The sequence below is a fragment of the Vidua macroura genome, chromosome 8 (genome assembly GCF_024509145.1).
Source record: "Vidua macroura isolate BioBank_ID:100142 chromosome 8, ASM2450914v1, whole genome shotgun sequence".
NCBI classification, from domain to species: Eukaryota; Metazoa; Chordata; class Aves; order Passeriformes; family Viduidae; genus Vidua; species Vidua macroura.
In genome coordinates, this window is record NC_071578.1 from 20246724 (window position 1) to 20815199 (window position 568476).

The 568476-nt window shown below is 40.4% G+C and overlaps 13 protein-coding genes and 1 long non-coding RNA gene across 36 annotated transcripts; 9 read left to right on the plus strand and 5 right to left on the minus strand.

The window, feature by feature from the left end:
* Positions 1 to 44662: 44662 nt before the first annotated feature.
* On the plus strand, positions 44663 to 49482 carry EIF3F (eukaryotic translation initiation factor 3 subunit F). The gene is made up of 8 exons (XM_053984028.1): positions 44663 to 44948; positions 45059 to 45129; positions 45272 to 45351; positions 46428 to 46565; positions 47644 to 47735; positions 47945 to 48081; positions 48219 to 48332; positions 49090 to 49482. Exons 1-8 carry the CDS (start codon positions 44678 to 44680, stop codon positions 49165 to 49167), a joined length of 981 nt encoding a protein of 326 aa, XP_053840003.1. The 5' UTR covers positions 44663 to 44677; the 3' UTR covers positions 49168 to 49482.
* Positions 49483 to 55110: 5628 nt separating this feature from the next.
* On the plus strand, positions 55111 to 68658 carry ANXA7 (annexin A7). Its single transcript, XM_053984333.1, has 13 exons — positions 55111 to 55183; positions 56680 to 56737; positions 59523 to 59739; positions 60059 to 60160; positions 61334 to 61374; positions 61627 to 61729; positions 62016 to 62110; positions 63100 to 63213; positions 64455 to 64625; positions 66093 to 66263; positions 66376 to 66451; positions 67680 to 67792; positions 68308 to 68658. The coding sequence occupies exons 2-13, from the start codon at positions 56681 to 56683 to the stop codon at positions 68428 to 68430; spliced, it is 1383 nt and encodes a 460-aa protein (XP_053840308.1). The 5' UTR covers positions 55111 to 55183; position 56680; the 3' UTR covers positions 68431 to 68658.
* On the minus strand, positions 65389 to 112349 carry PPP3CB (protein phosphatase 3 catalytic subunit beta). 6 transcript variants are annotated; one of them, XR_008438215.1, is made up of 15 exons: positions 112170 to 112349; positions 101357 to 101557; positions 99187 to 99311; positions 97023 to 97134; positions 95996 to 96141; positions 90547 to 90686; positions 90371 to 90448; positions 90177 to 90271; positions 88612 to 88737; positions 86570 to 86647; positions 82006 to 82090; positions 81033 to 81130; positions 71617 to 71675; positions 70932 to 71003; positions 65389 to 65762 (listed from the first exon to the last, which is right to left on the minus strand). XR_008438215.1 is itself a non-coding variant. In XM_053984332.1 (14 exons), exons 1-13 carry the CDS (start codon positions 112237 to 112239, stop codon positions 71665 to 71667), a joined length of 1365 nt encoding a protein of 454 aa, XP_053840307.1. In that variant the 5' UTR covers positions 112240 to 112349; the 3' UTR covers positions 65389 to 65762; positions 71617 to 71664. The 6 variants fall into 6 exon arrangements, 5 of the variants coding, with proteins under 5 accessions (XP_053840307.1, XP_053840304.1, XP_053840302.1 ...); XM_053984332.1 differs by lacking the exon at positions 70932 to 71003; XM_053984329.1 differs by lacking the exons at positions 65389 to 65762; positions 70932 to 71003; positions 71617 to 71675 and adding exons at positions 72231 to 73920; positions 75589 to 75618 and having other exon boundaries at positions 82006 to 82087.
* A 10136-nt stretch (positions 112350 to 122485) lies between these two features.
* On the minus strand, positions 122486 to 215160 carry USP54 (ubiquitin specific peptidase 54). Of its 3 annotated transcripts, XM_053984324.1 has the most exons (23): positions 214866 to 215160; positions 168694 to 169536; positions 165980 to 166072; positions 156018 to 156152; positions 154801 to 154914; positions 154562 to 154644; positions 152656 to 152761; positions 150607 to 150753; positions 149103 to 149252; positions 147645 to 147813; positions 146240 to 146410; positions 142135 to 142266; positions 141463 to 141843; positions 140163 to 140397; positions 139257 to 139396; positions 138087 to 138260; positions 134999 to 135118; positions 133662 to 133854; positions 129980 to 131433; positions 127546 to 127664; positions 126291 to 126431; positions 124627 to 124813; positions 122486 to 123913 (listed from the first exon to the last, which is right to left on the minus strand). In XM_053984324.1, exons 2-23 carry the CDS (start codon positions 168838 to 168840, stop codon positions 123258 to 123260), a joined length of 5247 nt encoding a protein of 1748 aa, XP_053840299.1. In that variant the 5' UTR covers positions 168841 to 169536; positions 214866 to 215160; the 3' UTR covers positions 122486 to 123257. The 3 variants fall into 3 exon arrangements, with proteins under 3 accessions (XP_053840299.1, XP_053840300.1, XP_053840301.1); XM_053984325.1 differs by lacking the exon at positions 168694 to 169536; XM_053984326.1 differs by lacking the exon at positions 124627 to 124813 and having other exon boundaries at positions 123725 to 123913.
* Positions 215161 to 215422: 262 nt separating this feature from the next.
* On the plus strand, positions 215423 to 274696 carry LOC128810986 (uncharacterized). 2 transcript variants are annotated; one of them, XR_008438192.1, is made up of 4 exons: positions 215423 to 215601; positions 215836 to 215908; positions 216015 to 216076; positions 274565 to 274696. It is a non-coding gene; the product is annotated as an uncharacterized LOC128810986 (long non-coding RNA). The 2 variants fall into 2 exon arrangements; XR_008438191.1 differs by having other exon boundaries at positions 215423 to 215908.
* On the minus strand, positions 221723 to 237630 carry MYOZ1 (myozenin 1). 2 transcript variants are annotated; one of them, XM_053984205.1, is made up of 6 exons: positions 237526 to 237630; positions 235306 to 235407; positions 234213 to 234394; positions 225569 to 225803; positions 223110 to 223269; positions 221723 to 222271 (listed from the first exon to the last, which is right to left on the minus strand). In XM_053984205.1, the coding sequence occupies exons 2-6, from the start codon at positions 235379 to 235381 to the stop codon at positions 222040 to 222042; spliced, it is 885 nt and encodes a 294-aa protein (XP_053840180.1). In that variant the 5' UTR covers positions 235382 to 235407; positions 237526 to 237630; the 3' UTR covers positions 221723 to 222039. The 2 variants fall into 2 exon arrangements, with proteins under 2 accessions (XP_053840180.1, XP_053840182.1); XM_053984207.1 differs by lacking the exon at positions 235306 to 235407.
* Positions 247945 to 281767, minus strand: SYNPO2L (synaptopodin 2 like). The gene is made up of 4 exons (XM_053984204.1): positions 281663 to 281767; positions 268241 to 268392; positions 265090 to 265751; positions 247945 to 250280 (listed from the first exon to the last, which is right to left on the minus strand). The coding sequence occupies exons 1-4, from the start codon at positions 281765 to 281767 to the stop codon at positions 247945 to 247947; spliced, it is 3255 nt and encodes a 1084-aa protein (XP_053840179.1).
* Positions 281768 to 284377: 2610 nt separating this feature from the next.
* On the plus strand, positions 284378 to 323859 carry SEC24C (SEC24 homolog C, COPII coat complex component). 5 transcript variants are annotated; one of them, XM_053983726.1, is made up of 25 exons: positions 284378 to 284453; positions 291987 to 292189; positions 295201 to 295287; positions 297780 to 297921; positions 298783 to 298961; positions 300242 to 300682; positions 301996 to 302126; positions 303302 to 303370; positions 305083 to 305194; positions 306020 to 306147; positions 308689 to 308827; positions 310721 to 310836; positions 312105 to 312229; positions 312489 to 312680; positions 313704 to 313797; positions 315560 to 315676; positions 316173 to 316343; positions 316729 to 316825; positions 317092 to 317237; positions 317627 to 317765; positions 318577 to 318695; positions 319079 to 319258; positions 319895 to 320086; positions 320503 to 320592; positions 321029 to 323859. In XM_053983726.1, the coding sequence occupies exons 2-25, from the start codon at positions 292015 to 292017 to the stop codon at positions 321167 to 321169; spliced, it is 3522 nt and encodes a 1173-aa protein (XP_053839701.1). In that variant the 5' UTR covers positions 284378 to 284453; positions 291987 to 292014; the 3' UTR covers positions 321170 to 323859. The 5 variants fall into 5 exon arrangements, with proteins under 5 accessions (XP_053839701.1, XP_053839706.1, XP_053839703.1 ...); XM_053983731.1 differs by having other exon boundaries at positions 300443 to 300682; XM_053983727.1 differs by lacking the exon at positions 284378 to 284453 and adding an exon at positions 284859 to 284922.
* Positions 323860 to 325026: 1167 nt separating this feature from the next.
* FUT11 (fucosyltransferase 11) lies at positions 325027 to 340621 on the plus strand. Of its 2 annotated transcripts, XR_008438222.1 has the most exons (4): positions 325042 to 325740; positions 327028 to 327653; positions 331401 to 331683; positions 339740 to 340621. XR_008438222.1 is itself a non-coding variant. In XM_053984384.1 (3 exons), the coding sequence occupies exons 1-3, from the start codon at positions 325042 to 325044 to the stop codon at positions 331546 to 331548; spliced, it is 1473 nt and encodes a 490-aa protein (XP_053840359.1). In that variant the 5' UTR covers positions 325027 to 325041; the 3' UTR covers positions 331549 to 332090. The 2 variants fall into 2 exon arrangements, 1 of the variants encoding a protein (XP_053840359.1); XM_053984384.1 differs by lacking the exon at positions 339740 to 340621 and having other exon boundaries at positions 325027 to 325740; positions 331401 to 332090.
* Positions 340622 to 340638: 17 nt separating this feature from the next.
* Positions 340639 to 343310, plus strand: CHCHD1 (coiled-coil-helix-coiled-coil-helix domain containing 1). The gene is made up of 3 exons (XM_053984385.1): positions 340639 to 340797; positions 341272 to 341390; positions 342530 to 343310. The coding sequence occupies exons 1-3, from the start codon at positions 340656 to 340658 to the stop codon at positions 342638 to 342640; spliced, it is 372 nt and encodes a 123-aa protein (XP_053840360.1). The 5' UTR covers positions 340639 to 340655; the 3' UTR covers positions 342641 to 343310.
* Positions 343311 to 345166: 1856 nt separating this feature from the next.
* On the plus strand, positions 345167 to 361903 carry LOC128811082 (neurotrypsin-like). The gene is made up of 16 exons (XM_053984383.1): positions 345167 to 345697; positions 347242 to 347535; positions 349572 to 349617; positions 350838 to 351074; positions 352350 to 352473; positions 353187 to 353362; positions 353685 to 353832; positions 354660 to 354838; positions 355223 to 355364; positions 356261 to 356463; positions 357448 to 357589; positions 357836 to 358041; positions 358584 to 358662; positions 358898 to 359020; positions 359556 to 359836; positions 361352 to 361903. Exons 2-16 carry the CDS (start codon positions 347464 to 347466, stop codon positions 361660 to 361662), a joined length of 2469 nt encoding a protein of 822 aa, XP_053840358.1. The 5' UTR covers positions 345167 to 345697; positions 347242 to 347463; the 3' UTR covers positions 361663 to 361903.
* A 13889-nt stretch (positions 361904 to 375792) lies between these two features.
* Positions 375793 to 429526, plus strand: ZSWIM8 (zinc finger SWIM-type containing 8). Of its 3 annotated transcripts, none has more exons than XM_053983431.1 (26): positions 375793 to 376636; positions 397214 to 397367; positions 398533 to 398627; positions 400904 to 401076; positions 402768 to 402875; positions 405667 to 405748; positions 406369 to 406489; positions 406836 to 407037; positions 407900 to 408075; positions 410424 to 411432; positions 412214 to 412345; positions 412852 to 413031; positions 414310 to 414493; positions 415057 to 415155; positions 416049 to 416173; positions 417417 to 417648; positions 417912 to 418064; positions 419035 to 419257; positions 419438 to 419727; positions 420465 to 420688; positions 420979 to 421461; positions 422034 to 422202; positions 424466 to 424639; positions 426059 to 426178; positions 427109 to 427287; positions 428502 to 429526. In XM_053983431.1, exons 1-26 carry the CDS (start codon positions 376459 to 376461, stop codon positions 428703 to 428705), a joined length of 5469 nt encoding a protein of 1822 aa, XP_053839406.1. In that variant the 5' UTR covers positions 375793 to 376458; the 3' UTR covers positions 428706 to 429526. The 3 variants fall into 3 exon arrangements, with proteins under 3 accessions (XP_053839406.1, XP_053839407.1, XP_053839408.1); XM_053983432.1 differs by having other exon boundaries at positions 417912 to 418007; XM_053983433.1 differs by lacking the exons at positions 424466 to 424639; positions 426059 to 426178.
* Positions 429527 to 434436: 4910 nt separating this feature from the next.
* NDST2 (N-deacetylase and N-sulfotransferase 2) lies at positions 434437 to 565653 on the minus strand. 7 transcript variants are annotated; one of them, XM_053983437.1, is made up of 15 exons: positions 565565 to 565653; positions 485982 to 486041; positions 458478 to 459873; positions 451294 to 451381; positions 450964 to 451118; positions 449282 to 449467; positions 448760 to 448888; positions 443579 to 443761; positions 442690 to 442786; positions 441399 to 441522; positions 439767 to 439941; positions 439368 to 439538; positions 437923 to 438032; positions 436368 to 436470; positions 434437 to 436215 (listed from the first exon to the last, which is right to left on the minus strand). In XM_053983437.1, the coding sequence occupies exons 3-15, from the start codon at positions 459468 to 459470 to the stop codon at positions 436090 to 436092; spliced, it is 2640 nt and encodes an 879-aa protein (XP_053839412.1). In that variant the 5' UTR covers positions 459471 to 459873; positions 485982 to 486041; positions 565565 to 565653; the 3' UTR covers positions 434437 to 436089. The 7 variants fall into 7 exon arrangements, with proteins under 7 accessions (XP_053839412.1, XP_053839415.1, XP_053839416.1 ...); XM_053983440.1 differs by lacking the exon at positions 565565 to 565653 and adding an exon at positions 559349 to 559408; XM_053983441.1 differs by lacking the exons at positions 485982 to 486041; positions 565565 to 565653 and adding an exon at positions 485743 to 485865.
* Positions 564989 to 565966, plus strand: LOC128810418 (basic proline-rich protein-like). The gene has a single exon (XM_053983222.1). It carries the CDS (start codon positions 564989 to 564991, stop codon positions 565964 to 565966), a length of 978 nt encoding a protein of 325 aa, XP_053839197.1.
* The last annotated feature ends 2510 nt before the right edge of the window (positions 565967 to 568476 follow it).

The window sequence follows — 568476 nt, forward strand, 5'->3', positions numbered from 1 at the left end:
TTCTTCCAACAAGAACTTCACTGTGATTGATTTAAGGATACACATTCACTAGCAATTTTGGTAAAAATCACAGTCCTAGGTACGTACATCTGTAATTCTGTCAGGTATATTCTTGTTTGAAAACCCATGTATGTATATTCTTGTTTGAAAACCCACGTACATATGTATATTCTTGTTCCCATGCCACACAATGTGTTATGTGAAAATCACTATACTTTGTAGCATCATCATCTGGCGATGCTTGAAGCTGCACAGATTAAAGAAATTGCTCTGCCTTCCAGCGGGCATTTAATTTGCCTACGTGTCAGCTGCCATTTCTCTATTACTTCATTGCAGCTTGAGTCTGTGAAAGGTGCTTGATGGCTATGGAAAATTAACTGCATATAGTATAGAAAGACTATTAATAGCTTCTTAATACTTCAAAATATTAGAGACACACATCCCTTCATGAGTTGGGTACATCAGAAGAGTCATCCCATGCCTCTGTACCCCATGCAATCACATGTATCCCTCTGCATTCCATGCAAATACAGTCTGTGGCAGGACAACAGTGCAATAAGGACTATTGCAGCAGAGTCAGAAAGAGAAATTCCACATGGTTTGCAGAAAATGTCAGATGTTAAACTGAATACCCTTTTTGTGGAAACAAGTTACTAGACTAGATGGTAATGGCCTAGAAGAAGAATTGTCAATGACAGAAATATGCTACATTGGGTTTTATGAGATACATATTCAAAAGTTCATAGAAGAAATTGCAATGCAAAAGCATCATCTTGGCAAAAGAAATGGTGATCTGATGGCTACTGTTGAGATCAACCTTCAGCCTCAAGGTACGACTCCGACCATTGTGGCCAGCATTTTTGATGGAGCAATAATATTTATTAACATGTTGAAATCTGATGCTAGCAACAACATACTTAATGATTATGCTCTGAAACGTTTTGTCATACCTTCGAGCCAAAGAGGCAGGCCTGTAGGCTAAGCTGTTTGTGCTGACAGAAGTCTCAAGTCTCAGATAAGAAGCAGGCAAGGAAAGGGAACCAGAAGGTTTTCCAAACCTCTAGCACCAAGCCAACAACAGTTCTGGGGAAACACACTACAGGAGTTACATGCTAAACAAGGCCCTGATGGGTTTATTATGCACATGGTGCTGGCAGCTGAGTTTCCTTCACCTGCAGAACTGAGAAGCCACTGAGAGAAATCCCTCCAAAAGTAAGTATATGACAACACTGGATTGTATTCTCCTGGGTTCTTAATGGGACATGAAAAGCATAAGCTGAAATAAGGAAGATTTTATTGGGTTTTTATTCATTTTATGCCCACTTCTTTATTTTTTTCCCTGTAATTTCTAAATGCTTATAAAGTTGTATATATTCCTAAAACACAGCAATATGTAGTAAGTATACATACACTAATCTAAGTTACTACTATTAGGAAAGAGAAAGAACAGTCATCATTATTTAGAAAAATATGTATTGGTGACATGCTACAAAACTAGAATTTTTACAGAAACTTATTCCATTGCAATTCATTGCTTTAGCTTTCAAGAACCCTTAGACAGGAATGTAAGTGCATAAAAATAAAAAGTAACTGGGACGTGTAACAAGATAAATAGTACTCAGACATCAGGACTCAGATTTTAGGCAAACCACCATCTGCACCATGCAAAGGTCTAGCAGAAATTTTAGATTTTAGTATCTTTACTAGCTGACATCCTAAAACTGTTGCAATCTTCAGGCTTCATCATGAACTTGAGAATTTTTCATAAGTTCTGGGTTATTTTTCTTTATTGTGCTTAGGCAGAGCAGTCATAGTAGAGCCTATAAAGACCAGTGTCACTTCAAATCTTGCTAAGCCCTTAGTCTCACTGACATTCATCAACAGTAGGCTCTACTCCCTAATTATTATAAATTAATACTGTGTGAAAAATATTTCCTTTATAGCTACATCAGCATGCTTCTCTGTGTCTTATTGTTGTTCCATCTTTGCTCCAGCAGCCAGACACATACCTTAAGGAACCATGGAAATAAGCAACGTGGATGCTGGAACCAGCTGAACAGCTCAAAGCAACTACACGTCCTGGAATGTTCAAATAGATTTATATCATCTAAATGAAGCATATTTTATTTAATGAACAATAGACCATATCTTTCTGTCTCATGAACTCCAATTAAACTCTTGAGCCTAACCTCAAACTGCATACATATTAATATAAATTCCTAGGGATGTATTATCAACAGAAATCTGACCTTTAAAATAATCACCATGTAATCAGTTTCTGTGCAAAACCAGAAGTCAGTGTTTCCCCCCCACACACCTCTGTCTGTAAAAAGCTGGTCCATATTAAATTAATGTATGCCTTTGACTTCTCGGTCTTTGGAGCTTGTGTCTGTGTGTGGTCTGTTCTCTCTGTAGAGCATGACCAGCAATTCATGTGTGTCTTCTGCATTTGTTCAACAGCCATGAGTGGCCCAGAGTACCTCTGCAAAGTGAGGCACATATGGCAGTGATTAATGGGGGCTGAGAAGTAAATAAATAAGTTGTGGGGGGGACTTTGAAAGGGGCACAGAATGGAGGAGAACAAAGCATCCCTTGAGTTTGATAATAAATTCATAACCAACTGTAAGAGCAAATTAAGAGATTGTGCCTACACCTAGAAGCAAGAGAAAACAAATTAGGCAGACACATTATGAACCAGGATTTATAACACAATAAAAATGAAGAATATTGTATCTGGAAAGATTATTATAAAAACACCAGCTTCCTGGCAGATCTGAAACAGCAGCAGGGCTACTGGACTATTAGAGATAGCTTCAAACAGTTGATAGAAATCAAGGGGAGAGCAAGAAAAATGGTATCCTTTATATTAACCTATAGAGTTCTGTGTTGTTACTTTGCAGATTGCACCTTTCATCAGTAAATACTTACAAATTGTACGTGAAATACATGCATGAGACCATAGAGCTGCACACAGAAACACCTGCTGTGATACGAATGTCATAGCTGACAAGATACATAGGATTCAGGATTACTTTTGTGTTGATACTTGAGTATTGGCCCTTTCTCCAGGGTCAGGCTACAAGGATCTGAACTTGCTGAAGATACCAGCAGCCTTATAAGGAAAATAGGGGACAAAAGAATACAATAGCCTAGGCCTGACACTGGGGATCAGAAGTCTTCAAGTTGCTTTGACTATGGTCTTTTTCTTCCTGCCATGCTCCTTTTTAATTTCTTGGCAGATGTCATTTTTATATGTGCATATGAAAGGGGGAAAAGATGAAATTTCACATCTGCTGGGTTTACTTGCCATGCTGCTAATAGTGCAGTACAGCCCAGCCCTACAACACTACCATCCCACACAGCCACCTCAAGTCTAGAGAGAAAACATGGGAACTGTAAAGCAGCAATCAATCCTAAGGCCTCTACTCTAGGGACCACTGGGTGCTGCTGGCCTGTCTCTGGGCTTCCTCAAAACAGAAGTGAATATTCTTGAAATACCTGTTTTTCTATGGAGATGAGACTATGATCTATGTTTGACCAGACCAAGTACAAAACACTGCATAATTTCCTGCTGATTCCACAATTTTCTCTGTCATGGTGGCACAAGGCACCATTCAGACACTCATCCAGTGCACTGATGAATCTCAGGAGAGATGGAATCATAAGCCTCTCTGAAGTAGGCTGCCTTCTTAAGGAGCAAAACTTCAACAGACTTGAACCAAGCAAGCAAGCGTTCACATAACTTAGGTTTTCACATTTTTTCTGCTAAAAAATCTCTGTACAGCAATGTCTATGAGTAACATATATTACAGGTAAAGTGCTCAATACATCACAGCCTACACCACTTCACCATCTCTGCTACTGGCTGTCATAGGAAGGATGAGGCTATCCAGTTCCAGGATTTGAGGCATTCAAATTGAGTTTGAGTGTATTTCATCCACCATGTGCAGCCTTCCTAATGCTTAGCTGAGAAGGAGACTGTCATTCATCTGACCATGTGCATTGATCAGTTCAGATAGGGAAGAATATAAAAGTCAAAGGAAATGGAGCTGTTTTCTAGGGTTTTTTTCTATTAACATTTTCAGTTAGCTGTATATTTTTACATCTTTGGCTCCTTTGGTTAAATCTGAGTATGATACCACAGAAATAACGACTTAATGCATAGGATAATTAATAGAAGAGCAATACATACTACATACTTGTGTAAATATATTCTCAGGTCACTGCTAGGCTGATAAAACACTCATATGCTGCTCTTTGGTTCTGTGACATGAGCAGAGCTCCTTTACTGAATTATGATACTGCATTAATTCATTCCAGGTCCAGCTGTTAGGCAGCACTGCTATAGTTCCATTTGGATGTCATGAGCTTTGCACATGTAATAAATCACTGTGACAGCAGAGGGATTTATGTGAACAATTCCTCATACATTTATACAAATTCATACACCTATCAAAGGCTGTCTTGTTTTGCAGCTCACTTCAAATACCACCTGCAAAAGCCTGTTAGGTTTCAGGATCTGACATGTTCATTGAGTCAATTTATGCAATGAGAAATTTAGTAGGACCAAAGACTCAGAGGACCTTTTGGAGAAATGCTGAACATGGACAGTCATTGTTACTTCCTTGTTCACCCTTTAGAGCCCCAACACATTCTGTACGCTCATGTATTCAAATCAAAGTTCTAGTAATCTATGCATTCTTGACTGTCCCTACATTTTAGGGCATTCACCATGTCCCAGTTGCACTGGCATGGCTGTTTCAAGCAAGCAGAAGAACCAAATACATATTTAGCAAAGCTGATACACAGAAGAAAGAAATACTTTCTGGCCCAGAGTTATGCTGAAGAAAAGGAACAAGTCAGGATTTTCAGAAAAGCTCAGGGCACTGGATACACAAATCCCATTAAAAATTAGTTAAGTGACTTCATGGGGTTTTTTAAATACTAGCTGCAGTTATTCAAAGAACACACCAGTTAATATATTTGGATGCCATTACTCTGGTTAATAAAAATAGGACCCTAAATCAGGCTCCTGAACCCATACTGAGGCAATGAAGTAAGCATCCTAGTTTGTAAAAGTGCTGAATACCAGCCCCTCCCACTGACTCAATGAATGTGCTCAGCACCTTGCTAGCAAATCAGGCTCAAATTAGAGCACTGACATGAAGCTATTAATCAGCCAAGTCTCAAAGCAAAAACAGTTCATCAGGGGAAGCAAGGATAGAGAAAAATTAAGACTACAGAGAAGAGTGAAGAGATTGCTCTACAAAGTCAGCTTTAGATGCTACAAGAGATTTTTCTTCAGAAGTTTGACATTATTAATGAACATAAAACAGTTCCACAAACAGAAACTCTTTGCTTGAGTCTGCTTCAACAGCAGCAACACCAGTTTCATATAATGCACAATGCATCCCCAGAGATTTGCACTAAATCAAGTTGATGAGAAAATCAAGACAGAAACCATGCAGAAGAGCTTTGAAAAATAAATCCAAAAGGCTATGCTGATTCTGCAGCACAGCTCTGTGCACAGATAAGCCAGCTTTCTCCAAAGTCATCTCAAATTGTTGCTAGGGCATGTGAAAATGTACAGAGGCAGGATAGGAGCAATGTAGACATTACACATCATCCATGGATATGGAGAAAAAATCACCCTCATTTACACAAATTCTGTTGTAACTACTTCAGCACTATTATTGTTTCAGCACAACCAGGACTGGACCCCTGTCGTTGAATATAGCATGTTCCTCTGAAATGTTTGAACTACCACTAAATTAATTTCATGATCACTTGATACAGGTTTTCCCAATGTCTCTTCTTGCACAGATTTTGCACAGTTTTCTTTCCACAGATTTATATGTTTTCCACCTAGGTATTTTCCTATCTTGCCTTAATAGTTTTATAAAAGGGTAAACGGTTAGTCTCTTTCCAGAGACACATGGCAGCCAAAAAGCTTTCCTAATGTGTCCCTTGAGAAGTCTCTGGAGCAGAGGAGTCCCACATGGGATAGATCTACCAGAAAATTCTCTGTCATACCACGCCCCAGTCTCTGTCACCAGCACTGGAGGTTTAACCACATATGAAAGAAGATGTGCCACAAATGTCAAAGCTCTAGTGCATTCTGAGAGATGTGAAAGACACAAAAATTCAGAAAAGGTTCAATATTACTCTGAGTTAGATGGCAGCATGTTAAGGCCTGAAGTTTATGAGATATTTAAGTCACCAAAATCCTTCCGGTCTTTGGCTGGATCAGTGATTCTGGCCTAGATCATTTGGTAGACACATCCTCCTCCGTAATTAATTTGATACAATCTTGTTTTGACAAATATGCACTTCAAACAATTCATTATTTCCTGACATATTTTTCACAAAGCTCTACATCTGTTTTGCACCTTATATTCATTATTTTAGGCAGCTCCCACCCCAGAGTCCTTGCACTCCATATTCCCAAGACAAGAAATTGAGTGACTAAGGGAAAAATGTATGAAAGAAGGTGGCGTGAATAACAATGAAGATGGGTGTGCTCACATAAATCAGAAGTCACCATGGTCACAGATGGCCTCCAGCCTCAAGAGTGCCAGGTGACAGTGATTTGTAGGCAGTGCAGCAAAGACAGGCCTTGGAAGGCAGTCAGGGGGTAGTTGAAGTTTGGCAGAAGATTTTACAGGAGAAGGTGTCTAAATGGAAAAATGCAGACAAATAAAGAGCTAAATATTAGTGGAATAAAGCAAAGGCACAGAAAATCAGGTATTGTATTAAATAGTGAAGGAAGTCTTAGCAATGAAACAGAAACTGCTCCTCTGGCTTTGTTATAAGTATCAAAGCTGGTGTTTTTTTTAAATGAAACATGATTTTTGGTTTGGTTTTAATTGTCCAGCTTATATTACAAGCTTATATTAACAAGCTTGTTGGTCTTTTTCCACTTGGAAAAAATAATGACAACCTATGTTCTGAAAATATTAAGAACTTTCACTGGAACATTGGTGAAAGGCTAAGTCTATTAGTATATTGTTAAGAAACAAGGTACACACAAAATCAATCAGATATAACAGACACAACTTTGTATGCCTGCTTACCTATATCATATTTGGTAGCTCTTTCTGAATCATAACTACTTGTAATTTTACTAGTAAAATCTTTGAGGGCAAATTTTGTAGGCAAAGGTAATAGCTCTTCTTAAATTAACTGATACAGGTGAGAAAAAACAGACAAGCTTCTGTACTGTCAGTTTCCTAAGCTTTTGACAGAAACACTCCATCATTCCCTGCAGATTTACCTTCTCTGACCCTCTGACACAAACATCTGAATATGCCATTTAACTTGTTAGTAACATAACTACAGAGAATAACAAAGTCTTGAGTAAGACGTGGACATGTTCAGACAAAGAACAAAGTGAGGAGTCCAAATAAGCATCATTCTAGAACAAATTTGCAAACCTGGATTAGGTCCTGAGAGAGTCCATGGCTTTCATTGGCATCTGGGAGTGATTGAAAGGAGGGAGCACTTGCAAAGACCATTCAGTTATTGAAGATCTTGAAAACCATTATTCAATTTCTCTGTATATCAGAAGAGAAAGAGGAGGGCAAAAAAAAAAACCCACAAACCCAAAACTATTCACCCATTTCCTTAAATTTCTAGGAAAGCAGAGAGAAATTTCATACCTTCTTTAGTGACATGTATTGAGGGCAAATATCCAGACATAAAACATTACAGATTTAGGAGCCACACACCGGCCCATTGACTTCTTTCAATATTAGTTATGCTAATATCTAGAACCAGCTCTTTCTTTGCAAGAGAAAGATTCTGGGCATGTATCTGACTTTGGAAGGTGGCTGTTTAGAGACTGAGTGGAGTGCTACTGTTCAAAGAAAAAAATTCAAACAAGCTCATTGTACTTGAAATGTATACAATTGTACAAGGTTACTGAAGAAAAACCCAACAGCAAACTGAAACAAAGAAGAGAAAGTGCCTAACCATTAGCGATGTGGTTAGAAGGACTCTTCCACTAACAGGTATCTGGTGTTGTTACTTAATGACTAAGCTTAACTTCAGGACTTTTCATGTGGGGATGAGCTACAGATCATTGCATTGGTCTGTTGCAAGTGGGAGGAAGCAGGAGCTCCCCAGGAGGGTGCCAAGCCACAGGCTGCTCTTCCATATCCAGGGGACAGAGCAGGAATGTAGGGGAACACATGAGATCCTTCTTCCACTTGGTGTGTCCAGACTGATGCTGAACACTTCACAAATGCTGTGCAAGGTTCATAGACAAGCTGGAACAAGACCAAAACTTCTCATGCAATCCACCTCCCTCAGCTATTTTGAGTTTGTATCAGACAGAAATTTGGACATGGCTAATGCTTTTTCCAATTGTAGGCTATAAAATCCAGGGATCATTTGACAGCAGAGTTCTTTTATTGGGATCAAAAAACAGCTAATTTCATGGTTCATGAAATTAGCAAAATCCTGACCCAAATCTCAACAAAAACTTACAAAATTCAAACGTCACCTTCTTGGTCTATCTCTGACAGAGATAAGGAAATTAAAGCCATCTAAACCATGTGAAGAGTCTTGGCAAACCAGTTCTGTTACTTCATGAAAAGGTCTGGACACAGTTGCAGAATGTGTGTTTATCCAAAGCCACTAAGCCGTGAAATGTGGGGCTGTCACTAGCAGAAGTACACTTAGTAGGAGGTGTTATGCAGCATGGTGACAGTATAATTTAATATATTATATTATATTATTACTATTAATACTTTATATTATTATTTAACGTTTCTAACAACATATCAGACTACTCTAATAATTCATATTTTTGGTCTCTCCTAATCTGTTAAAGCTCATCAGTAACTCAGAAAATTATGATTGATTCTGAAAGTACTGCTGCTCTACTTCCTAAAAAGCAGATTTTTAAACCAAATTCTCTGCACATCATCATATTTATACACTAGAGAATATTTCCATTAGAAAAATAAATAAAATTGAATTCTTCACTGACAAAATAGTTGTATATTAAGATGTCTGATCATGAACCTGAAGACATGCAGGCTCTGGTTTGTCTGAGCTGCAGGCCAGCATATGCAGGTGGAATGCAAACTGTAACCAAATGTGATTATAGCTTTATTTTGCAAAAAGCATGACTCATAATGGCCTCTCTTTCTCAAAAACTGTGTATCAGGATAATTCAAGGGCTGTGTTTTCCAAAAATGGGTGTTGGTGACTAAGGTCTTTTACAACACTAGCAGCTTTCCACAAAGTATTAAAATGAGAGATGTTTATATAAAACTGACACCCTGAATGCACTAATCAAGTATCTTGGTGACATAAATGTCAAATAAATTAAATCTGGTGAGATAGAAACATGTCCTGGAGCATTTTTTACATGACATTAGGAATGCAGTAGCATGATAGCTCAGAACAGAGCTGTACTATGTAAGGAAAAGCAGCAAGGATAAGGAGGAGAGCAGCAAAGAGAGTGAAAATTGTTTTAAGTGATTGCTGACTGCAGGTGCCCAATTTGAATTTTCTTGTGTCTGTACTTTTTCCTTTACAAGTGCTGAATGTCTGCAGTATGCAGCATTTTTGAAAACAGTTTTTAAATTACATAGAGTTCAATTTAAATATATCAGGGATGAGGATTCATTCAAATGTTAGCTTTCTTTTTTTCCAACTCTAACATCAGTGGAGCCATTTTCAGCAATTTCTTTCATTTCTTTCATTTTTCTGACAAAGAAGAATTACTTAGTTGGAGCTCAATGATATTCTGGTTTCCCTGATTATGTAACTAAATAGCTATAAAACAAACCAAGGATGGGTTCAGCACAGCTAACATGGAATGGGAAAATGAAGCTGATCTGTCACTGCCTTCTGGGTTACAATAGGAAAGGCCTTCTCTGATTCAATTCCTGCCTCTGCATAGTGCTGGTTGAAATTTATTCCTCCTTTGTAAAAATTGGGTGGACACGTTTTTCTTCTCTCCAGCCTCCATGGCTAGAGCTTCATCTCACACAGTATTCTCTTGACAGATTCTTCTGTTTCAAGGCAGCTGCTAAAACATACCTCAGGAATTAATTTCTTTTAGCATCAAATGCCCTGGCTGGTGGTGTCAGAGTGCAGTATTTCCTTGTCACAGCCTTCAGGTCACTTTACATAAAGCTGTAGCATAGGAGAATATTGAAGTTTCCCCAGAGGTGTCATTTGATCACAAAGCAGAGTGTATGTCTCAGAGAACCATGTTTGATTTGTGGTAAATGCTGAGAAAAACCTAGAAAAATCAGTGCAAACCTATTTTCATCTACTCATGTTTGAAATTAATGTTAAAGTTATATATCAAAGTTATCCAGTAGCACATTACCACATTCCCTTATCTCCCAGATGCATAACTTGTTTTCACTCAGATAATTACTACACAAAGACTGTAAGTCTGTCAAATATAATAGGAATGGGAAAGGGGGCTGTTATGCAATGTTTTTATATCCCAAATACTACCTAAAGACTGGACTGTACAGGTGAAAGAGTAATTGTTTTTAGTTGCCATATCTTGCACATGACTTCTCACGATAAGCACAAACTTTCTTTACATGTAATTGCAACAAAGGGCAGATGAAGGACACATCTATTTATTTTGTGCTGATCCACGCTTAGCACAGCCTCCAACAAAAATCTTACTCTCCAACTGCTGGTTTTGTGCAAACTTGCATTTATTTCAAATTTATGTGAATTTCCCAACTGAATGAGAGCAGTAGGACTTGAATGAACTTTCACAATCTGTGTCAGAACCAGCACTTGAAGGAAACTTGTCTCCCAGGTCAGTGCATCTCTGGTGTGATGTTGATGCTGCAGCACCAGTTCTGGAGGGGGGGCTGCACAGTGGAGGTTCAAGTGCATCTAAGTGGAAGGTACTGATCTGGAAAATTCTGGGTTTTCCTCTTAGTGAATGCTTCTTGCAGCTACTCAAGGGTCTACTACATGTCTCAGCTTCTAATGCTCTGGCCAACACAGGTACCAGAGATCTCCTCTCCAACAGAAATGTTATAGTCCAGTGTCTTCCAGACAACACCAAACAAATCCTAGGGACTCTAAATCAGCTCTATTCCATTGAGAGCTGTTCTATTTATAGATCCTCTAAGAATCAGTCCACACATAAGCAACCTCAGCAGTAATTAAAGTAATAGCATAGATGCCATGAATTACTACAGTTTATATAATTTTGCTAAAAAATACATCCAATCTCAGCTTACAATCATCTGAAGGTTTCAAAGGTTAGCATGAGACTGCTAGCATTGATGAAGAAGTGTCAGCTAAATCTCTTTTACGGGAATTCCAGAGACCAAATCTCTTCCTATTGCAGAGTATCCAAGGAGGCTGCAGAGAATGGCTTTCCCCAGCAAAGATGACCCTGGGTCTGCTAAACAATGATAAGAGTTCAAATCACAGGCAATTTGTCCTGTGCTGCCTTTAGCAACACTGATACGAAAATAATGATAGATACCCTGGTGATAACAACTCCTGGCCTCCTAGCTGGGCTATTTTAAAAGAAAAACAAGCCTTTCTCTTTTGCTAGCACAGACACAGCTCAAAATAAAGGCTGCAAAAGCAATACCTACCTGTCTTTCAAATGGGTGTGCTGGGAGCTTGCCTGTACTGTTGGTGTGTGCTCCTGCAGCAGTGTTAGCCAAACCTTGCCTCATTCTGCTTCAGCTGCCTGGCTATGGAAATGGGGCAGTGTTTTTGTAGCAATGCCATCTGCTCCCTTCCGGTCATGGAGGATGTTGAGGATAAGCTAGCAGGAGTGGTGATTCACTGCATTCCTCCCACCAGCAACAGTGACCTGTTGTCACTGATTTGCATCTCAGTTATAGGCAAGTCTCTTTGCCCCATGCTCATTTCTCTTCCATAGTTCACAGGAAGCAGAATGGGATGAAAACTACTGTCCTAATGACCTTCAAGATGGACCTGGCCTGGCACAGCATCTCTCAAATGAAGCCACCAGAAACATTCTGCAAGGCCAGTACAGTTTCAAGGAAGTGCTAGTATTGTCAGGACTCCATTCACTGTGCACTTTCTATAGCCACATGTGCTGTCACTAGCATGGATTGATCTACATTACTAAGTGTTTTATAAAAGCTTACAGGAATCAAATACCAGAAAATGTGTGAGCATCATATTACAGTTTACTACCACAATAATTCTGTGGCTTGCACTGAGGTTTTACTACTGCTTTCCAAGCAAAGTCTATAGAAACATGAAAGAATTTTTTTATGCTTAAAAGTAAATGCTGTTTAAGGAATAAGACAACCTCCAGCAGGAAAAGGAAACTCCTGCAGTATTATATGGGAGAGATGCCACAGTATTTCATTAAAAGGAACAGAAAATTGATGATTGTTTCTATCTATGCAGTGTGTATTCAAACACTCATTAAAGTGTTCACTGTTCAAAATACACACTAAAATCACAACATTTAGCAGAATACATTTCAGTTGCTCTGACCAGTCTTCTAGAATCCCTGGACTTGTTAAAGCATTTTCCAATATGCATAAATATCCTATTTTCATTACATTTCTAAGCCCAAAGATCTGCACCCAAAGAGCAAGGATGTAGAGGTACTGCTAGAGAGACCTCACTTCTAACAAGTCAAATTGACCTCTTGAAGAAAAAGCAACTGCTTCTGCATTTAATTTCTGCCACTAGTCTTTCTAATTATTTGTGAGACAGACCCAGTCAATATTATTTGTTTTTAATAAAGAGGAGATCACTGAGACTGATGGAAGGAGAGACTAAGGTGAAATATCTACGTGGTGCATGTGGATAGCTACTTGTGCCTGTTAGGAATAAGACAGTGACACAGGATCTAGAAAAGGCAAAGGCAGTACTTTAGGTTATGGAATGAGATTGCTTACATTTAGATGAACTTCAGGAAGAGGTTACAGATTCACACAGTACTCAGGAGGATAAATCCTCACTGGAGGATAGTAGAGCATTACTGACATAGATGGTACTATTTATTTACAAGACACAGAAGTCTCACAGTTAGGGATTAACTTGAGAGAACTACAAGTCACATATACAGTGCCTAACAGAACACACAAGAATATGTACTGAAATCCATGAGAAGGGAACATCAGAAAAGGTATCCTAACACCACTTCTCAGAAAGCATCTGTTCTATATCTACCCTTATCTGTGAAACACTGAATTCCGCAGCTGTTAAAGCTGCCCTGTGTGTGACACTCTGCACAAAGCAGGCTCAAAACCTAGTGAATCCACTCAGCAAGGTATTTCTCCTCTGAGAGGGAATCCTTTTGTAGCATAAGGCAATTGAAACTGCTCCTTCCTCAGTTCCTACTATAGGAAATGCAGCTGGAAAAGTTAGCAAGGCCTGGACAACAACAACTTCTCTGTTCCCAGCTTCTGGAATAATGGGTCAGCCACTCTTTTATATAACTTTTAGAAAAAGATATGAACTGACAAATTTTGCTTGGACAAGTTTAGCACAGTTTGCCACAAAAATTAGTGTGTTCACTGCAACCCTAACCTTGTTTCCAACTCTATCTCCTTCCACATTCAGCACTTAACTACATTTGAAAAAACAAGTCTTGTATGATCAAGACTTCCAGGAAGCTGGTGTTTCCAATTAATTCAGAACCTTGCTAATCTGCTCACCGTTCCAGGGGCTGGCACAGAGTTCTTTGCTCAACTACCACTTGAGATGCATATGCTGAGATCATCTGCAGAAGGGAAACAGAAGAGGATTTAAATTTGTGGTTTTCTTCTAAAATATGAGAACTTATTTCAAGCCCTGTAGATAAGCATTTGTAGCATCCTGTACAAGGAGGAGCCGTGTTATCTTAGGCTAGATGACACACTAAGCAAAAAGGTTTACCCTATTACTATTAATTAGTCAAAGTGATAGGAGATTTTGGTAATGTTTTTAAGATGCATTTAAGCAATAGGGAACACACTACAGTCTTCTATACTACTTGTCTCATGTCCATCACTTAAATATGAACATTCAATACCTCCCTTTAATCAAGCCTGGTTGTGAGGCTTTACTCAGTTTGAGTTTTCTTAGTAGTCTTGACTTGGATACAACTGCCTTGGAAGTACTGGAGTAGTCAGACACCAATTCAAGAAGGGCACTTGAGAAGAAGGGCCTCATGTCTCATTAAAGTCAACAGATCTAAGCACATGGGCTGCTGCAGCTTTGCTTATCAGCATTCTGTCAAGCAACTATACAAGTAATGCATTTAGGTACATCAGAGCTCTTGCTGCATCAGTCTAGTCATGCTTCTGGAACACTCAACTGGAAGTCTAGCAAAATTATCCTCAGACAGCTAGATTAGATTATTCAGAACTCCAAGAGCCTGCAAATTAGGATTGCTGGTTTCCATCCATCTATCTTAGACAAGTCTCTTAAGTAATAATTTTCTCTCTACTTTCTTCTCATACACTGCCTGCAATGCAGAAAAGGCCCAGTGCAGGATTCCTTCAAGAGCATAAACAAAACAGGACAAGATACATAAGACGAGAAAACTCAGGAATTTGACTTTTTAAACAGTGCTTTCAGCTAGGAAAATATTAGCCATTATTGTATTAGCCATTCTTGACTTAATCAGCCTTTCCATGGTGGTTGTGGAAGCTGTGTTCCAGCAGATTTAAGATAACACACGGGGAAAATAGAACAAATTCACTTGTAAAGGAACTCCACTTGTGTGTGAGATTATTCTAGGTGTGAATTAGCCTAAGTAGCTTATCCCCAAGCAATTTTGAAACTCCTGTGCCAACTAACACTTTGCCAAAAGCAGAATACTCACTGCCAAATCTTACCTTAGAGTTCAGCACAGTGCTGCATCTTGAAAACCCATTCTGGGAGAAGGGCTGGACTTGGAGGTGATAAACAGGATAGGGGAGTTCAATGCTATGTGGCCGCTCCTCAGAGTTCCTTCCAAAAATAAACTACTGCACCCTTTAAAACAAAATGTTGACCATGCAAGACATTAAAGCTCAAGCACTCTTTGTACACAGCAGGAGGAGATGTTATCAGAAGTGGCCCAGCCAACAGAAACAACTGCTAAAGCAAAATCCTTTTGTGACTAGTCCATTGTTTCTGAACACCCAGCAAGAAGCAAAGGGTGTCCCTCACTGGAATGGAACAAACCTGTGTAACAGCAAGAAGCTTTGCAAATATCATTAGCTACTATTCCAAACAGCAAGACAGTAGAAAAACAATGTGAGGGCTTACATATGCTTTATCACTTCTTTGCACTCCACATGCACAACTGTCCCAAACAATAAAAGGGCAGGAGGTTGCTGTCTTGTGATTGGAAAGGATATTGCAAGGCAGGACCTCCTGAAGGCAGGCTCAGAGTTAAGTGCGAGCTGCTGCAAAATGCACAGCAGTAACCTGCAGTCAGACTGAAGTTCAGGCTTCACTGCTGCACGAGGGAGCAAGGACATGCAGGGACATTTATCATGCCTTGCACAGATAATCTGAGTTTGGAGTAGCACTGCCTCCCTATGCATCTGAGCACAGACACACTCTGGCCTATGCAGGTGCATTAATACAGTGTCAAAGGCCATCTGTGCCATTTAGAGATTACTGTTTGCTCACTGGGATTCCAGACACACACAAGTGCCAGATTTGGTCTTTGGCACATCATCCATAGAACAACCCTCATTCAAGGCATAAGAAAAAGCCACACAGAGGACAAACAAGAATTATGTTGTTATAGCTGATACAGCCAGAGCAACACATAAAACAGGAGAAGTAGCTGGTAGGAGAATGTAAGAAGATACGAGATAGAGCAGTCCCACCCGAAGATGTGCTGCCAATATTTTAAAATAACAGCTCCCAGAAGCATTTCCCTGTCATGTGATGGATCCCACACAGGAGGAGTGGCTGTGCTGCAGAGAGAAGCACTGGGTGGGTCAAGGAATCTGTTTGCTCTTCTCTTGTTTTCCCTATTTAAACAATGTTTTTATAAACACAACCAAGGAAGGAGGTGACTCCACTTGGCAGACAGGCTCCTCCTGAGTAAATTTGCTAAAGTGATTATTCTCTGTTCCTGAAAGCTGGACTGAGCATACTCAATAGCTGTCCATATAGCTCAGCAGGTACAACCCAAAGCATTGCTGAAGGCTTTATGCAGGGAATTAGATTGATCCTTCCCTCAATAGTTCTCTTTCAGCCTTTCAAAAGTAACTGCTCTTCCAGTATAAGATGCATTTTAAAAGTAACTTCATTTTACTCCCAAATTTGCTTGCACGAACCTCAAACAGTTCAATGACTAATAACCAGAAAATGTGATTTGGCATGAAAAATCACTTTCGTCTTCAACAAGGGCTGGTTCCTGAAATTCCAGTGACCATCCTCCCAACACACAGTTGTCCCAAACCTTACAGATTGACACAGATATACTGAGTTTTATAAATATGCTTTAGATTCTTTCCCTATAATCTTCCTTCTTTTAGGCATTCACTTGTTTTCTGACCATTTTTCAGATTCTCAGAAACAGAAGAGATGTAAAAAGTACTGCAGTGCAGCAAAGCTCACTCTTATTCTCACTAGGAGATGCAGCGTAGGAGGAACTTGCTCTTAAATCACCCGTTTCAGTCCTCTTCCCCCACACACATAGATGATCCTTAATTATAACTGACACGTATTTCTGCTGCAGGGATTGCTTTATGTATTTCAGTTACCTAATGCTAAAAAAGCCCAATCTTATTTTAGTCCCAGACTAGGTTCTCAAAAATTAGATCTAGCCAGCTCATTTTATGCTCAGTCAGAGGGAGACCTTATACACATCTGACTTTTAATAATCAATAACCAGGTGTTGAATTGTCCTCTGGGGAAGAGTCCTAGGAGAGCTGAGACACAAAGCTGCTTACCTGAAGGCCACTCATGATTTATGCACTATATGATCAGCCAGAATCAGCCTTCAGGGTTAAACTTGCAGATACTAGTTTGCAATAGACGGAAATAGTAAGTGACCTAATCAAGTATTTTGCTACTTAATACACAGCCTAATTAAGATATTACAATATTCAGGAAGTAACATAAGGTGCATGCCCTGTAAGAGATTTCTTGTAATATGAGAAAATCACATTTGTGTAGGTTTAGAGTAATTAATGAGAGGAAACTGGCATTAGAAAAATAAATAAATAAGAACCAGAAAAATGTAGGAATGTTGGCAAAGAAATACAGAGGCCCATCAGCAAATCAAAGCAGCACTGTGATCTGGGCTGAAAATAGCTCCACAAGTAAATCCAGCATCTTCGGTACATTAATAAATCCATGCGTACGGCATGTAGAGAATGGCATACACGGTTAAAGATGCTGAAAGTAAGGGTAAGGGAAACAGTCTGTGTTACCATCAGGTATTTAAAAGAGCCAGGGTCTTCACTCAAGGGTGAAACAAAGGTAATCTTGCTTCAGAGAAGACAATACAAAAGTGGCTTTGTGCTCTGTTCAGGACAGAATTCATGGTGGTCAAAACATAGTGACAGCAGGCAAAGTCTTACTTCCTGTTTCAACAGGGTGAACTTGTCAAAAAGGCTTGAATAAGGGTAAGAGTCAGAATCCACTGCTTGAGAAGGCTAGAAGTCAGTTCAACATCCTGATCAGAGGGTTCAGCTTGCTCCCACTGGAGCCAGAAAAAGGAAACCTACTACTGTAACATACTGCATCCTCTCCATAATGCATGTCTAAATGCAACTACAGTACAGGCTGAGGTTGGCACTGAGTTTGCCTTGCCTAGACAGCTTCTCCCCATGCAAGGGCTTATAGCAGGCCATGATATTCCTCATTTTAGGATTCTGATCCCTCTGATCTGTGTTTTGGTTACAAACCACTATTGACAGCTGGCAGCCGAGACTCCCAGAGAGCATGTAATTCGCACAAAAACACTGAACAGTGCCCCAAAGGTATGATGTTCCACTGCCTCAAACTGCAGAACATTTATACCTGCAGGTGGTTACAGGCCAGATAGCTAGGGACAAACAACACAGCTGAATGGGAAGACTAATGCACAGTTTTCCATGGCTAACATCAACTTAGGTAAATAAAAAATTACCAGAGCCAAGTCACAACATTGCTTTGTTATACCATAACCCAATATTTAATCTTTCAAGGATTCACCTTCCTCCACTACCTTAATGATGATAGTAGCACTGTTTTCCAGGGGTCAGTATTCCATGACTAGAACACAAGAACATGCACTTCCTGTAAGGAGGAGGAAGACAATCACAAACTCTTGGAAAACTTTAGGGTGAAAGCCAGTCCTGATATAAGGATGTCAAACTACATGAAGCCCACTGTATTCTAGGCACATTTGCAACTATTCACTTATTCATAGTACTAACAGTTCACCTATCATTTCTAGCTTAATTTGCTAACTTCCATTTACCACTAATATCTCTGTGCTCTAATCTGAGCCACCTAGGTTGCTTTTTCTTTGTGAGATATTTCAGTATGCTAACTTTAGCTAAAATGATGAACCCAAAGCATATTTCATTATGCAAATTGCATCAGATTTCAGAGCCTTATTGAAAAAGTCATGCTCAGTTCATTTTATTTGTAATAGCAATTGCTAGGAAACCCAACTGAAAAGCAACCGTGGGTTTTTTGTTATCGGGGTAAATTCAGCTGCACGAGCAAGATAGAAACCAAGTTCTGACTTATTTCAGAGACTGCACCTTCATAATTCCCCCTGAAGGATATTGAATGGCTACAAATAGGACAAACTCAGTTGTGATAAGAGCATTAGATTAGCATTACTGACTCCATAACTCCATGCACAGTGTAGTATTATAATTGTGAGGTGGTTTTTTTTAATATAGTGACCTTGTCTAGTCATCATTTACCCTTCAAACTTTCTACTTAAGCTTTTGAATTATCAGTTATATCTTCATCATACCAGTAAGAGGCTTTCATTTGGTTTGCATTTTTCTTTGAATTAAAGTAATCAGCATGGTCAGCTTTGAAGCTTTACCCAAAGTGCAGTGTAACAGAGTTACACATGATTTGCCAGGTCTTAATAACTCAGTGAAAGTGAAATGTTTAAGTCGTTTTTCTTCCTGAGAGATAGATTTTGAGTACATGGTGATTATCATGGCTTACTAGACAAAAAGGAACCTGATCATCTTAAGTTGCTTTATATTTAGGATTTTACTCTTGAACTGTTTTTCAATGTTTCAAATGCTCAGAAACACATATATCAGGCAATGGAATTGCTGTTTGAAACATTACAAAAGGCAAGAAAAGTTTTCATTGATTGCACTGTGTGATTTCTACAGACAGCAGTGAAACATTCTGCAGGGCTGACTGAACACCTTTTGTAAATAAAAGGCAAAATCAAAAATGACCATCATTTTTACCTTTATTACAGATCCTGATGTAGTGATCAGTGGTGCTGAGCCAGTCTGAGGGGCATATTGTAGATACTCAGGCCAATCTCTGTGTTATCAGCCTCTCAGCATTACCTCACATTAGATATTAAGGTAGGTGTAAGCATGTTAATGCAGTCACATATTTTTAAAATATGCATTTTAAGTGTTTCCTGAATCTGGTAGGCCTTAAGCAAGTATTCCCTGTGAGAGTCCAGAACATCCCTTTGGCTGCTCTGGATGCCTCGAGACCCTGGCAGGGGGCTCAGGGATCTTGGCAACAAGTCAAAAACACCTGTGGCTTCAATTTTAGCCCATGGGAGAGGCTACCAACCTTGTATGAGGAATTACAAGCCAAAAGGGATCGAGTAGTGTAATAAGGGAACTAGTACAGGGTGAAAAAGTAGAATTTGGGGGTTTTAGAATGTAATTCAGGGATACAAGATGGAGGAATCTGGGCATGCCCTAGCCTTTTCTTCCTTCTTCTTGTCCTCCATGTCTCGGTGTGATAATGACACTTTTCTATTGGTCTAGGATAGGGACACACTGTCCAACATAGATTTTAGGTGTTGGTACAAGACCTATAAACATGGTACACGTAATTTTGGGTATATAATGTGGGAGGACGCCCAGGGCTCGCAGCAGACTGCCATGGCTTCTGTACTAGCTAGACCTCGGCAGGTCACAGAGAAAATCTTTTAGATAAGAAGAAATAAACAACCTTGAAAACTCAGCTACATGCCTTCAAGACCTCTTCTTTGGCTGCCAGGCTAGGGATAAAGGACTTTCACACTGTTGGGGTCTTGCCAACCCGACCCCGACAATTCCCTACAGAGAATATTCTCATAGTTATTTCGTGCATTGATGTTACTAGGCAACATATGAATCATCCTACACAGTTGGCCATACTTGTCCAAGATCATGCAAAGAAGGATGACATTGCAAAATCATAAGCGGAGCTGGATCAATACACTTTGAAGATGCTGGAGCAAGGCAACAACATGACTGTAGAAGTGATCTGTAACTGCCAGGTTTTGTGTATTAGGTAGCACTATAGGAAGCCTATGGACTTTTTAGTCTCCCATATCAATTCTTCTGTTGAACTTACACCTACTTGTGCAAGAACAACTCATTTTTTTCACAAGGCATCTCTTGTGAAATATTTTTTGCCTCTGCAGTTGAGCACATGACTCTGTTTTTAGGCTTCCTATTCATAGCTGCAAAAAGTTGCTAACAAATGAATTCAGGGAATCTCAATGAAGCAGGTAAGAAACATTTTTCTTAGAACTTCTACATCACTCTTGGGCACAGATATTTTATGACCAGGTAAAGACAAACATCTCTGATCCTTAGTATTCAGCTTTAGGGAGAATAAGGTCAATTCTTAGATTTGAGAAGCAACATCCTAAGACAAAGAAGCAGCAAACCTGTAATGTTACTGTTACAAGGTGATTTATGTTACAAGCATGAACAGAACCAATAGAGTTTATAATAAATTGTATTAAGTATAGAGGATGCAATGACCACAGCAGATCCACACCCCTTTATATCTGAAACACATCTCAACCTGATGTTTCTCATCTGTGTTTAGCTATAGCATTTGAAACATTTTCATACTGAAGTCTCAGAATTAGACTCTATACTCATTACTTTATAAATGATCCTGTTGAATTCAGAGAACCCTTCCTGAAAGCAAAGCCAACCACGTGGGGAACATTAACAGAGTAAAAATCTATCTGCTAAAGTTGTTTTACTACAGATCTTCAACTGTGTTCTTCTATGAAGTCATGACTTTAAAAAAAATTTGCAAAACAATTACATACTTGCTCATGAAAACAAATCTTCAACAAATATTTCCTTTTTTTTTTTTTTTTTTTTTTTTTTTGCTAGAAAAATATTTGACCAGACTTTGAATTCAGAATTATGCTCTGTAGAGCAATGAAAAGACACCAAGATTTAAAACACTGTTCTAGAAATGGAAGGTCCACCTGCTGTCCACTACCCTTTGAATCAGTTAAATGTTATTGCATAGAAGGTCATTCTAGATCCAGTTTAGGAGCTGGGTTGTGGAAACTAGTGAATTCAGCTATACAGAGCTTTTAAAGAGTGAACAGTATATACAGGAGTATAACTGCTAGGTACCTGTACATTCCTGAAATTGGTCTGTGGCTGCCAAAGTCACCTGGATGTGACTGCACATACTAAATACACAATTTCAGCCTATTATTCTCTACATAATACCTGCAACATCAGGAGTTGGTGTGATCACCTGTATGTAGTGATCCCTAGCAGCAAGAACAACCAGAGCAACCACAGAGTTAACCATAAAGAACAAGTTTCCAGTGTTCATGGGAGCTGGGAGGCCAAAAAAAGAAACCACACAAATAGCTATTGTTACAGCTGATATTACATATAAAGGCTTGGAGGTACCAAAACGTCATGAGCTGTGTTCGTCAGCAAGTTTCAGTTCCAGTTTCAGAAGTTCCTATGGCAACTGAATTGTTAATCCACATGGTTTTTATTCCAATTCATGCTACAGATCACATTTGGCAAATGCTATAAGCTCTCAATTTATGGCTAATTGATTCTGCATTTGGGGATATGAAGTCCCATTTGCTGGACTGCAGGGATTACATTGGGTTTGTATTTTCATACACTGCTTCTTTTAATCACAAATATGAAAACCAGATATTTTAAACAGAACTTTATTAATGCATTGAAGTACAATTTAAAAGAAGCAGAGAGGTGTAGTATCTGTGATACTGAGAGCCTTGAATGTCCCCTGTGTTACTTTCCCCACGTTTCCTGTTGCATGGGCATTCGTGGGCAGGACTTGCCTGCACCTCACAACAACCTGCTGAGGCTCCAGTTCCCAGCCAGCAATGCCATGGGTTATAGAAGCGTGGGACAGAAAACAGAACAGCAAAGGATGTGCAGAGCTCACCATGGCCTGGCTCCATACCAAGGTCAGTCGTAGAAGCTGTTCTAATAAAAGAGTATTTCTTTAAAAATAAAAGGTGCTACATCTCTCTTAAGGGATGTTTTATGGCAAGTGCATTCCCTTTAAGGAATGTGGTTATTTCTCCCCTTTCAAGTGTCCTTATCTGCTTCCAACTATAAATTATTTTGAACTATTAAAATTCACCAGTTTTAACATTCAAAAATATTATAATGAATTTCATAACATTGCTTAAATTAAAATAAGCAAATTTGAAGCTCATCCTTGAAAAGGAAAAAACAGTATTTAACAGTTTTGAATATATAGCGGTCTTAAAAATAGGACTTGTTCAATTTTTCCAATAATTAGTATTTGTACCATAATTATAGTTTGTCTATAATTTCAGTAATCCTTAAGAGCGTAGCTGCAAATAGAGTGTGCTTATTCAGTGTACAAGAATGTTTCCAACAAGAGGCAAACATTCAAAAGCTCTTCAGACACAGATTCCCATGGATGTGGGGATGGATGAAGATAACACACATATATTATTACCAAAAATTCAAAGCCTGCAAAACTAAGTATAACGTGACATCACAGGCTAGTGCCTTCAGAGAGGCCCCAGCATTCAGAAAGTATTTGAGGTATTAGTGTTTGGTATTTACTTCGTTCTGAAACTTACACAAGTCTTGTCTCTATGAATGTTCTCAGCTTTGGAGGAAGCAATTTCATTTTCTAGTTTCATCACTTAACCCTGAACCTTTTCCTCAGGCCACTTATTCTCAGCATCACACCAACAACTCCCCCAGAGGTGAAGTTTTCCTCTGCAATAGCCTTTGGACCCAGCCAATGATTTCCACAAGATTTCTACCTAGAAACTCTGTCCCAGTCATATGAGTTACTGCAAAACCATGCCTTCAACAAGCTCGGTTATCCTGAACACAACATCAGCTGAAAGACTTAAGACACATCTGTGCCTACATGCTGTTTACATACTCATCAAAGAGCCTTTTATAAAGTTTGTACACAGCATGTAATTTTTTTTCTCTGGGTCACAGGTACAAGATATGGTATTGCCCTGGCCTGTAATTTCAATGTAAAAGTCTCCATTATATCTGTGATTTATTACCCATACACAATTTCTACTATTTTAGGTGTAATCTTTAGACAATATAAGAGGAATACTCGAACCTAGCACAATTCTGTTAAGATCAAACATAAGCCTCTTCAGGTGGTCAGTAACTGCATTTCTTAGCTTGCAGAGTGCAAGCCACTCTAATTAATTAATTTAGCATGTGAATAAGAAATATCCCTTAAAATACAGAACTTTTCATGCAGGCAAGCTAAAAATTGCGGTGATCCATTGTGAAGTCTGTTCAAAACAGTAGTTCAGTTTCTGGGACAGTTCTATTTTCATGGAGTGGAAACTACACTAACAAATGCAAGGTTCAGTAATTCTGTTCCTTTCTTGTCTGCCATAGCTCTTTTAGTTCAATGCCTCTCCAATTTAAATTAAAATATCCTTCCAAAAGCAACACTTCTGTGCTCAGATTTTTTCATGCCATATCAGTCCTTTAAATACTAAAACCTGAGTCACAGGGCAGAAATGGAAAAAATGTTCTGAAGTACTGCAGAGGGGAAAAAAAAAGGAAAAAGATTCCACAGACTGCTTTTCAACAGAGCTATAGAATTTGCAAATCAATTTTGTTGTGTCAGCCACTAATCTGTGCTTTTGTATTGTGATATTATTCTACAGTTGCCAGCACACAGAGCAAGACAATGCTTTAGCACCTTGTCAACTGCATTAGAAAAATAATGGCATTTATAATTTAAAATGGACAGTAGATGACTAAGTCTTGGTATAATTTTGGATGTTTCGTAGCAAATATTTTCAGTTGATACTCACTCTCCTTTCCCCTTCAATTTTCTTCTCAACATACAATTACCCATTGAAGACAAGCATTTGATCCTTGAATGAAAAAGAAAACTGCCAATTTAGCATTCTGTAGACTCTCTCCTCAATCTGTGAAAAATACTTCAAGTCCTAGTAACAGTGAAAATCACAAAATAGAAGGTCTTCTCTATTATAGGACAACCAGGCAACTTTGTGCTCACCAGCAGCTGAAATACATGCTGCATGACAAGTTTGGAACCATCATTTCTGAGAATTGGAGATTATAAATATCAATAACTAAATGTAGTAAGCGTTCTTGGTATTCCCAGATATTTTCCCTTTTCTAAAAAGGGAAAGGTGGAGGATTAAAAAAATCCACAAGTGGTATGACTTTTTCTAAAACAATTAAATTTCTAAGAGAATTCAATGGACTTCTGGAAAGTGTTAAATAGAAAAAACCCAAACTTGTAGGACATTGGTAGCTCATAAGTAGAATCATCTTTCTACCAGAGTTTCCTCAAATTGTAGTACCTGAATATCATATTCTGTGCAATCAATCTTATGCAAGGTTTAATATAAACCACCACCACCCCCACCACTACAAAGAACACAGCAGCCTTCCAAAGCTCAGACTGTACTAAGCAAGCATAGATATCTGTAAGGCAACACCATTCAGCATTCAGTGCTTAGCCTCTGTTTCTACATTTCTTTCTCATTCCTTTCCCCTGCTCTCTTGGTATAAGGTCAATGAAGGCAACCATAAAGGTAAAAGAAATTAAAATAAAAAGCAAGAACAAACTACCTCTTAAGTTACTTCAGCAGTACATCTTGGCAACTCAAGATCTTTCTTAAGATCATGCCATTATCAACTACCCCAGATAACCACCTTGTTCACACTGGGCCTGCAGAAGGACACTGCAGATATGTGCTGATGCCAGATGGTTTCCAGTTCCTTTTGGGCAGCACATGCAGGTCAGTGAAACTGTCTTCCAAAAAGACCTTAGAAAAATCTGGTAAACACTTAATGAATGTGCTAGTCTGGGTTTGCTGTGATGCTCCCCAAAGTCTTCTATAAAATCTTTCTTCATTTCCATAAAGACAGCTCTGTCCAACAACACACACACTACTTCCCCCAAATAAAAGACCAGCTCATACTGAGCTGGTAGCCGGGGATCGCTTATTCTCTGCATTGACACTGCCTTAAAAATGCATAGAGGGGAAACACTTCCAGATCTCTAGCTACCGTCCTTTGACATCAGTTATAACAACTGTACTGTAGTCCCAGGAATGCCCATCTGAGCAGCCTGGCCTGAGCCAGCATTCCTAGTACACTAGCCAAAACCACAATTCTTACAGATTATTCTCTCAACTGCCTGGAGGAACATATCATCTTCCAGCAGAATGCAAAGGAATTAACGGTTTTGAAAACCCAACATGGTAAAGAAGGAATCAAGCACTAGCAAGTTAACAACATAGACTACCGGGTTTCAGGAAGCAGCAGAGAACATTCTGGTCTTGTGCCCTGTAATGCACTACACTACCAAAACAAACCACTTAGTAACATAAAGTAGCAAATAAACACTGAAAACCATCTTCTTTCTGCTTCTATGTTATTTCATGAGAGTAGGCTGTACACAGGTTTTCCATGTCATAGGAAGCATCAAACTACTGCTTCTCTGGGCACACTGTTACCTTTTCTGCAAATGCAGCATGCAAAAACTTATCCGATCCTAGGTTCAAAGGTCAGAAAACACTTCTAGGATTATCTAGTCCAAACATTTACCCAGTACCAATATATTTAACATTAAACCATATCCCAAAGGGCCACGTGCCTTATTGAACACTTCTCGGTGATTTCACCACTTCCCAGGGCAGCACATTCCAATGCTTGACCACCTTGTAAGTGAAGAAACTTTTCTTTAATATCCAATCTAAACTTCCCTGGAGCAGCTTGAGGCCATTTTCTCTTGTCCTGTCTCTTGCTACCTGGGAGAAGAGACTGACTTCCACCTCTCTACAGCTTCCTTTCAGGCAGTTGTAGAGAGCAATGTCTCCTCTGATCCTCCTTTTCTCCACGCTAAACATCTCCAACTCCCTCAGCTTCTCCTCACAAGACTTGTGCTGCAGACCCTTCACCAGCTCAGTATAATGTTCTTCAGAAACAGAGAGATTGCCACCGTGTGGATCTCCAGCCCCACTGGCTGTCAGTTATTCTGACAAAGCTGTAAGCCAGGGTACCAAAATGCCACTCTGTAGTTCTCAAACATGCAAGATGTTTGCTATGGCCACTGCATTGCATGTTTTAGCCCTAATTGGGATGGGGAAAGTTTAGTAGTGTAATTTGTTAAATTTAGTGTCTCTAGAACCATACATAGAGGGGTTTTAGGCAAATAATTATCAAAATAAAATGTGAATGTCTGTGGGGGAAAATGTGATGGAAAGAAAAAGACAATTTATTAAATTAACAATAAACTTCAGAACTCAAAGTTTAAATATATAAAATAACATTCTGTCCAGATCATTTTAATCCACTACAAGAGTACCACTCTGTGTGGGAAAAATAAGGAGTTGCATCTCAAGACAATTTAAGGATGGATGCTTTAAATCCTAACCCTTGCTAGGAATGGATTCACAGCTCAGAGAGCTCTCGAGTTGGAACATACTGGTTTGTGCCTATTTCAGAAAATATTCTGCACTGCCAAAAGAGAAAGGTCAACCTCAAATACCATGAACTGCATGACAATGTTACACGGCATGATCTCTCACTTGCCCATCACAAACTATCTTCTCTGTCTTCCAGGTGACCTGTATTTACTGAACAAATATTTAAGTACTTTTCATAAATTTAGAACTCATGACTTAAACTGATCTTTCCTGGTACTCACCCTACGGGAAGACTAAATGAGGAATGAAGGGGAGAGCTAAATTCTAAGTTGTTCCCTTGTGTGTTCTGCAGTGCACTTATTTAGTAGCTTTCCATTCTCTGGCTGTTGCTTTGATTTTTGAAGAATGTTGCGTTCAGCGGTACATACCTAACTGTGCAGTGCCTGGCAGTGTGCCCAACCAGTTTGGCTGGTATTTATACTGGAGATATTCCACATCTCACAGCTGTCTAAGACCTTCTCCAGACAGGTATCATGACAGAGAACACTTACCCAATTCCCTCTCCTGGCAGTTGCTTTAGCACACAGACAATTGCGTGGAGACTCATCTCTGGGGACACACAGGAGCCTACTGCAGAATCACCCATTGCATAATATTCTGTTAACATATATTGTTATTTTCCAGAAATTATACTGAAGTGATTCTTAGAAGAGCTATAACCAATATATTCTGAACCAGCAGACACAGGGAATCTAGACGCTAAATTTGCCCTTTCGATCACATGTTAAACTCATGAAAGAGGATCCAAAATTCAAAATTCATCTCCAACTTTGAAAAGTAATTTGATCCAAAAGACACAAATCAAAGCTTCCCAAGGGTTATATTGTATAAATACTGTGTTTTTTCAGCTGGAGGTGGTTTTGAACTACTTTAATTTAATCAATTCTCTTTTAGATAAATATATCATGCTAGACATAGACAATGTCAAAACAGAACTGTATATTCCATGTAATAGTTATCTTTTGGAAGGCTGTTAACTCTGCCAGTGAAAATTGTATTTCCAGAATATTATATTTGAGCTAGGTCAGATAGGCTCTTCATTTTTCCTATTTTTTTTTTTTTAACTTATAAATGCAACAGAATACTCCATGAAGAAGCACAAAATAGAACATCCTTCTTCCCACCCTTCAAAATCAGATTGGCTGCAAAAAAAGAAAAATAACCAAAAAACCACCCAAAACATCATGATGTCAAGATAAAGAGGTGATGTCAAGAATACCATGAAATAGCTTTTTTTTAATACTTAGACTTCATTTAGTATATGGTCCCCGTGAGTGCAGACTCTGACCATTCTGCTCAGCTTGGATAATGAGGCAGTGGTAAAAGACTTAGGAACATTTTCTTGGTAACAGCATTGGGTGCTTAAGGGACTCAAAGGGTCATCTGAATGTTTTGAATGGAAAAGCCACCACCCTAAAGAACATATAATTTTATATATGATGGGAAGAAGAAAGCATTTGTCACATTTTATAGGCAGAAAATGAAAACACACAGTTACAATATGATCACAAGATTGGTTGGACCTGCATACTAAAACCAACAATTGTTCATATTATTTTGCTGGACTTTTCATTTCTCCAGTCTTACAGTACCCAGTAACAGAACAAATTGCAGACAAATTCAGCAGTTCAGATATCATTATTAACTTGTAATGAGCATCAGAACCAACTTCTGTGATCACAATTTGAAGGAATAGAAAGACAATTTAGCCTAAGTTCAAGCTTCCAAATGCTTTTCGTGCAAACATAGGATTAGGACTGAAGGAAATAAACAGCTGGTTTACAAGTCTGCAGAACTTTCTGAGGAGCAGCAAGATTTCTAATAGAGCATTTACCAAATAGATACACTAAGACCAAATTCCTGCTTCTAAACTATTTCAGGGATTCTCATATACCTCTATCTTGTAGTTTTGTATGTTTCCTTCTTCACAGATTTATCTTCTTGCTGTTTAAAAATATCCAGCAGCAGTGAAAACTAGATATTGCTGTTCATCCAGAATCCAACATAAGCAATCTTGCTTACAAGTTCTTCCATCTCTTTTCTTAGTCTCTTCCTATTTCCTCAGCACCTGGGTCTCCACTGAAACCAAGAAGAAAGCTTTCTCACTAGATATATATTCAGATATTTCACAGCCAAATCCCCAGAATTTTGATGTCTTTACATTAGTACCACTACAGCTACCTCAGTTATCCATTGCACTGGACACACTCCAATTCCCAGCTTGTTCCTAGCCCTCAGCTCTCCAGGAAACTATTTTGTCCCTTCTCCATACTAAGAAGAGAAACGGCCTTCTAGGAATCAAAATTACAACATACCTCTTCAAATCAATGGCATTGTACATATGAAGACAACAGACTACATCATCCTACTTTGCTATTGTACAGCTGTGTCCTCTGCTGTAAAAGCCCTCAAGTATTGATTTTTCTTAGTATCAATTACCATCTCAACAAAACTGAGGCTGACTGTTGGTCTCAAACATCTGATGATGCTTTGAAGATCTGTTTAAATACTTTTAACAGTATTTGCTATGGGTAAAAGCAAGCCCCATGAAATGTGGATAAACAGCATAGCCTCACACACATAAAACACAACTTAAAAGGTCCTTCCTAAACTGTGCATTGAACCTTGCAGTGCCTCTGGCTCATGATTTCATCTGCTCTGCTCTGCCACTTTCTTCTGCAAGAAGTCCCTTCTTGTGGGGCCTCAACAATGCCACACACTATGGTGTTCCACATTGCTTTCTGGAAAAATTAGAAGCCACTCCCATTGCCCTCCCTGACACATAGAGAAGGTAGCCAAAGTTCCTGAAAGTGGAGGCAAAAAGGTCAGTCTCTTTAGGGAGCTGATAGTATCAAGATGGCCTATTTGCATGCCTGCATGCTTGAGTTGTGTAACAGGCTAGGGAGTGTGCTCCTAGAAGCGGTTCCCTTCCTCTGAGGAAAGGAGAACCACCCAGAGATGTTTGGATTAAGGGTGGATCTATCAGTTCTTCAGAAGTTCATGGGCCAGTCCTCAAGCTGCATCCCTCAGTTTGAAAAGGTCACAGATGACATACAGGGGAATGTGTAATTTACTATTAGTTTTGGTACTTTGGATAACGGGGGTTTTTATTCCTTTGGGAAGACACTTTCATAGTGCAGTTATCTTCGCATCCCTTGCAATAGTTGAGAAGGAATTGCAAGTATGGATTACTGGTTGACCTGTAAACCAGAACCAACCAAATGTGGTAGTTCATATTCACTTGCTTGCTTTGCATACAGTTTCCAGATGTCAGGAAACACAAGAAAGAAAGTCACTTGCCCAAATAAATTTCTCAAAATTACTATAATACGATGTCATCAGTTTTCAACCCATTCAGTCATATGGACAGGCATCTACAGGGCTGATATGTAACTCTCATTATTTTCCTGCTACAAATAACAGGGACTTAAAAGTCCCACCACATGAAATCGTTTACATACAACATAAAGGAACAATAACTCCTTTCTGTCCTCCCTATAGGACAGAAATGACACCATTCATCAGCAAAACTGAAACCAGGAAATGTCAGTAAAATACAACAATCTTTTAAAATGCAACACAAACAATGCTATTAAAAAAAAAGGTGCCAAAACTTTAAAGACAAATTCATCCTAAGTAAGAAACAGCTTTTTTTCTATGTAATGCCACCAGCTGACTAATCCTGATGATTCACATAGCCACGTTGAGTTAAAATAGCTTTACAGAGAAACACTTGCATTTTTATATAAAGAACATTTGTACACTTTTGACTAAATTAGTGCTCAAGGAACATGTTGAGCAGCCTGATACCAATGCTTTAGAAGATTCAGATGAATGAACCCAGGCCTTCAAAATATTGGAACACAGTACTTCAGAAGTAAGGTTTAGGAGATTGAATCACAACAGGCAAGTCTTAGATCAACCAAAGCATCTGAAACTTGACTGGAACAAAAACACCTGGAAGTTCACTACCCTAAAACACATTGTCCTATTCACAACACAGTATCTAACCTTATGCAGGTATCTCTGACTCTACAGATATAAACTGCATGAAGATAAATGCTTAGAGGTATGCTAAATGCTCAGAAAAAATGCTTAGCGGTAATACTTCATTAGCTTGTCTTTAATAGAAAAACAAAGTGGTTTAATTTGTGTCATACTAGACATTTTAAGCACACCCTACCTTGCTATGAGCTGCAACTGTTATTATTTGTTTATGCACCAGTGTTCTCACCCTCCTCACTCCTGACCCACACACCAAAAACAGAGTAGAACAGGATCACAGATTCCCAGTGCAAGCGTGCATCCCAAATAAGGTGCGCTGCTATATTTAATTCTTCTCTAGTTGCCAGTGCATTTCCTTGTGCTAAATTTCAATCCAGTCTCAGGATTGAGAAACTCAAGTACCTCTTTACATAAAAACACATCTTCTTATGGTTCTATATACACACAATTCTTCTGTTTTGCCAGTTGCTAGAAGACTAGAAGCAGGTAGGACCTCACTGGAAGATCTGGTCAAAAAATTAAAAAGAAATCAAGTTAGTTCAAGCCCTATCTACTCTAGTCTAGTCTGACTAATCCAGTAATTTAGTGCACCAACGAGGACTACAGGCAGTAAAGGCCCTTACTCTTCTTTTCCAAGGTAACCTAGAACCTAGAGAACTTGAGGCAAAGTACAGACCTTCTGGGCTTCCAGTACTCCTCCTTACAAGGCAGAATTTCTAGGCTGGGAATCTCAAAGCTTCCCAATTCTAATCAGCTCTTCTGGCTTGCTCAGCCCTTCATTGTGTAATAAGTGAACACATGATTTCAGGTAGCAATTCCCATGTCCAAGATAACTGTGAGCACTGCATTTATTCTGAATTGGGGTAGACTTGAGCTAAGATTTCCTATGAGCCAGAAATACTTCAAATTCATAATGCTCAAGAATAAACACTGCTTTTAATTTGGTTTATTAGAGCATCTGTAAGTGTTTGGGGCGTTGCAAAAGGCATCTTAAGGGTAGCACTTAAACACACAACAAGTACAGAAAAGAGGTTGATCTCAGCAATTTAGGTTTTGTAGAATGCCAGAGATGGAGAGAAAAACTGTGATAAATGATACAGGCATTACTTAAAATATGGTGTCCTGGACTTACAGATTATCAATTCTGATAAGGGAATAAAGAATGCAATCTGAGGTCAAACTAGCCTGGAAAAGAATTTGCCTCGTTAGAGACTAACATGCCTGCTGCTCCTTGAACCACCTAAGTTTTCCTGGCATTTTCTAGCCAATAATCAGCATGTCTTGCTTGTTGTGACTTTGTCTGTGTTTATAGACAGACAACTGGTGTCAGATTATGCTTAGTCCCTCTGTGAGGACAGAGTTCCTTACAGTTACATTAAAGCAAGTATATCTAGCTTCAGCTAGATGAAATCTAGCTTGTTTATGTCCTAGACTCCTCACTGTTAAATGAAGAGTCTTAACTAAACTTGTAGGAGTTGTTTAAAATCAGGTATTGGAGGCTTCCTCTTACTTATACAGCTATAAGTACAATTATACAGCTATGGAACAACTATACAGCCCATCCACTGCTCCATCCCACAGCATGTTGCTATGGTTTCAGTAACTTGAAGCTGAAGCCAATACCCCAGTTCTTTAGAGCAACCCACTGAGGCTTCTTTAAATATAGGATGAAGAAAGCCTCCTCTTCTACCAGACCTCACAAGGTCTAGAGTAGTGAGCAAATTAAAGCTCAAATGTCTCCCAAAACCAGCTCTAGCCAAGCCATACAAACCAAGCAGTTGGCAATGCAGTGATCTTATTCAAGATGTGGCAGAACTGAATCCCAGGAAATAATGGGAAAGAGATTTTTGTGGCAGTGCTCTTTCCCAGGATGCATTCTTGGTAGCACAGCTGATGCATATTTAGTACAATGTCAAACTTCTAGGGAGAATCAGATGCTCTTTATCAAGCTGAGATTTTCAAGGGCTTCCCCTGGATCCTAACCTCCCAAGAGCTTTGTCTGCTATCACCATGCTCATACCACCTCATTAGAGTAATATCAGGATTAGAATTTACCAGGATTGTGACAAGTCCAAGTCAGTGCTTTTGGAACCCCCAGAGAAGATATTGAAAAAGTGGTGAACAAACAACTTTCAAAGGACATCTCCTGTTCATTAGCAGTGCTCCATGGCCACTAATGTTAACTTAGTTTAATATATATCCCATCACAGCATGCTTCTGAGATATGCTGAGTATTTTTAAGTGCAAATTACTCTTTTTCAGCAATCTTTCTTCACCATTATTGTCCACTGGCATCTTGGATTTCAGATGGCAACAGTTATGGAATGAGATTACCTGTTCCTTGGATTCAGCCATGCTGGAGTTTATGCAAAGGAGGTCAATCATATTGTGTTATTTCCATGGGCACAGGCTTCATGGGAGTAGTAAAGGCAGAGCTCCTTCTGAACTTTGCTGAGGGAAGAAACCCAGTGTCAAAGCCAGTCCAAGTACATAAAGTCACATATACAAACACGTCCTTCTCTGAAATTAGGGATGTACGAATCCTTGCCACTTGATCTTCTCTCTGCTTCAAACTCTGGAAATTTTTAATTTCACAAGACATCCTGGTATCAATTACCCTGGATAGAAGGCCTGCGCAAGCAGGCATCACAGTCAGTGAGGCAAGAATCTGTGTGAATCCCAAAATGTACTGCAGCACAACCTGCATTCATTTAGCTTTTCTCCTGAGCACTGACACTTGGTATTTCTTACCTTGAACAAAGCTATCCAGACTGATTGACTGTCTCCGTAAGAGCAGCAAATAGCTGCTTATATCCTGGTGATTTCTGTGATTACAGTCTGACTTAAGAACCTATCCTCTCAGTTCTAGTTATGGATCAGGCATCTCTGTGCCCCAGGAAAGGTGTTTAGTTTCTTTGTCCTCACCTTCTCTCACTGTCAGGATCTGGAGAATGACCGAGTGTTCTGCGTTTTCACAGAAACTATTATAGAACATCAGGCTGTACTTTTAACACAGCCTTAACCAATCTAAACTGCTGGCCAGCACAGCCCTGCTCTGTCCTTACCTCAGAGTGCCACACCCCTTCTTAGCACTAACAGAACTGACACCAAGAAAGTTATTAATTTTCTCACCAGATCTCAGAGCAAAGATGGCACTATATGAGGACAGATAAAGGCCAGAACTAGCAAATGGAAAGGCAGGGAGAAATGTGTGGCAAATTAGATCAATTTCAGTCATCACAGGAGCACAGATTTTGTAATTCTTGAATCTTACGAGCATCTGAAACACTTTTTAAGTGCAAGTATTAGATGCAGTATGGAAGGTGTGAATGGAAGGCCAGAGCAAAGTCTCTGAAAGAGTTTTCACTTTTAAAGCTAAACAGAGTCTATTGGGAAAGGACAAAATTAGACTCCTCTGCTATTATGAACAGAAGAAGCTCTGTTGTTGCCTACAGCAGCCAGGAATGGAAGGGCCAGAAGCTGAAGTGAGGTGGCAGACAGACGAGATGGGTCCTCTAGTTGGCAGAGCACTAGAACATAAGGAGTGCAACTTGTCCACACAGCAAGTCAGAAGCAGAACTAGGTAGCTGCCCTTTTCTTTTCCCATATAATCTTTAACAATTTTAGCCATTCAGTCTGGTGCTTTCTAGGCTAAGCATCTGTTAGAGCTTATTTTGGCTCTGCTTCAGGTCACAGTCTTGCTCTTGGGAAGGTATTTTGCCAAATGAAATAGAAACCTTTTGGCTCTGGTGCTTGTGAGCAGATATTTAAAATATTGTTTTTGTCAAGGACAACTTCTTTTGATGGGCTGCAAAAGAGCCAAATTCAACTTGATACATTATTTCAATCCCTGGAAGCTCTGGTTTTTATTGGTTAAAGGGCAGTGGAAATCAAAGATTTCATTTTAATGTAGCAGTCTTTGAGCCTTTGCAGAAGTTCTATCCCAAAACCCAGAACTTGTGGTGACACAAACTGGACATTGCTTAAAACAGTTAAGCACCATGTTCTCTTTGCATAACATGTGTCCTATAATTTGACTTCAGCTGACAAAACAAACATGTTTAGCAACAGCTAAGGTACATTAAAATCAGTACTGCTATGAATCCACAATCGGAATTATGTCTTAGGAAAGGCTTGCTATTACACAGGAAACACAATTCTAGTTCCCATGCTGAACAAAGATGATAATGACTGAACACTACATAACATAAGCCATGTTAAATACTGGACTGTGCTCCAAGTCACTACAGAGATAGCTGTATCTGCTTGAGTACCTCAGTTGCAGCAAGATATTGAAATACTCTTCCCATGACATTGACATGCAACACAACAGCATAAAGAGTGACCACGAGAAAGCAGACTGAAAAAAAGTACATAAAAGTTTTCAAGGGAAATGGATAAAAACATAAAGAAGCAGTGTTCCAGCCTAGAAAAAAATCTTTCTGCAAAACTCCAGCTGACATGCAGTCTCATCACCTTTGGAGAGTTCTGTTATAGATGCACAGTCACGCAAGGGTAACGACCGCTTCAAGGTGAAGTTTTGCTAACTTGCTGTAGCCAAACATCAGCAGCTTTACAGTTCCTAGCCAACAACTCATGCATTTCTGTGAGCCTTTATATACCCGTAAAAAAGTACAAGACTCCCACAGAAATGAGAAGTATGTTTCACATGTTACCTTTTTCCCCACAGCCCTCAGATTTACTGTAGATGGTGGCATGACTGATCATCTGACTACCATCTGTCCAACATCTGCTTCCTAGTGAAACCACCCTGCAAATATAGTTGGCTGGCTCTAGGCTGCCATTATTCATAATGAATACCCTGTTGTATATTGAAGCTATCACTAATGCTGCTCCCTTAAACAGATTCAGCATACTGACAGAGCCTGAGATCTCTAGTGGGGGTGTGTGACAGTGATGCTATATTGCCATCAGCTTTTAACACTCAAATATCCTAACAATCCCCTAAACTCTGAAAGTAGACCACAGTAGCTTGTCTTGAAAGCCAAAAAAAAAAAAAAAAGGCCAAAGGAAAAAAAAAAAAAAAAAAACAACAAACAAAACCACACAAAACCAGAACCTAAAGCCAAACCCAGGAATTATTGCAAGATTTGCAACAAAATTATGTGCTTGGCATCATACTTCTGATGGCAAGACTGTAGCATGGCACCTTACACAAGAGAAAGAGCATCAGCTCAGGACAGCTACAAAGAGAGCTGAAGGTGCTTCAGTAATTTTAACGCCCAGAGCTAGCTACAAATTACATTTAGGATTCCCCTTCTGTCCCCTGAAGGCATAGGTAAGCTGAGCCAAACCACTGACTATTCCTGATTTCTAGCTGAACTGTAAACCCTTTGGAGCTATATATCCTTTTGTGTCTGTATAGCTCTCTCTGAACAGAAATAATATTTCAGTCTGCCAGAAATCCAGATCCCATACTCAAGAAAGCTACTGAAGCTTTAAGGTGCCATGACCCAAATTCTGCTTGCAAAGTGAGTTTCTTGCAAACTCCCTCTAGACTCATAAATATAGTTCTGTTTCCAATAATATGATTCTATTTAATGCTTTCTGCATTTAAACCCATAATCCTTTAATAACTTTGGGAATATTTGAAGATATTAAAAAAAACCCCACACGACCCAACCAGAAAGCAGCTGGGCATCCCTGAAGTTGATAGTTTATATGAATAAGCCATAGGACAATAAAAGGCCAGACTGACCACAGTAATAACTCCCAATGCTGACTTGAAGAAATTAAAAGCAGGCCAGGAAGCTTAATGCTAAATGTGTTTTCAATTGATCTTTGTTCCTGACTGTGTTTAATGGTTAGCTGTTTGAGAAACCCTCTGGGGTTCTGCTAGTTGATTTCACACTGGGAAACAACAAGCAGTACCACAGAGAGAGAGACACTCTTCTTTTCAAGAGAGTGAATTTAAACACTGCTGAAAGGTCACATATTACTAGTCTCAGAAAAACAAAAAAGAAAGATTTCTAAGCAGAGCTAGATAAGGGAAGGTGAAAGGGCATGGTGAAGGATATCTCCCATAAATGTACCATTGGCAGAAGGTAGCCTTGCTGGTAGCTACAGAAACAAATGAGTGGGATGATATTTCAGTGGTGAATCAGCTTGGGTTTTATTCCAGTGCAAAAAAAAGATATGCAAAGGGATGTCACCCAGAATGTGGCAAATGCCAATTTTTTGAGAGAATTAGAACAGAAAATCCACAGAGAATCTAAAAGCAACTGTGGAAATTCTAAACTTCTCATGTCAAATTACACTGTAAAAACTGTGAAGTTGAAGCTGCAAATAGAAATTTAATAGATATAGAATAGAAATAGAATTTTCAAAATGGACCTGGAAATCAAACCTGAACAGTCTAATTAAGTGTGTTTATGTACTCTCCTCTCTGCCACAATAACTCGACTTGAGCAGTGCTGTGAAGACCTGTGATTCAGCTGGAGTACTGGGCAGTTGGAATCAACTGTTTGTTTGTGCAGATCAGTCCAACCAGCCTAATGCAGTTTCTCAGCCAATGCTGTATCATGCTTTCTGATGCAGAAAGGAAAATTGGCAATCAAAATATAGAAGGTGAATTCATATGTCAGTGCTCAGTTATTTCAAATCTAGACAGATTGGTTAGGACATCATTTAGCAAAGAGCAACCCTTGCAAAGTTTGATACAAGATGAAATCAAATTTTGCTGCTGCACCTGAGATCTCAGCAGCATGAACTCATCTCGGCTGAAGAATTATTTATTATTGGGAAACAGTATGGACACAATACTGTTCTCCTTCTCCTTAGTTGAAGGCTTCCTCTCTTTCCAAAGTGCACAGTCTCTGGGTCAGGAAATGCCCCCTTCAGCTTCCTCTCAAAGCTGCTTCCTCAAAGGGTAAGGTCTGTCCTGCCTTCCCTCAGTAAACTATCTATGCATATTCTACATATAAACCTATCTTCTACAGTATCACCAGTCATATTTTGCAGAAGTGGAAAACTGAGATCTAAGGGTTAAATGACTCCCCCAAAGTCAGTGGAACAGACAGGGGATAATACTATCCTAGTTGTTATCAAACACTTCACATCGCAAGAGCTAAAGCACTACCCAAAGTATGTCTCTGACATTTTTGCAATTATATGGATGTCTTGCCTTAACATTGCTCAAATGCCAGCAACAGAAATGCATTGGGCCCTCAGGTCCCCCAGGCTCCTACACAGAAACTGTCCCCTGGATTTTATTGCCACTGTTCCTTTCCAGCTCTTATTTCTATAAGCAAATCGTTATCTTCTTACCTTCTCCTTCACTGCCCACTTACTCATCCAACAGAGCATGATGCAGCTGCCTCAAACTGGAAAAAACCTGCTGAGAGCTGTGAAGGGACAGAAAACACTGTCAGACCCTGGTGCTATAAAAAGCATATAATTCTTGGAGTTCAAAACACAACATTTTTGCCATCAAATTAAGTATGTATTTTCCATTCTAGTTACTTCACTTCTGCATGCAAATTTTCTCTCAAGACACCAAATCAAATGTTTGTGCTGAATGACACAGCCAGTCTCAAAAGTCTTGTTCAACACTTTTGAGGACATATGCAATTTTTGGTCTGGGCTGAAATGTACAGACAATGGTCATTTTGACCCATGCTGTAAAGGACACCAAGGAAAACTAGTTGCTTACTGATAAGAGCAGTAAAGCTGTAAAGTGATTGTAGGGACTGGAAAAAAGATATCTTCCCAATAAACTGACACATTAGCTGTTAGAAGTGTTAAAAATTTTTAACATTTGAAATCTACCTGCACAAGAACTTTCACACTTATCTGCTATCAGTGGCATTACACTTAATTTTATTTGGATGTCAGGTATTAAAGGATACAGCTCTTCTCTGTTACAAATGCTTTTAAGTCAAACACAGTAGCAGCAAGTTACCAGACAAAGTAACACTTTGTTTAAAGCTGCGTGTCAGACACGACTTATTCAAGTCGATTACATGGAAAGGACAGTAGTTCTGCCACACTTCTACCCCGTACTCCCTGGGGAAGAAAAAAAGCCAAAAGTAACGTCTAGGTTTTCTTCAGTTCTCACTGTATGGGGTAGGCAGGAAGCATATCATATAAAGACACAAGGTTTGGTCTTGCAGAGTAGTGCACCTAACTGCTTTGCTAGGTCAGTCCAAGTACATTCTTAGTTTTAAGTACAAGTAGTATATAAAATGCCTCTCATTGGAAAGCTGACTCTGTCCATGATTTGAGTCAAAAGCAGAAAAGAATCATTATTTAGATCATCAAGAAGCAGGAATGTCTTGAGAGACTGGGACATTCACGCTCTCATCAAAGACCCAAAACACCTTTCATTTCCATATGTTTCTGTAAAATTTGGGGTTTTACTATCATATTATCACATCTTAAGGTTGCATAGTCTTAATATCCATAAGTAAATTTCTCTATGACATTCCTATGGGAAATGAAGGTAGGATTTTATTAATTCTGAGGCTTTAAGGTACAATTGCAGTAAAATTAACAAATTCTACCTCATTGATTCAACCTTAATGCTACTAACTTAAGAAATAAACTGCTGCGTGAAATACATGTAATAAACACTGGTGGGAAAAGCTGTACGCACAAATTCCCACTTAGGCTACTCACTTCAAAGCGGGCGGAGTGAAGTCAGCAATTAATTAGCCCGGAGTGGTTAGCAGGCGGCGGGGCGCTGCTGGGGAGCCGGCCGGAGCCGCAGCGGCAGAGCGATGGCCGCGGCCCGCTGGCGGCGCGCGCCCTCTGGCGGGGAGCGCCGCGCATCCCCCGGGAACGGGGCCGGTCCCGGAGCGCCGGCACAGCGCCGGCTCTCTCCGGAGAAGGACCCTTCCTCCGGCTGGCACGACAGGCAGCACCTTCGGTAAGGTCTGTCGGTGTCCGCACCATAAAATAGACTGCCGCGGTTTTTTTTAGAATATTAGGACTAGCATTTTCAGTCAGGTCACGCACCCAAGAAATGAGGGTGAACATACGATTCTACGGGAGGGGCATGGTATGAGACAACAGAAGACTCTTTCAGAATATCATAGAAACATAGATTCATTTACGTTGAAAAAGACTTCCAAGAAGATCAAGTTCAACTGTTAACCTGTCACTACCAAGTCCACCACGGAGCCATTTCCCTAAGTGGCACATCTACACGTGCACTTCTTCATTAACTACTTTCCTGTTCCAATGTTTGACAACCCTTTCAGTGGGTAAATTTTTTCTAATATCCAATCTAATCCTGGTGCAACTTGAGGTTATTTCCACTTTCAGAATAAAAGCAGTTAGCCATGGATCCCAACAGTATGCAATGATTTACAAAATTACAACAAAAAAAGCACACCACCAAACTCATCTTCTCTTCTTGAAGAGCCTGTTCCAAGTTATTACTGACACATTCCCACTAAAGCCTGAGGGGTTATGGTACTGCAGCATCAAAAATCTGCCTTTCAAATCAAAATGCCTTTTACTGTGGTTTTTAAAGATAGTTAACCCATCTTTTTTTTTGACAGATCTCTCATTGGTCATTGGAAGCAGTGGAACTCTACATGCAAGAACTAAATAAAAGCAGCTAAATAAATAGGTTTTGGGACATATTTTGGCAATTAAAAATTTTCAACACTTCTCTGAGCCAAACACTTGTACCATTTGGTGTTTGCCTGGGGTTTAGGATACTTACTTTATTTTCACAGCCATTCTTTCATGAGTATGTGTTTCCATTTTCCCTTCCTCGGTGAGTATAAAACTCTGACTATGAAAGTATCTGTTGCCCTACACTTGCCAGCCTGTGGGCATTGCTCTCTGCTAGCTTTCACTGCAAGTTTTATTTTGTATTTTTACTTTAGCTTGGATCTCTAATTTCCATATAGTGACTAAAAAGCACCAAGCAGCCCCCAGTGTGCTATTTTTGATCACCAAATGATAACTTCCATTGTCACTCTAGCAAAGGTATATTCTTTTATCTACATGGTATGCAATTGACACTATGCCTCATTTTTAGGTGGTATTTGGATTTTCACTTTAAGCATTACCTCAGTAGTCCTATGTGTCAGTGTTATTTCTCTGATAATTAAGGTGGCTCCATAAAAAATTACACAAAAGCAGGGAAGGGCTTGAATCCTTTTTGCTGAAATGATGAGGCTGAGTCAGCTGATGCATTGCACTGGGAGCTGGTGGCTGTCAACAGCCGTCTTTCATCTACTGGCAATCTCAAAAGCATGAGTATCTAAGACATTTGATGAAGACTAAATAAGGGAACTATTTTCTTTTATTAATAGGAAAAAACCCAAGACAACCCCCAAACAAACAAACCCCTCACAACCCAGAGCCTGAAACCATTGCCCATGACTTCATGTATAAATCCTGGACAGAAGGCAGAACTAATGGATCCTTACATGGTTTAACCCCAGGCAACAGCCAAGCAGTGCACAGCCTCTCACTCACAGCTCCATCAGTGTGATCAGGGACAGAAGCAGAAGGGTAAAAGCTGGAACACTCATGGGGTTGAGATACAGTTTAATAGGGAAAGCAAAAGCCACACACACAAGCAAAATATAACAAGGAATTAATTCACTGCTTTCCATGGACAGGCAGGTGTTATGAAGCTGAGTAATGCAGAGTCCCCAGGCAGGTGCAAGAGAGAGCCCTTTATTGCAAAACCAGGCTTTTTTAAGCAGTTAACCCATTATCAGGTACATTCCATTTAAACACAACAAATATAATTCAACCAACCACCATAAACCACAATGCGAGCACATCATGGTTGTATAACTTGTTTTTCTACTTCCAATTCAGTTTGGTCACTTTCCCATAGTCCTCTTCTACTTAGCCAAAGTAGCAGGCCTGGGCCATGTTTTACAAGGGTAACAAGGCCCTTATTTTATTAAGGTTTTACCTATATGCAACAGGCAGGTGTTCAGCCATCTCCAGGGAAGGAGGATCTCATCACCTGTACCCATTATTTGGGAAGACAAAAAAACATCACAACATCACTACCAACATGCCCCACTTCTACCTTCTTCTCCCACTTATATACTGAGCATGATGTCATATGGTCTGGAATATCCCTTTGGTCAGTTTGGGTCACCTGACTGTGTCTTCTTCCAACCTTGTAGATGGAATGTACAATGGGAAACCTTTCTTATAATAAAGGAATAAAAATACCATATTCAATCCCATGAAACTAACCACATAAAAGTGCATCCTGAAATGATGAATCAAATCAATTGTAGATATTTTACTTTACCTTTAATGGAATATAATAAATATCCCCTAGAGCAAGAAATTATGTTAATTCCAGTAATACAAGCAAGATAAGAAGATGGCTACTGATAAAGAAATTACACACCACCAGTGAAATTGCAGCTGACATGACAGCAAATGACTCAGTCACAATCAAGACCTATAAAGAGAAATCATACAAGAGCAGAGCTTGGAGATAATTATATTCACCATCGAAATCAGATGCAGGGAAACCTAGCAAGGGAAACTGTAAAACCAGAAGGCCCTGAGTTACCATGCTGATCCATGTACACATGGGAATGTGTTTTCTGTGTCCCTCTAGGCAGACAGATTCTACTGCAGTGGGGTAGTATCTCAACATCTTAATTGTATCAGAGATGTATGTCAAGTTTTCATCAATAGGCACCACCGATAAGTGTATCTACCTCTAAAAGTAACCTGATACTTTGTGAAACAATATTAATTATACCTTTATAGGTATCATTTTTCAGCAGTCATTTAGCAAGGAATAAACAGTTTTGCAGCTTGGACACATCTGCCCCAGGCATATGATTGATCATTAGATTTATACAGTCTCTGTATTAAGTGGGCTTTGTACGAGCCAACCACTGATCTTTGACTTTCAAGATACAAGCTATCCATCTTCACTCACTACATACACTCCCTGGCACCCTTGCAGCAACTTGACATCAACGAATTACAAGAAGATTATCACAATTGCCAGTTTTGAAGCATAACTGCTGCTTCATGTTAAGCTGCCCAATTTTTAAGGTGAAAACATGAAAGTGTAATGGGCTCTTACAGAGCCTTGCTCGCTCCACATGACTCTGCAGCTATGTCAAATTAAGCACCAAGCCCAGTTTGATGCAAACAAGAATGAGATCAAACAGCTACTCTCTAACAAGAACACCTCACACATTAGACTTCTCAATGACACATCAAAGCTACGGGAACAGAAACATTTTAAAGCTTTATGCAATTTGACCCAGCCACACCTACAAGAAATTAAGGCTGCACAGAGAAAGCTTAAGAATAGGAGATCCAGTTTTTACTGGTACACAGACCTAGAAGTGCTTTTATGAAGAGATAAAATCTGTTCATGCTCCCATGCATTAGCACTCCTTTGTAGTTTTGAAAGGTGTTCCCCACTTACGTAAGAGAAGCAAACTGCTTCCACACAGGCAGAATGTGTGATCCTTTTATTGAGGCGCTTCTTTTATACTCAGGAGCCTTCTTCAATGACATAGCTGAAACTGCACATTAACTGATGACGTTTAGGCCTGAACTAATGAAGCAGAGAAAACTCCAAAAGTCATCTGTCATGATAAAAATGGTTAATAAAGAGAAAGCAAAGTTCTGAAATAATAAAGTCCTCTTAGCAGCTATTGAAAGCATAAATGTTTCTTTTCACAGAATATCCTCAGGTGGAAGGGACCCACTGGTCCAACTCCTGGCGCTGCACAAGACCATTCCCAGGAGTCACACCATGTGCCTGAGAGCAGTGCTCAAACACTTTTTGAACTCTGTCAGGCTGGTGCTGTGACCACTTCCCTGGTGACCCTGTTCCAACCACCCTCTGGGTTTAAGATCCTTTTTCTAATATCCAAACTAAATCTGCCCTGACACATCTTCCCTTGGCTCCTGTCAGTGCCACCACAGACGTCAGTGCCTGCCCCTCCGCCGCCCCTCACGAGGAAGCTGCGGGCCGCGGTGAGGTTTCACCGCCTCAGCGATGCTGCCCCACCCGCACAGCTTCGTTGCTCGAGAGCGAACACACGGGGCACTGTAAGTAATAGGCAAGTGTCATCCAGGAAGAGAATTTGTCACTAAACCTTGGTTAGGGGCAACCAGCATTTCCTCTCGGCAGAATACCTGACAACCACTTATTCTTCTATTGAGGCAATAAAGACTAACAGCACTTGCCTGTCTCACAGAACCAAGACCGCAAAGACTGTATAGCCGCGCATACAGTACTACTGGAGCACCTTCGCACTTTACCCGGGCGCCGAGCCCGCCCGGCTGCCTTTGCAGCGCCACCACCTCAGCGCCGTGAGGCAGCACCGGCCGCCCGCGCCCTCACGGCGCCCTGAGCCCCGCGACAGCGGCCCTGCCGTGCCCAGCCTGCCCGCACGAGGGCGCTCGCCCAGCCCCGCCGGCGGAGGGCGCATCACCGCACCGCGCACCAGGCGCGACCCCGCTGCCTCCGACGCAGCGCTGAGCGGCATCTCCGCAGCCAATAAACGGCCTTAAAGACGGGCGGGGAGGGCGCTGCTGGCCAATAGGAGAGCGGACAGCGGGGAGGCGGGGAATGCGAGAGCCCAATTGAGGAACTTTCCGGCCCCGGGAGGGTGGGAACAAGAGTAAGGTTCAGTCACAGACGGTGCGCGCTTCCTCCAATCAGAGCGTCCCCCCCTCATCGCACGCTCCGGATTGGCTAACAGATAGCCTTAGCTCGCCCGTCTCGCCAATAGGGAAGCGGCGCTGCATGACAGACGTTCGGCTCAGCCAATTACTGTCGGTACGGAGGACCCAGCCTCTCTCTCTTGCAAAATGGCGGCTACAGCTCCCGGTGCGGCTCCTCCCGCGGCCGCCCCGCCGCAGAGTCCGACGGCGGCTCCCGCCGCCCCGGCGGGGAGCGCTCCCCCCGCGGCCGCGCCGACTCCGCCGGCCCCGCCACCGGCCGCGCCACTGTCAGCCGCGCTCTCGGGCCCCTTCCCCGGGGGCCGCGTGGTGCGGCTGCACCCGGTTGTGCTCGCCTCCATCGTGGACAGCTTCGAGCGGCGCAACGAGGGCGCGGCGCGGGTCATCGGGACGCTGCTGGGTAAGAGCCGCCGCCCTGCCCTGCCCGCCGCAGCCTCGGGGGGAGCGCCCGCCCTCCCCGCGGCGCCCCCCTTAGCCGCTGTCCTCCCTTCCTTCCTCTCCCTCCCGCAGGGACCGTGGACAAGCACTCGGTGGAGGTCACCAACTGCTTCTCCGTCCCGCACAACGAGTCCGAGGATGAGGTACGGAGGCGGCCTGGGCGGAGCGGGAGTTCTCTCGGCGGGGCGCGACCCCCGCGCTCCCGCTGCTGCCGGCCGGTGCCCGTGTTGCCCTCCGGGCTCAGCAGCCTGTAACCAGCCGTCTCGGCACTCTCCCGTTTCGCAGGTGGCTGTGGATATGGAATTTGCCAAAAACATGTATGAGTTGCACAAGAAAGTGTCTCCTAGCGAGATCATCTTGGGCTGGTAAGTTGTCCTTCTGCAAGAACATACAAGTAGGTCTGTTGATTCCTTAATTTACTTAAAGCACATAATTCACTTTGTCACAGATGGAAAAGCAGAAGCACTAATGCCTGTGACAGTCATATCTTGCAACTCTTGTTACACTGTCAGTGGTAAAGCTCCTGCAGCTCATGAAAAGGAGAGACGGCATTGGAGACTTAAAAGATTTGGTTTTATTTATGTCTAGCAAGGTACCACAGAGGAGTGATGTGTTAGAGAATGTGTGCCTAGCTTTGTTAGAGGAACTCACTTCCTGTAATAGAACCTGTACCATGGAAGTTAACTGGTTAGAAAGAAGGGAGAATACAAAAGAGGCTTTTAATGTACCAGAGGTGTCAGAAGGAATCACTGATAGCACTTTGAGTACTTAGTTCTCTGCTGGAAGTACCCTGTGTGTGGGATGTGAAGCAAGATCAGTACAGTTATGGGAACAGAGTGTTTGTCTGAGTGTGTGGCACAGTGTGTTTATCACTCTTTTCATGCCTACAAAATGGCTTCATTTTCTTTCTGTGGAGCAAGCTTCCTCAACAGCCTTCTAATAGCACGGCAGAGTGCAGTTTCAGTGACAGGAGCTTGCCTGAGAATGTGAGATGCTAATTGTAGAGCAGTTAAAGGAGCTAGATTAACAAGTCAGACCTCCTGCAGAGGGATGTGTGATTTGTGGATGACAAAATTCATCCAAGTTTCTTTGGTATGCTTTGATTACATAGATGGAAAAAGCTGGTCTACAGCACAGTGACAGATAACTGAATGTTGGGTGTCTGATGTCAGTTTACTGATGTTTTATGGCTGGTACTACAACACTGGCCTTGTGCATATTTTGGGCATGGATATGCTCAGCTTGTGATTCCAACAATTTCAGGGACAGGTGGCCATAAAGTCAAAAATCCTCAGTTCAAACACTTACGTTTAGTATGCTGCTACAGCTCAGTGTTTGGAAATCGGTGGTTTAGGATACAAACCTCTTAAATACCAGCAATACAGAACACTGGGCATTTGAATGTTGGAAGAATGGCTCTTTAACGTGTGTTCTTTTGAAGGTACGCAACAGGTCACGACATCACGGAGCACTCAGTCCTGATCCATGAGTATTACAGCCGGGAAGCGCACAATCCAATCCACCTCACTGTGGACACAAGTCTCCAGAATTCACGCATGAGCATTAAAGCCTATGTCAGGTACTCTGGGAGCTGCCTTTCTGGGAGGGGAGCAATCTGAATTACTGAGAGATGTCCCATCAGAGTGGCAAGAAATGTAGTGGCACACAGTGTCCTTTTTTGGACAATATTGTGCAGTAGTTACACATAGTGGTGAGCCAGGGATCATGGCTTACTTCTCATTGGAATGTCTTGACCACTGTATGTAGGCTGAAAGACTTCATTAACTGGAACCTCACTGGCGTGGGGAATTGTGACTTAATTACCAATTTTCAGAACATCTTTGGGACATTTCACAGGGTTCACACAGCTGGCAGTAATGTCACTAACTTCCATCACACTGACTGAATGCTAGCCTGTAGCCATAGGGTTTTATTGCTCAGCAGTACACTTACAGAAGTCGGAGGATTAGTGTGGTTAAAACAATTCAAACAGAATCTTCTTGATGGGTCTTTCTTCCCCTTAGCTCCATCATTCTTATCAATTAACAATGGAGATTAAACATTGAGAAATTAAACTCTTCCACCTCACTGAATTCCTCCCAGTATTGGCTGAAGAGCTCTGCTCTGTAAGGAAAAAAACCCTTTTCTTTGTAGAAAAAGTGCTACTTCTTGACTGTGCATCTTTAAAACGGGAACTGTTCCATGATATCTTACTTAAAGCGTAAATGGACTTCGATACTTTGAATAATAGGTATAATAAAGGTGCTGAGAGTGCTTTGTACATTAATTTTGTCATATTGCTTGTTGTTTCAGTAATTTCTTAAAGCATGAAGTATTTCAGGATAGAAGAGCACTTTCTCTAAAAGCAAGAAGGAACTTTGGTTAAGATGGTAGTACTTAGTTCTTCATGCATTTTTGCTGACGTCAAACCAGCTAGGAGTATTCTTGGATGAAAAAGAGCAATTAATAGCATGCCAGAACTGGTTTCCTGTCCTCAGTTATCCTTGGGTCTTAAAATTGCTGATTTTGGTGAGAATGAGTAACATACTCGTGTTCATGCTTTAGTGCTAACAGAGATCTTTGAGATGGAAATCTCTTCCTCCTCCCCTATATATGTCCATGCTGAAAATGTTTTGTTGTTCTCTTTTTTTTCCTAGTGCCCCAATGGGAGTCCCTGGTAAAACTATGGGCGTGATGTTCACACCCCTAACAGTGAAATATGTTTATTATGATACAGAGCGGATAGGAGGTGAGTGCTTTCTTCCTGTTTTGGTTATAACTATTGTTGTGACAATGTTCAAATGCTTCTTTTACCCTGGTAAAACTGCCATTCTGGGAATTTTACTGGAAATCAGACTGTCTTGCTGAAGCTGAGCTAAAAAATCTTCAACAAGTTAAGGGTTTAAACTGGTATCTGTGGCAGTCACTTTTTTTCACTGATCCTCCTTTTGCTTCCAGTGGATCTTATCATGAAGACCTGCTTTAGCCCCAATCGTGTGATTGGCTTGTCCAGTGACTTGCAGCAGGTGGGGTCAGCGTCAGCCAGGATCCAGGACACCCTGACCATGGTGCTGCAGTACGCTGAGGACGTGCTGGTAAGGCGGGCTTTCTATCAGCCAGAAAACAGTTTGATGTTAACTTGTGCATCTTGGTTTTCTCTTTTATTATTTCTCTTTCTGGGCCATAAACTTTGAGTTCCACTTATGCTGAAGTGTGTGTTTCTTATGCTTAGTCTGGCAAAGTGGCTGCTGACAACACTGTCGGGCGCTTCCTGATGGATCTTATTAACCAGGTGCCAAAGATTTCACCAGAGGACTTTGAGACCATGTTGAACAGCAATATCAATGTAAGATCTTAATTGATTTTTTTTCTGTGCCTTGCTAGCAATTTTGGAAATTTGTCATACAGACATAAATTTGTCTATGATCTATCTTTTCATACCAACATGCTAATAGCTAATATAGCTTTTTTACTGTCTGTAATTTGGTGTTTTAAGGGCTGAGGGTGGATAAAGAAGCTCAGCATAATCTCGCAAGCAACTGCAGATAAAAGTATTTATTTTTAAGGACTTGGGAATTTTGCAAGTAATCTGAAAACCAGTACCAATTCTTCTTTCATATTGTTTGGACGGTAGGAATTACCAAACTTAAATAATTTTTATTTCAGCAATAACTGGTGACTTGCCAGATCCTTTTGCCTGAGCTGGAGTTCCATCTCTTTGCATAACACTTACAAACGTGAACAAGGTTTTAGCCTGCTACCCGATTTCTCTAGCAGATTTTTAGAAAACTTAAGTTTCTGAAAGTGTGGTTCACCCACAGTCTGTAATACCAGAACTAATTTTTAATTTTGCTTATACCCTTTGACTTCTCTGGTTAACATGGGTGAACTCAGAGTTAAAATTTCACAAGCAGTGTTTCATATGCCAGGAATACCAAAAGCTTCCTGCAAGGGAAGCATTCCTTAGGGTAGGACTTTCAGGACTAACAATATTTCTTGTAGCTGATTGTAAAATGCTTTACAGATGTTAAAAATTCAGCTCTCTAATAAGCTATGATTTGTTAATATTTCTGATCACTTGTTTTTTTTCCCCTCCCTTTCAGGACCTACTGATGGTAACCTACTTGGCAAATCTCACACAGTCACAGATTGCTCTCAATGAAAAACTTCTGAGTTTATAAAGAAACTTTTGCCACCCTACACTTTAAGGAACCCGAAGAATGAGCAGATACACTTTTCTGTGGTGTTAGAAATTTCCTTGGACTGTAATTTAATTACCTACATGACTTGGTTTACATTGTTATTTCTATTGCTCTGAAAAATCCCTAACATGTTTTAGGAAATGATTGGGAACAGCTGCAGTTCAGTTGAACCTGGTATTTTAAAATGGAATATGAAAATCTTATGTCTTGTGGGTTTGTCTACTTGTATAACAAAATACAGCTTTATTCTAAGAATGTATTTGGAATAAAAGTTCCATTGCAGTGGCAACAATGGCTTCTGTCTAGAAAGAAAAGTTTCTCATTTATTGTGTAATGAATCCATTTCTGAAAGTGGGTGGGTGGGTAAGATGGCATCAGGAAAGAAAGAGTGGATGGGAGTGAAGTCCAGTTCTTTGCAGGCTTTTTTTCCAACTGCTAAAGCACACTGAAAGTGTGGGAATTTGTGTTGCATATAATATGCTTTACCATGAAGGACTGCAGAATAGTCTCTGGTTTATTAGTGGTGCTGTGTATATCCCTTCAGCAGGCTACTGACAGACTACGAAACAGTAAATTCAAATTATGCATATTCTTATTTTCTGATTGTTTGGGAAAGGAAGTAAAGGCCAATAGCATTAACCCCTTATAAAGAGGGAGTTCAGAGAATTAAAACCAGCAACTGAGTTCATGGTAAAAGAGTTTGAAAAGCATTTGTGCCTAAACAAGCTTGGCTACTGGAGTTTCCATCTTTGCCAAAGAAGAAAAGGACAGCAAAATTACAATCCATGAGATTTGAGGTTAAAAGTTGGGTGTTGACAAATAGGAATTTTCTATTTCATAATGCTGTACTGCTGCTAAAATTATGTGAAGAGAAACCCCATTTTCTCCCCAAGATATGTTTCATGTTTACTAAGTTATAGCTAGAAGAAAGCCAATACAAATGTCAGCTGTTACTTTGCACGGTCTCTGCCAATTGCATTACCTTTAGAAGCCTGTCTTACCGTTCAGCTGTGCTGAGGAGGGACTCTGCTTTAACAGAGTTAAACCATCCCTCTTCTACAACTCTTCCCACCTTACTAAGGACTGTATCTAGTTTGGTGAATTAATTTGAAGTACGCAAAGAGTGTTCTCCAAAACTGGTAATTTGCCAGCTAAATCCAAGAATAAGACTCAGATTACAAATCTACAGATCCTGTAGTAGTTGTTCCAATCTAGAGAGTTCCCCCAGTGACTCAATGCTAAATTGTAATTGCAAGGTCAATGTAAGTGAAAACTGAAGGTCCAGAAAAGATCCTCATCTCATTGAAAATATTGTTTTTGAGCATTAAAGAAGTATTAGAACTCAACTCTGTTTTTTTATTAGTCTGAATAAAAATGTTTTGCTTTCCTTTCTCTTCTTTAAACTTAATATTCTTAAATTCAGCCATTTAATGTTTCAAAAATTTCAGATCTTGGTGTTTTTTGAAGAAAGTTTTGACACGGCATCAAGTAGCAGAAAAGAGAAAGCAGCAAAGGTGGATAAGTCTCAATTACTGCAAAGAAGCTGCAGGAGAGGGAAGCAGAATACTCTTTCCCTGATCTCTCCTCTGCAGGAAACTCTTAGTCATTCCCTTTTAGGAAAAGGGAGAAAAAACATAAAAAGAGAGCTATTCAGCTTTTAGAGTGTTAAAAATCTATGTTGTTGTTTTATAAGCTGGTGTGCACAAAATGCAAAGTTCCAAGAAGAACAATTTGTGATCATTGTGGAATTTGCCAGTCCTTGTGAGTACTGAAGATTAATAATGAAGATATGTGAAAAGGGACTGAGGTCATGTCTTCCTAGGTAGAAAGATTCACTGCAAAGCAGAGGTGTCTGAAGTGACCAAAGTCCATGAGTTTAGGCCTTTGCAAGACAGGACATTGCCAAATGCTTGGAGGTGGAGTAGGAAAAGAGATTCCTTTTAAAAACTCTGTCTGATTCCATCCATTCTGTCCTTGTGGTGATCCTTACTTTGACTCTGGAGATTTGAATGTCTGATTTCAAATTTCAGTGGCCACTTTTATGAAGGACAACCCAGTGAGCACAAATGTAATGCACCATTTTGCTTAATTGTAAAGCCTGAGCTGTGCTGTTACCTAGAAGGCTTTCCTTCTCTGGAGCTGTAAAATGTTGACACAAATTACTAAAGGTAGTCTATTAGAATTGTTCCACTCTACAGGAACCTGTCTAAAAACTTGAAGTTCAATAGAAAATCCGGTGGGAAAAGCTTGGGAGTCAAGAAATATCACCAAGGATTTCAAGCTTTAACTCATATTGATTTGTAAATTGCATTAATTTATTAGGGAACTTTATCTTTGTTTGTATGTTTCTTCAGAATGTGTTGCTCCAAATAATTGACAAAGTTAGCTTTACACAGTCAAGATAGATAATTCTTTGGTATTCTTCTGTATATTATATTGAGTCATACTAGTGATCTCAGTAATACAATAAAAAACTTCCATCCTCTGTAATGCATTCAGCATTTTCTTTTCCTAGATGACTTCTCTGAATGAATATAAATTCCTGGACATTACTGTATTTATTTGTGACAGTGTACATATTTTCCTGGTAAATATTAGGCTTTAAAATACCTCGTTCAAACAACTCTTTTACCACCTCCCAGCACTCAAGTATTTAACTGCTCAAATTATGTAAATTATTAAGAATGTTAAAATGTTTAACATCTTCAGATTTTTTTTTTTTTTTTAATCCTGGCTTAGTTGAGTTCAACTTGGGTTTTTACCTCAGCATGAAGTTCTTGAACAGGTCTTTTTCTCAATATACATAATAACATTCAGAACAGAGTTTAGTGTTACAATTAATTCTCTTGTTCTCTTTTGATATAACTTGGAGGAAATGTATCAAGTCCATCCATCTTGTTGCCTTGGGCCTTTCTCAGACACAATCTCAGGTAGTTTCAACAAAGGAGGAGAGTTTCAGCCAAGTACCTCTGGGCAGTACAGAGGCAATGAAAATGGTGAGTGAGCATGGTGACTTTGGACAAGCTGCAGTTTAATTAGCACACAGACATTATGCTTCACTCTGACATCTTCCCAGCACAGTAAGACTGCTGTGTTTCTTATCAAAATTAATACTTACAGGATAAACTATCTTATTTATAATTTATATTTAAGGAGTGCCTTCATAAAAATTCAGGAGGTAGTAATGGTCCACTATTTTTTAACTGATGCGACTCAGCAGAAAAAAAATTCTATATTGTTGGGTATAACAGACCTTATTGTTATCTGCAATTTGAAACTTAAATCCTCACTGCAGAATAGCAACTTCATTTGGCGATTATTTCCATGTACTGGAATGAAGGTCACTAAATTTGTGTTTTTAGTTGAGTCACTTCAGTTTCTTGGCAGAAAACTTAAACCTGCTGCTAAGAGGAGGCAGTGTTTTGGTGAGAGATTTTGTAAACCTGTGGACATACGCCACCTATACCTGAAATTCATGAGTTCAGTCCTAATGATTAAAATTGATGTGAAAATGTTAGACACACAACCCTTCTAGAACAGTTAAGCAGAACAAGGTGCTGTTCTCCTGTGCTTTGAGGAAGGGTGAAGCTTCAATTTCCTCACAACGGAACCAGAGACTGGTTGGCAACTCTCGCAGGGGTTGTGGGAAGCGCTGATGTTCAGAGCAGGGTGGGTGGAGCACTAACATGACTCACGGGGCAGTGACTCCCTTGCGCAGCTAACCTAACACAGGGCTCCTCCTGCCTCAAGGGAGCTGAACTCGCTCTGCTCCCTGCACACAGGGAAGGTTAACTCAACAGCTCACTGGCACTGTGCATTTCAGTAACTGCAGTCACAAGGCAGTCTAACAGGAGAAGTGGATTTAGTACATAATGTAGACTTGGGCCACTGCAGTATCCTGTGGGTTTGTTACACTTTGACCTATGGTTCAAAGCTGAACAGTTCTTACAACAAACGTGGGGAAAATCTTTGTTTTTAATTTAATTATATTGGCTGGAGTAGAACACCAAAAGTAATACTTCATATGACTTCAGTGGGAAATAATGTTCCAACCAGGACACATAGAGAAGCAGCAATGCTTTAGCTGCCTACATCACCAACAATAAATTCCTCTGGAAAAAAAGTTTTGTTTCAGCTGTTTTGACAACAACTATGTAGTTGAGCCAAGTCACTCCAGACCAGAATTCTGTCCAGTACCATGTCTTAGGATCAGATGCAAGAATATTACAAAGAGAAGAACAAAAGTTTGTCTCTCCACTAAACTTGAATTTTCTAATAGTGAGAAGCTGCCTTGACTCTGCATGGGGTTTTAGAAGCTTTCCTAAATGTGTAGGTTCTAGGTATAGTAAAAAGCCAAGAGAGTTCCCTAAATACAAAGAGTGAAATTAGATGACCACAATGGTTCCATTGCATGCTTTAAAAAAGTAATTCCAAACATTCTCGTTGATACATAAACATTCAATGCATTTAACAGATTCTTCAGACACATGTAATTTTATTTAAAATATTCTCTTCTTCCTTTTACACAAAAAGAAAGGAATTTGTTTTAAAACATTTTTTCTTTTCTTGGGTAGCTTAAGTCAAAACAGTCCACTAAAAGAAAAAGATAAAGAATTTTATATTTTATAAATGTACTTGGTTCCCATGGAAACAAGGATTAAAATATTTACCTGTCCTGAAAGAAATGTGCTTAACAGGTGAAATAAAGTAGACATGCACTCAGAGTGTCAGCTGAAGAATGCTGTGAGGATTAGATTCTTACAGCCACTCCTGATGTGTTCTGGGTAAACAAGAGAGAACAAGCCCAATTTTCCTGGATAGGTAATGTATTAGATTCATGTGGCTTTAGGTGCTCTTCATTTGAAGCAAGCAAACATGGTAAATTATTACCCACCTATTTTCTGCTGTCTGCACTTCACACTGTTTTACGGATAAAGAGAACAGTGGTTGTTATTTCATCTAGAGCTGAAGTGCTGCACCAGGTTACAGGAAAGAACCAAAACTGTTTGCATTGGAATGGTCTCCAAACTGCTAACACATCTGTCATAAACAAAACAGGGGATTTTTTTATAACCTAAAGTAACTGGTGCATAATATCATAGGTGAGGCCTTCATAAGTTGTATCTTGTTTGTCAGAATGCCTTATGAATAATTAACCATCAGGTAAAGAAAGGACTACACGTGTATAATGTCTATTCAAACTATAATATTAATAAACATTACAACAGACAGAAACAAAATAGTAAGGGCACTCCCCGTAATTACATACAAATAGCTATAATTAAGATTTTTTTTTTCTAGAAAAATGTATGTAGTAGTCAGTCAATCTTACCTTTATGTCCTCTTGGGACATAGATCCTTGTCTTCAGTAACTACAGCAAAAGGAGCAGCTCCTCCAGCTCCATGCAATTAGTTCTTTTATATTCTTTGCCTGTTACGTGCAGTTCTGGTGGCCTGGGTGACTTGATGGACTCCCTGCAGCTACTAAACAATGATCTTGATTTAAAGACGCATGTGTTACTGGATTACAGACTTGACTTAAACCTACACGCATTAGGGCAGAAATCATTGCAGCGGTGCTGCAGGGAAACTGCAGTGTGGACTTTTCTCTCCCTTTCCTAGCGGGTGGCAAAGGACTCCCGTGGGACAGCATCTCCGGGCGCTTCCTGCGTGAGCGCTTCCCCTGTCACGGCTCCACGGGCGAGTGGCTCTGCGTTTGTGGCACTTGCGCCTGGGAGCTCACCTCTCGTCCGTCCCGAGAGACAACCGGGCATCTCACAGCTTTCCTTCAGCGAGGCGAGGCGAGCCTGCACGGGCAGCAAAGGGTTCCGTGTTGGCAGGGCCGTCACTACCGGCACCGGGTGCGGTGCCCCTGCCCGCGGGCCGGGCGGGGCGGGCTCGGTGCCGGGGGCGGGGCGGGCATCGCCGCCCGCACAGGCTCCATTTTGCGGTGTGGCTGCGGAGAGAGGCCGGAGGCTCCGCAAGTTCCCCTCAGGTGAGGTGGCTGGGGGGGGAGGGAGGAGCCGGCCGGCCGCCACTCGCGTGCCCCTCGCCCCAGCCCCCGGCCCGGACCCGCTCGCACCGCCCGGGGGCTCGGCCGCAGCCCCGGCTTTGCTCACACATCGCTCGGGGGCTCGGCCCCAGCCCCGGGGTGTAGATGGAGCCCCCGGCGGCGCTCCCGGAGCCGCGGCCGCCCGCAGCTCGGGGCTCGGCCGGTGTCCGGCCGAGGGAGGTGCCGCTTGCCCCGGGGAGCCGCACTCCCGGCGGGGGCTGCCCTGGCGCTGCGGAGCGGGGCCGAAGTCAGGCGGCCTCGGGAGAAGTAGGTACCGGGACACCGGGATACTTGCGTCCGTCCGCAGCTCCACCTCACCGGAGGATTCGCCGGGCCGGCCCGCGGCTGGCGGCTGAGGGAGCGGGAGGAGCCTGGGGCGATGCGTGACTGCTCGGAGCGGAGCGGGGCAGCGGCAGGCGGGGCCCTTAAAGGCGGCGGGGGCGGGCGCCGTGCGGTGCCGGGCCGGGCCGGGCCGGGCCGGGGGGTCCCCGGCCGGGGAGACTTCTCCGTGTTTACCGGCTGAGCTCCCGCCCAGCGCACGGAGCGCGGCGCGCCCGCTGATGTTTCACCGCGGGCCAGTGCCGCAGCTGACTCACACTCGGCCCCCGGCTTAACCCGCCCCGTGCCCATCCGGGGACAGCGGGGGGAAGCGACGGTCTGGTGGAAAAAAATCTGTTGTTGTTTTGGTTATAAAAGTAGTTATGTCAGAGCCACTGTTCAACTTGAGGATGCTTGTGCCAAATTTAAAGTCCATTTTTTTTCCCCCCCGTCGTTAAAAGTTTCATAACCTGGCTAATGGTCTCAAATCTCCCTGCAACATGCAGGATGGGATGATCTCTATCCCCACTCCCCAAGGCCCTCTGTTAAAAATGTGACTAAAAGAAACAGTTAATGTCAGGAAATAGAAATTTGTTCCACAAATGAAGTAATGCTGAGGGATGTTCAAGAACAGGGACCTGTTCTTGTCAAATTACCATTTTACATGGGATAGCCAGGGTATTGCTCTTCTCCCAGGAACTACCCCTGAGAGCAGAGCAGTGCAGGATGACGGATACAGGTGCTTGGTGCAGTCCAGAAACCTGCGTGGTTTCTGTCCTGGCAAAGGGTCCAACCTCTCTCCTGCTGGCACCTCAAAGTATATCTTGCATTTCAAAGCTTTCTGGAAGTTTGAGTCTCTTACTACGCTTAAATGTCTGTCTGACTTTAAGTAAGAGTGATAGTTAATGACTATAATTACTATAAGTTGAAGATGCTTCCCTTCTGAATTCTGATTGCTATGGTCAGATGTAGGAGAGAAAAAGAGGAAAAGTTCTGTGGGTTAATAGCAGATTATTCAAGTGATTTAAACAGATAATTAGCAAGCAAATACCTACTACAAACTCAAAGATGAAAATACCAAACTCACAGTGAAAATACCTTTTTTATTTTTTCTTTCCCAGAATGTCATACCCAGGTTATCCCCCTTCTGATGGCTACCCTGCTTTCCCAGGTTATCCTGTAAGTATGGCTCTTGAATGTGTTGCATTCCTAATGCATTTCTATTGTGTGAATATCCCTTCTGACTGTGCTTCATGTGTCTGTAAATAGTAGCTAGTAGTAAATAGTAGTAGTCAGTTCGTGTACCCTGTTCTCTAGTTCTCTAGTCTTTGTTTTCCTCTGTATTTCTCTGGGGATGACTTTACAGCTGTCACATAAGAATTCCAAGAAGGAAGCTTAGTGTTTTTAGTGATGCCCATTGTTCCAGAAAGGTCTTTGGTCTTGTTTTATTTTATCTTGTGAGTTTGGTTTTTTAAATACAGCTGTCTCATCTCAACAACTCTTTTTTTTTTTTTTTTTTTTAATTTCTTCTGTAAATAGGAGGCCCTTTACATGTAGGGTTAGAAGTAATCTCTGAACCAATCTGTACAAAATACTCACATAGCCATATCCCAGGATTTATAGAGATGTTCAACAAGCTTCAGTGGTCACAGCCATCAGGAAGAGCTTGGAACACTTCACTCAAGTAGCCCAGCTTTCATACAACACCAAGTAAATATTTTTCTGAGGATAGAGAACACTGTATCTTGACTACCCCATCCACAGGACTGTTCCACCTTCATGTCACAACTGAATGGAAGGCTGAAATGTATCAGGTATGACTGATACTGCAGTCATTTTGATTTGTCTGCAATATTTTTCAAAGCTAGATTAATCTGTGCTTTTATGGCACCGATCATGGCACTCACAGCACTTTCATGGCACTTGTCATGCTGTAATTGTGGGAGTTTTACTGGTATGCAGTACAGAACCAGACTTTAAGCACAGATCTCAGCCCAAATGCCTTTAAGATACTGAAAAGCTACAAATACATGCAAAATATAAATATATACATATAAATACGTGCAATGAATTCTCTGATGATTTTGCTTTACAACCTACCCTTACTTATTCTGAAACACTAAAGTCAGTCAAATGAAAGACAAACATGTTAGAAACAAGACTATTAACTCCAGAATTTCTTTTCTTCCCCCAGGGCTCTGTTGAGGTCTCATTATTTTAGCTGTAGTTTATTTTTAACTACATCTGAAAATATTTTTTTCTTAGCTAGGATCTAAAAACCAGCCAGTTTTAATGAATTAATGTAAAAGACCTTTTAGACTTGTTATCAATGATTTCCTAGTCTCATTGATGATGCCTAATGGGATAACCAATTTAAAAGGCATATGTGAAATTGTTTTTTTCTGCAGCACTGATAGTAATCTGAGCAGGGCTTTTGAGCATCCTAATTTTGGATTTATGAATCTAAATTCCTATAAAATCTTTTTGTTGAGTCAGGTAGAGAAATGTTAGACTGTATCTCTGGGGAAAAGAATATTATATAGCCTGGGCACAGGAATCTGGGGGTAGAAATCTTGGGGCAGCCAAACCCAAGAACATTTGAGCTAGGCTTTTCTGCTCTGCACTTTATTTCTGTTTTCTGGGGTCAACAATGAATGTGTACTATATGTAATGTGTGACTTGTATTTCTAAAGCTAGTCAGTAAAGATGATTCCCAGCAAGTGAGTAATGGGTCCATCCATTATGCTTCATTATGAAGCTGATTTTGAATGCCTGATTTCTAAGATCATGTATAATGACTTTTACCTTACAGGGCTTTCCCTCAGAGATCCAGATCATTCAACGAAATATTTCTAATATATATCTTAATGCTAATAGCAACCTTTGTAGTATGGCTGGTAAATCATACATGTAGCAAAACAAATATTTAGCTGTTGGACTTGTTCTTTTTATTTAAAACCTGTAACAGGTGTTCAGTCTGACTCAGAGATCCACATTTAGTCATTGAACATCCATGCTTTATAACCTGGGTTCCAAAGGAAATGGGAAAAAAACCCCAAAAGGTTCTTGCCCTGTAGCATTTAAAAATACTGTTTGTGCAAGACAGGCAGAAGTTTCAAAGCTACTATGCTCTTAAAAGTTTTTTAACAGGAGGTGAGCTCCTAATTCTTCATAGAGAGCAAGCTGAGCTGAGCTCACCTCCTCCTTGTGTGGGATAGAAAGAGCAGCTTTCCAGTAAAGGACCAGGAGTCCGAGTGGCTGCCAAGTTGAATGTGGCTCAGCACTGCAAGTCCTCAGGGAGGAAGGCTACTGACACACCAGGCTTTAGCAAGAGCACCTCTGCAATTCTGTGTCTGGTTGTGGCCTCCCCGTACAACAAAGACATAGACAAAGAGGAGCATGTGTAGGTAAGGCTGCTTGCCTGGAGAAGAGCAGGCTAAGTACAGATCTGTTCAGTCTTCTGGTGGGTGAGAAGGAGCAATAAAGACATTGGAGCCAACTCTTGTCAGAGGTACTCAGGGAAAGGGCAGCTAGCAAATACAGGTTGCAATTGCAATGGTTCGAGGAAAACATTTTTCTCTAGGAGAGTGGTCAAATCCTGGAACAGGGGCCCAGAGAGGCTGTGAATTTGTCATTCCTTGGATATACTGAAAACTATCAGGCCTTGCATGAGCTCACCCAACTCCAAAGCTGGCCCTGCTTTGAGAGTGGATGGGATCTCAGGCCATCCAGAGGTGACTTCCACCCTGCAGCACTCCCTGATTCTGTGTCAACATAGGAGATGCATCAGAACACCCAACCAGGAGGACCCCATCCAGGCTTCAAGAATTCTGCTGCTTCAAGCCCTACAGCTAATTGTATCATTCACATTGTTATTATACACATGGACATTTTGACATCTTGGGAGTTTTTAACTCTAATGTGCTGTTAACAGGCATACTGATACTAAATTTTTGTGCTTCAGCCAACAGGACAGGAGTCTGTCTATCCACCAGCTGGTCAGTATGCCTATCCTGCTGTTCCTGGAGGATTCCCTCCAGCAGGAGGAGGGACCTATCCTGCAGCACCACCGAATGCTGGGTTTCCAGGGGCAGCAGGGTATCCTGCCGCGGGGGGCTACCCCACTTCAGGGGGCTTCCCTGGAGCTCCCCAGGCTGGAGGAATGCCACCTTATCCTGGAGGTAAGATCCTTTGTTACAGTACCAGTCAGGAGTGATTTCCAGTGTAACCATTCCCTGTGCTCGTTAGGAATAGTAAAGAAAAGCAGCTTTGTTCAGTGATGGGTGCAGGCAGGCAGCCAGCCAGGTTGCCATCCAGCAGTAAATACCTGCATTGCTGATGGCAGAGCCTTGGTGGTTCTGGGTCACTGCACAGCCAGACATGGAGAAACCGGTCTCTTACATAGTTTTGTTTAATAAACTGGCTCCTGTTGTGTCAAGAAGTCAAGTACAAAATACTAAGTGTGCTAAAGTCTGGCTTTTTTGTCCCTGGCTCCTCCAGGCCCTGGCTTTGCTGTGCCTCCCACTGGGCCTGGCTTTGGTGGCTATCCACAGCAGCCTCCTGCCCAAAGCTATGCTGGAGGTGGACCAGCACAAATTCCAGGTATGTCATATATAAGAAACTTCAAGCATCCATGGTTAAACCAAAAGACTCCAGGATAGGTAGTAACAAATTAAGCTCTTACCTTTGTTACTTGTAGCTGTTGAGGTTTGTATGCTGTGCCCCTCCTGGCATCTTTCTTGACCAGGCTGCTGAAGGGCTGATGAGAACCATCTCTGTAGGTGCTACATCCAGAGGGGATGGCTGTCCCTGAATAATGGTCATGATGTAGTGGTTTAGGTGCTTACCCTTTTTCAAACTGCAAGTATCTCATGAGAACTGTGAAACCCAGAGTCCACATTCAGTGAGTATCTAGCAGTTCTGTTAATCTCAATTGCATTTTTCAGATGAGTGTGTTCACTGTGATCCCTGACACACTTTCCTGAAAGAGGAAAGGAGAATGCACTCATTTGCTTAAAAAGCAGTGCAGTGTTTATAATGCTTTGAGTGGTCGGTTGCTATAGAGATGATTTTCTTTTAGAAAATCATATATAGAGATATATAGAGACTATAGAGATTTTCTTTTACTTTAGAGATGATTCTCAGTTACTTTAGAGATGATGTCCTGGAATGCATCAGCTGTGTTTTAAAGAAATTTGAAGCAGAAAAACCTTTTTGTTTTATGATTGCTCTACTAAGTTTCTATTAAAATTATAAGGGATGTGCATACATATTATGAATAAAAATAAAATTCCAGTACAAAAAAATAGTTTTAGCTTTTGTATTACCAGTGCTTTTGATCACAAAATGAGATTCCTTCAATCCTTTTTGCAGCAATGAATTCTGAATATTTATTGTTTACATGCTAGGCATTTTAAAATGTACATTACAGCTTTTAAAGAGAGCACTGAACACACATTCTCCATTTGTTTGGGCTATCTTGGCTTCTGTCAAAAATAGCAGAATTTCATAAGGAAAGATCCTTCCAGATCCCACAGCACCAGTAAGTTTAGTATTTTTAGAATTGCCTTGCTAATGTACGTACCAAAGTGCATCTGTGATTGCTTCTTCCCATTATCCCCAAGGGAACAAATTCAGTTACTGATTGTGGTAGGTACCATTAGGAAAGAGGTTGTGTGCAGTGGTAGGTCTGACTTTATATTCAGATTAGATGTCATTTCCATAATAAGAGGAGACCTAATTAATTACTCCTACCTTGTTCTTTATTTTCACTAGGATTTCCTGGTGGACAAGTACCATCCCCAATGCCTGGTCCGGTATGTGCTGTTTTCTCTTCTATAATTAATCTTATGTGGCTTCTGTAGTTTTAATGTTTTTAGAGCTGATTTCCAAAGTTTGCAATTTTGTTCTGCATCAGGAGTTTCCATCCACCCTCAGAGTAATGTTGCCCTGATTCTGTGTTAGTGGAAGAAATGGAGAACTCCTTCTGAAGTACTGATTGCAGAGTTGTGATTTTAATTTGAATTTTATTGTGTAGATATCTAGTTACACGTGACTCTTATTTTCAGCCTGCTGCAGTGGTTCAGTGTACCCAGGGTACAATTCAAGCTGCTCCAAACTTCGATGCTGGAAGGGATGCAGAAATCCTACGCAAAGCTATGAAGGGTTTTGGTAAGTAAGAAATAGAAGCTTTAGTTCCTATTGATGTAACTTCTTAATGCCATTTTGTTGTTTTCTTCAGTGTTTATTTAACCATACTTCCTCCCTACAAGCTTTGCAAAAGTTACCTTTTCAAAATGCCCGGGGCTATTTAGTAGATGAAGTTACACAGAAAATTTGGTGGACTTAAATAGCAGCCTCTTAGTATGTAATTATGCCCAAATGCAACAGTAGAAAGTGTACAGTTTTGGAGGGACTATATGACATTCTTACATGACATTGCCCTTCTGTTTCCAAGGAACTGATGAGCAGGCCATCATAAATGTTGTTGCTAACCGCTCCAATGATCAAAGGCAAAAAATCAAGGCAGCTTTCAAGACTATGTATGGCAAGGTATGTTCACTAGTTCTTTGAACTGGGAAAGAAACCCAGTCTTTCAGCTGCTGCTTTAACTGCCTGGTTGCATTTTAGTCTTGGGGAATGATTTGAGCATTTTTAAAATGCACTTCTTTTGGTTATATTCCTTATGTATTGGGAGAAATCTGGTATTTGATATAGGATTGTCTGGATACCTGGCAGAAGGAGAGGTGGGGGAAGGCTGGATGCTGTCTCTGTCCCTGACCACACAAGAAGCTTCTCTAATGCTTGACAGAAAATAATCAATCTTAAACTGCCCTTGTAGTAGTGTCTGAAACTACTGAGTTTTTTATGCACCCAAACCTGCACTGAAATCTTCTTTTTCCCAAGAAACAAACTGGGAAATAATCGATTGAGGATTTGATAGTAAATAAAATTCCAGGTTAATTTAATTTTTTCCCTGTCGCACTACGACATGAAATAAATCAGCACGCTAAGATCAAAAGAGGGGAAAAAAGAGGAAGTTTATTTCTGACTCCGCAATATATAGAATTCTAAAAGTGACAGTGGATTGGAGGGTGGAACTGCCACCTCTCCAACCACACTGGTCAAACTAAGAGTTCATCAATTCTCTCTTCCCACAAAGAAGAATGCAAAACAATCATTGTTTATATGAAGTGTTTGAGAAACTCGAGTAGAAATATGTAAACATCAGAAGAAACTTTTAGAAGAACTTTAAAACTCTCAAAAGAACAGGGTGACACTTCCCTGTCATTTTTGCAACCTAAAGTGAAATTTTGTAGTTGTGGCATTAGTGAGGAGATAATGGAGAAGAGCTGAGCTGTCAGAGATTTGGACAGAGGGAAGTTCTTAATAAGAAATAAAACAAAGCTTTACAGGAAAAAAAGCACGAAGATAGAAAGGTAGAAATAAGTCACAGAAGTTCTAATTTGATCTTTCTTCAGTATATGACCTATATATGCCTAACACTCTGCAAAGCCCTTTCTGTGTTTATAATTGAACAGGATTTAATTAAAGATCTGAAGTCTGAGTTAAGTGGTAACGTGGAAGAATTGATTCTAGCCCTCTTCATGCCTAGTACCTACTATGATGCCTGGAGTTTACGTCATGCGATGAAGGTACAGTATTCCTGTGAAGGAAACAGTTTTAAACTATCTTAAAATGCTCATCTAAGAATACCTGGTCTCAGCATTGTTGAAAAATCCACTAGTGTCAAACAAACCCTGGGATTGCAGGGTTTAAAATTATTTTCTGCTGCAGCCCCCAGTTCCAGACAATTCCTGCAGGATTAGCCAATTAGCCAGGGCAGATGTCCATTCAGTAGAGGAAGTGCTGCAGGACAGAACCTTGTTCTCTACCACTTAGGCATAATTTTTGCTATGAACCTAGAAAGGGCCAAGGTACTGTTAAAACCATAACCACTGTTTAAACTATATGCCTTTTCTTACTAGGAACAAACCTTTGTTACTGAAAGGTATTTTTGGATTATCCCTTTTTTTCCCCCAAAAAGACAATGAAAAAATAATTTCTTAAAGTCAGATGATGGATATATCTATTGAAATATAAAGACACCATTTAGAGATTAGGTGAGCTAGTTGGTTTAAACTTTTAACTCAGGTAAACTGGTACATCCAGTTACTGGAATGTCTTGCTTGAGCTGCAGCAGCTTGCAAGTAGAAATGAGTAACTCAACCCATGTATGAATGCACACCTTCTAGAGAACGTAGAGCTTAAATGAAGATCTGCCTTTGATGGGGAATAGCCACTCAACCATTTTCAAAAATGCATAATATAAGATTACCTAGAAGTCTCACATACATCTCCTCTCCTATCTAATCCTTCCCTGAATTGAGATGTTCATGCCAGTAAGATCCCTCTGTACAAAGAAATCACAATTAACTTTTATTCCTGGGAGAGGGAAGCATCTATAAAAAGTTCCACATTGTGGAAGCAGCCATATTTGGATAGGGAATACACTTGTCTACTGACCAAAACAGAATTTAGATGTGTAACTTTCACTTCAATGATTATTAAAAGGCTTTACCTTCCTTTGGTAAATTTCCAGATTAAGGTTGCCAAAGAATTTCCTTCCTAAACCATTTTCCATTTAACTTTGGCCAATGTCACTAATGTGGATGTATAGTTTTAGAGTGTTTCTCTGAACTGGTGCAGAATGGCATGTTTGAGGAATCTTCATTCTATTTTAAGTATAGAGTAGACTTGGTGCTTTCGCACTGCGGGGATATACAATCTAGATTGTACTAAATTTTGAAATACCAGATGACTGCCTTATTTCACAGTTGAAGGAAACTACATAGATAGTGCTCTGTAGTTATGCCTTTGTTTTCTCTGCCTACAGGGAGCAGGCACTCAGGAGAGTGTATTGATCGAGATCCTTTGCACAAGGACAAACCAGGAGATTCGTGAAATAGTGAACTGCTATAAATCAGAATTTGGAAGGGACATTGAACAAGACATCAGATCAGACACTTCAGGACACTTTGAACGATTACTTATATCTATGTGCCAAGTAAGCTTTAATTTTTTTTTTTTTTTAATAAGATAACATCTGATGTGTTTAGTCATAATGGCTCCACAAATAGCCTGTATGTGCTTAGCAAGAGGCCGGTTTTTAAGAAATTAGCCCATGGTCATTAATTTTTTCCCTAAGATATGATACTTCAGTCCCTCCTCAAGAGATACTTCTTATCTACAAATCCATGATGAATTCTGTGATCTAATTTAGCACCCTCAATTAATATCAGAACTTACGTGGAAATATTGTGCAGATGCACCCAAGTGATCCTCTAAAGCAGTGCTCTACACCTCTCTTAGAGCAAGATACATTTTTTTTCATATGTTAACAAAGTGATCTGGGTGAAGCTGATTGGATAACCTCTGTGGTATGCAGAATGCCTGTGAGAATCCCTACAAACAAGATAAGATGTGCCACAGGGCAAAACTTCCCCCCCAGGTTACTCCATAGCCTGCCTTCCCTTTATGTGACCAAACTTAGGGAGGTGCTGCTGTTGAACTCAGATGACCACTGGGGCTTTTTTATCCTACATCATTTACTAGGGCTCATTTTGTGTTGAAGAATAGTAACTTGCAATTACTCATATTTAGGAAGAAGTATGTAACTAATGCAACTTCCCACATTTCTCTGATCAATTTGCCTATTTCTAGAATTTCTATGACACTTCTCTATCTCATTGGTTTCTTCCTTTGTGAGAGTTCAGCTATGCTCTAGATATTTGGTTAAAAGTCAAAATTCACAAGAAAGCAAACCTGGAGAAGCTCATGCTGCTAATTTTTATTTTGATAAATCCAGTAGTTTACAATAACTGACAACCACATCATTTAAATAGTATATTAATCTCTATAGATACAACAGTATTGGAGAGAATGTATTCAGCCTACTCAGCCAGTATGTTTAGCAGTATCCATCCATGCACTGGGCAGCAAAATGCCAAAACAACCACCAAAGCACATAAAATGTCATATAAGCCCTACTGACACAAGTGTAGTAAGTGCTTTCTAAAGGCATTCTTATTTGAAATAAGCAACTTCTAAATAAAATAGGAGGGAAACCTGAGATATTTCAGGTGTGCATATTCAGTAAGATAATTCATTAGTTCGTTTGGGAAGAGTCTTTGCAACTTGAAGCCTAGAAACAAACAAATCAAGAGAAAGCTTACATTATTAAGTAAAATAGAGAATTAAGTACAGTACTTAATTAGAAGTATGAGATGATTTGGAGAGGTGAAGTTATCTGAGTCAGTGTATCTGCAGTTTAAAGCATGTCCTACAGATAGGGGTCTGAGCCACTTTTGTATTTACATCCTATAAAGAATATTAAAACAAACAGAAGCTGTAAAGCAATGTAATGTATTTCAAACTACTTCTCTTTCTGCTTGGGGTCTATGTACACTGCAAGCAGTTAAAGAACAGATTTCTCTGTGAAATTTCATTTGAAATCTGTTGTCTTTGCATTAAGGGTAATCGTGATGAGAATCAAACTGTGGATTATCAAAAAGCTCAAGAAGATGCTCAGCGTCTGTACCAAGCGGGTGAAGGAAGACTTGGGACTGATGAATCTTGCTTTAATATGGTTCTGGCAAGCAGAAGCTTTCCGCAGCTGAAAGCAACAGTTGAGGCATACTCCAGGGTAGGAGGTCTTCACTGATTTCAAATAAGCTTGGTCAATGTATTTATTTTAAATTAAGGTTCCAGTTGCTACTGCATTTCATCATCCACATATTGATCTCATTTATTTGTAGATTGCTAATCGTGATTTATTAAGCAGCATTGATAGAGAATTTTCTGGAAATGTGGAACGTGGTTTGAAGACTATTGGTAAGTTATATGTTCTTCCCTCCCCCGTTATCCTTTAGGAATTAAACCTAAATGTAACCAAAGAAAAATCCAATTCAGCACTGGCCATATGGCAAATGATCACATAATCAGAGACTCTGCTAGAACAGAGGTAGCTTCAACTATTCATATGATTCATCTTGCACTTAAATGAAGAAAATAAGCAACAATCATGAAGAAGTCAGTTTCAAATAAGAAAAGGCCACATAGAAACTACTTGTCACTTCTCTGGGAAGGCAGGCAAGTGCTCAGAAACAAGGGTCACTGGTTAGTGCTTGTAGCTGTGTAATTCAGTTCTGCAAAAGGGGGTACACCAGTGTCACAGAGCTGTGACTAGGTGTGCAGCTCCTTAGCAGAGACAGCTGAGCCACCCACACTGATAACCTCAGAGCCAACATGAACCTACTGAAGGCACAGTTCCCTTTCCATCCCCTTCCCCACCACCATCTACCCAAAAAAGCTCAGCTGTGACTAAGGACAAGCTTAGCAAAATAGAAGACGTTGTTTTTAATTTACTTTTTCCTACTAACCTGTTATAATAAAGCAGTTCAACACAATTCAGCACAATTAACTGATGGTGAAAATCAGTAATATTTAGTAGTAAATCTGGAGACACCAGTCATATCAGTGCTTACCCAAATGACAGCAATTCTGTAGCCATAATGGATAAGCAAAAACTTCCCAGAGTGTATTCTACTCAAGAGTTTAATGGGAAAAATTCAGGTCTGAGAATAAGGTAGAAGAATAGTAGCTGGTCTCTGTGTGGAACAATCTACCTGAAACAAAATCTATTCTGTAACTACAAGAGTTGCAGAACTACTAGAGAACCTTCTACATTTGTATTTTCCTAGTGAGATTCTAGCAATGGAATACGAGTAAAATACGTTGTGTCCCAATACCAGCTATCCAAGGAGAAGAACTGTTTTTGAATTAGCTGTTTGATAATTAAGATTTCAGAGAGTTTTGAAAAGCAATTCCAGAGGAGTTAACTCATACTAACTGTAAGATTTTGTGTGAAGGAATAATTCATTTGATCAACTTGAAAATAAGTTTAGCTCTATAAACAAGTCCTGTTATTCACAGTAACTGGATCTTCACTAAGACCAACCTCTAGCTGTCTACAGCAAAAATGTTGCCAAGTTGATTCTGCCAAGTATCACTATATGGGATACATTACTGGAACTAATCCTAACAATATACTTTATTGCAGTGCAATGTGCTTTAAATCGCCCAGCCTTTTTTGCAGAAAGACTTTATTATTCTATGAAAGGAGCTGGCACAGATGATTCTACCCTCATCAGAATTGTAGTCACTCGCAGTGAGGTAAGAAATTCTCTCCTGCATACCAGTCACATGCAGCAGAAAACCATCTACCCAAACCAGCTTGTCACTTAGTCCTCCTTTCACAGGTGTAAAATCATGTACTGCATGAAGCTTTTATGGGGCTCACATTTAGATGCATGTGTTAATACAAGTCAGTTTTCACGTAATAATTTAATTAACTCTGCCTAGATTGCAGTAGCTGCTTGTTTTCCTTAACAACTGTTGTTGCCCATCTACATAGCAAGTGAGCACCTCCAGGTGAGAAGTTCATCTGTTCAGAGTTAGGACAGCACAATCTTAACAAGGCATGGAACAACTGCTGCACTCTGCTTTGGGAGCTGCCCCTCTATCCTTGGAGGGACCAGCTGGCTTGTCCACTGCACAGGGTTAATCATTGCACATCTCACCCTTGGCATGTGTTCTCTAGTTCACAAGAGAGGAGGTGTGGGGTCACTGTCTAGGATTTAAATAATACACTGTGGTTGAGTTTTCTACTTTTTTCTGTCTTTGCATAGATTGACCTTGTGCAAATTAAACAGATGTTCACACAGATGTATCAGAAGACACTGGCTACAATGATAGCAAGTGATACAAGCGGTGATTACCGGCAGTTGCTGCTGGCAATTGTTGGGCAATAGAAGAGGATTATCTGGTTTTTTGGTTTGTTTTTTTTTTTGAAACAAACTGAAGGACATGAAACATGCTTTAAGTAGATACTAACTATCCCTGTAAAAGAATAATTTTAAAGGTTGCCTAATCAAATATGCTTTCTTGATGATTCAGTAAGCTTTTTGCACTTACAATGCCTTAATTTACAGCACATAATATCTTTATTGTATAATAAAAGATATATCTTGTCTATTAGACCCTAAGCCTTAGTATTTTTGACCCAGACAAAACCACTTCCCCTCTACTGGATTCCTGCATGCATCTCTGTGGGAGTCAACTGTTTCAACCAAATTAATCTCTAGCACTCAACAAGTTTCCTGAAATACCTAAACTACTGAACTTAATGTAGAAGACAAAGCCTGAGGCTGTGATGTCAAGCATTTTACACCCCATCCCCCTTTAATCCCCCTGTTTTAATCCCCCTGTTTCCATCATAATGTTGAAAAACATGCAAGTGCACAGTTTTAAGTCACAACACACTGACAGTTTAGGGGCCTTGTCAGAATCTGACTGTACACACCTATTAAATTCTTTAAATTAGTGGTTAAGCGTAATGGTAACTAAGGAAGCAATGGAAAGGAGAAATCATATTGGATCTGATTCTGAAGTCTCTCCTTGTGAAGAAGTGGGTTATACAGCAGCTGATCAAGCAGTAAAAAAGCATTTATTTAATGCTAACCTGTAAATCCAACCCAAAGCAGTTGTGACCCACGCAATATAAATGGCTATGTGGATGTTTTCAAAGTAGTTAAAGAGAACAACTTTGAACAGCACATTTGGTTTTTTTAGAAAGCTGCAATGAATCTATCCCCAACCGTAACTTTAAGAGAAGCTTCAAGTCCAGTGGTAATAAGCAGTGTGTTCCTTCAGCTTTATCAAGTAAAAATTTTGTTATAGGACACCCTCACACAAACAGCACAAACCTATTTCTAGTATCATCAGACAGCATGAACTAGAGGTTTTTGCTCAGCAACCACAGATTATCAAGTGTATCATACAAAAAAGCCTATGTATTCTATTTATATCAGTGGTCTGCAACCTAAATCTGATTTTAAACTATAAACTTTTTCTGATACTGAGAAATACAGTTCAGCTGGGTCAGATTAATTATTTCAAATACAAATTAGATGGAAGATGATTTGGAAAGACTAGAAGACATTCCACTCTGCACTACTTTGGTCATCCTTAGTGCAAGTATCCACTGAGATAGATATACATGTGTGTATATAGACAGCTATCTGTTAATAGCTTTCCAAGCTTGACCAAGATTCTTATAAGCTTTGGTTCTCATTTACTTGTTCCTGAACAAACTTCCTTACATATGAAGCACCTTAACACTTAATAATTAAAGCATATTATTGCATATGTGTCTTTTTATGTGACCAGAAATCCCTACCAATTCACTTGTCATTCAAAGCAGAATATTGATTAAATCTGGCTCATACATACTATCACAAGAAAATGAACAGATGAATAGGCTTCTATGGTCTATTCTATGTGAATGTAAAATATTTACCTGTTTTACGGCAAAAAAATATTTTCATTACATGTTAACAACAAAGAATTGTTAAATGGGTAGCAAGAATTGAATGATTGGCAATAAAATTTTAGCAAAAAATAGGCAAGGAAAGACTGAACAGATACTGTCTATCCTGCCTCTGAAAAAGCCTTAGTTTTCTACCTAACTTATGTAATAGTGCTTTCAGATTAAGCATTAGAAAAAAAGCAAGCTGTGAAGAGGGTCTTCCCTCCAAAAGTCAGATTCACACCAGAAGAGACTTCCCTTTCTAAGAGAAAATCAGCCTCAATCCCAACCATCTGTCTTTTTGAAAGGGGGCCAATCTTCACAATTCAGGGCATAAGACTAGAGGAACTTTTCCATTTCACAACTTAATTTAATAAGCTTTGAAATGAAAACTGTTTCACACTATAATTTTGGGAGGTGAAGGTGTTTGTTTGCCTTTGAACTGGATATAGGTAGGTTGTAAACTCGGCTGCTCTTCCCCATTTGGCTCAGCAAATGGCAGCTCATTCCCTGACAGCACAAGGCCCTGCTGGAAAATAACCCCCAAAACCTGACACAGCTCGGTCTGTACTTCTGCTTCTCAGTTCCACCAACACACAGCTACACTCCTTGGGGCAGTCACAGACCCCAGCCCACCTCTGAATCTTCGCTGATGTTGCCCTGCAGGTAAGCTCACCACAAATGATAGTCCTACCCCTCAGCTCAAGGAAGAAGTGACCCACACATGTCTGCTGAGCCCAGGGCAGGGAGGCACTGACCACTCCAGCTCAAAGCAGGAACCTGCCATGCCTCTCACAGCTTTTGCTGCCTGTCTCCTTTGGCTGTAAAAGCCAAGCCTTCTCCCCTCCCTACCCAAGAACAGACTAAGGACATATAGGTGACTTATTTTTTCCTTCCCCTTCTTAAAATGCTGAAAGCATTAAACAAGTAATGCAAACTACTTACAGTTTTCTGGGAGTAAGGAAATAATTTCTTCTCCCAAACAATATAAGAATTAGAGACGGCTCCAGACTCCACCTTACAGAAACACAGAAAATGAGTGCCTACTTTACAAACAGGAACACCCCCAGACACAACCCTGTTACCTGACTACTTGCCTAAAAGGTGACAGGAGAAACAGCATGAAAAATCAAGCCAACAACTACCCAGTGTTATTTTCCTTTACTGCAGATCTGCCTTTATATCTGGCAAAAACTACTACAGACAATGGATACTGCAAGGGAGTCCCTACAGCAGCAAAACAGATACTGCAAGGGGATCCTCACAGAAGTGAACATCATTGCTGCTGGGCACTTACTGCCATACAAGTATCAGAACCAGTTCTCTCCAATTACAGTGAGGTCTTTCCACACAAAGATTGTATCTGTATTTTCTTCATATACACAATTCCAGCTACTTGAAATCCTCATCACAACCAAGATCTGAGTATCAAATCAGGACAAATACTTTCTCGTGAGGTTGTGACATTTTCCACTAGCACTTACAAGTAGAAAGGCACCATCACCATGTTCATAATAACATTTCAGCTGTACTTCGTAATAGGTTTCTGTTCTGCTCTAATATGACACCGTATGCAGACTGTACAGTTTGCAGGGATAGGAGTGCTTCATAAAAAAGCCAACAAACTTACCGTTTTTAACTTCATCTTCTGGACTCAAACTCTGAGAAGAATTTCCAATTAGAATGCATCTGCAATAAAGTAAAATTTAATATTAAAACTCCCCTTACCAACAGTGTGTCTTAATTCTCATCTTATTCTCAACTTATCTTAATTCTCATCCTGTTCAGCAGCCTGTCCTTAGTTTAAAAAGAATATGCCAAAAGGCTAATTTATGTATCTGTACAGAGGGCCAAAACAATTTTCTCCCTCTGCCCAAAAAGCAGCCCCAACACACTTCACTAGTCAAATGTTCAGTTCAAACCAACATATGAAACACAGCTATGCCTAGGAGTCTTTTTCTAGAGTCCACTAACCCTGCTCTGACAAGCCTGTACAAACCAAAAATGGGTGTCTGGTTTACCACACACAATGTATTCCTGAGAGATAACTCAAAAGCAAAAAATAGCAGCAGGAATAAAATTTAAATTACATAGTGAGTGTTTATATTCAACTAGTTCTCTGCAAGCTAAATCTGGCCTTTTATGCTATTTTTTTTTAATAGCTTAAATATTGAAGACTATTTCTAAACAATTTGCAAGGTCAGATTAGACCTACGTATGCCAAATAAAACCAATACACAGTGATAGGAGCCGCAGCCCATGCACAAAATTTATTGTGTGCTACTGTTTATAAAATACTTGAATAATTCGGAACATGCATAAAATTTCCAACTTAGGGGTATGTACAGATTGTAGTTTATGGCAAAGAAAAGAAAAAAAAAAAAAGAGATGAACTCTAGTGATGTAAGTTTCAAGTTGTGTTCCAGGGGATGAGAAGAACATGTAGCAAATGTCAAAATATATAACAAAGTACACTGGCAATCAGTACAGTCCATTATTTGTGAACAAATTAGCACAGGGCTTCAATTTTTATTTTAACCAAGCAGTTCTGTAGATACCAAAATACATGCAGTCTCAAGTTTACACTTTCACTAATGCCTTAGCAGTTGAACATAGCAATTGCTTATACGCTGCTTTGCTTAAACAAAAAGTATGTCCAATACAAGTTCAGTTTCCTTTACAGATTTAAAAATAATAAAAAAGCTTGCAGCTATTCAGCCCAGTGATTGTTAGCTATTTATGCAACCGTAATACTCACAATAAACTAAAAGTACCTATAACATCTAGGTAACCTATAGATGTACATCATAGGTCTATATATTAAATATTTGCAAAATGAAAACATGCATACACAAAATACAATGCCAAGCTTTACAGACTTGATATGAATCAAAATTTACTTAAACAATGTACAAAGTTCAATTAAAAGTACCTTAAAATTGACACTTCCATATTTTTCATACTTTTAAAATTAGTATATATATTTTTTTTAAATTCAAGGTGGGGAAGTCTTGAAAAAGCTGAGCAAAAAAGCTTCTAAATTAAATATTTTTTTAAAATCTGTGTTCAAGTAATAAACATTCCTACATAGAAATCCTCTGATAAGCTGTAACTAAAAAATACAGTGAATACAATATAGAATTAGCAACATCTAAAGGAGTAAACCTGAGGTCAGCATTTTACAGAATGGCCAACTGAAATGTTTTGGCATTTTTTCTGTTATTTAAAATACAGTTTTTGCAGCCTCAGATATTTTAAGACCATTCTAATCTATAATTTTAAAGACATATCATGAAACCAATGTCCATTAATAAATAGTTAGCTCTTAGGGTTGTATTTGAAAGTCTGATTTAAACAAACAAACAAACAAACTACCTCTACTGAAAGAAAAATCCCATTTGTAAACTTAAAAGTGTTGACAACGTAAGCATAAGATGCTAGTCTAGGTGTGCTTTAGTGAGAACAGTCCGATCCTTTCCTCAGATCTCTTCCGAAGCTGCAGCAGCCAGTGATGGATGTTTGTGTGAAAGGGTGAGGCACAGGCTCCCAGGAGGTTGGGTCACCGTGTAAGAGAAGGGCTGTTGTCTCAAAAGCATGATGGTCTCTCTTCAGTGGGATCAAGTCAGATGGTTTTCCACCTTGTGTTAATTAGTCACTTCAAATGATCCCCCTATTTCATTTGTTGTCACATCAAAAAGCAGTAATCTAGGAATTTTCAGGCAGGACATGTGTGAGTAAACCAGAAGCTGATGTGGTCACTGTGCATTGTTGTTGCCAGTTCCATTGTTTCCATTGGCATTTGCTGTGTTTACAGTATTAATACCATCTTGCTGAAGAGTATCTTTTCTTGGTGGCATTCTCTCATTGATCCTATCCAAACCTTTTGCTTCTTCAAAACTGCAGATTTTATGTTGCGGAGAGAATCCTCGTATTGCTTAACAAAATGCAAATTTGATATGTCAGTAATGGAAAAATAAGTTGAAAGCATATATTTTTTCTAACAAATGATGTTTAAAAAAATATAAAAAATCAGCCAAAGAAACTTATGGCCTTGCAACTGTATTGCTAAAAGATTCTCTAACCTGCTTTCCTGAAATGTTCAAGGCAATCATTATTTCAGTTCGTTACAAAAAGAACAAAGTAAGGCAAATATTCTGCAAGCAGGAATCAAGGGGTTTAAGCCCACTTGATTGCTTCTGTGTGTCCCTGGTGGGGCCAGCTATCACTGCTGTGCTTTTGCTGCTCAGCTCATGGGGCTAATCTTAACATGCCCCTTCTCTTCAGGGCAATGTCAGTAAGATCTAAGCAGCACAGCAAGTGCAGTGGAGGCAAAGCAGCAAAGGGTTACAAAAGTAGTGGCAGATTTACATCCTGCACACACACCAATGGCCTGATCCTGGAGTTTTCATGCAGGTACAAAACTGCAGGATGTGGTTCACACTGTGCTAATCATGTGGATGATGGAAATGGACACGACCACAATCACCAAGTTAGCACTGTGGTTCAACAATGGTATCATTTAAATACAGATGTATTTAAAGTAAGAATAGAAAATAGGTATTATTTTGTTACTGATTATTTTGATGAATGAGGTCTGCAGTTGAATTTACACCTGAAAATGGCTGACCACATAATAAGACTGAAGCCTTTGGGATGAAATAATTCTTTGGAGATTTAAGTACAGCTTTCCACTCACAACAACAGGACCTCTTGCAGGTGTGTGTGAGAACAGAATATAGCACTTGTTTATATTTTTGGAGATCTGACTTCCTTAATTAAAAAAAAAAAAACAAAGAATACAGTCATTAAATGGTGCTTTGCAACTAATCTGAAAAACCCCAAAGGTAGCTCTCTCAATGGCTATGCTGTTTGTCATTCACTTCATTGAGTTCTGAGCAAGAAGAAACTAAAGTCTCTCTGAAAAGAAACCATCTGTAGTTGAATAGGCTGATACAAATAATTTGATGGCATTTTGCTCAATACCACTAATAGAGGACGTATATACAATTAATTTAGCACAGAAGCAGTAATAATCTATTGAATTTAATATGTCTCATAAATACTAGACATAATTTTGAACAGTAAATTATATTCAAAATCTATAGAAAAAAAGTTATTGTCTTGCACTACCAGATATCACAGAAAGTTAAAAAAAATGTTCAAAGCCATTAAATATATTTTATGAGAAAAGGCATGCATGAACAACCCTCCTTCCATATATAACTTCCCCTCCCCACAATCAAACAAAACCTTCAGTTGAATGCAGAAAAAAAACACTAAACACTTCTATTTTTAAGAACTTCAAGACAACATCACATATCACAACATGCTATTATACAAAAACCTACAGCATGTTCTGTAAAAAAAAAAAAACAAAAAAAACCAAAAGGAGACTAAAAACCCCCAAGAATTTCCCTAAAATATTAAAGATAATAATCATCCTAAAGCCAGAAATGAATGTTACATGTAAAATAGATGAATCAATGCAGTTGATTCATCTCTGCTTGTGCAAGTTGAAAATAAAACACGCCCACACAGAGTACTTTTGAATTCCCTCCCAGACACCACAGATCTCTGCCAAGGGCAAAGACTCTGATCATACCTTTTTCAGCCTCAATTGCCTCTACAGTGGCTGTACAGAAGTGAGCAGATGCATGCAAAATGAATGAGAAAGATGAAGAGTGTAATATCGCATAGCAGAAAAGGCAATGATCAATTTAATATAGTATGCTACGCCAGATTAGATTACAATTAGTTAAAATGACAATTAAGTTTCTGGGGGACTGTTTTTAAATCTAAGTGAAACTTTTCCTGAATTTTAACTAACAGAGTTTATCAACTAAAAGTCTAACTAACATTAATGAACTGATGTTATTAACTATACATTTCTGTAACTTTTGATTGTGATTTTTGTTTTGTTTTTTTTTTTTAAGACAGCAACAGAAAACTTCAACTGATGTTAAAGTTGCGGTATGGTTTAAAAAAAATACTAAAAATATATTTAAGACTATTTCTGAAGATTAAAATGCATTAGTGAGCTTCATTAAATTACCAGGAAAGACACTATAAAAATAACACTACCAGCATTCTAATAATAATAATAAATTGCCATTCTCTTTAACTCCCTGAAGTTTAACAGTACTTCAATTTCTCACAATATTTTAAGCTAAAATGGGCGTTTTTGAGAACTAAATAATGAAATTTAAGCCAAAGAAGACAAATCCAGAAAGTTAGTTAAATCTGCATATTTGCAAAGTTTTGTAAGTTGTTTAGCTGAATCAACAACAAAGTCTACAGCAGGAAGGTCTGGATCTAACATAGTCTTAGTGGGTGAATCAATGTGAATATGAAGAACATCTAGCTCACTAGCTGTTTTTCTAACTAAATAACTATGACAACTGCTTTGATTTCTTTATGTGTAAGATCTTTCCTCATAATTTTAGCTCTAGACTGCAAAGCTTTAACATAAGCTTTTACAACCTGAACTGCAGCTAAGTCAATAATGGTAACAACTTTTTACCTCCTACACTATTTACCATGCCTCTAATACCATCATTTCAGAATTATTGACAAAAAGTAGCTTACACAGTGGTAAACCTACTTGTGCAGTGCTTCATACATACTGTTAACAACAAAAATCATGCAGATTATTCAAGCAAGTGCTGGGGAAAATAGCTCTACAAGAAAATAGGGCATTAGATGAGAATAGAATTCTTTAAAGAGATTTAAGTTTATTACCTCTCATTTCCTATCCAACAAAACCAATCACCTACACTGTGCCTACACTATGTTATGTATGAATTGCCTACAATATGTTTTAAGCTCACTGTTACGTAAGATTCTCATTTTCACCGAGATAGTCTGAAAAAAATTGGATACTTGCATTATGTAAGTATCCAATAAATACAATTTTATTTCATAAAATTATATTAAATACTTAAGGAAAATGCAGCATTTTGAATTTCATATACTGCAATTTCCATGGAACAAAAAATGAAAAAATGTTAAAACAGTTCTGCACTTAAAGCTACAGAGACAAGGGCAATTCCAGAATTAAATCAAAAAGCCACTTGAATGGATGCTTATTTATGTTTGCCTTAAAGGAAAGAAACTTTCTCTATTTCTAAAAAAAAATTACTTTAAGAATTGTTTTAGAAAGTCACCAAATACATATTTGCAAACTGTAATCAATTTGCCATACAAATATAAAACTATGTAAAAAAACCACCTCTTTTCACCATTGTCTGTTACCTGTGGAGTCTTTGTTTTCAATCTTTTCCTGAAAAGATCACGAATACTGATTTATCGGTGCAAATTACGTAGCTTGGTCATAAATACAAATTTCAAAATTTACTCCTAGTTCACGCTATTTGTAGTACTACTATTCCAAAAAGACCTTGGAATATTCATCGCAGTTAGGAAAAAGATAATTTTCAACTTGACATAAAAGAACAAACTGACTGGAAAATACAAGCACTTAAAAAACTTGTAGAGACTCAATTTGGAAAATCATTTTGTTGGATTCTCTTTTGCAGGTATATCTAAATCAAAACTTTATTCTTTGTAGATTTTGATAAACCTCAAATACTGGATCACATTAACAGGTAATTCTGAAGTCTTTGCTCTAAAAAGTCTCAATTGAAAGCTGATTTTAAGCAACAGGTTTCAATGGCATTTCTATCCTTAATTTCAGCTCTCCTCTCATTTTACTTAATTGATGGATGTGATAGAAAATCCTTACCAATTGGCAACATAAACACAAAAAACTATCTTAACTGCTATCTGACTAATAGCAGGGGCAGTAGTTCAACTGATGTCCATGGAAGTACTGACAATTTTCAATTTAGATTTCTGTTTAGTATGTTGCTGAATAAAGCTCTAGGAATTTTGTCAGTTTTTAGCAGATGTTAGCTCAATTTGGAAGCTATTTTTATTGAATTAAATTCACAAAATAAGTCACTAGGAAATGTTATTTTAAATAACAGTATTTAAGTTATCTTTATTATTTCAGCTACTATACTGTAAGCAACAAAAATAATAAAAAACAAATTTACATTTAAAAAAGATCAGAAATATACAAAGGCCATGATTTCCCAAAGTCTGTTTTTATCCTAACACATTAAAGCTATCAAAAAGTAAGCTATGATTCATTTAAAAAAAATATATCCATGTATTAATGAAAAAAGAAATCATACATTGACGTCTCCCATAGGATATAGGCTTGCATTTTTTTCCAGAATTATGCTTTTGAACTGAGTTGTCTTTGTTGAAGCCCTTCACTGCAGTCTGCATTTGCCATTCCCCCCTGGGCTGTTCTATGCTGCAGTGAGGATCTGCCCTGGTGCTGCCCAGTGGGATGGCAAAGCCCCCAGGCACTGCTGCCCCGAGAGGAGGAGGAGGAGAAGGGCCAGCAGCTCACAAACACAGCAGCTGGGCTCAACAAAGTCCTGACAGAACAGTGGCACTTGCTAAGACCCACTAAGGAAAATCTCACTGACATTAAGAACTATAATAGGTATATATGCAAAAATTGCATATGTGTGTATATCTATTTGCCCTGATAAAAACATTTCAGCCCAGCTCTCTAGAGAAATGTAAATATACACTCTAATTTCTTATAATTTTCAAAGCTGCTTATTGACTTAATAGCAACCAATGTGCCATTGAAAAATGAGCATTTGTAAGCCTGAAACCAGGAAAACCTAGGGCATACTGGTCAATTCTGTATATTTTTAAGCCAATAAAAGAACAGAATAAAAAATTACTTCAGTTAATATTATGTTCTTTTATTTTTGCAAGCCTAGACTAGTTTAAATTATTGATAGTATACTGATCAACATAGTACAAAATACTTTAAATTAAATATTTGCAGCAAGAAATATATACTATACTATCAGTGACTTTATTTTTGTCAAGAATATAAATTCTCTGATACTACAATGGTTTAGGAAATGGTCAGTTATTGAAGTTTTATTTAATTTTTTGTTTACTGCTACCTTTGCAATTGAGCATTAACCCTAATTTGAAAACTACTCTTTTAAGACTGAAACAGTAACATGCTAATCAGTAAAAAGAAGTTACTTCAGTTTAAGAACTAACAGTTGGCATGATTTATTTTGAACAATCAACATGACTAAAACAAATGAGGAATATTAATGTAGTGCATCAGGGAATATTGCTATCAAAAGTTCTAGTCAAGAGAAAACCCACACCCACAAAAATCCAGAATGGATTTTGCATACTTTCCAAATGTCCCACATTTTCAGTAATGGTAGAAAGTCATAGGCTTTATGTAAAAAAAAAATTTTCTAGTCAGTTTGATCCTCTCTGGTATTTGTAATGCAACATGGATAAAAATTTGTTAAATGAGTGAGAGGAATGCAGACTTATTTTTAAGCATAATAAAATTTCTTATTAAACAATGAGAATTAAAGCTAGAACATGTGCTTTTGGAATAGTCGAATGGATTAGGAAACATACACGATTTCTTGTTATAGACATTCACAAAACAATCACATACATACACTGGACATATAAACTTACTTGTAGACATTATATGTCCACTGAAAAATGATTGAAAATGTGACATTTGTGTTTCAAAGCTATTAAAAAACAGCTTTGATAGTTTAATAGAAAATGTAGTGAAAGGCTTTCAAAAAACTACTTAGAAAATATAAGGAATTCAAATAAACAGTCTGAATCATGAAATGAGAAAAGCAGCCACTCTTGAAAATAGATTGTGTGAAAAGCAGTATTCACATACCACAATCTTTCAATAGTTATAAAATTCAGTGTACCCATACTAAAGTTTTATACTTCTTAGTAAAGCCTGAAGGTGGCCAATAAAAGGTCTCTGAATATGTTAAGAGTGCTGCTGATATGAAGTCCAGTTTCAGGCTGGTGTTTCTTAGTTATTCACCACTGTGAACAGAAAACATGGACTTCATTCTTTTAATACACTTGGTACAAGCTCATAGCATCCTTCCTAATCCTAGTTAATCATTATGGGCCTTGTGAAAAATATGATCCAATGATTCAACAAACTAAAAAAAGAATAAAAACCTTTTACAAAATATTCAATGAGCCAGATTACAGGTATATTTTGTATAGAGTTCTTTTTATTTTCATGCAAAAAAAATATATGCACACTTAATAACACCCTTTTATTTTGATTTATTTACAAGTTTTTAATTCAATCCCTTTATTCTCAACTGATTTTATAACAAATGATCGAATATTTTTCAAGTACATTGTTGTTGAAAAAGCACAGACAGTGTGCAGCAGCAAATGCAGCAAACCTCAAAAACAAGGTGCTACAACATTGCTTCTACATCAAGAGACAGACAAGTGTCTGGGATAGTGGTTTAATTTTAACACTTATACAGACATACATCTATACCTAGAGAGAGACAGACAGATCTAAGAAAGCAGCTACATCTGCAGAGGAAGGAAACAGCATGTTACAAGGACAATTCAGGGAGGTCAATTATACATAGAACATTTGACAAACAACATAGAGAACAAACTTTGGCATTAATTACCAGGGTACAAAACATAGCACATTCCAATCTGTCAATGGAGTGTAATATGGGACTATGCAGTCTGTAGCTGTTTGTTAATATTAATATCAACAAGTATTTGTCATTGTCAATGAAAATACTAACACAGCTATAATAAAACTATTTTAATGGAGAGCACACAAGTAGTGATGCAAAATTACACTGCCATTTTTGTATTTGTAATGATTAAATGCCTCAATACGAGATCTATAAGGTCACCCCACCTGAAAAATTGTAAACTAAGGAAGCTCAGAGTCTGAAAAACATAGCTTGACACTGCTGAACTAGTTGGCTTTTAGTTTTATACCCTGGTTAAGTATCCATTTCACATTGCCTGATTAACACATAACACTATGCTTGTATCAGCCGCTAAGACAAGAACTGAAAAGCATAAGAAATTCCCTGCATGCATTATGTGTGGTGCTAGCAAAAGAGTGAGATGTGCCCCAGTCCATCTGAGGCACAGCAAGTTGCATAACATCATTACCACTTTGCAGGGTCTGTCGTCCTCCAGCCAACACTCCACTAGGTAACATTCCAGTGGGAGTCAAACCCTTGAGTGTCAGCACACTTTCACTCTCCTCCCTGTGTGAAAAAAACAGTAACAAAACCTTAAATATCTGCACATGAAAACTTGCATTGAAGTAAAATAATGGGTGGGGAAAGGGAGAGCCTAGTTTTGCTGTGTTTTAGGCATGTCAAGATTGAATGTAAATTCAAATTCCAGCAATTTAAAAGGTGAAAAGAATTATATTCCATACCAATCTTCCCTCCGCCTAGGAGTTATAAATGCTGGCTGCTTCTGAACCAAATTCTGAGCAGTTATTCACATACAGGTTCATTAGCTTTGAAATGAGCACTGAATGCTTCATGAGGTACAGAATATATCTCACTACCATAAAACAATCCCCAATTTTGTTTTAAATGTCTCTACCTTGGGAAATAAGAACTTTAAAAAATTACCCCTATTTGAGCAATTATGTTCTGTGGAAAAACAGACATTTTGGGTAAATAGGATGATGAAATCTCTACATTTAAAGAAGATGGAGTATTTTTTAAATAGGTGAAAATAATCAAACCAAAACTGGAAACAAAACCACTCTACTCTTCAAGTTCCTGGTATGTCAGAAATTTTCAGAGTCAGTTCTGACCTCCTTCATTATACCCATTAATTCAGTCTTTCTATCTGATATTGCCTTTCCAAGACTCTTAGTTAACAGCTCAACAAACAACATGTACACTAAAGATCATGGTCTCTAATTTCTTGAAGCATGTCTCAAAAATAACTCAAAAATATTCTTCAACCACAAAGTCCATCAACAGCGTGCTCCAATATGCCAAACAAGATTCTGATGCACAGTGATCTCCCTGAAAAATCTTTGGCATTCGTTATCCTGAAACAGAGATGTTTACCTTGCATATGTAATAGGGGTTAAGGAATGCAGAAACCATGCAAGTACCTGAGAACAGAGAAGACTCTTGCCATCTTGCCAATTGCACGAATTTTGTTTCTGATTATTTCCTTCCGTGCGGCAGCTGTACCTACTTTCAATAGAAGAAGAAAGAATCTCAAGCTCATGATTATTTAGAAGGTCATTGTTTTAAACTGCATCAAATTTAACACAACTGTTTAAGTTCAGTACTCTTCACAGGAGGTCAGTACCCAAACATTTAAGGGCACAATGTTATCAAATGAGAGCTTCAGAATGCCAACAAAACCACCATCACCTCTGTGTCCACAAAATACACACAAAAAAAGTTTAGATTGTTCACAATGATTTTCTAAACCTAGTAAGCATCTGAACTACCACCACTACAGTGTAGTAACTATATTAACTCCTTTGCCTAAAGTTTACACTTCAAATTCTTAGAACTGATATGCATTAAGAATGTGTATGTTTGTATATCAACATGTAAGCAAGTAGCCCAATATAGAAACCAAAGAGATACTAAAGCCACAAAAAATAAAGATTTTCTAATTGTTACACAGCTGTTCAAGAGAAAACAGTGGTTTCCTTGTTTTTATGTCAGCTACCCAAAACTACATGAAAACCTCTCAGAAAATAAACGGGCAAAAAATTGCAGTGGTACCTTTCTTACCACTGAAGTCTGTGTTCCAAGTCATCTTAGGTTTGCATCATTTGCAGAAATTACAAATACCAAAGATCTGGAGTAAATACTGCACATACCACAGGGCAGAGTGATACCACTTGTGACAGACAAAAGTGAAGACAAAACTCTGAAAGGAGGCTTGTAATTAGGAAGGAGAGCCACCTTTGCCTGCCTTGACATGAAAACAGAAACACCTTTCTCCAGCACCTTTCTCCTTTCTCTAGTTTGTTTCAAAGTTTAAAAGTCTTCCTTCCCCTCATCTTACTTTCCCTTTGCTGACTCCTCAATTTTATTAAAACAGTAGAGGCAGATGAGGAGATACCAAAACCAAAATCCTTAATTCTTCTCAGCTATTGGAGAAGGAGAGCATTAATCACATCAAGGTAATAGTAACTCAAGTCATACTGTGAATTGAACCACAGGGAACCAAGAGTGAACAAGCTCAGACAGGTCTGTTGGGTATTCCAGAACTCCATGTACAGTGTTGTTCAGTCTTGGGAGAAAGGTAGACAATAAGAAGTTGCCAACTAAATTGCAAGAGTGTAGAAAAGAGGACCACAGAAGTGGGCAGAGGAAGAGCTACACGTCCAAAATTCACCGACTTGCATTCAAAAAGGGAGCTGTGGAAGAAGCTGTTTTCCATCCCTGCTCACTAGCATGGGGCTTCCCTGTGAGGATACAGACACTCAGGCACAACAGTCACACTGCTCAGGGCACAGCTGCAAGGACACAGCCCTTCTCTGGCACAAGAGTGGGTAGACTTTCCACCCTGATCACCAAACTAAATAAAATACAAAAGATAAAGCATGTAAGGGCAAACAACAACAACAAAACCACACAAGACAGAAAAGGTGTAATGACAAAGAAAAAACGGGGGCAGGAGACAACCTTTGTAAGAACACAATGACAGAATTTGGGGTAGGACAAATACCTGCCAGTCCATATAAACAAAGCAAAAAAGCCAGAACTGCTGAGTATAGTTTTTTTCAGACAAAGTTACAATTTTAACAGACATCAAACTAAAAAAGTGACAAAACAGGTGGCCCAGGAAGAACCTGGAACAGGATAGTATGAAACATTCAACTTTTACTGAAAATAATTTCCTTGAAATCTTAACTTTTCATTTTTAAAGTTCTAGAATTTTTTGCTGTCTCTCTTTGAACACTACTGAATAGCCACTTGAGAATCCAGAATGAGAAGGAGACTCTTTTAGAGTTTGAAAAGCTCAGGGCTAAGGGGGACATCCAATATTTCTCTTTAAGTTCCTCAATTTTTCTTCTACCTACACCAATTCACTGATGCCAAGCTGTAATGTGGCAAATGGAAAGACTTCAGGCAGTGCTAGTCCCTCTGCTTTAAAATGAGAAAGGTTGCTTTGGTGTGTTTGGTTTGTTTGAGGGGGTTTTGTTTGTTTGTTGGGATTTTTCTTTTTTTTTTTTAAGATGATTTCTCATTGCCCTGGCTGTCCAGAAGCAACACAGCCAAGGCAAAGAGCCAATGGCATTACTCCAGACTGCAGCACTGCACTAATGTGGCCATTGAATCCTGGTTAGATAATGGCATCTGCTTGCAGAAGAATGTCTTGATTACACCCTAAATTTTAGGAGATATGACAAAGGACTTCCCCATTTCCCATTCCCAGTGCCTGCATAAGAAACAAATTCTGAAATGCTGACATGTTATGTCCCAGATACAAGTTTTGGAAACATGTCTTAAATCTAATGCATTCCAAAGTATTAGAAATATTCTCTGGAACCAACAAATTTATACAGAGAGAAAAAGTATTATTAGGCAATTAGTAGCCAGAATATCTCTGGACAAAACTATCTATCCTATGATTTCTGAAAAACAAGTGACAGACCATGAATTTAAGTTTGTAACTAGCCTTCTTTTTACAATTTGCATCCACCCATCTTCAAAATTCAGAGAATCAAAAAGTACTTTTTTTGACATCTCAGTTAAGAAGACGAAACGTACTACACAAACCAGATTTTTGAACGTTTTATAAACACATTCCATGCACAACCTTAAAAAAACAGCTCATGAGGAAAGTATTAAAGAGCAAGACAGACAACTGAAAGCTCCCTACACATGCAGGACCAAAGATAAAATTTTAGAAGTTGATAAAAGAATGAAATTCTACAAAAAAAGAATGAAAAAAAGAGGAAAAAAATTCATGCACAGAAAGACAGATGTCTTGAAGTATGACTTCTCGTAACAAACTACACAAGTCTTTATAAAATTCCCATTAAAATGGTTAATAATCATAAAATACTACATAATAACTGTCAATAGAAAGGTATTTTCTCATTAATACTTTATACTGTCAGGTTCTGTGAAGTCATATTTCAAAACATTCCTACTCTGTCTGGTCTGTACCTTTTTTATTGCCATATATGAGTCGCTCTTCAGATGGAGAGTCCAGAAAAAAAGGAAGTGAACGATGGAGAAAAAGGTGAGTGAGACAAAAAAAAAAAAGATATTTAACTTGGTAGTGGTAATAAAGAAGGAATGGAGAAGAAATATGAAAAAAAATAAAACAGATTGCAACACTTGAAAATGCATTCATCAAACAAGAAGTGGAATTGTTGAGAATATTTAAAATTTGACGAATAACAAGTGAATGCTTGAAAGTCAACAGTTAAAAAAAAATCCAACCACATAAAAAGATAAAGCATAGACAGTACCTAGGTGGCATAAGAGATGCATCAAGCAAAGAAATTGTTAAAGGAGACAGAATAATAAAATAATTCAAATTAAGAAACTACAGACAGGGCATCAACTGACAACTGCGACTACTCTGGCAAACATAAATCCTAATGCCTCAGAATACCACTACACCCTGCTTGGTGCAACTGCTTTATGTTCACTTTAGTAGATTTACTTGCATAAAAAACAGGAATTGACTGTTGGCAGGATCACTTTTGAGACTTCTTCCACATTTTCACATTTTTGGCAATCATCTAAATAGCAGCAAAGTTGAAGTGGCTCAGAACCAATGCACTCCAATGGAAAACACACAGCTGCTTAGCACAACACTATTCTGCTATCAAATTTGAACACAGTAATGCTAAGAAAGGGGTTGTCTCTCTAATGTCTTTATAAATGATCTTTTTATGTTCCTCAAAGGCTGCTGAATGTTTTCTTCCTCCTCCCCCATCAACAACAATTCACCAGCTCAGTTCTGTTATTGGATGAAATGAAGCAAGTCTGAAAAATGTTTCGATGTGACATTAAGCACTTCTGTAAAAAGCCCAACAAAACTAAGTGTGATATGCTAGGTCTTCATGTCAATGTTGCTTCCTAATCATCATGCTACAAACCTCTCTTAACAATCTACGGTATCACAGTTTAAGAGACAAAAAGATGTTGTAATTCATTACATGAATACACGTAATACAGTGTACATATACAAGTTGTCCTTTAAACTCAAATGCAGACTTAAAGTTGCATTTCAGACTTTATTTATAGTACTTTGCCATAAAAATATTGTACCTGATGTTCTCCTACATCAACTGTTATTGAAGGGCAATAATTAAGAAATTTAGTGTATTATAATACATTTATTCTAAATAGCAGTACAGTAAGTTAGTATGTTTCAAATTTTAAGTGCCAAGACATTTGGAGAATTTCTAACCAAAAGTTTGTTTTATATTGAAATCACCTATGAGGATTTGCAAAAAGTTTGTTTCAAATAAAAATCACATACGAGGATTTGCAAAGGTTACTATTACTGCTTCTTGATCACAGACACAAATTTCCTTCTCTGCCCTGCCAAAAGCATTGTTTTCCACAGAAAAATTTGAAGGCAATTTTGTTCAAATGCCAGGCAATATTACACCAGTCTAAGTTAAATATTGTTTACAAGTTATTACCATTAGCAAGATTTAGGTATCTTAAAGTAAACCCTACCGTCAAATTGATCTTCTCCCTCTGTCATCAGCTCATCATCAGAGCAAATGCTCAAAACATTCACCAACATTTCTGTTACTGTATAGGAAAAAATAAATCTTAATTCATTCTGTGTAGAATTTAAAATATTTCCATGTACACAAGATACAGCTAGTCACCAGCAACTCTAGTGAATGAACTTCTCCCACCACAGCTATCACTCAGTAATTTAATTTCAAAATAATTCTTGATGTAAGCTGTCAAAGAATTTAAAAAGCTCAGAAAAATAAGCAGCTATAAATTATACTAAACACTAAACAATCAAACAACATGAACACTCCTCTTACAAGGAGTTCTTTTAGATAAGAAGACTTTTCCTGTAAATTAGTAGCTTTATGTTAAAAGTCAAGTATTTGAATGAGTTTTTATGCAAACTTTATCTAAATATGAAAAATTTTGATTGCTCAAGTTCAGGCTTGAATTGAAAAAGTTATTCTATTCCTGACAACTGCAGTCATGTAGCAGAAGTGCTCAAGCAGAAAGATATTACAATATAAATACGTTATATATAAATATATAATGTATTTATATAAATACAAATTTCTGTTTGTCTTTTCAAACTCCCCTTAAATATATCAACACAGTGGATACAGGCTTTTTGAGGAGAGTTTGTATATTTTTATTCTCCAGGAATATTCTTATTCTGCCACTCAATCTTTCCAATGTATATCAGACTCTTTCTTAAAATATTTAAACCTTTCTCTACATGGAGTATTCAGAAACCTATCCAAAAGGCAGTTGGTTAAAAAACCCTGTAAATTGCTGCCTACATTTATTCATTACTAATTCATGCAACCCCCATGTTATCTGCTATGGTTGTATTCTTCATTCTTGGGAAAGAGTTACTCCTCTACTGTAAAAAAAACCCCCAAATTATTATGATTTTGATCTGATCAACGCAGGCCAGACAATATTGACATTAAATCCTTCCTCAAAATTGGAAACATGCATTTGTCCAAAGGCAAGGCTACCTACAAGGGCCATGACTCCAGCAGTCTGAAGCACTGAGCAGGACAATGAAACACTCAAGCACTGTTAAATAAGCTGCTGCATGTCATTACCATCAACACAACAAAAGCAAAATACAAAATATCAACCCTTTGCTGTTGAAAACATTATCTACTGCTTAATCAGGCAAGAGAGATATAAACCAAATCCTCTTTCAAATGTGAGGTTCCTTCGTTTAAACATAAAAAAATTGTTGAGTGAGTTAACCACAGTAAGAGGTGTCCAAACTATTTGCATTTAACTGCTCACTAAAGACAACATAAGCAAATCTAGAATCCTAGGTTTTTATGTCCTTAAATACATAACTGCATAATTTATGTAAATTTATTTTATTTGAATTAAATTTAAACTAAATTAAAAAGAAATTTTCAAAGAAATCTAAAGAGCTCTCCAGATCTCTTTTTATGAAAAGAGCAGTTTCTGTCATAGAAGGATTTTAAACAGACCCAAATAGCCTCTAACCTCGTTGCTTGTCAACTGAGGACTACTTGTGGCCCCAGTGTCCTAGATTCAGAGTTATCATCTCTAGAGGGAAAAGGAAAAAAAAGGAGGATCTGTGCTAAATTATCTTTTTTACAAGAAAAAATTATAACTGAAAAACTTATCTTTAGTGAAGGTCAATCTGTTATAGCCATATAGGAAAGTTAACGAAATTTTACATGAACATCTCAATATAAATTTATACCTATAACTACACAGGATTAATAATGCATATAACTTAGCATTCTGTAGAATAAGAACAATGTAAATATTAACTTCAAATGCAGTTCAAAGGTACTTAACCATGGAGATGTACACCCTCAATGGAAATTATAATTTCTGTTAACATCTTAGCTATATTAGATGCAGTTCTAACTACCTTGACTTAAACAAGAAAACAACACAAAAATAATGCAATTCATCTGTCATTGGTAAATATATTTTGAAATCAAAAATCTTCCCAACATTAATCTGGGAGAAATAGAGATTTAAGTTGATGCATAACATCTACTAACCTTTTTCTCCAACAAAAGGCAAAGACCATGTGAAAACATCCATAAAATTTGGTAGCCAGTAAGGATGAGGAGAACAATTGAACTGACGAATATTCATCACATTGTTTTCATATTTTAATACAGCAGCTAAAATGAAATTCAGACATTTTGAAAAGAATGTTTAAAACTTTTGAGTACCACAGATGTAAAGTCACAGGCTTGGCTAAGGTCTATTTATACCTTAGACTAAATAATCCCAAAGGTATTCCATTTTCTTTCTTTCACAGTATTTACAGACAGGTAACTAATGGAGCACTTTGGATTTTTACTGTGTATGTTTCACTTTAAGGTACTGTTACATGTCAATACAGGTCTGTACTATCCTATTTTAGGTCTACAATCAACAAAGATTTTTGAAAGTCCTGAAAAGGTACCATCTCAGTAACTTTAACAAAACTAACTCAGAACAGCAGTATATTCAGTATATGCAAATTCAGATTTTATTCTTCATATGTGTCTTCTCATGCTATAAGCCTGGAGTAAAACCATAGACATCTTGAAGATGAGGGAAAAGAGAAAGCATAAAGAAAAAAGACAGAAAACCAGAAGCATTCTAAAGCTAAACAAGGAGTTGACCACATTTTTCTATACTTACACTTGCATCAGACTGGGAATAGCTCATGTGAAAAAGGGTTCTATGAACACAGTATCCATAGAGATAGTGAAAAAACTTAAAAAGCCAGTTGAAGATATTTTTACTTCCCCTTTACTGTGCAATCAGTGAAAGTAACAACAGCTCATCGTTTTCTGTGTACAGTTATGCACCCTACAGAAGTGATATGGGCTGGAGGTGGTTCTTTATAGGTGGGTGGAAGAAAATGCAATGTATTTAATAGAAAAAAGGTGTTGGTTTCAAAGGAGCACTATTTGAACATTTGGAGATCATTCATTCATCACATACTTGAAATGCCTTACTTTAATATCATATTTGAATTTCAGCAGGCTTTATTTTTAAATTCTGTTGTTGAACTTTATTCTCATCAATGAGTAATACTAATTCACAGCTAAGCTCTTCTCTGTTATTCTGACTTGTAAATCTTTCTCCACACTATTAAACATGCTTCTCCTGATCAACTCTATATCTTAATATTTCCAATGGTAATCAGGATTTTGATCGCTACTTGCTCTTCCTTGATTTCCTCTATGTGGCCATTATGGGAATTACAATCACAATTAAGATGCTCAGATGCCACAATCCACAATGCAAACCACCTTCCTTGCCCACTAAAGACAATCAGAGGAGTGAAAACTCATAGCACAGGGAAACTTTGCCTGACTGGATAACACCAGTAGATCTAATCACAAGTACTAAATAGCAACAACTTTCACAAAGGAAACCTCTGACCACACTTATGCTTCAAGGTACTCCTCTTACAGGACATTGTCATTTATGGCTCTTCTTTATAACTTTCATTAATGGATTTTCTTTGTCCTTTAGTTTCTTAATTGGCAAAAAGCAGTTGATATTAGATTATCTAGTTAGACCATTTTATTATAACATACAATTGCTAATAACAAGTTCTTACCTTTATTATTGTAGACATCCAGGTAATTAGGTGCTGAAAAAATTGTTATTAAAGATGGGAACCCTGTAGTTTGACTTTTCCTGTACATTCTATAACTGTAAAACCAAACAAATTATATTACATCTTACAGCAAATAAGCAATTAATTTTTATTTTACATTGCGTCTATTTCTTTGAAAGATACAAAGTACTCACCCTGCATCTTGTGCTTCATGTGCTCTAATGATTGACAACAAATTATTATTTTGCAAAAATTCACAAACTGCTGGATAGCTGTGAAATGAAAACAATTATGAGTAAAAGATAGCCTCTTAAAATATTCAGGAAGAGTCAATACTAAAACACCCAACTAGATCACAGCATACTCTCACCTATAAAAGTAGGAGCATCCTCTGACTGTGTTGTGACTGAAATGCTCTGGTGAATTTTCATTTCCAAAATCTTCTGAAGGATCTGACCACAATAAGTCACACATTGGTCCAAATGCTGGAGGCTCTTTGAATCTGTCTAACTGTTTAGAAAAAAGAAAAGGCAACAGCACAAATACTCTTTAAATATTGAATTATTAAGTTTTACACATTTGTTAACCTACATATCCATCAATACCAAGCATTTTTAGAATAAATCCCAACCATATCAAAGAGAAGTAGTTTCTGTATAGTTTTTCCTCTCCTCCTCATGAAATAAGGCACAGGCATGCCAAAAGAACCAAACCTGTTAAGAGCAATAAGATGTATTAGTTGTAAAAAGAAGGGAGATAACTTCCAGACTGATGGATATGTGTAATACAAGGTCAAGATACAGACAAGGAACAAAATGGTCCTTTTTCATGCACATGCCACATCTACCAATCTGGAGATACTACCAGGAATTAGAAAAGAGAAAAGGTACAGAAAACAGGAATTATAAAAGAAAAGCATGAATAATTAGCACCAACTAGAAGAGACTAAATATGTATTATGAAACAACCCTAAAAATCCAAACCGACAAAAGAAAAAAAAAACCACCCTGAAACCCGTCTCCACAATGGATCATTTAACAATGTAATGAAGATGCGACTGGCCCAGCTGTCTAAGGTTTTTCATACAAGCTTTATTTTTCAGCTCTATCCCTGATGTAATGGGCCATAAGAGTTTTGGCAGATTTTCTCTCGGTTTTTCTCTTTCTGCTTCTTTACTGATTTTCACTTGAAACACCTATTTTAGCAGCCTGCAACTCTCCTAGTAACCACAGTCAAAAAGGGCAGAAGTTAAGAAGCAAAGTGCATTTGTTAACGTAAAAGGAAAAAGCCCTGCTTAATTAAGTTACAGGCAATCAATCTCTGATGTCCCAGAAATGAAAGTAGATATCCCAGGTTCAATGTAAAGTTTATTTGGTCTTTATGTAGCTGGAGTTTGTTCACAAGATGATTTTATCCAAGAAATGTAGGAACGGTTCTTTGATGGACAGTGCATTTATCTCACTTCACTTCCCATACCAAAGAAGATGACTTTGATGGTACTAGAGAACACTTAACTCTTCATGACAGGCTCGAAGGGAGGTTTGGTGAGCACCTGGTGAATTTGAGTCTAACGGTCCATAGGAATCCATTCAAATATGGAACCAGCAGTAGTGCCAAGCTCTCTCATGCCCTGGAAAATCAGAGCTCCCGAGGCTGCCACCTGTAACATAAGTGGAGAGGTCCAGATCTTTACAAATTCCTGCCAGATAATGGTAAGGCAGGTATTAACTGAAGTTGTTGTTGGAATTTATTCAATATTAAAATCATGTGGTTTAACATTTCCCACACTGGATGAAAAACCTGGTATGGAGTATTTCTTCCAGATTGAAGAAGTCAGTCCATCAACTTCTGCAAGTACCTGAATTTCTGTAGATTAAACCATCAAGTTTCTAAACCTCCAGCAATAAATATGGGTCCAGAAGCTAACAGAGACATTCACATAAGGAAGTTTCAACTGTTTGCTGATTGATGTTTCCTGCAATACAGAAGGCTGAAAGTCTAGAAAACATTTCTAAGATTTTTTTCTTTAGTCTTCAAGGATTTTCCTTATGACTTTGGCCAAATCAATAGAGGCATTATAAATAAAAGTTTTGACTGCCTGCAATTAACACATCTCTCTCCCAAACTAATTTCTTATAGCATTGAGACAATAATGTAGCTATTTCCTGAAGTAAGGTCAGTTTGTAAAAAATAAATATACTTACATAAACTTAAACATATACTACATATACTTACTTACAAACACACCAAATCAGTTTCTTCCCCACTAGACAGTCTACTAACTGTCACGGTTGTCAGGATAGCTCAAAATTTAAGGAAATGTCACTTCATGTTATTTAACCCAGACTACATATATCAAATCAGAATAATCAGTTTAAGGGCTTCTCTATTATTGGCACAGCAAGTAAGTTAAAGGACACAAGTAAATTCAAAACACCTGTTACTGATTTAACTATTTCTGATGTGCTTTGACTGTAGCAAAACAGAATCTCAATACAAACTGGCTTAACATTTTTCTGAATATGATCAAGGTAACCGAGAAAGACAATTTTCAAGAATAAGAATCAATACGCCTGGTGTTGAAACAGAACTAGGCAGTATATTTTTTAATATACTGTAAAACATTTAAATCTAAATTATTTTCTAGGTACTATGCAGTCAGGACAACTAAAGTGACATGCATTATACCTCCACATGGATGTTCCAATTCAGAAGCACCAAAATCTGAGAGGCAGATTAAGGTACAGCAAATTAAAACAATTTTACTTTTGAGGCAAAGGACCTTCACAGAAGTTTCACACACAGACACTAGTTTTAATTAATCTGTCCTAATTTTCTTGAGAACTATCACCTAATAAAGCCTAAAGAACAACGTGAAGGCCAGTGAAAAGTGGCATTCATCTTACATATTACTGAACAAAAGGAAATTTCAGCAGGCCACAGAAAGGAAGCAAGGTATTACAAAGACAGACTCCCAGTTGTGCTGCCATATATTTCAAGGCAATTTGACCAAGTCTTGGTATCAACAAAAGCTAAAAGAGTGAGCATCTGCTGTAAATGAGGAAAAAAAATTTGTCTCTCTTTTTTAGAGTCCCCATAATCTTACCTGCATATTTCCTTCTTTCTAAAATGCTAGGTTTAAAAATGACAATTCCTGGCATTTTGTTTCAGTAGAAGTCTTGGCAGTGTAAATGAAATCAACTAAACATCATCTCTAAGTTGATGGACATGTGTCTGAAAGAGACACTCTTTACCAAGACAATCAAAATATTAATGGAATTGATATTCAGAAAACAAAAAATCAGATTACTTCAAGTTTGACAAGCTTCCATTTTGGCAGAAATATGAAGCACCTAGAACAACCTTTCCAGTTAGGATTCATTGTCATGCCTAATATGATAGCACTCCTCTTCTGGAAGTAAATTTATGATGGCAAAAATAATAATTTAAATTGTGTAGTTGAATTGCCTTCCTTCATGTCAATATTGAAATTGTCAATAATGAAAGACTTCATCCAGAAGAAACTGCGCCCTGCATATTTTTTTTTTTCCTTAGGTGATTCCTGCACTATTTATAGAGCTGTGATTTCCCTTTTATGCCAGATAATTATGCCCTTGCAGCTAAGACCTCTCCTTAGTAAGAACTTCTGCTAATAAACCAGAAGGCCTGGAATATTACACAATTGTCTTGATTGCTTACAGAAGTAACTTCACACACCAGACTTGTACCCCAAGTATATGAATTTTTCCTAGATATAAAATGAGCATTTCACATCACCCATATAATTTAAATACATTTAAAATATCAGTGCATGCCAAGCTCTAATGCAGCTATTGAAGCCACTGCCAATCCATGACTAGCGCCTTTTTCAGATTACCAGATGATTATTTAAAAACAAAGAAGGCCCAAGGAACAGTTCTATTAACATTGCTTTATATTTATAAATGTGTTTTTCATCAGAACAAAATACAATGCAGATTTTCATAGATGCATATAAACATTTCAGCCTAATGTAGCCTTGAACATTACAGAAGCACATCTGAAAGTACAGGCCAAGACAAAAGAACTACCTTTTAGTTAAATTTACTTGACACTTTGAAACCTGATCAGCTGCAAGACTGAGACTAACAGAAAAATGATTCACAATCCTGTTATGACAGTGGCTTTCCAAAGTGTTTTTCCAGAATATGTTTTCTTTACATTACTTTCCAAAAAGCCTTGACCATACTTCTTTTCATCTATATAGTGAGAAGTGTTAAGGCTTTGTGAGAATGGCACTGTTTGGTCTCTTTGCTTTCTTACTTCCCTTCCTCTGCAGAATGCATTTGGATTTCTGTACACGTTAGTATTTGTTTTGACAATGCAATGTGCCTCAGTACATTTTCCCACTTTCACCACTGATCTTGTAAATACACTTCCTCTCTGTTTATACCATTTTCTTCTCCTCTCACATCACTCTGCTTGGCAGTGTAATATCTGTAAGTAAAATAAACTGACATTTGAGGCTCTGAAATGGTCCAACCATTACAAAAATTCCCTAACAAATAAATACAGTCAATTCAAAAATGAGATTCAACTGGACGGCCTATAAATTTGAGGAAAGGGAGAGGTAAAAAAGAAAAACAAAGCACAAATAAAGGAGAAAATGCTAAGAAAATGAGAAATGTAATTAATGAAGATAAAAAGACAAAATAGGCTGCAATATATACTTTTATATACTATAAAAGCAATTTAGGAGCATGCTTTTACTTTCTCTCTGACATTTAAATCTTTTTACAAACAGGCTCCCATGTACTTTCTTCCATATGTGGATAAACCACATTTTTTCTTTCATCCTTACCTATAATCCCAAAGCTTTCTTAGAACCACCTACATATATTTTAAGCTGAAATCATCTACATTTTAGCTGTTCCTAATCATAACAGGAATGGTTTTGATTTCCAAGTGCAGCAGTTAAGATGTCAGCTAAGTTAACCTAAAGAAGTCTAAAAGCAGTATGCAAAAATGAAGGCAATGGAAAATTCCATTTTGATTGAAAATTCCCGTCTGATACAATCTCCACCTGACAAGCTATCCATGCAAGTAGAAACCACGTTATTAGAAACAGATACCTCATGTCATCACAATCTTCTGCCCTTTAAACTGCACACCACGATTCAGTTTCTCCATTGTGCAATTTTAAAAAAACCTTTTAAATTCTTCTTATTAACGTACTCCGCACATTCACCACAGTGAGAAGTATTCCGCAACTGTTACTCAAATGCCTACCAAATTTGGCATTTTAGATAGCAATCTGAATTTCTATTAAATACTGCAACATCTCACTTTGTCAAAGCTAAAATCCACATATTTAAGACAGTAAAAAATTTTTCAAAGAAATTGAAGAATAACTGAAACATGACATGAGATACAGTAAACAATTTTAAGACTACAATTAATTTCAACAAGTTTTCTCCTGGAAGCCATGAGAACATTAGCTCTTATCTAGAAAGAAATACAATGTATTATTCTGATTAGATATGAAACTCTTCACATGTACTACCTGTCTCAAAAAACTATGTGAGGATTTTGAGGTTTCTTCTTTGTGTGTGTTTTGTAACAGTCCCAGCTGTCCCAATGAAGTCTACTAATGGAAAATGCACTAGATAATCCATGAGATTTTAATTATGATACTGCTTAGCCTACATTTCAGTTCCTGATTTACACTTCAACAAGAGACAAGAACAGAAAATATACTGACAACTTTGTAAAGATGACTTTGTATAGCATCATATAAATATCTCTATTTCCACTTATTTTCAAATACACAAAATACTCACTCTCCTAATGTCATCTAGTGTATTAATTTCTGGTGAAAGTCCACCATGAACACAAAGAAACTGTTGATTTAAGAGAGCAGCAAGAGGGAGACAATCAAAAGCTTCCATACAAGCATCATAGACTCTTTCAGAGTACTTTATTTTACCTGCAGGAAAGAAAAAAGAAATCATTAAAAAATCCATAATATATGTATTCTAGTGGATCATGGTTATAAGAATATATATCAAAATGAATGCTTAAAAAAACCCAAAACAATGAGTAGTTTAGGTGATTAAATGAGCATTAATTAAATGAGCATTTCCAAACACCTTAACAGCAAGCATGTTTCTAAGACATATTTTCTTCCAGAACTATAAACTGTTTTCACTTCTTCTGTAATCTCAAGTGTGAAGAAGCTATTTTTGTTTAAAAAAATATCATTGAATTATTTAATATTTTTATACAATTATACAGCATACTTCAGCGCAAAATACTACTAAGAAATTTGTGAATTCTCATTTACAGTGAAAAGCTAAGAACTCATTATAGATTATATCATTTTTACCTACATCAAAGAGGGTTTCACCAGGCCAAATGATCCATTTATCACAGGATCAATACTTATACAAGCCTTCAAATAGAGAGGTATATACTATATTATATCACCAAAGAGTTATCCTACTAGTATAGCTGAAATCAATCCTCCAAATTAAAAAATTATCCCACTGTAGGTACTTTTTGCTAGCTTCATAACACTGCTCAGCAAGTTACTCTGTACTCCTGACTACAGCAAAATTATCTACCCCTCCAGGACTTTAAAATCAAGATTGTTACATCAAAATTTACTCCATAATGTATATTTACAGCCAGCTCTCTTCTTGCACTCCAAGGCCACGCTGAACTGCAAGCAATTCTGCAGAAGACAATGGGGCCTCCAGATGTTTGCAAGGCCTTAATTAAACTAAGAAACAAACATTTCTCAAGCACAATGACAAACAGATCAGCAGGTTGGAACTAGCTAATTTTACATTCTTAGACACTACTTACATTCTTGCTTAAAGGTAAAATATTCTGTTAGGTGTCTGCATTCATGGTTGCCTCTCAAAAGAAACAATGTGCTTGGGTAAAGAATTTTCAGGACCCATAAGTACAGCACGCACTGTTGAGAAAACAGGACAACCAGTAAAATATACTAGTTTATATGAACTTTATAATTACTGAGAAATACTGAATAAGGATGTTAACAGTTTCAAAAGGCAGGTACTGCTTAATGTGCCATTTTAAAATAGCACTACTTCCCCAAATCCAGTTCTGGACATGAGTTATGCAATTTGCTTATTACTTTTCCTAATAACAGCCACATAGAATGCTGAAAAAAATTATATTTGCTGGATATTCAATAATAAAATAAACTCAGCAGAATTAAACTGTAGAACACTTTAATCTAGACAAATACTGTATGTGTTTCTGCCTAAAATCTGGTATAATATATGACTCTGAACACTGGCAAAGAAGAAAAGTAGACATTTATTAACAGAGACTGGAAAAAAAAGAACTGACAAAATAAGTTTCCTTAAGGTTAGATACATCATTTGGATATAATTTTTAAACTACAAATGACAGAGTAAATCATCCTTTCCCCAAACACTGGGGAAGCTGATTGCTTTTTCAGTGTACAAGCAGCAAAGTCAAAGAATTATAGTAATTTTCCATCTATCATTATTACTGCAGCATCAGCAGCAAACCCTTAAAAAGATAAGAGCTAAGAACATGCACAATTATTTCAGTTTAAAGTCTGTTACCACCCAGCAGTCCTGAATGCCCAAAATATATTTCATAAATTTCAAATCTAAGTCTTGTAATTTTTTTACTGAGCAAAGAAACCTAAAAACCCCACAAGTTTTGGATTTTACTGAAGTCACCTGCAAGCTGTTATTATCATTGTTCTTAATCAATACCAGTACCCTGAAGCTATCATTACTCAAAGTTAATTTGCATAGAATCGCAGAGTACATGATAAAGGAAGAAAGAAAACAAATGGACAATCTAAAAATACAGTGCAAACATTGAGAAACACATCAAAGATTTTTATTGTGAAGTTTAAACTAATTACTGAATTTTTATCTTCTTAGTAAAAACATGGAAAACTAAACTTTGTTCAGAAGTGCAGTGGTTGAAAAGCTTTCATACCAGGTTTTGATATATTAACATATAGAGCTGATATGTAAATGCCTTTTTCCAAGAACAATTACATTATTTGTAATCATCAAGAACAGGCAAAGATTCAATTAATAAATAGAGAATAATGTCTATTGAAATTTTTCTTTAAAGATGACTTTGAGGCAATGGCTCCTGCTACATCTCCTGTCTACCATCTCTAGCAACCCCAAAATGCATTGTGCATGCCTTTCACAGCACATACCCACACATTACCAGAACTGCAACACTTTAATATAGAAACAAAAGAAATGTGCTGTAACTTGCAAGACACTATTTTAAATGGCAAGCTATTCCATTAGATTTAGTATCTATGAAGAGATCCCAAGCTGAGGCACTTCCCAGGCTGGTTACAGAAGAACACTTAACTTAAAAACCATGCTCTGAAACTAATCAATGTGAATAAGTGAATATCTTTGAAATGTAGCACACTTAAGAAACATGCTGAAAATAAAAAAAATTATTTGAATTCAAAGTAACTGAAAAATTAATGGCAGAAACACAGGTCATCCTTAGGGAATATCTGTATTTGCTCCAAGAATTTTTGTAAAGAAAAATAGTAATAATTATTAAAAACCATTTGATTATCTAAATAAAATTAGCTTCTTTTATAAAAATAAAGAGATAATAATATTAAACAGATAATAGTATTACGAACAATTGAAAGACCTTGCAGTCATGACTCACCTGTTCTCCATAACATATAAACATATTACCAGACAAGCAGCAGTATGCATAACAATGTAACAGAATTCAACTTTTAGAAAAACAGCTAAAGAAAGAGGAGAAAAAATGAGTAAGTATGGTGATTTCAACAGGACAGTCCAAACAACTGGTCAACATCCTCCCGTAAACAGGCCTTTATCACAGGAGAAGGCACAGCAAGGAAGAATGCATTCAAATGTTAAAGCAGACCTAAAACTTCATTTGAAAACCTAAGTGAAAGTGTGCTTATAAAAAAATTAGGACAGAATAGATTAATATATTCAGTTACCTCTATACTAAAATAACCTCTGTCTACATAGTCACCGAGGAAGAGGTATCTTGTGTTAGCAGGTGATCCTCCCACTTCAAACAGCTTCATTAGATCAAAGAACTGGCCATGAATATCACCACACACTGCAAGCAAAAATTTTGTTCAAATTAATTTAAAAAAATCTAACGGAGAAGTTACCAAGTTACAGTTAACAGCCACAAAGTACTTCAATTAAGAAGGTATAAAGCAGGAAAAGAGAAATTTTTGAAGGTTCCCCCTTTGCTTTTCCTTAAGATGCTGTCTTCACTACCTGTGACTGATGATATACCTCTGACTCCAGGAGATTGGAGGGTATTCTTCCAACACATTTAATGCACTGAGCACTGAAGTCTTGAAAGCTCAAGCTTTAGTGTTGTCCCCAACTCCTTCGGTATCTTTGCAAATTCTCCTTGGTATGTGTATTTGAAAATGCCTGCTGCTTTGCAACAATTTGCTGAGTCCATGTGAACTTGAAAAAAGCAGGGAGTATACTTTTGTTTCTGAGTCAGACTAACATACTTTTTAATAAAATCCTATCTTCTCCTTGCTCAGTGACTTTTCTCCTTCAAATAACCATGTTCATTATTTCAACAGTGGATTTTTCCTGTGTTTTTAGAATATGAGAAGGGACAAGACCAGTGGTCAGCAACAAAGGCAGAAGTGCCAAAGATAGCAGCAGATGGGAAGTCTTTAGGGAGCATACAGCAAAACCAGGTCATCTCACAACTTTAAAAAGTAATTAAAAAATGCATGGAAGAGACAACTGCTCCTATCTCCTCTTTCCCATAGGAGTTCCCAAGTTCAATGGAAGTCAGGAGCTGCCTTCTCACTTCTGCATAAGGTGTCACTGGTAACAATTAACAGGAATTTGAGAGACTATGCCTTTCATTGATGCAAAATGTTGCTGATCAACTGACAAATAGTATTTCCTGACTTCTTAGAGTTTATCAGTAAAATCTTTGGGGAAAAAAAGTTGTCCTAATTTTGGAAAGAAATCCTGGATATGGCATACCACATTTTAAAGGTTGTTATTCCCTTAGAGCAGACCATTCATCATCGCAACCTACAAAATATGAGACTAAATAGAATGTGCACTCTTTTATGTCTCTTTCCTTAAGATTTCTACTCCAACACTGAAAGAACTTCCCTCCTTTTAAAATTGCCAATATACCAATTACCTGTATATAAAGAAATATAAAAATGCTAAACAAACTTTAATTCTGAGTTTATCTGGAACTTCAAAGGACTCTGAGCTCAGTCAGCCACTTAGTAGTTTCCACCATTTCAATCACTCATGTTTTTAAAAATGTCAACAATAATAATGATGTATTGATGCAAAGTTTTCATTTACCCAATACTAACAAATAACAAGCTGATGCCCTGAAAGAAGCTCTCAGACAGTAATTTTATATAAGTCCATTTAGAAGAAAACACATTCAGATTAAAGAAAATGTGATTTGAACATAAAAAGCAAATCTACTTTCATTATCATGAATAACAGACATGCAACACAGCTACTTTCTATGACTCTAGACTGTTTATAAATAAAAGTATTAAAGGACATAAATTCCACCTTTCACCAGGTCAAATAGAAACAGAACTGTTCCAACTATGAAAATACTCAAGAAAACCCTAAAAGTCAGTTTTGTATCCCAGCGGCTCTGGCCCTAATGTCAAAGATACTAAAACAATCTTTATCAGTACTACTGCTCTCATAAGAACGTGCTTTTATGTGCAGTCACCAGTCTCACTTACAGAACAATTTAAAGGTGTGTTTTTCGCTAAGAACCCCAGTTCACAGTATCTGTTTCAAACCACAATAATGAGCTTCTCTTCACATATTTAGATTTCAGAATTATCCTGAGTTCAGGTAGATGCCTTATTCCTACTTATAATATTGAAGGAATTAGAAATTCCTATTTCAACAGCATTTAACTACTTCCTTCTTTTTTCCCAATTTTAATACCAATCCTACTAGCTTTTTCAATAGGTTTAATGCCTGCATTTGTTCAGCAAATGCAGTTGTCAGGGATAATTCAGTAGGACTAACAGAGAAATTTTGGTTCAGCAATTTGAAGACAAATTCTACTACTGAAAAAATATGGCTTTTTCAAATTTAATTATGTATGAAATTACCTAGAAATATTACCTGTAATTGGAGCTTCAACTTCTATCATAGTTTTTTCCCTCCGTAATATCGCAGCACCCTCATTGATGATTCTAAGTGCAATTTCTTCATCCACTCGACCTTCCTTTATCAAGTGGTTCTTCAAAATGTCAACCCTTGGTCTTCCATCTGTGTCAAACACTTCTTCAGATGTCAAGCGATGCGTTGGTGGAAAAGGGACAGCTAAAATTTAAAAAGAAGAAACAGTAGTCATGACACTCAATTTGAAAAATTGAGTCCATCTAGGAATGGGGATCTATCATGGAATAGCTGCTATCCCAAGTAGCAAACTTGTCTTTTCACCAAGGAATTTTATTACATCATTAAAATCTGGACAGAATAGTGCTGTGTGTGCATTAAAAAAAAAAACATCTATACTATGTAAGGTTGTAGAAAATATAAAACAGAGGTAGAAGGCATAGTAATATGTACAATATCTGGAAGAGCCAAAACTGACTTTGCAAAGGGAAATAATCTCTCTCCATTAGACCACCATTCCCTGAAGGACGCATGAAGTACTGGTGATACAGGATTATCCATTTAATAACCATTCAGACTTTCAAAATTACAAATTATCCCAGCATCAAAGCCTCAGGGGAAAAAACCCACCAAAAAACCTCAACCAAACAAAAAGAACCACCAAAACAAATGCAAAGCTAGCAAGAAAAGGATCCAATACTGTTCAAAAGACTAGGAATGAAAGGAGTCAGTAAGCAGTGGCTGGGGACCCAAGCAGGCTCAGCAACCGCCCAGACAGCACATTTGGCAATCTGTAGCAGTTCAGTTACTGCACAAGTGAAATATGGATGTGAGCCATGGAAAAAGATGACACCTCAAAATTGCCACTAAGCAATGTCATGGCACTCAGGATGTTACAGGAAATAAAACTGACCCTGTCCTCTCCTCAAGCATACTACTGTTGAAAGAATGAACTACAACAGAAGCAAAACCATTCTGTTTCTCACCATTTGAATACTGTATGTTAAAAGAGAAAAACAGGAGGAGCACATCTATTCAAAGATAAGAACTAGCAGCATGAATACACTTGTAGACAGAGTATTCATATTTATTTTCGTACTCTCTGAAGTTGAACTTTACATTCCAAAAATCAATGCTTAGATACTGAAACATTCCCTGACTTCATTTAAATCGATTTCTAGATTACTAGTAACACATTGCTACCCTTCTATTTTATGGAGTAGTAAAAATGAAACACCTGATGCACAAATCATACATATATTCACTGAAATTAAAGTTTTCTAAAAATTAAACTAGAGATATGTCTACTATTCCTCTTATAAAAGTTTCTAGGTAGGAAAAAGCTGAAAAATGTGCTCCTACATATTGTAGAACAAATTCACCACTTTTCTGTGGACATAAAGTATTTGATTAATAAAAATTTTATGCCTTTCCTTCAGCCTCCTCTATCAGCAATTCAAATGCTAAAATGCTAAAATTCCATGTAGTCCAAATGTTAATAAACTTATTTAAGATATCAAAAGACAATCACTTCTGTTCCATGCACAATTGTTTAAAAACATAAATCTGGCTCTGAGAAATTAATTATTCCGACAAAATAAATTTATCTAATTTTTAGAAGCACTTAATTATGACCCGGCAAGCATCAGTTCTAATATTCACTGCTTTTCTGAACTTAACCTTTCCAAACTTCAGATTCTCTTAATGTAATTTTTTACATTATTTGGAAGTTTATATCCATCTGTACATGAATTAGTTTTAAGCTCTTTCTTGCCCCACTTTTTTTAATACATTATTTGTGGGCCCACAACTGCCTTCAGCAATTCAAAGTTGAGCTCATCTTTTTAGGAGAAACCAGACAACTCAAAAAGATTTCTCCTGCTTTAATTCCTTTAAAAGCAATAGAGATCTCACACATCTTCCCAAAACCAAAGTCAGTCACCTCCAAGACACAGTTTTGTAAGAACTGTGCTCCATTAATACTAGTATTATTCAGATCTACTTAGGTGAAAGATGACTCTTTTGTTCTTTTTGGAAGCTTTTTGTGGTAGATGCAGGGTGTGGCAGAGAATGTTCTGTTGAGGTGACCACCCGTTCTACATTCTCTTAAAGTGCAAATCATTACTAACTTGCTACAACTACCAGTGGCTGCAGAATTCAAGAAGACCTTTTCCTTATGTCAGTTCAGATATTTCAGGGGTTTAAAGTCCATGGTAAATTAAATTTTCTTCTCTTAATAAAGTTCTTATATCTACAAACAAAATAAAGCTTTGAGTTTGTCTATCGAATTGTATTCTCTGGGAGGCTAAAAACCCAGCTGTTTTTACTCCAGTGTCAAGATCTGTCTCAAATTATTTGAATTAATATACTTATGAAGACTCAGATTTAAAACTCTGTATCCAGTGGTTTTGTTATCCACAATGCCCAAAACTCACAACTGTGGTATGAGAAGTAATTAAGAATCTCTGAAGTTATATTTGCCTCTTGAAAAAATGAAGTCTTAAAAACTAGTTCCTCAGAGTTTAACAAAATCCTTTTCACATAATACATGTATTTTCCCATTGCTCTAGAAGGATTTCTTAAGAATAATTTTCAGAGAAAGCAGAATAAAATATGGCTAAAGATTTTAGCCATGATCTACATCACCCAGTAAACATAAAGTAACACTTTTTAGAACAATTGTTTCCTTCCATTTTATACTTTAAGTTTTGTTCCAGCAAAAGTTAACACTGTATTAGAGTGCATACCTTTGAAAAATATTACAACTGTTTTAAAAAGTTTAAGGATGAGGATTTTTTAAGCATGTAGACAATTTCTGCAAACGAATGGGTTTAATTAAAGCTTTGATGAAGTAGTCATAGAATGTTATAGCCTAAGGAAAAAGAATTGCAGCATGATGTGTTCCAAGACACAAATATAATCCATGTTTCAAAGTCTTTGTGCACAACCTGTGCTCTCGGGACTGTAACAGAATGGTAATTAAGAGGAATTACCCTAAGGAAATAATATGGTGTTGGGCATTAAAGGATTCTGTTCTTCCATTCCCAGCCAAGCTAAACAACAGAAAAGTATCTAGAGATGAATCTCTAATACATGCTGCAGTATCTTATTAGTAAAAGTATAGATGTTAATAACAAGTGTAACACATCATGATTTACAACCACAGACAAGATTTTCTAAAACAAACCATTGCTTACTAGTCACAATTAATCAATTTCACTTTAAAAATACATACAAATGATACCATTTAAATATATTGATCAAAAAATGTAAACAGTATAGCTGAGGAAAAAAACAGTGAATACCTTTTGGGACTTGTTAATGAAAATATTTTGATGGCTTTTTATTACTAATTGAATATGCATTAACAAAGAGGGAAAAAATCACCTTTCCTTTATACTGCAGTACTAATATGAGATATAGAAAGCAAAACCTCAAAACGTAATTCTACACTGACTTTCTACAAGCCTCTGGGTACATTGATACCTTACAATAAAGCATGCTGTGGAGATTCAAAGGTTAGCAGCAATCTGAAGGGATGAATTCCCATGATGTAGTAAGAAGTTCAAAGGAGAGAAATGACATTAGTGTGGCATTTTACCTGGTATAATAATCCCTGCTGAGAGGTGCAATATGGCAACTAACACAAACACTCCACTTCCAGACCCAAAGCAGATCTCACACTGCCTAGTAACTAAATACAACAGTAGCTGCTAATAAAGTTTTACATGTAGATACTGTAAATTTAAACCACATTGATACATATGCCCATTGTAATAACCTCAGTTCAATCTGCCTTGTATTAAGAGACACCCTGTTGGAACAGGCTCATGAAACAAGATGAGATCAAAGCCCCTAGACTAATGTAAGAAAAAGCATCAGGGATCAAGCACAGAAGGTACTGAACTTTCACAAGCAAAATTGTTTCTGTTCTTATGAATGTAAAACTTAAATAATTCTTTTTCTCCCACAGTGAAAGAAAATTAGCCATTTTTCCTCTCTTATCAGGAGCCCATGGCATATTTCATTAATTTAATTTTGGCTGTTAAAACCTGCTCAATATCCCAGACTGCATTTTCTGTTTCAAGGATGTTTTTGATTTCATAGATAAAGTCTGTCTCACCTCACATTACTAAGGTTACTAAACACAGACATTCTATTTGCAAAGTATTTGTTGCTTTGGTGATAGGTATACATGAAACAGTATATAATGCTTGTCTCCACCAAGTGCATCATGTAGCAATACAAGTATGGTGTTCTGTGAAAAGGAAGGCCAGCACCCTTCATTTTCACAGCAGATTTATTGCCATGATAGCAAAATGGTCTGTGGTTTTTCTGTCATTTAGTCACCTTTTGTGATCTTTTGGTTTTATAAATGCATTGCTGTCTATGTATTGTCACTCAGAAGAATCACAAAGCCTAATACCTGTTTACATCCTTCAGTTTGTCCCTGGAGTTTTCACACCTCTGCCAACAGAAGGAAAAGATGCAGCATCCGTAACTGCTATGAGGACAGAATATATCCAGTTATTCTTCTGCACTGGCAGAACAGATTTGAAAAGAAATAGCATAAAGGCATCGCAGATGGTCTGTGGACCAGCAACTTTGAAAATACTAAATAAGCACAAATACACAGCCGCATCTACTGGAATCAGAAAGCTACAATCAAAAGCTGACAAAAACCACAAGTTGCCCTATTCACCTCAAGAAAGAAAGCACAGATCCAGCAAAGTCAATTTCTTGAAAATTACCAAAACTATCCCAAAGTTTCTTTGAATGCAAGGTTCCTGCTATATTAACCAGCATCCTAAAAGCAAGAAAAAACAGCCCTGCAAAACTTGAAACCCTACAAGAGCACTGAAGGTACCATTTCTTTCATCCTCACTTATCATGTACTTGCAATCTCAAAAGTTTCATAGAATTTTAATTCTCAAATGCAACTGTGGATATATCTTGTATGCCATGGTGTGCTCATTCATCTTCTATACTGTGTAGTTTTGCAATTAACTTGGTTGATGTTTTTGGAAGTTCCTCACAGGAAAAATACAATTATTTGTTTGAAAAATATTTAAAGATACTCCTGTCCTTAAAATGGCCACACTGTGTTATGCCAAAAGATTACTTAGTGATTAAATGCACTTCTGGCAATGATGGCTGCATAGATCTTTCTCTCTCCATACTCTGTTTTTGAAACAGGGTGGTTTATGGATTTTCTCTAGAGTTTCATCCAGATCACCATGTTTATGGCCACTGCTAAAACTGTTTTCCAGTATTTTGTCCAGATTCCAAATAGACACTTCCATAGTTTTTCCCTCCACTGCACCTTATTGTTACTAATACCACAATTTGAATTACATGTTACATGAAAAGGTATTTCACCTTTTCTATTTTGTTTGGTACAGCATTTCTCCTTTTCACAGGGAGACAAGAATTACAATAGCTTCCTATTCAACTTTTCCATTAAACACCATTCATAAGGTAAGAAATATCTAACTCTATCCCCTATTCAACCACTCCTTTTCCAAGTCAGAGACTTGTCATCTTTGTCATTCCACCTCGCCCAAAAGCTACTCTCCACCTCTGAACATATGTTTAGATAAAGTAAAAAATCAGGAAGATGGAACAAAATTACATGCTGTTGTTCAAGATGCACATATAACATAACATACAGATAATGGCATAATGGTGCAATCTCTTTTTTCTAAAGTGGTCATCTAATACTCCCTGAATTCTTATCAGACCAGTTGACTGCAACTGCATTAACATTTTCAGAATGTTATCTATATAGATCCTAATACTTCTTTTCCAAGTTCACTGCCTTCTGTGTTTAAGAAAGAATTGTTCTGTCCTTTGTAGAGTCTGCTCTTTCTCTTAATAGCATCTCCTACAACTTCTTTATGAGGCACTCAGCCTAACAAGAGCTTACTGAATCATCTCTGGAAGTTTGCTGTCCTGGATAAGTGTTAGTATTTGCCATTCACTCTGTTTTCTAAAGAACTTGTCAAGACACTCAAAGAGCACACATGACAGATGTCAGCCTCCCTCCACCATGGGAGTTTATCGCCTATTAACATCCTTTCTCTCCGATCTAACTTTGATCCTGAAGAGAATATTTCCTCTTCTGCTTACTTTAAAGACTTCAGTGAAGAAACATGATGGATAGCTTTGCCTGGATCAACAAGCTCACTGGCTTCTTCAAAACATTCTAACAATTTCTCTTGATTTTCATCTATGAAACCTGCACCATCTCCTCTTTCACACTGTATTTCCCAGGGATATAGCTAGGTCACTCTTTCTTACAAGTGCTATGAATCTGTTTAAATTAAACTTATTGATCTACAGTTGTCCAGTTAAATCCAGAATTTTTTTTTAAATGCTGCCATGCTCCATCTCTCAGACTCAGAAGATGAGTTACGCCACAGGCTATGGAAAATAAACCCACAATTTTTTACCCAAAACCCTCAAGGAATTCCTTTAGAACCACCAGACAAATACCTTCTGATCTTGGGATACTTTTTGGGAACATTTCTTTCATTGATACATTTTGAAACCACTTACATTTCAATGAGAGAAATCTTTGATCCACTCAGCAATAAGAACTGACTCATGTGTGAAAGAGTCCTTAGTTCCTTAAACAATAAACACACATGCAAGTAGTTGCCAGATTTTTGTGCTCTGGCCTTACCTTCCCAGCCCTCAACTGCCAATTTGCCCTACTGAAACTGAAACAGGCTTCCATTTTTGGGTGGATTTTTTTTCGGTTTTGTTGTTGTTATTTCAAGATTTATCCACTCTAAACAACCCCTGAAACAAAAAAACACCAAACACTTACTTGTCAGAATTCAGTTCCATTCCATTGTCTCTCCCCCAAAACAAAATTATGATTTTAATTTTTTTTTTAATATGATCCTTTAATCATCCCTCTTCACACTGCTGCTTTTTTGGATCGTCTTAGAATAATTTCTGGCCAGCAGCATAAGTACCTTACAAAATTTTTAAAACAGGCTTCATGCTGCCTGTCAACTTTTAACCTTTTACCTTTTTTTACCAGACTCTGAATTATAAATTTAATTACTGCAATGATTTCTTTTACTCCTTACATGGGCATAATTGTTTGAAATTAGATATTAGAGCCTTTATTTCAGAGCCTGCTTGCTCAAGGAGATGAGTTACATTTCTTTGGGTTTCTCTAAAGAGTTGTTTCAATAAGCTTCCATTTAATATCTAAAATGATTGCCTGCCAATCAGACTGTACTATGACTTTTATCCAAAACAAAGGAATACTGAAATCTTTCCATTTCCAGAAGAATAGACATAATGTCCAAATTTAGCATTATGTCAGCGTGACAAGGTCCCGTGGATTGAGTCCCAAGGCCCACAAGGCACAGAGTCTAATGCTGGGAGGATGGGAACTTCCAGTACAACTCTGGGGTGTAACTACCCACAAATGAGTCAGGGAAACCCTGATGCTTTGCTCTCAAAAAAAAGGCAATGAAGGCTCATTCCTGTCATGCTCAGGACCACTCTATCAGTGCGAGCTTCCAAGCACTTCACCCCTACCAAGGAAAAGTACCTTACTACAAGGCAGCGAAACAGTTGTTTCAGGAGAAAGATACAAATTCAAAGTTCAAAAGTCACAGGCGCTGAAAGGTGAAGTGAGCTGACTGAAGTCAGTCACCTGTCAGCCAAAAAAAGGGCAAACCCAAAGAATCAGATACAGCATTTAAGTACCAAGAACAATTTGTAGAAAAAAAGATTTTGACAGAACATAACAAAGGGAACTGATTTGTTCCACAAGACAGTAAAAGACAGTAAAACACTAAGTATCCTTCAAAGATGGAAAGGATGCTTTAGAAAACAGTGAACCAGAACAACAGGTACATTTTCCCAACCCTCTTTGGGAAAAAAAAAGAAAAAAAAAGAGGAAAAAAAAAAGAGGGAAAAAAAAAAAAAAAAAAAAAAAAAGCAGTAACAAAAGCCTCATCACAAGATCCCTTTTGGGAACCAAATGCCAAAAGCTGACTTTAGACAGCTTTTCAGTTCCATAGCTAACCATTAATTTATAGGAAATTCTGTAAGTACAAATTACTTAGGCAATTTAACTAAGCCAGGTAAAATAAAATTTGAACTTTTTATACACTTCAAAAGCAATCAATGACCTTTGATGAGAAAATTCGTACTTGGAAAGATATGCTAGACAACACAGCTAGATTGCATATTTAAAGCTATTTTTATGTTTATTTTATATATATATCTATCTGATATGACATAATACATCTGATAGCCTTTCAGATACTTCTCTACATATCTGTACTTCCCATCAACTGCTAAATATGCAAATCAAAATACGAAGGGGGTCACATCCTAATCATTATCCTATCTTATTAGAAAAAAATAGTTACTGATGATACAGTAATTCAATAATTTCTTCTTGGGTGAGCATCTCTTGCCAATTTCTGCTTACATACATTATAAGTGGTAAAGAATTCAATTTCTCACAGCCTCTGAAATGTAATGGATTATGGTCTTTATCCCCCTCTTCTAGTGATACAGAGGAAGAAAATAAAACTTAAATAAAATCAAGATGAACAATGCAAATAACAGCAAGCTTTAGGTCCTGAATTCAAATTTTCTCCCCAAAATATACCGTATATGGAAAGCATGAAAGCTGAAATATGGACCAGTGCACAGATACACCAGACAATATTACTATATTTTCTCTGTAGCTTTTCTTAAGAATCTGAGACATTATAAAAGATCTATTCATTGCATAATAGGAGAGAGTATGGTGAATGTTTCTTGGTATGCAAGAGGCAGTGCATCTGTTTGTGAAGAGGGATGTGACACAGTTGTCATATCTTAGCACGGTTTCAACAAATCGCACAGATACTCCCACTTAGGACTGACATAACCTGCAATCTTGCACTTCTGGGGTCACTGTCTAAAAAAAGTATTTCCAACTGCACTGCACCTAATGGGGGAGGAGAAACCAAACCACCCTGTCCTTCGTATCAATAACACAGCCTGGCACAACTGGCCAGGCTTTCTCCAGAAGCCAGTGATTCAGCATGATGGGGTGGATAGGACAGGTCAACAGAAGGTACAGTAAAAAACCAGTATATGAACTGGTTGTAATTATGTCTGATGAAGCCATCACAGACTGGTTACCTATACAATACAATATTACCTACACAAATAGGTATACCTATATCTATTGCCTATACAAACTACCTATACAGTAGTTCTGCATCCTAACACCCAGGTTCAAAGAAATACTGCAAACTCAGGCAGTAATTCTACTTAGAATGAAGCAAGTCTTAACGACAATTTTAAACAACAAGATACGTAGGATACATTTAACAAGCTGAATTATTAAGTGACTGGAAATCAGCAGGTTTTCCACTGCATTTTAAAGCATCTGATCGCTTACTATTAATTCTTTCACATTGTTTGAAGAACTTAACTTCTTACCACAAACTGCAGTAAAGGTACAAAAATTCAGCAGGTCTAAACACCACACACTGAAGTAGCACTAAGGAGTACAGGTTTCCAATAGACTGGTTTTAACATTTTCTGCTTTTACCCTTGTAATTTGTTTAAACAAATCAACAGGTTAAGCAATTCAAAATGAGCAACAACTTATTTCAAATAAACCTTTCCAGTGTACTAGAAAACACGCCGATGTCCAAAACATCCAATGGGATTCCAAGACTTTAACACCTGCTGAGGACAAATGCATCCTTTTCATTTCTCAAGGTCCCCTGTAACATAAAAAGTTAAACAACCAGATTTGAACCCCTTCCAACTCAGTCAGACCCTGTGTTCCTAGGAATGTCAATCTTAAAAGCAGACTGCTTGTATACACCTGTGATTTCCATCCAGACCTGCCATAACAATTGTCCACACTGACAACACCAAATACAGTGCAATACGAAAACCACTGGGTTCAAAATAAAATTGTGTGCAACCTGAGTAAACACAACCTAGGAATTCTCTGAAGCACTACCTATGCTCTACCCTTAACTATCAATTTAGGTCTAACACACATATTTCAGGATGCTCTGGTTGCAAAGGATTATTCTCCTCACAAAAACTAAAATGACACACTTCACAGGATTCAGAGAAAAGAACTATGTGATACCATTTTGGTCGCTAGACCATCCTAGTTTAGATGGATGTATCTAATATAAAATGATTTACTTTTTCTCCTAAGAAGTATAACGTTTGACTTTTCGGCTCCCCACGAGATTACCAAGGAAGGCCACAAAGAAATAGATCAAGGTGAATTTTCTCCATCAGAACTGGAACCTGAGAACAGCAGCCAATAGAACCCTCCCATTCGTTCTTCCCCGGCGCTGTCAGGGTCTGCATTTACAGGGCTCTCCCCGCGCAGACAGCGGAAATGCCCCGCAGAGCGGGGGCGCGGGGGGAGCCGGAGCGCGGCGGTGCCCCCGGTCAGACCCGCACACGCTTCGGGCAGCGCATCCGGGCGGGACGCGCCAGGCCCGCAGGCCACGGCCACCGCAGCCCCGCCGCCCTCACAGGCCCGCCCGCGCCCAGCTCAGTCCTCCCGATCCAGCAGTGCCGGCCCCGGATACTCCCACGCCCGTGCGGGCATCCCACGCCTCCGCAAGGTGCCGAGCTGCCCTCCCGTCCCCACCTGCGGGCAGGGCAGCCCGGCCCGCAGATGGAGGGCACCGCTCCCCACGGCCAGGCCGCCTCTCTGGGCCCAGGCGGGTCCCGGCACTCGGGTGGGGGTCACGGCCCCGCCGGGCCGCGCAGCCATGTTCCCCCTGCGGGACAGCGGGACACTCACCCTTGACGGCGCGTTCGCTGGTGGCGTGGGGCGTCAGCAGCAGCACCTTGCTCCCCTCCTTGGCGGACATCGCTGGGCGCTGCCGGGCTCCGGCGGCGGCTGCTGGGCGCGGCAGCGCCTTCGTCCGCCCCTCCGCCGGCGGCTGGTGGGGCGCGGCGGGGCGGGCGGGGGCGGCTACAGGCGCCGGGCGGCGGCGGCCCGGCGGAACATGGCGGCGGGCGCGGCTCGCGGCTCCTGGCGCAGCGCGGGGACGGTCCGCCCCGGGCCCGGCATGCACCGCGCCGCCGCCCGCCGGGCACCGCGGGAGCGCGCGGAGCTCCCGGCCCCGACCGGGACCACGGCGAGTCTCCCGCCCGACCCGGGGCGGGGCGGGGAATGCGGCCCGACGCCTCCCGGCGCGCCCCGGACGGCAGGGGGAGGCGGGCGAGGCGGCCGGAGTGCCCCCGCCCCAGCACGGGCGGGCGCCAGGCCGGGGCTGAGGGGGAGGTGCGGCGGATGGCCCGGCCCCCCCAGCGACCCCGCCCGGGCGAGGGCCGGCGGCCACCATGGAGAGCTCCGTGGGGCCGCCCCGGGGGCGGCACAGCTCGGGGAGCGGTGTTGTGGGGCGGCGAAGCCCTCACTTCCCACCGGGAACCAGCGCAGAGCGAGGGGCTGCGCCCGTGCCCTCAGCGGGCGCCAGCACGGCAGAAAGGGGCCCAGAGCCGCACCTGGCAGGAGAGGGAGGAGGAAAGAGAAGTTCCCCCTCAGTGAGAATCTAGGCACAGCTTGGGGCAAACTCCCAGTGACAGATAATTCAGCCAAACGTCTCTGCCTTCTCCCTGGAGCTGAACAAGAGTGGACCAAAGAGCATGGATGGCCCTGGGTACGGCGGCAGGAGCCGCCCCCTCATCCCCCAAAGCTGCGCGGGCTGACGGGGGGCAGAGTCTTCCTTCCATCGCAGCCCTTATGTTCTATACAAACCAACAGCGAAGTTCATATGCATTATTTATACCGAGCTGTGCAATCTATTCCACACAATAAACCAGGAATTTAAGAAAGAAAAGGCATTCATAAGTACTGGTTTCCAGCGAGGTCTTGGTTCTTGCCACATTCAGGTACAAGGGAAAAGGATGACACCTGAGATGAGGATCTGCCATGCTGAGCATCAAAAGCTCTTTGGCTTAAGCAAAAAGACATAGAAATTGACATGCTATACGAGTGCTTGGGTTAACTTGCTTTTTTTATTTTACAGCCAAGACAGTACAAGCACCAAACTTTGAATGAAACATTACATAATAACACTCTAGGAAGCAAATGAAAATTTTAAGGGAATAAGAATTATAAACCCTTGGGGTATTTATTAGTACACTTGCAAGACTCCAAAGTTTTGGAAAAACAGAATTCTAGTAACTCCATGCCCACAAGTAAATGTGTGCATACATACAAAAAGAGAGCTGGGATACATTAGAGTATCATGGAAAAAATATCCTGGATGACTATTTTGGATTTAATTGCTAAGCTTTCCAGCAGCAGGAATTACTACTTTATACCACATGTTCTGCAAATGTCTGTCATTGTACAATCAGTTTAAAGGGCCTGTTTTTTAAATAGGACAAAAGCTCATTTCCTTCAATAGCAAGGATGTGTATCAATTCAGTGTATACAGGGAGAGCACAGGACAGAAAGGGCAGTAAGTAAATGTCACTCCTTCTGATTTTAAAGTTAGCTTAAAGTAGATCTGCTGAAACAAGTAACAGGGGGAATGAATTCAGTCTTGTATTTAAAACCAAGAGGAGTCCAGTAATAAATGTAGTGTGAATTTTTGACAGCATGAAACAGCAGAGTGTCCCATATTATAAAGAAATTCATTTGTCCATACATTTCCAAAAACAGGGAGCCAGAAACCTTGCTGAGTCTTGTCACCAATCTCCTCTTCACCTCACCTGAAGTGCAGTTGCAAGAGAGATGCCTTACTTGAATTGTTCTCTTCTCCCAGGAGCCTGCAGCCATATTCCCTGGAGTGTGAAGTAAAAGGGGCTGATGCAGACAGAATGCTCATTGAGGAAAAAGCACAGCATAATATTATTTTGTTATGATGCTGTGCCAGAAGGGGACATTATCAGCCTCTAGTCAGCATACCTAGCACCCTGCAGGCTGAAACACTTCCAGTTATATCCAGGCATTACCTGAAGAACAGGCTCATATGGATGAAATCTTGCTGGGTTTGCTCCCCCAATACATCAGGTTGATATCAAAAATGGTATTATGTCTCCCTACAAATCACACATCCTAAAAACATTAAAATAATTATCTTACCATTTTCATTGATAGCAACAGCTAGAAAAAGAAGTTAACTAGCACAGTTACCTTGGCATTTTATTGTCATTTTTCTGACATATTCTATATTACCTCATTAAAATGCTGAGCATGTGTGATTCTCATTAGGACAATATAAAACTCTTCATTAGGCAGAAATATGTAGTTGCCTCTCTCCCTAAGCCGTTTATTGAAGCTTTTCCATGTGATCTGCTATTGTCTAAATCTGCTATCGACTCTGGAAGGGACATTCACATGGTCCCAACTCACCTCATGGCAAAGGCAAACATGATTGATTTGATACATCTTGTGTTCAATGAATCAAACATCTTCCACCAGCACCAAAAGCAGCATTATTTTTGTAGGAACTTAGGAACACAATTACAAACAGAAATACAGCCTTCCAGGTAGAAGGCAGTGTGCCTTTATAATCCTGTGTTTCCCGCAAGTGCCAATCAAATCTGAAAAGCAGAGGCATGTTTTACTTCCTGTTCAGCTTTGCCACCAAGTGGCCATTCCATTCCAAGGAATGGAATGGGAAGGAAAGGGATAGGGATAGGGAAAGGGAAAGGAGAAAAGAGAAAAAGAATCTGAGAAATTCCTATTCCGATGGGATATTCCAAACCATTACCAAGCTGCTAGCACTGGACTGCTTTCTGAAGAACTGCTTTCATAATGAAAAAACAGTTCAGCAGGAGAAACACATAATAACCAAACCAATCCATCTTCTTCTGTACCATGGGGAATGGGACCATTTGGGATGCAGATGATACCCGATTTCCTTCTGCTCCATCTCAAAGCAGTACCCACTGAAGCAGCATGCAAGAGCTGTTTAAACAAAAAGGTGCAATGTTAAAACCTTGACTGTTCTGACACCTCTCCTGATGGAGGACTGCAAAGTATATAGCAACTACATTTTAGTTAATCATTGCCCCAGACAAGTGCTGTTTATTGAATTTTTAGCAGAAAGAAGTCAGACATAAAAATGATTATGTGAAATTTTGTAGCCATCTCATGCAGCAGGGCAGATATCAGAACAGTATCTTCTGACTCTAACAGCGACATACCTTAAAAACTGGCACAATGTCCCAGAATCATCTAATTACCCAACAAGAACTTTTTGAAAACTAAGAAGGAAATTGATTCACAGGAGAGAGAGATATATTCCAGATCCCAAGAGAAAGATGCACAGAACAAATCTTGCAAAGATAAACCAGGTCTGAGAGGGGAAGACGTGATATGAGCAAGAGAGTAAGATGAAGACAAAACTTTTAAGAAGTTCCATTTCATTGACTCTCACTAGAGACTGTTTGAAGCTGTCCTTTCTTAAACGCCAGAAATGATACTGAGGTTGGTATAAACTGTAGGACTGCCTCAAAACAAGGCACGTATTATTTTAAATATATCTTGACATACTGCTGCACTGAATTTCAATATTGAAAGTTTTAAGAGGGCACAAGGTGTCCCTGCTGGCCCAAGTCAGCTATTTTATGACAAATCTTATTATCTTATTATTAACAGAGAGGCATTTTCAGAAAGGTTGAAAGCATTTTCTTTCTTAAGCCATTTTCTCTGGCATTACAAAGTCATTATCACTGCAATACTCCATACTAATGTCATCCAGCACAGAGAAGCTGCACTGACTTCAAAAGAGAAAAAACAAAACCAAATTATTAGATAGTGTGTATATATATATATATATATATATATACTAGATAGTGCTGGTATAAAATGACAAGTTACTTCACTATTACAGTGTATCCTGTCCCACTCCTTTCCTGCACACATTTCCCTCATTGCCTGATAAACTCTGTGAACAGGCTGAGGAAGTACAGACTACATTAAAAAAGCTAGTCAAGGCCACAGGCATTACTTGCATCATACCAGAACTGTAAAAAACAGGCTAAAGCAACCCAACTCCAGAATTTTAGGTAACTTTCACATACCAAACCCTACCAGACACATATCTGGTTTAAATTTCACACCTCTAGAGTGGCGGTATCTCAAACCCTTCCTTAGGTTCCTCAAAACATCACTTTCTCTGCTTAAAGCATTCCTTCCCCTGCCCTTATTATCTAGTTCAAACTTTCCCTTCCTTAGCCTTAAGCAATTGCTCTTTCTCCTACCACCTGAGACCAACCAATTCCCTCTCTTCATTTATCTTACTACCTTAATGATATTAATAGACTATTAATAGTCACCTCTACTCACTCTAAAAATTGAGTTCACTCTGCTTTTTGCTGCCCTCCTTTGTGTTCTTTCGTTTCCTCAGCGCCTCCACAAGCAAGAGACTTAACTGAAAAAGTACTCAAGGTAAGCAGGTCTATGTATAGGATCTTGCAAAAACCCCCCAAACTTACTACTGCTCTGTAACAGGAGCTATGATAGAAAACAGTGTGAGATATGTTTTACTACTTTTTTAACTTTGTTGATTCATGAACACAATGTCCTACAGATCAGAGAAATCCCATTAATCAATTTTAAAGGAAAGTGTCGGGGCAACAAATCCACAAAAAGCAGATATGACAACTCAGTTGCTGAAGAGTTCAAGCACTCTTTTCTCACATATGCATCTGACCATTGTGTCTAAGAGGTGAAAGTGCAAGTATGCTTTCAGCTTACCTCTCTGCATCTTTGAGACCAAACATCATGAAGTACTAATAAGAATTAACTGCTACATGAGGATTGGATAGGGCTGAAGGCTTAACAAAAAATGACCTTCATAAGTGGGCAACTCTGAGATCACAAAAAATGAATGCAGAAAAGGATATCTCAAGGATATATCAAAATAATCCACATAAACGTTTAAAAGCTCTTCTACTATGTATTTTGTTCCCATAAAATCATCAGCTAATAGACAACTCTGAAACCACTGGAGATGTGGACTTCCCTCCAGCCCACCATGAGATGTCATTCCATGAGAAGTCATTTCAATTTTATTTTCTCATCTATACCACAGAGCTCTTCCCATGAATTACAACCTTGTGTTCAAATCAGTAGCTTACTGATCAGTCAAGACTCCCACACACATACCTTCTTCTCTCTCTTCAGATGAGTATGGTGTCAAAAACCTGGCTTGATTCATCTGCTACATTAAATAGCTTCTTTTATGCCTCTAAGGGCAGTTATCCAAAACCAGTCTACAGCATTGAAATGGTTGTTTAATGTCAACTGAGTTTTTAGTCTATCTGGAGAAACTAACTGAATTTCAAAAAAAGGGAATGTATGCATTATTTCATCCTATTAGGAACAATTAATACATAGTGCCATGAACAACAGGTTATTTCTTCTTAAATGTACTTTAAAATACATACTTTAGATCTTAAACTAAAGTCAGTTTGAACCTTCACAGACATACTGTCTGTTAACATGCTCATGCTCTAAGGTGCTTTCAGTAATTTAAGACAACCTTGAATACTTTTGTTTCTTTTTTTGTAAGCAGCAAAAGTTCTATGCTTGGAGCTCCCTCAATTGACAGTCACATAATAATTAACTGATATAAATTTTGAGTAAAACCCTGGAAGGATAACTAGCCCTAGACTGCCATCAAAATAATTTTGCCTGAGTAGGGAAGAAGTAAAAATTTAGCAATGTTTAATGATTCTAATGGTTATTACTGAAGTACAGCTTTTTGTATTCGCTTTTCTCATGTGTTCCTATTTTAAATTATTTTGATTAGTGATATATATACACACATAAAACTTCTCAAGCCTATGATTAACTGGTGAATCATCTGGGACTGGGCCAGCCAAAATTTAAGATAATCCTCTTTCAACAAATCTAATGTAAGTTAGTTTACAAACAGACACTTGACCTTCTTATTCATGGGTATATTCAGTGTTTACTCACTCAAGAAGTAATATTAAAACAATTCTACTGATGCCAATGAGGAAGTTTGTGTTTCTTCAGCAGAACTCTTCAATTTGTATCTGTTTCCATAAATGTGCTAGTGAAAATATCAGCGCTCTCGAGTGACTCTATAGCTGGTCTTTGCATTTTTCCATTAATGAAAAAGCAATCTTAAAAACCTTTCCAAGTTACATTGATTTGGTTTTAAAGGATAAAAAAAAAATCATTCAATGAACTAGAAGAATGATGCAGATAGCAAGGGAATTAAAAATAATTATCTATCATGCTTTTTCTAGAACATTTTCTGAAACTTTAAAGGTAATTCCATCAGCGGTAGTAATGGTGAAGAATTAGCCTTTAAAAAGCCCACAGATACGTAACTAGACTTGAAAAGATTCTGGACTATGCACTGATAAAATGCTAGAGGCAGCAAGCACAGATAGATGAAAATACACTTTTGTTTTTTACCGGCCACAGTGCTCAACAAGAGACAGCACAGTGGTAGGAGATTCCAGAACACATCTACTTCAGTGAGGTGTTTGTAAACCCCAAGCATGTTTTTATCTTTGTCCAAGCTTGCAGAAACACTGACTTAACCTACACTGTTTGTTCAATGTCTATCTATACATATAGCAGCAGTACATAAGTGCTTCTGCAGAGTTTCATTTACCACAGCAGGAACATAGCCAAAGACTGCTACAAAGAACATTGCCTACTCTCTCCATCACTCAATCTTCCTTTCTCAAAAGCTTCAGCACCCCATTGCTGCTGAGGACCATCTCTGTACAGGAATCTATCCACTGAAAGAAGGAAGGAAAACTTAGACTGATTACTGAGTGTTCCTTAAAAAGAGACATCTGAGCAAAGATATGCACACATTTCCTTTCATTCTGCCTTTTTCACCTATCCATCTGTTCCTTCCTATTCCAATCCAGTTTCTTTTACTTTCCTCCTTCTCTTCTCCCTACACCTCTGCCCTACCCCTCTCCCTACATAACATTAGATCCAAACCCTTCATGAATTCCAGTGTTCTGGAATCCTGCCTGTGCTTTCTATGTCCTACCCAACCATCACTGGTAAGTCCATTCCAGCAATGTTAACTATCAGGGGAAAAAATCAGTAGGACAGTTCCTTCCCTCTTCCCAAATTCCCCCATCTTAATGTGGGTGCAGTAGCCTTTGTTACAAAGAAACAGGCACTTCCCTTCTCTAAAGCAGAGCATATTCTGGTTAACTACCAAGTGCTGCACGCTCCATTTGAGCACATGTGCTGCTCAGCAGGTCTAAATATGATTTCCACAAACAGCAGGTACAAACCTGGCTGCCTTTGAGAGAAGGAACTGTGCTAGGTAGTTCCTTTTCCTAACACACAAGGATCATACTTACATAATTTCGCTACTGCTAGGACACTAGCTTACTTTTCATTTTATTATTGCCTGCTTTTGCTCCCTGAACAAGGTCTAAATGCATATTACAAACACAATGAGTGATCATAGAAATATAGGGAATAAGAATTTTATATTTAGGAGAACTGACATTCACTTATTTTAAAAAAGGTGAATTTAAGTATTTATAGCATTCATTTCACTTAATTCCATCCAATAACATACTCGTCAGCCAGGGACAAAGAAAAGGTTATATTGCATCAAAGCTTACAAACTGTTAACTCTTAAGAATTCTATACAGCTGCTGAATTCCTGTGGGAACTCCCTCCTTACCCTTCCTATAGGCAACAGTGAACTTTAACAAGCTATTAAACTACTACATAATGGATTTTTGTATGGTATAAATATCACTGGAAAGACAAGTTAGTCAAATGTAAATCTTACTGACCTTACTAAAATTTGCAGGCATAAGCTGAAGTAACAGCATTTTTCCAGCCCCACATTTCCTCTCATGTTAAATATATTGCTGAATGTACATCAGTTTGTCTCTCTTCAGATGTACTAATATACTGCTTGGTATGGACCCAGTTTTTCCTTTTCAGGCCTCTGGTTAACTTCATACAAAGCAACTGATATACAAAGGACATTTAAAAACAGTTTTGAAACCTGGTAGATAGAATTGTAATGGAATAAACATAACAGCTCTCTTAAAAAACCCCACTTGGTTACTACTGATTATTTTAATAAATTGCATCAACACAGAATTATTCTGCAGAGCTTTATGTAAGTATACTTCCATTCTTTCCTGGTCACAAGGACATAAGAAAGCTAAGTATGCACACTGTCTTCAGTTGCAGAAGTTTCATACTTTATATTGATTCTTGAAGTGATGACTTTGTACTTTACTTTGGCAGCTTGTTTTCTTAGATTATCCAGACTGAATTTTTTACAGTTGTAGTCAAGCAAAGTGTCAAATTCTTATCCATGTCCTCATTTCCATCCTGGGGCTACTGCAGCTTTCACCAACTGCTGAAGGAATCAAAAAGCTGTAAACAGACTGCTATGCCATGAGAGACTAACAATTCTGTATCTGTTGGGAAACCTGAATCAAACAGTTGTTTAAATAAAGTATAAACTCCCTTTGTTCATATTTAGAAAATCAGTACTATTGAAGTTTCATATTGTCTTAGGCTGCAAATGCAAGATGTGGCTGGGGGTGTGTATTCTATTGCCATCTGTTAGAGGTGGGGCAGTTATCTTCTATTAATTGGGCTACCTTTAAAACCAGGTGGGGCAGTTTTCTTTATCTCTTCCACAACCAATCTTCCCTCCAGGAAATATCTTCTGTTAATGGGCCATTGAGTGTCACCGCGTGACTGATAAAATTACATCATCCCACTGTGAGATGATCCACCCAGAGGGAGGAGCCAAGCATTCTTACCTGGATATAACCAGAGATTTGGAACACCAAAGGCAGCCTTTTTCCACTGGATTCCCAGTGGAGCAGCTTTCTCTTCCACTGGATTCCCAGAGGAAGACCAGGCACATCTACACCACCACTGGACCTTCAGAGGAAAACTCCACCCTTCTACAGGATCACTGCTTCAACAGAACCACATCTGCCACTTGAGGAGGACTGCAGCCACCATTTAATGGGACTGCTACCAATACCCTGCCCCACAGGGTGTCAGGTCATATTCTGACTCTGTTGTTTTGTATTACTGCATTTATATTTTATTTTTTCTAATAATGAACTGTTGTTCCTACTCCCATATCTTCACCTGAAAGTCCCTTAATAATTTGGAGGGAGGGCATTTACATTTTCCATTTCAAGAGAGCTCCTGCCTTCCTCACCTGTCTTTTCAAACCGAGACACATACTATGAAGTCTGCAAAACCATTATGTAAAAAAGTCCAAAGTCATGAGGGTATTTTTGGAATAGAGGAGTGGAAGAACAGAGTGCTAAGTTCTGGTAACCACTGCTAGTGGAACAGTTAAATACAAAGAAGTGTGCAACATAATCCCAAATGTAAAATGTAGGTACAGGAGACTACAACAATAACAGATACAATATTATTGTGATTATTTAGAAACAAGAAACTGACAAATTACGGTAACTGAAACGAATGAGGCTCCATCTCAGGCTAAACAGCAACAACTGATGGGATTCCATCAAGCCAAGCACGAAGTGAGAGCAAAGCCCCTCAGGTCACGGAGCAGGAGCCCTGTCACTCACAGGGCAGCAATGGGGCAGGGCAGAGCAGCCCTTCCACCAGCACTGGCACTGCCACAGCTCCAGCCCTGCTCCCAACAGAACCATGCACCAGGACAAGTATGGAACAGGAACCCCCCCATGCTTCTAACACCTTGTAACCACTGCACCTGAAAGCATCTGCAGGAGCAGGAGTGCAAGTGTGATTAACATGACACTTCTCTCCACACCAATATTTTCTAATGATTTTTCTGAATATATGCATACACTACCATCTTGTATAGATGTAGTAGTTTTCCTTAAAACAAGTAGTCAGTCTCAAAATACTTTTTGAAGGACACTTAATTCTTGTCCATTATGAGGAGAAATTTAAGTGCTGAGTAGTAATGAAACACATCAAGTCCTGACTCAAAATTAGGCATGTCCTCCAATCTAAGTCTTTATTACATAAACTTTGTTAATGAACTAGAATAAACAACTTACTTATGTTTGGTCACGTGTAAGAAAATTAATCAGAAGTTTCCAGCCAAGTGAAGAGTAAAGCTAAACAGTAAAGAAAGCTCAGACACAGACAGGTAAATAGAACTATTTTCATAGATTTATTTGAAAAATACTTACAAAAGCAAGTATGCTTGACACTAAAATAGTTAAACTTATTCTGTGTTTACATTGGTGTAGTTAAGCGTGCAGCATTAACAGTCTTTCTGTTTGAAGCATCATTAGTTTGCTTTAAAGAAGTGGAGAAAATTGGGGTTTACTGTGAACAATGTCTCCCTGTCACTTCCTCTGCAGCAACTACAGCTGTGATCTCTGTATGAGATCTCAGAACATTGAAAACCGTGCTTGCTTTAACTAACTACCACCTGCCAAGTGCAGATTTACTGGAACCTGGAAGGTGGGCCAGTTTTTTTTTTCCCTAGGAAGGAACAGGAGAGAGGAAGGAGAAGAAAAAAGGATTGGTTTGTTGTTTTTTTTTTTTTTTTTTTGTGAAGAATTTACCAAAGCTACATTTCATGAAAAAGAGTCCTTAAAAATGTCTTTTTGTTAGTTGCCATCTTCCTTCAAAACCCTTCTGAACTTACCCGTAAGCATTACCATTCCTATAGCACTTGTTTGCTAGGAGAGGCCAGGACTAGAAGAGTTAAGATTCCCCATCCAGACAGCAGTTCAGTAGTGTCAGAAACGAAATACAGTGCAATTAGTTTTCACATACTGTATAGCTACATTTTAAGACAAAACTGGCACAGATACTGATTGAAAAAGTTTCCTTTCTCCATGCAATCCACACTCTGGCAACAACCATAGTCCACAAGAGTGGTGTACTGGGGCGCATGGAGTGAATGGGATCTCACCAGCCATTATTTTGCACAGTGCCAGTAGCTGCTGCTGCTCGAGCCAGCATATTTCTGTGTGCCTCAGGAGCAGAAGAAAAAGTCCCATCCATCATGTGCACTGGCAGCATTCGCCTCCTGCCAGGCTGAGGGGTGTAGCTGTTCTCTCGCCAGTCTTCTTCTGGAGGCATATCTACTCTCCTTGGACCCGGGGCCTTCACACAAGAAGGGGGCACTGGGCAACCTTGAGAAGCACCGGGATCCCAAGAAGGCTCATGTGGTATTCTTAAAGTGCTGTAGTCTGTGCTGGCTGGTAGTCTGCAACTGATGGCATGAGATTCATGCATGTGGTGCTGTAAAGGCTGCTGGAGGAAGCCTTCCTGTAAACTCTTGCCTGGCTGGCCAGCATGTTTCCCCCAGAGCATTGTTCGCTTATCTGGTAACGTGGCTGTTTGTGCGGCAGGATAACTTGTGTTCACACGGCCAGAGACACTTGATGCTCCACCTCCTAAATGCAAATTAACAAGAGGCTTTTGCCCCTGAGAGAGGGTGCCTTTGGGTACACAAGGGAGACTCCCATAGCTCAGTGCCACACCTGGGTAGTCTTCACCTTGGAAAGCTTCACCCCTGTCAGGCATAACCAGAAGTTTCTGGATGATGTTCTTCTGATCTCCTGAAATAAATTTTTAAAAAAAGGTTTGCTTAGTTATAATTGTTGTTTCATTCTCTCTCAACTATCAGCTGTGGCCAGCAGGTAACAGAAGAACAATGAAATCACTAGTACATCCAGTTACTGGCTGACATGCAATTCTGAATAAAAGCTAGCTGTACCTTTTCCAGCATTCATTTTCCTCACTGCATTTCCTCTCCTTATCCTACTGCAGCTGCTGTCACAGATTTCTTTACTAGCCCCTTGTTTCATCATAGAGGAGCCCAACAAAGCATTCCAAGGCTGGTAGATCAAACTGGGTTTGATGCTGTCACAGGAAAATAGTTCTCATGCAGGAAGTAGTTATTTCTACTGGCACATGTGTGATTTGTGGGAATGAGTAACTTGTGGAAGTACTCTTATACACAGCAACAAGGTGGTGGGTCTTGCTACTACTTTAACATTAAAGAAAATAACTCATAAGAATATTGATATGACTTTGTATAAAGTCATCATAATGTTTCCATAAAGGTTATTTGCCTTGGTTATGCACATTTAGCACAGAACCATAGAAAAATTCTGAAGGACAGAGAAGAAGAAACGTGATTTGTCCTTCTAGATTTCTGGAGGAATTCAGGCAGATAGTGAAAATCCATTATGAAAGACAAGAACTGAGGAGCTGTATTTCAGCAATATTTCTGATCACGAAGAAGGATGAAAAGTCCTGTGATTATTACCTGACAGTTTACGTGCCTTGCCCACCATGCTGGGCATCAGTACATCATGGGGTGGGTGCTGCACCTGGTTTGGGTTGTGCTGGGGATCAAAGGGAAATACAGGAGGATCATGGGGGAAAGGAAGGGAAGTGGAGCTGGAAGAACGGTGGCTGGTGTCCACTGGCATTTTCCTCGTATTTGGTGCTTCCTTTTGTAAAATGAGAAAGGAGAAGAACAGAACATAAAATGATGAGTAAACACAGAGTTGGGTTGAAACAAGCAAAGGTGGTGTTGATCCAAGGAAGAAAGAGATGAGTCACTGGAACAAAAACATGCATCTGTATGTGAAAAAGACAGACAAAAATTGCATCAATCCAGTAAGGCTCTTACTGAAGTAGTGGGCTACATAGGATCATTTGACTGGAATTGTAACAAAAACAAAAAGCCAAAACAAACACAAACCACTCCTGGGGGTTTGGCTGACGAACTGAATACACAAAACAATGTCAGGCCAGTCAGAATTGGAAATGGTATGCTACACAAGCCATGAAGTAAGAGTATTGCTGATCCTTCCTTTCTATTTTCTACCAGGCTTCACTGAAAGCTCTGATTCCAGACTCTGAACAGATTTACCTGTCACAGCTGAAGTATTTACCTGTGCTGTACCATTTGCCTCTATTAGGAGATACCTACCCCAAAAAGCAGGGATGGCTGAATGGCACAACAACAAACCATCACAGACTTGAGCGCAGTGCCATACTTGAAACAGACAACCACCCTACTGGCTGCTTGTGTTGTGGGGATAGAAACCTTAGCAGAGAGAGCAGGTCTTAGACAGCTAGAGGTTTGTAATGGCTTCTGCCAGCACTTCCAGGTATGTCAGAGCCCTTAACTAAAGCATGCTGAAGAGCAAACTCTTCAAAGTTGACATATACTTAGTTTATGTTACACAGCAGAGAGGTAGAATTGGACCAACCTGTCTAACTTAACTGATTTTGCAACTGAGACTCTTCTGTAACTGTTACATAGCTGGTTTCAAATAAAAGCTTGTATAGAATTTGGAAAAAATTCAGTCCAAGCCAAAATTTGACATTATATCTAGCTATATTGCTAAACACTGTTACTGTTTTTCTGACACTTTTAAATTGCATCTAAAATTACTTAACAGAGAGGACAAAGGAAAGATCAATCCCCTTACTTTTAGTCATTTTCTGTATGTAACTGTCTGCACCAAGTCTTGAATTGCCTCCCCTTTAATGTTTACTTTTACTCTCTAAAAATGCTGTTTGCTTAATAAACTCACAAGAGAGCAGAAACTTTCTTATTGGTACTGGTGGGTTTTTTTAAATTATAGGTGTATGAGAAGCTTTCTTGAAAATACTTTAAGTCAACTGAAAAAAATGTTTATACTAGTTGTTTCTACATACTGGCAAGTAATGTTAGCTGACATGCCTATCAGCTGCAGCAGCCACCACTCTGCAATGATACCTGAAGAAGACAGCTTTGCTACTTATATAAAAGTTCATTCTTCTTCCAAAGACAGAACAAAAAAGACAGGCTTTTATCATGGCTTATTATTGAGTTGTCTTCTGTCTTGTTTGTAAACTACTAAATGAAGACAGAGAAAACAGCAACCCTACACAGAGATGATAGCTCTTTGGAAAGCTGCACGTCATTCTACTTACAAAACTATGAGAAGAGACCAAGGTCTCTTCTCTGTTTGACATAACTGTCCCACTGAGACTGCGAGCAATGCGACGGAAATTCTCTGCACTGTATATTTCCTCCTCTTCTGGCTCCCTGCTATGTTCTCTGGTATATGTGACCTGCAGACAATATCACACATTTCAGACAAGGTTTTTCATAACATCAATTCTGTACAGTAATTATAGGCAATGGATGAATAGAAATATAATGGAGCATACTTCAATGAGATTTAATGACCTTTTCTTTCCTGAAATCCTTCATTCAGGTACTACTTTGAAAACTTAAGATAAATGGGTATGTTTGGATCTGCTGATTAAAAGTATTATTCCTTAAAGTATTTCTCCTCTTAGTAAATATACACAGATTGATTTGTCTAAATGAGATACGTTCTTTTATAAGTATCTAAAGTCAGGACAAAATGTCTTTAGTGGGATGAATCTACCTAAAGGACTGACTGCTGCTACAGCCATCACTGCCCCTGGAGATATAATCATGGCTGCAGCTGACAGTCATCTTATCATAAAATACTACCGTCTTCTCATATTAAAAAAAAATAGATCTAGGATTATTTGATGAATGCTGGAAGCTTGTTAATCTTATGCTAGCAACGGAAATGTTTATTCCATCTTTCCTTTCTTTTGTTCTATAAAAGAACAAACTTTGAGCTCCCTTTTACAAGTACAGAGATATTACAGGAAATGTCATTTTCCCTTGAAAATACTTCCACGTCTTCATATACAGGCTGTGATATAGAACTGCCAGTTATTTAAACAGTTTCTTCCCAGGAAAAAATGAGAATCTTCTCCCACTCTGAGGTGACTACCAACTGTAGCAAATACCAGATTATCACCCACTTTAAAAATATGTAGTGACACAGTGGAAAAAAAAAAAAAAGAGCCTGTGCCCTTGCAAGTGGTAAAATTAAGAAGCAGTTATCATCAGTTGTGATGCAAGGGAATTCATGTCACTAAGTTGAAAGAGACTAGATCTTAATGTTTTCAGGAGTGTTTTCCTCCATGCCAGAATTTAGATCATTTGACTGCATGCAGCATGAGTCACTCATACTTTAGCTAGTTAATCCTGAGCTAGACTGCACTTAAAATTCTTTCTAACATTAATATCAATTACCCTGGTACCTTCTTCATAATGTACTTCACTTATCCCACTCTAAATTCTTTCTTGCACAGGGCGAGCCCTTCCCCCTCTAGTACATCTTAAGTACCAAAATGTCACCTTGGAGACAGAAGAGACAGTGGATCCACACAGACTGCGCTCGATCTCCGCCGTTGGGGTTTTCGACAGACCCATGCCAGCTGTAGCAGGCAGCTTCCTCACACTCGGGTTCACAGAGACTGGGAAGGAAAACACTGGTTAAATTCAACACCATGTTATGGCACATTTCTGACTACCTTAGGTCTGACTCCAGCAAAGACAGACAGACTATACACACAGAACAAGAAGTCATAGATCCTTGGAACATGAATACATCAGCTAACACCCAACATTTCAAGGGGAGACAGCCTATCAGGATACTATGCCTACTTCCCTGGCCCTTCTGCAGGCTTCAGGGGAGCAGTTAATTGACCTACTTAAGATTGAAATTATTTAACTGCACACAAACACTTGCCTGATACAGAGGTGAGATTGTTTAGAGGGCCCCCAAAAAAAAATCAGCTACCAGAAGGAAGTTACCTAAAGTTATTTGGGATAAAAAAGCCAGCCCCACACATTCACCTGCTCCTTCCTATTCAATGCTACAGTTTCTCAGCCATTTGCTGTACTGGTTAATTAGTTGAAGGTGTTATTTTTAACTAGGATTGCTACAATTCACTTCAGTGCAATCCCCATCAACCAGTTACAATCCTAAAATTTCTCATGGAATAGACAGATAATGGCCTAATTTAAACTGGTCACAGGGAGTTAGTTCCTCTAAAAAGGAAGGAAGGTGATATGCTAATAACATCACCTTTTCTGCATTGAGGTGGTTGCATTTGGCTTGGCTTTAACTGTTCTGTAAAGCCCCTTTCATGAAAGAGAGGAATTTCACCATGATTCTGAATGCAAAGGTCTGACAAAACCAGTGGATACGGGTCAAAGTTTCAACAGCATTTGAAAATGAATATGTAATGCAAGTTAAAAGAAAGAGCAAGCAGTCCTAGACCTAGGACTAGGTTGAAAAAAATCAGGTTATTTTCATCCAGTTCATCACAGTAGAGGCACTGGTTCAAACTTTTCAGTTTTATATAGAATTTGCAGAACTTAGGAAAAAAATACTTAAAGTTACAGCAAACCAGAAGATCTCAAATACAAACTTCACTTTTGAAGAATACCCCTATCTCATATCATATATGTGGTGGGAAAATAGGCAAGAAAAGTCAGCATAAGAAATGGGTCATTTGATGATAGAACTCTGAAACTCCAGCTACCACTAAAGCAACTGGGCTTTATACTGGTAGATTTCCAGAAAGAACTTCCAAAATCAGTCAGTTAAGTAGGAATATATAAGACCTTCTGATTCAAGCCTATGCAAGACAGTATCTGCAAAGTTGCGAAGTCAGATCCTGCCTAACTCTGAAAGTAAACCAAAAGGACAACAAATAGTAAATGGCCACATTTTGATGTCTTAACTGGTCTGTGAGTGGACTGCAAGACACAAAGAGTTCAGAGAAAACTCAAGCTGTTCAACAAAAACCTGCTCAAGACTTTACTGCAGTACTCACCCTGGTCACAGCCAGGTCTGACATTGTCAGGAATGATGGAGGCCCCACTGCCATGGCTGCAGAGCAGGGGAAAACCTGCCCTGGGGTATGCACTGCAATATACATCATATGTGTACAGCTAGATCTGTGTCACTTTGGTACCCATCCAATTTCAGGCTGCCTTGTATTTAACCAGAAAATTCATACCTTTAATGCTACGACACAGATTATAAAGAAATTTGCTTCGCTTGTGAAGCAGAGAAACAAGGTTGCCCTGTCTCAGGCAGGAGATTAGATCAGCTTAAGTGGAACCAGACTGCTGTCATCAGACTCTAATTGAATGTCTCCAGCAACAGCTGGATGTTCTCACTGATGGAATCTGTTCATTTTCCTTCAGCACCAGCTAATCCACAAGGTCTTATGGATCCTCATGTACCCTCAGTGCTGCTTTCACAAGTAACCTTCCAGAACTTAAAGCAGACAGTCCTTTAGCAAAACACAGGTTCAACTCTCACATCTTGATAATCTTTTAAAAGTTATTTCCCTCAACCAGATACAGGCCAAATTCTCAATTACAACACAATCAGTTAAAATTCATCAATGTGGAGAACATTAACATCAGGGATAGAAACAGTTTAATAAATTCCAGAGGGGATGCAGGACTTTCAAACAGCAAAATTCATTAGCCTGACATAAGCAGCTAGCTCTCTACTTGAAAGCAGGATCAATTATTTCTATGTTGCTCTTCACAGATGTTTGTCATGATCAAACTCTGCAGCCACCCCAGGCAGTGCTATCACACTGCTTTCTCAAGTTAGCTGGAAAGTTTCCAGAGTCTACAACCTGATTTTTTCTGCATCTGTGCACAAATTAATACCCATTTAACTAAATCGACTAGAAAATGTATCTTCACCTACACTGCAGTACATAGGCAGGTCAACCAAGAAAAACAACTGCATCATTCTTACCTGATTGGTCAAATGGATACCTAGCACTGTCCTGTCTTCCCAAGAAAGGCCTAGTAGCCTGAGATGCCTGCAGACTAGTCTGATAGAGGGATTCCAGTTCTGAGAGCTCCTGTTCTGTGTCTTGATTCCACTGTGGATGCAGGTGTACTGGGATCCTGCTCAAGTCATCTCCAACTGCTCTCTGATCAGAAAGGAGTGGACTCCTCCCAGGTACAGGAAGCCATTCAGTATTCTTATTAGCCTTCTGAGAACTGTAATACCTAGTAACATTATTCACCCAACGGTCCACAGGCATAGAGGCAACCATGCTACTAGCAGCTCCATCATCCACCTCTTTCATTCCTCCATCATGACAGTGCCTTTCCACGTAGGGTACAGGGTCTGCTATGTTCTGTCCACCTCTTCTACACAGTTCTTCACTATGAGAACAAAAACTCATAGAAGCAACATGTTGGGCACTAAAACCCTTCAAAGAAACTACCCCATCCCTAATATCCACAGTTGAGTGTAATTTTTCAGAAGACTGGTTTTTGTTTTCTTGGTTTTGATGGATTAGATGTCTGTAACCGGAAGATGAATGGTTGATGGAAGATTTTTGTGTTAACTTTGAAGACTTCTCATCCTGACACACTGCAGTAATCCAGTCTTTTTCACAAGTACCTTTTCTCTGGGAGACTGCATGCATTTTCTGAAACTGCTCTGCCAAGGAGCGAACGTGTCCCTTTGTACTAAAAGCCTCAGATTTACAACCATCTGCTGTGCCATATTCACCCTGTGAGGGAAATAAAATCTCCTGGCTGTTTGCTCTGTAGGACTTATTTTTCTGCAAAGGATCCGAGGAGCACTGCTGTGTAGGGGATGAAGTTGCAGGGGTCATTGCATGGTAGGCCCCTAAAAGATCAATGCTGGGCCGCACTGGAGAGCTTGCAAGTTTGGAACAAGGACTGTGCTGGCTGTCCTTTTCAGGAGATGCTGCTTGTGGTGGATGTGGACAGGGAAACAGTGTAGGCAAAGACCCAGAGTTTACTGTGTTAGCCTTGGATTGGTACTGAGGTGTGAGAACAGGCATTATGTTATGAACCTCTTCTAACTTGCTGCTACTGCAGCAATCCCTATAGTCTTTTAGCCCTGTGGCTGTTGTGTCAGCAAATTCCCCACTCTTGTGGGCTTCATTCTCAGTTCTTGCAGACCTCTCTGCCAACCCTTGCCTATAGGGAAAAGAGGGAACTTGGTCATGAAAATCAGCAGAAGCAGACTGGAAGTTTGGAGAGATCCTGTTGGATGGATTGCTTTCGGAAGGGGGCAAGGAGGAAGACTCTGGATATAATGATGAGTGCAATTCATGGCAGGAAGCAGGTGGGTGGAAGAAAGAACTGGACCCAAATTCCACTTCTTTGTTGGGTTCCAGTGGTACCTCCTGGCTCAGCAGTACTTGGAGCGGGCCAGTCTGTTCACTAAAACACACAGAAGAGTAAATGATTAGCAGTAGCCATTGGTTATGTTTATTCCTAGGGTACAGACCTTGCACTAGCTGACATACAGCTCAACACACTTTGCTCACTGTACTCTGATGAAGACTTTGCATTAATTCACTAGACACATTTGTGTTAGTCCTTTGCTTCTAACTTTGTTTTCCTGCTCTAACAATCTAACTGAATCCATTTCATATTTTTAAGAGTATTTTGCTACAATTAGGCTCTATATGAAGTATTTTTGCACAGCACCAGAGGCATTTCAACCAGTACACAGAGTATGTGAGAAGGGATAACTGTAAGAAGAGTAACAATAGCACTTATAGAAAATAAAATGTTTTCAACAGTAACATCTTAAATATATTTTAAAATACTTTGGGCATGTTTGGGACAATATTTCTGTAAGGTCCCCTCTCTCCAGGGGAACTTCATCAAGAATGACTTGACAAATGGAGGAACAGGTTGAAATTTTTCTTGTATCATTTTTATAGTCTCATGTTTTGAGATATTTATCCAAAACATTAAATAAAGCTCAAGCTAAATACATAACTATTATTATGCAATAATTTGTATCCTAAGCATACTTCTAGAAAATAATGTTCATTCTTTTAAGTATCAATGCAAGACAGTTATATTCTTGAGTCATACATGTCCCTGGCATTTTTCTGCATTTAGTTAGCATTTTAATATACAGACAGAACAAACACTAATAAGTCCACAGCCTATGAGAAAATGACAGGCTACATCAGCTCCAGCAAAAAACTGAAGGCAACTATAAAATTACTGCTTTGTTTCCTCCTTGAGATGCATGGAATGAAAGTTATCATGAAGACCTAGTTGATATGTGTAGTAACAGAATATTATTTGTGAGGAATGGCAAGCTTTGTACTGGCTACAACGTTATTTAAATCAAAGCTGGAGTACAGAACTCTGGCTACGAACAGGGTTTCTTTTTTCTTGACTGAAATATTAACATTCAGTTGGATAAAACATTTTGCAAAAAACCCCGCTCTTTTCACAGAGCAGCCGTGAGTGAATTTAGCATTAGCAAAAGCAGTTAAGAAAGTGACTTTCATTTTCTTAGAATCTGTCAAAATGCTTAATTTGAGCTCTGCATTTCTCCTGTAAGAGAATATAATGGACCCCTGATTGACAACAAGATCAGCTTTCATTGCATGTAATTCAGGTACTGCAGGAAAAGAAAAGAAAGAATGTTATGAATTATAGCCTGGCAGGTGTGCAAGTTATCTGGGTTTGTATATAGCTGTACCCGGCATTTTACAGAAAGGAACAGAAAAATTATTCTCATCCAAGATTTTATCTAAGCTTCTGGTAATACAGCATGTAAGAAAGGGGAGAGGGAATAAAAGTAACAAGTTCAAGAAATAGCTGAGAAATTGGATAGGGATGGTCTAGTGCTAGGAGGGAATGGCATGGGAAGAAAGAAGGATTAAGCTGCATGCTAAAGACAGTAGAAAGAAAGGATCAGTTATAGCAGAGAGTTAATTATGCTGTAGTTAAAGTCAGAATGGAAGAAAGAATCATGAAGAGACACTGAGGAGGGCTGGTAAGCCAGGCTACAGGATGCTGGGAAGCACAGAAGGAAAATGAAGAATGATGGAGTAGTCAAGGTGACAGGATCAGGATCTGGATTCAAGAGTTGTACCAGTGCACCACTAGAGAAGTGGACTAGAAAGAAAGATCAGTGTACTCGACAGTTTTCAAATTACAGAGCACTAAACACACTGGCTGATGTTCCCAGAAAAAAAGCAACTATAGCAAAATTTTGCCTGTAGTACAGTCTTTTATTGACTGAGTCCTGAAACTGCTCCTGATTATAAACAGCCACATTTCATCCTAATTTATCCCCACTTTTTTAGCCAGATTATTGTCTATTGTATTTCTTCCCTTGGTGCATGAGACATCAATGCTGCCAGGCACTGACTGCTACAATTCTGTGTCACAGATCACATTCTGAACACATGCACATTGGACTATTCTATAAAGACTGGGAGAAAGGGTGGTGGGGAGGGGAAAAATGGGGTAGTTGACTGTTTTATAATAGATTTAACCTACAGAAGAAAAAAACAGGTGTAACACAGTAGGACTTGGACTGTCTGGGGAAATATACATAGTTTGCTGTTTCTTTCCAGACTGCACTGCTCACAGATGCAGCCCAGGTCCGTGCCTAGGCGAGGTACTCGCACTACCTTGTAGACTGGGCCATGGTGCCGCCCTGGGGTGGGTGGCAGGCTGGCGGAGGCAGCGGCTGCGGTGGCTGTTGGTGCTGCATGCGATCCTGGAGGCTCCGGGCTTTTCGGATACTGATTTGCAGCTTCTTATCGACTAGGGCTCTGCTGTGAGTGCTAGCGCTGGCATCATGCATGGCAAGTCTTAGTTTAGCTAAAATGCAAAAGAAAACATAGCAGAAAACAAACAGAAAAAAGGAATAAAATTGAAAAAGAAAAAAAAAAAAAAAAAAAAAAGATGCAGCAGGAACGAAAAACATGGACCATGCAAATACTGCCACAAAAGAATTCACAAGGATGCTACTGTTTCCATTAATGCACATTCAGCTTAGCCAGGTGTACAAACACATTAATTGAAGCTAAACCAAAATAAAATAAAATAAATATCCTTGTTTTAGCCCAATTTCTTATCCCTTCATACAGACTCTTTCCAGCCCTACTACAATGATGCTTCATTCTGTCATGTACTCTTCTCCTGCATCCTCCATACCTGTGACTCCCTTTGTGTGCAGGAATACCCAGCTAGGATTTGAGATTCCTTGCTGGAAAGAAAGCTAACAGAGCTGTCACTACAGCTGTATGCTGCACCCTTTATTCTGCAGTCCATAAATGCCAATTTCTAAATGAAAACAGCACAGGAGCTACTCACCCTGTCTGCAGCCATTCTACACAGACAGAGGGGAGCATGGGGTGAGACAGCCAGCCAGTCATAATGGAAAAACACCAAAAATAAAATGAAATCACATAGCACACATTCTCAAAGGTCACAATGCATTTAAGCACTTTGATGTCCTAATGCTTTTTTCTTCATGAAAGTTAAAGTACAGCATAGTTCACTTCTGCTAATCCAGAAGACTCTAGAGTGGGCTACCATTTTCTTCCTATGCTATACCCTCCATGAAAAACAGGGGAGCTTAATGGCCTTTGCAATTTGGCCTGATGATGGAGAAAAATTGTAAGGACTGAGTGGCAACGGGAACCACCTTCCAGGTGCTTGCTGAAACATAACAGCACCAAAAAGGACACATCAGCACCCCAGTGATGTTACTACCTTAGCACTGGAGGGAACAACAAAATGAATGCAAACATGAAAAAACAGAGATGAAGAGGAATAGGACTAAAACCCCCAAATGGAAATGCTTATAAAAATGAAAAATTCTGTCTAGCTGCATGTTCCTAAAGAGCAGCTGGACCCCCACATCACGACCTGACCACTTACTGTGATGTGGCATTTCAGACTCTATTCTGTATTAGTAAACAGTCAAAGCGCAGTAGCTCAGGCGGTTAAGGTTACTTACATATAGCTTCGTTACAGAGAGCCAAAGCTGCAGCACAATCCCCCTTCTGCTCCTGATTCAGCGACTCTTCAAAGATTGAGTCTGCCTCCTGCATCGACTTCTCAAAGCCATCACTCCTCCCTGTAAATGGGCAGCACCCTTCATTTTGGTTTCATTATTGCAGAACCCTCACTTACCCTCATCCCATTTGTGATCACCAAATCCTTCCACACACGGATTTTTGCAGAGACTGTGCATATCCCAGACTGCACCACCTAACTTTCCCTAAGCAGAAGTACATCTTGAGCACCCTGATATGCTTGACATCCACACAGCAAAAGAACCAAAAAAAAGGATTTTTTTCCCCTCAAATTTTCTTTGGTTGAGAAAGTTGTACTGGCTTATTCTACTATTTTCAACATTTTAAGTCAGTATAAAAGATGGTACAGACATAGAACAGAGTCAGTTCAAATGACTTCTGTCAAGAAGGAATTAAACTAAATTTAGAACCAAATCTAAACCAAAATGTATCAGTAAAAGAAATATAGCAGATTAGGATTTTTTCCTTGTTTGTTAAGTTTCCTGACAAAATCCATCTGTCTCTTCTTCATCAAAATTGAAACAAACTGAAACAACTAACATGTCTGGGGAAGAAAACTTGGGAGTTGAGTGTGAACATAAATGCCTGCATGAAATACTTCCACAAACAAGTGTAGTGCATACACTTAAATGCTGTAAGTCAGAATATAAAAACTCAACAGTCTTGAAACCTGAAAAACAAGGTGGTGGAAGCTGAGAAGAAAGGGACAACTGTCAAGAATTCCTTTTGCAACGATTTAGAAAACAGTGTTGGAGAAGAGAAGGATAAATCATTTTGGACACAAAAAGAAACTGCGTCCTGGCATCATAACATCCATTTCTGAGAGGAAGAAATGCTCAAACTATTTTGTGTCACCTATTAGGCATTATGCAAATTATGCACTTAAATGTAAACACTCACATGAGGCAGGGAAAGCAGAAAATAAAACTTGACTTTTACTCTGTTTAGGGGTGGGTCTTTTTTAATGGAACATCTCTGTCATTGTGGCAGAGAAGGTGAGTACCTTTATCAGCCAACAATAAATTACATTCTCTCAATCTGCATAACACATGCTGTGGCCTGACCTGCTCCCTAGCATCACTGTGCACAGATGTAAATACAAACTCTTTTACCATAAACCCCAAAGAACCTGCATTAAAAGCTAGTACTGGAGAGAGAATGAGAGCTGTTAGAGCAGTAAGTTAATCAAGCAGCACCTTCAGTTTCAAAATCAAGGCATCTGAGGCTTGTAATCAAGGACAGAATACTAAAGTTAGCTTTCTTTGCATGAATTTAGCAGTTTACTTGAGGGGAAGATGAGTCACAAGTGTTCTGGAGTTCTACATACAAGCAAGGCCTTCAGGCAGTCCAGCAGTCTGTTAAGCTATTATATATCTCTGATTGGGGTGGGGAAAGACTTAAAAGGAATAAACAAAGACTTCCCTAGATCTCAGGTCAATGCATCTGAACTCCTCAAACATTCTACCAAATTCTTTTTTGATTAAGCATTAGTCTAGTTTACTTTCTTTTCAACAAAGAAAAGCGAAGCAATCTTTGCTTTCATCAACTAATAGAATAGATCAAAAAGAGGGGTAAAATATTGGAGAATATGCTCTTTTCTTTCATGCAGGAGAAGCAGAGAAGACAACATGCTCAGCAATAGAGGTTTACTTTTCAATTTTTAAATCGCTAGCATTTACGTTACAAAAGTAAATACTATAGTAATAGAAAAATATAGCCATCTACTCTGGTACATCAGAATTTTTCACCTGGTTACCAGCAGGCCATAGTAGGACTGTAAAGGATGGTTAGCAAAAATTATAGAAACATTCCCAGTCAGAGATTCTCATGGAGATCATATTGTTCAGCTGCCACTGGCACAGTGTCATTCTGCCTGCTGAGCAGTTGGCATGGCTGTACATTTCAAAGCACAGCTGGGATTGTGTCCAAAACTGGCACTGCTGTGGGCTGCCCCTCTCCTTCCTCTCCTTGAGCAGCAAACCAGCAACCTCAACTCTTTTCTACATCAGGTTGGAGGATGTAGCATGGGGATGCCAGGAGGCCTGGCAACACAGGATACCACAGCAGGACTGCCCTGATCATACATACATTTGCTGGACAGAGCCCAGGTGTTCACTGGCTCTGCTCACCCTCCAACACCCCCCAGTTAAGTGTTCCAGCAGGTTTCAAGGCTCACTCTTGACTGGGTCAGTGCACTTTATCCCACCTTTCTCCTGAATCCTCTTACTAGCTGATAGAGATTCAGGGCTAAAACAAAGTACTACATGTGAATCCTGTCATATTCCCGCTGCTCCAGTTGCATCTTCCAATTAAACCTGTTTTGCTGCCATCTCCTGCCAGAAAGACGAGGTGTCATGGAAAAGACAATCAAACTTACTATTTGGTTTTTAATTATTTTAAAATTCTTTTTCCTTAGAAAAGATAGGCAACCTAAATCCAGTTCAGCTTTTCAATTAGATCCAGCTAGAGTACTTGTCCCGACACCTGTGCTGTTGGTGCACAGCCAGGCAGGGAGAAAGACTGCAAAGTACAAGGGCAGGAATAAGCAAAACTGCTCAGGGCTGCAAAGGTACCAAAACCAAGCAGAAACAGAACAATAGTTTATATTAACCATTTCTGCTGCAAGTGGAGCTGACGTGTCTGAAAGGGAAAAACAGCCCTGCTCATTCCAAGATGCTGGTTAAAGGCTTACAGCTAAATCAAGGTATCAATACTATCAACAGTGTATATCACTGAAAAAATGGAAAAATGCAGATATATTAAGAATATCTCTACATTACTTTGCTTTTTCATTTAAGAAGAAATTTGATCAAAATACAAAACAGTTTTTTAACTTTCTATAGGTTTGAAATGGACAGTATTTCACTTCCTGAAGGTACAAAACTGTAATGGGGGGTGGATGTGGTGAGAGACACATGCACACACATGATTAAGTCAGGAAATTACATTCAAAGGTTCAAAAAACTTCAGCCCTACCATCTTGCAAAATGTACTGCATTCAAAGGTTACCCTGATTCTGCAGTTCATCTAGATCCATGAACCTGCTGGGACGGGGATTAAAGCCCATTGCAGCCTCCATTTCCTTTTCTCTTTTTCTGCGTAGTTCTTGTTCATGTGCTCTCCTTGCCACCTCTTCCTGCAATTCATCCAGCTCACTCTTTAAAGGAACAAAGATGTCTCCACCTTCAAAACAAACAAACAAACGTTTTTGATAGCTACATCTCTTAAAGTATCCCTTAAAAGACAAGGAAATATTACTGGAGAATAAAATTAACATGAGGTAGTAACAGTCTAAGAGCCCACAGAACTGTAGATCATAAATTTTGTTTTGCTAAGTTTTATTTATAAAAATACAGTAGTGCTTCAAGCTCCCCTGCAGCATAGCCCATGGATTCACTGACTCATGAAAACAACATATACAACAGAAAGAATTATTGGAAGAAATAACCCTAAGCTGATGATGAAATCTTGAGGCTTCTTACTGTGTTCATAACTTGCAAATAAAGCAATGTCAAATTATTCAGATCACTAGCTTGTGGAAGTTAAATGGATTCCAATGAGATGTTTTTCATCTAATTGCATGAAGTGGATGAAAATGGGAGGAAAATAAAGCACCTCCATATCCTACACAACAGAAATCCATCAGTTCTCATTCTCAGTCCAACTATTACTGGTATTCAGAAAGTGTCTCCCCTGCTGCCTTTCCCTTCCCTCGCTGAAATAAAGTATTTGCTTAGAATGATACATAAGTAGAAAAGCTTAGCCTCAGCCCAAACAGCTTGTAAAAGAACATTCACAGTTCTAACGGTTTTGAATTTTGTATAGAATTACAAGCTGGTTTTCAGGACTCTACTAAGTTATGAGCTATGTTTAGGAAGGTTTTTTCTGACTGATGGCAGAATATTGAGTTATAAGAAAGAATAGGAAAAACAGCTTTATTTTATCATTTAAGTCAATACACAAGACATGCCAGAGCAACATGATCAAAGGAATATTTCAATAAAGTTTTTTGCAACCCCCTTTGGTAAATCTTATAATTATTTTTTGTAAAACTGTTATGTTCTTCAAAGTTGTTTTTCCCTTCTCTTATAATTTTTCTGTGAACATAAATATCCAGAAAGTAAAGAACAACTTGATACATTTTACCTTGCATAACCACCCCTACAAAGTGTATCTTACCATTTCCCATGGTGTGTGGGCTGTTTGTCCAGCTCCCAATTGATGAAGCTGACTCCACTTCCAAGATGCTGCTACTGTGAGACTTTGGAATGTTACGCCAAGCAGGAACAAATCCACCTGCTCTCTTCATATGAACATCCCTCCAAGAAGAGAGAAATTATAGTGTATCATTTGACTAATTTCTCCAGGAGAAATTGTATCTACCTTTTTTGTATCCACACAAACATATACTTGCATTTTAATGTAATTTTAAAAGAAGTCTACCATAAGAAAATCTTGGGAGAAACACGGGAAGAGAAAGTTAACAAGGAGGACAGTAATTCTATTCTCCTCCATAAGATGATGCAATTCATATTAAAACTGTGGTCCAGGAGTTATTCAGAACATATTCTTACATATTGTTTATTGGCCATAAACAGTGCCAGTTTGTGGTTACCTGAAGCTTCCCTAAGTCAAGGAAAGAAACACATTGTGCTGTCTATTTATTTTTACATACAAATATTTCAAGTATGTCTGAAAACAAAGATTTCTATACAAGGTTACTGATTTCTCATTTTGTACAAGGTGTCTATGAATCAATGGTTTAATGGAAACAAAAAGGACTATGAGCTACTCAAAGCACAAGCTTTTAAATCACAGACTAAGGGCACAATTATTTCAGATGTATCACTTTAGACCATATTTCCCACTCATTCGAGCCCTGTTTTTTTCTCTGCTCACCAGCAGTAAGTTATCAATATACTGAGAAGAATAGGCTCCCATTTCCCTACCATTTCTCCCCTGTCCCAATAAAGCTGTATTTAAAACCAGGACCACTGTTTTGCAAAATGTTCTACACCATTAGGTAACTACAAAAAAGAAATCAAGACTTCAATCATTCCATACATGAATTTTGGTGAAATCTACCTGTGAGTACTTGAGCTTTCAGACAAGGGCATGTCCAGACTAACTGGGCTGCTGCTGTTGCGCTCACTGCTTTCATAGCCAGACTCCATCCTCTGTATTAGATGAGGATGTTGCTCCACCACATGGTGCTGGGTGCCCCGGCCCAGCACACCACGCTTGTATCTGACATTAGACTGGCTTGACCTTGTTGCGTGAACAGCGTGTTCCTTCACCTCATTCTCAGGAAGTTCTTTACCTGTCAAGATAAACAGTACAGCTTGGTAGAAGACCTAAGCTTCAATACCAGCAAAACATCCCTATACGTTAGCTTCTCAACTATGTTTAAACCAGAAGCACCATCCTCAATTCTGTGTAAAACCTGCAATATAAAGCAAGAAAAACGCAATACTTTTATAGCTTTCCTAGCAATTTTAAGCAATAACCTGTTCAAAAATTTATCTTTGAATCTTTCCCCTTTAGTATAACTTACCATATCCCCCTGAGGTAACCATTAAGTCTGGAATGAAAGTCCTTTCTTCCCCATAATAGTTTTTATTTGTACAAGATAATTTTACTCTATATATATATATATATATATATATATATATATATAATATCCAATTGCATTTCCAATACTCTGTCATACCTATTTCAGATGCTCTCATTTTTTACACTGCTTATTTTGCTATTCATGATTTGTTGTGGCTTATACAGAGGACAGGAAAACTTGGTTTTTTTTAAATTCTCCCTTATACATTTCATGGTCTTTCCACTTAATTCTTGTTTGCATCTCTTCCTTCCCTGGAGGTGTGTTCTCTTCCCCTTCACCTTTACATATTCCTTTATGCTTCCCAATTATTTTCAATTGTCAAAACCAGCAAAGTCCCCATGTACAAGCTGCATAGCTGTAAGATCTTCCCAGATAAATCAATACTGGTTTCCAGGGTCTTATCTTCACAACAAGAACTCTGCACTGATACACAAGGTACTTTCTGCACCATACTCTGACCCATCAAGTAAAAATACCGTGATGAGCCAGAGGAAAAACCAGAGCAATACAAAAACTCATTCTAAAAGACGAAGTTCAGACACTTAGTAATATAGCTTGTGATCATTTAAGCAGGGTAGATGGTATTGTTTCCCTTAATTTTTCCTTAGACAGGAAACACAGGACACAGGAATCAAACAGAATTACCACACATGCAATATGAATACCCACACAGGATTTAGTCTTCACAGACATGACTCACCACTGACCTGAATTCCATGTTCAAAATTTCACTTCACACATATTCTGAAGTAAATCTTTTCAAACTCTTACCTGCTTCTTCAGAGAAAGGGCTAAGCTGAGTGTAGCCACAATGTTTCCTCTTGTCTTTACTGAAGATGCTGTCTATATTCAGAGACTCTCTTTTGGGTCTCCACGTTGGCCGGTACCTGCTAGATGAACTGGATTTAGACTCACTACTGGTACTCTCCACTTCCCAGTCTCGGGCGTGTGCAGACAGGCTTTTTGAGGGTCGTGTTTCTGCCTGATCCACACTATTCCCTCCGCGAGGGGAATTCTGGATGGGTTGGGAAATCTGCTGTGGTCTGCTGTGGATCATACTGCTCACTGTCTCTTTAAATTCCCTCAGCCTGCTGGTGCTGCTGGATGGTTTGGGGGCAGTTCTGGGGGCTTGTTTCTCCTTCAAGGTTTCCCCTGCAGTTTGTAGAGAGCCACAAAAATAACTTCAATTAAACCAGCAGCCCTACTTGCAGCATCTTCATGCAGACTTTGAGAAGTGCAATCCAAAACAACAAAATTATAAGAGAAAATCCAACACTCCCGAAACGAACATCCAACCAAAACAGAACTAAGCATCCAAAAGGAAAGAGAGGATTAAATAAAGACAAAAATGGAAGAAACAATGAGGGAAATGCACGTACACACTGAGAACATTAAAAACATTCAGGAAAATACTGATATTTAAAATAAAGTAACATCTCTTGCCTTCACTATGGTATCCTGATGACTGAGCCTCATCTCCTTTCCGCCTGGACCGGCTAGAACTCCTCTTGCGGTCTGCCAGCGAGCCCTTCTTTGAAACATGCCTCTGATTGCACTCACTGTCAGTCAGGTGGCCTGGAAGGAGGAAGAACACAGCAGAGATGACAAGAGCCTTCAGATCAAGTGTTCACTGTGCTAAGAGCAGCAGGACTCTTGCTCCTTAGGAACTGCAGACACTCCAACACTAGCTGGCAAGTTTAGGTAAGTTTTTGGTTTTGTCTTGGAGAGGATGTTCCATTCTTAAGGTAATAAAAGAACAATACAGCCCCTCCAACGACTCCAGTTAATGACAGCTTATCCAAGTGCCAAGGAAAAGGTTGACTCTGCTTTGTCTTCTAATAGTCTAAGGATGCCACTTTCCTGCTGTCAGTTTTAATGACCATGAACATGAAACTCCTGAGGACAGCTTGCCAGACATTACTCCGTTGAATAAAGACTCAAACACATGAACGAGTTACCATCTAATAATAAAATACTGCACATCATCAGCTGCTCTGCACTAACTATTCATCTCTTTGCCTGTAGCAAACACTAAGTAATCTGAGTTAGCCTAGTCTACAGTGAAGAAGCCTCACTTGGCTCTCAAAGGCCAAGCCAGCTACTTCACATCTGCTACAAGCTAAGAGCACACCCACAAACTATGAACATGGATCAGCTGACACACAACATTCCCTTACTACAGCTTATGTGTTTGACTGCCAGTATTTTCTCTTCAACACAATTTACTTCCCATTTCCTCACATCCAACAGGAATTAACAGTATTTGCCATCACAGGTTTTCTGTATTGCCTTTGCTCAATTCTATGGTTCTCACACAGTCACAGTCCTAAACCTGCAAGCACAAACACACGCATGGCTTTACTCACGTGAGCAGTCCCAAGCAGAGATGCAGGATAAGAAGGGAATTTATGATAAGCTAAAAAGACTTTTCTAGACTTTGTATCACAAACTTTTACCCCACATAGGATGATAGGAAATGAAAATCCCTAACAGCAAATAGTGGTCTAACAGCCAGCAGACTGCATAGCTGGCCCTCCTGAGCCTTCTCCCTGCACTAAAAATTAGCATCAAAATCAACAACATTAAAAGCAGATTCTACATATAAAATTGTACCTGCAACAGTTAAAAAACCAATTCACTGCAACTATAATTGCTACAAAGATATTACAATAAATGAGTAGGAAGGAATCCAAACAATAAAAAGCAAGCTACGCAAGGCTCACTTTTCATTTGCAAAGGGAAGAGTGATTTTGTGGCCAAATTTTTTAGAAACAAGCAGAATACATAAAAGAAAAGAAAATTAAGGAAGCAAAAGAGAAATGCTGGCAACGAAGATAAAAGATGTGTAGCATTTTGGTAACTGAACATAAGTCTGTGCTTTGATGGATTTTTTTCCCTTTCACAGCATGGACTGCCATGTATCTTTCAGGAACTCCAAGAACAGTCTTATCCTTGTAGTGGTTCCCCTCAAGACAGAAGAGAGTGAAGTTTCACTTCAGCATGCACAACTTCTCTAGTTAAACATTCCAACCTGATGAAGATTGCTTGGTTAGCATCCTTAACTATCATGAGAGAAACTATCTGACAGTATTTAGTGCTATTAGCACTAGCTGAGGGTTTGCAATGAATGATTCCCAGCTCAGTCTTTTAGAATGAGGGCTGCTAGCTTTGCATTGATATTTTCTTCTCCTTTCAAAGACTGCAAATATTGTCCCACTGTTATCAGACATTTAATAGTCATAGAGGAGATGTCAAGAATCAGAAGTCCATAGGACACAGGCTTTGTTGTCTTTATTTGGACACTCTGAAACAAAGACTAAATCCAACATAATGCACAAATATCGGAATTAAAATCCCAAGAATATTAGCTGGCACTTAACACTCACTTTTAAAAATTCACTTAAATAACAATCCAGGACTTTTGAGCACCTAACAATGCTTAAAAGTTGTCTCTTGATGGATGCATCATTTCAATACCTCATCTCTTAGACTTGGGATGGCTTCACAAGCAAACAGCAATATTCAAAGGAAAAGTTTGGTTTTCTAGGAGTTGTGTGTGTGTCTAAGAGCATGTCAGAGAAGGAAATGAAATCAAATGGGTTAAGACAGAACAACCTCTACTCCCTCCCCCTGAAATCTCAGTTGCATGAATAGGGCAGCCAGAATACGCACATTTTTCTCAGCAGCACAGGTGGGTAGGAGCAAAGAGAGGGCTTACGCAGCCACTCTTCTGCCCCCATTCTGAAGTACCCAGGAGCCTGAGGTCATACAACCCAATGGTGGAGCTTCCCTGGAGGATGATGTGGGATAGGGTCCATAACTTTCTGGGCTGGAGTAGTGGGTAAATGGCCATTAAATGAAGAATCCTGCTCTTGCCCAGAACGGTTCAGTTGACAGGTCAGTGTGGATGGCTTCTTTATAGCCCCACCGATCGCCATTTGATGACAGAGCAGTTGTATTAGTTGGCAGACTGACTTTTTTTTTTGGAAAGGTAGTGGGTAGGTAAAAAAAGAGGGGAAATGCCCAGACAAGTGGTTAGCTAAGGAGACAGACTGACTATCACTACAGCTGAATCAGGGAAGATAAGGACAACTGAATTTAGGTGGAGAAATGGGCTAAGCTGAAGGGAATAACACAGGATAGAATCAATAGGAGAAGAAAGAAAAAGAAAAGGACAAAGTCACTAAAAATGACAGAACAAAAGGTTACATGCTGAACTTCATGCTTACATGTTTGTGACCATCCCCCTTATACTCTCCTTTTCTGCCAACTTCTGCATGGCAAGTTTTGCAGGCAGCAACCTAATCCAATAAAGTCTGTGCCATTTTTGCAGACTATTTAAAAAGTATACTACCATCTCTTTCAATTTTGTCTTCTTTGTACTCTGAAGACAAATATACATTTCGTTTCCACATTACCCAATTTCTGCTCCAACTTTCTTTTCTTTCTCACACCCTACCTAAGACTATAACTGGTCCCTACAGCATTAAGTATTTGCTAAAACACTGGAAGGATTGTTGAGCTCTTAACCTGTATATTACAGTTACTCAGACCTCTGATGAAGAATGAAAGAATACTAAATAAAATTAACTTGAAACATTTTTTTCAGATTTTGATGTACCATAGATTGTTACAAAGGAACCCATTATGATACAAAAGGGGAACAATTTTACAAAAAAAAAGGACAAAGCAGTCTGACGGCTTTGACACTCTGGTGCAACCTAACAACTGCTGATTCTGCTCTTAGGTCTTCTTAGAAAATCTATTTACGGCACAATAAAGTAACTTTTCAAACAGAAATAGCAGATCCTATTTCTGATGCTACAGAAATCTGACCTTAACTTATGCACTACTTTTTTAGAAGTGATGTTAGAAGTTACTGCATGAAGAAACTGGCTGACTGTGGACACTGGCCATAAATAATTGAGGAGATCAAGTCTTTAGACTTCCAGTTAACCTCTTTTCAACTAAGGAGTGTTAAGGCAGACTTTTCAGCTGCCCAAAGGAACATATACACAGTCTTTCTTCTCACTGGATATTACAGCTTAATTTGCTTCCATGGCACAGGCAGGCTCCTCACTGGTGCAGTAAATACTACCAGCACTCACTTACACAAGTCCTTAGTACCCAAGTATGAGGGACTCTGGTGATGAAAGCACCTTTTCCAGACAGCAGCAACTCCTGAAATGAAGGAACTGCCCGGAGATAAGTGGCACGCACGACAATTACCAAACCCTACAACAGGGCCATGCAGACTCCAACTCACAAAATTATATAATAGAGCAGGCAGTATTGTGGATAACAGAAAAACAAATCTATAAATGATTGTCTGGCTAGACACAGGTCTACAGAAGCCAACAAGACTTTTAAATCATGGGTTTTTTTGTGAATGCCAACTGTTCTTTACAAATCTAAAATTCTGGATATTAAAGAGTTTGCTATTCTATTAAAGGTTGTGTGTATATATAGATGTATTTTCAACTGGAATCCACTGCAGTCATCTTATCTAGTGACAATGATCACACACAGATGTAATGGTGTCTGCTACCTGTGTCCCTGCTGCTTTGTGAAGCAGCATCATTCTCCACGTTGTAGATGACTGTCCCCTGGGAGTCAGAGGAGAAGTGACTGACCACAGACTCATGGTGCGCCTGTTTATAAGGATAGCTGTCTGTAGAGGAGTCTGTCCGGGTATCACTCGAGATGGAAGGTTCTCTCCCTGGAGAAGAAAGAAATGTCAAGGAAGCAATGTCAAATTTCAATCTTTTTCAGCTATTATAAAAGTCAAGAAAGACTTAGAAAAGAGAGCAGGGGCAACTGTATAGAAGTTATCAGAAAAACAGAATACCGAAGATACCAACTCAGATTCAAGAACACCAGAGATTATGGGAAAGGTCTGCTCCTTTGGGAGCATGGAGACAGTGTTATTCCTTCTAAAAACCTGTTTCTTTCTTCCTCTTTTGTAAGTCCAAGCTTATCAAGTCTTTTTAATATGAAAAATTAAACTACGCCCATTGGACTGAAAAGTACACATTGGTACCATACTGAAATTACTGTTCATTTTCAACACTGTTGAGTGCAACTACAATATGGAACACTGCTTTGGGGAAAGTAAAAAAATTACTGAAGTACAAAATATTAATAAGGGTAACAAGAACATAATGTTATAATAATTAACAGGTTTCATCTATTACAAATCAAAAGCTATCTGGTATAAAGTCTGTATTGAAATGCTTTCATCTAAAGCAAAGTACCCTGCTCCTTCTCAAGAAACCAGCATTGATCCCCTACTGAAAAGTATGAAGCATCACGATTCAGTTTCAGTACAGTAATAATTGAACACATTAGAGGAGGTGAAAAGGGCAATCTCCTCTCTCCACTTTCAGAAAATGAAAGTAAAAAATATGAACAGTTTGAGGACTGTTGGTAATTTTACATATGTGATGTATACATTCCTTAATACACAGGATATTCATTTCATACTCATTTCTCAGTAGAGAAATTAAAGAAAAAAATATAATAAAGAAGGAAGTCATTCTTATGTTTAACTGCAAACACTGAACTTGAGGGCACTTTGTATTTTTGGTGAGAACAAGTCCTGCGGTAAATGTCCTATTTAAGGACAGTTTAGATCTTTTAAAGTCAAAAACTGCAGTTATTGAAGTCATTGGTTAGTGTTCCTCTCTACATCCACATCACATCAGGTCCTTCACTTCCCCCATTCCCCAGTTTCTTTCTCCAAATTTTTTGGAAAAGATTGCTATCCAAACAATCAACAGTCTTAGACTGAGAGATAGGTTCACAGATAAAACACTGGAAATCTTCAGAATTTTTGATCAGCTTTAACAAGCAACAAGGACCCCTGCTGACAATAATACACTCCAAAGAAGGAAAACATTGCACATGCCATATTTCAGCGTGAAGGTACAAGGCACAGAGCCCATATTGCTTACCTGAGTCCTCACTGTCATAGCAAGTCCTGCTATATTGCTGTAAATCCACCTGAGGGGGCAAGTCTTGTGTTGACACTGGAGTTCCTCTTGGATCTGCATAGAGCAGCAGCAAAGGCTGATAGTGACCCTTAATGCACTTTGTCACAACATCTTTCCATTTTGGACCAATCTGAATTGACAACCAGAAAAAAAAAAAAAAAAAGGAAAAGGAAAAAAAGAAAGTAAGGCTTTCTATCATCATTTTCATAATAAGTTCTCTTCTCCCCCCATCACAATTCTTTCAGAGTTTGATTTTCCACTGACATACTTTAACTCTTTCTATAGCCAGCATTGACCTGGACCCAGCAAGAAAGCTCCTGAGCCAACCAAATTAAAATCCAGATATTCATCATCCTATGGCTAAATTGATTACAATTCCTACTAAAAATACAACTACAAAAATAATAATTCCCTTTCAGATGTTTTTTCCATAAAAAACTTTTCATCCTCTGGGATGTTCTAACTTTGCATCAACCAAAAAGCAGAAGAATTTTTAATTAACAAAATGACGAATAAAAGATACCAGGACAGTAAATTCAAGTCAAAGCAAAATACTTCAAATGTGTGAACCTTTCTGCTGTGACAGAACCTCTGCAAGCACTGATAGGCCAGGCAATTAATTCACACAGTAATACTAATCTCACAAATCTTCCCCATGTACTAATACAGGTCTCACCTAATAGACTGAACATTTACTCCAACAAATTTGCTCCATACATGAGTATTCTACTAAAGCACTGCAGTACCTATCCTTGCAAATTTTTTTGCTAAGAAGTATTACTGCGTGTATGCATTAGGAGTTTTTTACCCATTGAGACTGTGTTTGGCATGACTACAGGAGAAAATTTCCCTCTCTCACCTTTGTGATTCCATGAATAGAAGGAAAAAAGGAGAGTGGTATGAAATAATGCCAAACAATCTAATGGGTTATAATGTCCTGCCAAGATCCCAGCACTGGTGTCTTTAATATCAAGGACCTCATGCTTGGTGAAAAGGCTAAAAAAAAGCACTAACAGAAGAGCGGAAAATTTGTTGTTGGCAGCAAGCACTAGGGAAGACTGGCATGTAGACACTCAAGCAGAGATCAACAACAGGCACTGAATAGCTATACTGCTTGTCAGCAAGGGAAAGAGATGGGTGTTAGCTGTATGCACAAGCTGCACATTTTCAAACAACAGCATAAAAACCAGACTGGGAGCCAACAGAACAGAACTAAGAATAATAGGGCTTCTGAGATTCCTGGTATGCTTTTTTTTTAAATATTTCACTTTGCTGAGAAAAAAGGAGTAACAAATTTGTGGATACTGAGTGGAAAACCAGCAAAAAACCCTCTCAAAATCTGTAGAAAACAGAATGGATTTATACATAAGCAGCTAACAGATTTCCAAAAGAGTGTTTTTCTAAACATTTTTTTCTCACCTCTTTGACATGAGCATCATCAAAGTACATCCACTTGCGGATTTTAGTTTGGAAGAAGAAGGTTGAATAGTGTTTTCCATAGTAACAGATCATTCCCACCAAATACAGCTCCGAGTGTTTTGCTCTGTCATCAGTTACTCTGAAGAAGAGCTTCAAGAAGGGAGGTAAGAAAAACGGAAGGAAAAATTAATAAAGTGCTCAGAATTTTACATACTGCTTTATGTTAAAAGACCTTGAAGTACTACTATAGAGAGGTGTCAGGCTTTTATTTCAAAAGATAGAGAAAACAAGGCAATAAGCAATCATGCAATGTTTAAGCAAACCCAGAGACACAGACTAGAAATGGATTCTGACAAACTGGCCAGATGCTCATAAACTGAGTTGGACTTGGAGTATGTGTATACTTGAAGGAAGACATTTACAACAATGATAAAATACCTGTTACATAATTTGAATGTTTGAATGAATTTTTTCTATTTTGAAAATTTGTATTGTGTCATGCTTGCTGATTATATCAAATACTGTTTAAAACATTAATTCCTTTTTGCAGAAACAAAGTGCTTTGGACAGTAAACAGCTCGCATTTATTCTGAATTTAGCAAGAGCTATCAAGAATTTAGCATGGACCAGTTTATGATGCTAACACATAAAAGATCAACTGAAGACATCAGTAGATCAAAAGAATTCAGCACACAGAAAAGAAAAATCTTTTCTATTTAACTGAATTTTGTTAATTTAAATTGCACAGGTCTCACGTTTTAGCGCATTACTGCTTTACTACACAAAGATCACACTATTTCATAACCACATTTCCATCAGCTCACACTGATTCTGGTCACTGTGCACTGGACAATGCGGTTTTTTAAGCATAATGTATATATATATATATATATATTAACTATTTTATCTAGTATCCCAATGCTACAGTAAGACACAGCTACAGTTTGGTATTCCGATAATTCAGCTCTAAAGCATCAGTTAATGCAGAATAAGTGAATCCCTCAGGGGATCCTATTTAATTCAGTCTGTCATTCAATCACACAGTGCCAGTCACCACCTCTTAGAGACTGTTCAGTCATAAATAACTCTTCCGTGTTAAGACCACACATTTCACCAAGAAGAGAAGCTAAAGGTAAAAAAAACCAAACCAACCCAAAGACCACTGAACTACATTTTGGCTTCAAAATAAATAGAAATAAACATCTGTTCTTTAAAATGAAAGAGCACATATGTATTTTCATAGAAATAACACAACCCTGATCCAGAATTTCCTTTCACTTGAAAGTATTTTTAGAGTTTCAGACATTTCAGAAACTCAAGAATATACAGTTTAAAAGTTTTCCTAAGGCTTTCAGAGACAGAGCAGATCCTTGGCTCTGCTCTCTATTCCTCTTTTTAAGGATACCAAAAAGGTGAAGGTGGAGACTTTATATTTTTCTCCATTTGCTACTGTAGATGGAAAAGACAGTCTTTGTAAGTAGTGCCAAAATTTTAAAAAACTCACATCTCCCAGTTTAAGGCAAGTTCCCAGACTGTGAATCACATCCTCAGCCAGATCAGAGTGGTCAGAGTCCCATACCAAGCCAATGGTGATGATCTGTGGTGAGTTCATCAGCACACGACGAATACGGATCTTTTCCCCACAGTTACTCTGAGCATATAAATAAAACAAGACACTAAATATAATTCTTCACTTATTATAATGTTAAGGCAAGGCACTAACAAGTGTAGGTCTCAGAATTACAGCTTCCAAAGAGGAGGTGGTGAGACACAGCAGATATGCTCAGTGCCAAGGTAGGAGCTTCTCATGTCATAGATGCGATGTGCTAGCAAGACTATCCTGCATTCTCAAGCTTTGAAGTGAACACTGCCAATTCTTCCTCCTGCTATTGACAATGTTTAAAACATAGAGCACAAAACCAAGCTTATTTAAAAAAGATAAGCAAACACACATGAAAGATCCCTGTAACATTCTTAGGAATTGGACTGAAAGGTCACTTTTGATCAGAATCTCAGGATTAAAAATTGTATGTACAGAGACCAATGCCTTATATGACAATGTCAGGAAAAATTTTCTGCTTTGCTGAAGAAGCAGTAGTCCTGCTTTGCTGTTAAATTTGAGTGTTTCTACATGGTACCTCAAACATCTCATCTTAGACAATATAGTTAGCTCAGTATTTGTATAAATATGAGAACAGCAACTGAAAGATGAGGAGAGTAAGAGTTGTTTTAGTAACTCAAAGGAGTTCTACAATTCTTATTTCCTGTTTCAATTTTTCTTCCTATTTTTTACTTTTTAAATAAGTACCAGTGCACTTTGCAGGGGAAGGGGGTGTCAATGATGCAACGGGGGGGGGGGAAGTGCAGTGCAGGGGAGACACAACAAAAACTACGACAAAGACCATTCGCAACATTCCCTGAGGTACATCACAAAGGTACCCCTAAAAAATGGTAGGAAAAAACCATTTTCATACTGAGAATCCTTTCTCTTGTATTCAGAGTCCAGTTTCACAACTGGATATAATAATTTCTGACACTAAAACCTCTTACCGCCAGCAATCTAAAAAATTTAATCAGAATTTCAGTCCCAAACATCATTGAGAGACAAAAATGAAAAATTAAAAAAAAAAAAAAGAAAAACTATAGAGGACTCTGATGTTTAAATATAGATATGAGGTTTTAATATTAAGATTACTTTTTTCACATATATTTTGAAAGGGTCATTTAAAGTACAAGCAATTCTGTTTATTATGTCCCAACCTATCTTACTCTCAAAATTGTCTTCTTTGCTTCAGCATTTTCACCATGACAGCAGGAACATGCTGAATGTGCCTGATAAAAAGCTTCCTTAGCATAACTTTGAAGCCACACTTAGCTAAACCTCAATAGAAATTTTTGTGAGTATAAAAAGAAAGGGGCAGCAAATGCTGGTATGCAATTTTATCTAACTGATTATTTCACAGTCAAATAGCAGTTTGCCCTGACCAAGAATGTATTTCTATTAGATTTCACATTCTTTGGTTATTAAATAGCTGGACTCATATGCACCTTTTAAACAACAATAAAATATCTTAATTTCTTTTACTTAGACAAACAAGCCACTATTTGCCAATATTAAAATGTAGATATTTCACTGGAGACTTTTACTGAAGGTTTCAGAGTTATAAATTGGGAGGGGAGCCAGGTATAACATGGAAATACTTACACTGGCCCCAGGGAGCAGGTACACAAGCCCTCCTGTTAAAGTTAATGCACCTAACAGTAGCATTACATGAAGCAGCAACTCTGCAGCTGTTTCCTGCCCTAATAATCAATATGTAAAAAAAGATTGATAATAATTCTTTTTGCATATTTATTAAAAGGCAGAACAATACACTGAACTTTTACTTTAGAAATCTAGCACTTACAATATACATAAAAAATAAGTATCTATTCCTGTTTTTAATACTTGTGGTTAGTCAAAGCAGCACCCATCATCACTAAGTTTTCCCTTCCTTCACTGAATACCTGTGAGATACTGAATTCACACCCAAAGAGAACTAAGGCTACTCACTGGGCAGTTTCGCAGGTCCCCCATGGTGCTGGCATTCTGCAGGAGCTCCCCAAACATATCTGGAGTTGGTTTCTCCCGCCTCTCCAGCATACAAATAGCTTGATTGCTTCAGTATAGACAAAATACGGAAAATAGAAGTTTAATAATAAAATAAAACACAAACCTACGCTAATCTAGTATATGTTTCACCTAATTTTTTTCTAAAGTTAAGAAACTTAAAATACAGAATACTTTTTATATTTAATACTGTAGGACAGGAAAAAACCCACATAATTAATTGTGAATTACTACATCTTCCATGAAAACACTGCAGAAAGAAAACAAGTAGAACTGAAAATAGGAATAGATTGCTTGGTCTAAATATTGTATCTTAAAAGAAAATTTAAGCATTTTGATAAATACTTGGTTTCAAAATGAAATATTTGCTTTAAATGTGCCTCCTACAATAAGCACAATTATAGTAAAGTGGCACAGAAAGACACATTCTGAATAAAATTACAACCAAAAAATAGCACAGTACCCAATTTATTTCACTGTCCAAACTGAAAGATATGTACACAAGAGTATTGGTGCTCAAAGCATGTTCAAGCTTAAAATGGTTTCAGAGATGAACAAATATATTAGTATGTATTGGTATTTCTAAAATAATGCATGACTTAAGATCTATTGTGATATTTCCTAAAAAATACAGAATACCATTTATGTAACTATTTTGCTCTGGAGCCTAATGAAAATCTGCAGCTTGATGGAACAGCAGGCAGGAGCCACAAGGGGGATGCTTTACAGTATTCCTGCCACACAGGTAAAGTGGTACCTTTTAAGAGATCTGCATGTGAAGAGCAACTAGCAGTTTTTCAGTACCTACAGATATCACTGTAGCTAGGTATCTCACATGCCAGACATAAAACAAAGTTCTAATCCCAATAAAGATTTCAAGACAGAAACAAATAACAGATTCCCGCCTCAACCAGATTTACAAAGCTTTTAACTGAGCAGCCATCTACTCTAAGAAGACTTCTCCAGCATTAGTTCAAACAACCTGCTACAGACTTAGTGCTCATGCTCTGTGCATCACCTTTAATGAAAGGTCACAGCGACCAGGGAAGTTGTTCCCCTGTAACTAGATTAAACAAGAGCTATATATTCGTCCAAGAAAAGAGGATTTGAACAACTACAGGCTGGTCAGTCTCACTCCACCACCTGGGGCCATGACAGATTAAATCAATCCTTTTGGAAATCAATCCCATGCATGTGAAGGATAAGGCAAGTCAGAGCAGTCAGCACAGATTTACCAAGGGCAAACCATGTCTGACCTCCAGTGAGAACTTCCCTTTCTGCATCTTCCCCTAGTTACTGGGGAACTGCCCTGGTCACCATGAGGGAGGAAAAAACCTTCCAGTTCAGAACTAGAACAGGCAGCCCAAAGAAGTCATGGAATTTTTGTCCTTTAAGCACTTTCAAAACTCAGCTACACACAACCCCAAGCAGCCTGATTTTAGCTCTGAAGTTAGCCCTGCTTTAAACAGGAGGATGGAGTAGATGTCCAAAGGTCCTTTCGAAAGTAATTTTTTTTGTTGTTTTTCTTATCTGTCTTCTTAAATCACCTGCTCACACATTAAAGTCTTTCAAAATGTACATGAGTCTTGCTACTACAGTTGTCAAGATTGAGAATCATAAACAAGCAGACACACTGATCCATGCCTAAACTACCATCTTCTGCTTCACTAAAACCTCATGTTCTTTATCACAGTTATCAAAGCTCTGCCAACTTTGACAAATCATATTCTAGACATTTAATCAATAAAGATCATAAAGATCCAACTGCAATATGAGTACGGGGGAAGAAAAAAAAGGAAAAAAGGGGGTGGTGGGGAGGGGGAGGTTACCTGTGAAAAATTCGACTCACCAGAGTGAGGTTGTGGAAATATAGTGTACCATCTGGATGAAAGGTAATGGGTCAGAGGTGGCACCACAACTGGTACAAACACACTAAAGAGAATATAATACATTGACAAGATTAAACAAGTATTTCCACTGCAACACTTCTGCCTGTACCTTTCTTTACTGTGGTAATGCATGTTTTAGGAATGAAAACATAAAACCTGAGAACTGGCCCTTGGCATTAAGCACATATCATTACCTCACCTGTTCAAATAAAGTCATTGCAAACTTCTGGTGGGAAACGCAATGTGGTGCAGTGCAAATATCTTCCTTTGTCTCATCTGCAATGTGGAAGTGAATTCGCATTAACAGGTTTTCCTAGCCAAAGGAAAAAAGGAAAAAAATGCATTAGATAATTTCAACTGCAAACAAGAGTTCTATAAATCACAAAAGCATCTCAGATGCAATAATATTACAGACAGAAGGCTCCTGCTTCAAAAACAAAGAAGTTTGTATTTCTTGGATAAAAAAGGAAATGCCCTCCACTTCTGATTTGAAATGCTGGATCAGGTAACCATTTATTTTATTTACTAGCACTGCTGAAGACTCTGCTGCTGGTTTTTCTGTCTAGTTCTCAAGCATCCATGGATATGACCAAATGTAACAGAGTACCTATGCAGCTTTAAAAATCACTGGATTAACACTAACTTCTCATCAACACAAACTAAATCAACTTTTACATTCCATGAGAGCTTTGAAATATGCCACATCATCTACATTCTATCAAAATGGGGAGAACTAATAAATGAAGAGGCAGACTAAATTCTGTATGAAACAAAAGGACTGAACGTTTCCTAGCTATTAATTCCTACAACTACATCTGTTTTAAAGTTCCCAAGAATGTTTGTCCCAAGACCTTCTCTCCTCCCACTGTTGCCAACATTAATCTGTGGGTGCCAGAAATCTCTTGACAACTCTTCCAGCAGAACACTTCTCACTAACACTACTAGCTGCCTGGGTGATTTATAGGCCTGCAATAAACAGGTCAAGATTAATTATTTGGAAAAACAGCTCTAACATTATACAATTTCCCTTGAAAATTTTTCCTGTGGAAATGCAATTTCAGAAAAATTGGCAAACAAAATGTCCTCTCACCCTTTTGAGGAGATTCTTAAAACTAGAATCCTAGATCATTCTTTTAGTGACATTTTTTCATCATTCACATCTAAAGCACACTGTAGAGGGCAAGCAGTACACATGCAAAAGAAACTGTAAAAACAGTTACCGATGCTATTACTATTTCCAAATCATTAGGCTGGGGATCTCTCCATGCACTTTTCCAGGCCAGATGTGCAAAGTATGTTGCAATTAAGGGAAAGGAGAAATAGAGGGGAAAAAAATTAAGGGCAAAAAAAATCAGGGAAGGAAGGTAGTGGTGAGCCATATCTCTGCCTGTCAAACCATCTTTCAGTTATACTCACAAAACATTCAGCAGCATCATCCATGATGCCCAGCTGGAAGCGTTGCTCATCCTGAAATGTCTTTGCAAGAGCAGTGCGCAGGGCATCAGAAGGCAGTACCTTCTCACTGCTACATTGAAACTGATTGAATATACTCTAGTAAAAAACCAAAAAGACAGTTAAGATACTGTATTTTTCAAAGCATGACTAATTTATCTGAAAACAAACAGCACACATTTAACTTGTTTGAATCCTGCAACACACAGATACTTGTACAGTACACAGACTACAAGAAGAAACCCTTAAAGTTCCTCCTTTGAAATCATACGCACCTTTGTGTATTTCTTCCTTTCCTTTCACATATACAAGGGAGGGTTAGGAATTTAGGATGAAATTTCCCTCAGTGTCAATCCACCCTGGATCTATTTGTCTTTCTCCAAATCTGATTCCTGAGTAATGAACTCCAAAACATTGTGCTTTTTATTTCCATCTCTCCCTCTCCATTTAACTTTCTCACTTCCAGCTTACCCATGCCACCTTGTTCTCTCTTTTAAGCAACTCTTTCCAAACATCTCTAGCCCTTAAACAGCCACAACTTGATACTTGCACACTTTAAGAAATTTACCTCTCATAAACCCAAGTAGGTAAGAATTAGATGATTTTTTTTGTATCAGCATGCAGGAGGGAAAAGGCACAATATGAACAGGAATATCAGTTCCTACGTACAGCCAGCTGTTCACTTGCTGCCATAAACCTGCATTTTCCTAACTGTAACTTACACATCACCTGGGTAACAACCATTTGCAAGGATGAGTAGTTCTAAAAAGACACATTATTGTCTGAAGTGTGGGTTATATGCATAGAAGTTCCATACAAATTCCCAACTAATTTAAGCACCCACATTTATTTTGTGTGCTTGTGTGCACATGTGTATGAAATATCCAAAACATCACCTGAAGAGTTAACTTTCACTGTGTCCTTCCTACAGAAACAGGAACATAATTTTGTATGCAAGATTCTCAGTCTAAGTAAAAAAATTCTAGTCCTTATTTCAATACAAGACAACTCTCCATCACCACTGTGCTCTACTTTCTACCTCATTTCATATGACAACCAACCATCTTCATCAGTGTCAATCTCAAAATTCTGCCTTTCCTTTCCTATAAAACTGTCCTCATAATTTCTCTAAAGACTGTGGAAAAGCTCAATTCATACTGCAAGAGAGGAAAAAGGGATCACCGGTCTGCTTTTCTGCCTTCTAAACTTAGTAAGATAAGGAAAAAAATCAAACTGGTTTGCCTGTTTGATTTTCTTTCAAATCTATTCTAATTGTTGGTGATTGACAATTCACGTAGCACTTCTTTCTTTAATTACAGAAACCTTCTCCCCAACATACTTAGGATCTACATTAATTGGAAATAATCTAAATCTTTCTCTCCTTTACCTATTTTTACTTGTTTCTCATCAGGAAATGAGAAGGTAAGCTGGGAGGTTTGCCAAATAGTACAATCTTGTCTGTTTTCAGGAAGCTGGAAAAAGTGCCAAGCACAGGCACTGTCACTGCACAGGCAGCAAACCAACCTCCATGCCCCTGCCATTTCTGCCTATAGGAATGGTACAATTTCTAGTGTTGACATAATCTAAAATAGATGTAATATGCCTATCTCTCTTTACTGCAACTTTTATTTTGGTGGTCCTCAAGGTGCTCATTGATGGAAAACAGCCCATTGTGCTGAAGCCCACAGTTCTTCTGTTATTGCCTTTATTAGAGTATCACAGAATCATGAGAAAAGGGTAATGAAGAGAAAGTCGTGAGGCAGTATCATACTTCATGAACTACAGACAATACCCTCCTCAGTTACCTTTTATATATACATACATTGAAGAGAAAGAACAACAAAGTCTCTGCACTTAAACTTGATTGCCATTTCTGTCACTCTGATAACTGAGCAAGTTTCATGTTTCATTAGTGAATTTTCTCATTTCAGTGACCCTTAAAAAAACGGCAGTAAAACACAACTCTACCCTGCTTCACGTTTTACATTAAATAATTTAAGAGCACTCCAAAATATTCACAACTGTGCTTCAGAAATGTGTTTATTCCATATATTCAATCTCACTTCATAAATCTGAGACTTGTCTAGAAACTGGTCCATGACCTCACTGCCATGAGCTGATGGGCAGGACCTGGTTTGCTTCAATGAGAACCCTGAAATGGCTTTGCACTCATGGAGGTGAGAAACAAGGTAGGCTCTAAACTAGGTAAAAGGAGAAGCAAACAAGGAAACTGAAACTCTTCTTTTAAACTTCCATCTTTAAAGAAACAGTATACTTACCATGGAACAAAAAATAATTAAGCAATGTCAATTCTGTGAAGAATGCAAAAATCAGGATGTAACAGATCCCAATATTACATGGAAGAATGCTTCCTCAAATTTGTAATGACATAGCACACTGGTATATGGTCTTATTTAGATTACAAAAGAGGAACAAAATCTTAAAACCAGTGAGTAATTGTGCATTTTAATTAATAAAGATCAAATCTTATTATGGCATTGCACAGTGCAGTTTAGAGCATGATGGAACCCAGTGCTTGTAGGAAGCCCCAAAAGCACCTCAAATGGAGTCAAAAGCACTTTGAACACAGGGGAGTTTGTTTTTTCTTAGGTTTCAGTCACTGGGGCTGGGTTGGGGTTTTGGAGGGGAGATGGGGTCTTTGGGGTTGATTCCCTTTTCTTCTTCAAGATAGGTTCTTTGCTCCCCTTCAGAACAAGTCTGTGTCTCAACCTTAGACAGACAGGTGTGGCATTTCCTGCAATTTCATCACTTCACATTATCTATGTCAGATCTCCCTCCTTAATTTAAGGTCTTGCCTGTGAGCAATACTGTTAAATGCTCAAACATTGGTTCCCTACACAGGTATGAAAGTAGCTGGGTGCAGACCAGGAAAGCACTCCTGATTCTGCCCCAGGAGTTCTCACAGCACCTTTCTTCCAAGGGACTATGGAACATGAGAACTTCATATATGAAACATTCAAACTTCATTCTCCTCCAAAAACTTCAACTTCTTCTGAAACTGAAGATGGTGGAAATCCTATCAGCATACTCACTGCACTGCTGATTTCTTTCAATGGCTACATTCCAACACAAATGAGTGTGTCCCTAACAGTGGCAACACAACAGTAAGAATGGACACTGCTAAAAGCCCCGAGAAAATGCCAAGTTTCCTCTATTTTACCTGTTTTCAGTAACTAAAATCAAGGAGGCAGTACAAAAAAAATTTAGCTTAACATAAAATCTAAGAATTACTAATACTGTATTAATAGCAGTACATTGATTTCTACACTGAGGACAGGGTTCTTGGCATGTTGGTCAGTCTACAAGCTAAGACAGAACAGTGTGAGCAAGGGATTTTTCAGATAGGAAGTCTGTGTTCTGGTTATACTGCATTCCTATGAGAGGTCTAGACAGAAAAGAAGCCCATCTCCCTTCACATCCCCTTCCCTACAGCTCTTCATAGGTCTGGAAAGGCTAGCAGAGAATAAAATCAGGAAGCGTGTGTGTTCTTTAAGACCAATAAATTCGCTAAGTCCATCTAGTTGCATACAGTCCTTCCCCAAATACTAAGATCAACTCCCAGCTACATTGTTATCTTTCACCAGCTTGCTCTCAGATGGGTCCAAACCTGGAACTTCCTTAACCATCTCACACTAACAACTGTAGGGCCTCACTTTGTTTTTTGCTATTCAGAAGGCTTTTTCATTGTTTTTTAACTGAAGGCTTCATATCCTTTCTACTACTACACAGCTGGAACCCTGACACACATCAGAACAAAGCCTTGCAGTCAGTGGGCTTCCAAATAATGTCCTCCACTTTGGGAAGTGTGGGACTGGGAATCAGCATAAACTTTCTAGATGTATATTAATCAAGGACCAAATAAAGGAAAACAACCTAAGTTTTGAGACAAGGCACATTTATCACACAACTCTTCAAGAAACCTTGAAGATATTTCAGAACACTAAAATTCACATGCATGATCATAAACTAAGTTTTTTTCACCTGGTTTAGAGATTAAAGATAGCAAGTATTCTTTTAGGTAATCCATGGGATTGACATGCATTCTTGGGAGTTCTTTTAAAGATTTGAAAGTTGCAATAACTGTGAACCTCCTTCTGGAGTTTACAAGATCTGCTCCCAATTATCTTTAATAGTGTTTGGAATCAACTTCCTCCCTAGGAAAGAAGTATTCCATTTATGTGGGGTAAACCAACATCTGCAGTGTGTAACTAACCATACTGATGAAACAAACCAAACTTGATACACATTCACATGTGACTTTTTAATCAAGCGTGCAAAAGTAGGCTGACATAAGAATAAATTGATGGGTGAAGACAATAGGGAACAGCTACTGAAGCAGAACAGTGTTTATGCACTGTAATTTTGAGCTGTGTCCTTGACAGCTGTCTGGGAACTAACCCTTCCAGAATTACACAGAAGCTTCTTCTGTATAGGGATATCACTGCAGTTCCAGTGCTATGGTATTTCAAAGAACAAAACATGTTCCCCTCACCTTAGAATTCCCTACACTAATCAACTCTTTCTGGGTTTTGGTGATAGGATTTTTGTCTGTATATTTTTTAAAGCTTCCTCTCCATTTCAATAGCATGTCCTTCTTACCCTGTTCAGTGCACCTTTTTTCCTTGCTTGTAGTACCTAATCTCTCATTCAGAACATCACACTCTCCCAGTGAAGTCTCGTACTCAGTACAATAACCTGTTTCAAATAGCTGCTAAAAATCACTTTTCTCCTATCCAAACACATCAGCCTCCATCCACAGTATTTCCACTAGCTCACATTTTTTCCCCACATTTCCTTATGTTATATTTGCCTTCAAGGTTTAAACAAATTCTAGGTCTATTTGGTTTTGTGTCGTTTGGTCTCTTTTCAAACCTCCAAGTCTGGTAACAATCAACCTAGATTTCCATTTATTCCTTTCTTCTTATGTCTCTTCCGTTTGTACTCCCACTGTACTCTGAATATTAAGATCAGGTCCCCAGTACAGACTATCAAGTCAGGCTACTACCAAAATCAAATAAAAATAATACTTTCCACAAGTGTTGTTTAGGAAGGTGGCAGGAAAAGAAATTCAAATCGTAGAATATGCACATTTACTAGGTAACAATTCATTAACTGCTCGATCAAGATCAAAACAGCCAATTGTTATTTGGAAGCTTCAATTAACTTTATTATTAAAGTTTATTAACTCAGGAAACTGTACTTGCTCCTAGTTTATTTGGCAGGCAGTTAACTGCAAGTGCCAACTGATGAAAAACATTCAAACAATAAAAATAATTATTTAATGTATTTTGACTACTGTTTTACCTGAAATACTACTGTCATTAGAAAAAAAGCATAAAACAAGAGGATGTCATCTTTGCAATCAACCTATTATGTTCTCAACCACATGATGAGCATTTCATAATAAATCACTCAATTTCAATCAAGTAGAGCTTATGAGAACTACAGTCATTCCACTTTTTTAAAGTGCTGTAAAACCCTACTGTTCTCCATTTTCATCTTAAACAACATCATTTCTACACAGAAAATTCACATTCTTCCTGCTTTTGTTGCACATGACAAAACAACAGAAAAGACCAGCCCCATTAGAATGTATCAATCAATAGAACATTCTTCTTTGTGACCTACAAAAAACACTCTGTCCTGTATCCTGGCACTATGGAGCTCCCAGTACAATCCCTGGAAGGAGAACAAACTCTCTGTGGCATGCTCAGTACAGTGGACGGATTTCCCCCTTCCTACCCTCTTCCAGCTGTGACAAACACCAAAGCAAAGTCATGCTGAAAAAAAAGAAAAATAAACCAAATCATAGTAGACTTCAGCATAAATAATACATCAAAAAGCTGTCCCAGTGTTATGGCAGGCAAACCACATAGTGGTAAGGACAGCTTGTGCATTGAAAAAAAGAATTCAATCATGCCACATTTTAAGGAGCAGTGTTTGGGGCTCCAGCACAGAGTCTGCAACTCTCCCTTTTTATAGCTGTTGATGCAAGGTAACTTCCAAATAACCAAGGAATGCATATCTAGAATGATTTCAAGGTTCATTTTCTAGCTACATAAACACAGGTAGCACATCAAGTTTTAAAATTACTTCAAGAATTTGTGAAATGGAAGTCTTCAATATGGTACAAAAATAAAATGTGAATCAGATCAGGTATGACGTCACTGTCCTGTGATCCCATATTTGAAATTACAAATAATATTTAGAGAGCTAACTGAGCATTTACAGTACATACTGTGCATGACATCCAAATCCCTAGAAACAGTTGCAACAAGCCAAGAAAGTGTGGAAAAAATACAATTTCTTCAGTGTTATTCCATGGCTAAATTTACCTTATAGAAGACTATCTTCCTCTAGAGTCAGAAGGAAGAGGATGTCACATTCAGAGCAACTTTTCAGAGCAGGCGAAGAGCATGAACCATCTCTGTACAATACAGATGGTGTCAGGTATGCTGTGAAAGGACCCTGAAGTGAAGTGGGGGAACATGACATAGGCTCCTCCCCACAAGTATTGTCCCTTTCCCAGGCCAGGCTGGAATCTGAACATGCCAGCATGCTCTGAAGAAGGGTAAGCATGTCCTGCCTCCACCTTGCTTGGTCTGGACAAGTGTTTTGGGCAGATCCACCTGACAGCATGCAAGGCTAATTACCTCTCCCCAGACCCTAATAGGAGATTTTCGCATGGTATAGAGCTCCAAATTCTGGTGTTCCCACTGGATCCAGCCACTTCTTCTCCCTCATCTTAGCAAAGCCTAAGGCAAGATTCAAGAAAAAGAGGATGTCAAAGACCTGGAGGCTAATCCAGCATTACTCTGGCAGGACAATAGTTAAAGGCTTCCAGAGCAGAAAGGAGAGCTGGGGCAGGGGAGGAGATGGGCACAGAAAAGGAGGGGATGACCCTGCTGCCCTGGAATACAAAACATGCTCTTGGTGATGTGTGCAGTATTAGGTGCACATTAAGCACATAATCCCACTTGTTTTATAGAAGTTTACACATAACATGTACCAGACAGACTTTTACAGGAGGAAGAAAATAGAGCAATTTAAAAACACTGATCCGGAGGGCAGCAGAGAATGAGTAAACACCTTGAACAGCCTTTTCCCCCTTCTACTGCCTGCTTAAGGAGAATATGAAGATGAATGGGACCATCTCCATGGTTTGGAGCTGTCCCTTGTGAATACCCCTACCTTTTCAGCTGCAGTCAAGCAAGACAGCTTTGTTTCTGGTGCCCAGAGGTTTTTTTGAGAACTGAGGGGAGGTTTGCACCCCTGATTTCACTTAGAGTCAAGTGACAGCCCTTGTAACTCACCTTTATAATAGTATCTGACTTGATAACAACACAAAAAAGGGGAGGGGGGAACTTTCAAATACTTATGTACACAATGAACATTTTACACAAGATAACTGAAGCGAAAGCTTGGCACAATATTACCCAGAGAAAGTATTTCTGAACAGGCTTTTTGGTAGGACACACAGAAATCTCCCATGAAGAACAGACTGCACATAGAGTAGATGCTAACTTTTTGATTTGGATCCAGCTGGAATCTATTTACTTTTTCAAGTTTTGGTTACTACCCACACTCATAAATACTTGTCTAGGTAACTCTTTAATTGCTTATGTGTTCTTTAGAGGTTTTGTGAGTTCTAGGAATTCTGCACACAACCAGACACAAGTTTCCCAAAATGTGCAAAAGTAGTAGAGGATTTGGTGCAATATTATTGTTTTATTGGAAATTAAGGGTTGTAATAACTGCCAGCTAGGAACATTATTGCTAAGAACTTCAGGTAAAAAAAAAAAAAAAAAAAAAAAAAAAAAACACAAAACCACATACACACAAAATCTTTGCAGGTATCTGAGAGTGAAAAGAGACAGCAGCAAATTTTTCAAAAGCTGCTTAATTTAAAAAATAAACATATGGCTGCATGCATAGAATTTGTGAATTCTGCCACATCACCTGTCATTTCCAAGTTTATAATAGCACACTACACACTTCAAGACATCAAAAACAAGGATTTTACCAACAAAACTAAACATTCTTTGTCCCAATGTCTGCTTTTAATACATATATTCCAGAGATCCTGTCATCTTCCAGTTTTCCTGTACTGCTTTCCCTCTCATGCTGGTACTGCCAATCCACATGCATCTTTGTTTGCAGTTCATCTTTCAAGACCAGTACCACACAGGTTCATCCTCTCCTTTTTCCTGTAATATTCTTTTACATCCCTCTCCCTCTTTTTCAGTATTCTATACAGAAAGGCTTTTAACTATTATTTTGCATATTAAAACCTGGACTCTAGTGCAGAGTTGAGACTTTCATTCATGGCAGAACCTGTCTGATCTCCTGGTAGTTCCTTGATCATGCTTTTCAGTTAAACCCCAGAATGGCAAAAGCTTACATTCATGGTAAATTCCTAAATCCTTTTCTTTCTGACCTCATCTTGGCTAACAAAGAATACCAACAATCACTTGACATTACTTGAGGGCATGATCCAAAAAATACCTTTAAATTATCCCACTGAACTTAGTGAACTGAAACCAGATCATGATTAAGGCTTGTCATTCCCCTTTAAGGAAGGGAATATATTCAATACTCCATCTTTTGTGTGTCTGAAGAGCTGTATCTCACCTTGGATGCACTACCTTGCTCCTAACCCACTGTTACATCCTCTTCTGATGATACTGATGTAAATATCATCCTGTCTCATCATTTCAATAGATATGTTTTGAGACAAATTTCCCCTCAAAAAAAGATACATTCTCTTACTTCATGCCTTAATAGTGTCCCCTTTGATGTTCATTTGCCAGGGATAACTCCTCAACAACAGCCCAAAAGCTCACTAGATAATTCATTTCAAGTCTCTACGAGAGCACCTGTGACATTACTTAACAACAGCAAGACAGCTGTTATACCATAAATATTGTCTGGGAACATCAGATGATCCTAACTTAAACCTGCACTCTCTATTTTACCATTTTCATAAGACATGTTGTCTGTCATTTTCATTACTGTACACAGAATTCATGACACAAAATCTCCCTCAATTAGTTTATATATTTAGTTGGATTTTACAACGCACTTGTGATCAAAGATGACATTTAAGTCTCAATTTCAGAAGGGAAAATCACTGCTCAGGAAGACTAAAGATAGATATTTTCATCATGTTTACATCATGTACATTTCTCCCACAAAAAGCCAGGGGTTTGACCTAGCAAAATTTAGAAAGGTCACAAAAAAACCCAGAATGCAACAAATTAATTGATAGAGACAAACAAAGACACACAGTTTCACAATTTACTCAAGTACACAGCAGTACTCAAAATCAGGGCTAGCATCTAGATCTTACTGTCCAGGCAGCCTCTATGACAGTCAGTTATTGCATTTGCAGCTACAAACAGAATCGATGTTTTTTAAAACAGAGACTACAAAGAGCTGAGCCATTTAATGCAGACATCAATATTTACAGTAGAAAATAGCCTTTTAGTCTTACATAATCAACAGTTTTGAACAGAAAGGCTTAGCTAAATGGCCTTCCCCATCCTGACATTTAAAGTAGCTCTGAAGGGAAAGGTAAACATTGATGAGTACACTGACTGTGTACAGTATTATATTTGTATACCAAATGATAAATTGGAAAAAATAAAGCAAACTTGTATTTTACTGCCTGAACTAATGGAGACTCACAATGACCTGCACACCATTAAGAAGAGTCCTTGTAACCGAAACTTTTGCCAACACATTTGAATGCATTTTAGAAATGGATCTTGGACCACTAGCTATCACATTTACCTTGTTCTCACACATTTTCAGGTGCAAGTTTGATTATAAATATTCATTAAATATAATAAATATTTCTGTTCCAATTTTTAAAGAATGTCTTTCAATGTATTTCTAACTTTTACCTTAAGAGCGCAGAAGATGCAAGAATCACCCATACATTTGTGCGTTGTGATCTGCCGGAAACTGCGGCGAAAAATGTCCAGGTGCCAGAGAACCTGAAACAGAAAAGGGGGGCACAGCCAATTTTATGAATGTATAAAATAAAATATTGCATAAGCTTTTGATTAAAATGCATATGCTGAATAATCCAAGAAGTATACCAATGTCATCACCGATCACCTTTAAAAGGGATGCCTTTTATCTGAATGCAAGTTGACGTTTTCAGCTTTCTACTTTAGCAGTAACCATCTCATGCTAATTTACAGTATCATCTTCCTCTGAATTTCTAGCCATGTGCTTTTAGATTAGAAAACTCACTTCTTCATCTGTGTGGCAGTGCTTGCTTAAACAACACCTGCTCTGACTGCTCTGCTGTGCTGGCACCAGGGTCGGCCGCTGGGCAACTGCACCATGAAGCTGAACAGAGCTGCCAAGGACACTGCGTGGACTGATGGGGATGAAACTTTTCCCTTCTTCCAATCCTACACAGCTTTCTTGTTCTGAGCAGAAAGCCCAAATGATGAAGACATGGAGCACTAACAGCATATACATAAACGAGTTTGTGCAAGAGAAAACAGCAGAATACTAAAATCCGTTATGCCCAATAGTATCATTACTAAGTGTCCTGACAGGCCATGATTACTGACCCTAGCCTGTTAGGGCAGTTATAGCTTTCTCTCAGGACAGGTATGGTGGTAATACCAGGAGTGTGACTAGGTAGGGTCATAGCACAGAAAAGCAAGCAGGCTTTTACATGTTCTGCTAGCAACAGTGAGAGGTGACATCTGCCCTAACAGCACCGTGGTTTTTTATTCTTTAGTTTTACCACTAAACCTGTGCACTCTTGGGAAATTATTCAAATTTGTATCTGTAAATTAGCAATAGTATCAATTTCTGAGGCATTCTACAGTGAGCTCTTTATGTATAAATGTGGTCAGAACTTCAGCTCAAACTAACAGTAACTGGACTTCCCTGCAAACCTCAGTCACCAGCCTTCCTGAAGGCAGAAGTTTGCACTGAAAGAAGCCCTGACCTAAATCACGTCCTACCAGGTTCCGGACACAGCAGCAAGGTCCAGGCTGACATGTGACTGGCTAAATGCTTCATTAGCACAAACAGAGGAACCAAACTTCTTATTTCTGATGAATTTGCCTTGAGCAACTGGCTAGAAAAAAATTAGCACCCTGGCAAAATTTGTGCTGGTTTCAAGAAGTGTTTTCAACTGGAACGATTTGTTATTTAAACCATAGTAATATGTAATATTCAGTAAACACATTTTTAAATATAATCTGCAAGTTTCCCAAAAATTCATCATTGCCATGGCTATGGTTATACTCGAACCATCCCTGTACTTAAGGGCCTAGGAGGAAACATAAGCCTAGAAAACATCTGATTACACACAAACATTCCTGAAGAACTACTGCAGATTTACAAAAGGACAAAAAAATTATGTTTAGGAATGAGTCCAATTTTTCAATGTAATTGTCTTTAGAGTTTAGCTTGAATGTTTACAGAAATGAGTAGCAACAAACATTCAAGAGCATTTCAGAAGTGTTAAAAAACTAGGATAAACCCCAGAAGTAGGTATTTTATGAAATTATTAGCATCTTGCCTTTTTTATTTTAAATTCAGCTCTGATTGTAAGTATTTTCAGTACCCTATCTCTCTTCAGCTTTAGAAGAAAAGGGTTTCTGTAGCAGATTAAAGACCAGGTCATATGCTTTCATCTTCATGTATGGTATGCAGCTGGTATTAGGATCTACTTAGTCCAGACCTAGGTTCACTAACTCAATATTAGGAAGCAGCCAGTCATTACACCTTACAGCTTCATAAAGGTAATTGATACAGAATATCACTGGAAACTTTTCTCTGCCCTGTCATTCCTAACATATTAAGCCTATTGAGGGTCATAGGTATACATATATATATTATTTGCACTAGGGCTGTGTGGAAGCCTGAAGTTAGTTGATTGTGCCCATGGAAAAAAAACCAAACAGAAGTAAAACCCATAGTGATACAGTGTGTTCTGCACAGACAAATCATATGAAGGGATAAAATCTGACGTGAAGGGGTTTTAAGCCCTGCTGCCAAAACAACTGAATCTCAACCATCACAGATATTCAAAGCATCTAAATGGTGACAACACCTCTATAGCAGCCATACCACTCCACTGAATTTGGCAGGAGAAAAGGTTTTTCTTCTAAATCAAAAGGTAAACACTCAGTCATTTAAACTAAGCTACAAAGCAGCAGCCAGAAAGAAAACTGAACTACGTAAAATGGATCTTGTGTAGTTATTATCAAACCTTAACTGGTTCAACAAAAAAGTTAAGTTTACTTTTAAGGAGTATGCATTCTGCAAGCTATGCAATATCCTATTATTTTCAAATACATTTTCTAGGTATATTTTTAGCTTTGGTTGACATTCTACAAGCTTACACAAGCAAGACATTCAACTACATTATGACTGTGTAAATGCTATTGAATTCACTAGGAAAACCTGAAAATTAAAAAGCTGTTCAATAACTCAATCTGCTTCTCCAAATGCAGCTTTATTCTGTCTAGGCCCACCAACAGTTATGTACACAAGTTTGGCTATATTTGTTGCACAGTACCTAGGAAAATACTGCAACAGACAGAGGGCAAAACCAGAAACATTCTTTATTCTGTGCTCTTACCTGTAGCGCACTATTCAGGAAGCAACTGTTCTGTCCTGGTTCATTGCTGAGACCTTTACTGGGTGCTATTGAGGTGGTATTTCGTGGAGTAAACATGCCCTGTACATTGCCCCGACCCACAGAAAAGTAATTTCTTTTCCAAGACATCTTCCAGTTTCAGCTGCAGAAAATGCAGGTTTAGGCTGGCAGAATATTTTACTTGATCAGATGCTTCCTTTCAAAACATCCAGAACTGGAACAACACCCAGTCTTCCTTAAACTATAATTTAAACAGTATTTATCCTTTTTCCAGGACTCAAGGAGTTTGTTTCTTTTAAATCCAGCCTGGGATGCTATTCTTCATTTGCTGCTTATGCATGCAAAACCTCCTTTAAAAGCACCCATAGAACATTTGCAAAGGGAAGGAATCCATGGTTGTGCAAGTTCATGTTAAGCTGCTCTCCCTTTTCCAAATAGGCAGTAACTTCAGAGAATAAATGGCAAATCAAGGAGGTCCCAGACTCAAGACAAGAAAAACAACAACTTCCTCCCACACCCCCAGAAACACAGCTTCTGTAATCCTTCTATAATCCTCTTGAAGAACACGGGAAAAATCCAATTAGTAAGGGTGCAAAGAAACCAAAACACAACCTTGGCAGCTCCCTTTCGGTTACATGTATCTTGGGTGATGAAAGAGACATTAGCCTCACAGGGGAAAAAGAAGTAACTCCAGAACTTGCGAGTGAAGAGCTTTAAAGCAGCAAGGCGTCTCCGACACAGTTCTTCTAATTCTGCATGCGATCTTTAGAAATTTCTTCTCCCGATCCTCCTTTTGCAATCGGAATGCTCAGCCGTGCCAGAAAGCTTGAGAGAGAAAAATAATCAAAGGCTTGCGTCATTTAATTACTCTCTTGGTTTTGTGGTGTTCTGCCAAGACCAGTGTTGCCTCACCTCCCACAATACACTGACTCTCAGAGACAAAGCAAAAAATATAAACGCTCCTCCACCCAAAAAATAAAATAATAGGGAAAAGAACAGAGGATTCTGAGAAAAGCATGTAAGAGCAAGGAAACTTAAGAGTATGTTGGCAAGGTTAAGGAGGAAACTAGATTAAAAAAATAAACCACAACCTTCAAGTAAACCCCATGGCAGTAGTCAAACATATCCTTTACAATCTTGTGGTGTTTTTTTTTTTTAAATAATATCTTATTCATTCAAACAGTTACACGAGGATCTGTGGTTCTACGAATACATGCTAGCATATTCTCCACCCGAGAAATGTGATTTTGCACTGAACATGGAAGGCGCAAGCCTCATCCTGACTCAGCAACCCACTGCACTCTCTAGAAAAAAAAAAGTCTCCAAATTTCCTTCATCAGAAACTATGCGGACCTCTAAAATACTACTTAATCTAGGTACATGGGGTATATGATATCTTATAAAAGGCACAGAAGCTTCTGAAGAAGCCAGAACATTTATTCAACAGAAAGTGCTCTTCCCACCACAAGTTCACTTTTTCCTTCATCTACAAGAATGTGGAAAAAAAAAAATTAAGTAATTCCTAGAAACAGGAACTACAAGATTCATGACAACACTTTTTTTAAAGTTCTCTCAAGTGTAGTCCACCTATATTTACAGAAACTTGCACAGTATTTTCCAGGGACATTCCCAATGACATCTAGGATTACACCGCTTTTGACACACATAGTAACAATTGAAAGTACCTATTAGGGCTAGTATGAGCAAGATTACTCTAATCCAAATGTATTTAAGTATTAACTGCAGCATGAAGTCACTAGAAAATAGGCATATGTAGGGTTTGTACCTCAGCAAAAATTAACTCGGAGTATAATACCCTACAAAGATACCCTGGGTATCTGTGAAGGCATGTTCTTCATCTTCCACACAATTATCAATTCTTCATCTCCTGTCAAAACACAAAGAACTTCCTATAATACCTCCAAATGTGTTACTGCAGCCTAACACATGCCCTTCTAGTAATACTTCATTTATACTTCTGTTAAACTCATTCTACAAATATTAATGAAGTCTCAGCATTGCTGTAAGGCAGGCAAGTGTCTTCTCACAGATGAGCAGTCCTCCTGGTTGCCAGTGTGCCATGCAAAATTTCAGACTTGCTTGCAAGCCTGCAGGCACAGAGTGCCCGTCACACAACATTCCTGAGTGCTGAACTTATACAGGAGTCATTTCAAAGCAATTTCAGCCTCAGCCCCCTTTCTTTGCTCAACTCTTCAATGAACCATGAGCCAACCATACTGTGTGAGCTATTTAGGGATCAATTTAGGGATCTCTGTAAAGCAATACCACTTGCAATAGGTGCAGTGGCTAAGCCTGCGTGTCACAGACAGAGCTGTGCTGAGTGTAACGAACCAAGACAGGCAGGCTCTGTGCTGCCCCACAAAAACCACTGAGCCAAAAACTCAGTCTTCTTTCCAAAACACCTACCAACATACAAAAATACAATCCAAAACATGCCCAAGACACACAGCCGAGAGCTGCACCTATTCAGTGGACTTCCAAGTTCAAAACAAGACTCTGCTCTCAAAATGGGCTGTAAAACTAACTTTTGAACAATTTTTGAGCAAAGCTACAGCAGACATGACAAAGTGAATAAATTTTTTAAATTTATTTTTATTGTCTTGGAACAAAATTCAGGACTAGAGGCTTTACAGTTCACCTGACACTGCAGGAAGACTATTTCAAACTGGCCTGAATCCTTACAGTAACCATGTAAGCTTAGTACCTGCACTGCTCCTGCTCAGGCTTAGCAGAACTGAATTCTTACCACCATGACTGCTCACAGGAGCACGTTCAGTTTGCTCATTTGGCTACATGGCCTTTGCAAAGCTAAGAAAAGCAAAAAACACTTAAACTGGTAACCACCCAGTTAGGATTAAACCAGATCTCCAGATCACAGCTTTGCACTGTGCCAACCTCTAAAAAACCTTGCCAGTGAAATACAACAACTCATATCAAATAAACATTATACAAATGTTGTAATAAGGAGCAAATAAAATATTAAAAATAGATAAAGAACATATAATAAAAAAGCAAACCCAACATTCTAGATCTTCCTGCTGCTTTGTAGCAGCTTCCTTTGGGAAGGTGGGAGGGCTCCCAGCCACAGAGACATGCTCAGCAGATGAGAGAGGCACAGGGCATCACTGCAGCAACACAACCCCAGAGCAAAGCTGGCCATGGTTCAGCACATAATTCTGGCCTGAAGAAACCAGAGTCTGTCCTTTGACAGCAGAGCACAACACTCTACAAGGATGCACCACAGAAGATTTCGAGACCCTATTTATCCCCATATTCCCTTGCTAAATCAATTACACAGAAACATAACATCTCAAGTGGCATCCTTTATTTTCTGGCAAGGTCCCACTATCATTGTTCATTTTTGGGGGTGAGGAGGAGTGTGTGGAAAGTAACACCCCTCTCCCACAGCAGTGTCATGTAGCCAAACATTTTAGGCTATTGCTTGAACCCCCAATCCAAGCATGTGGGTGAATTAGAACAATCCTGTTTAGGAACAAAGATGCTTCCATATAGCACTAGGTACGGCTGAAACCACCAATTAAGTATTTATCACACTATTAAATAAAAGCAGAGGTCTGGAATTTAGTGTTTATTACTTATATTTCTGAAAAAAACTTTCAAAACACAGAACAAAGTAAATGCTTCAATGTGTAAATGTGTCCGATTTTAGAGAAGAGACTCCTCTCCCCCAGTATCCTACCATCTATTCTGATGGTAGGGAGTAGATTAATGGTGTTGAGGGCAAATCATGCCTTCACATGCTTCAACACCTCTGAAACCTAAAGAGGTGAGACACAGCTTTGAAATCAAGATCTTTCGATAACAAAAAAAAAGACAGACTTGTCCAAGACAATGGATTTTGTTGAAAGCTTTCACCCAGATGGCTCCCAAGTTTGACTCTTTCAGTGAAGAGGCACAAGAATAATTCCATGGCTATTCTCAGCTAGATGGAAAGTTTGTAGAAATAGAGGCTTGAGAACACACTTTCCCCATGTACCTGCAACGATGAAAGTATTTCTGAATTTCTGCATGGATTAAATTATATTTAATTGCAGAAATATCAGTATTACAGTCTTCATTTAGTTTAGACATCCCAAAAGATAGTCAGCTTTGCAAGTCAGTTTCAATTCAATCTTGAAGGTAATGAAATAAATTAAAGGGGTGGAAAAACTTCCCAATACCAAATAACCATGAGGCTGTATGAAGAAAGAGTGAAGAGGGCAGTGACCTGACAGAAGCAAAAGAAGATGATTTCATCCTCTTGAGGATGTCTCTTCTTTTTGAGATTCTTAGCTAGCCAGAAATATGAGACAGATTTATTTGCTCACCTAGACAATAAAGTGCAACTACAAAAAGGTATATTTACATTCATCTCTGTTGCCAAGAATTTTTTCACAGTACAAATGGGACAACAGAGGCGAAAAAAATTCTGCTTTATGCACGCATTTCTCAGCCTTGATGGCTCTGCTAGGAGAAAGGGGCGAGGAAGAGTCTGTAATACTTCTGCTGTCAAGCTTGCACCCATCTGTCAGTCTTCCTCTTAAATGAACAACCTGATTACCTGGCTCTGTGCTACTTCTGCCTACTGGGTGGAACCAGGAACTGGGAACTGACAGCACCTCACAGTGCCATTGGTGCCCACAAGAGACTCATACTGGTCCTCCTTGTTTTCCATGTGCTATTGCACAATTCTCAGTCCCTGAAGTGTTGTAAAGACAAAGCTTTGAGTACCAGAGACCTTAGGCTAATTTCCCAGAGCCTTTTTAGAAAATAAAGAGTTTGCTAAGGTTATGATAAATACTCTTTCAGACACTAAAGAAATCCTTCCATCTACCAGAAGCAAATTATCCAAATGTCTGGCTAAAAGTGGCTGATAAAGATCATCAAAACGATCTTGGAGTGAAGCCTAAAAACACACTTCCCCAAATCCATGGATGTACTTCTTCAGAGAGTACTGATACAGCAAGCCTGATCAAACACTACAGGTTTCTCCAGAAGACACAGTAAGGCCATTTCTAAAAGATCACCTCAAGATAATGCAAACAAAAACGGAAAAGACTAGACAGAACAGCAAGCAAAACTAGCATAACAAACATTATTTTTGGTCACTACGACTGTATTTATACAGCCTATCAACCAACAGAAGCAACTGTAGTCAAAATACTGATGGATCAATTACCTTTTAGGAATGCATTTCCCCAGTGTGGCAATATTGCCATTTCTACAGATAACTTAATGCTTCTACAGTCATAGGAGGGAAAAACATGAACAATTTTATGAAGAAAGAATATGTTTTCATACCAACTTTTCTAACCAACAACCAATAAACCATGAAAACCAACCCACTCAACATTCCTGTTAACTGCTCAGACCAACAAGAGGCATGGAGAGACCATATTCTGCAGAAACACTCCAAAGTGAGACTCTGTAAGCTGCTAGGGTCAAGTTTAGCTTTATACCACATGAAAATACTCTTTATAGCAAAACATTCTCCAGCTTCTTCATCCAAACAGCTTGTAGGTTTTATAAAACTCTGGTAGACAGCCCCTTAAAGCAGTGTAATGAAATCTTGCAAACACTTACCTAATCTGAATCATTTGATTCTAAGCCTGACAGTCAGCCAAATCTATTTAAAGAGTATCTTTCACAGTTAAGAAAAAAAAAAAACCAACCACCAAAACCCAGCAGAAAGCCATTGGCTTTGAAATGCAGAAGATTCTCCTCCAGGGTTACAGTCTTAGCAGTCTTTTCTGCAGCCCTTTCTGAAATAAGGACATGATAAACACCTGTGTTCTGTGCTGACAACCACACAGACTTTTGTTCAGAATAATGGAAAAGTATGTGACTTACCCTATACAGCTATTGAGACAGTAAGGTAGCTGTGTCCAGACTTTCATAAAACAGTTAAGAAGACTCAAAATATCCAGCTGCCTCTCAAATAATGAGAAAAGCTATTAAAACTTATCTGGGAAGGAGCTCCAGTACAGCATGACAATTATTCAAAGGCAAATTATAATTAAAAAATAAATTTAAAGTCCAAATACAACTCTCAATATCTAAAGCCAGCGTTACAGCATTTTGCTGATCAACAGTTACTTAATCTGTAAGATGATCTAGAAGTTTCTAGAGTAAAGCATATCTTCTTAAAGACTGCAATTGATAAAAGCACAGTATAAAATAATTGAGTAATAGAGGACTTCTGTTCAAAGACAAACAATGACAGAGTGGAGGTCAGACCTAAAGATGCAAATGTCACATTATTAACTTTCTGTGGGGCTTATTGCCAAAACACATTTTGCTCCCCAGATAATGGTTCTACTGACAGAAAAAACATTATATTAATAACCATTGATCTTGTGCATCATGGTACTTTCAGCACATGAACTTGCTGTGGAGGTTACAGGGAATGGAGGCAGACAAGCCCACTGGTCCTACTTCCAAAATCCTTTGGAAACAGCAGCCTGGAATGTTACACAATCCTGTTGTATCAGCAACTTTTCTCTGACAGTTGGAGAGACAAGGAATATATATAAAATTAAGAAAATCTGTCCAATCCTAAGTAAATTCAAACCCTTTCAAAACCATCTGCACTCCCTTTAGATCTACTCTTCACAGCTGTTCAACTCTAAGACCACTGTACATGATAATAAAAGCCTACATTTTAACTCACCTGGATTTCCAAAGTGCTTATCCTCAAGATTTCTATTACTTTCTATATGAAATATAAGTTTATTCTCCCAAGCCTATATTTAAAAAACACTCTACCTTACCCCAGGCTGGTGCTGGACATTTCTCAAGGAAGAAGGGTAGAGTGAAACCAGCTTTTCATCCCACTCTACATGGAACTTATGGAATTTGGATAAATGGGAAAAACACAGCAGCGTCAAATGTCATGCAATTGCTCAAAAGCAGTTAAATACCCCTAATCAATCCTGTGTAACACAGGAAAACATGACAAATAGGCTGCTGTCAACCCTCTGGTGAAATAGAAGGTTCTGGCTTGAGTCAAGCAAGAGCTCAGCCAGCCTCTTGCTACCAGTTATTCCCTTTTCAAGTCTTTACCCTGACTTTCCAAAGCAGAGCTTCAAGATTAATTAAGTACTCGATTCAGTCTCCAGATATAAACATTTTGATTGCAAAATTCTGTATTTTACAGCCATTAGCTATTGCCAAAAGTTTTCAAGGTCCATTTTCATATGGCACTTCATTAACAAACGAGTTCTTCTCTCTTCCACTGATAACAACACTGATCCAAAAAAACAAGGGATTTGTACTTTGGCTTGTGAATTCCAGTCCAACAATGACTTAGGAGCCCTAAAAGATTTCAGAAGTAGTCAGCAGTATTCAACAACATATGGCTTTATGACTGATAACTTTTTAAATCCTCAAATCCTGCTGCCATTCTTTTCCTGACCTTGCAGATTTTCACTCCCAAACAGAAAAATTCTTCCTCATCTGTAACTGCTACCTTGTTATAACTGTGAGTTCTCCTGTCAATCTTCACACCCCTTTCTTTGCTAAAACAGAAGTCAGTAGCAATCAACTCCCAAATCATACGCTGTTCACATTCCAGCACCACAAACCCCTCTGTTTCATTAAACTCTCTTATAAACCAATGATTTCTGATATGTTTGATTGTGGAAATACACACACATCCATACAGAATAACAATCACAAGAAATAGATTTTGCAGGAAAACAGGCAAACAGAAGAAGTCTGGCTCCAATAGTAATTTTGATTTCAAAGGAAACACAACAAAGATTAAGCAAAGGCAGCAACACATTGAGAGTAGCAACAAACTGTGATCAAACAGATGGACAGTGTTTGTGTAGAAAAACAGGTCTTTCTGTTGATGTGCTAAGAATCCCAAAGTCAAATACTGCAGTGCACTGCTTCCTCCCAGTAGTGCTCAAGGGGAGAGATGACATCCAGAACAGAAATCAGTTTCCCCAACACATGCACATAATGGACCTTTTGATAACACTGGCTAGTGAAAACTTCCACAGAGGTGGGCAGACAATTCCTACCCCCTTGTGATCAACAGCTCGCGCCAGACAATGTATTTGTTAATACCATAAAATCATTTATTCCCTCATTCTTTGCTCAGGACAGTATTTGGTATTAAAATAATAGTTCTAGATGAAAGTTAGTTCACTGTATTTTGTGTTTTATCTATACCACGATTATCATGTACCAAGACAGATTGTAACTCTCAGGTTCCTGATAGACTAATAACACACCAAGTTGCAAAATTAAAGCAGTATAGAAGAACTCACAAAAACAGAGTTAAGGCAGAGTGAGCAGTGGTTTATGGTGCCTTTGCTGAGTCCCAGTATTAAATGCTTACATAATTTTTTTTCCTGTTTTGTTAAAACTGACAAGCAGACGGAGCATTGCTGCACTGCAGAACACTATATAAATTCATACTTCACATAAAAATATAAAGCAAATGCTCTCAGCATGTACAACATGCTGATTATTCCTCTTTTTTAAGCAATCATCTGTGCTGTATAGCTATAAATAACATTTCAGCAGAATCACGAGTGTGCACACACATGCATAAGCTGAGTTTAAGATCATTACTATGTAGTTTTAGAGGAATAAGTATAACTAATAAGAACAGGGAAACTAATTTTTGCTTCATTTGGCTCTGTATAGAGAAGCATTTGCTGTAAAACTCACTGAAGACTTCAGAACTTGAGTAGGAAAAACACTTGCACACACCACAAGAAGAAGCTTATTTAATCAGAACATCCCATCTCTAACAGCAATAGCATATGGAAGAATAAAAAAAACAGGTTGGGGGAAACACGCCATGACACCATACACCTCACCAGCAACCTGGAACAGACAAACAGGGGTAGTGGAACTACAGAAGTAGGAGGCCAGCAGAAGAAAATATCTGATCAGTGCATTTAGGGAAATCAGAGGAAAAGGTTGTTTCTGCAAGCTGATGAGCTGGGTCCTGTCCTTTTCTGAACATGAAGCAAATAGACATGACCATACCTCAAGACTTTACAACCCAAACTAGAAAATAAAGTGTTTATAATATGCTGCCATGGCCTCCCTGTGGCTCCTGCAGCCCAAGACTGGACCTGGCCAACTGGTCCATTTCTGGCTGAGCCAACAGCCATGGACATGCTGTGCCTCTTCCCAGTTGCAGACTCAGTCCATCACAGGACCTTAAAAAGTAAAGAGCCATTTCACAGGTCTCTGTGAGTTTTGAAAAAAGAGGATAATAACAACTTAATGCACAACAATCCTGAACTCACAGCTAAACATCAAATACAGGCGAAGTCATGAAACAGTTCCTACAAACACAGGAAAGGACCCTTGTATAACAGGATGTTCAGCTACCTCCATTACTTGAAATTTTACTTTCATTGAGAAGCCCCTTACAAATAGATAAATTGCTTGAATTCTTCTGGTATAAAACATCTTCTGAAAGATTGTAAAAAAAGCCCTAAAGCCAAGTTTAACAGATGACACAATGTGAACATTGGAGTAGATGGCTAAAACAGGCAAAGGATATTTTCTCTGTCATACGCAGTTACTTTGTCAAGCATTTCAGAAAGTCAAACATTAGGGAATAGCCTAGTACACAAATATAAAAGTTTCATGTGTGCACATTGTTGTAGAAACACATTTTCTGAAATACATATATTTTATTTTATGTTAGAACTAATAATAAGGTGAAGCCATGAGATTGCACATGAACTTTCACAAAAATCTGGCCTCACTGAATTCAAAATACAAATCCAAATTTTTAAGTTATGATTCTAAAAAACTGGTTCTCTAAGGCTTAACAGATATTACCATAAGAAACTAATTACATACTGACTTAAACTTATAACACTCTTCGCAAGATTTTAGAATATTAAAATCTGTAAGTAATGTGCTGGGGAAGAAAAACTCAAACAAACTGCTGCTCCTTTTATAAGATGCAGAAATAATGACACTATTTCCTTCTATCAAAACCAGGCTTATGGAGATGATTGTATTGTTTTGATTTAGGAAGGTTATTTTATCTTCACCAGAAAAGTACTGCGAAACTACCAAATGCAAAAGGGATTATTTTGTGTCCTACTGTGGCCTGGAGAGATCCACAAAGCATGAAAGAGACTCTTGTTAAGCACAAGCAGGCTCTGTCCTAATGGGTCACAGAAGCAGAAGCTGTGCAAATGCAGTACAATACAAGCTGAACAGATCAGTTGGGTGTTGGGGTAAGAAAAAGAAGAATGATGTCAACAGCTTTGATTTTTTTTTTCTCTGCCTGGCAATAAAATGACCCAGCTGAGTGGCACCAGAAGCTCCCTACAAAAAACCCCAAACCCATCTAAACAAAAAACCCAAACCCCCTTACCTTCCCAAAAAAAATCAAAAACATCTCCCAGTCAGATAAAAACCCAAGCCCAGGAAGCACTCAAGAGGAAGTATATACCCTGAAAGGGGCCTTTCCAGATTATTTGTGGGTTGCTCATTAGCAGAAAAAATCATAAAGAGGTAGGTCACAAGAGCTCTTTTCTTAGCAACCGAAGAAACCTGTTAAAGATAAAATTAAAACAATTCTGAAGGTGCCCAGGAAAGTTATAATACATTTAACACACTAGTACAAGTGGAAAGGAAAACACCTCTAATTAAACTTCTTGCTGCTGTTATTTTAAAACAGACTGACAAGGAGCAAATTTAAGGATATGTACACATGCTTTCATACAGAAAAAGGAGGCCTGTCCTGACAGGACTGCAAAGTACCCAGCCAACAACAAATGTTAAAGCCACTAATTTCAACACGCAAAGAGTACCTAGAGAAAAATGCAGTCTAGCTCAACATCAGACAATAAGATTTCAGCCTGCATTGTTAAAAAAAAAAAGTATGCTTTTACTTTAGAGATTCAATTTAATTCCTTTTAGCAGTAATTCAACTTTTTCAATGCTTCTGTGGGTCTGAACTGTACAAAAAAGCAAAAAAGCTACTTCGTTACTCTCTGATCTTGCACTGGCTGAAATCACTTGTGAAAATAAACACAACCTACATACCCTTTAAACAGGGACTCCCAAGAGTGCCACAATGTTAAGCACATAGGATTAAGCAGCTTCTGCCTTAGTCCAGCACAGAACACATGAAATTTAGAAAGCACAGCTTCCTAAACTTGTGTCTTATGTTCTGTGTACTCGGTTCATCTTTTTTCTTCCGCCACTGAGAAAAAATGCCCAGCCTACAATGATGTGTGCCACTCCCTAAGTAAAGTACCTCAGGGAACAGCACTGGAGCACAGAGAAGCTTTTGGGAAAGGACTTAGGCAGCAGACAACAGCAGCTTTAGGGGTTCTTCCACTCCATCACACACAGGAGGGAACAGGAGAGTAACTGGGTCTCAGGATGATAACAGTTATGTAAGCATTTGGTTTCTGGCTTCCAATTATGGGTACCATACTTTAAGAATGTGGCTATGCCATGTAGCACCCCTGGAGGCAGGGGTACAGTCCTATCCTGCCCTCTTGGGGAGATACCAAGGCTGTACAAAGATGAAAGCTCCAGGGACTGTGTGGCATGGCTAATCTTAGCACAAAATTTCCAGTAAGACATTTGGGGCCACTCAGTGACTGACAGGCTAGGCAAGTGAGACATAGTTGGTAACAGGAAACTTGCACACAAGCCTATTTCCATTTTGTCTTCCCTTGATTTTTTTTTTTTTTTAAATTTTCTTTTTTTAAAAAAAGTAACATTTCTATTACTATTTAAATAAAGTATGGCTTTTTTGATGTTAAAATACTTTCAGTCTTTTGGGAACTTATCACAGCAGAAGGGTTAGGCACATCCATCTCAAAAACTGTGGAGGACTCCATATCCTGCTGTGGCAATCCAAAATGGTCCCTAAGGCTTGCTTCTTCATGCAGGCTCCCGTCCAGGTTGCACAGTCACCACTCCCTACACTAGGATCCCCTAGAGCTGGTCACAGGACAAAATCTTCACCTTCCAGTTGCAAAGCAGTCACATGTTGCCCACACCTTCTCCTGCCAAATCCTGTTAGTGCAAGACCAGCTGATATTACTCCAGGCTCACATCTACAAGCATTGTAACGCTGTACAATAGAACTTGTTTTCCCCAGAATTCCCCAGACAATATGCTGGCAGCATAAGAAGCTGCTGAAGAGATGCAACTGTTGCGTTAACAACTTGGTGCAGAAAAAAATTCAGAACCAGAATACCAGCAAGGCAATAAAAGGACAAAACCAAACACTGTCCCGTTTAAAAGTCCTCTCTCCCCTCAGAATACACAGGCTTCAAGGAATAATCACCTGACATCTGGGAAAGCAATATCTGTAACAGCTATCCTTATCAAGAAGGGTTATCACATCACAATGGTATTTTCAGTTATGTCATTACACAAGAAAAATACTTTTTTGACAAATCATTTACAAAATTTTCCTTCAATACTAGACAAAAGCATTCAGACACACTGTTACTCTAATTATTATCCATTGCTTAACCAGCATTACAAGTCTTATACAACACTTCCTTACATACACACCTGTAAGGGAAACAGGAAAAAATAAGAATATTTTATCCAGATTAAGAGTCTATGCATCCTTCCTCTGTGATTAACAAAATAAATCACGCACATGTGTGCGTGCACATGTGCAAGTAAGTGGATGATCTGGAAAAATCTTATATTTCTCATCCATCAGAACTGAGCTCACTCCATTTGAAGTTAAACTGCTCTGAGCTTGAGTGAAAAGGTACAGTATTAGAGGCATTTTCTTTGCTAGACTAAAAGGAAGTTTTTCCAGCTTTTCAGCATTCTCATTTTTTCCCAATATAACAAAGTTCTCCAATTGCAATAGACTCTGGTGACCCAGGTACTCAACAATTTAGGACAGCAATATCCTCTTGTGAAATCATGTACATGAGATGCTTCAGAGAAAGTCTGTATAAATATGTATGGCATTACACATCACTTAGAAAGACTATTAATATGACTAATCTGGTAATCTGGTCTCACATCTTACATCTGTGTCAACTTCTAGGAGAAGCATCAAGGGAATAGTATCAGGTGGAACATGGTAGAGGTGAAAAACTGTCATACTGAAAAAACATCTTCCAAATGCATTTGTCTCAGCTCTTCTAATTTTGCTTCTTGATTATGTTTATGTCTACTCAGAGGGGCAGTATGAGCATAAATTTCTCTACCACATTGCTTTGACTATATCCAACTATTGCCCCTTCCCATGGCAGATCAGTCTCCCTGCACTCCCTTCTAAGGACCCTCAAGTCTAGCATAATATTGACTTCCACATTTCTAAGTGCATTATTAAATCCTGCCCCAAAAGTTTATGGTCCCAGTCTTCAACCAGCTATTAGTTACATTATAAAGTAAGTGCTTCTGTTTTCTCTCCCTCAGAGAAGATGGAAACATACCAAAAGCATCTACAAAACTATCTGGTTATCCTCCAAATCACTCCTTTCCTGCCAAGCACACAGAGAATCTCAGCAGCAAAGCAGCAGGTGTGCCAAAACCATTGTTCATCCTGACAGCCACCACAGTCTGCTTCCTTCACTCCTCAGGCTGTTTGCCATGTTTCTCTGGCCTTAAACAGAGAGCTCTTTAACCTGGAATCATCTTGTTTGGGTTTTTAAGATACCTAAAACTCTTGAGACCACTATCATAACCTATAGACATAACTACATTATAAATTAACAACTTCAGAAAATACAAACTTCTGTATATCCACTGCAACACTTCTCCATCAAAAAACCCCAAGAGGTTTCTGCACTGTCAGTTATTATAATAGTAATAAAAAAGCCTACAGCTTCTCTAACTCCTATGAAATACAGTGTTCTAGAAAGAGGATGTATAATCTCAGACAACCTCTGAGAGGAACTTTATTAAACAACCAAATGAAGCCAAAATCTTGGGGCCACCAGAGCAGTGTGAAGAGGACACTTCTCCCCCCACAGGAGTGCTCTGGGGCAGGCAGTTCACACTTAGGCTCACAGAAGCAAATTCAGCTCACAGAATTAGCACATTTGGAGGGATGGCAAGAGGGGAGGAGGGGGTTTGCTTTATTTCCTACTAGGTTAGTGACCCAAATCAGCTTATCAAGAATTTATAGTTAGGGCAAGGAGATTGGAACTTCATCTTCCAGGTACAGATCAGATGACTCCTGCCTCTGAAGACTATAATCAATGTCTTTGTAACTCTTGTCTGTTTTAGGCTGCCTGAGAAGTTATTCCTTCAAAAAAATCTGGAATGCACTAGAACAGCAAGAATGTTTATTATACTGAATGTCAAGTATTGGAACTGATACATAGATTATTTCCCCCTGCTTCACCCTCTCTGATGACAAAGTCTAGAAGTGGACTTATAATTTTGTGGAATTAGAACTTCTATTTAGTGTCAATATATCAAAATAGTGTGAGGGTTTTTCTTTTTTTTTCAAATCTAGAAATTTAAACAAATACATCCTTTTTGCTAAGCTGAACCACAAAAAGTATGAAACAGTAGCAACAGACTTCAAACAATCACAAAACTATTACTAATTTTGGAAACAAGACACTTGATAGAAAGCGGGGGATCAGGAAAACAGATAAAGCCAGTTGACTTTTATAAATCAGCACATTAAAATAACAGAAAAGCTCTGCATGTTTAATACCTCATTTCATTATCAACTTTCTTACACAGGATTCAACAAGTAGAGGGAAGGAAAACCACATCTAACTTATCAAAAAAGCAGTCTGGAGCACTCCTGACTAAGTAATTCTTACACTGTAAAATAAGTGGGATGGGAAATGAACTGCCAACATCCTTTCCAGCTGTCAATTGATATGGTGAGAAATGATTATGACAGGTTTATCTTCAATTTATCATAGATACTATTAGACAGTAAAAGTTATGGTACAGTAGACCAGAGGCAGCTTATGTCTCAGAAAGTACCCTTCACAGAGGTAGAACATCATAAACAAAGTGTACACATATGAAACACCATTAGCTAGCAGGACTGGAACACTGAAAAGCAAACTATTAACTAACTGAAGCAATACTCTTTCTTTGTATCTTAGAAACAAAAGCCAGCCACATTGAAAAGCAGAATTTTCTATCTTTCAGTACCATATGTAGGAGAGAATTCCTATGACAACCTGAATTCAATCAAAACAGTCACGTCACAGTGGTGGTGAGTGATGGTGATGCTGAATTAAAAATCAGAAAGACCTACCTTCAGAAGTTGCTTTCTATTTGTTGTGTGGACTCCACACTGGTATCACAATAGAAGCTGGAAATCAGAGCGAGTTGGGAAAACTGAGGACTCACTGTGAGAGTAACTGCTCTGATTAATAATTGCACAGAAAAATTATTTAAGGGAGGAAGAAAGAGCTAGAATAGCATGGGAGGGGATAACCTGCTGTTTCAAACAATAGGAAGCTGTTAAAACAAAAAAACAAGGTCCTCCCTAAGCACAGGAAAGTCTCATTCAAAAAGCATTGCCCCCGCTGCCACCTACCAGGCAGGCAGCTCTGACAACAGAGATAAGGCCAGAGGCCCAGCCCTGCTCACAGACACAACTCCCCAGGGACATAGCACCAGGCAAGGAGGAGGAAGATTTTCCAAACCTTTTTATAAAAGAGACCGGACTGGGGGCAGAGGAGGGGGACATAGGGCTGCAAGAGATGACTTCATTTTACTGTGCAAGGCAGGGCTCCCCTCAGTGTGACAAGTGAACTGGAGAAGTTCCTGCAGACTCTGCAGTTAAATGTCAAGGATTGTTTTCTCATAGAAGAAATTGATAACCAGAAGCAATATGTCACTGTTTAACAGAAAAAAAGGAAAGGACTCAAAAGATGGCTTCAGTTTTGATCTCTCAGTTTACAGCCCTGCAGTTTCAATACAAACTTAAAAGCATTTTTTTCAAAGAACAATTACTGCAGGACACTTCCTGGAACTATCCCCAAAGCCAGCGATACACATCACAGAAAAAAAGTTTGTTCAGAAAAACGGCTTCCTATCCCCAAAACCTCCCATAAGCTCAGCAGTAGCATTACTGCACAATTATTCCCAGACACTCCTACAGTACAGCTCCAGGACAGGGCTGCCATCTGCATTCAGCATCAATTTGTTCTTCTAACATGGGCACATTTAGAGCACAGACAGGGAGATTTACTGTACATCCAATACCAAAATAGCTGTAGAGAAAACTTTGGTTATGCTCCCAAAAAAAACCCCAAACCAATGCACACCATTGTCTTGTTGCCCAAGCACAATATAATGCTAACAGAATCAGATTGAAACATAATAATGCTTTGGACATACAAGGAATTGAAGATACTATCCCCAGTGGGACCATTTACCTAATAGAAACAAAAAATGCAAAAAGGAAGCATTTGGAATACAATTAAACTGGTCTGCCTTACGAACAATCTAGTCTTGCAGAATAGAAGGGGCTGAGCCAAGTTTTAACTATGTCTTTCCATAATGATAGACTTTTGGAGGGACAAAAATAGGAAAACAAGAAAGGAAAAAATATAGCAAAAAGCACAATACTCTAAGCAGTTTTACCTCATGATGCTTCTACACAACTTTTTTTTTTAAGATTTAGTGTGAGCAAATTTCAAATAAAGTAATTTTCTAAAGTTCACTGACAGTGCCATAATTGTGAACAAAAAACCAGTCCAATATTCAGTAATCATGCTGGGCTCAAAACCTCCTCCACAGCTGTGCGTGGTTAAAGCAGCATGTTAACTCTGTAGCACTCTTCCCTCAAACAGCTTGTTTCAAGGAAGCCAAATCACTTAAAAACACAGTTTGCAACACCAACACAGACTTTTGCCAGGCAAAAGCAATATGCCAAACCTCATTTTTAGCGTACAGAAAAAGTGACCAAGTCGTTCATGTGTCTCACACTATTTATTGGATCTGCATGTTTACTCTCAAATATCTGCAGAATTTTACCAAGAGTAAAGTGTCATTATTTCCACAAAACAATGACCCAAGGTTGGTAAGCACCCTTGCAGAGAAAATACTGGTCTCTACACCTCTTTAGTCCTCCTCCTTCCAAAGGACAAAGCATTTGCCTTTCCTCCTCAGACACAAAGACCACATACACCTTCCATGGCTCCACTGACTTCCTTGATGAGGTGATGCTGGCCAATGCTCACAAAAGGGCAGAAGCATCTAAATCAGTAACATCAAGAGTTTTGTGGTACTAATGTTTGCAAATTCCTATTTGCTTCAGCCTCAGTTTCCATAATTTTAGAACTTGTTTTCAGCTTTTTGATTAAGTGCTTCAGGTGCCCACACATACTTGAGTAACTGCAAGAAATATGGATCCAATTGCAGACATTTTCAAACACCTGCTTTGACATCATTTTGCACAGTCCCTCAGCATGTGGATAGTGGAGACTACCAGTTACCTGTCTAAACAATAACCAGTTCTTCAATCCTTCAGTGCATGAAGAAAGCGTGAAATTTATTTCCAAATGCTCTCTTGAAAGCAAGATCAGTTCTGCTTCCATCACACCTAATACTAAAACTTTCTAGAACCATACAACAGCAAAGGACAATAAGTGTTTTACTACTAAAATAAAACCCTCTGCAGTGGACTGAAAATAAGAGTTCAGTGTGTGCTGGTGAGGGTCAGACAGTTCAAACAGCAAGCAGGGCTCCATGCCTTGAGCAGAAGCAGGGGAACAGGTCCCCAGCTGAAGAACAACAGCGCTACTGCACTCACAAAAGAAAACTTTGCCAAACATACCAGCTAAGAATCTGACTCACTGCCACCAAACTAAGACAGAATTCAGAGTAATTACCACATTTCTGCACAGAACAGGAAGAAAGGCAGGGGGGAAATCATTTCAACTCTTCTAACATTTCATCTAAATTAGGACAGCACAGCAACCCTCAAACTGTTCTGGTCAAGTACTGCAGCCCCTAGGGCACCTGGGAGAGCAATGGCAGCAATTATACAGCCATCCACACAGCTACCTCAGACAGAAATGAGGCAGGAAATCCAGGCAAACTAAACCAACAGAGACGAGCCCAAAATCTCTCTCTTCCTTGCTTTTTTGCTTCGGTTCAGACATCAGCCATGTGAAGCAAATGTATTTGCAAAAAACCCCATCTGTTAGAAGCATGCATGCCAGCAGTATACCTTCACAGCTGGCAAGATAGATAGCCAAGAAAAATTACAAAGGCATAAGTTAAAAAAAAATCTGAAGAAACAAAGTATAGATGACAGAGCTGAAACAACCATTCTCTTAAGACTGTAAAGAGTTCTTTTCCAAATGTCTGCAGAGTCATATGATTTTGGCTTCCTTCTGCTTTTGCAGATCTTTTAGCTTCCTACCTAGCAAAGGCTATGCTAGCCCTTCCCTTATCCACCACAGCACTCCCACTCATAGAGCTGTAAATGTCAGCACACTTAGTACAGTTTAAATACCCTAAGTTTGTCTACATAAAGAAGTTTGTCAGGAATAAATGCTACGTGGTAAAGATGAAGTTTCTTGACTGCCAACAAAGAAGCTGGTTGCAGAAGATCCTGCCAAACATTCACAGATCAGTTCTTACTATTCTCATCTGATGCTCTGTTCTGCAGGTGGCAATCAGTGTAGGACCACGTTACAAATGAAAATAATGTGGGTTAAAAATAACAAGAAAATAAAAGTATGAAGTGGGCTACTTTTAGAATTTCAGTTATTCAGAATACAGAGTAGTCCTGGAGTACACACATGTAACTGGCACAACATAGACCAGCAAACTACAGAGGGGTACAGGGATAGAGAAACAGTAGTTACAGCAGCTACTTTATGAGCTTTGCCACCAAAGTCAAGACACCATGCAGATGTACTAGCCACTAATTTCTAGCACAGGTAACTTACAGTATGTTTTATGATACAGCTGTGCCAAGCTGACAGCTGCTACCAGGGTGGATCTGTTCACCATCATGTGCCCCTTCCGCTCCCCTTATGCTAACACTGGTAAGTTTGCAAAATGACGTATAACAGGATGGCAAAAAACAGTTGGCAAAAAACAACTCTACCGATGGAAATTTTATTTTTTCATTAGCTTTCTCACTCAAAAGCAGGAAAGCAGGCCGGGTGAACAATGCTTCTTGACAGTGGCCTGTAGTTAGATCCTCCTACCCAGATAACAAAGCTGCCCCTCCATCTGCAGTCAGATGGCTGTGCAGCAATTGGGAACACAGAGGGAAGGCGCAGTTTCATTTAACTGAGGGAAACAGCAGACTGTGTCAGGCTGTGTACTTTCCCTAGCCTCACGCTCCCACTGCTTCCAAGAACTGCACTGAGCTGTGAGCCACTTCCAGGAGCCATTTCAACCAAGAGCTGAACAGGGAGAGAGCAAGCACCCAGTCAAGACCCAGCCACCTGCCCTGTCCTTAAGCAGCCACAGTGAAGCTGCACTCCAGGAGAGATCAGTTCAAAACAACTGATGCAAATTAATCCCCCGGGTTAATCTTTTCTAGCCTCTTTCTTTTTAAGTAAGTACATTCTTCTGGGACACTAGTTGTTAACTTGGAGAATGCATCCCCTGGACCTTTAAGAAAGTGTGAAAACAGATGTTTGCCCTCTTCACTGAAAATCTCTGAGGTCAAAAAAGTTAATTCTGTGGATAGGAAGCAGTGACCATCAATTTCTTTTTTGGGGTCTGAGGAGGTTGAAGAAGGTGGGTTAAGAAAGAGAAGCTCATGTTCCCACATCAGCAGTGCAATTTTCAAGAGGATGGAAAAAAAAGAAAAAAAAAAATATAACAACAGTCTAACAAACATTAGGGCAATGTGTTCAAACATATTGGGCAAATACATATGCTGTACTCAGCTGACCTTTTCCACATGGCAAGACAACTGTTTAAATAAGGTCTGGGGAGTGGGGAGGCACAGCAAAATCTTACTTTTACTTAGTCAACATATCCTTAGAATCAAATGGACTCATATAAAAATTTAAAAAAAAATCCATTCTGGTTTCTCTTACCATCCAAGTTACTTTTTAAAATTAAAGTCAGGCAACTCAGAGCAATTCAAATAGCTTGTAAATTACAAGATCAGTAAAAATATTTTTTTGCCTTTTCTCATACAAAAGAATAACCAAACCAAGCATAGTGCTGTTTTGGTAGCTACCAAGAGAATCAGAAATATTTTTCAAGACTACTCAGACTAACATGAGGACAGAGCTTTTACACCCTCACTTCCCTTCAGCCTCCCAACTGCTCATTCTCATCCTTGTGCAACCCTTCAACATGGCAACACAACAACCTGGTCAGGGTAAACAGCAGCCAGGTGGAAAGACAGGCCAGGGTGGTTTGAAGTCAGATCTGTTCCTCAATGTTCCCTACATAGCCTCCACAAGCATTTTTTGCGTGGAGTGACTCGGAGTGCTAGTACCAGTTAAATTAGTTTAGACTACATCTGTTCAAATAAAATCTAAACTAGCTTTAAAAACAAGCTTGGGAGCAATGAAGTGGAAACAATTCCTTCACAGGTGAAGTCCAGTCATTGCTATCAGGAGTACTACTGTCATAATTCCAGTACAAACCTTATACTTGACAAACAAATCTGGTTCATTTATAATTTTAGGAGTAAAAAGTTGGTATATATACTCCCCTTAATTGATAAAAGCTATTTTATTTCTTATGTTTATGTGCTACAAGGCAGAGCACTCCTCATTGAAACCAGTCTTTCTTTTGGCAGATGATTCAAACAAAACAAAAAATAAATATTGGAAGGAAAAACAAAGTGCTAATGTGCCTCAGCACATTACTATGAACATATCCTGCTAGCAATTTGACTTTCTACATCTAGGAACTCTTAAGAGTGACTCAAGCTAGTTTTACCTGTAGCACTGGGAAGTCTAGAAGACTACAAAAGCCAGGGTTTAAAAGTTACCAAAGACAAGCAAGAATCTAAATACCACTCTTTACCACAGAGGTAACACCACAAATACCACAAATAACTGCACTTCTTGTTTCTATTACCCTCCCAAAACCACCACAAAAACAAGAAAAGCAATTCTATTGCATACTTACTCCCAGTGACTGCCAAACACAGTGCACTGCATTTAATCCATCCTGCTTTTTGTATCTTCCACCTCAGTAAGTGGACCCAAGCCAAAACAATGTTTTATAAATACCCTATCAAAAAGAGAAGGCAAAAGGTCTTCTTGACTGCAAGTAAGACACCAGGTTATAGATGCCTGTTAATCAAGCAAAGCACTAAATTAAATTTCTTGGTCAAAGCATGTGCACATTCTTTGAGTGACTGTGATGCCAGGCTGTGTTCAAAGCCAAAGACAAGTGTCCTGTCACCTCTGCAGCTGGGAAAGACACACATACAGAGTTTATGTCTTAAGAGGCATGGTACAAAATCATTTTACTGTAGAAAAAGGAATTTACTGTGGTTTAAATATGATCACAGGTTATTGAGGAGTTAATTTATAGTTTGATAAAGTCAGGAATCAGGAAACAACTTTTCCTACATAAAGTACACATATGGCACAGAACCAGCATAACTGGAGTGATAAATCTGTATCCATATCCTACACTAGGCAAGAACTTACATAATTTTGTGACCCTAAATTACAGCACACAACCTGTAAACCTTGAATCTTAGCAATGCTGTGGTACTTAACAAAAGGCTTGCAAGAAGTCTTGAGAAAGGAAATTGTGCAAGTTTGTTTCACCTGCCTGCATCAAATAAAACCAATGCTTTTCAGCCTCTTATCTGACATAAAAAGGAGATGACAGGTTGAAGGTGTAAGATTCACTTTGGAAAATATCTTGCATCATTGTGAAACCCAAATGAAAGTAAGCTTGGTCGTATTACTTTATTTTTGTATCATTTAACAGAAAAAGCAAGATCACAAAGCCTTAGTAATAGAGAAGGTAATGAGACTCCTAAAATATTCTCTTCCACAATTTCATATTCTGCATTAATTATTTTCTGTTCTATTTTTGTCCTATGACTGAACCTTGGCAGACTGACATGCAGTCAGGATGTACATATATAGCATGGAACTCCCAAGAGCATTTAAATCCATGCCACAATGCTGAAGAGCTGAAAACAAAAGTCAATGCCAATGTGATTTCAGGAATCCTCCCAATCACTATGGGGGAATTAGTATCTTAAACAAACTTTTATTTGCAATTCATAAAACTAAGTCCTCTATGAAAATGTGCTATTAGAAAGAAGAGGGGAAGTAACAACAACTCTTGAATCGGCTTTCTTTTCACCTTGAAATATTGTCTAATGATTTCATTAGAACAGTCATTATTTCTTAAAATTTCACACACCTACAAAAGCTGTTGCAGATGCTTACATTTCAGTGACTTTTTCAACAGTATACTCAATCACATCTTCTGATGGCTATTGTTTATTTCACAGCCAGTGAAATTAAACTGGCTTAAGATGCTAAATATGAACAAGAATGGTGAGAAATAGGTGATGACATCCAGAGGAAACAGTAAGCCACTTGCCAAAAATCTATAGAAAGTCACATCTGTCACAGTAATAGGTGCTGTAATGAAAAAATATACTTAAAAGTTAAAGAGATTTTCAGATAGAAAAGTAATTGACCAGATTTCACCCTGTGCACTAATCCTGCTATGCCCTGGATTACCTACTCCTTCACCTTAGCCTGGTGTCCCATTGCTGGAACATCCCACTGGACTACAAACCTGCTTCTGACACAACACCCATACTGTCTGCATAAATATGGGATAATAAAGAAAGAAAAAAGAGTAGTAAACACTAACATAATGTGTCATTCACTCAGTTTCCTCTCCCTGAGGTGTAAGGCACCCATGAAGAGCAAGTATACATTAACAGACCTAAGACTCCACTGGTCTTAAAGCATGCTAGATTAACATATTCATCCCTTTAAAAAGCCCATGTTAATATGTCATTTGGGATGATGCATTTTCCAGGACAAAGGCCATCGGGGCTCATCTGTCTATGCAGGATGCCCTCTACAAAGACCAATACAGAATACCAAGTAGTATATAAACATCAGCAGCTAAATTTAGAGAGCAAAAACACCACCCATTGAATACTGATTAGTCTGAAATGCTATCAAGACAATAGAAGAAAGAAACCTGCAGAATGATGGATTCAGAGGTATGCATTCAAAACCAAAAATAGCACAGATCTTAACATATACATACATACAAGTATTTTTGTTTATTTAAACAAAGAAGTCTTAGCCTACATTTTTAGCATAAGAATACCCAAGAGACTTTTCTCTAGTCTTAAGAACCAAGTCTGCTAAAGCCATGTTTTACTTGGTCACATCCTTCTGCTACTGAGAAAATTACAGAGGTCCTCCTGCCAACTTTATCTTCACACGATGATTCCACTGAGCAGGGATTTTTTTTTCTTTATTTCTGCCAATTTTAACTTATCTCGTGAAAAGTGACAATATTAGTCAGAAATTAGAACTACAAATATAGAAATCTATTTATCATGAAGATTAAATGAGAAGAAAGGTTTCAATGCCTCTCCTCACCTTATAAAGAAAAAAAATCCCAACCAATCAACAAAAAAATACAGAACCAAAAGCCCCAAACAAAGCCAGAAGCAATCCTTTGCCTTTCTTCTCCAGAACCAGCAAACACAACTCCTGTGCATACAAACATTTAGGCGGTGTAAATTCCACAGGGGCTTACACATTCCCACGTAACTGGCAAAAGGTCTAGTCTCTTCCATAGAGGTGGGATATAACCTTCCATTGGCAAGGGAGGAAGAGCAGCTCTATGACATCTGACATCCCTCCTCTAGTCCAAACCTGAGCGTTTGGAATTGCCTCAATTTACCCAAGCATAAAGAGTCAAATTTCGCGCAGCATTTTCTATCAAGGACAGTCGGTACCCAGCACAATTCACCATCATGGAAAACACAATCAACTAAGGCAGTATCTGGTGTTCACTTACTATCTAAGCAACAGTTTAAACAAGTCAATACAAATGAAGCATACAACATGATGGATGGCTGTATTACAAAAAAAAAAAAAAAAACAGTTAAGTCTGCAAATAATTAAACACCCTGCACACAGCACATTTTTCCCATCTAGCCTGCTGAAGGAGAAAACCTTTCACGTGCTTATACGGCAGGCAGCCCCACACAGCCCAAGCCACATCCCAAGCCGACACCTGCTGCAGCGGCCCCGCACGGAGCCGCCTTCCCGCCGCTCCCGCCGCTCCCGGCTGCAGGCGCTGCAGGCGCCCCCGGCCCGCGCGGCCCCGCGCGCTCTCCGCCGCCCCGCGCACGTGCGCAGCCGCCGCCGCCCCGTCCCGCGGCGCGGACAGCGCGAGCGGGAGCCGCGGCCCCGCCCCATGACGTCATCGCTCCGGCCGCGCACCTGATCCCCGGCAGGTCGCGCCTTAAAGGGGCCGCAGCGGCCGCAGTCCCCGCGGGGAAGGCCGGCAGCAGCGACGGCCGCGCTCGGGTAACAGCCACCTGCCCCCGCAGGGCACGCTGTGCCGCCCCGCGGCTTCCAGCGCCTCTCCGCCACCTCTCGGCACCGCCGAGAGACCCTTCAGCCGCGCCCTGCCCTCGGACGCCTGCAGCCCTCCTCCCCGGAAAGAATTATCCCAGGGTGCCGATTATGTAAATAATTTGGGCGAGCTAACCACTCACCTGGTGGATTTTAGCAACACACTTCAAATCCTTTCCCGTTCTCTCCACAGCTCTTTGAGAGGCGGCCGTGGCCATAGTAGGATGTGCCTCTCTGATTCTTCCCATCCAAGAAGAAGCAGCTACAGTTCTTAAGAACTTCAAGGCCACAGCTTTCCTCTCTTACCCCAGAACCACAATACCAGTCTTCTCATCGGTAAAGGACAGCTTGACCATTCTCAGCGTCGTGTTCAGAACCAGACACTGAACAAGAACTGCTGTATTTCTGCCAGAAGAAACCAGCCAATGTAACATGGTACAAAACTGATAACCCCTTAGTTTGTATCATCAACAAACAAGACACTCTAAATGCAACTGGGGCAAACCAAACTTATCACTATCCTCTTCCCCAATCAAAATCAATTGTCCTCTTACCCTGCTCAGTGATCCTCTGTACTAAGGAAATGTGCTGGAGGACAAGAGACCTTTAAATCAGTATCTGCATCACTTCAACTCAAGACAGGCAAATAACATGAAATGGGGAAGAGAGGATAATGAAATGGAAGATACAAATATTAAAAGTTCCTTTTCAAAATGCAAATTTGAACAGAAACATGACAGTTTCTATACTGTCATCCTTCTTATTTCTATCTACCCACCTTTATATCTAATCCATACAGAAAAATACTATTCTTACATAGCCAGACATGAAAATACTTCACTCTCACCTAAACCTCAAGGAGGTTGCTGGGAATCTCAAGGTGTGGGCACTTTTTTAATTCTCCCTCTACTTTTATCAGCCATCAGTCTAGACAGACTACCAGGATTAACCATCATGTCTTCCAACTTTCAGGGCAACTTCATGCAAATGAATTCATCTCTGTCTGTTCCAATTCCTCATCTGTAAAATGGACAAATGACACTTACTATCCTAATCCTCATGCATGCTTGCAGAGATAGTTCCTCCTTGTAGATAAGATGAAGTCATAATAGAGCACAGTGTCACTCATCCTCCAACTAGTATCAAAAAGCTCTTATTTAACATCTACAGCTGTTTCCAAATAATTATTTGATTCTGCAAAAGTCCCCTTTTTCTTTGTTTCTGTGTATGGGTTCCACCATCAATTACACCAGCACTCATCAAAAACAGTGCTGGCCATTGGATTCAATTCTGCTGTGCATATGAGAACAGGCTGAACTGTACTTCAACAAAGTATATTATAACCTCATACATAAGCTTTTGCTTCTTGCTTTGTTAATATGGAGATACCAAAAATATATATGTAATCAGATACTTCAATTCAATTTATTTCCCCTTATAGAGATTACAGCTCCCCCCTCCCATGACATTTGTAGGCACCCAGATGTCCAAAAACATTTTCTTTATGTTTAGACTCCTTTCTTTCCCCCCAACCCCATTTCCCTGAGTACTTATAAAATCTGTGTTTCTGCTTTAGTGAGCTTACTTGCCTAAGATTACTATACTAAATAATCCAGACTATTTTCCAGAAAATGATGAATGTGATACAGCATGTTTTCTAAAATAGAATTTCACTTTCATACTAATCTCAGATTGCATGTGGACAGAAGTTATACAATCTTATTTTATTTAGGTACTTTAAACGAAAAAGTAAAAGCTTAATGCTTCTAGAACTAAGACACCTCATCCCCTCAGTTCCCTAGGCTATTATTTAAACATGAAAATTTTTTGCTTTTTTATCTTTCATTCTAAGGTGAGAAAGTGTGTGGAACAATCAAAACAGTTACACTACACTATAATTAAAAAACTCTACTTATTGTCAAAAGCTAGGTTGCCAGTTCATTAGTGCTAGTTTCAGTTCAGCACTTCATTTGCTAAGATTTTAGTGGCAAACACGTAGTGGGAATTTATTTTAAAGTATATCAGAACAGACTTAATTATTGATAACAATAAATGTGGAATTTAAATACACTCAAATACACTTTTCCCTAAATAGAAGTAGTTTTAATCAGTTTAAAATGTCCTATTAAAAAAATAATCCCTTGTTTGATTGTTATCCGTCCTGTTTGGTGTATTTTTGATCACTGAGCTCCCACCCATAGAGAGATGTCTGTGCAACTTCAATTGGAGCCTGGAAGTCAGCTCTTCACAGCTGACAGATTGACTATTGTCTAAGGCATGTTTGCAGTGCTATTGCTTATCCAGACTATTGTATTGCCTTCCTGTTGCCTTCCCCTAGAACTATTAAATTAAACCAACATATTTACACATATTACCATCCAACACAGCTATCCCACTCACAGTGTTGAATAAGCAAGACTTAATAAGTAAAATTACAGCTCTGTTCTGTCTTGCACAGTGAAATCATGACAAAATCACTTCTGAACCTTATTTTATGTATGGAACACTGGATTTTTACCCACATTTCAGTAGCTTAAATAAATTCAGTGTACTTTTAGTCCTCTAAATAAACTGATGTCACTTAGGAGCATTTAGCTACTAAGTTTCTAATGTAACACCAACTTCATTTACTTCTGTTGCAACAAGGTAATTCAAACTCCACTTTACAGTGAAAGGGGCTGCACCTGTCTCACTAAATTTCAAGTTTGGATTGTAATTCTGCTACAGAGTCTTCATAATGCCACACTTTATGCTTATAAATAAAGCTTCTTAATGCTATCCTACAAAGAGACAGACAAATACTAGGTGCTATGACATCCAATAGCCTAATCCTGCATTCCACAATGAGCAGCATTCTTCCTCCAACAAATAAAGCAAAGCAAAAGTAATTTTTGTTGGTCCAAATTTAATTATCTTCATTAAAAGTCAAGCACAGAAAGTACAACATGATGCAACAGTAGGTAAGACAGGTCTGTGCTTCCTAAGTAGATTTGCAAATGCAGCTAAACAAGGAACTCCAGTTCCAGAAACTTTTAAAATTATTTTAGGCATCTACATTCCAGGTCTAGGAAAAAATAAAGCCATGAGTTTTCTGATCTACCTATGGCTTTCAAAAACAATAGGTAAGATACAATATGAAATTATCCATTGCTGAGCAGCTGTTTGCTGCCGTAAATTTCATTCCACCATGCAAGGGAAAAGCAGCTCTAAGTGCCCTAACCTCGGGCACTGGCATCAATTCAGCTCCCAGCTCAGCAGCATCACAGCACTCCCAAACCTCAGGCCTTCTTAAGTACATCATTTGAATCACACCAAATGCTGGTTTGGCCTCCCACACCCAGTACTTAGAGCTGGCTGATGAGGCTGCAATATCCTGCAAGTTCCATACTACAGCATCTCTTTATTACATGTTCCTCCTACAGAGCAGTCTTACCCTCCCGTTCCAGTGGCAGATGCTGTTGGCATTCTCTCTGAGGCTTAGTATTTGGGGCACATTTTTCAAAGATTATTTTATCACTGAGTCTTCATGGACAACAACCATCTTACTTTGCATTCCACTACAGTAAGGGTCCTCCTATTTATTCCTAGTATTGATATAACCTACTAGATTCATACAGCTAACTCTACATTTTCTACTTTAAAGCAAGAGTTTCTGGCTCTGGTAGTTAAAAATAATACCACTAAAATATGGCCAGAGCTTGAAAAAGCACCAACCTGTGAGTTTTCCTCATAGATTTGTCTGGAAATTTAAAAGCTGATTATCAACATTTAAATAATCAATGTCAACAGTAACTTTTCTTGCAGATAATATGAACACAAACACCCATCTAGGAAAGCAAGTTATGTGATGCAGTAAAAATTATAGAATTTACAGCACTTAGCCAAAATTCTCTATGTGATGGAGAATCAAAATAGTAGCAGAGGAGAGAGAGAGAGAGGAGTTCAAATGATCCCCTCAAAACCAAAACAAATATTTTCAAGTCCCCCTGACCCTTTCTGTAATATGCAAAAACCTCCACCTCTTAAAAGCTCCAGAGTGTCTCCCTGCAGGATGCTGGACTCCTAATGCTTCCATACCAGACATCTACCCTGTGCTTAAAGACTGCCCATGGGAGAAAGGAAGGGAAATATCAGGAAAAAACATAAATTGAAGGGAGCTCTTAATAAGTTATTAGAGAGAAGGAATACTGAAATGCTGGTATTTCCTTCACATTTACTTAAACAAAAAGCTCCATTAAAAACTGCTTGGAGCTGTGACAAATTCCATTCTCAGGTGCAAAATTCAGGTTTGGCTGGCTGTGCTGTACACAGGCTGTTGGCTTTGACTCACAAAATCTCTCTGAGCAAACAGAAACTAAAAATGCTAAGTAAGGTAATTTCCAACTGTGATGATTAAAGACACGTATTCCAGGGTATAACAATGCAAATAGAGACTCGAAGTATACTAACAACATATGTTACATCCCCTGGTAACTGAAGCTTGTATTCATTTCTTAGTGGAGAAATAGACAATGGAAACTGGGAAAGATTTTATAAACAAAACAATTACCAACAGTACACTCCTTGTTTTCATATGCTAATAATACATCCAGAACCCAGAGTGCTGGAGAAACAACTGAAGTCATTATGAAAATGAGAAAGAAATAAAAGATAACTACTGACAGGCTTGTTAAGGGCTCTTGAAAAGGAAAAAAGAGCTGAAAATCTTGTGTGGTACAGCTCTTACTTGCATAGTGAGATATCAACAAAAAAAGATGAGGCTACTGACTTAGAGGATGTTAGAACTCAAAGGACTGGCAATTTGGAGACTGATTGCATCACAGTTTTGTCAAGTGGATACTGTCACAGGGTACATTGTCTTCATGTACAAAGTGTTAATTTTTTACTCAGCAACATTCCAGAAAGTCTATATGTACTGTTCATCAATCTTAAAACAATGTTCTTGGTTAAAAAACAGCTAAATAAAATTCTTGAGGAGAAAGAACAGTCAGCTATCTCAGCAATTGATCCTTTGTTCATGATGAGACCTAACGTACGTTTTTTGCAACATTTTAAGATCACTCATCTTTCCCTTTTTCTCACGGATGGGCTTTATACCAAACAACTTCCTACCTTCTTGAAATTGCCTACCACATACCTACAAAATTATGCCTTCTGGTTCTTTTTTTTGGCACTTGCACACTCACTCCTCTCCCCAGTTCAAATTGTTTCAGTCTTTCCAATTAGGCCTCATTTTCTAGACTTCAAATTATTTGATTACTCTTCTCCCAAACTCTGCTCAGGTGAACTCTATTTCCTTAGGACATTTGCCCTAGTGAGATGCAACACGTCAACAGAGGACTTACTCCTGGATAAAGAAAAAACAAGAACAGATTGTTCTGTATCTTTTTATACCCCCTGGTATAACATTTGTCCTTTTTCATTAGGAATTCTGGCAAATTATTATCTAATTACTTGTTCCCTACAGTCTAATTGTGTATTCATAATTTCTGTTAAGTGTAGAACTTCAATCTGTCACTATTTATCTCCTAAGAATTTTTTAAATTTCTCAAAATAATATTGTGCTCATAAAATTGTGTCCTATATATATACATATTCCCTCCAAGTTCTAGGGGCATTTTTAGTGAATCAATTTTGTAAGCACACTCTCTATTCTATCATCAAGGTCATTAACAAGAAGATTGAAATGAAGCAGAATGAGTACAGACCCAACAGACCGTGGCAGATCTGCATTCAATACAACCATTTCATTCTGACAGACAATCATTAGTAACCACCTACCAGGCACAGTCATCCACCAAGTCTTGCTCCTACTCTACAAGAGTTTCTTTCAGGTCACATTTCTTCCCTCGTTTGAAGTATTATAGCAAGAAACACTGCCAAAGAACTCACTAAGATGAAAAATACTAACAGTCACACTTTCCTTGTCAATTCGCTGGCCGTATTGTCATGTTACAGAAGGAAATGAGACTGGCATGACTATTTACTCTTCCTAAATTCATCATGCTTGTGCCTCATGTTCCTGTTGTCACCCTGAGGCTTATACTTTCTGCAAGAATTTGTTCAAATGTGGAAGACAGGAAATTATAGACCTTTCCTCTAGTTACCCACCCTCTTTACATTTTCAAGTGTTCCAGCATCTCAAAGGGCAGCTAGTTGTACTGAGATAGCTTCCATCATTTTTTTTCCTTTAACCAGTCAAAGGATGCATGTCATCAGGATCCAACCAAATAAAAAACGTACCCCAGTAGGTTTTGCATACTATAAAGTATGCATTTTATTTCCTCCTTGTGCAAACTGCTGCTCACTTATACTCCTCTTCTGCTTATATTTTAAAGGTATTTCCATAGTTCTTCTAGTCCATCTTACAAAACCGTGCTGCCTATGGAACGCCCCCATTACAGAGCTATGGCTCTACGGCTGCTAGAAAGGGCAGGACACGGCCCTGCAGAAGGAAGGGGCACTTCCCACTGGGGTGGTCATCCCTAGTGCAGTGCCAACACAGGAGAGCTGCACTAAGACAGGAACAGAACCAGAGCTCTGCAATCCACTTAACAATCACACCAGCAAGGGGAGAACAATTACCAGATCGTTTGCAGCATATTAGTATCGCTTCTGTGTCCATTATGAAATCTGTCTCTACAGCCAGCCGGGCAGACAGGGCTGGGTTGGATGGGACACACACACACACACACACACTTTGTTCACAAAATTCATGCATATACACTGAACAAGGGATTGCAGATAAAAATAAAAACAGGATTAAGCCTGACACAAATGATGCTGCAGATAGGATGGCTCTCACAGTGTTGATAGCACAGCACACAAACCCAGCAACCCTCCAGTACATTCCTACATTGTTGTACTATTACTTTTAAAACGTTAGTAACTTGCTGTCCTTGCCCAAAATTAAACTGCATAATAATACCCATATTATAGTACATGTATATGTGGCAATTTAAGATGTAAATATTTGATTACATTATTTTAAAATAGTAACAAAGAACAGGAAGAAAAAAGTTTAAAACACATGAGTTAAAGATAACTAATACCTATGTTTTCTTAAGCTTATTGTAGGTTATTCACCATGCACCCAAATTGTTTATTTCCTTTTCACAAGAATTATACAATGATTACATAAAACTGAAATACTGTTCATTATCTTCTGTGTACAATAAGCACACTCATAGCCTTCTAGCCCTTCCCTTCATTGAAGTTTAATCTTCCCAAAAATATCAGAGACCAAAAGAAGTAAGATAGTGTAATACAATTGTAAATTAATAAAAATACTTACGATGCAAAAGTATCTACAAAATTAATTAGTTCCCCTAAGATTATCCAAAATTCATCTCACACATTGTATAATTTTATGACAATACTTTGTAAAACAGCAGAGCAAAATCTAACAAGTTTAACATTAGAAGAAAAATAATAAAAAAACTCTTTGTGTAGGTGAATGTAGAAAATGAATGCTTAGCTGTTGGGGAGTATCTGACTTTATTTCATTAAAAGTGCAAAAACTAATGTTTTTGAAGGGGGAAAAATACCATCGCAGACATGCCTGCTTTATCCCCCTCAGAAGGAAAAGGCTAAAACACTGATTTATCATGACTTAACAAGATACTGACCACCAACTGACTAATGCATTTCTAGTCCAATTACCCCAAGAAGCAAAACAACTTAGTATAAACCACTAGTGAATTAACTATATAGATTCACAGTGAAATGTCAGACAATATAATAGAAGAAAACTTACATTGGAACTGGTCGGTCACTAATTTACATCTTATCACATTTTTTCCTGATGAGATAAAGTAATTTACAAGGACAAATATTCAGGCTTCAGCTGGTGGGAATTCGGAGGAGGATTTTGTTTGTTTGCTTATTTGTTTTTTTACTCTAGGTGCGCTAAAGGATTAATATTTGGAAGGTAGTAAAAATGTTACAAATTATATTAATATTGAACACTAATATTAATCACTAATTACAACTAAATCACTAATGAGATAGCATTTTACTGGCCAATTTGAAGTGGGCTGGCATTCAGTATATTTTGGAACAGATATTAAATACTGTTTGATTTTTCTTTTACATGAAGTAGATTGATTATTAGTTCCCATAACAATAATTTCAACTCAGAGCTCAAGAACATAATGTGTTTAGGAAAATTTTCATAATAAGAGGCACATCACCTTGCAGATTTTGTACTGCTGCCTCATATATGTGATGGCTATTGATAGAAAAAAAAATCACATTGATGCAGGCTCCTAATATTACCTTTAAACTTGGAAAGAAGTAAGAACTCTCCTACTTAGTTCACTGCATGATAGCATGTGAATACAACACATCTGCTCTATTCACATTCACAATGGAATTCAATACAAACACATACTTAGTTTAACAATTCTTTTAACATAATTTGAACAGTTAGTACAGTCTGCATTTACAATGCTTGTTTATGCTTAGTTTTAGCTGCAAGCTCAGTTGCATCCTGTCTATATGGTCAGGACCCATAGCAAGAAATAATTACTGCTGATTACTGTCCAGAGAAAGCCTGTTCTGTGAAGGTGACCTTTGTATTTAAATCTCATTTTTGTCTCATGTGTATAGATATGTACACAAGTTACACTAGCAAAATCATTTGCTAACTCAAAAGAATTCATTGTAATGTTTCATTATGCTACTTCACATATCCTCCAAGAATTTCCACCCCAGTAGACTGTAACAGATTTTAGAACTATTTCTGTAAGAAGACGACAGTTCAAGATCTGGTTCCTCTTCTCACTGAACTGGGAATGTGACAGCACCAGAACAGCCAGAACACCCAAATTTTATTCTGAGTTCTACACTAACATCTTCTGACAAGCCAAGCCTCTGTGCCCATCAATTCTGGCTACTTATGATATCATGCCAAAGTTAATTTTGTTGAAATATCTGCACTGAAAGACTCAAAACAGAACTCCAGTAAAAAGGAAAAGCTAAAAAGCATGTCCAGAACTGAGTTCACCAGGATTTATTTGAATTTTCAAACAGTAAAAAGAATTCTGCTTGCTTATGTAGCAAAGACAAGAAATAAATCTTCAAGCCCTTGCCTGTCAGAGGAAGCCTTGTTTGTGGACATCCCTCACAAGCAGCAAGGGAGTGGTGCCACATAAAGCAGCTGACCCTGACTACAACACATGCATAACCATGCCTGGGTAACAGCTGCATACAATTTGACAAGGAAGGCTGGAATGGATGCTGATGTACTAAGTACTGAGTAGAAACAAATGCAGTAGTGGCCCAGTTCTCATTCCTCTAAAATTTCAACTGTTGTCACCTTTTCCACAGTACCAGCCCACCAACAGCTACTATTTGAATGAACAAGCCAAACATAAAGCCATTATTGAAGCAAAATAAATTGTGCATACTCCTTTCTTAAGTATTTACCAGTCCACCAACCTCCTCTCCTTTGTATTTACTTCCCCTTTGATAGATGAACAGCTTTGCAACTTAAAAAAATGGTTGCAAAACCTGCGATGAGCAAACTCGGTATTAAGGCTCACAAATGTCTGAAATCAAAACACCTGATTGAAATTCTTCTGAATTTTCCTTTGTATTTTAATTCTCCTTACTGCAAAGGATACAGAAGAGCTGAGTAAGCAAGTGATGTCACTGGACTTTACAAAATAGGCAGAAATTGCATAAAGTGTAACGATGCAATGCACATCAATTTATTTCCCAATTACTTACATAATAGGTATTGTTGCTTTTTGTTATTGCATCTTGCAAATTTACATAATTTTAAACATGCATTCTAATACTTTGCCTAGCAATTCTACTTGATTATCTACTAGGCAGAGATATATTTCGAATTAAAACATAAGTAAACATGCAATCAAGTGACATATAAAACCTATGTCATTCATAACACAAAGCTTTCAGTGTAGGTATCCTGGCTGCATCCTGAAATCTGAAGGTACCAGTAAACAGATCTTCCTGTTACACCATTCAATAGGAATAAAAAGCTCACAAGGCTGAAATTTAAACAACCTAAGAAAGCAGGACTGATTCCAGCTGTAAACATGTCTGCAATTCTAGTCGTGGGTTGCTGCCTAAGGCAGAAACAGCCACTGAAATCACAGAAATTCCCTCCTGGTAGAAACTTCTGTCTGCAAGAAAGAGGCTACTCTAGTTGTGGAAGCAGAACTGACATCATTAAAAAGGAGACAAATCCTGCTCTACATTATCTTAGTCTAAATTCCAAATAATTTTGGCAGCACCAGTATGCATTTAAAAAATCTTAGTGCAACAGAGGAAAAATTTCCCTAATGACCCTTTTAAAGAATCTCCAAAGCAATTCTGCCCTGAAAATATACAAAGTATTTCCTCCAGCACAGGTTTCTTTATAAAAATGACAAATGGATTTTTGGCAGTGATAATTTTCCTACTTCAAGTTTCAATTTTCAAAACCATGATTTCAAAGATCTCAATCTGCAAATGGGATAAGTTGTGACTTTAAGTCCAGGTAAGCTTAGAGGAAGGCACTGGATTTGGCATTGCATTTCCCAAAGAACATGCAGATGACAGGCAAACACACACACATGCTTCACCCTCTGTCCCCAAATTCAGAAACCAAGACATTTAAGTGAATGCCTTTGAGGCAGAAGAACATTATTTTCCCACTCTAAAGTCATCTGGATAATTATACCCTGCAAGTAGTGCTAAACACTTGAAGGAACTACTAAGTAATTAGACTTTGCAGGTGTGCCATTTATTTTGTAAAGCCCCAACGGGAGAAAAAAGTTGACACAAACACCAGTTTAATCATTAGCTTTTTTGTGAAGTTCTGACTAATATAAAAAGTCACAAGCGTCCATGTTTCAAAAGCCAGAATTCCAGCCATTGGCTTAGTCTAGGACTTATCTATGTAGTGTTCCATTAATATTACTATGTTTCTATCAGATCAATAATAAAATCCTTTGTGAAAGCTGATTGGAAAACCACAAAGAAAGACCTACATACCAAGTACTGTTGCAAACACACTTTTTGTTCAAGGAGTACATTGTGCTACTTTTTCTATTTCTTCTGAGGAGGCAAACAGCTTATGAGAGGAAGAGTTAAGGACAGCACTAGTAACTAAGAGTCTTCATGCTGTCCTGAGTTAGGACACCTGGGGATAATAACATAAAAATGCTGGCCTTCCTTAAAAGAGACTGAGGGTTTATCAAAATCAAGAATTTTTCCACAACCTCTTTAGAGCAGCCCAGAGCTGGCCTTCACTAGTTCTTAATGGATTCAAAATCATGATCACTGCTTCTCATTTATGTGGCAATATTATCAGTCGATGGAAAATTCCTTTGGTAAGCAGCCAAGGCAACTTCTCCCCACCCTGACAAAGAAAAAATAAACATATTTTAAAAGCCACACAAACCAAACCAGTTGATATTAATAAAAAGCGGGAGAATTGAAGATCCTTTGTTTCATTTGACACCATTTTCCTCTATATTCATTAACTGTTTGGATTTTTATTTTTTTAAGAACAAAGAATGTTGGCAGAATTAAAACTGCACGACTACTACCTAAATAATGGGAGTGGGCAGAGGAAGAAAAATTCAAACACTAATTTATGTGCTAAAATTCTATTTATTGCCTACAGTCATCATGTGGGAGGACAGATATCAGATCATTATTGGGGAAAGTAAGGGGCAAGATATTTTTGAACTGTTTTTCAGTTTGTACCACCTGTGTGCAGTCCAAAACAGCAGCTGGATCTCACTTTGGCATTCACACCAGAAAGCACTGCCATCACCTCTTTCTATCGAAGTGATTTGGCAAGGCAGACCAGCAATGCAGAACATCCCTGCACAGCACCAGCAGCTCTGCTGGGGCAGGCAGGGCTTCAACCTGGAGAGCTCCTTAAAAATATGCACATGAAAATCAACTATTTGATCTTCATCCCACACCAAAAGATAACACTAGAATCAAAAGTGGGTATTTAAAACAAAAGTGAACTGATTTAAGTCTGGGACCAGTTTTTATTAAAAAATATTACTACTAGATAGAGAAATAAGACTTCTCCTTGTTGTAACCTAAATTAGGTATTAACCTCTTAATAAAATGCTATTAGTTATAGGCATAAATTATGAATCTTTCTATATTTTTTCCTATCTCATAACAACTCTGATTCTGAAGACAAAAGGATTTTTATAGCCTCAAAAAAAAAATCTCCCAAAGAGATTATTTTTTAAATCTCAATGCATCTTTTCTGTCTTATCAAAGAATCAAAACTGACAATGCTATTCTTGAAAAACATTTATGCAGTTCAGTCTGCTTAACAGCTGACTGCAATTTAACAAAATTTCATTTTGGCCTCCTCTGTTTATATCAGTAACAAAAGAGAAAAAAAAAGGAAATCAAACACATTTAGTTGCAGCCACTATCTCAGCAACAGGCACATTATACAATGCCTTGGTGACTTCCTGCTTAGGAACCCTACTAAACTCTTCTGGCACATCTGAAATTTTGTTAGTTTTATTAGAAGAAAAAATGTGCTGGCTCCCTTGCTCCAATTCTTCTTGCCTGCATAATATCCAAGTTATGCTATGTCCTACTCACAATTAGAACTTGTTCTGAATATTATATAATGTGTGAGAATCATCTATTTCTTGTACAAAAATTAATGTTTGTTTAGTCAAGATCCTGCATAATTTATTAAAATTTAGAAAAACGAATTTAGTAGTTTGGTTAAGTCCTCTTAGGAAAATGGCTTTATCTAGACTAAATCTTCACAGAAATATTCTTCAAAGCAGGGGTTAATCTGTCCGCAGTCACAGCTGCTTATCAAAAGACAGTTGGACAGCAATTTGCTGCACTCCTTTCCCCCTGAGCTGGTGCCTCAAATTCTCCAGTCTCATGTGATGCCATTCTTACCAAAGGAATTTATTGAACACTCCAAATGAACAGCCTATGCAATTAGGAAGAAAGAATGCTGAAAATGAGTATGATCAACAAGTACATCAGAACCACAGAATAAGTGAGGCTAGAAAAGACTCCCAGAGGAGGTTTATCACCTAACCTTACACCAAAAACATGACTAAGAGGTCAGATCAGGTTGCTCTGGACTTTATCCAGTTGGGACTTAAAATCCTCTAGGGATGTAGACTGGATTGCCTCTCATTCAAATGCACAGCTGTCAATGGAGTGGGGAAAAATATCTTCCTTACCACCAGTCAGAACCTTTCCTGGTTTAATTTATGTCCATAAATTGATAATGCACTTCACATGCTTCCTGGGGAAAGTTCCTATGTTATATTTATGAGTGATTTTCACAAACCAAATGAGAACATTAGTTTGACTGGACAAGTGAAGACATTTTTATGTCCTATTTAAAGCAGAGACATATTAGCAATCCCATATCAGCTCAATAGGCTGGTATTACACAGAAAGACTGAAAATTTAGCATGCAGAAAACAAGAAAATGCCACAGAGAATTCTCAGAATTCACCTCAAGAACAGTATTTCAATTGTTTTATTGGAGTAACAATAAAAATGTGAGTGCTATTAATACTCAAGACCATTCCCAAGTACAGCCAAAAATGAATATCATAATTTATTCACAACTTTGGATAAGAATATGCGCTCTGGCATTTAGTCTATATGTCGAATTAACTCCTCATAAGCTGGGATAGGAAGGAAGAAAGCCAAGGAACAACCTGGAATACTGCTTTTTGTCTGATTTTTTACTGATACCATTAACCTAAAGTGGGACAGTAGAAATATGAGGGAAGAGCTACACCTAACACAACCATTTTCAGACCTACCAGAGACAGGTACATTTGAAGTAGAACAATACTAAAACAAGTTAGTATTTGATGTTTTTGTTAAGAAAATCCAATTTTAAAAATCCAAATATTTTTAAACAGTTTAGGATTAATTAGAAGTCTAATTTTAGGCTTGTTCAAGCAACTTTAAATATTTTTTATTTATTAAGCATACATGAGATAAAATATATCAAAATTGACAAATGGCATATCAATTCTAACTCCTGTACAAGCAGTACATGCATTCCTTATCAGAAGAAACAGAACAAAACAGATTCCTAATCAATACCTGAAGTACTACATATCAGATCAGAATTAAGCAATTCAGTTGAGCATGAACTACAATAGTCATATATTTTCTATGTTTTCTCTCCCAAAACCTACCAAAATCACAAGTGTTCCTTTGCAGAATAATCCTGAAAAATAAGATTTTCCCAGTACCGCTGCTTTTGTCTAGAAATGTTTCTGGAGCTATGTTGTCAGAAAAAGCAACTTCAGTCTGAAAACATCCCTCTTTATCCCTGAGCCTGAAAAATTCTCAGTTCTAGTGAAGATAACAAGACTCTATCATCTTCTGCCTGTGGTTGCTGCTGGTTCCTATCAGGCAAGAATCTAATACAGTGGAATTGCCCAGGTACTCTCCAGGCTGCAGCTGCAATATCAGACAAACAGGCAGAGGAGAATCCATCACATGCAGGAAGTGAAAAAAGGAAAACATAACGGGTAAGTGGCAAATATCTTCATTTATATGATAATTATACAGCTGACTATCACTGCTACAATTATTGGACTGATTGAAGAAATACATTACTGAATTAATTTAATTACCTTTCTATCTCTTCCAAAAATGAAGAGCCCTTAAAGAAAACACATTTGCACAACAGAAGATATTTCTTAAAAGATGGCTATTTCCATAATAAAACTACAGTCTTAAACCCAACTAGTTTTTACTAACAGGAAAGAGAGATTCTCTCCTCCATCCTCTCCTGAAGCAATACATTTTAAGAGAAGTATCCAAAGCGAAGTTTTAAAAAGCTTCCCTGAAAAATCTGTGGAACTTGCCTGTCTTCAAGAATTTAAACAAATTAGGAATATCATAAAAACACCACTTAAATGAAAAAGGCAACATTGCCAAACAGCATTTTTTTCTGATTCACTCTGAGAAAAATAAATAAATCTCTATTTAAAATCTATCAAGCATACCTAATCAAATAACCATAAAGATTTTGCTGGCAATGCCTTTTTTTAACATACTTCAAAAGTATCAACATAAACTCCCCAGATATCATCTGTTACAAGTACTGCATAGATTGTTGGGCTAAGTGTCCATAACAGACATCAGAGAGAGTGCTGCACTTTACTATCCCAATGTTTATGAAGTTTTGCTGTCTATTCATTAGCACACTTTAGATGCAGCATAATGAAAAAGTTTTAATAAACAGGAGGAGTAAAAAAAAAAAAAAATCATCAACCTTTTTTTTTCTTTTTTTGTTTTCCCTCCCCTTCCCCTGCACCATGACCTATTTTCTTGAATAACATGCAGATCTACTGAGGACATTAACCTGTTTCCATGTCACAGTAACAGCCCATGTATCAACATGCTGAGATGCATTAGCTGTTGTTTATTGATTCATTTATAAGTTCACTGTACTGGGAATACAAACTGGAGGATTATCAAGTCTTTTGCTATCTCTGCTTTGTGACACACTTTACTGATTAACTATTTCCCAGAACACATTTATTTCCATGTTTTGTGGAAATACTTACAGAAGTTTCCTCCTCTTCAAACAGTCTCCCACATCTGAATCACTCTTACATATTTTTAGTCCATTCATTATTTTCAAAATTCAAAATGTAATAAACCACATATCTTTTTAAAATTAAACCATATGAATTACATCCACCAAACAATATCTATTACAAATACTGACTAACATTTACCAAGTATGAAAAATAAACAAGCAGATAGGATAAAAAAACATTAAAAATCTAATTTCCCCTTGATTCCCTGCAGGCTTCTCATATGTGAACTCTTCCCACCACATACAGGACATGCAGCATGTACCTCTGCATACCTTTTGGTGAGCCAAACTGTTCCATAAGAAAAGCATTCTAGTCAAGACACCAATGTGGGACCATTGGTAATGACAGTTCATCCTACCTGCTTCTACCTTTGAACCAGTAGTTACTTACTGCTTATTTGTAAAGCAAATATTCAAACCCACTCTTTCGTGCCAGTTTATGGCACTAAATTGTTTATACCAATATATAGCTAGCAAGCTTGACTACATTCTAAAAACAGGTATCTGCAATAAACCCACACTCACTGCTTCAATTTAAAGAGGATGGGAAAGCAGCTGAAATTTAACTGCCTGAATTTTCAGAGTTGTAAAAGACAAAAGGGAAAAGCAATTCCAAAAGCCAGACTTCTAGCCTTTCAAATTCAAGGACTGCTTGCATGATCAAATGCACACATCAAATCAATTATGACAGAATGTAAAAAGCCAGAGTTTATTGCAAAATAATTAAAAGATCACCAGGGTTCATGTTCTGTCACACTTTTACAGACAACCACAATTCAATGGAATCTTATCGGTGTTAAAAAAAAGCCACAAAAACAAAAACAAAACAAACAAACAAACAAACAAAAAACACACACACACAAAAAAAAAACCAAAGAAAAATAAATCTAAACAAAAAAATGGCATAGTTTCAGGTTTGGAGAGATATTTGAAAGAGGGAAACATTCATAGATTATATCTATGGGTTTTAAAACCCTAATTTCTCCAATTCTCAAAAACCCCCAAGGATTCAGATATTTTGCTTTCAACAACAGAACCCTTGGAAAATGAGTGCAGTGCCATCAAAGGAGTGGGGAAAAAATTACAAAAGAGATACAGCTCACATCCTGTCTACTAGAAATGCTGTGCAAAAAAGAAAATACTGCCCCAAGAGGAATGCTATAGCTGATGCTCTCTAGAGGGAGAAAACAAACTGCACCAAGGATACACCACACAGCATAATCATATACCTTGTTTCACTAGTAACTTGTAATTTTTTTGGGTTGCCCACAGAAGCATATGATCAAAACAGGTTTCCTACCAATACCTTTTGAATCAGTTGGCCAATTTTCAACATTTTGAAATAAAACCCCCAGAGATCTCAAAAATAACTTATGTTCCTATAAACTACATGAAAATTAATGGTCGGCTAGTGGAAAAAGACCTAATTTGCTCTCAAAGTGAGGGGAAAATAGGAAATTCACCTCTTTATATTTGATTTGGCAGCAGATCAGTCCGTACAGAAACAGCAGTGTCTGTTGATATGAAGTCGAATGAGATTAAGAATTGGAGGAGAAGGGATCAGGAGATAAAAAGACAATCCAAATACATACAAATGTTAATTTTATTATTTCTGTAGCTCACAGAAACCGTGACTTGTAGACAGTAACTTAATAGCCTTAAAAACTAAGAATCACTTACCCAAGTATGTACATTTGTTGACCTCCTGCTCACTAGGTTGCCTAGGAACATCTTATCTCAGAATGAATGGGAAAATAGTTTATGAGCCCATCTGGACATTTGAAATACTTTTTGAATCTATTTTATGAAATCCATGCAAATGGTTTTCCATTATGCTTTTTTACAGCATTAAAGATATCAATGAAGAAAAAAGTAGAGGAGTAATAAAGACAATATACTCTGAAAAGGCTTTCACAGACAAATACCAACTTGGATACAACATGCAGAAGTGTTGGTGGGATGACTCAGCTCCTAATGATATTTTAAGTTCATTTTCTTAGCAGTAGCCTGATGTGGTTAATAACTCCCAGTAGGCTACTTAGAGCTGTAGATTCATTTTCCCATTAATGGCAGCAAAAGGTTCTTTGTTAATGGTTTTAGGATAATGCTGGGTTTTGCCATATGGTTGGATTTGTATGAGGGTTTCTCATGAAAAGTCAGAGAGTGTAAGAAATTGTTACTATATTTAACTGCAGTGTCCTCACACGCACAGCAGACAATTGGAACAGACACTGTTCTAATATTTACAAGTGCAAACGATGCTCAATATTTACTGCATGTTCTGTTTAAGAGGACTACAGGGACCTTAAACAAGAGAACATATGGATAGATCAGAGGATTCGTAATACAATACTGAGCTTTTCACCTCTAGGTCATCGGTTCAAATCTAAACTGGTTGGTAATGAAAGCAAGCTACTATCATCTGACAGCCCTGGCCTTTGCAAATTGATTTGTCAGTCCTGATCTCATCAAACTCAAAATTCAACATGTCAATTTGCATTTCTGAAAACAACCCCAGCAACATAACAAAAAAATGAACAAACAGAAGTAATCTCTTCCTCCTCAGATACCATCTGAGTGCCAAAGGAACACTGAAAATTATAGCACTAGTAGCACAACACATCATTCTGTGGATAAAGGTTACTTCTGACTCTCAGATACCAATTATAATTTCCTCTGTACACATAAAAAGCTTTCAGAGCTTTTATTAAGAAAGAAAAGAAAGAAAAGACCAATCTGCAGGTCTTAAAGCTGCAATGTCATAGTCTTGCTTAAAGATCTCTTCAGATACCTTGTTCAAAGGTGTGTTTCTTAAGGTTGAAGGTTTTGAAGAAAATTGTCATAGTACTCTATAAAAAGAATATCAAATTTACTGCCCATGTTGTTATGATGTATTTGTAGTCAAAATGTTTAAACACCAGTTGTAGCAGCAACATTGCATAATATTGCTTGAAGACAGCTTTCATTCAGAAATGGATTTATTTACAAGTTATCATGAATAATACTAGAGAAGCCATATTTTTACAGTATTTCTTTAAAATCATGTTAGACAGAAAAAGTACGGATTATGCCATAAGAGTACATAATTTTCCACATGCTTTCATAATTGTAACAAAAATGGTTTTAAGCCTCAAAAACACATCCAGCCCTTTCCTTTGCCTCTTACTAGCTTGGGAACAATCAAAAGAAACACTCAGCAGGTACCACAGTTCTCCATTTCACTAAGCAATCAGTGCTACAGGAGTGAATAGACACACCAATTTTTAATGCAGTACCTTTAAGATCATCTTTACTCCACAAACTTAGGGCACTAGACAACAAAATCTACTGAAAGTTTTACACTCCATGAACATGAAACGTTACTCCTAATATTTGAGATTACAACAGAACACATACAACTCACAAATCTTAGAAAGTATCAAAAAAGTAAGAGCCTCTTGCAAGTTCCTTGGTTTTTACTAAGGTGCTGATAAACTTCTTTTTCCAATAACTCCAGATATAAAACATTTACTGTAACTTTAGGAAAGGCCCCACAGGTTAACTTCCCAGCTGAATGACTGTACAAAGGTTCTGCAAGCTGAGTAATTGAGCTGGTATAGTCTATTGCTATAAAACCAGAGCAGAGCTTTACAAACAGCCCAGCCATATCCTAGTCTGGCCAAACATTAGACCCATAGTGTCCCATAAACAGTGGCTGGTGAGATGCACCCAAACCCAACCTTCCCTGGTCCCAGAACAAGAAACTCCATGGATCAAGTGACATAACAGAAAAAGAGAAAAAATGAACTGCACAGTAAACTTGTATGTCTTATGGTGTCAAAAGACACCATAAAAGACCAACTACGTTGTGTCATTTGTCTTAGAAAGTGCCCAGACTACACCAGGAGATGGTTCCTCCCAGCAGTCTCCCACACAGAGCATGAGCCTAGGGAATGGGGCTGCCTACAGATGAAGGGAAGAAGGCAAATCCTAAGGACTGGGGATTGCCCACTACTTGACTTGCAATTAACAGGACCAATAGAGAGATCCAAGCAAGCCAATCAAAATTCTTTGACAGTCAGTAATAAAATTTCACGCTGTTCCTCTCTGCCATCAAGCATATCTTTTCTAGGGAATGACCTGCAGAGACAGAATATAAGATGGCTTTGGAATTGTGCCTGCAGCCACTATTGACAGAAAATAAAGAAATTTAAAAGCAAACAAGAAGTATTTCAGAGAACAAATTAAAATAAATTGTTTGAATAAATGTGTGTGGAACATATGTCAAGAAAGTGAAGGATGCATAAGGTATTCAGAAGGCTGCATGAGAAAAAATGAAGAAAATACTGCAAAGCTCTACAGGTATCAACAGATGTGTTAATTATAAGACAGTTTTGTTGGTCCTGAAGTTAGGTAAGCAGATTTAAAAAAAAAACACAAAAACAAACAATAGCTGTGACTTTTTATCGTTTTTTCATCCTCTTACCTCATTTTTTTTTCTTTTTTTAATATCATCTGTTGCAATTTGCATGGTTGGACCAAAGTGATTCTGGACAGCCATAACTCTTCTTTACATAGGTATGTTTATAGAGCCCTCAAACTCAATGAGCCTCTCAAGGTAACATACTTTTTGAAGCTCCACAAACTGTGAAATAAACACACTTTCTCTTCTATGTACTGTCCATAAAAACTCACCTAAGAAGGCTTAATTCCTAATGACATCTCCAAGACTAGACAGAGAAGGATTTAAATTCCCATTATCCTTTTTAACGAACTTGTGACTACAGTCTCAAAATAGACACTTAACCCAGAACTGAGAGAAGAACTGGCATATTTCTTACCTGCAATGCCTGAAAGAAATAAACTGAAATGTTTTACAGCTGCCTCCAAAATGTCTAAATTCTCTGGGATAATTGTAAATTTGTCTGCACTGGACAAATCAGGCACGCCCTTACTCCTCACTGCACCCCAAGAACATTGGGGCAAAAGATTTCATAGGTGACATCACCAGGTGAGAAGGAAACAAACGAGCAGAAAAATAAAGAAGCTCCTATTTAATCCAGTCTGTATGAGATGCAGCGTGCTTGATTAGGTATAGTTTTGATTAGGTGATCGAATAGAACTTACAGATTATCCTATCTAATTAAACTGTTATTATTTCTATCACTTCCTAAATGAGAACAATTTCAACAGGCTGACAAATATTTTTCAGCCCATAAGACTTTTTTCTAATTATTTTTAAGAGCTGTCATATTCAAGTCATGTGTTACCTCACCAGCTGAGTTCTCAGCACAGCAGTACTTTCCTTCACTCTTGAAGCAAATACAAGACTATCTATGTTGCTGCTGTTTTTCCAAAACTGCTACTCAGTGTCAAGTATATTGCAGAACAGAATCTTTTCGTTGTAGATTTTTTTCAAGTCTGAACAGTAGCACAAGCTTAGAGAAATTTTTTTTTCACTACATGTCTTTCTTCCAAGCTGCATGAGAAATACACAACTATTTTCCTTCCCTTTCCACATGCATTTTTATCCATTATTAAATCCCTCAGAATTTGTTCTGAAATCTGAAAAGCTTTTTGAATTTTTTTAACACACAAGATCAGCCATTATAATACCCATAAGAAGTTCACGTAGCTGAAAGACCAGAAAGCCATTGTGCCTGCAACTTTTTGAAAGCAGAGGGTGTATATTGTTATGGTTTCTATTTATAGCTGTAATCCTCCTGAACGTCCACTCATAATCCTTCTACTCAAAGAAAGGTTTCAAGAGAAATCCGACTCTGGCAAAGCAAAGAGCTTCCGCTTTCTTTTAAAAGGGGGGGGGGGGGGGGGAAAGCACATGGTTTTGCCTACCTTAGACCAACATAGTAAATTAAATACTGAGGAGGTTCTTCTAACCAACAGCAGCTCCAATGCAAGTTTAACTTTTGACGGCAGCAGATCACGCCTGGGTTATTAACCAAGATAATACAACACGCCTTATAATTTCAAAGACCCCCGCCAAAGACCCCCGCGAATAAAATATCTTTCTAGCCTCTAGCATTCTCTTTTTCTTGTACCTTCCACTCCTTTTCTCTTCCGCGGGCGCGCAGAGCAGAGGGGCCTTTCACTCACAGTCCCGCCGGAGGTGGGGCCGGGATTCGGGCCCGGCCGAGTCCCGCACGGACCCCGCTGCGGCCCGGCCGAGGCGGGCGGGGGCTGCGCCACAGCGCAGAGCGGGGGTCGCCAGCGGCGAGGCTCCGGGCACTCGGTCAAGCAGCCAGTGAACAGCCGGGTCTGGCCGCGGTTTCTCCTGAGGGGACAGGACGGCAGGAGAGCAATCCGCCGTGCTCCGGGAGCGGTTTCAGTCCTCACCTGTCCCCGCGCGCGGGTCCCGCCGGCCGCGCTCATCCCCCGCTGCCATAGCTACGGGCAGCCGCCGCCCGCCTCTCGCGAGAGCCGCCATCTTCCCGCGAGAGCCGCGGGCTGCGCCGGCGGCGGGCGCCTCCTGTGGCGAGAGGGCTGAGGGAGCGCGGGGCGGCGGCGGCGGCGGCGGCGGCGGCGCTGCTGCTGCTGCTGCTGCTGCTGCTGCTGCTGCTGCTGCTGCTGCTGCTGCTGCTGCTGCTGCTGCAAAGCTTGGGCAGTGCTAGCTGCGAACCACGGCTGGAGGAAACAGACACGTTCATGTCTTGCAAAAGTTTGCTTGTAGTTCATGTGAGCTGAGTTAGCTGACAGGCTAGAGCCAAGACATGGTGTCTTCAACACCATGCGTACTTCAGGTGTGAATTAGACCATCACAGGATGAGAGAAAATTGAGTAAGATATTTTAGAAATTTGTAGTGTGATTTTCTGAATACTAGACGACGTGTAAAATTACTATAAATCTCACATTCCTTGAATTGTGTCAACTGTACGTTGCAACCTCTGATTTTCCTGTCATCAGTGCAGACTGATCTTAATATTAACTCTGGTGTAACAGTATTCTTGGTGACACCCAAGAAACACTTTTCAAGCCAACTGAAATAAATAGGTGCTTCCCTATGAATTCAGGACCATGCATATAGAGAGAATCTGAGGAGAATTGTGGGGACCACCATTTCCAGTTGGTACCTCAGTGAAAGAGGTAAGAGGTTTATCCACACCTGGATAAACAACAATAGTAATTACTCAGACAGAAACATGAAGACGTGAGGACTAATACATTTTCTTTTCTGCTCTTTTATTTGCAGTGTTCCCAGCATCTGAGACATACAGCTTTTGTAACAATTCTTAGCAAAATGCCATGACCTCTGTAAGTGTACAGGAAGTTCTTTCTATTTAATTGTTGAGCCCATTTTTACATAAGTGAATTGATGCATAGTGTTCTGTATCTAAAAGGTGTGTGCCAGAATTTCCAGTTTCTGATAATTCAGGTATCCTGTTAGTGGTGTACCAGATGCATGGAGTGTGCCTGGGGGACTGGGACTGTTGTTTGGTCTGCCTAGAGCAAACAAAGCATAGAACCTGTGAATATGCATCTGCAATAGTGTTCATGCTGTTGTTAATATAGCATTTCTAACACCACTAAAAATAAAAATAAGTTTGTGCATTTGGAAGAATATTTGTTTACTTGTGTCTTCCCATTCCATTTCAGACTCTTGCTTTGGGAATCTAACCAACCATAGTGGAATGAAGAGCAAATGAGGAAGGCCTCAAGCCTCTCTAAGGGACCAAAGATAATTAAGAGAAACATTTAGAGAGAGTAGATGTAATGAAGCCCTGAATATGTGCTAGCTTCAGGCCCATGAAAGTATGGCTGTTTTTGTAATAGAATATGGAACTAATTGCATGTCTGAGCCAGGCACTGTGGGGTTTGACTGAAGCACTCCTCAGTGTAATTGAATTTGTGTAGCATCTGTGAGCAGGGGAGGTCCGGTGCCACACGGCCCATAGCGTGTCCTTAGGCAGGCCAGCAGAAAGTTTCTCGTTTGTTTGTCTCTCCTTCCAGGGACCACTTTGTTTTCCCTGCAGTGAATGATGTATGATGGGATTGTTGCTTAAAGCAGGAACTTTTCCCAGCAAGAACACAAAGTCCACAGAGTCCTTATTTACCCTTTTGTGTAGAGGGATGTTTTGGAGCAGGAGTGCAGTGTTGTTTATTGGCCAGCTTTTTCACTGCTCTTTGTGTCCTCCTTGTATGCTTTTCTTCTCCCTAGCTGCAAATGCAGGAACCTGGGGTAAAACAATGATGTCTGAGCCTGGGAAGAGTTGAGACCTTTGTCAGCCTTCTGTAGTACAATTGCACTGTCTCTGTCTGAATTTCCAGAAAATATTTGTTCCCAGTAAGCCCTGTTACAAGAACCAGGAAGAATAATTATTTTGATTTGGCCCCTGAAGAACTTATAACCATAAGTTAATCTCATCTTGGGCATTTATTTGTTCACTCTGGATTTTTGAAAGGCAAGTGTGTGTTATCATTCTGGCTTGAGCTATACCTAACTTCTTCTGCTCCAGTTTTTTTAAAGGGGTGGTCCCTTGTCTGCAAATTTATTTGTATCAGTTCTCTCTGAAATTATTTCAGATGATGTTTTGTTTAAATTAAAAATGTATACAAAACATCACATAACATTTTAAAATTAAAACTGCACAAAACATTTTGTTTCTTTTATTGTTACTCAAAAGATCAAAACAAATACACAAAGAAGAATCCTGCAGGTTTTCTTAAAAATAGTTGGACAATATGCATTAAAAGTTTTGCTGTAAATAATGTTTCTAAAAAGTATAATTGAAAATCAAAGTAAGAGTTTATATTTGAGAATTTGATTATTAAGCAGACTGAAGTTTAGGTTACATTTTAAAAGCACTGCTTCAGGGTTGTTTATGTAGTTCTCTTCCCTTTACTGCATGTCTTAATTAACACAAAATATATCTGAGCAAGTACTTGTACTCCTTAAAGTTTCATTAAGTTGTAACACAAGCAGAAGATTGTCAGAGAGATAACACTTACTGTGTGCTAAATACTTAGAGAGCAAGAACATAAAGGCGCTGCTAATTAATTACATTAACTGAAGAGATTTTTACTAGTAGATATATGATTATAACTAATATAATTTAAAATGTTTCAAAATCCACATACTCTCAGTTCACAAAACTTAGAGCTCCACAAAATATGTGCAATCTGGCTTCTGTCTGTAAGTTCTTGGTTATCTGTGACCCTGGTCAGGCACATCTGCAAGACAGAATAGGCAACTTGTCTAAATTAGTTTATAACCTGCAATTTGGCCATAATGTGCTGTGAGCCAGCAGGATGGCTTGAAAGCTTCTAATGCTGAATCAAGAGAGACTCTTACATGTGGTCTAGTGGGCAGCAGTGGCCCCTGTAAGTTTCCAGAGCGGTTAACAGCATTGTTGTGCCAAGGGGCAGTCCTTTGGAAGTAGGACGTTTTCCAGATGATCACACCTGTAGCAGTCTTCTGTGGAAGAGAACACATACCTGGAGACAAGCTAGTTAGGGGAAAAAAACCCTCAGTGCAGTGAATGTTCAAGCCTTGTGCCACAAAACTGTACTTCCCATGGAGGGATGGCCACGTGCAGACATCTGCTCCATAACAAAAATACCATAGGTTGTTTGGTGCCTGCCATCTTGTGAAGAAAAGTGAATATACATTTTATATATTCACACTCTGATTAAAAAAGAAAAAAAAAAAGTCAAAAAGGCAAAGTACATATTCTCTTAACAGCCTGACACTCTCCCGGATTTTATTTCGGAGAGTAAGTCTGATGCCAAAGCCATCTCTTCTACATGATCTGTCAATGATCTGTCAAACTGTTCCCTTTGATTAGGGAATACAGTGGAGTCAAATGGAAGGTTTTCTGCACAACACAGAGAATCATGCATGCTAACTGTGCTACCACCTGCCAAATATTTATGCCATCAGCTATAACTTCAGACAAAGTTTTAAAACATCTGAGACCATATTTCTGGTTAATAAGGCTGAGATTTTTTTTAATGCCTTTTTTTTTTATATTAAAATGCGCGCAATATTTTTTTTAATGCATTTTTACACGGCTTGGATTCTTTATCATAGAACTTGTCTTCATGAGAGAAACATGTTAAAGTTTGGAAATTGTAAAATTATATTACTAGAAATGACAGTGTAAATAAAAGAGTGAGAGCATTTTGTTTTGAATGAAAGATCTGAATGTCACAAAATTCTATGCAATCCATTTTTCAAGGATGAGCCCCTCCTTATTAAATGGATTTTTAGCTGTTGTTCCATGGAATATAAGCTTAATATGCAGTATATCCTATATAAGGGAACTGTAGCCTTTTCAAGAGGATGAGCTCAATAATTTGTTCTTTTTTATCTCTATGATGATCCTGCTTAAAAGCAGATGACTGACTTTCCATTTTGTAGCTTCTACTGTGTGGGAGAAAATCCACTGTAATTAAATCTAATAAAACCCTCTAATTCCCAATAGAAACAATTCTCTGACATAGACAATTCCCCTGAGTCTACATCACAGCCCAAGGAAAACAAAGAACAGGAGCTGTTTCTTACTTCCTTTTAAATATTTGATCATTATGGACAAACTTCTGTTAAGAAGTAATTAACAGTAGCTGAAAGCCTTACTCAAAGTAATTATTTTTGAGGCAGAATTTGAATTACAGATTTTTCTCTCACTTGTAATGTTACTTTGCATGATGACTAAACTAGCATGTAATTTAGGCTGTGTAAACAACAAGACAATAGTTGTCTGAATTGTTCTACAACACGTAGTATTGTATTTCTCATTTTGTACTAGAAACAAAAGCACATAAATCCTGTTTGACAAGATTTGAGATTGGAAGTACACTGGCAAAAGAAGAGCTATGTGCCTTATTAAGCACGTGTACCAAAACTGAGGAAACATCTTACAAGTATGAATTCTAGGATTATTATTAATACTTTCCGGTGATGCAATACTAATTCCAAGGACATTGTAAGGTCTATCTCCATTTAGGGTTTGGGTTAATGGAGTGTCCAACAGTATATTGTGAACCAGACAGAGCTTTGGGTACATGCCCAGCCCTTTAGCTACCTGCAGGATCATGCTGTTTTCCTTGTACCTGGGAGCTTTGAGACTACACCACCAGAGAGCACTGTGCTATTTCTGCATGTCTTGCTTACCTGTCCCTGTGTGTTTAAGGACGTATTTTAGTCAGCCTTTTTTCCTATGATAAAGTAGAACTCAAGTGGTTGTTGTGACTCTACTGGCATTCCCAAACATTTTGCTGTCGTTGTCCTGTGTGCACCCTGTGTGCTGCCCTTCCTGGACCTGACTAAGCTCATCTGGGACCTTCACCCCACTTATGGCCCAGAAATCTCTTTTAAGCTCAGATCCAGTCCTGGGGCACCTTGTGTGAGCGATGTTGTTGAGGTGCTGGCCTGCACTCTTGTCTCCTGGGTGGACCTGAGACCTGTGCTATGATTGTTTGGGACAACCCCTCCTCAGAGCAGCCAGTCCTCTCTGCACCTTGACATTCCTTAACTGGCCCATGATCTGGAATACCTGCTGCTGAAAATAGATCGTGACACATGGCTACCAAACTATCTTGTTTCTGCTATTCCTGACATACTTACCCAAAAGCATAATATATTTCACTTTTTCAAAAAAAAATCATGTAATTCTATATTGCAGTAGGATAAAATCTGTCAGAAAAGGAGAGGCAATAAATGGCTTATTTATTGGGTGAATATTTTGCTTAATATCACCTTATTTTCTCTGAAATTTCCTCTGACTTTCTGAATTTCTAGCTTTGTCATTGTGGACTGAATTCTTGTATTAAAGTACTTTTGAACTGAAAAAGAAATCCATCCTCCCTAATTACAATGCAATTGAAAAGCTAGATTGATTTAAAATACTGGAAAACAGCAAAATTATCTCCAAACAGAGCTGAAACAGAGCTTTTTCATTTTTGTTGAAATGTTCTCCAGATCAAAGTAGCACCTTAATATTTTTAAGTTTGGTCACAGAACTGAGTTATGGATACCTCTTAATAATATAATAGGATATATAATAAATGCTTACTATTAGCATAATTTTAAAAAGATCTCACAGTAGCCCTGTCAGTAACTTTATAGAGGTGTGTAATAAAGACAACCACATAACTATCCCGACAGAATAAAAATCAAATACACGGCTGCAGGAATTTCTAGACAAGAAGGAAAAACTCCTAAATTAAAAGTACTTCAGTGGAAGCTGTCCCCATGAATAAGCTGTTCAGCCCTGCTTACAAGAGGAAATGTTGAGGCACCAGAACAGAATTCCAAACCAGTCTCCAAGCCGGAATTTTTAGTGGTTTTCCACAGCTCCTGCCTTTCTTCCTATTTGTGTGGCATTGCTGAAACTGCTGCAAGAAATGGAATAGACTTTGATGGTGTGTATTTGAATAAGTAATGCACTGTGGTAGGTGTCAAATTAGCTCTGTTGTTATTAAAGCATTTGTTTTCTTGCTCTGTGACTATAGGCAAGCCATCTTACTTGGGTGTTCCTCTGTTGCTTCCCAACCTATTAACTTTATGTTCGCTGTAAAAAAATAGAAGAAAAAAAAAAAAGAACTAAAAAACTGATTAAGCTGTCACCTAGTTTGTACTCTGGAGAACTGGGGAATCTTAGGTCTCAGTGAAATACTTTAAGCTGTTTGTTTTGCTGACAGGCTGACTTGCTATTTCATTTCTGATGTTGTTCTAATTTCCTCTCAAAGTCATTATTCTTCCCCATCACTTTGGCAGTATTTTTCCAAGCCATCTGGATGTATATAAATCTTATGACCATCCCCGTTAGTCCCTGATCTTTCATCCCAGGCTAACAGTCTTGTTGTGAGATTGAATCTTTTGTTATTGCTAATCCCCAAATTCTTTCAGCAGCACTTTTTAAGGAGAAAACACAAAAGATGTTTTTCATCTTGGTGTTTTATTTTTTGTTAACACATGACAAAACAGATTTCTTATCAAACAGACAGGCAGCATGTAGCATTGCTAAACAGAAAAACACTTCCTTAGTCTTGGCCTCTTATGTGCTGGTGAATAAAAAGCAGCTTTTCCTCAAACTGTGTCTGATTTAGATTAACAATACAGTGAAGAGAAGTTTAGAACCTGCTTGGGACTTGTCTTGGCTACAGGCAAAAGAAAGAAAGAGCTAACAGAACTAGAGTTGCGCTTTTCCACTCCTTACTATCAACTTGCATATAGAAAGGGCTGAGAAAAAAGGGAACGTCTTGGCAGTGGGGATTTACAACTCTTCTGTTTCACCACTCACTGGCACATTGACTGCAGTCTGATACTCTGAGAAGTCTCCTGAAGGCATCCAAGGAATTGGGGTTCTGTTGAAGGAGGGTCTTTTGCTGAAATTTTGATTATATATCATCAGAGATTCTGGGAGCAAAGGGCAGATATCAAACTGAGGCACTTTGAAGGTCATCCGTTTGGCTGCTTTTTCAAAACCCCCATAAGGCATGGCAGTCCTGGCACAGGAGAATACATGGAGTTAGCAAACAGAGCATAGGTAAACAACAGGATTTATAAAATAAATAGTCAAAGTTATCAAGATTTTAAATTGTGCTACTCTTGTGGTTGGCCAACAAATCCTTCATGAGAACATAGATGTATCCATTGCCCATGTACTAAAAATTATGTGAACACACACACGCTGCTGTGCACTTCCTTCACCCTTGTTGCATCGATCTCCATCAAACCATACACCTTTCACACCTGTTAGTTGTCTGTACATGTAGCAGGCAGAGACTACATTATTGCAGAAATGAGTGGGATGTGGGTTTGTTCTTGGTGCTGATGTCCTCAGGCTATGGAGGTGGGTGACAAAATTGTTTAGAGAGGTTAACAAAAATTTGTTGCTGCTCTACAAATATTTGTGAAACTTTCAGTGCTTATCAGAAACAGCAGAAACACCCTGATTTGTATATGAAGTGCTGTAATATGTGCAGTATATGGCTGCTGATTGTAAATATTTTTCATGACCTCTTGAACTTCAAAGGGTTGCAGTAAAAAACAGTGGCAAACTACATCCCCTGGTCAAATGGAGAGAGAAGGAAAGGCAAATAGGATTAAAGTCCTCTTATCCAACTGCATAGATTTTCTGTGCATAATCTGAATTAAAATCCCTAGCTCTTAACATATTTTGTCTTTGTAGTCTTCCGAACATTTCATCCACCGGAGATTGTGCTAAGCAGAATGACGTGCAGCTAAAACTTATTTACAGTGCACAAGACAGGAGGGCTATGGTCAGCATTATTGTGTTTTCTCTTGCTAAACAAACTGCACTGAACATCTAAGAAGACTTACCGGTTAAAAGACTTGTAGTGGGGGAAATCAGCTTTGGGGCTGTATGACAGTAAGTCCGTGGAGAACTGACTTTTGTCCTCAGGGCTGATACCCATCGCGCGTTCCCAAGGGGAAATATAAGTTTTAAATATAGTAACTTTTTTGCCTCCTGACTTCCCATCTGTAAACAGAAGAAGTTAAAACAGTCTAGTTAGATGGCACTCTTAACTGCATTGTGCTTCTGTATTCTGCTACTGAATTGAGGCACCAGCTTTGTTTCCAGATTCTGTAACTCCTATATCAATACAACCTTTTATGGTTAGATTTCTGTTTTAAAAAGGCGATCATACCCCACTTCTGTCCTTATCCACAAAGCAGATAGTACCATAGTCTAAGAGCCACTCATCCAGAAACTTGCATTAAAGCATGTATTTGGAAGCTAATTTTTCATTCTTTTTGGTTGCTCATACAGAAAGAACCAAAGTCCTCACCTCATCATCTCTTCCACTAACAGGGGGGAAGCTTTATATAAGGAAAGATGTTATATAATTTCTTCATTTACTTTTCTTTATTTTCTGTCAGATCATAGCAGACATGACATGGCATTTTCTTTGTGATTACATGAACAGACATTCGTCTTTTTCTCCTTCTGAACGGGGATGTTAGAGACAAGTCTGTCTCAGTCACCTCAGGATGGCTAAAATCAGTTTCTAAATATTATGTGGTATCTCACTTGAAGTTCAAATCCTATCAGTGACTAGAGCTGCACTTTGTTGTAAAGTCAGATACTTGATTGCTAGAAATTTTAGATTAGCTTCCAGCTGCTCCATTAAGCAAATGAGTTTAGACAAGGGATTTCATTCTGCATTTCCCTTCCCTTCCCTTCCCTTCCCTTCCCTTCCCTTCCCTTCCCTTCCCTTCCCTTCCCTTCCCTTCCCTTCCCTTCCCTTCCCTTCCCTTCCCTTCCCTTCCCTTCCCTTCCCTTCCCTTCCCTTCCCTTCCCTTCCCTTCCCTTCCCTTCCCTTCCCTTCCCTTCCCTTCCCTTCCCTTCCCTTCCCTTCCCTTCCCTATACTACCTTGCTAGTAAGAGCATAAGTTTTGTATTGATATGTAGCACACTTATAATATTTTCATCCTTCATAAATCTTAAAACTCCTGAGCAATGACATCTGCTTAGCTTGATTAGGGCAGATGAGAATAATAGATTAATGGAGAGAGACATTCTGGTGCTTTCATGGTGCTACATTTTGTGTAGAAAACAAACCCTTATGAAGTAAGTGGCAAAGAATGAACACTATTATCTGAATCTTTCTTCTTTATCACACCTCCTTTGTTTGTCTTGTTTATTTTAAACCATGCCAAGTCCTGGGGTTCCCTGCTTTCAGAGAATTGCAAACATCTACAAGAATCTCATGTTCATTTAAAAAAAATAAAAACAACTACTCCGCCCTTTTTTGTGAAGTATTTAAACTAAGCAGTTTACCAGCAAATTGATTGCGAGAGTTGAAACATAAAAGCAGGGGGGGATCTGTCTCTGCAGTGAAAGCTATAGGATGATATTAATCCCCCTTCTCCCTACACACACAATAACAATGAAGAAAAATCTCCTGTAAGAAAACTACAAGAGTCTATACAGATTGCTTTTTCACAGGAAATGTAAAAGCTGATTTTGATATAAAATGCACATTATTCCATAATGTAAATGAAAAAACTTGGATTTTACAGGTCATTCATTTGGTTACTCAAGGCAGTTGTTCCTGGTTCCAAAGCAAATTTTTTTTTTTTTTTTTTTTTTTTTTTTTTTGTAAAAACCTATAGGGACTGTTAAAGTCATGGTTTTATCTGCTGATTCTTATACTAGGTATTTGTTTCTAGAGATTTCTGGCCAAACTAAACAGAGGATAAAGTCAGGCAAAGACTAAATTGAATTAAAACTGCTTTTACTCATAAAGATATTGCCTCAGTGGCCCAGTGGTGGTTACCAGATACCTTTTAGAAATATTGCTGTTCCTTTCTGAAGATTATCCAAAAAGTGTTCTTTGTTTAGGTAGAAGCTTTGATTTGAAATCAGGTCTGATATTCAAGTCTGATACTCAGATCAGACTACTGATCTAAAGGGTTAATACCACTCTCTCCAGTAGTGGTCAGCATGAAATCTTTGAAAGGAAGGAGTGCCACACTGGCATGGCATGGCTGTACTGGCCTACTGCTCAACCAGCCTTAGGAGCTCAGCAGATAAGTTTCCTGTAATTTCTGTGGTCCCAGTCAAGGTGGGTATTTCTGCCTTCTGCTTGTGGTTGAGCAACATAGAAGCATACAAACAAAACCATCAAACTAAAAGCAGTTCAACTTTTCTAGGCTTTACACTGGAACTTTGTTTGGAAGAATCAAGGTGTTAGATTAATTTGCTTGTCCTTAAGAGTAGGCTTGGCATGTGGTCTGATAGCTTTAGTTTCTTATTCTTGCAGAAAGATACTTGCCTTTGTCAGTACCATTGCCTCCTTCTCCACCACTTCCAGATGATTTCCCTGCATGCTCCCCTTCACCATCTCTAGCACCTCCTCTGCTTCCAGGCCTGGGAGGGACCCCGGGATGCTGCTGCGTACTGGAGCCGTGCTGCCCGGCTGGCATTCCTCCTACCATCCGCCCATGGGCATAGCCATGAGCATCTTCCCCATAACTGCCTCCTGCTGGGATGAACTTCTGAAAGTGATCCTAGGGGAGGAGAAAAGGTGGTGGTTGAACCTCTGTTACAGGACATGGTGTATTCATGTTTGCAGGGCTGGGTCCCAGAATGTGAACTCCTGAGTCACTGTGATCTGACCAGTTCTGTGTCTCTGTTACAAAGCCAATGGCAGAACTTCATGTGAGTTATTCCCTTTATTCTGTGGAACAGCAGAAGTGGCAATGGAAGCACACTCGCCTCATAGTCATTTTATGGGATCAGGATGTTGTTGTCTCCAACAATGATGACTATGAAATAGAGGTGGAGGGGAAAGGAAATGTAGCTTTTGCCAGAGCAGGTAAAAGTCCAAACAGAGATAACATTGGCTAACCTGTGGGAAAGCAAGCTGGGCAAGGAAGTGTTTTCATGTCGAAGTTAACATAACCCCAGCTCAATTACAGTGTGGGAATTAAGTGTTACAGGCCACCAGAACAAGAGGGTATCTGTGACAAAAAGCCAGGGACATAGCTGCCTTTTTGCCTGTTTTCCATATATATGAAGGTCTGCTTGGGGAGGAGAATTTACATGTTGAGAAAAACTGAAGAGATAGCACCCTGGGAAAACAGAAAATACTTCCTAAAGACCACAAGAGGGAAATGACAAAAAGGAAGAGTTTTGTTTGTAGCAGTATGTGAATTAGCAAACCAAGTCTAACCAGTGACAGCGTAAGAAAGAAAATAAGTTGTATTCATCAATACAATTAAATTGGTCTTATTTTGCAGACCATTTACTCTCCCTTGGTCAGGCTAGAAGGCACAATCTCTGCAGTATGTAGTAAAAGAGCAAGCAATCCATGCAGGAATTCTTGACCTTATGGTGTACATTTTGGCACAATATCCTGTCTTTGCACACCGAAACTTTAATAAATGCTTGTGTGGAATAGAAACTGATATAGTATATTTAGAAAAATGTTTCACATATTGGTCATAAGGGGCATCAAAACTTGACTCCTATCAGACTTTAAAAGATATCTCTTGTGTGGTACAGCCCACACAGCTATATAATACAAGTAACCTGGGTTATATATCACATACAGTCTTTCCTGTTGCACTAGGAGATTGGCTGTTAGATCCACAAAGATGCAACAAATATACTTGAATGACACTGAATGAATCTGGTTCCTCATGCTGTGGTTCTACCTGTATAAATTAATCTCAGGCAGCCTCAGAGATGGCTCTTAAAGGGTTAAGGCTTTCTCAGGGCTCTTACACCTAGCACAGTTTAGCAAAAAGAAGCTTTCCAGGCTGTAAACAGGCTTCCAAGGCCAGCTGTTCAGTCAGCTAAAAATAGTCAAGAAGTGAAAACCCCACAAGGCCCTCGGCAGAATTAGCTAACCCTCTGCTCCCTGTGTCTCCCACAACAGTGTCCAGGGTTTCACAGCAGGTCACCAGGCTGCAACCCAGGCAGACAGCCAGCTGCAGGCTGAAGTGGCAGAGCTAGTGCCCCCAGGGCCTTTAGGGACCGTCTGTCCTTCTCCTAGCTGCAGAGAACTCCCTTTTTAGGAACACAGGAGATAACATTGCCGTGAATGTCAGGAAGAACTGAGAGGGGAGAGGATTGTGAGCATTAAGCTGTACACAGGAGCTAACAGGGCAATCTGCTCGATTATGCATGGCAGCTATGTAGCTGTAAAAAGGCAAACTGAAAAAGGGTATTTTGATGGTTAGGGGTCAGAATGAGGTTATTTTCAAAATTTATATATATGCAAAGGTAATGCTTCTACTGATTTGCTAGCTACTTTCAAAACAGAATTTGCGTCTGTTTTCCTTCAAGTTTCACCCATGCAGTTTGCCCTTTCTGAGAATTAAATGCTTATTTCTCCTTTCCTGTGGTTACTTACATGCCTCTCCTGCAAGAGAAAAAAAAGTCACAAAACACCAGCATAACGTGAGCTGCAGTAAAATTGACTGTTTTGTTTCTGCTCACAGCAATATTTGATGTGACTAGGGAGGGGCATCATTGTCATCTGGTGTTATTTTAAATTGCAGTATTATCACTAAGTAGGAATGAAGTTTCTCTGGAACAGAAGGTCTGTATCAGGAAAGCCACTCCTAAATCTTATTTAGCTGCAAATTAAATTAATTTGATTTGCCTTAAGCTAGTTTATCATTCTTCATGGGCCTGCTGAGAAAACATCTGATCTGCTAAAAGTAGGCAACTCCATTCAGACAGACAGGAAAGACATGTTTTCCATGCAACACCCAGTCTACTCACCTGCTAGAACAAAAATTTAATTTTCTTTAGTTTTGGTCACCACAATTGTTTGCCTTAGCTCAAATTAACATGAGGCAAAAGGAAAATAATATTTTTGAAAGATTTTCCAAGACAGTGGAGCTCAGGAATGACAGCCTCAAGCAGGAGTCTCAACATAGTCAAAGCTGCATAGGTACAGCTTTGTCTCCAGTACTTAGAGCAGACCTCTGGTCAGAGTTTTAGAGTGGAGTTTTAGAGTTTTGGAGCTCACACTTGAGGAGAATGCATGTCTTGGGCCACTGCTAACATCATGTGGAACTTTTACATATATGCATATTCACATCTTAAAACTAGCCTCTCAGTTAGTATTGATTGACTTGTCTTGGTGGGAGTTCCAGGAGAGAAGTCCAGGAATGTCAGTTGAGATGGCTGACAACCTTCTCCTTGTTGGGTCTGGGGACAGATCACACGGCTCCTCCCCTCTGTGCATTGTTGGACGTAGTGGGTATTATCAGTCCCCGGCATCCCTAAATCCACTCTAATAAGAGAACACTTGTTGCAAGTTCACATGCTGGGTCTCCTGGGTTGGCTAAACAAATTTGGCTCATGTCTTTGAAGTCCTTAGTGCTAGCAAGTGCCTGCTCTTGCAGGCTGAGTGCTTAGATGGACAAATTCTGAATTCTCTAGAGCATATGCCTAATAAAAACTAGATAATGAAAGATGATCCAACTAATGGAGCTGAGATCTCTTAAGTATCTCAAGGCCCTGACGTCACTGCAGGCACTCCCCAGGAGAGACATTGTGTGCTTCAGCTCATTGCTGTGCCCTAAAGAAAATGATTGAGGCCACCAAATGTGTTTCTATTTCCACCTCACTGATAAAGAGCTCCCCAAATGTTTGATGCCTATGTAGTTACTAACACTTCTGAAGTTACTGGACTGTGTCGTCTCCGTGGCAGCCACTCAAATGCTCCTTAATGGTGGGATGGGAGATTTAAAATTCAGACACTTGGGGAGTCTCATAGACTGCCTGCTGTTTTTATCAAAGCGTGGGCCTCAGTCCTTCTTTTGGAATTGCATAGCCTTAAACCTATGACTCATTTTTTAAAAAAGGGTGAAAATAAGCTGTTGAAGCATCTTTGCTATTTTTTTTTTAACTTGCTGCCCCAAGAAGCACAGCAGGTTGAGCTCCTGCTTTCTATTTCCAGGTCCATTTCTGACTTGCTGTGTAATCTTAGGCAAAATATTTTTTGCCTCTGTGCTTCAATTTACCCATCTAAATAACATGAATTTTTATCTAAAGCTACCCAAAATTAGATATATCTTGTTTGTATATTTTGTATCATCTTTGCCACCCTTTCTTGATGGATGAAAGAAATTTTGTTCAGAATTTTGGTCCAGAATTTTCTCCCAGTGCTTCAACAAATTGCTGTGGAAAATAAAAGGCTCTTTTTTGCTGTTACTCTGCTTTTTCCACTCCAGTCGCTTCTTGAATAAGAATGCATTGGACTCCATGTCCACTCTTACACAGCTTTGGGTATAGTGGGACCTCTAGGTGTTCTGCATCAATGCAACTCCAGTGCAGCAAGGCTCATTTTGTTAGAGGAATTACAGTCTTACCCAGCTCGCTCCACTTAGGTCATAACCTGAGATTTGTATCTTAGCCTGCAATTATCCTGTAATGTTTGCTCAAGAGGTTTAACATTCCATGCAGAAAGGAACTCCTAGAAAAAATTATTCTCCTAACATTTCCCCTTTAACCTTACCTCCACTGATCTTGATTGACATTCATCTAAGTACATTAAGGGGCATACAGAGTCATCACTGCATGCCCCTGTAATAAACCAAGCAGCTGCATGATAACATTTCTCCATCATTGTTTTCCTTCAGACACTGTATCATGCCTGGCTGTGTATGATCTCTGAGGCAGGTTGGTGGTGTACTGCTGTCTGCTGTGAAGCATCACTTTTGGTTTGTAACATAATCACTTCCATTTTCTTCCTGCTGCTTCTGCCTGCTCTGAGTTCTTGTCCAGCACTGAAAAAAGTACTGACTGACTCCTGCCATTATCCAGAAGAGCAGTAATCCAATTCTTTAGACTTCTTAGATTTTGTTTCACAGTTAGTATCAGCTTAAAAGAGACCTCTTGACCTGAAGTCCAGCAGAAATTGCCAACACATTTTAGTTTGTTTTCATACAAGCCTTGCCATGACTGGAAGCTGCATTTATTTTAACTTGTGGGTGAGTGTAAGAAAGCACCAAGGTGGGGATTTTGGTTGTGGGTCAGTGTGGTTTTTGAGGTACTACTGCTCATAATTGTATCTTTAGATATTGGGTATTTTACCTTCCTAATTGTTTTAAGATCTGATAATAAAACATAAAAAGGGGGGGGGGGGGGGGAAAGGAGGTCTCCTACATGTAACCCGAATCAAGCTACAGGTTTTGACTAGCAGAAGGACCATATTTAAGGATTCTTACTGGAAGAAAGAGTAATGGCAACATCCAAGACACATAGCTATGGCTTTGTTTTCAGTTTTTTCTTAATGCCTGGCAGCCAGGTGTGAGACAGTTTCCACTTGATGACAGCAAGCTCTTACACTGAGGTTCAAAAGCAGAGGTGGGATGTCGAAAGGAGTTAGGGCAATAATGAGTGAGGCTGCAGGGCTAAGAAATACTGTTTCACATGATCTTAATGTGTTTGAAGCCAAACAAATTTAGCATTATGAAGGCAAGGTCTGTGAACTGCTGATCTATTAGCTGCTGAACAGTGAAGTGGGATTTAGGAGATCCAAAGACAAGACAGAGACCCTATCTGTGATTTTGGATGACTCATTAACCTACCCTATGCTTCAGTTTCACTGTTAAAAAATAAATGAAGTGAATTTCCCTCATTCTCTAGTTGGCCAGATTATACAGTAATAGAGCACACAGCAAGATAGGATTTCTTCATGGTCTTTAGTCAGTAATAAATTATATCTTGCAGCTCCACAATGAAGTTGAAAATATTCTCTGAGATATGGAGATAATCACAGTTCCTGTGGGTGGCACTGCCTGGGGTAAGGAGAAGAAATCCTATATCTGGTTTACTAGACAGGGTTCAGAAGAGCCCAGCTTTTCCAGTGCAGGACCAAACAAAGAGGATGTTGCCCAAATTCTCCCTGTTTGGCAGGATATTGGTGCCAAACTTACCCCTCCCTAAAACTTTCCCCTTGTACTGTATATTTGCAAGCAAAGAGAGTCACAGTATTGAAAACAGCTCTACAGTAGTAGTGCATTTCATTTTACTCATGTTGGGAATGGTCAGTCCTTTTGACTGGGCCTTTAGTTGCCGTTTGCCTTTAACTGAATGGGTAGAGCTGCAGCAGTGACAGAGAGTGACAGGTTTTCACTTTTGCATGGAGCTGTCTGACATCCATGCACACACAATATATACATTATTTTCTGCTACAAGTAAGGAGGATCTGATTGTCCAGTGTGGATTTTTGGCCGGAGGAAAAGGAGGAGGAGAGAAGCAGAAGGGTGGGTCAATGACACATGACTGCTGAGATCTTCTCCCTTGTGTGGAAGGCTTATGGCTACAGCACAGGCTATTCTGGAACCCCTTATATGGTTTGGATTTATTTTTAATAACCTTTCTCTCTGTGTGTTTTTATATTACATTATCTTGCTGGTAAACTTCTTTTGTGGGAAAGAAACAATCCATACTCCATCCCAGACCTGCCTTGCCCTGCTTTCTTAAGTGTGTCCTGAGAATATTTTAGGACAAGACGGTTAAGCAATCTATGATATAAAAGAAGAAAACCCACCACCAGCTTCAAATTCCTTCTCTGTCCCACAGCCTCACAGACACAAGAACTTCTTTGGGATGGGGTGCAAAGGACATGGAAGTTAATTGGGAGAGGGAAGTAACTGGGTGTAGCAGTAGGACTTCTTGCTCTGCCATTATCTTCCCCACAGAGTTATCTTTTATTTAAGCTTTCTTTTCTGCATCTGCCTTTAAGGAGATAGAAGGGCAGGAAAGGAAAGGAAAAGAAAGCTAACCATATACTGCAATCAAAAGGGCTTTTTGATGAGAGTTATTTGGTGCTAAGGTCAGGCACTGTCCTGATGGTTTCGAAGATAACAGACTACAGATCTGTTGCCTTTATCTGATCAAGAGCACCCAGCTCTCCAAGACAATGACTCAGTTGCTGTGATTGCTCAGCCTTTCTTAATGGTCTGACTGCAGCAAAGCTGCTCACCGGTGCTGCCTGCCGTGATGAGAATAGTTACCCGCAAAGGCAGTGGATGCAACCAGCGAGCTCGTGGAGCAGCCAGAAAACAGTAACAATTATGCTTTGATCTTACTAAACTGACCCCAGGTGAGGGCTGAAGTCTTCCTGCACTGACCAATGGAGTTTTGTTGTCTGTTGTCTCTCCATGGATGTGGAGAGAAGACCTGTAAGCGAATCATGGAGGATTTTAAGCAGAATGCCAGCTGCTGTTCGGAGACCATGCCATGGTTCTTTTACAGCAAAGCAATAAAGAAAATCCTAGCTTTTTAGAGTATTTTCTAACCCCCAACTACATTTCCCCATAGCACAGGACCTTAACAGTCATGTTAAAAGATCTTGGGGGCAGATGTATTCTTACAAAAGAGAGAGATCCACTACAGAAGGGGTATGGAGTGAAAGTCCGGCGCAGATGAATAAACAAAGTAGGAAAAGCTGCTAACAAAAGAAAAGCAATTGTCATCAGCATTTGTAATGTTAGTCATGGAGTGACTGTGCATGTCCAGTCTTGAGTCATTTTGTCACAACTTTTTTGTTTTGGATTGTTCTTATTGGACATTCTTTAGTGACACCCTCAAATTTCTGACACTTTGGACTTTAGCCTTTTTATTCCATCTATTTATTATTTTCTCACTTCTCACTGCAGCAGATTTTCACATATAAACTTGGCCCTTATATGTTTTAGGAACTCTGAGATTGCTGAGTATTTATAAAAATAGCATGCATTTCTCTAGGCTGTTCATCTGTGGAGTACAAAGTTTAATATACCATTCATTCTCACATTCTTTCTAGGAGATAATTGACTGAAGAAATGAACTACCTAAAGCGCAAAGAGATGAAGAAACAGGCCAAATTTAACATCACAGGATATGCTTGTTATATCTCTGGTCTGTCATCCTCATCTGTAATCTTACTGTTTACTTTTAACTTTTTTTTTTTTTTTTTTTGTTAGGCATCTTTCCACATTCTGATTTTTAAGTTGTCATTTCTAGAAGTGAACTACAGATATTTTCTTATTGATACTTTTGAAAACATCAGAGTGCTAAAAGATAGTGTGTTTTTTTTGGCAAAACATTTTCTTCAGCTTAACTTTTATTGTTTTCCTTGAGTTTCCTTGGACTGGAAAATAGATGCCATAAAAGGATAAAATGTCACCAAACCAACTTTAAAGAACATCAGAAGATGTTCAAAATGCATATAAACCTTAGTCATTTTCTGTTTGTTTTACTGAATTCTGATAATCATGTGAATAGAGAGTTTCATTTGTAAAAGTTTAGGTGTCTCCAAAAGACTTTACACCTGCAACTAGCTGTAGAAAGAAGTTTAAATAACAGTACTAATGCAGGGGAAAGGGAAAATAAAACAAATGTCTGTATTTATATACCATATCTGAAACGAAAATGTTTTAGGTGAAAACAAACTTGGCTCCTAGCAAATTAACTCAAAATATTTCAGAGTCAGGTTAGATGTTTCACTTGTGGAACTTGCAGATATTAGCAGAGGACTCTGTCCAGCAGAAAGCATAAAAGTATCCTGGACTAAAAATAGCACTGTGTCTACTGGAGCTGAAGTCAGACCTGGATGGATCATTGCCATCATGCAAAGAAGAAATGGAATGGGTACAAAACCAATTAGCCCTGCCCTGAGTTCTGAGCACTTGCCAAACATGCAGCCTTCCTTCATCACTCAGTACTGAATTTTGTCATGCTTCTGTATGTGTGATACCAATTATTTGCCAGAGGAGACTAATGCTGCTGCCAAAAGGAAATAAAACTTGGGTATTTATGTAGTTTTGTTTTCTTCTTTCACTGCTTTGCTAGAAGACCCTCCCAACCCCCTGCCCACACACATTAAAACAGAATAGAGCTTGGGCACACTTCATTCCTGTTTTCCCTGAGTGTATGGAGTAGCATTTTAGTCTTAATTTTCAACTTACCACAGAATTGTCGGTGAAGGCATCAGGGTTATTCTCATAAATGAACTTCTCCACTCTTAGCTGACGTAATTTGAACATCTTGGATCCTTTGTTAGTGAGGAGAGAAAGCTCTTCTAGCATCACATCTCTGGGGATGCTGATCTTCTTCCCCAGGTTCAGCTTGGACACCTCTTGTGGCATAGCTACAAAACATATACAGTGGGACACTTTAGGAAGTACTCTGGTCTTTGTCTTTCGTCTGTTGCTTCCTAGCATCAGTAGTGACTTCAAGCACCCAAATTATCTTCTAAATTAAGATTTTAGGGCATTATCTATGCACCAAGTTTTTACATTGATGACACTTTGGATATAGATCTTTGGTGTTTACTCTGAACTGCAATCAAGGCAAATCTGCAGAGAGAAGTTGCATTGGGGTGGAGCTAGATGGGTATCTGCCACACCTGAAGCATCTCAGTCAGTGCAGCTAGATTTCTTGGTACTGCCTCAAATGTCTACTTTTCCAAACCTCTAAAACCTTCCTCATGCTGTCAAATGTAAAGAAAAGATAAGGACATCACACTTATTTAAAAGTTACCCTACCCAATACACACATATTCTGTAGAAAGAAAAATGTTCCACGTTATATTCTTCCTGCTCTATTAACTTCTCTAAGAGATTTTGTCTTTTTCAGCTAACGAGTGCTGGAATCAAAGAAACTCACACAGAGAGAAAACAAGTATGAGACAAAGGTTGTAAGAGAGAGAACGACATAGAATATATCTAGGCACTGCAATATTGACACCTGTAAAAGATCATGTTTTCTGCCCATTTACACTGGTGTGCATCCAAATTAATGCTGCAGGAGAATACAAGTTTTCAGAGTGCAGTCTAAGTCGAATTTTGGCCTGAGCGTGTGCAATGCTTTTCAGCTGTAAGATAGAAAATGTGACATGGTTAAAGGCTGGGCTTCAGTAAAATTTGTGGCTCTGCCTCCTGGTATGTTCACTGCATGTCTTGCTTTGGGAGTTCAGTTAGGCAAGGTGTGAAATTTTAAAGGCTGAAATTCAGGTTGAAATCCAAACAATTTTTACATGTGCAGTTTTGCATATCTTACCTTCATGTGTCAGCTTCCCAATGAGTTTAGTGGACTTTTTCCTTTTAACAGGAGCAGGAGTCCCTGCAAGGGGCATTCCCACAAAGAGTTCTCTGCTTTGCTCTAAACACACAAGGAAATGGAGAATGAAACACTGGAAATGTATTTCTTGCCTCTCTTTTAGTTGTCATCTACAGGTAAAAGATACACAGCCTTCCTTTCACAAACAGGTTCTTTTCTATCCCTTCCCCGTGATGGAGCTAGTGGAAGGTATCATCCCATACAGGATATCATCAGCAGGCCATTCTGGGGTTCTCTGGAGACTCAGCATTCTGACAAAATATGGTAGCAGATCCCAGCAGAAGCATTGCCAAGGTGCCCTATAGCACTGACATCCAAAAGAGGCAATTTAATTGCAACAAGGCAGTCTCCCAGAATCCACATGTACTGTAAGGGAACTCTGTTGTCATCTTGTGCTGCAGTAACAGGATGTCACTTGGAAAATTTGCTCTATGATGCAATGTTATAACAACATGCAGTTATCACTGATGGTAATATATCTTTTTGGATAAAGATTTCGGGTCTGTCCATGAGTTATTTGGAGCACTTTGCATCATGTGCAGTTCTGATTTGAATATTTAGATAGTCCTTTTAGAATTAGAATAGGTATTCAGAAAGTCACCAGACTGTAAGTTTGGAAGGGGGAAAAAAAAAAAAAAGAAACAAAACAAAATTCCAAGTAGTTCTGTCTTTTATGACTGCTACTGTTTTGTTACAGAAGGGCTGGAGGACGAAGGCACAGGAAAACCTGTTAAAGTTGTTCACCCAATTTGTTTGAAGTCACTTGCATCTGTATCTTATGTATTGAACTTATCCCATACCATTTGAAGGGGGAAAGAGGAAAAGAGGAAGATTTTTTCTGGTACAGTGTTCTCCATGTCTGTCCCCAAATAGGATGAGAGATCTGAACTACAAAACCAGGAAAAATCAGGAGCAATCTCAGCAATTCCATTCCAGGCAGCTTTTGAGAGTCCTTCTTAGGGGTAATTACACATAATGTAAGTAGAGCAAGTGTCTTGCCTTCACTTCAGCACTGTCCATGTCCAAACAACAGCATATAGGAGACAGATCCCTACCTAATATAATGCGATACAATACAAAGAAAAACGGGCAAAGGCCCATTACCTTCAGCTGCAGCAATAACTAACTACCTCTGTCCTTGTGATTCATTGTACTTTACTTGCTTAAGGTTTCAGAATTGAAAAACTTTGAACTATGAGTTATATTTTAAAACTAGCAAGCAAACAGCTGTAACTGGAAGTTTGTATACTACTCTTCTGATGAAGACATTTTTATCTCCTTGATATTCTGAAGAATCATTCCACCGTTACTTCTTTTGCAACATAATTTTATGTGATGGAGTTGTGATAACTGTTAAAAGAAGCCCAGCCACAGCAAAACAGTGCCAATCACGTTGGCAGATACTCCCTTGGATTAGTTTTTCTTTCAGATTTGCAAGTTTTTCCTTTTACTGAGATGCTGCCTGTGTAGTTCACATCATAAACGAGCCCATCCTGGGGTATTCCCAAAGCAAGTGCGAGCAGGTGCAGCCATGACGCACACGCTGCACATTCTCTTTAAGCAGCCAGACATCTGCTTGGCTGTATAAAAGAAGCAGGCCCTGCTTGACAGGAAAGGGGCAATGCTGCCAGGAAACAGCAGAGGTGAGAGGTTATGGCCCATCTGATGGGTCCTAAAACTCACAAAACAGAGAGAAATCATCTGTATGCCGCATGCATGGACTTCCTGGGGCAAGGCAGAAAGGGACAGCCACGGTGGAAAGCTGTGCTCCTCACACTAATTCCCAAGCAGCAGTGAGGACAAGTCTATCCCATTCTGCTGTCCTTCTTTACTAATCCAGCAGGATTAGTTGAAGCTTGAAAAACCCACTGCATGCAGTTGGTCTAGTATAAGGGAAGGGGCAGCAGTCTCTTTGGACAGGGTCCAGAGTTACACGGTACTACTGCTCTCTCAGCTCTCCCAGAAGCTGCGGGAGCCTCAAACCCCATCCTTCTCACTATGTCATACATAAAGCCAGGGCTTTTCTCCCTCAGCTCTGTCCCCTTCTTCAATTCTTCTGTCTTTTTGGGCATTGATCTTTGCAGCAGTCATTGGTGCTGCAAGCCAAACCAGTCTTTACTTCTCCAGCACCTGCACTATTTTGCTGCCCAGTCGACTCACCTCAGGCTTGCAGTGCCAGGCTCAGACCAGCTCACACACCTGCCCCAGAGCTCAGCAGTGCCTTCTTCCTCCCAGCCTGTCTCTGGTTGCTGCTTGGGGAGGCTTGTCCAGCAGCCCCCCTCTCCCAGGGTGCCTGGGTGCAGGGAAGCTCTGCCCAGCACAAAGTGCTGATGCAAAGTGCTGTGAATTTGACTCCTGAAGGCTGCTCGCACAGGCATCCTGTGGTTATTAATAGCCAAAGACCTAGAGGGCAGAGTCTCAGATAGCACTGCTGCCATCCCTGAGGAGAGAGAAAAAGAAAAGGTTGCACCTCAGGTCTCCTGCAGTCACTGTCTCAATGCCCAGGAAGACCAGGCCCTCCAGAGGCAGCTCACTTCTTCCTCCTCTTTGTTCAAATAAACATGCAGTTCCCCTTCCTATTCCTTTTTGATGCAATTCATTAAACCTTCTCAATATCCTGTTTGTCAGTAATGCCTCAAAAGTTACCTTGGGTCTTGTGCTGTTTTATACCCTCCTTCAGTCCCTTCTTAATCATTCACCCCAGTGTCCTCTAGGCTGTCATACATATTTCCTAAAATGCTTCAGAAAATACAGGGGCAAAATAATGGTATGCGTGAAACAAGAAGTAGTAGGAAAAACCACAAAGTCTAGAAAGCTATTTACAGAACTCTAGGAAGTAGCTATTTAATATGTATGGGAAACCCAACTGAATCAAAGAGCAAGGAAATTAATTTCCTGATTAATGACAGAAATAGGGTTGATATCCTGCATTTGGTGCAGCTTTTTACATTCAAATAATTCCCCTTAACTCCTGTTACTTTTGAGGTGACTCTCCCTCTTTTTCTTGCCTACCCAATTAGGTTCTGGCTTTAGGATGAAGAAAACATATCTCATTTTACTGGAGTACTCAAAGATGCACATACCTTTCAGTTTCTGAGTAAGGCAAAAATCCTCCAGAAAACATTGTCTTACTATTTCACATTGGAAGATTGAATCCCTGTTGGATCAAGTTATCCATTGAATAATCCTAGAGTCTAGTGAGGAGAAAAAAAACCCAAAACACAATTGTGATTGTAGTAGAAAATCATTTGCACAGAGAATTACAAACAAAGTTGATAGAAAGGAACATCAGGAGATAGCCACTTTTCTTTTTCCCTAGACTCTGCTGTTGTTTTTTCCTGCACCAAATGCATATAAAACTTTACAGTGTGATAGCTGGGTTGAAAGCACGACGTGTTAATCCCCAGTACTGTTAAGAAGGTCCTATAGAAGACTGCTGTAACATTCTTATGGGCAATAAACAGTTTTTATATCCTGCTTGGAGTTAGGGCACATATGGCATTCTCCTGGCCTAAAATTTCCCATTTTCCTCTTGCTTGCATCCATATAACCACGATGTATACCTTGCATTGTGCCCATTTCACAGCTCTGATGCTCCCTGATTTATATCTACTGTAACAGCATGATGTACACTTTCCACTGCCCACAAGAGCACTGCATCTTTCACTGAACTGGGATGATACACCAGAGTGATGTCCAGCCTGGATCCTGCCCTCACACTCCCATGCCAGTAATTCAGGAGCAAATCCCTGGAGCAGTTCCAGTGTAAAATAAGCACAATTAAACTGTAAACACCCACTGGCTGCTCTGGGCACCATCACAGAGCTTCATGCCTGGTGAAGGCATTTACATCTGCACAAAGCTGGAGGGTGTCAAATGCTACTATCACAGCTGACCATCTGTCCACACATCACACTCACTCTGCACAAGTGCAGGTGGCCGTAGAGGAGCGGGTCTCCTGGTGTTGTCAAGCCCTGCTCACTGCAGATTGTACAAGGAGGAGTGTTCTTCTCACCACGTTAATTCTTCTGGGTTGCTTTAGCACTGTGCTTGACATTTGGCCAGAGTGCCCAGTGTCTGCTGTGACGTCCAGTTGTGCTCCTTGAGATGATGCTCTCCTATTCAAATTCCTGTGCTCTGAACACTTATTCATCATTCATCAAGGGAGATACTGCCTGCCACAAGGTGGTGGCATATGGAGGGACAGAGTGAGAGCAATGTGCTGCTTTATTGCTTAAAAGGAGAGTCCTTTGCCTCTCCTTTCCCAAAGGCATGAGGTAGAATTACATCTAAGTTTAAGAAGTTTCTAGCTCCATTTTGATAATCATCTGAGAAATTAATGTGATTTAATCATCAAAGAAGTTGAGAAATGCAGCTACCATTACATGGCACCTTTTTGCAGTAACTAGGCTGATGCTAAACTCTGCCTCCTCTCTACTTGCTTCCAGCAGCTGTTTCCAGACCACTCTATAGCTGTTGTTTTATTTCTCCAGTCATCTCCTGGGCCTTCCTGAGCATAAATTACACCTTAGGGAACAGTTTGTGCCAGCTGGATATCATGTGGGAACCTGATGGACTTTGAGGCATGATGTAGCTCCAAAAGATGTTGTAGCAGGCTCTTCCCTGTCACATGACCTGGTGCACCTCTGCTTCCTCCCACCTCAGGCAGCTGCAGAGAGAGAGAAGCTGAGCATGCTGGAAGGGAGCAGAGTGCCCCATGGTAATTTGAAGTGAGCAGGAAACAGATGTGATCCCTCTTATAAAACTCAGGAGAGACTAGGGAAAAGCAATATCAAGATGAAGAGAAGGCATGCCTAGCATGGTGTGTCAGGATCTCAATCAGACTGTGAGCAGGCATGCCCTGCAATTAGTACCAGGAACAAGGCACTGACAGTTCAGGGTGAGCCAGCTCCAGGAGACAAGAGTCTGCTGTGGATCCCCAGCCCAAGGGCAAGAGGCAAGCAGGGTCAGGGTCAAGACCAAGGATGCTAAAGTCCAGATTTAAGGAGTGATGGGAACCGTGGTCTGATGGGAACAAAGCATTTGTTTGCCTAGTCAAGGTCTCATGTGAGAAGTATACACATACCAAGTGAGAAATGGGACCTAAGAGTGCATCTGAACAGAGCCTGAACCCTGAACCTATGAGTATGGCACCAGGATTTATAGGGTGATTTGTATAAAGCACTCTTGTGTCTGACATTTAAGCACCAAGACACACCTTAAACTGAGATTCTTACTTCCTGCTCCACCTTCAAATAAAATTATATGTCTTTATTTTCAGTTACCACACTGAGAACTAAATCCTGCTTGTTTCTCCTTTCTATTTCTCCTGAGACATTGGAACATCTAGTTCACAAGTCTATAAATGTCAACTGTGGCTTTAGCAGAGACTTTACTTGTGTCCTGCCACGGTGCCAGGTTCAGCAGGTCAGTGGCTTTTTTGCACTGAGAATATTGTACCAATCTTCTATTCCTGCCATAAATAATGCAATGAACTCAGAAAATATCTTATCTTACTGTTATCTTACCCACTCATACTAGTCAATGCTAAGGGTTTTAAATCACTACAAGCTATACTTGAGGTAGTTTAGTTTTGTTTAGGGTGGAAGGGTCTACCTGGATTGTGGTGTGGTGGCTGAATTCAATCCTTGCTTAAGTACATGGCATTTTCATTAATGCCAGTGGGGTAGTATATGTGCTGCCTGTAGGACTTTTCACCACTTCAGAGAGTTTATAATCATACAAGAAACTGTCTTTTTCTCACTGTGACCACCTCCCTCTTTCCAAATATACCTTTCATTTAAGTGACCTGAGGAACAGCCTGAACCAAGCTTTGCTTTCTCTGACATGTATCTTCAAAATTAATTTATTTTTGCTCTGCATTCTTGTACACCTAATTTCAAATGGTCTAACTTCAAGTTGTCAATGCCTACAAACTCATTGCAAGAGTAGCACATGAAATTTGCCTTATTGTGCTGCTAAATGGACACAAGCAGTACTTCAGAGAAGCATCAGCAGCAGAGCTGTGTCCAGAGCACATTTTGATCATGTAGAAGTCAGGAAAACAGCATCAGTCTTCACCACTTTAATTTTTCCAAGATGGAGAATGAAAGTTTATCCTTACTCTTCTTTTTCCCTGATGCCCAGGACTGATCTGTGTTGAAAGTATTCATAAACAGCAGATTCCAACATGATCCAATCTATTCTGAAAAAAAATTGCAGGACTCTTGATTTGGTGCTTTTTTCCTGGGTATTGTTAAGGTGATGATGACAATGAAATAAATGTGATTTTTTAATTATAAAATATTTCATGTATTCTTAACCTGTTCCAGTTTACACAGACATCAGGGAGACTTGTCAGTCCTTTGTAGCACCAAAATAGGAGAAACAATAAATGCCAGGCTCTTTTGTGCCACTAAGTGGGCTTAATGCATGATAAGACATAGGACTGGGACAGAAATATGTTGGATTTGACCACAGAGCTGGAGTGTGTGTGGAAATAGCTGCCGTTCCCGTGGTGTGTTACTTGCTGGGCAGCCTGTTTGTCTGTGTGACCCAGGAATCCCCTCCAAGCTGCAGCAAACCCCTCGCTGCCAAAACTCTCTGATATGAGCCTGACCTTTTCCTCTGATATGTAGGACTGAGCAACACCATATGTGAACGTCAAAAGAGGATAGCTTAGGAAGAAAGAACCTCCTAAGATTTTAAACCCTCTAGACTTAACACCACATCAGGCGAATGCCAAAACCCCAGGTAACTCAGAGCAGAACAGTGGCAACATCTAGTGGCCGTTGAAGCTATAGGTCTGTACTGTCGGGGAACAGCCTTGTCTTTCCTGTGTGCCACATGCTTCCCTGCTGTGCTCTTTGCTACATTCTCCTTCCATCGGGTGTGATTGTTTGGCAGTAGATATCTCTACTAGGCCCCCTACTATTTTCTGGTTTTAAACTCCTTTCTAAGGTGGGTACTGAAGGCCAGGTTAATCCCTAGGCTGCTACATAGCTGTTTAGTAATCCTTTGGTTTGGCAGGCTCCCACTTTTCAAAGTCTGTTTGTCTGGCTCCTTCTGACATGATCTGCTCTGAGAGGAAATGACTCTCACTTGAGAAGGTTGTAGAGGTTAACAGGGAATTTAATTAAGAGCCCTATATACAGTAACCATCCTGCAATGTGTCAAACCATCTGGAGCAGCTCATAATCCTACTATGTCAGATTTATTAAGCAAAACAAGATGCAGTCCTAATCTGCAGCCTGTGCATCTGTATACTCACTTTTCTGGGAGCTGTGCTTCTGGTTGGACAAAAGCTTAGGTTTGGCATAAGCAAATATTGCTGCCCCCTTCTGCATTTTCTGATGGCAAGTCAATCAGAAATTGCAAAAGGAATCGCTGCAAAAGGAAGTCCTCCTTGCAATTAAACTGAAAAACATCCGCCAAATTATACTTGGACAAATGTCCAGAGCCTGCAGTCTAGTCCTACAGCTGATCCCTAGCACTTTTGCTACGGATCCTAGCTGATCCTAAGCACTTTTGCAGTGCTTAGGAATTGCTATCTGTGAATAAGGTATGTCTGGAAAAGGCAACCTGCTAACACTTGTCCTAAACTGAACACAATGAACCTCTCAGGACCCAGAAATGGAGTAGACTTTAACATAAATTGGGTTAAGTTTAGAGTTAGAATTAGATTTGGAGCCTGGGAGTACAATGGGATATATTTGATTTTCTGACTGACTTGTTTTTCTGATATTTTGGTAAATATTAAGTTGAATTGTTCAATGCAAGTTTATATTTGGATTTATCAGAGCTGACCAACTTCCCCTGATACTGGATTTACAAGCAGAGGGTAGGGTTTAGGTTAGAACAGGCTAAGGGGCAGTGATGGGGCAGGCCAGCTCAGGCTGGTCTATAAATGCCTTCAACCTGTCAGTGAGTGAGTGTTTTATAGTCTGTAGTACCAAAGTTTTGGATCTCACTTAAGTTTTTGCTTGCATGGGGCTTTTTTAATGTATAGAGGCTTTAAGTCCAACCTAGGTGTTTTTATTGCTGAGACATCCCATCCTTTTTTGAACTCCTTATATTCTCTTGTCCTTAGCAGTTTGCAGTAGGTAGTGCTAAATGCATGTGCTGTACACATAGCAATTCCTCCTCGGTGCCAAGCAAAGAAAGTGACAAAATGCCACATGTAAAGTGCATATCACAAGTTTATTTCTCTGCACAAACAAATAGAAAGTGATTGTAAATTGGAAAAAAAAAAAAAAAAGACAAAACACAAAAGGAAAATAGGTATTTCCATAAACAAAGATGCCAACTCTGTTCATCTGGGGTCACATCTTTCATCAGACAGAGCACTGCTGCTGGGCTCCCATTTTCAGAGCACTGATGGGTCTCTTCTAGGAAAAGGGTTTTGTAGGGGGTGCTGGATATTATAATAGAAAGGGAGCATGTTCTTTACAAGAAACAATCTCGCCTCACACTGTGCTCATGTCTGGTATCAGGGACTCCTCATCACACCAGTCTCTTCTGAGATGGTTCCTCCCAGGTGCTGCAGGATCTTGAGGTTATCTCTGGTAAGTGTTCCCATATATTGAGAGGGAAGGGACTGTTACTTCTGAAGCAAAGATAAAACCCCTGAATTGCCATAGCTGCAATGTGTAGCCTGCAGCATGCTAGAGAGGAGGGATGATTCAAATCAGGAGGGCAGTTTCAAATCAGAGCCCATGAAGACATCTTGAAATACTTAACGAGGGAACACTGGGGTTTGGCCTACCACTGCAGCTTATAACTTAGCAGGTGGGAGCTAAAACTTCTCAAACAACTGTTTATGTCTGTGCTTGTTCAACAGCTGAGGAATTACATTTGGAGAGGCTCAAGACAAGCTTACATGTTTCAAAAGTGTTCCTTGTAACCTCACCTGTGACCTTTCTAGCAGGCCAGCCACAGTATTTTCATGAGCAGACATTAGCAGAGCTGCTTAAAGCCAACAGTAGATCAGTTTTCTTCTTTAAAACTTAACAGATACATCTCAGTATTATTTCTCATCTCATGCTACTTGCAGCTACAGACTTTATTTAGAATACACCACGAGCACTGTAGGCCTCATCTGCAACAGCATCTGCTTCTGCAGATCAAGTCCTGTGTCATCATAGGATCCAGAAAAGTTTGTGAGGGGCTGAAATCCATTAAACTACTTTGGTTTTGCTTCTAAACATAGATTTGAAGCAAGGATGTAAGTAAAATGCAGGATTCCCACCCTCCTGGTTCTTTTCCTTGCTCTTATATTTAATATTTGTTCTCCAGTCAAACCTAAATATTTCATTTCCTGCCCATTACATTATCAGAAATGATGGGGAAAATGCATTTATTCCACCCACTTGGATCATGATATCTAACATTGAATGGTGTTTGGCAATCACTCCTCAGCAGAAATCATTGTCTCCCGGAAATCTGGAGTGGGATCACCAAAATACTAAACCCATGCAATCTCCCTTACATACTAAGGCCAGACTTCTCTATTTTTCAAGTGACAAAATGAATTTCCTGAGACTTTCAGGCCCTGAGAGCACTTAACTTTAGGGGCCTGAGGGAAAGGAATACTGGAGTAAGATTCAAACTTTCTGAAGTTATTTCTTGACTGCAGAATTATGTTGAGTACCCTTCCTCTGGTCCACACAACCCCTCTCTACACCTGAGTTTGGTAATGCTTTCAGCCTGGGCTAGCTTGTCTGTCTAAGGCTAATGGATTAAATCACTAGCCAGGGACAGACAACACTCCACAAGATGAGAGACAAAGCTTTTGGAGCACTGCTACTTCTTGAGTTCCTTCATAGAGCTTTCCTAGATAAAACAGAAGATTCCTCCCTCCATGTTTGGGAAGAGTCACAGAGGTTGAGTTTGCACACAGGTCTCTTTTTTTCTTCTCTTTCTTTTTTATTTTAACTTTCTTTTTTTCTTTTTCTTTTTTTTTTTTTTCTTTTTTTTACTTTTTTTAATCTTTTTTTTTTTCTTTCAGAAATGCTGGCAATGCAATGCAGTACAGGATGAGTGAGAAAGCAATCATCTGAGATAGGTTTTATAGCATGGCTGCTCCACTTCACTGGAGCTAAGTGGATTCTGGTGATCTGAATTAACTCTGAGGTGATGATTTCTCCTAAGACATCCTCTCTGGGGCTTTTCAGGGACACAATCTCCTCATCAGTTCAGGTTGGCTGCTCCTATGTCATACAACCAGATGCAGCATCTCTTCTGACTCGGCCTCACCTTTGTCCATTAACTCAAGGTATAACCATGGCTTCTCTTACAATCCTCTCCCACAGCTGATAGTGTGCCAAGTAAGGTGTAAGTTCTGTCCTCCTCTCTTCCCAGCATGCTCATTATATGTTTCAGAGCCACCAGGAATGTACAAACACAGGTGTGCAAAAAAGTCCAGCCAGAGTGTGAAGGATTCAAAGGCAGAATTGTGAATAACTTCTCCTTTTCTCTCATTCTCTCCCTCCCAAGCTTGTCCAGGAGGAACAAGCTAGGTTTTCCGGCCTTCTTTTTCTTCATAGGAGAGCACATATGAAAAATCTCCAGGTGCTCACAGAGAAAGACTTTCAAGCCTCCAAGAAAAAGTAGAGCCCCAGCTATCATGAAAAAGCTACTCATCATAAGCCCCTGCTGTGCAGAGGAAGGCTGGCTTAGATTTAGCATGAAACAACACTAACTGCACTGCACACAGACTGCTTCAGACCCACTTGCATTCCTTTTTTTCCCTCCAGAACCTACACTTTTGTATATCCAAAGTTTGTCCAGTCAGGGAATGGCTACTGCTTGAAGCAGAGGAGCAAGTCTAATGAGAGGGAGACTTGTCTCAAGGAGAGAGGGCTATGAGACAGTCATTCTGCCTCCTGTGCACATTCCTAAGGGTTTTGCAAAAGCCTGGGCAACCCTGACCCAGAAAGAGGTGGCAGAGGACCTTCCCTGCAGCTGGGGCATCTGCTGTGTTTGGAGCCAGATTTCCAGGAGCAATGGTCTGCTTGTGGGATCACACTGGAAGAGTGGCAGCTGGCAAAGGAGGATCACAACCAGAAAGTAAATGGCCAGGGGGTGTGTAAACCAGGGTATAGATGACACGCACACACACATATACACAGTCCCTACTAAAATGCTGAATTCTTCCTTGGGAAGGCAGTGCTTTCTTCCTGTATGCCTGGAGTGTAGAGATTAAGTTGGAGGCTAGCCTGGGACATTCAAGGAATAACCAGCACTGTTTCCCCAGCATCACCAGCAAACTGAACTGTGTATATGTATATGAGTGCAGATCCTCTGGGATTCTCAGAGCACTTCAGTTTTTACCAAATAGGCCTCACAATAATACCTAAGTCGTTTTGTATGAAGTTTTACTTGTGACGTTCTGTTTTCCTGACCTCCACTTCCATGTTGAGAATGTCTGTAAAGGCCCCTCTGTTTTCCCCTCATCACAAAGCTTTCAGCAAGTTTTATGTCATGACCCATTTCTAATCTAGCCCCACTTCTGTCCTAAACTAAACCAAAAGATCACAAACAAATGCATATTCAGTCCTGCCTCATTTTAAAGTCAACTGTACCTTCTCCTATGCAATCCACCTTTCTACTTACAGCATCCATATCTTGTTCAGTGGGACTGATGCTGCAGGGTCTTTCTTTGTGCCAACTAGACACTGCCTGAGCTTAGCTTTGACTTTGTGTATCCTCAAAAATGGATACTTCCTTCTGCAGTTCCCGCAGCTAGTGATAGCCCCATCAAATTCCCTCAAAGTCCCTCTTTGGCAAACTATTTCCAGACCTGATATTGCTAATTAGTACCACCTAGGATGACTCTCCTTTTTACCCCCGGCCCTGGTGACTGGAGGAACAGGCACACATGGCCACTCTTGGGCACAGGCCACACTGCCCACATGTGCATGGGCATGGGCAAACACCACTGCTCACTCTGCTCACTCTGCCTTCTTTCCCATGCCCCCACAGAGGGAATTCTGGGAGAAATGTCCCAGGTGAGGCCCCACTTGTCCTTTCACTCCCTGCTGAGTGTTGCTATGTGCATGTGTGTGTGCACACATGAGTGGATGTGTACAGATTGGGAGGCTCAGAGAAGAGCAGTCTCATGGGAAAGCTGGGGCTTCTCTTCTGTAATCCCACCTCTCACACTTTTCTTCCTGGAAAGCTCTTGCCTCCTAGTTTCCTTCCATGCAGAGGTGACTCTAAAGCTCTTGGGAAAGGAAAACTACTGCTTCATGTGTGTCTCCATGTGAGATAATCTCTGCCATTCACCCCCTCTGGAGGCGAGTTTGCTGCTGTGTACAAGTTCCCAGTCTTTGTGTACCACACATGTGCCCTCTCTCCACATTCCTCCTCCTGCTGTAGCCACAGCCAGTAAGCCTTTCCATGAAGCATCCCATCTGAGACCAAGGGGAGGCTGGGGAAGGGGGTGGTGCAGAAGGGCAGTAATTTTTGAGTTTTTTTTTCTTCATTTTGTGTCACTCATCCCAATGTACTGAGCTGACATGAAAGACAAACAAGCGCTATCTCTGTGGGGCTGCAGAAAGGATGGCAGGGGTGCCTGCCTCAGTGATGGCCAAAACTTGGCCTCCACACATTGGCCTGCATGCCTGTTCTTGCTGGGGAGAATTTGGGCCTGGCCACCTGAAACCGAGAGGCAGGGGCTGAGTTTGGAGGAGGTCCCTGTCCCACCTGTCCAGGCTCTGGGGAGCTCTGATATGGCTTAGGGGAGGGGCTGAGCTCCACCTGGAAGGGTGCTGGTGTAGCAGGGGCAGAAGAGGCCATTTCTGTTCTCCACAGTGGCTCATCCAGCGTGGTGGCTGAGCGGGGCATAAGCACAGTGGGTGCCAGGCTGCTGGAAGCTGGCATGGGAGCCGGAGTGGAGAAGCGACGAATCTCCTGGGTCTTGGCTACTTTCACAGGGACCTGCTTGGCTGCCATGAAGGATGAGCTAGCCTGTGGGGTTGGCTGACCAGGACTAGTCTGAGTGCTGGGGCTTGGGGGATCCCCAAAACAGAACATGGCTGACTTCAACTGATAGGGCTGGTGGCGCATTACATCAATAACCTTGATCCCTGATTTCTGGCCAGGTGCCTTTTTCACTTTGCTCTCTGCTTTGCTAGCCTGAGATTTGCTGGCTGCCAGGGGATAGAAAGGGGAATGCATTGGGTTGTAAGCTATTGGAGGGGGAGCCCGGATGTTTGGCGAATATTTCCAGCATGAGGGTAGAGAAGGGGATGGAGAGGGGGTCCTAGGCTTGTACTCTGGCTTTGGTGTTGTTTCCACCACAAATTTGTCCATGCGGCTCTGGCGTTTGGCAAAGAGCTCTGCCCCCTTGCCTTTAAGCTGAGGCATGTCCTGGGCCCCATTTACCAATCCAGCATCTTGCTGAGGCTTGGGGGCCACAGGAGGTGGGGTCTTGAACTTGCGGCCTGAGGACTGCATGAAGTTGCAGGCCTCAGCACCCAGGCTGAGGAAGTCCTCCTCAGGCCCAGACTCAAAGCCTGCTGCAGGGTGGTCACCTTTTGGCTTCTCATCCAGGTTCTGCACCAGAGACAGGAGCTCAGGGTTGGGTGAATTCTTCTTCTTCTCCTCAAGCTTACTGAACATGGGTTTCTTGTTGCCCCGTCGGCGAGCCTCCTGCAGGATGCCTGTGCGGGGAGCTGGCACAGCAATCCTCTGCTCCCTGGAGGTTAAGGGCTCTGAAGGAGGTCGTGGCATTGCTGGAGTGACAGCAGGAGAAGGCTGTTTTGGCACAGGGGAACTGCTTCTCATGTGCTGTGATGGTGCTGGACTAATATACAATGAAGAAGAGGCTGTTCCAGGGACTCGTGGCTGGGATGCTGCAGAGGCCATATCCCCTCCTGGCTTTGAGGGAGTTGACAGAAAGATAGAGGTGGTGGATGTCCGGGCAGTGTTGGCAGAAGGCTTGATCTCTGAAGCGCTTCCTTCCCCTTTTGGCTGTGACTGCAGTGGTGATGTTGGTCTTCCTGGTGCAGGAATATACAGAGATGTGGAGGAGCTGATTGGACCACGCTGTGTTGGCACTGGTGCATTGGCAGGTGCTCCTGGAACCAGAGGTGAGAAAGGGGGAACCACAGTGCTTTGCCCACCCAGACTTTCAGTGGGTTTTTTGGGTGCAGGTGGCCTAAAGATGACAGAGGATGTTGCTGGACGCTGGCCAGAAAAGCCAGGAGTAAAGGGCCGTGCAGACCTGTTGAACATGCTTGTTGAACTTGCAGAGAAGGGGTCGGGGGTGCTAGGGGGAGGAGGGAAGGAAGTGGGGCTGGGAGCAGTCAGGAGCTGAGTGGGGACAGTGGCTGGCTGCTTGCTGGGCACTTGCACAGCTTCCAGGTGGATGCTGAGGGGCACATTGTCTGCCTTCTCTGGCACAGGCATGTCTCCGTTCACTGTGCCCTGCTTTGGCTGGGCAGCTGGGGCAAGCTCTGGGCTCTTCTGCACTGGAGTTTTCTCAACTGTGTACTTCCCAGCCCGTTCCCTCTGCTGCTCAAATAATCGTGCTCCTTTACCTGAGGCCTCACTCAAACCTTTTTGCTTCTCTTCCTTCTGTTCAGAGTCAGATTTGGATTTTTCAATGTCTAGGTAAGTATTGTCCCAGTCTGAATGGTTAGTTAGGCTTCGGGCATCAGAGAAACCTTCCTCATCAAATTCAGATTCACTAGTTGGAAAAACTCCGTCTTCCTCCTCGTAGGAGCGGTCTTCGTCAACACTGCCAAAGCTTACCAATGTATACTTCTTAGCCCTCTGCCTGCGTTTCTTAAACATCAGCACCCCCTTGGAGTGGGGGTTGGGTGCATCTGTCAGCAGGGATGCAATGGTTCTGCACTTGGTTTTGGCTTCTTTCACATTCTTCTCCTGGATGCTTTCGTGGCGGTGGAGCTCTGAAAGAGATAGAAAGAGGCACTCAGAGAAATCAGAAAAGGTTGGGTGGGCAAAGGTGGACAGTGAAATGGTTATAGGTGTTCTAGTGCACATAAGAGGAAATACACCCCTTGGCCTTCTTTTTCATTCCACTTTTGCTGATGATAAAAACTGTCTTTATAAAATCTGTCTTTATAAACTGTTGGTAGAAATTCAGGAGCAGTTTTCTCTTTCCCTGCAAGCACAATAGAAGTCAATGCAGGTGTGGGGAGGGAAATCCTCCCACTGATGGTCTAAGTTTCCTCATCAGACCTGAGATTTCCTATTTCTGAAGCATGTGAACAAGAGTCCCTGACATTTTTACAGTGCTTTCCCTTGCTTGTCGAAATTTTTAGCATTTATTTATCACCCTGATGGTGGAGCCCTGCTTTCTGTAGCTGTTCCTCCTACCATATAGAGGACTGGATGTGTGCAAAAGGAGAGGTGCTCTGCAGGCACAGCAGGGCTGCTCCTGATCTAAGCCCTGCAATGTCAGCTACAGTCAGTGTTGTGCAGCAGCATTGTGTGTAGGGCTGTTTGCTGCTCTGCAGCAGCCCTGTCACTGCAGGAGGCAAAGGAAGCATGATTTCATCCTTGCTGCAGTCTCTTCCTTGTGCCCCATGCCTGGCAAGGAAGAAGAGTATTTGCTCCTGAGCAAGAATCCCAGATCCCCACAACTGATCAGCCAGACCAGAAGGAAATCCAGTTAGACAGGCTTGCTTGGAAAAGACAACACCTGTTGGGACACTGGCATGAAATTGTGGGATAATAATTTTCCACCTGCTCTGCGGTCAGTAAAGCCCCAGGGAGGAACACTGTATCCTCTGTCTTTGTGTGCAGGGAAAGCAGGTGGTGAACAAGATTCAATAGCAAAACCAGACTTGTCTGCCCTAACAAAATTATGGACATGCTTTGAATCACTGTTGAAGTGACAGAAGTCAGCATTAACCTTGCACAGAAAAAAAAAACCTCACATACCTAAACAACAGACTAATTTGTGATGTCTTTCATTTCACCCTTTCCTATTGTCTTTTTCCCAGCATGATAGTGCAGATGAAACAACCATCCACTGTACACATCTAATAATTTGACAAAAAAAACCCACCTTGTCCAGCCCTGACATTCCCAAGAGAGATGTAATAAATTCTGCTGTGAGGAGAGGAGAGGAGAGGAGAGGAGAGGAGAGGAGAGGAGAGGAGAGGAGAGGAGAGGAGAGGAGAGGAGAGGAGAGGAGAGGAGAGGAGAGGAGAGGAGAGGAGAGGAGAGGAGAGGAGAGGAGAGGAGAGGAGAGGAGAGGAGAGGAGAGGAGAGGAGAGGAGAGGAGAGGAGAGGAGAGGAGAGGAGAGGAGAGGAGAGGAGAGGAGAGGAGAGGAGAGGAGAGGAGAGGAGAGGTGCAAGGCAGTGCTGAGTGATGGTGTTAGCTCAAGAGATGATGGAAGCTGCTCAGTCCTCTCAGGATCTCACTTCTGATCATTTTACCACAAAGCATTCATTCAATGTGCACCTGTTAATGTCACAAAGTCACCTGCAGTGAGGGACAGGGAACTTAGTTAAGAAATCTACTAGTTTTCCTGAGGACTGCAGTCTCCCAAAACCTTTCTAGTCTCCACAATTGTGGCAAGTGTCATCATTCCATATTACATCAGTGTAACCACAGCAGAAAGAGCTTCCCTTTCCCACCCCATGCTGAAAATAAAGTGTTGATTTGCAAAGCAGTGATCCTTCCAGGAGGCTCTCAAAGTTTGCAGCCATTCCATAGCACATGCTGCTGCTTTGGGATTTCAGCAAGGGGAATTCTGTGGTTTGAGATCACTTCATGTGGATGCACAGTCCATTCCTCTCCTTTGCATCCAGAACTAGAAACAGGAAAAGCAATGCTGAAATGGCTCATTATTTGTACTTGCATTTGCAAAGTGAAGGCTCTTTGCAAAACTTTCCTTACAGAATAACTCCACCTTGCTGAACCAAGACTGAAGTAGTGTCCAGGTTTTTGTGTAGATTTAGTGTTCTTCAGGACAGTCACAGACTTGCCCTCGAAGACCTGCTCTCCATGGTAGAAACAAACTACAGTCCCTGAAGGTCTGCCCATTTCATTTACAAATCTGCATGCCTGTGTCTCTAGGGATTTTGACAATGGAGAAAATAAGGGAAGTTGCTACAAACAACCTTACTACAAGCTACACCCACCTGTTGGTATTTTGCTTCTAAATTTACAAGGAGAAAGAGCAGCACCACAGAATTTTAGTCAAGTGCAGAATATGTAAACTCTGGCCTGAGTGACTCACAGGAGGATTTCTAGCATCAGGAGCTAACAGATAGGGAGCAACACCATTCAAAGTAATGTCTGCACAGCCCTTTCTGACAGCAGACTACCATAGAAGTGCCAACTCTAAAGTCTGGGCTAGAAAATACTGTCAGAGAAAATGTAACAGAAGATGGTCTTGGCTTTAACTCCACCAGCTTGTAGTCCTAGCTCAGCATTAGGATTCATGTGCAACTTCCCTAGAAAGCACTGTCCTGTGCTCTGAAGGAGCTGGCAAATAGGGCCCTCTGGGACCTGCTTCTCACCTCCCTCTTTTCTTCTTCCTGCCTTTCTCCTCATCAAAGGCTAAGGCACACAACTAATTACACCAGTCATCCCAACAGAAAAATGGTAATTTAAGCCACAATCTTCCACAACAGTTTAAGAAAAAAACAGGAAGAGAAATCTTCCTAAGATGACTTGTAGAAGGTAAAGAGCAAGAATGAAATTAGAATAGGCAAAAGAATGGGGTAAGGAGAGTAGACTAAAAAAAGGAGAAGAAAGGAAAGAAGGAAGAAGAGAAGAGAAGAGAAGAGAAGAGAAGAGAAGAGAAGAGAAGAGAAGAGAAGAGAAGAGAAGAGAAGAGAAGAGAAAAAAAAGAAAAAAGAAAAAAGAAAAAAGAAAAAAGAAAAAAAAGAAAAAAGAAAAGTACCTGCATAAGGCTGATCCAAGCTTGAGAAAGTAGAGTCCAGACCTGGAGAACTGGGCATGTCACAAAGCCCGTTTAATTCACAACTCCCCATAAACAGAAAGAGAGGCAATGAGAGACGAGCAAAGCAAAGCTCTTCTGGAGCAGAACCAAAACTCTGAGATCTCCAGGCTCTTTGCTATCAGTCCACAAGCCTTTTAAAGCCTCTCTTTTGTCTCATAGGCTTTGCTGCTGAAATCCATGAGGTCACTTTGTCTATTTTTGTCTTCATAGCTTCATCACTGAGCAGTGTGATGGACATTGTCACCTGGCACTTAAACTTATTCTTTCCCCCTCCCTGTACTCTCTGTAAGGAGAAACTCCTATTTTTTATTTTAAAATAAGAAAATATACTCTATATTGTCACAGCTTCTATGGTGCAAGCTTCAGGTTAGAAGGGTGCAAGCTTCAAGTTAGTGTTACCAATGCCTCAATGGCCAGCATTTCTGCGCCAAAGAGCCCTTCAGAGAGATAAAACTAACACAGTGTGCATGTCCAACATGGAGAGGCAGAAGAAATCTGTGCAGGAGGAAAATAACTTTCCTTGCCTGAAACTCCCAGAGAGCACTCAGCTCCAGGTAAAGAGAAAGAAAAGAGAGAGCAGAGGCTTTCCTGTGTATATCAATTTTCCATGTCTGAGGAGAACCAGTCCATGATTCAGATCTCCATTGTGTACACAACTGAAGAACATTTAACAGAGGAGCATTAGGATTCTGGATGCCTGCAGTGAAGTTTAGCTGAATTAAAACACCAGAGGCTGTTACCTTGAAAGTGTGGTTGTGCCCAGGGAGGGTGATGGAGAGTTTGGAAACCAGGGAGTGGTGTTTTGGCAGCACCATTCAGAGCTCCAGCACAGGAGACTAAGAGGTGTTGAAAGATGAGATGCTGATAGTGAGGACTGTGGTGGATGGGAAGGAAGGGAATAGATAGTGCTGGAAAGTCTGCAAATCTCTGCAGCTGTGGCCTGCTCAGCATCTCTTGACACTTTGTCTAGGTCCTGTCTTACCAATCCTTTCTGTACTCAAGCAATAGCTCCTGTGAGACAATCCCAGAGCTGTGGCCAAGGGACACCTTCCCATGAGTCTCCCTCCCAGCAGCCCCAGCCTTAGCAATTCTGTAACCTTGGCAGACAATCTCCAACATTAGAGAGTGTGGAAAAATGAAGGTCTGACCATACATGCTGAAATCCAGCAGCCATCACTGCACACCAAGAAGACAACTCCCACAAGGCAACACTGCTGTACAGAGACCTGTCATGTGTCATACAGAGGCTCTTAGAGCAAGAGCAATGAAAGTGGTTCAGTCTCTTCTTTGATGAATATTTACACATATAGGGATATATGTATATATATGTCTCTTTTGGGAAACCTTGTAATATTGATACATAGCATTGGAATGAAAATACAGCTCTGTCTCTTGTAAGAACATTCAAATGGAATTGATTAAAGAGTAAAAGGAAGGGTTATGAAACTCTCATAAATTCTGTTGGTGTGATGAATAATTTCTATAGAAAACATTTTATTAATTTCTAAAGAACTTATTTCATGTACACACTGAATTCTGTTGGAAAGAATCCACAAAAAGGAAAAATTGCTATTAAGCAAAGCCTATGGAAGTTTTCCTCTTAACTAAGTTTCACTGAAGTGAAATTATTTTTGTTACTAATTACAGTAAAGAGAAGTGTAAAAAGTATAAATCTTTTCAAGATCAGGCCTTACTAAAATAAAGCATTTTAATGCCCAGGTAAGCTACTGAACAAGCAGGCTTACATGAGGTCAGATACTGTTCATATTCTCTAGGAAACAAACAATGGTAAATTTTATTACCAAGATCAAATTCTAGAAAAGCCATTACTATAGAAAATAAGGTACTCTGCTACTTCTAGAGATAAAGAGCTTGTTCCTCTGTGATGAAATGCTACTTGTCAACTGCTTTTTTCAGATGGGGTCACCTCAAATTTTGTTCTTCCAGCTATTTATGCTAGACAAAGTCATTTTTCCATGGCTAAGGTTGCAAATATCTCAGTAAGCCATTAGAGGCTACAGACATCTCATACTTTACATACCTGAAGTTCTTTCAAAATAAGATTTGGATAGGTTATATTGACCTTCTTAATATTTCCCTGTTGAAAGTTTCAACCTTTAAAGCTTTGATCAGTGTTTAAATTGCAAACAGTTAAGCAGAGGAGTAGATATTCTTTTACTTCAAAGTAAAGGTAAAACTCTTGAGATAGGAAATATTTGCCATTCTTGGATATTTGCACACTTCCATCACATAACCTGTGCATAATATAAAACATAGATATGGCTTCAGCTCCAATTTAGGATGCTACAGACAAATGCTACAGTCCTACTCAAGTCTGCAACACTTTATCATGTATCTGAGGTTAAATAGTTATAATATTTATCAAACCAGTGTTTCTTCTTTTAAATGGCTAGTGATTTTAAGTGTGCTGGTGAGACACTGCCCCACTGCAATCTCCTGGTTTTGGAAAAACAGAAAGAAGCAGGCTTTTCTGAAGGTAAGTTAACAGCCCAGGGGAAAAAACATGCTCAGTAATTCTGTAGATTTTTGACCATTCTTAGCCATACTGCTATTGGAGAGCTCTGTTAGGCAGAGAGGCTGTAGAGACATCACCGTGCATGGCTGCAATATCTTAGTCTCATGGTATCCTGCTGGAGACTTGAATAGCTTGGTCATTCAAAAAAAATCTCTCAGCTGGGTGACAGTTTGCCCTTCCTTCTGAGCTGGATGGAAAAGTAAGTGCAAAAGTGCAAAAGGTAGCACACATGGCCAGTTCTTCTGTGCTGACAGCTCACACCTGGGCCCTGGATATTCCCTACATAGCCTTCTCCCAAAGGAGAACTTTCTTTTGCCAGGACAGCACCTGTTGAATGCACTAGTGAATCTTTCTTTTGCAGTTTTAACCCAATTTCCTATGAAAGGTTTATGCAGTCAATGCTGCATGCCTTTTGATCTTACCCATTTCATGCTAATAGCTTTTGAGTCCATTTGCTACTTTTAAGAGTCTGAAGTCACAAAGATACAATGCTCCAAAGTTTACATGGAAATAGGAGGCTCAGCAGAGGAGAGAGACCCCAGCATAGGAAGTGAGAAGCCTGAGTGCAGTCTTAATTAGGCATCAAAAACTGGAGAACACACATACACACACACACACACACACAAATGCTTTCTCATTTTGAATGTGAGAGACAGACATCAGACAGATTTGCATTTACTAGACATGAGAGAATGAGTTATCAAATACAAAACATAAATTAAAAGGATGCCAGGATCTGCTAAGTCTGCTGCTTACAAAATTGCTTGATGTCTGACAGCAGGATACCACTGATTGATTGTGTCTTTGTCTTTCAGTCTATCTAACATCTACTCCAGTAATACAGACAAGTATCTGCTCACCATCTCACTATGTGGACTTGATTAATCCACTTGCCATATAGTCTCATTAACCAGTTGATTTTAGTCATTTTCTGCAACTATTCAAGCTCCTGCTACATTAAAAATTCTAGCCTTTCATGAGACAACTGTATATATTCCATGTGTTATGTCATCTGCCAATTAATACATAGCAATCTCCACTGAATCCTCATGACACCCATTGAAAATGGTATTATTGCTATTTCCTGTAACTACTTTCTAGGTAAAACACCCAAGAGAAACAAGCCACATTTACAAAGCTTCACTAGCAGGAATTAGCATCTGAAAAAAGCAGATAGGAAGACAGTAGTGGTGTACCTGGGAACACTTTTGAGCTCCTCAATCCAGGTACCCCCCCTCCCTCCCCTGTGTCCCCCACACACCTGGGTTTCTCTGGGAAGAAACACCAGAGAAAAGCTGCAAGGTGTCTCAGCTAGGTTCCAGATCTGAATAACAGCAGTTTTGGGCTTGTTCCGTCTAGATGCAGCCAGAGGGTAAGATCCACTGACAGAAGAGAAGAGGGTTGGGATTTTTTTATCATCTGTCTCCTTGCCAGTCATATAACATTGAGGTGGAGAGGACCTTTGATTGACCTTAGTGTTTAAAGCTCTGAGGGTGAAAATATAGAGGTAGTCCTCTTAGATTCAGAAGGCCAGTGAAACACTACCACCAACTTAGCCAGTTAGCTCATCTGACATCATGAACCATTAATAGTTATGTTTTCTGTTCTATTCTTAGCCAATTGTGTGGTCACCTTACGGTAGTCCTATCTCATCCATATTTCTCTCATTGGAAAAGTCATGTGGAACTGTATCAAGTATCTTATAGAAGCCAGTATATGCTGTGTTCACATTATTCCTTCAGCCGTGAAGTCTTATCTTACTGAGCAGGTCAAAGACTCTTTCTACTTTTTATTAGTCCATGTTGATTTTACTTTTCATTTTGTTTTCTGCAAACATGCATGAAAAAACTACTTCATGCACCTAACTGAAACAAAATGATTTTTTTTTTCTTATTGTCAGAGCCTATGTGTGCTAGAAGAGTATATTCTTGGTCTTTTTCCCTGAGACCCTTCTCATTATTCCAAGGTAGTTGGCAAGGACTGAGGACCATTCTGATACAAGTTTCATTAATTCCTTACATTTGATCTCTACAGAGAAGCTGACTCAGCCTTGTCCTTTCAGTATAGTCAGTGTATCAAGATTTTCTGAATCTACTCGCGCCCGTTTCTGCTCCTGTTTCTTTCTGCAAAGAGTAAGATTCTTAGTTAATGTAAGTAGATACTGAAGACAGTAAAGCTTTACATATTTCCCAACAAACTGATGTCCCTTCCTATGATGGGTTTAAGTGAAACTGAAGAACAAGTATTAGCCAGGCTGACAGCTTTCTCCTTCCTAGCTATAATTTTCTCTCACTTCTCTTGAGTAATGGCTGTTGTTTAATCACTCCTTGTCAAAGTCCTTTTATGCCTCACCCTTTTATGCCTCTCCCTCATACATCACTATCACTTTGTCTCAAAAACATTTCAGTGTTGTCCCTGAGAAGACTTGTCCCTACCTTGTCAGCAACCTTGTCCCATATCACTTTCAGAACTGATGGAAACAACTGGATGGGGAAAGGGATTCCTGTTGTCTGTTTACATTACAAATTCTTTCAACTAATATGTCAAAACCCTGGAATCTAAAACTACCAGCTTGGTTAAGATAGTCTGTGGGGTTGTGTGTATAGCTGTTTCAGTGTGCTAATTGCTCTAATCACCTTTATGATCTGAGCTATTGGCAAAATTTTGATTTAATGCCATTGTTCCCCATCAGCCTTACACATCCCAAGTCAGAGTAGAAGTGCATGTGCAAGGCCAGGCTATGTTAACTTAACATATGAGACAACACAGTCTGAAAAATCACTAACTGGGGCTCTGCAAGGACCATGGAAGTGTCAGCTTGGAAGCAAACTCTGATACTGCTTCACAAGCAGCAGGATGATGAATGACCTCTGATCATGTCTGAGAACTGTGACCCAGAGTCAGAGTCCCTGTGCTGACAATAATAACATAGAAGTAATGTCTGAGTAACTGATAGTTTAAAAAAAGGTGCTTCAAATGATATCTCATATAGTAGAAATACTAGGACAAATGAGAGTATACACCTTTTCATTTCAGGGATTGCATAGTTTTCCTCTATACATCTTCAAATGCTAAAGATCTTTCCCCTCCAGAGAATATTATCTGCAGAAAGATTTATCTTGATCTAGCACATATTCAGCTAAATTTGTGTCTTTGTCAGGCTCTGGGGCAGCAGGTTTGCAGTGAGGTGCAAAGGTAGAGCAGAGCAGAGCTCTATCAGCTTTACTTCCAGTGCTGTAACCCACAACATCCTCATTGAAATGCTGGACAAGAGTGATGCCTGAGGCAATGATTCTGGAGGTCTCCAGTAAGAATACCTGAGGAAGATGGCAAATTACTTGTGACAATTATGAGATGACTCAAGAAAGAATGAAAAATTCATCCATGCTAGCCAAGAGAGACAACAGCAGTTTATAATCTGGCTTCTGCCCTGTTAATATATCAGCCTGAAAATATTACCTCTGCTTTCCATAGAAGGACATAAACTGAAGGAATAAGATCAAATGTTGTACTCATGCCTAAAGGTAGAGAAAGAGGGCTCTAGATTCCTGGTGTTTATCTCTCTGTAGTCTTTAATAAACGCCTTCCAAGTGGCAGAGAATTCAAAGATGAATGAGTTATTAAGTGGGGTTTCTTAAACAAACACATACAACTAGACTGCTACTGCAGTGTATGGGAACTGATTTCCCAAGCGGAAGCAATTTCCAGTTTCATGTGTGCTGAAATGAGATCAGTCTCTCCATCTGTGATTCAACCATGGAAGCTGTTGTCCTTGTTTTCCGAATGGCTGGCTGCTCATTGAGTGGCAAGGGCCAAGGGTGATTCAGCATGGCTTCACATTGCTAGGAACACACTTCTGTAAGATCAATAGTTCAGGCAATTAATTTTAATCTCCTGGTCTAAGCAGAATGCTTTTCTATTTTACTTTAAGGCATGTAGGATGTAGTAGTAGTAGTAGGCTATTATCCTAAACCTACTGGTCTCCCAGACTGCAGTGAATGACAAAACCAGTAAGTTAGTCTAACAGTCACATAACTGTGATCATTAGAGTTACAACTGTCAAAGCTGAAAGCCAAATAGAAAATGTGGTGCAATAACTTCAAACTGCCATTCAGATACTTCATCTTGTTCACAGCCCCTGTGGCCTATACCAGTTGTAACGGGCTGAGAGATGGCTTGCTGCACTCACCCTCTCTGCGGAGAAACGTGACTGCAGTCACTCTTAGAAGAGGTAATCTCTATGACCTGCTGATGAACAGACCACTTATTTATAAGCATCCTGTCTTTTCAAGTGATGCTGCTGTACATCCGCTTTGAACAAGAAGGATTTCCTTTTCTGATATGGAATGTAGTAACTTTGATGACTCTGCACAGGCAGCCAGGCCCATATAAAGCAGAGGAGGAAATTTCCCCACCCAGTTTTCCCTCCCTTCCTCTACCATACATGGAGAGGTTCTTGAATCCTAGGAACTAAAAATAGTTCAGCAGATAAGTTTAAATTAAGATATTTTGAAACACTTCTTTCACTGACATAGTGTGATAGCAAGTTAGGAATAGACTGCTGTCCTGGTATGTCTATCCTATTTCCAGTTGTGAGAAAGGCTGAGCCTTTTGTCCTGTGCGATGATTTAGGATGGGGGTGAAAATACAGTGCACCTCAGAGAGCACAAGTGGCTGAGAAGAAGCAACCCTGGCTAAAGATGGATCCCAAGCCTCTGAAGGTGGGGTGAGAAGAGAAGGACACTGCAGAACCTATGGGAAACCAAAAAACATCACCTGCAATTACTTGTGACAACTATAGTCTGATTCTCCCTGCCACAAGCTCTTGCTTTCTGCTAACCTCCTGAAACTAATGTAGATTTTTAAATTTGTATTTTCTGTCTTTCTGTCTCTTCCTTTTCTTCTGCACTATGTAAGTTGCACATAAATCATCTGAGGAAGGGACTTAGCTTGGCCCTTTACAGGGATGTCAAACCAAGGGCCTAAAGATCCCCAGTTTCCCCAGGGATTAATCACCTCTCAAAAAAGAGAAATGTACATTTTTAGTGGGAAGGAAACAAATTCATACTTATATTTCTACAGATTAGGCAAAATACCAGCTGTTCACAAACATGACTGTTCAGTAGTTCATTTAAAATATAGCAGAGTCCCAGTTTGCTGGCTGCTCTCTTACCCCACTGAGCAAAACACCAGGGTGCATAGAAGCCACTGGGTAGTGATGCAGACTGAAGTTTTTTACTTGTAGGGCAAGTTCCCCTGCATTTGGGTGATGTGTGGCTCCCCACAGTGCCCCAGGAGTCTGCACCAGTAATGCTCTGAGAGGGTTTTAAGCAGGCACATCCAAGTCATGTGTCCTGTGGAGATCTGGGATGATATACATGCTTATCGCATAGGCTAAGAAAAATTAGTCAATACAAATGTGCAAATAGAGCAAGAACTTTGGAAGGAGAGAGGCCCAAACCTCACTGCAGGGGCTGTTGGCTCTCTAAGGAGCTTTAAGGCCTTGTGTCTTTGCTGGGGAAGAAAAAGCACAGCTCAGCAGCTGATGACATGCAGGACATCATGGTGGCATCGTCAGCTGCTGCCATCTTGATCTTGAGCTGTTGGTACTTGCCATCACACTGTGTTCTGCTCCTGGAGTCAAAGCTTTGCTTAATGTAAATAAGGGAGCTCCATTTGCTCCCATGTTACTGTGATGCAAAGCAGGTCTCAAACAACAGCATCACCTCCAGCAATTACCACGTGATTTATATCCTCTAAGGAAAGCAGGGAAAGCAGCTGTACTTCCCAGGTGTTAGTGGAGTTACTGCAAAAAAATACATGTACTGGAAAAATGTTCATCAGATGAAAATGAAGAGAAAATGCCTCAGTAACAACCAGAACATAAAGAGTGATTGCCCATCCTGGTACAACTAGGAAAGATGGTGAGGGAATACGGAAAGCACTTCCTCATTTCATTGATGATCTTGAGGACAATACATAGTCAGCACAGATCAGATTTTCTAACACCATCAGAAACAAAGGAAAGTCATACAGGAAAGGGGAGACAGGGGAGCTGAGTCCACTTGCCTATGATCTGGAAAGCTCAGAGCTCTGGAGCACACACTGTGAGGACAGAAGTCTACAAAAGTTCTAGAGATAGGAGGTAAAGAACAAAGCTACAGGAAACCCAAGAGCTGGTAGCAGTAGCAGTGTTACTGAGATCCTTGCAGGGCAACAGAGAAGTGAAGAATGTCAGTTGCTACTCTTGGTGGTGTGCAAAAGAATTAATATGTATCGCTGTTCTTTTTCTGGGATGTTAGTTATTCATATAGAGGTCTGATGTTTCTAAATACTCATCTAGAAATAATGTACCTGCAATTCCGTTTGCTTGAGGTGGAGGGACAAGTGGGAAAGGGAATCAGTCTCTGGAGCTTAAAAATGATCGTGAAAAGTTAGAAAGAATTAAAATAAAGGACAAGAGAAATACCCCCAAAACTGAAGTAAGCATCAGAGCAGACATGACAAAGTAGTATATTCCAGGAAGAAAGGATAAGGAACCATCTGGGGAATAGTCCCAACAAAACAAAAAGCAGTTTTTCACATTCTTACAGTGCAGTGGTGGGAGCTGAAGAAGGCTGTGGCAAGGCAAGGAGGGTGTATTAGCAGATGCACTGGGAATATATTTAAATAATGCTTCAAAAGGCAGCCATCTGTTCAGGTATTCACACTGGCTTTTAAATGTCTCCTGCTTATATATTAATACTTAGGCTCTCAAAACTGATAGTCCAAGTCACTTCCTGGAGCTAAGTCAGGTTTTAAAACCCTGCCTGACTTCTAAACCATTATTTTGCATTCCTGTTTAGCGAAACCCAGGAGTGTCTATGTCCCAGTGTAGGCTACTGTGCTATGGATATTGCTAAGGAAAGGCAGAGGAACAGAGCTTCAAATGCTGCTGTCTCCATGGGAGCCTAGAGCAGCTGTAGGAGCTGGAGCAATGCTAGCCAGACATCCTCACCAAGGCTACACCTTTCTGGCAAGAGATGCTCTACCATCTCCTCCCATGCCAGTCCAAGCAGCCTCCCATGGAGCCAGTGCAGCTCAGCAGTCCCCCATCCTCCAGCTGTGTTTATACCCATGTTTATTCCAGGTATCGGTGTTCTTTAGCTCTGTTCACCACGTAATGAACACCTTCCATCCCTCTTTCTTACTTGCTTCCTTCCCTCACTGTCACTGGCTGCTGAACTGGACTTGTGTTTTAATGGCTGCTGTGCTCCAGCATGATCAGGATGTAGAATTTTGCCTTCTCATTTAATGATAAGATTCCTAACACAAGAAAACACTCTGTGAGTTACCATCCCTGGCAGAGTAACTCCTACAGAAGGACACACCTGGCCAAACATAAAACAAAAAGAGGGTGAGCAGTGAAGGAGTGATAGGAGAATAAAATATTACCTCAGTCTGCAGTACTTTTGGGAGCCCTAATTCCAGCTGGCAATATTGTTGCATCATCTCCTGCCATGGGATATTATCTTGCCATCAGAAATGCTCTGAATTAAATACATAGCTTTTCTGGGATCCCTCTGTACTGATGCCGTCCATGGAAATAAGTCTTGATGTAAAGCAATTGCTCTTCTACTGCTAGGACTATCGGGTGGCAGGGAGCAGCTGAACATGCCTTTCTCAACATTCATCTCATGCTTGTACATTATTCAAAGGGGGAAAAAAATAACTTCATCTTTAGGGAGGCTGAAATTGCTGATTTCTTTCCTGTCCTAAGGAAAATGAGAGCTAAAGACTAGGAAGAAGTAGACCAAGACATCAGGTTAGGTGCACTGCCCAGCAGAGCAAGACATAAGAGACCCAACTGAGCCTCCCCTCGTAACACTGGGAAGAGCAGTAGGACAGTGCCCTGTATGAAGGAAACACCTAGGTTTGCAAGTTACCTCTATAGGACTCCTTAGGCAGAACAGATAAGAGAATATTTAGCCCAAGGATAAGAGAAAAGAGAGTTTTAATAATTGCCTTGCAGAATTTTCTGTCGTGGGTAAAATGTCTAGCATTTGAAGCAGAGGATCAGAAGTTTGAATCCACATGTTTTGTTTCTAGTAACTTTTCTGTGTCCCTGTTTTCCATTCTGTCACTTTTAAAAAGTCACTTTCTTAAAACCTGCTTTATTTCCAGAAATGCAAACTAGTCAGTTATACTACACTGAGGTACATATATGAAAATAAGTTTATGATTACCTTGTTTTTAATATTACTAGATAGATCACAACTGTGAAATCAGATAAAACTTTGTTCTGCCCTCATGTTTGTGCTTGAAATACTCCATGTGTAGCAGAAACCAGGAAAGATATTCACAATTAAGGTCACTTCAGGTCCATCACCTGTATACTACACTACCTTTTTCAGTACTTTATTCCACATGGAAATGTCTTGACTATCAGAGATGGCCCTACAAGGAACTGTTTCAAGAGCTAATTTACCGTCTCCTGCCTGTCCTTGCTGGCAACCCTCCACTGCCAACACCTAAAAAATTATAAATTCTACCTGAACCCACCAGCTGCTGCCAGTCAGACATGGCATCCTTGCTGAAGTGAGTGCCTGCAGGGAAAGTTGATGTAGAAGAGTCCCTCCCTGAGCTGGACAGGGTGAGAGAAAAAAGTCCGTTTCTGACAAGACTCTTTTGCAGCTATGCTATATACAAATTATCTCTCATCATCCTTAATTGTGTAATACTGCATGCCTCTGTGTCCATGGAGAGCTGAATTGAACAGCTCTTTGGGAGCCTCTTGAAATGAGTGTTTTGTGCTTAACAGGTAGCTAAGAAGCAAACTCAGCTGACATAAGATCTCTGGAAAGCCAGGGAAATTTAACCTCCAAGTTCTTTCCTGACACCATCATGTCACCTGAGTCTTCTTAGCCCAAAGTGTTGAAGAAACCAATTACATCCATCCTTTTCCCAGCACACAGAGGTACTAGAGCACATCTGGTTGAATGGCTGCAGCCTCTGTGAGTGACTCCCAGACCCCTGACCCCAGACCCTTTATCTTATCTTTTTCTTAGGATGCCTTGGGTGAGGTAGACCCCAGGGCCAAAGCTGCAGCAGGAAGCTCTGGTCTCTGCAGGTCTGATTTGACTGGTGCTCCTTTGTAAGTTAGAGGAGCTAACCCACCTGGCATTTGCAGGAATCAGTCTTTTGGAAGGAGAATCCAGCACAAGGAAAAGGCATGGGTGAATGGCAGTTTAGAGGACTTACTGGCCTGCTTGGCTTTCTCTGTATAAGTGGTGGTTAGGTCTTCATCAATCGGATGTTCCACTGGCCCCACCATGGGGATGAGATGGCGTTCCGCTCGGATAGCCTTGGTGGCATGGGGCAGGAGCATTGCCTCTGGAGAAGGCTCCCGACCCTCTGTTGATGGTGGCCGCAACTGGCCCTCGCTGTCTGAGAATGGAGTGTCTGTGCGACTGCCAGGCAGGCAGACAATCTCCCTCTTGGCCACCCCGCTGGAGCTGGCAAGCTCTGCTCCCCCCTGCGCAGCAGCCTCCGGCATGCTCTCGTAGCCACTCTGTTCAGACAGGGACACCTCGTCCTGAGGTGCATCCGCCCTGCCGGTGGTGCTGTCAGGTGGGGAGCGCGGGCTCTTCTTGCGAGCCCGGCGGTGCTTCTCCTGCGCCACATTGTCAGCGTCGCTGTCTGTCTCACCATAGTAGGCCTCGCTGTCCGGTGGGGACGTGAGGCTCTCCAGGTGCCTCTGTGACCTCCATGGCTGTGAGGGCTGTGCGGTGACGGGGGCTCCTGCTGGTTCAGAGCTGAGTAACTGTGCTGAGGGGCTGGGCACGGATGGTGGAGAGAGCACTCGCTGCCCTGGAGAAGGGGAACGCTGGAGCCACGGGCCAGTCTGGTCCCCACCAACTATCCTGTGGGGAGAAGGAAAAGTGGTGAGTGAGGTTTTGTTTGTGTAGCTAAACTGGAAGGAAACCCTGGCATGAGAGAGGGCTATGGACTGGCACAGTGTTACAGGTGTTTTTCAGGTGGTACAGATACCTGAAGTGTGGATGCCAAGGACAGACTTATCCCTGACATCAGCTATGTGCTCTCATTCTGATTTTCTGCTTCACAGCTCTATGGAAACCAGGTGTTAAACATTCAAAAATCAGAATGCCCTAAATCTACCAAGCCTAATCAGCTCCCCAGGCATTTCTCCTGGAGAGATGAATTCCTGCATAGCAAACATTCCCCAGGACAGTGAGACCTACCCTTCAGCCTGCGGCTTGTCAGCAGAGAACGGCTGGTGCTCAGCTATCACACTGCACTACAGCTGCTCCTGCAGCTGAGACTGTGTTAGATCTGCAGATCCTGGCACCCCCAAACTGCTTTAGTTCAGACTGGGCTCCCAAGAAGTCTGTGCTATTTGTTTGCTCTGACCTCTACATGGGAGTAAATAGCAAATAGGATATGAAGGCCCAAGTGGGTTTGGGGGATAGGACTATGTTATCTGGTGGTAGGAGACCACTCTAATATTTAGCCTGATCACTGTGGGACTGCATCACAAGCTAACTATCAGTACCTGCGTTTTGACAATCATATGCAGTCATGCTGGCCAGCCCAATCCATGGTGGCATTTGCCTTTGGCTTAGACATAGCAATTTCAAGCCTCTAAGACATCTGGAAGGATGACTGGAATAGATGCCAGGCAGACTGGGGCAGTCAACCCTACTGCTGGCTTCCAGAGGGAAGGAGAATTGGCTGTGCTGACAGAAAAAGAGCCCATTCTATCTTCATTCTCCTCAAGAGTGACTCTGGACTTCCATGGCAGTTTGACTCCAGCCCACACAGACAGAGCTGGGAACTTGTTCCTTCTCTTGTCAGACTCACCAGGGCTTATAAGATCTATAAAGGAGTCCTAAGTATTTGCCTTCTGAACATGCATACCATGAAGCCAGGCAGACAGCATTGCCTCTGTAAAGCTGTGCAACTCATGACTTGGATCCCAATTCTAAACTGTGAAAAAATTTTATTTATGTCAAATGCAAACTTTTGTGGAAGCTAAGGGTGGGAGAATTTCTCTAGCAGTTTATTTTTTAATACTATTTGCCATTATGAAATCTCACTGAGGAGCAACCTCAACATTCCATAAACAAAACAGAACAGTTCTTCCTCTTCTTGAAACACTTGATCAGGTTAACTGAGAAGCATAACTGCTTGTAAGCCAGTTTCTCTTGTTCTGTACTGTCAGGTCAGTGTTTCTCCCTTCCTCTTTTTCTGAAATATACATACTCCAGAGTCATCCAGCTACCTCTCCTTTCTGAACAGGAATGATTGGTGTTTTCTCTGGGAATGTAAAGATGAAGTAGGAATGTAAAGATGAAGTAGGAATAGACATGTGATCAAGAAAGCAACATTTGATGATTTCTCTACTACTCCAAATGAAGCCAACTGATTTCATTATTTCCAAACCCTCCAGTGTTGGCTCCATCCAGAGGGATGCAAGAAGCCTGCCTTTGTCACTTGGTTCATTCAAAGTGTGCTGATCTTGACCGAATAAAATTTGCCCAGGCATCTGTTTGCTGCAGATAGGCTCCAATGGTGTGAGATAAGGCCTTGGTAATAGACCAGGAGCTATTCTGGACACCTTGTACAGAACTTACCCATCCCAATTACTTACAGTTAGTGTATAGAGTGAGCACATCAGAAGGCACTTTCTCTGAAACCAAGGGGAAGATCCTACATACTCAGGCTTTCCTTCTCTGAGCACTGCCCACCTCTGCTCCTGCTTTACAGATGACAGCAACCAGCGTGGCTGTCCCTTCCCAATGCTCACAGTGCTCTCTCTGTCTTTTCAGAACTGTGGAAGAACACATCTCCCAGCCCCCTTCTCCAGGGCCTGATTTTCTGAGGGTGACTTCTGTTTAGGCAGTAGTGTGGGCTAGCTAGGACCTCACACAGCTTTGCTGCCTTCACCTTTATAGGATTATTCATTTATAGCTTGGGCCACATCCAGCATGCACTGACGCACTGGGTTAACTTAGGACAGGGAGGATGAGGAACATTACTGGGACTATTTTTTGTCCATAAATTTCAGCCTGATCTCCAGTATTGCCCTGAACTAGAGACTGGCACAGATATTTCTTGTCATAAAAAAGGGGTTTAGCCACACACCTCTCATCTTTGTGGGAGTCAGTATACAGACTGTTGGACTACAACAGTCCACTGTAAGACAGGGCAAAACATTGAGATATTGACATGTTAGCCAGGTTAGGACATGGGTAAGTCCTCCTAGTACACTTTGGTGGAAACAAAGGCTTCCTGCCTGCCTTGCTTCTGCTGGATGTGGACAGTTGCTGTACTGGACGAAAGCACCCTACTGCCTGCACTGTCACAGCACTGGCACTTGGGAGCAGGTTACCTTTTCACACGGATGTTGAGCATGCCGTTGGAGGAATCGATGATCTGCATGGCATTAGCATGGGACAGGCCAGCACATGACTTCCCATTGATAGATACTAGAACATCATTTTCCCACAGGCCTCCACGGCACGCTTTGCTTCTCTTTCGAATCTGAAAAAGCAGGAGAGAGGATAAGGATGAAGGGAAGAACAACAGCTATTTAGTTCAGTTGCTGGCCCTTCTATTGCTCCATTCCTCACAGAATAAAATAAGGCCTAAGACTACTGTGCTGACAGAGTGGAGCTCTAATCCTCTTGGATGAGCCCTGGCTATGCCTTTTGGTCTCTGTTAATTCCAAGAATCACTCTGCTGAGCATAGGCCTGACCTGATCACCAACCCCGTTCAAGTTCTTTACTGCAGATGAAAGACTCAAGAATATCTACATGCTCTTCTCCTCTTGTTCCCTGTCTCCTAAGTTGGTTAGGGAGTCTGTGTTTCAGAAAGGGAACAGACTATGCCTGCACATGTCCATGTGTCCTTCTGTGTGCCTCTACTGTACTTCCTTGGAATGATCCCTGACTCATGCAGAGCCTCTGCAAGTACCATCCTCAGGGAAGCTGACACTGGGGAGGGGTGGTGGTTCCGAGGCATATTCTGGTGTTAAGCATTCCTGCTCCAATGGCTTTAGTCAGTGTATTTCTGGACATCTGCATCAGGCTATATGGTGTCCTGTTACACAAGTGTAAACTTGGAATAAACCTTTAGCCTTAACAGGAGTTGTGCAAGATATGCATTGCTTTATCTTAGAAGGGAGGCAGAGTCACTGGTTCCAGGCGAGCTCCTAGATCTGGCCTCTCATGGCCATCTTGCACCAAGTGTTTACTCTCCCTTTCATTCCATCATCCATCAGTTAAACTTCTTTCCAACTCAGCCTAGCCTTTCTGCTAAGGCAAGCAAGAAAGCAAACCAAATTCCCACTCAGCCAAAAACCACAGACCTCTCCCACAAAGGCAAGCAATGGGGATAGTCTTGTAAGACAGATCGCCACCCATATTGTACTCATTTTTCACATAAAAGAATAGCTAGGTAAAATCACTGGGTCAGAGCAAGTCAGGAACAAGTTAATATTACACTCTATTTGTAGATTCTTCTACAATATTTCTTCAGATCTTGCAGTTAAGTGAAAGACAAATCAGTGCAGAGCTATTTAACAAAGGGTGCAGTGAACAGACTTGTCAGATTCCTGCAGAGAAGTAATATTCAACAGGGCACCTTTGCCCATATCTCACAGCCTTGCTGCTTAAGCCATCAGACTCATCTATAAAGCTACTTTGCCCACACTCCCATGGCAGCTTCAGGAAAGAGAAGTGAATGTGAGAGGATTGCTGCCCTATCACTGTTCTTGCAGGAGCAGCAGAGGAGCAGGAGAGGAGAGGAGAGAGATGGAGTCCTAAGGAAGTACCATGCCTTGATTGGCTGGTCTTTGTGGCCCAGGCCCCCTGCACCCATGGGTTGTGTGCGTGCCTTGGGCTTGACCCTGCTGGCCTGTGTTGAGCAGACAAGAACAACACTCCTCCCAGGTCAGCCTGTCAGCAGGACTGAGAGGTGTTGGGGAAGAAGATGGAAAGAGGAGAGCTATGCTTCAAGTTGTTTTTGTGTTTACTGGTACTTTATCACTCTGTACCCTTTCCAACTTGACCCCAAATCTTGCCTGCATGCTTAAAATAGGGACTGGCTCATCCCAGCTGCCACATCCATCAGCCTCTGTCATTCTAGTCCTTTATCTCCCTCCTTGTTAATATAAGCTTGGAATGAACATGTGTAGGTCTGTAATGAACTACTGCTGAAGAACCACTGTTACAGTATAAATGCTGCTTCCTCATACTTCCTCCAGATGCAGCTGTTAACTGAGAAGGTAAAGAAGACACATTCTCCAGTGCTGCCTACTGACACAGCAGCTAATGAAAAGAGCTAGGAAGTTGAAAAGAGGTTAAAAGGAGGGTTTCCCAGTATTCCCCAAAAGGCCAACTGCTGCTCCATAGCCAAGTACTTGGTGCTTAGCACTGGATGGGAACATACTTGCTGAGTATCTCTCCCAGTTGTGAAGCAAGGGGACTGGGGGTTAAAGGCTGTCAGCAGCTGCTCAGTACATTCCTCACGTGCCATGGTATTCCTCCCTGCTCACTGGAACCAAGGATGTAGGCTGGTGACCAGCCAGAACAGCAACAGTAAACTTCCTGCAATTCTCTAGTCCCTCAGTACTGCAAGTCTTCGCAGGCAACTGTTTGGGGTTCCCAGGCAGGAAGGATCAGGCGGTGCTCTCAACACTGCCTGATGCTGTTTCAGGTACCTTTATACCAGAGAAGACTGGTGGGATTCAAGCAGGCCATATGGGCTGATAATCATGAGGCAATGCATTTTTCTCATAGTTAGTGAAGATGCTGGGTCTGTGCTCAAATTTTACCGGACGACAGAAAGCACATTCACTAAAGCAACTATTGGTATTTCAGTGCTCTACAGTCCATGGGGACTTTTCCATGTCTCCATTCCTTTCTGGGAAAACAGGACCAGGTCTCTTCCAGTGCAGGAAGAGACCTATAGAGTCTGAAAATAGCATGTGTCTGGCTCAGTCTTCCACAGATTTATAAACCCTCCTTGGAAGTTTATGAATTTGCTTCCTGGGATCAGAGGGAAATGAACTATCCACAGCTTCATTTTATGCCAAACCCCTACCCCACTGCATTTGCCAGGGAGGAAGGCAAAGGGGTTAAACACAGAAGAGAATTGTGCAGAGAAAGAAGGGCAGGACAGGACTTAATCCACAGCCACGACAGCAGGGTGCAGTGTGCTGTAGGCTGCAGAGCCTCTGGAAAGAGACCAACACAAGCCTGCCAGTTTTTATGACTGCCAGCTCTGTGCTGTAGAGACAACCCATAACCTGCACATCTTGAGTACAGCGAGAGCAGCACTGAGTCTTTGAGGTCCCAGGCCAGGGTGGCTGCTCAGTTCAAAAGCCAGGCTCCCTGCCCATCCTGAAGGTCAGGCTGCCCTCAGGATCAGCCACTTGCTGCCCATGTCCAAAAGATGCCCTCTCCTGGGCATCCAGTGAGCCACATGAAGTGTCACTAACAGGAAGTTTCTGCTTAAGCTGCAGAAAGCTTGGAAGGTGTCACCCAACAGCTTTTATGAAGAGGTGGGAAAAGTTGGAAAAAGTGGTGTTTCAAAGAGAAGACCTCTCTGCTTTCTGTAACACATACCTGAAGAGCTTTCTTGTGCAAATGAGAAGCACCACTGACAGACTTTGACAAGTGGCCAGGGTTGGCCCCAGACCTGACCCTGGGAGATTACACTGTCTGACCTTCTAGCACATACTGGCAAGAATTGACCTCTTCTTTTGTGTGAGGAGCCCCACAAATTCTGTGAGCCTCTTGTAACTGTCTGTTAAACTTTCCACTCCATGCCTCAGTAGACACACTCTCCCATGGCATACTCACATCAAGGTATGTCCTGTTTAGATTTCAGGTAGGTTTAAGAAATCCCAATTTCAGAGTCTTATGGATTTGTGCTACTGGAAATACAAATCAGTGTGAAAAACTGGAACACATTTAGTCAAAAAATTGTCCATCTCCCTGCCCTCTCAGCAGGAGATCTGTAGCAACAAAGAACTCTTGTCAGAGAGGTTTGGGTGTTTGCAGTACCTATGTACATGCACATACACACACATTTTCTTTCATTACTTTGCCTGCTTCCTCCCATTGATCATGTTCAATCAGACAGAAGGGAAAGGACAGAGGCAGCTGAGACTGAAAAAAAAAAAGGAAAAGAGTAAGGCAACAGTTAAAGAGGAAAGGAATAAGAAAATGTGTAAAGGTGTTGAAAGGAAGGTCAGTGCTAGGAGAGGCCAGGAAGGCCAGGGTTGAGTTGAGGCTTTAACAGTACAGTACAGGTTTCCTTGTACAGCCCTAGGCAGACAAAAGGACATGCTGACTGTTGACGTGTCTTGGGGAATTCAGCCTAGCTTTCAGGAACAGAATGCAAGAGAGGAGAGGGTCAGATGCAACTTGGCAGCATCTGTCCTTCAGTAGGGACTATATTTAGATAGCGGTATGTGGGGGCTGAACACATGCTGGGATGCTAAGAATAGAGTAATCCTGATAGTAACTCAGTGGCTTCACATCTTGCCTCAGTACAGGCCAGGGAACCTGTCTTGAAACTTTGCAACTACTCTCCCTGCTGGCCAGCACAGCTTCTTTGTAATGAAGTAGGCTGTGGGTAAATAGAAGTGGTTTGTAGTGTAGGCTCATGTCATCCATCTCTCCCCTTGCCTTCCCAAGCCACCTCCTACTTCCTCTCACTGGAAGAGCTCAGCCTATAAGGTAGGAAGATAAATTTCATTATCAGTCTGCACCTAATCTCCTACAATTTTTCCAGCAGAAACCTAGTAGCTTCAGTCTAAGTCAGAGTTTTTTACTGAATACAATTCATCTTCCCACCCAATGCCCTTCCACTCTCTGATTGCATCTCTCAATGAGCTATCCCCTTCCCCCACAGAGCTATCCCCTTCCCCCAGAAGCTACAATGACATGAGGTCCAAAACTCTATACATTTTGGCAGTGTTTAAATTTCATTCCCCGCCTTCTGTGAAATGCAATCTTCTGTCACAGGGTTCTCATGAAGAGATAAGAAATTACTTTTTGTGGTATAAAGCATTACCAAAATGGAATGACTCAAGCAAGAGCCAACCAGCATGTGGGCCTGCTCCTCCTAGAGCTTCCTGCTCAGCTGAACCACAAACAGAGCAGTTGCTAGATGCAAAAGCAGAAACAAACACCCTTCATCTCTTCTTCTTTCTGAAGATGTGTACTCATATAATTTTGGTTATTGGGCCAGTTTGGTTTTCATCCAAGGCCAGGGTTTACTCTTTCTGTGTAAGGAAGGATCCTCCTGTGGCTAGAGCGAGGAGATGGCCAGAGAGGGTAGATGGCTAGAGTGGGATTCAGAAGACCTGGATGATTTTTTGTGGGACCTCAGAGAAGACACTCAGACTGTGAGCCATAAAAGGCAGGAGCCTGGAAACCACAACATTTTCCAACAGTCTTTCTTTATCTCAGTTGCCTACCTGAACATAGAGATCCAATGAGATACTTTTCCTATGCCTTATCTATTAAGTAGCAAATAACATCACATCCTCATGTCAATGCCATGTTTTTATTGGAAGCTAGTTTACAGGAGAATATCTGTAATAATTACACTAAGCACTACAACGACACAGGAAGTTAGTTCCAGTAATTTAGTGATGAAACATCATATTCCTTCCTAAGAGATGACACCAGAAGATTTGCCTCTTGGTAAAGTATGTCCAGTGTCCCTGCAGAGCTACTTCACAGGTCATCCATGGTGAAACTTAATTAGGAAGTCTTTATATAAAGAAAGAGGGAAGAGAACACATACTTTGTGGGATGGACACAGCAAGGGAAAGTGGTGAAAAGATGTATCTTAAGTGGCAGGACAGACTTCTGGGCAAGTGGTTTAACAACGAGAGCTGGTAGTGGAAGAGGATGCTAGTGCTGCTCAGTTGGTTAAGTACATGTCAGACTACTGTAAAATATGTTACTGCATAGAGTGTACTGGTACAGGAATGAAAGAACAAGTTCTTAGATGCACTAGATTTAATTCTGACTTGTACCAGGGGATACAAGCTGATATAAAACAAACACAAACAATCGGGGATTTTTGGTTTTCTCTCTCTGTTGGTTTTCCCTTACTGAAACGAAGTGCTTAAAGTGAGTTTTTTGTTGTGGTTATACAAGAGAAGGGAGAGAAAAATAACCTCAAGCAATCCACTTTCTTTTCCTAAGCAAAAAATTTAGCACAAGTATCATTGTGGGGAGCAAGTTTCTAGCCAAAGGTGGCCCCAGGTAGATAAAAAGAGGCATAATCTCCATAGCTATTTGTTACTTGATGATAGATTAGCTGAAAAGTGATTGAAATGTAATATCAATGACAAAGAATAATGCCACATGTACTAGAATAGATACTAAGAGTACTTGATAAGCATTTTACCCTCAACAGAGTAAGCAGCAAGATATCAAGTGTTTTTTATATGAAGGAAGGATTCAGAAGGAACAGATATATTTGTCAAATATTTATACCAGGTCCCACATTTAGGAGCTGTGAGAAAAGCATCTAAATGTTCAGAAAAAAACATGCTTACACATGTCCCATGTAAGTCCTTTTTCTAGAGACTCAGCCTGGCTCGTGTGCTTGCTCATGTTTTAGGATCTAAACCTAATGGAATTGAAGCTCATAAGCAAACCTAGCAACCAAAATGTCTTTTGACAGGTACAGGCACTGAACTGGGATGGAAAGAAGAAAATATGCTTGAACAGAGGGCAGAGTTATCCAGAGACATGGCTTCAGTCCTCCAGAACAAGGTGTTCCCAAGCCTTCACGCTGCATACTGATACTGTGCTCTAAGGGGCCGTGAGCGTTTGCAAGCCCTGAATAAAAACCCTTTTCAAAACAGAAGGCTCTTTTCAGCTGCTACTCATTGTTGAACAGCAACAGTCTTAAGTATATTATGCCTCCACAGTATTTATGCTGAGAGAGGGCAAATTAGAAGACATACCTACTATTATTTTGATAGAATGAGGATCACTTTGCAAAAAAATATTGAACACATCATTCATAATATTGCAAGAGTGGGTTACTGCACCAAAAGACAGCACTCACTAACCCAAAGGCAGGGCAGCCTCTCAGCAATAGTCTGAGGAGGATAAGCACCGTTGTTCTGTGGCAGCAAGGACAGGATCAGCCACAAGTATGGATTAAAGAAGTACCCCATTCACCTGAAGAATCTAGGACACTTAGGTACAGAGAGCTTCCCATGCCTTGCAACATCTTTGTAGTCATCTTGTAGGTATGAATGTGCATCAAAAACCAGGCTTAGCCTCCACAGATGTATTCAGTAGTTCTAGCCAGTAGCAGGCTGAATAATATCAGCAAATGAACCTGAGCTCTGGACTGCAACTACTGTGGTAAAATGTTGAAATGATCCTTGGCACATCTTTGGCTGAGATTGGCTATTGCTGTCCAGAACTATTTCCAGGCACAGTTTGGGAGCTAGAACAGACCAGTCCCAGAGCCACTGCCTATGGGCATGTGGCCATTTTGTTTGGAAGAATAGAAAATGTTAATTGCTGGGCTTCATTACACTCTGTAGCAGCTGGCATAAGTGCCAGAGAATGGTCCCAGGTACATTTAATGCACCAGGTATAGATGGAGCATGTATGGTTTCACTGTAACTTCTCATCAAGAGATTCTTCCAGATCCTCGGAAAGTTCCACTGGTGCCACAGCATATGCTCCCTCACTAACAGCCAAAATATAGCACCTGCCTAGGTGACAACAGGCCATAAAATATGTCCAGGAATACTCCCAAAGCAACTTGAGGCACTCCAAAACCAGCATTAGTGACTGCTACAGACCAGCAGTGCTTTTTTAGGTGTGACAGTAAACATTTGCGAAAACAGATGAAGAACAGGCTGCTCACTGAAAAGGGGAGAGGAAGAGAAGGTGCTCACAAATCTGGAAGCCATCAGGTCTATTTGGGTTAGATTTGGCACCTCCAGCAGGAATAATGTCACATGAGCATAGGAGAATGGCACACAGCAGCCAGGCTGTGTGTCACAGGGAGCAGTGACATGGCAAACAGGCAGCAAGGATATCTTGCAGAGGAGACAGTAGAAATAGTGAATTATCAGCAGAGAACCATAAAGGAAAAAGTGGGAATATGTAGGAAGGAGCTAAAAAGGAGGTTGTGATGAACTGCTCTTAAAAAAAATAACATTTTTTGTTTTAGAACCAACATAATCCTGTGCTACTGCTTCCCCTAACAATTCTCCTAACATTGCTGCAGAGTATTTGCACAGAACAGCCAACTGAAAGGAGTCTCTTGAGCTACCAGGGCCAATCCCTTCTAGTTTTCAGAGGCCATATTGTTTACCCCAGTTCATAAACTGACTCAAAAGATTTTCAATTCTTTTTCTAGATTGGAAAGTCATTGCTGAACCTCCCTGGTTATTTGTTCCATCCTGTCAATCCTGTCACCTATATTTGAACAGTGTTGCTGGTATTTGCTCAACATCTACTTGTAGATTGCAGTCACCTCTTTCAATATTTTGCTAGGTGAAAGAAGCCTTCACTCCTCCCCTCCTCTTCTATGGCTGCTCTACTTTACATTTATTTTCCTTGAAAGGGTCTGATTCTGTAAGTGTGGTATTTCCATTGAGTTCCCCCTTGTGCATTAGACAGTAATATCAATGCCTTCCTATCTCTGTGAGACATGTCTACCCGAGGCTCATTTGTTCATGTTTGCCTTTTTTTTTTTTCAGACATTCATAAAATTTTCCTGGCTTATTACTGGTGATGCACTAGTATGCCCAGGTCCTTTGCCTCTGCTATCAGTACCAGCTGTAAAGACAGTTTCCTCTATCTTGTCAGTATTACTTGTACTTGTGCTGGAGGTAGAAATGCCTTCCTTGCTTTTTATAGAAAGTAACCGTGTTTGCCCCTCATTGAATAAATCTTGTTTTGTAGCAGGATCCTTAAAGGCAGGTTTTCATGTACTTGCATCATCCTAAAACTGTCCTGTTCATCTTCATAAAAAATATTTCCATAATATAATTTCATGTTAGGTTTCTACTTCAGTTGATTAATGGCATTAGTGCTTGCAACTTTTCTCAGATTAGCTATTTTTCATTTTGTTTTGTTTCAAAAGCATTTGATGCACATGTCCTTACTGCAAAGAAATCTTTCAGGAACCTGATAGTATTGTTTTCTCTTACTCTCTTTACAGAATGGGTTAACTTTCTCATCAGTTACAGCTACATGTGAGGACCATGTACTATCCCTCAGCCTTTCTAAAATAAAAATCTTGCCATCTATGGATCTTTTTTGCTTCTCATGTTTATGTTTGTTCTCTTTCCTGAAGACTGTTTCTGGTCAAAGATTTTTTGTGTTGTGTTGTCACTTGCACCACAGCTACTGAGCTAGACCAAATCAGCTTTATTTTGTTGAGGGTAAACTCCCACTAGAGTTTCTCTGCTTCATTAGGTAAGAGATAAAAGATTCACTAGGAATCACAATAAGCCAATATGAATCCAGAGTAGTTCAACTGGTTTCACTTAAAAAGACATTGCTGTAACTAAGAACAAAATTAAGATTATCCTTTGCTTTTTGTGTTCTTTAGTCATTATCTCCATCTTTATTTGTTTATCTACTTCTCAGTATTCCTATCCTTTCTAATTTCTGCAGAATTATTCATGTCCTCTGTTGATGTTTGATCGTGCTGATGAGCACATCAATGTCTGCTTTTCTTTCAGCTTACTCATTACAGCATGATACTTTAATACAACCCTCATTGAAAAATCATCTATTCTCACTGAAGGCTCCCCAGACACAAGTTTTCTTGTGTTTATTTTTTGATCTCACTCTCTACTGTTATAGTATCTGTTTTTATGAGATGAATTATTAATGGTATGCCTTTCAAATAATCAGTATGGTAGCCTTCAGATTCACATTAGGCAATTTTAGCACCTGGACACTGCAAATTATTGTTTTGGTGGAACAAAAGAGTCAGTATGTGCTCTTGTAGGCAAGTTTAAGATGAAAGGAATGGGCATTTGCAGTTACAGATCTGGAACTATGTAATCAGTTGGTGTTAGTGCTAGCATTTCAATCTTTCTTGTGTTACTTAAATTGTGCTTTTTCCTCCGTATTCACTGGGCACTGCTGGAAGAAGCAATGTTCTGATCCCAAGGCTGGTTTGGCTCCCTAAGTTTACTTGAACACAGAATTAGTTATTATAGAATCATAAAATGGTTGGAAGGCATCTTAAAGATCATCTTGTTCTAACCCCCCTTGCCACAGACAGGGCACCTTCCACTAGACCAGGTTGCTCAGAGCTCCATCCAATCTGGCCTTGAAGACTTCCAGGGATGGGGCACCCACAACTTCTCTGGGCAACCTGTTCCAGTGCCTCACTACATCTGATCTAACTCTCTCCTCTCAGTTTAAGATAATTCGCCCTTATCCTATCACTATCTATCCATCTAAAACGTATCTCTCCCTCTTTTTTATAAGTTTCCTTCAAGTACTGGAAGGCCACAATGAATTCTCTCCAGAGAACAACCCCAACTCTCTCAGACCGTCTTCATAGGAGAGGTGCTCCATCCCTTGGATCATCTAGATCCTCTAGATCCTAGGAAGTCCACATCTTTCCTGCACTGAGGACCCCAGAGGTTTATGCAGTGCTCCAAGTGGGCAGAGGGGCAGAATCACCTCCCTCCACCTCCTCTTTGGGTGCAGCTCAGGATGCTGTTGGCCTTCTGGGCTGTCAGGGCACACCGCGGGCTCATGCCCAGTTATATCCAACCCAAGAGACTGTCCACAAGGATGTAATCCCAGCGCCTTTCTCCAGGTGTGTCCCTGAACCCATAACCCACAGGGACTTATTGAATGGCACAGAAGCTCTGTGGCAGCTGCATCCAGCATATGAAGATACAGCTGCTTTTCTACCCCTTTGTGGCAGCTGGACTGAGGTTTAGAATGGATCCCTTGCTTGGAGAAACAGTTGAAAGAAACTACAGCTATGCATCCTTTTATTCTGTAGAAAAAGGGGTTCACTTCCAACATGTTCATGTACTTTATTTTGTTACAGCCAGTTGAATACTTTGCACTAGAAAATAGTTTCAAATGCATATATTCACTGTACCTTTCGAGTTAATTGCAATTTGAAAAAAGCCAATAATTTAAGCCATCCTTGTGAACACCTTATGAGACAACAATCAATTAAAGGCCCCGCCGATGGGATGGGATGGGAAGGGAAAGGGAAAGGGAAAGGGAAGGAGAAAGGAACCATGCAGCACACCCAAAGAATTTTCAGGAAAACAAAACAAAAAAAGATACCAAGAACAGCAATCAGTGATTAATTTTATCATAATATCCATAAAGAGAAACAATAAAAAGATGATGGTGATGTAAACTTAGAAAGTATAAAGGCAAGAAGACTATGAACTGTGTACACTGGTCATGTAAGATGAGGAATTGTGAAGGGCTTTGTAATACAACAAGAGCGACTCAAGCAGGAAATCCCATTTAGTGCAATGTTTAATCTTTGGAATGTCTGGTTGCTTGGTGTTATCAAATCTTCATTAGGAAATCACATAAGACTTAGACAGGTAAGGTACGAGTTGTTCAGAAACAATTTTCTATTTATCTGTAGGGTAAACCACTAGGGATACTTCCCAGGGCATGCTGATAACTACCTGAGGGGAAAGGATTTCCCTCCACATTGCATTACACAAAAATTAGATGCATTGTGAAACTTACAACTCCCTCTGAAATACTTGCAGGAAACACAAAGGAAGCAGGAAGCAGGACAAGAGGTGACTCTTAACCTACTCTGGATTAGCAAATCCAGCATCTCTACCAAAGTACAATATGTATCATTTATATATAATGTACTTGCTATACTTGATTAATTTCCCAAATTAACTTTTTATCAGTTATTCATCATTTGACTCAGCATCCAAAGGTAAGCATCTTTCCTTAGTGTTACTACTATGACTTTCTAGCCTAGAAGTTGAAATTGTCTGAAATGACAGCACTGGAATCTCTGAGCACAAACAGTATCTACTCAGTTATCTCCTGGCACCTATCAGCTATTCATGGCCGTATGTTCTATCACATGACACCTGGCAGTTTATTCTCTTCTAAGCAGGTTACATTCAGATATGATCTTCCTGAGAACCTGGTAAGGACCATCCATTCTTTGGAGACTATTTAATTGGTGTTGCCTTTAAGATAGTATGTAGGGTCATCAGATGCTATTAAATTCTGAGCGATAATAGACAAAAAAGATAATTATAAAATGAAAATCCTGCCTAAAGAATGATGTATACTTTGAGCCTCAAATGGACTTGTATCAATTATATTTTCCATAATTATTTTAAATGCAATATCCAAGTATTGTAAAACTATATGTTTGTATTGCTAGACTTAAGTACAGCACCCAGTTCTGGGTAAGAGCTGCTGCTAGCTAATACCTTCCTGCAAGTGCTACTAATCCTTGAGCAATATTCCATTCACCTTAAGGTGCAACTTAGCCTGGGTAATGACTAGTTCTTGCTGCTGTTCAATCCTGAGTAATCTTTATAGACACTCACAATCTCCTCCCTCTTCAGTCCCAGTTTCTTATCTACTGAGGGAAAAACAAGAGTCAAAATAATCTTAGACCATGCAGAGTTAATGTAGCCCCTGAAAATTCCATTTTCCTAAGAACCACTGATGCCAGACACCTGTTTAAAGGATATTGAGTCCTTCTTTTTAAACTGAAACTCTATGAGTTTGTGCAGAAGTTGTTTTTCTGGAGAAAAATCATCTTTCTCTACATAAGAAACATTTGTTTCAAGGCCAAGCTATGGAATTCCAAACAATTTGGCATTGTGATAAACAATTGGCATAGTGACAAACACTACATGATTTGGGGTGAGCCAAGTGACACAGAACATTTAATTTCAAAATTCTGTCAGAGGTATAGTCTGCTTAAGGAAACAGAAGGAGCTGGGCAGAGCATTTTTTCATTTCTGCTGCTGGGTGCTTTTCCAGTGAGACATCCCAAGATATCATTGTGTCAAGGCTAATGCAGCTGTCTTGAGCTTAATAAAGAGGACCTTTTTTTCCCCTAGTTTTCAATCTATTAAGTAGTCTTTCTGAAAAGACAACAGTAACAGCTGTTTATCAAAAGTAGTACAACACAAGGTTCATGTTTATTCAATTTTTTTAATCTCCCATACAAACAACTGTTTTTCTTTAATTCTTGAAATTCAACCAGTATTTGCTGCTTGGGGCATCACAAATATTCACTTCAGACAGTGTTGAAAAACTTTCACCAACAGAGGAAGCACTAAGAAATGTACATCTATTTTGAAAGCTGGAATATAGTAATGAAATGTTAGGGACAGTTGAATTAAAAATATGGCTTTTACTGCTTCAATGTATTTTTTCTTTAGTTGAATGTCTTACATGAGTATTGAAGTTTCCATATTTGAACCCTTTTCCCTGCACTGTCACTATGGTTATAGCTCTGCTGACAACTCAGGAGAGTTGTACAGCCTACAAAGCGTCTGAGCCGTACAGACCTGCACTGAAGCAGATCTTCACCTGACACTTGTCTCTACCTCAGTAGCACCTATTCCAGGACCCGCAGCCCACCTCACACCCTGCTTGAGCACACCACCCAAGTTTTCCTTTTAATATCTGCTGCCATGGTAAGGAGTTCCTGTATTCCTTAACAGTAGTGAAAGATGCCCAACTCAGTAGGGGTATCTTAGTTCAGCAGAACAACTTTGCTCTCACAGTTTGCACCTCAAGGTCCTACCTTCGACACTTGAAGGGGTCTTTTCTGCTCTGAACCCCCTTGCAGGCGGAAGCCCCAGGGGGCACCTCCAGACAGAGTGATGAGCATTTCTTCTTCAGCTCCCATGATTTCTGTGCTTTAGATATTTTGTCTTCACAACTTCAGTACAGACTCCAGTTCTTAACAGGCAGAATCTTCTATTCCCATATTCACAATTCACACCACCACTCTCCAGTCCCGACAAGGCCCTCTGCTCACTTTCTCCTTGAAGTTCACACACACACACAAGAGTTGAGACTGTCAAGCCCAGCCTTCACTGCTCTTCTGGACTCTCAGCTGCTGCTCTGCCTATGATTAGACATTTGATTCTGCCCTTGGTAAGGGGCCAGAGTTGTCCTACACACGTGTCATGTCAATCTCACCCTCTGTACCCCCCCGCATACATGATGGATCTCTCACCGGAACGTGGCTGAAAATAGCACACCTCCTGTCTCCCCAGAGCTTTGTCTGACACTCTTAAAGCTGGAAGCATTTCAGCTAAAAATTTATTTCCACTTTGCATTCCAAATGCAAATCCTAAGAGTCCCTCAGTACTCAGGATCCATTAGTTTGAGTTTCAGGCAAGGACATGTCACAGGCACAAACTTGTACAAATCAGGTGACAGCACCTGACCCTATGAATTGAACAAAACCAGCTTGCAATGAATGTGCTCTCCACTTCTATTTTCTCTGTGCAGCTAGTGTTAGTACACAGCAGCACTATGTGCCTGCCCCCAAAGCCACAGGGAGAGTGTAGATGTACTGTGCTTCCTCTGCAGTGCGCTGCTCCCTGACATCTCCTACATCCATTCGTAATACTAGACACTGGGACCAGAATAGCTGGGATTAGCTACACACACAGGATTCACACAGTTCTCTGCAGGCACTGCTTACACAGACTCAATGGCCAAGAGAGCCCAACCACGTCATAGAATCAGAGAATAGTTTGGGTTGGAAGGAACTTTTAAGGATCATCTAGCCCAATCTACCTGCAATTAGCAGGGACATTTTCAACTGTATCAGATTCCTCAGAGCCCTGTCCAGTATGACCTTGAGTGTTTCCAGGGATGGGGCATCTGCCACCACTCTGGGCAGCCTGTTACAGTGCTTCACCAGCCTGGTAGCAGAGTTTTTTCCTTATATCTAGTCTAAATCTACCCTCTTTTCATTTAAAACCATTACCCCTTGTCTTGTAACTATAAGCCCTACTAAAAAGTCTGTCTCCAGCTTTTCTTAAAAGCCTCCTTTAAGTATTGAAAGACCACAATAAGGTCTCATCAAAACCTTCTTCAGGCTGAACAAGCCCAACTCTCTCAGCCTCTCTTTAGTAAGAGAAGCCTTCATCCCTCTGATAATTTTCTTGGCCTCTCTCTGGACCTGCTCCAATGGGTTAATGTCTTTGCTGTGCAGAGCACCTCAGAGCTGAACACAGGTCTCTGGATGGGGTCTCACTATAGTGGAGCAGTCTTTCAGTGGTTTTTCTTTAGGATCATGACAGACACAACTTCCTAGCCCTCCCAAGCTAGGGAGTTACATAAGAATTAAAGTCCATGTTCCCCCTTTCCTACAAGGCATAATACATAATTTTCTGTTAAGGTCCCGAGGACAAGCTTACCCTTACGTCTTCCTTATTCTGCGTGTGCTTAGCTCTCAGTGACTAATATCCTTATACCGTGACATCCAGAGGATGCACTTTTGCTGTGACACCATTGCTTGGTTGACTACGTCATTGCCAGTACTATAGCACCACTCATCTGGTGCCATTGCATATTGGTAGTGGGCACAAACCTACACAATCATAGAATAATCAAGGTTGGAAGAGGCCTTTGAGATCAAGTCCAACCATCCACCCAGCACTGCCACTGTAACCCCTAAACCACATCACCCAACACCAGATCCTGATGCCTCTTAGACACCTCTGGGGTGCTGACTCCACCACATTCCTGGGCAGCCTATTCCAATGCCTGACCACCCTAGCAGTGAAAACATTTCTAATATCTAATCTGAGTCTCCCCTGTCTCAGCTTTGGACCATTTCCTCTTGTCCTCTCTGTAGCTACAGAAGAGACCAGTCCCCACTTCACAGCAATCTCCTTTCAGGCAGTTGTAGAGGGCGATGAGATCCCCCATGAGCATCCTCTTCTCGAGACAAAACAATCCCAGATCCCTCATCCATTCCTGTAAGACAAGTTTTCTAGACCTTTTCTAGCCTTGTTACCCTTCTCTGGACAGGCTCCAGTACCTCAATGCCCCTTCTGAAGTGAGGGAGCCACTAGGGCCTACTGAGGGCAGCACTTGAGGGGTGGCCCCACCAGTGCTGAGTACCGAGGGACGATCGCTCCGCTGTTGTTAGCAGAGAGTGAACAACTCTTTGCACCTTGGTGCAGAACTGGCCCTGGGTGCTCCCCTGTCGCGGTCTTTCACAGGCCGCTGGTGGGACAGGCGGCCAAGGGCCGTGGTCAATGGTGGCCGTGGTCAGTGGTGGCCGTGGTCAGTGGTGGCCGTGGTCAGTGGTGGCCGCGGCTCAGCAGCGCTCGGCTCAGCTGCCCGTGCGGACAGCGCGGGCTTGGGCTGCGCGAGGAGCAGCCCCGTGTCCCTCCCCCGCCGCCGCCTCCCGCCCCAGCCAGGACGTCAGCGGCCGGGGCCTCCCAGCGCCTGCGCCGCATCCGGGCCCCGGCGGGCGGAGCGCGGACGTGGCAGCGGCAGCCGGGAGCCGCAGGCGGGGAGCGGCGGGGCGGGAGCCGGAAGTGGGCCCGGCAGTGGCGGCAGCGGTGGTGAGTGAGGCCTGAGGGGGCTCCGGGTGGCCGGGCCCACCGGCGGGGCCGTGCGGTTCCCGTTGCGGGCGGGCGGGCGAGCGAGCTGGCGGCACTGAGCCTGGCACCGCGCCCGGCGGCCCGGCCGGGGCCCGGAGCCGAGGCGGTGCCGCCGCTGCCGCTTCCTCCTCCGCCGAGGCCCGGTGGCGCCCGGTCGGGTGATGCGTCGGGCCCATCGTGCTGCGCGCCACGGGAGGCTCTACAGAGCCCCGGGGCTCCCCGGAATGCGCCCGGGCGGGAGCGTCCGCATCGCCCGCGGCCCGGCCGGTGCCGGCGGCCTGCGGGGCCGGGCCGGCTGTCGGCGGGGCCTGCACTTCCAGTGCCTGGGCTGCCCCGAGAGACCCGTCGGTGTCCCGGTGTCGTGCGGCGACACCCGGCGGCTGCGAGTCGGGCCGTCGGTCCGGCACGGAGAACCGAGTGCTTCTTTTTGGTCAGGGTGCGCCGCGAGTCAGATACCCCTCTCTGCAACCTCTCTAATCTCCTGTAATCCGCGAATCCTTTCCCTGGCGTTTGTGCTGTGCTGTTCAAGCTTTCATTCATTCGAGCTTTGCAAAGGATGGTCATCCCTTGCAGAGATCTGGCGGCTGAGATTGGTTGGATTTGGTAGTAAAATTTAGTGATTGTGTGGCTGTGAAAAAAGGAAGAAGGGAAGTAAAGGAGATGCCATGATCGAAATTGAAGTGTAGTATTGAAAAGGTGGTTATGCAAGATGGGACTCTTGCTTTCCATGTAGATGGTGCTTTAAATGTGTTTTATTTTCTGTTGTTGGAATTTGCTTTCACTCGTTCTGAGAAATGCTTTTGATGGAGTACGGTGAAGCTTAGTTTCCTTTAGTTTGGGTTTTTTTTTTTGTTTTGGTTTGTTTTTTTGTTTAGTTTTGTTTTTGGACTGTACTGATCTCTGAAAGGGACTGCAAAACCATCCAAGCTGGGCTGTAGTTGAAATTCTTTTTAAACTTACTGACTAATGGAAGTGGTTGCCGGGACATAAGAGAATTGCTTACCTATGTCAGAAGTTATCCACAGAAACTAACGTCCTGTCAATTAATGTACTGTCATTGAAAATACAGATTTTTTTCCAGTTTGGTACTAATTTGATTGTTAGCTATTAATGTAATAATTCATTAAAAGTATTTCTAGATCCATTTATGTTACAGGATTCTGTAGTCAACTTTACCAAATGTTGTGAGGAATGTTGGACAGAAATCAGTATCTGAGGTATAACATGCAAATTCTTTTTTGTTGTTTTTTACAAGCAGTATAAAATCACATCACTGAAATGGGAGATGACTACTGATTTTGTACTAAAGTCTTTGCTCTTTATTAATGTGAAGTTTTCATGAGTAAATTTAGGGAACTCTGGCTTTAACATTGTTTTTTTCTTTCCCACAACCTTCTCCTAGAGTAGGTGTTCCAGTTATGGGACAGATAGAAATATATGTAGCTGAAAACTTCCAAGCTTTCCTCTTTAAAGGTGACTTACTTTCAATCACATATATATGCTCTGTGAAAACATAAATATTTCTATCCATTTTCTTGTAGAACAGGTTCTTGCTAATGGAACTACCCTTTTTGGCTTGAAGCTGTGCCATTCAGGATTCTTTTATGGTTGTAGACAGAGTATGAAGAGGACAGCAATATAAAGAATATATAATTGCTTCTTAATATGCTGTAACTCTCACTCCAGGTTTTAATTTCATGGCTGAAAGCTGACTTATAGCAGTGAACAACTACTTAAAATATCTTTGATGAGTGGTTTGGTGCTTGTACTTCTTTGAATGTTTTTTCCTGCTGTGGTAGGACTATGTTATCTTCCTGTAACACTTATTATCAGAAGGAGGGTCAAAAATCAAAGGAAAAATTGATGGTTGGCTAAGGAAGGGCAAGGTACAGAGTCACCAACAGTAATCAACAACAAGGTCTCTGCAGAAGAGAGGTGTATGTTTCTTGTTCTTTATATTTGAAAAGATGTGTTAGGGATTAGTTGTGAAGATAGAGCTTGTTTTTATATGTTCAGCAAGATTCATTGTTAACATAGAAAGCATTAAAAGACAGTATAAACTGGCAGTAGGTATTAGGAAGAGCTAATTCTGACCTTTTTTTGTTTCTTGCAAGTGATGGAAATTATGTAATGTGTATTTGTGTAGAGGAAGTCAGAGCACAGAGATGGCCAGTGTTACAATATATGTGAAGAAAACTCGTTTTTTAGTCTTATTCTATATATTTCCATTCTTCCTTTCTTCCTTTTGCCCTCTTCCCTAAAGTTGAAACTCCTCATTAACTTTTTCTAATCTATTATGCTTGTGCAAGAGTCACAGAAATGATTCAGATTACTTCACTCATTGTAACATATGTCCACATGTATGTGGAGGTAGCTAGGAAACAGAGATCCTTCGCTGTGGTTTTGCTGATGCTGTATTGTCAGTAACTCTTGCCTCCATGGGGTTGCTCTTTAGAAGTCATGCTCATGGCTGGGCGTTTTTCAAATCTTTTCCGTGAGCTTTATTACAGTGACAGAGATGTGAATCAGTCCCACCAGGAGACTTGAGTCAACAAAGTGTAAAATGTTCTTGAAGTAGAAATCTGGTAGTGATGGCAGGGGTTGGAAGTATTGGTAGTTTTAAGGTTAGGTCAAAACTAAGCTGGGTTTTTTTTGTATTCAGTTTTTAATCACTTTCACTCTTGTAACTTGTGTACTGTATTGTACCTTGCCCAGGATGGTGAATCAGTCTAACAAAACTGGGTTTTAATGTGGCCTTCTTTAAAATAATATGGAAGTGATCACACCTTAGATTCACTTTGAAAACTGTGTCTTATACTTTTCTTGAACTGTTAAAACAAATGTTTCTGGCAGTAACTCAAAATGCATAGATGAAGAAAATGTTACCTGTGGTGTAAGAAGTTAAGAATCTGCACGGGCAGGAAGAGAGAGTGCCACATATTACAACCAGATTGGAGTGGATTCCAGTATTGCCATTTTGGTTGATTGGGGCAAATGTGTGGGAGGCACTTGTTACAATAGCCTGTGAGCTTACAGATTAGTTGGCAGTTTATGACTTCTAGGACACGAGTTTCTTTTCTGGGATTTTCTACAGGAAAAAAAAAAAAAAAAAAAAAAACCACCCAGTAATTTTTTATATCTGAAAAGAACCAAGTGTTCCGTGAGTGCTCGTAGAAGACCTAGTCAAGCTGTCAATGAAACAAAAGCAAGGACATTTCCCTTTCTGAAGAGTGTTGTTAGCTCCAGAGTCTAGGTCTTTGTAAGAACAGCAAAACCTTGTTGCTTCCAGAAAGTTACAGAACAGAAACATTAAAAGTAGTGTAGGCAATACTCTGAATTACTGGTGCTCTCCTTCTATCCCATCTTTTGGAAATAATTTTGATTTTTGTGTTAAATTAGATATTTCCTTCGTGGCCATGTGGTTCACTTGGGTTGTGTATTTTTTTTTGTTGTTGTTGTAGGTTTGGGGTTTTTTTTTTAAATATCAGTCTCCTCAGAAGTTGAAATAAACAACTTTTTCTTTCTCTGGGACCAGTAAAAAAGGCAGTAGCACTTTTCTCATGGAAAGTAATTTTGCTGTATGCCTTTCCTTTAGAAAGTGAACAAAAAGTGATGAGATCAAGCTTTTCACTTTCAAAAGGGAGTTAACAGTGAATGCAGACTATAAAAAAATGATGAATATGAAGTTTTCAGTGATTTGGGAGATTTGCTCATTGAAACGAGCTCATATGAATCACTAGGTTTTTTTAAAGCATATCATAAAAACTTCACTGTGGTCTGATTTGCTTGGATACTAAGTAATCTTGAAGCTATTGTAAAAATTTAGGTATTCATCACCCCCTACATTATTCCTGTGTATTCTCCTCTCATCGGTTCATTACTGATCCTCACCGGTTCTCTGTAGTTTTGTAACTGTGTTGACCAAAACTTCATGGTCAGCTGCGTTTATACAGAGGAATAGAAAATGGTATAGAGTGGCTGCTTCCTGCTTTGCAGGAAAATTGTTGTTCATAGGATTTTTCTCTCTAGCATCAGTCCTGCTTATTTGAGCTTTGTGTATTGTAACTGCTGAGTAGTAACATGGTGTTCAGCACCATGTGCCAGTATTAAGTTTGGCTCAGTTTTGGTAATGTGTTACTACATGCAAAGGAATATCCTCAGCGTTTTTATCCAGTGAAATGGCCTTTTATCTCCATTTCTCTCTATCTGGTATATGTATTATTTCTGATATTCTCTATACCCCAGCCACCCTTTGTGTCATAAGACAGGATGAAATTCTCCCTTTCTCCATATCTCTTCAAGTGACCAAGTTCTAATTTACAGAGAAATGTTTTTTGAGTGGAAACAAAATGAATGTTTGATACAAATAACTTGTACTGGGGAAGAGGGAAAACGAACTCAGTCAGTGACAGCTGTCTTCCACCTTCTCAGAGGCAAATACTCTTGGTCCTGCCTTATGGTATTTCTCATCAGTGATGAGCGAGCATGCCACAAGCCTTATGTTCAGAGCAAGTTGGGCACCAAAACAATGAAGCAGCCTTGTCCACAGCTTCAGCACTGGACTTGTTCTTAAGTATCCCTCCTTGACCTTCTGCCAGTGTAGAGCAAGTATCAGCTTGTGCTGTGGTGGAGGTTGAACCTGTGCTGGCTGGCACATGGGCTAGCTAAAGGTCTGAGGTGTATCCACCTTTCAGCTGGGACACTGAGTTAGAACCATCTTGTTTCTGTAGCTACTTTTTCCACAAAAGTGTAGGAGATTATCTCAAAACTTTTTCCCTCTAAGATATGCATTAAATCAGCTTACCTCTCAGTTTTGGTATTGTGGACAGAGCAACAAGCTACAGATACCACCTGCTCAGGCAGGAAATACTGATACTCACATGAGGGAAGGAAGGCTGAAAAGGGAATAGTAAAAGATCATCAGGTTAGATCACTTGCTGAGTAAATACTCACAACAGTGAGTTAGAAGTGGTTTACAAGGGACATGCTTGAGTTTTTATCCTATAGTGCTTTAGAAAAACAGGAGGAAAAGCATGAAAGATTCATGTTCTGCCCTGTAGTAATTCCTAGTTCGAACATTAGATCTGTTCAGGGATTTCTGTAGGTCTAACTTGTGAAAAGTGTCTTAGTGGTTGTAGCACAGAAGCTATCCTGTGGAATACTGCTACTCTGCAGCTTTTCCTGGAGGAGTGACCTGTTTTCGGGAGCAGTGACCAGGAGCCAGGTTTCTCATGTGCAATCCAATAAGCAGGGGCAGGAAGAAGAGAACACAGCCCTCCTTCATTGTCAGAAAGCCCTGCCCAGATGTTCCAAGATGTGCAGGTAGAGGAGTCCTCTCGATGTGTTCTTCCTTGCCTATACTCCCACCCTTGCAGGAGGCACTCTTGCTTTACTGTTTGTACAGAGCAGGAGGTGGCTGAGGGTAGGTCTGTCATTCCAGTGTGGTCACACTGATTGCCTTCCTGGGCAGTAAGAGGTTAACCTTTCAGAGAACTTGGGAAGGGAGCAGGTCCCAAAGTCCAGACTTCCTGGCCACATGGCTGCTCAGGTTAGACTGTTTTGCAGAACTAAGTCAAAGGTAGTGTGGGAAACCAGAATTTTTAGAGATTACACATTATAAACATTATAGTAAGAGAGTAATCATGTTTAAAACCACTGTGGGCTGATGAAAATTTGTCATGCTCTTCTGAGCTGTTGCAAATGACATGTTAGCTTTAAAGAGCAAATTACCTTTAAATATTTAAGAGGAGATCTTTTTCTAAACAAAAGCCCTATCTTTGCCTTTATACAATTTGGAGAATAAAAATGTAAAACTTCATTTCTTTTCATAAAAAGTTTAAAATCTAATTTAAGAGTAAGTGTTAGTAATCTTAGTATTGACATTTGTCATGTTTACTAGCTGTAGGAGGTTAAATGTAGTTTTTATGTTTTGTGCTAGCTTTCTTTTGTAAGTAATTAAATCTCTCTATTATGATATATGTGTTTTCCCTTTATTAAATGTATGAAATAATTTCTTCATGTGGATGATTCTGACAGAGCTGTAGTTTTTCCAGTGGCTTTGCTGTACAACTGTGATGTCAGTTGCTGAAATAATTCTTTGGCATCATATTTTTGGTAAAGTGAAGAACCAACCTTAGCATTGTTTGGCATGTGCTAATCAGAGTGTAGGCAGACCAGCTTGGGGCTTTGATACCTGATTGAGTTAAGCTACAGATTCCTAGTCAGGCTTTGCTATTGGTGGCTGTTGCACCTGTTTCCTCTGTGTTAAGATTTACCTTGTATCTTTAACACACAAGTTCATCATAGAGTTTGGAGAAAAATGTGAGGGCAACATTAGTTTTTAAATTTATTTTTACTTTGCATTTTTATATAAACTGATGTTTTTAATGAATAATTTAATTGCCCTAAACATGTTTCTTTAGTGTTAGTGTAGGTAGTCTTAGCTGAAGAGGCTAACAGTGACATGGAGTGTCCAAAGAAGTACAAGCAATGCAAAATATTCTTATGAGAAACATACTATGAGGGAATCTCCTGCCCCTGAAGTAATCTTGGTTCTCCACAAATGAAAGGCACTGTGGGTTATCTGCCTGCTTGCTGTTGTAAAAATTGTGTGTTTGGTTTGGGGTCTTACGATAGCAGTTTTGCTTTTCTTGTTATAAAGCTAGTCAGTCTCTTTATACAGTTAGGTAGAGGAGTTGGGAATCTGTCCGTTGAGCAAGATTTCTTGAAAAAGTTTGCTAAGAAATGTCTCTCCTGTCTCTGATACTCTGTTTCAAGCCTTACAGTTTGGTAAAACTCCTTTAGTGCCATCTTTGCCTGTAATTATTTTCCATTTTGAACACCTTTCCTAGGTGAAAATTTTGCTTTTGGAATATCTTTGTTTTCTGAAGTGTGTGTACATAGCAAGGACTTTAAATCATCTATTGCTAAAAAAAAAAAAAAAAAAAAAAGGTATAGCCCCCTATGTTGGTCCTGTCTTAGATTCTATAACACTTCAAGCAGCTGCCTTTGTGGATGGTGAAGCTTGCTGCTTGTAATGAGCAGGCATGACCAAGTAAACTAACACAGAGGTGACAGCTGAGCTTGATCAGTGTTATTGAAGTGTTATATTAAGGGATCACTCATCTATATAATGAAATCTATTTTCTGTTGGTCTGATTCTGTGAAGTGGAAGTAGTTTGAAAGCTTTCTCAGGAAGCTTGATAATAATCTGCTATGGAATGGCAAATGATGGTATTTTTATCTAAGATGATGATCACAGGTCTAACCAGGATGAAATGCTAACTAAATTGATTAGAAAGCATAATTTCTGAAAGTAATGTTTTAGATAGCTCTTGTAAAGCATTTATCTGACTTGCTGTGCAAGAGTAAGTTACCATTATTGTTCTAACTTCCCAAGTATCTTACGATCTCTCACTCTACTTTTCACAGTAGGAAAGCTGACCAGTTTGGTTTTATATCTGCTTAAAGTCATTTTTCCCCCCCTTTTTACAGGTGAGGTTAGGTTGGGGATGTGAATACAATGAGTGTAAACCAGCAAGCTCACACGGGGCCTCCTTACGGGCAACCTCAGCCTGGATATCAGGGATACCAGCAGCCTGCCTACGGAGGACAGTCATTGCCAGGGGTTCCTCAGGCGCAGTATGGAGCTTATAATGGGCCGATGCCAGGATATCAACAGCCAGTCCCTCCACAAGGTACTGCTCGGTCAATACTTAATGATTGATAACCTGTGAATTATGGCGTGCATGGAATTTTTGCTGTATGCTTATACTATGTCCTATTGCTGTATACAATATCCTATTGTAAGTCTTTGGGTTTTTTTTGTGGTAGTGATTATCTTTTTTTCTCTATGTAATTTGCAGGATGCTAAAAATCATGTCGTCCCATATTCTGAGGTTATTGTGCTGCCTCTTGTCCAGTTTAGTAGGGCTTACTGTTCTTTTGGTAGGTCATAAAATTAACATGTTGAGAAACAGCCTGCTTTTTTCTCTATGTCCATATCCCTATGTTACTAAAGCACCTGATTAGAAGAGTCTTCCTGATGAGGTTATGTTGGGAGGCAGCAGTTAGGGCCTGTAACAGATTTATAATTGAGACTGCCTTACATTATTGTATTTGTCCTGGTTCAGGGTAAATTTGGGAGAGAAAAGCATCATACAGTCAACCTAGGACAATATAGAAAGATCTGCACTCCATCCTGAAAGATGGACATACAACTCTACATAGAAAGCATATTTCAAGCTATTTTCTCTAATGTCTTTAAATTCAATAAGTTTGTGGATATGGGGCAAGCTAATGTATTCTAGAATTTCAGTGATTCTGCAGGATCCTATCCCTTGCTATTTTTGTCTGTTAAAAAAAAATAAAGTAATTCAACTTTTGTTTTCCTGTTTTCAAAAGAAAGTCTGAGTTTAATAAAGAACTTTGTGAGTCTTGGTTTTCAGTTATGTTAATCGCTTTGGGAAATCAATAGTGACTTTAACATTTGAAATAAAGAGGAGAAAATACTATTGCTTTGAATGCAAGTATGTCTGCCTTTTCAGATCACAGGGATGAATTCAGTTTTGCTAAAATTAGCACAACATGAACTTAAAAATACTTGTTTAGGTTGCAGATGGGTGTTCTAATGTAATTAGGACCGTGCTGGTCATACTAATTGTCTCTGTACTCTTCCCCCTGCAAGTACATCCTCAGTCTTTTGCAACTTCTGGAATTTTGACATAGACTCAATAAGAAGGAAAGAACAGTGAAAGTGCATCTAGTTGTCTTGAAACTAACAGAAGTGGGAGACTGAAATTTGGGTGCTGAATAATTGCACTGTTGGATTTTTGTCTAGAGTTAGTAGAGTAGTGTAGTAAAAAAGTTGAGTGTGGTGTGGTAAAGAATAGGTTATTCAGGTGCTCCATCTTCCTTTTCTTTCCTTAATCCTTTTCCTCCCATGCTCTCAATAAATGTCTTCTAACAGCACTTTCAATCTGAGAGTTTTGAACTAATTTCACAAGGGGCTTGAATTCCTGTGAAAGTAATGAAAATCATCTCTGAGCGGAGGAAAGAAACGCTGCTTCGTGGGAGAGCAGAGGCAGAGCTCTGCCAATGAGCGCTCTGCCCGACTGCTCGCTGTAGCCAGCAACTAAATGGTGTTTTCTGCCCAGTGAAAGAATGGGGAGAAATTGGACTTGCTTTAGTGAGAGAGAGAAGGGGATTCAAGAACAAAAATTACCAAAAGTTGAATCAATGCAGCTATTCATAGAAAAGAGGCTTTAGCTGTAAACAATGTGAAGAATGATTAGAGTGTTTGTGAAAAGAAACTGATGAGCATCTTCTATCAGATGCTTCAAGAATTTTCAGACTTCACAAGCCTGAAAAGCATTGCTTTTTAAGGGAATTAACCTTTTTCTTCTAGATTATTTCTAGTTTGCCTTTTTTCATTTTGAGACAGCTCAGTAAGGACATACCTAGGTACCTTGATAACATTCATATAAACTTGTGCAGATTAAAAATGCAGATTTTGTGCCAGTAATGATTAAAAGGTGGTGTGACACTGAGGGCAGGAAGGTAGTCTCATTTGAACAACAAAACTGTGTTTCACTACTCAAGTAGTATCTCATGTACTTTATTGTTATTATCAGGCAAAGGCCATCTACAGTTTGTGGGGATTTTTTCCATCTTTTTTTCTGTGACCATCATTCCTGGACTTAGCAGGCTGTATTAAGGAAATCTCAGTTGTCAGGCTGTGCATTTTGGACCTGCTGTTTAGGATTCCTGTCTTTAGAAGAAAGAGATGTAAAAGAAAAAGATCTTTGGAAGAAAGAGATGTTACACAACAGCCAGAGGTTGACACGTCAGTGGCTGCTGCGTATGAAATCCCTGTGGAAGAGGGAGTCAAACAAACAACACATTATCAGAGACAGCAGACAGGTTATAGTAAAAATAGTGACAGTTATCCTTTCCACCACCACCTCCAACACATTATGTTTACTGCAAGTCTTTGTGGTGAGACCTATTGTGGCTGCATAATAGAGAGGAGAGAGAAAATTTCAGAGGCAGGAATTTAGGAAACACTGAGGGGTAAAGGGAAAACTGCCAATGTTATTCTGTAATTTCAAAGTAGTTGCCTTATGGATTTATTTTTAAAATAACAGGAAAAATTACTTGGGGGACTGAGTGGAGAAATGTTGGGAGCCAGTACCATCCTTAGTCAGGGAGTGTTTTGCATCTGATTTATGTGGCAAACCCTTACTCTAAGTGGAATCATGGGAATGCTATAGCAGTGGTCATAGTCTTTTTGAGGACCAGAAGTGGAGTGCTATGTTGCTACATGAAAGTAGCTGCTTCTTGCTACAAGAATATTGAAATAACCAGGAAAATTTTGCCCCTGTCCTTTAGTCAGTCTATTGGTTTCCTTCAGATGAGGTCATGCAGCTGAAAGTGCAAACACAATTATCTGAATACCAGTAACCATTAGGCTGTAGATCATTTTACATAGGCTTACTTTATGAAAATGTTAACACTTGTCTTATGTAAAGACTACATTTGTAGTATGTTGTGCATGGTAGAAGAGAGGGAGCATTGCTTAAAGGACAAGGTGGTAGATGACAGGAATTTTGTGTATGAGATGTTTTCTGGAGACTGTTGTCAGCATTGGAAAGGCTGTCTTTCAGTGCTTTCTCTCAGGCTTGATTTACTGGTGTATTCTGTCTTTCAGGTTACTTTCCTTCCTTGGGGTTTCCTTCGAAGGGCTCTCCTGTATCTCTCAACTCTGACACTTCTTCTCTTGCACCTAATTTCATAGGTAAATGGTGTCCTTTCTGTGGGAGTGTTTGTGCTGTGTTGCTTCTTCTGTGCCAAGTTCCCATTTAATATGGATACTTATCTCAAAGGCTGGGTACCTGGTTGTTCAGGCAGAGGTGGGTGGGACATTTCCCAATCTATTTGTAGGCAGCATTCCAGAAGCATAAATAGGATATGAAGAAATAACCCTAGTAGAAATCCCTTATGCATGCAGATTCATAGATAAAACTTGACTTGTGACTAATGTTTTCTGAAGTCTGATTTTAAAACCTGAATTGGCCCGTTCAGGTTCTGTCAGGTGCAATCGTTAGCTTAAAAGAACTCGGTCTCACCCTTGAGAGGAAAAGTGAGGTTTGAAATGGTAGCATTGCAAAGAAGTGAAAAATCTCTGCAAACTACCAGGAGATTCTTACTGGAAGTCATAAGATTTGTGTAGCTTGTGCTTTCGTTTAAAGGGAAAAAACCAAGTCTTTAACTTCCTTGGCTATACTTAGAATCTAAGTATATGTTAGGAATAATTATTTTTCCCAAAGCTGTGACTTGAAGAAGGAAATATCTTTTTGCAACTAGCAATCAAAATGTAAGAATTAGAAATGCTGCAAGAAACCATATTGTACTTTCCCTTTTTTTGAACAGTCAAAGTGCCTCTAGTTGTCTTGAAACTAACAGAAGTGGGAGACTGAAATTTGAGTGCTGAATAATTGCACTGTTGGATTTCTGTATTTTGGAAGAGCTGTTTCTGGAGGTGTCGATTTGTTTAGAAGATTAGGGTGTCAGAAGACAACCATCTAGGCTCAGGGCTTTGAGGAAAATCATAGCCATTTCCCATTTTGCTGTAATGAGTAAGAACATCACAAAGATGTTGAGGATTTGTCAAGAATAATGAATAATAGTGGCTAATAAGCCACTAGATACTTACATCTGTTCTAGTTGTTTCTTTTTCAGTGACTGTGTGAGCCGTCTGCAGTAGGGGTGACAGAAGTATATTTGTGATGGGAACTCAAAAAAATACTTACAAAGCTTTTTCTGATGTAAACAGATATTTGTCAAATAGTATGCCTGTTAAATTTGGGGGTGGATGAATTTACCTTAATGCATATTTAAAAAGTGTGTAGGGTCCTTCCAGAAATTGGATTAAATATAAATATGCCTTCAAAGACAAAAGATAAGAAGGCCAATCAGTTTACATGTACTATCAAAGGAAATACATTGGAAAAGAGATGCAAGGTATCACAGAAGAAATTCAAAAGAAATAACATACAAATAGTTGGAGATCAGGAAATGCTTAGCCAGAGAAACAGTAAGATGAAGGTGCTTAACAGTAGTTTAGAAAAGATGAGATTAATGAGATAAAAGTATATAAAAATTTAAATGTCTCTAGGAGTAATTAAATCCTGTCTCAAAATGAAGAACAGGAGGATGTTTAGTAATAAAGAAAGAAACCCAAGAAATTATCAGTTATTCATACAAGATCTAGTTAATTCCTTCCTTGACTTTACACCCCGAGGTTTGCTAAGAATTGGATGTAGTAGATAAGATAAAATATAAAACCTCATGCTTTAGGGTATAAATGATACTGTAGAATTGAGAAATGGCTCCCCTTATTTCCTATTTTATAATGGTTCCTGACAAGAAGGTTTCAGAATCCCTTTGAAACTTGCCATGCCAGTCACTGTCAGAGTGACATAACAATGTGTATGTGTGGGCCTGGTTTCATGGGCAGTTTGTCATCTGTACTTAATGATAACCTATATGTGAAATAGGTTCCCTTGTGGTTAACCTGCATGGTCATACAGTTGTTATAATGACCAGCATTGTTAATACAGTATTATTAAAAATAAAGTATTATTAGAAGAGAAGTTTATATTCTCTTTTTTGTAAGTAAAAACTGCAGTTGGTCTGCTGGTATTGTATCTAACATTTTGTAGTCTATGGAAAGACTGGTTTGTGAGGCAAATACAATTGGGCTATGACTGAACTAGCTCAGTCTGAAAGATGGGAAAGTATTTGTGTTAGCCTCCAAGCTTGAGAGGCTGGAAAAAATGGTCTGTGGTGGCCCCTATTATGCTATGTATAAATGCAGTAAGGCATGTAGTTTTTGAAAATGGAATCTGCTTGCATAGCCTGCTTACCTTTGATGTAGGGAAAACTGACCTGTAATGAACATTAGACTCCACTGAATACTCTTGGTTTAGGTAAAAATAATTGGACTTGGAGGGGAAAGGATTCAGTACCTTACTGACGAGATTTTTTTTTTTTTTCTTCATAAAAGATGAAGTTGTCTTTTTGAAGACCTTCCACAGCACACACTTTCTGCTTGATCTGTGTGGAGATGGTAACTAGTGACGCTGGCTAAAAATACTTGTGCATAAATTATTTGTTGTTCATGGAGTATTGTTATGGCAATTCTGCACTTGAATTTTTCATCGTAGTTGGTTCAAGCCCTTGTTTCTATAATTTGTGATATTTTAATTTTTTTTCTTATGTTTGTAGGTTCATTAAGAGCCCCGCCAACATCTGGAGCTCCCCCTCCAGCCTCTGGAGCATCTCATCCTTCTGGCCACTTGGCATACAGTCAGTTTGAACATGGAGATGTGCAGAATGGAATTCCAGCCTCAGCAGCTCCAATGCAGAGGTGCATATGAGAAGAGTGAATTTTAACAAAATCCCACCTTGGTAGACTCATGCTAGGTCTAGACTTTTTAGATCTAAATCAAACTAAGTACTTCGGGGTTTTGTAGGATATTGACTTTTTTTCGTTGTTCTTGTTTTGGAGCAATGTTTTGCCACAGGGGTATTCATTAGACAATGACGTATCTGGAGATGAAAAACTTGTGAAAGAATGTGAGCAGATGTCAGTGACTGATGGAAACCTCTTCTCCTCCTAAGACATTCTTTGTGGTTTTCATTTTCCCCTAAAAAAATCAGTTGCATCCACACAACTGTAGTATTTGTTCCTCAGCAGTGTGAAATGATCTGTGGAGCATGTGGCAGTCTTTACTGAATAATTTCTTAGTATTGATTCTGGACCCTCTTCTGTCCCTTATGGATCCCTTATGGAGTTACTGTCATCTAAGGCTCTTCAACATCTTTTCCAGAAAGATACTGCCATTACCTCTGTGCTGAAAGTGGCAATAGTCCTGGAGAGCTCAAATGCTTTGAGTGGCAGAACATTCTTACATAGTTGTGCAGGCCTTACTGTTGCTCACCCTATAGACTCTATGCAGCATTTCTGATTTGTTGTGGTAACTGAAATGGAATTAATAAAAACACAGAATTTGTATTTTAAGAGCTAATAGATTTCTTTTTGGTTGGTGAAAGAGATTCAGATACATGCAGAATACATAATTTTTTTTCCAAAACTGAGCTACAGTGTTTCATGTAAATATCTGAGACCCAGATAGTGTTTATGTGCTAGAACAATTTTAAAAGGCACAGGGAATTGTAATTTCTTCTATAATGAGGTATCAGCTCAGTTTGTCATCTTCCCTCTCAGGCCACCTGCTTCTCAGCCGTTTCTGCCAGGCTCAGCACCCACGCCTGTCAGCCAGATATCTACGTTCCAGCAATATGGGCCCCCCCCAGCCAGCGTGCAGCAGCTCAGGAATCATATGGCAGGGATGACAATTGGCTCTACTGCAGCCTCTGCTCCTCCCCCAGCTGGACTGGGCTATGGTAAGGTTTCCTGGCTACTGAAGTATGCTATTGATTTTCATTTTTGCTAGTAATTTCATAAAAGATTTTTTTCTTGTCAGTGATTCATTACCATATGGTTATGGGAATTCTCTGGGTGTTGACATCTGCCATAGTAAACAGTAGTTTTCTTTAATAAGGTCATAACTGGGGAAAACAGGACTGAGACTATTGTAGGGAACAGTGCTGGCCCTGCTTGACATGAATAACAAGGGAGAGTAATAACACTGGTCCTTGACTAGGTGAATCTTTTGAAACACAGAACAGTCTTCCCCTAAGTCACCTGTTGGAGAGTCTACATGTCTTGCCACTGTTGTACAGCAGCCCAGTCAAAAAAAAAAAAAAAAAAAAAGGACAAAGGGCCCCATAAATGTAAATCACAAAGGGCTGAAAATACTCTGAATGATTGTGTGTAGGGTTCTGTTAGAAGTCAAGAAGACACTTACTTAAAGAGTACAAACTGAATTAACAGTAGAAACTGAATTTAGATACTTTGTTCTATGGTAATAATTCTATAGACTTATTTTTATTTATATAAATAAGTCTATAGACACATTTATTATTGCTGTAAATTAGGGGGCTTTTAAAATTGAAGACTAGTGTTTTGTCTTTACTATGTGTAAGCTGGTCTGACTATTTAAAATTTGTTTTGCCAAAGTACTTTTTTAACAAGCATCTCGTAAGACAGATTTTATAGGAAAATTAGGAGCAGGTAGGGGATACAGATTTCCTTGGCCTTTTGGCAGCATGTTTGTCAAAAATTATTCTCAGAAATAGTAAAGCACCACATACAAATGGTGCTAGTTTCATGCTATTGAAACTACAAAGCTCAAAACCATTCTTGATGTACAGGCTCCAACTGAGTGTGGAGTTTAAGACAGAAACTTAGTTTAAAAAAATCTATGGATAGACTTGTGGTGGTTAATGTTTTGCATATTCCTGGCTTTGCCCTTTTTTTTTCTGGCCCTGAATCCTGAAATGTATTCTGATTATGTAAAATAAGTAGCTTAGACTTTGAGAGAGAAGGCAATGAAAGAACTATCAAGTTTCAGATCCACTGAAAGAATTTCAGCTCTCTGATCAATCTAGGAGAATGGTCATTTAGGATTTGTCTCTTCTAGTACTGGTAAGTTCATCTGAAGATGAGAAAGTGGTAGATTTACTCAGGTGATCTGGAGCAAATGGGTTTTTCTTGCTTCTTAATTGTCTTGAGGATAGAAGAAAATGATGTTATATCTTTTTTTTCTTACCGTGTCCCCCAGCATCGGTTCCTGCAGTCTCAGGAAGCTTTAGTGCAACAGGATCTGGTCTCCACACACCTTACAGCACGAGCCAAGGACCCCCTCTTACCAGTGTGTCTGAGGGTCTTCCTTTGGCACAGCCTCCGTTTCCTGGTCAGACAATATCAACTCAGCGCCTGCCTACTCAAGTTCCCGGTTTTACCCCACCTCCTCCTTCTACAGGGGTTGGACCTTCCTCTTACCCTCCTACCACAGGTGCTCCAAGGCCACCTGCCATGCCAGGCCCACCACTGCCTGGGCAGACAGTTGCTGGACCACCATCATCCCAGCCTAATCATGTATCCTCACCACCACCTCCATCAACTATGGCAGGGCTGCACCCTGGGCCTCCCATGAGTGGTCTCCAGGGACCACCTCCTCCCACTCATCCTCCTCAGCCAGGATACCAAATGCAGCAGAATGGTGAGTATTCCTAGTATAGGAATTTTAAGTTAAGTATTCTCTGTATGCTGCAAACTGAGAACTAGATGTCACATTGTCAGTTGTGGGCTCCTAGCTGAGTCCCTCTTGTTTCCCTGTGCTCATGTCTGGGACAATATCACATGTCATTCTAAGATACTTTATAATACAGGTTTTAATCAGATTAATGTAACTAAAATAATTTTAGCTTACTTAGCCAAAAAAGTGTTTAGCAATTAGTTCCATAAAGTACCAGAATTTTTGATCAGAGTTTTATTATATACTCCAATTTGATGTCTGCAACTTCACCTGTTTGAAAATAGACATCGGAAATACTGAAAAGCCTTATTTTATATTTTTTAAATTTGTGGCCACTGTGCACATGCAATGTGTATGAAAGGAGTTGTTAAACATGGAAAAATGAGTTGCTATGTGTTCTCCTTTAATTTGCATAGCCATATTTTTCTCCCTTGTAGAAGCTTGCACATCTTAAATGTACTTAAAAGTAAAACCAGTTAAGCTTTCTGAATTAAAACCAGTTTTGGCTGGTTTTTAATCAATAACACTTAGAGATAGCTGGGATAAAGTAATCATGTGCAAATGTTAGGACGGAGAGTTCCATTCCCCATGCAGCTTTGCACAGCTGGACAGGTAAATTACTTAAAAATATATGTTCAAATTTCTATGAACTGTAAAAATACGAATGGGTTAAATCATGCTCTCTAAGTTACTGGAATTATCTAAAATAATATGAAATAGCTTCAGGTAGTTACAAAACAAAAGAGAAAATCACACATTAGCCTATTACTGTAATTTCAAACAAGCTAAAACTGCCCAAGGGAACTGCTTGCATATCTTTAATTTGAAGAATTAGGAACTGTCCACTAGCTTATTTGGCTGTTCTGTGTGCACTTTCCATTAGATAGTTCTGCAGGTAAACATTCATAGTGCATGATCTTAATGTGCATTGTAATCAACAACTACAAACTCTTAAACTGCTTAACAGTAGTGTCCTGGTTTGGGATGAGGTAGAGCTAATAGAGTTTCGACTAAAATCCTCTGTTTCCTTAAGTCTAGTTTTGTAGATGGTATCTGTCAGTTTTAGTTTATTGGATTGTTGATAGAGATGTACCAGTCTGAGCTGAAACACTGTGATAAATATGTTTAATTGTAATTAACTGAAAAACACCTGACTTTAATTTTCTTGAGGGTTTTTTTTTTTTTTTTTAATAATGGCAGGAAATGGGGGAAGTGCCAAATGAAGAAATGCCTGGTATTAAGCCACTGTTTGATTTTTATGTTCTTTTCTTTTTAAGGTTCCTTTGGACAGATGAGGGGTCCCCAGCCAAACTATGGAGGAGCCTATCCAGGAGCACCAAATTATGGAAGTCCACCTGGACCACCACCTCCACCAAAACGCTTGGATCCAGATTCCATTCCTAGCCCTGTAAGCTTACTTGTTCTTACCATTGTCAACTCTTCTGTAGTGTCTTTGCATAAAACAACTGACAAGACCTAAGCTGAAAACAGGTTTCTCATTCCAAGGAGCATTAGTCTGTTTTCCTGCTTATGTTTCTCTCTTCTATCTAGCTTCAGTCTTCTGTGATGAATAAGCCCAGAGGCAGTATTTTTCTTGGTGACTAAAGAAAGGCACTGCATATGGAAATCACTGCTCTAATTCCTCAGGTCTTTTTCTGTACTGTTATCTTTTGAGAATCCTTGAGGGCTTTGATTAAACATGTTTCTCCATTTCTGGATTCTTGCATAATGACTTTCCAAGGTGAACTAATTTCAGATTTTGAGGTGACAGTCTGTGAACTGTGTGATCTATGTTTAAAGTATGGTTAGTAGGAGGTGATTGTAGTGCTTTTCCTATAATCTGTCAGAAAGCTGGTTTGTGTTTTTTTGGGTCATGAAGTCATGATGCTACATCAGTCAAATATGGACAGCTTCTCAAACGGGGATTGTCTTTCAGAGTGGAGGTTCTGAGACAGGATAAGCAGTTTTATGTAGTGGTTAGCAGTGTTGAGTAATATTAAGCCTGGTGGCATTATTGCCACTAGTCTACTGTGCTGTTCCTTCCACTGCTCTTGATGCTGTTTCTGTACTTCAAATCTATGAAATAATGTAGTCTTGAGTTAGATTGGAACTGATTTTATTCAGAAGGTACTTCTGTTTAGAAAAGATTACCTCTTTAGATTCCAGGTTTATGTAAAGCTTACTACTGGATTTTTTGCATAGAATATAAGTATTTAATTGCTTGTCTTCCTCTCTTTTCTTCCACTAAATGAACTCTCAAATGGCTTGTGTGAGTTGCCTTCATGTTAGCATGTTCTTAAAGCATAAATCCCCAATTTCTAACCAAAATTAGCAGGTGAGCCACTGCCTCCATTAGCAAGGTGTTCAGAGCCGAGCCCAATATCCTGGCAAGACTGGTTTTGGGATCAGTGTATGCTGCAGAAGCTGATGTGTCCTGTTGCATGAACCAGTATCTAAATGTATCTAATTCCAGTGCTACAGGTTTGGGTAGAGAGAAGTAACACTATTTCTTATTGGTTTATTATTCTCTTTTTTTTTCCTTTTTTTGGGCACTCTTGCTTATTTAAAAAAAAAAAAAAAAAGCAACTTAATGAGCTGCCACCCCAGCAGAAACCCAGGCACAGAATAGACCCAGATGCAATTCCTAGTCCAGTAAGTGCTGTATATATGTCAACTGTAGTCTGTGTGTTGGTGACCATCTGTGCATGCCTGAAAACTGAACTTCACCTTGCTAACCCTCCATCATTAATCTTTTACCCTTTCCTTGCTGTCTTCTGCTTGCCTTATCAAAATGAGTAACATTACACCACATGAGGCTGTTAAAATCTACCGTGATGAATGGTGAGGCAATAGAAAGCAGTGTTTCAGAAACAGATCATGAAGAATGTCTCCCCTTCACTTTGTCTGGTATTTAGGATATTGCCTTCATCAGATTCCAGCTGGCATTTTCAGTGTAAGCCAGTGTGTAATTGCCCATGCAATGTGTGTCTCATGTCAGCATGCACACAGCATGAGCTGTTGTAGCCATGTTTTCTACTGTGTTTTGATCAGAATTTGATTACTGTTCTTGTTGATATACCAGTCCTGGACTAGTGCTCTGGAGTTCTAAAATTGCAGACAAACTAGAGTTTTTTTTAATGTTAATTCCTGATACAAATCTTCTCGTATGAGGCATGGGGAGCTATAAACATTCTCTCATAATCTGTGCACATGCATAACCATTAAATTTTGAATTTGAAAATTTAATGTTATGTTGGAGAATCTTATCTAAAGAAAGAAAAAAGCAGCTACCTTTTGGATTGGAAGGCAAATAAAACTTTTGGCTTCTTGTTACCATGTGTCACTTCTTCCTCATGTAGTCAAAGTTCATAATTTAACAGGTACCTGTGGTGAGATCACCAACGTCAGTCAGCCTGTAGACTTATGAAATGGGGCTAGATTTATTCTAGAGTAGTCACTGAAACTATGGGAGGCTCTCTGCTTGCAATCTATAGTGAGAGGGTGGGGGTTCTGCCATACAAACATCTGCATTTCAGAATTTACTCTAGGCAAAGGAAGGTATGTTTGATGACAAAATAAAAGCAGAAGAATGATTGCTAGCTTTAATTCTTTCATTCAGTCACCACTAAGGAAATGTAGTTTGAACTGTGTACAGCTACAAAGATCAGTGAATATTTTAGTTAAGACAATTTATTTAATACATTTCTGTTATCTTAAGCAAATTTGCAATTGTGAAGAATTTGAAATACCAAGAGATTGAAGATTTTTACAGGCTTTGAAGTTTAATTTATTGACAAGTTTCTTGAAATTTCACTTTCCACATTCCCAGAATTCAAAACACAAACTCTTGAGCACCACATAGTAATGAAGACTTCCACATGAGCTTGCAAGTCATTTGTCTTTAGCCCAGAGTTACATTGGTTAGAAATAAAGGCATACTATGAAAACAGTAGGACCATAATGGAAAGAAAAGGCCAGGTTACCTATAGGACTTCAGCTTGAGGCTTACAGAAACTTCTAATTCTTATTTGACTAGAACTGTACCGGGGAATATTACCAAAAATTCTTTTCTTGATCTGAATTTGGCTTTTATGAGTTCAGATCAGACTTTAAAACACAAAATATGCTTCTACTAAGAATACTTGGGGAAAAATACTATTTGCAGCTTGCAATTTATCATAGTCATTAAGTACTATTTGAAGTCAAACTGAGAGGTGACTGCTTGAGAAAATTTACTCGCTCTTCCTATTTTTAGAGGTAGTAATGTTTGCCTCAGGTCCCCTTTTTACTGCCTTAGAGATTTTTTATTTTACAGTACTTTGAAACCAAGCCTCCACATAATAACATTATATTTTCCATCACAGATTCAAGTGATTGAAGATGACAGAAATAACCGTGGGTCAGAACCATTTGTCACTGGAGTGAGAGGGCAGGTCCCACCTCTTGTTACTACAAATTTCTTGGTCAAGGATCAAGGTAAACTATTTTTCTTTGCCTAAACAAGCAAACAAAACACAAATCCCAAAGAGTCAGTGACAGCAGAACTGTGTCTTTAAAGGAAACGTGTTTTACCAACAGAAGCTTAGTTTCAGGTCCTGTGTTGATTTGATCTCAGTTTAGGTTCTCCTGATTGTTTGGTAGCTAGTAACCAATTTGCAGGTAAAAAATGTTTTCCAAGGCAGATTCCTAGGACCAGCATTAGCAGAGATATCACAAAGCAGCAAATGAAGCCTCTTCTGTAGAGCTTTATAAAAAACTTAAGAAGTGAAATCTACTAGCAACATCATTAGAATTGGACTAACAACTATTTTTTAAAATTAAGAGGGATGTAAATTGGTCTAAGGGCTCTGTAGAGAAAAAATACTTCATCTTTTAATTGCTGACACTTTTTTGAGTTTTAAAGTTCCAGAAAAAACTTCAGAATCTCATTCTATAATCAAGTATTTTACTCTTCATCCCAAATTACAAAATAAAGCAGTAGAAATGTTTGAGTAGAGTTTTCTGTCTACGTTATGTTTTAGTCTGCAAATATATGAAACAGAAATGCTTTTTTATAGGTTTAGATTGACAGGGAGTCTAGTTTATTTAAGTGTAGTTTATTTTAAGGTCTTTTTATATAGTGTTAATCATGAAGAGGTATTTTATTTGGAATTCAGGTTTTCCATAGATCAAAACGGAATATTTAGCTAAGCTTATAGTGTCTGTGGCTTAATGGCACAGCTTAAGATATCTTTGTTTCTGTTCTTGAATATAAACTTAATTTGTACTGAAATTTGTGGGGCTTTTTAATGTGTTCCGCAGGTAATGCAAGCCCCCGCTACATCAGATGCACATCTTACAATATTCCCTGTACTTCTGACATGGCCAAACAATCCCAAGTTCCCCTGGCTGCCGTCATAAAGCCGCTGGCCGCTCTGCCGCCGGAGGAGGTGAGAGCCGTGCGTAGGATTACGTGTGCCGTGTGCGCGCTCGGCAGGAGTGTTCTCAGGTGTCAACATTTAACACATATGGTTAGAAGGCATATTGAGGTGATGAAGACCAGGTAAACATTGATTCTCCAGCAGGTGTGCAATAGATATCTGTAAAGCAGAAGAATGTTGTGTTCAAAGCATTTAGTATTTTGACTGCCATGATAATTTCAGCTTTTTTGCAGTGGCTGGCAAGCACTGTGACTAAGTGACCAAAATACTAGGATGGTCACAGAGGTGTACACTTCCTGCTGATCTCAGTTTATTTCTTAGTCTGAAGTATTTAAATGGTTGCTAATCATAGGTATTAAGTCTTTTCTAGAATGCCAGGTTGTGAAATTGGATGAGAATGTATGGAACAGCACTGGTTTGGCTGTCTAATATGCATGTATATGCACAGTGCTGTGTGGGATGACAGCACAGCACAACACTGAGTACTGAGCACTGCTGAGCTGCACTTGTATTTCTGCCCTTTCTCTCTCAGCACTTATTTCCTTCTAGGTGTAATGTGTGGCTGTTGAGCCTTTTACCCACTTGTGTTTGGTTGCTGAGAACATGAAAGCTCAGAGACTTTTACAGAATTTGACATTTTTTTGAGTAGTCTAAATACTCTGGCTATTGTGTAGTGTTAACCTGCTTGGAGCAGTGACACAAAGAGAAACAGGCTTGTTAAATTTGAATACATAGGTCTGCAGTGTTCTGTGCCCTGTTAAACCTAAGTGTAGCATCTACTGAGGAAAGCAATTTCCTCTGGTCTTTTAAGGGTGTTTTTCTCCTGTTGTGTTTCATTAGTGTCCGTAAACTATGGTTTGAATTTTAAAAACTGGTTTATGATAAAACTGATCTGTGGCTGAAGTTTAAAAGGACCACGGTAGGAGAATAAGGTCTTACTTGAGAAACTTGGAGGCTTGTAGAGTTACACATTTTTAGAGAAACTTTACAAATGATAGTTGTTTGGTCTCCTGATGTGTTTATACTTGGAACAAACACTTGTGGCGTCCAGAAAAAAAATGGCTAGCATTGGAAAATTGTCCTGGAGACCAGTCAGCCTTGAGCATTTGGAAGTTCTTTATGGCAAGGGCAAACTCACTGTGGAGGCGCCCTTCCAAGAGATGAGGGCTCAGCTGTTCAGAGCAACAAGACTGTAAATAGAGCTAAAGCATTACATACAAGAAAGGATAAATGTTTCATGAAAATAATATCTTATGAAACAGAAGCATTCAGATAAATTTAGGAAATATAAAAATTCAGCCAAAACCAGGACCTTTGCCCGATGTTATGCGCTGTTGAGAAAACCAAGCTTGAAGCTTTGACAAGAAGTATGTCCGTTTTCTGGGAGTAAGTGGTTAATGACAAGTTATGTATTCTGCTGCCTGTTTCCAGCACCCTGGTAATTTGTTTACATGTTACAGAGGAAGAAGTTGAGGAAAAGAAAATTGTGTTAATTGTCTTGAGGTACAGTACCAACATTGCCTGCCAATCAGAAAACTTGAAAATTTGTTTCCTCTGAAGAGGTCAGCCTGGGCTACAGGAAATGAGAAATGCTGGCTGCAAAACCGTTGCACTGCCATTAAATGATTACTGGGGTTGAATAAAAAGACACAACACATCTGTGGCATGAAGATGAAAGTGACTGGAGCATTTGCTCATCTTCTGCTCAATGAATATATTGTTTCTTAAACATAATCATAGATTTAGGTTAACTGAGAGAATTAAGACCAGACATCTTTACTGGCAGAAAATTTAAAAGCAAGTAGTTAAATTTTTGAGCTAAATTCTTAGCTTAGTGTGCAAACATTGGTGCTTTGTACTATGAATGCAGCTTATAACTTGCACGAGTTATGTCTCAATCATTTTCAAGTCCTTCCCACTCGTTCTGATGTTGAGAAGCTGCACAAGTTGCCAAGCATCTTATTCTGGTTTGGGTGCAAAAAGAACATTATAAGTAGTAGTTCAAAAATGGTGTCACTATATAACAGTTTTGGGAACTTGCTGTACAGTGGGGTCAAGTCACTGAGAGCTTGTGGTTATAATGTATTTCATGATGGAGTTGAAAATAAGTCTTAACAGGTGGAATTTTGAGGTAGATACTCTATATTCTGGAATATATGGAATGCAATGACTGGCTTTGCTTTTGTCAAAAAGCTTACTTTTTACAAGGGGAAGAGATAAGAGGTGAAGAGTGACTTTCAGTCTTCTGTGTTCACTTGGGATATATCTGGTGGTGCAGTGTGGTCGTGTTCTTCAAGCAAACTACTGGCTAGGTGGGATAGCCCATTAATGACTCTAGCCCTCAAAATACTGCTGTGCTAGAGCTTGATTTGAAAAGCACTTAAATACTTGTTCAGGCTTCCCACATCCCCTGCACTCTCCCACAGCTGCCAAATGCTAAATCCTATGCAGTGTACAGGGAGATAGAAATGACCACACAATGCAAAGCTTAAAACTTTCTCCTCATCATGAGACCCTTTCTTTTCATGTTTTTTTCTCTTGCTTCCACAGACCCTTCCTTATTTGGTAGACCACGGAGAATCCGGTCCTGTCCGATGTAATAGGTGCAAAGCTTACATGTGCCCTTTTATGCAATTCATTGAAGGTGGAAGGAGGTTCCAGTGTTGTTTCTGCAGCTGTGTCACTGAGGGTAAGGCTCCTTCTGGAAATCCCTCTCTGGGCTCTACTGGAAAGGTCTTTGAACAAGATGCAGGCAAATAAGTCTTTATCATGTTATGATCATTTATAATGAATACCATGATTTAGTATGTGTCTAGTCTTGTAAAAAAATATTGGAAGGCATGTTCAGTGCTCAATTCTGAAATTGTGTTCAAAAGGTGCTTATGCATTGTAGTATTGTAGAAGATTTTTAATATGAGGTATTTGTAGCATAATGCCTAGTGGTATGAAAGTCTATTGTATTTTCTTTTGGTATTTCAAAAGTACAGGTTTTTTTAACAGACTGAAATACAGATCTAGTCAGTAGCATGTGTTAGGATTTTTTTTTTCTCACAAAGCCTTTTTTTCGTCTCCCTAACACTCCTTAGAGATGACATTGCAGTTAAATCTGCTACAGCTTCATAAGAGTGTTCAGTACAGGCCAGTTAATATTAGTTGCTCTTCTAAATTAGTACAGAATAGGCTTCCTTTTAAGCAGAAGTCACAATGAGCTGCTCATAGCATGACATTTGTAGATTTGTTTTGAAGGCACAGTGGAAAGTAAGGTACGACAAACCTTACGATGATGTTTTCAGTGTTCCATTTGGTAGCACTGATGGCTTTTAATGGACTGTTCTTACTGCCTCAGTTATGCTGTACAACTGTTTGTACTAACCAAAACGGGGATTAGAAATGGCCAACTTTAGAAAAACAATTTTGTCTGGTGATTTTCTGCCTGCATGCATTCCCTGTCCTGCTCACTCAGCAGCTGTATGAAGGGCTGTACCTGTAACTGAGCAGGGGCAGAAAAGGGAGGGATGCTGAGAGACTGCTGATGAAAAGCAATACTGTGAAAACACAATGTAGTTTTACCTAAAACAATTTTTGTTCTCTCTGCAAATACCATTAATACCAAGGCGTTTAGCTTGTATGGGATGTGTACTTGGAGAAAAGAGTGATAAAAGCTTATATATAGTCTTAATGATATCACTTTGTTTTCTTTTGAACTTTTGAAACTTGGAATGCTTAGAATAGTTTAAATATGGCAAATAATGTCATTCCAGGTAATCTCATTTTAATCTGGGGCTGTATAGATAGCTATAAATTTTGTCACCTGAGCAGTTCTGCAGGAGGGAGTGTCTGTAATGGTAGTTCTTGGGGCACAAGGGAAATACTTTGTTTCTGCAGCTGACTTTTGTAGGCAAAAATTTAGCTTCACTCCCAGTTTATTTTCTGATACCTTGTACCAGCACAAAAAGTACTGGGTTCTGGGGATGTGGTTGCACTTCTGTTCCTCCTGCTTAATCCACTGTAAGTACTCTGTCTATTCTGATAATAACATCATGGGAGTTTCTGCACATGAGAGTGCCTGGAGGCTTCACTCTTGTGCAGCACAGGAAGGGAAGGAAAAGCTAACTTATATAGCAAAATAAGGAGTTCAGTATTTTAGTAAGCCTGACTTGAGTCAGTAATGCTGTAGCCTGTAGTTTGTCTCAAACTCTCTTTTAAGTAATTTGTTACTACTTATATGGGATGGTTGTATTTTCCTTTGGACTAGATCCTTCAGAATAATCCTTAAAGTGTGTTGTAGTGATGTTTCTGATATGAAATGTAAAATGAAATGGAAAGGAGATTCAAGAAATTTATAACAGTAACTATACTGTGTGCTGTCTGGTGCATGAGACAGACTGGAATAAGTTTGTATTGTTTATTGCTTTAATGATATTCTTAAATTGCATTAATATTTTTAGTACTTCTGTGCTAGCCCAAAGTGCTAGTTTACTTTTCTGGAGTTTTGTTTGAAACAGCTGTTGTCATGTTGGCTCTCTAGTTACAGTGTTTATTATGGGCATACCACTGAGCTTAATGATTTTTCCTTTCCCAGTTCCACCTCACTACTTCCAACATTTGGATCATACTGGAAAGCGAGTAGATTTCTATGACCGACCTGAGTTATCACTGGGGTCATACGAGTTTCTAGCAACAGTTGACTATTGCAAGGTAGAGTAGTATGTTTTTATTGCTGTATTTATTTTGCTTTTAAGTAAAAAGACTATTTTCTTGGAAGTAAGAAAGACATTCATTGTCTGGGGCTGATTTCTAGCTGGCAGAGATAATTAACAGCATTAATCCAGCCCACTTTATTGTGTAAAATAACATGTTTGTTTGCTTACTTACAAAACCAGTGGAGGTCCTGATCACACATGACGTAATATAATTTAATAGCTGTCTCTGTATTTTTTTTTTTTCTGGAGCTATATAAGCAGCTATATCTGCACTTACCTTAGGAAGGGATTCTTGTGCAGTAGTCCTTGGCAGAAAAGGGGATTGTAGGAGAGGTTCAATGCAAGTACAATAGTAACTATGCAATGTGCCCCCTGTTCCCCAAGGCAGACCTCACCTATTGAACTTCAATTTCAAATACAGCCAGAGCGACTAGAAGCACAAGAATAGTGTGGAAATGTATATTTCATAACTGGTTTGCTTTTAAATTAAAGATTTAAATATTAATTAACTTCTAAGGAATAGGGAAAATATGTGCAAGGTATTTATTAAAGCAACTTATATCTCTGCTGAAATTTTATGCTGAGAAAATAGATGCCTAAATGTTGCAAGTTGATACTGGCTGCCTTCTAATGCCTCTGCTTTACTTTGAGTTACGCAAAAGTCCAGTTATTTTCTAACAGCATAAGAAGAACTTTGACTCAAACAAGATGTGATCTTCACAGCTTTTTTGAAAGTTCTTATGTTTTGCTTTTGTTCTGAGTGCTTGTTACAGTATGACCTATAAACTTCAGAAAACTATTGACTAAAAGAAGGTTTTCATTCCCAAAGAAAGCCTGATTTTTAAGAAGGAAAAGGTTGTAATCCTTGGAGAGGAAAATCTTTTATTTTATATTGATGGAATCACCTATGACGAGTCTGGTCAGGGTCCAAAGTCTTGAGAACTGGCAGAAATCTTCCCTATCTACTTTTCCAATCTAGCTTAGTCATGTAAATGGATTATTTAGTTATAACTGTTCTTCTCTGATCAATGGTAAAGTCAGTCTAGGGCATTTAATACCAGTCCATTTCAAACATAATATGGTACCATGTCTGTTAGTTGGAAAAGGATAGGAGAGAGAGCTTAAGAAACAACTGCTGCTCATGGTTACAGAGGTGCATGAAAGCAACTAAGTTTTGACTGGCATTGATTTGTCTGTGTTAGGGAACTGTTACGTGAGCTGCATTACATGGCAATAGTGTCATTTCTTCCCTCTCTTTCACAGAATAACAAGTTTCCTAGTCCACCTGCTTTCATTTTTATGATTGATGTGTCTTACAATGCTGTGAAGAGTGGCTTAGTGAGGCTAATATGTGAAGAATTAAAGTCGCTCCTAGATTATCTGCCTAGGTAGGTATATTGTGAACTACTGTAGTCAGTGAAAATGGGGGATGCTGTTACTTTTTCTCTTTAAAAATGCTAGAAGTTTAAAAATTACTTGAGAATCCTGTCAAGTTTTTCTTCAGAAAAAGGCCAAGCAGAACCTCTTTCTTGATACCCTTCTAGGTGAAAATAAATTCTACTTCCTTTCATTTTGCCCTTAATGTGTTGGTTATATGTAATGGCTTATCCCTCTTCTTGGATGTGAAGGCAAGAATATCTCTTACAGGGAAGGGAACATGGAGGAATCAGCCATTCGAGTAGGCTTTGTCACCTACAACAAAGTTCTACACTTCTATAATGTGAAGAGCTCACTGGCACAGCCGCAAATGATGGTGGTCTCAGATGTGGCAGATATGTTTGTGCCACTCCTTGATGGTTTTCTGGTGAATGTGAATGAGTCCAGGACAGTTATTGCCAGGTAATAAAAATTGATTTACAATGAGTGTAGTAAAATACTTGTTTGGTAGATTCAAATGTTATGTGCTGAATTGTCATGTCAAGTCACTCCATGTATTTTAATTTACTATACTCTTTGAGACTAAGCTGGCACAGTAGGATGGGGAAATTGAAGGGCTAAGGGATTATTTGGCTCATAGTCCAGCTTGGCAGAAAGTGTATATAAGGGGAATTAGTGCAGAAGGGCATTTCTGGGGAGAAAAAAAGGAAAAACAAACAAAATTGAAGCCAAAAAAAAACCCCACCTAAAATAAAGCCACAGCAAAACACAACTAGGATGATGCAGAGTGAAAGCTGTAAGAATACTGAATCACTATCTTTCAGTCAGCTGCTTAAATAACTGCAAACTGAGACAACAGGGGTGTCCATTTTGGTTCTGTAGAGAAAATAGAGTAAGTGGGATAGAGAAGATAAAATCTGAAAGGAAAGAAAGAAGTAAGCAAAGTTTTGGCAAACTGTTTACTGTGGTACTTGAACTATAGTTAATCTATGTTGTGTTGCTAATTACATTTTGGGAAATAGACCCGGAATTGCATGTTTTTAGAGAAAATTTCTAGCCTGCTTTTTAATGCATTAAACAAGCCTAAATACAAAACTGTGGGTTAAACCTATTAACCTTTGAGTAGTACACAAAATGCTTGGCAAACAGAGGCCAAATGTCACTAGTATTTCCTAAGAATTTACTTACCTATGTATATTGGAATACATTAAAAGATAAGAAATACAGAAGATCTGTGGAATAGGCATCAGTTGAGGCTATACAGAAGGCGCTGAGGATATAGATGAGAGAAGCCAATGGAGAACAATACAGCATTTTTTTCACAGATGAAATGCCAAATACTATAAAAGTTATGCAAATTTACAGACCTATTAGGGACTTCTGTTTAAGCCACCTTAAAATCCTATAAATCATCAACTACAACTGTGTGGCTTTTCTTATTAAATGGGGTCTTGAATTGCTCTTTTTTTTCATGTCCTTTGCTAGTTTGCTGGATCAGATTCCAGAAATGTTTGCAGACACGAGAGAAACAGAAACTGTTTTTGCACCTGTGATTCAAGCAGGTCTGGAGGCGCTGAAGGTTAGTAAATGCATTTTTATGACAAATTGTTTTCAGCCAGGTCCTCTGAAGTTCATATTCTGCTAACATACACTAATAAGACAATTCTAAAGATTTTGTAAGCTCCTTGTAGTAGATGCACTACATGTAGGGAGTACTTGCCTCATTCTTGAAGTGCATGAACCTTCTGTTTTGTGCAGCTATCCATATGTTCTTTACCCAATTCTTTTTTAAATATTTTTTTTCAAAGTGCAAGAACATGGCTTTACTCTCAGTTGTCTGTCTGGGTTTTGCTTTAAACACTCTACAGAACTTGCAGGGAAAAAAAAGACCCTCCAGCATTAAAAAACAGGTGCTGAAGTCTGTTAAGTTTCATTGAGGTGTTCTGTAGTTTGGTGTCTTTTTAATTCTGTACTCTGGTAGAATCTTAAATAAAAGGAGAGAAGTTTGAAGTTGCCTGCAACAACTTCAAGTTGTTGGAGTTGCCTTCAACAATCTGTTGAAGTTGCCTGCAACAATGTGCTAACCAAGTAAACTTTTCCTAAAGTTCTTCCATTCTAGTACTTCATCCAGACATAATTACGTGCATGGTTTAACTCTGATTTGTATCTACTGATTAAATTGATTTTGAAGCCTGTATGACTTCGCCCCAAACTGTTCACACGGCTCTATTTGTCTGTCACATCAGTCAGTGAATCATTTTAGTTAGAAAAGAATTTTACTATAAGCCCAACCTTTTTTAACCCAGTACTGCCAAGTCTTCCACTAAACCATGTTCCTAAGTGACACTTCTACACATCTTTTAAATACCTCCAGGGATGATAACTCCACCACTTCCCTGGGCAGCCTGTTGACAACCATTTCCATGAAGAAGTTTTTCCCAATATCTAATCTAAAACTCCACTGCTGCAACTTGAAGCCATTTCCTCTTGTCCTATGTCGTATTACATGGGAGAAGAGGCTGACTCCCACCTGACTACAGCCTCCTTTCAGGTAGTTGTAGAGGGCAAGAAGATCTCCCCTGAGCCTCCCTTTTCTCCTTCTCAGGCTGGACAACCTGAGTTCTCTCACTCACTGTTTAAGCAAGAATTGTGCTACAGACCCTTAACCAGCTCCATAGCCCTTCTCTGAACATGCTACAGCATCTCAGTCTCCTTGTAATGAAGAGCCCAAAATGTCAAGGTGTAGCCTCACCAGTGCTGAGTGCAGGGGGGATGATCCTTAAAAGTCTCAAACTCAGTTTTTGTTACAATTGTTCAATCAAGAAATAGTAAAAATTGCTAATTGACTTTTTACATACTGGATGTGTCAGAGAAAAAACCTATTAAACATTAGCTAATGTTGCCATAGGGTGTTGATTTAAAATTACTGATCTGTTGAAGCTCAGATTACAAAGTTCTGTCATTTCTGTGACTTTTTTCCACAAATTCAGTAACTGTAAATCAGGGAAGAAGACAATGCAACACATTTGCACAACACCTTTTGTATCTGGGTCCTGCCTACTGTTCTGTCTCTTTGGAGAAAGTCCTTTTCTCCCTGCTATGGAATTAGCACAAATGCAGTAAAGCTCAAACTTGCTCTTCTGTAACTGGCCAGTAATTTGTGCTCCTTCTGTTGGACACTAGTCACATAACCAAGTGACAGTGAGCCTGTGTGTCTGGTAGAATGACCCTGACATTAAAAGAGTGATGAGGTTGCTTGAATGTTTGTTCTTGAATCACAGCTTCCCTTACAGTTTTTGTAAATGTTTCTAACCTCTGTTATTGCACTCACTTTCCTGCAGGCAGCTGAGTGTGCTGGCAAGCTCTTCATTTTCCACACCTCTCTGCCCATTGCAGAGGCTCCAGGAAAGTTAAAGAACAGGGATGATAGGAAACTGATCAACACAGATAAGGAGAAGGTAATAATGGTTTGCATAATCCTTACATAAGGGTGTATATTATGCTTTTTATTAAATAAAATAACTGAAACAGCATTTTAAAAATTACAAGGATAGCACATACTGTAACTGTCCCAGCTAATATCTTTTAACATTCCACTTTTATCTTCTGTTCCCAAGCAGGGCTATGGAGGCTTCACATCATAAGGACAGCTCTAGTCTGAGAACAAGAAGAGTTAGCTCTAGATTATTATACAGGGTAAAATACCAAATCTGGGTTAAAGTAAATGTGCTGAATTTACAATTAAAGCAAAATGTGTAGTACTTTTCATAATATTTAATAGTTCTTCAAAGGTAGAGTCAGGGAGAACTTAAATGATTCTATTTGAAGAAAGACTTGAAGAAAGATTTCCTGAAGAAAGACTTAGTATAAGAGTATTGATTGGGACTATAAACTGGATCTCACTTTGCTTTTCCTGGATGAATTTCTGATGTCATCTCTGATTTCCTTTCTTAGACTTTGTTTCAACCACAGACGAGCTTTTACAACAACTTGGCCAAGGACTGTGTGGCCCAGGGCTGCTGTGTGGATCTATTCCTGTTTCCAAACCAGTATTTGGATGTGGCCACGCTGGGTGTGGTACCTTACCAGACAGGAGGCTCCATTTATAAGTATGCATATTTCCAGGTAGGAGTGACATTGATTCAGCCTGCTGTCTGATCCAAGTAGGAATTACTGTTTAGCTGAGAGTTCTTTTTTTCATAGTGGAAACCATAGTGAAGAAATACTTCTTTGGAAGTAAATGGCTACTCAAATTTCAAGATAATCAGCAAAATTATTTGGTAGCTTTGTGTCTTCATACAAACATCTGTTAATAACAAAACCCAACAGGAAGAGCTAGGCTGTTACCTCTTAGCACAATATTTTATTAGCAGGCCACTGAGCCTGATATCACGGCTGCCTTTTAAAGTAAGACCACAGGAGATAGTATCTGGTTTTAAATTACTTTATGGTTTATGAAGCCAGTTTGATTTATGAAAATGTGAAACTTCAATCACTGCTTGCCTTTTAGCTGGAGACAGACCAGTACAGATTCCTGAATGACTTGAGAAGGGATGTCCAGAAAGAAGTGGGATTTGATGCTGTAATGAGAGTGCGCACAAGCACAGGTGGGTGTTAGCATGGAGGAATCTTAATAAATTGACTGCTTCAAGCATGTCTCATGGGAAGAAAGAAATCTTCCTGCAATTTAAAACACATGGTGACTAGGCTATCCCAAAAGCTCTGCTAAAGCTTTGGAATTCTAAGACTTTTGTTGAGACTGCAAAGATCCCTGCTGAAATCTGTCAGAGTAACTTGGTGTCAGGGTCAAAAGGCTGGCTGTCTTCATATTCTGTTGAAAACAGTGGTTCATGTTGGGTTTTTCCCTCTTTAGGTATTAGAGCAACAGACTTTTTTGGAGCTTTCTATATGAGCAACACAACTGATGTAGAGATGGCAGGTCTGGACTGTGATAAAACAATCACAGTGGAATTCAAGCATGATGATAAACTGAGTGAAGATAGTGGTGCACTGCTTCAGGTGAGGGGGAAGGCTTTGTAGAAGAAGTGAGTTGGTAATTGAACAGAACTATTCGACACTTCTTCAAGGAATTGTTTGTTCTTTCTTTCTGCATCTTACCATACCCTTCCAGCATACTTCTTCTGAGGGTGACCTAGACTACTTCAAACTACAGTCCTGTTTTCTAAGACCAGGTCCCTTAATACAGCTGCTAAAATTGCTGCTTGTTACCTTTCATTGACCATGCTTCTTAGCATGTACTTTTAGCTTATTGTCCGAGTCTTTTACATAGTTACCTTATTTGTTTTTGCATCTGAGTCCTACCTTATAATAAAGTATATTCTAACCCTGCCCTTCTTGTTGTAGCAGGACCTCATTTCTCTGTCTCCTGGCATTTTTGTCTCCTGCAGTGTGCTCTGCTGTATACAAGTTGTGCAGGACAGCGACGACTCCGCATTCACAATCTCTCCTTAAACTGCTGCACGCAGCTTGCTGACCTCTATCGGAATTGTGAGACTGACACCCTCATCAACTACTTGGCTAAGTATGGTAAGGGTAAATATGGAAACAAGAATTGCAGCCTTTAACTACTAAAATGCCTGTTTTGTCACCCAATGACACCTGTTTATTCTTCCTGCTTCAAATGTCAGGTGGCAGTTCTGATACTTCAGTCAGTTACAGGAAAGAGCATAAAGCTGTGATGATTGTATTGCTGCTTAGGACAAGAGGTACAGATGGAGGGTGTAGGCTTATTCTTAATACAAATTCTTTTCTAAATGTTTTTAATAACAGTTTGTATTGCCAGCTGTCTGAATTCATCCTTGTATATATTTTTGGGCTGTTCTAGTTCATTCCTTAACTACTGAAGAATTTCGCTTTCATAATAGGAAATGGTGGCCTTTGTTCATAGATGTGAGTTAAATGTCATACACTTATGCACTGTACCCTATTTACCCTTTCTAGCTTGCAGTAAAAGCCTAGAAATCAAACAGAGATTGAGAGTTGTGTATGTTTATTGCCATTAAAATGAAGGAAACAGTCCATTTTCAGACCATTAATGGAAGATGGCCAATCTATAAAAGGAATTTTTATAGAACCCCATACTTTGAGTTACGATAAGTACATTTTAAGTACATAGGAGATAGAGAGTTCAAGATTATGTAATAAAAGGGAGTAAATAAGCTTCTTCAGGTTTTCAATATGAATATATTGTCATTTTCCTACAAATTTGAAGCGGGAAGAATAAAGGCTTCCATAAACAATTGTTGTTTAGATTTCCTTTGTGGAAGTAATGTTGGGGTTTAGCTGTTCTTGAGCAATCAACTTGACAGCAGTCCATCTCTTTCCTCTCTCTGGGCAGCATATCGTGGAGTCCTGAGTAGTCCAGTGAAGACTGTACGAGATGCACTGATCAACCAGTGTGCCCAGATCCTCGCCTGCTATCGAAAGAATTGTGCCAGTCCCTCTTCTGCTGGCCAGGTAAACTCCAGTGCTTTCACTTGAATCCCAGGCTTGGAAATTAAAAAGTGATGACAGCTTCTTAATTAGCCTGCTCAAAAAAAAGCCAATTCCTTTCCTTAGCAGAAATTTGCAAAGAGGAGATTCAGGAAAGTAAATACACTACTACAAGTAAAACTGTAGTTGAGAGTGGCTTCTTGGACATCTGTCTGGAGCCCAGGGAGCACTGCCTGCTTCAGGGAAAGGTTTTATGTTTCTTTTGCAATCCATGATACAAGTAGACTATCGGCTTTCACTCCTCACGGCTGTACCACACTTTGTCGGTTCATGCAAGCCTTGTTTTGTCAAACAAAAGCTTATTTAGCAAGACAGCTGACCAGCTTCTGTCTGCTTGTGACTTCTAGCTCATCCTCCCCGAATGCATGAAGCTGCTTCCTGTGTACTTGAACTGTGTGTTGAAGAGTGACGTACTTCAGCCCGGCCCAGAGGTCACAACAGATGACCGTGCCTACATCCGTCAGTTAGTGACGTCCATGGACGTGGCTGAAACAAACGTTTTCTTTTACCCCAGGCTTTTGCCCCTGGTGAGTAATTCAAGATCTGCTTAGCCCTTGAGGCTTGCTGTTGTCTCACTCCCTCATCTTAAGGACTGGCATTTATATTTTAGGGAAAGTGATTTGAGAAGTGTTTGGGGATCTGCCATCTCTTGGGATATTTCACTTAATTTTGCTCAGCATTACTGCACCTTGTGAATTTCTTGGGGGACACTTTTTTCCTGAGCTGTAAGCATATGACTAGTGACAAAGAAGACACTTTTGACCCTTTCATAGTCTTTTTTGAAAGTCCTAAAGCTTACAACTTTTTGTAGTAATTTTCAGTATTGCAAGATAACTCCACGTACTGTTCTGACTTTTCATTACCATAGTTGCTCGAATAAAAACAAATTACATTCCTACTCCAGGAGGTGATATTTGAGCTTGAGTCTTTTCACAGAAGCCTTGTGTTCTCTTTTGCTGACCAAGAGTCTCTGAACTGCTTCTGTGTCGCTTTGAGTAAGAAAACTAAGGAAAATTCTACTCAGTCACAATTATTGCAGTCTTGAGAGTCCTAGAAATAAGAAAATCATTGGGGTCTTCATGGCAGAAATTTTCAGGACTTCATAAGATGTTCTTGTTTTATAACTTTTATTTTACTTTCATTTTTATTTCCCTGTAAAACAGACCAAAGCAGATGTTGACAGTGATTCCTTGCCAGCAGCCATTCGGAACTCCGAGGAGCGTCTCTCCAAGGGCGACATCTACCTGCTGGAGAACGGGCTGAACATCTTTGTATGGGTGGGAGTCAACGTGCAGCAAGGCCTGATCCAGAACCTCTTTGGAGTGTCATCCTTCAGTCAAATTAGCAATGCCTTGGTGAGCTGGATGGCAGTGTGGGAGCTAGAGTCTGTGATAGTCACCCAAAACTTAAAACAATGAGAAAGCCAGTAGAAAAAATAGCATTTCATTTTTCATAATAGAAGTGAGAGAAGCACAGATGTGTGAAATTTGCGGAAATGCTGATAGTCTGGACATGCCAAGCATGCTTTTGCCTAGGTTTATGTGACAAGTCATATAACTGAAGAGAATAGTTGATATCTAAATGGAATAAATAATTGACCTCTAATTCTGATTTCATGTTATATTCTCTTTTAAGTAGTTGAAGTCAAAGAGATTGTATGCTAATGGGGGTAGATATTTCTCTACCCTTTTAGACTGCCAAAACTCCTGACTTTTGTTTAACATTGTTCTGTTCCCCAAAACTAATGGGGATTGGATGTCTTTCATTCCAGAGTACCCTGCCAGTCTTGGAAAACCCCTTTTCAAAGAAAGTGCGATCTATTGTTGATATGCTTCAAGGGCAGAGATCCCGCTACATGAAGGTAAAAATGTCCCTCATTTACACCTTTAAATCCCCTTCCCTCTTAGTAGAGTCAATGCCTGGTAATGCTGCAGTCCTGAACTTACTCTTCCCAGTCTCAAAAATGTTATTCAAAGTTTTCAAGAATCTGAAAACAAATTTCACTAGTTTTGGAGTTTTGTGCTTACCATAGTTCTAAAACTTCCTTTTTTCAGACCTATTACAATATGCTACTATAGGAACTACATATATGGTATTTTCCTTCTGTTTAGAAAGGATTGAGGCTTAACCCAGCTGAGTTACAGAAGTCAAAGTGCATAAGCCTTATATGCTGTGATTCTGGCTGGCTATCTTTGGAGTTTTGAGCATTTAGCTTTTTGCTCTATTTTCCCCATGAAGATTAATTCTAATAGCTACTTACTGTTGGTTTTGTTCTTGTTTTATTTGGTTTCTTGCAGTTGATAATTGTGAAGCAAGAAGATAAGCTGGAAATGCTGTTCAAACACTTTCTAGTGGAGGACAAGAGCCTGAGTGGGGGGGCTTCATATGTGGACTTCCTGTGTCACATGCACAAGGAGATTCGACAGCTACTGAGCTAGAGGAGTGAGTGGTGCTAGAACTCAGCAGTGACATTTCAGTCTCCACTAATGACCTGATCAGAAGGTCCAGCGCCCTCAAAAAGGACAACATAGAAATCTGTACAATTCCATAATTTTTAATACACATTGCATTAGCAGAAATCCTTTCAACCTTTCCCAATCCCATATGAGAGATGAAATATTTTCCTGGTGAGGGCTAAAAAAAAAAAAAGGCCTTTGATACCAGGTCTTTTATTTGCATCTAAATTGTTTCCTGTGCTTGGCAGGAGTTCACCCCCCACCCCACCCCATGCTCGCTAATCCTGTTGTAATGAATGTAGGGTTTTTTTCAGTTCACTGTACATGATTCAACTTTGGGTGAAAAAGCGGTAACTCTTCAAAACTCTTCTGGTAGCTGCTGTGCATTTGGGTGGGTGTGTGTGCATGCTCCAAGTGTGAAGAGGATGCACAGGTGGGGAGGGCAAGAGGTAGGTCAGGTGATGGGAGCTGGAGCAGCCAAACATTTTGTATCTCCTTTAAAGAGGGAAACATGATCTGTCAGAGCACAGATGTATCATGTGGCTGTCCAAACCAGAAAGCCATGAAACATGAAATGAGTGGTAAGCCAGGAGGCAGCAGGGCAAACTTCTCTCTACAATCTTCCCAGTACTATAAGTTGCTGTGCAGAACTGTAATGGAGTAATCAATAGTTAAGTGGGCAAAATCAACAGCTTCTGAGGAGTGTAGGGGTAGAGACAGTACTTCCTGTTGACATGTGTGGTGACTCCTTTCCTTCTCATTGCACAGCTCTGTATTGTCCTACTCAATCCATGTTCCATGACCTCTCCTGCAGAGTTTACCTGTCTGTCAGATGGTGGTGGGAACAAAAGCTTCTTAACCTTAGGCAGAAAATACTTTTAACAAGGTGACGAGGGACTGTGTAAGAACTGAATGCTAAGGAAATGGCCATTTTCAACCATATTTCTGTGAATCATAGCCAACAAGCAGGAGTTTGATTTATACTGACATGAATTTGAGATTGCTTTGTACCCTGGAACACCTGGAAGGGGATACAAAACCTTAAGATTTAGACTGTACTGTAAAAGGTATTGCAAGTACCTGATTTTGGCTATTGACAGCACCTGGGCCATAGCAAAGAGTTGCATTACTGGATGTTTATACCCTCCACATTCTGTCTACTGATCAGCTTGCACAAAAACTTTTATAAGCCTGTTTGTTAAACTAAAATACCTCAGACAGATTAATCCATCCACTTTGGCTGCTCTGCTGCTCCATTTTGCAACGGTGGATGAGAAGACTCCTGTGAAGAGGGAGCTAGTGTAATCAAATTCAGAATTCTAAGGGCTTTGTTTATTCACTTTTGAAAGGGGGCTTGTATATTTTAACTTGAACACTTAATAGGTGTTCTTCCAGTACCCAGGAGTTTAAGCTACCAATAGCACTAAAAGTGAAAGGAAGAATGTGGATGGATTAGAGAACATGTTATCTGGGCTTGATATTTCATAGGAAAGTCCTTGTTACGATCAGAAAAATATCTGGCTGTGGTTTTAGTTCCATGTCCTGTAGCATGTATATAAATCCATTTTTCTTCTAATGCTGCTAGTTTGTCTTCCCTCCCATCACTACACAGAAAGGGGAACATGAAAATTGTAATGTAGAAACTCTTTCAAGATGTAGTTGACAGAACTTTCAGCAGTTTTGTATGAATGTGGCTGACTTTTTACTCCATGTACTGCCTCCAACCAAAAAAATCTAGAGGATTTTTAATCAGAGGGAGGAAAAAAGAATTTCCGAGGAATATAATGCACAGCAACCACAGACTTCCACAAATACTAATTTCTAGTATTAATATTGGGGGGTGCGGGGGTGGAAATGAAATCATGAATGAACCTTTCATTTTCTTCACTTGTTTTTCCAATGCATCTTTTAATTTGTAAAGAAATAAAAAATATTATAAGATGTATTTTATGTCATTGTTAGTAAATAAACACTGCTTATTTTTCCAAACCCTGTATTTTGCGGGAGGGGGGGAAATGGGAAGGGCTGAAGTCTAGCTCATTGATCCTTTACAGTCCAATCTTCTACTAACCAAGTTCAGTCTTTCTTTTTCTGTCATTGTTGTTATTCGCACTGAATGATAAGAAATTCAACAAAAGTCAACAGACAAAAGGTACTGTTTAATCTCAGTGTTACTTTATTTAGGTGATTGGGTTTTGACTTTCTACCCTGTCTGAACTTCCATTTCATAAAGAAATTCCCTTTTTTGCTTGAGTCATTGACTGGGTGGGGGGTTTTTTGATCTACTTACATAAATATTGCCCTTACCTTGTGACAATGTCAAGTTATGACTTCAGCAGTCTTAAAAGAGCTCATATTTCAGAGTTAAGGGTACCTGAGTGAATTGGTTGGGGGGTGGTTTTTGGTTGGGTTTTTTGTGGGATTTTTTTTTTTTTTTGTGGGGTTTGGTTTTGGTGGGATTTTTTTGGGGTGGGGGGGTTGGGTTGTGGGTTTTTTTGCTGGGAGTGTTGCTAATTGCAAAAATAAAGTTCAGAGTGAACTGGCAGTGTTATCTTGATTGTACCCATGAATATTCCTGTTGTACAGTTTGCTGATAGACTTATAACAAATTGTATGAAAGCACAAGACAATCATTGCTAAATATCCAATAATACTAAATTTGCTGTCGAGTATTTTTGAGCTTTGTCTCCTATAGAATGTACATTATGTCCAGAATCTGCCACAGAACTGGTGTGATAATGATGGGCCTTGTGGATCTTGTACATTAATCTTGTGGAGTAAATTGTGCAGCACATCCTGATGCTTGTGAAAATTGTCTTGGAGAGCCCATGTCTGTTACCAAGTGGAGGACAATGTGGTGCTGTTGGAGCAGGCCCAAGCAGTGTCTACACCTGACTTTGCAAAGGAAAGGATAACTATTCCCTCTTTAGCTTGTTTCTAACACAGCTGAAGAATACTTTTTTGCCTTGTGTCCATACTAACTAATGTCCTCTATTATAACTGATAATTAATAAGTATTATATTGTCTCTTGATTAGTTAATGTGAAGCTTTTAGCAATCGTGTAACTGAGCAACTGACTGGTAATTCTAGAATATGTCTGTTGGATTTACATAGTGTAGCCCAAACCACTTTCCCATTTACAGAATATTTTAATACTGTAGGAATTATTCAAGGTTAGTATAGAAAAGTAGCTTTCAAGGGAGCTTTAAAACTACCTATAAATATTAAAAAAACAAAAACAAAAACAAAAACAAAAAAAAAAAAAAAAAAAAAAAAAAAAACAAAAAAAAAAAAAAAACAAAAAAAAAAAACACCAAAAACCCAAACAGAAGATTTCTAATAGTAAAAGGTGTTTTCTGTTCCTTCCCTTTATGGTCTCCAACAGGAGCCGAGCTGGGGGCTCTTTCTTGTAGCAGCTGACCGCTTGCTTGGTCCAGGAGCCCTCTCTCTGCAGGTGCGTTCAGTCGCGGCGTGCTGCGCCTTCGGGAACAGCTCGGCTCTATCTCTGTCGGCTGCAGGTACTGCGGGGGCCGGTGTAAGCACAGACGGATGCGGTGGAGGCAGAGAGGTTTATAGCAGCTTCAGCCATTGTACGGCGGGGTTGGGAGGGATCTGCGAATAGGTCACCTCGTCGAGCCGCTGCAGCAAAGCTCCCGCTGCTGCCGGAGCAGGGTACGTGTCGCTGCCCCTCCGAGCCGCTGCAAAGGCGCAATGACAGTCCGAGCTGAGAGGGGCGGGGGAGGCAGTGCCGCCCCCGTGACGGCACCACCGGGGCGGACCCAGCGCCGCTTCCTGGGGCGGCGGGGCGGGCCCGCGGCGGGGCACGGCGCGGCCCGGGGGTGGCGGGCCGGGCATGGGGGGTGCCGGGCCGGGGTGGGGGCCCGCGGGCCTGTGGGTGACGCTGGCGCTGGCCTGGAGCGCGGGAGTGGCTCCGGCCGCCGAGGAGCCGGCCGAGCCTTGCGGAGCGGATGGGTGGGCGCAGGACACCGTCCCGCCGGGCGCGGCCTTCGTCGCCGCCGCGTCGTACCGCGGGCCCGGCAACAACGACACGCGGAGCAACAAGGCGCTGCCCATCCTGCTGTGGTGGAGCGGGAGCCTCTTCCCGCACTTCCCCGGCGACACGGAGCGCATCGATTGCCCCCGCGGCTCCTGCCTCGTCACCCGGAGCCGGCGGGTGGCGCGGCACCGCCGCACCAAGGCGCTCATCTTCTACGGCACCGACTTCAGAGCGTACGAGGCGCCGCTGCCCCGCCTGCCCCACCAGACCTGGGCGCTCTTCCACGAGGAGTCCCCCATGAACAACTACGTGCTCTCGCACTCGCCCGGCATCCGGCTCTTCAACTACACGGCCACCTTCCGCCGGGAGTCCGACTACCCGCTCACGCTGCAGTGGCTGCCCGGCACCGCGTACCTGCGGGCCCCGGCCGTGGCCCTGGCCGAGAAGGACGCGTGGCGGCGGAAGGGCTACGGCCCGGTGCTGTACATGCAGTCCCACTGCGATGTGCCCTCGGACAGGGACCGCTACGTGCGGGAGCTCATGAAGTACATCCAGGTAGGTGGGCTGAGTGCACGGGGAAGCTGTGGCGTGGTGTCCGTTCCCAGCTGTCGGAGCTGGGAACGCCTGGCTGCCCCCCTCTACCGCCTCGTTTTAATGGGGTTTGTTTGTCCTTGTTTTTAGCCAAGACACGAATCATAACGGGATGCATGCTGACTACAAGCTGGACAGAAAAACTAGTTGTATTCCTTCCCAAAGCGTGATCTAGACTACACCGCATATCAGTAGGTAGGCCTGATGCAGATGTTAGATGTGGAGTTGGCCGCATTCGGGATCAGTTACAAGCTGGGCAAAGCCTGAATAAGTTCAGTCTTGTCGATCAAGTGCTAGAAGTTGCTGAAATCTCTGGACTTTGAAGTTAGCATACAGGAAGGCTGTCCCTTTACAAGCCTCGCTCCCGTTTGAAAGTACAGGAGTGAAGTTAAAAGGCAGGTTGCTCTGTTGTGAGAATCTGCTCCTTACCTGTGTTGTGGTAGGACCATATTGTTTCTGTGATGGCTTGTACTGCTATGGTACAGCTGATGGTGAGTAGCTTCATAAAGTAAGATAATGTTTCTTCCAAGCAGGAAAAAAAGCATATTGCATTTCTTCTCTTAAAAAGTGTAAAGGATATTAGACTGATTAAAAAAAAAAAAATCTGTTTTTAGACTTTGCCAGAGACTTGTTTTTCTAGTGGTTTTTGTTGTTTCTATTGGTCATGATTCAGTTATTGTGTAAGGTCATCATGTACTGAGTAGTGAAGCAAGGGCAAAAGAATTTTTAAAAAAAATTAAATATGATGCAGGTTCCAGCTCAAGCATGTTGTCTTGTATTTTTGGACAGTATTCTTTTAGCTCCCTATATCAATTTTTATCAGTCTAAGAAATGGAAAAATTCTGTCAGTTTGCTGAGACTGGCTGGAACTCTGTAATAACTGTTTGGAAAAGCACTGTCTCTTAAGTGGAATGTTTAAATCGACATAGAGTTGAATGCTGTTCCTTACTTGTCAATTTCTGGTTTATCTGATAATAAATACATTTTCGGGTGGCATCTGTGCGCTCCCCTTGCCCCTCAGTCTGTAGTGTGGCTAATATTGCTTTTGAAACTCAGCACATGCTTTTCTCTAAAGCTTGGAGAACTTGGACTCTAGGAATAGTCTCAAGGGAAAGACCTTGAAGTGAAAATGAAGCTAAATTAACGTAGCTACAAACTGATCCAAGTTAGGAATTTTACAAGAACTACAAGGTCTGAAAACAAGTTCCAGGGGAACAAATCACTTTGTAAAGATGCTGTTTGTTATTTTAGGTTGACTCCTATGGTAAATGCCTGCATAACCGTGAGCTCCCCAGTGAGCGACTGAGAGACACTTCTACAGCCACTACAGAAGATTCTGAATTTATGACTTTTATTGCCAGGTACAAGTTTCATCTGGCCTTGGAGAATGCCATATGTGACGACTACATGACAGAGAAGCTGTGGCGTCCCATGCACTTGGGTGCTGTCCCAGTGTACCGAGGCTCCCCAGCTGTGCGGGACTGGATGCCAAACAACCTCTCCATCATCCTTATAGATGATTTTGACAGCCCCCAAGAACTGGCAAAGTATCTTGATTTCCTGGACAAGAATGGAGAAGAATATTTGAAGTATCTAGAGTATAAAAATGCTGGTGGAATCAAAAACCAGTTCTTGCTAGAGAGCTTGGAGAGGCGGGAGTGGGGTGTGAATGACATGACTCTGCCCAATTACCTGAACGGCTTCGAGTGTTTTATCTGTGACAAGGAGAACACCCGCGTCAAAGAGGAGCAGGAACACAAGAAGTCTCGTGGAAAAATTCCAGCTCCCAGACCTCATATAGCTCAGTTCAAGCACATGGGATGTCCTATGCCAACCCCTGGGTTTGGAAGTGTTGAAGACCTCTCTGGTGGAGACAGGTAATGTGCCAATATTATGCTTTTTTGAAGGGAAAATAGCTTCGAGTAACAGGAGCTGTAACTTCAATAACAATTCTTACTTAAAGGACCTCTTGTTACTTCTCTAGTTACATTTTATATTACGTCTTGTGGGTGGTGTAGGGGGTCCTGCTGATACTGTGTAATGCTGAGCAAGAGGCTTGAACAGTGGAGCTAGCAGTTGAAGAAGAGTGTGACAGAATATTCTGTTAAAATGCTCTGTTACCTCAGGCAGTGGGGTTATCCTTTGTCTATCTTAGCCTCTTTGCTTGAGGGAGGGATGTTTTTCAGTACAGTGATGGTAAAGCACTTGGCAGCCCTCAGGCAAAAGCAACTCTGTTCCTCCTTACAAAGGACTGCGTTAAGAACGGGGTTGCCAATATTCACTGCAGGCCTGGTTGACTCCTGTAGACTTCACAGTCTATTGACAAAGGCTCACCCAGAATACAATACTTAATGCTGTTTTGTGCAACAAAACTCTGTGTTCAAGGATGCCATCCCACTTATTTAGGAGAGGGACTGTGCTGGACAGAGACTGAGCAGCTTCTTGTCCCTTGTTTTCTGTTGGTTGACTGATTTAATGGAGCTTTTTTATGGTAATGCCTTTTCTCAGTCTCGATAGCAAAATGTTTTTTTTTCTTTGTAGTGTGCTATGCAGCACCCTACTCTATAGAGCTCATAAGCGATCCAACTCCAGAGGTTTTCTGTTTGAGCATCAGGTGGCAGTAGAGAAGTACCTCTGAAGGCACACACAGAGTTGCTTCCAATGCCACGTGCAGGCTCAGGTGCTTCCATCATTCTTCACAGAGGTCATCAGCAGGGAGTTTTGAACAGCTGGTCCATAATTCAAGCTACAGTTTCACCCCAGGGAAGTTTCCGTGTCTCACTGTTACTCTCCCCATTCGTGGGCATGAGATGTGTCTGCAAAAATTGTTCAGGGGGAGCTTTTACATTCACTGCTATTTACTTTATAAAGATATGTGTCCATAGTTCCCAAGGCATGATCGTGGGCATTTCCTGTGAAGTACAGTGGTTTCTATCTGATAAGCATCTAAGCTTTACCCATTTTTATTTGCAAAATGGAACATGACTGCTTATAATTCTAACTGGTGACAATAGCATAAAATTTCCATCAAAACATTAGCTAAGCATACCTATATTTTTGTCTGAGATTGACAGTAATGTCATTTAACAGTGTGATCAATTTAGATGCATGCTTACTGAGCTGGTCTGTGGAGTGTTTTGTTACTTTAGAAAAACATGCTTGTGGAAAAATGACACATATCTAGTGGGGATACAAGTGATAGACTATATGCAACAGGAAAGGTCTGACTATAAACACACACTGACTTGTGGTTCTGGAGCCTTCTGAACTCGGAGGACAACAAAGGAGTTAATGTTAGAGCATATACCCAGTTACAGTAAGGTTACACTACACATTTGCATGCTCTGGAACCCTTATTCCCAGATGTAATTTGTTTTTAGGGTTGATAGATATGCTGAATTGTCAGAATGCTGCTGCAATCAGAATCTCTCTCTGTGTAGGTATATGTAGCTGGAGCACCATTACACTTTTAGCTGTATGTGCGGGGATGTGGTTTTTAAATCCTTATGCTTGAGCTTCACTTGTATTTGGACTGCTGGGTTTCACACCCAAGTAAGCTTAAGGAAAAAAAACTGTAGAACAAGCAGTTGTATGTGTCAGGTTGTGGTCAGTCACTACAATCTATTGAGTTCTTAGCTGCTTTGTACAGAAAATTGTGAGTTGCAGTAGTGCTGCTGAGTGTAATATCTATTTAGGGGAAACCAGAATCTTCAGTTATTCTTGAACTCCCATCTTGTAAGAGAAATGTTTGGCTTGTTTCATTGATAAAGGCTCATTTTCCAAAAGTAGGATATTTGAGGATCTAACTATAAGAACACTGAGTGGCAATTTCTTTTTAGTTACCAAAAGTTTTTGTCTGTGGTGGCATAGGAAAAAAAGAAACCAGTGTGCCTTTGATAAAGGAATTGTGAAACCATCGTGGTTTTGATAGTTCTATTTTATGTTGATGTCACAATTTATTTTTGATGAGAAAAAATGTTAACAGTGTATCAGATTTGCCAGGTGAAGGATGGCCCTTGCAATAGAATCCCATAATCATCCAGGATTAAAGATAAATGTGTATCTCATAATAATAATGTGTCAGATGTATGTAATTGGTAGTTTTTGGTGATTTGTACAGTCCTGTTCATCCTGGGATACTGATTTTTCCCAATTTACAGAATTAGAGTGAAATTATTTTCTCAGAAGAATAACAGCAATTTAAAATTTCCTTCAATAAAGTCTTCACTTGGATATTGGAATTCTTTTTGGTATTGTTTCCACAGAGTTCATCTGGAAAATGTTTTCTTTTTTTTTTTCTGTTCCTTGCTGCCACTTAACCTTGGGTCTAGTACCTTATGCAAGTAGACTCATTTTCCAAACGTGTGCCCTTACTCAGTGCTGCAAAAAGCAAGTAACTCATGTTGGGAGTCCTTGAACAAAGGATAATGAATTTAGCTGGTAGGCAATGTGCTCTCACAGCACATCCAAGTGGTGCAAAGGAACCTTTTGGAAGATATTTATTTTTTAAAGCAGAAGTAAGCCTCTGTCTATGATCCTTGACATTGGAATCTGTGATAAAAGCTTTGTTTTGGGGTCTGTGTTGGTGTACTCTGCAGAAATGTGCCATCACAGGTGGTGCTGTTGACCACAGAAGCTGATTCCCATGGTGTACAGGCTGCCACTCCACAAGGACAGGCACTGGGATGTTTTGTGCCTTTCTTGCAGGCCTTCCTGCAGTGGTGGGTGAGATCTGCTTCCAGGCAGTGCAGTCACACTGGATTCAGTGTATGGTGTACAGAGGGAAGGCAGGAGCCAGTCTATTTATTTCTGTGATTTGGAGGGAGAAGAAGCAAAAAACTCTGCGTATATGTTAACAAGTATTGGGTAATTCATATGGACATATTATAAAGAGCAATGTGTTTGGTCCTTTTTTCCAAAATGTGTGATTTGTTTCTGGGTAGCAGAAATAATGGAGAAGAGGTCAATAATTGGCATACCTTGATAAAACACAAGTGAGAGAAGTGGTCCATGTGGTCATGAACTGGAAAAGAATTGCTGAAATTTGCAGGGATACAATCTGTACTATGAAAAGTTTGAGACTGTATGCCCTGAAGAAGAGACAGCCCATACTTGTCCATGTAGTCTGGAAAAGAAGAATAGAATCTGTGTTAAGGAATATAATGATTTTTGTCTCTGTCATGTGTAACCTGAGTTTGTAGTTGTTTAAATGGATCATCTGAAAAAACCCTGATTTTTAGACTGTTATATGCATACTGAGCAGGGAAAGCTACTCTCAAAATAATATAAGGACTCTGTGATAGATTTTATTTTAATAAAAGTTTTTATTATCTTCAATTAGTAATTTCGTCTCTGTGGTTAACATGATAGTGATAGTATATGCTGATATTTCTAGAATGTGGTAAAGCTAACAGTGAACTTCTATTTGCTACAGAGAATTTTCAAAGCAAGTTTCTCTAAATGACTTGGAGCACAGTGGCACATTAACAACATACTTTGTTATGACCATCTCTGGGCCTGTTTTCATCTTAAGGGAAAGAAAAAATATGGTTTCAGTGCTATTACAGCTGCAGACTAATTCGGGTTTTTTAATTGTTTGTGATGGTGTCTCTTTTTTGTTTCAGTTGGAAAGAAATGTGGCTGCAGGATTATTGGCAAAGCCTTGATCAGGGTGAGGCCCTCACTGCTATGATTCATCGCAATGAGTCTCATCAGGGAAGATTTTGGGACTACATGCATGAGATTTTTCTGAAGAGGACAAGGCAACACTGACCCATCTTTGTGAGAGCTTGATTTGAAAATAACATTGAAAGTTAAGACTGTGAATTCTTACTCACTTCAAATGTTTGCCTTGAAAAAACAAAACCAAAAAAACTGTCACAGAGACAATGTTTTCTGGTGCACAAAGTGAGTAAGTTTTTGTTATGATTGGATTTCAGCAGTGGATATGTTAGTAACTGCTTTGGTTTGAGTTTCATCTCTGTGTTGTGAAGCCACTCCTGGCTTGCAGGTGTGAACATGTGGGGCAAAAGAGGAATTTACTCTCTTTTTGCATTTGCTATACTTTTATTGTGTCTTACATGACTTCAGGCTCTTGCTCAAGTGCCCTAAGTTATTTCAGGGATTTTTTAAGTCTTCAGAATATTAGTTGGTGTTTAAAGTATTTTATCAATCACATATTCTCTTCATTAAGATGTACTTTTAGTTGCTATTAACAAATGGCTTTTCCAGTGAAGGAATTACAAAAGACACATCTGTGAAGAGCAATCGTGCCTTATGAAACTGCTGCAATAAAGTCTCTTCTCCCCAAGTAACATGCCTCAAATACTCCTCCTTTTCAAGCTAACTGAATAACCACGGGGAGGTCACTTAACTCTCTGCCTTATTTTCCTCTCTTGATGACTTAGCAGATCATATGTACAATGGGATGGGAGAACAAATTATTTAAGTTGCAACTTTCAACAAAGTATATCACACCAGGTATTGTGTAGAACAAAATAAAATTCTATGCTTTGGTTCTCTTAAGTTTCCATCAAACTGAAATCTGTAATCTTGATTTCTTGTTATCTCCTTAATGCTAGCAATTTTTCCTTTTGAGTATGTGCAGCATTCTGCCAAGACAAATTCATTTTAACAATGGTGCCTTTCCAGTGGTCTCTGCAGTTTGGATACAAGTCTTGAAGTCTTTATATGCTGAAATAGGTGATCAGAGCAGGTGCATTGAGATGGTTTTGTCCTCTACTGACCTTAACACATTGTGATCCTGGTCTGTGTCTAGAGTTCCTGAGTGACAACACGTGGATTGATCTTCCTTGCTGCTTAGCCTATACTGTATTGCTTACAGGTATAAATAAACTCCATTGTTCCCTGCCATAGTGGGTATCTTTCTGAAATAATTGATCTTGCAGTGGATTACTGCAAGAAACTAATCAATTCAGGGTCAAAAGGTATAAACGCACAGGCAAATATGGGCACACTGCAGTGATGTCTCTAATGGTATAATCCTATTTTCTTTCTCCATTTCCCCTCCTTCAGAAGTTAACTACTGACTAAAGAGCCAGAGTTTATCTATCTAAGACAGATTGTTGGTAATGAAAGTCTACAGTCTATTGTGTAATTTGATTTTGTAAGGCAGTTTATGCATTGCTGTGGGAAGTCTGACGTCTGTCAGTAAAAAGTTAGGAACAGCAGTGACTCTATGTTCTCTCCCTAATTACATCACTGTCTATTGCTTAGTGCTGTATGGCTCACTTAATATCTTTTTCTTTCCCCTCAAATTCCCCTTCATAATGTTATAGATATGGTATTACAGGTATAATACCAGTATAGGTAATGATCATCTCAATGTTTGCCTCTCAGGTGACATAACAATATTGCCATGTTAAAATCGGGGCACATTGACAGCAAAGACTTCAGACTCATGACTATCACTGCATTTTTATTAATGTAGAAAATGCTTACACTGTATATTGTTCTCACCTAATTGTTTTTAGGAGAAGAATGTTTTTTTATCTCTCTTCTCTAATAACAGTAACAAGTGATTCTTCAGTTAAAATGCATTTATCAGTTTAAGTTCCTTTTTTTCAGTAATTCAGGAGACATGAATACCTAAGAGAATATATTTTAGTTAATTGTTAAGCTGGATTACTCAAATCAGATTAAAAACTACAGATGTGTATTCAGGATTGAAGAAGCCACTTGCTTGAGAAGTAAATTAAGATAAAACAAATTAAGGCTGCTTTAGTTCTGAATATTGACTTCTACTAAACAAGTTAATGATATTTAAGTAAATTGTTTGAATTAATGCCTTCAGTTACTTAATTTCATGTTTCTGTATAGAAAATAATTCAGTCTTCTTTAACTGCATGCTCTTAATTAGCAGTATTTCAAAACACTTTCTTATTCAAGTGTTTGGTGTAATAGCTAGGAGAAATTATGATCTTGCTTTTTGTACTAAACATAAAAAATAAGAACCAAGTACTAGCACATGCAACTTTTACTATTTTATCCTGTAATTTAAGTAGATTTTTCAGAAGTGCAGCCTTTATAATAATTTCTAGGTCTTTACTATAATGTATGTGCTGTTGCCAAAATTAGACATGCTATATTTAATGCACTGTCCCTACAGGAGTAACAGGAGGAAGTACATTATAAGTATGTGCATCAGCACCTGCTTAGTCCTTGGTGAGTGATGTCCAAAGTCCCATTTTGTCTTCCTGCTCAGCAACATGAGCATGTTTCTCAAGTAACAGTAGCATTGAAGATACGGTGGTACAAGCTGAATAGTAGCTAGCAAAGTAGATAAAAACTTCTTCCTTGGGGCCCTGATTTGTTCATTAGCTATTTCACAGCTGAGTATTCCTTCGCCACTATGTACTTCATGTACTTGGTATATTACAACCAACAGCCAACAAGATTATTTTGTTAGTTCTGCAGGGTTTCTTTATTGCTTGCTCTGTGTCTGTACTACAGAAGGCTGTTGCTTTGAGCTTGATGACTGTTGCCAAGCATGAGTATTTCTGATTGTCATCTATCTTCTTAAAGTGGATAAGAGTACAGATCTGAAAGTAACTTGATTACAGATATTCTGTGGGGTTTGTCTGGTTTTCAAAGTACAACTTCCAGTTTGTAGTTGAGTCACAAGTCATTTGATAGCTTTCTTTTCTGAGTTTTTAGTGTCTTCCTAGGTTTAACTGTTTTTTACAGTCTTAGAGGTGGTGAACTTCTCAAAAGGTAATGAGTATTAGCTACCACTCTTAGCTGTGGGGCTCACCCAAGCCTTGTTTCTTTTGTATCTGCACTGTTTTTTTCTGTAGTCATAGATCATACTAGCTTTCATCTCCTCTATGTCACAATACTTCCATGATTTATAAACTGTGTGTCTGTGGCCTCTATTAATACAGTAAATTTATTTCACTTTTTATGTATGGTGTGCAAGAATTAAGGCTGGAATATTCAGTGCATGGCATGAATACTTTGTGTAGCTGCCAGGCAAACTCTGCAGGGACAGGAGAGGTGGGAATCCTCCCCAGGTGGATAAAGAGTTGTGGTTGCAGTTGTGTTCAATGCTGCTGACTGACCTTCACAGCATCTACTGCTCTGCACAGCAAGGGCTACAAAATGTTGAGTAAACATTTTGCCATGGCTTTGCTTTCATTCTCTCCTGTTACTTGGAGGAGACAGGAGGAGAAGCTGGGTCTCATACCCTTGAAGAGTTTGCAATTAATTTACTTAATAATGCATTTGAAAGAATTGCTATATAGTGCCAACATGTACTGCCAGTCGTAGCCAAAGTGAATTCAATTTACCCTCCTAGTTGTCTTTCTACTAATGCAAGCATGTTATTGCAGACAAGGAAGAAGGTCACTACAACATTATTATTTTGGAAAAAGTTTCCTGATTTCTGTTCTTGGCTAATTGGATTTCTCACTGCTTTAAATCCAAACCAGCAAGAATGTCATCATTCATATTGTGACTACTGGAAGGCTATGTGATGCTCAGACTGAGCACAATAGATGCAACATTTATCTTAATCATGTCCTTAGTGCAGGTACCCATATTCACAAAAACTGAGACTAATAAGGAATTTATCAAAGATACCAAATATTGAAGATGTTTACCCGTGTAAACACTTTGGCAGGATCCTGCAGACTAGGGTGAGTGGCTTCACTGCTTGTCATGAATTGTGCCTGTTTACTGTGTGACTAAAGGGAGGCTTTTAAAGCTGTCAGGATAGCTTTATTCACTAGCATTACTCTTCTAAAAATAAGTATCTCCTCATTACTGCTCACATGAAACACCAGTAGATGTCTATTGATGCTGTGTCTCAGAATTGACTTGACAAGTTAGAATAAATTTATATCCTCTGAGAGGTGAGAAACGAGAAACAAATAACTGACTGAAGGTTAAAAATCTAGCAGTCCAAGGCATTTCAATGATTGGACAAGCCACAGTTCTCATTCTTCTGCCAAAATTGTGATACCACGTGTTGCCTATTTTTTCAGTTAGAAGGCAGTTATTTTATTTACTGAACTAGTAGTCTGTGTTTTCTGTCCTTTAGCAAGGACTGCAATTTGTAGGAAGCATATAACCTCACGGAAGAATATTGATTTGATACCTAACATGATTTCTAGAAAAGGAGTTCAGAAAGAGTTGCCTTTTCTTATTTCAGTCACTGTAGTAATGTCAAACTGAAAGACCTCTGGGTCCTCTCTAATGGTAAGTAGAATGAGATCCAAGCAACAGTGGATGTATATGTTTAGCAGGAAAAGAGAATGAGCTGCTTTCTCTGGAAATGGTCTGCTAAGTGCAGCAGCAGCTGGAGAATCAGCAGAAATGCCCCTCTTGCATTTTGACTGAGGGTAGTTTTAAGTGGTGTGGAAGATCAACTTCTAAATGACTGGGAAAAGGGTAAATTGACTTGGAACTCAGCCATCAGGGACATCTGAGTTTTAACAGGCATTGCTGTGTTAGACAAGCAGCCATCTGCCTCGCTTACTGTCCTGCCATACACACTCTTCAGCCATAGTCCCAAGAGAGTCGCTCCCTTAATCATTAGTTGTCATCTATTTGGTTGTATTTAATTAAGGTTATTGATGGATCTCCAGGCACCTTCTGGGAAGTTGTATTAATTGGAAACATACAGGGTGGCAGGTTCCTTCATTCTGCCCAGAGACCTCTACTGACAGGCTGAAATTAATCAGAGACAAAATCCTTTTAGTGATACGACCGACTGAGCCAAAGCTTGCGTCAGGCTTTAACAAACTGTACTTCTCTTTATGGTCCATTGTCTCAGGGCTGGCAGTGAGAGATATATGGCCCTGCAGAGGAATTAGGAATGATAGAGAGGAGTGGAGCTACAGGATTTGTTCCAGAACTCTGACACCAGTAGCATCTTAATTTATGTGCTGTTAAATACATTTTTTACTGCAGAAAAGACCCATTTACGGTGCAGGTGCCTCAGCTAGAGATGATTCTGGGGATCTTGGAATGGATCAGAGCAGATGATAATACTTTGTGGCATCTCTGAGCAAATAAGAAGGCACAGGTAATTTGCAGAGCAAATGGGCTGAGTATCCTCGATCCTGGGAATTAGGGATGGCAGCCCAGAACTACTCGGGTTTAATGCAGCCTGGGCTCGGGGGTCCGTCGCTGCCGTAGGTGTCCCAGACAGCGCTGGGCTGATAGGCACAGCCCGTCTGGGTCCCTCAGGCACGGCTCCCAGCCACAGGCAACTTAGCGAGCAACTCTGCAGTGATTTCAGCTCTGTGAATTCAGCTCTTAGTGATTTCGCTCTTTGTTCGCAAGTGCCTCGGGCAGACGCATAGGGATAGAGAGAGGAGAAGGCTGTATGCGGTTCCACAGCGGTGTCCTTTAATTTCAGCTCCTGTGAAGGGATGCAGGGACAGCTCTTCTGCCTAACTGGGCAGAGATGGGGGTTGATATAGGGTACCGGGGTGTTGGAAATTGTCCAATGGCCAGGGTTGAGGAGAATACAACCTATAGCCTTACAGATAGAACAAGGGTCCGAGGGCGGAAGGGGGGCTACTTTGGTCCAGTCATCGTGACTGGGCATTTCTTATCTTTGGTGAGTGACCACCAGGGAGGCCTTGCAGGGCCTCTGCCTGCTACACAGGCTGACAGAAAAATGCAGGGCAGCTGATCTGATTGAGATAGCACAGGATAAGGGTTGTTGTGGGACTTGGAATGGGGTGTGACACATCCAGTTGTGAGTGCATGAATACATTGTGCTAATAAATGCATTAAGTACTAATACTGTCCAAACACAATAGCTCAGCAGGCAGGAGTTAAGTCTGAACCACCTGGAATCTTAGCAAACTGGTTAGTTTCACTGCTAAAGTTAAAGTGGAAGTGCTTTAAATTTTAAGGCATCTCTAATTAAATTGGTTTAAGGAGGTCAGGGTGAGACAGATGAGAATAAAGTGTGGTAGATGAGGGCATTATGAACTGGTATTCAGGATAAATTTGTGTGAATATACTGGAATTTGCCTGAAAGCTGGATCCAGGCAGTCAAAAAGACATGGATATCAACTCTATTCTTTTTTGCCAATACAACAGATTTCTTAGGCTCATCTCCTAACTGATTTTTAGGTAGTATCTGGACATTTTACATAACTACACCAGAAAGTGAAGAATACATGGTGTAGTTTCTCATCTCTTAAAGATGTATTTAAGATAGCAATCTCATTTTAAAGGGTGTATTTTATCACAGCATTGCTAGCATTGTTTTTAATTGTGGCATAGCATTTACTGTAGCATCATATGTGGCCCTTACACACTTGTGATATATATTCTTTTCAAATCTAATATTAATAGTTTAAGCTATGTGGTTCATTTTGGTTTTGACCAGCTGAAACGCAAGCTAGGATTAAATGTGTCGATACAAGAAAAAAAGTTGTAAATGCTAATTAATGAAAGTTTTACATGTTTTTTATAGCTGTACATTCAAGATTCACAGTAAAACATCTCTGGGGTTCGCTGTTGAGGGAATTTGGTTTTGACAATCCCTATAAAGTCACCACTTTTGTCCCATCCATTAGTGACTTGGTGCTATCAGCTATACAAAATACAGGTTATAGAGACATTTGGCTATTGAGTAACATACCCCTTTTGTAGTTCCGCATTCTTCCTTAAAATTAATGTGTAATATTAAAAAATAATGTTTAATAATAAAACTGTGTCCTGCTTCAGACATCTCTGCATGGTATGTGCAGACACCATCATGTACCTTATTCTGTCTGCTTGGGAATCTCTTATGCTGAGGCTCTAATATGGGACTGATGCCAAAAAATCAGTTCTAATGCAGACTGCAGTAACTTACAGGAAGCTATTACAATTCTCCTTGTGTAGTTTGCCTTTCTATTTCTCAGCTTACCCTCCTCCCCCACATAATTTTTCTTGGAATTACTTAAATGAGAGATCAGCTTTTGAAGGTGAAAGGACTTGAAGGTGCTGCCACCATTAGCTAATGTAATTTGGGAAAAGGGAGGCTGATTTACAGGGAGTTCAGCTTTTCTTATGTCCTAGTACTTTTGTCTTTCCTTGCTACTGTTTCTGTGCTGATCTTGTTAGACATTGCAGGAGGCAAGTGCAGCAGGGAAAGGTGGGTGGCTAGCAGTAAGGTAGGAAGGGTAGCAAGAAGAGGCAAAACCAAGAATAGCTGAACCTCACATGAATGAGAATACTGAAATGTATTTCATGTCCCTGTCTGGGATTTTTAAAGTCTCTATTGTTCAGAGTTGCACAGTGCAAGCCCTCTGGCCTAATTTGAAGGTGTCAGCTTGTTTTCTTTCTTCTCTACTGGTAATCAAGCTCAAAGGATAGCTTGTTTCCTGTCTTTTTGGAAAAAAAATGGGAATAGAGAAACATTCTGCTTACCAAAATGTTTCAGAATTTCCAGAAAGTGTTTGAATTTGGACCTTAAGAGATGAAAAATTACTCCCAGAAGAGAGCTAAAAAGTATATCTTTTGTTTACTTGAACATGTCTTCTCATACTCTTTAATTTGGACTCTAAGCATACACTATTTTAAAAGTAACACAAAAATAATTCTAGAATTGGATATACCAGGATTTATTGTCAGCAGATGCAGTGAATTCTAGTAACCATATTGAGAATATTGTGATCTTTAGCTCAAGTTAACAGAATTTCTGAAGTCTCTAGCTTCCTTGACTAGGCAAAGGGGCACGCTTTAGGTTTTATGTCTAGGAGGTTGAATATATTTTAATTCAAATCGGTGTCCTGTGGGGGGAAAAATACAAAGAAAAGCATTTTTTATTTAGTCTTCTGTATATGGTCAGAGGAATCTAGCAGTTCCTGATACCATGGTAAAAAGGCATATTCAGGAACTGCTCCATGACAAGGATCTGAGTGCTTTGTGTCCCCAGTATTCAGCATCTAACTCCTCTGTTTTGTGCATCTACCTTGTCCCTCCTGCTGTGCAGAGACTTGTTTGTATCCCAGCCCTTGGAATTCTCCTGTGCCTTCTGGATTGCCTGCCTTTTTCAGCTGGGGACATAAGCACTCCAGATGAGTTGAGAACTTCCAGGACCTGGGGAAGAAACTTCTGGGAACAAGAGGTTTTTATTTTCCACCACTGAGTATGAGGCTGTGGGAACAATGCTGCTTCATTTTGGAAGCAGCAGTTTCAGTATCTTCTTGGAAGAACAGTAGGAACAATGCAGGGGAGATCCAGCTGTAATGTAACAGAGAGAAACGAGGGGATGAGAGTTTAAAGCACCAAAAAGAGTTTCCATACAGCTGTAGAAGAACTTGAGAAGAGTCAAGTGAGAGGGACCTCATCCATGTCTATAGTATCTGAGGGGAGAGCGTCAAAGGGATGGAGGGATCCAGGCTCTTCTCTGTGGTGCTGCACAATAGGACAAGAGGCAACAGAGAGAGACTGATGCTCAGGAAGCTCCATCTGAACATGAGTGACAACTTTACTGTGCAGGTGACCGAGCACCGGAACAGCCCAGAGAGGCTGTGGAGTTTCCCTCGTTGGAAATACTCCATAAATGTGGATGCAATCCTGTGCAATGTGCTCTGGGACCCTGCTTGAACACAGATGACCCACTGTGATCCTTTCCAGCCTCGCCCATTCTGTGATTCCTTTAATTCCATCTGAATTACTTGAGACAATCACAACTTCTGCTACTCTGGCTGAAGTGTGTTTGCTTCCCTTGCTATTTTCGCCGCAGAAGGAGTTTTTGGTAGGAGATTGTCGGGGCAGCACGCAGTGGTTCCGCCCGATGCGGAAGCTGAGGGGAGTTACTCGATTTCCATGGCCTATGCTTGGCCTGACGGGCAGGATGGGGCGGGGCAGGCGGCTGCCCGCCCTCAGGGCGCCCGCGCGCGGACATGGCGGCGCCCGCGTACCCCGCCTGGGTGACGCGCTGGGTGTCGGGGCAGTGGCGGAACAAGAGGCGGCCCCCGACGCTCCGCCCGACCCGGACTCTGGCGCTGGCCGACAGGGTGGCGAACCGCCGGGAGCAGTCGACAGGTGAGCTGCTGGCGGCAGGGAGCGGTGGCGAGGGGCAGGCCGGGCCCGGCGCTGCCCCGGGAACTGAGCCGCCGCTGTGCCCGGGAGGGGCCGCGCTGCTGGCAGAGCTCGGCGGCGCCTTGTGCTCCGCAGGGCAAGAGGGGAGGGGCCGGTGTGGGCCATGGAGTTCGTGCGTGGTTTCCGTGGGAAGGATCGCTTCCTCACACTGCCTAAGTTTGCGTCGTATGTGAGTCAGACACGTTGCGTTGTAGCATTGCCTTTACCTTAAAAATTCAGTCAGATGCTGGATGGCTGCAGCGGTTTGCTTTCTGTTAGCAACAACTTCTCTGCCCAAAGCAAAACTGGGATCTTCAGTTATGCATTTTCTTACCTGCCTCTACCCCGTATTAAACTTCTTTGGAGATGTATGCACTGTGGAGGTTGTTAGCATGAAATCCCAAACACCTGAGATTTCTGCTTGTCTTTTCTTTCTAGAGGCAACGTGCATTACGGAGATGTCAGTAATGATGGCCTGCTGGAAACAGAATGACTTCAACGACACGCCTTGTGCTGAGGAGATCAGGATGTTCTATGACTGCGTGGCAAAGGCAGAAGTAATTAAGGCCTCTTTTATGTTCTTAAAGGCTAGTAGTAGGAAAGGAGGAAGCCTCCAGTCATTTTTTGTGTGCCAGTAAGAATAATCTTCTCTGAAAAATTTGATTGTGACCCATTTGAACAACTAAGAGCAATGAAACGGGTGAAGAGGCTCCCACAAGGAGGAGCTGAGGTAGCTGGGGTTTGGGAGACCTCATTGCTCTTTACATTTACCTGGAAGGAGAGTGTAGCCAGGTGGGGGTCAGCCTCTTCTCTCATGCAACTGGTGATGTGACAAAAGGACATGGCCTTGAGCTGTGCCAGGGGAGGTTCAGGCTGGACATCAGGAAGAACTTTTTCACTGAAAGGGTGCCGAAGCATTGGAACAGGCTGGCCTGGGAGGTGGTGGAGTCACCATCCCTGGTGGCATTTGGGAAATGACGGGACGTGTCAGTTAGTGCCATGGTCTAGTTTGCAAGGTGGCCATCAGTCAAAGGTTGGACTCAATGATCTTGGAGGTCTTTTCCAACCTGTTTCTGACTTTGAAGGCCAGACACTTTTGAAAAATAAATTTCATACTATTTGAAAATTAGAGGTTTCTGATTATATATTATATATTAACATATTATATAATAATACTATATGATAAGCTTGAAATAAAATAATTTTCAAAATAGACTAAAGGTAAGTATATGTACTAAACTTGTCCTTAAACTGGTTTCAGGTTTACATTTTCTTTCATCATTTAAATGATGACAGTAAGTGTCATCATTTAAATAGTTATTTAAACTGTTGCTGTTTGACAGCATAAGTGAAAAAATATCCATGGTTTATTTGGTAGGTGACAAAGAATCAAACAAAGGTCAAAAAATAACAGAAAGCAAAAAGAAAAAATCTGGGTTGTTACCAGACGTTTATATCATCATTAACTAAGAATATGGAAGGATATAATCTTCACAAGATGTCAGGCATTAATTGCATCATTTTAAGGTCATCAGCTTGTGATTATTGAGCCAAGTGCTATGGTAAGTGTTCCTTAAAGAAAACAGCATTTTTCTGAAAGAAACATCCCCATACAATTAGTAGTAGTCTCTGGGAATGAGCATCAATTCTGCAAATAAACAGCGGTAAATATTTTGAGGAGTTTTTTCTCTTTCAGAAAGAGCGGAAGAATCAAAATGAGGACACCATGTCGTCCAGGGGAAATTTGCCTTCAAGCAAAGTGAACAAGCTCCTGAAGAGGTTTCCTCAGATCACACGTTATATATAATGTACTTTATGAAAGAGACTGTGGACAGGCAATTAAAGTTGGGGTCTTGGTCAAAAAAAAGGATAGTCAAGTTAAGTGATTGTTTGATGTCAGGTGGTGTGTGGATCTTGACCCTGCTTTTGATTCCAGAACAAAAACTGGAGTATCACCTGATTTTGTTCATGAGACTCTTGTGTCTTGCATTGTTAGGATTTCTGCAGTGTGTTGTTCAGCTTGCCTACTCAGGTCCTCACTGTTAAATAAAACCACCTAGGTATTCATATAAATGCATTTCCTAACAGGGCATGACTTCTTCACATGCAAGCTTCTTGCCCAGCTCTGGAGCTGCTGTCAATAAGTGTTTGGGCTCAACAAACACTGAGCCAAGTTAGAATTGATAGTAATGATGGTAGTAATTGATGGTATGATGGCTCGTACTCCTACATGGATGTATGCACAATCTGGTGCCTTTTGAAATTTTTTAAATTTCCACTGCTGTAAAATGTAGAAAAAATCTCCAGCAAAATACCTTGTTAATACACAAAACATTGGTAAGTATCAAACATAACTTTAACATGGAAGTTTGTGATTTTGACCCTCTGATTTGCAGGTGGGACAGGTATGGTGCGACATACGTTTGATTATTTTGTCTGTACTGTAATAAAGCAAGACTGGTGTTTGACTTGGGCAACTCATAATCTACAAGAAAATGTTTCATTGTTTTTTGGTAAAAGAACTAAAAGGGGGAGAGAAAGTTATGGACTGATAATTGAAATAATGTAATTATTTCAATCCAAGAATTCTTGTAATTCATTTTTAGTTTTAATTTTGCAGGGGGCAGGGGGGCAGTTGCCATTGCAGTACCACAAAACTACAGGCAGGTTCTTGGGACCAGTACCTAATTGGTGGGAAAAATGCAGTGTCCTAGAGAACTAATGTTATAACTGTTTATATTAGTAATTCTTTTGGGCGTGTAGAAGAAGCAGAATAAGAGGAGAGTCAGGCACACGCATACTCTTTAATTACCCATGGGTGGCTGTAGAGTTTGCTGGAGCAGAGTACTCTGGAGCCCCAGACTGATACCTGTTCATCACAAAAATTTTGGTCAGGTGAAGGCTTTCAAGTTAGTGAAGCAATATTTGCTTAGTGGTTAATTACAGTAGCTCATTAGTGGATAATCCAGGGTAGCTTATTCTTTTGTTGCTATTATGGCATAATTGGGTTTTTAGAGGACTTGGGGTCAGTAAGAACACAATATCCACATCTGAGTTTGGGAAAACACTTTGGTTCTGTGACATTTTGTGTTTTCTTTCCAGAAGACACTGTGAAAAGGAGTGCTACTTTCTTCATTTCTGGAGGATATAAGCTAGATTGAGAGTTAGGAACTGATTCAACTCTGTTGATGATGATTTTTCTTCATATTAAAACTTGGAATAAAAGTGTTATGCATCTCTTAAGTTAGCACCTGTGCTGAATGTACCAAATTCTTGTGTCTGCAAGGAACAGTCTTATGTAAGAGGCTGTAACAGAGAAACTTAATACCTTTTTCTATTTTTACTTTGAAATTTTGCACAGCTCCCACTAATCTGAACAGCTATTTTTGCATTATACCGCTTCATAGCTTCACAAAGTCAGTTGTTTGGGGTTTTGTCTAACCTTTTATATGTCTACTATAAGCTTGAAATCACTGTGCTAATGTTTTCCAATCCTTTTATTTATTGAGAGGAAGGAAGCAATGCTTTTCAGGTGCACCCAGGTTTTACACTGCTTCCTTTAAAAGTACTTGAGCAATTCTTTTGCTTTTGTTGTAACCAAAACCCCTCATGTTACTGATTGTCCTTGGCAATTTCAGCTGCTGGCCATTTTCCTGTATCTCACCATTAAGGTTATATTAGGTTTTTAAATGCATTCTGTGACATGCTTGTATTGAGGATCACTCCATTAATAGTTCATGTGTGTGCCCAGGGAACAGCACTGTTCTTTCTGAGTTGGGGTTTGTACCACCCCATGATGCTGTTGCTGGGGGGTAAGGAAAGCTCTGTTCTCGTGTTGAGCACACTGGTTAAGAACGTTGCTGCAGAGACCTGTATGTGACTGCATGGTGAGGAAAGAATTAAACAAAAGCTGACTAGCTGTTCTACCCTCCTAAGTCGGATTTACAGGATTTAAGCAAATCTGCTGGAATTCCTTGATCTTATTCCTGTACCTTATAGCTTGACTATTATACCAGTTCTGGGTATGATTGCTGTTAACTACTCCTTTTAGGCTTTCACTGTGGAGGTAGCATTAATATTTTGGCTGGTCCTGATGAATAGTTGTCCTGCCAGTTCAGGAGAAATAGGTTGAATTCCAGAGAGCCAGGGGCATTTTAGAAGATGGCATTTCTTGTTCAGAAGGGTCAATACAGAAAAATCTGGCAAAATCAAGACAGACTCTGTAGGGAATCATAGACTTCCTGTAATAGAACTATGCTTATATCAGGGTGAGAAGGTGACTACTGTTAAATAGAAGATTTAGATATTTACAACTACTTCAAATTTGCCCATACAAGACAGTTCAGGATGTTTTACCTTATTTGTAACATTACTGATCTAAAGTGCTGTATTTATATTGGTATAATTCCCTTTTAGGTCTTCCTCTCCACCTTGGAGAGTAGTCATGAGAAGCTTTGAAGCTTTTGAGAATCTGAGATCCACTTCTCTCAAGGAATGTCATGTGTGTGCAAAAAAACTAGGGGAGTCTTGGTAAGAAGGAAATAGTTCCAAAACACTACCTGCCAGAGAGGAGACAACTGCAAAACCCACTGTATCTTCCCAGTTCATCATTCTTCCAGAAAGTGAATACAGGCTTGGACTTCTGTTGTTTTTGGTGCACTGGTTTGTGTTTCCTTTAAAGTTACTTTATATATTAAATCACTTTATTTAGGAAAACTTTGCCTTGACAGGCAAACAACTTAGAAGTTACCACAAGAGAAATCCAGTGCAGGCTTCTGCTAGAGGTGTTAAACCCTGTGTGTCAGAGGCCTGAACAGGGAGTGTCTCATGGGATGGAGTTCTGAATGAGCATCAACAACCTCTAGTAAGGAGCTAGTTTCTCTGAATGCTAATAGAATTTCTGTTCCTGTTTCCAGTATGTCCTTTCCTTGTGTGTTCAGTGGTTCTAAATTCTAACACAGTCCCATATTTTTATTTTGTGCTGCTTCTTTGTGCTACTGCTGCCTGAGACTTACATATGTTATAGCATCTAAGCTATTTCCATCCCCTGCTGCCCTGATCATCTGCCTCCCTGACTATGAGGATATAGGAGATTTGCTCCTAATTAACTGAGTGTAATTCTTGGCCAAATCCACTCCTGAAACAGCTTGTTTTTACCACTTAGTGACTCCTGTAAAAGATCCAGCATGTAGGGAAATTTCCTTCCCTTTGATGAGTGACTGAGGATGAGGCAACACAAAACTGTCACATGAAGTGAGTAATGGGCAAAAATGAAAGAAGAAAAAAAAAGGCTTTTTGTCAAGTCAGTAGATTTTTAGCAGCCTGTTCCTTGTTTTTATGCTGAAGGTGTCTTTGGAAGTGCTACTCAGCAGACTTGGCCAGAAGTGAGCTCATTTCTAAAGGTGACCTTCATGTTTCATGCTGTAGAACACCAGGAGTTCATTGCTCCAAAATCAGAATATAAGTATAGGAAATGTCCATTAGACTGAGCTGAGAAGCAACACAAGGAACCTGTTAAAAAAAATATATATATATTTCTAAGACTGAACAGCTTCAAATTAACCAAGTGCCTTCTTAGATTTAATAGTGTTTAAAGCCTGTAGCCTTGAACCCTAATTCATATGAAGGACCAGCAAGTTGAAAACACTAAAAAACCCCATGGGATGTGATTGTTCATGGTAATACAATAATGATTAACCCTCTGGAAAGCATCCTAGCCAATTGAGGGAAAATATAGCCCAAGGTCAAGGAGACGCTCAATGGCAAAGTTCTCTGGTGGCAATACCCATGATGGCAAGATACAGGGCTGAAAATTGGGAGCACCCTGGAGAGGGCTGTGCCACCTGTGGGTTTTCCAGGGGAGATCTGGAAGCTGCTTAACAAAGTTTTCTGGGTCCCATTTACCTGGGTTCAAATCTGAGGAGACCTGACCTCGGGAAGCTGCAAGCTGCTAATCGAGGAGGCAGCTGTGGGGGGGGATAAAGTCCAGATTCCTTCCAAGAAGTCTAATCTCTGGCAAATGTGCGCGCACACGCTGTTGCCTTTCCCAGTTGTTGCTGGGGGCTTTGCAATAGGACGCAGCCCCAGCTCCTTGCCGTGCTGCAGCCTCTGTGCCTTGGGAAGAGGAGGAAAAGGCAGCTGGGGAAGGAGCATTGCAGGAGAGGAGAGGAGCGGGCGGCTGGCCCCGCCGCTGGGCAGAAGGGGCGGGGAGGCGGAGGCTGGCACTGGGAGCAGCGCGTACCTGGAGCACGGGGGAGCCTGTGGAGAGGAGGGGACAGCGGACTGAGAGGGCTCAGGGCTGTGCCCCACCGCTTGTGCTCGCCTCCGCCCGTCTTCGAGTCTGCTAGAGAAATTCGGGGACGTATTCTGTTCCCTTATTTCTCTCCTCTCTTCTTTCCCTTTCTGAAGAGAAGAATCAATGAGAAGAGATGGGGAGAGGAACGGCAAAGTGAAATTCTAAGATGCTGCGAGGAACTTTGATCCCTTTCCTCACATCCCTTTCCCTGCGTAGAAATGGAAAAGGCACCCTGCTCCCTCCGGTGCGGAGCGGCTAGCGTGGGAAAGCAGACCCTGGCAGCTGAACGAGGATGTGATACTTGAAGAACCTTCTGCTCACTTTGTACATGAGGGATGGAAATCTCCAAAATACTCGGGCTCCTGGTAGAGCTCTCAAGTCTGCTATTCTGTCTCAGATGTGTGGAGGTAAGAAAAGGTTGTTTTTCTATCTGCTTGCAAGAAGTCACATGGCTCTTTTAATATTCTCACTGTAAGTGGATCTTGTTATTACTTGAATATGTTTTTTAGAGCATTTAGGCAGTTGTTGTCTCTGGGAAGGACTGGGGGCTTGGGGAGAAATTTGTTTCATTGTGCATATAAATTCAGAAAAAGAAATAAACCAGGAAAGCAGGATACACAAGGGCTTGCAGATGCTTTGGCTTGAGTTTCCAGTGTTTCTCAGGCACTGCAGTGACCCTGGCAGGAAAGATCCTTTATTTCTGTTCTTTGCTGATTGTCTCTCTTGCTTGTGGACAGATGATTTATAGCTGCACAGACCCAGGACAATGCCTGCAGCATAGGCTGTTTGCACTGAATTTAATTGGTGGCGATGGTCAGTGTTGGGGTATTTTGGAAGCTGCTACAGAAACTGGCAGCAACTAATGTTTCATTAGAAGGGAAGCTTATTACTTGGACTGCAGTACTTTTGTTTATGGTCCAAGAAGAGTTCAGTCTCTCATATATATATCCTGTTACTAGTCTGACCCATCCTTATATCACTAGCAGGCTTCCATATGCCTGCAGGCGTGCACTAAAAGCTAGGGATTGAGGGACCTGGATTGTGGTGCAGTCACAAAAATACAGGTTAGCTCACTTTCTACTCTCTGCAAAGAGTTTTGAGATCCTTCAGTGTTGTTGGTCCAGAAACCCTTATGTGGGCTTGCATGTGCCTGATACATGCACTTAGATTATTTTTTTGCCTGAAAAGGGTTTATCTGTGCATCCCTTTGTGCATGAAAACCTGAGATCTGATCTGTTACTACTGAACCAGGAAAGGAATTCATCTTCCATATACAGCATCCCATTCTGACTTCTGGGAGGTGATGCTGGAGCTTGGCCGTGGTTGTCAGCACCTTCTGGACCATATTCATAAACTTGATTTGAAAATTTTATCTGACATGAATAGGTGTTGTTCTTGTCAGGTTCCTGTGGGAATTGCCTCTACTTATTCCAGAAGTGGATTTGGTTTAATTCCAAATTTAACTTTTCCTGTTTTCCAGGAAGAGGTGAAGCTGAGAGAGGCAAAATTACTGCATTTTGAAGAAAACCACAACCATTACCAATAGCTAGTATCCTTTAGCTGCACATCTCTGCTCTGTGAATTATAACTCTTTCTTCATATAAAAATATTAGAAATGTTCATTTACAATGTTTAGAAACTAATTAAACTACAAGGAGCTAGCAGAAGCATGTAGAGTTTCTTCTTTTCACTCTGAGTCTGTGAAGGTCTTGCACTTGCTTGCACACCACGTAGTGATGTTGAGTGGAGATCTCTATCTCTCAGCCTATAGTCACATTACAACCACAAAAAAAAACCCTGCCTATAAGAGGAAATGCAATTCTGGGGCCAGACAGGATGCTAGAATTTTGAGGACTTTGCTTCATATTTTTTGGTCTTAGCTATAAACCCCATTTAGATAATAACACCATAGGCCATATAATATTTTCAAGTATTAAAAACAAAATCTTCAAAAGGCCTTGGATTTTCTTCCTTGGATGTTTCCCACTTTATACATGGATGTTTATTACCATTTTAACTGGTATTCTGGAGGCATCATCCTGTCACTCAAGTAGATAAATATCTGCTACTATAGCTGTAGATGACTTGCCCTATAAACAGAGAACGAGTAGTTATTATTTTTCTTACTGATAATAATTATTTTCTTCTAGATTTCCATTCCTTAGGTATATCACTCAGAATTCCAACTCTTTTGGAAAAAAAACCAAGCAGAGCCCAGTAATGTAGTGCTTAGATCAAGGGTAAATCTCTGCAGGCTAGTAATTATTCATTTTGTTGTTAGTGGACAGAGCTATGATTGTATTTGAAGAGGAGCAATGGGGAGACCAGGGAAGAGGCTGGTTACTAGGGTGTGTTTGCCTAAAGCTGAGCTGTTTTTAGGACATGCCCATATTTATTTCATTGGATAATCATCTCTCTGCTTTTGCTCTGTTTCATTTCCCAGGCTTTCCTGGGATCCAAGCCCAACCAAAACCATTTGCAGAGTGCAGGTAAGAACAAGAAGTTATTAATTCAGTCATTGGGCAGACTCTTTCCTCCAGTGGTGATCTGAGACCATAGGCATGATGAACCACTGCTACCTGGCCTTCTTCCTTTCTTTTCATCACTTCTTCAATCTTTTCTCTTGTCCCAATGCCTGTTTGTCTCCTTTATGGCCAGACTACTTCTGTTCCTTCATGTCGAATGCTCTTGCAGCTCCCTGCTCCTCCCATATGTTCTTTTCTTTAATCTCTTTCTTTGCCTTGGTCTTTTTTGCATGCTTACCTTTCCTCTGCTCTAATAACTAGTGAATTCTCAGACACCCTCTCTGAGTGTCCCAGTTGATGCCACACATATGATTTGTTTTCCAAATGCTTGGAACTGACCTCCAACTGCTTTTCATTTTTGTACCTTGCATTTAACCTTGCTGTCACTTACCCCCTCTGGGCCTAGCAGTGGCTAGAAGGTGAATTACATGATGCAAAACTACTTTGTACCCTTGCTCTTTGCCCCAGGTGCAGAAGGGTTTTCTGAAAGTGTTGGCTTCTTTCAGTTTACTTTGTGAATAGAGCTGTAAATGTCCCTTTCTCAGTCTACTTTTCTCATGTTATGGACTCTATAAAGCCCACAAAACCTGGGTGGTTTTTTCCCACTTTGTTATTTCAGTGCCATGAATGGAGAGTTTTCTCTTTTGTTGAGGATCATAATAAATTAATTATTGGGTATTTTTACACTGGATATTTCACATGGGCACTGAAATGTTGGCACATGCACTTCCTGCAAAATAAATTCCCTTTCCCTTCCAATATATTAACCAAGTTCAGATAAGCCAGGTGATCTGCTCATGTGTATTGGGAATATACATGCTTATGAAATACAGTGGCATTTCCCACCTTCCTGCTTTGTACAGATCTGCTCCAAAGTGAGTACATGTATTGCATGTACAGTAATGGGAACCAGTTCAAATTGTCATGTTTGGGCCCTAAGTTAATACTCTTCAAAGGTCGGTCTGGGCAGTTCATTGCTTCAGATCAATTTGTGGTTTAGACAGTGAGTATTATGAATATTCTTTGAGCAGCACCTTGAAGAGTGATAGAGTTTGAATCAAGCAAGCAGCAGCTGAGACTGCAGACACAGGGGTGTTTCTCATAAGCAGCTGGTGTCTCCCATGTTGTCCGAGCTTCAGCGTGTGATGCCTCAGGTGATGCTAACCCTCCCTTCCTGTGCCCAGCGCCCAGCATCTGTGCTGTGGGACCTCTCGGGTACTACAATGGCTCACTGGCGGTCACCGAGGCCGGGGCAGAGTGTCTCAACTGGGCAGAGTTCCCTGATTATGTTCAGCAGTACCCAAACCGTGGCCTGGGGGACCACAACTTCTGCAGGAACCCAGACGGGGGAACAACGCCCTGGTGCTTCTACAGGCTTGTGTCAGGGGCCATTGGCTGGGCCAACTGTGACTGTAACCAAGGTAAGGGCTGTGCTGCCTCAGAGCTCAAGCCAGACATGTGTGCTGCACAGACTTGCAAGTGGCAGGTGGAACACCCTGTGAAAAAAGCACAGTACAAAGGCTGATCCGAATTGTTGAAATAATTAATACTAGAGGCTAGCCTGTGTGGGAGAAGAACGTCTGTATATAGTAGGGGGTGGATTTAAGCTGCTGTAGCGGTAATGCCTTGTATAGATGTTTTATTCTCATACAAGGAGATTTCTTTTTTTTTTGTACTGCTAACTTATGCCACTTTGAAAACAGTTTCAGTTATGTAGAAAACAACCCACTTCTGCTCCTTTAGAATCCATATCAGAGCATTCCTCATGTAAGTGCAGCAGTTCAAATATAAACTTCTTCAATATAAAATCTTCCGTGGCAAGGCAGGTCATAGGCCTGTGTTAAACTTCCTCAGTGCTGGCAGAAGGACAACTGTTTACTTTGAGGCAAGCAAGGAGCTGGGTTTTCCCAATGCATTGGCTGCTGTGCAGCATTCTTGAAAATGTCCTGTTTTCTGACCTTCTTTGCTTTCCCTGCATTTTGCAGAACAGTTGAAACACCAGTTTAATAAATGAATTGACAGTCTTTTCCCTTGCCAGTGGATGTGCTTTCAAAGATGGCTCCATTAAAGGGAAGAATATAGGTGTAGTGGTGCTGTATGCCTGCACTGAGGTACTGCAGACAGGTGTGTCCTTCTACAAGTACATAACTGAGTGAGGAGATGTGCTTTCTAAACAGTGGTAAAATTTTTGGTGGGGTGGGAATTGAAAGGGTATTTACACTGGCACTTCCTTTTCTTAGAGAAATTAGAGGATTCATCTGCTGTTACTGAACATCTCACTATAGCAACAGAGTCATGCAGGTGAAGTGGTTGATGGAAATAGATCAGTGGAGTGTCGGAAGTAATTAGATAGATTTTCACACACCCTTTCAAGATAGCATGTAAAATCATTTCCATTCCACAGAAGGAGAATCCAGGAGCTTTTGCAGAAGCCAAATTTCCTGCTGGTATTACCATGAATTTGAACAGACCATAACACCAACCATCCTCCCAAGCAGCCATTGCTGGGATGGGGAAGGTGCCACATCCCACACTCTTTCACACACATCACTTTAGTGCTAGCACAGATAAAACAGGGATGAAAGAAGCCAAGTGCAGTTCAGCTCAGCTACATGCAAAGTCCAAGACTTGCTGGTCTGAAACTTCTATCAGCAGATAGCAGCTGGTTTTAGGTTGATTTTTTCCTCTTTTGGAAGGTGCTGTGCGGTTGGCTGAAGACAGTAGTGTGGAGCTGTACTTCAATGGACTCTGGGGTACCATCTGTGCTGACCACTGGACTGACTGGGATGCCAGTGTTGTCTGCAGGCAACTAGGTCTCAGGTGGGAACCTCAGTCTGGTTGTGAGAGGTACCTGCTCATGTGGCTTTTGAAAGAGCAGCCTCTGTGGTTACAGTCCCTCTGTCAGAGTGTGTTGACTGGCAGAAAGGAGTTTGGTTTGTGGTCTAATTTCCCACTTACCAAGGTCCTTTTGCACTATTTTCTTTCTGTGGCTACCCCCAACCCAATCAGCATTTGGAAGAATTTTTTAAAACAATAGTTTCTGCTTCATGCTCCTGAGTGTGGAAAGTGAGCTGTGAGATCACATTCCCTTTTTATGATCATCAGCTGGAGTTTACTATAGTGATCTAACAGAAATTTTAGGAGTATGAACTCTCTTTGGGTATCTGGGATTTGGACATCCAAGCTTCCAAATAGCAAGGAGATAAGGTCCACAGATAGGGAAGGTGATTCAGATAGTTTGGTGTTTGAGTCTATTGATGGGTTTGCTCATTGCTTTCAAACAAGAGTGACATTTCTGAATACACCAACTCCTCTGCAGTAGGTGGGCACATCAAAGGATTAGGAAGTGCTGCGTGCTTGCTTGTGCTTTCCCATTAGACTGTAAATGGTCACCCCTTTACGCACTTCCAATTAACTGGGCACACCGGGATGTGAAATGCCACAACTGGACTGGAGAGTCACGACAACAGAGGGAACTTGTAAGTGAAGCCATGCTGTAGCATTTCATTGCTCTGTTGCATCCTCTGTACCAGTGAGATCGGCACAGCTGGGAAGAAGAGTCATTCCAGACCATGGCCTGTTCCCCTGCACCTGCAGTCAGCAAACTGCCATGGAGATGAGGAAGCCCTGCTGCAGTGTGGCTATCAGGAAGCTCTGTCAGGAGCTTGTAACCAGGGGAGTGCCGTGGTAACTTGTGTTCCTCCAGAAGGTAAATCTCCAGGGAAAGATCTCAGTCTCCCAAAGATGGCTGATGCTTATGACCACATCCCCTTTTTATCAAGCCAGGTTTTTGTCTGCAGGCAGAAAACTCCTGGTCACCATAGCAGCCAATTAAAGAGGCATCTCTGGCCCAGCAGTACCCCACTCTGGGGACTGCAATCACAAGTACTTGTGGGGGGTCTAGAGAGGAGGATGTGGTAAGAAAGCATCACGAGAGCTCCTCTGGCTAGAGAATGATTCTACACACTAAACCTCTGGATGTGCTTTGTCTCTGTCTTGTTCTGTTGTGCTCTCCCTTTCTTGAAGCACAGGTGTAGGTGCCCCACTTCGTATAGTTGGGGGGAAGGAGAGCTTTGAAGGGCGAGTGGAAGTTTACCATGATGGCAAGTGGGGAACCATCTGTGATGATCAGTGGGACGACCGGGATGCTGAAGTAGTCTGTAGACAGCTGGGACTCAGGTAATTTCTTTGCTGTGTGTCATGGAGTAGTAACAGAAGTAGGCAGAATGAAGAACATGAGAGCGTGTCCCTTCACTATACTACCAGCCCTTCCTATAGGAGATATACAGAAACCCTGGGAAACAATTCTGGACTGATCTTCCTATGAAGGGATTTTGTACCCCATTCTTGTCAATTTTATGGGTTTGTGAAAAAAAAAAAAAAAAAAGGTACATTCCTGTCTCAGGATTGTTTGTGTTTACTGTTCATCATTTTTGCATATGTCCTAATACAAATCTTGTTAGTCTCAATGACAACTTGTCATGGTGATTTCCTTATGTGAACTGCAGGTGCTTATTTGGTTAAGTTTAAACACCTCTAGTTTCACTGGCTGCCCTTATCCTCTTCAGACAGGAAAGCAAGAGAGACCACCTCATTCTTCTGTGTGCCATTCAGTGCTTAACATGGGAGTTGTTGTATACTGAGCATTCTTGAAAATCACATCAGTACAGCATTATTTAAAATAGATTGTTCAAATTTGAGATCCCTCAATTTTTAGGAATTTTGCCTGTTATGAGATTGTAACCGAGACTGATGTTAAGTCATTGTCTGCAGAAGTCTGAACTGTTTGTATTGAAGTAACATTTTTCTTATTTGCTGGAAGGGCTCATTACAAATTTTCCAATAACATATTTCAATTAACAGTTGGCAACTCCACTGTGTCAAAAATACAGATGATCTATGGGAGGATAGTGACCCAGAATAGGAGAGTCCCTGTGCAAGACAGAATCTGAGGACACAAGACTGTGGCCTTCCTTACTGAGCATATATGTCTGTTATGTTTACAGTGGGACCCCAAAAGCCTTGTCATGGGCTCACTATGGGCAGGGATCTGGCCCAATCCTGCTGGATGAAGTGCAGTGCTCAGGGAATGAACTGTCCCTTGATCAGTGCAAGAAGAGTGACTGGGGACAGCAAAACTGTGACCACATTGAAGATGCTGGGGTGTCCTGTGACCCTTTCACAGGTACAGCTCTACCAGTCAGATGCAGTCGGTCTCTCCCCCACATTACTTGGCTTACTCAGCAGGTAATTCCCTGGTTCAGGATCCTGCACAGCTTCCATATACGGCTCCCACAAGGGCTGTCGGATGTGGAGGCAGAGAGTAGAGCAGAGGCAGACTTGGTGGTGTTCCCACGGTTTTGCTCAGGTAGTGTGGAAAGGCTGAAGTGAATCCTCCCCTGACAGATGGGTATATTTAGAAGTAATGAATGCTTGTATTTTGAATATCCACAGATATCTGTATCTTTTGTTTCACTGGTGGGTGGTACAGAGACCTAGCAGTGGTGCACAGGCTGTTTCTTTTCTCCCCTGCTGAGTGCTGGCCCTTTCTTTCTCCCACCCCTTGCAGAGGGCACGGTCCGGCTGGCTGGCGGCCGCAGCCCCAGCGAAGGCAGGGTGGAAGTTTACTACAATGGAGACTGGGGCACAGTGTGCGACGATGGCTGGACAGACCTCGGTGCCCAAGTGGTCTGCAGGCAGTTGGGCTTCAGGTAGGACTGAGAGTGTGTAGTGTCTGTGCTTCCTAATTTTCCAAGGGACAAAAAGAAATCTGTTATCTCTTGCCTCAGCCTATTTTGGAAGCAGACAACAGGCTTAATACTGTCCTTATGAACCCCTCAGCAAAGTCAGAGAATTTTCTTTAACATTCCTTAAATTTGCAGGTGTTATTTCTACTCTTTCAGTAAAAGCATATCACCTATCTGCTCCAAATGTATCACCTTCAGTAGCTGAACAAAGATCATCAGGGCAAAAAAGAGTAGTAATAGGGATTTTCAGCCCATTGCTGAGCTGTCATCCCTTCAGGTAGGAGCTGGGAAAGATTTAAAATCAGGATACTCTTGCCTTTGAGCTAGTAAAATGGGGTTATGTGGATTTTTTTAACATGATTAGGGTAGCCTTCTAAAATTTCAATTTTACAGATGAAAGAAAGACTAAACTAAATTCTTCCCTTTGAGTTCAGCTACATACTACGTTTGTCATCTCTTCCACTGCCTAAGTTTGCAGCTTTCTGCAGTTCAGTTCCAGGCAGCTGTTTCCTATAAAAAGAATGTCTTAAATGTCAACATTTTTGATGCCTCCTCTACCAGCCTCTCCCCAAATTGATATACCTGCCATAACTGCAAAGCAGCCTCTGCTGGCCCTCTGTGCCTTTGAACATGCCTTTGACCAAACACTAGAAAATGGACTGGTCTGAGGAGGCCTCCCTGAAAACTGGAGCTGGAGAGATGTGATGGTGCTTGGTTGCCATCCTGTGTGTCCACTGAGTGGTTTAGGCCAGGAGGCCACCAGTACTATAGTTAAGCAGGGGAGTTTCTCTTTGGATCTCAGCTTGGGTCCTTCTGTGGCATTTAGAGTTTCAATGTTATTTTCTGTTTCCTTCCTCTAGTGGTCCTGCTGCCCTGGCCTCTGAAGGAGACTATGCTGCTGGCCAAGGCTTCATCTTACTGGATGATGTGGCATGTATGGGGACAGAGCTGTCTCTCCTGGACTGTCCCCACAGCAACTGGGGGCAGCATGACTGCTCCCATGTTGAGGATCTGGGAGTCCGCTGTTCCCCAGAAAGCAACACGGTCATGGATGGCAGCCTGGGTAACTCACCTTGCTCTTGCTCTGAACAGTGGGAAAGTTTCACCTTCTTAATCTGTTCAGTTGGAAGCTCTGGCAGATGTGGGAGTTTTCCCTGTGCTGTTTCAACAAGGGGTCTGCTTTTCAAGGAGGAATGAGCCCTGGCTGAACTGGGGCAGAGCCACAAATCTGTGGCTCCACCAGACCTACTATCAGACCAGAGATAAATGGAAACTGGAGAAAGTTGTATTGGCAGTCTCTGAAACAAACCTCAGGGCCTGAGGGACAGTGACTGCCTTAATGGGCCATTGCTCAAGGGAACCCTTTAACTGGACCTTTGAGGAAACTTAGGTGTGGTTACATTAGTGCCACACGTTGCCAAGACAGGAGGATTTCAGATGCAAGGGGTTGCTGTTTGCACTCCCTTGTGTGGATGGATGGCACACTTCTAATTAAAATTGTGAAAGTATTTCAAGTTAGCATAATTTCCTCATTTATATAATGCCTGATACTATCCCCTTTCCTTACTACAGGTGACGTTCCAGTTTGTCAGACATTTGTTATTGAAATAGTTGGCATCCAACATTTTTGTTTTTCCTGGATGTAGAACTCTTCTCTTGCTTAGAATAATGTAATAGTTTTACAATTCAATTGATTTTTTTCCCAGGCATGTTTAAGCTTGTCTAACTTTTGCCTTAGGAGTTAATAACTTTCTTTCTGTTCTTGTTCTCCTCTTTACTCAGCTTTCAGAGTATGATCCACTGATGATTTCTAGTATGTATTAAATAAATTAGTATGTATACAGTCTACTGATTCAGCCAGAGGTAAAATGTCTTCATATAGACGCACTTCTTTCTTTTATTATCTTTTTTTTTTTACTTTTTTTTTTTCTTTTTGTTTTAAGCTTACTGATGTCTGGGATTCATCTTTTTCTGTAGAACCCAAGTTTTGGACACCTGACCCCTCTGGTTATTTTGCTTGCAGCAGCCCATGTGTTTTCTCCTTCAGGGCCTCCTGTGCGGCTGGTGGATGGAGAAAGCACCAAGGAGGGCCGGGTTGAGGTACTGCTGAATGGGCAGTGGGGCAGTGTCTGTGATGATGACTGGACAGACAGAGATGCCACTGTGGTTTGCAGGCAACTGGGATTCAGGTAAGAGCTGTGGTACAGGCATCTTACAGATAGAAACAGCTCTTGGGAGCACTTCTGGACTTGTTTCTGGGGGCTTAATTTTAGTTTTGGCACGCTCAGATATGCCTGAGGGAGTAGGTTGCTCTTCTCACTTCACTACTGTGTGTGGAGTGACACATAAATATTATTCCACTTAAAATGCACTGGTGCCTCATGTTCACTTGGCTCCTGCTCACTGCAGATTAGCCACCCTCTCTCTAATTGCAGTGGTACAGCAAAAGCCAGGGCAATGGCTTATTTTGGTGAAGGCCATGGGCCCATCCATCTGGACAACGTAGAATGCAATGGCATGGAGCATACCCTGGGGCAATGTGCCATGCCTGACACCAGGATTCACAGCTGCTGGCACAGTGAGGATGCTGGGGTGATCTGTGACTATGTGGAAGAAAAGGTCCAAGATATCAGGAGAACAGGTGACATTCCCATTTCTTCTATGCAGGAATCTGGAGCTCTGGTTGTAGGATCTCTGTATGCTTTTGTGGTTTTTCCCTGTCATTCTTGTCTTTGGCTGAAACTTCACCTACAAAATAAGCATGCCCTGTCCTGCACCTCCTACGTTTTTCTTGTTTTCAGTGTATCTTAGCAGCACAGAGTGTTCCAAATTAGTTTGAGGAGCTCCACCTATGTCAGGCCTTTGAGCCTGCAGAATTTCCCCACAGCCAAGTCACCATACTCTTCCTTAGAACAGCACCCATAAGCAACCTTTGGGGTTTAGAGTACTGAGGAAGTATAAGTATAGGTCCCACTCTTGGCATGAGACTATAGAGAGTTCAGGTAAGCACCTCCAGTGAAATTAAGGAAACCTATGGGATCAAATGTTCTATGAATTCCATATGCACAATACAACACAGTTGATTACCTTGGGGATTAATGCCCTCAGAGAAGCTGAATGGTATTTGGCTCTGTGATAGCAAGGTGAAGGTCTCTACCCAACTGCTCTAACTTTGCCATGCAGGTCCAGAGTCTGGTGTGTGTGGGATGCGCCTGCTTCACCATCGCAAGAAAAGGATCATAGGTGGAAACAAGTCTCTGAGGTACTACTCTGTAATTGCTGAGTCAGACTGGTTCCAGCTTTCCTTCAGGCTCTGGAAATAGTCTGGCAGATGCTGACTACATTAATGCATTTTCACTGGTGATTTTTGAACTTGGTTTAAACCAGTATCTAGGGAAGAATGCAAGCCAGCTGAGCTCAGATGAGACAGAGTGGATGGGAAAAGAGGAAAATGGGTCCCACGTGTGTGAGACCACTTATTCCTGTTTGTTCTTCAGAGGCAGCTGGCCATGGCAGGCCTCACTGCGGCTGAAGGGTTTTCGTCGAGATACTCGTCTGCTGTGTGGAGCAACACTGATCAGCAGCTGCTGGGTGGTGACTGCAGCCCACTGCTTCAAAAGGTGTGTTTGGGACTGGGGAGCCCCAAGGGATATTTAATGATGGACAAGATAACCTCATACAAGTTTATCCTCCTAGCCCAGTGGAACTACATGAGCAAAGTTTCTAAACTAAGACCTCCAGGTTATGATGTCTTGGAGTGCTTATGGGGATAACTCAATATAGATTTGCTTTTTCCTTCACTGCTTAGACCTGGCCTCTTAACTCTTAAGGCTTTACAGTATGAAGGGAACCAGCATTTTGACATTTTAAGTGCTTTAAGGAACTGTGAACAGGTCAGTTCACAAGCCTGTTGCAACTATAATAATAATTTTTATAGGAAAAAAATTCCTGTGCCTGGTAAATAGTGATTTGGGACACCAAATCTGCAACAGCTGGCATGATCATATCTGCTAAAGAGGTCCCACAGTCCTGCAGCTGGAACTGTTTTACCAGTGTGGTGTGAGGAGGTGGTTCAGTCTCATAGCAACTGAGACTTGTGTGAGTCTGCTTTCCTTTTAGTAGGAATATTGAAATCTTGAGTCTGTTTCTCTCCAGGTTTGGTGTTGATGTGCGGCGCTACCTCCTGCGGGTGGGCGATTACCACACAGGTGTGAAGGATGAGTTTGAGAGGGAGCTGCCTGTGGAGCGGATTGTCCTCCACAGGAACTATTGGGCTGGCAGCAATGATAATGACATAGCTCTGGTCCGGATGCGGGGCAGAGAAGGGCACTGTCTCTCCTTCAATCACCATGTTCTGCCCATCTGCCTGCCTGACAGGAGAGAGAGGTCTGACATCAACAGGCAAGCCTGCATCATCTCTGGCTGGGGAGACACAGGTGAGTGGTGGGGCTTTGAAACAAGAGAGGTGAGGAAGTCTGCCTTCAGAAGCCATTAATTTATGTCAATTCAAGGCTATGTTCTCACTGCTCCCATTGTCTGTGCCAGCGCACGGTGCTAAGGAATAGGAAGATGAGTGGGGTTTTGTGCTATTGCATTTTCATCTGATTTTGAGGCTTATTGAGTCTGCTCAATATTGGTGAAAGCTTTGGTTTCCATAGCATCCCTCTGAAGCTGTGGGAGAGACCAATGCTGCCATCTGGCCACAGTCCTCTTTCTTCCCATTTCTACACATGTTTGCCCACAGTAGACCCCTAAGGGACCAGCCTGTGCAGAGCTGCTCCCAAGCCCGTGGGAGGCCCCCATGTTTCCATGACCTGCCTTTTTCATGGTACTGTCATAGTGAAGTGAGGGCTTAGAGGTAGAAGGAGCCCTCAGTGAGAAATCTCTCTTGGACTACCTTGCTTAATCTCCCTGTGTATTTCTGCAAGGACAGATGGACTCTGAGTCTGGTTTCTGCCCTGGGTTCAAGACAGCCTGGACCTATCCTCTTTGAGCATATTGCTGTGAAGCTTGCTAGGTAAAAGGGTGCATGGAAGCCTTTCTGGGGCTGCTATGACTGGAAAAAAGCCATATGTTCAGAAAGGCTTCCTGCCAAAAGCCCCAGAAGCTCATCTGTTGGTTTTGAACTTGCCTGTCATTGTCAGCTGTTTCCCTAGCTATTACCACAGCTTTTTAACTGCAAGTACGTATTTGTCTTTGGAGTCCAGTTGTTCTAGTTGCACGTGTCACTTCAGGATATTTGGGGTGGATCAAGGAGCAACTTAGCCATGTAACCATCTTAAGCTGTACTAGAGCTTAATGGCTAGAATCCTTCCCACGCACCAAACCCAGCTTTTTCAATGAGGAGCAGTTACCTACTACCTTGTGAACTTACATAAACCTTGGGCACAGAAAGGTCATACTCTAATATAGCACATTAGCCTTATGTTCTGAGAAACCCTGGGCTAGTAAAGAGATGTGATCAAATAGACTCAAGTCTGGCCAAAGATGAAGGGAATTCCCTTTGAATAGTATTTGAATGCCTCTGAAACATCTTCTGGAACTTCTCTGAGGACTGAGCACTTAACAGAAAGTACTGCGTTTATTTTCTTGAGAAAACACTGTCCTTTCTTTACTGAGGAGGAAATTGAGATTTGGAGAGGTGAGATGAATTGAACAAGGTTTAAGTTACTTGTTGACAGAATCAGGAGTAAGACTCATCCTTTGATCTAACCTTTTTCTACAATCCTCTTCCCCATATCTTTGATCTTACAGCTCTTTTTTTGTGGTCTGGCTTGGCATCACTGTTTTCTGAAGTTCTTGTGGTTTCAGAGATGCTGAGCTCAGCCTATTTCTGTGCTGCAGACATGACACGAAATGTATAATTGTCTGGTTTTGTAGGGAGCACTGTTGCACCAGGTTGCTACTGTTGCCTGTATGTGAATCAGTCTGGCTGGTCTGTTTTATTCCAGGGAAATCCTATTCCAGAACCCTGCTGCAGGGGGTGGTGCCCCTTCTCCCACGGGAAGACTGTGAGGCCCGTTACGGGCGGAAGTTCACCAACCGCATGATTTGTGCTGGGAACCTCTCTGAAGATAAACGGGTGGACAGCTGTCAGGGTGACAGTGGAGGGCCACTCATGTGTCAGAGATCAAATGGACGCTGGATCATTTTGGGCATCACTTCCTGGGGGTATGGCTGTGGTCGGAAGGATTCACCCGGTGTGTACACAAAGGTCAGCAAATTCGTACCCTGGATCAAGAGAGTGACCAAGCTAAAATGAAAATGACTGAGCCTTTGGAATTTCAGCATATGGTCCTTTTGCCCTGCAGTAGCAGAAGGCCGTGGCTTCTGGCCTTTGACTGATGGAGATTTATTTGTCATTGGACACTGGCAAAAGAACTGGAAGGAAAACAGTTATGACCGATTCTTTAAAGTCTTTGGTTTCACTTTAGTCTGTAATCTGTAAGCAGAGAAAGCAGGTGCACAGTGGTAACAATGATAAGTACACGTTGCTCTAAATACCTGAATCTTTTAATGCAACTTATTCCTTTGCCCTGGCATACAGAAATGGTAGTAGTAGAGAGACACCTACTGCTGCAAATCTATTCATGGTTGTATGTTTGGACAGTTGAAACATGCTGCAAGGAGAGGTGAGATGCTTGGAAGATAGCACCAGGTGCTGGCATAGTGGAAATCTTCAGATTTTTTTTTTTTTTTTTTCATAATAGCTCTCTTCAGTTCCAGGAATCAGAAGATTTGACCTGAGTTGAGCAATAGGCTAACAGTTGGGGTTTTTAGCTTCCCTGATATGTCTCTAGGGGGAACCTTTTCTCTTCTGAATAGTAGGTCTGCTCCCATAGGATCCCTTTCAAGTGTCTGCCTAGACTAAGAGATGCTTGTTCCTCCTGCTGTAATCCTTTGTCACACACTTCCAGCTGCCAGATGCTGTGGTTTAATTGCTGCTTTTTTGCTATAGTAGTTCATGTGTGTGGTTGGACTTTTTTTTGTTTCCCCTAAGTAGCATCTTCTAGAATCAGTTGTTGGTGTGAGAGGCAGTAGCTTTCTTACCCTCATGATTACTATGAAGAACTTCAAAATCTGACCTAAAGTGGCTGAATAGACTTGTCATTTTTCTTAAATCCAAATGTAATGTTAATCTCAAACATTCAGGTGTTGAATCATGATTTAACAGCACTGTGGGAACTTCCTACTGGTCCCTTATTCATCATAGTTATTAGCTGCCCTTTGTTTGTGCTGCTAGTCTTTAGTATTTCTGTGTTCACAGTTTTCCATGAAACATGGAATTACTCCTGGGGTATAGATACACCTCAAGCAAATTACTCACTCCTTGTGAAAAACAGTAAGTGTGCTGCAAAACAACTTCCCAGTTTTGTGAAGTGTGTCCTATTCTTGAAACCTCTGGGCCATGCTTCCTTTTTTCTCTTCTTTGCACTCTTTCTCTTTTCATTCCTCTCAGTGGGAGTAAACTGGATTAACTTGAGGGTATGCAAGGACTGTCATCAAGCTATAGTTCTCAGCCTGAACAGATATAATGCTGAGAGAAAGCAGGGGTTATTGAATATTACAATTTCTTCCTTCTGTCTCATCCAAACAAATTAACAGAGTTCCCTCTTATGCCTTAAGCACTTTTTAAAGTTAATATATTATTCTTGAGTAATAAAAAATATAAGTAGACAGAAGAGCTAAGTGCCTTAATAGTTGTGCAGTGCAGCATCTTCTCACTGTGTACAGATAAGGCAGAGAGGAGACAGGTCTGTGTAGGAGGAGGAGCAAAAGCTTTGATGTATAACCAAGGGCTTGAATGTTGAGGATTTATACAGGATGGGACATGTGGAACTTGTGCCAGATGTGCATGTTTTGGGTAGGCAGTAACTGGGTCAGGCACTGACCTTCTGTCTGGAAGGTTTGCACTCAGGGCATTGAGGTGTTCAGTATCTGGGTATTACTAATGCAAGAACAGAAGGCAAAGCACAGTCTGTGGATTAGCAAGGTCATACTACAATGTGGTGGGCATGTGGTGACAGAATCCTAGAAATTGCCTTGTGTTCAAGAAACAGTGATTGCCTAAAGCTTTAATTTGTCTTCTATAAATTAGCTTAATGTAGAGGTGCTGACCTGACTGGGTGGCTGATTTTTGTGTGTGAAGGCTAAACTAAACCAGTTTCATTTACCCTTTCCAGGTATTATAGGATAGTTGGACTACCAGTGTTGCAATGGACTGTTCTAAAATCCTGCTTGCAAACTTTATTTTAATGAAGAATTGTCAGAATCTTTAAAACGCGCAATGTCAGGACTCCTGCAAACTAGCCTTTGAGACAAACCTGATCTGTTTGTGCCTCTTCTCGAGGTGCTGAATGTCTTCAGCACAGCTTTGTGCTGATAACCCTGTTTAAAACGCCAGACTTGATCCCTTGGCAGCACTGTGCTTGGCTCCACATGGGCTGTGTTGTCCTATGGCTCCTGGCAGAGTCTCTAAAATGCAAGCTGCAGACTGCTCATTATCTCCCAGGAATTAAAATGCCAAGATGACCGAGGGCAATTATGTCACAGACCTCTCATCTTGTGGGAGATGAAATGCCAAGTTCTACACTGGCAGGAGCAGTACCTCTCTGGGAAACATGGAGGGATTTGACTTTTACCTTCAGCTTCCCCTGAGCCAGCATGCTACAGCAGCTCAAATGGAGTTTCTTTGCCTTGGGTGCTGTGACATCTCTAGTTTAACCTGGTTTGATCTTTCAGTTTATACCCATAACCCCAAGAGGCATAGAAACACCCAAAGGATGATGCTGTGAGGTTACTTCCCTAAGCTTATTTAGCAAGTGGCCATTCAGGAGTTAGCATAAATTACCATTTAATGCAAGTGACATTGTGGGCCTGGCATTGTCTTCTGAAATTCCCATGTTCTAGTTAACAATATTCCTTTCTTCTAGATCTTGTCACTATGAAAGCTGTGAGAATCCTTGTAATTAACACCCTTTGAGTCCTACATGAGCCAGGAGGAGGGAAGGAAGTATCCAATCTCCTTTGCCTGCTTTTATACCTCACTGGTGCTGTAGGTGAGCCTGTCAGTACTCTCCTACATTGACCTGGCCTGTTTCAGGACACAGCTGTTGCTCTTCACTGTTTAACCTGGGACTGTGGCCTAAACCAAACTCATGCACTTACTGAGGCTTACTGGAACTGCCTGGTTGGATGACCAGCACTCAAGTCACCCTAGGACTGTATTTTGTCATGTTGGACAACAGATATTTCAAATAATAGTATGTGTGAGTTGTGCTGAACAAGTTTTAACAACTTTTCCTTTTGAGGAATTTTGGTTTTGATCCATTTAAATTAATTACTTGCATTTTTATTATCATCATTAAAAATGGAATGGAAGTACAAATACTTGATCCTCTAGGTGATGTACAAACACTGTGCACTATTCTTTTGTCATTCTTTTTTTTCCTAAAGTGTAAGAGTTTATATCCCTAACTTTTAAAAACTATTTAATGTAGCAGCCTTCATCTTCCATATAAATGTTTAATTTTTTTAGTTTTAATCTAAGCTCTCAATCCCAGTATTTTCTGGCAATGAAAACCATTATAATTTTATTCTCCATAGCACATAATTTCTTTTTATGGTTCCTGAATGAATTGCCTTTTGTTTTCATTAAGTACCATCTGTGCTTGTGTTCTCAGCCACAAGAGGAAATAAGGGGCCTGGCTTTATATTCTCTGTTATGCATTATTCTAGAGCTAGCTCCTTTTCTAAGACTGGCTTCTCTGTCTCTCTTCAATCCAAACTGTCTAGGGGTCTGAAAACATGCTGAGTGTCTCTCCGTGTCTTCTCTTTCTGGTGGGTCTTTAAACTTTGGTAAACAACTGAATGCAGTTCGCCAGGGGAGGCTGTATCCCCAGCTGATTATTTGAGTACATTTTCTATAGCAGGCAATTCTGTAAGTGATCTCAGTGCTATGTTTGTATGCTGGAGCTAGTTTTAAACTTGCTTGTGTGGTCTTGATGGCAGCCTTGCTTCAAGGGGATGAAAACCCACTGAGTTATGTGTCTCAGGCAGGTGCAGCTGTCCCACCAAGCTCACAGAAATTGCTGTAGGTCTGTCTGGGGAGCTCTGGGCAGGGAGCACCTGGAGAGCTGTGTAGACCTTTCCCTGGGCTGACATATGTGGAGGGCTGAGACAGTCCACCTTCACAGCATTGATCCATTGGATAAGGCTAATGCATGTGCACTGGTTCCAGGAGCTGAGAGCTCAGTCAGTGTTGCTGGTGGCTCCAGTGTGCCACATGGATGCTCTGAGAGAACTTTCCATAGCAGAGTGGCACATTGTGGTTGTGTGGGAAAGGGAACATCACTGTGAGTGGCTAGGAGCATTGGCAGGAGTAGACACATGGCTATGGTAAGGATCTAAGGAGCAGCTCTTAGTGCTGATCCTATCCCTCTTTGAGAGAATACTCCAGCGCTCCAAAGGCTGTCCCAGTGCTCCAAAGGCAGCCCCAGTACTGGGGTCTTCCTGACCTGCAGTGCCTGCAGTGGTACTATCTCAAACCTGTTCACACTTTGGCTGCTTGAAGCTGGATTAAAGATTTATCACTTTCTTGTGGCTGAACACTGTTCTGATTAATTCTATGAATTATGTTCTATGCTACAATTAATCAGGCAGCTGTTTATTAACCTGGACAGGATGTCAATTATCCTTGTAATCTCTGTAAACCTGTAGCAGAAAATAACAGATCCATTTCTCTAAGGTATGGCTGGAGGCATTGGTGAGGAACAAGGAAAGTGGGCATTTGCTATCTCAGGGGTAACAGAGGTAGATCTGCCTTTTGTCTGTCTTCCTTTCTTTCTGAAGCCTGTATCCTGAAGTCTTTTCACCCCAAAAGAGCTGCAGTGATTCATCAACCACTTGAAGAGAGATTTTAATGTGTATATTCGACAATCAGATGAAAACTTCGGAGAGGTGAAACTACACTGTGGTATTTAACACTATCTTGATAGACTCACTGGGAGTTTCCTACAGTTAGAGACAACAGAATCACCTCTGGTGGTAACCAAGTTGAGACTACTCCTTGTAGAACAAGGCACTGTGACCTGGACTAATGCACATCTCCTGGGCTGCACTTTCACTTGTTTGGAAAAATATTTAATTTTCCACATCAGAAACTTGTTTGTCTAGTAGCCCACACAAGTCCTATTAAAATCCCTTTCTACTAAGGGCTGAGTACCTCTGAAATCAGTCAAGTGCCAAAGCTGTCATGTCCCCTGAATCACCACCAATGGCTCACAAGTTATGTTAATAAATGGATTATACTGTGACTGTGTGGGGCTCTGTCTTATTTCTAATAAAGGAATCTGTTCCAAGGGCAGATTTTAGGGATTTTTTTCAGCACTGAGTTAAGTTAATTAAATTTTTCTATTAACATTATTTTTTGAGAAGCTTCAACATGCTAAAGCATGTCACAAGGTCAGCATCACATTAGCTGCCATTACAATGAAAGGCAACAATTCTTCAAATGTCACATTTTTTGCCATTTGGAACAGGTAAAGAGTGGGTCAGCTCATTGCATTTAAAAAGTTAACAGGCTTTAATACATCTAATTTGTTGTTAAAGGTGATCTTCCTATACAAACTTGTTTAGCATGACTTAGTCTCCTTTTAGTCTACAATTCATGTGTCATCACTCTTAAGAGTCAAAGCCAGCCTCTGGAAAAGTGGAAGTGGGATAAGGGAAGTTCAGTTTGAGTGAGCCATTGGTTCGAGAACACTGTTATACTCTACCCATGCTGCCCCACCGCTGAAACCTGAATTTCTGTTTAAAAAGTCTGTTTTGAAATATGGTCCAGCTCCTTGCAAGGTATGCAAAGACTTTTCCAAGTCATTGGGGTTAGACTGAAGCTTGGTGTGGCTGATGCCTGCAGACACCAAGAATTATAGTGTGTAAGTTTCTGAATTTACTGACTCCAGCCTGCTGTGGGAAACCAACATGCACTCACTGAAGAAAGAACTGCTTGTAGTTAATACTTTCCTCACTTCATGTCTGCCTTTGGGGTTTTCTACACCTACCTACATTTTCCTTCTTGCTCGTGCAAAACTGGGAAGCAGAGTTCAGGCATTTTAGCTGGTCTTCCATGGGTCAACAGGCACTCTTGCATCCCATGAATCCTGCAGAGCTCTTCTGTAGTCACTGCCTGGAAAAGAAACAATGTTGAAGCTGTGGTTACGGTTACAAGTCTGTCAAATGTCATTTTTTATTAAAGCACTTGACTACTGCCTTCCTGTGGTGAAAAGGCTGGGGAGGAGTATATGGCACGAGCTTGCTTGTTTCAGATTGACTATTCTTAAGACATCTTTGGATTTTGAAAGTGAAATATGAATGAGGAGAAAACTGAGCTTTACTTCATGTCATTTTCTAATGAGGATAGCTACCATATTCATTGGGAGAGAGGAAGAAGGGCATTCAGGTATCACTACTGACATTAAAAAAAAAAAAAATCTTACTTGGGTACAATTTCCTCCTTCTAGTGGAAGTAGACAGGATACTGGTCAAATTGCCTTGGTTTGCTGGGTTGAGTCCCGTGCTACTCTTAAACTGGCCTGTTTAGAATGGGTTCCTGGCATTGGTAGGAGGTTTCTGTGGAATTCTGTTCATTTGCAAAAGTGAAAAGAGGGAGCAGAGCCAGGAAAAATATGGATGGTCCAGCTGGAGTAATTTATGTTTAGGAAAACCTTTGGATTTAAGATGTGGTAATGGAGGACAAGTGTAGAACCAACAAATTCAAACAAATTGGTGAAATCCCAGCACACCACTTGATCTTCTCTTCCCTGCTTTTCAAATCCCACACATTCTGCCAGAAATAAAAGGCACTGTTCTCTGCAGATTTTCAAAACTAGCCTGTCACCTGAAAGAAGAACCAACTTCTTTGGATCAGCTTTACTAATGAGAAGCTGTGAAGCTGTGTTGCTCTGTCAGCTAAGCAAAAGGCCTTGTTTCTCCTATCCCTTTATATCTGCAGTGGTTTTCATGCAAGCATCAGGGCAGCTAAGGGCTGAGCTGGGAACAGGGGGAACTCAGTGCTGGGCTCATGTTCAGTTGCTGCCCAACAGAAGAAACAAGCTGGCAGGAATTAAAATTTCAGCAAGTGAATCCTGTTGGGAAGCATTTGCTGAGGATGTCTTGGTTCCCAGCCCCTGGCAGCCCTGGGGCTCAGGAGCCAGCAGCAGGTACTGCAGCAGCGTGCTCTCCTGCCTGCCCACCTGCCAGCCTGGACAGCACCCTTGTCACTGCAGAGACTGGAGATTTACTGTGGCAATGTGAGTGGACAGCTCAGCTGAAACCACTGCAAAAGTTTATACTCTTCTGACACTTTCTTCTTGGAAACAGGACAGAACCACTTCAAACAACAACGAGACCCTTTTCTTTGCAATTTAACTAATCAGCTCTGTGTAAACCAGAGTTGTGTGAAAAGAACATGTGCTTCTAAAGATTAGCTCCTTGCTCTTTTCCCCCTCCCCACTCGCATGTACAGGCTTGCTGGAGGTAAAGTAGGATTATAACCTCTGACTGTGGGATTCTAGAACCAGTAACCAACCATAACAGAAGAAAGTTCCTTTGCTTCAGGTTTACTATTTTGTTATCTCTTGCAAGACTAAGAAGCAGATTCTGTTATTCAGCACAATTACACTGAAGTCTCAACAGAAAGCCTTTTAACTCTCCACGTGTTTAAACCACAGCTAGGTTGATTAAGACTTGAGAAATCTTTATTTTCCTTCAAGGCTTGTCTTCACAGTTACATGTGTTTAACAATTTGGTCAAACTGATGCAACTTTGTGGTTGAAACTTAGGGATGATGGACTATTTGAATCAGATGCCTCAGTTTAGATGAGTCAGGCGTGACCACACACAAGATTCCTGAAGAAATTAGCAAAGAGTGTGCCACTACTCACTACACTCCTACTACTATTACATTTAACCATCCTAAATAAATACAGTTTGCTAAATTTAACACTAAAGGTGATGATAGAATTACACAAATCTAGTTTCCTTCCCCTAAGAAGTTATGTGAAATAATTATATTGGGGAATGCATTAAAGTTTTGGCTAGGAAGTTTTATAGGATCTTGTAATAGCATTTTGCAGGAACATGGCTGAAAATTAAGATCTGACTAAAAAAGCTGGTAGCCTTTGAGGCAGTGCACAAAACAACCACTGTCAGTACCTGCTAAGGATTGGTCACCTGCCTAAAGAAGAGAGATGAAAATAGAAGCAGTGGATTTAATCTGAGAATCTCTAAGTCTCATAAAGGAGGATCCTTTTATAAAAGAGCTTGCCTCCTGAATACACCAGGGATATCAGATCTGCAGGTAGAATAGGTGAACACTCTTTACCAATAAGCATTCAGATAATTTTAAGGCTTGACTGATTTGTTTTACAGAGCACTCTGCAATAAATCCTACTTGCTCAAGTCAGTAGGTCTAGGGAAATTTCTTTTTTCCCCCCTCACTTATTACAGAAAAAGAAAAGTGACTGAGGTGTTGTCTCTGTATCTAGCAGTCCAGGTAGTTTTCAGTCATCATGACATAATATCACGGCATCAAGTCTTTGTCAGTGTCTCCTCTTTCTTACACAAAAGAGGCCAGTTAAACATATGTAACTGGAACAGCACTGACCCTTACTCACATCCATGAGCACAAAACTTGTCAGGTGTGTTTTCTTAAATGAAGCGTTGCTGCGTGGTTGTAGCAACCACACTATTTGTAAGAGAGAACCTTATCTTAGATTGACAATTTAATTGATGATTGAACTTCCCATTGGGATCTGATGAGAGGTAGGACAAACTCAATTTTTAAAATAAAACCCCTCACATCTCTAACTCCATGGTTAGATTATTTTCCTATGGAAAGGCTGCAGAGAATACATACCATTTTACTGTCCATAATATTGTACACAGTTATTCTTGCATTTTAGAATCACCTTTTCTTGTCAATCTTTTATCCCTATATTTAAGTACTAATGTACCTGTTATTTATTTTGAAAGACTGTACTGCTAAGAAGCAGGTATAGTGCAAATTTTGCTATGGTGAGCTTCATCTGAAGGAGCAGGTTCCATAGCATGGGGAAAGCTTCTGCTCCTGAAGATATGAGCAGCATGTAAATACAGCAGAGCATTACTTCACTTAGCCAAGATGTACTTGCATACGTTGCAGAGCAGTGCATGTTGGCCTTGACAAGAAATGGGCTTCCTATATTCCCTAACAGTTATCTTTCACTTACCAGCTGACTGTACCCTCAAAAACAAATACAGAAACCTGTCTTCTGCAGCAAAGGTGTGTTATGGGTCAGCTACTGCAGCACTTGTTTTTTTTTAATTACCATTTTTGATTTCTAAAATTGTAGATTTCTAGAGAAGAAGTGTCACATTTATCAATTTTCCTTGATTATTTTTGGGTGAACTGAAAATAAGCCAAGGAACCTATGTTTTGCCTGCATTAAAAAAGTCTTCTTGGAGTACTTAGGAATCTTTCAATGGTATAACATTGCTAGTTAGGGTAATACTAGCAAACTGAATTATCAATTGCTGATTTTCCATAAAGGATTTATCTGACCTGCTCTCCAGACAAATGAGAGAGATATTATACTGCTTTCACAATCTTTTCACACTGGCTGAGGAAATGTCCAAATGTGATACTGACTGAGAAAAAAAGAGGACTTGCAGTGTAATAGCTGTTTTTTTTCCCCTCTGCAAAATAGAGAACATTTCAGTTCCCTTTAGCTTGGTGCTTTTATCTGTGAATGTATAGTGCATATTAGACCCTGCCAGACTGTCAGCTTTGGTAATGGCAGAAGAAAGTGTGAAAACAAAAACAAATGCTCCTGCAGGTTAGTGTGAAAGGAAGAGGAAAATATACTCGTATCCTGTGAAATACAAGATGCCAGACAACATATGCTCAGTAATTCTTGCAGGCAATATTATCTGTAAATGCCATCTTCTCTTTCTGAGGAGTAGCAGTTATATTCCTACATGAGGTCTTAGCCATAATTGTTGTCTCCTGCTGTATAACAGTAATTTTAGCAGCTGTTGCACAGTGTTTCCCTACTGACTCTATTTCCCATGTACGTATGTACATACCAGTCACTTATCTCACAAATGGTGAATTTAGTTTTGAATAAAGCTTTAATCAGGCATGTGTTAATATTCTCTAAGATCCCAGGGACAGCACCTTGGACAACATCAGTTCAAAGTCTTCTGTGGCAAGGATTAGTCAAAGATTGGAAAATGCTCAATCCAAATGGGGGAAATTCTGCTTGTAATACCTCAGGACAGCTTTGCTTTCAGCTCCCTGGTATGCATTGTCTGGAAAAGCTCTGTGCATCTTGTACAGCCATTTGCCTCGTTAGAAGCAGAGCAATGAGCAATAAGCTGTGTGCTGTCCCTTCTTTTGTGTTAAAACAGTTATTTGCTCCATCTGTTGTACAGGCTTAATGTTTTGGAATAAATAATGGTGGCTGGTTGTTATGTCTGTGGGGATATTTAATATCTGTTAGTAATTATTATTAGTTATTAATTAAGTGATCAATATAGCATGAAACAGTGATCATCTAGGAGGAACAGGAACTTTTGGCAGTTTGCCAGAGTGCCATAGTTCTAGAGCACAAAAAAATTCTGCACAGCCAATATATTACTTAGACACAAAGCCATATGTGTGCTTTAAGAATTTGCCTTTGCTTGTCATTTCTGAGCGCATTATCACATGCAAAGAGACAATGAAACCTTTGTTGAGTCAGAATGGAGCTGAACAGCTGGGTCCCACTGCACTTGCAGTGAAAATCTCTAGAGTGCTGTATTTTGTTATTGAGTCTGTATTAGATTCAAGCCATAGCAAGGATGTGTTTTACTTTCCATGAAATCAGAAATAAAAAAAACCCATGCTGGATATGACTTGCAGTGCAGCACATGACTCACCAGTGAAAAGCAGACACTTCTGAGGTGCAATGCAGACTCTCATTGATTTTTAGTCCCCAGCGGGAGCTTAAGACAGGAAACAAATGTAAATGTTGCAATTCTGCTTTAGGGTAGGCATGTGCACTCATGTGTCTCCCTCATATGGAATGCTGCATTCTGAAAATTGTCTGCATTGGAGACAGAGGAATTCTGAACAGCAATTTCCTTTTTCTGAAATAGGAAAAGAAAAAAAGTACATCCCTGTAAGCGAGAAAGCATCTTACTGGCAACCTTGTCATTTCTGCAGGATTTCTTACTGAATTTCTTTCTTCCTAGCAGGACACTGCTGAAATTGTCAGATATTATTTTTCACAGTCTCTAGTTTTTGTCTGTTGGAAGATCCACAAGGGGAAATACATGCCTGTCTCATGCAATTAGTTGGCTGGAAAAAAAAAATTGAAGAGTGTTTATGAACTTGTGTGTTGGAGGCCTAGCTGGAGCAATCACCCTACATCCTATGTATAAAAGACTCCCCTGGTAAAAAGCTCCAAGGTCAGTCCGACCTTGAAGACCATAAGGAAACTATAAGAAGAAAAACAAAACTGTAAATCATCCTCAACTATGCACAAGAACAAAGATAAGCCGGAAAAGCGGACATCTGGAGAGAGGCCTTCGTGAGAGTTAGAACATACCGAAATATTACGGGAATAGATCAAAGTATAACCAATCAGTAGTTAGCTTACAAAATGTTAGTATTAGCTGGACCAATTACTATGATTCTTACATGTAGTCTGTACTAGTAAAAATCCTATATAATCTGTACCTTTGTAGACAATAAACGGACTTGCATTCGCACTCATATTGAGTGGTCGTTGCTTTTCCCAATCTCCTCTGGCATGCAGACCCCCGCACTTGTGTGCCTTTCCAAGCCATGAGGACAAGAAGCGAAGCACTCACACTTGCACTCCCTCATGTTGGCCAGGGCAGCAACACACCCAGGCCTGGTCTGCACAAGCCAGAAGACACATTTTTACAGGGTCTTGAAATGCACTTTAAGATAAAAGTGCAAATGTTCACTCTGCTTTGCTTGTCTTGTTATTTTCATCACCTCTTCCATGCTTTCAGCCTGTGATGTTTAAGAAAGTGAAAGCAAGATTTCTTTGAAAATCTCCATAACTTGTGGTATCCCAAAGCTGGAAGGAAGAGGAATGGGAGTGAGGATTGTTACAGTTTAATGGAATCAAACACAATGTACTGAAGCCCCCTTATAATTAGTACTGTCCAGTATTCCTTCTCTCCTCTGCCCTTTCTGGATGTAATGTGTATTCTCTACTAGAATTAGGTAAAATCTAACAGTGCTGTGTTGCACACAATGTCAAAAGATATTGGTGAGCAGCATCAGCCTTATGGCATCACTATGTTTCCCTGCCCATTTCTGTTATTTCAAGTGCCACAACATCTGAGTTGGGTGCTGAATTTCACCTGTAATTACCTCTTCACTCCTTGGACACAATGCATTTAATTTCTTTTTTCTTTTTCCCAATCTCATTTTCCCCATGAAAATACTCTTCAAAATTTCAGCTGTATTTTTTTTATTCTTTGAAATTCCTACAGTCTTCTAAATGCTTTTTTTCTCACTAGGGAAACACCTTTCCTAAGGTGAAATCCTTCTTTAATGCAACACTGCACCAAGCATTACAATGCCTTTGAGTATCTTTGCTTTCTCACGTAGCAGAGATTCTCTGCAATGCCCTTGACTCAGAGTGCTATTGATGTAACCCACCAGAATTGCCATTATCAGGCAGGTGTGTCTCTCTCCTGAATTACTGCTGGCGTGGCACTAGCAGGTTATTTGGCAGCACAGATTTGATCGAGTCAGGCATCAGCACAGGACAACTTTGGTGCAGGATTAGGCAGCACAGGAGCCAGCACGCGGCATGCTGTGCTGCGGCACATTGCCTCGAGCTGCCTCTCCCAGCGCACCTGGGGTGTGTCTGCCTCGGTAGCACAGGAGGATCTGACATCTCAGTGAGTGACCCTACCTCTTACAGCTGACAGACACTGCAGTAACGCATCTTTGTGTTTGAAATCTTAAACTGGGAAGCATTATGTTTGTAAGGAAGTTTCCTTTAAGATCCAAGGCACATTGCTTAGGCTCCTCTGTGAAGACTCATCAATTAATACAATTTTTTTGGATCAAGGACTAGAGTGAGATGAGGGAGATAGTGAGTGTTGCCAGATGCATTTCAGTTTCTCTCAGCTCTACGCTTACCATTTCTTAGTATGTCATTCCTTTTTCCCTAGCTTTTTTTTTTCCTCCCATCATTTGCTTTTCCCCTCTGTACAAACACAGGGAGGGAGGTGTAGGTCCAGTGGTTTGGCTGACATGTACTCAAAGAGCAAACTTATCCTTTAGTACTTTACCAGTCAACTCTCTCAATGCAACAATGAACTAGAACTCCAAGAAATCGAATTATAGGGAAAAAAAAAAAAAGAAAGAACGTCACCTCTGCTGCTTTCAGAGGTAGGATAGGAAGACCTTAGCTAGCCTATGCAATTCCTCGTGGACCTGGCAGGTGTTATCTCTTCTGTTTGGATTTTGGAATTGTTCAGGCCCGAGCAGCTCCTCAGACCCCTCCTCTCCTTCGGCCTGAGAGAGCGAGGGGCTCTCACAGCCGAAAGAAAGCGGTCACTGCACTTGAAGGGAATTTACTCGAGCCATGGTCTCCTCATTTTATTTCCTTTTTCTTCCCTTGATCTTCCTTACTGCTGTTTTTCTTCTTAAAAAAAAAAAAAATAACTGTTACTGAGAACTCGTGTATTTCTTTCATCTCCAGTCAGATGATCACAGCTGAGTGATTTCTACCTCACGCACCTCTTCGGTGCGTTCCGGGGTAACCCCCACAACTAGCGCTCTCCCGCTGCCTACGGCGGCGCGGGAGGCACAAGACACAGGCCTTTGTTTCATTACGGCCACTCCAAGCGCCCCGCTGGGTGTGCGGCGGCCGGCAGGCGGCAGGCAGGCGGCAGGCAGGCGGCAGGCAGGCGGCAGGCAGGCGGCAGGCAGGCGCCGGCCGGGCCCCGGCCCGTCCCCGGGGACCGCCGGGCTCCGCGCGCGGCACGGCCCGCCGGGAGCGGCTGCCCCCCGGCATGCCCCGCGCGGCGGAAGCCGGAAGCGCGGCGGCGGAAGCGGCGCTCAGCTGGCGGGGGGTGTCGCAGGTGAAGCTGGGAAGCGCGGAGCCATCTTGGTGCCCGCGCCGGGCAGGGACGGGACCCGCCGGGGCCGCGAACCGCCGGGGCCGCGCCGGGCTCGGGGGCGTCCAGCAGGGCCCGCCGGCCATGGGCTCATAGAGACACCGCGGGGCCACCGCGACCGGAGCGGCGACGGGCTGCCCCCGCCCTGCCCGCCGGGACCAGCGCCGGGCGCTCCCCGCCGGCCGCCGCCCGCGCCCCCGTGAGGCCGGAGCCGCCGCCTGCCCGCCCGCGCCGCTGCCGGTGCCCGTGACGAGCAGCCGGGAGGTCGCGCCGCTCCTCCGCGGGCGCTGCGGCCCCACCGTTTTTAAGCCCCTGCGAGCGGGAGGGAAGTTGTTCCCCCCCCCCCCCCCCCCCCAGCCCCCGCCGGTGCCCGTGCCCGCCCTCCCCTCGGTTCCTGCGCCGGGAGTGAGACAAGCACAACCTCAGGGAGAGCCGGCACAGACACCGGCGGCCCCCCCGCGGGAGCCCCGGAGGAGGAAGCCGGCCCCTTCTCTCGTCCTGCAGCGCCGGGAGCCTTCGGACCCTCCGTGTGCCCGCACGCACCTGTCCCAGCTGGAGGCAGCTCTCATGGACTAACCAGCCCCCTCCGCCTCAAGCACATTCTGTGGACATAAGCATTTTTTAACTTTTTAAAGAACTTTTTTTTTCCCCCCCATGGAATTTTTACCAGCTGCCCCTTAGTTATTTCCTGCTTCTCCCATCTCAGACAGCGCTGACTTTGTTTTTTCCTGGTACTGTAGTATGGGGATCAAATTAAAACCGAGATTTTAAGTATTGCAAGAGCTGTCAAGTCCATTCACCTGTTAAAAGTGAGCAGTGGTGTTCCTGTCTTTCTTCTTTTCCCCCACGTCGCCTGTCGGATGTGATGGAACTCATGTTCGCAGAGTGGGAGGACGGGGAGAGGTTTTCATTTGAAGACTCCGATCGCTTTGAGGAAGACTCTCTTTGTTCCTTCATCTCTGAGGCAGAGAGCCTTTGCCAGAACTGGAGAGGATGGAGGAAGCAATCGGCTGGACCCAATTCCCCCACTGTGAAAATGAAAGGTGAGGTCACCCGGTTTAATTGGGATGCTCTTTGGATTCGTGGAAGTTGTGGGGCAAGTGGGGGGTGGTAGGCGAGGAGATCTGCAGAAGGAAAGTCAAAGGAGCAGAGAGAATCCCTATGTATGATTCATTGTCGGGATAATTTTTGTCCAAAGATTGCAACTGTAAGTTCACCGGGGTTCTTAAGACAATGCTGTCTTTTAGGTGAGTTTTCACCTGGGTGCACTAGGATTGCGGTGCTACTCTTCTGAGTAGATTCTGTGGGATTGCTCTTGGAAATCTGAAAACTGTTTTCTATAAACAAGCTGCAGACTTGGCTGGGAGTAACTGCAAAGGTTCCCACAGGCTTTGATTGAAGTCCACTAAGGTTTCATAGAGGTTTTTGTTACTTCTATAAAGCTACTCATGTAAAGCCATGTAAGCCGTCATTGTATAGAGCAGTTCATTTTCCTTGTCTGATTCTTGGCATTTCTCCTTTTTCTAGTAAATTAGCTCTTTCTTCTGCAATAGTGGAGTAAGAGGGCCTTACCACTGTCGCAAAGAAGTCGGCAAACAGCAATGTGCCTGCTTCAAGAGTTATTTCCTTTCTGCTGATAATTTATATTTAATGGCAGACAGCAAAATAAGTAACATTAGCAATTGAGTTTGATTTTTAATTAGCATATAGCTCTTAGCTTTTTGCTTGATTTTTTTTTTTCTTTTTAACAAAACTTTATTTCTCTATTAATCTACTGCATTGTGACCCTGGAATTCAGGTGATGTTTGCACTAAGCAGAGCCAGATACACAGTTAACAGAAATTACACAAACTCTTTATACTTTTCTTTTTATCTCCTGTTTCCTCAGGCCAGTGTCAGTACTTTTCCTGATCTTTAACCATTACCTGCCTCATTGGTATCTCCCTATCTGGAACTGTAAAACTTTTTTCTCTTCTGAATATTGCCCTTACATGAACAGAGAATGGAATTTATATTGAATTGAGCTGGAATCTGGCCGTGTTGTGCTATGGACAAATGTTCAGTTTTCGCTGGTTTAGTACCATAAAGTACACTTTGCATTAACCATAGAATTTCCAGAGCATATTAAGTTTTAAATTCTACTGCTGTAAAGAAAAGGAATTGTGTTGCCATTTTTAAAAGCTGTGAGTCCTGAGATTTTTGTCCAAAGATTGCAACTGTAAGTTCACTGGGGTTCTTAAGACAATGCTGTCTTTTAAGTGAGTTTTCACCTAAGAAGTAAGCATTGTGTATAGGGCAAAGCATATACATATATATTTATCTCATGTTTTGCATTAAGTCTTGTTGCATATCTTGTTAGAAAGGAGCTGAATTTTTGAAAATGTACTGGTGTGGAAATAAAAACATCTTTAGTTTGGCAGAGATGTATGGAATTGGTTTGCATGGCTCTGCAAGTCAGATTGATGTTTGCAAAGGTGATTTTCTTTTTTTTTTTTCAACTTCTAGATGCTTTTAGCCAACTTTTCTCCACTGGTTCAGTGTATGAGTGCATGTTCTTGACCTAGATCCTTGAGCTCACTTGACCGAATTAAATCAAGCAGCAGTTGCTCTCTCTGCTGACACCCACTTGTTACATTAAAAGACACATCAGTAGATAGTGCTTATTTGCAATCTTCAGGCTCTTTTCTGACATGTAAAACACAATAGCTAACATTGCTGTGATAATTGTAATTATTTACGCGATATTGAGATGTTGCTGTTTTGGGTTCTGCAGACTTGCATAGGCAAGGCTTTTATTGCTTATACTTGGTTAATATATTTCAGGTTTTATCTGTAGACACCTAATTCCTTTGTATGAGAATCTTATTTTAACAGGAGGGACATTTTGAAAGGATACTGTTGCCTCCTTTAAGGCCCTTGCTGGCAATTCCCAGCTCTGGTCAGAGTTATTTTTAGAAGAATGTGAATTTGCAGCCTAAATAATTATTTATTCACACTGTGAAGTCACATATGATACTACCAATGTGGAGCACTTGCAGGTACTTTACTGTACACAGTTGTGTTGCTGCCAGAAAGTCTGGTCTGATGTGAGATTTGTCATTGTCTGCAATCTCCTTGGATTTCAGAACTCCAACTTTGTTGTTTTTAATACCTCTTCTTGACAGTGTTTTTAAGTCAGAAAACATAGAACTTGCTGGGTCCCGAGGTTGTTGTTTATAGTGAGTCATTTCAAATGTGATAATTCAAAATTGAGCTGTGTGTTTTTATTTCCACAGTTTGCCATTTTACTGTTGCCTATGCAAACAAAAAGTGAGGTTAGACACTAGGTTATTCTGTTAAATGCTAAGAAGAAACAAGAGGAGTTGAATTATATTCTGTTAGTCTTTTCCTCCAGTTTGGAGCTCAGCCTGTATTTTGGTGTGGAATTAGTCAGACAAGTTATGTAATAGAAAGGTTTTCTAGCATTTTCAATTGTTTTCAGTTTTTCCTTGTGTCCAATTCTTCTATAATTGGTTCAAAGAGAATCCCCCTAAGACTATGGAAGAGCTGTTGGCTGTCTCTTAAAAAAACAAACTACCTGCACACAGGTAGTTATGGCTTTCTTACTTTTTGCAAGTTTTATTTTCTTCTTGGGAATCTTTAATATTACTGTCATGCTTATTGGAAATTTCATAATAAGGCTTGGGTTAGCTTGTTGCAAATGCGCACAGTATTGGCTACAAAGGGTTGCCAAAAAGATGAGGTGTTCACTTGTTTGTAAATCATCCCAGTGATTTGCTAGAAAGATGATGGAAGGGGGAGAGAAATGTTTGAGTTTCTCTAATATAATCCTTGGAACTGATTTCTTTATAAAATCAGGTATCTTGAGTAGTTACATCAGAAAAATAGAATTGTAATTCGCTAATTTTTCTCCCATTTAATTTATGTTATGGTAAAGTCCTCTTATAGTCTTCCTATACTACACTCTTGAAAGGAATTTTCTCCTTAAGTGTAAAATTGCCAATGTGAAGAAGGAATGCATTGTGTCTGCTTCATGGATGCCTTTAGATTTTGAAACTACTCTTAATCTCCACTAATTTACCTGCACTGAAATCCTGGAGGAAACCTGTCAGTTTTGGGAGTACTGGGAGTCCTGTGATGATTTGGAATGTTTGTTTTTAGGAATGCCTTGTTCTCTTGTTAACTGCCTTGATTGCTTACTTTACCCCTTGTGTTTTTGAGTGGTGTAATGCTTCTAACTGATATTTGGCCAGTCATTACCTGTATACATCACTGATTAGAGGCTTTCACTGCATGGACAGACAGAGGGTTCTGCTCTGAAGTTAAGGTGAATGGATGTTTGGAAGTACAGAGTCCTTGCAGAGTGTTCAGAACTATCTGGTTCTTAGAGTTGGTCTGTAACTCCAAATCTTTTTCTTACATATCAAATTACATTCCACCAATTTGTTACCCATCTACACCCACTAACCTACTAACAAATGCACCCACCTGCCTTTTCTCCACTTTTCTGGACACTCTCTTCTTTCCCAGGAGCCATTATGATCCTCTCAAGCCTTTCTTGCTTTTTAAAGCAGTCGTATTTTTCATTGGTAATTGAAGTAAGTGTAGTCTTTCTGCAGAAGTTTTAACATCTAATGTTATCTTCACATAAGTATTTTTGTGATAGAATTTTTAAGAATAAATGTTCACTCATTATCTCTTCAAACCTGCTGTCTTTGTTTCTTTGTGAAAGCTTCTAAGCTCTTTCCCACCTTAGTCCTTTGTTTCACAGTTTCTGAAGCATAAATATTTACAAAACATTTAAAAAGATGGCATTAATACTGTAGGATTGTTAAACAGTGCCTTCACTATATATGTACTCATTTTATATTTATTCATTCATGGTGGATTTTGTTGGAAGTGTGCTGATGAGTTGTGTTGAAACTGTATTCAGTAGGCAGCTAGTGAAAAAACTTGACTTTTTTTCTTTACTGTAAACTTGAACTATTCTATACTGTATTTCAGAACCCCCTCAGACTTGACTAAGAAATTATGCAGGTTGTGCTCTCTTGGAAAATATTCTCATTATCCAGCCCCTGACTGGGGCTGGATAATGAACAAAGCTTTTGTTCTTTCAAGCTGTTAGGAGCACCTACAACGTGAAGTTTTGGGCAAAGTTTCTCAAAACTACAAGCTGTATAGAGAAAATGATTGGCAGAGAATATACAGAGCCTGAGGTGAAGATGTGATCAGTTCGGCGATCAGAGTCTGAGCAGTGTCTATGCTGGTAAAATAACAGTGACTGACTTTCATTAATTTATACAGGAAAAGAATAAATGGCATAGAGAGTGCTGTTTCTTCCTCAGGATTGCCAGTAACTAAGAAATTCAAGTTAATCCTTTTCAAGCAGTAACTTCAGAAAAGAGCAGAAGGAATATTTAGTCTCTTTCAAATTCATACTGTGTGCTCTTCAGATTCTTGGTATTATCAGAGAAGAATGCTGGTATCTTCCCAAAGTGTGTCCACTATTTGAGCCTAGTGAAGCTTGAAATGGAGACTCTGTGCTTTGCTGCTGTTTTGTTACTGGCCATTATTGTATATTACAACTGATTTTTTTTTTCTGCTTTATTTGTGTCTCTGCTATGAAGAGGGAGATTTTGTAGTCAACTCACACTTCTGGGAGGTACAGGTGTAATGTGTCTTGTTTGTTGTGTTTTCTAATTTAATACAACACATGACAAATCTGTTCTAGCTCAAATATATCTGTTATAGCATATCTAACTTCATTAGTGAAATGCCAAAACAGTAACTGTTGAGCAAAAGTGTTATATGGCTCCCTAGTGAGTTTCTTTATAGAAGCAACAGAATTCTAAAGATAAAAATGTTGATGAGAAGATAAATGTGGCTATGAAATAAACAGAGATCAGCTGTCCAAAGAGCAAAGGTAATGTGAAAGTTAGGGCTTAGCTGCTAGCAGGAGATAGATTTCTCTATATTTTCTCACCCTAGTAAATGAATTTCACTTACTTTTGTACTCTAATCCATCTTTGGTGATGATGTTGGTTTGCTATGGAGCAGAAGCAAAACTTCAAGTTGAGGAAGGGACTTACTGCCTTGTAATAAATACAAGGTATAAAGGAGACATTGGTTCATTGTTGCTGAAGACACTGCAGAGAAGCTGCATAGACAGTGGTTTGTCAAGGCTGATGGGCATGATTAAGTGCATGGTTTCGGGCCTGGGATGCAGATTTCAGAAGCTGTCTCTAAAAAAAGGTGGTTTTGCAATGCATTAATACCTCTGTCTTTTGGCAGATGGACAAATTGAGAATGATTTTCCACTTGAGAATCATTCTCAATTTGAATGGTTCTCATGCATTTGTCTCTTCATTTGCATTTTCCTGTGCCTTTCTGAGGTAACTGAATGTGTGTATCCCTCTCTTCAGAAATGAGTACTGAAGAAATCACATAAAGAAGCTATCAGGAACTGCTTTTTTACTACTGAGATTTTAAATTGCCACTCCAGTTATTTCTCTCCTGTGTTTTTTGGGCTTTCCCTTTAGTTAAGTTTCTTTTCCCCTCACAAAAAGTCTTGCACGTTCTTTGCCTATTTTAATGTCTTGCCTTTCTACGGGGAAATGTTTCATTTTCTTTTGTCTCATCTTTCTACTCAGGCTTCCATGGATTTTTCTTTTTGTGTTTATGTTCTCTTTCTATTCACCTTGTGGAGATCCCTGTGTTGCTGAATGACCAGAGATTACAGAGCATCTATTTGTAAGAACTTCAGGCTTACTGAAACTACAGGGGTTATTCTTTTCCATGGCATGTATACCTCTGGAGGAGCAAGGATAAGGGTTCAGGTTTGATCTAGACTCTGAATTGTACTCTGCCTTTGTTTCCTATCCCTTTCTTTATCTCCCCCTCTCCCTGTTAGGGATTTTTTTTCCTTGAGTTAATGAGTTCACAAAGGGATGGGAAGTTTAAAGACCCACCAGTTAAGTGTAATTTAATATGCAAGTCTACAATTTTGGAGTTCCAGTTCAGTCTGAGGAACAGCAACAAATCCATAGCACAACCTATATGCAGGAAATTAGCACCTTCTGTACAATCTATATTTCTTTAGTGAGGAAGGAAGAAATGAGAAGTCAACTGATCAAACTTAGGAAAGTCTGTTTCGAGGTATTAATATAGCCAAAGTAAAAATCATTCAGCGTGTGAGCTGTGGGACTAGAACTTGCATCACTGGTGTTGACTTGTGGCCAGGCCCTTTTTTCCCCGCTCTCTGAAATCTCTGTTTTGCAGTATTTTAAACAAACACTCAAAACCCCTCTTCTCTCCCTCCCCCAGCAATGCCTTTGAGGGAACAGAAATGGACATCAGTGATTTGAACAGTGTCTCTTATGCCAGTTACAAACCAGGAGCAAAGAGCATCTCCTCTTAAATAGTCTGTGTCCTAGGTAGTATAAAGTACTTTGTTCCAGAGGAAAAAAAGGAATGTACAGTTTCAAAAGATGTTTACATACTTTAATGAACTTCTGGAGTACATATTTGTCTATTTAGAATATCAATACTTGACTTGGAAGCTTTTTTTGGTTTGTTTTTGTATAAGAAATTTTTCAAAGAGTCAAAACCTATGCATTCTTTGGTTCTTGAAGTTGAATAATGTCTTTTATATTTCATTGCTCCTTTTAGATCAATAACTTTTTGTATTAGGTATCTAAGTGTAAGAGTGTAAAGCAGTTATAAGACTAATGTAAAATAGTGTCATGGCTAGAAGTTATTTTTTTCAACTTTATTTTAATGCACTTTATGTGTATTAAGCACTGTCCTCCCTCTTCCTGGTTTGTAACAGCCTTCTAAACCCTCCAAAAGTAAAATTCAAAGCACATAGGTGTCAACTAGGTAAAATATTACATTTAGAATTTTATTTTTTAAACATTAAATAGCAGTGGTGCATAATGTACAAAATACTTGAAATACTGATTCTAATTTCAAAATGCCATATGACACATTTTTAAATTGCCTCCTCTGAAGCTGTGTAGTCTTGAGTAGTTAAGTGTAAGATTACCAATCAGAAGAGTCTCATTCTTCTCACAGTTTGTGTGTTCTTTGATGCATCTTTTCTTCTTTGTTTCTTCTTTATTTCTGGCAAGGCTGTGGGTAGTTGTGTAGCAGTTTTAACAGAAAATACTGAAAGTGATGTCTTTGACCACATTTCCCCATATGCTTTAAACATTTTGGGCAAGACTTGTGGAAACTTTGCTGTTTTGATTATTTTTAGTTCATCTATATTTGCTTCCATTCAGCTGGAAATGTACTGTATTTGAAAAGAGTGAAACAAAGGAGCTCTGTCAGGTTGCAATATACCTATTAATTAAAGTCTACTGGAATTACGTGTTTTGAGAAAAGTGATGCTGTGAAAAGTACCTGGTTTTAATAAAATATTCATTCTGTGATGAATCATTATTAGTGTTTCTAGATTGCTTGAAGAAAAAGAAAAATTAAGAAAAATGAAGGTGTCAGTATTTACCAGTATCAATTAGGCAAAAGCTGAACATATGTAAGCTGGAAAAAGCTTGTGTTGATTTTTTGTATTTACCTTAATCTCTGCTGGTGTGAGAAAAAAAAAGGAAGTTAAGACATTCTCTTTCCATGGAAGAAGGAAACCTGACAAGATTGCAAGAGTATTGTCTTTTAACAAAAACTTAACATTCTCATTCAGCTGCTGCAAGCTGGGGGACCGCAGTATTATTTCTTGGTGTCTCCGTGACTTTTTTGCCTTCCTTTTTTTCTTCTAGGTTTATCTTGTAAGACATATAGTAGGGCTTTCACATTTCTTTCTCTTGTGGGATAAAAATTGGCACGTAAAAGAAAGGGAAAGGATAAATTAATAAGATGGAGGAAGGAAGAAAAATATCTGTCCTCAGAAGAAATCCTGTCCTTTTGTGGGAGAAAAGTTGGATGCTGGAGGGGAGAACATAGTTGACAGAAGGAACAAGTGGGACCTCAGAGATCAAATACAATTCAAAAAAAGAAGTCCACCTTTTTTTTACAAAAATATAAATAGCATGATAAAAGAAATATTACCCAGAACTGATCTGCAAGCAGTTAGTCTTTACAGGGAAGCATCCAGGGGTACTTTTTTCTCCCAAGTTAAGACATTTTATGTGGTGACTTACTGCAGCAGTGGGCAGGTGAATACCTGGGCCACTGAGTCTGGCTTCTTCCTCTGTTCAGAGAGATGAAAAATTTAAGCAGATGGTCATTGTTCTTTGCTATCCAGAAATACTGGTAAACATGAATAATTTGTTGATGGAGACTTGAACATAAAAGCACCGATGTTTTAAAATGCAATTGGTATTGCTCCTACCCCAACCCCCCCACAGATAAACTAGTGGAAAAAGTTAAGTGTGGTTTTCTGTTCATTACACTTAAGATCTCTAAAGATGCTGCTTTGAGCAGCATGTCTCCCCAGTCAGAAGGAAAGAACAAGTGAGTCAACCTTAAAATAAAAGTAGTCAAGATACCATCTAGACTCTTTCTTAGAGATATTCATTAAAATAATGCCTGTGTGCATTAGAGCCGTTCTTGATGGCATCTTGTCAATGTGTGTGACAAAATGAGATTCTTGGTTGAAGTACAGAAAAGTTTCTGAACCTGTGAATATTGGGTACTGTATGGCCTTATGGAATCTGACCGTGTCCTGTTTCAGGTTTACTGTTCTCTGCGTATGCTCCCATTTGCCTGACTTTGTGTATCACCAGTTGTGATTCTTGAGACTGATTCTTCTTGTGACTGATTTTTATTTTCTTTTTAATATCCCTGTACTGGAATTCTTATGTGGTAAAATCACATCTGGCTCATCCTTTGGAGAGTGCACCAACATGAAGTCTTGTTAATCCATGCTCGAGGCTAATTGAATAGCTTGATGGTGGCTTGAGTGCCCAAGTTCCATGCTTTTAGGAAATGATTGCTAATGTAAAAATACTTGGTCAGGGTTTGACATTAAAGCTTCATGGTAGTCCTGCAGGTAGTGTGTAATTAATAGGTGTACAAATGAAATTATCATTTTTCTGAGAAGCTAATACATTTGTGAAGCCTATCGAGCATCATTTAGCAATTCTCCTGAGCTCTTTACAGTTCCTATTGCATATTGCTTGTAATTTCATTTCTTACCTCATATTTAGGTCAGTGACTGCTGAGATGGGAGGAAAAAAGCAATGTTACCGGTTAATTTGTTTACCAGAGGTCCAGGTGAAAATATTTGTAAATTAGGCCTTTTATGCATGTCTTGCAGAGAAGGTTGTATTTGACCTAAAATGCCTCAAAGTTTCATTGACTACTTGCTTGCATTTAAAGCAGTAGTGCATGGGGTCAGCTAAGCTGCTTATCCTTCTCAAGGACGGGGAGTTGTTTTGCCTGTCTAGTAATGAATAGGAGCTGTGTTCTGTGGACATTTTCAGAAGATGGTTGACTTTGCTTCAGTCTTGTGATGTTAGGGAGATCCTGGGAGATACTATTCTTTTGCCTAGCCAAATTTATGCAACGGACTGCAGTTAATCAGTGCCTCACAGCAGGGATACTTTAGGTATTATTTTTGTGCACTGAAAATAAGAGACATGCTTGTAACTAATCCTTCTTCTGTAAACATTCTGTAGATGCCTGCTTGCTTCATATGTGCCTTTGTACCCAGTTTTGTTCCACCCATTTTGTTCTCCCTACAGGTGATGTGAGGAAAATGGGAGGTTTTTTTCTTGTTAGAAGAGGGACTTTCTCCAGCTGTAGGTTAACAAATTATCAGGTGAATACTTTACTTTGATTGGGAGAAAATGTAATTGCTAGGGGCTGAGAGGTTAAGGCAGGGTAGGTGCTGCCAGCATTGCAAGCTTGTGTCCGGCAGGGGTGCTCAGACTGGCTGGGGACTGCTCTGCTGTGTCTTGAAACTGTGCTGGGAGAACCTGGTACTGAAGGACATTGCTGACTGAGCTCTGTAACCTCGCATAGAGCCTGAGGTTAGACTTGGGCAGATTTTTACAAAACCAAAGGAGAGAGAAAGGAGTCAGGTAAGATTTTTTTTTTTTTTTTTAATAATTCAGATATCTAACTCCTTTTTACTTGTATTTATGAAATAGATATTTCAACCTCTGTTGGTTTCCAGGTGGTAATATTAAGAGGTGATGCTTTCTTCTAGTTCCTGACAGTTGTTTAATTATTTTTCTTATTCTAGACATGAGAATGCTTTATCCTTTATTCTTTTCAGATGATAACTTTCCCATCAACCCCCCAAAAACTGGTCTCATGTCATGCTGATACATTCAGTAAATGCAGCTCTTCATTGTTTGCCAGTGCATTTAGCACTTGGAGGCCAAGCGATACTGTTCTGGCATTTATTTAGACACTTGAAAAATGCTGGTTACAAATTAATTTTGCATGTGTATACTTAAGGATAGTTGCTAAGGCTGGTGCTGTAGAGAACAGCACAATAAGTAGTGGAGGTTGCTTGGTGTTTTGTATGACTTCCTTTTGTGTCTGAAAACATATCAATACTTCTTGATAGAGATTGATTCTCGGCTGTGGTGAAGTCAGACTTTGATTTCTATTTGTGTTCCCTCATCTACATTCAGAAAAATATTTGGTCTGTGTTGGTCTTTGTAGCTTTTTTTTTCGCTCATAGGCCACTGGAGAGAATTTTGGATTCTGTGCTTTTGAAATACCTTGTGTGGGGCAGGAGTGGGAGTAACTGGTAATACTGAGTCTTGCTTTCAGGAGGCAGGGACTGTTTATGTCTGTGCTCTGAATGCACAATCCTGGTTGTGCAGAATTCTTTCTGCACGGGGTGAGAGAGCAAGGTGTAACAGTGCAGGGGAATTGACTTGCCTGAAGCTAATCTGCTTCATCAGCTGTGGACTTATTTTGAATGCAAGCTGCCCAATTTGTCATGAAACCTTGGCCAGCACTGGCATGAATGCAGTGTTTTGTAGCACTGTCTGTCTTGCTTTACAAAAATCTGCTGTTTATTTTAGGATTTCTAGCAGCTGTCAGTTGCTTGCCCAGGCTGCTCTTTTTATGAAATGAATTTATAAGAATTTTCTTGTCTGAATTTTCAGAGGAGATTGTCAAATTGTGAATGCTGCTTTACCTGCCTAATACTGGTATCAGAGTTTTAGGATCTCAGTCATGTTAGAGTAGCTGAGAGTTGAAAAAAAGGTCATAGAATATTCCTGTTTCACTAACATAGCCTTGTGCAGATTTTCACAGTTATTGCATAGGATTAGCCATAAAATTAAATGGAAAAAACACCTTTGTGATCTAGATTTGAGTTGTGCTTGAAGAGGTCCTTACATTTTATCATATCAGATGTTTTCTGTGGGTGCATTGTGTGCCTTTGCAACAAAATCTTGACACATTAGGCAGAACAAAGGTGAGTAGGATCTTAGGACTTCAAGTCAGTGTTGGAGGAATGTGCTGGTGTTTCTGTCCTGAAGTCATGGAAACGAATAAGGGATTTTTTTCCCCTCCCTCATTACACATATTCTTTGTTACCTTGTAGCTTTCTATATTTTCCTTGAACTGTAGTTCTGAGGATGTTAATAAAGTGGTCTTTGTAGAGATCTGGTTTCTAATATAGTAAGAATGTTGTAGTTAGGAGGCTTTAAGGACATAAGGAAGAGAGCTTTTTAAAGAGAAGAAGGGGAATCTGTTCTTCAGCCAGCTGACCTTCAGAGTGCAGAAAGTTTTCAGACATGCACCTCTTTAAATTCTTAGTGTGTTAGAATTCTCAATGTTGGATTAAACACACATCATGCATCTTCTGAATTTTAGTTCTCTGGTCAGTTATTGCTTACCATTATAAAACCTAACCAGCTTTCTTTTTTCTAGGGCTTTTTTTGATTCATGAAGTCAAGCGAAGGTGTTACTTCGCTTAAAGACATAACTTCAAAAATAATGAGCAAAAGATAAAATAGTTTAAACTCAGCCTAATACTGAAACAGCAGGAATTGTGCTGAGTGTGGCATTCTTCCTCTGTTAGGTGCTCGGGTTCATTAGCAAAACCTGTTTTGAGGTGCAGTCTCTCTGATTGATGTTAACACAGTGGTAATGTCATTTCTCCACAGGTGAGCAAAGTTAAGTCAGTTGGTTTTCAGTTGTGGGTTTTTTTTAATTCTGTATGCATCCAGAGAGCTAATGTAGAAAACCATAGTAAAATGGGTTTATCAGAAATGTGCAGAAGGGAACTGCAAGCCTTAACAGGTTTAAGACTACTGACACTCAAAAAAGCCCCCACCCACTCAGTCCTCTAAATCTGCAATCATTTTAATTCTGCAATTCTGCAGGGCTTGTGTGCAAATAAAATACAAGTATTGTTTTCCTGATATTTTAATGTATATTAAGGCCTGCCTTATAGAAGGAACTAATTATAGCTTCCTAAACTATCTTAATCTTGGAGGCAGAAGTCATGATGCCAGGAGATATTTGCCAGGATTATTTGGCTTTCAGCAAAATAATATACTTCTCCCATTTTGAAGGGAAATCCAAATCCAGCAACCAAAAATAATTTGAGCCACAAAATATTTTGACTTACACACACAAGCTGTTTGTGATGTAGAGTTAAGCAGTTTTCATAAATTGAATTCAGATGAAATTTGACTCTGCTATGGCTTTTGCTGCAAGTAGCAGAGACTTTGTGGGTGAACACACAAAGGACACCCTCCTAATAAAGGGGTGATAAAACAACTCTTTTTGCATTGGGTTAAAAATACTGCCATTCTTAAAATGTTGTGATGTCTGTAAAGAAATTTGTGTAGTAATAGTTGCTGCAGTTTGTCAGTTAAGTGTGAAGTTTCCTACTCTGGACTGTAATCTGCCCATCTGGGATCTGTCTTTTTAATGGTTTGTGGCTATGAATCTCATCAGTCTTATCCAGTAAATGCTAATGAAAAAAATGATGTTGCTTATTCATATTTTCAACTGTTTTGTACATAAAAATTTCATTGTGTGGCTTAGGGCTGATGTAGGCCTCCCCCAAATTATTTTTGCTTTCAACATGGTCTTATATCTCTGCATTTGCAACTCATTGACATAATTTTCAATGTCATTTCACTGCTGCAAAATGTTTATGTGATCAGATAGAGTTGCATAACTCCCGCTGAGGAAAAAAGATATATAAGAATGTCTTGTAAACACAGATCCCATTAAGGTTTTAGTGCTGTTATTAAGCTCATGTGGGTAGTAGCAATGGAGAGTGAGAAAGATAAAAGCAAATAAGAGAAGCAGATTTGTCCATAAATTTAAAAAACCCCCAAATTTTTAGTTGAGAGTTCTGCACTATTTACAGGCAGTAAGAAGGCTATTGTGCATATTTAATGAGTGAATTGCATAGACAAAAAAAAAAAAAAAATAAAGCCAAATAATCCTCTAGTTTCTTGTTTGGTTTCTTTTTGTGAACAAATGAGTGTACCTGTGATTCAAAGTGACTCTTGCTTTGTTCTCTGGAGCATTTTGCTAATTTGTTGATCACTTAGTTCTCTCTAGGAATATGTTTTTGATTATTAAAAAAAGTGTGCATGTGTGTGTATAAATACTTCCATTCTTCCATGATGAGAATATCATCCTGCCATACAAACCTCTTGGATAAACCCATATTTTTAGAGTTTTTTCCTGTGGCTAATTGCCTGAAATACTTGAGGGTTGCATTACAGTGTCCTGCCCTTGCTGCTTTTGCTAGATCATTTGTTTAGTTGTGCTTGCTTGTCATGAGTATGTGGATATTTTGAAAGTAGAGAAACATTAAGAGAAAACAAAACCAAGGGAGCCCTCAGGTCAGAACGTTCCCTCTAGTCTGAGCAAGGTTGATTAACAGTAATCAGCAGTAGCGTTTGTAGCATCCGATCTCCATCACTTGATCCCTGTTCTTTTCTTGTCTAACCCTCTTATTCTGTCACAGTGTGTGAAAAACTCACACAGATGAATTCCATCAAAGGTTGTTGTTCTCCATTTGTTGTTGCAGTTGGCTTTGTGAATACTGAGGTGTTTTGCAGGGAATTTGTTTGGAGTGTGTAGTATCTGAGAAACAAATAGCTGAAACTTTGTTATAGCTTGGTACAGCAAGTATTTCAGTGTAAAGAAGTTGCTTATTTTTTTAAGATTGATGCTGCACAAGTAGTTGGGGAATCAGGAACCTGTATCTTTGCATTAGCTTCCTTAACCTGTAAAAGAAAAACAGCTACTTTTTAGCAATACTGTGGTTTGCTTGGTTTTTCTTACAAAGAAACATTATGGGTTTTTTCCCTTTGTACAAAATGGCATGGAATTATTAAACTGAAACAGGGGAATTGAAAACAGCTAACTGAAGACAGCTGGAAGTCAGTATTTGAATATTGAGTTGTCTTCTGGTTTTCAGATGCTTCATTCTGCATGTAGTCAAGCAGGACCATGACTGGGTGCAGATGAAGCTCCCTGTGTCCATTCAACTGCCAGGTTCTGATGCAGGAGGGTCTTAGTTCAGCTTCAGGGTCTTCACCCCTTGGCTTGCCTGTTGGTTTTGTTGCCTTGTGTTGTATTTGGGACAAGAAAGTGGAAGCCCTTCTTCGTGTCTGCTCAGTCTTTGTGTCTGCTGGGCTGCTGTAAGAATCCAGCAGCTCCAGCTGAGCTGAAGCAGTCTGTGATGTGTGTGTTCTCTTTGAACACCACTGAGACCAGCTGTGTGATTTGAAGAGATCATATGCAGCTGAGAGATTGATGATCTTTTGAAGGGAAATGAATCCCTAGTTCTAAGTATCAATACTGGCCTGAAAGAGGGCATCTTGAGTGAAGTTTTCTTCATTATCTACAGTGCTTCTTTAGATGGTCTACTCTCAGCATATGTGTAGCTAATCTGTCTTTTGCTATGTGGTATAGCTTCAGAGGTGCTCATCTGTGAGCCTTTACAATGGAAGTTTCTCATGATGTTCAATTTAGTTGCACTCTTCTATTCCAAATCCTCTCTCCCCTTACTTGGACTTATTTTAGTATGGGTATTTAAAGGTAACTAGTTCAATTGTTTTCAGTGCTTGTATGTTACCTCCCTTTCTTTCATATGTTTAAATTTATCTTAGTTATTTCAGTTGCATTTTTATATTAAGTATTTAGTTTTCTTCTGGAGCTTGGTGGTTGTGCTTCAGTACTTCCTGTGTTCCAAGTCTTACAGGCACAGAGTAGCTGAAAAATCTCTTCCACTTAGGTGGAGGACTTTTCCTTTATCTCTTTGAAAACACGGCTGTCCTGTTTGTGACTGGACCATGAACCTTGATTTAATTTTACTTAGTCTGATTTACTCCCAAGACTGTAATCCCAAGACTATTCAAGGATGCTCTTAATATTCCATCATCTCTATGTATTATGTACTAGTGCATTATAGATGGGCTGTGTTTTTTAATAATGTTGCCTGAAATTTGAGAAATTGTATAGTAAATATTCACTACTCATCTCACAAGTCTGTGGTTGAAAGCCACAGAGCAGCAAGCAGACACAAATGTGTCTTGTGACCCTTACTGCTTGTGTAGGCTGCAAGGATGTTAGTTCAACACTTCTGATGTTCCCTTTTTGTTGTCTTTGTAGGGCTGGGACTTAAAGAGGCAAAATGTTAGTGTGATAGAAAACCAACTGATGATGGTGTGTCTGTGACCCATTTAATCAGTTCTGCTCTTAATTAACACCTCTTTGAATAGGGAACTAAAATTCATGTGCCTTGTGGATGGAGCTTTGCATGAGAAATACCTTTAAAGGAAGAGAAAGCATCTTATTTTCAGATTTTTGCAAAATGCTTCTGGTACATACCATGTAGTTTATCTGCAGTTCAGAGATGGATTTTTATAAGATGTTGCTTTTTATAAGATGTTGATTATATGGTAAAATGGAAGAAAAAAAATAATTATAAACAATGGCCTAATGTCTTGGATATATAATTTATTTGAAATAACAAATACATCTTTGCAAAATGAAACATAAACCTTTTAATTAATATTCACCTTGGGAAACTGTTTTAAAAACACATTCACAGCATTCATCCTCAAGTATTGCAGAGTTAAAGACAAAGGTGATGTTTTCTGATATTTCTTGCCAAGTCCGAGCCCTGAAGGACTATATTTCTCTGGCATCTACTTCTTAAAGGCATCAGCTCAGAATAAATTTCTAGAAAGAAAAAAAAGAACAAGAGGATAAACTAAAACCGACAGCAGAATTTTAGAAGGAAATGTACAGAAAACAGTAAGAAAACAAATATTTTTAAAGAGTTGCTTTAGGTATGTTAATTAAATGTAATGCTTCCTTTGCTTGCCTGTTTGAGAATTCTCAGCACATTTTGGTTTTAAGTGATATCAGAGAGACAGTGAGTCACTGACTTAAGCCAAGGGGCATTTTACTGACAGGCACTTAAATTAAGCAGAAATGCTCTACATGCATTCTACAACAACAGTTTTATGTTTCTACATGGGAAATTCTGTAAAAAGCAATGTGTAATTTACTATTTTTAAAATGAGATTTGTAACAGATTTTGTAACACCCCCCCCATATCTCCTTCATCAGTCAAGATTGAACTCTGCATATTTCCTCTTAGTTTTACTGTTCTTCTCACTAGCTTTTGATATCACAAGTGATTCACTGAATTTTCTTCATCTTCTTGTTCTGTGTGTAGTTATATTACTTTGTTACATTTAGGAGTGAAGCGGGTGAGAAAGGTGAGGGGAAAGGTCAGATGGGGACCAGGGATTGCTGTAAAATCAAAGCTGTAGACTCATCTACATCTAAAGATAGTGCAGCCTAACATGCCATTTTTCTGAAGTTAGGGAAAGCAATGTGTTTGTACTGTGTCTTATCTCTTGCTGTGAGTTTTGTTTACTTGCATTTGTATTCATTCACTTGTATGTATAGTTAACTTTTAGGATGTGTATCAAATGAAAATAAATAACCTTATTTCCTCAATGGAAATAACCTGATAACAGATATATTCAGTGTTTAGCCCAGTTGTTTTTTTTTTTTTTGTTGTTGTGTTTTAATAGCTCTTTGGTATTCTCATGGTCCCTGTTCTGCTGATTATTCAAGCTGTTTATTCTCTGCCTTTTGGTTACTGTGCTGAAGGAATACTGCTACATCATTTTGAACATGATCTGTTTTTATGAGTAATTGTTGGCTGCACCTTATAACAGCCTACTCTCTAATAGGAAAGGTTAAGCAACTGCTACACATTCATCTCTGTGTGGGAAGTCCTGCTGGCACAGAAGTTGTTCTGCTGGTGAAAATACAGGTTTGTGTGCACAGTTTGTGTTGGCTGTTTTGGGGTCAGGTGTGGTGTTGTTGTTGTTGTTCCAGCAGGAATAATTACATCTATGCTAAAGTTTCAGCTGTTACAAAATGGCTATAAAAATCAAACCTGTAATTCATGTAAAACAGTAGCAAAAAGGGCAGGATAGTCTTCATCAAAGCTGCTTGTTGTGTGGCAGTAAATAATGAGGTGTGATTTATTCAGAATGGTTCAGATATCCTTGACCTTGCATTTTAGTTAGGAGATATAGATTAGATAGCTTCTCAAAATCCCTTCCAGACCTGGGTTTTCTTAGTCATTTAACCTGTGAGAATTGTTTCAGGTTGCTTATGCTTTACTTGTGACTATTCTTCCAAGACTTGAAATGTGCTTTTTGTTCTGGTTGGGTCATGTCTGATTCCAAGAGCAAATAGCGATGCTTGCTAGTTTTGCTCCACAGTGTAAAATTATCTTCTCCCTTGGATAGTTTTGTCTCAAGAATTTGACTTCACTGCTGTTTAAATTTTTTAATATTAAATTTGCAGTCTTCCTTCCTATCTTTGCTTTATGAGCAGAAGCTGTGGTGCTTTCTCCTTTACCTTTTAGTAGACTTCCTTTTATCTTCTTTGCTAAAAAGATTTATTACAGAACCTGAGAGTACCTTTTGTCTGTTTTATTGATAATACCTCTTGATACAAGTAGGTATGAATCTACCTACAAGTAGGTATAAATCCACCAACCCAGGATTTGTGTATCCTGAAATAAACTTCTTGAATAGATCTCTTTGTTTAGGACTCAGATGAGAGTATTTGAAGTCTAGTTTATCACCAAAATAGGACTGTCCAGCTGACTTTACAGGAGTAAAAATGGGAAAGACCCTCTAATACTGCTCTGAGCCATCTTGCAGGTAGGGTTGTCTCACCTTGGCTACATGGGTGATTGCCCCCTTGAAACTTAGGGCAGTTTAACCTCTTAATTTTAGCATTTATATGTGTGCCAGGGTAGCTATTGTGAATTCACTCACCCTTGGAGTATGATTGACAAATTATTTTCTACTTTTCAGTTAACTTCTACCATTTTTTTTCCATCTCTCTTCTTCTTTATTGAAAATTCTAAACTTTAGAACGGTGCATGGTCTTATAAGTAAGATGGTTGTTTTTTCCCCTCCAGGTTTTACTGCTTTTGCCTTATTCCCAAGATGTTTCAGCTGTGTGCTCTGAGCTATGCCACATAATTGGCCACCTGCCTTCTGCTCATTACTACTAACACAGTACAGCTGATGAATCAGTTAATAGCTTCAGTGCAAAGTCAACCTTACCTTACTTCACTTTGTACAGTAATTAAAATCAAGCTGGCTGACTTGTGCTGGAGCAGATGAGGAGGTCTCATGTTGTAGTATTTCTAATCTAACCTTCATGCCCAGCATCAGATCTTTATAAAAAGGAATGGTAAAAAGGAATACCATCTAGGCTGAAGGCTTGCACCTCTCAGAAGAATGTACAGGTGTTTCAGTCACTACTGAAGTAATTTTTTGAGCCTTTTGCCTTGTAGAGGTTGTTTAGGTGTTAGCTCTTTTCTCGTATTGTGTTGAATAGAGTACCTCTGTAGAAGAAATGCATTTTAAACCATGCAAAATACCTCTCCTTTCATTGCTCAGAGTAATTTCAAGTATGAAAGTGCCTCAATTTGGACTCACTGTGGTATCTACTACTACTGTAGCAGCGGGAATGATATTAATTTGACTATGTTTCACTAATTAGAAACAGTACACTTTTTAGGGACTAATTAAAAGCAGTATATTTTTTAGTGTCTTGATGAAAGCTTTACACCTATTTTGGTTGTCAAAAGTGTAAATGAAATTACTTTTCTGCTAAAAGATTGTTTATCCACTATCTGTAGAGAAAAGGGCACATCTTTTTCCAGTGTTGTTCATTTTATAATCTGCTTCTCTCACATTTGTGAATGGGATTATAGCACTGTAAAATAGACACTGGATCTATAACAGAGTAAAAATCATTGGTGGTGGAGAACCAACCCTGATGGTAAAAGACTGACTGTCTGGGAGAAGGGAATGGTGACTAATGAATCTAATTTCACTGCAAAAACAAATCATAAATGTGGATGTTTGAAAACTGTGGGGTTTTTTTTCCATATTTATGTAATCCCTTCATTTGTTGGGTCTGCTCAGTGCTGGGGGAGATGGTGGCTGCTTTGCTGTGTGCATGCACTTTCAAAGCCTTCTCCTGTCCTATCTTTCCCAGCTGTTGGGACTGGAGAGCCTCTCTAGGCAGAGGGTGAGAAAGTGCTTACTGAAATCAGGGCTTAACTTTTCCTTTGATATGCTGCCTGGAGGCTGGTGTCGAGGGAAAGCTGAAGGCCAGATTGGTTTACGTCCTGGCTTCCAGTGGTGTTTTAGTGGCTGGTGAGGGAGGTGAAGAGACATAACATTGAATATCTGAATTCATTAGGGGTTTGGCATCAGGGTTTGGAAGATGGGGGAACCAAGGCTGCCGTAGTGATGGGTCAGGAGGTGATCTCAGTAAAGCAGGGATGTATGTACTTGCACATACAACAAGTCTGGCATTTTGTATGAAGTGTAATCTGGGTCAGAGCAAAGCAGAAACATGAGGGTTCTGTAGCCTGATGATAAGAGATCTTCATCTACAGGTGAAAAGTGGAGTAGTTTGGTAGAAAGGTGATGGTTAAATATATTTATATAAAGCTTTTACTGCTTTAAGATCCTCATGAGCTTTGTGTAGTCAGCACTGCACTGATACGTGAATTCCCAATTGCTTCTCTAAAGAACTTGAAGTATAAAGGCAGATACCCTATGAAAGGTGGTGGTGAAGGGAATAAACCAACAAATACGAATTGAAATTAAAACCTTGTAAATAGGTGAATACTGAATGTTGTCAAAAAAAGTCAACACTAAGGTTCCTGGATAACCATTCCATTGCTACTTGTGCATATATGTTGTACTATTTTTTTTGTGTAGACTACTGGAATTTGCAGGATGTTGCTGCCACATTGTAACAGAAATGTGTGAAAAATACTTGATTACCTTAAGCCTTTCTAAACAATGTCAATTTTGTCAGGAGACAAACTGCTAGGCTGATGCAGCTCTTTTGACCAAGGACTGTTTTTCTTGGGATTTGTACCTGCGCCCTGAGTGGCTGAAAACAAACATGGAGTTGAGAGACAACTCTTCAAAAGATTTCTGTGCTGACTTTTACTATCCATGAAAAATGGTCTTTTAACGTGGTGAGATAAAAGAGAAGGTGGAAGAACTCCCTGCTTTGACCTCTTTAGCCTCTCACAAGTTTTGTTCTCTGAATGGCTAATTGTGTGTTGTTTTTTGTCTTTCTAGATGGGCTGGTGATCCCATTGGTGGAACTCTCTGCAAAGCAGGTTGCATTTCACATTCCATTTGAGGTGGTGGAGAAAGTTTATCCTCCAGTGCCTGAACAACTGCAGCTTCGAATCGCCTTCTGGAGTTTCCCAGAAAATGAGGAGGATATCAGGTAGTAAATACTTGTTCTTTTTCACTGATGCTTAAGAAAAGGTTTTGTTCACTTGAGGAGAATCATTGTCCTTTTGATGTCCTGTATATTTGGTCCTTCTGTGGCTCTCATGTGCCTTTTGTAATACATGGATAGATTAGTGTGGGATATCCTGTGGTACGGGGTTTGATTCTGGTGTGAGCTGCCTTGCATACATGCCAGGAAAACCATGTAGATGTCTAGGTTCTGTGTGTAAAGGATAACAAAATAAATACATCCTTTAATTTGGCTAACAGTAGGCTAGCTTGTGGAGTTTTGTCCTTACGTTAGTCTTGCAAAATCATCTTTCCAATTTGAACCTGTTGCTAGACTCAAAGCTTTAACAATTCAGAAATTGCCAAAGAGGGCTTGCTCCGTGTGCTGTGCAATCCTTTTGTTTGTGTAAACAGGAGAACCAGAATTTGCTGAATACATCAGTGATCAGAGTTGTTATAGTCAGATGACTATATTTCTTATGTTTCCACATTAACTGTGTGACTACACAGTCAAAGTTTTTCTGCTTTTAGATCTATTTCTAAGCTTTCTGGAAGCTTTTATATTATACGAGGTCTACCCATGTAACTGTGCATTCAGAATTTTGTTGCAAAGTAGTGATACTACACTCTTTTAGAAAGAATCTTGGTGAAAGTTCTTGGATATGTTTGTCTAAGATTCAGGTATCAGATGGGGGAGGTAGTGTCAGAAGTGCTGATATAAGATCACCTGCTAGGGAATAGTGCAAGCCAGCTGGTTGTACATGCTCATTATTCTGATGAACACAGATATAAAAAAACCTCACAAGAGCATGCAGATAATTAGTCTAGAAGGAGTTTTTACTGTGGCATGCTAACGTTAGACCTTGAACTATACTACACTATATGAAGGCTTAATTTTAGCCTATGAATGAATTTGTATTTCAGAGCCTTAGGTGGAAATCCCTAAAACTACTGGTGACTATACACAAACCCAGTTAGGACAAGACTAATGATTTTTGTGGTTGAATTGTAATGTTGAAATGGCAGGAGAGACCTAGACTTTGTATTCAAGATAGCAAGGGTTTTTCAAAAGCCATGTCAGCAAAGAGGATAATACTGTGAAATTTCTCAAAACCAGAGTGATGCTGACACATTCTGTTTATGTCTTGCAGGTTGTACTCGTGCTTGGCGAATGGCAGTGCAGATGAGTTCCAGCGAGGGGAGCAGCTCTTCCGGGTGAGGGCTGTCAAAGACCCTCTCCAGATAGGTAAGAACAGTGCAGCTCTATGTCTCTAGATACTTCAGAGTCCCAACATCATATCTGCAATGGGACAGCAGTGCTATGGTCATGTCTCAAAACAAGCTTGTCTGGCATCTTAGCTGAAACTCCCTGGCAGATGTATTCTTTGTAATGTGTTGAGCTAAATGCTGTGTTTTATTTTGGCCTCAATCAGCTCAGCTGTGAAATGGACTGAAAGATCAGAAATGTTCTCATCCTTAATCTGTCTTAGCATTTTGCAAAAAACTGTATAGGATACCTTTTTCTCCATAATGCTTAAATTCCCCATTGCTAAAGAGAACTCAACTTTCTAGTTTTCTGATCAAATGATCAATGCCTAAAGTGCCTGGTAAAAGAAACCATTAATTATAATCCAGATTGCTTTCCTCATACAGTTTCCTGTGCCATCCCACAAACTATTGTTAAGCACAGCAGGATTGGTGTTGCAAAAGAATTAACTGGGCAGTACTGCTTGAATTAGCGTTGTAAGTGTCAGACATGTTTGTCAAGCTACAGATTGATTTGAAGCTTGTGATATGTCATGTTAAACTCCTTAAATTTTGTATCTTTTTGTAAGTGTTCTTCCCTTTTTGCATTATCATTTAATTGTCTTCATATACAAAGAAGAATGTCATAGTAGGGGCTTGGTAAGAACTTGGAGCTGGAATCCAGTCTTCTCTAACACCTTTTGTATATTTCTTTTGTTGCAGTATAACAGAATTCCTGAAATTCCAACTTGTGAAATGCTTAATTTGCTTATGTGAAAGTCAGAGCATTACTCTGAGATGCTTTTACTATAACAGAAGGACTAGCTGAACTGTTTGGGTTGTATTAACCAAATGTGGGACATAAATTAGAACTGTATCTGGTAATAGGCAGTGCAGTAATTTTGTGTGAATGCCTTTTGTTTTGATTCTGTTCCAATTGCTAAAAGGGCTGAAGAATTTGGGTGGCATTATGTGTACTAATCAAAATAATCACTCACATCAGGGAGAGGATTTGAATTGTGGTGAACAGGACAAATAGAAAGGTTAAGCAAGGTAAGAGCAAATTTATATTGGTATGGGGATTATATTTTGAGGAGGAAATGATGCATATTATTTTAAATGGAATAAATTTAGTAGGTCGTGTGCTTCTGAACACCATCATTTTTATGATCTCACGATATCATAATAAAAAATTAGTGGTGTGGATTTATAATCTACTTCCTTGTCCTCATGATGGAGAAGCTATTATCTGTCCCAAGCCATATTTTTCCACTTAAGGTAGACTGTTGGACTGAAGTTTTGTTATGACTTTGATGCCGCAGTGCTTTCTGTGCTTCATTAAAACTGAATTCCAGATTAGCAGAAAGGTTCTGAGGCTGATACTTGTTGCTGTAGAGGGTTACTAACTGCTGATAGGCACCTTCAAGATGGACAGAAGATGAATGCTCTTGCTGGCCTTTTCCTGATCATACGTGTCCCTCTGGATGAGCAACATCTCCAGAGGAAGCTGCATTATGAGTACAAGTCATAAGCGCTGTTCATGAGTTTACATGAAGCTAAGCCTCCTCAAAGTCCTTTGTCATAATTTATTTATTTATGGTCACTGATTAATGGGGCTAGATTCAAGTGTTACTTCTAAAATTTCTCCTTTCTGTTGTTTTAGTCTAAGCAAGAGGTTTTGGGGTTTTTTTCCTGAGGTCAGGATTTATAAAAAAGGGATATTAACAAAATTGCAAGGAGGTGCATAATTGATGACAAATGAGTAGTTTCTGAAGCCACAAAGTGAAAGTGTGTGTGTTCAGGTTAAGTGCTCCTTCTTTAGTTGACTGTGAAATTGTGAAAATTGATTGACTTGGAAATAATTCCAAACAAGTCACCTGGCCCATTTTGCACTGCTGCCAGAGTTAGCACAGAAGTTATACCTAAAATATATATGTATAGTCTAGCTTTGACCCTGTAAACAAAACCTGATAGTTTTCAGGCATGTCTGTATCCAGTTCCGCTTTTCTCTGTTAAATAATAAGAGAAATTAATTAATGTATTAAAAGCTGGTATGTTGGAGTCTCTTACAACACATTATGCTTCTCTGCTAATGTTTAGGCATAGTTGGTTGGGAAGAGAGAAGTACTGGAGATTCTAGATCCATGTCCATCCTTATATGGATACTGTTGCCAGTACTGTTTCAGTGTTTAAATGGCATATACCTGTATTTCTGTGCTGGCTGAACCTTTTCCCCAAATACCTGAAGAGTAACTTTGGACTTGTGAATTTCCACAGGTTTCCATCTGAGTGCCACTGTGGTGCCCCCGCAGATGGTGCCCCCCAAGGGCGCGTACAACGTGGCGGTGATGTTTGACCGGTGCCGGATCACGTCGTGCAGCTGCACCTGCGGTGCCGGGGCCAAGTGGTGCGCGCACGTCGTGGCGCTCTGCCTCTTCCGCATCCACAATGTAGGCGTCCAGCACAGCTCTGCTCTCCCCTTCTCCGAGTCTCTCCTCAGTGCACTTCTATGCAGCACACGTTCCCTTTAGGGAAATGGTTCTTGACACTCCTTTTGGTTACAGATTGTGCAAATGTCTGCTTGCAGTTGCTGTCTGTAGGCTGAATTGTCTGAGATCCTAAACTGCAGACTGTCCTTTGGTAACGTGCAGATTTCTAAGGGTAGATACTGAATGCTTTTTGGCCCCTTCCTATTTTTCATTTAAATGCTAAAATCACTCAGTATTTCTTCATCTCTGAAAAGAGTGGAAGGTCACCAATAGTTTCTTTTATTAAAAGTCTTTGTAAGCTTACTGTTTATGTTGTTCGATCAGAGTGCAGAAGGAAAGTCATCTTGATTGCTGTTGGCCTTTATGTTCACCAGTTCATTTTTACACTTGCTGAGATAACTGTCATTTTGACTTGAAGATTTCAAGCAGTCAGGTTTATGTTTTTATTTGACTGCTTTTATTCTATGTGGCCTTCCATAGAGGAAGAAGTAGGCATCCTAACCAACTTCAGTTGAAAATGTGTAGAATCAACATGAAATACCAGTTGAGGGTTCAGTCTTGCATACAGTTGAATTTCCTCTGCTTTGGGATGCTGAGAAACACAGAGGATTAAGTTTTGATGATTGAAAGGAACAGAAGATTTTCTGCTGTCACAGAACATTTTACAGCTAACATGCTTATGATCAACTCTAGATTCTTTAATAAGTTCTAATAACCTCCTGAAGCTTGTTAGTATTTCACAATGGACAAGTGCAATTGGCTTAAATTTATACTTTTGTGAAATAATCCAAATATTGGTAGACTTTCTGTATTTAGGACTGGAGAACTGGCAAAAAGTGGGTTCTGCTTTGAATTCTTAGCTTGAGTTTTAAACGGTGGATATGGAGAATGAGGCTAAAAAAGAAATTGTCATTCATATTATTTGCACTCAATATTTGGACCCTGTGTAAGATAAAAATAATTCTTTTGTCTCTAATCCTTTCTCACCTGAAAAGTTACAGTGAAAGAATTTCTGTGTTTATATAAACTCACTTCTGACACTAGCAAGTTACAAGCCAAGGTATATTGCTCTATGTAGACAAAACAATATTGGAAGTGTCTTTATTATCAAACTGCTCTTGACTGCATACAGGTTAAATTTTAAGTGAGACATTTTTGTTATGTTGAGTGAAAAAGGTTAAGAAGCTATTAGTGAGTTTTTTTATAATCTAATTTGTTCTAAGATATGGAAAGAGATTTTTAGACTGAATTAAGTAACTCTAAAGAGATAAATGAGATGGTGGTGATTCTGTGAAACAGAATCCCCCACAGAGCTGGTTCGTTTGCCAGAAGCTTAAGGGATAATGTCCTATTTTAGAGGTTTGTTTTTGAAATTTCTGCCAGTATTTGTGTAACTGCTAGCAACAACAGATCTTAAACACAGCTGTTACATCAGTTTCCTTGAAAAAAAACCTCTTAAAGCCAGTTTTTATAATGCTTAGACAGCTTATTTGCATCTTATCTGCAACACACTCCATAATTTCAGGGAGAAAAAACTTGGCCATCAAGACCAAGCATGGTATGCATCAGCACAGCAAGTGTTTGTGACTCTTCATCAGTTTGGTGGAGACAGCTTCATTAATGGTAGTTTGTGTCTCCTTTTCTTTCTTCAGGCATCTGCAGTGTGCTTACGAGCACCTGTTTCTGAGTCTTTGTCTCGGCTACAAAGAGACCAGTTGCAAAAATTTGCTCAGTACCTAATCAGTGAACTTCCACAACAGGTAAGTGGGGACCATCATCTGACTGACAACTTGTTAAATGCAGTTATCTTTATTCTGAGTCAACTTATATGATGTCTTTTGTTGCAACATAACCAGTTATGTTATTCAATTGTGAACAGCTGGGAAAGCATTCAGTTCTTGCTCTTTTCAGTTTTGCTATTCTATTACTTGACAATTGTCTATTGCCAAGTAAAAGATTAGAAGTATATTTGAAGGAAAAAGAAGAGTGGTGGCTATTCATATCAGCATGAATATATGCTGAGCTTGTGAAAGATCAAACACAGTAAATCAGTTCAAAACTTAGGTCAGCCCAAATCAGCTTGTTTCTATTTTGTGTATTTAGTTAGCTAAGTGGAGAGAACTGCCCTGATAAAGTATTGTATGTGCTTTAAGTGGGCACTTCCTAATGCACCTAACTTGTAACCTTTTGACTTCCCCCGGTGTAGCTTCTTGGTGATTCATAAGAATCATTTGGTATAATAGACATGACTTTTTTTTTTTAGTCAAAGGCTAAGTCTGCTCTCTCATTCCTTAAATATCTGTGTTGTCCAGGGTCAGGTCATTTGTATCATCTGCCTAAAATGTTTGCACAAAGTAGACAAGAATACTCAAGTGATTGTGAAGTGGCTGCTTTAAAATTACAAGGGCTTGGCAACTTTTTTATGCTGGTTCAGCTAAAGGAGATTGAGAAAAACTGACCTGCAATGGGTATCTGTCACATTTCAGCAGTGCATTCGTAACACACTCCTCTTAAGTAGGAGTTAGATTACTGGCAGCATGTGCCTAAAATTCATATTGTGGTTCTGTGCTTGGGACACTAAGATATTCTATCGCTAAAACATCCTATACATTTCCTACAGAAATACTAATCGTCTTATGAGAGGAAATAGAGGAATTGTGTAATATGAAAGTGATAAAAAAATACTGCTTTTTTGTTGCTGAGAGATGAGTGCCAGTAGTGTGTGCTTCTTCTGCATTATGTAACAGGCAAAGCTTTTTTTCTCTCCTCAGACTAAGCTTTATGGTACAATCTGGTGCTTAATAGGGGAGGGCTTTGAAAGGCTAGTAGTGGTAGTAGTTGTTTCCTGAATGGCATGTGAGTTGGCATGTTTCAGCTTTCAGATATTCTGTGTCTGTCTGCTCCTTTCAGGGTTTATTTCTCCTTTGGTCACATGTACCAGCTGTGCATCAGGGACATCTGGATTAATTAATTATTACAATTTTGCCAGATAATCTGATGAATGGTGCCCAACAGAAAAGTTTAGGGTTGATCAGAAGATATGTCTTAACCTATGTTGTGTAATTCCTTTGAAAAAGGCAAGGCATGTCCCAAATTCTTTCAACAGTCTTATTCCTGGTCTTCAAGATTTCTGAGTGGAGATAGATACTCTAATTCCTTGGGACCCCATATTTTGACTACATGATGTAGAATTAGAGTGGGCTGTACACATGATTCTATTTTAACCTTATTTCCAGTTTGTGAATGACATGCTACAGTACTGTAATGCTGAATACTTTCATGTGTAAGAGAATGACAGTTTATAGGAATGCAGCTAGGTGTTGTTCAGAATCTCTGTAGAAAGTGTTTTCTGTATCTATGAAAATCATGGAAAAGCAGCTGGAATTCGTTACCTAGTTCTTCACCCAAGAGCTATTTCCTCTTATGTAGCCAGTATTCCTATTCCAATTAAGCATGAATATATTAGCAAAAAAGACTGAAGGAGAGTCACTGCAGGTCCCTGGTACCTCAGCCTTCAGGTGTGACACTGCTGAGACCTGTGAATTTTCTTAAAATAGGTAGTAGTGGAAAAAAGGTACAAAATTGCTTAATGCTGAATTTGTTTCTTTGGGTGATTGAAATGCAAAATATCCTTAGGAAGCATTTTTTTCTTCCATCTGTTTGATGGAATGTATCTGTATTATTTGCAAATACAGGTGTACTGAATGTGCCTTTCTTTACAGTAAGAGTGATCTTTTACCTCAGCTGTTGTATGGAGAGAGGTGGGGGATATCAGGTATTCTGCTGCAGGTCATTTTAATCCTAATTATGTGGATGAACAATTTGCCTGTTCTGTGCATATATACTAAAGGTGAAATGGGTCTACACTTTCAGCCCAGACTTAGTGTGAGGAAGAAAACTCTTGCTACTGTGCAATTTTCTTTCAAAAATAGCATGTTAAGGGTATATCTACATAGGATTTTATAATCAGTGTGACCCTTTTCTGCTTATGCTCTGAGCTGGTCCAGAAGCTATGATTAGTTTAGTGCTGAAATTGCATTCATCTACTACTGAATCCCTTTGCTAACTGGATGGTAAATAAGCTAAAGTCTGCCCCAAAAATTATGTATAGATGTATTTTATAGTTTGCTTCCCTGCTCCCATTTGCTTGGGTTTTAGAGAAATGATTTAGTAGCAAGAAGTAAAGATCTTTCAAAGTGCGGGAAAATGGTGACCTTGACAGCAGTGGCTTCCCTAACTCTCAAAATTAGTTGCAGTATCACTTTCTGTAGGCTCCTATTCCTCCAGAAATGAGAAAGGAGCTAATAAATAGTGATGCTTTTGCTTATGTCTTAGGGTGTGACTGCAGAAAGTGAGCCTTTCGTGAGCTGTGAGAGGTTTCACAGCTGGTGGCTGTTGTGTGATCTTTAGCACCCTCTGTCGTCCTTTCTGAAAACGTAGCTCTGTATTCCATACTCCCGAAATTGCCAGAGTGCTTCAGTCATGATCTTTCGCTGGGTATAGCAGGATAAGAAATACTGTGTATATTGAAAGTTTGCTTCATGTTTTCAGATTCTTCCAACAGCTCAGCGCTTGCTGGATGAGTTGTTATCTTCTCAGTCTACTGCCATCAACACAGTGTGTGGAGCCCCAGGTAATTTTGATACTTCTTCTTTCAGCAATCTGTATCACAGATAGGAAGAGAATGATTCCATTACTTCAGATTTCTGAACTGATTTGTTAGCCTGTAGCTTGGATTGCAGATGGAAATAAAGGAAAAGGGATGAGTGTTGGCACCTACATATACATATGGCACAACAACAGGCACCTCAGAGTGCTTGCAGAAGAAGGGAGCATCAGGCAATGCACTTTCTAACAAAGTGTTTTTCTTTTCAATTTGGTATAAAATATGGAGTCCTGGGAATGTCGATTGGAGGGAACGTCTCCCAAGTTCCTGCTTCAAACTGGACTGTTTGCAACACTAGACTGGGTTAGCTGTGACTTGGGGTAGCTTACCTAAGTGTTGGTTACCAGAGATGTTAGAGCATTCCTGTTTTAGTGCTGCATTACCCTTCTGGTCAAGAAGAAGCTGCTAATTTAATGTTGTTAATGTTGAAGGTAATGTCATGGTAACATTTTAAGATAATTCTGAATAGGGTGCTCAGCAATGGGTGAAATAACTTGGGTAGCACTGCCTGCGTACTCTGTCGTTGGGCACGTAGAGTAAAGTATCTTCAAAGCTTGCTGACTGTAAATATGTTTTTCTTTTGTAAGATCCCACTGCTGGACCTTCTGCATCAGATCAAAGCACCTGGTACTTAGATGAATCTACTCTGAGTGACAATATCAAGAAAACCCTTCATAAATTCTGTGGACCCACTCCTGTTGTTTTCAGGTAAGCTGTTTCCCATTGAAGGGAAAATGTGACTTTCATATGATCTGTAAATTCATTCACCATATAGCCTGTATGCTTCGCACTGAAGGATGCTCAGTTCCATGGTCACTCTTCTGGATTGTATTTTTGTGTAGCTTCTGCAGTGTTATTTCAGTAGACGAGACTGTATTTCTACAATATTTTGCTTTTGTGGTGTTCTTTAGCTTATTTTGCATTCTGTCTTTCAGGTTACTTGTGTCTGTGCCATTGAAGGGCAAACATATTTCTGGATGTAGATTATACTCAGGATTTTGCATGACTGTGCTTGACTTAATTTTTTCTGCTTATTCTTCTGCTTTATGTACAGTGATGTGAATTCAATGTATCTGTCTTCCACTGAGCCACCAGCTGCTGCTGAGTGGGCTTGTCTGCTGCGTCCCCTGCGAGGAAGAGAACCTGAAGGAATCTGGAACTTGCTTTCTATTGTGCGGGAGATGTTTAAGAGACGGGATAGCAATGCAGCCCCTTTGCTGGAGATTCTGACTGACCAGTGTCTCAACTATGAGCAGGTATCTCTTTGCTTGGAGTGGGGGGATGTTTTGGGGAATCAGGCAGAGCAGTAACTGGTGCTTTGTGTCTATACAACCCACGGCTGAATACAATAATTTTGATAGCCTATGTGCATTCTAGGCAGGTGCTTCTCCACACTACAAGGATGTTACAGTTTGCTCTTGTTCTGATTTAGTGATGTCCCTGTAACACTGTATTCCCCAAATGCCTCAATTCTTCTAACATGAATATGTAGAGTCTGAGTTCTTTTGTTCAGCATATTTGATTTGATTGCTTCCTAATCAAGGTGATTTATTTTATAGTTGTTCTGTTTCTGTTTTTTTTAAACAAAGCACGTCATGTATAAGCTGTCATGTTGATAAAAGCTGATTATATATGCTGTGTGATAGAATCTCAGATTCTTTTGTTATCTTTATGGAAGATAACTTTTGGTGGATTGAAGCAGTACTTTTATTTTGTTAAAATAATATTAGAAAAAAGATTTCTTTTGATAGTTCAGGACTTTGACCTCAGTCTGTAATATGAATTGTGGTGTAAGTTTCCTTATTGCTCCATCCCATACCTCGACTTTAAGCAAGGGAAAGGAAATGCTCCATTTATCACATTTGTTTACTTTTTCTCTCTAGGAAGTTAATGTCTTGTGAGTGTTTTGTTCTTTGGGCATGTGCCTTCTAACCAGAGAAATTTTGAGGCCCTTAGTTCTCACAAACCAATACTGCTTTAATGGTCATAATTATTTTGGAGTCAAATGAAAACCTGTAGTAACTACAGATCCTGTTTCCTTGGGATTGTGAGATAAAGTGAGAGCAGGGGATGAGATGCTGGCCACAACACAGCTCCACTGAACCGTTTCTTCTGCAGATAACTGGCTGGTGGTACAGTGTGCGAACATCCGCGTCACACAGCAGTGCCAGTGGGCACACAGGACGCAGCAATGGCCAATCAGAAGTAGCTGCTCATGCTTGTGCAAGCATGTGTGATGAGATGGTGGTTCTTTGGAGGCTGGCTGTCCTTGACCCAACTATTAGTCCACAGAGGTGAGCTCCAGAATCAGTTCCTGTCTCTCTTTAATTTCTGTGATACTCAACCATATTAAAGAGTTTCATCCTCTGTATTTCTTGTGTTTGTATCATTACCTCAATACCTGTTCAACCATTAGTCCTTCTGGACAATGTGCTATGTGATGTTCAAAGCACTGTAATTACTTTAATTGCTATTGCTGCTTACTTTTAGCAGCATCAAGTAGTGTGATTTGTTTTCTGAGAGTCCTTTCTTACACATGGGTGTAATTCTGCATTTTAGTCCCAGTGGAGAACGTTTCTTTGAATGATAGCACCAGCTACCAATTAATTTTAAAGGTTTCTATATTTAACCATTCAGCAGTTTAATGGAATTCTATTTAGCTCAATCATTCATTATTGTGTATTTCAAGAGGAGCCAGTTCTTACTTTCTGTGCTCTTAGGGAGTTTGTTCTCTGCAGTGTATTGGTAAACAGTGTCACCAGTGTATGATTTTTCAGTCAGTGTTTTCAATTGTCTGAGAAAAAATTGTGTGACTTCCGCAGATTTCTAAACCATATTGTGGTCTGGTAAGTCACTGCCATCTTTATTTAGCACCATCTTTATTTAGCACCAGTTGAATAGCAGAGGAGGTGCTGAGAGCTCCTGTTGAGATACTGTGGTTGACGTTGTAATAGTTTGTTTTGTACATCTTCTCTACAGAGTGTGGTGTATAAAATGTATTGGATTAGCTTAATGTGCTATAAATTCTCAGAAGTTTCTCAGAACAAATGAAAGCAGGATGATAATTTCAGAAAAATTACACGTTAACAGGATTCGCTTTCTCTGAATTGTGTAACGTTAATAAAACGCCCTATAAAAGGCATACCAGGACTAAATGCTAAAATGGATGCAGTTTCTGTTTTGTACGGTTTACAATAAGAAGTAGCTAAGTATAGGAGTTGAAGACAAAAACTGTAGGAAACTGGGAATGAGGCTCAAAATAAACACAAACATCAATCAAATCAGACAGAAAAAGCATAAAGTGTTTTGGCCATTAATAACGTATGAAGTTGTGCTATCTATATTCACATTTGAGTTATTTGATGCAGTTCAGATTTGCTCAGATCTCCTACTTGAGCTAATGAATAATTGAAATGCTCCTGCTTGATTACCTATTCTCTTGGTGTTTGAGTAGTTTCCAAGGACCCTCTTCTTCTTGTGCTTCCTCATCCTGACTGTGAATCACAAGGAGATTTCACAGATTCTCATCCTTATGTTACCCTTCCCAAGTAGTTCCTGCTCCTTTTTCCTTCTGAAAATCATCTTCTTAACCGATATATTTCCTGGTTAGTTAATTTCTTGAGTGGACAAATATAAGTAGTCCATTTCATTTAGTCCCTTTTGTCCTAAATTTTCCCTTTGCACATAAATTGGGCCACCTCAATTTTAATTTTGTTTTCTTGTTGTTTTACTTTTGATAGGATTTAAGTGTTGAGATTATGCATCAGAAATGTGTGGCAGAAACAGAATGGCAGTTGATACACCTGGTGAAATTTCTAGAAATGTCTTTTTCTCTTGAATTAGATCACCATTTATACTATTTTGCTCAAGTGCATAGGCACTATGTCAGATTCGGAGCTGGAAAATGCAGAACTGTTTTGTTCTTCCTATAGTAATATGGGGGCATGGGACTAACTGTGTAACATGAGTCTATGTAGTCCTGCCAGCTTGCTGCTGCTTCAGAGTTACTTGAACATCAATTATTGCTGTCCTTATGGTTTGCAACAGTTTGTTCTCCTGAGGACAGCCTTATAAAGCTTGAATTAAATTGTTGGTCTCTATATAGGCATATTAGGGTAAAGAGGTAAATGCCTGGGAGGGAGATTAGGTGGTCCTGTCTGTCATTGTGCTTCCCTGGGTAGGCTATTTAGGTTGTACTTGTGAATGTCTTAACTGGAGTTATTCACAGGGCTGTTTCACAGCTGCTGGCAACTGGTTTATGAGTGTTTCCAAGGGCAGTTCCCCATGGTACTCACTCGTCTGAGAGTGCTGAGACTCAAATCACTAACACCTTATTTAGGGCAGATGAGCAAACAGGGCAGACAGTGTTTTTTCTTAAACCTCCCAGTTTGTATTTTGCTTTCATGTTGGTAATGCTCGTGTTTTGTTTCTGGATCATGAACCTGTCTAGATCCCAGTTGTTAATATACCTGTTTGCTTTTTTCAGCCTATTTTCTTATTAGTGCTGTCTGTATTTAGCATTAGCTTAATTCAGCAAATGATGTTTCTGGCCAAAGAGAGGAAGTATTCTGTGGGTTAAGTTGTAGTTTGTTGCAGGTGCTTTTTGTGTCTGCTTCCTAACCTGTCTTCTTTCTTCTCTTAGGCGCAGGGATCTTTGCTCACAGCTCAGACAGTGGCAGCTGAAAGTCATAGATAATGTTAAGAGGGGTCAGCACAAGAAATCACTGGAGAAGCTCTTCCAAGGTTTCAAGCCAGCTGTAGAAGCCTGCTACTTCAACTGGGAGGAAGCTTATCCCATTCCTGGGATTACATATAGCAGCACTGACAAGAAGAACTCGTTCTGTTGGGTAAAGGCCATCCAGCAGAGGAGCTGCCGGTTGCAGTGTGCAGAAAGTGCCTGTGAGGCTGGTAGGACCCACGGGCAGGAGCCTGGGGGACAGTGTGTGCAGCCCGGGGACAGGCTGCGGCCCTCTCCCCAGGAGCCAGCGGTTCGTCCCAAAGAGCTCACTGGGAAGCGGAAAGTTGTCTCTGAAACGCCGCAGAGGGTTCTGAGACGGCTCTCGGCAGAAGGGGATAAAGCTGTCTATAAGACTGCAGTGAGCAAAGCAAAGTTGCCAGTGAGCAAAGGCTTGACCAGTAAACATAGTGGGAAACGCCGTATGAGCAGTGAGGACAGCTCTCTGGAGCCAGACTTGGCAGAGATGAGCCTGGATGACAGCAGCTTGGCACTGGGGGCAGAAGCCAGCAACACCTTTAGTTTTACAGAAAGTCCACTGAGCAGGAGCTACAGGGATGCCTTTGAGGAGGATGGTGGAGTGTACTTCTCCGAGGGACCTGAGCCCACTCTCAGGAGCAGTTCCATGGCCAAAAAACCACCCAAGGATCCTGTAGGAGAGATGGGTAGTGGCGATGATGACCTGCCTTCTGCAGATGAGAACTCTGGTGGTGTGAGTCTGAAGCCAGAAGAAGTGGGAGAGAATGGTGCAGCAGGGGGAGGGGATGATGGGGAAGAGGAAGATGATTACCAGGTATACTATCTGAATCCACAAGAGGTAGCCAAGGAAGATGATGACAAAGCTGAAGGGGGAATTGAAGAGGAGCAGGACATATTTGCTGGTATAAAGCCTCTGGAACAGGAGAACCGGATGGAGGTGAGCTGAATCTAGTTCAAAATGCTGTTTTGCTCTTTTATGTATTGCATAAATCATGGTCTCACCACCCTCATAGCTGTCACACTTAACCTAGGATGTTGTTAAATCAAGTGCTTAATTAAAATGTTGTGATAACCAACTGTGTCATAAGGTATCTACAAGCTTAGTGCAATGGTAGCATATGTCTGCTTCCCACAAGCTTGATTCCTTATTTCTGTGCTAACTGCAAGTGTGTCCCAGTTTTGGTTAGTCCCATCTCACACTCCAGGATTTATAAACGTAGACAAAACAGTGTGTACTTTTCACCTAGTCTTACCCTTAGAAAAGCTAAAAATTATCTGAAATTAAAAATGAGACTGAGATATACTCTGCAAGAAAAAATGAAATCCAACCATTTAAGCAGAAGTTCTTTGGAAAGGAGAAGCAATCGAAATAAATTGTGTCTTATTCCTGTAATAACCACAAAATGTGTTTAGAGATTGCACCTATATAACCAAGCAGCCAAATGACAATGCATGGAAGTAGTGGTAGTTTGAGGTTTAGTGTTTTTTGAGCTATTCTGATTTCATAGCACTTGGAGAGAGGACAGGACTTAATAAGGTAAGAAAAGGCTTTTTAGAGGAGTGCTTCAAGGAGTGGTGGTGAAGGACTAGGCAAGGATGACTCTGAGAATACCTGATGCTGAAGTTAGTAGTGAATTGTGCTTGCAGTCTTTGTGACAAGTGGTTTGAGCAGGCTGGGGTAGTGTGGTTTGAACATGACCATTTGTTCCTTCTTGCAGATCCTGTTTGCCTGTGCAGAGGCACTGTATGCACATGGATACAGTAATGAGGCTTGCCGCTTGACTGTAGAGCTTGCCAGGGACCTACTGGCCAACCCCCCAGATCTCAAAGTGGAGCAGCCACCAACTAAGGTAGAGAGATGGCAGCAACCATCAGTAGTCATGATGTTAGTGCAGCTCTGTGCAGGTGACCCTGTTTCTTGTGATTCTCTCCAAAACTTTAGCCTCCTATTTCATAGTGTACATCACTGGAAATGTTAGTAGTTTTGCTGCTTCAGGATAAGAGGGTTGGACATAAGGATAAACTTCTGGAAACTCAGTTGTAGTGACACTAAGCAGTGTTTGTTGTATAGAAGGCTTCCCTTGGAAGGGACAGGCATGTGACATCTGCCTGCACAGCATCAGTCCAATAGAGAACATGTGTCTTGTCCACAGGCCAGTTCTTTCCCTGTGTTGTGCTGGGGTGACAATGATCAATGGTAACCACTGAAATTTGAGATTCCTCAGCAGAAGGAACAAAATCTAAATATATTTTATTCTTTCTCCTGTCTGTAATTACTGCAAAGAATAAGAGGACAAACATAGAGTCATTTAGGATGTTTAGGAAAGTGTCCTGTGACAAATTCCTCCTCAAACAGGGCAAAAAGAACAAGGTGTCAACCAGCAAGCAGACATGGATGGCAACCAACACCTTATCTAAAGCTGCTTTCTTGCTGACTGTCTTGAGTGAGCGGCTGGAGTACCACAACCTGGCCTTCCGGATAGGAATGTTTGCTCTGGAGCTGCAGAGACCGCCTGCCTCTACCAAGGCTCTGGAGGTAATGAAATATCTCAAAGACAGTATCCATAAATGTTCTCTTGGAATGTGTTTGCTCACATGGTTTAAATTTCAGCACCTGAAGTTTGGTTGTGCTTTTTATATGTTTTCTTAAAATGGATTGCAATGGAACTAAATCAATTGAGTGCACATCCCATTAGGACATGTTGATCTCCTAAAAAAATTATTAGCAATATCACTTCACCTGTTGTTATCTTCACTGATAGGAAGCTCAGACCTCATGTGTCAACAGGCCTTTGATTTCACATAGGTCTGAAAATATTTAAATGAGTACAAAATCTTCTATGAATGTATTATATTAATTAGAACAGCCTAGTTCTTATCTTAAATATGTTTTCATTTTGCTTTGCTAATGTGGGGAAAACAAAGTAACTTGTAAATATCCATATTTGTCCGTATTTGCATTGGTGAAATGGTTTGAAAGTTATTCCTTAGGGTGAATTGGTGCAATTGTTATGTGTTTGAAAATTGTTGCTTTTGCTGATACCTCATCTACTGGTAAGCAAGCATATGCACCGTGCAAGCATATTATTTTGGATGCTCTTGATTACTATGAGGATTCCTGTTTTGAAAAAAAGTGTCCAGTGAAGACCATGTCTGTGTGATTTACAGCTACCTTGCTTTTCACTGCAGGGTTGTTCAGTCCCTTAGAGTGTGTATTGTTGCTAATTATCCACTAACTACCATTTTCTGTACTTCTTATGGTCTGATCAGAAGATTGTGAGTTTGGCAGTCACTTGCTACCTAAAAGAAAACTCTTACTTTCACATGTTAAGAATGGAGAGAATACAGTCACGGAGTAGTGAAATGTCTTCATCCTGATGGCATGTGTGCTGCAGCTGTGCCCGTTCTTCTTCTAATCAGTCTCTGGTATCTCAAATGGGTGTATCACTTAAACATAGCATCCTTTCTTCCTACAATTACAAGTAACCACCTTTTCCACTGGCCTATCCAGTCAGATACTTCTGCTGATGTTCTTAAGAGAGCTGATGCATTTTTTTCTGTGTGCAGCTGAAGAGTGATCATTTGAGTAAAAAAATGTGTGTATAAATATGAAGCAAGGCTGTTATTAGATTTGAAAACCTGTTTTCATTGTGGAGAGAATGGCAGTGATGGCTAGGGCCGGTAAGCATTGCTATCATTTAATAAACTAATAAAAACTATTGCTGTACTTTATGTATAGGGGAAAATGGTCTGCTCCCCACAGGGGACTGTGCTGTTGACAGCTTTTGTTCTGTTTCCTTGTGGATACTACCAGGTGAAGCTGGCTTATCAGGAATCCGAGATTGCAGCCCTCTTGAAGAAGATTCCCTTGGGCACCAATGAGATGAACACTATTCGAGGAAGAGCTGAAGAACTGCGAGAAGGGACCTTGTGTGATTACCGTCCTGTCCTGCCTCTGATGTTGGCAAGCTTTATATTTGATGTCCTGTGCACTCCAGGTACTGACTTCATTGGCTTGAGTGTGTGCAGGGCATATTCTGAGATGCCAGGTCTTGAGGGATTTTCAAAGAGAAACTGTCTTCTGTATAAGAACAACCAAAATTTAATTCTTCGTGCGCTGTTGCTTGTGCTTGCCTCTACATTGTTTTAAAGATATTTTGTTCCCCAGTGGAACTGTTTCTCCTTCTGCCTACATTTGAAAACAACTGCTACTTAAAACATTTCAGCACTCTATCTGTGTTTGTAAAATAGTTATAAATTACTGACTTTGCTGCTTTTATGCTGGTTATATTCAGAGGAAGCTAATATAAATCTAGTCTATAAAAAGAACACAGCAACCTGGGATTAGAAGACTGACTTGGCGATATACTGGTTTGGAGCCTTCTGAGTTTAGAGAAAGAAATGGGAAAAAAACACTGTAAGGTGCTGTGGTCTTGAAACTGGTATGAGGCTAAGAATAGGACCATAGGAAGCTCTGCAAATTCAGAAGCTCTCAGAAATGTCTTTTGCTTTGAAGCCTTAGTTTTGAAAGATGAATACTAATTCTGTTGTCTTCTTTCAGTGGTTTCTCCTACAGGCTCTAGACCCCCAAGCCGTAATTGGAATAATGAAATGCCTGGAGATGAAGAGCTTGGTTTTGAGGCAGCTGTTGCTGCTCTTGGTAAGAATCTTTTACAAGAAAAGTCTGCCTTATCCATGTTCTGTTCAAAATGCTTTCCCATTTTGAATGGTGAGAGTTAGTAGTTCATTCCAGTTTGGAGCAGAAATAGAAGCATTTGCAGAGTTTGACAGAACCAGATGCAGGATTCTACATGCCAGGGTTGAGGTATCATTGCAAAGCTGTGAAAAAATGGAAGAATACTGGATGAGAACTCAATGTTTAGGTAGTAACATGAATTTTAGCTTTCAGCTCGCTCTTTTGTCATGAAATATGTATTGCCTGGACTTCAGTGGAAATGGACAGTTTCAGAGAACAAAAGGCAATAATTTTTGAAGACATTAGACAATGGTAGTGAAAGACTAGCAGAAGTACTCTCAAGCATTATCATATCATTCAGGATCTTAGCATAGTACTGAATTCTTGCCTCATTTGCTTCAACAACAAAACAGTGATTATATACATGTTATATTGACAATACTGTATGTGTGTTTTAAAGCAGTATGCAAAAAGGAATAAAATGGATTAGACAAGACCTGTTGTTTGTTGCCTCATCTCTGAAAGAAAGAAGATGAGTTTTTTATGGTGTTGGAATGCTGACTTGTAGCATCTGCAGAAACCAAAAGGTTTGTTTCAAGATAGGGTTGTAGGCTTGCCTGGACTCTTCCTGTGGCCTTTTAGTATCTGGATGTTCTGACAGTTGTGGATAACTTGGTATTCTAGGGACAGACTGCAGCTTCTGTTTATTCATGGCCTATTTTTGAAGTTAATAGAAAAAATCTCTTTTTGCCTGTAACAGTGAGGCGATTAAAACAGTCTGAAGTATAGACAGCTCTCAGGATGTAGTGTAATCCCATGAGCTCACTTGTCTCTTCATGCTCTTTTATGGGCTGCAGGTATGAAAACAACTGTCAGTGAAGCAGAACATCCTCTGTTGTGTGAAGGCACACGAAGGGAGAAAGGAGATCTGGCACTAGCCCTGATGATTACTTACAAGGATGATCAGTCTAAGCTGAAGAAGGTGAGTTTCCCTTTGAAAGGGGAGAGGGAGAAGGAATGTTTGGGTTTTCATGGATTTGATCATTTTGCCAGTGAGTGTAAGTTGCTGTGTCACATACTGATGTTTTACAAGCTTTGTTGTGGTATTTATATTCATCCACTGCTGCAAAACCTGATTGTATAGAGTGCATTGTCCTGGGAGAGGCACTCTTTCCATAGGTTTCTTAAGATCCAGTCAGGAGATATGCTGTCACTGCTTTTATTGCTAAGACAAGTCCATTCCTAAGGGTTTTTGCTGTGCAGTTTGTATGTGGTCTGGGAATTGCATATGTTTTGCTGCAGGGATATTGGCTTGTAGAGCAGTATAGCTAGCAAAGCCTCTGCTTCTTAACCTCTCATCTCTTTGATATACTAGTTCAGTCCACCTGTGTCTTAATTTCCTATGCAAGAGAGAGTAAAACTCTCCCTGTTCACCCCAAAGGAAGAAAAAAATTGAAAACTGCTGAAGTTTCAGAAAGGGTTTTATTAATCTTTTAAATTCAGAAATCCTCTTACACAGGAAGAACTACACTATTAGTGTATTTTTGTCTCCTAAAAGAGAAGCATTTTTGCTATGCTCTTCTCCAGAGAATAGCAGGGACACTGTGATATCAATCATCTGCGCATAAATGGTCTGTCAGACTTCTGGTGTTGATTAAATATGGAGAACAAACAGTAGAAGTGGACAAACCTTTAGAATATGGTGATGCATTGTTCCCCAATTACATAATAAATTATGACAAGAAAATGTTGCTGTAGGCCAGTATAAAGCAGCTTCTCTAGTGGCTTTGCCAGTTTCTCGGTAATGTATGACAGGATTTTCTGAATGGTGAGCATGAAATTTCTGACTTAAACAACATCTGGCAGAACAAAATTTCAAATTCTCCATTCTGTCCTTGATATACCAGAATTGCTATTTTTTGTGAGTTTTGGGTGTTTTTCAAGTAAAGCCAGTGGCTGTTTCAAGTGAAAATGTGATATTACTGAGTCTTTGCTTCCTCAGGTAATGCAGACCACATGGGTCTCAACTCTGCATTGCATTGCTCTTTGGTGCAGGAAGATGATGCATATTTTCTAGAAAATAAGTTTTCTTTTTTTCTCCAACAAATGAAGTTTGTTGTCCACTAGAAAGCTGATTTGGTATTTTACCTCTTTGTCTTGGTGTAATGCCTGGTCTCTTACCCTTCTGCTGAGTGCCTTTTTTTTATTTTCCCTCATTGTTAAAGATTTTAGACAAACTCCTGGACAGAGAGAGTCAAACTCACAAACCACAGACCCTGAGTTCTTTCTACTCATCCAGCAAGCCTACAGTTGCCAATCAAAAATCTCCTTCCAAACATGCTGCCCAGTCTGCTGCAGCTATCCAGCAGCTTCCAGGGACTTCTGTCACTCAGCAAGCTGCTGTAAGCACTGCAGTCCAGAGCAGTCCTGAGAACTTTGTGGAGAAGAGTACACAGGGTAAGAAGTGGTTTGTAACAGCTATGCTAAAATTTTCCATAGTTACAGCCTATTTTCCAAATCTTGAGTTAAATATTCTTGGTCTAGTGTCAGATGATCTACTTTATAAGTGAAAGAAAACTGAGATAATCCTGCTCATAAATACCATTCATTTTATAAAAATCCTTTATCTTTTGCTATTTGTATCTTTTAAATGGCCATGTCTGATTTTAGAGATACAGAAACAAGATGATGTTTTCCTTGCCACTGTTCTGTTTATGCAGAGAGCTCTCAGAGGTCCCCCTGTGAGCCAGCTGCAGAGGCCACTGTTTTGAAACAAGAGGGAAAGGTCCCCAGTCGTCTGGCCCTTGGAAACCGAGGTGGATATAATGGGAGATGCTGGGGTTCACCTGTCAGGCAGAAGAAGAAACACACAGGTGGGAATGGACTAGCTCATACATCTAGTGCTCTCTTAGGCAGTCTGCTGGGCTGTACCCAAGAAAGCCAGAGAGGAGCTTTTTACAAGGACATGTAGTGATATGACAAAGGATAACAGCTTTAAATTGAAAGATGAGAGGTTTATATTGGACATTAGGAAGAAGTTCATTATTGTAAGGTTGTGAGGCTCTGAACAGTTTGCACAGAAAAGTAGTGGATGCCCCATCCCTGGGAGTGTTCAAGACCAGGTTGGATGGGACTTTGAGCAACCTGTTCTATGGCTCTGTGATTTTACTTGTCAGCCTTTCCTGTACAGCAGAAGCAGCTAAGTATCTCTGAGGTGTTTGACATAGACAAATAAGATTTGCTCCATAAATTTCCTGCACCTTTCTATATGGCAAGTTACCATGCCTTTCTTGCAGCAGTTATGTTCTGTGTGATTGATTAGATACCTGGATCTGAATGTCTGCTGACTCTGGAAGTGCAGCACTGTGCTCCTGGATCCAGAAACAAATTCAGAGAAGCTGCTGCCTCTCTACACTTCTTTTGAGAAGGGTAGAAGTTAGAGGCAGAGGATGTGAAGGTTGTGTAGCATGTATCTGAAGGGTTTTCTTCCTATTCGTGTGATCTGTGGATCTTGACTTTTTATATATATTTGCTTCTTGTTGTTATACTCTGCCACAAAACTTGGCAGGTGGAGTGAGGGGCTGTGATGGTGTGAAGAGGGAAATAAAGATGCCATGTTCTTGGACTCTTCTGCTTTTTAATCCAAGAATTACAAAATATCACTGGTGTCTGTGGCCAAATTGATTTAATTTAATCTCTTAGTTTACAATTGAATGCCTGTCAGCCCTAAGGCAGTCACTGACACAACTGGTCTTAGGTGCAGGTGATATGGTTCAGAGTTTACATTCATGCATTGCATTTACCAATGCTGGTGACATTTCTGTGTTGGTTCTGGTGTTGTAGGCATGGCAAGTATTGACAGCAGTGCTCCTGAAACCACTTCTGACAGTTCTCCAACGCTCAGTCGGCGTCCCCTACGTGGGGGCTGGGCAACAACATCCTGGGGCAGAGGACAGGACAGTGACAGCATCAGCAGTTCTTCAAGTGATTCTCTGGGATCTTCCTCTTCCAGTGGCAGTAGGAGAGCAAGTGGGGGAGCCCGTGCAAAGACTGTGGAAGTTGGCAGGTAATGAATAATACCAATGCACAGAGGCAAGCTCTAGACCTGATGTCGGGGCCATGGCACGTGTGCCTTGGGAAATACTTTATGGGGAACATTTGCTTTGTTTCCTCTGGACCCCAAAGACAGGAGCTCCATCTGGCAAATTTGGGGTACTTGTCTGAAAGATTCCTGTCTTTCTTCTAGGTATAAAGGGAGGCGGCTGGAGAGCCATGCTCCTCATGTCCCAAACCAGCCCTCAGAGGCAGCTGCTCACTTCTACTTTGAATTGGCCAAGACAGTCCTTATCAAAGCAGGTGGAAACAGCAGTACCTCTATCTTCACCCACCCTTCCTCCAGTGGTGGGCACCAGGGACCACACCGCAATCTTCACCTCTGCGCCTTTGAGATTGGGCTGTATGCACTAGGGCTGCACAACTTCGTGTCTCCCAACTGGCTCTCTCGAACTTACTCCTCCCATGTCTCTTGGATCACAGGTTACAGCAAAACTTTATTGGGAGGCTAACTTTTGGGCAGGAAGTGGGGTAGAGAGGCAAGCTTGTTCTTGAAAATGGTGGTACTGATGTGCTCTAGGAGCTATGTGAGCAGCTCACACAGCTGCAGTAGTTGCTGGTCAGCAGTGATTTACACAGTGGTGGTTACTTTGGCCTGGAAAGTTCTTGTGACCTTTCTTGTTTGTACTGCAACATGCTTCAGTCTAAAAAGCCCACTTCTCATACAGAGACTGGTCTTTACCTCTCCTTCAGAAGTGTGCTGAAGAGACAGACAAGTCTGAACATGCTCTCTGGCTGTGTTCATTTTTCACTTTCCTCTTCCTTCTGATTGCACCCATACCTACTAGCTATCCATATGGCTTCTAGAGGCCTAAAAAAACCACACCTTTGAAAATTCATGTTTTCCTGACATGAGTTAATAGACAGACAGTCCAGACTGGTTTTTGGGTACTAAAATCAGCTATAGCAAGTACTTTTCACTATTTCCAATGCATTTTAGCTTAAGTAATGGTGTCCTCACTCACCACTTGATCATTGAGTGCTCTTGTTTGTCCTGTGTTTTGGGAGGAAGCACCTAAATTTGATGTGAACCCAGAAGCAACTGGGCTGTGCCACTGCTCCTGAAGGAAGTGAAGAGTGCACCTGCTGTTGAAAGAAAGCTGACTGTAACTGTGCTGGGCATACAGTGGTGTGAGAGTCTCTCTCACTCTTCTTCTTAGGGCAGGCCATGGAGATTGGTAGCGCAGCCTTGAACATCTTGGTGGAGTGTTGGGATGGACATCTAACTCCCCCAGAGGTGGCATCACTGGCAGACAGAGCTTCACGGGCCAGAGACTCCAACATGGTGCGGGCAGCTGCTGAACTGGCACTCAGCTGCCTGCCTCATGCCCATGCCCTGAACCCAAACGAGATCCAGAGGGCTCTGGTGCAGTGTAAGGAACAGGTGAGCATCATATGGCAGCCTCTGGCTAGTGGAGGCTGATTTCTAGCATCAAGGATGTGCTCTTGTTACCCATGGGGTTGGTTCCTTTGCTACTGCCCAGCCTTAATCCCAGTTCTCTGGATTTCTTATGTTTCATGAGTAACACTGGTTATTCTGCTGCATAGCATCTGGCTGGTCCCCATAGTATTAGTTATTTTAGAGTGCCTTGTACTTCTCCCCTCTTGTAGTTTTTCCTTCTTCTGTTTCTCATTTTATGTTCTTAACAACTTCTTTTGTTTCACTGCTCCTAGGACAACCTGATGCTGGAAAAGGCCTGCATGGCAGTAGAAGAGGCAGCTAAAGGAGGTGGTGTGTACCCAGAAGTCCTCTTTGAAGTAGCTCATCAGTGGTACTGGCTTTATGAACAGACTGTTGGTGGGACCCCAGCCCAGAGAGAAGGTGCCACTGGCTGCAGTGCCGGTGGCGCACGGGCCGCGTCTGAAGCAGCGCGTGGCTTGGCAGACAGCCGGGTGACCTCAGAGCCGACCACGGTGACAGTGGCAGCCGCAGTAACTGCGGCAGCAACTGTCATGCCAGTGATCTCTGTGGGGTCGACCATGTACCAGCAGCATACGGTGGCAGGAGCAGCAATGGCACATACACACACGCAGGGTCTCCACCCTTACACCACCCTTCAGACTCACATCCCCTGTAACCCCCAGTATATTGGACACACTATCCAGCACATGCCGCGCCCAGCTGTCTTCCCGGTCCCTGGCTCGGCGTATCCGCAGGTGAGTTTTGGCTGTGCCTTGTTCATTTACTGTGACCTTGTGTGGCTGCTTCTGGGGGAGTATGTTGGAGTGGGAAGAGCATGGGGCTCAGACCTGTCATGACTTGAGATGAAGCTTCTGCTCTCACTTGCCAGTTGGTGACACTTACTTTGGCCCTCCAGCTCAGCATTTGCACAATAAGGAGCCTTTTGTGGCTGCATTTAAAGTCTCAAGAGAATATAAAATATGATACATCAGTAGTTCTTAATTTCTGTTGCTCTGTAGTTTCTCAGAAGGCACTGGATGGAAAGCTTGTTTTCTTGAGAGCTTGCAGGCTAAATAGAGACTACGCTTGGAAAACCAAATAAAGGTTGTTTTAAGCTTTGCCTATTTTTGAAGGTCTTGGAGTGGTTTTCTGCAAAATGATTAGGTTTTTAAAAGGAGGAGGAGCAAGCAGATGTAATGCTCATGCATGTTTCCTCCTTTGCTTCCTTCAGACTGGACTTTTCAAGCTCTGGGGCTTGTGTGGGGACACGATGTTTTGAATTACTTCTGAGTGGTCAGGCGTGACTGTTCTGTACCTTCTGTTGTAGGGTGTCCATCCAGCATTCATAGGGGCGCAGTACCCTTACTCAGTAACAGCACCGTCACTGGCAGCTACAGCAGTGTCCTTCCCTGGCGTGCCCGTCCCCTCCATGACGCAGATTGCGGTGCATCCCTATCACAGCGAGACGGGACTGTCGCTGTCTTCCAATGTAGCGCGTAAGTTACAGCTCTGGGCTGGGGAGCAGAAGTTTCTTTACTGTCTCTTAGCTGTTCCCCAGTGAGCTCCTGTTCCTCATTGATTACAAGTGGAACGAGGGTTCTTGCAGTTCTGGCCAAATGCACACCATTCTGAAGGTGTGCGTGCTCAGGGGTACTGGGATTCCCAAGGGGGCCTGATACAGCTAGCAGAGAGAAACTTCTGTTAAGCTGAATTTCCAGTATGAGATTATCTTGGCCTCAAGACTAAATCATGTTCGGAGCTCTTGTGGTCTTTCTGATTTCTGACCTGTAAAAACTTAATTTCTGCTCTCCTTTGAGCAAGGTGAGCATAGATGATCTTGGGTCAGACTCTGTTGGGTCAGGTGAACAGAGTGCAGGAAGGAGGCAGACCTCTGCTACAGAAGCACTACTAAATGTCTTTTCCTGCCTGAAAGGATTGGAGGCAGCCAGTGCCCAAACATGGAACTATCAGAGATGATGGATGCTTTATCAAGAGTCATGTCAATAGCATTTGGAATGGTTGCTAATGTGTTGTGCTAGGGCTCAAGTGATGGTGAAAATCCATGAAGTAGCGTGTAGCACTGGGGCAACAGATGTTGACTGGATTGTGGACATGCTGTCATTGCTATGGAGTTCTGCACCAGTGGGTCATGCTTGACCCCAATCTCTGCAAACCCCTCATTGGAGAAGCTGTAATATTTCCCTGTTTTCAGTGTGTTGCAACTCACCAGGTGCTGGAAGACTGGTATGTGGAAAAATATTGAAGAGCTGTGTTGGTCTCCTTCATATTCAGAGTATCAGGAGAATAATTTGTTATTTTTTGATCCTGTATTTTGATGCTAGAAAATTACCACAAGAGCAAATAAAAAAGCAAATAAAAGGCCTCCAGTCTTGAAGGCATTAGGATCTGATAGCTGCCAGCCTTAGTCATAATCTGATGCTATGACTTTTCATTGTGAGAAACCATTTCTGTACTCCTCCAAAGAGTTATGAATCTTCCAGAAGTGCTAGTTCATCCTAGAACACTTAAAATACCGAAAGGAGAAAACAACTGCACCCTTTCCAGTTGCCATTGTTTACGGCTTCCATAAGCTTATTTTCAGTTCTTACAATACTGTTTCACTGTTCCTGAAGTACAGAATCATGTGGTGATGCCTGAGCTCTGGCAATAATTTACCTCATTCTTACGGGTTATTCTCCTTGGCCAGACTTCAAATGCAGTATGAATTTTGCACTGCTTTGTGTGTTGCTTGGCACCCTGTGTCTCCTTAGTTGAGGAGGTTGGACAGGTCTTTCCTGGGAGATGCATTGTTCTCAGGTATTCAACTATTCACTAGCAAACATGGAGGGGGAAAAAAAGAGGAACTTACAGCATTGCTCAAGATGGTGTAGTAACATCATGGAGAACCTGTGAAATAAGGATAACAGTTTGCACACACCTAATGGCATCTGTGCTCTGGAGGTCTCAAGCAAACCTTGCTTTTTACTCTTTGTACCTTTCTTGAGAGGGACAGGTAAATTTGAGTCTTGTCAGAGTGCAGCTTAGTGACTCAGTGTTTACTGCTCTCTGTGTAAGTTTAGGTGGTACAATGCAATGGATTTGCATTTGAAACTTGTCATTTCCCTTGAGTTTGCTCATAATAGTTAAATGTCCGAAGGTGAAAACTTCTCAAGTCTCCTTGCTGTTTTTACTGTTGATACGTGCTGCCAGTGTGTGCAGCGACTGTTTTTTCCAGGGACAAATCGGAGGTCAGCCTCCAGTAATGTCCTTCCTGAACAGAGTGACAGCTGTTGTACAGCTGAAGTGGAAGAACCTCGCATTGTTGGACTTGATCTTTGAGTGACTTAATTCTGTTCCTGCTCAGTAATTTTCCTGGCAGTTTCTCATCAGGTATAGACATACACATGATTGTTTCCTTGGACAAGAAATCAGAACCAAACGTTTTATTTAGTAATAGCAAATGCCTTTGACTCAACATGCACGTTTACAAGTAAAACATGGACTTTGTGCATGTTCATGAGATACTGCAGAAGAAATGGACACACATGTAACTGACCCTGTCAGGCCCACCTTGCAAACAGAATAGAGCTATTCCTGGCCCATTGTATTTCAGTTGTGGGTTTTGGTTGCTGTATTGTTCTGTTTAGGGGAATATAACCCTACACTGGCAGAGGCAGTCAGGTGAAGGAGATGATTTCCCAAGTAAACCTTCTTTTAGGCTGGTGCTGGGTCCTAATGCTGCTCTTTTGCTCTCTTCAGTAGGCAGTGTCCATGCAGGATCAACGTTCCCAGCGATTCAGGGTGCTTCCTTGACAACTCTGTCCTCACAGCCCAACTCCCTTGTTACGGGGGGTTTTCCTGCCGAGGATGAGCAGCACAGTCAGCCTGTGAGCCCCCAGGGTCTGCACTACCTCCACTCTGCATACCGAGTTGGTAAGGATGGCCAAGTGGGTTTCTGTAGTTCCCCTGAGAGGGATTCAGGGCAAGGCTGCAGGTTTTCACTGTCAATTTGGCAATTTGCTACTATGCCTGTTGGGGGTGAATGCACCTGAGGGACATGGGAAAAGCAAGTTGATGATCAGATGTGGAATCGAAAAATGAAGGCAAAGCATTGTAAGATTGAACAATTGCTTTTCAGGTCCATCAGAGCAGAAAAGAAAGCTAAGTGGGTTAAAGCTGGGATGAGTCTTGCTTTTCAGCAGATGTACATAAAGGAGCCTGAATAGGGCTCCGAGTATGTGACTGTGCAAGTGGTGACTATATGATAAAATGATATTTGGCTCCTGCTCATGGATGGGGAAGGGCACACCACTAGTTCAATACCAGCCGAGTCTTCAGATGCACAAAGAAGTGCCCTGTGGCTCTCCAGTTATTTGTTGAAGATAGATGGATAGAAGATAGAGGGAACTTATATTTAGTGAAGAGTGGGTATGTAATTAGCATTCCTTTCCTAGTCACACTGGTTATGAGAAAATAAGAGTCTCTGCCTGAATTGCCATTGGTACAAAGGATAGCATTCTTAGGGTTTGGGATTAAGTTTAGATTGCAGTAAGCTACTGTAGTAGTAAGTAGTAAGCTACTTGTACATACTCATGGTTCAACCCAGTGGATACTTGGTGTAGGAGAAGGAAGCCTCTAAAATAATTAAAAGAAGAGAAACAACAAGAAAATGGAAGGAAAGCTTGACTTTTTTGTTGACAGCTAGAATAGAGACTACTTGTTAGCTAGAAAGGCATGCAGATGTCATTTAAAATATCAGTGGTACATGGCATGCCATGAAGAGTGTTTAATAACCTGAATAAGAGAGAAGCACAGGCAGGGAAGATGGTCTGGAAGATCAGGATGTGGCACATGTTGGTATTTGAATACTGTTTAAATGGGTGGATTTGTCTGAAGAACTGTAATGGCATTAAGTGAAGTGTTTGCAGATTGGCAATATTGCAGCTCAGTGGTGGCCTGTTGTCTTTGCTGCAGAGCAGGTTGGTTTGGGTGGCTTCTCTGTTGCAGAATATAGACCAAACGCTTCGTTTTCAGGACATCTCTTGTAGTGCAGCCTTTGGGGTTTTCTGCTTGATGCTGCCGTGGGTGCTTGAGTGTCTTTTTGCAGCTCTGGTGAGGGGTGAGGGCTGTGCAGATTTCCCAGCCTGGAGCAGCAGATCCAGATGTCTTGAAGATAGTGCCTGTGCTGGCAGGCTCCAAGATTGGCCTTTTATTTCTGTCTGGACTCTGCAGCTGTGGAATTTTCTGTTGGTGAATGGCAGGCCAGTCAGGTTATGTTGCAGTCAGTGAAATGCTAGGCTAAGCCTTACTGGGCAGAAGTGCTGCTTGACTGTGGCTGCCCCTTTCTCACAGGGATGCTGGCTCTGGAGATGCTTGGCCGAAGAGCTCACAACGACCATCCCAACAACTTCTCCCGCAGCCCGCCCTACACTGAGGATGTAAAATGGCTCCTTGGGTTAGCTGCAAAGTTAGGTAAGGCTCAGAGCAGTACTTAGCAGAAATCCACTCGCTGGGATTTGGGCCATGGTGGGAAAAAGCTCTTGAAGGAGTGAAACTTCAAAGATTGGGCAAGCCTCATATCAATCCCATTCCTGAGAGAAGATCCCTACTGCTCTTTCATCCACTCATTTGTCCCATTTTTGGGTTCTGTAGGCATGCTGTTGAATTTTGAGTCACTGGATGAAGTACATGAGATTGGACAGGGTTCAGAGCTTGTATCTCTTCCATTCTATAGTACTGATTCTTTCTTTTCCATTTCCATTATACTGTAGGTATTCCTCTTATGTATATTTTTACCTTATGTGAAGACTTTTTATAGCAATAGGTGCTCAAAACACCTATTTTTAGGGGGGTTGCTTGTTTTTACTTCCATTTGGCTCTTGGATCTTTTTTGTCAGCTCACTTTCTAAATTCCTTTGTAAGCAGTAAGAACTAAAAAAAACCTTTCAAACAGCTTATTTAGTCGCACAGCTTCTGCTGCTCCTGCTGGCAGAGCTCCACTGTAGGAAGTGGTGGGGAAGCTTGACTTGTGTCTACAGCCTCCTTAAAGCCTGAGTGCTGAGGCATTTAGGTGCTTCCTTGATGGGCAGTCAGGAAACAATGGAGAAGGTACAGTGTTATCCTTGTCTTTCTAGTAACCTTGCCACATTAGTTTCCTTTCACATCTCCTGTAAAGAAAAGTGATTTTTGGGAACACCAGTAACTGAGCTGGTCTGTCCTCAGACCTGATGGATATAGCAGAATCTTCTCTGTCCCATGAGTTTGCTAGACTGTCTCACCAAGCCTGCTGGAGGATACATTACACTGAGAAGAAGGTGCTCCAGATCCAGGTTCTTGCTGTGAAGTGTGATTTCTTTTGTGTCTGTTATCTTAGCACTGTTGTTCTGACTTCCTCCTGTGCAGGTGTAAACTATGTGCATCAGTTTTGCGTTGGTGCTGCTAAGGGGGTGTTGAGCCCTTTTGTGCTCCAGGAGATCATCATGGAAGCTCTACAGAGGCTCAACCCTGCCCATGTGCACAACCACCTGCGCACCCCAGCCTTCCACCAGCTGGTGCAGAGGTGCCAGCAGGCCTATATGCAGGTAACGTGTGGCTTATCTTCCTGCCTGTAAGAGCTGCCTGGCTGTTGCCTGCCTTGGAGGTGCTGCCTCTGTGTGCATGTGCAGAGGGGAAGGGTCTTGGGCTGGGAGAAGAAGTGGTCTATTTCCTGATGCATCCTTCTCCCTCAGCAGGGACTGGAATAGATATCACGTGCCTGTATGGGGGCTGCATGCAAAGGAACTCACTGTACTGCTTCTGTCAAGGCCTTCTGCCTCCTGTGCTCTTCCACGAAGGCTGGGGTAGTTGTGTCTTCCTCACTCCAAATGCTATGTGTACCTTTTAACTTCTGAACTTTCTTTGATATGTTTTCAAGCTTCCTGTCTATCCCTGTCCCTAGCCCATCCTTTTTACTTTCTTGTTAGTAGTAGCCTGTTTTCCCCTCCTCACGAAGCCCTGGCACGGCTGTCTGGTGTGTCAGTCCTGTCGCCAAAAGTGGAAACAGCTTGGTCAGCTACCAGCACGGATATCCCGGGCTTTGTTGAAGCCAGAATTTCAGTGAGCCAGCTGGAATTCCAAAGCTGCCTATTCTTTAAAACAGTGCAATCAGGACACCTCACATAGACCTGCTTCTCTTGAATAAACGACCAAAGGGTGATTCTGTAGCCTTATTGTCCAGATTGGATTAGCTGTTCTATCACCCTAAGTGGTATTTTTGAGACATGACAGCTTCTTCATTTGACCTCAAAAGCTAAGCCTGCTGGTTTGCAGCCTTCTTTGAGAAGGTGATAGAAGTGACAGTATTAGCCTAGAGATATTTTGTGGCAACTTAGTGTAAACTTTACTCAGCCCATGTCCCTTAGTGAAGGAGATGTGCAGCGACCAAGAGGGGTGTAACTTGCAGAATGAAAGGTTGTGAGGGTTGGATGCTGGTGGCATAGAATGTTACCTGGCCCTTTAGTGCTGTACTGCGGCCCAATACAGGGCTGATGACATAGAGGACACTTGCTGATGCTGTGTGCTGCATCTTGGTGCTCTGAGGGAGCACTGCCCTCCCTCGCACTGAGGGTGTGCTGGGGTGTAGGATACAGCACTTCTGCTTTGGAGGTACTCTACTCTGTCAGAGCTGCGAGTCTGGGGACCACTAGTGGGTAGCAGGACCATGTGACCTATTGTCCTGGGAACTCAATCTTCTGAGTTTCACCAGCAAGAGGATGGTGAGCAAATGCCTTAAGGCTCTTTCCCTTTTTCCATCCAGTACATCCATCATCGGCTGATCCATCTCACTCCAGCTGACTACGATGACTTTGTGAATGCCATCCGCAGCGCCAGAAGCGCCTTCTGCCTGACTCCCATGGGCATGATGCAGTTTAATGATATTCTCCAGAACCTAAAGCGCAGCAAGCAGACAAAGGAGCTGTGGCAAAGGGTCTCTCTGGAAATGACCACGTTCTCACCATGACATCAGGTGGAGCTCCATGGACACACAACCTTTTGCCCAACATAGTTGTAGTTCCATTTACACCATCCTTCCTTCTGGTGTCTTTTTTTAGTTTTAACTTGTTGGAAACCACTGATCTGATGTATTTATACCATGACATTCCTCTCCAGCACTGTTGCGTGTTGGCGCTCTGCTTTGCTCGCCCTTCCTCCTCCTTCTCAGTGGGCTGCAGGCTTGAGAAGCATCAGGAAATGAGAAGGAAGTTGAGCTGGCTGCCCTGTGGTGTAGTCACTGCTTTTTTCCCTGAGCCCTGGGAGGCTGTCCTGCGAGCAGTTTGCAGTGTGATTGCGCACATGTTAGAGGGGTTGGGGATTCTGTCTGAAATATTTATTTTGGCATTTATAAATATGTAAACTTTTTTTTTTTTTTTTGTATGGGCTTCTCTTACTCCACACACCATCTCCTTTTGGAGAGTGGCTGGAACCGCTGTGCTCAGCAAGTGGTCCCTCCATCCCTTTCAGCAACTCCTGGTGAGAGAAGCTGAGACTGGAGTAGCAAGGCCAGGGCCACCTCTGCAGCTTTCTGCAGCAGCTGAGGACAGAGGCTGGAGCTTGGGGCAGTGAGTCCTTGACTGCACTGAGCTGCCGGGAGACTGCCAGAAGTGCTTGAGCTCTTTCTCAGGAGCGTCCCTCACTGGGAACTGCTGGCTCATAGAATGTTTCAATCCTGGTTGTTACAAGTTGTACAATCCTGTTTCTTTTGGCTGGAGTATTACTTTCCTGTAATCACTTTCTTATCCCTCGTCTCTTCTCGTTTCCTGATTAAACACTTGTTTTCTTAGACTGACTCTCTCTTCTCTCTGCTATGATGTTGGCAGTCTGAAGGAGCTGGCCAGCTGTGTGTCAGTGGGAGCTCCTGTGGGCCCTGGTAGGTGTCTGCTGTGCTCTTGGGAGCAGCAATCCAGCTCTACTTCTGATTGTGCAACAGTAACTATTTAAAGATCTCCTTATAGCTCCTTGTATTCCTCCATAAGGTGTCTAGTCACATGCTAACTAGAAATGCAGATGGTCGTAATAATAGGTTAGGTTCTGTGGTTTTTAAACTGAAGTTTGTGTTGACTATCAGCTGCCTGTTATTCTGGATTTGACTGGAGAGCACAATCTGATTATGTGTGGAAGGTTTGGGTTCCTAGAAGAATTTCTGTGCTCTGGTTCTTGCATGTTCAGAACTGTGAAAGGAGCTTAGAGAAAAATGAGTTGTCTAATAAAGTCTAATCTTTTCTAATGCTACAAAGGAAAATCTGTGGAAGAGAAGGGAGTTTGTTTTAGAAGGAAAGAAGCAGAAAGGAAATGGGTAGAAGAGCTGAATATTAAGTATCAGGAGCAGAAGTGACTTGTAGTATTAAGGATTTGGATTTAATAGGGAAATGAAATGTCAGAGCCTCATCTGTGATGTTGATTGGAAAAATACACTTAAACCCTAAGCAGGTGAGTTTTCAGACCACTGTGTCCGGTAATTTGTTGTTGTTCCTGAGCCAAGTACCATTAAATATATCTGAGCAAGGACAGAAGTGAGGAAGGAGATGATGATGTTTTTTACTGTGGCTGTGAGGTTATTGAGGTATTTTTCCTTTATAAAAGATGGGATGAGCCGTGATGGTCCCAGAAACATTCATTTCCTGTTAAAACACAATAATTATTACCCACTGCAGTCTTGTTAGTCGGTTACTATTCCAGGAGTGGGAAAAATATATAGGCTTAGAAATTCTGAAAAGACATTTCAGCAGAAGACCTGTAAAAGAGGTTGCAGGCAACTCAAATTTCCTGTGACATTCAGTTAACATGTGTTTTTTAACTTGGAGTAAATGTTCTCCAGGACTTTCCCGGCAACACGTGAAGTGTCTTCATCTGTGGACATGTTCACCTATTACCATCTTTCTTGCCTGTGAAAATTTTCTTTTGGAGGCACTTTACAGGAATATGAGTTAACAGAACAGTATTTGCCTTTGAACCTCAGTGTCTGTACAGCCTATGAACAAGGTGAGTTGGAGCTGTCCTGTAATGAAATAACGTGCCTGGCAACAGGTATGGCTGTAATTAGCCATACCCTGAAAAGCCCCCCCGTCTAGTTTTGTTTACAGTCCTTACTATTTATTTGTAATTTTTATTTTGGTTTTTGGAGAGCCTATTCAGAACTAATTTTTTGCTTGGGTTTGGTTTTTATCAAGCCTTCTGGAACTGTGGTATTTTGGAGCAGAATACAGCTTTTACTTTCCCAGCTTATTTAGCACCAGCTTGGCTATTGCTACACAGTGCTGGTGTGCTCTGTGGAACCTTGGAAACCTCAGTCAGTGGAAATGGGTAAGCATTGAAGTACCCATGAAGTTCTTCACCACTTCTTGGTCAAAGTTGTCAGCTGTAACAACATGGCATAAATTTAGAATAGTTTTTTATAAGAGGCAGAAAAGTTGTAGTTTTCTTACCTAGGCATTAAGAGAGGGGCAGGATATAAAAATGAATTTTTCAGGATGCAACTGGGAAGAGAATGTGCCAAAAGAGATATATGTTCTCACAGTGGTCTGCTACTACTGACTTTTTTTTTTTTTTTTTTACTGAATTGCAGAAAGTAAAAGGTTGGGCCATCAGGACTTCTCAGCATTTGCTCACTATGACTCTTGTATGACTTTTCTTTTAAACCCTTTTAAGCCATAGACTGAATGGCTCTCAACTACAGTTTATTTAAAATATTTTGTGTTTTCTCTTTCTGTGCCTGAATTTAAGTGCCACTGCCATGATTATGGTGAAAGCAGGATCTTTTGGTTGGTGGTGTTTTTGGTTTTTTTTAAACTGCCTCCCCCTCACTATCTCCTTGCTCCCAGGATAATTCAAATGTGGCTTTTGAACTCATTTCTGCTTCCTGTTTCCATTTTAAGGGTATTTGCATTTGGGGCAGGGTGGTGGAGGCACCTCTCCCAAAGTAGCATTAATTTGTGGAAGCTGGAAGTGCAGCTGGGGCTCTTCTGGGTGAGGCTTTTCATTTGAGCTTTCCCTGAGGGCACCATGCAGATGAACTCTGTGCTCTCAGGAGCTGCCATTACTGAATAGTGTTTCTGCTTCTTGTAAAGACTGTGCTCTGTAAACAAGTGACTTTTTATCTTGAGGGCATTGTCTGCTCCCAGTTAGAGTATTCATAACTACTTAGTGCTGTCCAGGCTGCACTGCACAATTCCTTTTTTGCTACGAAGGAGTTGAGTTTTAAGGGGAAAATGGTGGAAATGCATTAAATCCAGTACGTATCTGGTATATGTACATAGCATGCATTGTCAACAGGGACTGGGTCCCTGACATTTTCTTCCATGTCCTACTTACATCGCCTCATTTAAGTCATTTAAGGAACTTTTTCTCTAAGTCCTGAAAAGCACCTTGTCCAGTGACCTTTGGGTTATGGCCCAGCCTGATTTATGATCCTGTCACTGTAGTGACATAACCATGAGCTGGATTCTGACTGCTGCGATGGTGTCACCACTATGGACCTGTTGGTTTACAAGCATTGTGGAGAGATGTGAGAGCTGACAAAGCTATGGAGATGAGAAAGGTGAGAAACCAAATCTTGGAAGAAAGCCACTTTTTAAAGCTAAAAATAGATTATTTATTTCTACATAGAATAGTGAAGATGAATGTCAGGAATACTTTTTGTAGCATAACAGCCTGCTAAGTGTTTCAGAGGTGAATATTACTTGGTTTGTTGTGTTTTTTAACCCCCACAAGCCTTTAAGAAAAAAGGAACAAACAAACTGATAAATGGAGAGAAGGTACCAGTGTTCCATCCACATTCTGCTATGTGATGGGGGATGGGATTCTTGAATTGAGGCAGCCTGAAAACACTTGTATGTGTGGGCTGCTACTGTGGTGGTGTCTTGTGTGCAGTTGCACCATGTCAGCCAGGAGTCCCTCAGGATTCAGCAAGAGGGTTGAGCAGATTTGTTTGATTCATTTGGCAGGTTCAGACCTGTTTATCATTACTCTTCTGGCCATGTTACTACTGATACAGGAAAATGATTGGCAAAGAATCAAAGGATTTTCTTTCCAACTGCATGTAAGGGCTGAAAAACATCAGGATGAGATTGATCAAGTGACTTGTTAGATTCCTGTGTGTCATTCTGACTTTCAGGAGCTGCAAGCTTCTGTCAGAAATATGTCTTTGCAGTGCTGTCATCCAATGAAAATCGCAATTTTCAGAGATCAGCTTTTTGTGTAGAATTGATACATGCTGTCACCCTACAGAGAAGTTCTCCAGTTCTCTTAGAAGGTCTTCACCCTATAGCTGAGATTCATACCAGTGTTCCCTGAATGTTGTGCTGACTAGAAAGAGGCAGCAGACAACTTTAAGTATCTTCCTGATTGAATTCCTTAGGTGGTTTGCAAGCACAGGTTCCAAAGAGTTTCCTAGTGTTGTTTTGCCACTTCTCACCTTTCATGCACCTGGCTATTAGAATCACATGACTTTCTGGTTCCTGGGTCAAATTACTCCTTTTTAAATGGGAGTTGCATCAGATTAAAGAAGTATTTTTTAATATATTACCAAAGAAACCCTTAAGGTCCTCTTTTGTGCTTATCATTTTCCTTTGTCTTAGAAGTGAACTGGTTACCATGAACTTCTGTTATGCAGTAGTGAGGCAAGAAGGCGAGATTTGTTTCTACTATGGAAGTGTGAGGATATGGAATGTTTTAGTGCCAGATGGGTCAGTATCTAGTATCCAGTGTCTCTCACTAAAAAAAGATGGAGTTTGTTGCCTTATTGGTTTCACAGAGCTTCTGATATTACACATGCTTCTCTTAGGAGGTAGTGTTTGATTCCACAGCTTTGAAGAGATGGCTGGGGAGCAGGTAGCTTCTGCATCCATGTGCTGTCAGAGAAGGGTAGCAGATCTGAAAACAGCTCTTCATCAGGGAAGGACATCCTCTGTTTGGAGCTGACCATAGCAGGTGCTTTGTTTGTCATTAGCATAAGCAGTAAGAACTAGTGCAGTACAGAAATTAATCAACTAGGTGAGGGAAGAAATAGATAATGAGACTTCCACAGTTGCCATTTGCTGCCTTGAGTGACAGACTATTACCAGTAAAGTAACACTGACTTACTAAGCCCCTCCCAACATTTATTCCTCATACCACATTTATTTTTACTGGGCATCTCCTCAAAGATGTACCATAGTCGGAGGTAAAGCATGAAGTAATTCTGTGACAGCCTATAATGAATTAAGAGCAGGAAAACGTTTAAGGGAGCAGCACAATCATTGGTCCTGGGATCCTCCACCTCCTGTGGCAGCAGGTGAAAATGCCTTGCTGCTGCCAGGGTTATTTGTGAAGTGTCTGGTGGAGGGAGAGCTCTCACAAGCATGACTATTCAAACAATGCTTTCCTTCCAGTTTTTACTGTAAGGGCTTCTGTGCCAGGACAGCAACCTGGACAGGAGGAACAGAGCCAAGTTCTGCTATGGCAGGCACAGCACTGGAAACAACTGCAGTAGCCAGGAATGGCCCCAAAGTCACCACTATTGCAAACCAGTAAGAATGAGTCTCAAACTCCAGGCTGCAAGCTGTAGCACACTGCTTCTACATTGTTTCAAATGTAAGTTAAACACCACTGTTGGCCTTCCAAATACCAGCTCTAAGGCCTGGAGGAGGATTTTCAGTTTTTCTTACCCTTGTACCAGCTTAGCGTCCATGACACCACTCCAAATCATCACAAAGAAGAAAAATAAGTAGTACATTTATTGAATCTCCACTTACTACTACTTCTAGCCTTTATTCAGACACATGTGCTCAGCTTCGAGAGCCAAGAATTTCTTCATAATCATTCAATGTGAATGATGCTATACATGAATCAAGTGCAGGAAGTTGGGCTTTTCTCTCTAACAGGAATGAGAGAGGGGTTTCTAGTCTTTCCATCTGTTTTTTGGCTGCACAAAATAACCCTTTCCAAGGGTACATGAAATAAAATACTATATTGCATACTATATACATTTACATACAATGGTAAATGCACCATTCATTCAGAAATACACAATACCTAAGGCTCAATGGAAAAGCTCAGTTGAAGCAACTTTTCTCTGGATGAGAGAGAAGTGGCTTGTGACAGTTGTGGAAGTTTCCATAACCTGTTCATGTGGATCCTGCCCCTCTGCAGCACTCTCTGAGGACCACCTGTGCCTGGGAAGGAGGGCTCAAAGAAAATATATACAACCATGATGGAGGATTTCCTCTGAGAATAATTATCCAGCAACTGCAGGAGGAGGCAAAGTACCTTAGTGTACTTACTTTACCGTATACAGAAGCCCCTTTTAGGCATAGGAAGCCACTTCTGGTGCACAGCTGTCCCTTTATATCTGAACAATACTTAGTTTTAACTGTTTTTTTTTTTTTCCTTTTCTCCTTGGACTGTTGGTGTGCAGGAAGATTAAAACAGTGCTAGCAATTGGACTATGTGGTAGGGGCACTGGACTGCTGGAAAGGGATTTTTTTTTTTAACTGATTAGACATGGGGAACTGAATTGCCTGCTTTCAGCTGAAACATCAGCCTTATTTTGCAATACCTGAGCTTTGCCTCCCCCTGCTGCTGTGCTGCATTTACACACAGCTCCCAAGTGCTCTACAGGGACATTACTGCTCCTTGGTTATCTTTTGAAATGTCCTAAGTCCCTGCAGAGAAATACTTGCCATGTTGCCACATGTGGCAAGCCTTTTCTCTAAGATAACAAAGCAATTCATTGACTAGAGTCACTAGACACTGTATCACACCCAAAGCACTGCAGATAAGGAGAGACAAGGGTACCTGTCTCTCCCTGTCCCCACAGGTGCAGTCCCCACCATCTCCACACAGCAGCACAGGCAGGAACAAGGCATTTTTGGGCCTCACTGTGCCAGATAGACTATGGATAAAAGCTGGGCTTCACTGCACTAGATTCCCCTTTTATTAGGCTGCTGCTCTTTTCTCAGCAGCAGGCTCAATTGTCTCCCCTCTTCAGCCTTTACTTCTGGGCTCAGAGGAGTAACACATTAACTCCAGCTCGTGCCTGTTTCATAGACTGAGAAAAGTAATTTAAAAATACACAAAGTGTTAACTCTGCTCTCTCCCCTGCTCTAAATAGGGCAGGCATTTGAAATCCTTCCTCTAAGTAAAAGTTGAATTGTAGTAGCAGACCATTAATACTCAAGAATGTGACTTGCACTCTATGCCCCAAGGCAGTGTCAGGGCAGCAGCCCTTTCCAAGGGTGGGGCAAGGCTCCACATGCACATTCTCTGCTCCTGCTCCTTTGTCCAGTTGTTTTGGCTTGACAAGAGATGGCATCATAGCACACGTTGGAGCACCACACAGCCCAATGGCACTGAGGGCAAGGGAGTCCCTCTCAGCTCCAGCTGGAGTTTTGCAGTTCCTCTCGGAGCCAGGTTGGAAGGGGCTGCCCCAGTCTGTTCATCAGCTTGGATAGTTCAATGTTGTGCTCCCGGTAGAAGTCTCTTAGAAAGAGCCGTGACTGTGGAAAAAATAGACCACATGAGCATGAAGGATGTTACCCTCAACACATGCTCCACAGGTCATCTAGAGCAGATGGTAGGAAAATCCATGTGGGTTTGCTGGGATGTTTCTACATCTCTTGTTGCCAAGAGCTTTGAGACAGCTACTCACCAAGGAATCCATATCAGGGTATTTCCTTCCTTTACTCTTTCCTAGGCATTTAGTCTTTCCTCCATCCAGCAGCTGGCACCAAAATCCTTTTGCTTCATCAAATCTGAAAAAGACATTTATCTTTGAAAGATACAGCCACATACCCAATTAGCAGCAGCAGAAATTAAGTAACTCCAGAGTTATTTCCTATTTCCGTGCTTTACCTATTTATTTTGTCATATTGGTTCCTTGGGTTTTTTTACCACTGGACTACTTTGACAAGAAATCTGTTACGAACATGATGGTTTCAGCTTTATGCGAATTTCAGATGTAACATGGTTACACAATTTGTTCAGCTGGGGGGAAAGATAATAATCAGTTTTTTGGTGTATGTAAATTCTTTTAAATCTCCTCTCTATAGCTGAATATTAGAGAATCCCCTGACTGTTTATAAAGAGTCAAGTGTTTCTTTTCTTGCTAAAACACAGGCATAAGGCAGATCCATGTCTGGATCTGGCTTGGTCTGTCCCTTCAGCTGGCCAAAGGTGAGCTTGAGGTTTGAGCAAGTCCCCTGAAGAAATCTGAGGCAAGCTGACAAATCCCATCTATTTTCTGACCTTGGCTGAGGGGTACCAGCCAGTACCACTACTGTAGATACTCCATTCACCATCAGCACATGTGCTGCAGCAAGTGAAGCTTTCAAGTAACCTGACATTTCTCTAAATGTGTTCCCTCCTGGGGAGCTGTGTGCCACCCCTTTGGAAACAGCTGTAGGGAGAGAACTGAATTAGCTGTCCTCTCTTTAATGTGAAAGGAAAGGGCAATTGTTCTGTGTCTACATGCATGCATCCCCACCCACCAGCCTCAGTTGGCATAGGCTGTGACAGCAAAGAAGATGTGAAAATAGGTTTCAGCTGCAAAGAACAATATTCAGCATCTTCAGTGGGCTTGCAGAGTTTCCACTGAACACTGGTATGGCCACAGTACAATACAACAGCACTTAATCTATTCAAATTAACTGTACATGTAGTGTGGGCAAGATCACAGTCACAACTCCGTAACATCCTGTAACTGTAGCAGTGAGGTGGTGCCTCTGCTAATGCTCCCTCAGACAGCTCTGGGCACCTGTCAAATCCATGTCATCTCTAATAACAGGCTCTTTACCTCAAAACTGTGCAGTGCAGCCCTAATCTCCATCTGGGTGAAGATATGAGCAGATTGTCACACATTTTTTATCATACCTCCTCTACTTTTTGTCAGATACAGGTATAACACAAAGCATAAGGAGTGCTAATAATTCCAGCACCTTTTCTGAAACACAAAGACCAAATGGAAAAAACATCATAGTTACTGCTGTGAACAACTTCATTCTTCTCCATGACAGTGTCAAAATTTCAGGAAACACCAAGGTATGATTCCAGTCTCCACAAAGCATCTCATGCTATCTGAATCTAATTTTAGGGTTAGGCATAACTGACATCCTGGCAGATCTTGTGATTGGAGACAAGAAGTATTCTTTCAATCACGGGCTTCCTGGCTGAGAAAGCATCCTCCCAAAATGGAGTTATTTCCCTACCTGAGGGCCTGGGTGTAGTTGAAGAGCGGCGTAACTCCCAAGAACTTCTGGATGTTGTCCATTACAGAGGCAGGGTTGTGTCTCAGCTCCTGACCATCCACAATGAGAAGCTGAAAAGAGAACAGTTGCCTTAGCTTCTACCAGCTTGTGCTGACACCATTGAGCTTCCTCCATCTCTAACTGCCCTGACCTGTGAGTACAGGCAGCCAAAATCTGTCTGTTCTAGAACTCAGTGGGGGGATGTGGCCCATTTGTCACCAGAGAGAGAGAAGTTATGATATGGGCCACAAGTACCATATAACAGTGCATCATGACAGGCTTTGCTTAATAAAGTTGTCTTTGGCCAAATGCCCTGTAACTAAGATCTAAGGCCCAGCAGCAGCATGTACAGATTGTCTCTGGAAACCTTTTTTTTTTTTGATGTCAACAGCCATTGTGCTGGGTATTCTCCTGTTACATGTCATACAAATAACAACATTTGTGCTAATAAATTGCCTACTCCAAAGAACAGAATGGAGCAATAATCACATGAACTGAAGACTGTTTTGCAATAAGAACAAGGAGGTGTGTGTTTGGCTCCATCATTCCTCACAGCAATAACCTTCAGGAACAGTAAGGCAATGAGATACAAGCCTAAGAATGCTTTACCATTTATCTCTCTTTTAGTCTTGACAGCTCTGTCATGTACAGTTCAGGCTCTGCTGCTTGGGCAGAGAATAAGAGACCAAATGGACATTATAAACCTCTGCTGGATTACAGACTGTCTTAAGAATAACTCCAGCAGGAGAAAGTACTTGAAAGAACATATCTTGACTCACAGTAATCACAGATAGATAGATAGATAGATAGATAGATAGATAGATAGATAGATAGATATCTTAGTTTAGAAACTTCTTCAGAATTTAGAGACTGAAATAGTCCACACTATATATTCATTTGCATTTTTGTTATATACAAAACACCGAATCCTGACATCTCTGCAGTAAATCTTCCCTTCAGCAGACAGCTGAAGATTTCACACATGGGAAATAACAAAAGGCAGAGTCCACGAGCCTCTCTGTAAAGCAACAAAACCACAGCAAGTGGCTGAAGACCTTCTGGGCCTGAAGAGGGTCCCTGGACTGCAGACTGCTAAGATGAAAGCAAGGGAGTTCTAACACTGCTCTTCTTGCTGAAATTCCCAGTACTGTGGAGCTTTCTAGGAGACCACAGTATCCTCCTGCACTCATTTTCTTTTACAAATACAATAAAGTGCAAAATTGGAGTATTCAAGCCTGATTTTTTACCCACTCATAACAGGAGAAAAGAAAGGCTTTTGTTCCAAAAGACAGGAAAGAAGGTAAAATTAAAATTTTGAGCATGTGGGGAGCACATGGTCATGAATCAGTTTGTTCCCCTCTCCTCTACACTAAACCTGCAAGGGGCTCCACAAGACCCTCTCCTACCTGCCCAGAGGGATAGTAGGTCAGCCAGCGCTCCAGGTGAGTGGAATACCAGCCAGGGAACAGGCATCGGCTCTGCAGGTTGCGCAGCTCCTGCGGGGCCTGGGATTTTGCAGAGATCACTTGGTAGAAGGTGTAATTGAGCGCCACAGGGTCATTGTGAGCACGCTGGTGCTGAAAAACACAAGCTGAATTCAGGAGCAGGAACGCGATTCTGCCTTACGCTTCTCAGTGCAGGCCCCGATGACTCAGCACAGCCACCCACCAATGCCTCTGTATGTGAATCTGTCCACACCCTGCAGGGAACCTGCCTCCTCCAGGGAAGCACATCCATGGGCTTTCGACCTCCCCCACTGAAATATCTCTGTGGCCCTTACCCCCAGCACAGTGCAGGGAAGTTACCTGATACCAAGAATAGGCTCGGTCAGCAGGGTTGATCAGAACAGTAATGATTTTGGCTCGAGGCAGCAGGGCTGCACCACGTTTTGGTACCACCTCTGTGTCAAAGTAATTGGCACTCTTCTCAAACATGAAGTCTGTGCTGGCATTGGAGGGAATGGGAAAGAATTCCATGTACCTGCCAAACAGATGGGATGCTGGTGAGCAGCATGGCCCAGCAAGAAAAGGTACAGCCCCACAATGCCCTTACTCATCTTCAACAGACACAGCTGCAGCAAAATTGCACCTCCCCAGGAATGCAGGGGATGAACAAAGGAGTGCAGATGTAGCAGAGACATAATTCAAAAAGGGGTGGTGGCACATGACAAAGTTGAGAAATGATACAAAGGTAAGAAAATATTTTGCTGAGAGTGTGTTCCCCAAATCCCTGGGCAATGGAAGGAAAAACCTGAGGGTAAGGTCCCAGTTGCAAGCTTTAGCATGAAAGACATTTTGTCCAAGAGTACAGTCAGAATTGTCTGCCTGCCTTGTCACCAACCACTTGCTTAAACCTGTCTAAAGCATTTGTCTCTTTGTACCTCAGTCCATAGCTGAGGTGCAGGGTAAAGAGCTCTGCCCTGCCTCACAGGGAGCTTGTTGAATAAGTGACATGGAAACTGTAAGATATTTGATTAACAAGGTAAGAGGGTAAGGCAGGCTGGGGACTAGGAAGCACTGGAAGGCTGATCTGTGCTCAAATCTAAGCTGTGCAACAAACGCAAATTCCATGTTAAATACAAAGATTCTCCCCTTGCATGTGATGCCACACTCAGATCAATCTGGAGGACTTTTCCAGGGGATGCACATAGGAACCCTCACTTTCTAACCTGTCAGCTAGTGCAACTGGCTCTGTAGTGCTTGACTTCTGTGAGCTCTGCTCAAGTACTAACCATCTTCAGTATCTTTTCAGAAGTCCCCTAAATGATTAGAGAAGTCCATCTCCCACAGCTCATGAGTAAAGAAATCCCAGAATGCCTTTGTGCCACAGAGTCATCCCTCAGAGCCACACACAAGGAAGGCCAGTGCCACTGTCAGCCAAAGCTACTGCTTTGATTAAGGAACACCTTTAAACTTTCTCTCCCTGGAAACCCAGTGGCATAATAGTGCCATGGTGACACTAGAATTTCCCTGCCAGGTGGAAACTTCTACATGCAAACTCCCAGGTATGCATATGGAACACAGTGGTGGTTCTAAGTGTCAAGGCCTGAGAATAATAGCAAAGAGGCTGTCCCCTCCAGTATTATGTGTTTTAACCTGAAACCATGAAGAACTTTGTAATGAGAACACTGCTGTCTGTTTTGCATGTCAAATGCATGTCAAAGTAAAAGTAACTTCATGACAGCAGTGCATTCAACAAAGACTTCCTGAATTTTTAAAGTTAAATCAGGCCTACAACTCTCCTGGAGAAGAGTCAGTAAAATGAGAAACTACCTGTGCTGCTCTTGGGACTACACAGCTGGGTTACTAGGAAAACAGAAAGCATGCACTGAGCAAAGCAAGGAAGAACAGCTGTTCAGAAACAGAGAAGCTGCTAAGGGGGACAAGGTGGACATACAGAGAGACTTGAGAGAAGGCAACATGTGTCAGGTTTCTTACCAATCTATTCCTTTGTGATAGTTGGGGCCATTAAAAAACTGGATCTCCTCAAAGGTGGATGGGCTTGGGAAGTTACTGGTGACAGCTGGATGCATGGTCAAGAAGAAGTGCACAGCTGTTGTGCCTGCAACAGGAACCAGTTAATGGGATCTGAGTCACACATAATGCTCTGGCTGAATTAAAGGCTTACCTACACTGCAAGAAACAGTTCCCAGGTGGGCACATTCCTCTCCTTTGTAGCAGACCAACCCCGTAGCTCATGCAGGTTACAACAGCAGTGACACCAAGCACTGCTCAGTCAAGTTCAATACACATTTTAACTCATGCAGCTGATTTGAATTGCCTCCTTTGCAAGACAGCTGCCACCCATGTCAGCTACTCCCATGACAGTGGCACAGCCACACTGCCATGTGGCAGAACGCAAACCTGCCACATGAGAGGTGGCCTGGGCAGGAGGTGTGCTAGGGGCAACATTAGTGTCCTGGGGTGAGAACTCCACCAGAGATACCTTGTCCTGCCTTTGCTGTATGTTGCTGAGATGTTTTCCCTTTACCCTGCTATTACTGAGCCACCTGCAACCAGCCTGAGTCGTGATACAGGAGGGCTCATGCTGCACACACACCATCAGAGCTTCCCAGTGACACAGCCAGGGGACAGCAGCTCTCCTGGGACAAGCTTTGTTCCAAGTCCAGGATCACCATTTGCTGTGGATAGTTGGTACTGCTGCTGCACTGCAGTACACAGAAAGCTAAGGCTTGTAGACCTGGTCGTAGCTGAAGAGATTTTGCTCTCTGCAGCCTAGAAGGGAAATTGTCAGTGCAGTATATGCAGCTATGTCACTGCCAACCACAATGCCACAGCAGTTAAAAGGTGGTGACAGAGATCAGACAAAGGCATTTCTCTCCCTCCCAATGGCAGTGACATGGAGCATGCAGTGGGTACACAGATCTGCAGCAATAAAAGCACTAGGGGACATTCACTGTAACATTTGCTACGTGTGTATGCGTGGTCCTGCGACAGCCTGTTTGTGACACACTAAGGTCACAGGTTCTCTGAGCTTACATGTAAAGCCAAAACAGGTAGGACAAGCCAAGCACAGTGCCAGGGGGGAAAAGTACTGACAGACTTGCCAGATTTAGGTTAGAACATATCTGAGATTATCTGAAATGTCCTCTGTGGCCATTTGGCAGCTTGTGCAAAGGGCAGCCATACAAATCTACAGCACGGACCTGCCCAGCTCTCTGCAAGAGTGAAATGGAAGCTGCAATCTATGTAACAGTGTTCACATTACCAGTTTTCTGAGGTCCCACGATGAGGAACTTGGGGAGTCGATCACACGTTTTCTCTTTCGACCAGATATCCTTGTGCCTTTTATCATCACAGGGATTCTGTAACACAAGTGATGAGATTAAGCATTACCACAGAAGGTAATGGCACGGGGAGGAAAAGCTGGAAGGGCCAGTCCTCTTGGGAAAATGCTATTAGCATATGAAGAACACTTCAGAGCCACACTGCTGCTTTGCCAGGCATCAAGTAAAAACACTGGGGACTATTTCCAAAAGCTCCAGTGACACAGGATCCAGAGTCCCTCTGAGAGTGTTAACCACAGGCCTTGCCCTATTGTAGCCATACTGGGCTGGGCCACCGTGACAGCACAGCTCAGCATCTGTGAACTTCTGGCAGACAGACAACTCTATCACCTTCAGCTAATTTCATCTGCTCATTACCATGCAGAGAGTTGCTGCACTGGGATAAAATGGAATAAGCGCGTTTTTATTTAATGAACATGAATTCTGCAGTGTGAAATTACTTTGAGATTAATCACATTAACATGCCTGCAAGCTCCTCCAGAACCAGGGCTCTTGCTTGCACACTTTACATTTCACAGCAGCTTGCTCTAATACAAGCCCTTTAATGACCCAAATGCCTGCAAGCTGGACCCCGGTCATGTATGACAGTCAATCCCTGTCCCTCAGCTCACACTGTGACTGTGTCCTACTGCTCCTACTCCCCATCCCTTCCACTTGCCATTTGCCAGAGGCAGCCTGAAGCCACAAATTTAAACCTAAAAGCTTTATGCTTTACTGCTCTGCACTCTGGATCAGCAGTCTTGCTACACTTCAAATGTGGGGATACACCTCTTACAAAATCACTAGGAGCAGTAAAAGCTGCCTTCTCACCTGCCACAAGGGATTCTTCTCCTGTGGGAAGATTTCAAAGTATTTTTTTGCAAGTTGGACTGGAGGCAATGTTTGCAGGCGAAGGTTGGTCCAGCACTGCACAAACTTGACCAGGCTCTCAAAAGTATACAGTCCAAGACGGTCATTCCCATAGTTGGACAGGTGTGTCATGAAGATGCTGATCTGAAAATAAAAAAGACATGGGATACTGGTAGACCAGGTAACAGAACTGTTTCTGCCTAGCTTGATTCCATGGTCAGCAAGAAGCTGTTCACAACTCAGACTGCCATGGCTGTCTTGGCTGACAAATGTCTATCTGCCAGGAAACAGTGCTTAGAAAACAAGAACTCAGGAGAGGAGGGTCACAGACCTCTCAGTAATCCCTAGGAATGGTGCAGGGTCATGATAACTGAACCCTGGATCTGAGTCCAGAACAGTTTCAAAATCCCATTCAAGTGGCTCTAGGACATTTAGGTGAACAAGGCTTAGCAACTACCTACTAGTCAAAAACCTTACAAAGCCTCTTTCATGGGAAAACAGGAGCTTCCCTTCCCCTCCCCAAGGTACAACCAGGGCAACCTCTTGAGCTGCAGAGTCTGCTACAGCAGGGCAGCAGGCCAGGGAGGGGGCACCACGCTGCAGGCCAGGCCACACAGCACAAGGATGGTTGTCACAGGAGTCCTTCCTGGGCCCACAGCCCATCAACTTTCATTTTCTTTGGAGCTGACATCTCAAATGTAAAGGAACAACTGGCAACTCCCACTTTAAAATATAAACAGGTGTGTCTGGGGATCTGAACAGGGACTGCAAAGAGACACTGCAGTAGGATATTGTCCTAGAAACAGACACCAGCTGCTAAGTTTTAGCCTGCAAGAACCTTCAGCACAGGCAGCCCCTGAAAAAAGTCCTGCCAAGGTTTAACATCCATGGGCAAAGTGGCACTCAACAGCCGTGGCAGCACTGCAGCGCTCAGGGGGTTGTGTACTATCTCTGTTGTGCCAAGCCATCTCTTCCCTCAAGCAGATACATTTTTCTCCTGTCAGTTTTTCACTATTTTAACTTTTGGAAAAGAGTGCAAAGGACTCTTGTCAGCTTAACTCTAGTGTGTGATTTTGATATGTCCCATGGAATTCAGCATCCCAGTGCCCATAACACAATGGCACTTTGCCAGACATAAACCACATCATGGTAGAAGTTAGAAAAACAAAAGCAGAACACTGAGGCCAGTGGAGGAATGGCTGATTTAGTGCTCCTTGTCCACTGTCTGCAAGTGCAGGGAGAGAAAATGACCTCAGTCACAGCAGGGGCACCCATTGCTGTACAGTCCTGGGTTCAATTCTGGTGACACCACGTAAGGTCAGGAGGCAATGACAGGCTTTCCTGGCAGGGGGCAGGAACGGCTTTCCCACTCACAGTAGGAAAAGAACAAAATGGGGAAGCAGGAGACAGATGGTCTTGGGATGAAGACATTTACTGGCACTGAGGAAGTTGGAATTCAGTTTTCTGCCCAGTGTCACCATGGGCTGGTCTCAGCAAGAGAAGAGATACCTATAGAAAGCAGCTCTTTGTGCCTGAGCCATCCCCAAGACCATATGAAACAAAACTAATTCTCTAATTCTGTCCATAAGGTGCTCACAACCCAGCATCTTTGGGTTGGCAACAGAAAACTCTGGGACACATGGAAAGTAAGTGGAGATCAAGATTTATCATGTTTGTCTACCTGTGACTTTTTCACTTCTGGTTCCCTACTGAGCTGACAGAGAGGCCCTGCCAGACAGGCTCTGGCACCACTTCAAAGAGCAGCATGTGCTCGGTGCTGTTATGTAAGAAGGATGTGCTAAATACTACACAGAGCAGAGGACAGAAAGATCTGTGTAACTGCAAGGCATGGTGGCAAAAGGATGCATCTCATGTTGTATTTTGCCCCTTTCTGGGAGACATCAGGAAGGTTCTGTGACAGCAAAATATGCCTCATCCCTTTCACTTGCTGGTGAAATATGAAGAGGAAAAATTTGCTGCATGAGGAATCTGGCTCACTGGCACAAATCAAATACCACAGCAGGGAAGACAAAGGGGACTACCTGGGACCCCTTCAAGATTTCCAGAATAAAAAAACGGCCTGCATGTGCTCCATGTTGGCAACTGTGTCTCAAGACTGACTACATTTGGTAAAATGGCTCACGCAGGTAATGCTGCCACCTGCAAACAGTCCCAAGCAACTGGATTTGGAAGAAGAAAAGACAAACTCGGCTGATGAGCCATTTCCCTGGACTTTTGAGTGTGAAGTCATGGCCTGTAACATGTGCACTGTTTAACAAAGCCTGGCAGCCTGCTCTGCCCCATCACAGCTACTGCTGCCAGAACAGCTCCAAGCACTACTTCTGACATAAGCTACACTCAAGGGCTCTCCCTCCCTCCCATCCACACCCACTGACTCTGCAGACTGACTTGGAAGTAACACCTCCCTCCTCTCCCCTCCCTTCTACTGTCGGTGTGCCGTGATTTCCCTTCTTTCACACTGAGGAAAGATGAAAGCAAAGGTCCCAGAGAGCCTAGCATACAGAAACAGAAGGATATGAGCACCCTTGCAATAACAGCAGCTGTGGGCACAGCAGTAACCGGCCTGCACAGTGTGAGCAGAAGTGTTTGTGAGAAGCAATCAGCCTGTGCTCAGGATTAACAGCTATTCTGACATCAGACCTTGTTCACTAGTCAAAAGATCAAACATCTTCTGTTTGCACTGTGGAGTTGATCATACACATACAGGCTTGGAGACTCCTCCATGTCACTTAATGGGAGCTGGAAGCACCAGGAAGGACTGAAAGAGCCTGGTCCAAGTCTGCTACGGATCCCTGCTGGGGCTGCAGAGCTGGCCAGCTTTCTCTCAGGCCCCTGAGATGGCTCTATCAGCAAGGGGAGGAATGCAAGGTCTGAGTCACTGTGCAAACACCAGAGGAGCTTAGAGCACAGCACTCTGCTCTGACACAGAGAAATGCTACACTGCCAAAAGGAAGCAGAAGTGTAAACATGGGAAGCATCCGAAAGTGCCTGAAAGAGTTTTAAGTCACCACAAAGAGCCAACAGTAAATCTGGCAAATAAGCTCATCCTGTACCAGAACACAATTTTTCCAAATTGTATTTGGATCACAGATTACTGCCAGCTGCTTTGACCATCACATCTTATCAGTAAATTTTATTGGGTAGTTGTAGATACTATGTTTCTATTAATTCTTTGGCACAGTCTCCGAGATCAGTAAAGATCTCTGGATTACAGCATAGCAACTTGTTTTCCAGGAGAAACCTATAGCCTTTACTTTCACAGAGGCTGTTTCTGCATGCTTCAAGATTTGACAATTACAGAGTGGGGCAAGGTGCAATTCACCCAGCATATGGGAACACAAGCCCAGAAAAGAAATTGTCAAGAGAAAACAGTTTCTTTCCATCTGACTGGTCACTCCATATGTAATGCAAAGAACAACCTCCTCCTCATTCCAAACTTTTATCAAGCAGGAAGGTTTGCTTGTGGTGTGTAAAGAAAACAATTCTGTCTTAGGCAATAGGGACAGAAGGCTGGCTTCCAGACATGAAAGTATAAACTCCTACAGCTTTTTAGTGGGGCTGTTATAGACCCACAGCATCTGCAGATCCTATACAAGCCAGAGCTGATCACAGGCTAACCTTCAGTAACACCAGGCCTGTTTGTCAACTACAGCCTCTCTTGTCTGGTGTACCCAGAGTACACTGTGAGGGTTTTTTCACTATCAGTTTTACTAAACACTAGAAAAAGCAAGAGACAAAGGAGAAAATAAGGTCACTGATGGAAAAAGGTTGATTTTCTGGTTTGCTGGTCTTCTACAGCCCTGACCAAAAGTGGCTAAAGCTGCATATTCAACCCTGCAATCAAGGTGCAAAAGGAAGAGGGAACGAAAGAAAACATCATAGTGAACAGAGTCAGTGGTGTTACATGAAAAAAATCCCACAAACAAGTACTCAAGGACTGGCACTGGTACTCCAGGGTTCCCCCCTAGGAAACCAGCCAGAATCAACATACTTTCTCTCAGATCTGCCTGCATGGCTCCTTGTCCATACTCAGGCACTGGTGGAAAAGGTGTATAAAGGAGAAGGAAGGTGGTAGAAATATGGAATTCATGAGAAGAGATTAAGCATTATTATATTCAGGAGTAACTACGAAGTTAGATATTCTAAAATAATTGTCTAAACTTTGCAAGGCAATGTCTATTCAGAGAAATGGAGGACAAGCAGCTGTGGGTCAAATCAGCTTTAGTAAGAAAAAAATTCAGGTGGGGAACTGAGAAAGTTACTGTATGAACAAAAAGGGCAGCATATCTTCTTGCTGCAGCCAACAAGCAGAAATAGGAGGAAGTGTGTTTTGTGACTGGAAAGGGCTACCAAACTTCATCTCTTGATTCTACCCATTTAGAATTTTCTAAAAATGACCAGGTTTTTTTGTGTCTCTTGCCTCCTAATACACCATTACAGCGTCGGTGGGAAGTGAGAAACTCATGTGATTTACTGTCCATGGCTCTAAGAAGGGACTGCAGGGTGTTGAAGGTACTACATTTGCTTAGTGGCTTAACAGAACTGTCAAGTATTGAAAGGAAAGGAAACACCTCTGTTAGACCCATATCTCACAAAAAACCCTTATTGTAACAGCTACATTGCAAAACCAGAAATCACTTCAAGTGTTTGCATACTGAAAGAATGGGGAGAACACTTCATAATGAAAGCCCAGCAAAGGCAATTATTGTGAACAAAGCTCATCAGTAAACCAGGGGAGAAGCCACAGGCAGCAGATATGCATGGAACAGAAGGAGCCAAGGCACATCTCACTTGTGATTCATGAAGACAGAGCAGCCCAGGTAACACCCCCTGTGCTATGGCCCATGGTCAGCATGTCACCCTGGCTGGTTTCTGCCTGCTCAGTGTTGCAGCTCTCAACACCCTCAATACTGATGCTCCCTTGGCAGCGTGTAAAGAAAAGCACCATTAACCAGCAAGTACTTCCTTGGACCTCCATTTCACATCTCCTTAGCAAAACACTGGAGATACCCACAATGTGATGGGGGTGACACTGAATCTCCAACAAGATCTAGTCCTTTCCCATATCAGGCACATAAGCTGGGACAGCTGTGCACAAATTCCCCTTTCAGATGAACTTACTGGGTTCAGAAGCACCGTCAGGAAGAGTTCACCACCACGAATGCTCTTGTCCAACTCCTTTGAGCCACCAGGGTATTCATTATAGAAGATGGTGTGAGTAAAAAGACCACAGGTCTGTCGAGGCAGAACCTGGCAATATCAGAAAAAAGCAAAGTTAGACAAGAGGCAGATGCAGCAGCATCTGTGTGAGAATGAGTCAAAGCAGCACTTTATGAATCAATATAAAGAGCAAGGGGTGTAAGTGACATAGGTGCAGAGGACTCTTGCTATTCCTCTCAACCACTTAAGTTATCATGCTGCAAACAAGCCACTGGGATTTCAGTTTAGTCTGGATGGGCTTGGTTTTGCTCTCCATTCAGTACTGACCTTTGAATTGTTCTGAGAAACACAGAACTGCCAAGTTTTTCTTCTTTGCCTCACTTACTGATTTTGGAAACACTGGTGATATTAAGATTAATGTCTCTGATGCAGGTCATGAGAAGACCATTCCCTGGGCAGGTAAGTGGGCTCTGCTGTGCTCACCATGATTCCATTATGGATGAATCCACGCCGGTACCGGGCAGGCCGTAGGTGTGGGTATTCCTCTGTGCTCGTTACTTGGATGCTCCAAACAGATTTCCATGCCTCATAGAGCTGTGTGTGGACAGGATAAACCCCAGAATGATGGGGGGCTACAGCATAGCCCAAGTCTGTGGGAATCCCATGCTCCTGGAAGCAGAATACACAGCCTGATAATTTGGTATTTAACTAATAGCCTTAATAAGGATCATATTTACCAACAGCATTCAAGTTGGAGCAAGATGACAGAGGAACATGGAAACTGTCTGGACTGGGAAACCTGAAATACTGCTCGTACTTCTTGCTTTATGCATCTGTAGAAATACAGGGGTGATTCTGTACCAACAAGGACATTCAGCACTGGTAACAGCTGCTGTAAGAATGGTCTTGTAGCTTGCAGCTGTGACAGATCAGATTAATTCAGAACCCTCAGGTTGGGCTCCCTGGTTACTACAAACTAATCAATGCTGTTAAGTGACACATCTCACTCCCACAATGCCTAGATGTGTGTCACTAGAGAAGGAGAACAAAATTTCCTTAACTGATACAGAGGAAAGGAAGATGACTGGGATCTGTATTGTCTCTAGCAATTCAAAGAAAAGCAGACAAGGAGCAAGAGACTATTGCAGGTGAAGATATGGGGCCTGGAGCTACATTAAAATTACAGGAAATTTCTGAATTTCTTGGGTTTTAATTCTACTAAATGGTTCTGGTAACAATATCAATGATGACAGTTCTGCCCTGGTGGTATATGATAAAACCAGAGCCCCTAAATGAAGCAATAACCTTTTCTGACTGCTAGCCTGTTTTATGTTAAATATGTGTAATTGTGTTCTGTGCTTTGTCTCTCTTTGCAAAAGACTGCATTGTTATTTAACCAGGAAAAGGAGGAGCCTAAATTGTTTCTATAATGCTGTGACTGTGCTCTGCATTCAAGATCATTCCTAATCTATGTGTGTCACAGGAACACAAGACAGCAGCCTGTTATTCCCAAGGGGATTACCATCAAAAAAACCAAGCTAGAGGTGAAGAGGACATTTCTTTTCAGTGAAACATGTATGCTATATTCAACTCTGAGCTGTAAGAACTAAACAGACATTGTTCCATCAATGCAGGATGTTCAAGGCTTCCCCCTCCTCTGCCAAAACCCAGGCAACTTCCTCTGTGCTTCCTAGATAAGTAACTTCCTTCAACAGTGTCTGGAAGGCCAGAAGAAGGGCTGTTACAGACAGCATTTTATACTACCACCAGGTGACTTCCTTACAGAGCCACACTAAATAAGGATGGAAAAGGAAATGCTTGCTCACTGCCAGAGATTGTAAATTAATTGCATTTGGATGGTAATGCTACAAGTTCACACCTCAGGAAACAAGAGCCTTGGGATTTGCACCCTGGAATGTAGCAGAGCTGCCTGCGGCCATGCAGGTGCTGGGAAACATTTCCCATGGAACAGGCAAACATGTGAATGGTGTTTCTTGCCTCAAGACAGCAGAAGGCACATATCAATTTGAACTTCCAGAACTTGCCAGAAATGCAGCTGAAATACTAGACTAGTATTTGGGTTCAGTGAAGTCCAAACAGCTATTCCAGGAGAAAAATGTTTAAGGATAAGCATTGTAAAGTAAATAAACTGCAATGTTCCCTACCACAGCAAACTGCTTGTTCAGCTTCATCTGCTCAGCCAACACAGTGACATTGTGGAAAAGATGAGGCTGCATGTGACTCCACATGTGAGGGAACCACCAGAACTCTTTCCTGTGCTTGAGCAGCATGTCATCCCCTTCATCTTCCTCATCTGTACCTACAGAAAGCAGAAAAGGAAGTGCAAAATCAAAAGGCAGAAGAGAGGCTCAATGTTTAAAAGCAGTGGCTAATTCCCTTCCAAGTTATGCTCCCTCTACTGCATTACACACAACACACGCCCCAAGGTGGGGGCTGTATGCAGGTGCTGAGACAAAGGAGTGTCAGGGGCTTACCTGTGTGGTAGAATTTCCCTGAGAAGCCCAGGTTGAAGGTGAAATTTGGGACTAAAGTTCTCAGCTTATTCTGAGTGCTCAGTAAAGCCTGTTTGAACAAAAGGAAAAACAAATGTTTATATTCATATTTTTTCTTCCATAACATGACTTCGTGTTCTACTGGTGCCCAGTTGAGTCTGAAGAGGTATCACAGGAGATGGGGCTTAGGCATTTTTCCCTTGGAGTGGAGCAGAGCAGATAAGTGCTCCTCATACACAGCCTTGACTTGAAGTAGTTCTGCTGTACTAAATGATGCCTCTTTAAAACCACAGTCAGATCATGCTCTCCAATGTGAGGGACCCAGAGTGTCTGTGCTAAGGCAAAAGGACAATAAATCTCACTTGAAAGCAATTTACATTTTACAGGTTCAGCCTCAATGCTCCCTTCCCCACCCATGCTGGCTGGGACTTTGCTAATGAAACTCTGCCCCTTCTCAATCTATGTGCTAGCAAAAAGGAGGATGGGGCAGCCTATGGTGCACAGATGAAGGAAAAGAAGTCAATAATATCACTTACCTAAGTGATAATAAGGGAGGGGGCTTTTATTTGGAGAGGAAAGGTGGATTCTCAGAACTACCCATGCAATGAGTCCTGCCACAGCAGAGAGGTTTCCCTGACTTTGAATTCCCTTGAAAGTGCCAAAATTTTGTAGCAGAAAAAGTTTCCTCGATTCTGGGAAGAAAACCTGGGAAAGCCAACATTCACAATCCTCACCTCTCCTACAGGTTCTCTCGTGCTCACTTGTGATTACTTTAAATGTCCAAAGTAATTGCTTTAACCAAAGGGAAGGTGCCTTGTGCCACGAACCTCAGGGTCCAGCAGTGTACAGAGTAAAACAGCACACAGCCATGACAGAAAAAAAACAAACCAAAAAACAAACCCCAGAGGCTCAGTGTGTCACAGACAAGTAGGACACAAACTAATTCTAGTCAAATTTCTTCTGCTGGAAAATGATAAAAAGAGAGCAGCTGTGAGATGAACACTCTGCTGCTACCTGTGTGCTTTGGGGAACTGTCACTGGTGCATCTCCCTGTGGGAGAATTCCCAGTCAAACAGCGGATGGCAGGAGGGCTGTTGGCAGGTGACAGACTCCATCCTTGTCTGGGCTGTTTAGATTTTAATAGCTTTTCTCCGAAAACAATGGATCCATGGCTGCACCAAGGTGAAGGTGATGACCTCTCAACGGCAGACTTCAGATGGACATAATGACATAGGAAACATGGAATATAATTCTGGGAAAAGCACACAGGCCTACCAAACTGTGTAGAGAAGATGGACAGATCTTCCTGCACCAGCTGCCCTTCCCCAAGCCCAAGGAGCACAAAACAGCACCACAAGGTGCCCTCACATAGCTCACACTCCATAGGCACTGCGTGCGTGCACCACTCCCACAGCCATGAACGTGCACTCACAAAGGCAGACTCTCATTCCATGGAGGTGCCTTGACACCAACTTCTTATGGATAACCTGACAAATTACTGCTGTCACTGCTATATCAAACCAGTGTTAACCAAACACTGGTCATCACATTGATTTAAAAATACCTTCTATAATTCACTTCAATCACCCATTCACCTCAAACATATGCCGAGTGGTTTTACACTCAAGGCAGGCAGTCCATGACCATGGCAAGATGGGAAGACAGATTACATGTGCAGCGCCACAAGACACTCTCAATGCTTCTCTATGAGGGAACTACGCTTTCAGACTTTTCCCTACAGACACACTTCATTGCCTGTTCCTCATTCCCACATCCACACAGCACTGACAGCTAATGCAGCCTGGGACAAATTTCAAAGATTTCAGCTTTTCCATGACCACTTGCCTACCACATCTTTAACTCAGTCCACACCCAAGAACAGTAATTTGATAAATGCAAGGCATGTGACATCTCCAGAACCTATCACAAATACAGGCAGTGCTTTTAAAAACTGACATGCCAGCAACATTGATGGCTGAATCCTACTTTGCAGTACAAGACCCAGAACAGGCAATGGGAAGTCAAGTTCCCCTTATGTAGCCCAGCAAGATGCTGGGACTCACCCCACACATCAGGGAGCACAGACTAAGAGCTGTACATGTCTCCTCAGAGAAACATCTGTCTGTCCAGATGATGGTTTACAAGATCATTTCAAATTTGGGACCAGCACCTTGAACACATCACCCAGTAATTCAGACAGGAAAGTGCCACTTTCTTTTCTTTCTCCAGAGCTGTCCCAAGCCCCAACATTTCCCTCTGCTGCCCTGAAAGGCACATCCAGTTCCCCAGGCTTGGGTAGGAAAGTGGTGGGAGGAAAGACAGCGGTTAAGAGGCTTAGCATTCCTCTGCACAGAAAGAGATTTAAAGCCTGGCTGGGGTTACCATGACAACACATCTGTCTGAGAATAAATCCCAAAAAGCCCTGCCCCAGCAGGCTGCAATCCTTTGTGTGCAGGGAGAGAACAGGGAGGAACTATGGGGGCCCCAAAAATGCAGAGACTATAGAGTCCTATGGAGTCGTGCTTTCTGGCAAGTTTATTGTTAATCGTGTGTGATCCCTCTGCTGATGCTTGGTCCTTGTCACAGTCACAGCCGTAAGGTGGCACAGGTTTGAAGAAATGTCTTTCCCCTGAACAGGATAAAGGAGACTAAGGTGCCAATATTTGAACATTTGTTACAACACATTTTGCATTCCGTGTTCCCTGGTTCTACATTGGTTCCACCAGGTCTGTAAGCTGTAGTAAGGTGCAATAATGCAGGTGTGGGAACAGGCTGGAAGATGGCACTTCTCTCTGCACTCTTTCATAAAGTAAGATGAATATGATAGTACTAACCATATCTAAGAGGCGATTCAAGTGGTATTTCTTTTGTATCCATAATATGCTCTAAAACTCAAACAAAAGGCAATCAAGATTTGTGGAGCAGGCTACCACTTAAGAGAGAAAACAGCCAGCCAGATGTGAACAGATCTTCATTTGCATATTTAAGCAGTTCAGTTGCTCAAATGGTATGAGAGAGGGCTAGCATTTTAGCTATCCCCCACCTCTAAAAGCCAGACTTTACTCCCCTAGAAAACTGCCCCTCTAACCATCCATCCATCCCTTTTTGTTTTTATATTTTGTTATCTTTTCTTTCAAAAATCCTTCCAAGATACAAGCCTGCCCACTAACTAGCCAGAAAGGCCCCTGCCCCAGCTATGCTCCCTGCTAAAGCTCTGTAAGGCTCACCCCAGCAAGGCACTGATGGGGTCCCCAAAGAGATTCCCAGCACTGGCCACAGGAATTCTTAAGCCACATCAAGGCCAGACCTGCTTCACGCTTGTCACAGTCTATCAGAGCATTCACTGCCATGCACAACCTGTATTTTTGGAGGTCTTCAGTACTTAACTGTGGCAGCCATGCTGCAAGCCCAAGTGACAGAAAACCACATTCCAAGGCACATTTTTGGACACAATGGTAAAAATGTCTAAGCTTCACTCTGGTGTTCAATGCCCATAATTTTATAAAAGGCTTTTTAATAATATCAAATTACAATAAATATTTACTTTTAAGCAAATGTTAGGGGAAAACAATTTAGAATTGTGCCTTTTGTTGCAGTACATTAAATATCTGTATGTCACTGACAGATCTGCAAGGATTTCCTCAACAGTCACTAGACGCTCTTGATGTTATCCAGGGAAAATAAAAACTCTCCTCATTCTAGGAGTGAGGAAGAAATCAGGGAAAGTCACAGCGCTCTGACTGTATCGGGAGCTTCTTTAGGACCTAATACTTTTTAAAGATAACAGGGTGTCCTTGGCATTGGAGTAATACAGGGCTAAATCTTAATGCAACTCTGTTTTTTAAGCTAAGAAATTTTTAACTTCCAGAAGTGTTTGCAGAGAATGTAGCTGTTCTACACAAACCCTAAATGTCACCTATCTCAGCTCCCTCTAACAAGAGGCAAAAGAAAAAGGGGTAAATAAGGCTGAGAGTCAGATGCTTGGAAAAGAGAAAAACATGACTCTAAGAAAACAGTACATGGGCAAATGAAGAGAAAAAGATGATAAAAAACACAGGAAGAAAGCTGAGTGCTTTTGCAGCCTCTTCTCAATGCTCATGCAAACCATACTAGGAACATGTGGCAGAAACACGGTCTTGGCAGATACTGCACCAGGCAGCACGTTTTTGAGAGGAGTTCCTGCAGTTTTCTTACCACCCAGCAGTAGCACTGGCAGAGCTCAAAACAACACTGGCAAAAAAGAAAGCTCTCGTGATACTGGTATGTCCACCTCCCATGCAGTCTTAGAATCAGGGAGTTAAAAATTGCTGAGTACTTCAATTGCAGGTAAGATCATCCTCTACAATTTAGAAAGACAGGAACTGGCTGACAGTCACCCTCACTAGGTTCTCTCTTCTGCACCCTCATCATTCATAATCCAAGAAGAAATTACTGTCCTTGATTTTCACTTAGCTTGCTCTCAGATTCACTTGCAATGATTGTTCACGATTTATGCCCTTGCAGAGATTATCAGCAGAAGAGGCAAAAACTCATCTACTTAATCTTCTTTCCTCATACCTAAAGATGACCAGAAAGGATCACAAAAGCCAGATCCTTTTGCATTAGAAATGGCCTATCTTTGTTGGCCAGTTCCACATAGGTTTGGTAAATTCCAAGGATTATGATTTTAGAAGAGACTGAATGTGGAATAAAAGGGATTCTCTGAGATTTTGTTTTGTTAATTATGTGCAGCTCAAATCTCTGGTAAACTCTTCAAAGGAAAAACATTTTCTTTGTGCAAATTCCAACTGTTCCACTTCTATTGAGGACTGCAAGCTCCTGCTGCAGCCTCTCAGCAGAAACAGGAACTCAAGGGTTATCATCTTTAAAGTAAAAGCAAGCACAATTCCTTTTTTTTCTTGTTAAAGAAGAAAGCTATTCAGCTCTCCTTTAAGCATCACAAATAAAAACATTTCTCTTGTGTAAGACATGTACTATGGGCATGCATCTGATCAGATTATATTCAGTGCTTTCTTTTAATAGTCATTTTGTCTAGGAAGGTCTCTGAATGTGGACCTGCATATGGCAAAGAGGCTCACTGGGACAGCAGAGTCAATTTTATACCTTCACACAACATCCAGTCTTCAACCACTACCCTGACCACTGTAATCTAAGCTTTGAGATAAGGAGCTGTGTGTTGAGATATCAGCCTTGAAACAGAGCTTTCATATAAAAGGCCAAAGAAAATTCCAGCTGTTCTATTACCATTATATCCCCCTCTCTCCCCATGGTGAGAGACTATCAACAAATCCATGTAGTTATTTCTCGCTTTTAAAAAATAAAAATTCATTAACCCCACGTGGCTTTGCAATCAGAGAGCTTCTTTTAAATGGATAAATCTGGGTTTTATCTGCTTTGCCTGAGATTCTCTGCTTACTGATCACAGATTATTCCTCCATTTCACCCTGTTAAAACCCAAACAAAGCATCTTTTGGAATAATCTTGTCTGGGTTTGTTTTTAACATCACTAGAGCAGCCTTTGTTCCCAAGAGCTTTGGCTACCTATCCTGCCTTCCCACATGGGTCTGTAACCTGCACAAACACTACAGAGGTGAGAATCTATGAATGTCTGCTGGCTTGGACTAGTGGGTGTAGGGCCTTCTTACGACTAAGATAAGATTGTGATCCTTCACAAAAGGAAAAAAAGAAAAAAAAAAAAAACCAAAAACAAAAACAACATTCTCTTTCAGAACATTTCAGCACTTCAAAGCACAGGGACACTGAAGTGAAATGAAGAAAATTTTAGCATTTTCCTTAAATAAATACTACATACAAAACATAAAATCTTGAAGTCCTAAAACCTTGGAGATGAACTAAGACATACGCTGCATGGACGCATAAAACATGTAGAAAAGGTGGTAAGACTCCTAGGGAGATGGAAGAGGGCTCTTGAGAACATGTAACAGACAAGGTTCAGGTAAGGGGCCAAACCTGTACAACAGTATTCTTCTTACACCTTTGCCTCAAATATTTTGTGCCTTGGATGTAAGTTTAAAGGGTGCTTCACCTTGAAGTTGTTTTGGAAACATGCTAAAGCAGTTGCTGTCACCAGCTTACCACCATCATGGCTGGTACTGTCCAGGACTCACCTGAGGGCAAGTGGTGAATGGGAATCCAGAGTTTGTACCTATGGACAACCTCAGCACACCTGAGAAACAGGCAGTGCCCCTCCCTCAATGGCTACAAACCACAACTGATGGGGAAGACACAAAGGGATGTCCTTGGTTCCATAAAGCATCACATGCACATGGATCACAGACTTAACAGAACACTTCATCATTACTTTCAAGGACACAGAGAATCAGAAGGAGCACTTAAGTTTTTTACCTTTTTCCTACTTATTTTTATCTTAGCCTGTTTCAGTTTCCTCTCCTCTACAAAATCGGTCTCACCCATAACCTTTCCTAATAGGTCATTGTATTATTCCAGGAACTGCCAAGGAAAACGAACCACAGAGCTAGCGTGTCTCTTTTTCAATTGTGAGGCCACAGAGATGGTTCTCATGAAGGCTTGGTCTGACCATGTTTCTCTGGTGAATTTGTTGATATTCCCTCAGGGATGAGGGTTGCTGGTGGCAGACATGAGGAGGGTGCAAAGAGGGGTAAGAGAAAACACTTCCTTTCTCAATTTAGTTGTGTGTTAAAAAGCTAGATGGCAAAAATATAGACTGTATCAGTTTACACTGCATGGACTGGCCTACAGTTTTGCAATATAATATATACAGCTTATACATATCACAAATAATAATAAATACATTCTTCTGCTCTGTTCTAACACAAGTTTCCTTTTGAACTGCAGAATTTACAGCTACAAATAGGTTGGCATAGGAAACCTGCATACACTTGTTCCTTACATCAAAGAGGAGACAGGACAGACCACCACAGGCATTCTTCCTCTTAAACTGAGAGAGGCCAGCTCCTAAAGTGCTCCATTTCAACCTGCAAAACTGTTGAGAGCATCACACATGGTGCCTCAGCATCTTGCAGGCTAATTCTCTGTATAAGATGAGTAAAACTGCAGCAATCAATGCTTTCCCTCAAATTAAATGCCATCTTGACTTTCCCAGTACACCACACACATCAGAAATGCGTCTAGAACTTCTGGAAGTATCTACTGTAGGATTTTACCTCTACATCAGACACTTTCATGCGAGTGCCTTCTTTTCCCACAAATATATCATCGATGTCAACAAGGATATAGCGATCAAGTGTCAGACAGAGGCGTTTGCCAGTCAAGTAGGCAATGGCATCCACGAAAATGAGTTTGTGCAGCCAAAAATTGAGGTTATTGCCGAAGAGAACCCGCTGGATGCCATCATGCAGACCCAGATCCTGCATCACTGTGGCATGCAATGCTTTGTGAGTGGCCAGGTGAGGAATGGACTCCGATGATTTCGTGCTGGCCAACAGCACTGGCTCATAGGTGCTGTGGTTTGACTGAAACACAGTCCAATCATCACCAGGCAGAGGACCCTGCTCCACCTCATTAGCCCGGGTGACGTAGAGCAGGGGAGCACTAGGATTGATGTGATAGTCCCGCAGCCCCAAGTTGGAATGTAGGAAAAGGGGGAAACCCTTGAGCTGTGCACTGAGCAGGCTGTTCTCGTTAGCTTTGAAAAAGCCTATAATTCCCACTCCATACTCCACACAGTATTTGTCCAGCAGCTCTCGGTTCCAAGCATCTAGATTCACATATTTAAGGATGTTCTCATAGATAATTAGAGCATAGCGTCCTCTATCTTTGTCTGTCAGGGTGGGCATATCCCCTTTGCCAGGGGCGATCTCTGTCCTGTATTTGAACCGGCTGGATTCCAGGATGGCCACTATTTCCTGCCCAAGCTGGGAGTAAATGCTTTCCACAAAGACGAGCACCACAGGATCTGTGCGTGAGGTGTCCACAGATTTTGTGAGCCTCCAGCTGGCTTGCGGTGGGATCAAGATGCGGTGCTGGTTGCTGCAGTCGCTGAAGGGCAGGGGTGGCGGCTCCTTGATTTTGGGACTGTTAGTGACATAATAAGCCAGGATGCACATGGAGATCAGGCTGAAGGCAATGAGCAGCAGGATCAATCTGTGGAGCTCCAGCTGTCGCACGTGCCGCACCACTTTCCACAGCTGAATCATGGTGAGGCGGGCGGCTCACCCCCTCCTCACGCTCCGGAGCCACGTCGCGCTTGGAATCTCCAGTGGCACCGTGGCAGTACCCAGCAGCAGCTCACAAAAAAGAAAGTGCAACTGCAGAGAGAGAAAAAGCTAAAGCAAACAGCTACAAGGCGAGACTCCCAGAGATCTGCCATTTATCTCAGGTAACCATGGCCCTCAATTCCCATCGCTCTTTTGTGTGCTTCCTCGGGTTCCTCTCCTCTCACTCAGAAGTCTCTGGAAGAGCAAGGTTTCCAGAATCTCGTCTCCAGTAGCAAATCAGTCTGTCATTCTGTGCACAAGCAGTTTCAGCTCAGCCTTCCCAGGTGTCCTGCTTCTCATTTAGGTGTTTCACATTCACATGATGGCACCTTCTCTTTGCATCCTGCAATTTAAAAAGAAAAAGTCAATTCTCAGTATGACTCCAGCATTTAAGAGGCTCAAGATGAAATGGCAGGACTAGAGGGTGATAGGGTGGCAGCATCACTAGCCCATCAACAGGTCTGGTCCCTGGGAAGTGTCACACCCCATTTGTGTGGGAGCTTGACAGAACAACCAAACGGCCTTTGGAAGAATGGTCCTGACAGTGCACAGCAACTAAACATTCACCTTGGGTGAGATTTTCACACACTACAGCAAACAGAGCCAAGATCTGGCCTTCCCCCAGCCCTCTGCAAGCCACCAAACAGAAAACATGAAACCCTTTTATTCTAGCTTATTTTTCAAAGCTAACAAGAGGAGGAGAGAGCGCTCTCTGCAAGGCTGCCCCATTTGTCCTGGGAACTCATTTTCTTCCAGAGGTCACAAAATACAGCTCTGGAGAGGCACCATCCCTCAGGCAGCACAGAGGGCGGGGGACACAGGCTCCCATGCACTGCACACTTAAAGGTTGCCAAGTGATTCAGTGGCAGTTGGAGATGAAACATCTCCTGAAACCTTCATCACCTTCTCTCATATGCCACTGAAGAACATGAAGCCAGTTTTAAACCAGTAACAGCACAACATAAATTTGGGTTGGTCTCAAATACATGAAAGCCTCTTGTTATGAAGCTCTCTCACCTCCTGCTTTGTGTTCATGGCAGCAGACTATTTCACCATATGTTGTTATTTTTCCAGGAAAAAATGCCCAACAAAGCCAACAAATAACAAATAATCCAAAACAAACACCACAGAAACTAACTGAATTTCTCCTTTGTTTAAAAATAAAGTAAAAGTCACAGTGGAGTCTTCTCTCCCTTACCAGCAGTGTGCCTTTCCTGGAATATGAGCACATTTTTGGGGCATACCTGCTGCCTCTCCCAGAACAATGCAAGAACACCCTCAATGCCAGATGTTGCTCACCAAATCAGTCATGCTCATGATGACTTCTCTGTAAAAATTAAACTGTCTTTTTTCTTTAAAAAGCTTTTTTAGTCACCTCCCCAACTCCTGCAGACATGCTCCACCACATACAGACCCTCTAACCACCTGCTCAACTGGCACAGCTTGCAACACCAGGAGGCACAAGAAAGTAATAGCAAATAATATTACTAAAAGAGATCTTCATACTTTCTCCATTCCTCCCATTTTTGGGACTACCATTCTGATAAAATAAAGAATATGAGAAGACTAATTTGTCTATGAGTTTAAGGCGTACATAAGTTTCTTATATAGTAAAGCCAGGGGTTTCTAATAACCAGCTCCACCAGAAAAGGAACTATTTGTCAGACAGACACTAATTTTGTAATGTGTATTACTAGACAGAAAAAAATCCTTCTGAGTCAGGGAAAATATCAGTTCATAGATGAGGCCAAAAGTCCCACTCTAAAGACTCCCACCAGGCTGTTTTCCAAACTGTTGTTGCAGCTTGAAGCAGAGACAAAAACCACAAACAGATTTTATATGAAGACACATAATACTGCTAACTTTATGACAGCAAATGGAAGAGAGTCAGAGTGGCTCTTTACACAAACCTTATGATGACCATTAAGTATTATCTAAAACAACGCCTCTGCTATAAGCTCAGCAGAGCAGGGACTGGTTTGTGTACTGCACAATGAAACCTTAGCCCTGATGAGGTTTTCAGAATAGCTGTAGACTGTCAGTGTAAAGTTTATCACACAAATAATTTTCTACGGAAGAAACTGAGACACGGCAAAACTTACTGAAGGTTGCCCTGCAATACGGCAGATGGATCAGGATTTTTGGTAGAATTATCCCTGTTCCCAAGATTCCAAATGAATTGGGGTATCCAGTCCCAAATGGCCCTCTGTAATGACAGAGCTGGCTTTGGAAATCCAGCTCAGTCAGCAACAATAAGCTGTGTTTTCTTCATCACAGACAACTGATCATCTTTCAGTTTTGTCTCTACATACTGTTAACTTTTTACTGGAAAAAGGACAGGGGAGAGAAAGTGAGAAATAACTATGTGAAGATGTAAAAAACAGAACTTGTATAGTTTTTTCTTTTCCTTGCTACTGATTTTGAATATATGATTCCCTGGACAGAGCATAGAACATGACTTCTCAAGTCAAGTTCAGTCCCTGTAATACACCAGGAATACAAGTGTATCAGCATCATACCCAAAAACATGTGCCACTTTCCAAAAGCAGCCAGAAAATAGCTTTCCACTTCCACAACAAGCCCTTCCCATCTCCCTGACTCTGCAAGGAAAACTACAATATTACCACCTTCCTGCTTGCCATTACAGCTTCAAAGCTGCAGAGAGGCAGAAACCAGCAGAGGCAGAATTCAGCAGGGCAGAGAGAGGTAAAATAGAAACATACAAAGAATGCTGTATCTTTTTTATGAGGTGAATTCCTTTTAAGACACAGTAATACATGGCTCCATGCATATCACAATGCTGCATGTATGAGAAGTGATCTTCATTCTACTCCTGTGCAACAAATTCATGCTGAACACTTCACTCAGATTCCAATAATAGTCAATTTTGATGGAGAAACATGAGAATTCCAAGTTATTGCCTTCCCAAATAACTCACTTGCTTTTGCTTTTCAATTCCACTGAATAAAATAGAAACATAAGAACTATTCTGGATTTAAAGATTCACTATCTTAACATGTATTACACACAAAGTTGTTTTTGCAGGAGAAAATAATGTAAAGAGAAACTCAAGAGCCTAAGTGTTACTTCTCTGAATTTCCAAGCAAGTGTTTTTGGAGTAGAATTTGTAATCTAAACACCAGGGTAATGGTAAGAAAATCAAGAAGATGTTGATTTACGCAAAAGTCTGGCAAGGTTCTACTTTTACAACTCTTTATCCCCAAAGCACCAACATGGAGAACACTTCTCTTCCCTGGTTGGACTCATTCATCTCTCCAACTTAATTTTAACTTTTGAACTGACTCTGTTCTGTAAAGAACTGTAGCTTCAGCTTCACAGCTATCAGTTTAAAGATGAAAATCACAGGACAACTGGATTATTCCGTAGAATAAGAATGAAACCAGAGTTTAAGCTAGACTGCCACACCTGCAGTGCCCAGCTGAGGGGCACCAGGGAGAAGAACCCCTTTTGCTGGGCACTTCTGAATCACAGCAGTGTTTTGATAACAATGATTCCATTCAAGCCTCTAGCGAAGCTCCCAAACAAACCCCCATTTGTTACATGGGTGAGCTCAAAAAAACAAATTTAAAAAAAAGGGCCTGTATCAGATTGCTGCTCAAGAATCTGTCAGCTCTGATCTCTTTAACAAGGCTTCACAGCCAGAGAGCACGCCAGCTGGCATGGGATGCATTTCTTTCTTTGGGGACTGCATCAGCTGGTTTAGGTTCAAACTAAAAGAGAAAAAAAGCAACAAACAAATACACTGAACAAAATTTATATTACAAGGCGAGAGAACTGTCAGAAACCAGTCATACCCAAAAAGCTGAGAAATAACTATACTGGAGAAAGAAAAGAAAAAAAAAGAATTACAGTGAAAATTATTCCTGCTTAAAGGAAAAGAAAATACCTTTGTCCTCTTTTGACATCAAACTCCTGGGAATCTAACACCACAAAAAAAACAGGTTTCTAGATAAATTGAGGTCCACTCTGAACTCCTGCCAGAACTGCCTCAGTGTGAATTGAGGGAGGTGGCAGTCAGAATGCACAGCAAGAATGAAGTGTTCAGAGGCCCAAGGATGCAGGCTCAGCAGGCACTGTCCTGCCAGAAAGCATCTCTAGATCAGAGAGCATCAGCTGTAAGGTCAGATATCCAAAAGATCACCAGCATTAAGACAAAGGCTTCATCAAACTTAGATGTTCTGTTTCCTAATGATATGTGGTGTTAATGTGAAACATAAACTGCTTTTTGAATTATCATCTGCTAAGCCACACAGCAACTGATGTGATATGAAAGCACAATAACAACCCCAACCCTGTGGTTTTAACATCTGATCTCCAGATATTTCCAGTGCTTGGAAATGATTGTGGGAGGTCAGTACAAACGCTCAAGACCAGCACTTACCCAAAACCACTGACCAGAATAGAAGTATTTGGATCTTCTGGTACATTCATGCCAAGGCACATGGAAGATACTGGGTATCATCTGACACCTTTATCAAGAACTGTCAGTGCATTCCTTGATGAGCTACAGAAGGTCTTACCACCCAAACCCCAGTGTCATCAGCACATTTCCCCAGCCCTTTTCATTATTCATAATATAATCTCTCCATCTGGAATGCACAGCAGCAAGATCTTGCTTTTGTCCACAATAGCTCTATTTCAGAGGCCTTTCTTCTGCACTTCCTGTGAGATGGTTGTTGCTTTGGGCCCCAGGGAGACTGCAGTAATTGAGTTACACAGTAATCAGAGAAGGAATCTGATTGATTTTCCAACCCATTCCACTTTAATGGTGTCATCAAGACACAAAATTCCTCATTAGTCTACTCCATTCTGAGACACCACAGCCCCTCTCTTTGTCTGTGGTGGTATCTGTATGCCAGACCTCCAAGTAGAGCCCCTCTCTCACAAAGATGGGGAACCTGGTAAGTAGTGTCAGCAAAACACAGCAAGCCACACAGCAAAAGAATTAGTAGAAAGCTCAGGAGAATGAATGCTGCTTGTATTTCACATATTGGGTAAAAAAAAAATATTGTGGAAATTACAGCCACATTGCAATGAAATTGCCATGCTCATTTTTGGGCTCTGGCCATGTGTTTCAGCTAACATGCACTGCCAGTCGAATCCTGCCATGAGAGACTGCCTAAGGAATACAAAATTCAGATCAAAGATGCAAGATACACTAATGGTGCCCATGCTGCTCTGACAGACAGGGCTGCAGCCTCCAGCCAGCTCTGTGTTTTGCTTGGGCAAGTCCCCATGCAGGGAAGAGCCTCTCAGTACAGACCTGTGCCGAGCCAGAAAGCTGCCAGCTGGCCAGCAAGCTTGAAATGTGCCAGTCTGATGTAAGAGGAGACCTGTGTGATGAAGTAATAATTATTTTAATTCTTTTATTATCGCTCCTAGACAGGTATGTAACTTCATAACTTCTGCAAGAGCAACAAACTGCAGTCCATGCTAAACAGATCTGCATGCACTCCTCTCATCCCAGCATGGTGGAAACCCAACTGCAGCTGTGCATTTACCCTCATGCCAGTGCAATGAAGCCTGAAGACAACATGAAGGCAGTGATCTTGGAAAGGCCGGCTCCAGGCAGGCTGCACAGAGATCCCAGGACTCCTGCAAGGTTCTTGGTGTTTGGGTACATAATAGGTACCTTTGTTTGCAGGAGATCTTTGTTTGTTCCCTTGCTCTTTTCTATTACAAAAAAAAAAACCCAACAAAAAAAAAAAAAAAAAAAACAACAAAAAACCAAACAATAGGTTTACTCCTTCACATGCCAATGACAGAGGCATGGCCCAGCATTGCCTGTTAGCAACCAATCCTCCCTTCCCCTGAAAACAAAAAGGTCCCCCTCATAAGAGCTGCCAGGAAATCTCATTTTCAGCTCCCTGCCTTCTCCCCATCATAATACACTCACTGCTTCGGGTCATTACAATTGACCTAATTTTCCAAAGCAAAGGAATTTCAGACTTCTACACTGAGGTATTCCCTCAAGTTAAATGTCAGAACCACAAGCCCCAACAAGTTTCATGGCCTCAGCATAGGACAAATTTGGGAAAGGAAAACAGTTTGTTTTGTATTTTCAGCCTGCTTAAAAAGTGGATCTGAAAATAAGGAACCTGAAGAGTTGTTAAAAAACCAAACAATAAAATTTCAGCCTTCAGCAGTCACCGATGCTGCTTGATAGAAATAATATGTAGCTTGGCAGTAGCACACCTCTGCTGAACTGAAAAGGAAAGGCTACAGGTATTGTAGCAGTGGAAGTGCTCACACAAGTCAGAGCTTTCCACCAGCTAAGGGTATGTAACTGCTCTGGGGATGCACAGGTCTCTGTAATGCAACTGCTCACCAGAGAGAAAGGAGACACTTTCCTCAGCGACAACTGAAGGGATGTATCCCTTGCTTCATTTCATGCGGTACTGAGCCTTTAAATTCTAGGGATCAGGCCACCAGAACAACAGCAGTTGCATCCTGGCCATACCTCTCCTTCTGTTTTGTGCCTTTCCTGACACATAGGTCTGTGACCACTCTGACCCACCTTGTCCCACACCAGGGGATAATGAGACAGCAGCTCCTCTCTGCACGCAGACATGCAGAGCTGTGGGAGAGAGCCAGAGACAGTGCAGGCTAGAGCCTTGCAACACAAAGGCAGTCCAAGCTGCTCTACAACCCTCCCCCAGGTGGAAAGTAAATTCTTCAGTCACCCCAGAGGGAGGGAATACACCATCTTCAGCCTCCTGCTTTCATCAGGAATCCACACGTCCCCTCTATCATGGCAGAACATCTCCAGCTTAGCTGTGGGAACAGGAAATAGATGCAGTTCCTTCCGCATTAGATATGGACAAGAATCACATTTCCATTCTCTCATGCTCCCTGCTTATCACAATTCAGATCAACTATTCTGCTGCAGAAAACAAAACGTCTTCTCTGGTGATTTCTCCTAAGTAACTTAATCAAGTGGGGAAATACAGTCAAACTGGCAAAACCAAGAAAATTGAGTGTCAGTCAGAGTTGAAGTGTCTTAATATAGAATGTATATTATGGAAGTTTATCTGTGATTGTTATGAAAGCAGCCTAACCATTCTTCCTGTAAGGACTTAGAAAATTTCACCTTAATTAACAAGAGGCTGATCTTCTATATTCAGTTGCTTCCTCCTGTCACATAACACATAGGAGATCATATTTTACCATCAGTTTTATCTAGGAATGTAGGACAGTAGGGAACAGGTTTAATACCATGACACTGAAAGTTTACCCAAACTGACACCAAAAGAAAACTGTAAGTACGCTCTATCAAATCTTAAAACCTCAGGAAAGCTCTTGAGCTCTTGTGCTCACTTGTTCTGGTGTATTTGCACTAACATTCAGGATCAGAATCTGCTGGGCTCGTAAAAGAACATGTTCCCCAGCTGTGTATAGCAGCTCTCTCCTACCTGCCTTCAGCTGAGATGTTCTACTCACAAGATCTCCACCCAGTGTAACATTCATGGCATATCTCCCAGCTTTTGCAGTATCTAATTTTCCAGTTCTCTATTATCTTAGTGTGATTGAAATAAGTAAGTCTCCTGGACTCAGAAGACAAAATATTTGCATTTTTGCTGGCTTGTCTATTGCAAGACAGGCCTTAACACAATGCAAACTCCTGTAAAAAAAAAAAGAGAGAGAGAGCCAAAAGTGATATAATCAAATTACAAATCTATAAATCTGGCCAGGCAAAAAGAGTAAAAACAAACAATGGGAAGAAAAGTGAAATGAGTAAAAAAGGCATGAATTGAGGTCTTTGAAGATTACACAGGTTGGGTGAGACAACTGTTTGGAGGCCTGGTTTTTACAAGACAGGAGCAAATCCAAAGTGCTCTACTGCCCTCTCCAAGCCTTCATGGCCATCTGTGAAATGAAAAGTCATTATTTGCTTTTTCACAAGCATTATGGCAGAAATAGATCTCAATGGGGGCACTGCACCCACCAACAGCCTCTGAATGCCTGACCAGCCTCCACTTCCTGAGCTGTGAGCTGTTCCTGAGATTAGGCCAGACCCAAACCATGCTACAAGAATGCTCTGCCTCGCTGACCTGACTGATCATTGTGCACTCACCTGGTGATTGGAGTCCAGGCTGAAGCTGGCACCCATCACTGCCTGCCTCTGTAGTTGTGCTCTTTGGGTGCTGTTGCTGAGGATGCTGCCTGTGCCAGCAGAGGGTAGATGGGGTGAGGCAGCTCCAGCTCCCACCCTGCAGCTCAGGTGAGGCAGCTCCAGCCTAGTGTGGGTGGTCCTTATGGCCTTGATGGACCCCAGAGCAGCTTACACACTGTTACTTTTCCATAGACAAAGGATGTGTAAGTGACAGGAGGACAGAGACTACTAAATAAACAGGGCGATAAAAAGTTGCGACTATTGTTAGATTTCCCTGTCTTCATGTGGGTGGAATTATTTAATTTTCTCTCAAACCATCTGTGTTTGCAATTGCTACAAAATCGCAGGCAATGCACGCTTATTTCCATACCTTACACTATGCCATGCTCACTACACAAGCAACAATAACTTCAACCCTGTACCTTCTGTTTCCCCTTGTTTGTACCTTATTTTTAGATAATCAACTCACAGAAATGAAACTCTTAAAAAGACATACATCTGAAAGATAGTAATTACATGCCACTAACTTTTAGTCTTTCTCCCATTTTCTAGACTTAATTACTAGAGTGGGTGCTATATTCTTACATTTTTAATTAGTCAACTGTTTACAAGGAGGATTTTTTCTGCTATGAAGCACTGCATGCTTAAAATATTCATTCATGCAGAATTAAGTCCAGGACCTCATTAACATCTTGATTAAGAGTACCCAGGACAACTCAAGAAAAAAGCTGCCATATTTGCAATCAAATCTACCCTCTGATAAAACTGAAGTTTTGTCAGGAAAGCTCAACACTTTTGAGCAAAATATAGATCTCTATTTTGGACTGCAGCTGAAGTAAAACTGATCTGGGTATTGAAAACTGCAAGGTGCCCAATTATAGGTTTTGGAGAATAACTCTGCTTTCTTGGGGCCTCTGCCCCCAAATTTACAGGTAGTAGTAAAATGCCCAAAGAAATGTAATCAATTACTGAAAACTGGATTAATTTTTTATTATTAACATGGAAACTGTTTATATGTTGAAACATGAACATTTTTTCCACTGAGAAATTAAATATTAAATTTACTTATAGTTTCTGATAATGATAAAACATGTTTAACCTTTGAGTCAAAATAATGGCATTAGTCTGTGCCATTTTGCAAGCTTTTATAAGTATTTACAGGATAAAACAATTATGAAACAATTTCTGTTTCACATCTAGCAGTAAGAGACAAGGACAGATGATATCAGAAGCGGGACTTGAGAAAAAAGAAACACTGTTGATTATGAAACTTAGTCTAACACAACATTAATGTGTTCGGGATTCTTTGGCTTTCTTAATAAATTTTCAGCTTAATTCAAATAGGCGAACAGGAAAACGGGAAATCGCAATTTTTTTTTAAAAATCAGTGATCCAATTGCTTTATGTCAGTTGAAATAGAAGAAGATAATTGCCAGAAAAGCAAAATTCTCTCCAAGTAGAAATGTGCATCTGCCTGTCTGGTAAGGTCTTCAGGAGGACAGCGAGCACTTTTTTTTTGGTCTAGCCTGGTACAGGGTATTCAGTCTGTAAAATGCATGGCAAAAAGCACAGTAACTTGATCCACCACTTGCATACAACAACATAATCACTTACCAACATGTATTTCTACTAGTATGGTGGGTCTTGTGCTTGTTTTTGTGGAAACACTTGTTCCACAAAGAAGGAGACACAAAATGGTTTAGAAACAGTAAGCAGATCCATCTCGTGGCCTGCCACTGTGAGCTTGTCCATGCTAGGGAATAACAGCCATGGCAGCACAGTCACCACTGCAGTGAAGCTGTGCAATGACAGGAGTACAGCTGAGCACCACCAGGTTTGCCCAGAGCCCTGCCTATACAGACAGGCTAGCTGATGGCACTTGCTGTAATACAGACACTACTCCCCAAAATCTGGCAACTACTTTAAGATAAAATGTGGCTCTTTAACAGCATGCAGAAAATAGCCAACTATGTGAAAAATTCTGCACTCAAAATGAGAAGGGGAATTTATTACTAATCATTGTATGAAGATCTAATGCAAACAATGTTCAAAATAGTGGCAAATACACTCCTTTATCTTGCTGTACATACTATCTCACATTAAGAAACATGACCCAGAAGAGGAGATATAAGAAAGGAAGGCTACAAAACAGAGACAATTAGTCAAGTAAACAACTTGGGAATGACTGGTAGAAGAAATTGGTTCACAAGAGCAGAGAAAGGGAGGGAGGATTTGGCAGTAGAGACTGGGAGATTGTTCCAGGAATAGGAGGCAGTGTGAAACAAAATGCAAAGTGGAGAGTAGGAGGAAGAGATAAACCAAGGAATACACAGCGAGTCAGAGGGGAGTAAGAGAAAATGACAGCTCACGTTGCTTAAGGAGGCAGAAACGTAGTGCCTAAAGACAGAATTTTCCTAAGACATTAGGTCTAGCTTGCCTACATTTAAAAAAACATAGGTTCTCTAATAACCAAAAAAAACATGGTCTAAAAGGCTTAACAACTCAATTTCACCAGAAACAGGCCAGCATGCTTAGAGTTTACGCATTTAATGCTGACAGAGGAGGGCTCATCCAGTCTGGACCTCTGAAATTCACCATGTCACATAATATTCCAGACACACCGCAACATTACTGCATCCATGTCCTGACTAAAGGCACTACTGGTTTGGTTGTGAAAAATCTAATATGCTTGCTGTACTTGCTGCATTCATCCCTTTCCTTTGTCCAGAACAAAGCAAAGCAGCATTTTGGAGCAATGGAAGGCAAGAGCTACATCAAGGCAGAAAGTTGCCTCAACTACATTCCAGCAGTGCTTTCTGCCCTTTCAGTTGTGAACCATGTCCCACAGAGACAAAAGTGGTATTAGCTCGCTGACAGTTTAGATTACCTGCATTAAAGAATAATCCCAAGAAACATTATAAATGCTGAAATATCATAATTAATGTTGAAATCCCAAGTTCACACGTGCTAATTGATCTCACTGAAGTAACAGATACTTTATAGTTTTCAGATGACTTAACACTGTATCTTGTGCCTGGATGTGATGGGAGAGAAACAACTGCATTTAGCATTCAAGTCATTCAAACTGGACTTTGCAGCAACACTATAACTAAATAATTAATGCTTTCTTATAGCCTCAGATTAGATTAACACTATACTTCCACACATTATGTTTTCCTCCTTTTCCTACTCAACAGTGCTACAAAAGAGAGAGCAAAGGCAGTCTGGATCCCAGCTCTGAAGTTTCCTATCTTCTTCACTGCAGACAAAGCACTAGAATCAAATAATTTTTAGCTAGACAGCAACTTTGAAGAGCTAAAGTTACTAAAATATATATGATAAACATATTTTAAAATTTTAGACATTAATTTTAGAAGTAAAATACTGAAATTAATTTTAACTCTAATTATTTGGTCTACTTAACTCTCACATAATTAATTTAGTAGCTGAAATATAAAGGTTAAACTTTTCTGGAAGACATGCTGTTTTCTTATACAACAAAGAACTGAAGCCTGTAAAATTCAGTCTTCATTATGCATCTGGGTTAGTCTTTCTGCAGTAATTTAAAATGCTTTGACTTTGTCCCCACTCTCCCCTGAAGTGTTAAGTGACTTGCAGAATATCTGTGATTGCAAGTGTTAATAGAAAGCACATTCAGAGGACCTGCTGACATCTTGGTACCTATAGCAAGAATCCTGCCCCAGTGGTTTCATGTTTATTTTTGCCCGTATTCCCCACTGCCTGCCTGAATTTTTCCAAACAATTTAGTTGACATGACCAGGCAGCATCATGAGGCAGCTGGCTGCCACTGGATGCAACCCAGCCTCCTCTCTGCTTGCCAGGTGCCAGCTTTACTGCCTGACCTCCCTCTCAGCTGAGAGGGGCATGGAGAAGTTAATTCAAGCTCACCAGTATTGCCCCATTGCTCCCAGGAGAGCAGACCTGAACATCATTCTCTTCCTCAGCCACACAAGGTGACAGTTTGACAAATGCATTGGTCATTTCAGCCTCAGGAAACCCAGGGACATGGCCCTTGGTTTCAAGCCCTGGTGTCCCTGTGCTCAGCCAGGCTGTCCCTGGGCAGCAGTGCCACAGGGCATGGTAAGAGTTATCAAGTTTTCTGCTACCCTCACTCAACTCCTCCAGAGTTAAGACAGGGTGACCGTTTTCTAATTCCTGCATGCATAAACTAAGGACTCAATTCTGTCCTCTCACTCAAATGCCAACTTCCCAAAGCATTCAGAGAGGAAGACTCCACAGATGAGCTACAGGCGAGGATTCTGTGTTCAGAAGACCAACATTAGGAGCTGCCAGAGGAACTTCAGTGCCCTGTTTGGTTTCTGTCTTTCTGTTCTTGAAGGGTTAGAAGAATAAAAGGACAAGAAGCATTATCACAGGAGATGAGACAGGGTGGGACATTAAAATCTTAAATTTTTCTTTGTGCACTGGTCCACAAACAGCAGAAATGGGTTTAAAGAATCTTTGAGACAGTGGGAGTTCTTCATGTACCCTGTGGGAGGGAGCCAGACATCCTAAACGCTAGAGGATTTAAGGGTAAGGCTGACTTCAGTCCTTTACTCCACTTTTACCTTGATGTGGTTACACATTTCCGGAACTCCATCCGGAAAATGGGAATCACATTACACAAAGATGCTGAGCATCAATGCCTCTACAGCACTTTGTGAACGTATCAGAATGAATTGGTATTCTGGTGGCACCTGGGTAAAACACAAACTTCAAAACAGTGATAAGGGTGGGATTGCCACCACTTGCTGCTCTACTGCAAACATTCCAGAGAACCAGATCTGAGACAGACAGAAAGTAAAAAATTCTCCATTAGTTCTCAATTAGCAGAAGGACTGTAACTCAGCTTGGTTTGCTGACAACATAAAGGCTGCTCCGCGGAAGGGGTGAAAACTCTCTCCCCCTCCACTGCATTTTCCAGGCTCTCATATATTTCTTTTCCTTCACTGCTGTATTTGCATCAAAAGGGGAATCACATTCATTCAACAAGAGCCCCTTCGGAGGTTAAACTACAGGCAGTGACATTTAATTTATTGAAAAGGGGGAAGACAGAGTTTATTTTAGGTCAAACTGCTTATATGAAGAATCACCTTGGACTCCGCAAATACTCTGCTAAGAATACAAATAAAGAGGACATATATGAGTCCTCTGTTTTTCTGGGAGAGTTCCACTTCCCTCCACAATGCTAAAGAGAGTAGTCAACCAACTGATGTAACATCTGCAGGCTGATCAATGCCATGAATGCTTCCACCTCAGAAGTAACACTTTATCTTCTCCCCCTTGCTCCTTATAGAAATACAAATCAAACAATCTATCAGTGGGAGACTCTGGTGGTTTCTATTATGTGCTCTCCCACATTCCCCATCCCTCTCCCCAGGAAGACTCTTTGGCCTTTATACAAATATATTCTGCATTTGAATTTTCAGTATAAAAATAATTTACTTATCCTGAAATGAAGCACACAATATAGAGTGGTCACTAAGCACCACAAAAAGGCTGAAAAGCTATAACACACCAAAGCAGAGAGAGGTAAACGTCTCCATTTGGGTTTTTTCAGTTCCAAAAAGGAGGGTCTCTGCATAATCTCAGCTCATATAAGGGGTATGAAAAAGCAAGACTATACTATGTTCATACGATACCTAACTTCACAGCCTTTTGTTTGGAAGAAGGTATCACACTGACTGAAAGCAGCTTTTCAAACAGCAAGCTACAAAACCAAATTCCTTTGAGGAATATTTTGCATTAAAAATGTCTTCATACTTGCAGTGAAATATTCCAGCACCAGCCATATTCTAAGAACAATGTGTGCTCCCTCTCCACAAGCCCCCCGGCCGGGCTTGCTGACTCTATAGTGAGTTTGTTATTGCCCTAAGGGAGCATTAGACAATGAAGAGCTCAGAGTTCTCCTTTCACTTCATGCCTGGGCTCATCATAATGTGTGCAAGCAGGCTTAGTCTGCAGACTTTCTGTCTTTACATCTTCCACCTCCTATTTTCCAGCAACCCAACATTTTTTACAAATGAGCACTATCAAGTGTCTCTTTTGAAACAAGATTATTGAAATCATCACTTTCTTTAGAGTGTTGCAGAGAATAAAACAAAGTTCCCAGCTTTCAAATGTAACTGAATGATTTTACTACTGCACCAGGTGACTCCATCATGAAGCATCAGAAAACAGGCACCCCACGGAGTGATAACTACTCTAATACCTGCTCCTGTCCAGCTCTGCTCTACAAGTGGCACTTCACCTTGCTGGGAAAAAAACCCAGCAAGGTCCAGGTGTGAAAGGAGGTACAACAATAGGAACATGTCTATATATACCCAAGTGGTAACACCAGGCTGAACAGGGGCCTTGCAATGTGAGCTTAACTATGCCTTGAGGCAAACGGCTGCTGTATTCCTGAAACACCTCTGACATACTGCAGCATCTTACTGTGCCTAACATGGTTCTTCCACAGGAAGGACAGCAGCAGGGTTAACAACTTACTGTTATATTTCATCTAAGGTGAACAGCTAATACAGCATTTCAAATGGTTTAGAGAAATAGAGAAAGTTTATATTGAAAGATCATTTGTATTTTTTAGTAATTTCCTTCAAATCGTCAAAGCTGAAAAGCCACATGGGAAGCTGTCTGACAATTCCAGCAGTGAAGTAAGATCCAAGATTTTCTGAGTTAGCAGCAAGTCAACCTTCAACAGGGTTCTTTGACTCTCTTTTGGTTAAGTACTCCTATCAAAATATACCTTTTCTTTATATCTTTGGGATTCTTGAACTGGATGGCTTATGAAAAGGACATATCCTGAAACAATATGGAAAAAAATTCATTGCAATTTTAGCTAACCTGACACATATGACATCACTTAAACAGAAACCATCACCCTTCCTCATCCTTTATGAGCAGAATTTAGGGAGTGAAGGGGAAGGGTAGAGAAGGTAATTGAAAACTGTGTTTCCTCTTCCATATAGCCACATTTCAGAGGGCAGGTTTTAGATAGCAAGAGCTACATCTACACTGTTGCTTACAATGCAGGCTAACCACCTAACTTATATTTGTTACTTTAAGATGAAAAACCGAAGACCATTAAGAAAAGAGGCCTTGTGAAAAGTCTCAAGTCTATGCTCCAGGCCATGCTCTTGCTTTCTACATCTGCAGTGTCTGGCCAAATTTCAGAAGCATCTGTACTATCAACATGAACATTACTGGTTAATAAAAGAATCTTTTCAAAGACCCAAATTCTGTTTAATGTGCCTTGACAAGGAGAATGGCAGCTACACGTCAGCACGAGGATCAAGAAGTCTCTTACTGACCAGAAAAACCCTCAATGTTCCAAGTGAATCTCTTTTCCCAAGAAACTAAAAAAATAATGGAAATCAAATACACTGTTAACCAAAGGATCATCATTTATCTGTGGTTAAAGGAAAAATAATATGTATAAAAATTTCAATTTCTAAGTTTTCATCTTGCTAAATATTAACTAAGCAAAACTAGCTTTGCTTTTGAGATGCAAATGAGAATTTAGATTGCTGTGTGACAAAACACTAGCAATTGTGGTTTAGTCCTCAGGAAACATATAAGACATCATCTGATTTTAAAAATGTTCTCTGTAATGGGTCTGATCTTTGCAATGATTTCATAAATTACCAATATTGCTGATATCTCTTCATCAACCAGTCTGGTAGCCAAGACATAAAGTGACAATGAAGGTTCAAGGGAGTATCTATTTATAGCGCATCATGAGCAGTAACCTGGGCAAAGGCGTGCACAGCTACAACCACCTTCCTTGTGCTACTCAAGTTCATTAATGAGCCACCAGTTCATCACAGACCATATTTCATCCTCCTCCAGCATATTTCAGAACCTGAATTTAACCCAGCAGCAAGGTTAGATGCAGAGACATTCTGTGAGGAGGGAAAAAGAGAGCAGGGGGAGGCAGAGGAGAAGGAACTAACAAGGAGCTTAATGAGCAAGGAACTATAGCAGGCATATCAGTATGAGATACAAGCCCTGCCAACTCCACTTAGTGCACTGCCTAATACAGTCACTAAATAGCAGCTCCTCCATCCTCCTCTCAAAGCATTGTCCTTGCAGATAATGACTGGTTAACAAGCAGTCAAACAGCAAGGCATGAAAGAAAACAGTGTTTTCTTGTAACAACCTAGGTAGCACTTAGACAAGGAATAGTGAAGATAGGCACAAAGATTCAAATTCCTACCTTTAATAGTGGAATCCTTACATGTAGTTACTCTATCCAAAGGGGTCAGACAGCAACCCAAGGAAAGACATGGAGCCAAATGGAAAGCAAGAAAGCCTGAGAGCTGGTCTTCACAAAAATCATACAGTGAGCTGGCCTTTCTGGAGAAGCACAGTTGGTAGATGGATAAACCATTAGTACCAGTGGCTGCCTTCCTTTACTCAGTATTGCCAAAATCTCTCACATTGTGTGAACCCAAGGATGCTGTAATTTTAAGCACAGGCAAATGGGAAAATGTAAATAAATTCATGCTATTAAAAAGAGCACATAAGTGCTGAGCATAAGCACCATTAAAGACTAGCTGCTATACCATACTGCAGCTACAGGTAGGTGCTGAGCAAAGCACAGTCCCATGTAAATAGTCCAAAAGCACAGCTCTCTTCCCCCCAGAAACTATCTTGCCTTGCAGCTCCTCTCTGAAAAGCTTCCATGTCACTCCCTGAAATCTCAGGAACAATGAGAGGAAAGTAAGGAAGATGGTGTGCAAAGGAAGGCACGGTCCAGTGCAAAGGAAAGCATGGTCCAGTGCTCAGCTTCTCATGGCACAGGGCAGATTCGAGATGCTCCGTCAGGGTGGGAACAGCTCCATTCCTTCCTCCTCTTACACACTGTGCATCTAATCACGGTGGGGCGTTGAACTCCATTTGCACGGCAGACAATGGGATCTGGCAGCAGTTCAAAGGCATTCATAGCGAAGTGACTGAACAAGCTCACTGCTGGCGCAGGCAGGCGAGGATGCAGAGCGCCCCACTTTCCTCCCTTTCACTACTCAGGCTGCAAAGGCAGGTGCTGCACCATGGGCAGCAGCTCTCCTTTTGTTCCAGTGGCAAGAGGATCAAGGAGGAAACTGAAAAGGCACCACCACCAAGAACAGCAGCACCTAAACCCACATCAATAAGGTAGAGAGAGGTGGGGAGTGAGTGGGGGAAGAGGAGGGAGACAAAGAAGAGAGGGGCTGGCAGGCAGAGGGAGAGCAAGCAGGCAGGCAAAGGGGGAGAGCAAGAAAAGGGAGCCCACAGACAGCAGTGCCTGGCACCCTGACAGCCTGCTGCCAGAGTTCATCTTCTGAAGCTGTCACGGGTTTATGGATGCCTCTAGACTGACAAGCTGACAAGATGAGAGAAACTACACTCAGAAAATGTATTCAGCAGCAGTAAATTGCTTCTCTTGCCCTAATGTGGTTTGCAGGGGACTGATCTCGGGGAACTGATCTCATTTGGGGCAGTGCAGGGAGCAAATCTACTATGTATATTTAGACACTATTATTGGAATCTAGAGACTGGAATAAATCTACAGAGGGACAAAGAAAAATCACCTTCTTGTGCACCACTAATAAAAAATTAACATGTTAAAAGAACAAATGCATAAATCTCAGATTATACTCTGTCCCTATGTAAGCACTTTTGGTAGCAATGGTTGGGGGGTGGGGCAGGAGCTAAACTCCTGAAAGCCTGGCACAAGAGGGGCTCTCTACTTCAAAAGGTAACAGGAAACAGTGCTGTAGAGAAACAGAGAGACAGGCAGGAAAGGAGGCACTTCCTACCACAGCAGCATACTCTGCTCTTCAAAGATGCAATGCCCCAGGTAAGCTCAAAGTTGTATCCTTTCCCAGTCAGGGTTTGGGAGCAGAGGGTTTTCAGACAGGATGACATACTAGCACACATCTCTAGAGGAGTTCCTTTAACAGGAGCTGACAGTGCACAGCAAACACTTCTGTAGTAACACAGGGAGACCTTAATGCAATGGAATGCTACAGGGTAGTAGAGAGCACTCTGGAAGAAGCCTGAATCTCACTGATTCATCAAGTGCCATCTCTGTTATAAAGTGAAAAAAGCACCGCCTTAAAATTTCATCCTGACAATAACAAACTAAAAACTAAAATCAAAACCAAGGGTCAAGTACCAGGTTCTTGGGTTTACCTGCTATGATTTAACCTGCTTTTGTAGAATGTCCAGCTTTAAGGTCTGCCTCAAAGATATTTCCTACTGTCTTATTGTTTTGGCAGGACCAAACCCCCTCCCCCCAGAAGCTAAGGTAGAAAATGTTTTAAAATGTTTATTGAGAGTAAATTACTTTCCTTTTGAATTAACAATAAAACTCATTCAGAATAGGCACACAATATATATTCTTTCTGTCCTACAATGGCACGATGATTTGCTCAGTGTTTTTTAATCCTAGAAGATATATTACAAAAACGTTACATTACCTTATATTACAAAAAAGGAGCACAAATTCTTCATTCATTTATTTAATATGAAAACTGAAAAAAGCACTTTCAGAAGGGAAAGCACATAGCCACAAAGATATTTATTGCTAAGCGGTGAATAAAAGACGAGGTGCTGAGGGATAAGATTACACACATAAAACTAGAGCTGCTATTCTAATCAATCAATGAAAGATAAATGGAAGTTGAGCACCTTTGAAAAATGTTGTTTCCATATCTAAGAGAGAAGACAATTCTCTATTTTGCCTCATTTAAAAAAAAAATCATCTCACATACATGTCATGCTACAATGCAGCACTGCAAATCTGCAAGCCTGTTTGTGAACTGCAGATGGATAATGCTGACAAAAATTTTCATAGAATCATAACCTAAAACCATTAAATTTTTTAGCTCTCGTCTATGCCAGTAAACAAACCCTTTCCATTCAAGCTGCAGTATGCAAACAGCAGATGCTGGAAATCTCTTGATACTCCACTAATCAGAAAGATGACAGAAAATTCTGACTCCACACAACAAAGAACCAATCTGTAAAATAACCAAGATTTTCATGATGGGTTTCCACTTTTCTCCAGTCTCCAGTGTTTTATAGAGATTCAGGCTTACTGGACACTTGCTGGTAATCTTGTCAAATCTATTAGTTTAGAAAATATTAGAAAGAAGAATTACTACTGCTCCATATACACAAAGACAATTAACTTTTGCTCACTGCCTAAAGTCACAATTAACTTTTGCTACTGCCTTCATTATTTCTCTCAAAGGCTAGATTTTCTCTTCTTCATCTTCCTTAACCAAACCTCCTGCCTGTTCCCATGCCCTGCCAACTCCCACAACTATTCCACAGTGTCCCCTAGATCAATGGCAAGCAGAGGAATAATTTAACCCAACTGAGGTTAAGCACTGTTTAGGGGCAAGTACATGGACTATGTCTTCATGCTAGCAGGTAGTTATGGTGAGATTTCAATGGTATTTTTCTACACAGTTCAGTCCTAATTACCCTGCCATAACACAACAATGTAGCTCTGCACAGTGTCAGTTTGTGGTGATTGTTTCCAAAGAGCCCTGGAAATAAAGGGAGAAATTATGGATATTTTACCAGTTAACAAAGTCTCTACTGCTGCTCAATTTAAGGACAGTCTCCCCTTCCAGGCAGATCCCCAGTCATTGGGATAACCCTGTAGGTCTTTCAATAACATGCCCCATGCTGTGATATATAACAAGGCCTTTCTGACACTATTGCATGATCTTTATATTTGCTACTCAACAGATTTTAATCACAGAGACAGCAGAGGCACAACTGCAGAATTATACAACGCCAGAGCAGAAGGTCTCCACCAGAATCACCAGACTACTTCTGAGGGGTCCAAGAACAGGTTTCCAAGAAAATCAAGCCAATCCTCAGAAGTTTTAATTCCCTGTAAAAATGTCAGTATCCTTATTACATAATTTTTTAGATCTGTGAATTAAAACAGATTTGAAAAATAATTTTTGTGAGGGTAATGCCCAGAAAAATGAAAACAGACTCAAAATACCTAGTCATGATTCAGATGAAAGTCTCTCTTCTGTCACTGGCTGAAATCATGCGTGCCGCAGTATTTCTGGACCAGTCAGTATCTTTCCTCTACTTCTAATACCCATAATCTGGAAAACTCATCTAAAAATCAGAACTATTAACTCAGAGAAAGAAAGGTGTCTTTTAGAGTACCTGCACCTTAAGAAAGAATAATGGTTTTGACAAAAATGTTAACAGTATTTGCAATATTTCCTCCTAACCAGGGTCATATACTGTGTAATGGAATAATTTCTAAGATATTGATAAGACCCAAACCTCTTGCTGTGTTTTGTATCAGTAGTTTAAAAGAGTACATGATACCAAGGGAAATATGCTTCGACTAAGTGGTCTTAGTTTGTAAATAACCCAATCTTGAAACAGTAAATAAAACAATAGCAAAATCTGACTGTCCAGGCAAATCTGCTAACAGACATATACTGAAATCCTAACTTCATAAAGCAGGACACTTGATAATCCTCTCTGATGCCTCTCATTTATTGAGCTATACTACAATGTTTACTTGAATTTTCATGAAGACTTTAAACAACTGGACAAAACACATTTTTCATGCCCTGCCATGCTCAAAGGATATGTTTTTCTGTTACATGTTTTTCAAAATACCTCAGGTTTATGTTGCTTTTCACACTGATTACACTTGAGAAACAGTTAAGGCCTAAATAGTTCTGGCTACCAAAACATAGGAAGACATGTGCTTGTTTAGTTTACATTCTTTGAAATTGTTTTCTTGATCAAGCCTTATTTGTAAGTCATCATGACACAATAGCACTGATAGTTCTATCCAGGAACAATTCTTAAATTCCAGACAGAAACACATAACAAATCTAGAATGGTTTATGGTAATGTGCCAAGTAAGAATTACACAAGTTCTTCAGTCACATACACACACCCCCTCCCCATCCCCAGTCTACCCTGTTCACAGATCTTGTCCCCCAGGGCTCTGTCCACCATCTCACTAATTCAATTTACCATATTTACAGCTGGAGACAATACACAGTATATAATGTAGCCAGTCCCATAAATCTTGAAACTCTCACTGAAGCCAGCAAAGACCAAACATATATGTGTGTAAATTTCCCTGTAAAAAATACCAGCAAAGATAGATTACTATTGAGGTACTTAAATACCGCACTTACTAGCTGAAAAAAAGTTTATTTCCTTTGAGTTTCTCCATTCTTCGTCACCCAAATATTGATACAGAATATATATTACCTTATCTCTTTTATAAAAGATACTTAGGCACAACTCAGATTTTCTAGGGATCACCAAGGGAGAAGATAAAACTGCTCATGCAGCTTAGCAGCTGTGGAAGAGACAGAAGATTCAAGGATGCACTTAACCCAGCCAATATCTGCTTGTTAACAGAAGAACAGCTTCCTCTCCTGAATTTCCCCTTTCAGGATAACAGAGCACCCCAAAACACAAGGAAGTCTACAAATAAATCCAACAAGAGCTTATTGCCTTAACAAGCCATGTGAACATTGCCAGAATGGAGGCTGGGATTGGGCTGAGAAAAGAGATTGACTTTGCAGACTTGGGTAGGTAGAATCTCTTCAGCTTCAATCAACTCATTTTATTTGCACATATTTTGGTACATTTCTAGTTGGCTTGGATGTTCATGTCATCACTGGTGGAATCTACCCTACCTGAAATTCAATCAAAGACAGCTATGTCATATTATCCTTTTTTTTTTTGTCCTGGCACTGAAATAGAAAACAAGAGTGGTTCTTGAAAAGGTCCTTCTTAACACTCTGGTTGTAGTTGATGTTGGAATTAAGAGGGGAAACAAAACAAAGCAAAACAAAGCAACAGTAAAAGGTTTGTATCCTAAAAACACATCTCTGTCTCTAAAAGCAGGAGTCAAGTGAACCACTATCCACTCCATTTGGAATGAGTGCCTATCCAGCGAGACAACAATTTCTGAAGCCAGAATAGACATGTCAGTGAAAACTCTTTTCTTTTTCTTCAGTGAAACAAAGAGGCTTTGTTATTGGTATCAGTTATATAATTAAAATTTGTGTGAGATGGCAGTACAGGGAACAAGCAGCCTTTCATCCCATTAAGGAACTAAAGGTGTCAGTACCTGAGGGCACCATCAGCCTTTGATGACATGGACTGTTCTCAAGTGGACCTCCATGCACTCCCCCTGCACCATGATTTAAGGCTTGGCCTGGCCCCCTGCTCTCTGCCTGAACTTTGCTGCAGGTATACCTGTCTGCAGCCTTGCCTCTGGCTTCGTCTCCTGGATTGACTGAGGCTGTAGGAAGCTCTTCTTCTGGAAAGATCCCTCGTATATATGGCATAACTTGAACCTAATTCTGTCTTTGGCCCTGTCTCCTGGGTGGCCTTTGAACCCATGCTGCTGCTTTGTCTCCAGCCGCGTCTTAAACTCCTGGATAGAACCTCATTGCTCCATCTTACCTGGGAGTGTCAACAAACCCTATCACTAGGAGCCAGCTCTGCCTGCCATGCTCAGACCCTGTGGAACTGTGCCCCATCAGTGGTGGCACTACTGCACTGGGGTCACCCTTGCCTTCTGAATTGCCTCAGCTCCTAGCTCGTGCTGTACCCTCACAAGAGGCTGGTGCATAGTGGTTGCAGGAACAAATTTAAAAATTAGTGGAAACAATATTAATCTCTTAACTGTCAGCTGTCCAGGTCTTTTCTGGGAAACCCTCCAAGTTGTCCATAATCAAAGCCTAAGTTGATTTCTGAAGCCTTTAAGCATGGCCTTCAGACAGACCTTGGCAGTCTGGTGTGGGCCTTGGACCAACAACTTTAATACCAGATACAGTAAATATCATCTGAGAGACTAACAGAGTTTTGTAGTGTATTAAGCACATGAATCATTTTGTGGAAGAAGGTGAAAGAAAGGAAGAATATGAATCTGCATTTGTAGAAGAAAACCTAACAACAATGTGTTACTTTTCCATGTTAAGGGAGGAGAAAAGCTCTTAAATGAATGCAGCATTCCTCAACCATGATATTCATTTAAAATGCATGATGAATAGGGTGAAAAGGGTCAGAGCTAAGCCATTCAATTGACAAACAGACGATACATCCAGGAGGCAGGAACATGCCCTCACAAAGCACCCTAAGTCATGCCCTTCTGCTTTGTAATTAATTTTTTATTTCTGTTCAGCTGTGCTCACATTTCTTATCTCACAGATCTCCAAGGCCCACTTGGGGACAAAGTATGCTTATATGGAGGAAAGGATAATGAGGTTAGTGGGTATGGCTATGCAGGTTGCTAATCCTACATGGTCTTTATACTTCATAGTGCTTACAATTTCAGATAGTTAATTAATTTTTGTATTAATCTTTAATACTTGACAGACTCATCTTCAGCAACAGCCAATCCTTAAAAATGATGTAAACTGTAACTGGCAAAAATCCACCATGAATGTGCCCATTCTCAAACTTCAGACCAATAAGCTAATTAAAATGTTTAAAACCAAATCCTGTCCAAGCACTAGAATTCATCCCTACTCAATAAATGTGGCACAATGTCATGAAGACATACCATTTAAATGAACTGGCACATCTCTGGAGATGTTTCGATGACAGCACCTCTTTGATAATAATAGGTCAATTCCACAAAGTTTCAGAGGAAATGGTTTACTGTAACCTGCTCCAACATGGAGATGAAGAACTCGTGACTGCAAAGGAATACCTGGCAGATAAATTCTTACTAGAACCAACTAACAAAACAGACACAGTTAGGAACCAGAGAAAGTTAAGATATAATAGAAGAGAAAAGAAGTTATTTGCCCCTCTATTTTTGCTACAACTGAACAGAGCTGAGATATCTCACAGGAAAATAAAGACTTTTGGGAAAATAAAGGTTTTCTGAAAAGTAAGCTACAGGCATTTTGGCACTCACTTTCTGTAATTTAACTGTGGGATATTGCTGGCATATGCAGGAAACATTAAGACATTAGTCTTAAGCAATAAGTAAGTATTGCTGAGGATGAACTAACTACATACTAGTACAAGAAAAGCCTAAATTCCACTTTTAAATTAAAAACAATAACTTAAATTTTCCAATAACTCTGCTTTCATGTTGAGTGAAATGGATTCTGCATGGACTACCTGGCTGTATATTCTAACTGCATGGTCCCCTTTCCATCTCCTATAATTTCTACATTTCTGTTGTCTTTCCCATTTTCTACTCTTTGTGTCAATGAAATCATTGGTGCAGTAGCAATTTACTGTGGCTGTACCTTAAGTCAAACATTGCTCTCCCTTTGCTCTTCTAGCCATGATGTCACATATACATTGACACTAGTAGAACACGTGAAGGATTCCATTAATAAATTAATAAAAATAAATTAATAAATTAAACTCTTTCACTTACTATAAATATCTACCAATTTCACACATGAAAATTACACCAAGTGTCTCTGGAAGTACACCACTATTCAAGCTGAGTAGAATGCTAATGTGGTCACTACATTCATTCTACTCCATCTCAAATTTTTGTGTATTTTTAAAATCTTGAGTTTGCAAACTTAGCTGCAGCTTCTTCTACCAGTTTACTCTTCATAAGAATGTACTGCAAGTATACAAACATGTATCACACATTTCAGGTTATTTTTGTTCCTTTACTAGTCTCTCTGCAAAACTGTTAAAAAGTTTACAGGAGACAAGATTTAGTATTATTATCACACTGGAATGAGCTATGATAACAGGGCCACACCAACTACATAGGTCAGACCTCTCTTCCAAAATCCTTTTATCTATCCAAGGCCTAAGGACTCTTATCTACGTGTCTCTAGAAAACTCAGGGTTAGGGTTAGGGTTGTGAAAAAGCATAAAGCTGCAGTGTGAGTAGCTGCCAAAAGAAAGTGGGACCTGCGTGGACATCAGCCTGGGGAGAAATCTTTCATTTGGGTAACAGTATCAGAGCCATAACAGGAAAATTAAGGTAAAGTTCAGCTTCTGGTTGACACACAAAGGAATTCAGAATTGTAGCATGCATAGGGCTCAAAGAGCCCAAAGTCCTTGTTTCAGCATATCCACCTTTCCCCACCACCTCAGCTACCCTACACTGGAACTCAGCACTAAGCACCAGCTCTGCCATCTCCTTTCTATAAACCCAGGCTACCTGCCTAAGTCATGAGCTGCTTCATCCTCCCTTCTCTGCCCCCTGATTTTCTGCACAGTTAAAGCCATAGCGGTCTACTCATATAAAGCAATCTGAGAAATCCATACAGCACTCTTTAAGGCATGAAAAAGTATTTTAATCAGATTTGTTCAGCACACATACAAAACTAAATAATCTCTGTTCTTTCCAAGAAAAAATCTAAGAACCTTTCACTGGACCACATCATTCATCCTTCTACTCCATTGATTGTAGGAACTTTTACTCCTAAGACAGGATTAAAACTTCTGTAAGTATATTAACACCTGAAAATTATAAATATTACAGGAGGCTGAATCTCTGCGAGTTTTCCGACAGACAACTTGGCCGAACAGTGCTTTTTTTTGCTACATTAGAGTGTAGTATTCAAACGTATATACTAAACAAACTCCACAAGAATAACCTTCCCTCACTATTCATCCAGACAGAAATCAGGGGGAAAAAAAAGTAGGACTCCTTTCCTTCAGCACAGAATTTTGACCAATCCAGTATTTCTATTTTTAATTTTTAATTACATTTATGATATTTCCTGTGGGTTTAAGTCATGAATGCAGTTCCAGTATGCTGGGAGCAACATAAATAGTTATTCCCAAAGGGATCTTACAGTTGTTATGCATGGGTCAGAGATTCTGTGAAACGCAAAATCTGAAACTTTAAAAGCTTTTTAGCCCACATCCTTCCCATTTCTTTTCAAAGGCAGAGTTAATGGATAATGAATGACATTGCCCCAAATTTTGCCCAGAAGGTATGGAAGTAGTAACTCCATCTAAATAAAGTAATATTTAGCAGTAAGCAACCACCCAGTCCTATCACAGTATCGCAGTCCCAGAACTGCATCAGAAATTCCTTCCTGATCTAAGTTAACTCACCTGCCAACTTTATGCTGCCAACTGTACAACTGAAGACCAAAGACATGAAATTGTTTCCTCTGCAATTCCTTATAGAGGGATGAAAAAGGAGTGCAACTTCACACTGCAGCAAAATAGTCTAACCTCCTCCTAATCTGTGTCTCTTTTCTGACATGAGACTGCTCAGAAGGACTTGAGGCCTTCCCCTCACCAAATCTGGATATGTCAGTCCATAAAAATGCAAAAGATTGTGCACCTACCTTTGGTCACAGTCTGGTGAAGGAAAATACACATCCGTTGCTTCACTCAGGAACAAGGTTCTGTTTTAAAATAAATAAAGAGACAAAACAATACTTAAAACAATCTTTCCCTCTCACTGTTCCCTAACATTAGCCTTCAGCAGCGTCGGTAAACATTTACTTATCAGGAGCACCTTCGCTCTCCACAACCAAGGTAATGATTACATTACACTAAACAGGGCAGGAGGACAGATTGAGGCCATGACAACAGCCATGCTGGCAATGACTAGAAAATGACACAGGGCTGCACTGCAGCAAGCTCAACTGTGCAAGAGTGAGAAAGAGTGGGACAACATGAGAAATGGCAAATGCAGGGGGGGAAAAATCCCCCCAATCAACGAACCAGGAACCTGGATTTAGAACCACAAAGGAAAAAGAAGTTTACAGAACAAACAAATTCAGTATGAGCTGAGAGAACTGGAAATGCCAGCACAATCTGAATGGGATTTCTCACACCTGTTCATTAATATTGTTGTCTTTGAAACAACCAACAAAGCAAACTATAAGATGTTAACCTTCTTTTGTCTTAGCCACAGCTAAATCAGTTAAGTAAAACTTCAATGGTGTGACAAAGTCTGTGTAGTCTATTCTCAAAGCCTTCACAATTAGGTATACTGTGAAACAAAAACAAGCCACCCCAAGGAGGGAGTTGCACCCTCCTCCAAACCTCTGCCTGGCAGGTGATCACAGGGATGGAAGTACTTTGTGAAGCCAACTGAGCTCAGGAAACGCATGTATGTACACACACACAGACAGGCACACAGAGCCAGGGAGGGCGCCTCAAGAGTCACCAGCACCTCAAGGGAGGGCACAGACTCGACTGCTATAATTTTACTATACCTGTTGGACAGCCTCTGAAGTCAGATCTTTCACATCAGCAAAAATTATGACCTTTGAGTTTCCAATAATCTTTAATACCTCTACAGCCAACTACTAAACAAGAGCCACAATTGCTCTGCTTGTAGATATAATGAAACACACCCAGCTCTTTGCCTTCCTCACATAATTACAAGAGCAAAAGTTTCTACTTTTTCCTAGTTAGATAAAGATTAGTTTAGTCAAAAAGCCAACTATCTTTCTGCAGGACACAATTTTTCTCTTTTATTTTGATCCATAATTCTTATCTTCCTTCACTAAATAATTTGAAAAGGCAGAATAAGAAGCCCTGCATGCCTGGCCTTCACAGATCCCAAAACACCAGGGTAAACATCCGAACAGCCAGATGAAACCACAAAGCAACCAAACTACAGAAGATGTGAATGTTTGATTTCACTGTAAAAAGAACAGACAACTAAAGAAATGGGTTTTTTTCACATAACAACCTCGTGAGAGTAATTGAGAAAAACAGTCAAATTAGGAAGTTAATTATTAGCAGAATTTATAAAATTGTACCCTCATGGTAGTTGGTAAGACCCACACAAGTAGATACACCAACATCCAACTACTAGCATTTAATAGAAGTTTCCCATAGGGGTTGGCTCTCTGTTTCACTGCAAAATATCTTGCACTCTCTGGTGTAAACTATTACCAAAGTGCTGATTTGGAACAAGATATACTATCACTCTGATCTACTTGAGTTTACTTTCCAGAATACAGAAAACTTGAACAAACCCAAAAGGATTAGCAGATAGCAAATTCAGGGGAGACACTTAGAGAGGAACGCAAGTTTCAAATAATTTTGTCTTCAGCTTTTAAAAATGCAACTTACTCCTGCTTACAGAAACTCAGAAAACTGTTATAGGAAGGAGGTGAAGAAACTGCTCTTTGTGCCAATTTTCCACTAAGGCATGTCAAAACAGATACAAGTAGAAATGCAACAGAGCCTGGTAAGAAGGGGGCAGAATTGAATGCCAGCTGAATGGCGTAACAGGGAATTTAAACTGAATGCAATAATTGATAAGTGATTAAACACAAAGAACAGAGCAATATTATCAACCAGATAGAAAAATCTATCAGTAGAATGAGACTGGGACTGGCCAAATCTGATTTCACTACAAGATCTATTTTACAGAACCTCAAATTAAAGGAGCAGGTTAAAGCAACATGAAAGGGATGACACTGTTGTCATTTCCACAGAAAGCCAAGTGAGGTGGCAAAAAACTTACCTAACAATTTCCCATTTCCCTCCTCCATACATATTCTTGTGCCTATGTCATCCCTGAGAAGCAAACAGATCTGTATGTTTGCAAAGCCCTCAGCACAAAATGTACATTACTACCATTATCAACAGCTGCTTAATACCGGCTCCCAAATGCTGAACAGAAGAGGCAACCCCACATTTCATCTCTAGGCATCAAAGCATTTACTAATGGAAATGAAACTCTGCCTAGCACACAATTAAGTGATTTTTGGGAGGATGCCATTAACTCTAGAAGCATCATATCTTTTCCCATGTTTGTATTTACTTGCAAATTTACCAGCCATAACAGTGGAGTGGGAAAGCTCAGGAGCTTGTGTGCCAGCCAGGCAGGCTCCTGCAGGAGCTCCTGTTAGTCAGGGTGTGCACCGTACAGAGACTCAATAAGCAGTGACATTTGTATTCCTGACAGTTTTATTTCTTCAAACACCAGTCACACTGGAAGTTTCACAGTACTTTTTTACCCCAGAATAAAGGCCAAATCTCAGTATAAAAGATGCTGTCTGGAAATCCCATGGCATATATGAGAGCACGTGTGTGGTCCCTCTTCACCATTACAAGATAAAACAGCTTTCAGGAAAATGAGAAGGGTGCTTGGTTTTTTTAAGCATAAAACCCTTAATATTTACACTAATAAAATATAACAGGGTCCTCTTAGTCAGAAGAATAGTATTCACACAGGAGCCCAACCAGGCAGAACTATTTTCCCATGAAGATCTTATCCTCAGTCTGGGTAAACAATCCAAGTTACACTAGACAGACAACAGTTCTACCCTGTATGTCTCTGCAGTAATTACACCAAAGAAATATGTCCTTAGCTTAAAAATATTAATCATTTTAACAGCCCAAAGCACAGTGAAAATATATCATGATAAAGCATACATGGGGACAAGAGAATATAGCTTGATATAGTCAAAATATGCAAATATTTACAGGAATATGAGAAGAGAAAGAAATATAGAAATAGAGAGTAGGACACAGAATAGAAAGCCCTACTTACCAAATGGTGGATATTTGAGTTAATTTCTGCAAAAAAACAGAATTCAGAATAAAAACCACAGCCACCTAAGGTCTGTATTTCTTCAACAAATACTTAATAAGAATTGTGCAGTTTTACAGTTCAAAGCTGCAAAAAGATGAGCAAAGACACGGTTGGCTTTCTAATGGTTATAGGAAGTAAGTATGGATGGACTGCCACAATCAAACTGGAAAAAAGGAAAATATACATAGAGAAGGAGATGAGGAAAGACAAAGCTATCTGGGAATGAGTGAAACCAAGGAACAATTATCAGAAAATATTACTGTCAGAAACTGCAAATGCTCAAGAAAAAGGACCATGCAGAAAATTGCATTCAGTGCCAGAATCTCCAAATAAGTGAAGGAAATGGAAACTAGGTAGCAAGGATATGCTTGAAATAGTTAATTAAGGACATCGGACATCAAAACACATGATGTGTTGCCTTGACATTTATTTGAGACTACATCTGAAATACTGCATCCAGCTCTGGAATACCCTGTACAGGAAGGACATCCACCTGTTGGACCAAGTCCAAAAGGTGGGAGACCACCAAGATGATTAGAGAGATGGAGCACTTTGCTGTGAGGAAAAACTAAGAGAATTGGGACTGTTCAGCCTGGAAAACTGAAAATTTGGGGTGACCTAATTGTGGCCTTCCTGTACCTGAAGGAAGTCTATAAGAAACATGGAGACTACTTACAAGGGCATGTAGTGACAAGACATAGGGGAATGGCTTCAAACAGAGTAGGTTTAGATTAGATAGTAGGAGGAGATTCTTTACTGTGAGCGTGGTGAGGCACTGAAACAGTGCTGCTCAGAGAAGTTGGGGATGTCCCATCCTTGGAAGTGTTCAAGGCCAGATTGGATGGGGCTCTGAGCAACCTGATCTAGTAGAAGGTGTCCCTGTCCATGGCAGAGGGGTTGGAATGAGATGATCTTTGAGGCCCCTTCCATTCTGTGATTTCATGATAGTTCCTTTATTACTCATTCACATACATCCAGCAGAATTGGTTTAGGAAGGAAAATGTTTTCTGAGACACATTGAAGCTCTCAAGTGAACTTGTATTTTTCACAAGAGAAAGCAGTCTAATTTTCAAAATTCTAGATCTGATCTCTTAAATTTCTCCTCTCCTTCTTATATGAGGGGTTGTCTTTAATGTAATTCACCAGCAAATTTTTCACAACAGAAGAAAAAAGCAGAACCATCTGATGAAGGAGAAGCATCAAGGTCACAGCACTCAGCCTGCCAGAGTTCAAGAAGTGTCTGGCTAACATTCTCAGGCCCTATGATGTGATTCTTGGGGTCTCCTGTGCAGAGTCAGGAGTTGGACTTTGATTATACTTGTGGGTCCCTTCCAACTCAGAATATTCCAAGGTTTTATGATCACTTTGATAATCTAAAGCAAATGGCTTAGTACAGTTCATCATTCATCCAAAGCCCTACTTCAGATCTTGCATGTCCTTATGGGGCATGGCCTTGCCTGTACACAAAGGAAAGGATTCCTCCCTATAAGCCAATTCATGGCACTAAGGGCAGGAGGCCCAGGCCCTGTCTGCCATCAGCATGATTGTGCTTGCTTGCAACCATGCTGCTGAAATGTTCATGACCCTGACTGCTTCAGCAGTCTGATTTTCAGAAAGGCCAATGCAAGCAGTGAAGTGTTAAAAGAGTAATGCTGTTTTTGCCTCTGCCCTTTTCTCTCCTGCTATCATCTTAGCTGTATGCCACTGGACAAGCAAAAAAGCTAACCAACTGCAATCAAGGTCAATGGGGAAAAAGCTATCAGTAGCCTTCTTCCCAGGGCTGCAACCTAGCAGCTAAAATCATGCCACCTTTGTGAGAAGAAATTTGTAAAGAAAGGGGCAATGACTATAATATTACAAAAAGATCTCTCCTAGTTCTCACTTGTTTTTGCTCTCATCAGGTGGTAAGAAAGCAGCCTTCTCAGCTGATTACGCTCCATTGCTTTTCTCCCTTCCTCTCCACTCCCACCTTTTGGTTGTGACCGTTCCTTAACGAGCAAAGAAGAGTCCTTAAGAAGGAACAACTATGATTTATGTATTAGATAGATCAATCTTGAATTACTGTCAGTTTCCATCCTGCCACAGAGCCACTGCCTCCTGGCAGCAATGCTGTAATTAAGTTGATAGCATTGGGTATTCTCTGAAATACTCGGTTAAAGTAGTACAGCACTGCATTTAAACCTTTCACCCCATTCTGATAATTTAAACAATTCTGCTAATGGCTTGTTTAGGCTAATCCTCCTCAAAGCATTCCAAATTAAGAGCACTCAAAAGGACTGAAGACACCTAGTTTGGTACTTGTCTTTCCCTGGTCCTAGTAAACCATGGTTCACACAGTCAAAGCAATGCCTTATCCCTCTGCACCGGTCACAAAGCCATTGCTATCTTAAGAAAAATAGCATTAAAAAACAGCAGAAAATAAATAACCAGATTTATGAAAGACAATCATGTGTTATGTTTCCAGACAGCCTGAAAACACCTAGGTGCCCAAATCCCACAGGAATCAACTTAATGTCAACCAAAAGCTATGTAAAGGTTTTGTACCTAAATGGTGACCTCCAGTGAAGCTGACAGCTACCATGGAGAATTTGAAGAGGATAATTTGCTTCTCTCATTTTATTCTTCTATTAAATAAAGAAAACTAAGTCAGAAGCCTGTCGACTTTATGTTTTTCCTTTATCACTGTCAATATTTGATCTGGACAGTGTTGCCTCTTCAGGCTCCTTATGCTTACTTCCATCTCTGTCTTTTAACATAAATGATGTGCACTCTATATTGCAGAGCAGGTTCCTCCAATATGTCACATGCTGTTGGGGAAAAAAGTATAAACAGCTCCTTGCTTAACCTCACCCATGGGCCTATAATGATATGAATCTGCAATTCTAAATTATGACACACCCCCACTAAGGAATGAATTAAAACTAGAATTAACATTGTTCATTTTTTATAAAGGAGGAGGCCAATAAAGCCAAGAATCTATACACAAATATAAAACACATTTGATATGATGGTAAAGACACGCTGCAATAAAAAAAAAATGGAGTTTTGCCCATAGTTCAATGTAAATCTGCTGTTTAAACAACTTTTTTCATATGCACTTTGAAGTTCATAGTAGTAACCTCCAAGATGCCCAAAAAATGGCCATACCACAGTTGGCTGTACAGAAAAGAATGTATAATGAAAAGAGATACTCAATCCAATAAACCAAGTAAAAAATTACAGATAGTTTTCCTGGATACAAACACACAGAGCTGAATGAAATCCAAATGTAGAAGAGTAAGTATAATATCTTGAAGCCAAATTGGGCAAGACTTATTGCAGATTGCCTGTACCCACACCTGTTTTATTTCCATACATGGAACAGAGAAAACAGGTTAAAAAAAAAAAATCATGTTTTTAGGGGAGTGAAGGGAAAGAAGAAATTAAAACTTCTTACCCAATTACTATTTACATACTTGCTTAATGTTCAGCCCTAAAATCGGCTTAGCCAATGCTCAGAAATAGACATATCTTCAAGATTTTCCTCACACTTCAGGAACCACAGCCTTCTTTCTCTTTCCACAGTCTTCTCAAGCTGTGCTCCTCACTGCTACTACTTTCCAAAATGCCCAAATACCTGATTCCTGATGATTAAGATTGCAGGTGCAGTCAGTTGAGGAATACACAAATGTTGAACAGACTGTTCCCTTCTCCCTCCCTCGGGGCTCCCAATTGTCACTGAGGTTGACTGTATAAATGCTCAAACCATCACCAAACCTTCCCACATTTGGAAATAGATACCTGATCCACCCAGAGAAATCTCCACTACCATATATGCTAGTTTGGAAGTATATTTAAATATACTATTTTACACTATCATTCCTGTTCCTTTATGTTTTCTGGCATGCAGAGGCAAAACAATCTGCTGCACAAACCTATTTTGAAAGACTACAAATGATGCAGTTGCTTGATCCTACTGTACATTATGCCTGGAAAAAAAAAATCTTTGCATAAATCAGTAATCATGAGATAATAATACAGATTATGGCTACTGAGAGAGCAGTGCCCGAACAATCTGAGGAGAGCATTATCAATTCTTTCAATGCTAAAGGTACAAGGACTTGGCTGCATCATTTTACTTGATTTTTTGAAGTCAACAATCTGACTTTGGTTGAATTGTAAGGAAGAATGGCATCTGAAAAAAGGTATACATGATCAACCAACCTGAGTTCAAGGAACACCACAAATGCTTTGAGATTAGCAGTCAGAAAAGCCTGCAGATTCTCTAGGACACTGGGTTATGATCAGGGAGAAGTGTCAGTACTTACAGATTGACTCATGGAAGCACAACTAGAGCAGCTCTGTGTGGCATTGTTTGACAGCCACTGACCCAGAAAGGCACTAAAGCTGTACATAACACTCCCAATGCGGGCAGCACTCAGCTCTGTGCTCTTCTGCTGGAAGGGAAACACTGCACAAAGCTCCACAATTTCATAGTTCACATAAACAGCTAAAGAAGCTTTTGTGCTTGCAATGAAATGAAAATTTCTGCTCACCTTCTTAATTTCCTTTCATATCTCAAGTTAAAAGCTCTCTGCTGCCATCCTTCTTTCTCTTCCACTGTCTTATTCTATCCTTTCACAGTAATTCTGAGTCAATCAGATTAAATTCCCTGTGTTTTCATACAAACATCTGACTTTCCTGGCTTCACTGGAATCTCAGCAAAGGCCCCCCTCCACTCCTCTCATCCCAAGACATTGAGGCATGCACAACTTTCCCTGAGCATCATTTCAGAATAAGGCCACACTTGTGTTTTTAAGAGAGGAATCCAGCCAGCTGGAGGTTTCTTTATGGCTTCACTAAGTGAAAAGCCTTTTAGACTTGTAGACTGAGCCAAAACCTTGACCTACCATGCCCTTGTGGGGCCAACAACATTCTTCCACTACTTGAGAAAGAAAGTACATGAACTGTCGGTTTGGACAATGCACTCAGGCACATGGTGGGATTATTGGGGTGTCCTGCACAGAGACAGGAGTTGGACTTGTTGATCCTGATGGGTCCCCTCTAAGTCAGCATATTCTGCTATTTTATGGTTCTGTGACTCCACAAAAATCATGCAACATGGCAAGTGAATATTATCATTGTATGACACTATCAGTGTTTCAGTAGAAAAAATAAAGAATGGTCCCATGTGCAGAGCAAATATTTTTTAAGGCTTTGAATCAACTCTGCTCCATTCTAAGGTGGTTAGAAAAAATATTTGAAAGCAGAAGATTCGGTTTGAGTTTCAAAAGACATTCACGTATCAGCATGAGAATCTGATCAAATGCTTGTCAGAGCCATCAGAAGTATTTCCACTGAATTCAACAAGCACTGGGTCAGGATCTAAATTTATGTTATGTCAGTATTTGTACATATATTTACAGATATGAACACCATGCTGTACACTACTATTATAATTTTTTCCACGTAATTGTCTAAGCATTACACATGAATCACAGCAAAGGGTTGGATTTTCAAAATAATATTAAAAAATTCCTTCTCCTTTGGGACCCAGCCATAACCTGTTCTTATCTCTGTAATAACATAGATTTTCATCTCACTAATCTTCTTCCATCCTCAATACAAAAAGAGAATTTGCAAAGTGGATGACTAACCAACCCCCTTTCAGTTAAGCATCACTCTACTTAGGTGTTTTGACACTCCTAAACTATATTTTTTTTGAAAATGCGTATTCCTTTTGTTTCCCTAGATTTACAACAGACAAAGTCAGAGACAATGCTCCATTTGAGTTACCTCATAAATCAGCAAAAACATAAGGGGAAACTACCTTTTCCATCCTAGCAGTGCAAACAGAAACTTGTCCAGCCTTAGATAATAAACCATCTTGCTGGTGAACTGCATAAACCCTCACACTGCCCTGAACATGCCCACACTCCCATGAACTAAGGCACCTGCAGATTATAAGGCTTTTCATGGGAAACAGTTTTTTTCTCATTCCTTCCCTTCATCTTAATTACCAGTCTAACCTGAATTGTATAAACCAAAGGAAAATAATTTCCCAAATGCCAGCACTTAACTCACTTTGTACTTCCAACCACCATTTTCACCAGGCAAAGGCTCTGCCATCTCACCCTCACCCAGACTCAAGTCTGACTCAACTGTCAAAAGAAAAACAGAGCTGTCCAAATACAGCAGCATTTAAGCCTTCTGTCAACAGAATAGCAGAGCTCTCCCTAAAACAGGCTAAGTATAGTTTTTCTGATCTGCAGGGCAGCAAAACTGAGGAAGAGAACACAAGCTTGGACACTTACCATGTCAGCAGCAGAACTGGATACGTGAGGACACAGGAACAGAGTTCACAGGCTCTAACCATTGCCTTTTTGCCTCTGGAACACTATTTTGTGTCCAGCCAGCACATCCCCCTAATTTTCTGCCTCCCGTGGAACATAGGCCATGTTCTCTGAGGTTCCTGGCACAGGCCAGGGCTGGGATTGTGGTGCTCTCAGAGTTGTATCTTCCAGGTGTTATCCAGATCACAACAAACATTAAATATCCAACATTCAATACAGGTCACCTCAAGTGTTTACCAAAGGGAAAAGGCAGATTTTGATGAAAAAAATAACTTCTCACTAAAAATCACAATTCCTTCCCTTTTCTTCCTAGCACCTTCTCTCCTGTTCCAGCTCACCCTCAGTTTTAATAGTTTCCCTACCAAAGAACATCCCACACTGCATCACAAAATTTAGAATTTTTTTTCTGCAACAAGAAGATTAATACCTTCTTACCTAGAAGAGCACAAGTAGTTCTAATAAAATCTGATTTTAGAGGTTATCAGAGCCATCTTTTCCCATTTTCAATGGCAGCTGGATGATAGTTTTCTATCTCTTTTGCTGCCTTTCTTGTCTATCTCTGCAGGACTCAAGCTAAGAAGCTTCCCATTAACGAAATGACTATGCCAAGGTACTGGCAGATGGTCCTATGTTCCAAGCACATCTTCCCATTCCCTCCCTCCCAGAAGTCCTAATCTATACACAGTGTAATCACCACAAAAACATATGCTCCCTGACAGAGAGCTTCCCTCCCATTATCTCTGTACTCCAGGGGATTGCCCCTGAAACCTCAGTGACACAAAGCAACTCCCTTCCTACTCAAATCTCAGGTTCCTATATGCCTGAATACACATTCAGCAGGTCACGGCTGAAATACCTGTACAAGGCTTAAAATCCATATTAATCTCTCCATGATACTGCACATAGCCTAGTCCATTTCTAAGTGAAATGCACATAAAAAAAAAATCCATATTTTTTTTTTTTTCAAATAATATATAGCTGATATTTCTTATGAGTAACACTTTGTTACTGCTTTACTTACAGGTTCCTATTAACAGTGCACGAGCCTTTCTCAAAGACAAAAAACCATAAGGGGTAATTTATTACATTGGTTACCAGGAAATCTCTTGAGCAACACTTTCACTTAATTGCTGAGTCAGTTACTAATTTGGTATCTCATATATCTTAAAATAATCTGTTTGTTTCATCTGCTGGCTCCCTCTCCACCATCAATTTAATCAGATTATTGTGATTGATGAATTCATTAATATGGTCATTGCATCCTGAGAGCAGAGCAACTTCTACAGAGAAGGCTTCAGGAAGGAAGAGCAAATATCTCCCTTTTGCACACAGACAGCTTCGCACAGAGGAACAAAAGAACACTATCAGTTTCCTAGCTGTGGGAAGGGGTGCACAAAGGTACTTCTAGACACTTAGGATCACTGTGGCTAGCTCCACTGGAGCTCCTTAGAGAAGATGGGGGATATGATGGGAACAGACAGGTCACCATAATATGAAGGGTTGTTTTAGCTCTCAAAATTGACTCCAAACCTTCTGAAACATCATTTCTTTACAGAGGAAGAGAAAATTTTTATTGTCAGTTCTTCTCTGCATTTAATCCCAACAGTACTGAATAACTTTTCCACACTGCAGATAGGGAAAAACCCCTAACAGAAAGTAGAAAAACTTTCCTTTAATCTTTTCTGCCTCCTTTTCAACTTCAAGTTGAAAGTCTTCAAAGTAAGACCTTTTCTCATACCTCCTAACACCTCAAGTCACTGATTGTCACAGGGAATAACTTCAGCTTAGTAACTCCAAAACTATCTACCTTACAAAAGGTGAAAGAATTAAAAAGCTTGTTCATTTTCAAGTGAAACAAAACCAAATAGGTCTAATGCAGGCAACAGCAGACAAGGAAAAAAACAGTAAGAAATATTTGTTAGCCAGGAGTAAAAATAATTATGTTTCTGTATCTATTGTCATTCAAAAAATAAGGAAGCCAAAACACTTCGATAGCACATTTCCCCAGTCTTCCCAAACACTAAAGGAAAGGGAAAAAAGTAAAGAAATTGGCACTTACCAGAAAAACCAGTAACTAGGGAAAAGCATGCAAGAGCACTGCTCAAGTTCCCAGGAGCAAACACCTCAGGAGCTGAGGAAGATGATATAAATGACCTCTACCTGTTCTTACTAGATGTCTGAAATGGTATTCACTCTCCCTTGAGTTGTAACTTTATATATTTTTAACAACTTCATAAACCAGATGAAAAACATGTATCTTAAAAACATCCTAAGACATCAAATTTCTGATGAAGAAATCTAGACTCTACCTTCTGCTGTCTCTCAGAGCAACAACCAAGGTGACACCGAGCATTTGAAGATCAAAAAGGCTCTTGGTGAGCATTTCTTAAGTGAAGAATTTGGATGAGGATTACTTTGGGAGGATAGCCAGTCTGATAAACAGCAGCAAGCAAACAGGAAAAGCTACTTGTTGCAGGCAGAAATGCACAATAGGCTTTCAGAAACTAACCGAAACTAACCACACCATACATAATTAAAGCAATTTATTAAAGTTACATGGCTTCACACATTTGGAAATGCATTTCCCCATTTTTACTCTGGGAGAAGTGTGCTTATTCATGAAAACTGAAAGGAAAAACGTAGTAAACAGTTTTGAAAAATTCAAGAACAATGTGTGAGAATGGAACATTTGATATGGCATTATCTTGCAAATGTCTCCAAATTCCTCTCTGGTCACTGTGTGGGCAGCACATTCCCAGGACAGAGAGCAGGGTAGGCGGGAGAAAGGGGACTGTAAAGCCATTCATGAACAGAATTTCGTCTTTTCCCGCTGAGGTTCACTAGGGACGTAGCGGACTGTCGGGAGGAGGGAGGGGAAGGGCTGTTTCCCTCAGGAAGCGAGGGCACGGAGGCCGGCACACGGAGCCCGACGCCCCAGCCTCGGAGGAGGCCGAGCCAGGAGAGCGCAGCCCCCGCCACTCCCTGCCCACAGAGCCTTCCATTGCCCTGCTCGGGCCGGGCCCTCCGCAACCGCTTCGGGATGTGCCAAGGGCAATCATTCAAGAGGAAGGTTAATCCATCACAGTGGAGTTCTTACAAAACAGCCAGCCCTTTCCCCATCCCCCGCACAAATAAAAAAATACAAGTCTCATCGCCTAGACTTCCCCTGACCCCAGCAAAGCTCAGGGATACAGGGAACAGCCCCCTGAGCCAGACGAACTGAAGAGGACAGTGGAGAGCCTGCACTCGCTGCTGTGCTGACAAACGAGGCCTATGGGCACCCAAGGGCAGCAGAATCAGGTGTCCACACGTGTCATCACTCACCTTGCTGCTGCAAGCACTGGAGCCATCCTACATCTTCCTGCCGCAGGAAACATCAGAAAATGCCCCAGCATACAGCGCACGAATTTTGACTGCTTAGAATACTGGTAGAAATAGAAAATGCAGACTTTGCACTCTCTAGGGAAGGACTCTGCCCAGTATTTTGCTTTCAAGCATCTTCTGCCAGCAGATCCTTCTTTCCCCCATTGACCAGTACCCTCTGTAGCACAGGGCAGCTCTATAACCAAGACAACGAGAGAAAGCAAGGTCTGTCCGGAGCTCTGAACACGAGGACAGATTTTGAAGCTGTGGTATGAAATAACATGCAATTGCTGACAAGTGGATGATAAGCCCTGAGTATGTAGCAGACAGCTACTAGTACAGGCTGCCTAGGGACAGAACAGCACTGAATAGTGCCCACAAGGTAGGGGGCAAAGGAAAAGGGTGGGGGAAACAAAGCTGGAGAATCTTGATAACTGGTTTATCTGCACAGCCCATTGTTACTCCAGGTATCCCTCACAGCTGAGGGACATGGAAATCACAATCTGAGAAACAGCCCTGGCCCCTTTAAAAATGTTCTCCCTGTGAGAGACAGAAGATGCATTCATACGTGGTAGACTGCAAAAATGGTAAAAGTGAGTGTTTGGGGTCTTCTGAGTTCAGGGTTAATTTCTGTCCCATTTTTAGACCAGTAACATCTGGGGCTCAAGAGGCTGATGTAGGATGAAGAATGATATAAAAGAGAGAGAAAATTACTCTGCCATGCAAGAAGAGAATGATCTAACAAGCAGACTGAAATGCAATAGAATGACAGAAGTCAACAGGCTGCAATCACAGTGGGCTACAAACCAGAATACATCACCCTAATGAGTTAGGAAAGATTTGTCATATGCAGAGGATTACAGAGAGTCTAATAAAAATATTTTCTATTAGGAGAAAAAAGAATCTAATTCATATGGAAACAACTTTTATATCATACAAATCATGGTTCAAAATACAGAACAGAAATTCAGAAAGAATGGCACACAACACTGATGTAAAACAAGCTGTTTGGTAAAATCGTAATACTGATGAACAGAAAATACAACTATTTGAACTAATCAAACATAACAGTAGAAAAAGATTTCAAAGATTTGAAGTCACAAATGTTGTGCTCTAAAGATACAGAAATGGAAGTCCAATGAGTTTTTGATTAATAAATCTGACTTCTGTAGCTTACAAATGAGTTCAAATGAAGGATTTGGGCTTTTGTGCTGTATTCATGCAGCACCCAAAACAGCTAACAGCTGACCTGTGGAGGACTCTATGCACTTTGGCAATACAAACAAACTGTAATCCAAACAGTAATTTCATATGTACATGTACTTCTCTCAGAAGAATTTAATTATGTTGAGGAAACATGAGGACACATTATATTTAAGCAAAGTACTAAATAGTGAAAATTATAACCACTCATACTTCTTGTTGAACAGGGTCATAACTAAATTACTAGCTCAAAAAAAGAGGAAAAACTAGACACCTTAATGAAGGTCCACTGTGTGCTCAATAAAAAGTGACAATAAAAATACACATTAAGTTATATTAAGATGCATAAGAAACTAAGAGATGAGTAGTACAAGAATTAACATGTGCATTCCACTGTGAAACACTGTTCAGTTCTCACCAGCTGATCCTAAAACAGCAGAAAAACATTGAAGTAATGGATTGAAATTGCTAATTGATGAAAACAAAGAAAACCATCTAAAGTCTGTTGGGGTTTTTTGTTGTTGTTGTTGGGGTTTTTTTTTTTGTTGTTGTTTTGTTTTCTAAAATCCAACAAGCGTTTAAGAAGCACATGAAAAAATCCTCAACAGTCAAGAGGAGAGGCTGGTCAGATTAAGAACTATTAATTTGGTTTCCTAATTAAAAGAACAAGGGAATACATAATGCTACTCAGGGCAAAAAATGTGGGTAATTTGAGATTACATAGTTACACATCATACACAATTATCCTGTACTGCTTACTGTAGCATTACACTGATGTTAAGAAAATTATAAAATATTAATATTTGAAAGTAGAATATTTGAATTAGAATAATAAACACCAATCAGAAAAAAAAGAAACATGTCAGTTTCAAGGAAAAAACATAACAGTAAACACCTAGGAGAAATGTAATGTAATAATTTTCTATAGAAGTTGTTTCTTAAACAGAGCTATTGTTGATAAAGGAAAAACTTGGAATCTTGATGGACAGATGCTCTGATCCACTATGGAAAATGGAAAAGACATACCAGCAGCAGTTTCATCTGCAGGAAAAAACCATATAAATTATATCTCTCTAGCTAGAGTGATAAAAAGTCTTATGAAATGTGCCACAGAAAGGTAGACCAAAGAGTTTCTAGCTTAAGCTTAAGAAAAGAGACAACAGAAGGACATACAGTCAAAGCTGTAACAGAAGGCAAGATAACATTAATCAACAATACTGGGACAATCTTTTTAAAATCAAGGGGGTTTTGTCAGCATTTTGAGCATTTCTAGAGATTGTTTAAATATGGTTTAAGGATCGAGACCCTTAAATACGAAGGACAGACCACTGTTGGTCCTGCAGCAAATACAAGGAGAGAGAAAACAGAATTTTTGTTGTGTGCCACACGCTGTTTACCAGTAGTGTGGGTGGCTGGTGTCAGGCAGAAACGGCTTAAAAAAAAGTCACTGAAATACCACCAGCAAGAAAAGAAGCATTCTAACCCTCTGCTCGCAACTATTTTCAACTATTTCAGCTTCATAAAGACAAAGTGATCTTGCAGGTAGTTTGTTCCATCACTTGTGGTTACTTTTCTCACCTAAAATGACTAAGCTGGCACCATGTCTTATGGTCTCAGGGTACCTCAAGGGCTGGCTGCCCCAACAGAGAAAGAGTGGAAACCCCACCCTTAAGGGCCACACTCCCACACACATATCTGAACATGGTGGGCAGAGCTGTGTGTTGGTGACAAGGTCCATGACAATCCCAAGCAAGGAGAGTGACAGAAAAGGTCTAAGGGTCATCCAAGCATTCAGTTCATAGCAAAAGGAGATGGAGCCAAGGACTGAACAAGACCGTGGGGTCCATCCAGAAAACAAGGCTGGAGACAGGAGAGGAGACAGGCACACCCTACCATGCCACTCAGGCTCGGACTGAAGGCTGAGGCTTGAGCTGCAGGAACTCCCTGGACTCCCAGGGAAACAAGGGCACAGGTAGAGAGCCAGAATGAAGTTTTTCAGGACGTTGGTGCCTTCAGGGCTCATGCTTAGTTGCTTTCTGCAGCCTCTGAGTGGAAGAAAGGACTGGGAACATCAGAAGGAACAGACAGATGATGTGCCAAAGATCAAAGGTGGTTTATATCACACATTCTACTGTCCCTATGGGAATATACAGAAAATTAAAGATATCTGAGAGCTTTTTTACTCCTGGGAATATATATAAAATTACAGATATTTGAGGGCAGTTTTCTTACAAATTATGTAAACATATTCCCACCAAAGAGGGTGGGGGAGGATGGGAGGTGTGGGGAATTGGGAAATACTTCTTTCCCACTTCACCTGCACTGGAGTGCTCTCCTGTAATTGCTCATTCAGCCCATACTGGCCTCTTTATACCAGTGCAGTCTCCACTCAACTATATCTTAAAAGGTCTGAAACAGCAGTTTGCCTCCAGCAATCACCATCCCAAGTGTTCTAAACACTCTTGACAATACAGGCAATACAGCTGCACGCCCTTCTTCAAGGCTCTGCTAGTGCCTCTCACACCGTCCTCAAACACAGCTCAGGGAAGGGGAGCCTCACCTGCAAGAGAAGGCACTCCTGGAAGTTAGAAAGAGAAGAGTGAGGAGGTATGACATGAGCAGAAAATAGCAAACCTAAAGATAAAATCTTGTGGACTAATTCCTTCCACATGAGCAGTGCTGGGCTTGTCTACATCGATACTGTTTTTAAAAATTTCCTCTGTTTCAGTGCTGCCAGTGCCCGCAGGGGCTGACGCGTGAAGTGCCGCTCTGTACCAGTTTCCCAGGCACGGCCATTATTATGCCTCTATGCCGCTTCGAACGGGAGATATCCATTCCTCTCTTTCCTGGGATTTTCTTCTCTAAAACACTTGACAAGCACGGTTTAAAATTTAAAACCATAAAAACACGCTTCTCTGCGTGTTGGAGGAAAAATCCAGGCCCAAGGGTATCATTTGATACATTCAGTTAAGCCATGAAGAAAGGCACTATGGATGCAGAAAAATAACAGCCTTCTGTGATTTGCTGGGGTTTGCCACATAAAACTACAAACATTAAATTTACGATTAAAAATCGTACACCTAATTTTTTTGGACAAGTAGCTTAAAAATGTAAAAGTACACAAAGTTGTTAGCAATGTTCAGCCAACAGTTACAACACACTGACCTCTACCTTAACTCAACATGGCTCCAACTTCAAAGCCTGCTTAAAACTATTTAAATACCAACATTCTTAAGCATAGCAAGCATGCTGCACACTCAAATGGAGCCAGCATGCTACATGTGAAATCCAGTTTCTGCAGTTCCTCCCCCTTATTTCCCAGGCTAAGCTTACCTGTTCTCCAGAGCAGGAGTTTCCTGTTATATTTCTGACAGAGTAGTGGTGTTTCCCTGCTCTATCACCCTTGGACTACTGTTTTTTATTTCCCTGCCATGGGCTGACCCTGGCTGGATGCCAGGTGCTCACTAAAACTGCTCTGTCACTCCCCTCCAGCTGAACTGGGAGAGCAAATATAATGAAAGGCCCGTGTGTCGAGATAAGGACAGGGAAATCACTTGCCATTTACTGTCATAGGCAAAACAGATGCGACTTGGGGAAAAAAATTAGTTTCATTTATTACCAATCAAATCAGAGTTGGATCATGAGAAATAAAACCTTATCTTAAAAACACCTTCCTTCTTTCCAGGTTTCCCTTTATTCCTGATTTTCTCTACAACCCCCCAGCAGGGCACAGTGAAGGGGAATGGGGGCACAGTCAGTGCATCACACATCACCTCTGTTGCTCCTTCTTCATGGGGAGGACTCCTCACACTCTTCCCCTGCTCCAGCACAGGGTTCCCTCACTTGAGACAGTCCTCTACAAATTTCTCCAAGGTGAATCCTTCCCACAGGCTGCAGGTCAATAACTGCTCCAGCGTGGGGCCCTTCCAGAGAGTGGAGTCCTTCAGGAACAGAGGGGTTTCCTCTGGGGTCCCAAGTCCTGCCAGCAAAGCTGCTCCAGCATGGGCTCCTCCCCATGGGTCCACAGGTCCTGCCAGGAGCCTGCTCCAGCACAGGCTTCCCTTGGGGCCACAGCCTCCTTTGGACACATCCACCTGCTCCACTGCGGAGCTCTCCACGGGCTGCAGGTGGATGCCTGCTCCACCATGGACCTCCATGGGCTGTGGGGGGACAGCTGCCTCACCATGGTCTTCACCTGGGGCTGCAGTGGAATCTCCACTGTAGCAGCTGGAGCACCTCCTGCCCCTCCTTGTGCAAGGACACTGATCTCTACAGAGTTGTTACTCTCACATCTCCTCACTGGCTGCAACTGCTGCTGCACAGAGCAACCTTTCCCTCTTCTTAATTTCTTTATTCCAGAGATGTTACCACCATCTCTGATGGGCTCAGCCTTAGCCAGTAGCAGGTCCATCTTAGTACCAGCTGGCATTGGATCCATCAGACACAGGGAAAGCTTATAATACCTTCTCACAGAAGCCAGCCCTGTAGCCGTCCCACTACCAGAACCATGCCATTAAAACCCAATAGATTCCCTTTTTGCTAACTGCAGTGGAGACTAGCACAGAGCTTCTTTGTTTCAAGTGAGAAGTTTGCACTCTTGCCCCAGTGGTGCCCTTTCAATTGTGGATGGGGAGGAACCAAAGGCTGCACTGAAATTCCAACAGCTCTCCTGCTGTACACCTGGCAGGTGTACAGAGACCCCCTGCTACAACTGAGCAGGAAGGGCGCTGGGGAGCCTACCTGCTTGTGCCATTATAGAGGCTGTAACACTACAGAGATTTCTTTAAATAAGAAACATACAAGGAATCTGAAAGTATTACTTACAGAAGGACAAAACAACATTGGAATTTTTGCAATCATTCACAAAATTAACCAAGAACAGTGCTCTTGTAAAAGCTTGTGTCTCATAAGCTAACAACCAAGCAGTAGGAAAGACTGGTCAGCTAAAGGCCTTCAACACAGACTTTCTGGAACTTCCAGCATCTTTTCCAATGCATTTGTTACTGATTCTATGTCTTGAAGGACACTGGAGCAAAAACACCACATCAAGAAAATTATCTGCCATCAGCAGTAATTATAAGGAAATGCCATAGTTGAACCAATGTCAAAAAGAGTTTAACTGCTTAACTATCAAATGTTTAACATACTTTGAGCAGAACTTTCAACACAGTTTCTCAGTCATCACTTGAAGGCTGCCATTAGTAACATTTGGATATCCAGAACATTCTGCTGATATCAGCTGGCAAAAGAAATGTTTAGTAGCCTGAAAATTCTCCAAGGGGTAAAATCACAACAGCTCATTTCAGATGCAGCTATGAGGCTGCAAAATCAAGAGCACAATCCCAGAGCAGCAATCTTCACAAGAATGTTGTTTTGTTTTTTAAACTTCTCCTTTCTATCTTTTAAGGGTCCTGGATGCAGTTATGATTCTCAAACTAGGACTAATCACTGTGTACCCTGTATCATTTCCCCCTTGATCCTTACTGCTGTGGCTCAAACATTTTTAGCTTCTCCTGAGAACCAAAGCACAGAGAGATATACTGTTCAGAGATCTTTTAATCCAGACTGCTGGACTCCAACACAGAGTCTTCTAATCAAATTATTTTTAAGACTTATGTCAAGTCAAAAATGTATTAAATTCTTAGCTTCAACAAAACCAGAACTACTCTCTCCAGCCTAGAAGACACATACATTCCAAGGTAAAATTTTCAGAACTGACTTTTAACTAAAAGCCTTAGACCTTGTGCTTCTAAGTCATAATCTGCTCTCAAAAATATTACCCTTGAACACAGTTTTCTTTAAGGATGAAAGAAAAAGGAGGAATCTAGATTTAAAAATTGTGTGAGCATATGGGAAAATAGGTATTCTGTGCTCATAAATTAACCAGTGCTTGGCACAAGTATTGCATTTTTCCATGTGTTATCTTCCCTGCCTCCAAAGGTATATATTTTAGTCCTATTAATAAAAGGTACATACAAAAGGTTGAAATTACACATCTTGAAGTTTACACACCAGCAAAGGACTTCTGTATACTGTCACCTTCTCCACTCTACCCCCAGTGTAACTCTTAGTCTCTGAGTGAGGTCATTCTCCACTAGCCTGCAACAATCTGTTCTACATTCTGGACGCTTGTAGTGAAACCTCAGAAGAGCTAGAAAATAGGGAGTAAAAGCTGGATATGAGAGACCACTCCAGCACTAATACCCCAGATCAATTACCAATATAAATCCACTGCATTAAAAATCTCCTGTTTCTGAACCCTTTCTAAAAGCCCCCTTGAGCATGTGGTCCTAATGTACATAATGCTGGGATAAAAAATGGTAGGAAGGAGATGAAGAAGAAAAAACAATCCTAAACATAAGGAGATTACCTAAGAAAAGGTAAATATATGCAAATGAACAATCACAAGCACAGTAAAATCTACAGACTCAAGCAGAAATTCAGATACAGGTCTCTGGTACCTGATCATAGGTACCAATCAACGTGAAGTCTTGGCTACTTCTGTCAGCCTTAACACACAGAAGCCTGCTACAGCAAATCTTTCCATAATATCACTGGAAATATCTGAGTACCAGTTTATCTTGCAGCTTGAAGTTATACCTTCTTTTGAAATTTAGAAGAGGTACTTTGATGAGGAAGGCTAAGGCAGGCAGGGACCCCAGGCCTTGCATATAGGTTCAAGTGGTCTTCCTTCTGGTTTATTGCAGAATACTCCTGCTTGAGCACTTTCTGAGATCCATTCAGAGCTGAAATCAGTTTTTCCCTCTCTCAGACATGCTTCTATCCCCTCAACACACAGTAAAAATTACTGCCTTGGCAAGTATCACAATCTATCACTATAGGGTTAACTTCCTTTTACCTTCTACTACTACACTTGAGTGCAGAGTGCTCAGCTTGGCTAAAAGCTTTAAGGCCATGAATAATATAAGAGAACTCCACTGGGAGGACCCCTAATGCCTCAGAAAGCTTCACTAGATCTCACAGTTCAGTTCTAACTTGCCATATCCTTCATTTCCTTTAAATGCTACAGCACCAGCGTTAAATCGAACTCAGAGCTCCAACATTTAGCACCTCCCCAGCAGCAGCGCAGCCAGCAGATTACAGAGGCTTCAGGATCAAAGGGGGGGGGCCAGGAGGGCTGCGCCCCGCAGCCTCCCGGCTATGCCACCTAGCTCCTCCACCCTCTCAGCCTGTTGTTAATTGCTCCTCAGGTTTAACTTTTGCCTTCAGCACTGGAATATTAATCCTTCGTTTAAGCAAAACCACTTCATCCACCTTTGAGTTATAGAGAAACCTAACAAATTCAAGAAATCATTTTCCTATTTGGAAAACGTACTCTTTGCTTTTGAGGATGGCTGAAATCCAAGTGAAGTGCTCACCTTGTAACATAACACGGACATCAACCTTACAAGATGGCCCATGTAACATTAAACTTGGGGAAATTTGACAATAAAATGAGTTGTGGTTACAAGAAAACCCAATCAGGTGCATGCAGGGGGGAAAGGCGAGTCTGAATGTTATCTGATGAGCCACAAACTTGATACATGACACATCTATGAAATTACATATTGTTCATAATTGAATCATTCCAAATTAAATCAGGAAAACAGAACCAGAATTACAGGAAATACTGGGAATCTTAGGCAAATTGCTTTCAGTGTCTGCACTCAGTTATGCTATCTGTGAAATACAATCGATAAACATAACCATTAAGGAAATGCAAAATGTAGTAAGTCTAATTACTAAGCAGAAAAAATTAGGCAGGTACTTGTTAGGTCTCATGTGTCAGATACCTGCTTTGCACTACACTGCAACTATAATCCAATTTCCAAATACTGAAAAGGCTGGAAAATGGGAATTGGAAAAGCACATTATAGGCAAACAATTTGAACACAGAAAAATCCTTAGATTTACATATGCACAATTATTATTTGTATTAGCTCTTCCTGCACACATAAAGTGAAGTAACAAAATACACAAAAAAAAACCTGTGAGGACTAAAGGAGGAGTGTCTTAACTCAGCTATGAAGTAACACCGTACATGGAAAAAAACATCCTCTGGACTTCAGTGTTTGGTTAAGCCTACATGACAGGAGATTTAAGTGATGCTGCAAGTAGTCACCAAAGAATAACTGAAGGTAAAGATGAGAAATCACAAGTATTTTCTGTGGTTATAATTTTAAAAGAAAATAAAAGAGGATTGAAGAGCACTGATGATTCTAAGACTGGATGAAAAGCATTACTGAAAAAGAAGTGTGAAGCTGTGATTTGAAGTCCTTTTATATAGAGAGACCTCCAGAGGGTTAACTCAAACCTTCTTCTGCAAGCTATGGAAACTGAGTTTTGTGTTAGAAACCACTAGACAACTACATTGTGGTCAACACTAAAAATTGTAATACCAGACATCTGCTGGAATTGTAAAATATTCTCTAGCTATTTAAAATCTATAAATTTGCTTTGGCCATTGTATTATCTAACACATTTTCTCAATATTGTACATGACTGTATGAAATGCTTTGAAATGAAAGATGCTATGCAAGTGCCAAACATTACTGCAATACACTAACTTAATTTGGACATGCTCCAGCATCTCATGTCAAGAGTGAGCTCATGTTAGAGTGAGTTCCTTTATTGAGACATCTGCTAGGAAACCAATTTAGCCAAATCAGAGTGTGTGATAATGAGTGCTATTTAATCAAGACGGTATTAACATAAATTTTAACTTGTGTCAAGTAGCTTAATAGCAAATTACTGAATGTTAAACAGACATGGAATCTTTTACTCTGGTCTTTTAATAAGCAAATTCTTGAGTAAATGAAAATGTACACTTTCTTCAGTATGCAGTCAAAAAGAGCTAGATACAACCCAAAAGAATTGAAGTGAAGCAATGCAAGACCTGCAATCATAAACTTATTTTCAATTTTAAAAAGGTTCAGTACTGGAATGCTCTTCATCTTTCAACTAAATGTAAGATTTTTAACAGGAGAAGTACATCCAGATGTGCTTACAATGAAAATGTAATAAAAGGTATTTTTATTAATTTCTGGCTTTTATATGTATAAGACATTTCTGATTTGGACACTTAATCCTGAACAGCTTTTAACATTTTAGATGGATAAGCATTATATGGATAAATGCATTTCTGGCCTTAGAACTGTAAAGACAGCTATAAACAATGTGCCTTTCCAAGATAACCACAGATCATGTGATTTCATCTATTAGCTGTTTGTTTTCCCCGTCAACACATTCACTTACTGTTTGTCAGGAAAAAATAACAAAAACTTCTGGCATCCTGACTCAAAACTGTTAGGCCCTAAAATACTGATGGTAAAGAACCACAACACATATCAAGCAGAAGTCTCTATTGCAAAAGCCATAACATAGTGACAGATATTGCTTAAGATATTCACTCTTAAAGGAATGGAGATTCCCAAATTCAGTATTATTAATATAATTGACTTGTGTGAATTTTAAATTATTCCATGATATAGTGGGTTAGTGAGAACAACACTTACAACAATGCTCCCTAGAACATGCAGTTCCTAAGAAAGGGAAGAGGAGTAAAGCAAGAAAAAAAATTTTAAAAAGAAATCACAGGGAACAGCTCAGTACCACAAATTGTATGTTCTGGAGCAAAAGATGACAGCTTATTTTTTAGGACAAGGATACTGGCAAAGAAGTAAAACAAAACAATTGAAAAAAATAAAACAATTGTTTTTAGGGTTGTATTAGCCACCCATATAAGAGGTGACTGCTTTCTAAACTGGTAAAAAAGCCAACCCCAGCAAGAGATTGGTATCAAGCCACATGCTTCTGTTCTCACTTACCTTCAAATGGTAAGAAAAGGGGCAGATCTATGGAACTCTTTCAAAAACTGAAAGCTTCCTAGTCCTCCACACTACAGCAGATGTTGAGACAGGCATGTGTATTTGTTTGAAAGGAAGTGTCTCAATACCCACAGCAAGCACCATACCCAAGAGTTGGCATAACATCTACATCCTACTTCAGTGGAGCAAGTGAATCTCTTCCCCACAGTGCTAGGACAAACGCTGTGACAGAAGAGCAGCATTTTTAATGTCACATGCGCACATAAAGTATCTATGGGGAGGGGACAGGAGAAGGAGCACATGGTTTCATAGGGCACATGAACACATGCATGAAGTGGATGTGGGTTCAAAATGATTACAAGGCACAGGGCTACGATGACAGTCACTAATGGCCCAGACCTTTCATCTGCAGAGCTTAGAAAGAGCTGTGACTTTTGAAGCAATCGTATTATCAGCATTAAAGCCACAGTTAAGTAAGACTCATTACTTCCACCGTCACTTCATAATTACACTGTCTCTGCCAAGAGTCACACTCTCCTCATCCTACTCCTTCCACTCTTTACCCGTGTAAACCAAAATCTCAGTAGAGAACAAGAGGGCCAAGCTTTTCCACATGTCCAATTCTCAAGGCAACAGTCACCTTGAGAGGAGAAAAAAAAAAAAAGAAAGTGTGCTGTTGCTGTGGAAACAGTATGAGAGCACAGAAATTCTCCTACTCGATCAAGTATCTCTTGGAGGACCAGGCACACCACTGAACAGTTACTGGAACTTCCCCCAGCACACGTGAAGGGTTAGGACAGGGAACCCAGTCACGCTGGATGTCTCCACCATCACCCAGATTTCAGATCTGGTATAGCTTTTCAAACGTGAGTTCCTTGCTGTTCTTGGTGAACAACTACCACTGTCTGAAGGCCCTAAACTGGGAAGTGGATAAATTGCACAGCCTTCTTAAATTCTTGAGAGATGTATTAATACAGAATACAAGATATGGTGTTTAACAGAGAATTGCAGAAATGCCTGGGCCTGATCCAAAGGTTTACAGGCTGAATTCTAAAGCAATGCTGATGAATGGTAGAGAAGAAAATAAACCTACACCCCAGCAGAATTCTTCTATTCCTTGTTCCCTAAGAAATAAGAGGGAATAAATAGAATGTGATCGTGTCAATACAGATTACATGATAATTAACATTCAAAAATGTCTAAACTAAGACCATGTGGGTGTACACAATATCAGACTACTTTAATCTGAGTGACTTGAATTTAAAATCAGTCATGTATAAACCTATAGTTTTATTCCTCTCTCCATTCCCCGTGAGGTCCCTTAACTGAACTACTACATGAACAGCAAGACTGCAAGAGTCTAATGCAAATCAGAGAGAGCAATGTAGTTAAAAACAGTGTTAATGAGAACATCATAGACACAAAAGCCCTCTAGGTTTTCAAGAAGTGAGAAATTGCCAGGTGTCAGTATCCAAACTCCTGGTATTACCAAAGATTAGTGAAACCAGCAATCAGAAGCAATTTGATAGTCTAAACCACTGATTTTGTGAGGACATTTTAAACACCAGACAAAGAGAACAGGGGATTGGAACAGGTTATAAATTTGTTTAGAAACACTGCAATGCTACCAGATATTAATCCCCACAACTGCATCTTCTACCTTCCCTTCTCATCCCTGCAAAACATCTCATGTTAAAAGAAACCAGAGCATTGGCAAGCTAGAATAATGATTTATTTCACAAGGGTGTTGTGAAGCTTAATTCATGTTTGTAAAGCCCTTTGTATTGTGCCTTTCATCTGCTGTGGGAACCTCACAGTATTATCAATAAGGTCTTTCCTACAGTACAAGGGCTTTGCTAAAATAGCTATACTAGCAAATCTGCCTAGTCAAGATGTGGTTTACGCAGGCAAAAAAGTTATTTTGATAGAACAGCTAATACCAGTTCCCTGAAAAAAACATGCTAAGCTAGCAGAAGCACACTTTTGGTGCTATCTAATTGAATCTAGCATAGGATATTGTACGTCAAATAAGGGTGATTTCTGCACAGTCTTAACAAAACAGTTACGCTAAAAAATCCTGAGGGCAACATATTTTGGAGAGTGCAAACGAAGGGTGTGTATTTACTACTTTCACACTACCAAGCATCTGTGTTCATTTATTCATGGGAACAAGCTAGAAGCAAAGTCCTCTGTAAACAGATCCCGTTAGCGGCAAATGCATATGACTTTACTATTTTATACAAAATAATTGAAGGAATAAAGACAAAGCCTGGGTCAGATATATTCTGCCAAACAGAAAAGAACAGTGTATTAACAGCACTAGAATGAATGCCTAGAAACTACATAGACAACTGCAAAGAACAAAGATTGTGGTACAAGAAACTAATTCATGTGATACTCCTTTTGAACTGTGCTGTTATTATTATTTTCCATTCAAACCCTCAGTTTTCTCACTCAAGTTTAAAACAACACTAAATATCCAACTTTTATTTGTTTCCTGACAAAGGTGGAGAGGCACCATTATGCCAGGTTCCCAAATGACTACTTGACATTTTTCTAGACATGCTTGGCCTTATTATGAGCTGTTTAGGGTGGCAGCCTAAAGCTACCAGCAGTAGTACATCTTCATTTTGACTTTCAACATTTCCTCTTCTTGCTAGAAGCCTGTAGCAGATCTTAACACCTAAGGGCTTGCTTACACAAGGGAAAGGAAACTCATCTGTTCACATCTCTGGAAGGCTCTTCTCTGGAAGACACCTGTATTTATTTTAGGAAGGTGTCACTCTGTATCCATGTGCAGTAGCATACAATTTTCCAACATCCAACAGACCAAAGTAATGCACTAAAGTGTAAGACTTTGGCAGAGTCATGTTTCAAAACTGTGGTGGGTTACATACTGGCTAAACATTATTCCACAAACTAATCTGGATCAGACATGTTTGAATCTGGAATGGAGATCAGAATCCAAAGACAGAAATTGCCATATTTGACAATATTTATTTTCAATATGAAGGATGGTTTCATAACCAAAATTGAAGCAGGTGTATTCAGCTGCTTTCCACTGAAAAGTAAAGCTAAAACTACTCTAAAGCAAAATGAACAATCTTCTGCTATTGAGACATTAGAAATTAGAAAAGACTAACTACTATAAATTACTGATATAGCACTGTAGAATACACAGCTCACATACCAGCACTACCTGATGTGCTGTTTTATTCCACCTAGGATTCATTTATGTGACCTCTGAAATTATAAGCATAATAATAAGCAGTGATTTATAATTGCTACATGTTCTTTCAGTCACTGATGCAGCTGTCTATATAGCATAAGAACAACACTGACCTAAAAAAACCAGGCTTGGTATTTCTGGCCTAGGGTTAAAAAGATCAAGGTTCAATCATTTTGCAGATTGGCTAAGCTATACACAAAAGCTACAGCACCAAAAGGCTGGGCTCACTTGCTTCCTAAGATGCACTTTCTTGTCATGAGAGTATTAAAAACAGCTGGATCATGTTTTCTTTTTCCACTGTCATACATTTTGCATGTAAGCAGCTGATCCTAATCAATGAGAGTTTGATACTAACACTTCACATGATATAAAAATTTTTGTCACATACTTGTTTCAAAGACATATGACATTTGACTTTAAGACAAATGTCTATAAAGACATTTTCCTCATCAGCTCTCTGCCACAGCAGTCAGACAGCAGTCAACTTGCTGTACCTACAGCAAAACAACCATGCAGCCTTACATGCTTCAGACATTAGACAGTAATTACACTCCCGGCTGGAAAAGTTCATTCTTGCCTTTGCGATAGTCAGCAGGAAAATTTATGGTTAACCATCCTTCAGGACAAGGCTATCTTGCCCCTCTGTTTCTTCCCATCCAACTCACTTCTCTGTTTTAGTTCTTTCCCATCCATTCTTAACTGTCAGCTCTCTTGAGCCTTTGATCACATTGACTGATCCCTGTGTTTCTTCCCAGGAGGAGAAGTCAGGGGGAACTTGTAGGTTTCAGCATGTGATCTTCCTGTACACCTTGGGTCCTGCCTACACAGCTGCTCTCTTGCTGTGTATGTCCTGGCAGCGAAGTTTGCTAAAGCATTGGAAGCTAAAGCCTAGGAGAAAATACGTAGAGGCTGAGGCCAGGCTTCCCACTGAAAGGTCACCTACTGTGAAACATCCCTCTATCACTGACAAAGATTTTCCACATTTATAATTCTCAAGTTCAAGTACACTTCAAGGCCAGCTTCATTTCTCTTAAGAAAAAATGGAAGAAAAGAAATACACTCAGGCTGAGGCTTTTTCTCTCCTAGTTTTCTGGACTGCAAAGTTTCTGCAGGGGTAGAAATGAAATCTGAAGGGAAAAACCAACAGTTACTCAAGCACGATCAGCTGTTCTTTCCTACACTTATGCGTGAAGCCACAACCACATGAAGCCACAACCACAAAAGAAATGCAGTTAAATGATGAGGAGCTCACTTCTATTGAGATAGCTAAAGCACACTGAACAGTATGGGAAGACTGAGGGTATACATCTTCATCAAGTCCAAGCCAAAGCTCTTGCTTTTGACCTTTAATGTCCTTCATGATTTGTGTCCTGAACCACTAAGAATAGGAAAAAGTCTAGGACAGGTTAAAGATTTAGCCAGTAAAGAGTATGCATATCTCAGTGGTGAACTTACTATTTCTAATAGAATGGACGTTCACCAGCTTTCAGAGCATGCCGGGGCTTCTGTACCTCAAACTTTATGGGGATGATGGCAGGAAGGATAACTACATAGGGAAAAAAGATTTAATTTTTTTATATGTATATTTTGTAGCTTTTGAATAATCCATATAGAACGAGTTTTAAATTAGATGTAACAGTACCTGAAGATATTTGTTGTAAAGAAATACGCAAGTTGGAGAACAACAGGCAGAACTGAAGACATACTAATTTTGCACAAAGGGCTGAAGTACAATCAAAATCCAGAAATTCTTGCATAGTAAGTATAACTCTAAAAGTCAACCACAAATACATAAAGAAATGCCTTCTTTACTCTTTTGCAGTAAAGAAAGCAAAGAAAAAGCAGAACTCTGGGTAGTCAATCAGCCTGCCTAGGAATCCATTTGTGCATGCTATTTCTTTGAATGTAAAACACAGGCTTCAAATGCAGCTGAACTTATTTCATAATTCACATTATCCTTTAACTATAATGGTAGCATAACAATCTCTGCTTATGCACAAATAATCTATGACAAACCATCAGCCCCAATCGACAGAAGTACTTTAAGACATAACATTTAGAAAATTAATTGCCTTTTGGTGCCTAAGAAACAGCACAGCATTTCCAACTTGTCCTCATTTTAGCGTATGTCTGTACTTTAACGTAACAAACTCGTGTGCTGTCCTAGTACTTTTTTCACAAAGGAATAGTCACTTCTCAGTTGAAAATGAGTCTGAAAAAAGTTATCTTAAGATTGAACATGCAAGACTAAAATGCAAGTTCTTCCTCCACCAGAATGTTAACACTTTCCACACCACTTTTCCAAAAGATTTTAGTTATAAATTCTTTTATAAGAAGTTTTTCTTGAAATAGCTGTAAAACAAACAGTTGAAGAACAAAATGACATGATGTGTGTTACATGTCTCTCTGCTTTCCAGAGCATGTCAGAGCCAGTGTCTCATACAGAAGAGTATTTCTAAACAAGCAAAATGATACCAAAATCTGAAAATTATCTAATAATAGCTGATCCTAACTTAATTTTAGAATCCTAAGTTTTGAAAACATAAATTTTGAAAAACCCAAAAACATACCAACACCACAATCCTGGATAAATTTTATATAATAATCTGAATGGTTCTACTGTCTCTTTTGTCACACTAAAGTTTGCTTTGTTGTTGTTTTCCTCTTTCCTTTTAAAATAGCCTCCTGCAGCTCTGAGCTAAAAATCTTCCTGGAGCTTCTATGTGACAGCTGCAGTATCTTAGCCATCTGTTTAATTTATATTTGCTAATGCAGCTCCTGCTGTTTTCAACTGACAGGTTTTTTCTCTCTTATTACCCCCACACGGGAAATCATTGCACTTGCCAAACTTTCTCTGTAGTCTCAGATGTCAAATCAAGTCTGGTGACAAAAGGTGATGAATGAGGCTCCTATACACCTCCCTTTTATGTTTTTTTGGGTTTGTTTTTGTTGTTGTTGTTGGGAGAGTTTCTTAACTATGGAAATTGTAAGGGGTTTTTGTTGTTTCTTTGGAGAATAATTATAAGCAAAAAGGAAACAGTACAGAAACAAAGAGAGAGAGCCAAGGGAAATCATACTCCCTTACTCTCAATATGGTAATTCTGTGGAAAGGTTGAGGCTGGGGGATCTCCAAGATACTCTCTAAAGGAAATTATCCATTCCATTCAGTCACTAAAGGCCTGATTCAATCTCTTCAGTCATCTATGGTCACCTACCAAGCTCAGGGTTTGTCTGACTATTGACTTTCCCTCACTTGCAGCCAACATGCCTCCTAACTTTTCTGGAGTCCTCTGGATCTCAGAAGTATTCAGAAGTCAAAGGCAAATGATGGAGCCCCATGGTTCAGCATGTTGCAATGCCAGTACTTACTGCTATCCTGGTAAAACCTCCTGAGGGAAGGTGCAGTGCCCATATTCCCTGTGCTATTCAGAGACACTGGATAAAAGGACCAACTGAAACAGCTGTCAGCCTTATACAGCAAGCACAGATGTTACTGTCCCTGCAACTCCCCTGGGGCACGGTAACAAGAAGATTAAAGAGTCTTTTGCTGCTGAAAAGTAACATCAGGTTTAACACAAAACTTTGCAATTTAACATAGGTACCCCTCGTCCTGTGTAAAACTGCATCAGCTGAACTGCAGTGAGCTCTGCAATACCTGTCCAAGGTGACAACACTCCCCTGTTACAAGGAGCACATTTCCGTGGCCAGCCCCAGCCCAGAAACAGGTAGTCACATTAAACACAAAGAAATCAAGCCCAGAAAGTGTGACCACTCTTCCTTTCTAAATTCCCCCTTTCAAAACAATTTTGAAACATGAAATGAGCACTTGCCAAAGGGCTGGAAGATGTGTGCTTTTTGGTGCCAGAGAGAACCCTGCAGAGTAGCTGAGAAAGAGTTAGCAGGGATACATGTTTGAGGGAATACCTGGGAGACAAGAAGTCATAATCTCTTATTACCACTGTTCCCAGAAGGTGATAATGAGAAAATAAATATATTGCTCTGAAACAGCAGAGTTTGCTCCAGCTCCCAGCATCAAAGCACCCATTGGACCGAACTTGTGACAGCTCCCTATCTTGTGCAGAATCATCCCACTGAGCTCTGGAGGATAAAATCACTTGAAGCAAAATGAACGCTTCTGGTTTTGAAAGTACAGCAAGCTAGCGCCAAAAATAACTAGAGGTGCACTCTGGAGAAGGTTTACTGCTTTGTCTTCATATGCCCTAAATATCATCATATTCAGGTACTCCTTGAATAATTGTATTACAAAAATTTGATCTTTGAAGAGCATACTGGACAAACCAGAAAAGCTAAAAAGAAAAACCCTTAGATCTAATATACTAATAGCTACAGCATACATGAGGACATTATATACTTTCCTACCCAGGAGATTCTGCCCAAGAGCCAGACTAGTAAATTCTTAATTTGCAATATGTATCTCAGTATTTTCATCTGAAAATATATATGTATGTATATGGATATGCTGATTTATGTAAATGCTGATGTACTTCACTACAGTACTATTATACAGTACATAGGCTAGATACCCAGCACAAATTCTAACACTTTTGTAACTCAGTGCCAATACCAACAGGGAAAAAAGTAATTTCCAAGAGTATACAGGCCTGAATACCTAAAGAGTCACTACTCAGCTTGATTACTTGTACTTCATGGCATTTCAAAAGTAACACAATAAAGTATAAAGATTAAATTATAACTAAAGGCTTTATTCTTATCTTGGTCAGACACCAAGACACTTGATGGAGCCTTCCATAGAGCACTAGCATACATACTAACTTGGCTTTCCACTGTTCAAGAATAGTGGGGGATGGGAACAGCCAGATAACCAGAAAACCCGAACACACAAACCCTTTGCAAAGAGGCCAAAGCCCTGTGCCCTTGCACCCTGTTTTGTAGCACTCCAGGCTCTAGGACAATTCAGCTGAGGTACAAAGGCAGCCCCATGAGAAACCCCATCTGACAAATCTCTCAAAGCAGAAGGGATCACAGTACATACATGGTACTCTTTCACCAGTTATCCCTCCTGAAAGTGCTGCTATCATCAGCTCCATGGCTCTAAGTCTTGCAGAGCCAGAGCTTTAGTCTAAATCTGTGAGTTGTGGAGCCCAGATAGCTCCTGAATGCTCCTCCAGCACTTTCAAAGCCAGCTTCCCAGCATCCCATGTTTCAGAAGCACAAAACAGAGATATCAGCAGGAGCTCTGAGCAAAGTTGGCAAGGGCTCAGCAGGTGAACTAGCTCAGAGTCTGAGCCACACATAACCTATGTACTACTTCCAGGTCTGAGCCCAGGATTTCAGTATGGATAACTTGTTACTTGAATAATGTATCTGTGCAGAAGGAAAGCAAATTTCTGTGTCTACAAAGTAATTCTAATGTCAAAAATTAACCTATCAAGTTAACAAAGGTTATTTGCAACATTTCCCATACAGTGTTTAAAATCCCATCCTCTAAAGCTTTGCCTGAGTATATTCCTCTTCACTTGCCAGCATCCTTAGGCATTCTCCAAGACCCACTTCTGCAAAGAGTACATAAAGATTATACCCGCAAGGAAATCCAACTTAATTCTCTAGGCTGTCCCATATATGCAAGCAATGTACTAGGTTAAGCATGACTGTCCATGCATAGACAGTATTTCAAAACCAAACCACTACAGACACTAATACTCACTACTCTGAACTGTAACTCTGAGCTCTAACAAGGAGGTCAGAGCCATCCCCAAAAATGCTAATGCTAGTTTACTTTAAGTAGAGATGCAACAGCCTTCAACAAACTCCAACAAATTTTAAAGTTTCACCTTCCAGAAAAAATGAGTTTTGTTGTTTATCTGCACTTTATGTGTCTAGATTTAAAACGAAAAGGCAAGTACAGCTGCTCACAGCTGATAAGGCCTCATGCTTTTGGTATTTATTTATATCCATGATCCAAACTAACAACTGAAGCAAATTTTGGATAAAATATGGAAATAGGAAGATGGGACTAGAAGCAACTTCCTTTACTGTATAAATTCCACTTATTCACCATAAATCAAGAAAAAACACTTTTGGGTGCAGGCAATAAAAGACCTATACTGTCTGTGAAGATCAACTACCAAAGTAGAGTGTCTCAACAACAATTTCCAAGTTAGGGCAGGAGAGCAATTCCTGATGACATCTTGTTGGTTCTCATCTGAACGTGAGGCCAGTTCTGCCCCTGCCAATGCAGTTAATGTTTTAATGTTAATGTTTTCTGGCTGAGGTCACTAACATCTGGTTTGTGTACAGGCAGCTTCTGTTGCACAGGAGCAGAGGCATCGCAGGATGTCACAGGGCAGCACGGGTTTAGTGTTTGTGATTAACCTCAAGCAATGCCTGATTTGTGGGGTTGCAAAACACAGATGGAAACTCAAGTTTGAGATTCCATGAAATAGAAAGAGGTAGTCAGTCCTATGGTGCAAAGCCTAAGAGAGAGCAAATAACAAGAGAAGACAGAAGAGGATGGAACAGAAGTGTGCTTCCAGCTATGGCCATGCCAGCTTGGCTCAGGGTTGACCTGACTCCTGTAGATGATACCCAGCCCAACTGAGTCTGAAAACTCACATCACAACTCAGTTATTATACCACATCAAGATACTGCTTATATACTTCAGCTTGTCTGTACTCATCTGCAACATAATACTGGGTTAGGGTTAGGCTGTACTTGGTTATCCAAAAGTGGAGGGTTAAGAGCTTCAGGGTACAGCTCTGCAAGGAGCATAAAGCAATTTTAGTGGCTGCCAGCAAAAGAGGTGGACCCACATCCCCAGCTATTCATAGCACGCTGATCCAAATAACTAATCCACCAAAGATTTATTATCAATCAGACTTATGAGCTTATTCAAATGCACCCTGTAACTCCCTGACTGCAGGAACTGAAGACAGGAATGCTCTAACTGTGGCAGATGAGAGCAACACTGAGCTTTCCAGGAGAAGCACAGTCTGAGATGACCTTTCACAAAACACTATCTTTATTATATAGACTAAAGGGATAGGCAGGAGATTAAAAGGTTGGCTAAAGAATGCCCTAGTCCATTAGACAATCATTTTTCATGTGTGTGTCTTGTTCTGTATCTCAAGAATCACTATGGAACTGAAATACTGGTTATGTCCATATAGACTTCTAAACTCTTAACTGGCAACAAACTTTGAACATGTTCTAGGAGTCAAAACTCTGAGCAAGACTGAAACACAAACAGCATTTTCAACAGCTCTCCCTAGCGTGCCCTCCTGTTTCTTCTACAGTATCTATCTCTCTGCTATGAAAAATGTTAACTTTCATTTAAAACAGCAGCCAATAGTAGTTTGAGATATCCCTTCCCCTGCTTACTTCCTACCCTTTTGCCCTACTAATAGAATAACAATCCAGTATCACAGCCAGGGAAGAGCACTGCAGAGCCAACAGAAGATAACCAGACTGGCTGGAGAGGGATGTATTGGAGATGAGTGCTACAGCTCTGGAACAAGACTAAAGGAGAGGATTTCACAGGGACAAATCTGTAAGAGCCAGCATCTGGCTGTGAGGCACACACTACACAAATCCACTCAAATACAAGGGGCATCTCTCATGTTGCACCCAAATTTGACTCCATCTCACAACAGTTTGCTATTACTGGTCTTCACAGTAAACTGACATCAACACTTAATCAGAAATCCAAGGTTAGAGAAAATAATATTTACATTATAGAGATCAATCCCACTTCTTGTCATGCCTTCTGTGCTTTATTTTGTTTTGCAGTTTTTCTTTTTAATTTTGTGTTCCAAATTTGGGTTATGGCCAAGACAACAGGAACTTGAATTGCTATGCGGTATATAAAGTAAATAAAATAAATTTAAAAGTCTCATCTCTGAGAAGCAAACACTCTTAGATATTGTTAGATAATGCCAGCACCAACACTATGTGACTGACGCTTAGGCACAAAAAAATTAAAAATCAGTCTCAGACACTGACCATGGTAGTTTTAAGTATGAGGTATGCTATATGCAACAAAGTGACTTGGACATGGATTACAGGCAAAAGCAAATACCTCAGTACATGAAACTGTCACTTTTTTTCCCAGTCAAAACCTCACAACTATTTAGTAATTATTCGAATGTCCCCTTCCTTGATGAGCACTAATACTGCACATCTGAGTCTTTTAGCTAGCAGCCACATGGTTTGAGAAGCAACCTCTTGGCCAGGTGAGGAGAAATGATAGCCTGTTGTGCTGACCTAGCACCAAAACATGTTTCATCCACCTGGAAATTGTTCTTTTACAGCCAGTGCTCTCAGTACACTAGAAAAGAGTTTAGATACCTGATGATTTAGATTTTAGTGTTCTTATTGTGGATATAGCCATCAAAATTCCCACTGCTTCTCATTCCTTACACACTTAATATGCTGATTTAATTATATGCCTGTAATTCAGTTTACATTTTACAGGAGGCAAAAGTAAGGAGATTCCAGTAAATGACACTCGAGATAAGAGAATGACTTACCAGAGAGCACAATGTTCATTCTTTGCATATGTACCAGCCTATTATAAAGGTCTTAAAAATTCACTCAAACAGAATAAGTAGGAAGTCTTGGCAAAAGCTAAACTAAAATTAGTTTTCCAGATTTCAAGGTTATAAAGGTAACTTGCAAAGTACAAATCAGCGAAGACCCATCTTTGTAAGCCCATGGACATCATGTAAGCCCATAGCTTCAGCCTGCTGCTGGATCAGGTTTTTCTCCCAGCTGCCCTGAACAAAGTTTTGCCCATATTCACTGGGGCACCAGGCAGCAGGGACAGGAGTGGAGCTGAAGCAAATGAGGTCACTTCCATGCTGCACTGTCTGGGAAAGCAATGGAGGGAAACCAGGCACTGATCACTAAGGAAAAGGTGAAATAAAACATCTAGCAAGCAAGAGAGGGGTTTAGAGATTGATTGTTCTCCAGCTGCCCACATCTAAACAGCAAGGACAAGATAAAAAAATTACAGGCTCTGACTACCATTAAGATAAAAAAGGAAGACAGGAAAAAGGAATCAAACAACTCTGAATCTAAAAGGAGTGGGACATGAGAATTTTTCCAAGAATAATTTAACCAAAGACCAGATGGAATGAAGCAAAGATATGTCGTAATTACAAGTTTATTAAGTCAGTCAAATTCTCCTCAGAGAAAACATAAAAATCAAAACACCCCAATCAAGTAAAGGTCGATCTTGGTGACGGGAAGAGGAATAATTTCAGGCAGCAAAGTGAATTTAAATACATCCATGTTGAAAACTGGAAAATCTTTTTTCAGAGATTGAATCCTGTCAGTAATACTCAGAAAAAAATTTGACAATCTCTAAAGTTATTAGCATAACAATCCTCACAGAGTGTGAGAGAAAGATTTGGGATTTTATCTCATGCAAACCCGTAAGCTGCTAGGAGCATATTTTTTTCATAAAGAAGATAATACTGAATCAAAAAACTGCAGCAGGTTAACAGAAAAAAATGGAAATACACATGTAAGCTTTGATGCTGATGCTGTTGCTGCTCACTCAAAATCAACACATTAAAACAGATGCTCACTCTTTCCCCATCCCTTACAAATGGTAACATGAAGCAGAGTTCCTATCAGGAAGCTAATCCCAAACTACATTCTCTGTCCCAATGGACTTCCCCCTTTTTTCCTCTCTGTAACATTTTACCTCAACTCCACCCAACCTGTGTGATGTATTTATGGTAGAAAAAAGCTGCTTCTGTGGTGTATTTTTAAAAATCTATTTTTTTCTGCAGTAGCCCAGCCAACCAGGAAATCAAAGCCCTGCATATTATTATATATTATCTTGTATGACTGAAGGTCACAGGCAGCCAAATACTGTGTGTGCACATCCCTCTAGGAAATCCCAAGCTCTGGGAAAAAAAATACTGCTACAATCTCTAGAATAAACTACTTGAGGAAGTGGATGGTATATATTCATATGTATTTCATATACATATATTTATTTTGTATGTGCTGACATACACACATGCCTTTCTGATGCAGGAGTTAAAAATTCCCTTCTAACACACCAGTGGCCAAACTGCTGTTAATATACAGCATTTTGGAAGTGGCTTACACAACAGGAAAAGCAATTGCACAGGAGGAAAAGTCCAGCAGGGAGACAACAATCCAACAACAAACAGGACATAAAGCATCAAATGGAAAGTGAACTCTTGAAGAGCTAAGACAAATGCAAAAGCTGTTGGTGGTAGTGTGAAGAGATGTATTGGTTAGCAACTTTAGGAATACAGAGAAGGAGTGAAAATATTTATCAGTGCAAGGTGCTGAAAAGATGTACTGAAAGGCAGTCCACAGTCACCTATCAGAGTCGTTCAAAATCACCCAATTGTTCAAAATTTTCACATATGATCTCAAAAACATTGAAATGCCACCCATTAAAGTATACCACCAGTATTAGGTCTTATGCTGGTACAGTCCTGACACAGCAGGTTTTAGCAGAAAACTCACAGGAATATCTTCTCTCAACAATGATATGCTTGTGAAAAGCTTCTACATGGAAGCAATGTCAAAATTTAAAGTCATAACATTTACTTTTACTTACAGATGCAAAATCCACACATCTATTAAACAATGCCAGGTATACACTTCTCACAAGTCGTCACTACTAAGTGGTCATCAGTCAAAACAACCTCTTCTTTAAAAAGGACAGGCTTAAGCCTTTCAGCATACGCTGATATTTTTCTGATACCCTCCACAACTATAGTTATCTTGTATGAAAAGTAATAAATAAGAACAAAACAAATGTTTTCTGTATAATGTTACAGAGCCATAATTTTAATTTTTCTGCTTTGCAGCTCCATTTCTTGCATGTCAACAGTATCCCCAAACTCGTATTTCAACCCTAGGCCTGTCAACATCCACAATTCCACACAGTTGTTATTAAAAGGTACATTATTCAGAAATCTGTTTTGACACTGTACTACTGATGCCATACATGCACAGTCTGTTCATACAGGGGCTACTGGAATCCCACAAAACACAGACTCCCCTGCTTAACTTCAGCATCACAGCCAGGAAACCACCCAAGTCAGACTGCAGCAAAGAAATTCCACTTCTGGTGTGATGTGGACACAGATAAAGAAGTATATACGAGAGAAACAGATTATGCCACAGCATTTATTGTATTCATTCATTCCTTACCTTTCCCTTTACATTACAGAGGTTACCTCACTCCTGGAGACACAGTCATAAGCAGCAACAGGTTTCACATATGAATTCTTTTTTCCCTAGGTGCTCTGGGGAAGCAAGAACATTTACTCAAGTGAGCATTCATGCCTCAGTCAGCTTCAGGACAAGGCTGTGCACCGAAGCCCTTAAGACCTTCTCACGGCTGCTGATTTCATCCACGAACTGAAAGAGCATCTCAGCAGGACACTGCCAGCCTCCTTTTCAGCTCCCACTCACTGATTGCCAGTCTCTGGCAAGTGAAATGTCAAGAAACAGGCAGGGGCGGTGTTTGGAGAAGGAGGGATAAGAGATTCTCACCATCCATCAACCTCAAAACCTATTCAGCCGACAACTTGAATGGAACAGGCATTTCATTCTCCATGGTAACAACAGATGGAAGGAGGTTAGGGTAAAAAAAAAAGAGAAGAGTACAGACCCGGAAAAATCCAATGTTGAAGACACAGGGAAACTTGCAAACTTTGCAATTTCTCTTTGCTGTGCAAGTTGCACACAGAAGAGAGAAAAGCCCTTTCCTTGCCTGCACAGTCTGAGACAAGCTGTCCCGTGGCCATGATGAGGTGTCTTTTCTGCAAGCAGCGTATTGATGTAGGGGGAGGAAATCCCTTATCCTGCACTAATCCTACCCAGAGGAAAGACAAATGCCTTCTGAACATTGGAAATTTAGGGAAAATGCAGATTATTGCCCCCCAGAAAAAAGAACTGTCTGAAAGGGAGAAGATACTGTCATTCCCTGTACAGTACTTCTTGTCTACAGATCAGAGCCACTGATGCCGATTCAGTCTGTGTGCCAGCGCTGACCACAAACCGGAGTGGAGGATTAACATCACTCTCCTTGTCTGCTTTGCATCTTACATGGAAGAAAATGTTTGTTACTTCTGTTATGCCAAACAACTTAGATGCACAGATAAAAACAAGGAATTTATTTATTCTTTTCCAAGGCACACCAAAACGAAGCATGGAAGCAGACAAACTTAAAATTCGGGCAGCACCTTTACCAGCCTCAAGGGATCTCATGGTAAGTCAGTTCTTATTAACATTTCAGGCCTGGCCATCTTCTGAACTTTTTTTCCTGCTATTTTACATTCATAACTTGAGCTGTCACAGCCAGAATGTGCACAACAGGGAAATTACATTTGGATTCATGCACGTTTGTGTTCCAAGCTGGCCCCATGCAGCTACTGAAAAGAGTCTCTGGCTAAAGCACTTATGCAAGATAACCCAATAAAGGACTGAAAAGTTCTGCAAATGCTGGCTGCTGCCATCTTATTTTTTCTCAGTTTTGTACACTGATTCTTTCCTGAAAAACACATTTAAATCTCCCTCCCCCATCCAAACCTACCACCTCTCAATTTGGAGTTTGTTCTCACTTTTATATTGCATATGGGACATGCTGTTGGTTTTTATCATTTATATTATTATCTATACAGAGAGCTTTTTGTTAAAGGTGAGCTGCAGAGTTGTTTTGAATTCTTTCAGTAGTCCTTATGTATAAACAAATATGCTTCAGATCGTAGTTCTTTAAAAACTATGAATTTTTCTTCATTGTACTCATTTGAATTTTGGATAGGCAGCTTTCAATTTCTTACGTAGATCTTTACCATTCATGACATTGCAACCCATAAGGCAATACACAATCCTGCCCACTGAATTTCAGCCCTTATTCTCACTAATCATTTCAAAGCCACATGAATACATTCTTGCTTTTGAAAATCACTTTCCTCCTCTGAAAAGAATTGTTTTTTCTCCTTTGTCTTCCATGACTGACCAAAACAGAACCTCAGCAGGAACAATCCTACTTGCTACTTGTTCTCCAACTTACCTTCCTGAGACAGTCTTTTTCTTAGGCAAAGGAGAGCACATTTACCTTTTGAAATATACTTCAGGTCCATGGCTTAGAACTATTTTCTTTTTTTTTTCCTGAAGATTTTAGCAAGAAAATGAGAAATGAGACTGCTCCATTCTCTCTTTCCCAGCTAAAACCAACTAAAGTGGGAGTGACACACACCTCAGCTGGAAGATGTCAGCCTTCTACAACTCTGCATAAGCAAATAAATGCTGTTAAATGCGCTTGCATGATCAGATGAATTCAGTTCTTTCAGCTAGTTTTGAAGATACTTCCAAATTCCAAGGAGGTATTTCCAGCCCATTTAAAATATATTCTGCCAACATCTATTAAGATGAGGGTATTTAACACAGAAAGCTTTTTGTATTCTTTTCATAGAACAATCTGAGAGTACTTTGTTCTTTTGCTTTGTTACAGGAGAACAAAGAAGAAAAAATGTATTTTTGCCAACTGCCATAAAAGCAGAATCACCTTCCCTGCACTTGCTGTTCACTGCATTTCACCTTGATCCTCCTGAAGGTTTGAAAGCATTGTTTTTATCTGGAGCTCAGGGAAAGGTATTTTCTTTCTCTCTGAAGTTGATGCTAATGTACTTCAAAGAGTTGCCATCTATTAACATTATCCACTTGTCTTCCTATGATTCAAAAACTATAGCCTTAGAAATGAAGAGCTTTCCCAAATCTGTTCTAGCAGCATGCTTTAGGCAAGAAAGAAGACACTGACAGTGTTACCAATATTCAGAAATGTGACAAAAAGCAGTCCAAGAGCACAGAGTCATACCAACCACAGTGCCCACTGTGTGTTCCTTTTCAGCCACCAGACGGGAAATGTTGATGTGTCTCACCAGCGGCATTCACAGAGATACATACTCTGGAAACAAATCTACTATGAATTGGCTAAAACTAGTATCTCAAAAGGCACCCTACCAAGAGGTACTGAAGTGAAGGGTGAAGCATGCCCACACAGAATCGAGGCCTTATCCAGCTTCCAAAGTAGAAGAATAAATGGTACAGTACAGCCAAGATTCAAAGGACTGCCCACCATGTGTGCCTGCCAGGCAATAATAAAAGCTGAAATACATCAATAGCTTCAGGCTGGCTGAGAACGAAACTGACTTGAGTTCTGATCAAGTTTGGTGGCCTCCACACAACTCTTGCATTACAAAAACTACCATCTCTACTAACAGCAATTTTACAGAGAAGTGAACCAGCGGTGAACTTCACTGGGACAGCATGGGCAGCAGCACATCACAGCATCCTGAACTGCACCTGCCCAGGTAACAAATGGTTTCTGGGAATAAAAAAAGCTAAAAAACATGATTGGAAAGCACACAGAAATCATCAAGAAAATTGGAGAACGGCATTTGGGAAAGCCAAAACATCTTTATTTAAATTGACAAGCATGGCTGAAATATCTCTGAGCTATTCTCAACATAAGTGATTTCAAGGTAGGAGTGAGTAAAGACAGAGTACACAGGGCTGACCTGGTGACACAGTGTGCATGCCATCAGCAAAAGAACATACTGTGCCACTGAATTACTAGGCATTTCCCACTGCAGACACCCCAAAACAGGACAGGTGGATTGCATGCATGCAATTTTATCAAAACATATTTTTCCAAAATGCAAAATTATACTAACCTTATAGTTTCCTATTTTCAAGTGTGCCACAAAATTAATCAAACATAAGACTTTATTAAAAAGCTCTTCAAAGGAATCAGCATTTTTCACCACAGAGGTGAAGACTGAAATTTTAACCTACTTGAGCTTATTTTTTTTTATTAGTCAGCGTTTTAAAAACTTTTCATAAAATAGGAACTCTCCACTACTTTAGAAACAAAAAGAATAAATGCAAAATCCTTCGCATCACAGGAGTTTCATGTTTCATAAGAGACAAAAAGCAAATAAGTACAAGATTCCCAACAATTTGTCTGGCAAATGCCATCTAAACCAGCACACAAAGTCACCTCAATCTGTTATCCAAGAACTTGCAACAGCAGTAAATGTTAATGACACATGGCAAGGTAAAAGCTATCAGCCAGGGAAGGAACAACTTTTAGGAGAGCATTAGAGGCTTATATGTTTTGAATTCTAAAATTTTATATCTGCAGGAAAGGTTTTCAGTATTTCACATGCAAACATTTTCATGCAAATAAATACATTTTCCTCTAAACGAAAAGAGTTTACAAGGGCACAATTAGCAGTTTTCATTGAGTATAAATCAGACAGCTGCCTGTAATTGGAACTAGGAGCAAAAGACATGTAAGAGATGCTTTCTTCCTTGCAGATGTTTTCCCAAGATCTAAGGGGAAGTTCTACTTCAAGAAATTAATATAATACTATCTAAATCTACTAGGTTTATGGCTTTATATGGTATATTTACATGTGAATAGTTAGTTTTGATTTAGTTTTTTTTCCCTTTCTGTTCCCAATTTCCTTTTAGATTTCATCTGTTTCATATAAGATTAAAACCGCTACAAAGATATAGCATGCCAAATTAAGCTCACTGTGATACCTCTGCAAATAAAGCTGTCTTTTAACTAGCAGCAGAGGGGTCAACACCAATGAATCAGTACTAACTGCTATCACTAGCAGTGCAAGAAAGAAAAACACTACCCCTTCATTCCAATGGGGATCAGAAGAAGCTGCAAATTTAAACCTGTAAGTTTGAAGAAACTAAATATTAAGAAACAAAGTATGTTTCACATGACAGAGGCATGTCTAAATGTCTACTTCTGTCTACATTTCATAATGCTACTGAAATACAAGTGATATCCAACATATGCTTGGGACACAGGACATTACTTAAGACAAAGCACTAAGCAATGCCTTAAAACTCCATCAGCAAAAATAATACAAAAACAATGGGTTGGGGATTTTTTTGGGTGGGGAGCAGCGGGGGCATAGAGGTAACACCAACTAACCAATCTTTTTTCCCCCACTAAGTCAGCATTTCAACAACTCAAGTATCTATAAATGAACCAGTCTCTTAAGAAAAAAATTATTTAAATTTTTATCATTCTGCAAATAAGAGGACATTTTTTAGAACAGATGACACAATTTTCTTCAGCCTTTCCGCAACAACTAACTGCTCCCATGATTTCTAAACCACTTCCCTGTTTTACCCAGTGATCCCAGTTGTAAAAAACAGGGAAACTTCCCCTTCCTTCAGGTCAATGGAAAACCAGAATTAAACACTTTTAAACAAGCTGATCAGAACACTGCAGATAAATATAAAGAAGAACCATAAATTACATATTTTTATGCACACCACTCCCAAGACAGCAAAATGACAGACGAACCAGCTGAGGTACTAATGCAGATGTGACCTAAGAGGCCTCAGGCACAGATAACCAACCAACCTGTGCAACTTAAAAAGCAACACAAACTCTCAGCTGTTGGCTTCTCTTCCCCAGTGTAATAAGATGTAACACATATTCAGTTTACAGTATGATGCCATATTTTGGCTGGAAGGCATAAGAGGTATGAATTTAACAATGTGTTAAATTGAAGTGTAGCACCTGTGTCTTACTACCAGCTTCCTTGATTTCCCCAGGGCTGGAGGATGTGTCTGCCACCTGAAGATGGGCAGCACAGCCTGACTTATCCTTTCTAAGCTCTTTCTAGAACTGCCTGGGCACAAGGTCCCCAGCCTGACTGCAGATCCTAGGCACAGGGATGGGGTGGGCAGGAGAAGCATGCTTTGAATCACAAAATCATTTGGCTGGAAAAGACCTTTAAGATGCAGTCCAACCATCAAGCTGGCACTTGTCAGGTACACCTAAATCAAATTAAGTGGTAGACTTGGCAGTCCCTAAGTGCCATATCTACACATCTTTTAAATACCTCCAGGTATGGTATTCAACCAGAATGCTAACCATTGATTCACAGAAAAAAGCCCCTGAATGAAGGTATTTGACATCATTTACAAGCATCTCTCACATTATCTCCTCTCACTTGTCTGTGCTGATATAAGAACAGCAGGCATATATTCTATGTCAGGCAACTGCTTCAAGTGACTGCACCACAGGAAGAAGCATCAACACCAACTTAAAAAGGGAATATTAGGGAAGCCTGTGTCTCCTACAAAATGCTTTGAAAAAACCCTCTCTGTTAAAGCATGGACTCTAAACAAATGCCTGTATTCCCTCAAGGTATCTTACTTTCAAATGCAAATAATATGATGTGTAATGAAAGGGAATAAAGCCTTGTTCCCAGAATATAAAATAAAACAACTGACTGAATTTACCAAAGGACAAAAGAAGATTGAAGTTCTCACTAATGGCTTTGTGTCTGATTTTTAATACTAAAAGCTTCTTGTGCTTAGTTGATGAATTTGGAAGGGAGAAATTTTGAAACAAAAGTATGTAACACATTTTCTCACAAGCATATTGACTTCTACCTTTTCTGTGAAGATATTCTGCACATTTCAGTTTTCTGCATTTAAAGATTTTATCATCTTTTGGAGCAGCAAGAAAGGAGACGTTGCTGAAAACATCTCATATTACCTAGATTAACCTTGTGCTCACTACTTCCCCACACAAATAAATGCCAAAATAGCCAGCCAAATCTTTCCTCTCTGACCTCCAGTAAGTACTACTGCTTGAAAAAATATATCCTGTTACTGCTTGAAAAAAATTTACTGTATTCACACCCCCTCAAACCATTCCTCTGTAAAACAGTTCATCTTAAAAATACAGTGCTGTCACCTTTTTCAGGTTTTTGCCATTGCTGTCACTATGGAAACAATCAGAACATCAGATATGTCAGTAAGCACAATTTATAAAATACGAAAGCACCAAAGGTAGATATTAGACATAAAACCCAATCAAGACAAAATTAGTGTGTTAGCAAAGAAACATGGGCTTTAAAGAGCTTTAAATTTCATATGATTTCCTAGACTAATGCTGCAGTGAGCTATGGCCAAGGGGAGAGCTGCCAGTGCAGTATTATGCATGAAGTCACACAGCCAAAGGCTGCAACAAACCGCCAGGACAAAGGGCTGTAATCAACCCTTTTCCATCCATTTAAAACACAAAAATCCTACCGTAAAGGAGAATCAGTACATCCCCAAAACATTCCACCAACATAAGAAATATGCCAAGACATACAGATATTTGTTTCTCTGAAACTTAGAAATAAATTAAGGAAGACCCTTTCAGTCTGTTTTGCCTGTATCTCAATAGTGCATTCAGTCATATTCCCCTCTGTTCGTCACCTTTGTTCACATCTGCATTAGAAGCAAAGGTGAAGCCAATTAATCACAGCTTCCCAACCAAAGCTTTAAAGCAGTTCTTGGAGAAACATCAGTTATAGAGCTTGGCTGGGCAGCTATTCTGCTGAGTTGCAGTTTCAGCAGTGCAAAAGCAGAGTGCTTATTATTGCTGTAAGATGGGGTTCATCCAAACCTGTACATGCAGAAGATGCAGTTTTCTCCTGCTCCCAAAGCTCAGGACATACTTCACTTTGACATGTTGACTCAATTATAGCACTCGGGAGCCTCAAGAGAACAAACACAGCTTTTTGAGACACCTCCCTCTCTACCACACACACACATTCTCCCTGTGCTTATTTAGAAGCTCACTGCCTTTCACCATCACACTATTCTCTCATATGTTACACTGATGCACCTATTCACATTGCTGCATTTCCTCACCTCTACTGTCTTGGAAAGTAAGCAACTACCATACTTCAAATTCAGCTACTGAAGTTACAGCACAGACAACAAAAGCAAGAGGGACCTCTTTTTATGACAAGATAAAATATTTCAGCTCAAGAAAAAAGAGCAAGAAAACAGGTCAAACACAAGTTAAGAGTCATAGACCACTAGGAGAAGCGAGAACAGACATGAAGCTGTAAACTGCTTTTAAAACATTGTGGAGCCAAAAGAATAAATGTGTACTTTTCTTAATAATGGCATAGCAAATTGTAAGCTCCAGGTGCCATTTCAAGTTGGAAGACAATTTGCCAACTAGTCAGTGCTGCACAGCTGACCCTGAGACTGCTTGCTGCCTTTAGGATTTGGCTGAAGGACTTCTGTACATTTACTACCGTTAATACTACATGCACATACAGCAAAGTCTTTTACATTCAGAGCCCCTCAAGTGGTTCAATAAAAGAAACAGTCTACAGTATTCTTGTCTTTAAAGCTCTGTTTTTGACTGGCTAACTTGATGACAGATGGAAATTTATCAGATTATTCACTTTTTGACACAGGACAAGCCACTTAGGACAGCTGCTCAGGTACTCTGAGATGGAGATAGTCCCTTCCTCACTTGAAACACATGCTTTTGGTTCCTAATTTCCAAAACATGAAATTACATGCTTTGTCTAAGATTTCCTCTATTAGACTGCAGAAGTCAGATGGAATGAATTCAGAGAGCAGCTGCAAGGAGAGAATGACTGAAAATTTTGCAATTCTGAACTATCAAGAGGGCAAGGAAGAACAAAAGTTGTAAATTACATAACTGAGTGAAAAGGTAGAGCAGAGGACAAAGTAAGATAAATTTAATAAGTCTTTTGTGGAAGATCTCCTTCAACAAAAAACTTCCAGAAACAGAGTGAATTTTGATGCAGTTTCCCTGCAGTTAATTATATCAGTTCACAAAAATCAGGAAACTGTAAGATAGTACAGAGGACAATTCAGAGCTTGAGTTTATATTGCTCAAATATTGGATAATTGTGCAAGTTTATATCTGATTTCTATCTGGCTCTTTTTTACCTCTTTTCCATCAATTGTGCATGCCTGAGGGGTTCCAAATATCCTGTGCTAAAGCATTCGATACTTTAAAAAAGTTCGAATCATATTTATCTGGTACTGTGGTACTTCTCATTTCAGTATGTAGCTCTCTGCCCCTGCTTCTCTTGTATCCCTTCATAGGCTTTAAAGCGACTAGAAAACACTGCATGTTGAAGTCTGGGTAACAAAGAGTAGCTACACAATATTTTCAGTATTATCACCTACTGCACATTCCTAAGCACAATTTCTCGTACATTTCTAAGACCATAAATAGCTTACTTCAATCAGTCTGATATTAATTATAACATGTCCTCTAGCAAAGACTGCTCTTAGGTCTCTGAACAACCACCAAAGTCAGTGCCACAACACCAACATGAAAAAATCCAAGTGATAAACATAAAGGACTTTTGCACGTACTGTATGTCTTCTGCAGAATTGAATATGTCACTGAAATCAGTAGGGGAGATCATTACAAAATTCCTTGTCATATATAGGAGCTTTTATTCTTCAGGTATTTAGAAAGTATAAAGACACAGCAAACTCAGGGAAACTTTTTTCTGAATAAGAAGTCTACACCATGATTTAAGGTACTTGTTGGTACTTGAGTTTACTACATACTGACTTCCTAGCTGTAAAACGTTGATTTAACCTTTTCTCAATGCATTCATGCAAACAAGTCTTCAGTCAACACGTGAAACTCTTGCCCTCCACATGCCTTAAGAATAGCTCTGGGGCAGGAAAACTATTTCAATATTTCCCTGTGATGGTGGATGTAACACAAAAAAAAAACCAAAACTGTTTTTACCAGGCAGTAAAACAAGTACTTTGTAGTAATAGAGAGAAGTACCCTGAAAGGGTCCTTAACCTCACTATGAATACCATGCCCTATAAACTCGATTTGACATAGAAACAGAGGAGTTTCACTATCTGTGATTCCATTGAAAAAGACAAGATTATTACTTATAAAAGGGTAGACAACAGAAGCAAATACAGAGCTGGAGAAGAGAAAGCAATCCTGCTTAATGGAAAAATACACCTTAAGTCTGAAATACATACATATTTAATCTTCTTGGGCTGTTCTTGCTTAGTATAACCAGAAAATAATACTGTATCTATTACTTCTTCCCTTCTTTGCTTACTGATTAGTGAACTGAGTATCATCTTCTTACTCTAGGTTCTTGGAGCTTTCTTCTAATAGATTAATGACAATAGAAAAGCCACAACATTGAATAGCAAACATCTGCTATTTTCTTGGACTCGCATGCATTTTCTAACAGCACCCTGAACCAGAAACTTCATACTCTTCATACACATGTCCAAGTTTCACATGCATTATAATTGAGCTACAAGTGTTCAGCCTGAACTTGCTTCCAATATTCTGATACTCTGTAACAGAGCAACAAGAAGGCAAATAAGCTTCAGAAGACCTATTTATTTTGGAAACTGACAGTGATTCTCAGTCACCTAACAGCTTCAAAGAAAATAAACAAAAATCAAAGATTCCTACTGATTCTGGAAGAACCAGTGCTGTTCAGTAGCCAGCACTTAATACTGCCCACATTCAAATACAGCTCTATAGGAGTCCAGCAGGCTCTCTAGAGGAATCACACACTATCACAACAACTGTCAAAATCAACATGTAAAACCAGGTGGTTTTACACACTGGAATGTGGTACACTCTAGTTTTTTCAAATATCCTTCCATATTACCATAAGATAACCTGCTTGGTAAAAATGTCAAGTGGCAAAAAAGACAGGATAAAATGTAACTTTTCACACAGTAAATAAATTATTTCTATGAATGGATTGCATTGATGACATTTGTGCCCTTTTTCTTTGGCATAAATAAAGTAGTTATCCTGCTGAGAAAACAGAACCTCTAAATACAAATGAAGTTTGCCATCCATTCAGAGAAAGAATAAGATGACAATCATGTGGCATACATTTATCACATATTTAATGCAGTTCTGGAAATTGGAGATTGTTGGCATTAAGTACAGTGGAATAAGCTAGACGAAACATAAGAAAACACCTGAAAGCATGACTGTTGGCAAGAAGTTATTCAAAAGGAAGTGCTGAGGAAGTAAGGACAGCATTTCTCAGCAATTTTTCAGAACCAATACATATTCAAAGCTACTACTTTGTGGACTCTCCCTCCTGCTCTTGCTAGTTCATGGGAAATTTCATCTCTGCCAAACAAATCAAGGGAGGCTGAACTGTAGATTCCATTAGCTTGAACTCTGAGACAGCAACTCGGCTACTGTGAGTCACTGACAGCTGGGAACAATCCTGCCAGCTTGGGAAAGACACCAAATTCAGTGCAATATCCATCTGCATACACTCAAATCCACAACAACCAGCACATTTGAAAGGAATCACAAAGATACTACAGCTTACTGGAGAGAGAGATGTCTGGTTGAAAAAGATTCCTCAGCAGGAAGGGTCTGCTTCAGGCAGTTGCTGATAATATAGCCCTATATGCCCAAAGCTCTCAGCAGAACACAACTCCAAGTTCAAATCTGGTCTTTCCAACATAGAGGTCCAAAACTTTGTCCTGAACCTGAATTTCTAATGAGAGTGAGGACCTCAAAAGGGATCTTAGAAAGTTTTCCAGCAGTAAGCCTATGTACTTAGAACCACTTCCAAATAATCCATTCTCTTGGTATGGAAAAGGAAGCGAAAATTCAGTATGCTAATCAAAGATCCCTCTAGAGATTCTACATGTATCAAAAAATATATTCAAGCCTTCCTGCCTCATGAATCAAAGCACAAAGAAAGAGATACCACTGAACAGGAGGGATGAGCAATCAGCTTCTTTCGATACCTAAAACTACATCGCTAAATCCAGGGATGGATATCTCTGGTCTCATCAGGCTGTCTGATTAAAAAACCTGGCTTGTGCGTTATATATTGCTTTTGTAGCTGCATAAAGGCACTGCACATCTACAGTTCAGCCAGTTACATGGATATGGCAGAGGGCAAAGAGTAACTCATTTAGAAGGGTGAGAGAAATGACAAGAGGAAAGAAGCAACTTGATGCAGATTCCTTAGACTACATATTTTATAAAAGCATCACACTGGGAAATAAGAGAGTTTGTTTGGGATGGGGGAAAGTTTGCCTCTTTTTAAGGCAAACTTAAAGATTTAAAAAACTTAAAAAACCTCTTTTTTTCTAGAGGACAAGCACAAAAACACATGGCTCATTAATAACTGCCCTTACAGTTTTCAACATATAAGATTTACTTGCTTTTAGGGCCTTGTCTACAACAGCAAGCTTTAGAAGAAAAAAATCCAAAATGCTATTTCCAATTCAGTTCAGTTGTATCACTAAGTCTCACACGACTTAGCCACTAATGGTAGAAAGACCAAAAATGCTTTGCCTCAAGAGTACCATCGTGATTGTTGAACTCAACCTTATTAGAAACGATTATTCTATACAAGCCCCCAGGTACAGAGAATTATTCCTTATGATTATTTAATAGAATTACAATTTCATAACTGTAACTTCTTCCAGGACAGATCCTTACATCTACCTGTCACCTCTTAAACTTATTTCTTGCTTGCTTGCTAATCTTCCTTGATATTGTATTCCTCATGATTGCATCTCATCACTTCCTGACAGAGGAAACATTGCAAACCAAATGGAATTTTAAATTCAATGCATACTGTCATGTCAAATGTCAGCCAGGGACACATTTCTGACACACAGAACTACTTCTGGAGCTGTATGCAGTAAACTACTGATTTTAGTGTCCTTCAGTTAGGAGACTGTAAGAGTCCTTGGTCAGATAGGTTCTTCTCATTGAAATCACAGAGCAAGATAATGACAGAACAAGATCTTGCTTTACCAGACAAATTTATCTATACACAAAATGAGGAGGAGAATCTTGCCTTGCCTTTCATGGTTTCAAAGATACATCCTGAAACTGGGCTGATGGTTAACGCAGTCACATGGAAAAGACGAATATAGACATTACAATACCACATACTTACTTTCATCTACTCTTCTTTAGAGTACTAATAACTTCCTATAAACAAAGTTTTGTTTATTTCCTATAAATTAAGTTTGACACTCCCCTAGTTACTGCACTTTTACATGCCTGGCACACTCAGTATTTCACTGACTGAAGGGGAAGATTTTGAAAAACACCTGATAAGAACTCACAGCAGAGCAATGCAATTTAATTTATTCTCCATGTTATAAACAGTCTTGTCAATTTGATAAAAATCTGTTCAGTTAATGCTCAGGTACCTCAGCTACCTTCAGATGACAGTTGATGTGGTAAACATAGAATCTTATGAGAAATTCACACAGCCACGTAGGAAACAGGTAGTCACACATGCCCCTCAGCCATCCCTTTCCATGTAGATTACAGGCTAGGTAATTTGTATCATTTATTTTCAGGGTCTCAGATTTCTCTAGCTCTAAATTCAGATCTGTTCAAGAGATGAAACATGCCTTCTCTGATCTCCAGTGCTGCAGAATGCCACACAATTTACACTAAACCAGGGTCTCACAGTGTTTTGATGGCTGACACTCGTGATTTTATGAGCTGGTAGATTAGACTTTCTCCACTGCAAACCTAGATACAATTTAAGGTGACAGGTTTGGCAAGTCTGGATTTATCAGTTCCTCTGAACATAAATCTGCATCAAAGAGGATGGAAGTTAAGCACTCACCTTTTCAGCAGTGCCTTTGTTCAGAAGCCAACACACAGAGCAAAGTCAACAATGCCTGGCTTACAAGCACACCCTCCAGCTGGGGAAAAAAAACCCCAGAATGGGTCTAGATTAGAGATACACAGGAAAGAAAGATCAAAGAGTACTTTATTTTATACACATACGAAGAGCATTGCACACAGGCTGTGTAACCAACTGCTTTGTTCTAAATAGAAAATATTCAACAACACAGTGCACACACTATTGTGGCTCCCTAAAAACATGTCAAGTGAAAGCAAATGCAGTATTTCTCAATCACAGAAACCAACCCCCAGTATACAGAAGGAAAAGCAGGAAGGGAAAGAATAGGCTAAGAACCCCTTGGTTTGTTTTAAGAGTTAACAGTCCAGGCAAGAGAGTTCCAACTTCCTTGACTGTAACTGCCAGAGAACTTGGCTTTAAATTTCACATAACTACATTTCTTCATAATGAGAAAGTTAAAACATGCCTCCATAGGAAGTCCTCAATACCAGGGCTCAGACAGCAACTGAAATTCTTGTGCAGACTGCATAATAGCAAAATCACAGAATATTCTGAGCTGGAAGAGATCCACAAGGATGGTCGGGTCCACCTCTTAAGGGAATGGTCCGCACAGGGATCAAACCCACAGCCTTGGTGCTATTAGCACCACACTCTGAACAACTGAGCTGATCTTGGTGATATGTAGAGACCATGTATAGAAATTGAATGGAGCAATTTAGATTGCTGTCTCATAGTTTGAAAACAAAGAATATGGGGTTTTTGCTTTGCAAAAAAAGTGTACCAGGCCAGTACACTTTCCAAATTCTTTAAATAATCTCCTCAAATTAATTCCAGGGCTGCCTTCCAGCCTACAGGAACCACCCAGCAAATGCCAAGCACAGGCAAGTCCTTTCTCCCCCCAAGTTGGGGTCTGGGCAGCGGCTCCATGTGATGACTCCTCATTGTCCATTTCCACTACACCAGAGCCCAGCAGGCACCTGGCACCTACCCAGAGAAGTTACTGAGGGGAACAGTGAACCTGAACACATTTTACTATTTACCTTATGGCACCACCCAAAGAGAGGGCTGCTCCCTATCTGTTCAGATGCAGCCAAACTGATTTTCCAAATGGAATTTTAAGATGCACTTGACTTCATTAATGAAAAATTCTCTGCTGCCTTCCTCTATGTTAAAAAGGTTTCAGTCCTGTTCATACCATCCCATCATGTGCAGGTGGCCACACATAACACAAACAGTAATTCACAGTCCAGGAGCTTCCTTAATCTTCCCCCACTAGATGCAAACAAGAACAAACCAGTGCAAGTAGACCTCTATATCTGGTATTAGTTTATCTGCAGCTACAGCTTTTAAGCAGAATGTAGCAAGACACCATTCTTGAAAAATCAGTCCTGAAACTTACTCACCTTTCTTCTCCCCTTACATCTTTTCACACTGTTTGCCCAACCGTTCCTTTTTAAAACGCTTTTTTCCTGAAGAAAGGCAGTATCTAAGACTGGTATGCAATAATGTAGATTTGAATCAGCAGGAAGCATTAGCGAGGCAATATTAAAGAGTTAAGAGAGTCTGCCAACTTGTCCTAATACCTCAAAAGCAAACATAAATTAAATGGGTAAAAGATTTCCAAATTATTTAATCTATTTTCATTAGAAAACTGAGTCTTTGATGTTAGATTATTTCCTGACTATTTCTATCAATCTTCTGTATTATATATTTGTTTTTATATATTTGTTCTTCCAGTTTTTCCTTTGGGCAGACTATTCCATACTTCAATATATTTTATAACCTCATTCCCTTGTTTCTAGTTATGCTCCTTCTCACTTTACTCATTTAATTAGTTTCTATCTTTCAAGTATGCACCTTTCAAATATTTGTAGACTCTTATCACATCTCTCAGCTACACTACTGATTATCATATAGCCCAACAAGGCATGTGTGCCTGTGGGTCCCTTGGTCTGTATTCCTTTGCCATTTGTCCCTCCAATCTCTTCATTTATATCTATCTGAAAACAAGAAGTTTGGATCTAGTACAACTTGCAAGTTAACTCTCACAGTTGTTCAAGAAGGAACTTCTCTTTAATTTTTGTAACTCAAAACTGTATTAATTTACCACTTGCTACCATGACACATCTGTAATTTATCTGCTACGCAGCTATTCACTCCAGATGCTTCTGGTGCTTGAAAAACTACTGTTTTTCCAGTTTCACTCCTTCCCTGGAGCACACACAAACACATTTCTTGTTAAACCTTTTTGACTGAATTCTTCCCAGTACCTCCCCACAAGTGGGAAGTACTTTATTTTGATATTCTCCAATTAGTTCTACTATCTCTAGTTCCCCTGTTAGGGTCTTTATAGTTAAATCACTTCTAACATTTGGCATCTTAAAAGTTTAGGAAGACCCCAGCCACTAATAAAGGTATAAAAACCATACATTTTTCAGTAAGATGCAACAATACAAGGACTCCACATGGCTAAATACAGTATTTTTCAGCACTACTACATTTACATTTCTGTGACTTCCTGTTGAGAATTTCCTACTCTCAGCCTAAATTATCTAATGCAAAAGACCAAAACACACAATCTGATGTCTCTTTAGCCAGTTAAGAGACACAGTTATGGCAGCGGTGCTGTTAGAAGGCAGCAGCTGTCTCCCTTCCCTTCCCCACACATTAACCAGCTGCACATTGCCTTTGTCGTGCCACCACTGCCCTTTGGTGAGCCAGGTTATTTTTCTATTTTAGGTTCAGTGCATTGTGCATCTGCACAAATACTTGTAATGGCACTCTGCACAGATTACACAGGGACAGGAGAGTGGGACTGTGTGAGAACTTACACCACGGAAAATGTCCATCGGGTCCTGAGTTCCCACTTTGAGCATCACCTTAGCATCAGAAAGTAAGCCTGACACCCTGTAACTGGGAAGTCTGCAAAAACCCAGAGACTTCTCAGAAACAAACAGAAGGAGAACCCTTAAGACCATGTGAACGAATACTGAAGATTTCTGCATAGTTGAGGGGACAAGATGAATTGAACACAAGGTAGATCTGTTAAGAAGCTGAATTCTTTCAAGGATTAGAAAAAAACTTGATGGAGTAAAGGAATACAAAAACACATTGTTTATTGGAACTTTCTCAAAAGATTTGGTCGAGTCCTTCACAAAGGGCTACTCAAGTCAGTGTGCAGCAAGAAGAACAAAGTACTGTCACAAGCAGGAAACTGGCAAAAAGAAATGAAACAACAATCACTGATCAGTTTTGAGCATGGAAGAAGGGTATTTGTGGAGTACTCAAAGACCAGCATCTATTTTTTTCAGGTTGTTATTAAAAAATTGCAAAAGAAAGCAAAAACAAATAAAATTTCCTCTGGACACAACTTTGAGTGAGGCAGGTTGAATACACAGAATAATGTGTATTATTTAAGGAAATTCTAGCAGAGAGAACTCTTGGGCAGTCTGGGACCATAGCAACAAAGAAAATGAGAAAGAAATAAACACCAGAAAGAGAGGTCTTTAATTATGAACTATAAATTTCCTGTTGTTACCCTCTAAAAATTTATGTTGTCTGTCAGTGAAAACAGTCATGTGATCCTGTAAAAAAGTAAACAAGATGTTTAGAAAAAAAAAAAAAACATTATATATATTAGCATTCCCTAGCATACACTTTCTAAACCTATACCCTCACCTTTAATGCATTTAAGTCCAGCTTGACTGAAGCAATATTTAGCAGAAAGAGAAATCCTCAAGAAAATTCAATTAAAATTATCAGGGCAAAGAATACACCTAAAATTGAAGGGAAACTCTACAGAAATCATTTCAGTACCCTTGAAATCACAGACAACAGGCCTGGAATCAGTGACACCTAAGGCTTTTCCACATTTGCCTGTTATCTCTGCTAGTATCCTCCAGGACAGAGTATGCCTGGTTTCTAGGCAATCCAGTCTCCTGCTTAACTGCTGGCGCTGTTGGAAAACTTTTCCGGAATTATAATTATACAATTTACACCCTTTACTTCTGGGCTGTGTGAACACAGGAGAGATTTTTTTTTTTTTTTTTTTTCTCTTTGCAGCACACTTTAAATTTTTTACATTATTGTAACTCCTCCAGCCTGAATAATTCTGATTGTTCCATTCCTCCTGGTAGGTCATGTTTTCTTTGCTATTACTTTCTCCTGAGCTACTTTCAGTTGGCCCTCATCTTTCCTCAAATATGGTGTGCAAAAATATCTGCAGCGGTCCATTGTTCCAGAACACAGTAAAGAGAAAGACTACAACAGTCCTACATGATCTGAGTTCAGACTGGAGCAACCCAGGTCAGTTTCTTCCATTGATCAATTTTCCATAATACAAAAAAGAAAGATTCTATCACTTCCTCCAAAACGACAGATTAGGTACTAAGAACAGATCACTGTATTACACATATCACTTCTATGACTGGATACAGCATTCTTTTCTCCTTTTTTATTTCTCATCAGTGCATTCTATGCCTCAAAATAAGCCAGAAAGGAGACTGACTGTTAAAATAAAACAATAATGATATCAAAGAAACAAATTAATGAAATGACAGCAATCTTTAATGTATTTGTGCATGGATATATGACATCTGAAAGCCACCACACAGTAATTATGACCTAAAAATGTCACCTACTGTAAAAAACGGGAAACAGTATTTTATCACCAAATTGATGAGAAAACTTTGTATCATTTGTTTCAACTATATTGTCACTTCTATTTACATTACAGCACACACCAAAAGGCTTCAGCCAAGGTTAGCTTCATTGCATATTATGTATCTACACAGCTGCCCTTTTTACAAGGGCATGTAGTAATAGGACTTGGAGGAATGGCTTTAAACTGAAAGAAGGCAGGTTTCATTTAGGAAGAAATTCTTTACTATGAGGGTGGTGGGGCACAGCAATACATGATCCAGAGAAGCTGCAGATGCCCCATCCTGGAAGTATTAAAGTCAGGTTGGATTGGCTTTGAGCAACCTGGGCTAGTGGAGAGGTCCCCGGTCATGGCAGGAGGGCTAGTAAGGTCTCTTCTAACCAAAACCACTATGATTCTAACAGTATCTGTATATGCAATCAGATTTCTGTATGCCTAACAAAAGACAGATGCTGTACCACATCCTTTTCAAAAGAAATAGATACAGCACACAAACAGAAGTTTTATCCAAATTTTACACAAACAGAACTGAGACAGCAATGAAGTGAACTACCAAAGTTCACATGAAAAGCAGAGCAAGAAGCCTAGATCCAATTTTCTAATCACAGTTACAAGCTCATTAACCACAAAGCAATCCTCCTCTCCTCTCCCTTATCACCAAACAATACACATGGATGACGCTCGCTCACGCCTAATGCACGTTCACAGTAACAGTGGTGGTCGAACAACATGCAACGATTCTCCAAAAGAAAGCAGGAAATATTTTCTTTCTTTACCATCCTGCATTTAGGAAGCCAACATCACTATTTTCATTCTTCCTTCTCCTAAGTTCATGCCAGTTCATACCAAAGGCTACACAAGCAGGGTTTAAGCAAAGAGCTCATTTCACAACTGAAGGAAACAAGGAACTCTGTGACTACAGTCCACCTCCAGCAGCTGGTTGTTAAATCAGGAGAACTAAAAAATTGCTTTAGTTTCTTCACACTAAAAACTACAGTACGATGGAGTGCTACACTAGAACAGCTGGAAAGAGAAAAATCACACCTTAAGTTAGAGTGCAGACTTTAAGAAATAAAGGAGTAACTGAAAAAAAAGCAAGCCAGCCATAGACATTTTCATGTACACTTGAAAAAAAGCATGCAAAACCAGCTAAGAGTGTATCAGAAGTAAGTATATGTTTTTATGAAGAAAATCAGAAATGCTGCAGGAAATGATGGAAAAGCAAAGAGCTAAACCAGAAGCTAGGTTAGAAAGGGACATCTCCTCAGAGCCTTAACAAATCTATCACAAGACCTGAGGGAGATGTTAAAAAACAAGGAGTTTTGTAGCATTTTTAATACTCTTTTATGTGACACAGTGCATATATTTACAAAGAAGAGTAATGCAGTATGCAGAAACTAAAAATACATTTGCATACCGAAAAAAGTTCAGGAGACACAATAGCGTTTGATCAGACACACAAAGGTAACAGACCACAGAAGGGTACAAATGATGTGAGAAAAACTGATAAGGGTATATTTCAAAGAACAGGGAAGAAACCACAGAGAAAGAGCTGGCAGAAAATATCACACAGGTCACACTTGCAGCTTATTGAAAAGCCTAATGCAGCATTAGAGCAAAGCACAGTCTGCAACAAGCAAGCAAAAGAGGCAAGTACCAATATGCATAGTGGGCACATAGGAAAAACATATAACTGGGTACTTCTATGACCTATTTTGTTCTCTTCATATTAACGATATCTTTCTAATCACTTTATGTTTGTATCCAGGCAACAGGACCAACCATGCCTGTAAGAGATCATGATACTATTAATATATCTGGGGCAGATGACAAATTTTTACAGAGGCAGTGAAGAATTCCAGGCCTCATTTCCCCACTAACTGGAAAAAAACTGCCCCCAAATCCAAAAACCATCCTACTCACCCCTCAGATTATACACTCTGCTGCAATACAGCAGCAAACTACTCCCATTATGTGAATTATCATACAATAAGCACCAGTTCCACTTCTATTATGTGATATAATTACTTGCAGAGGATGGAAAAGTATTGGCAAAAGTAGCAAGAAATAGGTAATTGAGACAATTCATGAACTTCTCAACCTGCTCTCCAGCACATCTGCAGAATCCTAAGGAAAAGGAGGACCATGAGCCAGATGAACTTTGTTGCTGCCATGAACCTGATCTGCTATCCAGCCTTCTCACCTTTAAGTGAGAGAATTACAGCTCTTGTCCTCATCCTGTATCTCTTGCAGAGCTTTCAACCTTGCAACATCAGAATGATTTACAGAAGACTCCTCCCAGCATGCAAACAGTCAAAGGCAATGGGATTTTCTGGCTCATGGCAGAAAGAGTAGCACACCGACCTCTGCTAAATACAGTATTCATCCCCTCTCTCCAAAAGAAATGCCTGTATGCTATTAATACCACAAGATGAAACTCAGCTGTATAAATAAAACCCCTCATTTCAGCTAAGTCTTCGTCATCTCTCTGGCATCCACCACTGTCTCTTCACAACAAAACTCTTGGGAGGACCTACAGTGCAGGGTTTTTTGCTCAAGTACATTGGACAGGAATGCAAGCCTGGTTTTATTATCTCCTCTTGCCAACTTAACATTTATGAACAACTAGGTTGCAATTAAGGAAAAAACACATCAAAGCCCAAAGTTCTGTAGCAAGTACTTGAGTAAGTATCTGCAATTCAGCACGGTTTAAAATGGAAACGTACTGTCTGGAAGTCAAGGGGACACTGCATGCTCTTTCAAGAGACTCTCTGACATGCTGGATGACCTCAAGTACATCACTTATCTTTCCCACATTAAAAAATATCTCCTTAAATGACCTTACTAGGTAGCTCACTTTGAGAATTAAAAAATAAATACACTGTAAATCCTCCTATTATTATTACTGCTGTTACTATGGGGGCTGGAACTGTTGTCAGTGAGCAGGCAGGACATAATTTAATTTTCTTTAAATATTTATTATGCGACAGCATATTCATCTGTTTAACATTCACTATATTTAGTTTCTGTCTTAAAAACAGAAGGAAATAAAATACCAGCTTTTGACTTTCACTTCCACATATCCTTTCCAGCCTCATATGCACTAATACATGGCCAATATCCTTTCAGCTGTAGTATCCAAGAATCAGTTGAAAGTATCCTTTCAACTGTAGTATCCATAGCAAAACAGAAAGAATTTCAATCTTGGATGAAAATAATTCCAACCACAAATTTATTTTCCAAGATTAAAAAAAAAAAGAGAATTTCTAGTTTTAGCAGTATATATTTTGACTTCAGCATTGAGAAAGCAAAAGAGGATATGAAAGAAAATAGTGGGACAAGAAGACATAGATGGCAATAAAGCACTGTGCAGAATATGCTAAAAGAGGAGAGACATAAAATATCACAGATATATCTACAAAATAGTAACTTTTCAATAGCATTAGTTTCTCTCCAGTGGATTATAATAAAAAATGTCATTCTTAAGTAACAGCTGTTACACAAAGGTGCCTTTGGCATCTAAATGTATTCTGTTTGGACTCTTCTACAAGAAGTCTCCTCTTTTCCCTGTTTGCACTGTGTAATTCCAGCAGTCTGTATACAAAAATCTTTTAACATGTCAAACCACTAGGACTTTGAAATAATACAAGTCAAGGCGGTAGAAAAGAATCTAAACTAATCAACACACATGGAATGAATTTTTAAGTAAGGAAAAGGAAACACTAGAAAACATCAATTAAAATGCACTCATCCCATTTTATGCTTTCCCATTCCCTTATCTACTATTCCAAGGCTGAGACCATGAACCCATCCTAAAACACCTCAGTTCCTGGCAGCAGCACACCTTACCCAGTCCTGGTCCACCACTGCAATTCCAACACACAGAGCTCAGCCCTTACTGGGAATACGCCCTAATTTTCTAGGGCTATTTATAAACTGTGATAGCACATCAGGTCAGTCATGCCTGTCTGAGAGGCCAGTATCTGACATCACAACAGAAAAGGGCACAGAGCTCAAGCCAAGAAACTCCGGCATAAAGGTGAAAAAGCATAAGCCAGACACACACATGCAGAAGATGCCCAAAACTATAATGCATGTATTGTTTTAAACAGTTTCTCTTCAGATCTTCTATTGCTGACAATAGAAGCAACATCTTCCTGTTTTTATACAGCCAAAAGATAACATGCTGTAATGGTAGTACACTGGTGTCATTAATTTACTAGCAGTTTATGATTGAATGGATAGCAAACAACAACTCCCATATACAGTACCAGTAATTTGACCTTCAACTACAGATGTGACCTTCTGGTCATAAACTGTAGTTTCCAAATACACAAAGCAAATGATTTTTTTAAAGACTGTGACTAATAAACCAGTAAGGATCTGAATATTACCTTTTCACCCCCTAAAAAAAAAAAACCAAAGAGAAGCCTAATCATTTAGGAGAGGTAGAAACTGCTTTGGAAATACTTTTGTGTTTGTGACCAGCACAGAAACTGCCCACTTACAAGTCACACTCCTGTGGAGCAAGGGTTGAGCACTGGCACAGGCCTGTAACCTTTCCTCAGTTTCCAAACAAGGACAAAGGTTTAGACAAACACAACAGCACATAGACGTCTGTGTAAAATGAGCTAACACTGGACTTGGTTTAAATTGAACATGGTGGGAGAATAAGTTGAAGACGTGCCATTGCCTGTTCCATCCAAATAACAACTAGGTCTACTCTCTGTTATAGTTGTATTCCATGTTACAGTTCTTGAGCACATCACAAAAAGGGGAAAACCACATCCCCTTGAACTACATTTTTTCTCAATCCTGTCAAAACTCTGCATTTATTTTTAGTGTTAATCTGCAATGCAGAAACATTTCTACCAAATATTTTATCACCAGTGTAATAATCTGAATTTAACACCTTGTTTTAAATGGGACATTTGTAATTGCTTTGTGATCTGAAAAGAATCATAGCTATTTAAAACACTTGAAAAATACAGGACATAAGAAACACATTCTGAATTTGGCCTAAAACTCATTCACATTGGTTCCTACAACCTGTACTGTCCAGCCCCAGGTATTTCAAAGACTAGCAGAAGAAAGCCTTGAAGACAAATTTGCAAAATAGGAATATGGAAAAGTAGTCGTTCTTATTAGTGTTTATACTTATGGATATCTTGAGCTCAAGGAAGCTGTCCAGAAGACCTTAAAAATGTTTTCTTTTGCAGGATTTGTCTATATAACTGACACATAAATATCAGATTACTTTTGACTATACACATTTTTAACCTCAATGATGTAGTGTAGCAATACATTCCACACACTAATTTGTGTACTGAATGGAATACATTTCCTTTGGCCAGAACTGAATTTGTCATTTCCTAGTATAATTGACAGTCTCCCTTTCTGATGACAGCACTGTGTCTCTAACTAAGCCACTACTTCAAACAAAAAATCGTCAATATCCCTTTTAAAAGATCTTTTTTACAGAGAAAGAATTTCACAAATAGAAATGACTCTGAAATCACAGTAATTAATAAAGATGCTGCAATCAGTATGAAAGATACTGACAATGCATGCACTGCACATTCTCTGCCTACGTTTCTCAACAGCAGGATTACCCTTCATGTGCCCCTGCACTAAGGCTTGAAGGGCAGAGCTCAGAGCACCTTCCTCACAGCTTAACACCCAGGCCCAGGAACAACAGGACCAGCAATACCATTATCTCAAGGAGTTATGATAAATACAAAGCTTTCTGAACATGTCAGCACAGCTGTGGTATACCAGAAAGATTGATGCCTCCCTTGATGGTTGGAACAGCTGTATGAATTAGCCATTCACTGGACTGCTGCTCTTTTGAACTTGCCTTTATATGAGACTCCTACCTGCAGAATTTGAAGCAGCTGGTGTCCTCATGATGCCGTTTTCTAAAAATCTGAGGTAGCACATACAAAATCAGCCAAACAACACATAAAAATTGTGATTACTCAACTAAGTGACAGAAAGAAAGAAATACAATGAACAACCTACTTGAGATTCCAATACAGTAATTTGATCTCTTAATCCACCACAAACTGTTAGAACAGCTAAGTTCATTTTCTTATATTTTTCACTGTCATGAACTGAATCTTCTGTCCTGATCTGGCCAGAACTACTTACAGCAGCAAAAGCCAAACCTCATCAGTGTCCTGGTTGGCTTCCTCTCCATCATCTGAAAACATGGACAGGAACTGTGTGACCCTCTCCCCCATTAAAAAGCCTCATATAGCCATTAATTCATCTTTTGCAATTAATGGTGTCCCTCAAATAGTTTAAATATCTTGCTATCCATCTTCAAAGGTACTTTTACTTGATTTCAGCTTTTCTTGTATTGACAATTCGAAAACATGGATGGATATCTAAGTACTGCTAAAGAGATCTAATATCTCCCTGATGTTAGCCATCAGGTTTTTACTTGGGTCAAATAATCTTTCCATTTATTAGAAGAACAATTCCAGATGATTCAACAGTTTTCAAAATATTAAAGGATGTGTCTGATAGGCCTAATGATGACATCACCACTAATTCTGAAATGACACAAGCTTATGCAATGGTTTTGAGTCATTTGATGCTGGCAATGACCAAGTAGAGATGACATTGTGCTTTTTAGATATACAAAAAAAAGGTCTCTTAGCACTTTAGAGAGAGGTTATGACAAAGAGTGTTCGGTCTGGATGAGCCAGAGACATTCAAAGTGTTCATACAACAAAATGTCAGTAAAACAGCATTTTTGGCACATTTATCTAATGCTAAGAAGTTAAATATAATAGATATTCACTGAGTTCATCCTTGTCAACAAAGGCTGTAAGTAAAGACACTTGACTCTTCCCTCTCTGACGCAGCAGACACAGATACTGTATGCAGATGTTATCCCTTTCACTGCACACATGCTTCCAGTGAATCTGTGACACAATTCAGACACACCTACTTGGAGAACCATCATTTCAGCAAGTCTTGTGAAAAAAGAAACAACAATACATAATCTACCCACAAACACTGAAAGGACAGAGATTTGTTGTGCAGATAAGCTACTGCTCTCCTGTTTCTCTCCTTCCATCATGGGAAACTCAGTTTAACTATTTCCAGAGTAATCTGTGCTCTACTGAATTCACCTGTTTTTACCTTTCCTTGAAATAGTACTGACAAACAACTAAAAATACTTCCTTGCAAATTAAAGAGTCAAGGAGCAGGTCATAGTAGATACCATGGGCACCTTCCACCAATGTATGTTATGCAGATTAAATAAAAGGCAAGAGCACTCCACAAAAAGTCCTTAAGCAAATGTTATTTTTCATTTGAGCCCAAATAATTACTTCTAGCACAGACAATCTACCGAGAACTTCAAAACACCTGAATTCGACACTGGGTGTGTGCAAAATGAAAAAGTCAATTACAAATAAAGATCTCATTTTAAAAACATTTTAAAAAGGACTTTTCTGCATTTATTTTCCCTCTTTTGCCTAAGTTTCTCTTCCAATCCTCAGCACCTTGCACAGTGAATTTGTCTTTTACTATAGAAAAGTGTAAGCAGCAACTTTTTCATTTTGAGTGCTGCTGAAGAGGTAGAGGAAGGCGACTGACTTGCTGTTTCTTTTTTTAAATCCATCAGCAAAGTCTGCGACTGTTCCCTGCCCCAACTTTCTGCTCTGGGAGATCTAGTGGCCACTCCACCATCAGCCCTCCTTCCATCCCTAAGGATGGGTGGCTAAGGGTAGGTGGTTCACAACCAGCCCTCAGAAATGAAGCCCACACCAGCCACGGGTAAGCAGGCAGTAACACCAGTGTTTGCTGCATCCTGTATTTCTTGTTCAATCTATAAAAGCTGACTACTCCAAATAAACAATTTCAACAAAGTTACCAAAGAGGCAGACACCTCAAAATTTGCATGCAGGTTGTCAGCAGGAGTGTTAAAATAAGGTGGCCTTGTAACAGCACAGAGGTGAAATATTATTTTTTAACATAGTGATCAACTTATTGTTAACTTCTCTAGTCTCTTCAATGTGAAGATCTGGATTTTAACTAGGTAGTATGAAAAATGGGTCTGCTTTAGTTATAGTGCTGATCACACATATTTTTGTTTAGAACTGCTTAAGAATTAAGTACCAGACCACAGGGACTGCTCAGCTACATCAAGTGTAAAACAAATGGGACTAATATAACCAAATACTCGGGTCTACAGAAAACCCAATAACTCCACTAAGAGCACCCAGATTCAAATACCTACATACATCAATTACAAATGAAGCAATTCTCCTGGAAAATAATGTTGAATTCTTAATGTAGAAAACAATAATAATAAAGTAGTAGTCTATTCCGTTCTAAAGGAAATTTTAAACAGTGCAACTAGTGAAATGACTTTCTGATAATTTGGCCCTAGGATGCAGAGAGCCATACCTCTCTGAACAACTGCCCCAGTCTTGAGTCTAAAAGGATTTCCTCTCATTCACTCACAATAACTTGTTTTGTCTAAAGACTTTGCATGTTAGTTGTTATGTTAGAATATATTTTGGAGCTGCACACCTCTTCACAGGCAACACAAATGCAAGGTGCTCAGAGATTTGGGCTGCTAGGAAACGGAGATTGATCAGGAAAGGGATCTGACCATCACTTATCCTACCATCTCTGGCATCTGCTCTCCCACTGTGGATTCCTGCCTGTCACCTGGCTGAGTTCCGTGGCCTAAAGAAACCACCTGTCCCACCCCATGTTATTCTTGCAGACTTTTTTTCCCTAGAGAAACAGGATAGAAAAAGAGGCTAGTTTGATAAGGTAAAAGAAAATACCCCATCTGGACAAGATGGCTGCAAAAGGAAATTGTTCACTCATAGCTCTATATTAAGTGTTTCACAGAATCACCCACCCTCAACCTCTCCACTTCCTAAACGTTCTTAGTTTATTTTTCTCCCCATATGCTAGCAAAGCCTCACTATCATTTAGGCCAAAACACTAATGCTGTTGTCAGAGAAGACCAAATGATAAAACAGAGGAAGTAATTCAAGGTACAATTTTTTTCCCAAATCATTATTCCCCAAAGACAGAGAAAAAAGTCTGAGCAAGCTCAGCTCCCAAGATTAGGTATTCAAATGTGTAAACAGCACATACCACTCTTAAACACCAGCAAGAAGTAATACACGCTTACTCACACTGTTGGATTCCAAAAGATCAATTAATACCAGAAGATAGAAAATAACACTCAATCTATAGCATGCTTTCATCCTTACAGTAATTACAATAAAGCACATATATATGGTAGAATTAAACAAGCACATTTTGAAAAATTAAATTTTCCCACTGTATTTTTATGACTTGTGCATGCTAGAACTTGTTTTATTTAAGAGGGACATACCAAAGCTGCTCAAACAAAATTAATTCTGATATGCTCTATCTTATGTTTGTCTTCACCACCTTCTGAATGTGGTAGTGTACATCCATACACATCTCTATGTGTGTCCCTCCTCCTGTCTACAATTTCCATGTTAAAGCAAAATCCTGAATGACAAACTCCACTACACAAGCATCCCACTGGTATCACACGGGCTGAGCAATCATCTGATAAACCACAGGGGCATCTTGAGCTAACTATAAGTTATAGCAACTTGTTAGATGTTGTAATCCTCTGGGAAAGGGTTTTCCCCCCCAGAGAGACCCCTGTAGCTGTAACTATGTTAGTTTAACCCTTCCTTCCTTTCTTGACCTAATTGGCTGAGAGCCAATTATCTTTTCCTGAGCAGGAGTCTAGATAAAGGCCCTGTTCTTCCTTGTTCACTCTCTTTCTCCCCTGGAAACCTTCGAGAATAAACGTCTTGGACTACATCGGGGGTTAGAGCCTCTTTTGGAATCTTTTGCCTTGACCCTGAAATATTTCCCCAAAGCCCTCTCAGATCTGGGCTAGTCTAGTAACTCTGAGGGGCTGCAGGGGTAATTATTTCAGCTGGCGCCCAATGTGGGGCTTTCAAGGTCCGGTTCATGTGACAGAGTCTTTCAAATTCGTGGCATTCATGTCCATGCAGTAACAAAAGGAAATCTATAGCAGCGCGGTTTTGAAATGTGGCTGTCTAGTAATTTCCTCGTCTTCTAGAAGAGAGCTGATGGCGGTGGACATCAGGTTTGCCTGTTTGACCACCCAGCACTCTAGATGGCCCAATTCACCTAGAGCTTTGGCTGCTGCGACCCATGGAAGGAACAGGGACACAGCAATTCTTTTTGACTTAGCCCAATGTTATAGGTGGTTGTTCTCAGGGTGGAAAAACTACAGAACTGAAGCAGCATTGCCAAAAGGTTTTAGGTATTCTCTGACAGCCAGGTCTTCAGATTCAGAGACCTAGATTCCATCCACAGCACAGGAAGATGCTACAAAGCTTTGTATCTACTTCTGCTATTTGTATCTCAGCTACTTCATCTTCCGTTCTCCTCCAAAACCTGTCTTTTCCATCTAACCCTTCTCACATTCCTCACACCACACTTGCTCATCCTCACTGGTCATCTGTCAATTCCCTAGCTAACATTTCTCTTTTGGCAACCCAAGCTGACAGATGCAGTATTTTCCATTTATCAGCACCCAAAAACCTAGTAGCACCTCAGCACACCTGCCATTTCTATGAACCCCATTAATATCCTCAAATCAGACTGAGATTAGCTCAGTTGATTGGGGTGTGACACTACTAACAACAAGGTTGCGATCCCTGTTCAAGCCATTCACTTAAGAGCTGGGTGCAATGATCCTTGTGGGTCCCTTCCAACTCAGTATTTTGTGGTTCTGCGATCCTTTTTCAAGAGCCATAGTTCCCACAACCTAGAAGCTTCAGCTTCCATCTTCCTTAACCATCAGTCTGTACGCTGGCCTGCTCCAGCTCACAATTCTGGGATGTCTCAGTACAGGAGCTCCCTCCTCTCCCCTCTGTAAAGAAACTGCAGAGTCCAGGCTACAGGACAGCTTCTCAGTTCTGGCATGGCTCCAGTGCTGACCATATCCAACAGGCATGGATCAGCAATCCAGGGGAACATCAGGCTCAGGCCCAGGCTCACACATACCCAGTGGTGTGGGCATCTTCAGCATCTCTAGCCAGCCCTACGAAGTCTTAACCATGCTAAAGATAGAGCTATTCTCTTGACATTGCATCTCTAAGTTAATTCTCATGGGAACACAAAAGAGTATTCTAGGTATAATGCCAATATTAGTAACCATATACTACATCTATTTTGTATATATACTTCTATTCTTTTTGATAGTCAGAACCACAGTAACAGATATTCATGTTTGCTATAGTTTATATTCACTATCTATATCAAGAAAAGATCCCAGCCTCCATACCAAGATTCTCTAGAGCAAAGACAAACTGGCCACACTGCTCAGTTAAATTACTATTTCTTATCCATCTACTTAAAAAAGAAAAAAAAATTACTTTTTCCCTGGAAAGCAAATTAAAAAATGGTGGTAAAGACTAAAACTACAGTAAAGTAGTTTTAGTCTGCAAACATTGCATGTACCAGCCCCCCAAAAAGACTCCATGATTCCATCATCTTCTGATATAAAATTATGTGACCTAGGGCTGAAGCTGACTCACTCAATTTACAAACACTTTCAATACTGTTACCTGTTGCTGAAAACTAAGCTGGAAGTTTTCCAAGGCAAAGGTAATGTGTGTTATACACTATGAAAACACACTGTGTAATTGAATAAATGTTTATCATTACTTTCTTGCTGTAAAGAAGAAATAAAACAAAGTACAAAAGCCAAAGAGAATCTCATTTTCTCTTTTTCCAATTTGCATACCTGTGTTGGGAGAGTCTTTTGAGAGCCAGTTGAGATCCAGTGGCCAACCAGCACAAGTTATTTAATTGTGATGAGCAACGTGATATGGTGTGATAACAACAGCTCAGAAGGCTGGGAAATAGCACTTGGTGAAAATCAATAGAAGCTGCTAAGAGCAGAATCTTCACAGATATACAGACATCACAGATTTCTCTACCTTAGATCTCATAGTAACAGAAGAAAAACATCATAGTGGACTCTTTAAACAGTGCAATCAGGAAGCACTCTTACAGAAACTGCCACGTCAGGTATCACAACTGGGTGGCAACTGGTTTGTAATCTCTGGCACAGGGCCCTCCAGTCCCAGAACTATTCAGAAAAATAGCAGCTGGCACACAAAGATCAGAAATGTCAATATTGATTAAAATTACATTCCAATGTCAAAATTTTAAAGCCACATGAAATTTTCAGACTGCTGGACCTTGGGGGAAAAGAAGCAAAGCTGGTTTTCCAAAAAGGTTTCTGATCTCCTGGAAAGTACAAATTGGTAATGCTGTAAAAGCCAATATTGCAGCAAGAATGAAGTCTGCCTACTGCAGGTGCTCTCAACCTCACCACAGACACCCCCCCTTTTCCTACAAACCATCTGAGTGCAAATGCTCAGAAGAACAGGGCTTAACTCGAATTCTTAACAGGGTGACACACTTCACTGGAGTTAGAAGTAGATGAATATGGTAGAGATAATCTTATGACTGCCTGGCTCTTGGAAGGGCCAGGGGGCTCTGATGAATGTATTTATTGCTGTAATCTTGAGCCAAATGCCTAAGGGTGACTGCTACATCAAATCCTCTAAAGCTTGAGAAAACAGATAATCCATTGTTTAAAGATTTTAACTAAAAAAGACCAAGGTTGCAAAGCCTCAGGCAGAAAGAACAATGAAACACTAGACAGGAGAACACTTTGCATTAGTTTGCTGCCCACATACTGCTGTGCTTTGCACATTATACAAGAAACAGCAGCAACTGGACCTTCATATTATGAAAGAGCTTTTACTGAAGAAGGAAAAGGGGATTCCTCTGCCCAGTCTTATAGCTACCTGCTCCCAGATGCACTATACACCAAAGGTTTTAAACCCTAGCAGTGATTAGTTATGCCCAGTATGAGCTACATTATACAGGCACAGAATTTTTACAGCACTTGGCACTGGCAATGAATAAAAGGCCTCAAGCTGAATACTTAATATTGTACCACTCAAAAAAGTCAGTAGTCATGTACAACCTCTGCAGCTAGTACATTCAAAGCATGACTATGCTGTGGTAGCCATGTAATGGCAATGCTGACCTCGTGCAAGAAGCTTGCCAAGCCAAAAAATTGCATTGTATTACTTGCTCCCCAGGAGAGAGACAATATATCTGAGCGACTGTAACAGGGGAAAAAGTATTGCACTCACTGCTCTCAAGGACTGCTTCCTAGAATTTGTCATTTCCAAACCCAATAATAATTAACTAACATTTATAAGAATTTTTGTGCGACACTTTCTCATCACTGTTTAAGATGATCTTGGGTGACAGTGGTAGGACAGAGAATCTTCTCCACCAGCATTACCAACTCAAAGTTAGATTCAGATCAGTATTAGTCAAAACCCATTTCTCCTTTTTTCTTGTATTCCACACTGATTTCTGCGGTCTCAATGAAGCCAGCCTTACAAGCAGAAAAAAGGGATAAGAAGTCTCCTCACATTCACAGAATGAATTTCACTGCAGTAGCCAGCTTGTTCCCATAACTTTACATGAAACTCCCCCCCACATTTCTTCCTGCATCTCCTTCCTTTTCCTTCAAGACAGATGGAATCAAGCTAGGTAAGATTTTCTAAAAAGTATTACCTAAGGATAATTAATTTTATGAAATTTAAATTTTAAGACTTGAGTGTTATATCCTAATGTCTGTGTATACAAGGTCATTCTCACTTCATTTGGCTGAGAGCTCCCTCATGTTATTCTGGCTATCATGAAAGTCCTGGCATTTGTCTCACAAGCATTGCAACCACTTCCCCAGCTCTGTCAGCAGTTTCATAGCTACACTGGAAGACTCTCGTGGTAAAAGGTCATGACTGCAAATGAGGATGGAACTCCATAAAGCCCCAGGAAAAGTTACAGTATCCCAACAGAGAGGAGCTAGCAGAGACTGTGTAACACCAGTGTGAAAGAGATGCGAAGACAGAACAAAATGAGCAGCGCTCTCAACGCTCATTTTCAGGCTTGGTGTTACCCATCCCATCCCAGTAGATCAAGCATGAGGTTTCTAAATCACTAACCCATGAAAACTAAGTAACATCTGTATCCCCACCAAATGCTCTCTCCAGATAAAGCCTAATGACAGGGAAAACCAGAATCTTGCATTTGTGGTTTACGCCCTAGAGCTGCATGAAGATGTGTTTGGCTGTATTTCTATTCTTTCTGCATTTTTAGAAGTACTCAGTATACTTTAAGACCAAAGAGTTTACAGACATACCCTTCAAGAAAAGCCTTGCTTCCAGTGCAGCCACTGTATCAATTTCCACTGCCCTGTCTCCCAGCACTGCCTGGAGCTGATCTTCACCCTTGCACAGGATGCATTTCAGGAAGATATAATTGCAGGAAGGGGAAGGGGCCTGAGCACTCCCAACAATTTCAGTCCTCAAAGATCTGTCCAGAATAGTATCATGGGACAAACTGTGCAAGGTTGCTAGAAAAAAATTGTTGAGGAAAATACAGAAACATTGCTATTGTTTGTTTGGGTTTTTCATTGTTTGTTTTTGGTTTTTTTTTTTTTCCCCCAACAAGATATGGAAAAAAATCAAGCCCAAGATTAATTCCATAGAAACATAACTAGTTTTCTGACATAACATGTCATGTTGTTCTGGTAAATAGCACAGGACCATAAAGATAATACAGTACTGCTCATCAGAGAAGCTGGGAAGTCTTGGAGTAGATGCAAAAAAATAAAGTGCAGAACAGATGAAAAAAAAAAAAAAAAAAAAAAAAGCAGAACCTGTGAATTCAGGGCCTTGATCAAAATGACTACTTTGCTCTTCCTCAGGACCCATTTTCATCAGAAACTACTATTGCTATTACTTCTTCAATCTTACTCCTTACAAGAAATCAGCGATATAAAAATTAATCCAGTGTCCAATGAGAAGTGGAGAAGAACAGGCAGCAACAAAGGACTGCACTTACTGGCTCTCAGTCTCTGGGGCATGCTGCTTGTTTCAGAGTTTCTCATGACCACTGTTAGTTAAGGCTAACCTAGATTTAAAAACTTTGCTGGACTGATGCAGAGAGAAGTAGCACAAGACTCCTCTTCAGCTTACACCATGTGAAACCGTCCTGAGGTGACCATCTGGCATGTCTTTAGGTGGTCACTCCTCTCCTCCCAAGACAGCTGCCCTGGCATGCCATCAATTCATCTTATCCTCAAGGTACTCTGTGGTGTGCCACTGCAAGAGCATTTGAGCCTGACTGGGTTTTTTACTGATAAGTAACATTTTCCCTTCTGGAGAATGATAACATAGCAAAAAAGTAGGTTTGTTTTGTTCTGTTATTTTAATTTCCACATGAGTTTCCTGATCCTCTGTATCAGTTCTTGCACCAATACAGAGAAGCACCACTATAGAACTGGATTGCTTTTCTCAGTGGCAGTATCAGTTTAAATGCAACCAGAGGAATATGCTCAAAGGACATCTTCACGCTGCTTTCATTTAGCAATAGGAAAATGCTAGGACTAACATAAAAATAATTATACCATAGCTCTACTACATGCAGGAGTTAACAACCCCAGAGAAACCTTACATTCAACACCAACTGCAATTATGACAATTCCTGAAGACCAGTTTGCTCTTAACCTGCCCACATACACAACGCAATACCAAAAAGAACTTTCAAGCTCTGCCTGCTACCACAGGCACTGTAGCACCACGTGTGGTTAGTGAGGAATTTGTATTTATAAGTAATGCTGGGAAAGGCAAACATCAATATTTTGTTTGAGGCAAAGCAAGTTTTCCTGCAGAAAGCTTTGTGTTTATATGTTTATGTGGATCTTGGGCCATGGAAACACACCCTGTTCCATGCACAGTTACAGGATACTAAAATATAGATGCAAGCACATGATAACAGCACGTTTTCATGGTAGCCTTGACTCAGGAAAGTAGACTTATTCACATCATGCTTTGATACAATAGAATCAGAAAAAGGACCAGATCAGAAAAAGGAACATAAAGGAAGGATATGGATAGAAGTCTCCAGACAAAACTAAATCAGGAGACAGTGACAGATCTCTGCTTATGAGGAAGATGATTATGACTCAGCCATAAGTAAAGCACATGCACTCAGTATCACTGAATGAATCCAGAGCATTTAATTAAAAATAAAGACAATGAAACTACAAGTAACATTAAATGCATTATTTGCAACCAAAATGGGGGGCAGGGGAAAGCTGCGTGTTTCAGAGCTGTTCTGGACAATAGATCAGCCATGGAGAGTAGCAATTTATGCCAGGCTTCAGTGCTGAAATGAATCTGCCTCTTCACAACTGCTGGACTGGGCCAGGATCCCACTGTATCCCACTGAAAAAGCAGGTTTAACACTACAATAGTTCACATCGTTCTCCTGAAAGTGGATTCACACAGCTGATGAAACAGGGAGCTACAGCAGCCCTCTGTGTTGATCGATGCAGTGCCTACACTAGTTAGTCTGCTCTTTTAATACCTCTGCAGCCCTCAATAAAAGGACAGGCAGTTTTCCAACAGTTAGGTGATGATGATACCAGTTCTGTAGCTCCATTTCTGAGACAAAGGATAACACTTCAAACACATCTCTATACTTGAAACTGACCTACACACAGGTGATGTCCAGAAAAGAAACACAAATAAAACATGCGTGATGACAGATTCAAGAGGATGACATTTTAAGGGGTCAGGCAAAACACTAAACATTTCTCCACTGAAATTTCTGCCTTTAATTAAATTGCACAAGAGTTCCCAGTCTTGTTATGTTCCTTGTTCATCTTGGGCCGTTAAATATTAAGAGATATTCAACTTGCTGTGAAATTGCAATATTCATCTCAGTCATGCTATGTGCCACTGTGTTGGGCCACTCCAAAGCTGATCTCACCATTTGTTCAAAGTTAAGCTTCCAGGAGTGCAAAACCCAGACTATGCAGGAGACAAACTGGTCTCTTTACAGAAAAAAATCATTGGGCAGTACCTGACATTTTGACATTCTCCTCTCTTAGAGTCAACTACAATCTCTGCAGCTACATTTTGAATCAAAGACCCACCCAACGATTTGGTCTGACTTTTCTCTGGGATAGGCATGGCTGTCCAGGACCACAGTAAGGTCCTGGTTACCACTTACAATGGAATCCTGGCTGTTGAACAACTTAACCACGGAGGCTAGGGCAAAGACAATCAACAGCTGCAGAACAAGCTGTAACAGTCAGCACTTGCAAAAGTTTCAGAATAAAGTGTGAGTGGCACAGAATCCCCATTTCAGCATTAGCTTAAAAAGAAAAATGTACAGAAAAAACCTTCTGAATATGGGAAAGGTAGTTAAGATCAGAAGAGACAAATTTACATTCTTAATAGTGATTATATTAAAAATACTACACTGAAAAGCAGTCCAGGATTACAAGCAAGTTAGTTGTCACTCTGGAAAGTGTTCAACAGAGCTTCTGCTCAGATACTTATCCTGCTAACTTTCTCTACATCTGGAGTGACATTCTCAGTTTGTAATATATTCAATGGAAAAGCAAAAAAGAACTTCCAGCAACTGATTCACCTCAAAAAATGTGGACATCTACCTTAGGGTAGATTTAGAAATGAACAGTGCCCTAATATACCCTTAACAAGGGAACTTACAGTGCCCAGCTCGGATGTGGACACTTGAGCTGTATTTACATTCTATATTTTCACATGTAATCAGATGAGTCCAACTCTCATCATCCAAGAGAAGCCAGATCTGACTGCTTTAAAAGCCCTTTGTGATACAAAATTTTCCATTCACTCTAAAGCATCAGTAAAGCCTGAAGAGCTAATGCAAAGTCATTCAATAAGAGGTTCTTAAAACAAAAATAGACATTTGTAAATGTTCTGTGGTTCTTCTAACCTTTCTGAAGTAAATCTCAAGTTTCTCTGCTTTTCTAAATTGAGCTCTACTACTCACAATGTAGGACAGCTAAGGCCTATCATTCCACTGTTTCCTTTGAGGAATTAATACCAAAGTGATTGAAAATGTAAGAGTTAAGATCTGTTGAAGAGCTCTAAAAACCCACGTGCAAGCTCTGATTTTACTTCAGAAGTACTGCCAAGCAAATTAGCATTAATTAGAGACAAGCTTAAAGACCAATAAAATATTAGGCTAATGGAATCATCTGGAACTGTAAAACTAAATACGATCAAAGGAAAACAAGTTGCTCCATCACCTAATCTAACGGTCCTGACACAGGAGCCTCCCAACACAAACCACTCAGAGGAGTGTAATATTCTTGGAGAGCTCCTAACACAGAAGTGAAGGATGTAAAAGACTGGAGAAACAAAGGGAAGAGTAAGGACAGGGTTGTATGCTTTCAAAGAGACTGACCAGATGGCAGACCAGAACTGCAAAAAGAGATTAAGTAGGGATAAAATTGTCATTTTGCTGTCCCTCTTTACTCCTTCCCTCTTCCACCAGTTATGCCAACCCAGCTCCCAATCCAACAACTCAATCCAGAGAAAACACATACATCAATAAATAAATTCAGCAGTGATCCCTGGCTCTGGAGAGGGCTATGACTTCCTGGTATGCCATCTAACACATGCAACTTTATGACCTACTCTCTCCCCCACCGTGGAAACCCTCCCTGAGGAGGCATCCTCCTCTTGTGAGCTACTGTACTAGTGCAGTACAACTGTATCCCACACTCCCTCACCTCCATTCCACATTCAAAATGTGACAAAATGCTGTAGATGTTAAGTGCAGAGACACCCAAAGCACAGGGACTACCAGCACTAGGACCAGCACAAGCCTGTACACTAAGCAAAGGACAAAATGTATCTCTCCTACCTCCTTTGATGTATCTGTCTTCTACCTCCTTTGATTTTGGAGAAAAAAAATGAGTGTGGGTATCTGATTGAAGAAGAGGGCACTATCACAGAGTAAGTTAAGGTGGTAACATTTCAGCCTGAGAAGAGCTGCAAGCACTGTTGATACGCCACATCTGCAACCCCAGCAGGAAGAACAGCTGTGGTTACACACAGCTACAAACACATTTGGAAGAGACAGGTATTTCCTTCTTGGTGCTGCTAGTACATAAGTTAGTGCTGCATTAAGCTGTCTTTTTTTTTTTTTTTTTCCACTATTTATTTTCCTTGACAAACATAAAAGCAGGCTGAGTCTATATAGAGAGAACGTGTGACCATCCCTTCTCCTTGTTTGAAGAATTTGGGCAGCTTTAGAAAACAAGCAAACAGCAAATCCCACTTCTGTGAAAACAGATCTTGTTACACTGCCCAGCATAAGCCACAAATATTTTGAGAAGGTTCAAACTGCACTTACAATCTTACCAAAACCCTCACATTCACTGCTAAATCAGTTAGCTTACTAAAAAATATTAGAGCAGGCAAGAATGTGATGGAGGGTAGCTTCCTGGTGCATAAGATTAATTCATCACTCATGTCTAGAGAGTTCTACTGCATTTTTAACAGAGCACATATGGACTGAGTCTAGTGATCTATATAATTTCCTTTCAGGATACGGGTCTATATCGAAAAACAGTCCCCCCCAAACAGCAACTGCCAGAGGACAAAGACCTTCAAAAATCATTATGCAGGAAGAAGAGGTAGGGCTCTCATCTGTCCACTCCACTAGATCTTTCAGTGATGATTTAAGACATAAGTGTGCTCCACAGCTCTACTGGAGATTCCTGCTTCCACGAGCAGGATCAGCAAAGCAAAAGGTCTGTCTGTACCTTCACTGATGCACCATACAGTCTGCCATCTCCAACAGCTGAAGCAGAGGCACATGGTCCCTTCTGATTTTACTGTAGTGAGAAAATTGCCAGTGTAAAAGCAGAGAGTACAGCTCAAAAAAAGAAAAAAGCCAGACTTTTGAGACTTTCACAGCTGATGTCAGAGCAGCCAGCAATCAGGCAGGAGCTGCACAGCACGTGGTGCCTGCAGACTGTGCTGTTACAGGCCAGAGGTGAAGTGCCTCAGCGCAGGCATAACGAAATACAGAGTTTCACCTCTTCGTATTATCTTCAATTAACCAAAGCAACTGTGTTCAGCAAAGTCACAGGGAATTTTCTAAAGACAGCTAATGTTGCTTTGGGCCTTCTAAAAATACGCTCCCAGTACTTGCCTTTCACCACTCCTGTGCTGCTCAAAGCCCGTCATCAGAAAACAGCAGCAGCTTGGATGTATTTGCCTTGAAACAAAGAGATTGGAAAGCCAGCTAGAAAGGAAAAAATTGAACTCAAAGACCCCTGCACCAGCAAAGCAAAAATAAGACTAGAGAAGCAGAGAGAGCAAACAGGAGCATTCATCCCAATTATCTCCAGAATCCAGGACAAACCCTGCACTCATGCCCAGTGTCGCCACCACTGACTGTGTGCTGCTGCTGCAGCATCACTGCCTTACACCCACAAACTCCACTGCAGCTGCCTGTTGAGCTGGAAACTTGATAAACTGCAAAGGTTGATGACAGCCAGAGGCTGCTCCCTTGTCTATAAAATATCCTGTAATAAATTACATTACAGATTGGGGAAAAGGAATTCAGAAGAGTGAGAATTAAAACACAACCTTATGAGAGTTAAATGAGACCAATTAAAGGAGATTTGCTACGAGTGCTGAGGGATTTTGACCTGAGCTGTAATCAGGGATGGATATGCATTCCTTTAAAAGAGGAAAATGAGCAAGAGATCATGTGTAAACAACTCTGCCAATTAAAATGAAATGGATTATCTTATCTGTGCAGCTCTGCTCAGAGAATCACCACATACTCCAGATATACCATGGAGAGATCTGAGACAGTCATTCAGTCCTCTGAAACAAGGCTCAGTGATGGGGAGATAGGCTGTGGTTCAGGACACATTGAAATCTTAGCTGCATTTGGTTATTTCCCCTTCCCCCATTTTTAAAAAAAACAAACAAACGTGGAATTACAAATGTAAATACAAAAGTAGGCTCAAGCTATATTTACCAGGCCCCTACATGAATTCTGATGCAGATCAGACTGAAGGTTAGGCACAATAGTGAAACATGCTTTATGCAAAATCCATGCAGCAGATCCCACCATCACTGCACTACTAGATGCTGCTGGAGACACAGCTTGCCCAGGCACACGCTCACATCCTGATAAACAATTGCACATATTATACCATACCTCAAAACACTGACCCTCAATTTTTCTGTATCACAATCTCATTTTGTTGCCAGACTGGCACCCTCTCTCCATTCTGACATCCAGTCTGAGGACCCATACCCAAAAGCAAAAGTCATTTCTGCAACTGGAGCAAAAAATTTGATATGGACAGATGTACCACTACTCCTGCTCTGTGTCCTTGCTCTCAGCTCATTCTGAGCTGTACCTTTTTTGAACATTCCAGCTCTTCATAGTTCATATATACATGCAAAAATGCAGTTTTACAAAGACTGAAATACTGAAACAGAGGAAGAGAAGACCCATTACAAAACCATGTTCAAGAAGCAACAAGGAAAACACTACCATGTGCTTAGAGGAGAACAAAAACTAAAAGGGAAGAACAAAGAAAGAGAGGAATTTGGGATAAGAAAGAAAAATTTAAGCAGCAGCAATTGAACAAGATAAGAACTGTAAGAGATACGTACTTGTTCACTGATGCTGACAGCAGAAAGTTTTTAGACCATTTTCTGCTGGTTGCCAGACTTAAGCACAGAGATTTTCCACTGGCTCAAAACTGGTCTACTGGAGTCTGGCTGTTTTTGGAACCAACAATCTCAACACACCACAATCACTTTTGTGCAGGGTGAAGAACAAACTAAAATGCCTTTCTGTGTCCATTCTGTCAGCAGATCAGTGATCTCAGTGCCATGAAAACAGCTGCACTGAGAGGCCCAATGAAGAAACACTGCACAAACCCACTGTGGACCGAGCGCCTCAGGTGTCTTTGTGGAGCAGCTCTACAGGGCTTGGCTTTGGGATCACTCTCCAGGTGCAGAGCCAGCTCACATGGGCAATACCAGCACATGTAGGCACCCAGGCCAACGAACTCTTGAGGCTGATACTAAGCTTCTAATTTTTTCTGGCTCTTCGTGTGTTTTTGTACACAATGTGTCCCTCCATACCGCCATCATCCAAAATTTCCCAGCCCAATTACCAAAGATAATTGACTGTACATAACCTGACCAATTCATCAGAAGTTTCTAGTTTACCTCTCCCACAAAGGACGAAGTTACATTTCCTAATGAGAAATGCACATACAATTAACAACTCTGAATATTTATTTGGCAAAATTGGTCACAAAGGATCCCAGCGTGGAGTAGTGTAACTTGTGGCTGAATTCAGAGGTCTGACATTTGCCCACTTCTAATTCAGGCAACACAGTTTACTCACTCTTGCATAAGCAAACAGGGACGTCTCATGCTTTTATTTATCACTTTACCTCTGCAAAAATGTTTTAACAACTAAAATATGATTAGAAATACTACAGGAACGATTCCTCACGTTCCATTAGGCTTTCTCTATGTAATGTTTGTTGTGTCTTTATAATATCACAACTGTATCCACGGTTGGCCTGCTCTGAGAGCAGCCCCCAGAGAGCAGCGTGTGCAGCACGGGCAGTGCAGCCGCAGCCTCGCCACGGGGACAGAGCATCCCCTGCCCCGGTGCATGCCGACTACTTGGGCGCCGGTCCCGCCGTACTCGGCAACCTCGCCGCCCGCAACACGACGCCGTGGGGTCAACAAAGCTGGAGTGAGGCCGGGAGCGCAGCTCCTGCCCAGGATCCCGCTCGCCGCCGGCGGCCGGAGCACAGGGGGATCCGAGGGGAGGCAGCCACGATGGGGCAGGGGCTGCCGCTCCCAGCCGCGTGTCGGGGGCCCAGCATCCGACAAAAGCAGCCGGGCAGGGCTGCGAAACCTTCGGCCCCGGGCACGGCCGGCAACAGAGCTCCGTGCTGGGGCACGGGCCCCCCCCGGAGTGGGCTCCCGGCGGGGTCCCCCGGCCGCACAGGTGGCTCCGGGGCGGGGGGCAGCGCCCTCCGCACCGCCCGCCCCGGCCCGGCCCCCCCCGCCTCCTCCCACGCTCCGGCCGCCCCTCACAGACCGCCCCCACCCGTGCCCATCGCCCCCGGCCGGCACAACTTCCCCCGGCCCCGCCAGCGCCGCTCGCTCAGCCCCGCCGCCCTCCGAGCCGGACCGGGCTGGGCCGCCACCACCGCGCTGCCCTCCTCGTCCTCCACCTCACCTGCCGCAAGGAGCCCCCGCCGAGCGGGCAGGGCACGGGTCCCGGAGGGACAGCGGACGGGCGTCCCCCGGCGCCGCGAGCAGCGCTCAGGCCGGTCGCGGCCCGCCGGCTCCGGGGCGCTGCGCGTCCGTCCGGCCGCTGGGGGAGCCGCCGCCGCCGCGCCGCCCGGCCGCCATCTTCCGCGGGGAGGGAGGGACGGAGCGAGGGAGGGGCGCGGGGCCCCGCCCGCCGGGGAGGGCTCGGGCCGGGGTCCCGCAGCCCGGCCGCGCCCCGCGCTCAAACACGGGCCGGGCGCTGCCCCGCGGCCGCGGGGACCGGCGCTGCCCGGCACGGTCGCGGCCGCCGCGCTCCCGGCAGCGCGGAGGGCGTGGGATGCCCAGGAAAGCAGTAGGTAGGGATTGACACTGCTGTGACATCGCCGGCAGCAGCCGCCCGAGAAACACAAACACGCACGGTGCAATTTGCTACGTTAAAGAGGTGGAGGAAATTGTAGTAGGAAGCCAGAATGGGATGTGAAGCCACATCACAGAAACATTCTCGGGAGGCTGGAGGAGTGGACAGTAGTCCAGGAGTGCTATTACACAGCTTTTGGATCTGCTGTGGAGAAAGAACCCACCGTGCTGCAGAGAGCAAACGTTTGGGACAGGTTAACACGACTGGGACCTGGAGCAGTCAAAAGAGACAGAAGAAAAGGGAAAGCAAAGGGAAAGCAGGTGCTCAGGGAATAAGGCCTCATGTCGGCAAAGTACTGCTTCCCATCCTGCTGTCAGAGGATCGCTGGCACCTTGTGAATAACTCTCAGAAAACCCTCAAAAAGGCAATGCAATATGTAGATTTGCTGTATAGGAACCTGCTCCTCTATTGAAAAGTTTAAAAAGCTCAAAAGTCATGGTTTATGGACACATTTATAGAGGGTTTTTAATCTTCAGCTAACCAATTTGCATCTGAAGCACTGACCAGACTTCTGCAAGCCTGTTAAGCCCATGTCAGCAGGTGAATCAAATAACTGAAGAAAAGCAGACTAAGCTATGAGCAATCATATCTTAGCACGCTTCAAAAGCCCGTTCTGCCTCTGGCTGACAGCACCCCCCCCTCAGCAGAGGTGGATGAGGCAGCTGCTCCCACCACCTGCAGTCCCATCGCACAGGTCTGTGCTGCCAAAATAACCAGCAGCACATATTTTAACACAGGATTGCATTTCTGTTGAGTTAATCCAAACACGTGCCACAGTGCTCGAATCAGATTAATATCGTCCCCCTGCCTGCAGCTGTCCCAAAGCTAGGGTGGCAGCAACAGGTGATGCCCAGTCTACCACAGACCTTGCACTTTCCAAAACAGCTGATCAAATCTGAGCCAACAGAGGCACTATGTGGCAACTCAGAACTTTGTGTCATGTGTTTGTAGCATTTATCATCCAGCACTACATTCTGTGAAATGGGATTTACCATTTCAAAGTACAAATTGATAGTCTGGTAAAAGAAAAAAAACAACAACAAAAAAAAAAAAAGAAATAAAACAAAAAAAAAAAAAAAAAGAAAAAGAAAAAAAAATTTCTTCCTCAGTCCATCAGTCCAACCTATCTCAGTTACAGTGAGGAAGGGAAATCAGTGACAGAAGGGTATGTTGTACACTATAGTTTGCTATACAGGTGCAAGAGTATCAGCTTAAAACTCTAGTTAAATGTGCCATAGAAGAAACTACCCCAAAATATTCCCCATCTCTCCAAACCCTTCCTCAAACCACCAGCACAGAATTCACCTGCTTTCCTTCTCATTTGACCACAAAACAAGTCTCCATCCTACTGTCCTCCCTGCCTTTCTAGCTACCTCATATGTAACTTCCTCTACTCACTTGCAAGACACCTTCAACCCCATCTTGCATCTCCACTCTCTTCCTCACACTCCAAACCACTCTGAGTGCTTGGTTCTATGATGCCCATCTTCCAGGCTATCACATTGCTCTGTGCCTACCTCACTTAGCATGTGCTATCCCTGGCAACATTGCACTTCACTGAAGCAATTTCTCTTTCTTAAGGTCACATAAACCATCTTTCTCTGGATGTTCCATTTAATGGCTCAGGCCTGTTTCTTCCCAAAGGGAAAGTCAAAGTAGAAGATTAAATGTCTTGCTGTTTCTGTGGAGGATCAATATAGTCTTTGTAATAGGTATGGAAGATTTTTACTGATATTGTAACAGATTACAAGGTGTTAAAACTTGCTAACTTACCATATATAAAACAATTTCAGCATTAATACTGTTTTGGAATGAACAAGACTGAAATCTGTTTACAATTCTTAAAAACATTTAAGACTATCTGTGCCAACTTTGGGCCTTTTTTATACAAGAAAAATATGCTAAATCTAAAGCAATGAATTTCAAATGTCACTTTAATAGAACATATCTTTTTTGTGCAAGTAATTTTTTCAGTTTATTTTGAACTAGACATGTAGCAAGAAACAAACAAACAAAAAAACGCTTTCTGGAACAGGAACAACCATACGGCAGTAGCACTGCTCTGACTACTGATGTAACCTATAGCACGTTCCAATGTAAACAAGCCTCTGAAGCAGAGCCCTGGTGCCATTTTTGCAGGCTGTCCTCTCTTGGTATGAGCACTACTCTTTCCCACAGAAGCGTGAAGGAGAAATAAACCATGATGAGACAGTATTTCATTGCAAGTACTGCCAAAACCCAAGTCTGCCAACATGCAGTCTTATGATGCATTAACAAAACGGTTTTCTGTGAATGTCATCCTGCCCATCCGTTCATGGATAATTATGGTTAAACTATATAAATTGCAACAAATTAGGCACAACCACCTTTCCCTCTCCCCCATCCACCAGTGCTTTAGAGGACCTTCCTGTAGCACAAGAAACTTTCAGAATGAGATTTTATTAACTTAATGATATCCA

Coding starts and splice junctions, on each gene's coding strand:
- EIF3F (XM_053984028.1), top strand. CDS start 44,678: ATGGCGGCTACAGCTCCCGGTGCGGCTCCTCCCGCGGCCGCCCCGCCG. Junction 45,352..46,427: donor AGCGAGATCATCTTGGGCTG/GTAAGTTGTCCT, acceptor GTTCTTTTGAAG/GTACGCAACAGGTCACGACA. Junction 48,333..49,089: donor TGTTGAACAGCAATATCAAT/GTAAGATCTTAA, acceptor CCTCCCTTTCAG/GACCTACTGATGGTAACCTA.
- ANXA7 (XM_053984333.1), top strand. CDS start 56,681: ATGTCATACCCAGGTTATCCCCCTTCTGATGGCTACCCTGCTTTCCCA. Junction 66,452..67,679: donor ACGTGGTTTGAAGACTATTG/GTAAGTTATATG, acceptor ACTTTATTGCAG/TGCAATGTGCTTTAAATCGC. Junction 67,793..68,307: donor TTGTAGTCACTCGCAGTGAG/GTAAGAAATTCT, acceptor GTCTTTGCATAG/ATTGACCTTGTGCAAATTAA.
- PPP3CB (XM_053984327.1), bottom strand. CDS start 112,239: ATGTCCGCCAAGGAGGGGAGCAAGGTGCTGCTGCTGACGCCCCACGCC. Junction 90,449..90,546: donor GGATGCTCCTACTTTTATAG/GTGAGAGTATGC, acceptor TTCATTTCACAG/CTATCCAGCAGTTTGTGAAT. Junction 82,091..86,569: donor GGGAGAAGATCAATTTGACG/GTAGGGTTTACT, acceptor TTCTATTGAAAG/TAGGTACAGCTGCCGCACGG.
- USP54 (XM_053984324.1), bottom strand. CDS start 168,840: ATGTCTTGGAAAAGAAATTACTTTTCTGTGGGTCGGGGCAATGTACAG. Junction 156,153..165,979: donor GCATCTTCTGCGCTCTTAAG/GTAAAAGTTAGA, acceptor GTTTTTTACTAG/AGTATATTCAATCAGTTTCA. Junction 141,844..142,134: donor ATCAGGATACCATAGTGAAG/GCAAGAGATGTT, acceptor TACAAACTGCAG/GGGAAACCTTGAAGGAGAAA.
- MYOZ1 (XM_053984205.1), bottom strand. CDS start 235,381: ATGCCCCTTGCAGGGACTCCTGCTCCTGTTAAAAGGAAAAAGTCCACT. Junction 225,804..234,212: donor CCTTCACCGACAATTCTGTG/GTAAGTTGAAAA, acceptor CTCCTCCCCTAG/GATCACTTTCAGAAGTTCAT. Junction 222,272..223,109: donor CACTACAAGTCTTTTAACCG/GTAAGTCTTCTT, acceptor CTCCTGTGCCAG/GACTGCCATGCCTTATGGGG.
- SYNPO2L (XM_053984204.1), bottom strand. CDS start 281,767: ATGGGAGCTGAAGAAGAAATGCTCATCACTCTGTCTGGAGGTGCCCCC. Junction 268,393..281,662: donor GACCCCTTCAAGTGTCGAAG/GTAGGACCTTGA, acceptor CTGCTTTTTCAG/ATTCGAAAGAGAAGCAAAGC. Junction 265,752..268,240: donor CTCAACATCCGTGTGAAAAG/GTAACCTGCTCC, acceptor TTCTCCCCACAG/GATAGTTGGTGGGGACCAGA.
- SEC24C (XM_053983726.1), top strand. CDS start 292,015: ATGAGTGTAAACCAGCAAGCTCACACGGGGCCTCCTTACGGGCAACCT. Junction 297,922..298,782: donor TCAGCAGCTCCAATGCAGAG/GTGCATATGAGA, acceptor CTTCCCTCTCAG/GCCACCTGCTTCTCAGCCGT. Junction 319,259..319,894: donor ACCCCAGGCTTTTGCCCCTG/GTGAGTAATTCA, acceptor CCTGTAAAACAG/ACCAAAGCAGATGTTGACAG.
- FUT11 (XM_053984384.1), top strand. CDS start 325,042: ATGGGGGGTGCCGGGCCGGGGTGGGGGCCCGCGGGCCTGTGGGTGACG. Junction 325,741..327,027: donor AGCTCATGAAGTACATCCAG/GTAGGTGGGCTG, acceptor TTGTTATTTTAG/GTTGACTCCTATGGTAAATG. Junction 327,654..331,400: donor GACCTCTCTGGTGGAGACAG/GTAATGTGCCAA, acceptor TTTTTGTTTCAG/TTGGAAAGAAATGTGGCTGC.
- CHCHD1 (XM_053984385.1), top strand. CDS start 340,656: ATGGCGGCGCCCGCGTACCCCGCCTGGGTGACGCGCTGGGTGTCGGGG. Junction 340,798..341,271: donor CCGCCGGGAGCAGTCGACAG/GTGAGCTGCTGG, acceptor TTTTCTTTCTAG/AGGCAACGTGCATTACGGAG. Junction 341,391..342,529: donor ACTGCGTGGCAAAGGCAGAA/GTAATTAAGGCC, acceptor TTTCTCTTTCAG/AAAGAGCGGAAGAATCAAAA.
- LOC128811082 (XM_053984383.1), top strand. CDS start 347,464: ATGGAAATCTCCAAAATACTCGGGCTCCTGGTAGAGCTCTCAAGTCTG. Junction 349,618..350,837: donor AAACCATTTGCAGAGTGCAG/GTAAGAACAAGA, acceptor TCCTGTGCCCAG/CGCCCAGCATCTGTGCTGTG. Junction 359,021..359,555: donor GCAGCCCACTGCTTCAAAAG/GTGTGTTTGGGA, acceptor GTTTCTCTCCAG/GTTTGGTGTTGATGTGCGGC.
- ZSWIM8 (XM_053983431.1), top strand. CDS start 376,459: ATGGAACTCATGTTCGCAGAGTGGGAGGACGGGGAGAGGTTTTCATTT. Junction 415,156..416,048: donor GGCAGCTGTTGCTGCTCTTG/GTAAGAATCTTT, acceptor TATGGGCTGCAG/GTATGAAAACAACTGTCAGT. Junction 419,728..420,464: donor CCATGTCTCTTGGATCACAG/GTTACAGCAAAA, acceptor TCTTCTTCTTAG/GGCAGGCCATGGAGATTGGT.
- NDST2 (XM_053983437.1), bottom strand. CDS start 459,470: ATGATTCAGCTGTGGAAAGTGGTGCGGCACGTGCGACAGCTGGAGCTC. Junction 442,787..443,578: donor AGAAGAATCCCTTGTGGCAG/GTGAGAAGGCAG, acceptor CTTGTGTTACAG/AATCCCTGTGATGATAAAAG. Junction 439,942..441,398: donor TATCACAAAGGAATAGATTG/GTAAGAAACCTG, acceptor TCTGTTTGGCAG/GTACATGGAATTCTTTCCCA.
- LOC128810418 (XM_053983222.1), top strand. CDS start 564,989: ATGCCGACTACTTGGGCGCCGGTCCCGCCGTACTCGGCAACCTCGCCG.